Source organism: Diorhabda sublineata, chromosome 4 (genome assembly GCF_026230105.1).
Source record: "Diorhabda sublineata isolate icDioSubl1.1 chromosome 4, icDioSubl1.1, whole genome shotgun sequence".
NCBI classification, from domain to species: domain Eukaryota; kingdom Metazoa; phylum Arthropoda; class Insecta; order Coleoptera; family Chrysomelidae; genus Diorhabda; species Diorhabda sublineata.
Window position 1 is genome coordinate 21,790,589 of NC_079477.1, and position 411,675 is coordinate 22,202,263.

At 30.6% G+C, this 411,675-nt stretch overlaps 28 protein-coding genes, 2 long non-coding RNA genes and 2 other non-coding genes across 53 annotated transcripts; 15 read left to right on the plus strand and 17 right to left on the minus strand.

Annotated features, from left to right (window-relative positions):
- The first annotated feature begins 13,790 nt into the window (after positions 1-13,790).
- Positions 13,791-16,436, plus strand: LOC130442496 (alanine--glyoxylate aminotransferase). 2 transcript variants are annotated; one of them, XM_056776656.1, is made up of 8 exons: positions 13,791-13,942; positions 14,017-14,224; positions 14,285-14,477; positions 14,633-14,798; positions 14,861-15,016; positions 15,690-15,785; positions 15,907-16,152; positions 16,218-16,436. In XM_056776656.1, the coding sequence occupies exons 2-8, from the start codon at positions 14,072-14,074 to the stop codon at positions 16,375-16,377; spliced, it is 1,170 nt and encodes a 389-aa protein (XP_056632634.1). In that variant the 5' UTR covers positions 13,791-13,942; positions 14,017-14,071; the 3' UTR covers positions 16,378-16,436. The 2 variants fall into 2 exon arrangements, with proteins under 2 accessions (XP_056632634.1, XP_056632633.1); XM_056776655.1 differs by having other exon boundaries at positions 13,843-14,224.
- Positions 16,437-16,787: 351 nt separating this feature from the next.
- Positions 16,788-17,524, plus strand: LOC130442756 (NADH dehydrogenase [ubiquinone] 1 beta subcomplex subunit 7). Its single transcript, XM_056777105.1, has 3 exons — positions 16,788-17,024; positions 17,128-17,296; positions 17,354-17,524. The coding sequence occupies exons 1-3, from the start codon at positions 16,892-16,894 to the stop codon at positions 17,448-17,450; spliced, it is 399 nt and encodes a 132-aa protein (XP_056633083.1). The 5' UTR covers positions 16,788-16,891; the 3' UTR covers positions 17,451-17,524.
- Positions 17,525-19,075: 1,551 nt separating this feature from the next.
- LOC130443624 (phospholipase A-2-activating protein) lies at positions 19,076-24,659 on the minus strand. Its single transcript, XM_056778409.1, has 11 exons — positions 24,381-24,659; positions 24,095-24,291; positions 23,802-24,038; positions 23,607-23,751; positions 23,386-23,553; positions 22,278-22,412; positions 22,034-22,223; positions 21,682-21,976; positions 20,992-21,282; positions 20,669-20,940; positions 19,076-19,448 (listed from the first exon to the last, which is right to left on the minus strand). Exons 1-11 carry the CDS (start codon positions 24,512-24,514, stop codon positions 19,134-19,136), a joined length of 2,379 nt encoding a protein of 792 aa, XP_056634387.1. The 5' UTR covers positions 24,515-24,659; the 3' UTR covers positions 19,076-19,133.
- Positions 24,660-24,910: 251 nt separating this feature from the next.
- Positions 24,911-75,538, plus strand: LOC130443625 (transmembrane protein 47). 4 transcript variants are annotated; one of them, XM_056778411.1, is made up of 7 exons: positions 24,911-25,137; positions 29,024-29,081; positions 63,964-64,150; positions 65,959-66,108; positions 66,876-66,938; positions 67,683-67,887; positions 70,598-75,538. In XM_056778411.1, the coding sequence occupies exons 1-6, from the start codon at positions 25,121-25,123 to the stop codon at positions 67,841-67,843; spliced, it is 636 nt and encodes a 211-aa protein (XP_056634389.1). In that variant the 5' UTR covers positions 24,911-25,120; the 3' UTR covers positions 67,844-67,887; positions 70,598-75,538. The 4 variants fall into 4 exon arrangements, with proteins under 4 accessions (XP_056634389.1, XP_056634388.1, XP_056634392.1 ...); XM_056778410.1 differs by having other exon boundaries at positions 67,683-75,538; XM_056778414.1 differs by lacking the exons at positions 24,911-25,137; positions 29,024-29,081 and adding an exon at positions 46,078-46,251 and having other exon boundaries at positions 67,683-75,538.
- Trnaw-cca (transfer RNA tryptophan (anticodon CCA)) lies at positions 35,385-35,456 on the minus strand. The gene has a single exon. It is a non-coding gene; the product is annotated as a tRNA-Trp (tRNA).
- Positions 44,735-44,806, minus strand: Trnaw-cca (transfer RNA tryptophan (anticodon CCA)). Its single transcript has one exon. It is a non-coding gene; the product is annotated as a tRNA-Trp (tRNA).
- A 3,018-nt stretch (positions 75,539-78,556) lies between the features above and the next one.
- On the minus strand, positions 78,557-95,247 carry LOC130443151 (zinc finger protein 420-like). Its single transcript, XM_056777650.1, has 12 exons — positions 94,936-95,247; positions 93,823-94,058; positions 93,599-93,764; positions 89,741-89,988; positions 89,499-89,658; positions 88,791-89,440; positions 86,476-86,583; positions 85,767-86,420; positions 85,540-85,702; positions 84,155-84,373; positions 81,409-81,815; positions 78,557-80,727 (listed from the first exon to the last, which is right to left on the minus strand). Exons 2-12 carry the CDS (start codon positions 94,024-94,026, stop codon positions 80,464-80,466), a joined length of 3,243 nt encoding a protein of 1,080 aa, XP_056633628.1. The 5' UTR covers positions 94,027-94,058; positions 94,936-95,247; the 3' UTR covers positions 78,557-80,463.
- LOC130443152 (protein artemis) lies at positions 94,998-97,235 on the plus strand. 2 transcript variants are annotated; one of them, XM_056777651.1, is made up of 2 exons: positions 94,998-95,085; positions 95,160-97,235. In XM_056777651.1, exon 2 carries the CDS (start codon positions 95,273-95,275, stop codon positions 96,656-96,658), a length of 1,386 nt encoding a protein of 461 aa, XP_056633629.1. In that variant the 5' UTR covers positions 94,998-95,085; positions 95,160-95,272; the 3' UTR covers positions 96,659-97,235. The 2 variants fall into 2 exon arrangements, with proteins under 2 accessions (XP_056633629.1, XP_056633630.1); XM_056777652.1 differs by having other exon boundaries at positions 95,000-95,107.
- A 511-nt stretch (positions 97,236-97,746) lies between these two features.
- LOC130443153 (cell cycle control protein 50A) lies at positions 97,747-107,324 on the minus strand. Its single transcript, XM_056777653.1, has 6 exons — positions 107,127-107,324; positions 106,527-106,819; positions 106,281-106,473; positions 105,875-106,222; positions 102,486-102,651; positions 97,747-100,708 (listed from the first exon to the last, which is right to left on the minus strand). Exons 1-6 carry the CDS (start codon positions 107,170-107,172, stop codon positions 100,663-100,665), a joined length of 1,092 nt encoding a protein of 363 aa, XP_056633631.1. The 5' UTR covers positions 107,173-107,324; the 3' UTR covers positions 97,747-100,662.
- Positions 107,325-112,376: 5,052 nt separating this feature from the next.
- LOC130443154 (ankyrin repeat domain-containing protein 29) lies at positions 112,377-120,794 on the minus strand. The gene is made up of 8 exons (XM_056777654.1): positions 120,415-120,794; positions 118,875-118,985; positions 116,228-116,326; positions 116,034-116,132; positions 115,177-115,275; positions 114,921-115,118; positions 114,765-114,860; positions 112,377-114,632 (listed from the first exon to the last, which is right to left on the minus strand). The coding sequence occupies exons 1-8, from the start codon at positions 120,424-120,426 to the stop codon at positions 114,435-114,437; spliced, it is 912 nt and encodes a 303-aa protein (XP_056633632.1). The 5' UTR covers positions 120,427-120,794; the 3' UTR covers positions 112,377-114,434.
- Positions 120,795-121,204: 410 nt separating this feature from the next.
- Positions 121,205-121,843, plus strand: LOC130443156 (40S ribosomal protein S21). Its single transcript, XM_056777655.1, has 4 exons — positions 121,205-121,329; positions 121,386-121,444; positions 121,500-121,691; positions 121,750-121,843. Exons 2-4 carry the CDS (start codon positions 121,395-121,397, stop codon positions 121,757-121,759), a joined length of 252 nt encoding a protein of 83 aa, XP_056633633.1. The 5' UTR covers positions 121,205-121,329; positions 121,386-121,394; the 3' UTR covers positions 121,760-121,843.
- Positions 121,844-123,466: 1,623 nt separating this feature from the next.
- On the plus strand, positions 123,467-164,933 carry LOC130442720 (phosphatase and actin regulator 3). Of its 6 annotated transcripts, XM_056777060.1 has the most exons (13): positions 123,470-123,598; positions 127,561-127,674; positions 131,151-131,183; positions 144,974-145,135; positions 145,229-145,330; positions 148,035-148,301; positions 156,800-156,982; positions 157,036-157,281; positions 159,255-159,510; positions 159,576-159,608; positions 159,668-160,029; positions 160,083-160,359; positions 163,517-164,933. In XM_056777060.1, the coding sequence occupies exons 1-13, from the start codon at positions 123,493-123,495 to the stop codon at positions 163,530-163,532; spliced, it is 2,157 nt and encodes a 718-aa protein (XP_056633038.1). In that variant the 5' UTR covers positions 123,470-123,492; the 3' UTR covers positions 163,533-164,933. The 6 variants fall into 6 exon arrangements, with proteins under 6 accessions (XP_056633039.1, XP_056633038.1, XP_056633043.1 ...); XM_056777061.1 differs by lacking the exon at positions 159,576-159,608 and having other exon boundaries at positions 123,467-123,598; XM_056777064.1 differs by lacking the exons at positions 123,470-123,598; positions 127,561-127,674 and adding an exon at positions 129,734-129,916.
- A 3,642-nt stretch (positions 164,934-168,575) lies between these two features.
- Positions 168,576-177,742, minus strand: LOC130442336 (lethal(3)malignant brain tumor-like protein 4). The gene is made up of 6 exons (XM_056776359.1): positions 177,581-177,742; positions 175,256-177,431; positions 174,020-174,248; positions 172,204-172,515; positions 171,921-172,143; positions 168,576-169,219 (listed from the first exon to the last, which is right to left on the minus strand). Exons 1-6 carry the CDS (start codon positions 177,589-177,591, stop codon positions 168,706-168,708), a joined length of 3,465 nt encoding a protein of 1,154 aa, XP_056632337.1. The 5' UTR covers positions 177,592-177,742; the 3' UTR covers positions 168,576-168,705.
- A 1,228-nt stretch (positions 177,743-178,970) lies between these two features.
- On the plus strand, positions 178,971-184,905 carry LOC130442337 (protein-L-isoaspartate O-methyltransferase domain-containing protein 1-like). 2 transcript variants are annotated; one of them, XM_056776360.1, is made up of 6 exons: positions 178,971-179,995; positions 181,130-181,344; positions 181,399-181,501; positions 181,552-181,745; positions 181,794-182,028; positions 182,082-184,905. In XM_056776360.1, exons 1-6 carry the CDS (start codon positions 179,296-179,298, stop codon positions 182,384-182,386), a joined length of 1,752 nt encoding a protein of 583 aa, XP_056632338.1. In that variant the 5' UTR covers positions 178,971-179,295; the 3' UTR covers positions 182,387-184,905. The 2 variants fall into 2 exon arrangements, with proteins under 2 accessions (XP_056632338.1, XP_056632339.1); XM_056776361.1 differs by having other exon boundaries at positions 178,985-179,995; positions 181,561-181,745.
- Positions 184,793-186,483, minus strand: LOC130442338 (cytochrome c oxidase assembly protein COX16 homolog, mitochondrial). The gene is made up of 2 exons (XM_056776362.1): positions 186,023-186,483; positions 184,793-185,128 (listed from the first exon to the last, which is right to left on the minus strand). The coding sequence occupies exon 1, from the start codon at positions 186,438-186,440 to the stop codon at positions 186,141-186,143; it is 300 nt and encodes a 99-aa protein (XP_056632340.1). The 5' UTR covers positions 186,441-186,483; the 3' UTR covers positions 184,793-185,128; positions 186,023-186,140.
- A 2,491-nt stretch (positions 186,484-188,974) lies between these two features.
- On the plus strand, positions 188,975-220,835 carry LOC130443197 (uncharacterized). The gene is made up of 9 exons (XM_056777715.1): positions 188,975-189,215; positions 205,538-205,587; positions 207,287-207,345; positions 211,251-211,427; positions 211,487-211,595; positions 211,667-212,227; positions 213,322-213,598; positions 214,890-216,670; positions 217,860-220,835. The coding sequence occupies exons 2-9, from the start codon at positions 205,548-205,550 to the stop codon at positions 218,195-218,197; spliced, it is 3,342 nt and encodes a 1,113-aa protein (XP_056633693.1). The 5' UTR covers positions 188,975-189,215; positions 205,538-205,547; the 3' UTR covers positions 218,198-220,835.
- On the plus strand, positions 197,140-197,568 carry LOC130443321 (uncharacterized). Its single transcript, XM_056777888.1, has 2 exons — positions 197,140-197,268; positions 197,458-197,568. The coding sequence occupies exons 1-2, from the start codon at positions 197,140-197,142 to the stop codon at positions 197,566-197,568; spliced, it is 240 nt and encodes a 79-aa protein (XP_056633866.1).
- LOC130443199 (dnaJ homolog subfamily B member 6-like) lies at positions 200,519-203,262 on the minus strand. Its single transcript, XM_056777716.1, has 3 exons — positions 202,786-203,262; positions 200,838-201,062; positions 200,519-200,777 (listed from the first exon to the last, which is right to left on the minus strand). Exons 1-3 carry the CDS (start codon positions 203,070-203,072, stop codon positions 200,588-200,590), a joined length of 702 nt encoding a protein of 233 aa, XP_056633694.1. The 5' UTR covers positions 203,073-203,262; the 3' UTR covers positions 200,519-200,587.
- Positions 220,836-223,043: 2,208 nt separating the features above from the next.
- LOC130442726 (dual specificity protein kinase splB-like) lies at positions 223,044-235,136 on the minus strand. 4 transcript variants are annotated; one of them, XM_056777072.1, is made up of 6 exons: positions 235,051-235,103; positions 233,108-233,289; positions 232,905-233,049; positions 226,356-227,400; positions 224,591-224,644; positions 223,046-224,186 (listed from the first exon to the last, which is right to left on the minus strand). In XM_056777072.1, exons 1-6 carry the CDS (start codon positions 235,079-235,081, stop codon positions 223,754-223,756), a joined length of 1,890 nt encoding a protein of 629 aa, XP_056633050.1. In that variant the 5' UTR covers positions 235,082-235,103; the 3' UTR covers positions 223,046-223,753. The 4 variants fall into 4 exon arrangements, with proteins under 4 accessions (XP_056633052.1, XP_056633053.1, XP_056633050.1 ...); XM_056777071.1 differs by having other exon boundaries at positions 223,053-224,186; positions 233,108-233,301; positions 235,051-235,136; XM_056777074.1 differs by lacking the exon at positions 224,591-224,644 and having other exon boundaries at positions 223,044-224,186; positions 233,108-233,301; positions 235,051-235,136.
- A 7,837-nt stretch (positions 235,137-242,973) lies between these two features.
- On the plus strand, positions 242,974-251,647 carry LOC130442621 (neutral alpha-glucosidase AB). Its single transcript, XM_056776903.1, has 11 exons — positions 242,974-243,524; positions 243,590-243,679; positions 243,739-243,975; positions 244,034-244,208; positions 244,259-244,416; positions 244,467-244,702; positions 244,760-244,962; positions 246,986-247,178; positions 247,928-248,238; positions 248,296-248,660; positions 250,786-251,647. The coding sequence occupies exons 1-11, from the start codon at positions 243,508-243,510 to the stop codon at positions 251,513-251,515; spliced, it is 2,715 nt and encodes a 904-aa protein (XP_056632881.1). The 5' UTR covers positions 242,974-243,507; the 3' UTR covers positions 251,516-251,647.
- Positions 251,648-255,308: 3,661 nt separating this feature from the next.
- On the minus strand, positions 255,309-270,498 carry LOC130442597 (jmjC domain-containing histone demethylation protein 1). Its single transcript, XM_056776865.1, has 10 exons — positions 270,353-270,498; positions 266,711-266,930; positions 265,125-265,356; positions 263,183-263,370; positions 262,843-263,120; positions 261,136-261,306; positions 260,918-261,077; positions 260,699-260,852; positions 258,612-258,861; positions 255,309-257,018 (listed from the first exon to the last, which is right to left on the minus strand). The coding sequence occupies exons 1-10, from the start codon at positions 270,398-270,400 to the stop codon at positions 255,717-255,719; spliced, it is 3,003 nt and encodes a 1,000-aa protein (XP_056632843.1). The 5' UTR covers positions 270,401-270,498; the 3' UTR covers positions 255,309-255,716.
- A 2,167-nt stretch (positions 270,499-272,665) lies between these two features.
- LOC130443040 (apolipoprotein D-like) lies at positions 272,666-274,679 on the minus strand. Its single transcript, XM_056777485.1, has 4 exons — positions 274,455-274,679; positions 273,370-273,592; positions 273,167-273,318; positions 272,666-273,113 (listed from the first exon to the last, which is right to left on the minus strand). Exons 1-4 carry the CDS (start codon positions 274,575-274,577, stop codon positions 272,814-272,816), a joined length of 798 nt encoding a protein of 265 aa, XP_056633463.1. The 5' UTR covers positions 274,578-274,679; the 3' UTR covers positions 272,666-272,813.
- Positions 274,680-278,323: 3,644 nt separating this feature from the next.
- On the minus strand, positions 278,324-291,477 carry LOC130443131 (myb-like protein X). 2 transcript variants are annotated; one of them, XM_056777614.1, is made up of 12 exons: positions 291,159-291,477; positions 290,725-290,976; positions 289,489-290,499; positions 289,170-289,420; positions 287,393-287,549; positions 287,086-287,314; positions 286,943-286,990; positions 284,277-284,489; positions 281,559-281,757; positions 281,200-281,500; positions 279,301-279,973; positions 278,324-278,769 (listed from the first exon to the last, which is right to left on the minus strand). In XM_056777614.1, the coding sequence occupies exons 1-11, from the start codon at positions 291,312-291,314 to the stop codon at positions 279,302-279,304; spliced, it is 3,489 nt and encodes a 1,162-aa protein (XP_056633592.1). In that variant the 5' UTR covers positions 291,315-291,477; the 3' UTR covers positions 278,324-278,769; position 279,301. The 2 variants fall into 2 exon arrangements, with proteins under 2 accessions (XP_056633592.1, XP_056633591.1); XM_056777613.1 differs by having other exon boundaries at positions 289,170-289,429.
- A 1,224-nt stretch (positions 291,478-292,701) lies between these two features.
- LOC130442700 (lymphokine-activated killer T-cell-originated protein kinase) lies at positions 292,702-294,305 on the plus strand. Its single transcript, XM_056777030.1, has 3 exons — positions 292,702-292,920; positions 292,978-293,487; positions 293,616-294,305. The coding sequence occupies exons 1-3, from the start codon at positions 292,824-292,826 to the stop codon at positions 293,945-293,947; spliced, it is 939 nt and encodes a 312-aa protein (XP_056633008.1). The 5' UTR covers positions 292,702-292,823; the 3' UTR covers positions 293,948-294,305.
- Positions 294,306-296,021: 1,716 nt separating this feature from the next.
- On the minus strand, positions 296,022-363,281 carry LOC130443114 (partitioning defective 3 homolog). Of its 2 annotated transcripts, none has more exons than XM_056777588.1 (19): positions 362,920-363,281; positions 322,138-322,341; positions 320,800-321,128; positions 320,412-320,741; positions 318,621-318,781; positions 318,305-318,537; positions 316,464-316,655; positions 316,188-316,343; positions 315,635-316,029; positions 315,331-315,577; positions 309,659-309,801; positions 309,299-309,594; positions 306,913-306,981; positions 306,743-306,828; positions 306,374-306,684; positions 305,883-306,321; positions 304,482-304,765; positions 299,116-299,202; positions 296,022-296,591 (listed from the first exon to the last, which is right to left on the minus strand). In XM_056777588.1, exons 1-19 carry the CDS (start codon positions 363,037-363,039, stop codon positions 296,291-296,293), a joined length of 4,383 nt encoding a protein of 1,460 aa, XP_056633566.1. In that variant the 5' UTR covers positions 363,040-363,281; the 3' UTR covers positions 296,022-296,290. The 2 variants fall into 2 exon arrangements, with proteins under 2 accessions (XP_056633566.1, XP_056633565.1); XM_056777587.1 differs by lacking the exon at positions 362,920-363,281 and adding an exon at positions 335,931-336,401.
- Positions 363,282-364,764: 1,483 nt separating this feature from the next.
- Positions 364,765-368,748, minus strand: LOC130443286 (ionotropic receptor 75a-like). The gene is made up of 6 exons (XM_056777850.1): positions 368,542-368,748; positions 367,620-367,966; positions 367,361-367,539; positions 366,065-366,603; positions 365,125-365,399; positions 364,765-365,055 (listed from the first exon to the last, which is right to left on the minus strand). The coding sequence occupies exons 1-6, from the start codon at positions 368,746-368,748 to the stop codon at positions 364,818-364,820; spliced, it is 1,785 nt and encodes a 594-aa protein (XP_056633828.1). The 3' UTR covers positions 364,765-364,817.
- A 498-nt stretch (positions 368,749-369,246) lies between these two features.
- LOC130443288 (protein yellow) lies at positions 369,247-374,217 on the plus strand. The gene is made up of 6 exons (XM_056777852.1): positions 369,247-372,308; positions 372,493-372,832; positions 372,920-373,149; positions 373,208-373,322; positions 373,742-373,933; positions 373,991-374,217. The coding sequence occupies exons 1-6, from the start codon at positions 372,094-372,096 to the stop codon at positions 374,132-374,134; spliced, it is 1,236 nt and encodes a 411-aa protein (XP_056633830.1). The 5' UTR covers positions 369,247-372,093; the 3' UTR covers positions 374,135-374,217.
- Positions 373,488-377,788, minus strand: LOC130443287 (GATOR complex protein NPRL3). Its single transcript, XM_056777851.1, has 8 exons — positions 377,209-377,788; positions 376,833-377,157; positions 376,550-376,724; positions 376,351-376,498; positions 376,096-376,294; positions 375,899-376,042; positions 375,264-375,366; positions 373,488-374,906 (listed from the first exon to the last, which is right to left on the minus strand). Exons 1-8 carry the CDS (start codon positions 377,615-377,617, stop codon positions 374,694-374,696), a joined length of 1,716 nt encoding a protein of 571 aa, XP_056633829.1. The 5' UTR covers positions 377,618-377,788; the 3' UTR covers positions 373,488-374,693.
- Positions 377,769-379,671, plus strand: LOC130443289 (uncharacterized). 2 transcript variants are annotated; one of them, XR_008909833.1, is made up of 3 exons: positions 377,962-378,193; positions 378,297-378,709; positions 379,408-379,671. It is a non-coding gene; the product is annotated as an uncharacterized LOC130443289 (long non-coding RNA). The 2 variants fall into 2 exon arrangements; XR_008909834.1 differs by having other exon boundaries at positions 377,769-378,193; positions 378,297-379,671.
- LOC130443290 (uncharacterized) lies at positions 378,955-381,384 on the minus strand. Its single transcript, XR_008909835.1, has 3 exons — positions 380,519-381,384; positions 379,417-380,346; positions 378,955-379,112 (listed from the first exon to the last, which is right to left on the minus strand). It is a non-coding gene; the product is annotated as an uncharacterized LOC130443290 (long non-coding RNA).
- Positions 381,385-381,569: 185 nt separating this feature from the next.
- Positions 381,570-396,426, plus strand: LOC130443285 (phosphoinositide 3-kinase regulatory subunit 4). 3 transcript variants are annotated; one of them, XM_056777848.1, is made up of 17 exons: positions 381,570-381,790; positions 381,851-382,459; positions 382,517-383,078; positions 384,521-384,738; positions 384,805-385,022; positions 386,609-386,757; positions 387,933-388,201; positions 388,256-388,445; positions 388,506-388,732; positions 389,777-390,003; positions 390,808-390,883; positions 392,309-392,482; positions 392,543-392,716; positions 392,781-393,088; positions 395,509-395,666; positions 395,718-395,913; positions 396,029-396,426. In XM_056777848.1, the coding sequence occupies exons 1-17, from the start codon at positions 381,699-381,701 to the stop codon at positions 396,217-396,219; spliced, it is 4,038 nt and encodes a 1,345-aa protein (XP_056633826.1). In that variant the 5' UTR covers positions 381,570-381,698; the 3' UTR covers positions 396,220-396,426. The 3 variants fall into 3 exon arrangements, with proteins under 3 accessions (XP_056633826.1, XP_056633827.1, XP_056633824.1); XM_056777849.1 differs by having other exon boundaries at positions 389,840-390,003; XM_056777846.1 differs by having other exon boundaries at positions 395,509-395,913.
- A 1,215-nt stretch (positions 396,427-397,641) lies between these two features.
- Positions 397,642-399,763, plus strand: LOC130443291 (peptide methionine sulfoxide reductase). Of its 3 annotated transcripts, none has more exons than XM_056777855.1 (5): positions 397,642-397,759; positions 398,523-398,700; positions 399,073-399,193; positions 399,253-399,389; positions 399,446-399,763. In XM_056777855.1, the coding sequence occupies exons 2-5, from the start codon at positions 398,537-398,539 to the stop codon at positions 399,678-399,680; spliced, it is 657 nt and encodes a 218-aa protein (XP_056633833.1). In that variant the 5' UTR covers positions 397,642-397,759; positions 398,523-398,536; the 3' UTR covers positions 399,681-399,763. The 3 variants fall into 3 exon arrangements, with proteins under 3 accessions (XP_056633833.1, XP_056633832.1, XP_056633831.1); XM_056777854.1 differs by lacking the exon at positions 397,642-397,759 and adding an exon at positions 397,870-398,002; XM_056777853.1 differs by lacking the exon at positions 397,642-397,759 and adding an exon at positions 397,931-398,102.
- Positions 399,764-411,675: the final 11,912 nt, after the last annotated feature.

The window sequence follows — 411,675 nt, forward strand, 5'->3', positions numbered from 1 at the left end:
CTCATGCAAATTCGAAAAATTCCGACTAATTAGAATACATGCTTCGTTTTTGTTACAATAAAACATCAATTTTGATAAAATACTCATTAAAATATACCATACGACTTTTTTAATGTATAATTTTATATTAAAAAAATATTCGCAAGAAGTAGATTCTTTCAATTCTTACGAACGTAGATGACATTTCATGTAACCCGCATAGCCGCAGGTTTACAAGTAAATTGAAAAATAAATGATTTTGTCCTTCAAATTTTGTTTTTCAGATGAAATTGTGTATTTCAAGTGGAACAAAAAGCCTTTTTTTTCATTTGAAAAAATTAGAAACAATATAAGATTGACGACAATTTCAAAAATCCCAATTAGACTGAAATAATTTCGTATTTACTTAATATATCCTCATAAACAAATAACAGGGTTGCATAGGCAATGAGAGCAGCTTTAATACGATGTTGAATAGGATACACATCGGATAATTTGACGAAAAAAGCTCGCATCGAATGGGGCAAAGAAACGTTTAAAAAATTCACTCGTGGTGCTTCTAATATAGGCGAGGAATCATAGATCTAAGCATATGAACCAGAAACTGAACAACAATCAACTGTATAGGTCTTTTAAGATGAACCAAATCCAACAAAATTAGTTCGCGCACGAAGCAAATGGTCGTCTGTTTTTTCGAAATAACTGGCAACATCCAGAGCACCGTAGAACGGTCAATTCTGAAAGTAACATCAGCATTTGTTTACCAGGGAAACCAATCGCAGAAGACTTTGTTGAACAGTAAAAACATCTGCCGTAAAATCCTTATTCGACCTCAAACGTTGGTTTTCCGAATTCAATTGTGGTCGCACGGACGAATTTCGTCGTCCAAAGTCATTCAATATTGCAAGAACATTTGGTTGTCAAAAAGATTAGTTCGCTTTGGATTTCGCGTGATTTAAAAATCGCTCAGTTGTGATTCTCTACCACGACAATGCGATTTCTCATACATGAGTTCAAACAAAACGTTTTTGAACAGTCAAAATATCAAATTTATTAGTCATCTGCCGTACAGTCCTGGACGTAACACCAACGTTCCATTAGAGCAACGTAAAATGGTTAATTCTGAATGTAACATCAGAATTTGTTTACCAGAAGTATTAGAAAAAATCAGGGAAACCAATAGAAGAGGATGAATAATTCTCCAGAGATTCAAACAAATTGATGATTATTTGTACGTTTAAATAAATGATTATTGTTAGAAATTGATTTGTACGATTACATCAGTCGTAACTAATTATATTTAATGTTAGAGAAGTTTAGGGGCGAAGGAAGGGTGTTAAAAGATCCAGAACCTCTCCAACATTAAGTATTTGCAAAATATCAACTATTCAAGAAAATGTACATTTTCTAATGTTCAAACCTTCAAAAACTATGTGAAGGAATGTTTTTCGCGCCCAAAATTTATAAATCTTCTTTTTCAGCATAAAAAACTGTATAACACACTAAAATTTCTAGGAAATCGGGCGTAGCAACCTAAACTAAATAATTACCAATTTTTTTGTATAGACAGGTAAAAATTTGACGTTTCGATTTGTGGTTGCGGTCAAAACATCAAAATTATTACTTGATATTTTTGCCAATATCAAGTAATATTTTGATTTTAGATCTCTTCTGTTTAGGAAGAAAGATATATAAAGACGTTTTGACTTTTCTTTTAAAAATTATCAAAAAAAAACTAATTTTAAAACAGAGGAGACCTAAAATCAAGAACATTTAGATGCAGTAATATTTTGATATAGATCGCAGCAACAGTTCAATTTTCACCTGTCTTGAAAAAAAGGTCTAAGAAATAAAAAATTAAAGAAATCTACCCATACATCTACATGTATAAGGTAAGGCATTCAAAAACTCTCGCGGCGAGGGTACGACGATTTTTTTTAATTGTTTTGCATTTTCTGTTTTTCAAATCTCATGAAAAATGTTGAATCAATAAATTTTTAGCTCCAATTTCAATAAGAAAAAGCTAAAAACGAAAATGTATAATTAATTAATACGAAAAAATACATAAATGATATACGTTTCCTAAACGTGTATTCATATATAAAATTATAGATGCACCCTTCTAATAAAAAATATGGTCACACCCAACATTCACCCACAATTATTCTAATTCAATCTAGGTAAGCATATATTAACTGAATATCATTATTTTCGTTATTATCTAGATATACAAACAGGTGTTGAATCAATATGAATGATGTTATCGATATATTTACTGCAATGTGGGTAACTACAACCCATAGTGTAATAATTATATGCTAATTATTATTATATGTTAAACAAGGAGTAGCTTTTAGTTAAAAAATCGATTAGATAATTGATTTTTGCTATCTTTAGATTGTATAAATTGTCCCAGTAAAAGTTACGGATTATTAACCACTGGCGTTCAACGCCCTTTAAACAAAGATACAAGATTTTCGTTCGAAATATAACAATTTCTACTTTGTCTATATTTCGGAGTTAATTACGATGAGAATTCTTCCAAGGAATAAAATAAATTTTACATGTTACAACCACATCATCATTCCGCGCGCAAATTTATAATAAATCGGTTTATATTTTACCTGAGCTGCGGTTTTCAGAGTTGCGAACCATGACAAAAACTGGGTTAAGCATAATAAAGTTAGTGGTCAATAATTTGATAAGCGCAGTAACGTATTACCACATTATCATCTTATGAACGAAAATTATTGATTTGTTATTTATATTATCGATTTCTTAATGAAATAATGCATGGATGAGGTCTTTTATTTTCGTTTAAAAGTGTTCCGGTCCAATACCAGAGATCTTAGTTTTCTTTCTTCCATACCTAGCATCCAAATCATATGAATTTTACAATAAGGGTACAATTAACTCAATTGCGATAAAATAAACATCGAATCCATCAAATAGTTTCAATAAACCCCTTACAAACTAACGTGATTTGTCTTTTTTTACAGTTTTCCACCCTCGGCGCCTATTATGAGTGACAAATAAGATCTGTTTGCACTAACCTCATAAACTGTTGTGATTCCTTTTGGGTGTCTAATGCATCCATCCGATAAAAAAGAAATGCCATTATCGTCGCGTAAAAACCGAACTGGGATATTCCAAAAAAAAAATGGGGCACTGACGTTGATGTATTAGTTACTTAGATTAATAAAAGATCCAATATTAGCTAATTTAAAATATTTACTCGACTTTAGTTATCTTTAAAATCCTCTGTATAAAAGCGATAACGTGAAATTTGGGAATAAAATAAAGTTGTAGTAACCATATTAGGAAAATATTGTGATGAATGAAATTTCACGAGTTTTTTTTTACATATAGGGTTGTACAATGACTACTGTACCTCTATAAAATATTGATTTCGTTATCAAAAGAAAAATAAATCTTTGAATTTATAGTTGAATTAGTACATCAAAAAAACTTCTTCCTCTTCTTCAGGTACCATCTCCATTTAATGAACGTTGGCGACAATTTCGTCATACTTATTTCGGTCCTGAGTGACGTGAATTAATCCATGAATGTTTTCTGCGACCAGTTCCACGTTTTCCTTAGATTTTTCTTTTGTCCGCACAAATAGCTTGTACCAAACATAGCCATTATTTTCTGGCTAACAACAACAACAAATAATTGCCCCAAATGGGTAGTGCGTTCGAGGACAGACGCACCTACTCGAGCTTTATTCTCGGTTTTCGCTCATATCGCCGTCCGCGCTCGCACATGTTGTTTTATGTGCGACGTGCACTACCATTACTGCCAATTGATAATAATGTAATTTCTGATAATAAGAAAGCTGTACTTGATTTTTGTTTGATGGTCGGGGGCCGGATTTCAACGTTTTGCGGGCCGTAGTTTCCCCCTCCCTGGTGAAGATGATCAAGAAGACGTTAACGATGAAGAAAATATTTTTAATGACGATATCCACGATATAAATGAGACTGAATTAAATCACAATAATATAAACGATGATGATGAAATTATAAGACCCAAGCGAAGTTGTTTAATGTAAAGATTTATTTGAATAAAAATGATGTATTACATAGAAAAAATAAAAAAATTATGATAGCTTCAATAATTTTATTTATTTAATAATTAAAGTTAATTTTTCGATTATGTTATACGGAGTATTAAGATGCAGGCTGAAAAATATTTGTTTCACAGTATTAGGGTACAAATAAAAATATTTTTATTAACAACATACAAAAAAAGGAGTATTTTTAAATTTTTTGTATAAAACCTATAAATGCGTTCAAGTAAAGCAGTAAATACGAAATATTTCCCCATAAAATTGAGAATGTTCACCTAGAATGTAAAGTATTTTATGCCACTATGAATAACTGTTTATTTAGTTAATAAATAAGTCTTACAAAAAATTGCAGAATTCATAGAGGGGAAAATTCTGAGAAAATTATTAATTTTAGTAAATGTGACAGCTAATTTTAGTTGAACGAGTTAGACCAGTTGAAAAAAAAAGATCAAAATCGGTCAAAATAGTTACTGAGATAAATAAGATAATAAGATAATATTGAAAAACAAAGCCGCAATGAATTTAAAGAAAAAATTTCTAGCTTCACACCAAATTCAACAAAATAGGTTTTTTTAATGTAGGTAAAACAGTCAGCTTTCCGAATATGACATTGGTATTACGATATTTTTATAAAATGTTTAAAAAATAATAAATTGTGGGATGAGAGAATGAGGGATTTTTAGTTTAACTCTTCTTCTTTCCAACACGACTTTCCAAATGATGATAGGACTATCCGGTGAGCAAGAAAGGCCCTTTGAAGAAAGGGCCTTCTATGGTTTAATTACCAGTTTGAAAAATCTATTGGGGCCACAGGGCCCATCTTTAGAACGTTGATTAAGTACATTGAAATTTAAGTTTTCAGTGAATAAGAAACTTTCATATTTAAAATTAAACAAATTATAAACAATTTAAAAAATTAAAAATTTTCTCCTTTCGGTTAAATTATCTAAGCAACAAATTATCGAAATTTAATTTATAAAAGCTTATTTTGAATACTTTTCAATTCTCTACAATGTTGCCCATAGTAACAAAAACGAGTCTTGCATACGTTCAGCGCAAAACGCAAAAAACAAAATTTGTACCGATTCTTTAATGTTTTTATTGTTTAAAAAAATAACGCATAGACAAAAAATATTGAATTTTATGCACATAACTTTTATTTAACCCCTAGAACACGATGTCATTGTTTTTTTTCCTACTATTAATTTTGTCACCAAAAGCCTTTTTTTACGTAAGTGCCCTGACCTAATCAACACTTGCTGCTTTCGCTATACCTCAACAGAACTAATAGTAAAATTGATTTTTATATTTTCAGTTTGTCCTCTTCTCAAAGGTAATACCACGAAAATAAATTACAATCTGGGGAAAGTGTCTACAAGTGTCTCTCGTATACACTGCGACCCAAAGGATTTATTGCTACTGGAGAATCCTATGTTTAACAGCTGATCCATTAATCCCACTCCTTTTAAAAAGTCTAGGATGTGGGATGACTTTAATTTCTATTCTTCTATTTCATGCGCTCCCAGGTGCAGTGCTCTGGAGGTTTCTTCGCATTATCTTCTAAATCTAGCGTCTTCAGGTGTTTGTTGAGGCGACAGTACCCCCATAGAGTTCCTGTTAGTATTCCTAGATTGTTCTTACTTAGATTGATACATTCTGCATATCTACTCTGGTTATAGTTTCCTAAAAAAGTCTTCGCCTGTCTCCATCCTTTGTAAGTTGTCCCAATAATTGGTTTTCCTCCTATTTACTTTCTTTTCCAAAGCTTCTTCCATTGCTTTGTAGCTGATACCACAAAAGGGTTAAAGTCCCTTGAAGGGATTGTCTACCCCCGCTTTTACGAGCATTCATTTGCAGTCTGCTTAGAAAATGCGCTTTCAATATTTTCAGAGTATTTGGTTCTGGGCCCGTACACTCCTTTTACAGTTCCATCTACTGTTTTTGATCCTTCCGTATACCATTTAATGGCATTTCTGTTTATTTCTTGTATGGTGTTTTAGTTCCACGATTTAAGTTTTAAAACCAGCGTTAAGAAATTAGAGTTTTTTTCCATTGTTTCTATATTTACTTTGAACGACAAATTTTACTGCAAATAGTTTGTGTCTCAGTCTATAAATTATATCAATATATTTTAGAAATGAAAATTTTATAAATTAACGCAAAATATATCGAATTTTTTACTAATCAGTGTGTGTGAATTCAAATTATATTACAATTATTAGACAATCGAGAAAATTTACTGAGACTTGGTGTAATTTTACGATTTTTTAATTAAATCTTACTTGGAAACTGGTTATTATTTTTCAATAACATTGTTTGAAGATTAAAAAATATTTCTTGATTTATATTTACTATAGAATGTTGAATTTCAAGAATAAATTGTGATGGAAACATTTGATACATGGCGCTAGCTATGCCGTTTGCATTTATTTTTGATTCTGAAGCACTTAATCCTCTTTTCAAATAAATTTAGTAAGTTTCTGGGATAAACCCAACTATATCATAATAGGTTGTCATAAACAGATAGTTTGTTACATAGTGAATAAAAAAATATTTCGTTTTTCAAACTGAACTCAAGTTAATTGAGTGCATAGTAAATTTAGAATCCTTGTGATAAATATTTGATTTAAAGTACAAAATTATATAATAAACTTTTTACAAAATGTTTTCAATTTGAAAATTCCTACACATTTTTCGAAAGATTTATCAATAAAATAATTTTTAACATAGAATAGCTACTCCTTTCTTTAAATTATTACGTTTTTTCTCTTAAAGCTTTCAAATATTAAAATGGTTTCATAACCAAAATCTACTGTTTATAGATAATTTTCAAACTTTTATCTGCTCTCCACTATAGTGAACGTAAAATTTGATTTCGTTCAAACTTTCAACAAACCTTCAGCTAACTTCTCGCAACAACAAACTTGCTTGTAGCAAAGAGTTTGCTTTAATATTAATTTTTAAATATCTGATATTGATAGAATCTCCAGCTGGATTTGTCGTTTGGTATATGATTTACATTCAAAAACAGCAGAAGCTTCCCTTTTCGAAATGTAAGATTTGTGTCTTACATTGTGTTCTTTTTGATTGTTAATCAGAAAATAGAAGTAATAAAAAAACATAATTAAAAAAGAAAAACCAAATCATTTGATGGTTTCTCGGTAATAATTTTTTGTTTGCTGTATAATATATTGAAAGAGAAATTTTGAGAAAACGATTTCAATAACTTGGTTCTAAAGTTTGTTAATGTACTAATAAAGCTATGAACATATGATTTTATATGTTTTAATTGTTCCTAGTTTTAAATTAATGATTCTCTTACAAAAAGGAACCAAATTGCAAGTTTCTTACTTCAACAACGATTTAACTTTAAAGGTTTGAGTTTCGCCAATTCTCAACGTTACAGTCAATATTTACGAGAAGAAAATTCGAAAGAAGTTATCATGGAGCTCGTTTTCGATCTTAGTTTGCTTAGTTTTCTCATCCCTTTTGAGATATTCTTCATCTTTGTAATCACTCAAGTGCCCGTATTGTATAATCAGCGTATAAAGAATAAACGTTTAATCACATGTTTTCGCGAAAATAATCATCAAGTATGGAAAATATTCGAAAGAACTATTTTTATATTCGCTAAAACTATGAACTTCGATAGAAGTGAACAATAAAACCAGAATACGAACTAGTTTTATTATTTTATAAACAATAGAAAGTGTTTTTGAAATTTTAGTATAAATAGTAAAATAATACACCTGTTTAAAATGCTTTTTTGATAGAAAAACAACCACACATCCATAAGGGATGCTCCTCGTAAATAATAAAAACGTTGTAAAAGTTTTTGTACACCTTTTTGGTAGTCTCGTGTAGATTTAAGTCCCTTTCTCCCGTACTTACATGAACAAATGCACTTCAAATCTTCAACTACATCATTTAGATTAATTTTAATCGTATGTTATACCTGACGTCTGTATACATAAACTTTAGGCCACATAGTACCTTACCAAAATCACTAAAAACATATAAAAAAACACCCTTACAGACTGTAGTGTTGTTTACCGCTATAGAAGTTAAATTAAGAACCATCTAGTGACACGTTATTTTTACCTAAAGAAAGATTAAAATTATATGTTTCCGCACGTCCAATATCCCTTAATCTGGGGAAAAAAATAAACTAAATTGTCAAACACCCCTAGAATGTAATATATTTCAATTATTTTTTCTCTATTTGAGCATAGAAAAATTATTAAATTCATTTTCTGATTAATCTATATATAGTTCTGTTAAAAAAATCCATCAGTTAATGTTTTTAAGGGTCAGATGCGGGCATCGCATGTAATATTGTCTTGACACTTCGGAAAGAAAACAAGATAAATGAGTTTCAATTCGTCGTTTAAATATCCAGCTTTTTATATAATGAAATCGAAGAAATTTTTTTTAATAGTGTACAGTAATTCCAGACCTGATCGTTGAGCTTTTCGACATACGATCACCCTCCACCATTTTTTATTAAAAAAAAACCGTAATTGGCAATTTGCGTTGAGGTAATCGTCGAACTAGGGGCCAATTAAAATTTAATTTTCACTTTGTTCCCAGTTTAATTGGCGGATTTTTAAAGCAATCCCGACCACTAATTATCCAAATTTTAACAGACTAGGGATCTAATTGAATTTGAACAACTGTTCGTTTTCATTAATTGAAACTTCGATTCTAAATCGATAGTGATTTACAGAGTTTTAAGTTTGGAAATGAAACGGGACTTATTAAAAATGCTCTAATTAAATTTCGGTTCGATTCTGTTTTGACATACTACTTATCAACCGTTTCTTATACCATAAATCCAGTTTTATCAGATTTCATGATAGAAATCTACATTTATTTATATTCCTATAAAAAATTTTCCTGAATTTTGAAAGAAAAACTACATTGAAGATCAGTCATAACGCTCTCGAAAAATCGGTGTAAGTGTCATAAGTTTGGCAACGCTGTCGAAAAAGATTGAAACGTGTTTGTGTAGGCAAGTATCAATGCGAGAGGTCTCGTGCATGGTCATTACTTTTTTGTGGGACACGTGACCGGCCAAAGTTATCTGGAAATAGACAACGATCCAGAATGGATATGCAGACGAGGGACCTGACACTCTTTAATTTCTTCCTGTTGGACTTTTTCAAGAACCACGTTATTTCAAGAAGACCACGCACCCTTCTTGATCTCCGAACTGCAATTGAAAAAGAATTTGAAACTCTTCGCGGACAGCTTGACTTTTATCCTTAGTTTTGGGAAAAAATTACGTATGGCAACACTGAACAATTGATGTTGTAATTGTATGGTGAAATCCGGCAAAGGAAAATTGTCAATCTAACTTTAACTCAACTCATTGAATCTGTTAACAACTCTGCTTGACGCAATTTACGACTCGTTTGAAAGCGTTTTAGATTTCTAGTTTTGACGAATCCAACTTTAAAATGTCATATATATTCAGTTTCTGCGCTGCTGTGTCCGACAAGCTGGTTTCACGTACCGAAAAAAAAATGGACCACCCGAAGTTTATGTTTGCGAACACGCCAAGATCGTTAAAATTTGAGGCTTGAGTTATAATTTGAAATTAGGAACGTGTAATAAGAGAAGTGGAATTACGGTTTTTTGCGAACAATGTAATAAAACATTTGCAAACAAAGCAAACGTAAATTAATTAAGACTTTGTGGCTCATGGCTCGATCATAATGGCAATAATGACAATATTCAATAACTGATAGCCCATCAAAGTTTATTATTAATAGATATTTGTGTATAACTACACTATCGTGAAAATTATTGAAAATATTCACGTTTGGCAACATTCACACCGTGTATAAATCTATAAAGAAAAGATGAAGATATTTACACCTCGTCTTTATAAAAAATAATCCAGTTTTCTAATTGTAGGTTTAATTTAATCGTCCTCTAATTGGTCCACCTCTTTTTACACATTATTAAAATAAGGAAATTAATTTAAATTAGAAATTTGGTCGAGATTAATCTGTTTTCAACCCACGATTTATCTAATAACTTTCATTGTTACATTTAATAAGCTTATAAAACACTCTGAGCCTCAGAAACTCTTGATTAGTTTCAAAAGTACAGGTAATAATGTCCACCTACTGAAAGCATCCGTTGTTTGACCTCCTTGTTTTGACTGATGATACATTCCACCACAGATCAAATGAAACGAAACTTTTTTATTAAAAAATAGAAAAATTTAATAATTTCTCTTTCGAATTTTTAGATTAGCACACTTAAAAATTTTAATTTATTATTTTATTTATAAATACCTACTATATTATGTAGTAAATCCAAACAATCTTACATTTTTCAAAGCAAGGTAATTATCACATATTAAAATTATAAAGAAGTGAAAATTTGGATGATTTTTAAATTGAAAAAATAAATTTATTTAATAAACAATCTTAATTGATTCAACTTTTAATTTTTGGTGGAATATCTTTCGGAGCCTAATACTTTCGTTGAAAGCTACAATTTTTTTGGAATAAAATACATCAAAGTAACTATACCTTTCCTATATTTAGAAGTGATGTCAAATTAATTTTGTCACGGTAGTGTTACTAGCGCATCTAATGTAATAAGTGCAAATGGGGGACGTGACGAAATTTATAATAATACCTTTCTTTGTACATTTTTCAGATAAACTCGATAGTTGTATAAGGGGGAAACTAAAAAGGTCGTTAGATAATAGATTCAAATAATAACAATAACATTATATCAGATGGTGTTGAAAATATTTACGTTTTGTAAACTCAGTGAATAATACTTTTATACCTCTACGTATATAAAAGTTTTAAACATTCTAAAAGTGAATCATAAGTTGAACAGTTGCTTTGGATACAGAAACATATCAAAAGAAGTTTAAAGAATCTGAAGACTACAGCGAATTTGAAATAGATTCAAGATCCCCGCAATTTATAATTCAATATAAATAAGTTCAGTTGACGTTAAACAGATAATTCAATTTTTAGGTTATATAAACATTAACCATTGTGGGTCTATGGTTACTTCCAAGACACCGATCAGATGTAAGCTTGTGGTGGATAACAAAATAATACACCAGGAAATGCAATTTAAATATCTGGGAATCGAAATATCTGGACACAGGAACGTGGAGACGGAAGTAAGAAACCGAGCCACAAGAACCTCAAGAGCGCAGCATACCTAAATGACATAATCTGGCGGAATAAATACATTCGAATTGAAGCAAAAGCCCGCATATACAAGACCGCAATCAGACCTAGATTATCCTATGCAGCAGAGACCCGACCTGAGACCTCTAAAACGAAACAGATATTGGAGACTACAGAAATGAAAATAGTTCGAAGAAAAGCGGGAAGAACACTAATGGATAGAGAAAAAAGTGAAAACATAAGACGAACATGCGGGATAGATAACATCAATGACTGGGTACTGGATAGAAAGTTAAAATGGAATGAGCACATTGACCGCATGACGGAAGAACGAATTGTGAAAATATCAAGGGACAAATTACCAGCAGGACAAAGAAGCCTTGGAAGACCTAGGAAAAGATGGTGTGACAACCTCCCAGGTGACTGAGCAGAGGCAATGATGTGAAGAAAAACAGGCAATGATGCGTGTACACAGCAGGAAGAAGAAGAAGAATAAACATTAACATTTTTTTAGTAAATTTTCAATATTATAGCGTCTGTTTTTTGGGATACGCGTGGAATAATTTTCATTGACTAATTTGAAAAAGGAAAAACTATCAATGGCGAGTATTATGCGAAATTATTGCGTTTGAGCAAAGAAATCAAGCAAAAACGACTAAGAAAATATTGTTGTTTCATCAAGACACACATTCGTTATTGCAATGGCCAAAAGGTTGAATTGCTACATCATGCACCCTAATCGACAGATTTAGTCCCCTCGGATTATTTTCTGTTCCTAGTGGTCAAAGATTTTCCAATAATGAAGTTGCTATTTCGGCGTGTTAATTGAGGAACTTTACGATTCTTATTATAAAAAGGGTATCCAACGAATTTTTATGTTTTCTCGGGTCAGATACTTCTAGAACCATCCTCGTACATATATATATATATATATATATATATATATATATATATATATATATATATATATATATGTGTGTGTGTATATATATTTTCTCAGTGGTTACCCTCAACATGATATTAAGGTTTAAATCTTTGATCGTAATCGAATAAAAAATTAATCACAGTATATAAACCCCCTGTTAAGACCAATACGTAAAATTTAGACAATAAAAATTTTCAGTCACGACGATTCCTCACTATAAAATGAAATAAAAAGAGATGGCTACATTTTGCCAGCCTGGTCAGTCCAGGCAACAAAAATCAAAAAGTATTTTATGTGTCGTGAGTTACGATTTTAGTAAGGGAGCAAAATACGATCGATGTAGATTGTAGTTTTAGTTTTTTCGTAAAAACTAATCTCAAATTATAAAGTATAAAATTATTATTTCAATTAACACTTAATTGTGAAAATTTAGTCGTAAAATAAAAAATTAAAACGCGTACTTTTTGTATATAATTGGTAATAATTCCAATTGTTCGTTGCTACCATACTATAATGATGTAAAGGTAAATGGCTATCATGTAACCCATTACAAAAGATCCCATTATAATTCATGAAAATTATTTGAATAATGCGATGACAAAACAGATTAGGTGACAACTTGTAAGTGATACGATCGATATTTGTGATTAAGTTCAGTTCAATCCTTATATCGTATAGTCTTGGTATGCTATCTACACCTATAGAGAATTACGATGTTGTCGGATTTATTACTTTGAACGTAACACGGATTTTTAAACTAAAAAAAATATGTAGATATTTGGGATGTTGTTAATTCGTGTATAATAATAAATTCTAATATTTTCAATTAAAATTTAAACGACTCGTATAAACACGTTTCCTATTACCTAATCCGTAAGTTATCACCTGAGGTGATAGTAAAGACTCAGGTATCACAAACTAGGATCGTGAAACCCAAATATTTAATATTCGTTAAATATCTACACGCTCTTCTGATTTTATCACCGTTGATTAATGATTGACTTTGTAAATCTTCGATTAATTAATAAACTTTCGTTAGAATTTCATTATCATTGAACGTTTAACTTGATTTATGTGACGTAATTTTGAACCTCAAATATAAAATATATCATTTTAAACGTTTTTAGTGCTCGTATTTATGTTTTTCCATCTGAAAAAAATTAATTACTATTTATTTAGGCGATAGTTATCTTGATAAAAAAGTATGTAAACCGATTTATCAACAAATTACTTATTTTCATTTAAACGACTTGTTGTTTGTTCTAAATTTCAAAGTTTTATCAAATTTTATACTAAAATTTAAATTTGCTCTACTTCTTCCTACTTATTTATAAATATAGTAATCCTGAGGACATCTATTAGATATTTAGGAATTAATAAGTAACGACGATATCCACAAGAGGGCACCACCTTTCTATCCTCCATTGTTAGTCCTTCTTGTATTTCTACATACAAAATTAATTTTGTATAAATAAATTTAGGTTTACAAAAAAATCTATTGCAACGGCAAACACTGATCATTTAATCTATAAATGTCCATACACTATATATTTTATTTAATTAAACTTATCACTTTAAGCTTTCCATGACTATTATGTTTACAATTCAAAATAATAATAAACAAAGAAGGTTAATTTGATAATTTTGTTATCTGGTAATTTCAAGAAATAAATCAAGTAACAGTTAAATCTTAAATAATTGACATTCATCAGGAATAGTTAAGATAACATTAATTATATTCATAATTTAATATTTGTTTTATCCGTTCTAGAGTTAAAATTTGTTACCGTGACCGCTGTGAGTATAAAATGTATTTTCAATTTTTTTGCATAATCAAAATCAAACTTTTTCTTCAAATTTTAATAAAATAGGTTAATAAAAGAATACGCCGTATAAAACAAGACAAATTATTTAATTTGATTTACAATGGATATAATATCTCCACCCGATATTTTGAAAAGACCACTAATAGTACCACATAAAATACTCATGGGTGCCGGACCTGCTAATATTTCACCTAGAGTAATTCATTCAATGACAAATAGTATTTTAGGGCATATGAATTCAGAAATATTTCAAGTAAGTGCTTAAATAACACTTTTACACGCAAAATATCAGGATATTAATAATTATTTTCAGATAATGGATGAAATTAAAGCAGGTATCAAGTATATATTTCAAACAAAAAACGAGCTGTCTTTAGCTATAAGTGCAAGCGGACATAGTGGAATGGAAGCTATTTTAAGCAATCTCCTCGAACCTGGAGATGTTGTGCTGATCGCTACTAACGGAATTTGGGGTTTTAGAGCTGCAGATATGGCAAAAAGATACGGTATACATATCAAAAATTAAAATAAAACGAAATATACTAAAATAGTAGAAATAAAATAAAACTTTTTTATATAGTTTTATCGTTGATGTAACTGACTATATATCAGTTATTTTGGGTAATTTGATTCGTAATTTGTGTTTGTATTTTGTTTATAGATACCAAACCGATACAAATGATGGCCGATTATGGTGATAATTTCAGTTTAAATCAAATCGAAAACAATTTAAAAAAATATTCTCCAAAATTACTTTTTATAGTACAAGGTGAAACATCAACTGGAGTATACCAACCAATAGAAGGTATTGGAGATCTTTGTCACAAGTAAGAATATTCTTTAATACAAAAAAATAAATTCAATATAGGTAACAAATCTTTCGGTTTAGATATAATTGTCTGCTCGCTGTTGATACAGTTGCATCAGTAGCTGGTGTACCTTTCTTGATGGACAAATGGGGTGTCGATGCTGCTTATGCTGGTGTTCAAAAAGCTATTGGAGCGCCACCAGGTTTAACTATCATATCATTTAGTCCTAATGCTCAGTAAGTATAAACAAATGTGTTTATAATTCAATATAAGATTATTCAAAATCGTATTTAAGAAAAAAGACTGTACAAAAATTGATTATTATCCATGAATTTAAATAAATAACTTTCAGTTCCGATTATGATTAAGTCCAGCTCTAATATTTTGTCACTTCTCTTATTGTATTTTTAGTGGTGTGATTCAGGTTTTTTATTATAAACAGATAATAGAACTAAACGCACTATTTTAATTTCATTATAATTTCTTAATATCATAAAAATAATTATAAAATGACTATATACGTATATGCAATATATTAATAACTTATAACAAATTGAACTAAAGTAATTTCGATTTGTAAAAATTATTGTTGGATAGTCAAAACATTGATCGTGTAGTGGTAACTAAAATCGAACAAACACTAAAATTTGACATTGACGTTAAAAACATAATTCAATTTTTAGGTTATATAAACATTAATATTTTTTCAGTAATTTTTTAATATTTCGATAAAAGGTCCGATTGTATCCTAGCAGAAAAATTAGACAACAATGTATACGATTATAGATAAGTTATTTCGTACGTAATGCATAATGTAACAGTAAACGAGTTGAGATAAATTAGAGGTTTAGTCCTTTTCTGTTCACAATATGAAAGGAGCCAATAAATTCGTTCATATACTTTTTTCAGGAAAGTGATATTTGAAAGGAAAACACCGAGCAAAGTCTATTTTTGGGATATGAAAATTTTAGGTCAACAATGGAACTGTTATAATAATGTCCGACCGTAAGTTTTTACTCAAAGAAAATTTAAATATATATTTTCAGATCATTTTAGTTTACAAATCCTTCATATAATGTAATAGAATTATATAAGTCTGTTTATTTTAAAACTTTTGTGTATTCAGATATCATCATACCACATGTTCCACATTGCTGTGTAGTCTCCGTGAAAGCCTCGCTATAATAACTGAAGAAGGATTAGAAAATTGGCATAAAAAACATGATGAATGTTATAGAAGATTAAGAGATGGCATTGAAAAGCTCGGCTTGCATTTTTTTGTTAAAGATGAAAATAAAAGATTGAAAACAGTTACGTCAGTTGAAGTTACAGATTTTGATTGGAAAGAATTAATAACCTACGCCATGAATAAGTATGTAGTGAATTTATTGTAAATTGTCAAATTACATGAATTCTTATTTATTCTATTGTTTTAAGGTACAATGTTGAAATCGCAGGAGGATTGGGACCTACGGCAGGGAAAATTCTTAGAATAGGAGTAATGGGTTATAATGCTAATCCGAACACTGTGGATTATGTTCTGAAAGTTTTAAAAGAATCTCTGGAACACGCAAGAAGGCGATCTTCAAAATTGTGATCACATAATTTATTGATACTATTGTTATTTATCAATTTGAATAAAACTGTTTTACTATATCAATTTCGATTCAACGATTCCTACCCCAACGTATACATTAGATCTAGTTTCACGTTTTGTTTATTCGAAAGAATTATTTTATAAAGATAACCGATTAAGACTACGTCCATCTCTATTTCTTCATGTTGCAGCTTTATTAAATTTTAGTGGTGTGGTTCAGGCTTTTTATCGATATTTGATCATAGAAATAACGTTTTATTTGTATTATTACGAACTGAATAAATATATGAAAAACTAATCTAAATTACTTATATGAATATATTAAGCTGAATGACGTGAAATCGTAATTAGAAAATTTGGAAAAAATAATCATTTTGATAACTTTTTGTTCGGAACTACAAATTGAGCAAACCTCGATCTGGTGACTTTGACATCTTAAATGACATTACATAATAATATAACCCTATTTTTTGGTTTTATGAAGATTTTTTTCATATTTTGAGTCTATTTTACGATGGGCCAAACTTTTGGAAATACTTTTAACAACGGTATAAATTTATATTATCATCCCGAAATTACACCTAGTCCAAACGATGAACCAACTTTTGATCCTTTATACGGTTTCGAAAATGGTCGTAAACAAAGAGGTACGTTAAACTAATTTACCAATTCGTACAAATTAATAAATATAATTTCACATTGTTTTCAAATTTGTACATTCCTAATACTGAATCGTTTATATTTTATCAGTTATGATAGCTACAGAGGAGGAAATGAGGTCTGCGAAACTACCTCTAGAAGATAGGGATTATTGCGCACATTTATTATTAAAATTTCAAGCTTGCAGAAAAGAAAATTGGCCTTTTGTAGTGAAATGCCATCATGAAAAACACGACTTTCTTAATTGCAAATATGATGAGTGAGTATATGATTTTTTCAATTTTATCAATCATTACTTATCATTTGTATATTTTAGTTTTGTTATTCGAATGAAAGAATACGAACGTGAAAGGAGATTGAGAGTATTGAAACAAAAACAAAATTTATCAGAAGGTGGCAATGGAGAAGAGTGAATAAATATGTTAATTTATACAAAAAAGTAGTAAAATCGTTTGTGAATAAGTGTTAAATAAATAATAAGAATCAGGGTGTTTTTTTTAAATTAAATTGATATGGACAGTAAAATTTAGAATTTCTCCACTATTTAACACATTATTTTGAAAAAAATGCAGTGAAATGAGGGTTTTGAGCAAAAATTGATTCAAAGAAATATGAAAAGTAACATTATTATATGGCAAACCAAAATTTTAATTCATTCCAAACCCATTCATGATAAAATGGCATAGTTCTAGTAGTATTGTGTTCAGTCAAGGGTCATGTAGCATAAAGGCCCATCGTGCTCCACCTGACGTTACCAATTCAATGATTTTCAATCATATTTTGAAAAAATTACTGTACAAAATTATGAAATAATAAATAACTTTTAGATCCAATTATGGTTAAGTCCATCTGTAACATTTTGTCTCTCATTTTATTTTTAGTGGTGTAATTCAGGTTTCTTATTATAAACAGATTATAGAACAAAACACACTACTTTAATTTCATTATAATTTCTTAATATAGCATAAAAAGAATAATAAAATGACTATATACGTGTATGGAATATATTAATAACTTATAACAAATTGAATTGAAGTAATTTTAAATTGTTAAAATTATTGCTAGAAAGTCAGAACATTGATCTTGTAGTCGGAACTTAAATCAAACAAACATTAAAATTTGACATTGACGTTAAAATATAATCTAATTTTTAGGTATAGTAAAATTTAGACTTTCTCTTTTCAACACATTATTTTCAAAAAAATTGCAGTGAAATGAGGATTTTCTTGCAAAAATTTTGTTTTAAATCCATTTTGAGCCTATTTATAAAAAATGGCATAGTTCGAGTAGTGTTATGGTCAGCCAAGGGTCGTGAAGCATATAGACCCCTCGTGTTCCACTTGATTCTACCAAAGACCGATGTCCTTTGGGGAGCAAATCAGGTGCTTCGGCTTGAACCTTTTGATGTCATTAGGCAAGCTGCAAAGTTCGTCCAAGTTTTTGAACAGTTTGCTTGAAACTCACAAATGACGTGATCTGCAGTTTCATCCTCCTCTATGCACCAAACATACTCTGGATAACCCGTGATGCGAGGATTGCATCTTAGATGACCATATCCGATTAAAAGTCCAGTCACTGGTCGGATTTCGCGACTAGGTATTTAATCAGAGCAGTAGTTTGGTAAGATAAGCAGAGCGTCCATTTATGTATATTCGTTTGTTTCATATCAACACTTTTAGCTACACCAAAAATGGGTTCTAGACCCACTGATCCCAGTCTGGCGATTTAGTCTCGTCATTTCCAGATTTTGTAGGACTTTCTTGCCCTAATATTGAGCACACCCTTTGTATAGGAGCTCTGCTCCGGCCAAGCCATTCATTTTGGAGCCGTGTGTATCAGGTGGCTCAATTATTTAGTATAGCAGGCTTGGAGTTACCAGTCCGTTGTTATCTTTCAGTAATTATCATATTATTGATGTTCACAGGTAACTTCCCATTAAAATGATTGGACATTGAACCTTGGTCTGCGTCCAGTTTTTCCTCAAAATATGTTTTTATTTGGACTCCCCTTGTATTGAAAGGTTGAAAATAAACTCAAATTATATCAAAGCAAACATTTATTTTTTTCTTATACACTCCCAAATAATAAAAAAATAATTATAATATATTGAGTAATTCTTTAACACAATTCATTCTCTTATTTTCTATATCCGTTTGACTTGAAAACGAATGTAAGTGTAAAGTAGAAATAAAATTAGAGTTTTCTTGCACCTTGGCCTTCACCATCAATTTGTACACGTTGGCGCGCGTTATCAAAGTTCCCAAAGCAACGTACGCCCTAAAATGCGCTTCTGATTCAGTTAATTTTGTAACGAGATCAGGTATCACTTGAGCCAATACCGTTATACCGATTTCGTCATTGCGTTTAACTACTAGTATCGTTAAATTCAATAACGTCGTCGCTAAGGCAATCTAAAAAGCATAATCAAACGCATTTCAATTAATTATTAAAAATGGTCGAGAAGTATATGTAATGTATGCAATGAGAAAACGGCAAAATTACCGTACGGTGAAGGCGAGACTTAATAGAATTGGAAAATGATTGTATTACTGCATTTCTTATCATCAATTCGTATATTCTTTGGATATTTATAATTAATATTTCAAATTTTCGACTAAAATGATTGAAAAAATATGTGCGACAATTATATTGTCAAATACAAACATATAATGAGTCTTTTGCAAGTAGTGAACGGCAAAACTGCCGTACGGTGTAAGCGAGACTTAACATAATAAGAAAATAATTGTTTTACTGTGTTTTTTATCATCGATTCATAAATTTTTCGGATTCTAATCACAAAAAATCCAAATTTTTGACTAAAACAATTGAATAAATATATGTGCAACAATCATATTGTCAAATATAATCAATTTATTCAAAATAATGAAAAAAATTACACTTCTGCAAAGAAACTGCAAAACTACCGTACGGTGTAGGCGAAGAATTAACATAATTTTGAAATGATTGGTTTATTGCGATTTTTCTCATAGATCCATGAATTTTTCGGATTCTATCACAAAAAATCCAAATTTTTAACCAAAACAATTGAAATTATATATGCAACAATCATATTGTCACACACAAACAATAAACTGAAAATGAGTCTTTTGCAAGTAGTAAAGTCAAAACTGCCGTGTGCACAGACGTTAAATAAATTACTTAATCGTATTTTGTAATCACCAGACATAGTTATTTCCTTTAGAACTAGTTTTTGCTTATATTGTATCTTTAACCTTTTTAGTAGTTCAGTTTATATCATCAGTGTAGAATTTCCTTCTAATCTGAATAGTTGTAACTTTGTTGAAGAAATAATTTTTTAAAAAAGCTTTTTTTAAGTGTGAAAAATTAAGTTATACATACTCAAAATGAACCATTTGCAAATAGTAAACGGCAACGGTAAAACTGCCGTACGGTGTAGACGCCACTTAACAAAATTATAAAATTATTGTTTTACTGCAATTTCATATATTTTTAGTTTAATTATACCTAAATTCATATTGTTTGCATCCAAAAAATAAAAATATGAATCTGAAAGGTGAATTAGACAAAAACCAAATAAAATAATGATGATAGAACTAAATATTGACAAGCAATAGAAACAAATTTGATAATTAAAGTGATTTCTACTTACCTGACAGTTTTTGTTGAGGTTATTCAATGATGTAAAATTTTCTAATATATCGAACCGATTATTGAACACTAAATCCTCTCCGGTTTCGTGTAAACACAAATTAGTCATTGTCCTAAGAGCAATAATCATATTATTGATTATTTTACAATCACTGTTAGTGTACGATTTGATTTTTTCGAATATAACACCATTATTCACTGTCGATATCAATTCATTATTCACTTTATTCCTCACCGCTAATCTTATAACATCCAAAACCGGAAATATTATATCTAAAAATAAACAAAATACATCACATTTTTTTTCGTAAAACAAATACTCACCATCAGGCCATTCTAATAACTTAAATAAAATATCGACGGTATTTCCATCAGTAGGTGGATTACAACACAAATCAACTACTTGTTCAAGATCCGTATCTTGTAATTTATCCCCGTCGCCACATTTTTCGTTAAATTCCTTCAATTTCCTTAAAATAACCTTGGAATCTCCTACGTCGAAGGAATGATAGGATTTAACGGGAAAAAAATTCGATTTCGACTCCGAATTAGACGCCGTAGATCGACCAGCTGTTTGTTGCAATCTACTTCCGGATGTCGAATAACTACTTCCACCTATAAAAGTTGGAAAAATTGCTCACAAATTTGATTAAATTGAAGAAAACTTTCAAACAACCCCCGTAAATTATCAATATTTTCATAATTGTCAAATCTATTACATGTAATTTGGAATTTATAATCAGATTATCATTCAATTGCAACAAAATCAATGTTCTTGTACAAATTTTGATTCTTGTTATATTCAAACACACTGTATATTAAAGAAAAAGTATGATGAAACTCCTATTGTTTTAACCAAGTCACAATAACGATCAATTTTAGACAACCCTGACATTGATTAACATTTATTTTCAGTTTTTTTTTCTAATATAACTTTAATACCAATAAATTTTAAAAATATTAATCTATGATACATATAAACAAACATCCTGTATTAAAAACTATATTACTTACCTGTAAATGGATCCAAATTGACTCCGGTTTGTCCCTGGTTATTAGCACCGTAATTCGGAGTGTACCTCGATCCTCCAGTAAAAGGATCCTGGTATTCAGTACTAACAGATGGTACGTACTGCTCATTACTATTTTTCAAAATAAAATCCACAACTTGTTCTAAATATTCCGCGGGTAGCATATGTTTAGCTAAAAATTTGTGGGCACATTGATAAGGATCGTCTCCTCTGTTAAAAGGTAATTTTAATGGTGGTTTACCATCTTCTACATCCACGGAAAATACAAAATCGTAATACTAAAAAAGAATTTAAAAAATTTGAACAAATAAATAAAATTATCGTTAGTTACTAACTTGTCCTTTATACATCGTTTTTCCAGTTTCATCTTTATCCTTTCCACCCAGGACATCACCAACTTTATCCCAACGACTATTTTCTCCATCCTCTATCCACGTATAAGCAAACACACTGTTACCATCTCTGATCATTTTCATTTGACCATTCCTTTTACCCGGTTCATATAGAGCTTCCGTTCCCGGTAAACTAAAATACATTTTAGTATCGGTGTTTGCTTATACCAACATTTTTATTACTCACTCTGATACTTTTACACCCCCTATTTCTTGTAAAGCCTGTTTTTTCAAAGCGTTTACTTCTTCCGTAAATTTTAGTAGATTTGTTTCGTCTACAACTCGAGATTCATCCAAAGTAAAAATTCTTATTATACCATCGCTGAAAGTATTATATTTTTCATATTTTCTTTAATTAATTTTGATTTTCGTCCTACTACAATACTACAATTGCTTCTCTTTAATTAGTCTGCAGCTTTGAAAGTAAAATCTTTGGAGTAACTTCAAACTGACAATTGATAAACATAATCTCTCAAGATTACAGATTCACTACTAATGTTCTTTTGAACCATACAGTGTTGCCAACTACGAGCGACAGAAATTCTTCAAAATGGTATTGAAATATTTCATGTTATTTTCACTTCTTAGATATTTTTATATGTTTTTCGCGATGGTTTATTCTATTTTTAATTCTATTTTGATAGCAAATCAGTTTAAAACAAGTAAAAATTTGACATATCAAAATACATACTTTAATAAATAACGAAATTATGTTAAAGTGACTAATTTTTACTTGTAATTTTAACGGATTTTGTACTAATAGAGATTTAAAATAATGATAAATCAACATGAAAAACAGATAAAATATTTCATTAAACAATTTTTTAATAAAAATGACGATAGAGATGCGGCGTTTTTTATTACTTCATATAAACTTAACTAAATGTAATAAAAATTAATTCGTAAATTTTCTGCTAAATGTACAAATTCTACTTGTATATCTTCAAAGTAAATTCAGATTAAAAAATCTTCAAATTGAAGTAAATTCTATATTTATAGCAACACTGGTAAGCATTATGTCTTTTGATCATTATGGAATATGAATTCTTCTTTTTTATCTTCATTAACTGTTTTATGTGACAGATAGAGACCAATAACTTAACCCAACTTTACACAGAGGTGAAGATTTCAAATGTCATTTACCTTTTAAACAGGGTCGTAGCAAGACTTATTTAACAAGTTCATAATAAAAATAGTTGAAAATATTATTGAAAAACTCATTATCAGATTGATTTATATTATATTTTGTAATTAATAATAAAATCAATTTAAATAGTAGAAAATTCTATTCTAACCTTGATCCGGTTACAATGTCACCATTAGATAAACACGCCACCGCCCAAATTGACTGCGCTGGTAATTCAATTGTGCATCTATCTTCGTTATTTTGCCAAAATTTCACAGTTCTATCTTCGTCCGAAGTTACAAAACTATCCATACCATGAGGCCTACACCTGTACATACTAAAAAAAATTCAAATTAACAATTAAATCATCGTTAATTGACCCGTAATTACCTGTAGATGAAATTATTATGACCGTAAAGAGTATTAATATTTTCACAATCGTAATTCCATATTTTTATGGAAGCATCATTGGATACGCTCATAAAATACTTTAATTCCGGAAAATCTTCCAAACACCTCACAGCTTCAGCATGACCTATGGATAAATTACAGTGTGAATCGAATAAATCAGAAATTAGTACTTACCTGATAAAGTACTCAATTTTTGCCCCTCCGGTGACCAAACTCCTATAGTTTTATCCGCAGATGCAGTTAAAACTCTACCATCGCTAATTTGTCTCACGTGCCAAACGGCGGCAGTGTGACCTGTGAATGTTTGAACTGGTTTTGAAGTAGATGTTGATAAACACCAATATTTCGCTGTATTATCCCAAGAAGCGCTCAAAAACGTGTTTACACCATTCCCTTTGGTTATAGCACATACTATAATATAAAAGAAAGACAATCAAAACACAAATTCGTATATTATAACAACTTACTTGTGTTTAAATGTTCTTCTTTTATAGCGTATGTATGGAATGGTTCACCAGGTTTGTAAATTAAAATATTTTTATCATAACCTCCTGTAATAACTAAACCATCGGGGTATTCTTTAGTTGGTTCTAAATATAGTACGCTACCGACGAAATTTTCGTGGCCTTTATATGTCATTACATCTTGATATACATTTTGAAGCCTAATAAGTTTAATATATTTCTAGATATATTTAAAAAAAAGTCTTTACCCGTATTTTAGATACTTTGATATTAAAAAGTTTCTACTCACGGATTGTATTTCCAGTATTTTGTAGTTCGGTCTCTTGACGCGCTTATAATATCGTTACTTTCAGTTATTGCTAAAGCACGCACATCCATTGAATGACCATAAAGAGAGGCACTCAATTTAAATTGTTTCGACATTTTACTATAAATTAACTCAAACGAAACGCAATTATCAATTTAATTTTAATCCCTTATAATGAAACTTAACTATTTTATACAAATCACTTTCAATACTTTTTTGGTTATTTAGCGGCTGTCATTGATACAATAGCATAGATGATTTAAAAGCATAGAGAAATTTAATTTCATTTGACTATAAAAGATGGCGCAAAAAAATAATAAACCGAATTATAATTTATATAAAAAACGTAGATTTTTTTCTCAAATTGTAAATATGTACTTTCAAAATTTATTAAAACATATAATGACTTAAAACTATTGTAATATACTTCTATTTTAAAACGAAAACTGCTGTACTATTATTGAGCTTTACTTCTTTGCTGCTTGGTGGCAGCATTGGGCAGCTGGTCAAAGTTTTGACATTTAATGGTCCAGATTGTGCTTCGGCATTATACTTCCAAACAAATGACAAATGTTAGATCACTAACATAAGAAAAAAATTGTATTATCTCATTATTTATCGCTAAACTGTACCGCGAACCCGTTGTATTATCGCGTTTATAGTCTGTGTTGTGTTTTATCAGTGATTTGACAGTGTTTTTGTTGTTTATTGATCTAATAACTATGTCCTATTATAATGGGTAGGTAATTATTTTTACCTAATAAAATTTATGAGTGACGAATCAAAAAATTTATAGGAATCTAGTAAACGCCAAATTATTATTAAAAGTAATTTTATTGGATAGTTACTAAATGAATCAAAATATATTTTTATTTTACTTTAGCAGACCTTATTTGTCTTTGTTAATTTTTATCGGTAAATAATATTCGAAATAGCGTTTTATTTAATTTAAATATTAATTTTATTGATACTTGAATACTTAATTATGTCTATAACTTTTGTAGGTCAAGCATTTAAATGTCATTTAATTCAATTTGTACAGGTTGAATCACTAGAATCGTTACTTGTTAATTGTAAAATATAAAAACATGTAAACTTATAGGGGTTTTCGAAAAAATATATTCCATATTATTTGTATCTTATTAAAAAATTACGTATATTAATAGGAATATAAAATTTTGAAATTACATCGAAATTTTAGTTATTTGCTTTGGGACGTATTAACGGTATCAATTTTTTTTTAATATCTTCAAATCCCTCGTAAAATGAATCTGTGACATTTCCTATCGATAATTAAATAATGAAATTTGTTTATCAAGCGTACATAAAAATTGCATTAGTAAGCTGTTAATGTATTCAGCGGTGATGTTATTATTTATATAAAAATATTTATAACATTGAGTAATATTCCTTCTTATAGTTGAGTCATTAGATGGCGATTTCAGTGGTTTGTTTGTTTGTACTTCTGTATTTTAAATACGTGAAATTAAAATTTATTATTCACCCTAAACTAAATAATTAATTATTCCGATGGTAATAAATACGTAGATTTTTAATCTAAACGTATATCCCGCTCTCGTAAATATGGTTTATATTAGACCCTACTACCCTTACCTTCATCAACTTTTCATTTCGAAAAAGGGCTTCATTTGAAAAATCTCGTTATTTATGTGCCAGTGCAGTTACTCAACGAACTTTTCGTATTTTTCCACTTGAAAAACATCGGTTATAAAGCTTTCTATACCCTCAATGGGTACCTTCTATAAATTATTGTAGAATAAAATTATAAAACGTGCTTTTCCATTTCATCCACAGAATCGGATTCACTAGTAATAATTCTCCATATCTCTTAACTAACAAATTACTTCGCTTTTATTTTTGTTTTAACTATCAAAAATTTACAGATAAATTCCAAGATTAGTTTATATATTAAAGACTTCGAAACTGTATTGAAAATTCTATTATATTTTTAAAACAAAGCTTAAAATCTACTATACGTGAATCCGGTCCTGTAAAAAGGGGCGGTAATAACTGTCAAATTCCAGAAACGTGATCCTTAGTGGGATGTATTTGTTTTTGCGATTAACAGACACTTAAGTGTTAAAAACGGCATAAGAAACAAAACACTTTTTATACTGGGTATCCCAATAACAATGACTATCGATTTTAGAAACTTTTAAATAGAAAATTAATATAAAAATAGATCTATATCTAATTAACTTAACCTAACAATAATTTGACGGAACCGTAATTCCAGATCTAAAAAATATTAACAGGTTGATGGTGGCAGAAGGTGATGTTTTGTGTTGGTATTACTAGGAATATATCAATGTCCTTGGAACGTTTTTATGAATTCCCATGGAAATTTCATAAGCTAATTTTTAATGATACGAATTTAAATGTAAATTATAAGGATCGAAAAAGTATTCGAACCCTTTGAAGAATCTACGAAACTTCGAAATTCATACCGGAGTGGAATTATTCGATGTTTTGATGAACTAATCTCAAGTTTTTCACTTCTCAAACAACTCTAGACGTTTGGGGCGACACTCTACAGGCGTACGATGTATAGTTGAAGTATTCCCAGTCTCGGGGAAACGAATTTAAAAACAGTTGAAATATCTCACAAACTTAATTATTGATGTACTATACAGGGTTATATCAAAAGTTACCTATTTAATATAGAAACGTAAAATTTTGTACCCATAAACATTTTTATTTTTCAATATATTATTCTAACGTATACGTCTAATGAAAATTATTTTCTTCAAGTGAAATTTTAAGGTTATAAAACAAAAAAGTCGTAAGTCGACGGGAGAAAGATGTGGTAGGGAAAATTATATATTGATAAGACAAAGGTCGGCATAAGTGAGGTAAAAAATTAGTATGTTCGTGCTTCAAACAGTTTAACGTACCGGGCTCTGTTGGCGACGCGCCGCGTTCCGACCGGTATCTATAACAACTAACTTCATTCTATCAAGTTTACCCTCTCCTTCACATGCTCCACGAGGATGATTTCGATCGCACATTGAAACTGGTACTCCTCACGTCTTCATTGAAAAAGAATTAAACCTGTCCGGGGTGTGTGTGTGTGGGCAGGTACGTGACGGGCCAAAGTAACGTTAATTTTTGATAATAGATAGGCAGACGAGGATTCGTTGAATGGCCCGCTTGGTCATATGAACTGATATCCTGTGATTTTTTTCTATGGGGCTTTCTCAAGGACCGCGTTTTTGCGAAAGGACCACGCGTCCTTTCCGATTTCCTTTTTCCTTTTTTTTTATAATTTATTTTAATAAATTTATTTTGATGCTTTTTGCCCTCGATTTTTAATCATCCCACTCTTACTTTATAAGTATATTTACATCAATTCCAGATCTTTCGTTTTTTTGTTTTGCAGATATAATCGAACTAATTTTCATTTTCCAAGTGCAGTATTAAAAAATTCGATTTTTCAACTATCGAAATTAATTCCAATTACTTCGAAAATAATGGATTGAAGTTGTTCGAATTTGACACTACCTACTTAAAAACTTAATAAAATCTATTTTAAATTGCTAAGTTTATAGCACAAGAAAACACTTCGATAACGGACGAATTTTCCTTTAAATGTAATAAAGTTTCTAACCCAATTTCTTTATCTACCTACCTTCCAGCTATTATCCCTTTTATACAGACAGAATCGAGAAACGGGAGCGGGAATTATCTAATTATGATAAAATTTGGGCATCGTTTTGAAATGTTTAAAAGTTACAAAAGCTGTAACCAAAAAAGAAAAAAAAACAAAGCGTGTATTCAAAAACTGATATCCTTTTATGACATTTCAGTCATTAAATTGTTATAATAATTACAGAATCTGTTTAACAACAAAGAAATGGGCAAAGATATTTACGCGTTGGTATGTACTAGATGGTATAAGAGACAATTATCTCTAACTATTTATAAATTCTTCATTTTTTGATCTTGCAATATGAGATTATGAATTTTCGAATATGAATACTCCATTTGAATGAGTATCTAAGCTAAGACGTCATCTCCACGCCATGGGCATCACGGACGATCTCGAGTGCCGTTGGTGAACGAAATCGAAGACCAAGTTATCTGCTAGTGCCATGAATTCACTAGAGCGTTGTTTAAACACCTGGACAAGACTAGTGATATATCTGAAGGCTCAACGACTTCCTGGACGACCACAACTTCGAACTATGAACGCTTTTAAAGATCTAAGACACCATCTCCACGCCATGGGCATCACGGACGATTCGGGGTGCCGTTTGTGACCGAAATCGAAGACCAAGTTATCTGCTAGTGCCATGAATTCACTAGAGCGCGGTTTAAATACCTGGGAAAACCTCAAAACTTGCTTAATTATATATGAAGGCTCAACGGAAGAGGAAGAACTCTAAAAAGAACGCGACAAAGAAGATGGGAAAATGAGACGGCGAAAGCACAGTGGACAAAATGCCTAATAGGCATCGAACACCTTACAAATGACTACTTCCTAAGCTAATTTTTGTGAGGATATGCGCAAACGATAATAACGAATTTAATCTGTAATTTACTAGTAGTTCGATTTTTTTTTCAACGAATATCTGAATATTTTCACGATAAACGTTTCGTTTCAGAAACGTGTCGCAGCCGACGACAACTGTAGAAACTGTCACCATAAAAAGACCATTAAAGGTAAGTGGACAAATAGTTTTTTAATCATGTATACGTTAGTTGGAAACATTAGGTTCTCAAAGGACTTTCAGTCTAAGTGCTCCCTGCGATTTGTTTATAAAAATTGGAATAAGGAAGCGTTCCAGTATTTCGATCGGACTGTACTGATCGACAATAAAAATCGTAAGGCATTTGTTTGAACCCTTCTAGAGTAGGACAACCTCACAAGACGTGGTGGAAACATGCACGATCTTATGTCTAGCTGACTAGGTACATAACTTGGTTAGAGTTTGAAGGATTGGGATCTCCAAGTCTTCCTCGACTCTTGTATAACTTCGTTTATATGTTATACAACCTTTTCTTTGTTTATGAAACTCACTGTTAGATTGTAAAAAGAGAAAGTACAACCCGTCATAAAAGAAGAGCTAATTGATATTTAAAGTGATTTTTTTATACTTTCTGTGAGGCATGTTTATTATATATAAACTATAACTATTGTCAATATATACGATTTAAAAAACGTGAAACTATTTTTTTGGTTCTATAAATGTAAAATATAAAAACCTCACGTGTTACAATTATTTAAAAGCAATTCATTCTTGTGTTACTACAAAAATTTTTTTTGTCGACCAGTGTAATTATTGATGACAGATTTTGAAAAGCTTTACAGCATAACAACATAAACAAATTAAGTCGCTTGCAATTTTGGTATGTACGACAAATGTTTATTTATTTATTCATTCGTTCTTCAAGAAATGTTTCGATGCGTTTTAATAAATAATTACAATTTATGATAATTTTTTTGATAATGTCTCTTTGTAGCAAACGGTTTCCTTGACATGTACTAAAAATCTAAATATCTTCTAAATCATAAATTTTATCGAGTTAAATAGACTATCTTTTTTTTAATCGATTAAAAAATTAATTCTTCCTATTTTTATATTGTACAGGTTGTCCTTGTAAAAGTTATCCATTGGGTATACGAATTGATAATTTAATAATATTAGGTGGTTAGGTTAGGTTACGTTGAATATTTTTAATAATGTATATCCTAACCGAAATCATATAACAATATCAACTGTTAGGAAATTAGTAAAAAAAATTTAACGAAACTGATTCGGTGCAAGATTTAACCAAATCAAGGCGCAGAAAAACTGCATCAACTAAAAACGAATCTTTGTTAGAAAACGATCCAAATTTAAGTACTAGACAAATATTCAAGGGATTTAATATTTCGCAAACAAATCCATTCATAAAAAGTAACGTTGATTCAAGAGTTTGATTTTGATAGACGTGGAGAGTTTGCAGACTGAACACGAATCAGAATATTCGAAAAAAGGGCTGAGACAATAATTTCAATAACAATTTTTTAATTTTTCTGACGTTAAATATTTGGAATCCGCTATATTAATTGAAAGTTTTGCCGTACACTACTCAATATTATCATAATAAGCGTTAACAGTCAACGAGATTCAGAAAATTATTGAGTGGAGCTTAGCTAATAGTTAAATAGATGTAACAAAAGGAAACGTACTTTATGGATATTCCTCGTATAATATTTGCTAGTGTAAACAACTCCGAGACCGGAATAAACTTTCAGGACATTACAACGAAGTCATAAACTTCACTAACTCGTTTTGTAGCTTAAGAGAATGTTCATTTAAAACCGACTACATGCACCTATAGTCCTGCAGTTATCCTTCGACCTAGTTAGACTTAATCAACTAGGAGGTTATAACGGGGGTAGGTATAACGAGGGTTCATTGTATAAAATAACAATTTAGGTAATTTCATATTAATTCCGTTCGAATATTGAATATAAAACTTTTTTATTAAATCGGTTATTGTTTAATAGGGGATGACATTTCTCTTGATCCGGTCAAGGGAATTTAATCAACCCCAAGGAGAAACAATGCGTCGATTATATAGATAGCGGTTGTGTTTTAACCTTAATTAGATCCCTATCAAATTTCGGTATTCCGAAAATTTAATCAGAAAACGAACTAATTCAACACGTCAAAACGAGTTCCGGAATTCGGTCGAGAAATCTAGAAATCGATCGTGATACAAGAACACAACAAATATTATATTATAAATACGAGGGTGGTCACAGAAATAACTAACCTGACTTAGAGATGGCGGTAGTTGCTTGAAAAATACCGCGATATCAAGAAAAATCGTTCCAACTGCAGGCGTCGGATAATTTTCATTTATTATCTTGAGAAAAAGGATAAATTATCAATGATGAGTATTATGCAACATTCCAGCTAAGAAATCAAGCAAAAACCTCCGCATTAAGCTAAGAAGATAATGTTATTTTATTAAGATAATACACAAACTAAGCAATGACCAAAATGAATTAATTAAACTTTGATTTACCACTTTGAGTACCCTATTCGCCAGGTTTAACCCTCTCGGATTATTTTCTGTTCCCAGTTTCGAAAAAATTAGTCAAAGATTTTCCAAAAATGAAGAGGTGAAGGCATCGAACTTATTGAACATCATAAAAGTGTTTTGAACTAAAAGGATTTTTTTTGTTTTCTTTGTTAGGCCAAGTACTTTTAAGACAATCCTCGTATGTCAGATTTAACATTTCCATTATAAAATTTGACATTTTTGGATTGAACAACAATGTGCCTATAAACTTCGACCTCTGGTGAAGATGATTTGGATAAATCTGAAGCTACTCAACTCAAAATTATTTATAAAAGATAATTTCCTAACTATTAATAGTTAAAAATAATCTCAATATAACTTTCAGGACGTAAATTCCGTAGTATTTTCTATGTTCGTTTTATATACACAATTGTCCGCATTCGTTCACAAAATTTAGAACAGGAAATGTGTTTGTTAGTTTAACATAGTTGAAACGGGATAGTTTGGAAAAGTTTCGAGATTTATTTAGACAAGAGATTAACTTTAGGTTTCGGAATTACTACGAAAAATCCGTTTATTAAGGACGAGGATAATTAAAGTTCATTTAACAATTTAAAACGGTTATATTATAAGTTAGTAATTGAGCTTTTTGCTAAAAATCGATTTTATTCATCAATTTAATCTCAATACAATCATTTCAACGCTTCTCTAACTTTTCGATGCATTTTTGGAGGAGCATTTGTCTTTTGCCTCAAAATAGGCTTCAGTTTCAACAATTGCGAGTATTTTTTTCAGATCAGTAGTCACTAAAGACAAGATCTGGACTATACGGAGGATAATCAATTCAAAGTGTAATTCGATCAATTTAACCATCGTTGCTATCGACTTGTGAATCGGTGCATTGTTTGTTCTTTATCTTCGATTTATGAGGACGTTTTTCTTTGATTTTGCATTTAAACGATCTAACAACGCTATATAGTAATCGCTATTGATTGTCTCTCCCTTCTAGAGGTAGTCGATGAACTATATTCCATGCGTATTCTCAAATACTGAAGCCAAAACCTTCCCAGCTGTGGTCATGATAAAAATCTATAAAATTGATTCTTATAATTGGTTTGTTGTATTTAGTTTCGATTATACTTGTAGATACAAATTCACATCTGTATTGTTTTTGTTTCAAGTTTGAAGACGCCACGTTGTTTAGTATTTGTTTGGTGAACGAGTTCAGTGAATAGAAAAAATTTAGTCAACTAGACTAGACAAAATTTCTAATTTTGCAAATAACTCGGAATCTACGCCAAATTTCGAAAAAGTGAAAAGATCAAAAATGTAGTTAAAAAAATTTCCTACAAAAAAGGTTTCTTGTGATTTTTTCCTAATATCAAGATTACTCTTACAAAAAAGACTTGAAGTTTAAAGGAAAATTTCTAAAAAAAATGTCGAGCAGGAAATTATTTTCGAAGGAGCTCAAATATTATTTTTCCTAACCTACAAAAAATTCAAAAAATGTCAGAAATCCTCTTTTAAAATCTAAATTTAAATGTGGGGCAGGGATAATCCTTAAAAACTCTATTCTTTTTTTACAAATTTTGCAAATAACTCGGTATCTATGCCGAATTACGAAAAAAGTAAAAGGATCAAAAATGTGGTTCAAAAAATTTCCTACAAAAAAGGTTGCTTGTGATTTTTCCCTAAGAGATTTCATTTTTTTGTAGAATGCACTCATACTTCCGGTTCACATCTTACTAAAAAGTTTTCGCGCCGCGTAGATTCTGAGTAACACGAAATTCGATTTTTGGAAGAGTAATTTTGATATTGAAAAAATCACAGGGAACCTTTTTTGTAGACAATTTTTTGAACTACATTTTTGGTCCTTTCACTTTTTTCGAAATTCGGCGTAGATTCCGAGTTATTTGCAAAATGCGAAATTTTGAAAATATATCGGTTAGCGGCCAAAATTTTGATGTTAACTTTTACTGTATCGATAAAGCACCCTCAGAACTTCCTAAATCCAGAAAATCAGCAACATAACTAATTTTCGTGAGTTTTGGTTCTAAATTGGACTATAATTCAAACGAGGCTGTACGACCTGCAAGTACCAGCATCGCAGTGGTTGTCCAAATGAGTTGACGGCTCCAGAAATCTTGAAGGAAATCCACTGGATGATCGTCGACTGAAAGTACGCGAGCTACTAGACATAATAGGCATTTCAAAAAATACGGTACTTGAAAATTTGGACACGAAACAGCTGTGCATAAGATGGATGCCGAGTTTGCTCACAATATCAAATGGCAATGCTGAAATCTCGCTCAAAGATATGACTTGTACCAAGGAAATCAGGATAAAACGAAATAAGGACCATAAACATGACAACATGGCGACCAAAAGAGACCAAAAGGAAATTAGAAAGTCTCCTGATATTAAGAAAGTAACAGGTTTGCATCGGATGTAGAAGACTCGAGATATATTCAGGAATGAAAGAAAGATGGAGGTTTCTAGTAGTACATTTGGTCTACCATGCATTTTATAATAAACTGATGCTGCTGGACTTTTTGCTAGTTCTTTGAGGTAAAATTCGATTATCTGTTTGGATAAAAACATGTTTGGAAAGTATCAAAGACCGAAACTTGCATGTAGACTTTTGATAATCTTAAATTATCTAACCAATGACATGAAATGTGCTGCACGAAAACTAAATATTGAAAAAGTATCATATAAAAAGCTGGAAATGAAAAGGATTAAACAATAAAAAAATTACGGATCCGATATATGTTTTTATATCGATAAATATAATGGAGGAAACTTGAAACGTCTTATAATACGATAATGGAAATTATTTTTGGGATTCTTTTATATATAAAATTGAAACGATTGATTGGTGATCTGAAAAAATGTCTTTGTAAACTTCAAATCGATCGTTTCGACCAGCCGGAGGCTACGACCTACTCAGATGTGGCTCTTTTATCATTTTTCTTGACACCAGAAACGACGTTTCTTTGTTGTCTCCACAATAGATAAGTTAAAAAGTAAAAAAAAAACGTATAGAGGTTTTTCTATTTATTTCTATTTGAAGGGTTCAGGGGAAGAACTTGATAACAGCCTTTGCGTAAATTTTTCAGGAGAGCAATAAACAAGTTTGGAGACTCGTATTTTGTCAAATTTTTGTTGTAGTTTGCAAAATAAATGTTGAACTATCTACATACTTAATTTTAAACGTGTATACTCATTTTCAACCATTTAATTTTATAAAAACTTACCTTTTTACGCGAAAACTCAATATAAGTCAAATTTGTCATAGAAAGAACTTGATATCTCCCGGAGTTATCAAGTAATTCCCCTGAAAACTGAGAGATTATTAAATAATGAGGATTTTGAATTACGCACCAAAATAAAGTTTAAAACCTTTATTTATTGCTTATAAACATAAATAAATTGAATCAAATGAATAAAATGATAAAATTGACAAATTTCACAAGTTTAAAATGTGTCTTTGAAGTAATAAAATCGTTTCCAGCAGATCCATGGTAATGTTTTGTTGTTACTGTTTCTATGTGTGTGGCAACTGGGAAAAGTAAACTGCAGCTTCTGGTCGACAAAACTCTTTTAAATGTTGAATATCTTCATACTTCGCTTTATCAATAGGAATAAGACCTGAAAACCACATAAAATTTGTAGGCCTAATAGTTGAAATTAATAGGCAATAATACACATTATAAGATTTATAATTTTTGTGTAGTGACTTCAAGAAAGAAACTACAAAAAAGTCCAAAACTAAAGGTTTAGTGTCAAGTAGGGGGGAAAATTTAACAAGGGCTAGGCTTAGTCTGGATAGGCTTGGATAACTAAGTTGAGTTAAGGTTAGTTTAAAATTTATATATATTTATATATAAAGTCTATAATTTAATTTTAATATTTTTAATTTGAATTTTGAAAAAAAAAATTCCAAATTGACCCCGACGTGATTTGAACACGCAACCTTCTGATCTGGAGTCAGACGCGCTACCGTTGCGCCACGGAGTCTTACGGTTATTATTACTAACAATGTATTAAATCTGAAATTTCGAAAATTAAATTAATTTTTTTAATTTTTCGATCTTTCTATATATTTATTTTCTCGTGAATAATTAATCTTGTTTTAATTCAATTCAATAACTAATTTTCTACATTCTAGAAAATATTTATGACGTAATTAGATCGAAATATCAAAATCCTTTGAATATAAATTTTAGTATATCAACATTGTTGACTTATAAATAATGTCAGTTTATTAAAAAAATATATCAGTAAAACATTTTCCCAGATATTTTCAATATAATATTCCTATTAAATCGAATATTGTATTGTATTGACGTAAATAGACAACATGACATTTGACGAAAAATAATCGATTTTCATTCGAAAACTGATACGTAAAATATCGATCGACGAGATACTTTATTTTTACTTTGTAATTTTGTAAATAAGAATTTCAATATCGGTATTTATTTCATCTTAATTCTTGTTTAAATTAAAATTATCGCACTAGATGTAATTACGAAGGTAATTAGTATAGCTTCATTAAATTCATTCGAAAGAAAATCGATTTTTCGCATTGGAAAATGTACTACAGGATGCTTGTAAAAGGTAAAATTACGAGAATCCTTTTCCAATTTATAAAAGGTTTGATAACTAGATTATTTAATCATCTTTAGATTATGTGATGGTTGTATATAAACGATATTATACGAGATTTTCATATGACATTTTGGTACTAAAATCGACTACTGCAATTCGTTGCAACTAAATTGCAAATTTCTAGCAATTAAACTTGTTGATAGACAGACGCAGTCTGAATTTAACGCCCACTTTTAGCATTTGCATGTTTTAGTTCCAATGTCTCTTTCGCATTTACGATTAAATACACTAATCAAAACCGTTCACATCTTAGTACGCTTTCCGTGTTATATTTGTTTCATAGAAAACATTTTACTGTAATTTTAAATTCACTTTATGTCTCGTGAAATATACTTTCTAGAGACGTTTAAAGTCGCAGTCCGCATATAAAAACATAAATTGAGTAAAAAGCATTTGAAAGAGCACAGCAAACAGATAACAAAAAATTTTGTGAATCAGTTTACTTAGTTACGCCACATAGTAGGTGAAATGAACTAAAATATTTTCAAAGATGACCGACTTCCGGTTCTACCGAAAGTTGACTGTAACTTTGTTATTTTAAATAGAACACCCTGTATGTTAATACATTTTTGAAATCTACGTAAAATTTTAGTATACTTTTGTCTAAAAACTTTTTTCGAAAAATTCATACTTTTTGAGTTATTAATTTTTTTGTAAAAAATTTGACCGTTGCAGACCCTTATAAACTATTTTTTTACGAGGATACCCTTGAAGATATAAAAATAGTTTTTATTCGGTTGCTTTTCGCAAGGTCAGACGTATTTGAATTTATATTAAAAAATTTTTTATTTTATACAGGGTGTGTATAAAAAGTGTTCAAAGTTCCAACTTTATAAATATCAAATTTCTTCATTTTTTTAAATAGAACCACTCGGTTTTTTCTATTTTAATACATTCAGGGGCAAATTCATGAATACTTTCCTATACTTTCCTAACCTTAACTTTATCCATATATTAAATGTTTTCTGTAAATTTTTAGAGATGCGGGTGTGGTGTGAATTTGAACAAATTTTTCAACATAGATTCAAATACGTCTGACCTTGATAAAAGCAATCCAACAGAAACCATTTTCATATCTTTGAGGGTATTCTCGTAAAAAAATAATTTATAAGGGTCTGCAACGGTCAAATTTTTTACAAAAAAATTAATAACTCAAAAAGTATGCATTTTTTGAAAAAAGTTTTTACACAAAGGTATAATAAAATTTTACATAGATTTCAAAAAAGTATCAATATACATGATGTTATATTTAAAATAACATAGTTACAGTCGACTTCTGGTAGAACCGGAAGTCGGACATCTTTGAAAATATTTTATTTAAAAATATCGTATTCGAAAATCCATACGTAGAAATTTTCATGATTTTACTATAAGTATTTCGAAAATTCGACTAATGTACAAAATTTGAATTGAGATTTATCGTTCAAAGTAGGGCAAAATCCAGGTCAAATAGTCAATTAGTTGTATAGAGGTAAAACTTATAAAAGCGTGTTGAAAAAAACGGTTTGAACGTTTTTATTAATATTTTAAATTCGCGTTTTCACTAAATTGTAAACGATATAAATTTGATATTTGACAGTACCTAAAAAAACAATGTTGCCATTTAACAAAATCAACTATGTATACATTAAAATTGGACGTAAAAAATTGGTAATGGAAATACGCATCGATAGATCTGAACATTTTTCATAAATAGAATGATGGGCACGACAGATCATAGATAAGACAGAACACACGACAGTTGACAGATATGACATGTGATGAATGGAACACACGACAGTTGACAAATATGACAGATGATGAATGGAACACACAACAGTTGACAAATGACGGACACGGCAGATCATACGTCGGTTGACAGATTTTGGGCATGACAAAACAGTTAAAAGTCGTCATCCAAAATGGTAAACATGGAAATTTTTCAAAAAGATATGAAAAAAGTTTAGAGTATATCCAAAATCAAGTAGTTTGATTTCACTCTCAGTTCTCCAAATGAGGCTACTACTTTGATATTCAGTTGGGGGTCTGACCATAGGATCAGGATATAATATAAGCATCATCATCATCTTTTCATTCTATCTAAAACACTGATTTAGGATTGTCCTGGTGCTTATAAGATGGTTGAAAGCCCCAACTGTTGATCTTGTCTTTATACGAGGGATCCTAAGGAGCTGTAGATGCTAGGAACAATGTTAGGCATGTAGTTTCTCACAGTTCTTGACATGGTGAGCTGTCTATAATCTTGAATCTTGTCTTGGTAGCTGTGAAATCCAGGCCAGGTGCGAATTAGGTTCTTCGATTTGTTTTTTTTTTGTGTCCAAAAAACGTTCCTACTTTAGAAAATCATTCCCAAATGTGTGAGATGTAAGGGAAAAAGTGTAAGATGGTGCAGAGATGGACCGGACGATGTGTTCGCGAAAATAGAAGAAGAAATTTTGATAGATCGAAGTGTGAACTTACCGAGATGATCCCTTATGTCAATAAATTTTCTATTGACAAAATTTTAACAAACCATTTGATGATTCTTGTAAACTTGATGTTATTAATTCATCTACACTTATTTACTTTTTTTCCAGAATACGAAAATTACCTCGCGTTTCCATCCCAGAGCTAATAATAAGTTAGAGTGTACTAAATTCGTCTTGGGAATTTTCGATATATATATTTATTTTCGGGAAATGAGAAAATTAACAAATACATTTATTGGATGAGGAAATAAGAATAATTTATTAGCGGGTACGAAATGGCATTTACGAGGGTTGAATTTACAACTTTAATAAACTAGTTTGAAATGTAAATAACTTTTGTACAAAAAATATTTGATGGTAGATTCGTTATTCGGATCAGATACATGATTATATCGATTCTGGATGATGATTTTGATGTTATTATCAGCAGTTGTCATAGCTTGGTAAATTAAAATCGAATTGCATCGAAATATTTGAGTATACAGGCTCATCAACAAGCAATTTTCTATTGTAGAATCCAAAACTTTCTTCTATTAACGTTTTCTTCGCTATTAATTTCATTATCAGATTTTACATGATCTTCCTTGACCATGAATTACAGATCAAACAAACATTAAGAATCAATTTAACATTGTCATGATGAATTAGCACATTTTGGGTAGACTGCGACAGAAACTTCAAACAAACTTAAGTAGTTCTACAGAATTGTGAAGATTTTAGGGGTTTAAAGCGTTTTAAGACGCTCGAGATTCAATGGGACATGAACCAAGCAACGAAAGACCTCCAACTGAAAGAATTGATGAAATATCAACGGTTTACGATCGGAATGATATAAAAACTTTGCTCTAAAAAATATTGTTATATATCAATGTCCGAGCTCTATCACTGAACTAAATTAAAAAGTCTTAGCACTCCATTTCCACACCAATTAATATCATAAAACTTACTTAGATCATCTGATTGTGGTCTAACATAGATCTATCTTTGTTTCGCAGATAAACAAAAAACGTTCTAATATTGGAACACGAATTTTATGGAATGCGTCCTTACTATATCTATGGTTTTAGTTAAATTAGTTCTATGTCAAAAGTCAATCGTAGAAAGTTTGTAATAACCATATAAATTAATAAATTATTCGAAAATATAATGATGATTCATATCGTGTAATAATTTGTAGGTACAGATCATCGTCCTTTATGTAATTTTACAAATATAAAAATCTCATTTACCAAACCCTCGGTAGTTTTCGAGATTTCATATATAGATAAGAAAATTCCTGTTCGCGAAATATTCAAGAGACAATTTCATAAATACGACACGTACAAAATTTAATTAAAGTTTAATTTAAATTTTTACCTTTTGTAATTTGAATTCATTTCTTTTTCTCCAATATTTTATAGTTTACATACGACTTTACAATTCGTCGCTGCAGTTGTGACGTTTGTTCAGGGTTCTCAACTTAGGAGTTTTTACCCCAAATTTAGAGGGAAAAATATGGGATGGAATGTTTTTAGGGATTTTATATTTTTTCAAATATTCAAAACTTGTTCTTTTTTCACTTTTCTTATAAATTTATAAGACACCTCCCCTACAGTTGCTTTTACAGTTTTATAATATAGCGGCTGCGGGACGGAGCGATCGCGCCACGAATACGACGCAACGTTTTCGTCGCGTGTTTGAACGGATGAATCTGGATGAATTGAATCATTTACATCAGTGGAAACAATACAATTTCGTCAAAAAATTCACATAAATTTCAACGAAACTTCCTCCAACGCCTACGCTTGTGTGAACTACGCAAAATTTTCGACAGACACTATCTCTAAGGATTTGTTAAACGTTCGTGATGATTCGTTTTTCGCTTCAAACGTCGACGCGAAATTGGGCGAGTGGAAATAACTTCCTCCTCCCTTTTTTCGATAAGAAAATGTTTTCCGGGATACAAAAACGGACCGTTAAAAATTTTCTGCTCGATCAGAATTGCAGATCGGAGCGTTTCTTCATAATAATAAAACAAAAAGTATTTTCCAAAATAAAAAACTAGAAATTGCTAAAAGAATTTTCTCTCTCAATTTGTCTAAATGATGCGTCGTCAAAATACCTCAAAGTCATTCAACTACCCACGCCCTAATGAGAGAGTGTATTTTTGCAGACAAGAGACTCTTTCCACTTCCATTGTCAACGTTTTTACCCCTCTGGGGAAAGAGGGAGAAAGATGAAGTGAAAGAAATTGGGAAAAGTTTTTCCGTCGTCGCGTCGTAACTTTTTGTGTCAGTGCTAAATTATATACACATCACATATGTCCTTTAAATTAGCACACGAAAAAAATTAAAAATAAAAACCTTATTACAGTACTAAATCACTTAATTCCGTCGAAAAACAAAAAAGATGCTCTACATCTGTCAAGTTAAAATGGAATTTTAAAATTCGGCGAATTCGCGCGGAGCCTTTAGTCTGTTCTTCATAAATAACAGACGCGCCTTTGACTAACTGTTCATTAAAGAAGGCCATTTATTACAGTATTTCTTTAATAAATTTCTAGAAAAGTCTATTTATTTATTTCTTTTTATTCTAGAATTTTATTTAGGTATATAAATAATTTGTGTAAACGCAGTTAATCAATTTTAAATAAATAGTTGTAGGGAAAAGAGCGAATTAGTGAAATTGATCGCAAAAATGATTTAAATGATATTTATAAGTAAATTATTTTAAGTGTTAAGTGTATTGTGTAGTGTATTACAGTATGTTGACAGTTTTCATGTCAACAATAAACGACCAGAAAAACGAAATTAAAGAAGATATTTACCATGAAGAGGGAAAAAGCGTGAAAAAACGGTTTCAAAATTTGACAAATTATTAGGTTTTCATAATCTATTCATTATCCAACGCGTTAATAGCCCTCAAAAATAAAAAAAATCTGGTGTTTCTCAAACCGAAACGAAATCGCTGCTTTACCTTCATCTAACCACCCTTTTCTCTTCGTTGGACTTAATTGCAGTTGTGCCAAACAACTAAAACCGACGTGTCATTATCAGGGGCTCATTTATACGTAGGCGTGTCACCCCAACATTCACAGACAGCAGGGATAACGTTTAATGAACATATAAATTGTCTTGCAGATACATACATCTCAATAAAATCCCAAATCTTAAAATTCTTATAAATTATGTTATATTATATATACCATGGCCGTTTTCTTTCAACCTCCGATAGGAATCACACTTCGTAATTCACACTTGGCGGGAGCATCAATTATGTTTACGTGGCTGTAGCACAACGCCGACTGATGCCTTAATATGTGGCGAGAGCCTCACTGTCGCCTACAGCGCTTGTTCGCGTAGCGTCTGCACGTAGCGATGAAAAAACAAATGGCACTCGTATTTTTATCTTTTTTGTATATCGTGTAAGTTGAAAAAATAAAAATCATCAATAAATTTGTTGGACACGTTCTTAATCATCTTTTAAAACGGAAATATATCGTGTATTTACTGTGCGAAGTTTACGTAGCACAACGCCGATTGACGCCTCCATGTCAATAATGGCGAATTCACGGCATCCTAGAAGTTCTTCTTTTGGATCTTGGGAAGACAAGTCTTATAACGCAGCATATTACATTTGACGCTATTTTTTCTTGAACTGTTTTAGTAAATGGCGAATCTTCGATCTCTTTCAAGTTTTCTGGTTTATTTTTGAAATCACGAAACGTTTCTTCAGATGCATATATGAAGCAATCCTTGACGTAATCCAACACCAACAAGCGTTTCGATAACTATCAGCATCATCATCATCAAGTTGTAATTTTCGCTACTTTGGTTAGTGAATTCCACTCATCGAAACGGCAACCAATATCTATCGAAGTCTACTTCTCTTTCTAATTTATCTGTACGTTTATGTTTTTATAGTTTTCTATCAAGAGATTTTTCAATATAAAGTGTTTCGCTTAATAAGGAATAAGGTTAAATCCCATAAAAAAAGTTTTTGTATGAATTGATGTATGAACTAAATTGAGCTTGAACCCGATTAAAAAATCATCGATACATTCATCCGAATATCCTAAATCCGTGTTGTAGATTCGACAGGATAATATCAGATTTTCGCATAATTTATTTCACCGTCACAATCGAGTTGATTTATAATCGAAATGAATACAAATCGATTCATTATCTTTCGAATTATTTATTAAAAATTTAGTTCTAAAAAAATGATTTTCAACTTTTTTTTATTTAATTTATTAAATTGATTCACCAATTTCATATAATGGCTTCGCTGCTTACATACCTACATCTCATCTAAACTTGTATCGAGCCATAACGTTGTAGTTGGTAAGGTTATCGAAATCATTGATTTCTAACAAGTAGATCAGAGGAAAATACGGATTTTAATTAATTGTGTTTATTCTTTTACATTTAATTCTTTCGAAAGTTTTTTCCAGATCTTATCTTTGTAGTCGTTGGTACTGCTCGTTCATCTGGTCATACAGTACTGGATACTTCTTCAATCAACTTTTCCGGCTTATACCCGATATAATTAACAATTTAATAAAAAAAACCTGCAAAAACTCAAAAATATTAATAGAAATTCCAACAGACACGCGACCTGTAGCAATTGAACGCAACTCGTTCTTCTAAATGATCGTAGTCGAATCGGGACGATGCATAGTAGGTGTGTGCAGGCCTTAACAATTTCCTAGCGTCCGCAGCTCCTTATTTTATGAACAAATCTCGTATATTTATTTTCAAAAATTGTCTATACTCCTGAGAAAATGTTATCTTATAGCTAAATTCTAAATTTGAGTTTGGTCTCTAGTTTTTTTTTTCATTTCTTTTTATTCCCTCGGAGACGTTCCTATTTTTGACATTGACAGATCAAATTCTCTTACATCGAACTTTCATTTTTGATAGACGATTTTTGAATTTTCTCTAGACTTTGAAGAAATTACAAACTAAATTTTTTCAATTGAGAAAACTACTAACAATACTCCGTTTTAATGTTCGACAGTTATAAATCGCGATTTTCCCAATTATTTACAAGGACGATTAAAAAATGATTGAGACAAAACGCTTTAGATGGCGCACCTGTATGCTTTGAAGGTCGCGGCTTGACTATGTGTTATTAAGGTCCCTTACTAACAGTTTTTATCGCGCATGCTGCGATCATGAGTGAACGTCAAGTATCGACCGCCATTGCGCAACTTATTGTCATTTTTTCGTATGGAAAGCCATTAAAAACACGAAAATTCTTTTGCGTTTACGAAATCAATTCGATAGTAAATGCCTGAAGAAGTCGTATGAATTTTTTTTTGGCGCAGCATTATTATCACGGCAACTACTCATTCCCGAATTTTTTGCATCAACACCTTGTATACTAAATATGGATTTATTTTATTTTTTCAGATTTTTCTTATGTTATATGGATCTCTTGACGTTCCGATTTTTTTTACTTAAAAATTTTCAATATTAATGTCCCGAGTGCATGTCAAATTGTCGATAATTTAATTTTCTCGAGTGCGCGAATGCGCACGAGAGGAAATTATGAGACAATTTGACATGCACGAGAGGGCATTTTGGCAGTGTATTTCCTGAGAAAAATTTAATTTAAAATAAACAATAATTGTTCCTTTTCTTAAAATATAAAATTAAAACCAAATGATGTTTATTAATCCTAGACGAAAATTTGGCACTAGTGCAAATTATCGATAATTTGCACTAGTGCAGTATTATCGCTGAAATTTGATCGTTACTAGGTAAACATAAAATATTACAGCTTTTTGGTTGGCTTAAATTTTTCGAAGGAATTAGTCTTTATAATAACAGTTGCGAAATATTTTGAATATTACACAAGTTAAGATTCTCAAAAAATCTTACAAATCTATTTATAATTATTATAATATATTGCTTTTGAAGACTATTTACATAAAATATAGTATGAGTATATTTTTCGAAGGAAATAGTCATCTTAAAAATTATAAAAAACTAATTTAAGAAACTAAAATCAATAAACATTTACGAGGTCTGGTTATGAAATAACGAGACTGGTTACGAAAAAGGGGTTTATTATTCTACACCTGAATGTTACCCTCAATCAATTTATTAGTATGGTCATTTTCAAATTTCATTTGTTATATTAATTGATACAAAAAAAAATTAATAAGGAAATTGACCCCGACGTGATTTGAACACGCAACCTTCTGATCTGGAGTCAGACGCGCTACCGTTGCGCCACGGAGTCATGTATACATTGTGCGTAAATATCAATCCAGTTATACCAAATTAATTTCATTCGTTTTTATTCGAATAAATTACGTTACTTTTAAAAATATTATGTATATAATATATACATTGCGATCCATATGTATGGAATAAATTCAATATTAGCGTTATTATGCGAAAAAAACTTGAAATAGTTCGATTTTTATACTTAAATTGACAACTAATAGTATTAAAATATTATCCCCCACCGGCACGTCTTCCTATATGGACTATTTCGACTAACGAAGATAGAATGATAACTCTTTCTCTATCCTCCGAGGTTTCAACTCAGTTCTGCGCATTTTCAAGCATGCGCGTAAGATAAAGTGTCTCGAACGAAATATTACATATATGTGTGGCACCTTGTTGGAAAGGGATTTTAAAACTCTGTTCAGCAATATAAAGTTTTTTAATTTGGTTCAATCATAATTGAAAAAAGATGTAAAAATTTGATAATGTCTGTCCCAAAACTCGAATGGCCGGCTAGAACCCCCTGATTTGAGTACTCTCGATTACTTCTTATGGGGTTATTCAAAATTTAAAAGTATATTTCAATAGGCCAGTCAATATTGTTGATTTTAAAGTTAGAAAAACGGAAAAAATTAATAAAATAACCTCTTGAGTTTTACAAAATATGGTAAGAGAATTCCAAAATCGTTTCGATTATGGTCAAAAAATTAATGGTTAGGTTAGGTTAGGTTAGAATTTCAAAATCGTTTCGATTATTGTCAAGAAATGAATGATGGTCATTTTGAACATTTAAATTAATTATAAAATACTTTTAATTATTATTATGTTCATTCTACGTAAAGTTTTGTGATAGAGAAATTATCAAAATTTTCCATCTTAAAAATAAATTTTCTCGTTTATCTTTGCACCAAATTAAAAAAATATCATATTTTTGAATAGAGAACTAAAATCTCTTTCCATCAAGGTGCCACTCGACCCCCTTTCTTATTTCAAATTTTTTGGGGATGCTTCTAATTCAGAGGTGTATAACCTTGTTTTTATTAACATAAAGCGATATATAAAAACTTTATATATATATTTTCTGGAAATTATAAATGGTGGAACACGACGAAACCCCCTAAAACAGTCGCTCCCTCACCCTCAAACCCGATCGATTTTCCGAAATAGTGGGAGGAGCGACGTGGAAACCCGAATGAAGCACCCAGTTCGACAGTTCTTAGTTCACCTTTGGAAGCCGTGCGTTCAAATTTCCAATCGAGACCGATACGAACACGTGAACGAATACACAAACAAGAAAAAAAAATAAAACCAGAAAGAAAAAATATTATTTACACGTGCCATGTAACTTGTTTTATTAGAATAATCGAGTGTCTATGAGTGTGTTTGTGAAGTGCGTTTTATAAGGGTGGTTTACCTGTTTCGGCCAGCCTGATGGCTGAAAATCAAATCGCACAGGTAAAAATTTCTATAATTCATTTTAAAATACGAGGCTCGTTGTTTATATATCATATAAATACATATTTATGAACGATATTCGTTTCCATATGCATAAACGAATTTTTCGCGTTGAATACCAAATTAGGGCCAAATTTTTGTTCCTGGGCTTAAATATAATTCAAATATGTGTTCTTCAAAGAGTTCTGAAAGAACTATGGAAAGGAGACGCAAGTATTATCCTTCTTAAATAACCGGGAAGTAATACAAAATATCGTCAATACCAAAATGTCTTTTCGTTAGAAAAATTTACAAATTTCAATGTACAAAATTGTTTCTTCATTGAAACGAAATTTATTGCGTTGATTGGAGCCGCATGAATTAACATGAATCGACGTCAAAAGACATCAATCAACATCAAATCTATGACAAATGACACTTGACATCAATCGGCTGTAATAGACGACAATCGAATAGAAACTTTGTAGTAAATTAAAGCAGTTTTCAAAAATTTACGGATGAAGGACGCAAAGACTTTTTGAACGATTGTACTACCCTTGTAAACTCGATTTTTTCCCTTAAATCTACGGATTAATCATCAAATGACAATTAACGTGAATCAGCTGTAATGGACGACAATCGAATATAGAACTGTGTAGTGCATTAAATCAGTTTTCAAAAATTCACAGATGAAGGACGCAAATACTTTTTAAACGATTGTACTTCCCTCGTAAACTCGATTGTTTTCCACGATTTTTTTCCTTAAATCTACGAATTAATCATCAAATGGCAATTGACATGAATCAGCTGTAATGGACCACAATCGAATATAAAACTGTGTAGTGCATTAAATCATTTTTCAAAAATTCTCGGATAAAGGACGCAAAGACTTTTTAAACGATTGTACTTCCCTCGTAAACTCGATTGTTTTTCACGATTTTTTTCCTTAAATCTACGGATTAATTATCAAATGACAATTGACATGAATCAGCTGTAATGGACGACAATCGAATATAAAACTTTGCAGTGCATTTAATCAGTTTTCAAAAATTCACAGATGAAGGACGCAAATACTTTTTAAACGATTGTACTTCCCTCGTAAACTCGATTGTTTTCCGCGATTTTTTTCCTTAAATCTACGAATTAATCATCAAATGACAATTGACATGAATCAGCTGTAATGGACGACAATCGAATATAAAACTTTGTAGTGCATTAAATCAGTTTTCAAAAATTCACGGATGAAGGACGCAAATACTTTTTAAACGATTGTATTTCCCTCGTAAACTCGATTGTTTTCCATGATTTTTTCCCTTAAATCTACGAATTAATCATCAAATGACAATTGACATGAATCAGCTGTAATGGACAACAATCGAATATAAAACTGTATAGTGAATTAAATCAGTTTTCAAAAATTCACGGATGAAGGACGCAAATACTTTTTAAACGATTGTACTTCCCTCGTAAACTCGATTGTTTTCCACGATTTTTTTCCTTAAATCTACGAATTAATCATCAAATGACAATTGACATGAATCGGATGTAATGGACGACAATCGAATATAAAACTTTGTAGTGCATTTAATCAGTTTTCAAAAATTCACAGATGAAGGACGCAAATACTTTTTAAACGATTGTACTTCCCTCGTAAACTCGATTGTTTTCCACGATTTTTTTCCTTAAATCTACGGATTAATTATCAAATGACAATTGACATGAATCGGATGTAATGGACGACAATCGAATATAAAACTTTGTAGTGCATTAAATCATTTTTCAAAAATTCTCGGATAAAGGACGCAGACTTTTTAAACGATTGTACTACTCACGTAAACTCGATTGTTTTCCATGATTTTTTTCCTTAAATCTCCGGATTAATTATCAAATGACAATTGACATGAATTGGCTGTAATGGACGACAATCGAATATAAAACTGTGTAGTGCATTAAATCAGTTTTCAAAAATTCACAGATGAAGGACGCAAATACTTTTTAAACGATTGTATTTCCCTCGTAAACTCGATTGTTTTCCATGATTTTTTCCCTTAAATCTACGAATTAATCATCAAATGACAATTGACATGAATCAGCTGTAATGGACAACAATCGAATATAAAACTGTATAGTGCATTAAATCAGTTTTCAAAAATTCACAGATGAAGGACGCAAATACTTTTTAAACGATTGTACTTCCCTCGTAAACTCGATTGTTTTCCACGATTTTTTTCCTTAAATCTACGAATTAATCATCAAATGGCAATTGACATGAATCAGCTGTAATGGACCAAAATCGAATATAAAACTGTGTAGTGCATTAAATCATTTTTCAAAAATTCTCGGATAAAGGACGCAAAGACTTTTTAAACGATTGTATTTCCCTCGTAAACTCGATTGTTTTTCACGATTTTTTTCCTTAAATCTACGGATTAATTATCAAATGACAATTGACATGAATCAGCTGTAATGGACGACAATCGAATATAAAACTTTGCAGTGCATTTAATCAGTTTTCAAAAATTCACAGATGAAGGACGCAAATACTTTTTAAACGATTGTACTTCCCTCGTAAACTCGATTGTTTTCCGCGATTTTTTTCCTTAAATCTACGAATTAATCATCAAATGACAATTGACATGAATCAGCTGTAATGGACGACAATCGAATATAAAACTTTGTAGTGCATTAAATCAGTTTTCAAAAATTCACGGATGAAGGACGCAAATACTTTTTAAACGATTGTATTTCCCTCGTAAACTCGATTGTTTTCCATGATTTTTTCCCTTAAATCTACGAATTAATCATCAAATGACAATTGACATGAATCAGCTGTAATGGACAACAATCGAATATAAAACTGTATAGTGCATTAAATCAGTTTTCAAAAATTCACGGATGAAGGACGCAAAGACTTTTTAAACGATTGTACTACCCTTAAATCTACGGATTAATCATCAAATCACAATTGACAAGAATCGGCTGTAATGGACGACAATCGAATATAAAACTTTGTAGTGCATTAAATCAGTTTTCAAAAATTCACGGATGAAGGACGCAAAGACTTTTTAAACGATTGTACTACCCTTAAATCTACGGATTAATCATCAAATCACAATTGACAAGAATCGGCTGTAATGGACGACAATCGAATATAAAACTTTGTAGTGCATTAAATCAGTTTTCAAAAATTCACGGATGAAGGACGCAAAGACTTTTTAAACGATTGTACTACCCTTAAATCTACGGATTAATCATCAAATCACAATTGACAAGAATCGGCTGTAATGGACGACAATCGAATATAAAACTTTGTAGTGCATTAAATCAGTTTTCAAAAATTCACGGATGAAGGACGCAAATACTTTTTAAACGATTGTATTTCCCTCGTAAACTCGATTGTTTTCCATGATTTTTTCCCTTAAATCTACGAATTAATCATCAAATGACAATTGACATGAATCAGCTGTAATGGACAACAATCGAATATAAAACTGTATAGTGCATTAAATCAGTTTTCAAAAATTCACGGATGAAGGACGCAAAGACTTTTTAAACGATTGTACTACCCTTAAATCTACGGATTAATCATCAAATCACAATTGACAAGAATCGGCTGTAATGGACGACAATCGAATATAAAACTTTGTAGTGCATTAAATCAGTTTTCAAAAATTCACGGATGAAGGACGCAAAGACTTTTTAAACGATTGTACTACCCTTAAATCTACGGATTAATCATCAAATCACAATTGACAAGAATCGGCTGTAATGGACGACAATCGAATATAAAACTTTGTAGTGCATTAAATCAGTTTTCAAAAATTCACGGATGAAGGACGCAAAGACTTTTTAAACGATTGTACTTCCCTCGTAAGCAAAAACGGCTGCATTTGTCTAAGAAAAAATTGTTGTTTCACCTGCTCACACATCCGTTATTGCAACGGTCAAAATTAATAATTTTGAGTTTGATTTGATACATCATTCAACAGATTTAGCCCCCTCGGATTATTTTCTTCTCACAGACTCAAAACGTTAAGTCGTGGTAAAAATTTTTCCAACAATCCTCGTATATTATGTATCCCGTAATTTTGCTAAGACGAGTCGTAAAAAAACTAAAATATGGAACATTCACTTCCCTCATCAACTTAAACCAGAGGTATTAGTCTTCTACAAATGATGATAGGTCTAAAAATTGATATAGAAACTGCTTGTCAGAACAAATCGGGTAGAACCAAGTCTTAAGTTAAGGCTCTTGAAAAAATGGGTAAAAGTTCGACAACGTGTTATAAATCTGGCAACGCTGTCGAACAAAATTGAAAAGAAGCATGTTCGTGCTTCAGACAGTTGCCTAAGATCTCTTTCTTTGAGGCCTTTTCAAGGACCACGCATCCTCCCCGTCTTTCTACCAATATTTAAGAAGACATCTTCGAGGACAGTTGACATTTTGATATGCTACGTGTCAAGATGGACTTTGCTTACTTCGATTTATTTACATACTACAGACGTTTCAATATTTTGTAATAAGATGTAGAAATCATCAATACGGTTAAAAAATAAAACAATTCACTAAAAAACACTTTTTATAATAGAAAAATCCTTCAAACAGAATCAATAAAATATAAGATTGTTTAGTTACATTTTTTTTAAATAATTTTAAAATATTTTTACCCTGCGTCTTTGACAATCACCAACATCTCTTCTTTCCTCGTAATCCGACAAATTTTACCTGAGCGTAGCCGATTTGATTTTCTATTGTCGAGCCCTCACAATCGACGATGAGGTAAAACTTAAACGGGCGCTTCCATCAAAATACGGAAATGATTAGGGGTCTTCAACGATAACTGATTTAATTTTTTTTTTTTAATTCAAATAGTAAATACGTTATAATAAAATTTCTTCCTTCTCTTACGAAGGTTGCTATGTAATTTCGAGATACGGCAACACTGTTTGACATATTGGTGAACATACGCAGAGCGTGTTGTATTATAAGAGGGCCATTTGAATTGTTTACTTTATTTTGGTCGAAAAATGAAATTGCATATCGAAATTTGCGTACGATAACTTTCAACGTGGTTGCTGTTCAACTCGCTTTAACTTTTGGTGATGAAGCATCATCTCAAGTCATTGTTTCGAGCGATTTCTCATACATAAATTCAAACGAAACGTTTTTGAACAGTCAAAACATCGAATTGATGGATCATCCGCCGTATAACGCTTATTTGGAACTCGATGATTCCTTCTTATTCCTGTAGATCAAAGATCAAAAATAAATTGCTAGATTAACGTTTTTCTACACCTGAAGAAGCGGTTGAACGTTCGAATCACCTTTTTTCGGTTCAAAAGTGTGTATTGATGTTGTAAAACAATGATAATCGTTTTTATTTGTCTATCTTAAAACTTATGTAACAACCCTCGTATTCATTCGAATATATTACGAAAAGAAAGAAAAGGGGAAATCTTTGGAAACGAAACTAAAGATGTCATTTTATAAACTCTAACGAATCCAATGCCGATGTTCTATAAGAAAGTCGCATAGTCCCAAACGAGTTTCTTCACGTTTCCAATCATCAAGTTAATAGGAAACCACAGAAATCAGGTGCGAATCAGTAGCGTCCCAACATACATTCATATCAATTAAATAATACCTGAGATTTACCTGAAAAGCGAGTCGTGGATATAATAAACAGTGCAAATCGTGTTGATTTCGCATTGGAAACCTCGTAATCTACTTCATATCCATTCTAGTTGCACAAACTTTTTCTAAACAAATGCTATTCATCATGAAAAATTCAATAAAAAGCACTTAAACTTTAAACCTTCGTGCTTTCAAGTTCTGTTTGAAGCTGAAGCTTTTACTTTGGGATTGTCTAATAATCACGTGATGCTCACCATACAGTCCCCAATTTTTCGGTTTTTTTGGTAAATACGTTTTGGATTAAAACATTGATCTGTATAAAAACCTTTTCGCATACTATAAGAAATGAAAAAAAACCCAAAATTTTAAGATTCTTTATGAGTACTAAAAATACACTTGATGTTAGGGATAAGAGGTAGTCTTAAACCTCACTAGGTATCACCAAGGGAGAGGGGAGGGGCGAAAAAATGCTAAAAAAGATCACGTGATTAATATACGGCCCCTTTTTCATTATGAACGTTAATAAAAAAGTTTCTAGGATACGTGCCTTAATTTTTGGATAACCCTCGTAAAAGTTTCCGAATTTTCAAATATACCTAGTGATCTCTGTAAGTTCTTAGTTTAACATAAAAAGAAAGACTTAATATTCGTATATCGTTTGGGCAATTTCATCGTTGCCGTCGAATATTTCACCATTTAAAACTTGGTTTTTAGCTTTGCGAACAGAAAACGGTGTCATGGGGACCAGATCGGGGTAATATGGTGGATGTTTAATATCCGTGAAACCACATTTGTGTATAAAAGATAGCGAAGAAGTTTGAATTGAAGCGTTGTCACGTAGCAAATGCAAATCCGGTTGCTTTTGACGCGCTTTAGTATGTTAGAACTTTTCGTTACCTTTGCTTTTTTTGGCAGGTAATCGAAGGTGCAAGCTGAAATTTTGTTTAAGCCTTGTTAAGACTTGTCACTGACGCGTGCATAAGGATTTTTGCCAACATACACGATTTACTACAAGAAATCAAGAGCTAATTCGAGGATGGTTCAAGAAGTACAAAAAAACTCACAAATTTATTACAGCACACTTTTCCCAGCGATGTTTAATTATTTCGACTCTTTTTTTGTAATAAGAATCCTCAAGCCTCTTCAAATCTTTGACCACTAAGTCCGAGAACACAAAATAATCCGAGGGGGCTAATTCTGGCGAATAGGGTACATGAGATATAATTCAAATTTTAATTTATCAATCTTGTCCATACCTCATCCACTTTATTCACCATATTGGAATCCCAGTGAGTTATTCCTTCTTTCTTAGTTCAAATATCCATTTCGATGAACACTCCACGAGTCCATTGAAACCATAAGTAATTAGCTGTAAATAGACTAAAAAATTTATATTGAAATATGTAAAAAAGTTGGTTTTTTGATCAAGTGTCAAATGTATCCATTTCCACATGGAAATTATAGTGCTAATTTCAGTTATTGTGACTAAATGCAGTTTAGTACCCCAACTTTCAAATCGAAAATTATTTCAAGAGATTGCGGATTCATCCACGTATAAACAACGAGGCGAAGTGAAAATTAAAAAAATGATTTACCCAATATATAGAAACTTCTTCTACATGAAATAATAATGTATCAATTTTGATTTATACCCGTAATTAACATCCGAAATAATTGACTTTGGTAGCGATGTGGGTACCCACATACATCGAAATTTGTTATAGCTCCTTTCAAAACCCACATAAATCACATTTTAATTAAATCCAATCCTATTCCATCATTGAAATAGTTGGGGGATATCCACCATAATTTTATCTTTCGTTCTAACGCTCTATAATAAACTTAGACCTTCCACGTGGATTAAAGCAACACCCTATTTAACTAGCTTCGACTTTTGGCGATGAAACATCATCTGGAGCTATCAAAAATGGATTTTCTATGAGTTTCTACGTAGATTAAACCAACAGCTGGTTGCTGTTCAACAAGCTTCGACTTTTTTTGATTAAGCATCATCTCCAGCTATTGGAAATGGATTTTCTATTAGTTTCTACGTAGATTAAACCAACAGCTGGTTGCTGTTCAACAAGCTTCGACTTTTTTTGATTAAGCATCATCTCCAGCTATTGGAAATGGATTTTCTATTAGTTTCTACGTAGATTAAACCAACAGCTGGTTGCTGTTCAACAAGATTCCACTTTTTTTGATGTAGCATCATCTCGAGCTATCAAAAATGGATTTTCTGCGAGTTTTTAAGTAGATTAAACCAACAGCTGGTTGCTGTTCAACAAGCTTCGACTTTTTTTGATGAAGCATCATCTGCAGCTATTGGAAATGGATTTTCTAGAACTTTTCACGTGGATTAAACCAACAACTGCTTGCTGTTCAATTCAACTTTAATACGGACAACCGCTCTGGTACGGACCGAAGAAAACATCGATGTATCAACCGCAGAATATAAGAAGACGAGGAAGACATTCGGGGACCTGGAATAAAGGAATTAAACCGACTATGAAAGATGGAGCTATCCAGAAAAACTAGTAGATGGATAGAAAAGTTGAGTATACGAATGTGGAAAAGGAAGCTATAAAACCCATACAAAATTGATCCATATCCATACTAAATATTGAATTATGACAGTATATGATAAATTATAGAACTCTGCCATAGATTGATGAGGTTTTTTAAGCAGGAATACCTTTTTCAATCTTCGGAACTTATAAATGTATTTGTCACGTTCAATTCTGAATGTAGCTGATCGAATAATTTTTTTGCATTGAAGGTGATGGAAAATCCCAAGCCCCTTATCTTGCTGAAAGCTTTCTAATGTCTAAATTTTCAGTTAATATCACTTTTTGAGTACATAGTACCAATTCGTGGATTTGTTTCAACATTTCTGGACTCGTCACCTGATTTGGTTAACCGCTGTGATGCTGGTACTTGCAGGTCGTACGGCCTCGTTTAAACGAAGCTACCAAATATTTTACTGTTGATAACAAACGAACAGTCTCGCCCAAAGTAGAATCTTCTAGTTCAGTTTTTATATTGGTTGGGCTAAAGTCTTTCAAATCATACTATTGTATTAAAACAAGAAGAGGATCATTTTTTAGCTAAAGGTCTACATGTGCCGACACCTTTGAAGGTCATCTTCAATATGTAGACCAAAAAACTTGATCGTATTTGTAGATCGTATCAAGTAATTGTCGAGTTTTAGAGTTCGTAAACTTCTTTGTAGTTTTTTCTTTCAGTGCTAGTACATGACTTAATAGTAAAGAGATCTTTACCCATAGTAGATTGTAAAGCTACGTGCTATGTATAGTATAGAGAGTATTTCAAGTATCTAATATCGGTTTTCAATGTTCATTTTGTCCATTGAATAATCATACAAAAAGAAAGCCTTAATATACAAGAGAATGAAACATTATGTAGTAATCTGATGGTGCAAAATCCGGACTAAATCTTGGATGTAGTAGGATTGTACACTCCAAAGGATAAAGGATATTTTAGACAAAAAAAATGACTAGACACAGGATAATAGCAGGATAATATTAGTATGAAAAAACGTTTTATAAAGGTAGTTCGACCATTAACTTTTAGATTATGAGAGCCATTACGTGAAGTTTTTTGTGATAATCAGTTAAACTTTACGTCCTGTTTCACGTGGATGCATAATGCATTTTCCGCTATTTTCCTCTTGTAATCTTTTATCTCGTTTCACGGACAGGTAATTTACTCTCCAGAGAAAGGTTCATAGGTAGCGGACATGCGACATTTCTAACAATATTAACAAAATAAAATTACTTAATTAATTAATTAATCATTAGATGAATCGATTTTATCGAATAGAGTTCACATCCAAGGTCGAAAAATATCCGATATTTATGTAAACCGAAACTAAGAAATCCGAAATCCCACCGACAAAATGTATCGATCAACTAGCTACGACTTTTATTGATGAAACATCATCTGGAGCTATCAAAAATGGATTTTTTATGACTTTCCACGTGGATTGAACCAATAGAAGTGTTCTGATCAATTAGCTTCGACTTTTTTTGATGAATTTCGTAAATGTCGTCCAAAATCGGCTGTTGTACCAAAAACCATCGACGCCGTCGTTCAAACAAAAGCTCGTGTCGATTGGTATGAGGAAATGTTGAAAAAATTCACTTACCGTGCTTCCAAAGACGTCTATAAGCTCGTTATAGACTAAACTAAAAAGCAATCGACTGTATAGGTCTTTCAAGATGATCCATATTCAACAAAATCGAAAATCTATACTTTATTTTTCCATTTACTTGATAAGATCAAGAATAGGTTATCATTCATTATAATAATTTAAGTGTAAACTCGTTAATAAACTTGTTTTCTAACCAAGTTTTTAAATAATTTTGGGTAATTCCAAAGCCATCGTGCTTTTTCGCTACAACATCCAAAACCCTCTTGCTATCGAGAATATCTCTTTCTTGTGGGGGCATCTCAGTAGACAAATTTCTGTAATTTCGGGAAATAGCACTGGCGGTAGCCGATTCCTGAAGGCTAGTGCGGAAAATGTATCTAATCAATTTGAATTTATGAACGCAATCGTAAGGGAATTGAGGATTTATAGAATTAAACAAAAATGTAGCTAAGACATAAAATGGCAAGGTAGTATAGTCTATTTATAAACAACAACGTGTGCATTAACAGTAAATGTCAACTCGAAATCGAAATGATCCTACCGCCGACTACGCCAGTTCTTTTATTCTAATAAATGTTATGCAATTTCTGGGTTTCTATGCATTAAGTTTTGAAATCTGTTTTGTTAACAATTATTATTGTCCTAGGATTATTAGTACTGAAAATTATCGCCGCATTTCCATTTAAATTCGAGTTTATCAACCCCCTGTCGAATTATATCTAACCAAATTCGAAAAGCCCACATTTTATACTTAGATTACGTATCCTAGCAACTAACCCTCGTTAAATACAAGACTTGACCTTTTCCCGCAATTCTCGGTATAAATGCACAATTTCAGCCTGTTCATCCCGGTCAAACAAAGACGAATCTCTGCCCCTAATTTCCAACCGACATTTCATCTTTTTGACGATAGTTAGTTCAAATTACATCGCCGTTTTCTTTATGTTTCAAACCTCAAATTCAATATGTCGATTTTAAATATACGATATTGGTAAAAATTTTATAAATTAACTTAATGTATCAACGTAAATTCCAAATCAATATTTTCAGTACACGCAACGCCCTCTAGCATTCACGTCGCTAATTAAATTGCCTGGAATTTATATATTTTGGATTACTAGATAAATGTTTTTTCAAACAACATCAAGTTTATAAAATTCGGTTAAGCGGAATCGTATTTATAGGGATGTTTAATAACAAGGCTCTAACTCATCAGTATTTTTAGACTAAATATCGAAATTCATTAGCAACACGCCACGCCACGCCAGCAATTTCTACCAATACATTAAGCTAGAAGTTTTTTTTATCGGTCATTCCTACAATCCGATTACGAGACTTAATATTTTTGTAAGCTCGATTCAAACCGCTCAAAGTTCATATGGACTTTAACGTTCGTTCGCTTTTGAGTTATTTCATTCCAAGGATTAAAAATTCTTATAATGAAAGATGAAATAATAGTTAAAAACATCGTGTACAAAAGTGGATGTCATAATGATTTTTTACAGAGGTTGTTACGTAAATTTTGAGATATGGTAACACTGATATGAATACGTCAAATCTACACGACTTTTGACGTTTTTACGTCAACGTGTTTTCATACGAGTGCTATTTGAATTGTTTATAGATACTGGGTCAAAAAATGGAATGGAAGCTTCAACTTTTGGTGATTGAGCATCATCGTTTTTCATGGGTTTTTCGAATTTAATCCGGATCGCACTTCGCTGCAGGATGAATTTTGTAAATTGATATTGCAAGATCGTCATGTGACATTTGGCTGTCAAAAAGATTTGTTCGCGTTGGATACCGCTTCGAAGACGTCTATAAGGGACGAATCGAACCAAATCCAACAAAAGTTGTTCGCGCCAAAAGCATTTCAAACCAAATGATCTGTTTTTTTGGAAATAACTGGACATGTCAATACAGTTTCATTAAAGCGACATAGAACGTTCAATACTAAATGGTACACCAGCATTTGTTGCCCAGAAACCAATCGCAAGAAGAAGAATCATTTTCCATTACACATTAGTTCAAACAAAACCCATTTTGAACAGTCAAAACATCGGATTGAAGGATCTTCCGCCGTACAGTATTGAATACATCCGGCACTTCTTTTATATAAATTATCGTACCAAATCTACTGATTTTTCATCTTTATATTTTACTATTTCGATCTAATGTTCATCTGAATGTTTTATCTTGATTTCTAATCACAAATACCACTTCAAAAATGATTTTAATACACCAATCGGGGTAAAGTTAATTTTTTACGTTTAATGACGTCTTGTAGCTTAAACCGAGGTGTCAATACGCGAAAATGTCCGAACGAAACGTTTGGGGTTCCAAACTACAACACGAGGTGCACATATACACTGCGCACATTACGAATGATAATTCAAAACATACTCGCGAAACAAGTTTCGGAGAGAGTACGAAGACGAGATTCTTTTCTTTTTAATGTACTACACTGGTTAAATAATATTTCTGACTAGAACACGATTTAAATGACGTCTTGTAGCCTAAACCGAGGTGTCAATATGCGAAAATGTCTGAACGAAATATTTGGGGTTCCAGACGAAAACACGCGGTGCACATATACACTGTGCACATTACGAATGATAATTCGAAACATACTCGCGAAACAAGTTTCGGAGAGAGTACGAAGACGAGATTCTTTTCTTTTTAAAGTACTACACTGGTTAAAAACATTCTTCGACTTCCACGTAGCAGCAATAGATTTTAAACAACACAAAGAGACTCTTATTGTATTTTACTTTCATTGTACGTAGGTCGAGAGTTTCTTAGAGTTCAAGCTCATACCGTACTTCGTTCGTGTTTAATGTTATGCCCTATATACACACGCTCATTCTCTAACAAAGTCTAATACTTCTAGTAACCATAAAATTTAGTTTACGAACGTTGTTGTGCTTTTTTGTACTTAAGTTTTTTTTAGATTGTAACATTATTAAGATATTGAATATTAAATCAGTAGCGGCTCTTGGTAAAAAAATAGTTTGTTGTCATATTTATTTGGGTTTTATCGTTCTCAAATAATGAATTGTTGGCTACATAAAACCAATTTATTTTCCAGAAGATTAAAAACGTTGCAAGATTGTTCGATAAACTGGTTGTGGACTTAAATGTCTGGCACCTGTCATCGAATCCACATTACAGTGTTCTTTGTATTGGGTGTGAGGAACTTTATCCCAACTATCTGGATAGGTAACCAATAGCAACGAATTACATGAAAATATGTTTCAAAAGGATGTAGACAAAGAAAATAACGTCAATGATTGGATGGATGATTACCTATTATTAAATAGGTTAAATAGGTTTCCATTTTGGATTATAATCTGAATAAATGATAATTCAAACAATTAAGAAGTACCTGGTTTGATCTAGAGGTGGCGGTAGTTACTTGAAAAATCACTGAAAGTATATGTTTCAAATTTGAAGACACCAAGTTGTTTAGTATTTATTTGGCAGCTATTTGGAATGCTTTAGTCCAACCAATATAAAAGCTGAACGCGATTTTACTCTGGGTGAGATTTTTTCTTTTTTATATAACAGTAAAATATTGGATAGCAAAATTTAAACGAGACCGTACGAAATCCGAAGGCCAACAACGCAGTTATTGACCAAATGAGGTGACGACTCCAGAAATATCTCCAGGATGCTAAAACTTAACTTGGTATAACAAGTTACCCCCTTCTCTTTAAAATTGTTGTAGGAGTGGTTATTAAACGTATAGTTTTATTTTCGATTAAAAAAAATAGTTTCATATATAATAACAAACGATTTTTTTATTTGCATGAAGTATTATGTACTTATGAAATTATTATTTTACGACCTCACTGTATAAAAGGGGATTAAAAATTTCGTGGTCATTCTTTATGTATTAAAAACATGAATAGTGATTTGATATTAATTAATAATTGATTGATTAATATGAATTTTACGATCAGTAAATTGTTTGTCGTATTTTTTTGTAATAACCTGAAAAATTCAGTACTGTTTATTAATGTTTTTATTAACTTTGGTCGATTTTCATTTTATTTTTCCATTTAGTTCATATTTTTATGTTTTAGCAAATTTTAATCTTTTTAGTTCAATTTTTGGTGGATAAATATCGATCTCTACGTTGTATGATACATTGGACAGATCGATACTTTTCCACCAAAAAAACAAACATAGAAATTCCAAATTAATGTATTCAGATTTTCTAAATTTTCTGATTATAATAAACAACGATGTATAATTTCGAAATAGTCGTTTTTAACCATTCGTTTTATGAAAAGTAAAATAATATTTTGAAAATTTTTAGCAAACTTTAATGTTTTTAGTTGAATTTTGGTGGAAAAGTATTGGTATCTACGTTGTATGAAAATATGGATAGATCGATTCTTTTCCACCAAAACACAAACACGGAAATTGAAAATTAAAAAATGTGAACGAAAAAAATCCACTAGATGATGGTCGACTGAAAGTGCGCGAGCTACTAGACATAATAGGCATTTCGAAAAGTGTGATAAATCGATATTAACTGAAAATTTGGATGTGAGAAATCTGTGGGCAAGATAAGTACCCATTGGAGCAAAAACAGCGAGTTTTTGTCCGATTTTTGTAACGTTTCATCATCTATGGATAAATCGTGAATTTATCACTTCACGAAACAAAAAAAATAATCAAAACGATGGTCTAAAAAGGAAGAACCGGCTCTAAAGAAAACTCAGACCGTTCCTTTAGTAGGCGTCGGTTTTTTGGGATGCGCGTAGGATAATTGTCATCGAAAATCTTAAAAAAGAAAAAACTATCAACGGCGAATATTATTCGAACTTATTGCAACGTTTGAACGAAGAAATTGAGCAAAAACGACTGAATTTGGTGTTGTTTCATCAAGACAATGTACCCACTCATATATCCGTAATTGCAATAACCAAAATCATTAAATTGAAGCTTGAATTGCTACTTCATCCATTCTTTTCGCCAGATTTAACCCCCTCGGATGATTTTATGTTCTCGAAGATTTTCCAAGAACGAAAAGGTGAAATCGGCAGTTGAAGGCTATACACCTAACCTAATTTAATTTGTGGTGTTTTCTTTGTTGAACCATGCACATCCTCGTCTATATTGGATTATAAACAATTAATTTTTTGTTAATTGGACGGTAACACAAAAAAATTCCACGTCAACGTCAATTTGAAGGTTATTTTGTAGACACCATCGATTTTTACGACTTATTGTCTTAAATATTGTCTGGGAAGGTGTAATTTCCGACATAATCGTGATTGATGAGTACCTTATCAATTTACTCATCCTCTCGACACGTCACTTAACTAAACAAAAATTATTTGTTCGAATTACGTGGCCCTTACTGTCATTCATTTTGTAGAAAATACAGTGTTGCTTCGAATTTGTTCCTAAACGGCGATTGATGATAAAAAAAACAAAGAACTTCCTATTATTAACGACAATGGTGCCATACCCACGATCTCGGATTAGAATTTTTACCTTGTCTTTTGAAACGCGACGAGGACAAACAAAACCTGGTCGAAATGGTACAAATAAGCCCTTAGACCCTACAATAATATTGTACAGGGTCCTTCACGACGAGTTGAATCGTTATGTATATAAGAAAGTACTGCGATTAGTGTTCTGAAAATTTGCTTGCATGGGTTTTTCGAAATTGTCGTTTCAGCTAAAATACTTTCAGTTTTCTGAAACTTCCGGTTATACCGGAAGTGAACCCAAACTTCGTTATTTTAAACGGAATGCTATGGTTTTTATTAAATTTTTGGAATCTACGGGAAATTTCAATATAACTTTTTATAAAGCATCGTATGCCTAAAGTCCGCCATTTTTTAATTATTTCACATTTTCGAAATTTTTGGACACATGCAGCCCGCCACTAAAAAAATTATATTTCTTAAGTTTAATTGATTCGGGTCTAATATTTTTGAGATTTAGACAAATAACACTTACAGCTTTCAAAATCTGTGAAAACCTTGACAAAAATTTATAAATGGTGCCGAATTTCGCTATCTAAAAACTTCGAAAACTTAATTTTTCCCAATATAACTACCCCCATTTTTCTCTTTACGCTTTAAATTGAGGGTGACTTCGTTAGTGAATTCATATATCTCAAATTAACGGTTTTTGTAGAAACTTGGAAAAACTGGAATTTTCAGGTCAAAAAAATGAGTTTTGCAATTTTCAACGAAACGGCGAGTTTTAGCATAAAAATACCTTAGACAAAAAGTGTAGATCATAAAATTATCTACAAAAAACATATCAATACTTTTTTTCCTACAAGCCACTGATTCTGAGATATAATGATTCAAAAAGTTGAAAAAGCTGTCGTATTTAATAGTTTCATCAATAACTTTTTTTACAACATTGAAATGAATCGAGACTTGTTGTGAGTATTTGTAAGAAATTTTTGTTGACTGGTTAGAACTGTCATAAGTTCATCAAATAAATTATCAGTTGATGAAAATGAAATCATTATAGCCATTAAATACGACAGTAAATCTAAACATTAAAATGTTTACAACTTTTTCAATCGCTATATCTCAGAAACGGTGGCTCGTAAGAAAAAAAATACGGTTTTTGTAGATAATTTTATTATCTACAATTTTCGTCTGAGGTGTATTCACGATAAAACTTATAGTTTTGGCGATAATCGCGGAAAACTCATTTTTTTAACCTTTGACTTTAAATAAATTTTTTTCCATACACGGAAATGATAAGGAACATTCAAATTTCATTTTCAATTGTATTTTAAACAATTTTCCTGATTTTCAGCTTGACCCTACACAATGCAATGAAAAAATATGGTGCAATAAAAATTAAACTCACTCAAACTTTTGTTCAATCATTGTGCAATCTTCAATATTAACCCTAAACGGTCAATAATATTGCACAATTCCTAATATTGCGCAATAAAATTGATTGTTTATGCCAGTCATATCAAAGATAAGGCCCGCGGGCCTGCGATCACAATGTGTCACAGAGAGAAGAATCGTGTTTTGGATGTTTTAAATAATCGTACTCTCAAGTTTTTCTCGTTAAAGTGAAAAAAAAACTCCGATTGAGTTTTATAAATTGTTACAAGATACAATTTTTATAATAAAACCCTTTTCCTTAACCAGACCTCGTATAATATGACACAAACAATTAAAAATTTGTTTTCAGTTGTTGATGACATTAAACCTTGTTACTTACGAAATTACGAAATTTGTATAAGCACATAAATTAATTAAAAAAATATTCAAATTAAACGAGTTTATATATATATATATATATATATATATATATATATATATATATATATATATATATATATACAGGGTGATCCGTTTGAAATAACAAAATTCATTACTTTTCCGGTAAAATAAAAGATATGACAACGATGTAAATACCATCATGATATCGTATCATAAGATACTTGTACACAAAAATTTATAAAAATCATACAAACCGTTTCTGAGATAATTTAGATGTTAGGATATAAAACTCTATAGGTTTATGTATAATTTTCGTGGTATCTTAAAATTTATTACAAACCGCGGCAACACTGTAAACTGGAGTCTTATTACACGTCGCTTATTGTTTGTTCCTCCGCGATGCGTATTGTTTGGAATACGAGCACGACTTTCTACATTTCACATTTTTTTAACAACCCATTCGGTTAGTTTATGTTTGGGTATCGTTTAATCGCGATGTGGTGAGAACGTGATTCGGTTTCCAGTATATTCGATCAGTCATTAGTAAATTACGTGATACAATGGGTGAAAAAACCGTGATTAGATTAGCGGCACAAAAACACAAATATAGAAAGGTATTAATCGATTCTAAATTGTACGATCATTCGAACTTATTAAGAAATCTCGAAAGTTTTATTTTTATATCGTTTTTGTTTTTACAGGTGATAGCTTTCATATGCGGACTTATCGTTATTATTTTGATGATAATGGGACTCGCGTCAACTGATTGGTTGATGGCGGCTGGATGGAGACAGGGACTTTTTATGCATTGCATAGAAGAAGACGCGCCGCAACCTTTACCTTTCAGTATACAGGCTCCCGTGGGATGTTATCAATCAAGAGACGCAGGTAAAAATAACCGAATTTAATATTTTTTTTAAATAAAATTATATCTTTACGTACCATATTACAGATTTAACGCCCTGTATAATATATATATATATATATATATATATATATATATATATATAAAATAATAATAACGATCTGTTGGTATTGGTATTTTTTAATTATTATTTAATTATGTTGATTTCAATTTAAATCTGAATATAGTGTGAACAATAAAAAAAATAATTTTCGTGCCTATAAAAATATAATAAGGTATACTCTGTCATACAAATATAGGAGACGAAGAACTGGCAATACTGCATATAAGATTAAACTAAATTAAGTTATAAATGGTAATAAACGAATAAAAATTCCGGCAAAAAGAATGTCAAAACTTAACATAGTATAACACGTTACCCCCTTTCATTTAAAATTGTTATAGGGGTAATAATAACACGTATAATTTTATTTTCAATTAAAAAAAAATTGTTTCGTATATAATAATTGACGATTTTGTTATTTGGAATAAATATTATGTAGTTAGGAAATTATAATTTTACGATCTCGCCGTATATAAGGAGATTAAAAAATTTGGCTTTCAGTCATTATGTATTAAAAACAAGAATGGTGATGTGATATTAATATGATATTGATTAATAATTGATATTAATATGAATTTTACGATTTTAAATCAATTCAGTAAATTGTTTGTCGTATTTTTGTTATATTCTGAAAGATTCACTACTGTTTATTGGTGTTTTTAGTAATTTTGGTTATTTTTTATTTTTCCATTTAGTTCTATAATATTGTGAAAATTTTCAACAAATCTTAATCTTTTTAACTGAATTTTGGTGGAAAAGTATCGGTCTCTAAATTAAATCGGTTAAATGTATGAAAATATGGACAGATCGATACTTTTCCACCAAAACAAAAAACGGATATTAAAAATTAATAAATTTAGTTTTTCTTAATTTCCTTATTATAATGAACAACGATCTATTATTTCGAAATAGTCGTTTTTAACCATTTGTTTTATTAAAAAAAAATTATATTTTGAAAACTTTTAACAAATCTTGATCTTTTTAGCTGAATTTTGATGGAAAAGTATCGGTCTCAAAGATGTTTGAAAATAAGGACAGATCGATACTTTTCCACCAAAACACAAACACGGAAATTAAAAATTAAAAAATTTAGTTTTTCTTAATTTCCTCATTATAATGAACAACGATCTTTTATTTCGAAATAGTCGTTTTTAACCATTCGTTTTATGCAAAATAAATTGATATTTTGAAGACTTTCAACATTTTTCAATCTCTTTAGCTGAACTTTGGTGGAAAAGTATCGGTCTCAAAGATGTATGAAAATAAGGACAGATCGATACTTTTTCACCAAAACACAAACACGGAAATTAAAAATTAAAAAATTCAGTTTTTCTTAATTATCTGATTATAATGAACAACGATTAATTATTTTAATTAAAAGTTACAAAATCCAGTTTTTCTAAATTTTATTATTATAATGAATAACGATCTATTATTTCGAAATAGCCGTTTTTAACCATTCGTTTTATGCAAAATAAATTAATATTTTGAAGACTTTCAACATTTTTCAATCTCTTTAGCTGAACTTTGGTGGAAAAGTATCGGTTCTACGATGTATGATGGATACTTTTCCACCAAAACACATACATGGAAATGAAAAAATTCAGTTTTTCTAAATTTTCTAATTATATTGAACAACGATCTATTTTTCCTAAATAGTCGTTTTGTCCCTCTTTATTTCACGTCATAATCTATTTCACTATGACTTTACGTGAGATTTTTTTCTAGGTTATATCAAAGCAGCAGCTGCTCTTTGCGTGATAACGCTTTTAACAGATCTGGTAGCTACGGTACTAACAGGTCTAGGACTCGGTACAAAAGATCATCATACCAAATACAAATATTATAGATTCGCTGTCATAGTTATGGGATTAGCGTGTAAGTAAATCAATTTTTATACGTCGTTGATTTATTTTAATTTATTTGGCTTTTTTTTTCTTACTTAAAATTCATTAGACATTAATAATAATAATAATCTACGATTTGTGCGTATTAAATTTTTACAATAATAATAGTGGAAATTCTTTTTAGTCTATATACTTTTCTTTATTCAATGTATAATTTTCAACGTGATCTTATAAAAAAAATATATTTCCAAAAGTATTCAAGATTTCTATTTTTTTTTTTCGTTAATAGATAAAGAAAACATGCATTTAAATATTTGTAAGAAATATACAGGATGAAAGTTAAAATAAACATTTTTGTTACAAATTGTAGTACGAATTTTTAATATTTGTTTTTATGTAATGGTAACATTGAAATTAGTGAAAATCGAATGATGAATTGGATAAAAAAAATAATTTTCAGAAAGGATTTTGGATACGAGAATTACAAAAAACAATACAATTTTTGATTTCATTATAATTATTTGTTACAATTGTGTATTATATTTTTTAAAATACCATTTTAATATAAATTGAGTTCGATTTTGATTTTTTATAAGTCGCTATTGATTTTTCTATTAGCAAAAATGTTTTCTTCTACTTTAAACCTGTATATTTCTTACAAAAATATAATTGAAAAACTACATACGAACAAGTTTCAGATTAATCTTTTCTCGATGAATTGACGCGAGAAAAAAATTCTTATCTCAAATTGTTTTCGAAATATCGAATTTTTCACGAAAATTCAATTTTTTTTTCCAGTGGTTTCGATACTTATAGCTCTCATCATATATCCTGTTTGTTTCGCGGCCGAACTCAATTTGGGTAAGTAAACTCAAAATTTTAGAAACTTTTTATATATTTCCAAGTGAACCGTGAAAATTTGTTTTGATTTTTATTATATTTTCCTTTAGTTGCAAGGTTTTGGTTTATCCCTAAGTCAGGTATATTGCGAAGTAATAATTTATTTTTATGCTATTTCGACATTAAGAACGTTACGAGTTAGGTATTGGTTATTTTTGTTTTTAAATGCCAGGGCATTTAACGTGATCACCCCATAATATAAGCTCTTCCTGCTGCTGGTGGTGTGGTTAAGTTGATACATCGTCTTCTACCTGGAACTCCATCGACTCTGGTTGGTTATCGTCAGTCTGTTGTTCTGGATTTTGGTCCGTGGACTTCGTTACTCGAATTTTTTACACCGTCGTGGCGTTTTTCTATGACCAAATTTTGAAAAACGAACGGTGCTATATCACTCGATAATTTTTTGTCGTAGGAAGTCGAAATGTTTTAATAAATTCCTCTGATTCACTATCCTGTACATATTACTTCAAGAAATGTCCTTTCATCTTCATTTTATTACATTATACCAGCTAACGGAAAATAATCGCAATGATATGCGATGTTGCCGAGTTCAAATATATTTCGGAGATTATCAGAAATATACTTTTAATAAGAAAAATAATCATTATCGTAGATTTTGATTGATTTTTGATTAGATGCTTCTATTTGACGATCATACTTTATACGAGGGACGAACAAAAATTTCATTTTAAATTCCATGTTTAGGTAATAGAACGATATGGGAGTTCGGTTGGGCGTACGGCGTTGGATGGGGCGCCGCCATTTTCCTCTTCGGAGCCGTTATTCTATTGATGTGCGACAAAGAGAGCGAAGAAATTTATTACAAAGAAAGAAAAATCGTGCACGATAACGATTCGCGTGCCTAGTGGCCGCATAGTCTGCCCGATGTTGTTCTCTGATCTTAATAGAGGTAATATCGCTTCTTTCAGAGAGTGTCCAACGAATGAACGATTCGTATGAATGATATTTAGTGTGTTTGACTGATATATGTATTCGAGAAAAAAAACCATTCATTTATTTATTTATGTATGTATATATATATAATTTTTTTTTCAAAACTAATCAGTGCGATTAATGATATAAAAAAAAGTCGAAATATAACGGAAAATTTGAAAAATCTCGTTTCGGCCATCGCGTACGCCATCTTCCTAATTTGCGCACCCTTTTTATGGCAACCCACAAAATATTACCAACCTCGAATAAAAAATTACTAAAACTGACATCACATCAAAGTAATTCATTATTTCCCTTTCTTCCCCTCTCTCTTTTCATTTCTTTCTCTCTGCTTTCCTGCCCTTGTCCTATCTTTTTTTCGCCACCCTTTCTTTCATGCCCCCCCTCACTCTCTCTCTTACATATTTTCCACAATTTTCCTTCGCTTTTTCTCTCTCGAACGGATCTGCCTTCAAGTTATAATAAAATCGGATCGCTGCTCCCTCTATTAACGACTTCATATACAACCGAAATAAATTGAAAATGGTCATTTTAATCATAAAAGTTTGGATTTATACTAATCATTCGTATACACAATTCTCGTAGGGTATTTATCTTTCATTACTGTTTATTAAATTTAAATTCGCATAAAAAAATCGAGTTGCAGTGTGAATAATACGAGGGGGATATCAAAATTAGTTAGTACTTCTTTACTACGTATTTATTTTACTTTGTTCAAATATATTCCCAATCACTGTGTAATTTATAGGAAATTCTGATTCAATGCGAGGTTTTTCTTTGTATTAAACTATTACTCATATCAAATATAATTTGTTACTACTCATGCTGAATCAATTTATGAATTGGAAAATAAAATCGTGACGTTATTCATTTCACAAAAATGTCGTTGTGCATTACAAATTGAATCAAACTGATTAGAATCGTTTTGTTCATTTAGTTGCCTGGTTAAGATATTACCAGTCAATCGTTTCTGTGGTGGTTAACAATTTTTTACTTACCAATTTATTTACAAAAGTCCATCGAATTAACATAAAATAATACTTATTCTTCCATATATACAATGTATATTTTTACTTTAGTTGACGTAAAAATAGTCGCAACACCGCTTAGAGGTCATTATATCATACCGTAACTCGTTGATTGTCAACAAATTATCAATGATTTCTACCATCGTAATTAAAAATTATTTCAGACACTGTATCGAATTTAAATTAAATGCAATGAAAATATTTTGGAAATTTACGACGGGAATAAAAAATATATTCAATGCAAAACAATTTTAATTCCTGAAAATTAACTTTATGGTGTTGCCATCTATAAGGTTGACATAAAAATATCTAGTTAGGTATTTCAGATTTCTGTCATAGTCGGTAAATATTACAGATTCAACTGTATTATATTAATAATAGTTAACTTCAAAATACGTTACAAGCTATCGGAAAACTTTTTATATATTTACGTCTTGTTTATTTTTGGGTATTTAATTTCGGACGATTGCAAATAAATTTGTATTTTGGGATGAGTGATTCGTGAGACTGAAGAGGCAACCCGGGCAGGCTAGATGTGTGTTAAAATAAGACTTTTCCGATATAGATACTCGTTGCAAACGTATACTGGGTGGGTAACTAATAACGAACGGATTATTAACAGCTACGCCTCTAGAAGGCGTAATCGAAAATATGAAGTTAAAAAAGTAAAATTTTTTAAAATTTATTCTATAGTTTATAGAGATTATTAAAATATTTAATAAAATATTTCATTTAATAACTTTAAGTTGATCTTTTTAAATATGATGTAGGGGAAGTGGGAACTAAACTAATAGAAGTTTTAAAAGAAATTTCCGCCATTTATACATTTCTTAAGATATCTCGGGGTAGAAAAAAGATATCGAGATGCGTTTTTCGCCATTCTTAGTTACCCACCCGGTATATAAACGGTCCGAATAACAAAAAAATATTTTCTCGAAACTAGATTATGACTATTTGTGTTTTATGACTTTTAGATAAATAAAATATTTTTTTTGTGCTTCGGACTACTTTGCTGTAAAAGTAAAAAATATGTACATGTATTGACTATTAAAAGTAGAAATGTCAATATAGAAATTAAAAAAAATATATATTAGCAGATTCATCTAAATTACAAAATAAAATTCCGTACTTTTTCTACTATGTTTTATTAGAAAAAAAATAAAATTTTTTAGGAACGGTACAGAAAAGTTTATGAGATTTTTTTTGTACATTGTCTCGGGCATTATACTTTTTAATAAAAGATTTTCGTACTTGCTAGAATGAAGGTGAAATTATTTTTGAAAAGGATGTTGCTCTATATTCTATTTAGTTTGAACCGTGGCTGCTGTTGTGATATTATCTATATGTATATTTATTTCGCTTTATTTACACGTCACTCTTATATATATACAGGGTTAATCGTAAAATTCACTTTTGTTAATTTATTTTTTTCTATTGACAAAATGTACATACATATTTTTATGAAAATATATTTAAAAGAGCAACATTTTTCACTTTATTTATGATATTTACACAGTTTTTTGTGATTTTTGTAAAAAGTTGTGTATACAATTTTTTTTTCGTTTCCACATATAATTAATATAGTACAATAAATTGAAGATTTAAATTATTATATTCAAGGTAGGTTTCTATTTTCAGAATACATTGTTGGATGGATATTGAATAAAAGTACTACTAAAATAACTTTTTCGAAAATATCTCAAAAATTTGAAAAGATATTAAACCAGGGCAAAAGCCTTTAAAAATGATAAAAAGTAGGATGAAATCTATTGGGAAAGGAGGAGAATAAAAAAAATGAAAGGAAAGATAATTTACGTGAGATCAGAGGTCAGGAAGTGGATGGGGGTGAGATTTTAATGGGTAGAAAACGGTTTATCATGATTTCTGGAAAAACTGCAAGTTCTATGAAAAAATGTCGAATAGCAAAGTTGTAGCCAATAAAAAGATCTACAACTTTTGTATCTACACTTTTTTCGCTTAACCTCAAAATTTATGTGAAAAATTGAAAAAATCAAGTTTTTGAGGTGATGTGAATTTCTGACAAAACTAAAAGTCTTACGTGAAAAAGTTACACAGCAAAGTTGTATATAATTAAAAGATCTACAACTTTTGCATTTAAACTTTTTTCGCATAAAATTTTACACCGAACGCGCATTTTCTTTTTGTTATTTTAATTTTCATCTTCATTTCATTGGACTATTATATAAAATTAAGCATATCGTATTGAGATATTTAACTAAAAAAGAAAATATATATTTAAAATGCTATTTTACAGGGACTAATGCTTCTAGTCGCCGTAATATTTCATGAAAGTCAAACAACAATTAGTATATCCGCATTTTCGTACATGTGTATACATCACAATACTAAACCAATCCGTACCCTATTTATGAATCAATTTTTATTTACAATATAAAAAAGTATAAATTCTGAGGGGTGAATCTAATAATATCCAAAAATATGCAATACAGGAACCGTGAATACGGAATGGTAATTTGTATGGGATTATGGGGGATACGTTCCTAGGTGACAAAATAAATAAATGCATAAAAAACAAATATATAAAAATTTCAATTTTATTTAAGTTTTTGAACATTTTGATTAATTATCTGTAGGCTTGGGCAATGGTTTGAAGAATTTTGTAATTTTCTCTTGCTTGGCAGTTTTTAAAAGCTCCTTCAATTCAGACTGATACGGAGCAGTCGCATTAGCAATTTGCCTCTTAAAAATAAGGCTTCGTTCCATCGACGGATCAATGTTCATAAAAAAATCGCAAAGCTCATTTCCCATTCTTAAACCTTCGCTAAGATTTTTCAAATTAAATGTTACGTTTCCAGTGCTTGTTGAAGCCTCTTCTTCAATAGGCTGTGAATTCAACATTTCCTCCAAGTCGGTTTCAGTCAAATCTTCATCTTGTGACTTAAGCAATTCCTGAATGTTACTTGATTCTATCTGCTCGAACCCATCTCGTCCTCGATCACAATTTTTATGTCGAATATGAAAGACGAAAAAATAAGACTGCCAAACAAAAAATCAACTTCTAAACTTGAAACATAAAAATTCTGACAAAGGTCCAATATCAGTAAAATTATTGACAGTCATTGCACAAAGGCTTAGAACACTGAAGGCATATGCTTGTTTACAGCCCACATAAGTGTAGCTAGTCTTCCTCTTCAGTTTAGGTGGACAGATTCGGCAGGTTTTTCGTTTTGAACACTCGATTTCGAAAATAGGGGGCAGGTCTGCTCCTAAAACGCGCTTCAATGTCATATGCAATTCCTTTGGCAAATTTGAGGTGATTACACGTCTTTGCATATGTGGTACGACCAAGGATCTTGCTCATTTCTTAAGAAAATTCACTCTTTCTATTGCTTTGCGCTGATGCTGATTATGTAGAATGTGAGCATTCATTCCACTCAAGTCCAGTATCCTATAGAAAATGACCACTACTCCTCCTTTAGTGGAGTTATAGTAGAAATTCATTTCAGGTTTTTTGGTGCTGTCATCTATGGCGTTGCTGTGATGCATTGAGGAAACCAAGACAACTGCTTTATTCAACTTTGGGACATATGAACACAGAGTCTTGTCTTTGGTAAATCCAAATAATGTGGAACCAATTCCTCGGCACTTTTGAAGCTGGAATTCTTTTGGAAGTTCCCTCTTATTTTTTTTCACGGTTCCAACATACGTCAGCTTTCTTTTAGTCAATAACAAGCTCAATGGGTGAAAACCAATTATCTGCAGTAACTTTACGGTTAGAGCCTTGAATTGGTTTCGTCAAACGCAGAACACACTGGGTGGGAATCAGAAATGTCTTTTCTTCTGCATACAGTCCTATCCCATCGGATCCTTTACCAGAATAATTATAACCATTATAAAAATAGAATGTCTTAGCGTCACATAAAGCGCGCACAATGAGTCCATATTTTCTTGGCTTTTTTTTTGGCATGTAAGATCATATGGCTCCTTCCACGAAATTTTACCAACATTTCGTCAATTGTGACAGATTCGCCAATAACATATATTTTTGAGAATAGGTGTCAAACTGCTCGAAAAGTGAAGAGATCGCTGCTAACTTATCAGTCTTTTGCCTCTCTGGACGATCATCGGGATTGTCAAAACGCAGGCAATGTAGTATGACTAAAAATCTAGTCTCTGACATGCTGCATCTGAATATTTCGCAGCCTGTACCATCTGTTGCGAAAATATAGCTCGAGCTTTAGTGGTTGGATTTTAGAACAGCAGAATAGTACAGTAATCCGAGAAACGCATTCAATTCTACCATGTCTAAATGTTTCAATTCCGGTCTATCTTGTCGTTTGAACGTTGCTTTGATGTCGTCAATTTTTTTGTTAGTCCATATCAAAATAGTCTCTCGCATTTCCACGTCAAAAAGCTTATCCCAAATACTGGTAGGATCCTTGTTATCGTCCTCGGTCAAAAGTGAAGTAGATCGGCAGGTGACAATATTATGTTGAAGCGTTCTTACCCTGTTTGATGGCGGATTAGCAGCCCATTTGAAACGATTTTTGCCGTAGAAATAATTAGGTTGTGTACGTGAAGTTAGAGTATTTTGAAGTTCTGAAAGTGGTGTCACGTCACTGTCTGAGCTGTCGTTGTCCGAACTATCATCCCTTAAATCGTTGTCATGAGTATTATCTATTTCTACAATCTCTTGGTCTTCTTGGTCACTAAAATTACGTTCTGTGATGTCTTCAGCAAATGCTAAACAATCAGCAATGTTATTTTCATCTTCGTATTGATCTGACTCAAAAAGTATTAATTTCATCTTCAAATGTAGGATCGTCAACGCATATTTTTTTTGACATCTGGTTGGGACGGCCACATTGACCTTAAAGTTCGTTTAGCCGAAGAAGTACTCGGTTTTATGTTTTTTGACATTTTGATTGCTTAGAACCTATAAAAAAAAATAATCGCAGTCAATAAATTTTTGTATTGAAAACGTGAACTCGCGGTCTCACAGACCGCAGGCTAAATTTAAAACAAAATTACTCACCCAAATTGCAACCAGCGACGCAACCTCTTCTCTTCGCAGTCGTTTCGCCACTAAAGTCGAAACTACTAAATGTCACAAGAGCGGGGTGTGGGGGGAAGTAGGGTATATACAATTTTCAGAAAGGAGAGCGGTCTGTGAGACCGCGCGTCCATAGTTAAAAGTTAACAACATATTTTAGACAAAGTTTTTATAAAATCTATTTTACTTTTTTATTAGTACATTTGACGGTATTTACAAAGGATTTTGGGTTGGATATCTATTGGAATCCTTTTATTATTATGTATGTACTTATTAGATCCGCGAATAAAGGAATTGGGTTACATTTTTTTACTCCGTGAATGAAGGAAGCGCGAATAAGGAACTTTTACTGTATATAAAAGTTTAATTAAATTGATGTTTAGCGTCTAATCACAGATCATCATCTGTCACAGTCACGTTCACAATCTGAACATAGAATAATTAACTTTATTTGCGGTGTCGTTAGTGAGAGATACTAGTCAAAAGTTAGTAGTTTTACGCTGCAATTTCCTGTTGACGTTCGACGCTAGCATAGAACGTCAAATGAGATCATGAGATATAATTTCGATTGGAGCGCCATCTCAAATTAATTATAAACACCTTTATCGATACTCATGACTTCATATACCAACGTCGAGCGTATACATAGGCGTTACAAGGGTAATTTATTGTCTTCAAAAGGGGTGCAGAAAATTAAAAAAAATCTTATTCAGAAATATTAGGTAAACATTGAAAATTGTCAATTTACTTTCACATTTATTGTAATGGTTGTTATAACATACAGGGGGTTTGAAATTTTTTTTAAATGTTGATAAACTAATTGTTGGTGATATTTACGTGAGAAATTATTTTGAAACACTAATTAGTGGTCAATTCATATAAAAAGTATATTTAACTAACTGGACCAATATTTGATTTTATTGAAAATAATCTCGCTGGAAAAAATTATTTCGTTTTTTAATTGTACCACATACTATGGTGTCCCCAATAAATTAAATAGCATATTGAAAAGAGGAAAAAAACGTAGCGATGTGATATATAGCTTATTGTGTATATTTATTAGTGTAAGAGCCGTATATCTACATATATAAGAATGTTTATTTGACAGATTTTTTTCAATACTAAAAACTTGACCCAATTAAACTTTTTTTTCATTACCATCAACTAAGTTCATTATTTAGTTATCGTAATCTAAAACTAGGTTTCCACCACTGGCTGACTTATTGCAATGGAAATCGTAATCTCTTGTAAACACGGCTTTATCGTAATTACCGTTACAATAATTCGTTTTATTTGTTGTATTTCATTATTTCAAAATTGTCTTGACGAACATTATTTCTAACGTATTTCCCGGAATCCAAAACAATAGGAAACCCTCTTATTTATTTTATATAATTTTCGAATATTGGAATTGATTATTTGACTTGATACTTCGTCATAAGTGATCTCAATGTGTAACTAAATGAAGTTACTGGTTTAAATTTATCATTGTGTAATTTTTATTTGTAAAAATATATTAATGAATAAAATGAAATCTTTGTAAATCGTTTTTTTTTTCAATTTCCTTTTTATACTGAAATTTCCGTTGCTAAGTAAGTATATAGACAATGGCCAAGTTATTGAAAAAAGAAGAATAACCTTCAATAAAGCAATTTAAAAAAAATAGCGTTCGTAGAGTAAAGAATCGAGCTTCTCGTATGTACTTGTGTTCGAAGGACAGTCAAATTAAGAAATGCTTGTTTTTTATGTGTTTAATTATTATAATTATCAATATTTAATCAGTATTGACAAAAGACAATTCGAATGTCAATTGTCACGCACTTTTCATTAATCTTTCACATAATAAATAAGATCAAGATTAACCAACCTTAAAACACAAGTTATATAATTGTAATACTAGTTGCCTAATATGGATGGACAGTAGGTAAATATCAAAAAAAGGATGAATGCACAAGCGCCAGATTAAAAGTCTTTACCCATGTTGGAGGATACATTGAAAGTATTCCGAATTAGAAATGTGTGTTCCACGTTACATAGAATTGTAAATCCTGAACTGTTTTATTAACACCGCGAACGCATGAATTTGTGACAGAGCATCAACCGCGAACAGAGCTAATATTTAAATAGGACTTTTAGAAAAAACTTGGGACGTCGTTTAAACAGCTGTAGCACGAATCTTTGTTCATAATTGAGGATTTAGATTTTTTTTCATATGGATAATTATTAAGTCGATTTCCAATTGAAATTGGATACAAAATACAAAGAATTAGATTAATCAGGAACAATTGGAGGTTAGAGATAAGGGCAGTAGAAACTAAAAGATTTTTATCGTCACTATATAGTAATATAGTTTACTACACAACAAAAATAAGAATTTACTAGAAACGTGTAAGTGCATTCTGGATTTTTAAAGTCAATAGTATTTTATACCTAATATATTTGATTCGAACCAACGAACTAAATAAAGTTATGCCGGGCTTTAATTTTAAAGGGTATTGGAAGTAGTTGTTACCATTTTACGTCTGATCATCCAGAAAATTTAAAATCGTGTGTTGAAACCCGGTTTTCACACTATATTTACAACACTAAGCACAATCCTATATAATCGAAAGAAATCAAACAAATCCACGTTTCCGGAAAGAAATTTCGCACTTCTTTGAGTGATAACTATTTAAGAAGACCTCTCGAAATAAGACTGGAAATAATAAGGATTAAAAACTAACAAACAACTGCACAAAACAAATAAATTTGTATACAGAAGTTTACGACAAAAGCATTTGGTCACCCTACAGCGGCCATTTTTAAATATGCATTAGGTAATTTTGACAGTTCGTTTCTAGGAAATATGCCATAGATCACCTATAGTACACTAGGTAGTTTGTGGTGGTATATGCACGTATTCGTTTATATGTTTAATTAAGTTTTTACGTAGCTATAACTCTATATAAAATATATATTCTGTCAAAAAAGTTAAAATAATTATTAAATTAAAAAGTATAAGTTGAATTTGACTTGTTTAGAACGCCGTTGTTTTTCACGAGGTTTGAATGACGTCAATTGCCACGTCCAGTTTACTTCAAGACAATTAGTTTATACACATTTTAGGTTATGATAAAAGTCTTGGAAAGAGTGCTTTCAGTCATTGTTGTAGATGATTATCAACGCTAGAAGGATAATCAGAATCTAAAAACACTTTAGGAACACAAAAATAAACAGGCTTTTTTCTTCAAAACACAACCACTACTCTGGACTTCGATAAATCCAGGATGTGTCTTTTCACATCTCATGGTGATGCGTTTATAAAATTTGAATTTTTGCATTCTGTAATGATCATCTTATACTAATGAGGAAAAATTAAATGGGTAAATAATGATTTTATAATATTGTGACTTTCTGAGAAAAAATTATCACGTGAATTTTTTACAAACACAATTAAATAGGCAAATAAATAATTACTTGTCAAAGCTTCTGAGTGATGGTGCGACGTTGCAGTAATTTTTTTAAGAAACTCAGCAAAAATTATGTTAAAAAAATTGTTTATACAAAAAATTCAAGAATCAAACAGTTTTAAATAGATTTTTTTATTAATGTTAGAGTTAATGCTATCCTAGTTTTTTCTATAGGAATTAGTCATAATTTATTATAAGGGGTAGGGGGAGAATTTCAAATAATTATTTTTTAATAACTCGAAGTATTTTTTTAAATTTGATTTAAATTTAAATTTTCAGCTCAAACTCCATTTACTATGTACAAAGTTATTGAATTTTTTTTTGTATACGAAATTGATGAAATATTTTTTACAAACAGAATTAAATCGGTATAGTTACCTTTCAAATCTTCCGAGTGATGGTGCGACGTTGCCGTAGTTTTTTTTTAAGAAAATCAGCAGAAAAATTATGTCCCAAAAAAAATTGTTTATATAAATATATATATATATATATATATATATATATATATATATATATATAAATAATTTATTATTAATTATGATACGAGGGGCATTGGAGTATTGTTTTGTAATAACTTTATATGTTTATACCTATACAAATATTTATTTTTCTATTAAGATACAGCAAGGAGGCAAAAATTACATAATACACTATTTTCGCCTCAAATTCTATTTATTATGTACAGGGTATTGATTAAATTTATCGTAAACACTAAAAATTATTATTTTTTTTTACAATTTAAAATATTTTCGGATATGTACAAAATAATAGAAACAAATAAATAACAGAAAAGGTAATAACGGATAATACGGGGTGAGTAAGAAAATAAATATGAAAATGTGATGTCTAGTGGAAAGTGAAATATGGTAAAAGATTTTTGGTATTTGGTAAATGAAAATTAGAGATAATTTTTAATTTTTACGATAATATTGATATTTAATTCAAGAAGAAACGTCGCGATTTTACTTTAACGTAAAGTAAAATGTTATCTGATTAAAATAATTCTCGTTTCTTAAAGAAACCAGATAAATATATAAAAATATATAAATATTTATATATATATAAATATTTATATATATATATATATATATATATATATATATATATATATATATATATATATAAACACGAAGCGTTCTCTACCAGGTTTCTACAATTAAAATTAAATATATAAAATATACAATATTCATATAAAGGGTTTCCCGAAAACTAAGTTCCAAACGGTAAAAGGAAAAAAACCAAAGTGAATAGCTTTACTCGTTTCTTCTAAAAAAAAAAAATAACACCTGAAATATGGTACTCCAAGTACAGTAGAAGGTATCCCTTAAGAAAACATTAAACCGCCCTTAAGATATCACAAGAAAGTCTCACAAAACTAGTAGTTCGATCACAAAACGTCATTATGTATTGTGATAGTTTATAAGAGTTCAAATAAACTTCTTTTCCCTATTTCAATATTATCGAGTTTTAGGCACTATTTTAATAAAAAAAACGTATTTTCAAACCCCCATTTATATCATTTTATTTATCGTTTATAGTAAAATGAAAATTTCGAACGATATAAGGTCCAGAATACGTCGTGACAACTCGATTTACAATCATCTAAACATGTAGTGTCATAGATTTTTTTAAACTTTTCGGAAAACACTGTATACGTAATTTAAAAATAAAGAGACAATATATATGGGAAGCGAATTCTATTTACAAAAATATTAGAACAAAATTTTTGAATTAAAAACTATATAATACCACCTTGTATATAATAACGAACAATATAAAAATATCACCCTGTATAGACAACGATAGAATTATATAAATAATTTTAATCCTGATTTTGATTTATAAGAAAATATGTTACGCTCCTGGTAATATAATATTAATGATAGGTTAGTTTGGTCTTTTTCTTTCAAGTAAAGTAGTAGACTTACTATATAAAAAAGAAGAATTATAACGATATATAGTTCAAATGAATATGTATCAAGGAAATAGAAGAACGTGAAGACGCCAACTTAATGACAGTTGTCCATAGATCAACGTCGTTCGGAATGTTTTAGAGCTTATATTTATAATTCAGTTGAAATTTTTTTTTTGAAACTAAAGTGAAATCGGAAATTTTTCGTCGTTTTTTAAATTTTTTATTATCAACACCGATCAAATCTAATGAGTTATAATTTCTTTTTAAATAAGGTGAGTCAAAAATCATTTTAATTACGAATAATAATGAAACTCTTATAGGGTGGTTCGATTTTAGAATATTTTGAAAATATGTATATATATTACAGGGTGGTATAAAAAAAGACGAATGTAATGTTCTAAAACTTTAATTTCGTATAATATAATCTAGACACCAAACTAATTAGAACAAAAAAAATAAAAATACGCTGCTGTACATAACGCAATTTCATATATATTTTTTTGAAAAAAGAAACAAGAAATATCAACAAAATAATTTTAAAAATATGTATATGAATTAGAAGGAAGTCTTTGCCAACTAGATTATAAGCGTTTTCGTAGTGTGATTGTGGCAAAATTAAACACGGAAGTGTACTAACTCTAATATATTCCCAGCTTCCGATTACCTATGTATTCTTCATCGTCTGAGTATTAATTAATTAGAAATTTCGTTGTTTTCCTTAAAAAATATTAAATTCAACGATTGAATTCGAATATTGTTGTTTGAAATCAACGAATTTAATATGTTTTAAAGGAAACAACGAATTTAATATGTTTTAAAGGAAACAACGAAATTTTTAATTAATTAATTCCCAGAAGATGAAGAATACATAAGTATTCGAAGGCTCGGAATATATTAGGGTTAGTACAGTTCGATGTTTAATTTTGAGACAATCCCACTACAAAAACGCTCTTAATCTATAGCCGGCAGACTTAATTCCAATTTAAATATGTATATATACATATCATGGTGCTTTTTATCCTAATTTCCATATTTATAAAAAAATTTTTGATGGATACGCTACCCAACATATCGTCTCCCAATTTTTTTTGCGTTACGCCTAACATCAAATGTGTATCGGTACGTGGACGAGTAATTGAGCCCTATCTGTAAACACTTCGCTACACATTTCGCATTTAAAAAGACTCTGCGAAGTCGCGTTGGCGTGTTGCATCGATATTTCGGCCAATTCGTGCAACGGACTCGGATCTAATATTTCTTGTTTCACCGGTTGTTGTAATTGGATCTGATCCGCCGGCGATTCGTTTTCCGATTCGGATTTTTTGTTACGAGCCTTCGATACTATCATACCTTCTTTGACGAGTCTCACCTGAAATTTTTCCTAGTTCAACGTTGTACAAGAAAAAGAAAATCACCAACTCTCCTTTTTTTTCGACATTAGTGAGAGGAATTTTGTTTTAAGTTATTAGAAATTTCTAGAATGATCTGTAAAGTTCTGAAACGACTACAATTCATTATGATCGATTCAGAATATTCTAGAACATTCTAGAAATTTCTAGAATGATCTGTAAAGTTCTGAAACGACTACAATTCATTATGATCGATTCAGAATATTCTAGGACGTTCTAGAATGATCTGTAAAGTTCCAAATTGTCTGCAATTCATTATGATCAATTCATAATGTTCTAGAACAATCTGGAATGTTCTAAAATGATCTGGAATTCATTATGATCGATTCAGAATGTTCTAGAATGATCTGGAAAGTTTCAAAAACGACTACAATTCATTATGATCGATTCACAATATTCTAGGACGTTCTAGAAATGTCTAGAATGATCTGGAAAGTTCCAAATTGACTGCAATTCATTATAATCGATTCAGAATGTTCTAGAACGTCCTAGCAACTTCTAGAATCATATGAAAAGTTCCAAATTGACTGCAATTCATTATGATCGATTCAGAATATTCTAGAACGTTCTAGAAATTTCTAGAATGATCTGGAATATCCAAAATGAGTGCAGTTAGTTATAATAAATAAACTACGACTTACTTTACTTCCGGGTCCGATGACGTGCCTACCCGGTTTCAAACTATTACTGTTACCAAGATTCCCACTCCTCGATCTCGTCGTTACTCTCCGTATTTCGTAAAATCTTTCCGGTTCCTGTGCGACCGGTGGAGGCGGAACCGTTTCGCTTTCGACGGTCTGTTCGGCGCCGACTTCTGTCGGATGTTCGAATTGATCCATGTATATGACTCCGTTATTGTGTTGCGGCGTTGCGGTTTCCTCTATAACGTGTTCCGGTTGGACTATAACGTTTTCTTGTTTCAATAGATTATCGACGGCTTCTTGGGTGGTATCTTTATCGGTGGCGACGTCGCCGAATGTCGCGACGGGAAATTTCTCTTGCAGAACGTGATAGTTGACGTTTTTCGTTCGGGGACGAATACGTTCACCTAAATTAAAGTTTTTTGAAATTTTAATGTGATCATTTTTCGTCGTCTAATCACTTTTTTTATATTATTATTTTTTATATATACTTCCGTATCTACTGAAAACTCGTTAGTATAGCGTTTTCGGTATCGTTGAATCCATTTATCAAAAATCAGTATTTCCGGTTTTTTACAATAGCTGGATTCATAAATTAAATTATAAATTTTGATTTCGGAGGGAGGTATTTCAAAAAAAAGGGGGGTCTGGCTGAGACGTATTGGACAATTTTTACTTAATATCGTTGGATTAATTTCGCAGAAACGATTTTTCTTCGGTACTATTCATTTAAAATTAAAGCAGATACGGCTTCGTCAATTTTACAGTATAATATTACATATTTTTGATCACCCTGTATAATTGTTTTAATAGAAAACTGTAACAATTAAAGTTTTTTCTCAACTATCCAAATTGAAAATCAAAACATTTTAATTTCAAAACCCTCTGATAAGGTTAAATGTGATTGACTTGATTGTTCGAATTTTTTGCAGACGTATTGTTTTTACTGGAAATTATAATCTCGAGAAACTTTTTATGAATATATAAATGTAAACACGATTTTTTTGGTATTATTAATTAAAACGTAAAAAAAATATTGCATATTTTTGATCACCCTATATAATTTTTTATAGAAAACTGTAATAATTGAAGGGTTTTCTCAACTATCCAAAGAAATAATCAAAGGATTTTGATTTCAATACCTTCTGATAAGGATACGATTTTTCTTGGGTACTATTCATTTTTACGTAAAATAAAAGCAGATCCGGCTTCGTCAATTTTGCAATTAATATAATATTGCATATTTTTGATCACCCTGTATAATTTTTTCATAAAAAACTGTAATAATTGGAGGTTTTTCTCAACTATCCAAAGATATAAACAAAGGATTTTGATTTCAATACCTTCTGATAAGGATACGATTTTTCTTGGGTACTATTCATTTTTACGTAAAATAAAAGCAGATCCGGCTTCGTCAATTTTGCAATTAATATAATATTGCATATTTTTGATCACCCTGTATAATTTTTTCATAAAAAACTGTAATCATTGGAGGTTTTTCTCAACTATCCAAAGAAATAATCAAAGGATTTTGATTTCAATACCTTCTGATAAGGATAAAAGTGATTAGTTTTGATTGTTCGTATTGTTTTTAATTGTAATTATAATTTCGAAGAATTTTTCCTAAATATACAAACGCAGACACGAGTTTATTTCATAAAACAGAATTAAATAAAAGTAGTGGTCAAGAAGGGAATGGAAACAGACGGAAGACACAAAAAAGACAGACACAAGACAAATATACAGAGAGACGGATAAATATAGAAACAGATAAAAGGAGAAACAACGGCGATGAGCAACTAATGAAAAAAGACAAACAAAAGGAACATATAGAACGAAACAGATAAATAATCAGAAAGATGAATAGGTATGGAAACAGATAAAATAAAAAACAGGACGAAGAGAAAAAAATAGATAAGAAAAAAAACAAGAAAAATATTAACCTAAAGTAACGAATAGAAAAAGAAGGGAAAAACAAATAGACAAAAACAAACAAAAAGAAGTAAACAAGAAAAATAAAAACTAAAAGTGACAAATAGAAAGAGAATAGACTGCAAAGGAATAGAAAAAGAATAGAGAGAGGAAAGAGGGAAAAAACAAAAGGAATAAATAGAGAAAGTGGGGTAAAAACATGAAAAATGGAGAATAAAAAAAACAAATAGAGACTGGAAAGAGATTAAATAAACAAGAAAATAAAAGAGGAACAAATAGACACAAATACAAGAAAAAAAGATGAGTGGAAAGTACAACAGATAAATAATGAAGACGAATAGATAAAGAAATTGGAGTGGATCTTACAGGGGGAGCACGTAAAGAAGAAATTGAAATAATGAATTAACCGAAGATTTTACCAAGTAAAGGACAAAAAACATTCCAACTGGTAGAAGAAGACGATCCCCTTTTGGGAGGTTAGTCCATTGATTGGAGGGCATTTCAGTATATCGGGGTCTAAAACCTGGAAGCGTACAGGGTGAAGTAGAAAGATTCAAGTCAGTTAAAAAGTAGCGATAAATGAATTGAAGATAGTTTTCGAAATCTAAACGAAGAAGAAGATAAGCGCACTTCTTGTTTCTAAATTAAACACGCTCCCAGGAACTAATTGATACAAGTCAATGTCATAAAAGGAAAACTATATTACTGACTTTAGTCTACAACATGAAAATAAAAAAAAAATTCCGATATTTTCATTTTTTTTATATATATATGTTTCATTCTAATCAAACTAAATCTTCTTCTTTTAACTCACCAGTAGCCGATTTTATTTCCGCCGGTTGGGTTCTGGTGATTAGAGTTTTCGTCTTGTGTCTTACGCGACCGTCTTCGCCGGCTTCAACTGGCACGCGCGTCTTTTGCGTGTGTATCATTTTCGGTCGGCTCGGTATCGATTGATCTGTTTTCAATTTCTTCATTTGCTGTTTCGCCTTCGGTGTTGACGATTTCGAATTTACCAAAGAATTGATATTTTCTAAAACCGATAAACGAACGTCAATAAACCCAGTAATAAATTTTTAAATTCTCGCTAAACCAGGAAATTAGAATCAAGTCGGTAAATCGGGAAGACAAACCGAACTTATTTAAAAGGTTGGTACGCCAAACCTTGTCAAAAACCATCGATATGTTCAATGCAATTCTCTCCAGTTGATCTATTTTTACAATGTTTACCGATGATTTTGACAGATATCTCAAGATTTGTTATTACAACAGGTACACAACCGCACGCCGTTTAACGGCGCTTATCATAAATTAATGCAGCGGAAACTATAAACAAAATTGAAGGTAGTTCAATCCATTGAATAACCGTTGAATTGTATACAGACCTCTTCTAAAATAACAAACAGAACTGGAATAGGAATATACGGATCCAGAATCAAACCTGTATAACACACTAAGCTTTTTTTTTAAGGAGAATTGTATGAAATCCAAATTCGTTTGAGATTAACTAGAAAAATTAAATGATCTAGACAAGAAAATTAAAATTACTCTACAATGGAGTGAAGGAAACCGTAATAATATCGCTAAAGTGAGGGCAGACGAGCCCTAAACCTTTCTAAGGTATCAAATACATAAAAGAAGATATATAAGAGGTAAATCAATTATTGGGATAAAATACAAGGGTTGAGACAGGCAAATACTATTATGGGAAACTATATAAACTAACAAGAGTCTTATAGCTCATACAACCATTCTACTATTGTTCTAGATATTTCTTTAATATTATTATTAGATACTTTGAAAGGTTCTACTATGTTCTAGAACATATTTTTAAGCGCTGGTCATAATGAGTTTTTCAAAATGTCTCCCGGTACGGAGACCGGTCGCATAAATGGGTTGTGGGTAGAATTTTTCCCTTGCCCAAAAAATATTTTGTAGTTTTGAAGCATTAGGGAAGGGAAATTTGACATGCGAACAATTTGTACCCCGTAATCGTTAAAGATTAAAAATACTTATACAAAATACATTATTTCAATTTATTATTATATTTCTAGAAAATAAATATTAAAAAAAATGCGTGCGGGATTTTTCTCGGCGGGCCAAATTTGACCAGCGGGCCGATTTTCGTCGATAGCTGTTTTAGAACATAGCGAAATATAAAATACAATAAAATTTGTGCGGTAACGTATCACAATTTACCTATGGTCGACGAAACGCTATTATATAATTCGGCGTAAGTATCAGGAACTATTTCTTTCGAAGATTCCGGCGATTGCGACTTTTTCGTCGGCTGTTGTTTTCTTATATATCTTCTTTTTCTTTCTTTTTCCTCTTCCGAATCGGTATAATTATCGCCTAAATCCTGTAAAGAAACGAATGGTTAAATGAAAAAATGTATAATTAAATCGGTATGCGAATGAACTAACTTCTGACTGATCGTTATCCCCTTCTTCAACTCTAGTTATCAATTCCAATTCGTGCGGTTTCAATTTCCTTCTCCTTTTATATTTCCTAGGACCGATTTGAGGTTGACGTTTCATCGCTGTATTCATATCGCAATGATGTATCAAATGTAATATCAAATCTTGCGAAGTGGTGAACATATCCGAACAAACCGAACAACAATACGGCGTCATACTATTGGAATATTTCGGATCGGGACCGGAATGATGGGATCTTATGTGTTCCCTTAATACGACGCGTTGATTAAAAGCTCGAGGACAAACGGCGCACGCGTACGGTTTCTCGCCAGTATGTATGCGTTCGTGTTTGCGTAACGTACCGCCATCGGCGAAAGCTTTCCAACAAAATCTACAACCGTACGGTCGTTCGCCCGTATGTATTCTGATGTGTATTTGTTGGGAACTTCTCGAACCGAACGTTTTACCGCATTCCCTGCAAGGAAATTGCCTACCGGAAACGTTGCTGTGACTGTGTCGGTGATTCATCAACGAACGACCGTCGGGGAAATCTTCGCCGCACACGTCGCACGTTACCACTTTGTTTCTGTGCGATAACATGTGACGTTTCAATCGAGCTTTATTATGAAAAGTTTTGTCGCATTTCGTACAAGCGAATATCTGAAAATTTATTTATTTTTAATTTTCTAGGATAAATAAACTTACTTTTACATACCTTTTCTTTAGAATGTTCCCAGGAGTGTTTAAGTAAGGTCCTACGGTCTTTGCAGGACCTTCCGCACAACATACAAGTATTTGGCGGTAGATTTTTACCGTGTTTAGCCTAAAAATAAAACAAAATTAGAAAAAAAAAACTAATAAAAATAAGAAAAGCTATGACACAATAAAAAATGAATAGGAATAGTAACAAAGAGGAAAACATAAAAGACAAATAAATAAAAACAGGAATATACAGATAGACATAAAGAAAACTGATAAATACTAACAAAAAACAAACAAAACAAACTATAAATGAAGATAATGAAATAAAACAGAAATAAAAGGAACTGACAATCGAACAAAGAAGCAGAAAGAATCAAAAAAATTATAAACAAAGTAAAATAAACATACATTAAAACGGAAAGAAGTACGAACATGAAAAGAGATTAAAAAAAGGAAAAAAAGAACAAAAATAAACTGATATAAAACGAAATGAACATAGAGAAACAGAAAAAGAAAAGACTAATAGTAAGTAATAAATAGAAACCGAACAGAGAAAATAAATAAATAAGAATAGATAGTGACAAAAACAAAATACGGAAAATTAAAAAGAAACAGATTTAAATGAATAAAAACAAAAAGAAACAAATAAAATTAGTGATCAAAAAGGGAACGGAAGAATCAAAACAGACATAGACAAACAGATCTATACAAAGAAGATAGACAAAGAAATAAATAATGTTGCATAGGAAATTAAACAAACAAATATACAAAAAGACATATAAATATAGAAACAGATAAAAGGGGAAACAATGGCGAAAAACAAATGATGAAAAAAGACAAACAAAATAAACAAAAAAAAAGGAGAAAAAACGAAAAAAAAAATAGTGTATAAAAGTAACAAATAGGAAGTGAATAAAATAAACAAAAAGACAGACTGAAAGAAATACTGACAGAAAAGAACAGATACATAAAGAATGAAACGTATAAACATTCAAAAAGACAGATGGATATAGAAACAGATGAAAAGAGAAAAAGAGCGAAGAGAAACGAAATAGACAAAGACAAAAAAGGAACTTAAAGAAACAGAGAAAAAACAACAAATAGAAAGAGAATGAGATTGGAAAAGGAGAAAATAAAAAAGGAAAATTTAATATAAATAGAAACGGATGAAAAGAGGAACAGGGACGAGGAGAAACAAATAGACAAACATAAACAAAAGGGGCATTTAGAAAAAGAAGTAAACAAGAAAAATAATGACTAAAAATAACAAATAAGCAGAGAATGGGGTTTGAAAAGAGGGAAAATAAACAAAAATGTCAAATAAATATACAGAAAGATGAATTGATATAGAAACAGATAAAAGGAGAAACATGGCGAAAAACAACTGATGGAAAAAGACAAACAGAAGGAACATAAAGACAGAAAATAAAAGTGACAAATAGAAAGAGAAAAAGAGATTGAAAAAAGATGAAATAAACAAAAAAGACAAACGGGAACAAATAGACACAAAGAAATACAGAAAAAAAAACGGATAAAGATACGTAGACAATGAAACAGATAAATAATCAAGAAAATGGATAAGTATAGAAACAAATAAAATGGGAAAGAGGAATAGGAGTAACAAATAGACAAAGACAAACAAAAGGAGCATATAGAAACAGAAATGTATAAACCTGAAGTAACAAATAGAAAGAGAAAAGAGAGTAGAAAGGAGGGAAAATGGATAAATAAATATGGAAACAGGTAAAAAGAGGGACAAACCATACAAAAAGAGCATAGAGAAAAAGAAGTCAACAAGAAAAACAGAAGATAAAAGTAACAAATAGAAAGGACAAACGGGAAAGACTAAAAATAATAAATAGAATGAGAATAGGGATTGAAAAGAGATTGAAAAAATAGAAACGAAAATGCCTGATAAAGATTTATAAAAAATGAAATAGGAATAGAGAAAAACAAAAAATCTGAGATAGATAGAAAGAAAGAAATTGAAAAACCAAGACTAATGGAGAGAAATAAAGACAAAGTAAAGAAAGAGAGATTGAAAAAGGAAAAAATACAAATAGTAAGACACATAACGAAAAACAGATCAAGGCAAAAAACACTAAGAAAAACAGGCGGAAATCCAAAAGATAGAGAGAGAAAAATGGTAATATAATAAGAGAAAGAAACAAAGTAAGAAAAAGAGAAATTAAGAAACAAAGATAATATAATAACATTGAAAGAGAAACGGATGAAAATAGATAAAATTTTATTTAAAGGAATAAAAATTTTTCGAAACATTATAGGGAAATTAGAAACAAAGGGGGGATAAATAAATTGCTCAGTTACCTGTACGTGAACCGCCAAAACGTGCTCATCCTCTGCCAATTCTCCGCAAATCATACACCTATACTCGAGTGTCCTGGCGTGTACTTCGGCGTGCGCCAACAAATCCAAAGCTTCCTGAAAGGATTCCCCGCACACGTTGCAGATGTGACCGAATTCGTGTTCGTTGACGAATTCCTCTTTGACGTGTATCCTTTGATGTCTTCGAAGATTATCTTGTCTGTGAAATGATAAGCCGCACGTCGAACAATAATACGTTCCGTATTTGGTATCCTCTTCGGAATAATCGTCGTCGTCGTCTTCGTCGTCATCGAAGCCTTCGACGTCGCCGTGTTTCTCTTTGGCGTGTTCCTTCATTTGAATCAAGTCCCAAAACATCTCGCCGCATCTTTGACATTCGAAAGGACTGTCGCCTTCCGAATGCATCCTAAGATGGGACATCATGGCTTTCTCTCTAGCGAATCCTACGCCGCAATGTTGACAAACGAACGGTTTTCTAGGATCCGTAATGGGGTAACGGGATTCACTAGGTTGTTGCACTTCTTCTTCTTCTTCGTGTATATAATCGTAATCGTGTTTTATGTTATTAGACATTTGTTCCATCAGTTTTACGTCTTCTTCGACGTAATTGTAACCGCGAGAACTGGACGCCCCTATAAAAAATTAATTTTAATTAATAACATTAAATTCATAAACAAGTTTGATATTTACCTAAATCATCTTCGTATTGATCATATTCCTCTTTGATTTTCTTCTTTTTCTTAATCTGTTTAGTTTTTTTCTTTTTATCTGTATTATCATCCATCATTTCGTCCATCGGTTGAATATTTTGTTCTTCTAAACCGTCTGCGTCTGGTATATAAGCATGAATCTGCAATAAATTATCTATTTTTTCCCACTATTTTTCCTAAAAAATATGAAAAAAGTCTCATGTTTATGGGTAAAAACCTTACCTTGAGATGGTTCATTAAATCGCATTTTCTTATATACCGAACACCACACAAATTGCAACCGTGAGGTCTATCAGTTTGATGTGCCACCATGTGATTCATGAGATTAGCTTTTTTCCTGAATCTCCTACTGCAAAAATCGCAAGGGTAAGGTCTGGCTGCTGTATATTCGTCTTGGTCAGTCGGTAGAGGTATATCGAAATCTTCCCGGTTACCGTCTTCTGTACCTACTGCTTCTTCAGAACCCACAACTACAAAAAATTATAAATGTACTACCAAAATTTATTTACTTATGGTTTAATTAGGGTTTATTTAACTATGACACATAATATCCACAGAAGTTACTAGATTTGCTGCTAACAATGCAGAAGAACTTTATATGGTTTTAATTATAAATTCACAACATCAAATATAAAAAATTGGCCATATAGTCACATAGCTTAAAGTATCTCTACTGTTTTATTTTTCAATTCCTTTTGTTTACAGCTGCATTTAGCCAGTTTACTATTTCTAGGTTGTGTAAGTCTTCCTTACATGAATTTATCCTCTTCTTCTTGTTATGACTCTTTTCTTCCATTTCTGGCTATATGCCCCAACAAAAGCAGTCTTTTTGCCCCCACTATATAGCGGATCTCTGCTTGACCATATTCGTTCTTCTCCATTAATTTTGTTCCACTCGTATCCCACCAAAAGTTTTTCTTAACATTCCTCTTTTAAATACGTTTAGTCTGTTTGATTCTTTCTTATTCACGACCCATCATTCACCACCGTATAATATCATAAATTATTTAACTGTCCTGTAAATTCTAAGATTCGCTACCCTTGGGATATGTTTGGACCTCAATATGTTTCCTGGAGCTCCAACTGTTTTATTGTCTCTTGCCAATCTCTTATCGAATTCATTCATTATTTTTTACTGTCACTTCCATCGTTTTGCTCTGTTGTGATTTTTAACTGGTTGTCATTACCCATTTCCATATACACCTATCCCCCGATTTACACGGTAGATACGTTCCTGAGAAAAACGAAAATTAAAAATTTTGAAGTCAAAACCGTGTAAATCGAAAAGCTTACAGAAAATGCATAATTTTGCTATTTAACAGTTGTGATTTTTTTCAACATTTTTAGTTGTACACAGAAATAAAAATAAAATGCATTGACAGGTTAAAATAAGTAATATATTATGGACACTGTTTTTTTTTATTTAATTACAATACATTAAACAGAATAACAAAAAATAAAACCAAAGGTGTTTTATTATCCTTCATCACTGTCAGAAATTACTCTCATTCTTTTTTTCAGAATCGAAGGTTCACTTTCATCACTCGAAGTTATTTGTGCCGATTCGATGTTTGAAGCAGAAATATTTACATTATGAAAGATGGTAATAAAATGGGTTATTAACAATTGCTTCGAATTTTTTGTAAGATCTTTGTAAACTTCTTTATATTGAGTCCAGCAGCGATTTATGTCAAGTTGGAATCGTAAAGCCCTTTCAACGTTTGTGTCATTTTACCCAGCTTTCTTCCCAATACGAGTCCTTCGCGGATGACTTTAGCAGTGAATGTTACTGGTACTAACTCCTCTTCATCAGATTTATTAGGCTCACTTTCGCAAACTAAGTTAACTAAATCATCCTCACTTTATCTGCCATTAACGCTGCGATATCATCAGTAAAATCATTAAAACCTTCTCCCCCCAATGAATGCGCCATCTGTACTATTTGCGAATATTCATCATTTAACGTTGAAATGGAATGTTCATTTTTGACTATATTTGGCCACAATTTTTTTCAACAGCTAATGAGCGTTGTTTGCTTAATAGCAGTGTATGATAAGGCGATATGCTTCACACAGTCTAATTTTTCTAAGCACTAATAACTGTTAAAGATTCATTGTTCTCCATTTGTTCCAAAATATATGTAAAGGCTCGTTTTATGTACAAAGCTTTAACAGTAGAAATTATGCCTTGGTCCAATGGTTGTAATAATAAAGTTGTATTTTTTGGTAAAAATTTTACTTCAACGTTCTCATATTCTAGATCATGTGGGTGCCCAGGCGCATTGTCAATTAACAAAAGCACTTTAAAAGGTAATCCCTTTGAACATAAATATTTTTTGGCATCTGGGATAAAACATTCATGAAACCATTCAGTAAACATTGCAGCAGTAACCCACGCTTTCTTATTAGCCCTCCAATAAACGGGAAGATTAATGATGTTTACTCCTTTAAAGGCATGGGGCATTTTTGATTTGTTAATCACTAATGGTTTCATAATATAATCTCCTGAAGCATTGCTACAGAAAAGAATTGTTATGCGATCTTTTGCTGTTTTATGACTACTCGCCGATTATAAAGTTTTGAGACATAAGTCCTTTCAGGGGTGTATGAATTGTCGTTAATAATTTCTACAATATTTGCTGGATATTCTTGGGCACATCGCGAGAAGCAAGTTCACCTGTTAATTTTAAGCTGGTAATGATGGTAATTGCTCTACAATTTTTTCGTAAATTCGTAATGCTTTATTTGTTATTGCGCTTGTATGAATGGGTACTCTTCTATCCAAAGTATTAACGCCTTCTCCATTTTTTTCATTGCGATATTTCTGGTGTTTGATGTTGTGCCCATACTCGTGGTATTGACAGCTGCAACACTCTTTCTAATTGTGTTTTCATTTGTTCTAATAGTTCTTATTGTAGCTTCGTTTATGCTATATGATTTTGCAACATCTACTACTTTAACTCCCTTTCTTACGCGATTCCAAATTTCGATCGAAATAACATTTCTTTTAACTTCTTTCTTCATTTTAAGCCTATATTTTTTTTTAATTAATGTTAATTTGGCTGTGATTAAAGTAAAATTCAGAGGGAAAAAATGCGGGAAATTTTGGAGGGAAAATTAAAAATTAAAAAATATTAATATTAAATATTTATTTCTTTATTATATTTTGAATAAAACTTTATCAAAGCGGAAGAGAATTCTACCTAATGTTTATTGGTTAACTAAAGAAAATCATCAAATTATATATTATAATAATTGTTTTTTTCATTAAATTACAAGTACTAAGCGCCAAATAAGAACAAAATTATAACTTTAATAAAAGAGTCAGTTGTTTTAATTCACCATAACTAGACTGTTTTACAAAAGTTGAATAATTAATTTTTATTCAAATTAAAGTGTAATTTTTTTATTTTAATCAATCCTATTTGGTAAATTTCCATCATTTCCCTCCAAAATTTCCCACATTTTCCCTCTGAATTTTATACATCAAGATCATAATCCAACACATCACATGCCGTTTATTAATCCATCAGATATAACATCCTCAATTTTTCTGAGAACAAAACAATCTAATCCACATTCGGCTTTGTGGAATTATCAAATATGCATTTGGGAGTGTAGCTGCTACTTCATGCTCTGCAGAATCTTATTTTTACAGTATATGATTCGTTCAAACTTTTTGGTTTCTTCCCTTCAAATAAGGCTCATCGAACCCCAGATACTGCAGATTTATATAAAGATCATAATTCAATACATCAAACGCATTTACCTAATCTAGGGCTCCTATTATGTTAACATTAAGAAAGCGGATCATTTTGACATTAAAGAGTCCAATCTAATCCCTACTTTACATAAAGTAAATTTAACAACATATTTTCAGTTTAAAACAGGAATTAATAAATAATAATATTATTCATCGTGTGTAAATGTGTCATTTTACGCCCCTATTGGTTTTAAAGTTTTGTAGCACACCTTTGAGACTATTATGATATCTATTATATCTTCCTAATGGCTAATAACTGTTTACTTGCTCAATGTTTCAAATGAAATCATTTAAAGATAGGAATTTAGTTAAACTTACCAATTTCTTCTGCACAACTTTCCCCCCATTCCCCAGTAATGATCTCTTCAGAAACTTGACAATCCATTATCTGTCCTTGATAATCACTTCTGCCTTGATCATTAACTACAAGCATATTACCATCTGGTAGGTACATAATACCATGATCAACATTTTCTTGCACTTCCTAAAATTCAATCCACAATTGTAAAAAGTAACAATATTTGATTGTTTACTTTTTATACCTGTGTTTCTTGTATATCCGGTAATTCAATGACTTCCTCTTTTTCTTGTATTTCTATAACTTCATCTGTAACTGTCTCTTCTTGAACTCCAGTGAATTCGACATTTTCCGATGGGAGGATTTCATTTTCTATACCACAAATTACCTCTTCGGTTTGTACTACTGTGGATGAATCCTCCCATGTTAAGTCAAATGATTCTTCCATTTTAACGTTAAGTTATAAGAAGCATTATTTAACTAAACATAATACAGATATATAAGAATGAATTTAACTTATATATTTTATAAATATGAATCATTAAACAACTTAAACTCAACAAAAAATGTCATATTGATTAAATTACTACTAATAAATGTAATAAAAGACGAATGTCTATAAAAATGTTACACAAAAATTATTGAAAACAAATAAATTGACTAGTTTTTTCTCGAGATCTTTCAAATTAAACAGAAGCATCTATTATCTTAACTTCATATACAAATCAATAAGCTAAAATTGACAAAGAAGTTTAAGATTCGGCATTTAAAAGTTTGATATGCATAATATAAACCTCATTTAGTAAAAATCTATGATATTTCAACCAATGTAAGCTAAAAATAGCATATTTTTTCGTGATTAGTTACTATTTATGAGCAAATTGATAATAACAAACGCGTACATTAGAACACACCCTGGCGAAAGTCTTTGACCGCACGTATCAAAAACTTCTATGTATAATTTAAAATACCGCAATAATAATTTATAATAATGATAAAATAAATATTAATGGCCTAATACTAGATTTAAGGTTATTGATATTTTGACAAGTATAGGTTATGCTAAAAATTGAGGTTAGTAAAGTTTACAAATTTCTAGAAATGTAAACAAAAAAAAATCATTTAATTATGTTAATAATTTTATATGATTTGATGAATCATTGCGCCATTGAACGCTGTCGTTTTTAATTCTAGAACTGCTACGCACCTTAAACCTCCATTACACAAAAGGAAAGGAAACATATAATTACATCATGTTACGTATTTATTGTAATAACAGCTCAAATAGGCAATATTATAAGCAAATTATGTTATTTTTCTTATTAAAACTAAATTAATATACAATTTAGATACTTACATGTTAAAAATTATATGATTTTGACAACCTAACCAAGCTTTGCGATAGGCTAACGTCGACCTTCACTTCGTTGGTGGCAAATGGCCGCTGTTACACAGAAACCTTCGTTAAGTCTACACATAAAATCACTATTTGAAATTTATACAGACCGTGAGTATAATTTAATTATTCGGTAATTAACGCACGTAAATAAAAATTCGTTATCAACAACACGATTTTTTTAGTTCTGAAGTTTGGAATAAAAATAGGTTAGCGGATAAATAACCTACAACTTATCCACGACCGCCAAAACAAATGCTCATTTCCGGTAACGAACGCGGTAATTTCAAACTACAGGATGAGCACTTTTAGCGGGAAAATAAAAGAAATTCCAAATATTAGCGTCGATAGATTTGTTGAAGAAAATCTAAAATCTGAAATTTTTTTTCTATCGCATTGTCACACTGATCATATGGTGGGATTAGATTCGTATAATTTTAAATCCGAATTGATGGATAATAAAAAATATTTATACGCTTCGGAAATATCGTGCGCAATATTAAAAAATATGTACCCTCAGTATGGAGATTGTTTGAAAATATTACCATTAAATACCCCTAAGATATTTCAATTAAAAAATAATTCTTTTGCTGTTACGCTCATACCTGCAGGACACTGTCCTGGTTCTGTAATGTTTTTATTTGAAAATGATAAAAAAATTTTATATACGGGGGATTATCGAGTGAATATTAATGATATAAAAAAATTTACTGCTTTTTATAATACATGTGGTTCCGTTAAAATAATGGATAAAATATATTTAGATACTACGTTTTTTTTGAAAAATTATCCGAGTTTTCCTAAACGCGACGAAAGTCTTGAGCAACTGTGTGATATTTTAAAAAAGTGGTTAGAAGAAAATGCCAGTATTTTTGTACACGTAAAAACAAGTGCTAAATACGGTTATGAATATGTTTATAAAGAGATATTTAAAAAAATCGGCATGCCAGTACATGTAAACAAAGATTTTTACAAATTTTATAATCTCATCCCTGAATTAGATGGTACTGTAACTTTAGACCCAACTAAAACTCGAATACACGGTAATTGCGGGACAAAACTTGCATATAACTGCCTTTCCGATGAAAAACTACTCGAAATAAAAACCGTTAAATTATCGGCAATGATGTGGAATAAAAATAGAAAGTACGAACCTAAAATCGGAACACACTGTATATGTTATTCTACGCATGCTTCGTACGAAGAAGGCGTGGCATTAATAAACTTTCTAAAACCTAAAGATATAGAAATATGTGTCGAACATGAGGATGTTTGTATAAACAATGAAATAAGAAAACTCGTTCAACATCATTTATTAAAAATACGAAATGTTTCACCAAGTAATCAATCTGTGGAACCTAAATTATTCAACATCGGAAAACGAAAAGAATCTTTGGTGAAAAATATGAATTATGAAATATTTGAAAGTTCGAATTCTGAAAATTCTTCAAACAGAACTGATTTAAATGTTGTGAAACACAATGAGTCACAAAGTGAAGAACAGTTTTTAGATACAGTGCAAAATAGTGATGACGATAAAAATGTGTTATATAAAATAATGTTTGGATCACCTGAAATCAGTACAAATAAAGTAGTAGACATTATTCCAGACGTATCTGATGAAGAAGATAGCGTAATATACAATATCATCAATTGGTCCCCAAATAAAAAGAAAAAGTTATAGGATATAGTATATTATAATAATTTACTAAAGAACTGATTTTGTACAAGTTGTATTTTGACTTTCAATAAAGTTAAAACAAAATTTTTTTAATTGACAAGTCAAATAATATTTTTCACTTGTTCTTGTTGATATAAGAAATTATGGAGTGTAGAGAAGGAGGAACGTCTCTGGGTTAAAAAATGTGAGCTGATTTTTGATGGATAAATAGGTGGCGCTGATTATAGAGGGTATTCGCTTGAATTTTACGCGCTGATTTGAAAATAACTGTATAGTAATGTAACAAAACAGAATCTCGTTAAATTAACTTTATTATTTAGCTATTTATTTGGTTAAGATAATACATATATTCTAATATGAAAAAAAAGTAGAATCATGTAACAATAATGAAATAGTATAAGAAAAACATTTTGGTTGATTAAAATAAAATATTGAATTTTATCCGTAACTAATATAATAATTATAGCGATATAATTAGATCAATAAAAATAATAGAATAATAAAAAAAATATTTCGGTTCATAAAAATAAAATATTGAACTTCATTAGCAACTAATATAATAGTTATAGTCATATAAAAATATCAATAAGAATAATAAAATAATTGAAAATAAAACATTTTGGTTCATAGAAATAAAATATTGAACTCTATCCGCAACAAATATAATAATTATAGTTTTGTTAAAATATCATTGGTAATTAGCTTATGGAAGCAGGTACAGAAATATATCAAGTTCTTAATAAAAAATAAAAATCTAATAAGATATTAAGGATTGCACAGCTTTTCACATGAATATAATCAAACTTCAGTCACAACTTTAATATTTTCTTATACAGTAAGTGTTTAACTTCGGATCTCAATCCCATAGTACAATCAGCGCCACGTATTATCCCTACAGAATCCAGACCATATTTACACTGTTGCCATGAGTTGTAAAAAGAAATAAGATTGTAAAGAATCATTTAAACGAAAAAAAATATATATATAAATATATAATAGTTTCACTTTTTTTGTTCATAATAATTATAATTTAATAATATTGAGTATTTTTTTATAGCTTGTTACAACTTTTTTGGTACTGTTGAAAATTTTATTGGGATATGGAATAGGAACATGGCAACGTTGTTTTAGTGGCACAGAATATGAAATACGTCATTTAAAACGTTGACCATAATTGCAAAACGTTTAAAATTCTCAAATGTGAAATCATCTAAATTATTTATATAGATCAGTATTGATTTTTTTTTTCATAAATAGTATTATTTAAAATTTTTATTATTTATAATTGGTTTTATTTTTACTGATTGACATTTTCATTGTATAGTGTCAATTATCACAATCAACTGCCGTGGAGTAAACAAATACTTTTACCATAAGTTTTTGTGCAACCTACTCATGTTTTATACACTTTGGCACACTAATTAAAAAAAAACATTAATACGGGTAATTGCTTACCCCACGGCCGCTAGTTTGACGTAGATCAGCTTTTTTTGGATTGTCTAATTAGGAAATAGAGAAAATGAATAGAAATATGTCAACACTGTTATATTAATCATAAATGAAGTTCTTTTAACAATGAGAATTGGAAAAAAGTAGATTAAAAAACAATCCTCACAGCGTTGCCTAGAGTTGCGTCGTAAAAAGTAGTAAAATTTATAACCATACCAGAAATTATAAATTAATTCAACTATTTGTATTAATATCTTTATTATACCGGCTCTAATAAAATCTATTACAAGTTAATGTTTATATTTTTTAAAATAAAGTATTACGAATGACATTTTTCCAGTTACAACTTACCTTATTCAAGACCTGTCTATAATTTCAACTTAATCCAACCATTAGTTTGGTAGATATGATTTTTTTAATATGCGTATGTTTTAAATCGATATTTGTGCATACGTTTTTGCGAAAATGATTGAGCTAGCGACTTGTTGATTTTTCTCCAGTTAAACCTTACTTAAGTAAGACTTCTCTATAATTTCAACTCAATGCTACAATTAGTTTTGTAGATATGATTTTTTTAAAACTATTTGTATAAATATCTTTATTATACTGATTCTAATAAATCTATCAAAAGTTAATGTTTATATTTTTGAGAATAATTTTGATTTAATTATTATTCGTATTCTACGGAGTTTCTTTGTAATAAAATGTTGGTAATAAAAAGTGAATATGACAACGCTGTGTTGTCTACACAGAACCATACCATACTACGTATTAGGAGTCGCCTATTACTTATCAAGTAGTTGAAACGTCCAAGATTTTTTTAGGTTATATGGTTATTGTTGTGAAGGATAATTGAAACACGTTAAAAAGCATTGTAACCTTTAATAATTATATTCCATAAAATATACAAAATATGTACAACAAAAAATATTATATCTAAAATCACAAATACATAAACGAATCCAGCTACAGCTAATAATAAATACATTTTTTAAACTATAGCTAACGAGTTTGAAGTAAATCTAATAGTTTCACAATTTTATAAAGAAACACAGGATAAAGTGATGGAAAATGCAGATGAAAATAATTATCGAAGTATAACAGGCAAGTACATGTTAGATTTGCATTATTTGTTGTAATAAAAATAAAATTGTAGTTAAGTCAACAATTCACCATATTAATTATTTTTTTTATAATTTGTACTGAATCTATAACTAGTTTTAAAATTGTTAGGAAACTTTTTTTATCAAAAATTTTGATATTTAGTTATACCAGGAATTGTTGACCGATTTTTAAAAAAAACGAGTTCAACTATAATGTAAACTGTATATATATATAGTATTTTTTTATTATACCTATACCTAACATCGAAGGCCACTTTGTGTTATCTATAACCTAGAAATGCGATTTAAATATAGATTAAACTCACGATAAATTTATTTAATAAAAACTATTGGCTTAAAATATTAAAAAAACATGATTAATTTCTACTAAAAACACGTTAGTTTAACGTTTTCCGAGGTAGCAGAATCCATTTATTGATACCACAGAACTCAGATTTTACTATTAAATTGATTATTGGATTTAGGGGTCGGTTTTTTAAACTGGGGTTACTAATTAAACTGAAGTTTCATTTTGGTAGAACTATTTCGAGAAATAGTGGCTCAGTTGAAACGTACATTAAAAAAATTCAGTTATTCACATTTGAACATGAAATTTTCTCTTGATATTGTTAAACATAGCAAGGAATGGATCCATTTTCAGGTTAGGTTAGTTAATTGATGAATAACGAGGGAAATAGAAATTTTTCTATGGAATTCCATATGTTTTAATAAACAAATGGAACTTTCGTTGCATGGAATTCATAAAAAATGTCAAAAAGTCGAATCGGAAGATAATTCAATAATTGGTTACTACAAACATCTAGACCCTCCAAAACGCCATATTAAGCGTGGAGAATTTTATTTTTCGCGTTTTTGGGAACAAGAAGAAAATTACTGTTCTTTGATAAACAAAAGCCAAGTGGAATTGTCTAATAGCCCGATTGTCTTAAAAAAATTTGATCGAGGCATTCCATCATATGAATTAACGTGTTTAGAAGGTTTTGGGATACAATTGATTAAAATATGATGGAAAGCTGGCAATGTCGCTAGAGGTAAATAAATAATATCAGTATAAGTCGGATTATTTGAGATAAAATTAATTGGACATGAAGAAATTTTTCTGTAATGGAAGTTATTTCATTTTTGACTAAAATTTTTTCTGTAGTGAAAAATTAAATAAATCTATCGAAGTGAAATGAAAAATTGAATTTTCCATCTAGTACCTTGAAAAATAGGTCTGGATGAAGATTTGTAAAGAACAAGTTCAAAATAAAATATTGTTGCCAACAGTTTATTTAGAAAATATCAGTTTTAAAATAAAGAAATTTCGAATCATTTTAGTTCATGACGAAATTTTTTCGATACCGTCCTAAATAATTTTTTGTAAAAAAGCGCGGCAATAACAGACAAATAAATAATCAAAAAAGTCGAAAATAAAAACTTTTTCCAAGGTTTCTATTGATATGGCGTTCTAGGGTTTACGTTTATCATTTCACTAGTACTGAAAGAGAAAATAAAATTATTATAAATAGAAAATATTACAAACAAAAAACGAAATTTTTTGTGATAAATCATACTCGATTAGTTCGGATTATTGCATCGTTGCCAGTTTTATTTGACTATAAACATTATTTGGAAATAAATTGTCATAAATAATAGAATTCGATATATTTTTTAAAAATATTTTATATTATACTGATGAAAAATTACGACTTGATTCAAATTATTCCATAAATTTCACATCATTTGTGGAATATTAATTGAAAACCAATATTTAATAAAAAAAATGTTTATATAAGGATGTAGAAATAGTAGATATGGCAACGTTACGATCTTAGTTTAGGAATTTAGATGTTACGGTCAGTAACCTTCTAGATAATGGTGGAGGGTTTGAGAGAGAGAGTGAGAGAGAGAGGACGAGAGAAATATATGTCATTGAAGGAAAAGTAATGTTCTAACAACATTGCCAAATTTATAAAATAACTGAGAAATTTAGTAAATGTAAAACAATGGGGTTATTGAATATAATAAATTTAACGAAAAATTGACACACAAAAGATATGTATAAATAACTTTGTAAAAATAGTAAATATGGGAACGTTATGATTTTATTTTAAGAATTTATGTGTCGATCGATAACCTTCTGGATAATGGCGGAAACAGTTTGGGAGAGAAATGCACGTCAATGAAAGAAAATATGAAAAAATACTTAAACAATGTTGCCAAATTTTTAAAATATATGAGAAATTGAGTAAATGTAAAAAAATGGGGTCATTGAAAATAAATTTAACGTAATATTGACACAGAAAAAAATATGTAAAAATAGTAGATGTGGCAACGTCTCACTCTTACTTTAAGAATTTATATGCTAAGGTCAATAACCTTTTCATAATGGCGGAAATAGTTTGAGAGAGAGAGAAAAGCACGTCAATGGAAAAAAATATGAAGAAATATTTTAACATGTGAAATTGAAGAAATGTAAAAAACGGGGTTATTGAAAACAAATTTAACGAGAAATTGACTTAAAAAAATATGTATAAATAACGTCGTGAAAATAGTAGATGTGGCAACGTAACAATTTTATTTTGAGAATTTATATGCTAAGGTCAATAACCCACGCGAAGAAAGAGAGGAAATGAGATGTACATACACGTCATCGTAAACGATTATAAAATCACATTTCAACAATGTTGCCAAACTTCCAAAATATAAGACACATTGAGTAAATTTTACGAGAAAACTAAACTAAAAATTATTCCAGAATTCATTTATAATAAGCCGAAACTTAACCTCAAAATAACCAAATCGATTCGTTTTTTATAATATGGCGGTTTAACGACAATGTATAGTCGTATACAATTTAATTCAAAGCGAATTTTTGCGTTAACTACGTCATTTCTAGTAGACAATAAAAAAACGATTTTTTTCGTCGCCATTACAGAAATGCCGCCATCTTTTACAAGACCCACCATTATTTTATCAAAGTGACGTCATCTATCAGAATTAAATGGAACGTACCCTATAATTAATTGAATTAAAAATTTTGACACTTTTAAGTTTATGTCAGATTTAATTTTTGTTTTGATACTGGCCTAGAAATTTTTTTTATATAATTCAACTTTATTAATATATTTTTTAAAAATGTTGATAATTTCACGAAAATACATGAAATTTTATGAAAAATAATTTGATTTAAACAAGAAAATATAAATTTAATTGGATATGACGATTTTTTATAAAATTATTGTAGATTATTAAAAAAAATGTATCGGACTTACCTTTTTCCGCATTTGATGTGTATAAACAACAATCCAATACCTAAAAGTAGACAAACACAACCGACAACAATGTAAGCTATACCGAGGAAAGGATTCTTTCCACCCAATATGGAAGTTGTACTAAGGATCATCCGTTTCGTTGAACTAAACGTAGATACATTATAATCTGTAAAAAATTTCAGTACTAAACACATTTTTCCCATAATAGAAAGGAGAAATAAGAAGATACTATAAAATAACATCGAATCCAATCAAATTAAAAGCTGCTTTTTGAGCTGTCTCATGGATTTGTACCAATGGGACCAGAACCCGTCCTTGGTGTCGTCTATAGTATAGCCGCTTATTACAGAGAGTAATCACGTGCATAGTGCGTGAGAGAGAAATTGTAAGACTGAATCACACCATACACAACACTAAAAGGTATTTAGTGGCAAATTTGAATTGAATTTTAAATGCTTTTTTCAAACTAACATTTTTATTTGTATTTTAAATACTTTATTATTTTAATATCATATCATATAAATTATACATATTTCACACGTTGCCTTGAATTTTTTAAAAGTATCTATAAATATATATAATTATTATTTTAATCGTAATTTTGTTTTTCCTAACCTTAAATAGCTAGACGGTTTTTCAAATTTATGGTATATTAAATAAAAATGTAAGGGTACCTAATACTGTAAAGTAATATCTAAGAAAGAAATGTCATGCTATATGTTTTATTCAAATACGTATCAAAGGTTATAAAGTAAATTCATACAAAACGATATAAATAATAATAATAATCTTTATAAATAACACAAGGTCCTTTCCTGAATAAGTTCTTGGTTTTCAAAAAAGGTGGTTGAGAGGGATACAATGGCGGATGAATTTTCATTTTAATCTAAATCGGAATCTGATTCCGACGAGGACGAATCAGATCTTAAATTTATTATTAGAGGTTCCACTTGTTTTTCCATTAAATTATCAATGTCCCACATTTTATTTCGAAAATGCGGACTTACTTACTTACTCCAATTAGTTTGGGTAACATTATCTAAAGCTTTAGTAAATAAAGTTTGGACATCACTAATTTTAAATGTTGTGTTTTTCCTTGCCACCTCACCCTTGATTTGTGCCCATATGAGATCAATTGGGTGGATTCACAATGGAAAGGTGGCAATCGTAAAACAATTTTATTTTTCTCTTTGGCCATCTCATCAAAGACATATCTTTGGACTAATGGCCGATTCTCTTTAACCAATGCCAATAGTTCTGCCCGCACCATATTGTTGTCAAAATTAATATTTCGTTCCCTTAACCACTGTTGTATGTCCGTTTTTCTTGTGGAACTTGTGGGACACTGGTCTAATTTTCTGGAATGGTAGGATGCATTGTCCATTACAATGACTGATCCGTCCTCAAGTTTATTTAAAATTCCCTTAAACCAACCCTCGAACCTATCTGAGTTCATCTCCTCATGATAGTCACCCGTTTTCTTGGATTGAAACATATCTAGACCATTCTCTACAAAACCATTTTCGGAGCCAATATGTAAGATTATTAATCTTTGTCCTTTGCCGTCGGGTTTTTTAAGCCCGTTGAAAGGCCACGGATAAATGCATCTAGTGCACTAAGACTGTAGTATCAGTCCACACTTTGTTCACCGTGTGACCGGCATTTACCCAAGTCTCGTCAAGATAACATATTTTTCTTCCTTCCTCCTCGAATTTTTTGATATCCCTTAGAAATCTTCTTCTCCAATTAATTATTTCGTTTTTTCTTTCAAAACTCAGTTCCTAGAACAGCCCTTGAAACTGCAATTATATTATCCAATAGAGGATAGTCAATGTATAACTATAATACCACATATTAAAGAATAATAAAAATTAAAGTACATGTTTAACATGTGCTATTATACAGTCACATAATTCTTACTGTAAAAGCGCATGTTAGAATATAATAATAATGAATTAATGTAACCTGCAGCTGTGTGAACTTGACTTTCTCAGACATTGCTTGAGCCAATACGAATTGTTATAAAAGGTACCACTAGCATCCCATGAGCCGATCACGCGTTTTTATTGCTCTCACTACCGACCGGCCAGATTATAGTGACCGGACACTGTCATCTAAGACCTCACCTTCAAACCATGGGCATCACGGATGATCCGGAATGCCTGATTGGTTTCTCAAAGGACATCGGACTTTGGTAAAGTCAAGTGGGGTATCCGAAGGCTTCTCGACCGCCCAGAACTATGAACTATGGATATATCAAAGAGACAAGATCCTATCGACACTAAATTCAAAGCAAAACATCCGGATAAAAATGATTTTATAATATCTCGAGCAATTTGAGCAAGGATCAATATAAAATAACCAATTCAAGATAAGATTCCTGAAGGAAAGTTAAGTGATAATGGATAACGAATGGAAAGACTGTAATGGAGAAGAAGAAGAAACGAAAATCAGCTTTGTGTTGACTGCAAAATGCTTGGGGACGTTATTGTAGATAGATGAATTAGACATAAAAAATGAGAAGAAAAATTGTAGATGGATATGGCAACGCTGTTTTATTAGACACGAGTAGTTCAAATGTCATACCAATCGAACACAATCAATAATTCTGTGATACTTTTATATGGATATCCGATAAAAAGGAGAAAAAAATTGATTCTAAGAAACTTTAATGCAATTTAATTTGTAAAAAATTGGAGAACAAACATTTTTAAACGATTTTTTTTCAAGATGTTCGTTTTTGTATGTAGATTAACAAAAAAAATGTATGAAATTCATTAGATGCTTTATATAAGTTACTTAAAAAAAAAATTATGATGAAAATTGAAATCTCCAAATACGATACGTCCCATAATTATTTTCATAAATCCGCAAATCCGTTAATTTTTTGAAATCTAAAAAACCGCAATGGGATAACTTCATTCAAATTTAATCTAATTTTTCATATAAAATTCAATCCAATCAAATGTATAGCGTCCAACTTATAAAAATTAATTAATATATTTAATTATTTCGAGACATCCTGTATAGCTGAAAATTATTAACCCCTATTAGAAACCCTACAGATAAAACTGACTCACTCTGTATATAATAATAATAAAAAAAGCGTCCCAATTAAAAAAATCTGTTAATTAATATATTTAATTATTTCAAGACATCCTGTATAGCTAGAAATAATTTTGAATCCCCCTTAGAAGTCGAACAAATACAACTGTCTCACTCTGTATATAATAATAAAAAAAGCGTCCCACTTAAAAAAATTGTTCAATTAAGTTATTTGATTATTTGGAGATATCCTGTATAGCTGAAAATAATTTCGAATCCCTAGTAGAAACTGTATGAATATAAATGGTTCACCCTATATATAATAATTAAGAGAATTCACTTACTATATTCAACTTGCAAAATGTAAGTTCCTCGTTTTAAACCATTGGTAAAATTTGCCTGAGAATGATCGACCCTGCGGTATAATTTCCTGAAAGTAGGCAAAGCAGCGGTTCTCATCCAAACTATGAAATCCTCGTTTTGGAAACCGTTATTATCAGGATCAGTATCCAATTCCCATATTTGTTTTTTCCATGCTTTCGGTTTGGCGTAACCGGCAAAAGCTTTCTCCAAATCATCACCCGGTGGATTGTGAAACTTGATCTTCTTATCAGATTCCCAAGCGATGCCTTTCCTTAACAAAGGAACCGGTTCAGGTTCGTCGTTATTCAAAATATATAAAGTCAAATTATCTGAAATATATAATAAATTGAAAAAAAATAAATAATGATTAATTATATTTTTACTAACCATTAAACATGGAATTGGCGATGGCTCCACAGGGTGCTATAGGGGTCTTATTACCATCAAACACAAAAGGTAAACAATCTCTTGATGGTTCTTTGCTTAATATACCTAATAACTGACTATCATCCCTAGATTTTACATACCTTCTATGATTCTGATAATAATTAGTTAAGCCGTAATACATATAAACCGTACCCTAAAAGAAACTGTAAATAATCTTTAAACATCATCAGGTAATAATTATCTTACATTAAAATCACTGGTGAGGTTAAATTTAATCCTGCAAATACAAGTTTCACTGCTATTATTATTAATAGCGTCAGCGCAAGTTTCATTAGATTCGTTCCAATTTCCAATATAACCGGTGGTTTTATTACAATTTGTATAATCGATGACATATTCCATTACTTCGTCAGAAAAATATAATAAACCTATACCTACAGGTATAAACGCAATGCCGATTATAAAAAACGATGGAAGGACTGTTCCTGCCGTTAAAATAGGTTGCCATGCTGGAAGCCGTTGTTGTTTAAACGCACTATCTAATAAAATTGAAAAAAAATGAACTATATTAAATATTTCTTTATATATAAAATCGTACGTAAAGAAATTCCCATAGACGAAAAAATTATTGATTAGATATGATTTTAATAATTATTATAGCTTCTAATTTATACCAAACGAACGTATCTATCGGTCGACGTGTTTAAAATAAAATTTAGATATCCTGTATAATGATATTACTACCATATTGAATAATGTAAAGTTTAGTTTCTCAAATCAATAAATGGGAGTAAAAATATAGGTTCGGCTTTTTACAAATTTTATAAGATCCAGTTCGGTACTCACCGGATGGTTTTTTAGTTTTAGTCGGTTCTGGCGTTTCCTGTGCCATAATTTTGAAATCTAATTACTCGATTAAAACCCTTTAATTACTTATAATAAATTGAACCCATTTCACAAAAAAATGAACGTAAATGTCAAATTTTTGATACTGTCATATGTCAAATAAGACACCAAGTTTATTTAAATCGGAAGGGTCAATGCAATGAATTTGACACTTTGACGTCAAACATCTAAATATTTTTTTCATAATCTAGTTCGTTTAGTTTATAATAAAAAATCACCTCACAAAACAACTGTATTATCAAAAGCAAATTTTTGAATATTTGTAACCATTTTCAAAAAGAACAAATATTCATGGTTATGTCAAACGGATCTTGAATAGCATTAAGTGCAAATAAACACACGGAATCTTAAAAATTTCTCTGCACAATTTCTTTGTGCAACCTAATCTAACTTAACCTCAAAAACAAATAAATAAATAAATATATATATATATATATATATATATATATATATATATATATATATATATATATATATATATATATATCAAAAAATGTATGTGTGCAATAAAAAACGTGCCAACGTCTCATCGATGTTACAGGTTTGCCTGTAACCTGAAAAACTTATTTATCAGTAAAATGGCCGATGCAACGGAAGCTATAACTTTCCTTACACACTACACCTTACTCAATACATTCCAAAAATTTTTTATATCGACACGGTTTTCCGTTCACAGAGATGAGTTTGCCTATATCAAGGAAATTCCTGAAATATACCATATCCCGCATAAAAATGTCCCTATTTTCCCCAACTAAAAACAAATAGGTTTGTTCTTGGTTGCTGCACTGGACCAGTGTAGACCAGTTCATAAGTGTATAGAATTAGTTCGATCGGATACAAAGAACGGTATAGTGCAGAGAGTAGATTACAATATTACACTTATTGCACTGTCTTGCACTGCACTGGTTGAACTGACTCTAGATCCAATGCAAGCAGTATAGTGTACTGGATGAACTAGTTCTCTTGCACTGCTACTAAGAACAGTGACACTAGGGCTGGTTCTGCTACAAAGAACGCTTTAGTGTACACTTCCCGAACTAGTTCTGCCAGTGCAGCTAACAAGAGCAAACCTAATAACTTTTGATTGGTCAGTTTTTAGGCGCTAAAAGTTTTCTCGTTTGTCTACGTTGCTTTTACCAAATCAGCATATTAAATAACAGTGTAAATAAAAGCAACTTCTGTTTTTCTAAAGATAGTATTTTAGAAAATTTAAGGTTAGTTAACGTTAACTTTGTTTTTAATAATACTTAACAATATTTTAGTAACATCTCGTATATCCTAACCCTACTTAATAACCTACGTCTTTACACAATTATGTTCTTAAAGAAATGGTCCATTATGTGTCATTAAGAAATAGATATATTGATTAATTTCTGCAAGGTATGCCAGAACTAATAAATGTTTTAATTGTATGCATTTTCAAGGATATTTATGAGAATACAAACTAATTAATAATAAAAAACAAATATTTTTAGTTATTCCGATAGGTATTTGTAAAAATGTAATTATGAAAATGTTTCGTAAATTAATTTTTGTTTGGTGTATAAAAAAATGATTAGTACGATGTATTTAGAATAATAAAAATTATGCAGAGAAAAACCTTGATATTTGTTACTTTATTGAACAAATTGATTTCTAATAGTACGACCTTGTTCAAGCATAAACGTAAATAAGTAAAAACTTATTTTAAAACATATTTAATAGATATTTCATACTTACATGTTTCGTACAAGTTAGTCATCTTCTTTTAAACATTTAAACATACTTCATTTAAGTATTGCTTCGTATATATTCGTAATTTAGGCAAATTAAAATTTTTGAATCACTTGAACAGATTCAACACGCAAGTTGTATCCGTATTGGTATAAATGTTGTAAAGATACGGTATGTAAATATATACAAGGGTATAACAAAAATTATAACTAATAATACCGCACTTCAATAAATTTAACACTGTGACATTATTACTTATTAAAACTTACATGAAAATCTTGTAGCATCTCCATTCGATATCGGTCTTTTCGTAACCATTTCCAGAACTATTGAAATTAGACAATTTCATTTACGATTTAAATGATTCGTTATCGATTTTAGATTATTTGAAAAGAAAGTTTTTTCATCCCTGGTTACAAACAAAATGAAACTAATTGATTTCCTTGACCTAGAAGAGGAATCCCATTCCTTCACAATATCGGAACATTAAAATATTATTAGATTCGTCAAACGTATTCGATTGAGAAACGTTATTGCAATAGAATATTGATTATTTAAAAAGTTTCTCGTTATAATACTGATTGTTTCGTACTTTGTTAGTCGTTGACTTATTAAGTCGTTAGATTTTCTTATTTTTTAGGTTAATTTTAATAATTATTAATTTACAAAAAAAGTTAAAGAGTATTATAAATTCAGCTAATATCTGTTGTACATATTTTATTATCATCAATTAATGATAGTGGAATTATTGAATCTTTAAATAACGTTTATATTCTCAAAAGTTACATAAAGCAAATAAAATCGTTTTTAATAAAAGTCTACGCTTCTTTGAAACAATCCAAGTTGTTTAAGGGTAAGTTCGCAACTTGCGTCTCGGGGCAAGAGCCAGGGAGCCTGAATCGGGTGGCGCCGGCAGTTGTCGGTACCTGTCGGCTCAGATCTGTCTGGACTCTGGCGCGCACTCACTCAGATGAAAGGAGGTACGGCTGGTTGTCTGCGTGCAGGGGACTTTGACACTTTTTGACTTGAAAATTATTTCCCTTCACATTTTATGCAGACTTAGGACTGCCATCCTGATAAGGAACATATTACTTTGCAGGAGGTATGTTTAAAAATTTTTTTTGTTTGGTTTTTATCCAATTTTATAAGAAAATTAACAACTGGTCGTGTAAAAAATGAACACTAAAAGTTGTCACAAACCAAATTTATTCTTGGCATTACAGGGTGTTTTATTGAAAAATAGCGTTCAAAAAACATATCACCCTATGAATGCCCATTGCAGTTTGATGGCAAGCCACATAAAAACTTCTGGTAAATCCTAATTTACGTTTGTTGATTACTATTGTGCTTTTGCGATAGTAAATTGAATGCAATGGTTTCTCGTTCTGTCAGAGTCGGTAGTTGAATGGATGAGGCATTTCTTTGGTGGATTTTTTTGGTTGACTTAAATTTTCTTTGGGGTTCAATTTTCCTCTTCTTACTGGGTGGAGATGTAAGTTTTGGTCCCTCTAAATTACATTGTGATATTGTTGATTTGTGTTATCACTCCGCGTGAAAGCAGATTGCAAGCAATCTGGTGCGTTTCATCGCTCGATTCGCTAGAAGTCAAAAGTGCCCTTATTTGGTCAAGAATCATTTCGCTCCGTTTACTTTTGTCATTAACTGGTTTTGAGGGGTTGCAAATTACCAAGTCTTTAAATATGGTTTCCTCCAATTCTTGAGGTTCAGATGTGTCTGTCAGTTCCGCGAGATTTGAAAACACCGTCACGGAAACACTGAAATGTCATTTTTTCAATGTTCTCGGCAGTTGAGTATGACCCGTATTGTTTTATGAACATACTTCGATCGGCACTTTTAGTTTCAACTTTCCATTTTTGGAATTCTTTAAATTTATCACCTCTTCCCGTTGAAAAATTACACTTATTACACTTGAATTTATTAGCCGATTCACCCCCATGAATTGTTCTTAAATGCCGGAGCAAATTTTTATTCGCGGAGAATGATATTTCACAAATGTGACAAATATTATCCATTTTCGAAATTGTTAGTCAAGAATTACTAGAACTCGAGAAATGTTCCTCTGTGCGTGACCTTCCCAGGGTCAAGTGGTGCGTTAATGAAAAATAACAGATTATAAAATTAACAGATCTTTAGACTGTGAGCGCTTCTCATTTAAATGAATGCGCGCCAGACAGAGCTTGGCCGCCAGTTACCAATGGCTGTCGCGCCAACCGTCTTCAAAATTGACATCTCCGCCCAGTAAGAAAAATTCAAGTCAACCGAAAAAATCCACCAAAGAAATGCCTCATCCATTGTACTACCAACTCTGACAGAACGAAAAACCATTACATTCAATTTACTATCGCAAGAGCACAATGTTAATCAACAAACGTAAATTAGACTTTATTTTTTGAACGCTATTTTTTCATTAAAATACCCTATAATGCCAAGAATAAAGGTTTGTAACAACTCTTAATGCTTGTAACAACTCTTAATGCTTGTAACAACTTTTAAATTTGTTAATTTTCTCATAAAAATGGATAAAAATGTGAAGTCTGAATAAAATGTGAGCGGAAATCATTTTGAACTCAAAAAGTTTTCAAATCCCCTGTACGCAGACAACCAGCGTTATCCCCTTTGATTTGAGTGAGTGCGCGCCAGACAGATCTGAGCCGACAGGTACCGACAATTGCCGGCGCCACCCGATTCAGGCTCCCTGGCTCTTACCCCGAGCCGCAAGTAAGTTCGCATGTTACCAATGTCATAAATTAGTTTGCGTTGTTGTCATGTTGTTTAATAGAAAACATAATAATAACATACCTAAATTCTGTAAAATTTAATTGCTTTAATAAAATGATTATAATGAGAAAAATAGACATCAAAAATCATTTAATTTACTCAATAAATTTATTTAAATAACGTTCATAGTTTTAAAAATCATTAAAACAATTTGACACCGCCGCGGCTTCGCTTGGGATCAGTCCAAGTTGTTCGTAGGTAAGTTCGCACACGACGTTGTCACGTTGTGTGGAAAACTATACATCAACTACTATGTCTAAGTCTTAATATTTAAAAAAAAATTTGGCATATTAATTTTATTATACTACTTATTGTTTGTAATCTGTATTCAAATATAGGAGGCTGAGTACGAAACTAGCAATTTTTTTTATTAGGATAGAAATTAGGCAAAATTACAATTTTTATATGCTTATTTATGATAATTGGATAATGCCCCCAGACCACTGGAAGGAAAGCAACACCGAAATTTGTAAATATTAATGTATTATAATAAGAAACAACTTTTCTTGTTTGAAGAAATAATTTTTTCGATATCACTGCGTATTACGTCAGCACGTTAATAATATTGTATCAGCTGACGACTTTGCAGGTCCGGTCTTACTTGATATCACTCACATTGTATGACACAGTTTGACAACGAATTATTGTTTTGGGTACGTGTAAAATGAAATTGCATTGAGTCAGTAAACAACGTTTTTAATACAAAATTGCGTTAATAAAACTATTTAGCATAATAAATAACAGCACCGAAAATAATTCAAATATTTACATAACTAACAACTTTTATGGATATAACAAAAAAAATATTTAACCTATGTAGATATAGGTTCATAACAAATTTATTTCGAAGTAGTATTAGTAACTGAAAAAAAAGTGTGACGTCAAAAGTATTAATATATAAATTTTCGTGATGAAAAACAGCTGGATGGATGAAAGAATATTGTATAAAGTAACAATAATAATACTGGGAATTGACAACGTGGCGTTTAAACATATTTTTACTCGTGATTTGTCCTAAAAAATACATTTGGCAATACCCCAATGTATATATATGTTTGTACACATTTGTTTTAATTTCCCCATATTCGGAGAAAATGGGAGTTTGGCAATATCGGAACCTCTATTTATACGGCTGTCTCTAACTTTCCCTAGATCTGAAAAAAGTTACATTTGGCAACGGTACAAATCGAGGATAATAGTAGATAATTTCTTAGATTATACAAAAAATTACGTTCAGCAACACCACAATTCCTATTTATTTTCGTATGATGATTTCTAGATTTCCGAATATATTATGAAAAAGTACGTCCGGCAACACCGCGATCTTTGTATGAAATCAGTTAAATATTGCAATTTTTCTCCAGATCATCTGAAAAGTTACATTTGGCAGCATCGCAATGTTTATATTATTTTTAGATTTCTTCAGATCCTAGAAAAAAGTACGTTTGGCAAAACCGTGATATGTCTGCACATATGTGTAAAAAATCTGTAAATCCTCCAAAAAGTAGAAAATAATGAGAAAATTTCGCAAAATTTTTTTATAATTATACGAAATATTACGCCTGGCAATACAGTAATCTTTATATACATCTGTATAGCGATTCACATATTTCTTCAGATATAAAGAAAAAAATACGTTTGGCAACACCGCAACTCCTATATATTTCTGTACGAGGTTTCTAGATTTCCGAATATATCATAAAAAAGTACGTCCGGCAACACCGCGATCTATGTATGGAATCAGTTTAATAATATTTCAATTTTTGTCCAGATTATATGAAAAATTACATTTGGCAACACCGCAATATTTATAGTATATTGAGATTTCTTCAGATCGTAGAAAGATGTACTCCAACGGCAACATAGTGATACATCTTTGCATCTGATTAAAAAATCTTCAAATTTTCCAAAAAGTAGAAAATTCTCAAAAGATTGCTTAAAATTTTCCAATTTTCACATAATTATACGAAATATTACGTCTGGCAACATCGCAATCAATATACGTATACATCTATATAGCTATTCACAAATTTTAACAGATCTAAGGAAAATGTACGTCTGGCAACACCGCAATTCCTATACATTTTTGCACGATGAATTCTAGATTTCCGAATATATTATGAAAAAGTACGTCCGGCAACACCGCGATCTATACATTGCATCAGTTTTAACAGTATTTCAATTTTTCACCATATAATATGAAAAATTCCATTTGGCAACATCGCAAAGTTTATATTATTTGGATATTTCTTCGGATCTTTGAAAGAAGCACTACAACGGTAACGGCAACATCATGATATATTTGTGCATTTGATTAAAAAATCTATAAATTGTCCAAACGTGGAAAATTTGCAAAATTTTTCCCGTAATTCTACGAAATATTACATCTGGCAACATCTCAATCTTTGTATCCTTCCGAATAAAAAATCCTATATTCATACTACTATACTATTTATAAAAAAAGTCCGGCAACACCGCTATATAAATTTTATGAGAGTGCATGAAATTATTTGTTAATACTGATATTAGTATGGGGAAGGCACGATGACTAAGTCTTAAGTACAGTCACATCAAAAAATGAACATTTTCTCCTAAAAATATTTTCCCTGACGTATAACATGGATCATCAACTCCCAGCACCGACACAAAGATGGCACTGCAGTGCTATTTTTTAATTATTAGTCCGGGGGCTTAATGACCCATGCATATTAAACAAAAAACGACAAGACGTAACTGTTATTTCTTAGTGTGGCCACGATTTTCACAATTTCTCAAATAATCGGCAACACCGTTGTATCTGTGCTTCAAGGCTATTTCTGCAGGAGTATGATTCTCTTGATTTTTCTGACAAGGATTAGCTCCGGCAGCTATTAGCTGTTTACAAACAGGAAGGCTACCTGAAAAAGCGGCCGCGTGTAAGGCCGTTTCTCCGTTCTGAAAAAAAAATTATTTATATACCTATCAATTAATCATCACTATAGTACTTGTCAATTTCCCCAGAAGTAAAAAAAAATAGAAGTTTGGCAACAGTGCTACATTATCACTTGATTTATTACGTATACTTACTGGTAGGACATCTAAGGAAGGTTTGTATTTTAATAATTCACCTACTACTGCCGAATGACCTTTGTGCGATGCTTTGAAAAGAGGCGTTGCTCCATCCTGTGAAAACAAAAAAATTTCGTAACAAATAAGCATAAATCGTGATATTTTATTTCTTACATGCCTGGCAGCGTCAACTTTTGAACCGGCCCTCAAAAGCTGCGCTACTATGTGATCGTGTCCCATTTGCGCCGCTATCCACAATGGGGTCGCCCCGTCCGTTCGTCTCGAATCGATTTCGGCTCCTTGCGCCAATAAAAATACTAATATTTTATAATGACCGTTTTGAGCAGCTATGAAAAGGGGACTTGCTTTATCCTGTGTATAAAATAAATAATCGATATAATAAATATTAAAATATTTACAAATTATTTACCTTCATATGAGTATTAACTTGGGCCCCTCTATTGATCAATTCTTTAACTACGTCTATGTGACCGCATTGACAAGCTACAAATAAGGGACTACCGCCATCCTATAATTAAAATCAACATGTAGTATCCTTTTTTAACCACATCAAAAACTTCCTCTACATAGATACATACATAGATGGCAGAAGAGAAGTGAATATAGGTAATTATGACTACTCTACATTACGTTCGATTCGTGGCGCTACGTTAGCGCTGCGTATTATGACGTAAAATTTTTTCTAACTATATCATTATTATATATTAAATAATGACTAAATAATTTGAAATTTCTTTTTAGAAGGAAATTACCTATTTCCTTTTTCCAATAATTAAAAAATTGACTTCAGGGATATAAAAATATTTCAAGTATGGAAGTCATTTGTCAAATTATGTCATAAATATTCATTCCACATGCACAACATCGTTTGCAAACATTTTAAATCGGTCGTAATAGGAAGAATTCCAGTGATAATTTTTAGAAATCAACAATGTAGTGAAGATTCGTTTAAAAAAAGAGGTAAAGCCTTCGAGGAAACTTACATGAGGAAAATAACTGCTCAACAACTTGAAGATTTAAGAAAGAAACTACACAACAAGAAAAAACAGTATATAAAAGAAAAAATAATCAAAGAAGTAGAAGAAGATATCAAAGAAACAGATGAAACGCCAAAAAATGAACAGTAAAATACATATTCATTCAATGCAATAAAGAGTTTATAAAAAACGAGTGAAAAATTTATTTTATACAGCGGTTACACATAAATATTTTTAACTATCTTATTTATTATTTTGCACGGGTCTATTTTTAAAAAAATATACTTACTACGCTTAAAGAGTCTACTGGAGCTCCTTTATCCAATAGATATTGGACAATATCCAGAAATCCTCCTTGAGCTGCGAAAAATAATGGAGTTGTGCCTGTCTAAAAGTATTTTACATGTTAATTTAATTATTTTTCACAAATTCACCACCTCTTTATACATTTTGAACATAAAAAAGTGTCTACAAAAAGCTTACTATTCTTTTTGATTTTGGATCCGCTCCCTGTTCTATAAGCTCTTTTACGCATTCGTAATGTCCATTGGCAGCCGCTAATATCAACGGTGTCGTTCCATCCTATGAAAAAAATCAAAAAGTTTCAATAAAAATTCCAGCTTTAAAATAAGCGTATCGTTTTAGGCTAGTACGGACCTGTTTAAAATACATTAAACAGTGTACTGCAATTCTCAATTGATTCCCTAAAATTTTTTTCTTTCCACATACTGCTATGTGAATATTTTTACAATCTTAAACGTTTTATTTCGTTTCAAAGTACGTCAAGACATTATATCAACAAAATACAATGAAGTACAAAAATCTCTCTAAATTGACTTTAGAAATTACACTAGTGTTGCCAGATTTCTGTGACGACCTCCTTTTCGAGAAACAAAAATCTTTCACATTTAACATCTTTTAAAACCGTGGCAGGTGGACCGACACTCAATAATTTGATAACAAAGATCCATTTTGTAATTTATTACCTACAGTGGCGTTTCGTATTTTGTTTTGTGCAACTAGTTAATTTAGTACAATCAGTTGGTTAAATTATTAGCATATTGTAGGAAATTATTTAAATCTGGCAACGATGAATTATAATTTTTAACTGTCAAGGATACCGTATAATTGGTTGCCTACCTATTAAAATAAACTAACTGTCATTATTTGTGGAATATATACAGAAATTAATTGAAAACAATTAAAATATATTCAACAGTTATACGTAAAAATATAGTAAATGTATTGTTACGAAAGTAACAAGGTCAACAGCGTAATAAAATTTGTTATCAAACAGGTTTGTTTTTTCGATGTCTAGTATTAATTAACTTACATTCTCCATAAACCGTCAATTTTTACTTTCCAAATTGAGTATACAGTTATTTATTATCAATTTTTTCGATTAAAATGATTTCACATACAATATATTTGTGAAATAAATTTAGCAAATAAAACATTCGTAAACAAATAGTGACTTTTATGGTTCCTTAATTACTAACAATAGAAAGTTGACTTAAAATAATCAGTTATAGATACACGCAAAAAAATGATTTGTAGCTCTAAAATATATGTATAGACTTAACGTTTTTGAATTTTAGAAGTTATGGATGAAAATAATTATTATAATGATCAAAGATATACAGGGTTGATTGTTTCTTTTTTATTTTTTCTGAATTTCAAAATGTAATGTAATTAATTGAGGAATAGGTTAAAGATTCCTATTGTTACTGAACTGATACAACCGGTATTATTTGCTATACTATTTTTATTATTTTCTGTGTAAGAATGTACAAAAATAATGATCGACATCCTAGAGAAATCAATGGAGCGAAAACATAATAAAACAACCTACATAAGTAGGTATAAGATGCGATATGAATAATTGTTTTCATTTGAAACGGCAATTATTGACAGGCATTCGAATGAAAGTAGAATCAATTGCTATTTATTTGTTGAGAAATCGCTTCCTGTACGTGCGTCACGAGCATAAAAGTTTAATTGTATAGATTTTTTTTCTGAGTCTAGTGTTATTTAAAACATAAACATTGTGTTGCTATGTAAAATATTCTCTTTCATCATCTACATGTACCTCCAAAATACAAAAAAAAGCAAATACATTTTATTCCTTAATCTGCCAATTTCTATTAACGAGTTTGTTCAACTAATTCATTCTTTAAATATTTACACATTTTATGACCTTACAATTTTCTCAGTCGTGCGAAATGATTTCTACATTATCGACACGGAGCGCAGCAAAATTTAGAATTCAACCCTGTTATTGACGTCACTTATTTTTAAAAATTTCCTGTTTCATCAATACCATAAACTAAAAACGTACTTTGATTTTAAGATTTTTTTATGTACTTAAACAAGTATGATAACCTAATACAAATTCAAGGTATATTAAAATTTTAAGTTTTATTCCATTATGTCAAGTTTAAAGCAATATGGCCGACAGGACAATGAAATGCCCGGAAACTGTGCATCAGTAATTTGTGTAATGAATTAAGTGAACTACAAGTGCCTTTGTGGGATTAAAGGCAGTGTTTATGTATTTATATATGTATTTATTTGGAATACCATAATTCTGGCTAGTTTCACCGTTTCGGAAATGTTTAGTTGAACTCTATAAAATATATTTAAAAATAGAGATGGGATTGTAACCTTGAATTTGATATTGTAAAAAAACTGACGTTAGTATAAAACAAATAAACTTTTTATTATAAACATATAAAATAAAACTTTAAATGTTTTTTGAGTTCAGGTATAATATCAATATTTAACGGGGTCAAAGTTAACAATTGACAAACCATCTTTTTAAATGCAGTTCTAAGGCTTCTAGATTCTATGAATATACGGGGTGATAATAGAAGAATCAGTAAATTTAAATCGTTATTTTTTTAACGTCATACTATACAGTATGATAATAATTGATAATTTTTTAAGCATATTACTTTAAAAAAATGGTATTATGTTAAATAACGATTGAATCAAGTTAGTTTCGATGTAATGTTGCACAACTTTATATTAAGAGAATATTTAAGTATTATTATATAGGGTGATGCATGTATAAGTGTGGAATTTAAAACAATTTAAACGTAAAAAATATACCATGTTGACTGAAATTTACCTTATCTCTGGAATCCACGTGGACTTTTCCACTATCTAAAATTTTTCTAAGTAACGAAATGTCTCCATTGAGCGCGGCCAAGTGCAACTGTACATCTGATAAAGATTCTTTCTGAAATAAATCAAAATTAACTTGTTAATAATGAAAAAATTATAGTTGAAATGTATTTTTATATATTTTTTTCAGTATATACACGTCACAAACAGGAGTAAATACCAACTTTATACATTCTATCTCTTTTTATTGGCCTAGAAACGCGTTTATTTCAAGTACGTCCTGTTAGATGGTTTTGTATAGTGTTAAAAAGAGATAGCTACAAACAATTTTTCACTGTTTAGAGTCGATTACGTCACGTTACTAACAAAAAACATAAGTAAACACAAACTTTATACATTCTATCCCTTTCTATTGGCAATACGTTTATTTCAAGTAAAAACATACGTTCTTTTAGATGGTTTTGTATAGTTTTAAAAAGAGATAGCTACAAACAATTTTTCAGTGTATACAGTCGATTACGTCACGTTACTAACAAAAAACATAAGTAAACACAAACTTTATACATTCTATCCCTTTCTATTGGCAATACGTTTATTTCAAGTAAAAACATACGTTCTTTTAGATGGTTTTGTATAGTTTTAAAAAGAGATAGCTACAAACAATTTTTCAGTGTATACAGTCGATTACGTCACGTTACTAACAAAAAACATAATTAAACTTAAGCTTTATACATTCTATATTTTACTATTGATAGTAGATTTGCGTACATTCCTTTGGATAGTTTCTTATAATGTTAAAAAGAGATAGCTACAAAGAATCTTAATCAAATGTATAACTTGTGATAGACGTCACTTTGAGCTGTCAAATTTTCAAAATGTTGTCTCGTTTGAATTGAGATAGATTCTTTTTTTAAGATGAAATAATAACCTCAAAATATTTATTTTGATTCGATTTACATTTATAATTATAAACATGATAAATATTTTAATATGAAAAAATCTGTTTTATTTTTATTTAAATATGTTTTTAAGCCGATATAACCTCAAGATATTTATTATTCCTTAGAAATACGATTATTAACGAAGTTTGTTTAGAACATTCAAAACTGATGATATGACGTAATTTTTTCTAAAAATATCTATTCACAACTAAACTGCGGTGAAAGGTGTGCATAAATCCAATGATTAATTCCGTTTTGATTAATATTTATAGCAACTTGTAACATAAATTATAAAATGAGTTCGTTCGAGATTTAACTTTAAATGTTATTACTCATTTTTTTACCTTGGATAGACTGTATTTCAAAAATGAGTAACATATCCTGTCTAAATATGAACACCCTTCATGTAAAGTACCAAAATTACATACGTAAAACAAAATACTGCAAAATAAAATTTAAATTAAAAACAATACACAACAAAACTTTTACTATTCATTTTATGACTTCTACAAATAACTTTGGACTTCCTTCAATTTCTATTTTAATATTTTAAACGCGGATAAACGTTAATAAAACAAAAATAGAAATTAAGAAGAAACTAACCTTTAGAGACATATTTATTAAAAATATATCTGACCCAGTTGTGTGTTCTTTAGTTCATGTCTTGGGTTTACCGGATCTACACGTCTCGCTAATATAATACAACTACAATAACACCAAGTTACGTTTCACCAATTTCTTCGTTGTTTCTTATGCAACGGTAAACTCTCGACTACAATTTTTAAGAATAAATGCAATTTGTATGTTTATACCACGTAAACTGGTGAATGAGGATAGTATTTCGCGTAGTAGTGGTACAATATCGTGTTGTGAATGTGAAAATTTGTCGTGCGTATTGAACTGTAAGTTCACGGCGCGCGTATTTTCAAAGATAATTTGCGCATGCGAGCTTTTATCGAAAAAATTTCATTTGTTTTGGATTAAAAATGGATGCCATAACATGGAACCTTGCTTTGACCATCCGATAGTAGATGGCAGATCTGAACTTTTATAACTATTGTTCATTATATTGCTGGGAGTAATTTTTTTTTTATAACTAGTATCAAAAATAAACAAAAATATTGAATATCTTTTATGTTACAAATTACACTACGAAATATGAGAGGTACAAATATTTATAATAATATCTTAAACTAAATTTATATACTTCACTACTTTTACGAACGATACCTGTAGTGTGTTAGTTTGTGATTTAGAAATATTATCATTTTCATTGAATGACTATTCCAATGTGTTACGTACTGTAAAAAATGTATCTCGTTTATATAAAAAATATAAACAAATAATAGTTGCTTGGTTATAATGTTAATTTCATTTTATATTGGAAGTGCTATAGTGTGTATACACAACGGAACGTACTTTTTATTGACAGTTGACATACGACGCAAGTTATTTATCCCTTTTTAAAGTCTACAAAGTAAAAGTAACCTTGTTTCTCCATTTTTTAACAAAATAAAAGTAAGTTAAACTTTTGTCTTAATTTATCAATTTTATCCTATTCATTATAATTTCAGGTATAAAATATGGAAAACGACGCTGGAGAAACTGTTGATTTATACTGTCCAAGAAAATGGTGAGGTTACTTTTAACACGTGGTTGATATATTGTTATACGTTTTCTTATTTTAGTTCTGCTAGTAATAGAATTATTCACGCTAAAGATCATGCTTCGATCCAACTAACCATCGCCGATGTAGACCCAGTAACAGGAAGAATGACCGATGGTTCGAAAAGTTACGCTCTTTGTGGAGCTATCAGAAGAATGGGAGAATCAGATGATTGTATCGTAAGGTTAACCAAAAAAGATGGAATTCTAGCCAAGTGAGGAAATTTATTCGAATTGTTGACTGGATTTCACTAATTTTTAATTTTATTTCAGGAATTTTTAATGTCTTAAGACTTTGATGAAGAAGTTGTTTATGGAATGATCTGTATACTGATTTCTTCATTTAATAAACGTATTTTTAAAAGTTTTTTGTGTTTTATTTTTATCAAACCACAATTCTATATTATTGATTAAAATTCAAAATTTGATTATGTGAACTTTTGATGTTTTGTCAAAATATCCAAAAAAAACTGAAGACCAAAATTTTTCAAAAACTAGATTTGATCAAAAAATTTAATTTCTTAAATCTTCACGTCAAAAAAACTTCATCAAAATTTTTCTGTATTAGCTACCTGAATCACCACAATGAAAATTTTTAACCATATATATATATATATTTTATATTTACAACTGAAAATGTTTATTGCAAATAAATGAAAACTTAATAACAAAAAAAGTTATATTTGAAATGTGTTTTAATATATTTTTTTAGTGTATACACGTCACAAACAAGAAACATGAGTAAACACTAATTTTAAACATTATATCTCTTTTTATTGGCATAGAAAAACGTATGTTTTAAGTAATGACATATGTTATTTTAGATGGTTTTGCATAGTATTAAAAAGAGATAATTACAAACAATTTTTAGTGTATTGAGTCAGTTACGTCACATTAATAACAGAAAACAACAGTAAATACAAATTGTATACATTCTATCTTTTTCTAGTGATAATAGAAGTACATTATTTTAGATAGTTTCTTATAATGTTGAAAAGAGATAGCTACAAAAAATATTAATCAAATTTATGACAGACGTCATTTTGAACTGTCAACTTTTTTCGTTTGAATTTAGACAAATTCTAAAAACTAACCCATTTAATTGAACCCTATAAGAATGTTTAAAATCAAGCTCAAAATTTCATGTAAATTTTAGTGAAATTTACAAAAAAAACTGAAGATTATTCCCTTAACTGTATAATATACCTTCAGGACCAAATGGCAAAAATCTTTTAAAAAGTAGATTTAAAAAAAATTGATTTCTCAAATATTCATATCAAAAGAAATGTTTTTTATAAGAATTTTTATCATATTTTTGTAAATATAACTTGAAGTAATCATTTTTATGGTGTTCGATTAATTTTTTTCTGAAAAATAATTACGTATATTTATTGAAAAGTATATATTTGAAACTTAAAATACTTATTACATTCCATACCACTCCCACTGTATATAATAGCATATTTAGATTAGATCGTTTAATGATTCGATTTGAAAAAAATATATACTAGTTTTGTAAAGGACAAATTGCAAATAAAAAGTGAAAGGACATACAATTTGCGACATTTCTTAAGAGGAATAGTATCTTTATTCGAAATTACCAATTCACAAGTAAATGAAGTGTCATTACGAAAAAATTCATCCCCGAACGAAATATATATGATCTAAAATTTTCCGGATGTTTGATATTATTTATGATTATTATATATTTTTTATTATATTTAAAAACCTGTACATATATAAAAATTTAGATAAAAACAATTAATTATAAATAAATATGTCATTGAAATATTTTCCTATTAAGAAATTTTTGCTTCAACACTTATTGAGATATACTTCCTATGGGATAGGGAATTAATTATTTTTTTATTAATATTTCCAAGGGACAATCCTCTTAATGATACCAAGGAAGTTTTCTTTAAGACGACCTAGTAAGTGCCGACCCCTATCTTAAGTCAGCAATAACTATATTCAAAATAGCCGAACAGTTGCCAAATACGGAAGTTTAAATGAAAGATGGCCGCGTGTAGTGTTGGTGTAGTGTCAAATGACATAAATACGAATAAACAAATAAATCCGGTGGAAAATTCGGAAGGAAATAAAGAGAATAAAACAGATAACGGTAAGTAGAACATATTAACATAATTATTATCTTTCAATTACTATATAATTGTTCGAACAGATGTTTGTTTGTGATATTTCAAAAACTTTAAAACTAATAAAAAGTTGGACGTCGTATAATTCGGAAGGCAATGCGTATCTTTTTAATCAAGTATTTTATAAATTAGAATAATAAAAAACACCAATATGAATAATAAATTAGTCGACAAAAAATATAGGTTAGATTGTTGTATGACTCATGTTTAATTGATAATTTATTTATAACCTAATAATTATTACTAAATCGGAATATAGACGTTGTAAAAACACAATAAATTATTAATTATAAATTATTTTAACGCTGTTTTTAATAATATTTGAACAAAATAACAAAATACGATGTAGAAAGTGTTGCAGAATCAACAGGCTGTTGTTATTATATATACAGCGCGTTGACTCACAGATTTTATTATAAAATAAATTTTACGTAGAAATAAAATGACGACATTTTATTTCAGCGATGGATCCTATATTTATCGATGATTATCAAAACGAAGAACTACCCAAAACAATACGATACCTAGTAAAATTTTTAGAAGAATCGGAATCGCAAGCTTCAAGAAACGACATCTTAGCGGGTTTGATCTATATTTTAATGTTAGAGACTGGGTTTGTTCCTTCGGATTACGAAGAAATCACAATGAGAGGATTCGAATTGAACAAACTTATCGAATACGTAAAAAAATTACCGAGAGATTGGAAATTGTGTTCTTCGTATCAGTTCACGTTCTACGAGCCCGGATACAAACAGCATCTATGTAAAATCGTATGTTGTCCTTTGATAGACGATCTAGTAGTGAACTGTTACATGCAGGATATCGAAAACGCCAAATTCACCGTTTATTTAGATACATTGTCGTATTTTTCTAGTTCTAGTGTATCTGTGCGAAATTTGAGACTACAAAATATGCGCGGACTCTCGTATAAAGTTAAAAGTGCTATATGCTATCCAGCTAGACAAGCAGTATTAAAACTATATTCGCAATTCGATAAGTGCTTGGAAGCCCTACCGGATGAGCTGATTATCTCCGTAGTGGATAAATTAGACACTAAAAGTTTCGTTCGATTTGGTACGACTTGCAAAAGGTTCAACGGCATTATGAAAATGCCTTTCCTGTGGAATCGGAGGATGAGAAGAGATCTGGGGCTACGGCTTCCCAACGGAAAGAATATCAGTTGGTCGCAAATATACGAATTGTACCAAATGAGGAAATCTCATCACAATAACGTCATTACTTACCCCATTTTTTGGAAAAGACTCTTCCATTAATTTTTTGTATTTTAATAACGTGTAACTAGTCAATAAACGATGTTCAATTCAATGCCATTTTATTAGAATATTTTAATCAAAAATCAACTTATTTTTTCAATATCTCTTGTATTATAACCACAGAGTTGATTTTAAAGATAGAAATATATGCATTTAAATGGAATTGTACTATTAAAAGAAAGAGAAAGAGCACCGGTTCACCACTCCCTAATTCTATTTTTCCTCCAATCAAATCTTGTTAAACTCCTCCTTTACTGATCTCATCTCTTGAAATTTCAATTCCAACGAGAACAAATCGGAATAAAGTAAAGAGAGATAGAAAGTAGTATATCCATGTAACAAAAAAAAAGTATTAATGACGTTCAACGAATAATAATAAAGTTAAAAGAGATAGAAAGTAGTATATCGATGTTTTTCTCTCTCTCTATCAGTAATTTCGTCCCATTTGGACTCTCTATCTTTAATATTACCTCTATGATTATGTCGTAATTAACCCGAGAAAATATATTAAAGACGTACCTGAAAGTTAGGTTATGTTATCATTTAAAATCATCCGATTTTTAACTTAGTTTCATTATCACCTGTATTTTATCAAAATGAAACCGAAAAAATGTTTTAATGACGTTCGGAATATTTCGATTTACGTGAAAGTTAGGTTATGCTATTAATTTTATTTTTCCGCCGATTTTAATTCATTTTATACAAAAATTTCAGTAAGAATTTGATCAATTTTTAACTTATTTTGATATGTATCGCCTGTATAATATCCACAGAGTTGATATTAAAGATAAAAAGAGATAAATGTAAGTGGGATTGTACTATTACAAAAGAGAGAGGGAGCATCTGTTTACCACTCCATAATTCTCTTCATTCTCCAATCAAATCAAATTTTGTGAATCTCCTTCTTTGCCGTTCCCACCTCTCGAAACTTCAACACCAACGAGATCCAATCGGAGTAAAGTAAAAAGAGATAGAAAGTGGTATATTCATATATGTAATACTCCTATATGGACAGTTGGTATGAGAAAAACGTCTCAACGTTACGGTGCCGTTAATATTCATTTTCTTTCGTTCGAGACACTTTATTTATACTGCGCATGCTTGAGAATGCGCAGAACCGAGCTGGAGCCTCCTTAGAACAGTTTCCATTTATTATTATTTAAAATCATTCGATTTTCAACTTGAATTTCATTATCCCCTGTATTTTATTATAATTAAACCAAAAAAATGTATTAATGACGATCGTAATATTTTGGCTTACGTGAAAGTTAGGTTATATTATTAGTTTCATTTTTATGCGATTTTAATTCATTTCATACAAATATTTCATTAAAAGAATAATTCAACTAGAATTTTAAGTTCGTTTCAATATCCTCGGTATTATAACATAATTTACCCGAGAAAATGTATTAATGACATTCTCTAAAATTTTGACATACGTGAAAATTAGATCAATTAAGAATATATAGAAAAAGAAGAATTACATACGATGAGATATCCAAAAAATAATCGTAACAAATAACCTCTAACTCATACTATATTTTATGTAAATAGTCTTCAAAAGCAATATATTATAATAATTATAAATAGATTTGTAAGATTTTTTGAGAATCTTAACTTGTGTAATATTCAAAATATTTCGCAACTGTTATTATAAAGACTAATTCCTTCGAAAAATTTAAGCCAACCAAAAAGCTGTAATATTTTATGTTTACCTAGCAACGATCAAATTTCAGCGATAATACTGCACTAGTGCAAATTATCGATAATTTGCACTAGTGCCAAATTTTCGTCTAGGATTAATAAACATCATTTGGTTTTAATTTTATATTTTAAGAAAAGGAACAATTATTGTTTATTTTAAATTAAATTTTTCTCAGGAAATAGTCTGCCAAAATGTCCTCTCGTGCATGTCAAATTGTCTCATAATTTCCTCTCGTGCGCATTCGCCCACTCGAGAAAATTAAATTATCGACAATTTGACATGCACTCGGGACATTAATATTGAATATTTCACTATAATAGCCAATATGAATTCAACGTACGTTTTTTATTATACCTTGTATATTATATATACGGTGTTATTAAAAGTGTTTCAAATGTATACGTTTAACAGAAAAATAAATAAATTTTGTATTAAAATATTATCACGACTATTAATTACGAAAATATTTTATGCCCCTCGTTAAAAACAATATGATATGATAGTCAATACTGAGATGTTAAAAAAGAATAATCTACATATACATCATAAATGATAAGTTTGGTTGAAAGTCATTAGTTTGATTATGAAAAATTCGTAATATTCCTATAATTATCTTCAATTAAAGGAAAATAATTTTTTCTTATTTCACGTCATTGATTATGCGCGTGCGTTATTACTATATACCTATCAATATAATAGATTTTAAACGTTGACTGAATAGTATATAATGTTATGGTCAATATTGAAGAAATTTTATAGGTTATGAAATAACAATTTGTGAAGATTTAACGAAAAAAAAGTGAACATTAAAATTTTATATATCGTAAATACATTGCGTATTACGTTAATTCTGTATATAATTTACCGTTTTATCGAGAAATTGAGAGTTCCTTAGATGACAATCGTTAAGCGTAGTTGCCACTTTTGTGACATATGAATTTATTTACAGAAAGTAAACCGCCTCCCGTTGACGACGTTTTGCAAAGTCCGCCTCACGCGACAAGTACGGGAACTACAGGGGCCATCTTGGATGTTCATTTAAACAAAACTAACGGAGGTTCGAGTAAGTACAAATTTATATAATTTCGATTAATGAATTATATTTTTTTTACAATTGATTTAACGTAAAATTAACCGATTTGGCAACGTCTAATCGTTAAATCGTCGACCTATATTATACGACCCATTTATGTTTTACATCTACCATTGATCCACTATGGAAATTGAAAATCCTTATTCCTTTTTTTTACCAGTAAAATAAAAATTTTATGTCGCCAATTCGAAAGTCAATTTGGATTCTTTTGTAATTTTATTGACGTTGCTACTATTCGTTATATATATCTTCAAAAGTGAATGTACACATTTAATTATTATTGGGTTGCACATACGAGGTTTATTAATATATTATTAACTTCTAGAAATTGTGAATGCTTTTCTTAACAAAATAATTGATATGTGTGATTTGGCAACGTTGATCTTGATGAGGTAATCGCCATATTCTAGCAGTAGAGCGCGTTGCATCGTCGTCGCGACGCGCGACGGTGGGATGAAGTTGGACCACTTTCTTTTGTTGTTGAAAACGGGGTTTGTCTCGCTGGATTTTCCACAGTTTTTATCATTTTTCGCGATTGTTTTCAATGTAATTTAAACATTACGAGCTAATTTTTAATTTTCTAATTTCTCAAGTATTTCAATTGAAATATTTGACGAATGGAACAGAAATTTGATTTCATACAACGACTTTGTTTTGAGGTTAATTATTTGTAAACCGGTTTCGTCCTTACTGAACCTCATCAGAGCATAATCTCCATATAAATTCTTAATTTGGAAAGAAAATAGTTTTAGAGTTGAATTTCGCTGCGATTCTGGCAAATTTTCGTATTTTAAAAAAATATGAAAGGTTTAAATTTTATTAAAATTCGATAAAATGCCAATTTTTTTAATATTATAACAAAAAATGCGATCTATTCATCATTTTCATAACATAATTCAATAAAAAGAGAAATCTATTATTACTAAACCGGTTTCGGCGTTATTGAACCTCATCAGAGTATAATCAAAATTATGAACATTATTCGAAATGAAGGTAAATATTCAATAGCTATCAAATCCCACTTTAGATTTTATTTTTTCATTAAATTTTATTTATTTCTGATTGAAAATTGAATATAACATTTTGTAAAACTGAAATTTGTGATCTTACTTCGTATTTCACGAGATTTGTTTTAATTAAATAAGCTAAAACAAATGAGAAGCCTTTTAAATGATATGTGTAAACCTATTTGTATTTATAGTCAATGAGCTACATGGAAAAATGATCTTTTGTTGAAAAAGTTTTATTTTTCAATTTGGTTTCCATTTCCAACTATGTAAACAATAAATTTTCGAAATCTTCTAATTTTTTATTCCACTATGTTTTCATAGAAAGAGAAATCTATTCTTACTAAACCGGTTTCGGCGTTATTGAACCTCATCAGAGCATATTCTCACCCTATAAACTTCTAATTTGGTAAGAAAATAGTCTTAGAGTTGAACTTCGCTACTATTTTGGTAAATTTTCGTATTTTAAAAAAATGTGAATGGTTTAAATTCCATTAAAATCAATATAATGCTAATTTTTTTAATATTGTAACAAAAAAATGCGATCTATTCATCATTTTCATACATAATCCAATAAAAAGAGAAAGTTATTTTTAGTAAACCGGTTTCGGCGTTATTGAACCTCATCAGACTTTTTATCTGCAGGCAAGGTCATGGCGTTGGTTTTTTTTTCATTAAAGCAACGTCAGATTTGACACATTCATATCGGTTTTGTCATATTTCAAAACTTGAATGCAATCTTCGTTATTTTATTTTTTATCTTTTATTTTTTCTTCAAGTTTTGTTATCTATTATGTAAGTGTTTTCATTATATACATTTGTATAAAATAATTACGTAGTAATTAACCTTAACATAATCCAAACAACGAAATAACAACAAACAATATATTTTAACAAATTATTGTTGTATTGGCCCACATACTAGTCAAGTGCAAACATCAATCTTGAAATAAAATTTAAAAAATAAAAAAAGGAAAGAAGATACCGAGTCGTTTATAATAGTTCGCGACGAGATAAGATACAATGAAAAAAAGTAGATTAAATATTTAGTGTCGGTTTCTAAGGTGTGAACACAGGTGTTTTGTGATATGTGATCCAAAAAATGGCCCAATTGATGAGGAGGATATCCAGGAGTAGAAAAAATCTGAATAAGATCGATTCCCAAGATGCCCTAGACGACGAAACTCAATCTAACATCAATCAAAGTAGGTTTCTTTTATGATAAAATCTAAAACTGAGTTTTAGAAATCGAAGCATCTGATTGGCTTCTCAAATAACGTCAACTGGAGCCTATTTGAAGGCTTACGTGCCCAACGACTCCTTGCGTGCGTTGGAGCTTCGAAATGCGGGTTAAAGCAATCGAAAATTGACTATTTATTCAATTCGTCAATTTTGGACATTAGCTTTGTTATTTTAAATTTGTCTAACTTTTTTCGAAAAATGTATACTTTTTGATTTATTATTTTGTTTGTTTGAACCCTTTAATTACATTATTTTTTTACAAGGATACCCTTAAAGATATGAAAATGGTGTTTATTCGGTTACTTTTAGCAAGGTCAGACGTATTTGAATCTATGTTGAAAATCTTTTCATCTTATATAGGGTGTGTATAAAAAGTGTTCAAAGTTTAACTTCATAAATATCAAATTTCTCCATTTTTTAAATGGAGCCACCCGGTTTATTCTATTTTAATGCATTCAGGGATAAAAAATAAGGCAAATTCATGTATACTTTCCTATAACTAAACCTCACCGTTATCCAGATATTAAATGTCTGTAAATTTTTAGAGATGTACTTGAACACTTTTTATACACACTCTGTATAAAATGAAAAATTTTTCATCTTAGATTCAAATACATCTGACCTTGCTAAAAGCAACCGAACAAATACCATTTTCATATTTTTAAGGGTATCCTCATAAAAAAATTATTTATAAGGGTCTGCAACGGTCAAATATCTTACAAAAAAATTAATAACCCAAAAACTCTACATTTTTTACAGTTTTTAGACCAAAGTATACTAAAATTTTATGTAGATTTCAAAAATGTATTAATATACAGGCTGTTCCATTCAAAATAACAAAGTTACAGTCGACTTCCGGTAGAACCGGAAGTCGGTCGTCTTTGAATATGTTTTAGTTAAAAAGATCGTATCCGAAAATCCCAACGTAGAAATTTTCATGATTTTACTATAAGTAATTTACCATATACAGATAGTTTTAACTCTTCGAGGGGCATCCTGTATAGATTATATAAAAACATTTGGTTTCTAATATTTTTGGGTTAACAGTTAAAAAAGATATTTTTTAAGTTATAAAAAAAATGTCAAGATATATTAATTATTGTAATTGTTTGGTCGAAGATGTTTTCTTGTTCCGATCGAACTTTTTACGTTATCCCCGTATTAATAATAGTAACAACCATCTTCGTTTTTTTCTAGGTACGTGTAGTGACGAATCATCGACAACAGACGGTGAGTTTTCTTTTCATTAACAACCTTTTGTTAAAGCCGATTCACATGATGCAAGACGCGATATTTCTTGATCAAAAGCATGCGCAAGTTGAACTGATTGTTTCATGCAAGATCTTAACATTATCGGTTTTGTGCTATTTTTATTGCGTGCAAGTGCAATTCTAGGGAGAAATCTAGTTACTTTTCGCTTAACAGATCAGCTGAATTTCCACTTTGGTATTTTCATTGTTGAATTAGGTACAAAATATCAGATAAAATTTGAGGTTAGGAATTTGTTTACTTTTACTGTTTACAGAGACTTGCATTCAATTTCTTTTCACTTTACGTATAAAATTCATATTATAATAATATATGAAATCACGAGATTGTTGATGCTTTACAGACGAGTTTATTATAAAAAAAAGTTTCAATGATTCATTCGACTAAAAGTGACAGAAATTGCTGCTGCGCCAATTAGAATATTGAACAGAACCGTACTGGCCCAATAAATAGTGGTAATTCAGTCTCGAAATTAAATTCGTGAAATATATAACAAGTAAAACCACATAAAAACCAGAATATATATCATTTATAAACCTTATCTATGATCCTTTAATATACATTGAAGATAACATAATTTTATTTATATAAAATTAGTAAATAGAATTTTTACGACATATTTAATTACATATTTTTATTATTATTTATAATCACACGTTTTTTTGTAATGTCTAGTTATGAAATAAAATATTTTATTCTAATACGAGTGTCATACATAAAGTAAATAAAGTTCTGGTAGAAACAAAACTAGAAGATAAGATCTGAAAATTGATATTGGAGAAATTACGTTGATAGATTGATGGAAGATCGATGGGATAACTAAAATTAACTTTAAGGAGACCTTCCGGTTGCCCTTCCAAGAGATGGTACGACATATACTTCTAAAGGAGCTGAATAGTAGAAGAAACAAGACCAAGTCTTAAGAAAAGAAGACTAGGTACGTCTCGAACCATCCTTGTAGGTCCATATACCAAAGGCACTTATGTATAATTCACCACCTTCGTATATTCAACATAATCTTTTATTATTAAATCTTCTACCAATCACTTTCGACTAGTAGTGTATAAAATTATAAAGCAAAAAAATGACGATAAGGATTATATATTGGATTTTTAGCTATTTTCCGACGTTCGAGGTCGTAGACTTTTTAGGGGTAGCTCGTTACCCTAAGGCATATCTGCTGTTATATAACTAGTTATTTCAGGCGGAAATGGGGAAAATTCTACAAGGGTACGTGTGTTTCTAGATATTTTCAACACGTGTGGAAGTTTTTATTATGTATTCATTTAAAATATCTGTCTGGAATATAAAGAGCTATTCCTTTCGTTGTTTAAAATTAAAACATCCGAAATTAAATTGAAGTAGGCAACATCGCATTTACATTATGGAAACTTAATATCTATTACCGGTTTTTTTATCCACCCGGTATACTCGGTAAATTGCTAAATTTCCTCGTGTAATAATAATACTATAAAAATACTTATGGAACATCTCCCGTATACTGAACTATCTAATACTAGTTTAATTAATCCTATTAGGCCACGCCCATCGATAAAGTAGCTCTTAACGGTCACCGATTAATGAAAAACAACGTCAGCGTTTTCTTTGGAAATTTATCATTTTACGGTCGTTTGTACTAAAATAATGATTATTTTCGAATGTGATGGTTCCAGACAAATTTCCACTTCCTTTCGGATACATAAAACGCGTTTCAAATGCCTATATTTAGAGGAAGAAAGGGAAAATGAAGTGAAAACTATTTCCTACTTATTTCCCCTCGAAAGACGAATATTTCTGTCTGGCGGTCCATCACAATGAAAATGCATATCACCATAGTTACAGGCAATGTTGTCAACACTTCACTAACTCTGATTGATGTTCGTAGAAGACTTGGAAAATCATTGATTGCATTTATTAAAAAAATTGTATACAATAAAAGAGAAATTACGTGATTAACTGTTAATAATAAAAAGTTTCACTTCATTATATTATTCTTATAATTATAATTATTATTAAACGAATTGATATTTTTAATACCACTGAATTAATTAAAAGCCGGCAACGTAGCATACGCATATAGTATTCTTGTGTTCATCATACACGTGCCTATTGTTTGTTGTCTCTGTCTAATGGTAATAGAAAACAAAGACGCAAAATAATGCTTCAGAGAATTCAAAATAGAATTGATGATGCTACAGAGACGGACCGCAATAAATCAATAAAATTTTATATTTAAAATATATAAAGAATTTTATATATAAATTTATAAAATATACGGTAATAAATTGAACAATGAATTAGATAAATATAAACATATTATTATTTTTTTTATCAATCTTGATTTTGGGGCTATTTTTGACGTTTTGATATAATTTGACATTGATTATCACATGATCTGATGTCAAAAAATAATATACTTTAATCGTACAAGGATTTGCTATTCTTAATTGTGAAATTTGTATATACGGAAATAAGCAGCTGTCAATTCAAACTATCGATACGAACTCGTCCACTGATGTATGTTTATGTATATTTTTGTTATCATTTTACGTTATGTTTATACAGGGACAAGTTGTAGTAAGGTTTTTTTCTTGTTTGTATCAAGAATCCGAATTATCTAGAAAATCTTTATACATATTATATATATATATATATATATATATATATATATATATATATATATATATATATATATATATATATATATATATATATATAGCCATAAATATTTATAAAACGTGGGTCTTCCTCTGTAGTTATTTGAATGCTATCAAAAAAATACAATTTCAGGCTGGAACGTTTTTTAGCGATTAAAAAATGCAACAGTGAATATGGAAAAGTTGGTTAGGTTACATCGTAGAAAATACTTAATAATTTATGTTGTACAACAAACATATTTTTTATAAAAAATGATTTTTGTTGTCTTTATTTAAAAAAAATATATATATTTTATGTATGTGTACTGAAAATTGAATTTCTATTTGGTTTTAGTCCGTCCCATGCGTATATTTCCCTCGGTCGTGATCGGCCTCCGTGAGCTTGCCGCCCGACCTCTTGTCTCTCTCGTTTGGAATGCACCGTTTACCCATTTCATACAACCACATTTTCCATTTGACATTAGTTCGAAATCTCTTCTCGTTTAAAGAGTAACCGGAGGTTCCACACAAAAACATGAGATATTTCAAAAAAAACAATACAAAAATGTTTATTTAGTGAATAAACGTTCATTTAATTTCTAGTGATATTTAATTTTACGGTGATGCCGTTTTGGACTAGTGACCGTTCATTATTTATTTTTACTACAGGTGTTGTTCACATTTTGATTTAAAATGGTGGATGTGTTTACCTGTTGTGAAATTCTAGTTTAACGTATACGATATTTTATGTGATATAGTGTTTAATTATTGAATATGCACGAAAAAAATGGCAATAATAATCCTCCGAAACAAAAAACGGTCGCGATCGTCGCACCGACTAGGTCTAATAGTTTGGATTATTTAAATTTCGAAGAAAAACGTAAATTGATTGCTTCTTCTTTATCTTTATCAGATTTTTTGACAGTTGGAAATACTGATACCAAAGATTTTAAAGATGGAGTTACTACGGTTATTGTCGGTGAGTACGATAACTTTTAATAAACATAACCTCAATTTGTTAGTGTCATTGACTTATTAGGAATACTCAATGTTTGTTTACAAACATATTCGTGTTTTTTATATTTTATTATAAAATTATTAAACATTATATGAAAAGATATTTTGGTTTTTACAAATAATTACACGCATATTTTCAACGATTCAATTGTAGTAAAAGCTTTCTGTAATTAAAGAAGAACATTTTAGTTTTTATACAGGGTAGGCGAAAGTTTTTATTTAATTTAGTTTCTTTTTTAACTTTTTCATGTTTTTATTAAAAATTCGGTTAAGGTTTTTTTGTATTAAAATCTCGTATGTTATAATAATCACATTTAAATATTTGTTGTAAATGAACACAACTTATCATCTATTGTCTTTTTATTATCTTCATTCTTTGTACATGTTAAAAATTGTTATTTTAGGTCGATACAAGATAATTTCTATCAATAATTTTTCATAGTTAGTCATAGATATGGATTTATTTGTTTGTTTCGTACAATATTCCTCGTTGTTTCTAATTTTAGAATACAGACGATCTTGTAATTTATTAATAGCGAACCCCGCAGTATAGAAGCCAATTTCCTATGTTACTTTTCATTGTACGTATCGTTTATAGAAATCTTTCGTTTGTTTTCAATGACCGGAAACGTTGCAAAAATCCCACGGCTATATTATACCAGAGATTGTTTTTTATTCTTTTCATTAGATGAATTAATTCTATGATTGAACGGGTGTGTAGCGGAAGCGTCGAGAAAACAATAACGGGAAAATTACGATAATATTTACGAGAAAAACATTTTTATTCCGATGGATTTCCTTGAAAAATTTCAAATACAGAGTATATAGACTTTTTATTATACATTAAAAAAAATTATTTTTCTACTGTATCTTCTACAGAAATGTAGCAGAATCTACATTTTTCTTTTATTTCCATATCAAAAGGGAACTCGAGGCCATTGCTGAGCTTGTACAGTATTTTTTTCATAAATTAACACAAAAAAAAATTGTTTTGAAAATAACAAAAGAAACTGTCAATTTTTTCTATCTAATCAAAATTTTACACATAGTTTTTAGAAGTTGGTACTTCGTATGCATTTGACATTGACAGCGCCATCTGTGTGTCAGTTGAGTGATATTGATGAGTTGACTTATTGAGTGATATAATGTATAACTCGCTTTGTATGATCAAGAAAAAATTGTCATATTATTTCTATGATAGAATCGACGTTCCTTTTCGGATTTTCTTGTATTGCAACGTTGCCATCCACAGCTGTAGTTACTATGAATTAAAAAAAAATACTCAATGTTTAATCTTGTATATTTCTTACAAATATTAAACTGAAGGAATCTAATGTAAAAATTAAGTTGGAGATTGATTTTCTGGATTGATTCATGTCAAAAATAAATCAATATATCAAATGGTTTCGGAAATATATAATTTTTTTATACAAACGTGTTAATTTTTTTTTAATTTCCGGATTTTTTTACGTAATAGTTGAGAATACATTTTTATAATGGAAGTATGCAAAAAACTATGAAAAACTATGTATTTTTTTCCAAAAATCTCAAACTTTCGAATAAAACGTATACTTCTCCGGAAAATTTAATTTTCATTAATTTTTCCCAATTTTTTGCCTTTAACAATTTTTTTGAACCCCTCGTTTAAAAAAAACTCCTTTTTAGAGAAATTTAACGGAAAAAAAATTTCGTGACAGGTTTAAATGTCAAATTCTTATCAGTCTCTCAAAAATTATAAAAATATAAAAAAGTTATTTATATGTAGTAAGTATGTAAAGTAGCCTTTTCTCGACGAATACGATAATCACATGAGTCGAAGTAACGCCTTTACACACGAATTGCATAAAATATTTTTAGTACTGACGAAAATTTATCAAAATACAGAAAATTAATGATAATTTTTTTCACGCACATCTCTTGTATATATGAATGTCATTTAAAAATAATTTTTACTGCATAAGTAGAAAAAAAACAAAAATTGGATTGTACGTGGTTTGAGCCCCGTATTGTAACCACTGCACTACGGAGACCTTAATAATACGTTTTTCCCCGTACTATTATTTAAGTGCGTAAAGTTTTACACACTCGAAAGTGTGTTTTTTACGCACAGTAGTAAAAAAACTGATTTTAAATCAGAATATACCTAAAGCAAGTCGATTCAGAAACATTAAAATATTCAGTTTAGTTTCGACGGTTGATTTACCATCGTTCGAGTAAAACAGAGTTAATTATTTTTTGTATGTGTTTTATGGTTTGTCCGTACGAGATTTATTATTTTTTCAAATGGAATTTCCCCATAATCAATTCCTAATATAATTAATGACTCACGTTTTTGGTTCGTAATCTTTTGTTGTTGTGTAATTTTTGTCGCCGCCTTCGTTATTGTTTTCGGTGGGAGTATGAATAAAATAAAATTCGTGTCGATGATCCCGTAAATTCTAAGAAAGTTTTGTTCATAGTTATAATAATTTTTTATCAAACTACGAACCAAACCGAACGATATAATGTTTCTGATATATTGTACAAAGATCGCATGAAAAGTTTACGATCTCAATTTTTGAACCTTTTGACGGTTTTTCGTGGAAAAGAAAAAAAAACAGTATTTTTGAAAGACAGAACCCCTACGAAAATGAAAGTAAAGAGACTCTGCATCTTTCTGAATTTAAACGTGGCTGATTTATGAAGCGCCTTGTTTAGAGATCATATCTATCGACTAACTTCTAAAAAAAAACGCCAAAAAAACAAAAGGCGTTCAGATCAAGACAAAACACCTTACAAAACGTAAGTAATCCATCAGTTTCTGTCCTCTCTTCTCAAATTCGATGTTACCTCCATTTTGTTTTCGGCGTGCCTTATCCCAACCAATATGAAAGCTGAACTAGTTTCTAATCTGAGTGAGGCTGCTCCTAACCTAACCTAATGAGATGATGACTCCAGAATCTGATCTCAAATAAGGTAGATTTAGCCCCATCGGATTATTGTCTGTTCCCATACTTGGTGGTCAAAGATTTTCCAACAATGAAGAGGCGATATCTGCAGTTAATGATTCTTAATCTAGAAAGGGTATCGAACTTCTTATACATCGCTTGGAAAAGTGTATGGTACCTCTAGAACCATCCTCGTAGTACAATCTAATCATTGTTTATTATTTAATTAGTATCACACACGTATTTTTATATATTATTTAATGGAATCTTCAATTTAACCTCGGCTGATGATTTCTCATTTACAATTTTGATAAAAATGACACCACAAGACATAAATAACGAAACAGCTGGCAAAACAGTGGGTTTTTATAGTGAATCGTTCACAATGACCACCAAGGAATGTTTATCAACCAATAAAGCTGTGAAGACCTTTTTTGTGCAAATCACCAAGACATTGTGAAATTTCCATGGCAAAAATACACGAAATCGTCTAAAAAATGTTCTCTCATCCGCACTATCATCAGGATTTAACCTTAAGTAGATCTACGGAATTGATTCTAATATGTAGTAACAACAACTGATGTGAAGGATCTGATATCTGACAGGACATGAAATCTTCATAAAATAATTTACGAGATTAGTCCTTGGTCTGATATAGGAATGGCGGGAGCTGCTTGTAATATAATATGCTAAAATAGTTTCTACTCTGGGCGAGACAAGGCGGTACAGGACCAGCATCGCTGTTGTCGACCAAATGAAGTGACGAATCCAAAAATGTTGAAGAAAATCCACAAAAAGTAACTGGATGTCACAATGGAACAAAAATAGAGTCGTGAAGATGTTTCCATCGAATGTTTGTCAATGTTTCACACCCGAGGGTTCATCACTTCATCCCCAAACCAAAAGAACAATCAAAACAATGAGCTGAAAAGGGAGAAACGTCCCCAAAGAAAACGAAGATTGTTCTGTTAATTGCAATGCCCAAAATTAATGCATTAAAGTTTGAATTGCTACCTCATGCACCCTAGTCACCAGATTTAGCCCCCTCGGATTTAACTTAAAAAAATAGTGTTTTGGTGTTTTCTTTGTTGTACCAAGTACTTCTGTAATTGTTAGCTCTTCTGTTATTGGTAGATTAGGTTTTAAAACTTTTTAATTGGTTATTAATAAATCGAAGAGCTATTACTATTATTTTATAGACGCTGTGTATAAACAATTAAATTCTAATAGTAACCAGATATTAACGCAAAGATTAATAAGATTTATTACCAGAATCGAGATATAAATAGATATAAATGCAGTAAATAATCAAGTTAAATTGAATTTACGACCATGACCAATTATGAATACGATCCCCATCATGTTTTATTGAACGTTTCCTATTTCAATGTCATTCATAATACAAAAGATTCTTTTCCAAATTGTCATTACTAGTTTCAATAGTGAAGATTTAAAAAATTGTTAAAACCGTTTGGATCTTGACAGTACAGGACGAAGGACATTTTTTGGGGTTTAATCTAAACAATCGTACCCGAGCTAACGATGCCTGTAAAACGAAATGCCGAGCTCCTCGTCTCCCGAGAGCTCTGTGTAAACAACTAACCCCAAAGTATCGATATCGAAGCTTTGACCGGTGCTTTTGACAAGGCTCGCAACATCAGTAGTGCCAAGAAAGAAGAGAAGGAATACCAACACTAAGAGACTGTTTCGATTTATAACGGATCTTAAAGTTACCTTTCAAATCCTCCTACTCCATCCAGAGCTTCCAGTTTCCAGGTAACTCCTGTTTAAACCCCTAGAAAGTTCATTAAACAACGAGTTGGTTTCGAAAGATATGAAACAACACCCGCGTTTCAATTTGCTTTCAAATAAATCCGTTAATATTATGTTTTGAGATCGAAGTTTGATATATTATTAACCTTGACTTTGTTTCCTTCGAATGAACGTATCAAAAATGTGTAAAATTTGCTATTTCTGTAACTAACAAATTGTTATGTTTGTACAATCACCCAGTACACCCACGCCTCGTCTTATTGACGCCAAGGTGAATTCGGTGAAAACATAAACAACATTGTACTTTCAATGACCGGATATTTCGTCCTTGATCTATATACGAAGAAATTATCAAAAAATAAAACATAGTTTTGCAAAAAACCGCATTGTTTATTGTAGCTCTATAACCTCATCAAATCGTAGAATTATATTTTTATTACAAATAATCCTGGAGACGTCCCTGTCTAGAATGCCCTCTCGGGAATAAACTGCATATCATACTAAAAAAATTAATATTTTTCATTGTAGCTTTCAACCTTCTTTGAATTATATTTTTTACGAATCATCCTGGAGACGTCCATGTCTAGAATGCCCTCTCGGAAATAAACTGCATATCATACTAAAAAAATTAATATTTTTCATTGTAGCTCTCAACCTTCATTAAATTATATTTTTTACGAATCATCCTGGAGACGTCCCTGTCTAGAATGCCCTCTCGGGAATAAACTGCATATCATACTAAAAAAATTAATATTTTTCATTGTAGCTTTCAACCTTCTTTGAATTATATTTTTTACGAATCATCCTGGAGACGTCCCTGTCTAGAATGCCCTTTCGGGAATAAATTGCATATCATACTACAAAAATTGATATTTTTTATTGTAGCTCTCAACCTTCATTAAATTATATTTTTTTCGAATCATCCTGGAGACGTCCCTGTCTAGAATGCCCTCTCGGGAATAAACTGCATATCATACTACAAAAATCAGTATTTTTTATTGTAGCTAGAGTGCCCTCACACAATTATTCAATACAAAAAATGACAGTAAAAAACGGTAGTCGGCCATATCTTAGGAAAGGTTTATATTAGATATACAGAGATGGCGCAATTAATAATAAATCCATATGATTTTCAATTATCCCCAACCTTCAAAAGTCATGTCAATAAATTTGACAGCTGTCATGTTATTAGTTTAAAAGTTTAATCAATTTGAATGAGTAACACACAGATGACGCAACTAGTAATAAATCCATATGATTTTCAGTTAGCTATAACCCTCAAAAGACACGTAAATAAATTTGACAGCTGTCTGTCTATATGAAATGGACAATTTCGAATCTCCCTCGTAAAACAACTTATTAAATATCTGTATATTTATAACATATTCACGTTGCCGATGCATCGAGTATTTAAAAAGGTGGCAAATATTTTTTTCGTGTGTTTGTTGCGCAAGCAAACAAATTCAACGTCCTCGATGACGTCACGCATTCCACGGTCGGGCGGTACATACACACCAGAAGCTGGTTTTGATGACCTCCGTTGCCGAGTCGGAGTTTATCATCATCGTAGGTAGAATTTAATGCAAACACCATTATACTTAATCAACTTTTCGTTTAGAAAAAGTAATAATTCATAAACTAAGCGTACAAGATGTATCTTTAACACGTTAACTACCGCGTGGATCATAACTTATCGGTTATAGTAGCCCCCTAGTGTACGAGGATGACCCTTGAAGTACCTGGCGCAATAAAAAAACTCAAATTTATACAATAAACCTTTTTGTGTCCAGGTTTCTGGTTGGTACACTGTGTATATTAACTATTTTAATGGAAAATGAGATTTTCTACATCGATAGATAAAAATACCCATCGCGTGCCTCAACAATTTAAAAACATAAACGTAAATTTATGTCAGCAGATGATACGACAATTTATATTACGAAATAATTGTCGTATTTGCTTAAAACAAATTCTATCGAAATAATTTTTAAATATAACGAAAAAAATTATCAACAAATTACGTTTTAAACGTTTGAAAATATTAAAATGATTATAGAAATAAGGTTTAGTTTCCCTATTTGGTAGGAAACTTTTCTGAAAGTATAATTAATATATAATAATATTCGTTGTCTCTCTCCTTCGAGACACTTTAACTATACTGCGCATGCTTGAGAATGCGCAGAACCTAGCTGAAACCTCTGGAAACCGGAGGATAGAGAAAGCGTTAGCATTCTGTGACAAACTTATGTAGTAGTACTTAACCGCGTACGGTCCTTACACAATGTACGATTAGAAAATTGATTAGTCCAAAACAAGCAAAGTTCTATGTAAAGGTGAAACATTAGATGAAATAAATTGAAACACATTATCCCCCTTAATTTCCAATAGATAAATACCGATCTTAAAAATATTCTGGAGTGGGGTGGGAGCAATCTGATTGAGTTTAATGCAGCAAATTCTTTGGTTGGGTGTCGAGGTTAGAAACAATATGTCCTGATATAGTCACGTGGGTTTACCACTTTTTTGTGCTTGTTTTTTTCAAAAAAATCTACAAGCACTTGATTTGAAAATTTTCACGTATAGTTAATATAGCTAACTAATTTTGTTCGTAGTTTTTTTATAAATTCATCAAACAACGCGAGATCCTTGTAATTAAATGCATATATGTGCAGCTTAACCTTGTACCTTGACTTTGAAATAACCGTAAAAAAACTATTAATATTTTTTTTTATCAACTATATACGTCATAATCAATTCTTATGACATATCCATAATTTAAAGCCACGTCGGTCCTGCCTATTTACACTTCTAGAGAAGTTATCAACGACATACGTACTTCACAATATTAGTTTTGTTATATTGTTATAATAATTCTCCATTTCTTCATAACCTTATTCATAAATAATTGACAAGATTAGAACATTTGAATAAATTTATATACACTACTGATAATGAATGTTTAGTTTCTGAATATCGTTATCCATATGTAATAACCATGATTTAATTGAAAGCTGGCAACATTGATGTGTATACTTCGAATATTTTTTAGTAGACCCACTATTCAATTCTTTCTACGAAAAAAAAAATCAAGGAATGTAACGAAACGCAATTAAGATATATTCGTCAAACAGTTAATCACTTAGAGCCAAAATAAAAAAAATAATCGCCGTTTCTATTTTCAATTCTTTCTAGTGACACATTGTGAAACGACAAGCGAATGATGTTGTCGGTCGATTTACTATTCCACCTACGATTAATATCATCGTGTACTTGGGGTCGAATGTCAAGAAATTAATTATAACAACCTACGGTTATAAATGGACGAAGCTTGTATTTTGAAATAACTTTTTACTCTTTAAACTATCATCTGAAATTTTTCATCTAAATAATTGAAAGAATACTTCTTTGTAAATCTGACTAATTTATCAGGTAAAAACGTATTAAAGCGCATGCGTTTATCGGGAATTTCATCTACGGATTCAAGTGACGTCGTCAAGGCAACACTCCACTTATTCTTCCCCGTGGGATACATACACTATTACAGTGTTGTTAGAATGTGATGATTTTCTTAAATAAGTATAAAGTAAAATTTGTATATCATAGACTTGAAGGTACATCGATGTCAATTAATGGTGTATTACACGATATGGAAATTGTGACAATTTTATGTGAAAAAAATATTCTTAACACATGCAAAATAAAAAGTTCGATGTTAAATAAAGACCGACTGCACGGTACGGTGGTTTTGACGTTACATGATTTTTATTAAGTTCAAGAATTGCAAACTGAATACTAAAAATGAATTAACCAACTCAAAGTAAATATATGGATGTCTATTAAGGGCTTATTACACGTTGCGGTAATTGCCGCTTCCAATTTTACATCGAAGATATGAAAAAATGATTTTTTTTGTTTAAAAATTGAAAAACAGAAACATCGATGTTTATTAAAGGCTTATTACACGTTGTGGTAATGGCCGCTTCCTATTTTAGAATAAATTTATGGAAAAATGAGGTTTTTGTGTGCAAAAATTTAAAAATCAAAACACCGATATCTATTAAGGGCTTATTACACGTTGTGGTAATTTCCGATTGTACAATGGGTTTATGAAAAAAATTTTTTTGTTTATGGTATATTATATTGTTTCCAACAATTGAAATATAATTGAGTGAAACAAATTTTAATTATTATTTCAATGAAACGAAATAGATCGTTAAAATCTTATTATTTTGAAGATAAAGTTGAAGGAAGATTGTAGAAAAAGTTAGGCAACACTGTGTAACAGAATCGAGTTTCCGATGTCGTTAGTTGGCGCTATCTGGATAGAAAACTTCTCCACCAGCGGTCGTTTAAAATCGAATTTCATTAAAACTTCCAGATTTAATAGGAAATATATAAATTTGTGAAAATAATAGAAATATTTTTAAAATAAATACTAGAAATCATTAAATAGTATAATTTACATATCTGGATCCAATAAACATGATTCTAATATGACGTATTGACATAAATCTTCTGATTGTACAATTTTTTTGCGAATACTCGAGGCTGGAGACGAAAATGTAAAGGATTTAAATAGGGAGATAAAGTTGGCAACTATTTTCTCAATATTTTGATGATGATCGATGTCAGATCGATAGAGCAAGATGATTTAGTTCGTTGTTTTCAAGACACCGTGTATATACACTTATATTAAATAAAACTATAGAAAATGTTTTTCTAGTTGTTTATCTTCCTCGTAAGAATTAAATTTTATAATTTCTGCGGATATATTAACAATTTAATGATTTATAAATACTTATGTGGAATCTCGTAAATATTTAATGACGATTCCATACAAGCTCTAATTCCTTTTTCTACAAAATGATAATTAAAATAAACTGTTCATTATCGTGGTAAAAAGTTGAACATAATAACATAGATGTTTTAAAATAATGGAACCTACAAACTTTCACAATGGCTACAACCACTGACTATGACTTAACAGTCATCTTTTGAAGGTCATACATAGTTAATTGTTATTCAAAATGGCGTAGATACCATGCGACCCCACATTGCGTAGCCACATTTTAGAGCTCTATTATAACCGGATAGGACCGGCTTCGCGGGCCACGACTTGGACGAAGTCGTAACAATACTTTATAAAGGCGCGATTCCACATTGCTCAAATTTAGATCCGATAGAACATGTTTGGAATGAAATGCGCCGATCTTAATTATTTTTGCATCAAGTAGAACAATAAACAGACGTGAATAACCTAAAAAAATAACAAAGAATGATGTAAACTACTTTTTGTTCGAGAGTGTATTTTAAATGTTTTGTTTCTTTGGAAAACAAATTTTTTTGTTTATTCACACCGTATAATAAAAAAGTTTTGATTATAGAATTTTTATTATAGCTAAAAAACATAATGGAACCGCCTTTAGGACCAACAGTCTCGGTAGTGGTACGCGTAGTCCACCGGTGGAAAGAAAAAGCAAATTTTCAATAGGTAAATTACTGAGGCCGTGGAAATGGAAACGAAAACGGAAATCAGACAAGATGGAAGCCGTTTCCAGAAGTAAGTTTCGCGTTTTGATGATAAAGTATCAATTTTTTATAGAAAACTTTTTTTTTTATATACAAAACATTGTTTCTTTTTTCGTTATTTCAGCTTTAGAAAGAAAAATATCAGTCCGAGCCAATAGAGACGATTTAGTAATGAAAGGAATTCTTTTACCAGAAAGCCCGATGACTCCCCCAAAATCCGACCTAGGTTCGTAATTTTTGACTAACATAGGTCATTAACGTCATTAACCTCTATATCGAATACGAAACGCCATCTATCGTTCAAGATATGAAATTTGACGCTCGTCGGTATGAACAGTCATTGTAAATTTCATTATAAAGTTCGTTTCAATGTTCGCCGATAGATGCTACCATTGAATTGATTTAACATTTAACGGTCTTTTTCAACCTTTGTTGTTTCATGATTTTTTTATTGGTCTTGATATACAGTGCTTTTCAGATAAAAGTATCCACCTTTAATAACTTTTGTAATCCTGGTATTTAGAAAAAATCCAAAAACACGTCAATTTATGTTGGAAGGGGCAAGCATTATGGCTTATTTAAACTTACTGGAAAAGCCACCCCTTCACCCCTAGCATCATCCCCTTTATTTTTTTAAATTACTTTTCATATTTTTTATGTAAAATTTCGATACTCCTCTTTGAGCTGATTTCAAAAATGTATAATACTTGTAGGTTAAAGTGGTTAGTTTATGAGATAAACAATTTTTCTTTTAAGAACACAAATTTTACTTATTATTTACTTTCACCTTATTTGCCTGTACTAAAATGGGTTGTACAACAGTTCAAACTCTTTAATCTTTTTAACTGTGCTATTTATTATGAAGTTACAATAAGTGTTCAAAATGAGTACCATTAACTTCCATACAATGGTATAATCTATTTTGAAATGCCTCTCTGACATTGCTTAATACGGCTGGATTTAATTGTCGACATTCATTTTCTATCCTCTCTCGTAAATCATCCAGAGATTCTGGTTGGGTAGCATAAACTTTTGTTTTTAAATACCCCCATAAAAAGAAGTCTAGGGGTGTTAAATCCGGTGACATAGGTGGCCACTCCATCATCTGCCCCCTTCTACCTATCCAACGAGCGGGGAATGTTTCGTTTAAAAATTGTCGGACAGGCATAGCATAGTGTGGGGTGCTCCGTCTTGTTGAAATACCAGTAAATCTTCGGAAAGGTTATCATCATTTTCTATTATTGTTGTAATACGTGGGTCAACCCCTTCCCTGAGTAACTCAAGATATGATTCACCATTTAAATTTCCGTTGATGAAGAAAGGTCCGACAATGTGGTCACCTAGGATACCACACCAAACGTTTAACTTTTGGGGATGTTGTGTATGGAATTCACGCATAATATATGGATCACTTTCAGCCCAATATCTACAATTATGCCTACTTACTAAGCCATTTAATGACCATGAGCATTCATCAGAAAAGCAAATATTGTTTAACAATTGTGGATTGTTATTGATAATTTGCGCCATTGATTCGCAAAACTCTAGACGACGATCAAAATCATCTTCATTCAACTCGTGCACCAACTTAACTTTGTATGGGTTGTACTTGAATTTATGTAGAACTCGGAAAACTGTAGAAGATGAAACACCGATCGCTCTACTTATTGTTGACAACGATTGGGGTTGTTGAGCCTCTAAGCTGACTTGCCCTAAAATTGCCACTTGGATTGCTTCGTTATTTAGAAGTCCCTCTCGCTTATGCACTTTATTGCAAACAGACCCTGTTGCGGTAAATTTCTCCATCAGTTGAATTACATACTTATGAGTTGCATGTCTTCCGTCATGTAATTCGTTAAATATTCTAGCAGCAGCTCTTGCACAAGTATTATTTTGGTAGTATAAACCTACAATTTCAATTCTTTCTTGCAAAGAGTAAACCATTTCAGAGAAACAAAATAAATAATGTATCAAATTACACTATCAATAGTGACTACAAATTCTAGTTGACAATGTCAAACTTTAATAAAAAGTAGAGTTTTTTGTTGTTTGGATTTTTTAAGTAGAATAAATAGCACAGTTGAAAAGATTAAAGAGTTTGAACTGTTGTACAACCCATTTTAGTACAGGCAAATAAGGTGAAAGTAAATAATAAGTAAAATTTGTGCTCTTAAAAGAAAAATTGTTTATCTCATAAACTAACCACTTTAACCTACAAGTATTATACATTTTTGAAATCATCTCAAACAGGAGTATCCAAATTTTACATAAAAAATATGAAAAGTAATTTAAAAAAATAAAGGGGATGATGCTAGGGGTGAAGGGGTGGCTTTTCCAGTAAGTTTAAATAAGCCATAAGACCTATCACACGATACGGTAATTGCCGTTTCTAATTTACGACAAATTTATGAAAAAAAAAAGTTTTTGTTTAATTTCAACGACATCTATTAAGGGTCTTTTACACGGTACGGTGATTTCCGCATTCATTTAATGAAAACAAACTGACAAAAAGTTTTTTTCAACAACTCGAAAATAGAAAAATCGACGTCTAATGAGGGCGCATTACACGATACGGTAATTGCCGTTTCTAATTTACGATAAATTTATGAAAAAGTCTTTTTTTAATTTCAACGACATCTATTAAGGATCTTTTACACGGTACAGTAATTGCCGCGTTAATTTAATGACAAAAAAATGATTTTCATTTCAAAAATTTTTTTTTTCAACAACTCGAAAATAGAAAAATCGACGTCTCTTAAGGGTGTATTACACAATACGGTAATCACCTCTTCTCAATGTACTCACGATAAGTTTATAAAGAAACCTTCGATACGTATTAAGGATCTATCATACGATACGGTAATTACCACTTCGCGTGAATTGTACATAGTTTAAAAAGAAATTAGGTTGTCAATTTGATCGTATTTCAGAAGAACCTCCATTCCCTCCGAGCGCCGCCCAACAAGTACCGAGCGGCGACGGCGGTAATATATCTACAGGCAACGGCGGCGGTAATTTAACCCCGCAATCGAATCAAATCAGTACCGGCACGTTACCCCAACCGCCTCCTTATCCCGTAGTACCGCCGTCAATAGCTCAAATGATGCCCATGAATTACAATCTCCTCCAGCAACAGCTACTGCAGAATCCTCAATTTGCACAGGCCAGCGCCAACGCCAATAGTATTAGTAATACCGGTAAGTTGTCCCCCTTAAAACTATCTAAAATCAAGTTTCATTGTTGTTTTTTCAAATTTTTTTGATATTTATTTAGAATTGACTCTCCAAAAATTTTTTCTTCGCGTGGAAACTATTTTATTAGGTAAAGACATATGTTTAAAGGGGTTTATGGAAAAAAACTATTTTTAGGTTAGGTTAGGTCGCTCCCATCCCATCTTGTCATTTTATTAATGATATTTAAGCTACACCTATACCTGAAAATCGTTTATTTTATAAAACCTCATAAAACATGTCTCCCCCACCTTTTAATGATCTAAATCTACGTAATTTCATCAAAATAAAATATTATTAAACATATCTGAAAACTAATTAAACGTGGCAACATAGTAAACCCATATTATTATATCGAGTGTTATAACCTAAAAATTATATATATAATTGAAGAGTATTAGAAACTATATGAACTGAAAAAAATATATTTCATTTATCAATTTTCAAATAATTAAACTTATATTTTTGTATATATATCAATGTGTATATATATATATATATATATATATATATATATCAATGTATGTATATACATAAATAAGAAAGTTTCTGTTGGCGTCTTTAATGTGCTCGTAAACTTTCTCTTCCCAGCGCTTGAGGTCGCTCTACGCCAACTTCGGATGTCTCGTGATTTCAACTCCCGCAGTCTCGTTTCTACTGCCCTCGCGAGATTTCCCACAAAATTGGCGCGTCGACTCGCCGTCATCAGCCACCGGTCGATTCGATCCTGCAAGAGACCTACGATATTATCATCTGTCGTTAACCTAAACAAACGTCGTTTCTTTTTGTTCATTTTCTATTTCGTATAAACGGGAAAATGTTGGTGAGTCGTTTAAAGATGTTGTAGTGGTTCGTTATCAGGGCCCTCTCGATGGGGGCGAGGTGTACAAGGGCCCCACGTTGACAAGAGACGGGGTAGCCCCGTCTGGGATCCATGATGGGCTACATCATGGGGTGTACGTGCTTTAAAGGTACATCATATTTTATTTTTCGAATTTTTTTTTCAAAGTATAAATAATTTGGCGCTAATTATAGTTGTAAAATGACTTTCGGTGGTTCTAAATACTTTCTAGTGTTTTCGAATTTTTTTGGAAATGTTATTTGGATAAATTTAGTTGAATAAAAAGGGACAGACTAACCCGAAGGCGTCTGACGTCAACATTTATATAGTTATATTGAATTTTAATCGTAAATAGAAACAAATTCTATTTGTTCTATTACTGAATTGAAAATTTTCAACTGTCGTTTTTTTTGGAACGTTGATATAATTGTTAATGCAACTTTCCAGATCGTTTTAGATGTTATATACCCGGTTCCTGTTGATTAAGTCTAACGAACGTCTTAACAGTTATAACTAAATATCCTAAAATATTAATTTTAGAAAAAAACATTCAAACAAAAAATAAAGTTCATTAAAAAATCTACAAAAAAATTTATATACATTTTTTTCGTTAACTTATTTTTTTGACTGTTATAAAGCAAAATATCTCGTCTAGTGTCAAATTGACTAACCTAACCTATTTTCTTGCCGACATATTTTTTAGCCAAAAATTAGGTTTACAAAAAAAATGTATAAACCTTTTTTGTAGATTTTCTTATGAACTTTATTTTCTAAAATATTTTCTTTTCAAAAATTATTATTTTCGGAAATATTTAATGAACAGTTTTTTTTCTACGTTGAAGTTATTTAAATTATTACTGTGACGTTCTAGAGCATTTTAGTTGTTTTTCGATTGTTCTAGATCAATTCAAACGAATTTCTTGAGAATTTTTTGCTAAAATTTTTATGAAAGCTTGTCCTTGATGAGATAATCCCTCAATGATTTTTAGAAACAGACCTGCGTTTGCCCTAAACCACATTCAAATTTATAACAATATTATTAAATAACACAGAAAATATTGATTTCAGAAAAAAATGTTTCAAACAAAAAATGGAGTTCATGAAAAGTTGTACAATAAAGATGATAAACATTTTTTTAGTAAACCTATTTTTTTGGCTGTTATGACGCAAAGAATGACTAACCTATCATAACCTATTCTCTTATCCAGATATCTCCGAAAATATTGATTTCAGAAAAAAATGTTTCAAACAAAAAATGAAGTTCATGAAAAGTTGTACCATAAATATGATAAAAATTTTTTTAGTAAACCTATTTTTTTGGCTGATATGACGCAAAGAATGACTAACCTATCATAACCTATACTCTTATCGAGATATTTCCGAAAATATTGATTTCAGAAAAAAATGTTTCCATCAAAAAATGAAGTTCATAAAAAGTTGTACAAAAAAGATTATAAACATTTTTTTAGTAAACCTATTTTTTTGGCTGTTATGATGCAAAGAATGACTAACCTATTCTCTTATCGAGATATCTCCGAAAATATTGATTTCAGAAAAAAATGTTTCAAACAAAAAATGAAGTTCATGAAAAGTTGCACAAAAAAGATTATAAACATTTTTTAGTAAACCTATTTTTTTGACTGTTATGACGCAAAGAATGACTAACCTATCATAACCTATTCTCTTATCCAGATATCTCCGAAAATATTGATTTCAGAAAAAAATGTTTCAAACAAAAAATGAAGTTCATGAAAAGTTGTACAATAAAGATTGCAAACTTTTTTTAGTAAACCTATTTTTTTGGCTGTTATGACGCAAAGAATGACTAACCTATCATAACCTATTCTCTTATCGAGATATCTCCGAAAATATTGATTTCAGAAAAAAATGTTTCCATCAAAAAATGAAGTTCATAAAAAGTTGTACAAAAAAGATTATAAACATTTTTTTAGTAAACCTATTTTTTTGGCTGTTATGATGCAAAGAATGACTAACCTATTCTCTTATCGAGATATCTCCGAAAATATTGATTTCAGAAAAAAATGTTTCAAACAAAAAATGAAGTTCATGAAAAGTTGCACAAAAAAGATTATAAACATTTTTTTAGTAAACCTATTTTTTTGACTGTTATGACGCAAAGAATGACTAACCTATCCTAACCTATTTTCTTGTCGAGATAACTCCGAAAATATTGGTTTCAGAAAAAAATATTTTAAACAAAAAAAGAAGTTCGTATAAAGCTCTACTAATAAGATGACCGAGGTTTCCATAGGCCTCTAGGGACTTGGATTACGTCGGAAATAACTAATATAAGGGTGGGATTTTGTGTTAAACCTTGTCGAGACTTCCGCGAACATCTGGGAACTTGGAGTACATCGGGAGTTACTGATCTAACGAGGGAAATTTGTTTTGACCCCTTTTGAGGCTATCTTGGACCTTTGTAGACACATATTCCAATTTTATTTCAGGTTTCTATTTGATAGTAACCGAAAGTTCCTCCATATCTCACTTTATCTTACCCCAACATATTTCCATTGATGTTTCCGAAATTTCTACATTAAGAAACGTGCAAGGGATAAACTCAATTCACTCAGCGACCTACCCCATTTCGAAATGGATTTATTTACCCCTTGTTTAACTTCTCATTGAGATAATCAAAAGTCTTTATGCCCTTCCATAGTCACAATTATTCAAATTGTTGTAAAAATTTAAGAAATTTGTTACAATCTCATTAAATAATTATAACTTGATGATATTTTCGAATAAAGATAATGCAACAATGCGATCTTGCATCACCAATTTAATCGCGGCATTCTAACTCACCCTGTATATGAGTCATGAGATATAAAAAAAAAAGTTTTATGTGATAAAAAAGCGATTTATACAAGACATTCCTTTAAATATGTTTGTTTTTGTTTATTCACTTTCGAAAGTAATAAATTTTTTTCTAATTGTATTAATATCGCCATATTGCAAAGGAAAGTATAATTGATAAACATACGCGGGCGATCAGATTGTTCAACGCGATCTGATTAAACACTTGATCGCTTTCTATAAATTTTATTGTTTTCCAATTTTAATAACTTATACGACCGCGATTTGTGACCTTAATGATGACATTCCCCAACGTAGCGAACCCAGAAAACGAACTTCCCTTTCCTCTACTTCCTCCATTTCCGGTGAAGTAATTAACATTCCGAACCGTTAGTTACAAATTGGTATTCAACGATAACGTAGTACTTATTAAAAAATAATCGTTTTAAGAATTGTGTATATGAAAACAAACAATGAATTATCTAAAATAATTAATATTACAAATTCATTTTTTTTACATTCTAATTACGTATTGTCTTCTCAAACATCTCTCACGATCGATCGGAAGAAAAGATTCCTACTTTATCGACGTGCAATTAAAAATCGTAGTAAAACATTTTATAATTTGTGTTTCGGTAAATTGATTTAAATACGTTATGAAAATTAAAATTAATGAAAATAACATTCTTTTATTTTATATAAACGGAAAAAATGAATACAAACATTTGTTTTAATATCAATAACTCGACTACTTAATTATTCTAGCAACCCGCGAAACACTTGACGAGTGTTATTATAACGTAGAGTTTAAAAACCAGGACCGTCTTCGTTAATCTTTCATCAAGGAATTACGTGAAAATTATAATATTTAATTTTCATATTGGATAATTTAAATATTATAATTTTCATATTGGATAATTATATACAAAAACGAATATTATTATTCATTATATCGTTTGCTATGGTGCCAAATGTATCTACTATTTCTAGGTACTTTATAACAGTGCAAACTAAAAATTAAATCACAGAAACTGTTTTGGCATTTCGTTGTCTCTACAATTATCCGTAAATCGTTCATGCAACTACCTATTGTATTATAATAACGTTAAAAATAGATTTTAAAGGTAATTGGTTTTGTTAATGTACGAAATAATAACAAAATTTGATAACGGGCCAAATTTCATCTGCAAAGTGCATTTTCGATATCAGATCTATAATTAAATATCGACTCTAAATCAAACCGAATGTATTACGTGATTATATTTATAAAAAAAATTTTAAATCTCTTTATAGTAAAAGCACTTTTTTGATAACTCTTACGTTCAATTATTGCAAAAACTCAACAATTATTTTAACGTAATTTTTTTAAAACGAAACACACTCTTTCTATTCCACTCAAAATTCATAATACGTTTTCTATAAAATTAAATCTAGGCTAAACCAACCCTGCGGTTATAACAAAGAAGAAAAGAGAGAGAGAGAGAGAGAGAGAGAGAGAGAGAGAGTAGCAATTGCACTACTAAGTTACGTATCGATCCCCTCCCTGTACGTGTAAGGAAAGAGAAAGACAACCAAGAAACGCGTGTCTAGCTATTTAACAATCGTCGACCATGTCCGCCATTTTATTCTCTCTGTCAAGGAAAGCCAGGGCTAACTAGATTTATGTGAACCTCCCGCGGAGTTTCGTATTACTAGGTGTAACCCGATGAAAGATGTTCATAATGTACAATATGATGAAAATTATATATATATATATATATATATATATATATATATATATATATATATATATATATATATATATATATATATATATATAAAATTTTTATCATCAAAAAAGAATAAGTACAATAACAATTGAAGAAGCACTTGAAATCTAATTTTAAAATATAATATTATTTGGAAAATATACTGAATATTTGACGTGTAGTTATTTCTTGATACATCATTCTTCTTTTTTATTAAATCAACGCGGCTTAAAATGTTAGTGTAACAAAAAAAATGGAAGTTTGAAGATTCGACGTGCGTTCAATCGTAACTTTGTTAGTAAATAGACAGGATTATTTGAAATGAATGCGTCCAATCAAACGGCGAGTTTGACGTCACGGGAATTGGCTGCAGCAAAAGCATCTCTATGTGTAACGATCCTGGGCGTTACAGGCGATGTTGCCACTACTCTAGTTTTCTAGAAATATGGAAGTATGAGGATGTGAATTATTCAGATCTCAAATCAGGAATATTATAACAAAAAGAATTGTGTGATTAGGAGGAATTTTGAAAAAAAACACAAATATATTGTTTTAAGAAACTATAAAATAAATAAAATAATGTTTAGAAATATTACAACGGAGTTTTTTGTAGTCTTACTACAGTGGTGATTGGAACGTTTTTATATGTTTTTGTATTTTGTTCGGAAACATGGCAACGTTATATTTTCTCACCAGCTCGCTTACACGAAACGTTTCTAGCTTCCAGTCAGTGGAAATAGATTTCGCGACGTGACCTGTTGGGCGTCGCGACGATCGTGTTGTAAATAGTAAATAAATAAAACAGTAAAAAATTAGCGGGTTTTAGCGATATTATTTAATAGAACGTATCCGCGTGCTATTATTAAGTTTGTAACATATCGAGTTTAATTTATCGTTTTTATACAAGGTGTGAATATTTTCGGGTTAAATAAGGGTGAGAATGAAGTGACCTTGGGGTTTGTTGAAATACCTTGTGTTATGTAATCACTTGAATCAACTTAATTAAGTGTTTTTTTTTTCGATTTATGGAAAGTAGTAAATATTTTGATAATGATGATTAAGTTTTTAGTAGAAAAGTATGGAAAAAAACATTTTGGAATTTAGATAAATGATTTGAATTTTTTAAAATGAATTATTCGTATAAATTCAAAAATATAATTCGAAAAAATTGAACCCACAAAATTTTCTGAAAATTATGAGAAATTCCCTCCTCAAAATTTATCAAATGCTAGTAAAAATTTGGAAAATCTCAGAAATTGTCGCGAATTCTGATAAATTTAGAAAGTGTGTCTAAAAAACTAGAATATTTTCAAATATTACTTTGAGATTTGAAAATTTACGAAAATCCGTGAATGGAATTTCGAAAATTTTTCAAAAATATGTGAAAATATCGTAAATTCTGAACTATCCGGGAATAATTTTCGTAAAATTGAAAAATTAGTTAAAATTGAGAATTCAAAAATTTTGAAAATTTTTTCTGAAATTTGAAATAAAAATACTAACAAATATTGTTGTGTGTTAATATTGTTTAAAAAATTGTCGAAAATGCTGATATTCAGAAATAATTTTACGGAAACTGGATTATTTTCAAAATTTCTTCCAAGATTGGTAAATTGTGAAGAAAATTCAATAATTTAGAAATTTTCTGATAGAAAGTTTGAAAATGTTTAAAATATATGAGAAATTTTATGAAAATTTGAAAATTACAGATTGATACGGAAATTTTGAATAATTCGCGAAAAATTTAAAGAATTAAAAAAATTTGAGATCGGGGAAATCGAAAACGAAAATTGATAAATTCAGAAATAATTTTACGAAAACTGGATTATTTTCGAAATTTTTTGCAAGATTTGAAAATCGTGAAGAAAATTCAATAATTCCGAAAATTTGTGAATATTTTATAAAAAAATGAGAAATTTTAGGAAATTTTGAAAAATTGGGAAATAATTTTATGAAAATTTGAAAAATTTGAAAATTCCCGAAAAATTGAACAAATTGAACGAATTAAAAAAATATGGGATCTGATAAATCGGAAATAAAAATTAAAAAATCTCTAAAATCAAAAAAATTGTCGAAAACGTTGATAAACTCAAATATCATTTTACGAAAACTGGAATATTTTCAAAAATTCTTTATCGGAAATTGTGGACAAAATTTGTTAATTTCGAAAATTCTTGAAAAAACATTTGACAGTTGTGCAAAAATATGAAAATTCGGTGAAAAAAATCTTTTAATAATTGGCAAGTTGATTGAAATTCTGGAAAATTATCGTACATTCGAAAAAATACAAAAAACATTCTATAAATTTTTCCTTATTTTTTAAAATTATCATTTGTTTCGAAAATCCCGAATAATTCCAAGAAAATTGAGAAATTCCAAGTTCCAAAAAAAAATTAATTAAATGTCCTCTCTATTCTGATAATATTTTATACATTTCTCATCACTTTCACAACCAAATTTCCACCACAAAAACTTTTCTTCATTTTTTTTGCCAACTCTCATTACATCGTCAAATTTCTAACCTCAAATTCCCGCATCAAAAATATTTTTGCATACTTCGAATCGATTTTTCTTTTCATTTTTACAAACAACTTTTCATCTTCACGTTTCTAAGGTCATAACACGTAAATCCCTGAGGGGAAAACTTCGAATGAAGGCGGTTCACATTATCGAAAATATTTGAATTTCGTGTAGAATAAATATTTACATACGCGAAATTTACAGCCTCAATAAAACCTAAAACGTAATTAATAGCAATAAAAAATCACTGCCAGATTTATTATAAACAACAATGAGCGGTGTCGGGTCGCTCGTTAAGAATATAACCTCGTCGGGGCGCCGCCGCCGAAAAACAAACGATTTACAACAAAAACTACAATTACCAATAAACGACGATGTAAAGGAACCCGATAAAGTACCTCAATGGGACACCGTCCTTCCCATAACGCCTCCCGCCGCTTTTTTACCTTCAGGACATCGAAAATCTTTCTCAAACAAACACGGTACAAAAAAAAAAATAAAAACGTTTCCGTGGTAATTTAAACGTTTTACTTCAATTCCAGAGCCGAAAAAAGATAAGACTGATGGAGCGGCACACAACGGCGCTCTTTCTCCAAACGGAGAAACGCATTCGCACGTAACGCAACCACCCGGAATGGAAAATATGGGCGGGAAACTCGAAAGGCCGAACACGCTGGGACACGGCAAATTAACCAGGAGATTGTTGTGTTATCACAGCGAACACTGTACGTGTTTTATCGAATTTTCTAATTTTTTTTTACTTAATATTTAATTTCAGTTGCAGATTCGCAATGTATGCAACCGAATAACACGCCGCCGCCTCAAGAAAAACATCTCCACAATATCCCGCCACCGCATTTACCCGTTGGCGGGGTACCGGGATTTATGTTGTCCGAATTACCCGAACCGCCCATTCCCGTTTCCGAAATTGGTCCGATTCCGCCGCCGCCTATGTTCAGTTCTCCCAGTCCCGTACCCAATAGATTATCGCCGCCACCCAATCATCACAATTACGATTACGATGGTAAGTTATAAATATTTATTCCATCCATTGGTCGAATATATTAAGAAGTATATTAGAAATATAAAGTTGGTAGCTCTAGTATCGCATTTAGTAAAAAAGCGGACCATACACGATAAATATATTAACCAAATTTATTAATATTTGAAAATAATTTTTTACGACTTAGAACTTTTTATATATTCTAATTTATCTTAATTTTAGGTCTTTTTTAATAGAAAATAATTTAAAAAAAAAGGTAAAAACTGACATTTTGTTCTTTTATTGATAATAATATTTATCTGTTTTTATGAAAAATATTAATGCAATTCCGAAATTTTTAATTTTGGACATGATTAGCGTGGCAAAAATTGGAATATTGATCATTTATCATAATTTTCAACGCATAGACGTACGAAAAAAAATTAATCATTAAGAACTAATCACCGGAAAGAATTACAAAAAAATAGGTCTGGTGGTGCAGATGGAATTTAATCGTTCTTTCATCGTAAATAAACACTGACGATCTAATCCAAAATATTGAAAATATCGTGTAGGGTGGTAGACATATTGATTTTGTATTGACGAAAAAAATATTGAGAAAAATATTATTGATCGTGTATAGTCTGCTATAATGGATAAACAGAGCGTGTTGTCACGGCCGCCATATTGTTATTCTAGGTTATATTTCTTTACCGAAAGAAGTGTACGGTGTATCATTTACAAATTTAGTTATTTTATTTAGTTTTAAATACATTTTGATCAATTTTTGTGCATTTTTAAGAAATTACTTGATTGATTTTTAAATGTTAATCAATTTAAAAAAGAATCAAATAGTTTCAATTGTTCAAAATAATAATTTACAAATAGTGGTGTGTTTTTTTAAGTAAATACATCGTGGGATCATTGTTCTAATCCCAAGTTAAAAGTTGCTATTTGAAAATATGTCCTGAACTACCCATGTTTCCAAGGAACTTTATCTTACGGAGAAAGAGGTTTGATTAACGTAAAAAAAGTAAATTTGCTGTTTGTGATTAATTTATTTTATAATGGCTTGTTTTTTCAATAAGGATTTTGATTTTTGGTATACTTTCTTTTCTTCTAGAAACTATTCAATAAATTTGTTAAGTCTAGTTTAAAAAAACAAGTTTTACAACAAAATTTCGTTCCATTTTCCAAGATATTTTCCTTTGTGAACTATATAATCATTCTCCACGTTTTTTAAAACTTTCCATGTTATTTTTATAAATTAATTTGTATTTGCTCAATTTTCGAAATAATTTTATGGATTTATTGATTCTCAAGTTTGGAAACACTCAGTTGTCGCTAGATGCCAAATCTGGAGAATATAGAAGCTTCAGTTTTATGTGTTATCATAAAAATAATATTTCTTTTGTATACGTAAACAATTTGGTGTTTTTTTTTCCATTTTCAAATGACTCTTAATTAATTTTCGGTTTTCCAAATAGTATTCTATATTTTTAACCTTTCCAGTTATTCCCAGTATCATATTTAAAATGTGAGATACGTAAAGTTCGTTTCCTTAATCTAATATTGCTTTTTATGAATCCCTAAGCTTATTAGTTCGGGAGATGGGACCAAAATGAATTGAACAAACTGAGACAATCATAAACAAAGAATCCTCAGAATGTGAGATACATATAGTTCGTGAAACACATTTTCTTTAGTCTAATATTGCTTATTATGAAACCCTAAGTTTATTAGCTCGGGAGATATGAGCAAAATTAGAAATAATGTCAATTTCAGTAATTTGGAAGCCCTGTATATAGGTAATCAGAATTTGAAATCCACACATTGGGGAGAACTGGTATTTGGTTTTTCTATAAAATTGAAATGCACACATCTTTTGAAATTTTACTAGTTTTTTTTTCTATAATCTTGAAATGAGAATCGTCGTTACCCACGTTACTAAAACTCGAAAAAACTCTTCATCTTATCGATGGTAGATCGTAATTTAAAGTACCAATTTAAAACAGAAAACGAAGACGAAGAAGAAGATGACGATGGTGAATACGACGTCGATCAATATTTCAGAATGCCCCAACCGGACCCGTCGATCGACACCAGTCGAATCGACGAGATACCGGCCAAGGAACCAAAATTCCACGCGATGCCTCTCAAATCAGCACTGAAAAAAAAATCGAATAGCGGACCAGCGACTCCGCAAATTACTCCGACTCAAGAAAATAGACCGTTGACGATGAGACAACAAGAATACAATTCTAGTTTCAAGTAAGTATTTTCAAAACAAAACTGAACCCCGATTTTTACATATTTTCATTTCATCGTACTGACAGAAGGTCGAATTTGAGACCTAGGATCAGAATCTGGTAACTATTTCGATAACTTTCGCTCCCGTACGAAACGTTACGAAAAATTTCAATTTCAGCAGCAACAAACCGGTCACGTTCGGTCTACCACCTTCGGTCGAAAACAAAGAAAACGCTCGACCACTCGTCATAAGAGAAGACGAAAGCGATAGCGATTCGAACGACGGTCCGATTCCTTATCGCGACGACGATTCCACGTCGGTGGAAAAACGCCTTGCGCTCAAAATGGCTAGAAAAGAAAGTTTATCTATCAAATTGGCGCTCAGACCGGATCGACAGGAACTCATCAACAGAAACATCTTGCAAATCCAATCGGATAATGAAAGACAAGAGGCCAAAGAAGCCATCGGAGCCAGATTGATCAGGAGACTCAGTATGAGACCGACGCAAGAAGAATTAGAAGAAAGGAACATATTAAAAAGTGAGTTGTATTCAATTAATTAAATAATTAATATTAATCTGTTTTCTTTTTAGAACAAAGTCCGGCGGAAGAGAAGAAACAAAAAGAAGAAAAGAAACGTTTCCTTTTACGTAAATTGAGTTTTAGACCGACCGTGGAGGAATTGAAAGAGAAAAAAATAATCAGATTCAACGATTACATCGAAGTGACTCAAGCTCACGATTACGATCGAAGAGCCGATAAACCTTGGACTAGATTAACACCTAAAGATAAAGCGGCCATCAGGAAGGAATTGAACGAATTCAAAAGCTCCGAAATGTCGGTACACGAAAACAGTCGACATTTGACCAGGTAAATTTATCATTAAAATCGTTAAAATTTATTATTTCTACATTAATTCCATCTTTTAGTCTTCATACATTCTTCTTGTTCTTTTATTTTCCATTAATTCAAGTGTTTGAACCACTTCAGCATCTGACACTTTATAAAAATTCAACTAATTCTTCCTGTTTTTCATTCATTAGCTTCCTATAATCATTTTTGACCAATTTTTCTTTTCTTCTTGATATTTTTCTATGTATTTTTTTTCTTTCGTCTTCGTAATACGTTTGACGAGGCAAATTTATCATTAAAATATATTATTTCTACATTAATCCCATCTTTTAGTCTTCTTACATTCTTCTTGGTCTTTTATTTTCCATCAATTTCCTATTACGGAAACTGGGAGCTGGTTTTCAAGTATTTGATGTTCTTCAGCATCTGACACTTTATAAATTCAACTAATTCTTTTAGATCTTCGTAAGACGTTTGACGAGGTAAATTTATCATTAAAACCATTAAAATGTATCATATCTCCATACATTCTTCTTGGTTGTTTAATTTACATTGGTTTCCTATTACTAAAACTGGGAGCTGTTCATTAACTAACTTAAAATGAATAAAAATGTACATTAGCTGCCTGGGTCGATTAAAAAGGTTCATTAGCTAACCTGGAATGACTAAAAAAGGGTCATTAGTTGCCTAAGATGATTAAAAAGGTTCACTAGCTAACCTGGAATGATTAAAAAGGTTAAATGACTAGCCTAGAATAATTAAAAAGGCTCATTAGCTAACCTGGGACGATTAAAAATGTTCATTAGCTAACCTGGAATTATTAAAAAAGGTTCATTAGCTAGTCTGAAATTATTAAAAAGGTTCATTATCTAACCTAGAATGGTTTAAAAGGGAAATTAGTTGCCTAAGATTATTCAAAAGGTTCATTAGCTAGTCTGAAATGATTCAAAAGGTTCACTAGCTAACCTGCAATGATTAGAAAGGGTCATTAGCTAGTCTGAAATGATTAAAAAGGTTCATTAGCTAACCTGGAATGATCCATAAGGTTCATTATATCCATCGTGAAAATATTTGATCCATTGGTTTGTCACTGATTTCTACTTTTATCGATTCTGAAACCCTTAGATACCCTATCAAATTTGTTTGTTTTAATTTTCGTTTGGTTTATCCCTTGGGAAGTGGTTAAACGTCTTTTTTTCTTCGCTGTAAAGTAACAGGGTAGGTTTAGGAATATCCATAAAGTTTTAATAGATCTAGTATATTCAGTTCTCATTAGTTCTTATTAATTCGAACCGTATCTGTACATCCTCGTAATTAAATATATATAAGCATTTTCGTAATGGGATGGTGGCAAAATTATACATCAAAGTGTAGTAACTCTAATATATTCCGAGCTTTCGATTACATATATATTCTTCATCGTTTGGAAATTGATTAGTTGAGAATTGCGTTGGATTGTGGCAAAATTAAACACCGAAGTGTACTAACTCTAATATATATCCGAGCTTTCGAACACTTATGTATCCTTAATCGTCCGGGAATTAATTACGGACTTTTAAATGTTACAAGTCGATATTGACGCTTGATAGACAAATTGATTGACATATTTTTCGTAGAATTCATAAAAAAAGAACTAAAATGATCGTTAAACGTAGAAAGAGGAGTATCGAGGGGGGTGTTAGTTCGAATTTGCAAAATTACTTGATGTACAATGTACTAAGTCAAAGAAAGAAAATACCCAACAAATTGGACGTAACTGTAGTCTATTTGGACGATTGGTAGATTAATGAAAATTTAATTTTTAGTAAGTTTAAAGGAAAATTTGTATCAAAAATAAAACTAATGATGTGAATCGTTTACGCTTATTGACTTTTATGTTTAATATTTAATCATATGATTCTGAATCGCCACCAAAATACTTGAAATAATCTCAAATGAGGCTTTTTTCCACTTCCCAAGGTACTAGCAGTACTATTTCAAGGTACTTGAACCTTTTACTGATATGGTGTCATTTTATTGGTTCTATCGGTTACTTATCTTCTACTACCATATCTATAATCTTTGGATGACTTGTGAGAAGACTAACCGTCAGTTAAATATCATTTATGGCTTTCTTTATCAACGCTGTATACTACCTCATTGCTTGGTGGTCACAAAATTTTGTTTCTATTGACGTTTTGGTATCCGATCTTCTTGTCGATATCAACATCTTCAATGCCTAGCAATTGCTAGGAGAGTTTGTAACTACTGACTAGTTTCGACGGTATTAAGTCTCATCAGAGTGGTATAAAAAACTCTTGTTTAATTTTGAGAGACCCGAACGATATATTTGACACACCTCATATGTTAACGGAATCTATATATAAATATATTGAGGTTATGTTTATCAAAAACTGTTGAAATGGAGTTTGTTACGTATCGAAATAGTCTTTTAATAAATATGTCGAAGTTTTCAGATAAATTTCTCATTTTTTAACGGTTTTGTTTGTTTATTGAACCTTTTGTCTATGTTCAACTCATTTTTCATAAATTTTCGAAGAAAACTAGTTTCATTTGGACTTATACCATGTTTAAACTTGTTTTATGATTTACCCTACGTAAAAAACCCTATGACTCTAAGCAAAGGTTGTCAAATATCAAAAACAGTACAGGAATCGAGGAAATGTTGAAACATTGAGGTTATGTTTATAAAAATCCGTTAAAATGGCGCTAGTTATTTATCGAAATGGTATATTAATAAAAATGTTGGAATTTCAAAACAAATTTTGCAATTTTCTTATTGCTTTTGTTTGTTTGCTCAACATTTTTTCTATGTTCAAATTCTTTCTCAACAAATTAAAGGTATTTGAGATTAAAATAAATCCCTTTCGAAGGAAAATACTTTTTCATAGATCAAAACAAGTCGTTTCGTGATTTACCTCACATAAAAACCTTCTGTGATTCTCGACAAGGTTGCCAGATATTAAAAACAGTATAGGAATCAAGGAAATGTTGAAACATTGAGGTTATGTTCATAAAAAACTGTTAAAATGGCGTTTCTTATGTATCGAAATGGTCTATTGATAAAAATTTTGAAGTTTTAGAACAAATTTCTCAATTTTTTTAACGCTTTTGTTTGTTTATTTACTAATATTTCAAAAACGAATCAAATGTTTTAACGAATATTTTGTTTCAGATTCCATAGGCCTTGACAATTGCAAGGCGAATTAGAAGAAAAGAAAATTACTGTGATGGGCGTAGTTGTAGTAATAATTCCCATAATCGCTTATTATTAATTGGATAAATTGCAAAAAAATGGAAAAAAAAAATAATAGGAGGACTCATGTTAGAATCATTAAAAAAATCGTGTAGGTTGTTTTTGTACATAAGTGATTTTTTATTACGCAATGTTTTTATTATTAATTATCAAATTATCGATTTGTATATTATTTCACTTCTTTTTTTCGTTCACTGTTAAAGGACACTGTATATACATGGCGCAATTAAAGTAATACATCACAATAATTAGAGATCCACGGCTGACGTCTAATAATCTTTATTTATAATCACACACTGTATATTCAAGTATTTAATTTTAGTGTGGTTGAAAATTTTTTCTCTCTAATAATTAGATATTAATCGAAAATAATGTTCGGTATACCCTCGTATAAAATCCTGGTTTAATGTCTTGAGATCATTGATTAGTTATGAAAATTTTATGTTTTCTTAAAAAAAACCAAATTTGAAAATGACGTTAAATTGTTTGTATTTTACTTATAGAAGTTCAAATGTACTTTCGATTAAAATCTTTGTTAGCAAGATATTGTACGTTTGGCAAAGGTTATTTTTTTTAATTCTCGTTTTATTCACCACATTTTTCACCAAATTTTTAATTTCCATAGAAATTAAATGAAAAAGAGTCTAAATTACTATTTTTTGAAAAATTGAAATTCGGGATGGTTCCGTTAAAATTTTATGTATCTAATATGAAATTGATCAAAAATACAGAATTTTCTTTGTAATTTTCGGTATACCCTCATATAAAAACTCGATTTAAAGCCTTGAAATCATCGATTAGTGATAAAAATATTTTTTTTTTAACAAAAAACTAATTTTTTTTAGAAGTTTTTATAATAATTTTCACATAACGATCAAAACATTTAAATTTGACTTTTAAAATAGAAAACTTCCTGTAGAAAAACATTTTATATGGAAATTATTCTCTTTTTCATATCATTTTCCCTAAATTCGGTCAAAATTTCCAAAATTAACCATCACCGTATCCAATACCTCAATATGATATTACTTGTTGTACGTCCCTCGTATTTTTTGTTTTAATTACAATTTTTTTTTATTAGAAAAATGTCAGTTGGAGATCTAATTAACCATATTAAAGATACATTTGTTCAACATTTTCTAATACAACTTTAAATTGTTGTTTTACTCGTAGTAGTTCAAATGTACCTTCGATTAAAATCCTTGTTAGGATGATATTGTGAGTTTGGCAACGGTTATTTTTTCTAAATCTCGTTCTATTCACCATATTTTTCACTAAATTTTTTTTCATAGAAAATTTGATGAAAAAAAGAGTCTAAATCACTAAAAATCAAAAATATTGAAATGAGGATGATTTCAATAAAATTTTTTAAAATATATTCAAATCTCTTATACACAATGATTTACCACAATGTTTCGAGATAATTTTACCAAATAATAATTAAATTACAAAAAAAAATTGATGAATTTTTGAATAATTATTTTTTTAATTTAAAGTATCTTGGTGTTAAAATTTGTTACAAAACGACCAATAACAATAAAAAATTCATTTTTCTCGGTTTCAAATGCACTCAATCACGAAATTATCCACCGAATACACTGAAGTAACGGAAATTTCAAATTTTTGTCCACTTTTTTCGTCATATTTCAAAAAAAATCTAATAGGTGTCAAAAATTGCTTCTAAAAAATATAAGCTTCGTTGTTGTGTAAAGAATACCTCTTACAATTATTTATTCGGTTGGAATAGAGACATTTTCACGCATATTTTGGAATTGTCCCCGATATAGGAAAAATTTTCTCCTGTATTGTAATTTTTTATAAGTTTACTCTTATGTTAGTCATTTACTATATTTATGTCCATTAGTTTTTATAAATCATACTAGGAGTGTTTTTAGATGACTGCGGGTAGGTAGGTCTGTCATTTGACTAAAAAAAAAATTGCAATACCGACGAATCGTCTTTTAATAGTTAAAAATTACTCCTGTATGAAATGCAACATTCAGAATCACCAACTGTAGAGTTTTACACCCCGAACAATCACATATTTCATATATAGAGGATATTCTTCAATACTTTTCTAAATTTGTTTGATTTCCAAATCCTATATTGATGAAAAATGACATAATCAACCCCTTAGAACAATTTACTGTTCCAGAAGTTTCTAAAAGGACCTAGATCTTATCTATATATTATATACCAACACTAATATATTAATAATCCAAATAAACGTGTTTCACCTTGTAAATAGGAAATTTTAATTCCTTTTATTTTAAATTTTGTAAACATATATCAATTTACTGGGGTTTTTATATAAAAATTAAATGGATCGTCCTGTATATAAATATTTATAGTAAATTATTGAAAATATTGTAGATCAAGTCATAACAACGGTTAATTTCATAATTAAATTATTTAATATACTTTTGATAGAAATTTATTGTTAGAGCGTAAAAAGATGATTCGCGTATAATTTTCATTATATTTTTATTATTCATTGATATAAATATTATTTTTAATAAATTTTCGATTTGTTTTATGTTTAAATCAAAAATAATTTTTTTTCTAAATCTACAAAAAGTCCAAAATTTTACATTCCGATGCTTCTAAATTTAATTTAGCGACTCAACACTCTGTATTTATTATAATATGAACACTAATATACTTAAAATTCAATATATATATATATATATATATATATATATATATATATATATATATATATATATATATATATATAGGGTGATCTAATTATAAATATATTTAGATACATACATAAACGTTCTTTTAGTTATTTCTATCACTAACAAATCAATTTAGTGTCTAATCGATCATGTTAGGAAATATATTAATCCGATGGTGTTAGATCTGGTCGAACTATCGGTTAGATGAAATAATCGTTGCTCATATGTAATTTTTTTTTCAAGTTGTTTTTATATGTGAAGTCTGCTTAAGGCGCGAGCGAGACCTTCCTTTTAGATGTTTCCTTAATTTGTTTTTTACCGATTTTAGAATTTGTATTGTTGACGTAAAGGATGTGTTTTATACATACTTACATATATATATGTATATATATATGTATATATATATGTATATATATATGTATATATATATATATATATGTATATATATATATATATATATATATATATATATATATATATATATATATATATATATATATAATTATAGTGTCAAGAGATGTTCTATTTATAAAGAAAACAAAAATATCAATTGATTATTATCGAGTTCTTATTATTTCAGTATTACTGGAAATAAATCGAAAAGGGAAACAAAACAAGACATTTTTGTTATTTATTACCCACCCTGTATTTCCTTTCGATACTAATTTCGATTTAAAACGTTATTAGTTAATTCCGAATTGATTCATTTGAAATTTCAAAATATCAAAACTTATTTTTCAAATCGATATCAAATTTAAACTTTGATTGTATGAAAAATGTCAATTTTTTTGACAATAACTTATCTTCAAAACGCACTTATAGTACGGTTAAAGATGGAAACGACTTACTACATTCAAAACATGAACATACAGCTGTTTATAGGTTAAATAGTATTCTGATTAAACAAGTAATTGATGTAAAACGTCACGTCATTTAAAAATCACTTCAATCGGTTATTTACATACTAATAGTGCTGTTAAATATGGAAAAAGTGTCATGAAACAGTCAAATATTAGTTCCCAAAATCGATTATCTTCAAAACGTACTTATACGGTTAAATATGGAAATAATTATCGAATTGACAGATTCAAGTTCGGAAAGTCAACTGTTTTAAAAACGTTGACACAGAGCAATTATTGAGTTAAGAATCGGGAATCGGTTGAGCCGCTTAATTACATGCTCATAATGCAGTTAAATCCGAAGGTAATAATTAAAAATACTCAGAAATATCGAAATAATGACCTGAAACAGTCAGTGATTAGTTCCCGCTCTTGATTATCTTCAAAACGTATTTATAGTACGGTTAAAAATGGAAATAATTATTTCGAATTGCGTTTGCGATTAACATTTCTGAAATACAGAGCGTTAAAGTACACATCAAAAATCAAGTTCAACTTTGAAGTCTTATATCTTGAAAAATAATGACTTTAGAAACATGAAAATTTCGCAGGGTCTACACAATTTCTTTATAAATCGATGGAAATTAAAACAAAATTACGTGGTATGAATCGTACTGAATTTTTCATGGTACTAAACCATTAGGTGATGAATTTGCAAAACAAAAATACATGATTTTAATTGAACAATCCTACAAAAGAAAATAACAAAAATTTGGATCTGATTTTTCAGTTTAATGTCCTAAAGATATTAATTTATTTTTGAAAAAAATCGAGATCGCGATCCCAATTAAAATTTCTGAGATACAGAATGTAGACATCAAAAATCAAGTATAAAAATTATGTTTAACTTTGAAGTCTTATATCTCGAAAAATAATTACTTTAGAAACTTAAAAATTTCATAGTTTCTAAACAAATTCTTCATAAATCGATGGAAATTAAAAGAAATTACGTGAAAGGATTGGTACTGAACTTTTCATACTACTAAACCATTAGTTGATTAGCGAAGAAAATACATGATTTTATTTGAAAAATCCTACAAAAGAAAATAACAAAAATTTTCATCTGATTTTTTAGTATAATGTTCTAAAAATATTAATTTATTTGTGAAAAAATCGAGATTGTTTTCTCGATTAAAATTTCTGAGATACAGAGCGTTAAACTAGACACATCGAAAAAAAGAATATTCAACTTTAAAGTCTCATATCTCAGAAGACAATCGCTTTAAAAATGTGAAAATTTCAAATTTTGTATACAATTTAGTACTGAAACCATAAAGAATAGAAGAAAATATGTGGTACAATTTTTGTCAAACAGAGGGATTAATAGTTACAGTTCAGCATAAAAACAATTTCTCATTCATTTATTGTATTTTTTTTGGAAAATACGGAATAAAACGATAAAAAAATGAAAATATTTATTATTCGTGAATAAAATTCGTAAATATATGTATATATTTATATGTATATATGTACAATAAATCAAACAATATGAACAAAACGATGAATAATAAAGAAAAAAAAAAAATTTTCACGAAAACAGTTTTTTAAACACTTGCTGCCTTAATAAAAGTATACTGTTGTACAATTTCAGTGCCGGACCGACTTTTATTTTCAATATAGTTAAAATGTCCTTTTGGCTCAACAATAACAACGCCTCGCCGTCGATGTCCTCCCTTCGGAACACCTCACTTATTTTATTACAACCCGGTATATTCGACACGAAACTCACGACTTCTCTGTTCGACCACAATCGGGGATCGAAATCGGTTTTTATGTATTTTTGCAAAAATTCCGAATGTTTCGCCCAAGATTTCCGTTCGGCCGGAACGATGTTCGCCCTTTCGATGAATTCGCGCGCGCTCTGCTCCACACTTTTCACGTCCAATTCTTTTTTCACCAGTTTCGGCGTTTCCTTCGTCGGTTTCTTTTCGGGCGGTTCTGCTTCTTCTTCTTCTTCCTCCTCTTCTTCTTCTACTTCGTCTTCGGACGCTGGTTTCGGTTCGGGTCGAGGGTGTTTTGGAGGGCGACCCGGACGAGGTTTACTGGAAACGAAAAATATCGTGAAAAGTTGGAAATTTTTGACAAAATTATTTCAAAAAGTCAAAGATGTCTTTTATAGTATCCATACAATGTAATAATTTTCACCCCTGAATAATGGATCGGAATTTATGAGGAAAAAAACACGTTTTTATTTGCAAAATCCCACAAATCATAAACAACAAAATTTCGATCTGAATTTTTGGAAAAATGCTCTTATTAAACAGGTCTATGAGAAAAAAATCGATATTATAAACATAGTACAAATTATTGATATACAGAGCTTTAAAGTAGAAAAATGCAAAATTAATGATCAACTTTATGGTCTTATATCTCAGAAAATATGAATATAAAAAATGAATAAATTTATATACAATTCTTTTATGAATAATGAAAATCTAAAGAAAATTTCTGGAATTGAACGTTTTCAAATTTTTCATAGGTGGAATAGATTGAAAAAAAAATACAAGACTTCACGTAAAAAATCGCACAAAAGAAAATAATGGAAATTTTGAGTTCATATTTTCAAAAAATCTTTTAAAAGGATCAATCTGTTTATAAAAAAAATCACTTCATCCTAAAGTTTGAAATTTCTGAAATACAAAGGGTTAAACTTGAGATTTGCTAAGTAGAGAAAAAATCAATTGTTAACTTTACGTTCCCATATCTCAGAAATTATAGATATAAAATAGGTGCAAATTTCATGATTTGCAGACAATTATTTTCTGAATCAATGGAAATTGGAAGAAAATTTCTGGAACAGAACGTACTAATATTTTTGATTGGTTGGAAATTTTGAAAGAAATAAAAAATACAAGCCTTCATTTGGAAAATCGCACAAAAGAGAATAATGGAAATTTTGGGTTAATATTTTCAAAAAATGATTCAAAAAATTCACTTTATCCTAGAGATTGAAATTTCTGAAATACAAAAAGTGAAATTAGAAATATTCAAAATCGAGAAAAAAATCAATTGTAAGCTTTACGTTCCCATATCTCAGAAATTATAGATATAATATAAGTGCAAATTTCACAATTTGTAGAAAATTCTTTTCTGAATCAATGGAAATTGAAAAAAAATTTCTAGAATTAAACGTAATGATATTTTTTATTGGTTGAAAATTTTGAAAAAAAATACAAGCCTTCATTTGGAAAATCGCAGAAAAGAAAATGATGAAATTTTTGAGCTGATACTTCAGAGAATTACTCTAAAAAGATAATTAATCCAAAAAAAAACTCCAGTTTGCCCTAATGATTTACATTTCCGAGATAAAGAGCGTTAAAGTACACACATAAAAAATTGAAGAAAAAAAATTATATTCAGCTTTGAAGTCTTATATCCCAGAATATATTGAAATTAGAAATGTGAAAATTTTAAGTATTGAAGAAAATTTTTCAATGAATTGATATGAATTCCAAGAAAATTTCTTAGCTCCGACATTTTTTATTCAAAAAACTATTAGTTCAAATTTTTAAAAAATAATACACTTTGTTTTAAAAATCGTACAAAACAAAATAATGAAATTTTTGAATTCTTTCTTTTAAACTTTAGCTCTAAAAAGTTCGATACATCACGAAAAAAATCATAATTGCCTTAACGATTAAAATTCCGGAGATGCAGCGTTAAAATAGAGAGATATCAAAAATCAAAGACTAAAATGATGTTCAACATTAAAGTTCCATATCTCAGAAAATAACACTAGAAACTTGAAAATTTACAGTTTCTAGACAATTCCTTCCTGAATCGACGAAAATTAAAAGAAAATTTATAGGTCAAAGTGAGTTGGAATTTCTATGTCCTAAACCATTATTTGAGAAAAAAACATGATTTCATTCGAAAAATGATACAAAAAGCAATAAAAAAATTTTGACTTGAAATTTTAGAATTATGTTCCTAAGATATTAATGTATTTGTAAAAAAATCAAGATTACATTCACGATTGAAATTTCTGAGATACAGAGCGTTAAAGTAGATACATCAAAAATCAGAGAAAAAAATGATGTTCAACTTTAAAGTCTCATATCTCAGAAAATAATGACTTTAGAAACTTGAAAATTTTACACATTCTAGATAATTTCTTCCTGAATCGACGGAAATAAAAAGAAAATTTATGGGTCGAAGAGTTTTCGAATTTTTATAAGTCCTAACCATTATTTGAAAAATTTGAGAAAAAAAAAACATGATTTTGTTTAAAAATCCTACAACAGGCAATAAAAAAAATGTTGATCTGAAATTTTAGAATGATATTCCTAAGATATTGATGTATTTGTAAAAAAATCAATATTACGTTCACGATTGAAATTTCTGAGATACAGAGCGTTAAAGTAGACACATCAAAAATCAAAGAAAAGACAATTATGTTCAACTTTGAAGTCATATCTCGAAAAATAATGACTTTAGAAACTTGAAAATTTCACACATTCCAGACAATTTCTTCCTGAATCGAAGGAAATTAAAAGAAAATTTATGGGTCGAAAAGTTCTGAAATTTTTATAAGTCCTAAAGAAAAGAATGATGTTCATCTTTAAAGTCCCATATCTCAGAAAAAAACATTATTAATATCGTAAAAAATTTGTAGAGATCAAAAAAAATTTCTTCCTTAACCTAAGGAGAATATAAAAAAGTTTCTGTTAGAAATAATTGCGCAATAAATTATTAAAAATAACAAATAATCTAATTTTTGTACGGTAAGATAAAAACACTTACATTTTACACTCTTTCGGTTCCCTGGAAACGGGCACGACCGCCGCCGGACTCTTATCCGGACTGAGCAATCTATCGGGTACGATTTTTTCGATATCCAAATTTTCATCCGAATAAGGACAATATTTTGGAGTGGAATGAACCGCGAATTTCGGTCCCTTTATATGCCCTTGTCCCCTACAACCGACAGTCGGGCATTCCAGAAAATCGTACACGTCATCGGGAGCTGAAGAGAAAAAAAAAACAAAATCAAAAAACGGGAGACGCACGCGGTGGAGCTTCTTACTTAGAGGAGGTTCTATGGGATGCCCGGTTTTTTGACACCAACCCATCGGGTGTATGTCTGGACTATCGTCATCCACCCAATAGCTGTAACGATCCGGCCAGCCGTCAAAATGTATCCTAATTTGATGTTCTTTGACGTCGTCGACTGTAGCCACCCTGATTAATTGGGGTACGCGTCGGTCGACGCTTTCGAGGCGCATGCCTCTCTTAAAACCGCAAGCGGGTCGTTGTTTGAACGCCCTCACCGGTGCAGCTACAGCTTTGCTTTCCTTCAAGTAAGTTTCCCAAGAAAACGACTCCGGATTCGGGTAATCTGGAAGATAAATCGCGAAAGGTCGAATATCGTAACTATAACGACATCCGAGATCAATATGGCAACGGCGCATTTAATTTGTAATCAATAAAAAGTAAAACTTTCAATTCGAAATATATGTAAACTTTATGATCCCAATTTTAGTATACGTAATGTGAAAATAATACAATTTATAGAAAAATCTTCCCAGAATTGATGGAAATTGGAAAAAAATTTCTGGAATGTACCGTTTTGAAAATATTTACTTATAAACTATCAAATGAAAAACTTAAAAAAAATACTTGTTTTCATTAAAAAAATCATACAACTGGCAATCATAGAAATTTTGAATTCATATTTTAGAAAAATCCTTTGGGAATAACGATATATAGAGAAAATAATAGAAATTGTTTCAACAGTTGAATTTTTTGAAATAGAGGGCTTTAAAGTAGAGACATGGAAAATAAAGAAAAAAAATTATAGTTAACTTTGAAGTCCCATATCTCAGAAAATAATAGCAATAGAATTTTGAAAATTCCATAGTTTACAAATAAAAGGATCATTACACAAAGAAAAAAATTTAAATTATCCTAACGATTCGAGTTTATGAGATAGAAGGCTTCAAAGTAGAAGCATGGAAAATCAAGAGAACAAAATTTAAATTCCCATTTCTCAGAAAATAATAGAAGTAAAAATGTGAAAATTTCACATGTTGTTGACAAACGGATCAATACAAAAATATGAATATCAATTTTGTCTGAACGAATGGTATTTGTGAGTTACAGGACATTAAAATGAAGATGTGAAAAATGCAGAGAAAAAATTATGATTAACTTTTAAGTCCTATATCTCAGTAAATAATGAAAATAGAATTTTGAAAATTTCACAGGATATAGACAAAAAGATCAATATAAAATTATAGAAATTAATTTTGTCCTAATGGTTGGTGTTTCTGAGATACAGAGCAATAAAATGGAGATACGAAAAATTCGAAGAAAAAATGATGGTTAACTTTGAACTTCCATATCTCAAAAAATAATAACAATAGAAATATGAAAATTTCACAGAACGTAGATCATTTTTTTTCAAAATCGATGAAAATTAAAAAAAAATTGTGTCACAAAACGTTTCGTTTCAAATTGGTATAATCAAAAAAACAATCATTTTTTTAGATTTATCTTAAAGAAACTCAAATACGAATATTCTAAACTTATTATTTGACGTACAGGTAATAATTATTGCATTGGTATTGTAATAGGAATCAAATATCTAATCTCCAAACCGATAATAAAATAATTACAAATACGAATCACTCAATCTAATAAAAACAAATTGTTAAATTCATTATTCCGATAACACAAGTCGATACATCACGCAAGAATCGAAAAAATCCATAAATCATGTGTCAGCGATAAAACAAAAAATATTTTAATGGTTTTTCCGAAGTCTTCCTGTCTAATAATCAAAACATAAAACGATAAAAATCGTTTCATTATCCACCGGTGATATGTTGTTGAATACTTACCATTAGGAGGTGTCAAGTTGTGCCCATATTGATCACACCAACCGACAGGATGGATATAAGGAGACGTAGGATCCGCCCAATAATCGTAGATGTCGTCCCAACTATCGAAATGCACTAAAATTCTATTATCCATCATGTCTCTGATTGTAGCTACACATACTAGTGATGTATTTTTCCTATCGACTGCCTCGAGCTTCATTCCCACTCTAAATCCGTTCGGACAAATGGCCTGGAAATGTTACCACGATTGTCAAACTATAGAGCTCATAGACTGCATTCCATTTGACAAAATTGGTTGTCATATTGACTATGTATTGATAATTAAATTGATTATTTGTTTATGACTATATTGACTACAATGTTCACTATGTTTTGACTACTATGTTGATTATAGATTGACTATTAATTGATGACTATATTGGCCATGTAATGATAATTATATTGACTATAATTTCGACTATACATTAATGACTATGTTGGCTACAATGTTCACTATGTTTTGACTACTATGTTGATTATAGATTGACTATTAATTGATGACTATATTGGCCATGTAATGATAATTATATTGACTATAATTTCGACTAAGAATTAAAGACTATATTGGCTACAATGTTCACTATGTTTTAACTACTATACTGACTATAGGTTGACTATTAATTGATGACTACATTGGCTACAAAACTGACTATATGTTAACGAATATGTAGGCTATATTATTGACTATGATATAGGCTACATTTTGACAACTTTACTCTTATAATAGTCTTATAAATTGAAGATTGTGAGGCCTATAATATTGACTAAATATTGATGGTTACAGTGTCTATAATATTGACTACATTGGCTATAATATTGACTATAAGTGGTGGAAATTGAAATATGGATAAAAATAAAGGTTTGCTGATCAATTTTGAAGAATGAGTGTACAATTTGAGTAATTTTTGGAAAAGAAATGATCAAGTCGAGGAGAAAAAGTAACGAAGAAGAATAAAAATAAGAACGAGGATAATAAAAAGGAAATTAAATATGCAATTTACATGGAAATAAATAAAAAATGAACAAATAGAACAGTGGAGGTACTAAGTGAGGTTAGATAGTCGTAGAATACGTGGAGAGGTGAAGAATAGACAATGAAATGGAATGTGTGAAGGAGAAAAATAAATAAAGGAAAAAAAATAGAATAGGTAATTTTCGGTATACATATAAGTGAAAAAATCGGAAAAGGACACTCACCTGTCCGGCCCTATTGGCGAAAAGATGTTTGGGAGCCGCAGTACTTTTCGTATATTTCAAATACTGGAACCAATTGAAATTATCGACCGTATATCCGGAAGGAGGTTGCAGCACGTGTCCATACTTTTCGCACCAGCCCATAGGGAAAATATCCATACTATCGGCGTTACACCAAAAATCATAATTATCAGGATAGCCGTCGAAATGTAACCTAATCCTGTAACCGACAACTTCTGCAACGGTAAGAACACAAAAATAAGAAGGGTGTTGAGGATCGACTCCTTCGAGTTTCATTCCCGGTCTGAAACCGTTTCTCGTATAAGGAAATGGATCTTTGAATAATTTGACGGGCGCCGGTTTGGCTTTGACGTGCTCCAAATATTTCGACCAAGAAAAACCTTTCTTTTTACACGCCCAAGGATACGACATGAACTTATCCTGGGAAACGTTGTTATCCATGGAATCCTCTTCGCTTTCGTCTTCTAATTTAATTATATCCGTTTCCGTTTTCGTTTTTTTCTTTTTCTTTTTGAACTTATCCGCTTTTTCCTTCTTCGTCAATTTGTTTTGATAATTATCCCTACAATCGTAGCTGCAAAATTTAGGATTTATGAAATCTGAAGACAGACCATAACAACCGCATTCCAAACAACGCATCTCCTCTTGATGATAATCAGTCTTCATTTTTTCTTTAGCTTTGGCCATTCTCTTATCAATGATCGCTTTGTATTCCGATTCGGTTATATATTCGATTAAATTGAATTCGTTTAATATAAATTTGATTTCGGAACCTGGTAAAGTACCAATACCGTCGTCCCAAGTCAAAACTTTCTGTAAATCGCAATCTTCCAATTTCAAAAAAGGTTTTTCTTTTATTAATTCGATTTCCACTTCGCTCGTTAAATTTTTCTTCGATTCCTCCTTTGTTATTTCGATGGAAGATGGTTTACTTATTATTTCATTACCATAACCATCCGTCGAAGTTACTTCCATTTCATCGTAACCTTTAATGCAAGTCAACGTCGATTTTCTTCTACGTTCCTTTTCCTGTGGTTTCTGAGGAGCTGGTATACTTATAACCACGCTATTATCGACTTCGCTATCAATATTCGTTTCTTTATTATCTGAAATTAAACCTGCGTTATTATTACTAACTAATAAATTACTAGTTTTGTCCGTTTTACGATCTAAATAATTGTAATTCTTTTTTAATATCGATACTCCGTGCTTGGGAAACTTCGTCGGTAATTTATTTAGTATCACAGAAGTTCTTATTTCACTTTGGGACCCAACCGAATCTTCGGTAATACTCAATTCGTAAGTTTTGTTAGTCAGATCGTTTTTTTCCGGGCTATCCAAATCGATTACTTCATCACACACTAATTTTTCTTCACTATTACTATCCCCGTCTACACTATTTTCACTATTACACATTACCATCGATGGTTCCACTTGTATTTGACCATCGCTTATTTTAAAATTGTTGTAAACTTTCGGTTGGGTAACAACTGGTTCTGATATTGGTACGGGCATCGGTAATATGGCTAATTTTGGTTGAACGGTGCTTGTAGTTGTTGTAGCAAGTCTGTTTGTTGTTAATTTAGGCATTGGAGCGAATAGGAATTTTTGTTGTTGATTTTGCGATTGTATAAACGTATTTACGTTGTTATTATTTAATATAGTATTAGTTTCGTTTAGTTTATTTGACGGTTTTAACATTGTAAAAACCCCAGCGATTTTTGTTCCACCCGAAACTGTAACCGGAACTAAAGGCACCATATTTCCTTGAGGTTTATGTATAACTAAAGGAGTTTGTCTATTTGTAGTAAAAATTACGTTAGGATTTGTTGTTAAACTAATCGATGTAGTTACATTTGAACTACTTTTGCTCCCATTATGATCTACTGTTGCTAATTGAAAATTATTCACAATTACGTTACTATTTGATTTATTAACAGAAGAAAACGACGTTTTCGAATTATTTTGTATATAAACTAAAGGTAAAACTTGAGTTTTCATTGTAACAGAAGTTGGTGGATCACATTTAGAAATGGTTACATCTGGAGAATTATTTTCTATAATAAGTTGATTACTGTTTGAATTAATATTTATTTTCGAGGTATCCAAATCTTCTCGAGAAATTGTTAATTCTGTAGATGTGAATGAAGACATTTCTCTGCAAAAACCGTAAATTCCAAAATTACTTTTCTTTTTTTTAAAAAAAGAAAAAATAGAAACTACTACATAATTATTAAATTAGAAGTGACTCGATATTCTAATCAATTATATTAAAAGTACAACTAAATCGAACGAAAAAAAATATACCTTATTAACATAATTCAAACTCTAACTATATAAAAATATAAAATATATTAGTTCGATACAGATATAAAAGTCCTTGTCTGACGGTTGTGACTGTTCACTACATCACGAAACTTTTCTATTTTATAAAATAAAACTCAAGGTAAACAATATCTTACTCGTATAAACGAAATAAAAAAATTAAAATTTAATTATAAATACCTTTACAAATACTCCATAACCACTACACTATTAAAAAACTTAAATTTTATGACAGAACCAAAAAGTATTCATCAGATTTTCACAAATATATGTAAGATTATGAACTCGCATGCGCGTTCAGTGAGTGGGGAGTCGATTTCCCTAAAATTTTCGCGCTTTAACACATTTCAAAAATTTTTTTAATATAAAAACACATTTTTCTTCAAATTTAACTAAATCATAATATCATAAACCTATTTATTGATTGATTTTATACAAGATATAAAAGAAGCGAGTCCTAGTTTAAATTTATATCGTTTTTTTATATGACACCATTTACTTATTTAACATAACTAGATAACTTACATCACACGATGGATGGAATGTTAAATGTTATTTACAGGTCGACTATTAAAATAGAAACTAAAATATAAAAACAAATATTGAACTTAAAATTAATTATACGATTGATTATTCGATACCTTAATTTAATAATATTAATATACAAAACAATTTACGTTAAAGGAAATGGAAGCCATTATTATAATGAATGTCAAACAATGATTTTAAAAATAAACATTCTTTTAAAACCAAATTACTAGTAATAAATACGATATAATAACTATTTTAATAAGTAATATATTTATTTTAATCGTATTATAAGAACAAACACGAGTTTTTAATATAATTTAACTACATGTTTATATAGGTATAAAAAATCCTATCATCGTTTTATATATAAAAAAAATACGTGCACGCTATTACAATAGATTTATTTAAATAAAAATAAATCGATATTAAAGTTATAGTTTTAGTTTAATAATTTTTAAATATCTATTTAAAATGTCAAACCCGTAAAATTATTTTTCGTTATATATTATTTGCAATTGATATTTAACGAATATATTATAGATTAATTATTTTTTGAATCTCCGAATTTTTATATTTAGATAATATATGTTTTTGTAATGTTCTATTAATTAGATAAATAAATTACCTGAATAGATGTTTAATTAAACGCTTGCGCGGATTTCTACGTAGTTGCCGGATTTCATAAATTTAAATATTTATATAATATTTATCACTAAATCACCTATATCTTAGAAAATATTTTTTTACTACTACTTTTTATAATATATCTGACATTAGTAATAAATAAACATGCATAAAATCTTTCATATAAATATAGAGTAGATTCAATTAAATAAATAATAGAACTGGCAACATGTTTGTGTTATGAAGGAGAAAACGAAAACAGCTGGTTGATCTCCCACTTGTATAGTTAATTCTAGGTATTCAACGTTCTAAAATACATTATTTGACGCTAGTGATTGTTTTGAACTATTTAGTGTGAATGTGCTCGATAATTAGTTATGCATTCGATAAAGTTAAATGACGATTTTAATGTATCGAATAGTGTTTAAAAAAAGATTAGAAACCACCATTTTGTGAACGTACTTCGTGTTGTTTTGTTCCTCATTTTATTGACGTAGAATGTCAGTGCTTATTTACTAAAGATATTTTTCTGTACGATAAAAATGGGTGGCGTTGTGAGTTCTGGTCAAAATAACGACGATCTTATAGACAATTTACTCGAGGCAGATTATATCAAAACACCTCTAATAGAAAGAGTTTTTCGTGCAGTTGATAGAGCCGAATATTTTTTACCAGAAGGTAGAGCTAACGCTTATAAGGATTTAGCATGGAAATTCGGTAATCTACATTTATCGGCCCCGTGTATTTACAGCGAAGTAATGGAAGGACTTTGCCTAAAACCCGGATTATCGTTTTTAAATTTAGGATCCGGTACTGGTTATTTAAGCACCATGGTGGGTCTCATTATCGGTCATTACGGTATCAATCACGGTATAGAATACCACAACGAAGTCGTTCAATACGCCAACAAGAAACTGGAAGATTTCAAAAAATATTCTGGAAGTATCGACGAATTCGATTACTGCGAACCGAAATTTATACAAGGAAATTGTTTGTGCCTTACCACTGAGTGTAACGCTCAGTACGATAGAGTTTATTGCGGCGCCGCTTGTCCTGAACAATACGCAAGTTACATGAAAAATTTACTCAAAATCGGCGGGATACTCGTAATGCCTCTCGATGATCAATTGATGCAAATTAAACGTAATTCAGAGACTAGTTGGGAAGTTAAATCGTTGCTACCGGTGTCTTTTGCTTCACTTATCCAACCAACAGAAGGAAAACAAGATTGGGTGCAATTAAGTGAGTCATTTATTTCATTATAACACCAAATTTCTGTTTATGCGAATTTTTTTATTGATAAAATTTACTTATGCCCTTTTTTACGATTTTTTCATTTAAGAGTTTAAATTAACTGATAACAGACGTATTTTACTTTGTTGAGATTAGTTTTTGCGACATTATTAGTTCAGAGATGTTTTTTGATATATAAGTGTTTGATATCTATTTTTGTATAAGAATTATAAATCTTCGTTCCAACCCATCAAAAAACTTTCTTTAGTACGGTAACGATTCTGCATAATATAAATTACATGTTCTAACTGGACAGGTACCATTATACCAACGATTCTATTTTGTGTTCCAACTGACTTAGTTATCATCTTTGAACTGTTTCCGGGACTGTTTTTGTTTTATGTTCAGTTTTCGACCACCAAACAAGCATTGCATGGGTTTGGTATATCCGTAATACCATTTTAATGTTTAGTACCATGTGTTACCCCAACAAGCTTGCAAAAAGTCCATATACCTTGTTCAGGTGATTGTTCCAAGTAAATAATTCATCCAGGAGAGTTTGTTTCATTGGTATTGAATCTTGTTTAGCTTGTTCTGGGCTGTTTTTCGTTCAGTTTTTGACCACCAAATAAGTGCCACATGGGTTTGATGACTGGTATAATAAAGGGCTGTAGTAGGGTATATTAACATTGCCCTTGTAATACCTAGACAGATAACCCTTTTGAAACTTTTGCTTCATTGGAAAATATTAATTTGGTTCCAGTAAGTATTTTTGTATGATGGTTCTTCTTTAAATGGTACAAGTGACGTTTTACTGGGGTTGATCGGGATTTATTCCTCATCACTACATTTTTCGTTTGTGTTTAGGGGTAGAAATTATACCCTACTAGATCATTTGTGTACTCTAGGAATGTAAATCCAAAGCTGCCAAGTCTATTGAGGATTTGGTCCACTACCAATGACCACAGTAGGGGTGTTTGGATTCCTTCTTGAGGACAGCTCTTTACTGTAGCAGCAGTGGTAGTTTTTTTTCAGTTTTATACCTACATAGCTGAGACTAGAGTTTACAAAAATATTTTAGGCTACAGACATACTGTAAAATATATAATTTGTATTTTTTTAAATTTTATTCAATATTTCTAGTGGAAATTGAGCCTCAATCACTACAAGTACTCTGTAGGGCTACAATAAGAAATATTTTGAGAAAAAACGTAGAAATGGAACATCCCCCGGTTAAACGTCAATCTAATATAACCACCAAAGCCCCAAAGAGAAAGAGAGCCCTAAGAAGATTAGTAGTACCTTTATTTGACTCTGAAGATAGTTCCGATGATGAAAGACATGTTAGAATCAGTGCTGTATGTAATATTTATGAAAATAAATTTTTTTTTAATTATTAAATTTTTCTACAGGGTAGAAACCGTGATGGTGGTCGAGCTTCATTCAGAGAAGATAATGGGGGTTTTTTCAATTTCGTTTTAGGTTCGGTTAGAGATGGTAGAACGTTTTTTTCAGGTATATACCCAGTAATATTATCGATAAAAAAATGATTGTCTTGTATTTAGCTTCTTTAGATGAAAGAAATAACAGTAGTGGTAGAGAAAATAACACAGAAACCGAATTATCTAGCGAAGATAATAGAATGGAAACCGATACTGCTGAATCCACCAAAGAATGTAATAAGAAACCTAAAATAGAAACGGAAGCTGTAATAGAACACAGACCGAGTACAAGAAACGCAGAATGTACTAATGGAGATGTAAGTACAGTTTCCATGTGGAAAATGAAATTAAGGAAATAATTTCAGGTTAATGATGGTGTCGAAGACCAAAATGGAAGTTTAATAGATTCGATGAACGAGATCCACAACGTTTTCGTCGACGTTATAAATGTATTGAGGAACGAAACTGACGTTAACACCGAAGAGGAACCTCGAAGCGGTCCTAGCGAAGAGAAAAAAAAAAGGGAAAAATTCGATAGCGGATTAGGGGAGGAGATTGCTTTTAATCACGCAGTTTCGTCAGAAGATGATACAATTGAAGGTAAATCGAATCGGATTATTCAAAATATTGTTTAAATAATTTTTTTTCTGTAGATGCCCGTTGTAGTAGTGACGAAGAAGGTAACCATAACGAAAAGGGGAATAAACGTAGTCAGTTAAGCGAAAATAAAAGTTCTTCTTCTATATTGAAATGGCGTCGTATCGAGAGCGATATTCAAGGGATGTTTATTGATAGCAGTAGCAGTAGTGATAATGAAAATGATACTCAAAAGAAAATCGACGATAACGAGATGAGGATGTATAAGAGTCCTTATACCGAACATATGAAAGCTAAAATTCAACAGTTACCATTACCGACTATTTTGAAGAAATATATTAATTATTATAGAGACTTTTAGTGAGTTTTGTGATTAGTGTTTATAACGCGGTTGTACAGGTAGTAAGTGTTTTTATGTTTTTTTTTTTTAAATTAAAAAATTATCGGTCAAACTAGCTTCAGGAATAATTGTTTTTTACTAATTTTATGAGAAATGGTTGTGGTTTGTCGAATTTGTTAGGTATTTCGATGATATTTATTCGATTTTGTTTACAACTTCGTCCTGATTTCGATTTTTCTGTATTTTTTTACTTATTTATCTAAATTTTTTTTCCTAATATCTACTTTTCTTTTTAATCAGATTCATGCTCTAATTTTATAAGAAATTACACTATTTTTTTAAATTTATTGCAAATATTCTACCCTATTTTGCTTTGCCACCAATTTCTCTATAAACATCTTCGAAACAATTTGTTTTTTGATGTAGTTTTGGAATTTTATAGCAAATTTTCTTTATTTTCTTCTTTACTTTGTGTACAGCTTCTCTTCGATATAAATTTTTCTCTAAACTCAAATTTTTTTTCTTCGTTAGTATATATAAAAAATTCATTTCTTTTTCCTTCTTTTATGCAACTTGTTCTTATTTCATGGAAATTTGCATTACTCATTGAAATTTATTACAAATAACTTGTCTGGTTATGAATTTTTTTTATTATCTGTGGCCCTTTATTCCGTTAATTATCTCAACAGGTTTTCTTAAACATCCCTTCTGATCAATCTCTTTTTTCATTATCTAAACTTCATTTTCTATCATTTACTTTTGTTTCTATTTATATTGTTGCAATTATCTTATGGGATATTGCACCATTTGTATTTTATGGTAAATCTTCTTTATTAACCCACTTGTTTTGTTAATATCTTTGTTTTGGTACCAATTTCAACAATTTTCTCTTGATTGTCTCAGTTTCATTTTCTACGATTTACTTTTGGTTTCGTTTATATTGTTGCACTATTTTTATGGGAAATTGATCTATTTTTGGAATTATATAGCAAATTTTCTTTTGTTTCAAGCTTTGTTTTAGTACTGAATTCCCTATAAAATCCTTCGATTTATTTCATTTTCTCACTCATTTATCTAAATTTCTTTTCCTAGTATCTAGTTTTGATTTTGTCTATATTGTGGTTCAGTTTTAATGCATTATTGTTTGAGGTTTATTTGAAATTTCCTCGAATTTTTTATTTTTAGTTTTGTTTTGGTACCAATTGTTCTAATCGAAACTCTTTGCTAGTTTATCTAAATTTCATTTCCTTTTACTTCTATCCATATTATATTTCTTATTTAAGGGGAATGAAGCTATTTTTTGAATTTCATAACAAGTCTTATCTATTAAATAATTTTCCCTCCTATTTTATTTCAAACTTTGTTTTGGTACCAATTTCTTCATAAATTCCTTATTTTCTCACTCGTTCACCTAAATTTCTTTTTCTGGTACTTACTTTTCCTTTTGTTTGTATTGTTGCACTATATTTATGGGAAATTGGCCATTTTCGGAATTTTATAACAAATTTTGTTCATTTTCCCTCCTTTGCTGTTTTTAGCTTTATTTCGGTACCAATTTTTCTAATTGAAACTCTTCGATAGTTCATCTAAATTTCATTTTCTACTTTTCATTATAGCTTCAAATGATATTGATCCAACCTGTTGAAATTTATTGCATTTCTTCTTTATTTTTCTTTCTTCCTTTTCACGTTTTGAATAATTTTTCATTTCGCAGTTATCTTACTATCTAATCTTCATTTAAAATATGAAACTGTCTCTCATTAAATTTAGTGTTTCCTGTTTCTAGAAAAATAATTCGCTTTTAAAATCTAAATAAAAAACATAAAAACATTTTTTATAAATATCCCAATTTATGATATTAAAAAAATTTAAAATAAAATTATTTTCTCAGTTAGCTAGTTATAAAAATAAAATATAATTTGTGTATTTCGTGCTTTCTAAATTCCTTATAACGAACAAAATTAATTTAAACCCAATAAATATTGCTCAAATATAGAACTTAGATCAATTTTATGTGATTTAGATGGTTATGTATGACATAATTCGAATTTATACATTTCCGAGAAAAAAAAAATACAAATTAACACATTTTTACAATATTTCTGCCCCCATAAAAACGTCACTTTCTTCCATATTGAATCAATTCTAATTCCAACTTATTCCACGGAAAGTTATTCTTCCCTAATTTGAGTTTTCATTGTATATTTTTATGTTTTCATACTTATTATTAAAGTGAAGTTTGTTATATTTTCAAATTTTAATGATTTTCCGAAATAATACATAGGACAAACTAGCATAAAAACGTTATAAATGATAAAGGAACATTTTGATAATTTATTGCAATTGTAAATGATAGTTATATTGAAATAACCGAAAATTACAACTTTATTTTCGTGAAAATATAAGAAAACTTGAGAAACTGTTTACCTACGTATATTTATTCATTACGTTAGTTGTATTCGAACAGAATTTAATTTTTGTGGAACTTTATGTATAAATCATCAATTTAAGTTGGGAATAATAAATTAGATGAGAAATCACGTTAATACTTTCTTTTTGACCCATTTTGTCCAATTCGATTGATAAAAAAATTATTTTATAAATCTTCAAGCCATCCAAAAGTTTCTTTCTATTCCGATAGACTAATTTCCCCTTTCAGAGCCTTCCTTATTAAAATATTTTTCCATTTCGATCCGTTCATTATGAATTTTAATTATAAACTCCACCACGTATTTATACCAAAAAGGAATTTCTCGAATCGTTCTAGAAAATAAATAAATAAAAATGCCTTTTTCCTGGAAATTGATTAAAAAAAATATAAACGAATTTCCGTTATGATTAAAATATGACCAAAAAAACGATGATCGAAGATCATCGCATTCGCCAAATTTTAAACTACTCCATAACCGAATCAACTTCACGGTCTATGTCGTGGAAGAGTTCTTAACAGTATTTTATTCCCTCTTCAGTTTTATTTTTCGTCCTATTTGCTTCTATATCGACTATTTTGTCTTCCTAATCCAATATTTTATTTTCTAATCTTCAATTTCCGGTGCCCCCATTTTGTCATTTTATATAGTTCCTTCAAATCCTACTCTACTTTTCACTGTAGCAAAATCCGATGTAATTTTTCTTATTTTCATCTTATTTCTTATCCGGTTGAATCAAATCGTGCCCCATTTGCTTAGACTCGTTCGCCCTTCTAGTCCTCCATGTTTTATTCCAAAATATTCACTTTTTCTCCTCCATTTGATTCATAATTGCACATTCATTATTCTTTGTAGTCATTACAACCTAGTTAAATCTTTTGATTCGCCCCTTTTGCCCTATTTTCTTCTATATTTCCTATTTTTTCTCATTTTCTAATCCATGACTCATCCATCCTCCTGAATCCTACTTTTCTTATTAATTGTTAAATCCAATTGAATTTTCTTGCTCTCTTAATTTTTTCTTTCTGTAGCACCAATATCTCCAAATTCTCTTTCTATTCTTCACCATTTTCCCTTCTTTCTCTTCCATTTAATTTTTCACTACATTTTTCAATATTCCTTGTATTTTCACTTTAAGTACATTTTTTTCAAGAACAATAATGGTTTTGATTGTACAGGTAAGTATTTAATATTTCATATGTAATAACAAAACCGTGTACATACTTACCCAATATATAGATTACATAACAATCAAGTTTAATGAATCGAACAAACTTAGTTAAAACTACGAATTTTATATTTACAATTATCACAGGATCATTTATTTTATTAACAAATAATACTAATTATTTTACAATCGGTTCTTCCCACGGTCTTGGTCCTCTAACTTGTTCCCAATTATCGATATCGAGATTTTTAATTTTCTCGTATTCACTTTCCAAAGTCACCTCGCCCGGTTTTTTCATTTCTATACCTAATTTTTCCAATTCTTCCCTTTTTACTAATGATACCCTAGAAAATTGGTATCGAAGATTAGTAAATTCTCTTAAACCGAACGAACCTCCAATCATTAAAACGAAAAACGGTAATCCGAATTTAACAATCCTTTTGTTTAACAATCTTGAAATTTTGGATACTTGTGCCATTGTTAATTTTCTATATTAATTAAGGTTATGTCATTATTATCGACAAAAAAAGAAGAAGTGTGAAATTAACCTACCTCACACGTCCATAAATCAATTTACGTTAATATGGTTGCCTATCTTATAGTACATAAATAATAAATATAAAATAATCTATTTTAATACATTATTGCGTTTAATTTCTATACTAATTTTTATTAAATAATCTGTAAATAACCCCTGATATAATGTAATATAAATTTGGAGTGTATCATTTAAATGACTGATTTCAACTTCTAGCCTGTTACATAAATTTTATTGAAACCGAAAGTAAAATAACCATAGAGATATTACAGTATTATCTCTATGGAAATAACTCGATCGACGTAGATGCAAAAGCTGTAGAAATATATATAGGCGTAGATAAATTAGGCTCGCATTGAAAAAGAATAAGAAGAAAATTTATAAAAACGTTCGATTTAATATAATCATAAACTTTTTAATTTTAAACTCAAATGTTATTAAAATAATGAAAAGTAGCAAATACAAAAACCAATGTTTTCATAATGTTCTTTGTTAATAAAAATGGAAAAATAAATTCGCACTTATAACTGTTATACATTTTTAAGTACGTCAATGTTATTTAACATGAAGTACATTCATGTTACATGTACATAATGAAGTAAAACAACTTTTACTTATTGACAGTTGACAAAGAAATCCAAGTCGTGTTCTGAACTGTATGTACATAATAATCAAGATACCTCGGTTTTAAGGAGCTTTTTGTGTTTCATTTACAAGTATATATAAAGCGTGTCTCGAAAAAAAACACGTCATATTAAAACGAGTTCACCCGGTATAATGACTATTTTTTAAATATGGGACGTGTTTTAAAATTAGTTACGGCGAGACTTATTTCGGTATTAATAACCTGATTGACCTTTGATTATTTATTGACAAAATTACTCCGAGACAAATTATAAAATAGTAATAATAATGTGATTAATTTTTCAAGGTCGTATTATATTGAGTTCAAATGTTATGTCGAAATAATTCATAGAAATAACTAATATTATTTGAAAATAGAAAAAATCATAGTTTGAGCTAAATTTCGAAATTCTTCGTATGAAAAAATATCAATTTTTTGCAGGGCAGTAATTTCTTCATTTAATGCCTACTTTAAACAAAAATTTTATGAAAGATTTTAGACGCAGTGCTGCCGTTCTTTTCAAATTTATCTCATAATTATATTTTATGATGAACCGAATGAGTCGTTCGTTGAACATTTAAATAAATAATTTATATAGCAACCGATAAATATCAAAATTTCGACATTTATTTATTATTACGAATTTAAAATATACAATGTTTCTTATTAATTTTTTTTCGTGATTAATATCAAATTTTTTATACCGATTCGGTTATTTGATAATTATCTAATTCCTGTTCTAAATATTTCGTATCTGTATATAATTACTTATAAAAATAATCATATACTTAGAAGGTCAGTTCATTAAAAAATAAATATTAAATTAGTTATAGAATATTTAGCTGTGACTAAGTTATATTAGTCGATATTGAAGTATATTAACAAAGCTATTCATAGAAATAGAAAAAGTTCTATACTTTCATAAAGCGGACAAGTTATTTATTTTCATATAAAAAAAAATTAAATATTCATATTAGGTTTACGAAATCATTGCTACAGTAAAAGAATCCTGTTTTCTGAAATGTTTTGTATTTATTGTTACGACTCTTGATATTTTAGCCACATCCGATTTTAGACTGGGCGTTTCTATCTACATCTGAAATTGTATCAATTATGACATTTTTTTAATTGGATTTATACGCCCACTAATTTTTATTGAAATACCAAATAACCGAAAAAAATTGGTTAACATTTATTTATGATATAGTTATATTATTAAAAGCAGAAAAATACTACGCAGAAGCTTCTAATACAAAATGGCTGCATAAAGGACATGCGTTCCAAATGTAGACCGCGAAATTTGAATGGTCGACGCACTATCATATAATGGAATTTACATTCACACACTAAATTGCCAAAATTGCCACCCCTTTCTTAGATATCCTTAAAAGGTGGTGATTAATATTGAGTTTATATTGTTTTCTCTAAAATTTCAGTAAAGCTAGAAATTTGAAATTCTGTAATTTTCGTGCATTCGCAAAGGACTAGCTACGGGAATTTTTTACGGGGGTGAAATTAGCAGCTATTTTGTTTCATATAAAAACTTTATTTTATAAAAAAAACTTAGATGTTTACTAAAATTTTACTTTTTAATTATTCCAAAAACGTAAGTTTCATGTTACATCGATAAATAAAGTTAAAAATTTTTTTAAAAAATATTTTTGTTATATCTTCCGTTCACAATGGGTTTCATCCTAATATTTTTTTGTTTAAAAAATTATCAAACGGGTCTAAAATTGAAAGGTGGTACTCTATATCCCAGTAATGATAAAAAAAAAATTCGCCACACTTCGATCGTCGATTGTATCCGATTGAGAACGACGCTACCTTCGCTCGTTGCTACTTTCATAATACATCTTTTATTCGGTTTGCTCTTAACAAAAGTTGTGCACCTAGCACAAGGCGAACGCGTGCGTTGCTTTTTCTTTCTCATAGTGTTCTGTTTTTATTGCGCGATGTGTTCAATCGAATCGGAGCAGTTGTAATACCCGAAAGTTCGAAAAAAGTATTGAAAAAAAAAGTGTTATAGTGTTAATGATAAAGTCAAACCATGGAGTTAACTTAATAACCAGTTCAGACAGTTAAATAATGTAAGTGGATATTTGAAATATAATCTTTGAAAATCATATAACTTTGAAAAAATTGTTAAAAATTTATATGAAGAATGTTTTTAATGTGTTAATATTTATAGTTACATTATTATTTATCAATTTTGTGTTATGTACTCTTAATGTTTGATAACGTCATATAGTTGACACTGTGATTTTATTTTGGTTATATCGTCCATCATTAAAAATCCATTATAAATATGGTTTCTTCGAAGACATTTTTGTTTATTATGACAGATTGACAGAACTCAAAGCTGTAGTGATTAGTTTTGATTATATGAAAATAAATTACCTCTAAAAGGTGTTTTAATTCTAATGGGTATCAGACTATGTATTACATGTATTACAACATTTGAAAAATGTTCAAATAAAAAATGTTATATATATATATATATATATATATATATATATATATATATATATATATATGAATGAAATAAACTGCGATTACGTTTATAATGTTTTCACCTTCAAAAAAATCCTAATCACGTCCTACTTCTTAAGAAATTTCTTATTTAACAGCACGCATTTCTAACACAACTTTACAGTGGGTTTATACTAATATAGCCAGTAAATAGTTTCTCTTATTCTGTTTATTATTGCAATCATTTCAAAATAATATTAGATTTGTTTTATTTGGAATATTTAAAAATTGAATGAAAATAATTCATTTTCGTAATCATCTAATTGCGCCAGATTCTAAATTCAATCGAATTATGCCATATTCAAATTGAGGGATAGCCAAAAAAATTTTTTTTGTCTCAACATTTATGGAGATGAAAAATCATATCTTATAGATTGTGTGGTTGTCAATAGTGTTTTTTTATCTCAACATTCAGGGAGGTAAAGAATTACTATATAAATAATCGTATTTTTAAGATTGCGCTATTGCCAGACGCATTTCTTCCTCTTAGCATTCGGGAAAATGAATAATTACTAGGTATATGAAATCATATTTTTAATATTGAGTTATTGCTAAACGTAGTTTTTCGTCCTACATTTAGGGTAATAAAACATTGCCACACGAAAAATCGTATTTTTAAAATTGCGTTATTGTCAGACGTAATTCTTCCTCTCAAAATTCGGGGAAATAAATAATTACTCAATGAAATCATATTCTTAAGATTGTGCTGTTGCCAAACGTATTTTATCACTCGATATTTGGGGAAATGACGAATTACCCAATGAAAAATCATATTTTTAAGATTGCATTGTTGCTAAACTTATTTTTTCGTTCTAATTCTAGGGTAATGAAGCATTACTACACGAAAAATCGTGTTTTTAAGAGTGCGTTGTTGCCAAACGTATTTTTTCTCCCAAATCTAGAGGAAATCACTTTTTAGTAATGGATGACTTAGTACAACTACTTATTTATACGTCTACTTGATAAATTCTATAATAGTAATACGAATCTTCTTTTTGTTTTAAACCCGCCAGAACAAACAATTTCTAAGGTGCGTACGTATATTCAAGTTTTAATGGCGATTTGATTGGTTTTAATATCACCGAAGCATCTAATAAATTCGAATTATTTATAAACGAAAGTATCTGTCATGCTAAAGAAAGTTTCACGTATAATATATTATATAATTCGTTATACAGAATGTCTCATATTTGATTAAGTTGCTATAATGAGTTTTAAATATCTAATATTTCATTTCATATGTTGTTAATTGTCTTGACCCAGCATCAAGATTTACTTCAAAATAAATTGTGGTAAAACAAAATAAGTGCCCAAAAAAACTTACCTTGTTGTCGTCGTTGTCGATTTTCAGTTTATTCAATTCATCGCTTTCATCAAGATAGAAATATAATCATGGATAATTAAACAAAAATAACGAAAGAAATAACATCATGTTACATTTGGCAACATCGTAATGAAATGATCTTCAATCATCAACAGTACGTTTAACAATAAAGAGAGATAGTCGAATTTTCTCACGTAAATATTAAGATATATAAAATAAAATAACCATTTTAGAATCGTGATCAATTCAGGATTATTTCTATATTCATAAGATTCATAATAATGCCACCAATAATTTCAGAAACACAGAAAAAATAATCTTTTATATTTATGGTGTAATTTCATGCTGACGAAGCATCAGTTGATATGACAGGAAGTAGACTAGTACGTCCTGTGGAATAGATGTAACGTAAAATCTGTTAGATACTCCAAATATCGATATAAGAAATCTTGATAATACACAAATTTAATAATATTTTATTAATTTCAATGTAATTATAATGAAATCATTATTAAACGTGAAAATTATATTATCTGTATCGACTTATTTACTCATTACATCCGGTTTTGACACTTGACGTTTTTTACGTCTATGTCATTTTAGTCAAATTCGTATTTTGTACTCGATTTCGAGGATCGATTCTATTGAATAATCGATGGGAATTATGAAAATCGCCACATTTTATAAAAATGTTTCAGTAGCACAAAACTTTCGTGGAAGTTATACAAACAATAAAATTCTATAGTCGATTGTTTGCCATTTTTGTTCATTCATTTGTTCATATTACCACCTGGCGGACAACGATCAAAACAGATGTTTAATTTTTTTCTCACAATTGTTTTATTTTATCGGATAGTTCCGTGTACAAGGTGATACTGTTGACTTGAGTATATAACTATAAAAAAGAAAATGGATATGAAGTATAAAAAATTTTCTTGGTTTAAATATATAAATTCCAAACTTTTGCCAAATACAGCAATTTCTTTATTGATATTCTTGTTGAGATAACAGGCTAACAGAAAGTGTATAAAGGCGCCTACTGTTGACGACCTTTACACACTTTTAAAAGATACACACGTCCACCACCTACACCTCCTACATCTCATTGTCCGGCTAATAAAAAGCTATCGATATAATATGTATAATTTCGTCACGCTTTGAAAGTGTTCCAATTATAACAGTGTCTGTGATCAATCAATTTGCCGTTAAAAAATGTAGTTTGTGAAGCGAATTGTTGATGGTGTTTAAAATAATTCAGCAGTTGAAGATTGTTGTTGTACGGTGACGTCATGAATTATTCTGTCGTCCAGTAAAATATGAAGAAGGGTAGGAAACAAATCCACTCAGCAGTTTTTACTTTATATCTTTTGATTCCAGTAAATTGCAGCATTATATTTACCCTCATTCGATTCAGAACAAATTTCTCTATAAATTTGAAAGTTTCATTACTTTCATTATTGTATATTCAGAGATATAGAGCCTCAATGTTGAATGTCAAATTTTTAAAAAACCTCTCGATAGAATTTATAATATATCGTGGGACCCCCGTATCTTAAAGTATTATATACATGATAAATAGATTCAGATTAGATGTCTCTATAAAATTTAGAAATTTCTTGATTCTATTTTTAATATTCTCATAGTTATAGAGCCTCAAAGTTGATTGCCATTCTATATTATATTATATATCCTCTGACTCTTTTACTTTAAATCATTATATTTACCCTCATTCGATTCAGAACAAATTTCTCTATAAAGTTTGAAAATGTTATTACTTTCATTATTGTATATTCAGAGATATGGAGCCTCAAAGTTGACTGTCAAATTTTAAAAAAACCTTTCGATAGAATTTATTATATATCTTAGTACCCCCGTATCTTAAAGTATCATATATATGATAAGTAGATTCAGAATAGATGTCTATAAATTTTAAAAATTTCATGATCCTCCTTTAGATATTCCCATAGTTATAGAGCCTCAAAGTTGACTGTCATTCTATATTATATTGCAACCGCTTGATATATTATATTATATATCCTCTGACTCTTGTACCTTAAATCATTGTATTTACCCTAATTCGATTCAGAACAAATTTCTCTATAAACTTTGAAAATTTCATTACTTTCATTATTGTATGTTCAGAGATATAGAGCCTCAAAATTGACTGTCAAAATTTAAACCAACCTCTCCATAGAATTTATTACCTATCGTCGGGCCCACGTATCTTAAATTATTATATATATGATAAATGGATTCAGAATAGATGTCTCTATAAATTTTAGAAATTTCATGATCCTACTTTCAATATTCTCATTGTTATAGAGCCTCAAAGTTGACTGTCATTCTATATTATAATGCAACCGCTTGATATATTTCTTTTCTTTGGACACGATTATGCGATATTATACATAAATTCTTATAAAGCGTTACTAAAAATATTTAACAATATACCAACAACCATTTAATTATAAAATCACGCTCTGATTGTTTCTATCTGCCGCAGTAAAGTGTTCCAAGTAACTACCTAAGGACATTAATTGTATATATTATATAAACTGGTGTATAATATTACATATGGTAAATGGTTTTCATGGTTAGTATACAACCGAAGAACAAACCATCCATATCGACGATTTAAAGTTGTATATCATTATATTTCTATAAAAATTGAAGATCTGACAACGGTGTAAATACTACAATAACTGTTACAAACCGAATACTCACTTTGTAGTTACACTGATTTACTCCGGTTTTTATTTTCAATATTTTAATTCACAAGTAAATATTTTATTAAAAATTTTGCGGTAACTTTTTGCACCAACTATAGAAAATTAAAAAGTCGTTTATGTAAGTTCAAAAATAATTTATTATAACGGTACAAAAAAATACCAAATTGATTCTTATTAAAAACAGCTACACTATAATTTATATAAAGTCGATATTTCTTTATATTAATTATGAAATATGAAAATGTTTAAATGATTAATAGGACCATAGAACTGTAAATAAGTGCGTATATTGACAGATTTCACAATAATGATGTAGATTACAAATAAATAGAAGGTGAATAAAAAAAATACGGTTCATAATTATTATCGATAAAACAATTTTAAAGGATAAATAAATAAAAATTCACAATCAAAACCTATAAATAGTTATAAAAATTCTGTTTTATTATTATAAAGATACAACTTTTGCTTAAAACATCACCTACTAAGCGGAAACGCCCATATAATCTTCTTTTTTTATTCTCGTCTTATTTGAGAGTTGCCCAGCTACTTTCATAAACAAAGCGATTATTAACACATAGATAAATGTAAGTGAAATATGTTCATAAATATTTTACGCATTTGTAGATCTCCCTATAAGTTTATTATCGTTGTTCAGAAAAAACATCTGGAGTACTTCATGCTAAAATTAATTGTAATAACATTATATTTATTGATTTATATAGGTACGCATAAGGAAATAATAACCTATAAAAATTACATTACATTAAATAGATTTATAGAAAATGAAAGTCTACTTATAACAAGCGTTATATTAAATAAAAAAAACTATGAAATGTATTATTATTGTTTTTTCCACACCTGATTTAATAACGATCAAACTTGAATAATTCACTTTTTATTTGCTTCTATAAATATCGATAGAAATGAAATATTTGTGCGCAGATGTTGAAATTCAATTGATATTTGAAATATAATAAAAATAAATTGGTTACATAAAATAAATAAATAAAATATTAAAAGTACAAAGGGTACAAAATTTTACTAATAAAGTAAATCAACGCCCTCCAGCGAATGTTTATCGAATATAATAATGTACAGATCGGCAGTAAACTTCTACTTTTAAAATGGTCAGAGAAATATTTCGAGAATGAAGTGTTTTTATCTAGCTAGACGAGATGTTTTATTCTAATAAGAAAAACTGAGTTCATTAAATACTGTCTTTATATGTTTCCATATCTGTCGTCTGACTAAATGATTAATTTAAATGAACTTTAAGTCCTCTATTCGAATTAGTTGTAATTTCCATATACCTAATAATTTATAAACGGAAATTAAAGAATTAGGAACAAGCCCTTATAACATTAAATTATTTGTGGAGGTGTTTTATTATTGAGAGTAGGTAGAAATTATAATTGATAATAAAATTGTTTTGTTTATATCTCGTAGAACCCAACAATATTCGTGATGATTTTCTGTAACATCACTCAATGTCCGCCATAACCGAAAGTGGTTGATAGCTATAATATTTACATCAACTTGATTTATCTGACAACGTCATAATATGAAACAATCTCCTGCAAAACTCCTGTTGTACCCCGTATATGTGATTCTGATTAATTCAGGAAGCCATATTTAGTGAGAAATGTTTCGTAATACAATTTTTTTTCTTTACCGATCTAGCTACGGCTACAGTATTGCTACATACCATTAATTTTTATGAACGGAATATTTGCAGTAAACTATGTAATAATTATGATTTCCAAATCGTTAATTGACTTTTGAGGTTTACTTTCATTTAACATACATTAAGATCATCTAGATTGAGATATATTATTATTTATGGGAATATAAATTTAAATGCCACACGTGTAGATGGCGCTTTTAAAAAGAACAAGCTTACAATGAAATAATAGAAATATAACAAATTTATAAGGCAATTACATAATTAGAAAATGTTTTAGAACACTAATCAAGTAATCCCAGAAATGCTGATATGACGTTGGTAAAGCTGGCAACTCTGTAAAGTAGGTCAAACATCTTTTAATTAACATTAAACGTACAAAACAATGAACTAAAGTTTAATTCAAATGTAATAGGTTTTAAAATATTCATTAACTGAAAATCAGTGATTTATCAATGAAAACAATTAATCAATTGCTATATAAAATTAGTCCTAAGAGGTTTTGTTTGTATTATTATTAATTTTATCACATGTAGATGGCGCTTATGATTAGAATAGTCACGGAACTATTAATAGCGTTGGCGCGGCCAGCCCCTACCGAGAGAGATAGCCTGAACCTCCTATTTAAATCTCAGTACAGTCTCGGTAGAAAGTTTGATCTTAGTTTGGCGCAAAATAAAAGATCTGTTTTAAAAAAGGATTTAATAAGTCGAAACGTCAGTTTATATCTGTATTTTTGTCCTGATTTTCTTTTAAAACAGTATTAAAATCAAGACAATTTTCGAAAATTGAAAATATAAAAACACTTGATGAATAGACAAGCTTTTTACAGCTCATGTACCAATTGTATGTTACGTCATCGATACTTCGTTCTAGACATTTTTTTAGCGTCTAACGAATAGTTAGGAAAATAACTTGTTTCTTGTAAATTAAAAAGAAATTAATACAAAACTAATGACATTTAACGAAATGAATAATAATAAATATATGGTAAACATTTTGCTAAGATTTATTTCACAATATCGTGAAGTGTTACCAACTTTCTAGACTAAATTTCTCTGTTTATTAAGTGTTAATCGTATATAAACCTAGTTTCTTATTTGTTATTTTGTTGACTATAAAAATCACTAAAAATGTCTATTGATATAAAAATGTTTTATAAAAGGACATCGTGCAAATGAGTCATTCCAATAGAAACCAGCATATAAAACAATTTTGAGGTTATTACGGATTTTTGAAAAATGCTAAATCCAAATTAGAATCGTCGAATAATGAAACTTATTCTTCGTTTAGTTTTCTAATAACAATAATTGAAATCATTGATTTCGTGATGAATAGAAAACAATTTTATCGATTATTTACTTGTTATGTAAAAACTAGACTTTTGATACTTTGTTCATTCATGGTCAATAAAACATTGGAAAGTAATCTTGCAAATTGTTATAATTTAGCTAGTAAGTAAACAATACAATCGTGTATATTTTCTAAATAAGTAATAATTGATTACCCGACCTGGTATGCAAAGAAATATGCACACATAACCTATAATTTAGAAATCAGTATACCGCATAAAATTTTCACTTTTTTCCTTTATTTCTAACCCAATTATTAATATACAGGGTATATTATTATCTCAAATCATAACAGACGAATCAGAATGTATAATTTTTTTATAGAAACTGATTATTTTGACATTTCACTATGTCAAATAATATTTCGATTTATTTGTGACATTGATTATAGTGATGTGGTTCGAAATTTTACCATCTGCACTTATTATAACTGCAGCTCTCGCATTTCCTCACGCTTCCGCTTACGTAATGAATTATTTAGTATTTGGTAACATGTATAGGAGGTCCATGTATCATATGGAGGTAAGAATTACTAATCAAATCTATTTAAGGTAGGTAAGCAAGTTTATTAATTCTTATGAGAATAGTAAATGTTTTATTTTCTCGTTAAAACGATCTAAATGAGTAATGATCAAAATATCTATAACAAACATTCGACAGTAAATATAGATGAGATACTTTTTGGACGTCCTGTATAATGGATAATTTTAGGAAAGACGTCAGTATTTAAGAGACAGGAGGTTAACTAAAGATCCTTATAAAGTTCAAGGACTAGAAGCCATACCAGACGAAGACGACAAAGAAAACCAATCAAACAATTAGAATTTTTAATTATAATAATGGAAATTCTTTAACTAATTCTCTATATTATAAATGTTTCCGAAATAAAAATAATCGTTATTTAAATAATGTGTAGTTTTACATTTATATGAATTGTTGGTATTTGACCTTGAAAATTCACACCTTGAAGACATTACATCTCTATAACAGTTTCCAATCTATTTATCAATTTAAAATGTCAACAAGCGATGAATCTCATCGTAATTATCTTATTTATAGAGTGGAACTATTAAAGTCAATTAAAAAAAAATTAATAATTTATATTTTGTTTCTCTACTTGAAAATCATAAATCCAACTATAGTTAAATTTCTTCTCAATAGATAATCAAAAAAGAAAATTTCATTTCTGCGCCGTTGATGTTAAATAGATGGCGCTACGCGTTTTATAATCTAATTTCTTGTTTATAGTAATTCTACTTCCCTCCTTTTATTTCCCTCGATATTATCGATTAATCAGTAATAGACAATCGAAACTATTGAGAATATTAATACTTTCGATATGATTATCCACGATGTTTCATCAAAAGTACAAATAACCACCATATTTGATTATTAAATACAGTGGCGTCCTATTTTATTATAAAAATTTCATTCTTATGTACTTAACTTATTTTTTCGATTAATTTTTTGGAAAGATAACGAAATCTTTAAATGAAAACCAATCAATAACAATGATACTTTCCGGTTGAAATAAAAGAGCAGATGGCCTCGATCAATTGAAATACGTGTATATTCGACGGCAATGATTTATATTATACTATATTCTTAACCTGCGACCTGTACACTCACGAAAGAAAGTCAAAATTACGTAAAATATGCACAAAACAGTGAGACGCGTCTTTAAAATCTACTCAAAGGTCGATTAAGAGACTTCGGAACTTTTACTTCTCGTCCAAATCACACCAATAACGTAACAAATTACACGATTATTCGATGCCGTTACCTAATAATCGTACATCACTAGACAGTTAATTGTGTTTCGGGTTTAAAGAACGATATTTGGAAAGGGCCGTTAAATAAAATTAATGATTGAAAAATATATAAAATAATTTTTATTACATATATAATAATCTCGATGTGAATTGAACACAATTTTTATATTTCATAGATTGATTTAGAATGACAGCGATTGAATCCGATCTTTGACACGAGACATGTTAACCTACTCGAGAGGGGAGGATTCGACTTTAACTGTTATTTATAATTGTTATATCCGTACAATTTTCAAAAATACATTTGAATAATCATATTCTATACTACAATTGTGTTATTTTGTTAAAAACATAAATTTTGATTATATGTTGTATATGTTAATTGAATAAATAACAAAAGCTAAATTATACATACTTAGTTTATCTATTCAATCAATTGGATAACGAACAAACCATCGTTTATTATTAGATTTTCAATGATTTATTAAAGTTTTGTTGCGGCTATTCTCGATGTTGATAACAAACAAATGCCTGCAACTGTTTTATTATATAATAGTTAATTAGGTAGGTGATGATTTCAAAATTTTTAATGGAACAGTGAAACATCACAATTATTGATGGAGCGGTATACGACAGTACATCAAAAGTTCTCATAATGTCAAACAAGAGATTTCTTCAGGGTTGCCAGTTAATTTATATCGTATTAGCACTATAGATATACATTCTCTTATAAATAAATGACTACTATAATAAATTATTGGTGGAAAATATTTAAAAAATTAACAATCTTTACATGACTAATAGTAATAGTGAACTTGCATAAAAATGTCAAGGATGATTATTTAAAGTCACCAACGTGTTATATCTTTATTTCATAATAAAGGATTTAAAGTACGTAAATTTACATTGAAATAATCACGTTATTGTTACACACTGTATATCATTTACATTTATTAAACGAATTATTAATACCAATTAATCAATATTAAATTAAAATTATTATCAAAAATTACGTTTCTATCAATATATCTACAATCATAAAGTACAATGTTGTAAAAAAAATTCTCGTGAAACTACTTGTCACTTATATACGGAGAGTATACATTATTTTTCGTTCATAATCATTTGACAGAATTATTTTTCTACTCCAACTGCCATTTTTAGAAAGTTATTTAGGGGAAAAGTGTAAGAATTAACAATAATAGATATATTATGTTATATATATATATATATATATATATATATATATATATATATATATATATATATATATATATATATATATATATATTCATTATTATACAGGGTGTGTAGATATTTAATGTCGAAAGTTTAGGAAACTATAAATTAAAATTTCCCCTAAACTGATCGTCTCATTGATGTTTCATTAATAAATTAAAAGACGTATTGTACAGGTTGTCATTGTTGAAATAACGGAATGATAAGGAAAGAAATGAACACAATTAAATTATTCACGATTTATTGTAATTAAAAAATTGATAGATGAAAATAGACGTATGTATCCGGATAAAAATTTCCATTCCCAATTTAATCCCTTTAAAAATGAAATATATAAAACCCTTTTCTAGCGGGAGATAACAAGCTCTATAAATATTGAAAATTAAATATTTTCTTTTATAAATATGGTGGATCATTTTTGAAAATTATACAGGTTGTCTTCGTTAAAATAACTAAATATTAATGGAAAAAAGGAAAAAATTCAAATTATTTACGTTCTATAGAAATCGGAAGAATATAATTTGACAATTGACGTACTTTCATCCCTATTCAATTTCCTTAAGGGTGAAATCTTAAAAAATCCTTAAGTATCGGGATATTGCATGCGGGAGGAATATTTAAGTTATAAGGAGATCGATGTTTATAGAAGAACGCCGTATAATGTGTGACTGGTTGCCTACCCAATAGTTTCAACTCGTTTTTCCATGTAAAACGTTTCGGATGCTTAAAAATCGATATAAAAAAGGAAGTAAATAGAAAAAAATATTATATTTGTATATTTTGATAACTTTTTAAGAATCGTAATTCACAATTTCAATATATAAATTATCCTAATTCTTATATTCCACGTGTTTAATATTCTGAGGAATTCCGTTGATAGTTTTCGAGGTTAGAACGTCATTTTCGTATTTCATCACCGTTTCCTTGCCGTTTTCTAAAATTTTTTTCGTCGTTATTTTTTTGCCGTTTACGACTTTAGTAGCCGTCGCCACTTTCCTCGTATACGAACCATTCGGTGAGCTACTGTAACAAACAAATTGAGTTTCGGAAAAGATCAATTAGATAAAACTATCGTTCTACCTTGAAGCGCTGAACGAACTTTCCACGCTACTGAAAACAGATCCGAAATCTTTGTGTCCAGATAAAAAACCATCCAAAAATCCCCCTCCCATCGGACCGAATAACGACATGTTATTACTATGTCCCGACGACGAACGGTGCTTGTTTCTGCGATGTGGGAAATCGTCGTTCAAAAATTCGAACATGCTCGTACCGAAAAATTCTCTAAACACCTCTTCTGGGTCTCTAGAAATAACAATTCATTCTATTAAATGAAAAATTCGTAGGCTAACGCATTGTATACGCGTATATGATATGCATATGAGACCGTACGACCTGCAAGTACCACCATCGCGGTCGACCAAATGAGATGACGAGTCCAGAAATGTTGAGAAAACTCCACGAATTAGTACTAGGCGATTGTAAACTGGATGTGTGCGAGCTAGCAGATATAATAAGTATTCAAAAAGTGATATTAACTGAAAATTTGGACATTAGAAAGCTGTGCGTAAGATGGATGCTCATAATGAAACAAAAAAACGTCGCGAAGATGTTTCCATCGAGTGTTTGGCCGTTTCATTACCATGAATGAAACGTGGATCCATCACTTAACACCCGAGAAAAAATAATCAAAACAATGAACTGGTAGAGGTAGAACCGGCTCCAAAGAGGTCAAAGACCGTTACATCTGCAGGCAAGGTCATGGCGTCCGAATTTTTACATCGATATGGGGACAATAAAATATATTTCACAATGGAGTCCACGCGATCCTCAGCCGAGGGTACTGCAAGTGATGAGCCGACTCCAAAGCTTGGAAAGACGCAAAAGTCAGCTAATACGGTCATTTTTTTGGATGCGCATGGTATTCATTATCTTAAAAAAAGGCGCAAAAACGACCCTAATCGTTGTTGTGGTGGCTATTAAACCCAAAGGTCATAAAAATTAAATATGAACTGTGTTGAACCTACGGTAAGGACAAGGTTAATAGAAAGACCCAAAGATGAGATAAATGGCCTGGAAATGGCAGAAAAGTACACGACCGAACCAACGGTTACGAAAATAATATCAGTGGGTAATTTTTCGACGCTTCAAGAGATGCTGACCAAACTAGTATTAGTCATTAACATGAGAAAACGGCAATTATTTCTATAGGGGAACCAGTTTCAACCAAAATAACGATTTTAAAAGAAGAAATAATATTTCGTTTTTATGGATTCGGGGTTAATAACCTTCAAAATGTCACATATCAATAAAAATATGACGTGGGATGAAATAGCTTTCGCATCCACATTATTATACTGATATGATCCCAATTGGCTTTTTCGTGTTCTTGAACTTCAAGAGGGTGTCGTTGGATATAATTTTTTACAAAATTCGAAGCTAAAGACTAAACTATATTGAATAGTAAATCGAAAATCTATCACAAAAAAAATTTTTTGTACTCCAGCAACTTTATTTGTTCATAATTAAAAGATTAAAGATTTGTCTATCCAACTTTACCCAATAGCGGATTTTTCTGCAAATTATTACAAATTAATAATCAAATTTCTATTATATTTATGTTCAGGATTACTTTTTTCATTATTTACATCATAATAATGACTTATTGTACTAGAAATCACGTCAAAAATCTTATTTATCATTTTTTAGTACATTTTAAAATATATAACGTCTCGATACAAGATCGAAGAGACATATAAAATAACCCTTGACACTTTCCTGATTCAAGTTCAATTATAACTTAATTTTCTTAAATACGGACCTGAATTTATTTCAACAAAATATTTTATTGTATGTATACTTTATGTTTTCTATTCAGTCATCGTCAAACTTATAATATATTTATAATTATTTTAGGTACGGCCCTGAGCTTTATTCAAATATTTTTACTACGATGGTGATATTATTATTTATTGAATACCGAATTATTTGTTATCCTTTTTATTTACACAATAATGTGTATAATTACCTGAAAGTAAAGTGGAAAGATCCACCGAAATCGAATAAATCCTCATAATTCTGTGATGAATTTCTACCCGGATTCACCGTTCCGTATTTATCGTAAGTTTTTCTTTTTTTCGCATCCGATAAGACTTCGTAAGCTTCGGATATTTCTCGAAATCGTCTCGTGGCTTCTTCTTTATTATCGGGGTTTTTGTCTGGATGCCATTTCAGGGCGAGTTTTTTGTACGCTTTTTTTATTTCGTCGGTAGACGCGTTTCTCGGTACTTTCAAAACCTTGTAATAATCGGACATGTTAGAATTTCGGACTTGAGAAAATTTTTCAAGGAAACGTTAAAACTTGTGACTTTTCCTAAATCGTACGTCAAAAATGTTTGACAAACGATTTTATGACACAAGAATTTTGAGTTTGTATTATTTTTGCCGAGAAATTTGTAAAATATCAAAAAGGAAAAATTTAGAACGATCTTAAACGACTATACACGATTATAAATTCAATTGACGTCTTTGACTTCCGAAAAATCGAAATGCATTTATAACGTTTTTATTCAATCGGAAATGGCATTCGATTCTTTTTCAATTATTGAAAACATTGAGGAAATACTCAATATTAATCTTTTTTTTTTTAAATTTGTATTATTTTTCCCGAGAAACTTGTACAATATCAGAAAGGACAAAGTCAAAACGATCTTAAACGACTATACACGATTATTAATTCCGTTAACAGCTTTGACTCCTAAAGAATCGAAATGCGTTTATAACGTTTTTATTGAATCGGAAATGGCATTCTATTCTTTTATAATAATTGAAAACAAAAATAATCAAAAATAATTTCTATTTTTTCCAGAAATAAAAAAAGATTATCAATTTATAAAAAAGTGATATTTATTATCTTATATTGATTGAAAGGGAACAATTAGAATCGATTATAATATTCATTCAATAATCATTATTGAATCGATAATAATTGTAAGTTGTGTTGACTAAATTTTAATCACAATTAAAATTATATCATTTTCTTATATACTTTATTTAGTTCGTATAAAACATTTTTACGTATAAATAAGAAAGCTTACTTAACACCAATTGCTTGTTAACCTATAAAATTGCGTGATCGAAATAATAGAAATGTAAACGACTTACTCCATTCATATACCTACTCACTATAAAATTAACGTTGTAAAATAAATTCCATAAATTACAAACGTGTAATGGCTATAATTAATGATACAATGATACAGTTTGTTAAACAATACTTTTAATTATTGTAACCAATTATTACAAGAATTAATTAAATTGAACGAAAATTTAAATTCTATTACTTCTACTTTGAATAACGCTACCCAAAGGAACATGAAGTTAGTTGAGTATATAGGGTGATTTATCGGGGATTTCAATAATTTGTAGTTATCTTTGTTTACGAGGTTTCTCAGTGGCGTGCGTAAATTTTTTTTATAATTTTCTATAATTATACAGAGTGTTAACAACTAGATACAATACTATTTCAATTTGTTAAAATATATTTATAAGAAAATTAAATAGAGTTAAATGACGTAATGAATTTTAATTACTATTATATCATATTAAATATTATCGATATTTTGTTCAATTCCAACAGTGTTTTTCTTATGTCATTCATGATTGCACATTATCACTTTTTAGTATAAAAACGTAAATAATTCCAGAGTAAATGCAGTAACCACAAGCGAAAGTGAAATACTGAATTCTATTTAAAAATCATTATTTCTCATTAGAACCCGTTTTTGAAACGTATTACTACTTAATTCATTTTGGGGTGAATTCACCTTCAAAATGTTTGATATTCTTAACCGTATATTGCCACTAAATATTCTTCTACTTTCACTATAACACACAGTTTATTCAACCGAAAATTACGTCATCGTATGCATATCAACTTCGCTATAAACATTTTTATTTATTATTGTTATTAATTAATAGATATTACTAATTATCACTAATAATATTTATAAACAATGAGAGTTATAACTCAATATACTAAACCGGGAATTATTTACGAACCGTATATCCAGGTGGCTCTTTACAAGCCTATCGGTCGAAATGGAACATTCCATTATGAGTATCGAGGGGAGTAATGACACTTTAAAAATTTTAACGTATTTGAATACTTAATTATTCTGAATTTTGTAGATTAATTATAATGTACTTTCCTAGAAATAAGAAATGTAGGGAAATCCCAAAAAAACATTTAATAACGACGATAAAATGATATAAACATTTGATTTTTTTATATTAATCGAATAAGAGATTGAATTTTTATGTTTATCGTATACTACGAGGTACATCGGGAAAGTAAGTGTGGTTTGCTAATGGTACGATGCAGCACGTAGCAAATGATTTATGAGTCATGGATATGTTACGCATGCGCTATTGATATAATTACGATCAATTCAAATAAAAAAGAACTTACTTTCTAGATGTGCCTCGTAATATGAATGTTATTTTATGTAATACATCCTGTTATTCATATCCGCAATGATCGTTTTGATTTCCATAATATTGAAATAAATATTTTCTATCTAGATATTGTAATTATGAACTTTATATTTATTTTATTGATTTACAGAAAGCTTTCTATCGAGTCTAGAAAGATTATATGGAAAAATATTGATAAAATATAATGAAAAAAGAAGTTTTAGGTGCAAAATAATTGTAACTTGACGTTTGTTTATTATTATTTTACTAATAATTTGATTTTAATTATTTTCATTTTTTTATAGTGTCTTCACTATGTCCTGCTACATAAGGATGAAAAGATCCTTTTTACAGGGTACGTATCGTATTTTATTTTCATAATTCGTCAGAAAAAGTTCAATGGGATTAAGATCGGATAATACGGTGGCAGACTCGAAGCAATTTGATCATATTGTTAACTTTTTTTAAAGTTTTTTAGAACTTGTTTTATTTTGTTTTTAGTAATAAAAATAATACACGGTAGTGAATTTGGCTTTTGTGTTCATTTTTTTACTTTCCACGTCTGACTATATCGGTGTTGCCATTTTGGTGTTGCTTTTTTGATTATCTTTATCACATTCTCTCACTTGTTTTAATTTATTTGTTCTTCTTTTTTATAAGTTTTTAAGTCTCGTTACAGTACTTATAAGTTTTATTTTTATTATCCCCATCATTTCGTCTTTTATTTCCTATATAAACAGTGAAGATTCTTAATTTAAATTACTATTTTAGACTGCCTGTACTAAATAATTTTTTTCCTGCTTAATTTTTTTGAGAATTTTGTGGTACTAACCGCACCTGTTTACGAATTTGAAAACTAAAATTAAATAGCTTACTTTAGTCCCTATCAGTACTCGTTAAAATACTAATAGTATTTGTGATATTTGTTTGGTCTCCTGTACGAAGTTGATTTGGTCCACTGTAGTTATATCAGCTGATTCTTAGGTAAATGTCATAGATATCGAACGTTCAATTTTGTTCATAAATTCTTTTATTACCAAGACGTTTATGTTATAATTTTTAGAATCATTTTTATTAATGTTTGCTATTTCTATTTCAATTAAATTTCAAAGTTCATTTATTCATACATCAATCAAAATGTGTCTCCATCATATTTAATTATTAAACAGAATACGTATTGACGTATTATTAGACACAATCATATTGGATATTTCAAATGTGAACAACTGTGATTGATGACAACCGAAACCTTATTGAAATTCATTCTGTTAATTATCTTAACAAAAAAAACGATTCGATGTTAACATCTTTATAAATGAAAGAATTTAAATTAGACAAAATTTCTGATAATGTAACATATTTTAATGTGGTACGTGAATGCATTGTTTGTTGCCTATCCAGTAGGCTGGAGTATGATTTCTAATACTCGACATAGGGAACGTGGTAGTAAAAATATTAAGACAGTTGACAGAGATCAATGATAACGTGCACTAGCGTGCTTCTAAATGACGTTTCTGTTCCATTTTATTATTTTAAATAGATTATATTTTATACAAAAAGTCCACGATCAATAATTTATCTGAACCGTTCGGAAAAACACGCTAATATTATGAAAAATAGACAAAAAACACACAAAAAATATACCTTGCGATAAGTCAACTTCGTAAGCAAAAGTTAAAGCTAAAGAGGTAGGGGCGAGTAGGGTTCAAGTCAAAATATATTTATAAATGCAAAGAAACTTTTCAAATTAATACTAAATGGTGGATAATTGATAAAAATGCTGTCTAGAAATAGTGGGAATCTATTCAGGTCTGGATTCGTGGTATTATTTTCGGTTTGGACCCACGTACACTGTTGCAAGATGCTCTGAACGAATATCAGTGGCCCGTGTGTATAAAAATCGTTTAAAATATAAATATCGAGTCTCGCCAGGAGTTTATAGAAAAAAGAAAAAAATTAACTAGCTTTGATCCATCTTTTAAGTCAATTGCACCTAAACCAACACTGTAATTAAGCACAACTTATACTTAAATTTTATATATTATTTGTTTCAGGTCTTTTATGGCTGTACCTATACGGATTTGGTTTCATGGCGTTTTCACTCGAGCCTGGGGTAAGATTTTTATGTTTCATATATACGAGGTCAATCCGATAAGTAATTGTTGTATATGGTGAATCTTCTTCTTCGATATTGACCGTTAAAAATTACTTTAACGAATTTCAATGTCAATTTTGGACCGAAAACGGTTAATTCCATAGATAAAGTGATAAGAATCCACGATCTCGTATTGACACATCGCCGATTGGAGATGGGTCGTATTAGATTAATATTAATATTAATATACGACGCCCAGTATGATAACGCACAAGCTGGCTAAATTGAGCTGTTGCCCGATCCACCGTGTTTTCTGGATTCGGACCTGTGTGACTTATTTTTGTTTCCAAGTTTGAACAAATTTGAAGTTTGATTCGAACGAAGAGGTTATTGTCATCACGGAGGAGTACTTTTCAAACCTACAGAAAATTTATTTTTTTTTTTTCAGACAGTTTTTAGAAGTTGCAACATCTTCGGTTCAAGTGTATCGAACTGTATATTGAAAAATGAATCGACACTTTTTCTTATCGAACCATCCTCGTATAAACGAAATAATTTGTATTTTATTCCAATTTAAAATTATTCAACTCCCCCGGTACAATAACGTAATGTTATGATATGTTATAAAGGGTATTTACAAAATTATAACCAATTTTCGATGATATACGAAACCAATTCGACGTCCTGTATAATATAAACAATGTAATAAAGTTATAGACATATTTTTTTAAGCCTTTTTATATTTAAAAAAAATATTCACTATTTTTCCTTGAATCTAATACAGAGTAAATTAAAACAAATTTTAAATAGTTCACCCTGTATTTTATATGTTCGTCATCAATCACTAAAAGATACAATTCTTATCCACCCTTTATATGAAGATAATTAAATTTAAATGATGAGAAAAAAAGAATTAAATACGCCCCTGTTGTTTTCGCCCTAAATATTTCATATTAATACATTTTGTCGTATTCCTAACAATACGATGACTAGACACAATTAAATAATACAAAAAATGTAAATTTAACATTTAAATGTGATTATGGTACCTTGAAAAACTAATATAGATAGTGACAATTCATATTCTAAGGTATATAAACCCTGAAGAGGCTAGGTTAGTATGTCGGATGTTAGGTACGGTTATGACCTTGAAAATCTTAAGTAAAAACGTAATAGAATGTAAGCATTTATTGATGTAGGTGGAGACAGGCTCGGATTATGAATTTTCTTAGGTTAAAAGAATAGATTTTATTAAAAAGAATGCGGTGTCATGGGCGGTAACAAGATAAAAATCAACTCGGTCAAACTTATGATTATAATCTAGATTGGATCGTGACTATCATGTTAACAGAGTCTGTGTCCAGATAAATGCGATTACTTACCTTAATAGACAAACATCTTATTTTTCTCTTTCATTACCATATCTGAAATCTAAACTACGCGTAATTATTACGTAAAAAGTTTGTTATAGTTTATAAGCGATTCGTGAATACGTTTTTTGTGGAATGTATTCGAAACGAGACAATTTAATAACGTGTAGGACGGTCATTCACCTTTCGTAATAATATAAAACGGAAAAAAATAATATGAAGATATCTTACATACTTACTCTTTCCTGTCATTTTGACTGTTTTCTCTAGGCTATCGAACTTTCCTACAGACACTCGTTAATTTTTCTCTTTCAACATTTTAAATTTGATTGTGATAGTTTTCTTCTTCTTATATACAATTCTCTATACAATTTAGTTAATTACATATTTGCGTTATTATCTTACAAAACTTCGCTGTAGGGCGCCAAATTTAAATAAACGACTAGTTTTGTCCCTGTCAGTATAATCAATATTAATAATGACATTTACATATCGTTTTTGTTAACCTAATTATCCACAAATATTTTTCTCCTTTCACCAAATAATAGTCTCGTGTCTAGGTTTTATTACCATACAAAATCACGATAGTTTACGCAAATAACCAATTACGAACTACATATACATATAATTTTCTTGCAAAATAAAACTTCCTCAACTTTAAATTCATTACGTCGCCATATTTGGATACTCCATCTATCATTTTAACATTCTGTGACGTAGTACTAAAATAGTTCTTTAGGGCATACTTCATTTAATTTTATAATCTATTTTGAACGTTAAGTACGAATTATAACTCACGGTTTTATTGTTTATTGCTAGTCGAGATGAGGTAAATAAATGGGTACTTCGAAAAGATTAAACATTCTAAATAAGAGAATTGATCTGAAAGAATATGAAAAAGAATAACGGATTTCTTAGGATAAAGAGGAAACATGTGGAAGAAAACGTAATAAAAAAGACAAAATATGTTTGAAATACACTTATTTAAATTACATACACTTGTGCTTTGAGTTAAACAACGTACGTTCTTTTCATCATATAATGTTGGAAAGAGATAGCAACAATAACATTAATTATTCATAAAATTCAGTATGAAATTTTATCAATTACTGTACGGATTCGTAATAAAACAATGTTCAGTTATTCACATTTTTATTGTAAATTAGTAACAGATACAAAATAATCTTAAAAATACTACGAATTTTGCAATAAATGTGTATTTAGTTAGTAATATAACAAAATATTATAATAGTTAAAATATTTACGATCACAGTAACGTAACAGTAGCAACGTATGTTTATTGACGTTTTACCTTTTCGATACCTCAACGTGAAACGGTCATAATTTTATTGTAAGAATATTTACGTTCAAATAAAGTAGTAATAATGATACATATCTATTAATATTACATAATCCCAACTTTTGAATATAATTAATATACGTTTTATTAAAAGTATCACGGAACAAATCAATGAAACAATCCAATTGCTACATACCTTGAGAAAGGTCACAAATTTTACGAAAGAGAAGAAAGCGGGATCTGTGATAGTATATTATGTATCTGATAGTATAGATCTCCCACGAGAAAATACAATTGTCATTCAATTAAACAAATAAACAATACGTAAATTGAGGATATTAGATCGAAATATCACTATTTTATACAAATCAAAGATTTCACACTAGATTTTGAACCACCAATTCTCAATCGAATTTTCTACAAGCATATACACATTTTTTTTTAAATATATCATTAAATAAAATATTCGATATTCAAGATTTATATTATCACCTTAAGCAATTTGCTTATACCATAATCATCATTTCAGTAAAAATGTTTACCATTTAAACTGTTTACGTAATACGTTCATTGTAATATTGGTTGCCTATATTGGTAAATATTGTAGTTCTATGATGCTTGTCTTGTTAAAAAGTATTTAAAATAATAATGACGTAATGGTAGCGTCAGAATTTTCATTAAAGAAAAGTTTTGTACTAATATAAAAAATAAATAAAAAACGTCAGTTTGTGTGAATTGTTTTAATTATTTCTGCATAAAAAACATTTTGATATGTAAATAACCAATATAAATAGAGTAAATATATATTTTATGGATTTCTATTTTTTTCTACGATAAGTACTACACTTCAAAGTAGAAACGTTCTTTTAGCTATTGTATTATCACGCTATAAGTTGAAAAGAGATAGCGATAAACATAGAATTATATTCTAGTCATAAGGATCGTTTACCAATTTCCTACTAGCTGTCATTTTTAAAAACGTGATATTAATTTTATTTTTTGCGTTCATATTTGTAATATATCAATAAATATTGCTAATATTATGTTTATTTTTTTACACGAAGACAGATTACTAGAAACAACGAATGTTTTTTTATGAAAAATACTTTTATAATACAAGGGTTGTTTAAAAAAGTTTACCTAATAAATCAACTTTTAAACGAAGTTTTAGTTGTTGAAATAACTTCTGAATGATATACAGGGGTTAATTATTTAAGTCAAATTATCAGCAGTATCTAATTAAATTTTTTTAGTTTTTAGATTTTGACAATCTTCCAGATACGAATTTTTCTTGCGTAGGCAAAGTCATTGGTGGTTATTATGCAGATTTGGAAACGAATTGTCAAATGTTTCATGTCTGTACTATTGGTCAATTAGACGAGCCTATGGATATTAGATTTTTGTGCCTGAATGGAACCGTTTTCGATCAGGTATATGATGTTACACATTTTCCATCGATTTAATTGAATATCTTCAATTTTTTTCATAGGAAACTCGCGTTTGCGAGAGAATAGACGAAGTCGACTGCACGAAATCTGAACAATTTTATAATTTAAATTTAGAATTATACGGACATAGCCAATTTTCTAATTTAGAAGGTAATTATTAGATTTTACGCACCCTCCAATCGTCAGGCTCGATTCTACAATGTTCGTTTCTATTTTTTTAGAAAATTCTGAGACTGAACAGCCCTTGATAATAAAATCTACTTTACCTACGACCACCACGACGACATCTACACCATCACCGACGAAAAAAACAACGCACTTACCATTTTACACTTCGGTAACCCCACCGACGATTACAACGTTAGAAAACCGTTTATCTTCTACGGGAAATCATCCCAAAGGAAACAATCACGCGTCGTCGACGCAGAATCTCGTATCTGCGCATCATTTTCCCGTGATCAATCCGAGTGCCACAGATATACGTTTCGATCCCGAAGAGATCAACATCAGTTTACATCCCGGAGCGCCGCCGGATATAAGGACGTTTTATAGTGTTACAAATAGTGAGAATCAATTGGTGGCGACTACTAATCGTGGTGTGTTCGATAAACCGCCCCAAAATATCGCGTCCAGTACGCAGAAAAACCGTTATAATAGTGCTACGTCATCGGATATTAGTGGATTGGGGTTTACTTTTAAAGACGACGATTCCGGGGGGTATACAGAATCGCCGGAAAGTTTTAGGATACGTAAGGATTTCAGGCCTAGTCAAAATTATGCAGGTGAGTCGAAAATAAGATATTTGACAACGGTTTAAATGATATTTTGATATTCAAAATTATTACATTTTTTTTATATTATCGTCAGTTTAAAATGAAGTTTCCACAATTTCGTTTTAAACTTCCCGCTTAAACGCTCATTACTAACATGGCGGCGAAGTGACGTCACTACATAGTAAGCTTGTTAACAGTTAACGGAATTTTTTAATGTCTTATTTGTTTTGTTTTGTAAGAAGTTTTTTTAAAACTTATTATAATTAATGTATAGTGCTTCGGCGTACTAATACTTAATCTAAATCACCCAAAAAACTTTTTATGCACGTTGTTAGAGCTATAAAAGAAAGAAAAAAGTGGTTAAAATTTGCTTGATATTCAAAAATATTACAATCTTCTTTTTTATAATATCGTCAGTTTAAAATGAAGTTTTCACAATTTCGTTTTGAACTTCCCGCTTAAACGCTCATTACCAATATGGCGGCGAAGTGACGTCACTACATAGTAAGCTTGTAAACATTCAAAGGCATTTTTTATTATTTTATTTGTTATATAAAGTCTTTTAAAACTTTTATAATTGATGCAACATCAATTTACATATCTCGGTTGGAGATTTAAGAGATTTTAAGCAAGAATAACGAAATTTCGAAGATCTTAGTGAAGTATTGTTGGTTGGTTCAAGATTAAGAAAAAAAGGTCATTTGGAAACTTCAAGGTCTCGATGGACAATTAAAGTGAAAAACTAATTCCTGATATTTCAAGGTCAAGTACGGGTCCATTTTCATTCCTTTAATTAATTATTTGGTACAAAAAACATTCCAGGATCATCCCAAAATCAATAATCTTCGGAGACGATGTCCAGAAGGTCCTTGAGGATATTTATGAAAAATTATGTTGTCCTTTTGATTTAATCGAGGAACCACCATTACGTATTTCATGGGACTCTGAGGTACGTAATGGCGGTTCTTGAAGACTTTCCGCGATCTACGTTATTCTCGACGTGATCATATCAGTTGTTTTTTTAAAAATAAGTATTTTGAACTGATTAAACAGTCAGAACTCAAAAATTGTTTAGAATAAATATAAAAATATGATTTTGATAGTTTCAGCTGCCCTGCAAAATCCTCAATCTCAACTATATAAATCGAGTACGTTTAGAAATGATTATACGTTGAGTACTTTGAAAGCGAACGGGAATTTACCGAAATCTTCGACGACGTTAAGAAATTATTTTGTTCAATCCCTGAAACCACCGAAACCAGATCAACGGGATCAGTACGGTACACCTCATACCGAGAAAAATCCTTTACCGAGTTTGCCAACTTTAACTTTCAGTTCGCCAGCACCGTTTTCTTTGCAACAGAGAAATGAACAGAAAAGGTACAAATCAATTTATTATATAGGGTGATTCGATAAGCGTGTATTGCTACTTATGTGAATTTATTGTTGGTTTTTGAGATATTTGATGTTGTTATCTATAAAAGGGCGTTAGAAGAAATTTTATATCCTTCATTGTTTCAAAGTTATTAAGTTTTTTACAGGGGTTTGTCAAAATATTTTACAAAAATTTTTATTTCAACTTTGACCCTGTATATTTCCCACAAAATTAAAATTGGAAAAACCAAATATAGTTCGTAATTTAGGATCATCTTTTATCTTTTGAATGAAATTATGAAAAATACTATATCCTTCATTGTTTTGCAGTTATAAAGTTTTTTACAGGGGTATGTCAAAATATGTTACAAAAACTTTTATTTCAACTTTAACTCTGTATATTTTTCTGAAAAATAAAATTGGAGAAACCGAATATAATCCATAATTTAGGATTATCTTTTGAATGGAATTAGGAAAATTACTATATCCTTCATTGTTTCGCGGTTAAAAAGTTTTTTATAGGGGTATGTTAAAATATGTTACAAAAACTTTTATTTCAATTTTGACTCTGTATATTTCCCACAAAATTGAAATCGGAAAACCCAAATATAGTTCGAAATTTAGGATCAACTTTTATCTTTTGAATAAAATTACGAAAAATACTATATCCTTCATTGTTTCGTAGTTATAAAGTTTTTTACAGGGTTATGTCAAAATATGTTACAAAAATTTTTATTTCAACTTTAACCCTGTATATTTTTCTGAAAAATGAAATTGGAGAAACCGAATATAATCCATAATTTAGGATTATCTTTTGAATGGAATTAGGAAAATTACTATATCCTTCATTGTTTCGCGGTTAAAAAGTTTTTTACAGGGGTATGTCAAAATATGCTACAAAAAAATGTTTATTTCAACTTTGACCCTGTATATTTCCCACAAATTTGAAATTGGAACCCAAATATAGTTCGTAATTTAGGATCATCTTTTATCTTTTGAATGGAATTAGGAAAAATACTATATCCTCCATTGTTTCGTAGTTATAAAGTTTTTTACAGGGGTATGTCAAAATATGTTACACAAATATTAACTTCAACTTTGACTTTGTATATTTCCCACAAAGAGGAAGTTTGAAAAACCAAACATAGTCTCCATTTTAGACTCATTTTTTATTTATAAAACGACATAAAAAAGCGATACCTCTTGTTTTTTTTCTCATGATTATAAATTTTTATATGAGAGCACGTAAAAATGTTGTAACTTCTTGACGTAATTATTTCAATATATTTCATTATAGGTATACGAAAGACCACATCCCCCCACCAAGAATCGTAATAAGCGCAAGCGCCAGCGTGAGCGACGCTAGCGGAAAACGACTGAACTACTCTTTAGGTACCATCGGGGCTGCTCAACTATTCAAAACACCCCCACATTCCTACGACGAATATAAAGATGAAGACGTCGTTCTGGACCCTTTTTACCTAGACGTTCCCAAAGTAACCAAATCCCCAAGAAAAAAACGAAGCATACAAGAAAGAAAAAGCTACGCCGACATTATTAAAAACGACGAAGAAGCTTTAGATTTATTAAAATTCCTATTCGATTGGTACAAAAACGAGAAAACCAATAAATATACCACCCCTTTAAGCACCCCCTTAGATTTGGACAGTATAGCATCGATAAACCACGAACTGGCCCCCGAAAAGGAGGATAATTTAGATCTGTTCTTCAACACCAGCGATTCATTCGGAAAAAACACTAAATACAGTGTCTTCGGGAACGAAGGATCAATATTGAGTCACGAAGCAGAAACGAAAATTAACAAGGTACAAGAAAAATACACAATAACACACGAAACCGATAAAGATTACGTTAACGATAATTACGAACCGATAAGTTATAAAGAGTACGGTAGAAGAAATCACGAAGAAGAAATTGACGAATATAAAATACCAGAAGATTACGTTGATGATAACATCGAACCTATTTACTACAAAAAAAGGGATGAAAATGGATTAACAACTACGACGGTTCCTATATTTGAAAACGTAAACACCCTAACAACAGATTCAATATTCGTAACCGCAACAGAACCATCGCGAAACACCGAAGTTTATTACGAAACTAGTGATTCCATACCCACTATAACAGAAAATTCAATAATTACTACACGAAAAATCGTAACCGCAACGGAACAATCAAAAATGAGAAAAAATAAAACGAAATACAAGAAAACTTTTTCGACTACCCCCGTAGATGTTACAACTACTTCTTCTTCTTTTTCGGAACTTAGTACGTTTGAACTACCGGATGAAATGACAATCGAATCTACTACTGATGGAAGTTTGTCTATGGATTTGAAAGCGATGATTAGAAACATCGAAACTAACACCAATAGTGTGGCGGCTTCGGACATATATAAACAAAAATCGAAAAAAGAAATCAAAACTAACAATGATAGTAACGCGGCTTCGGATATATATAAACAAAAATCGAAAAAAGATATCGGAAATAATAGAAATCGTATGGCGGCTTCGGATATATATAAAAAAAAACGAAAAAAAATCACAGAAACTACTACAATGGGGTGGAGCGAAGAAAGTACCACGTCTGAAGAAGATTTAATGAGGTTAAGTGAAGAAAGTACCACGTTTAAAGAAAATTTAATCGGATTAAGTGAAGACAGTACCACGTTTAAAGAAGATTTAATGGAATTAAGTGAAGAAAGTACCACGGTTAAAGAAGATTTGAGTGTAACTACGGAGGGTTATGGTACTACTGGATCGAATGGGGATGATGGGGTTAATACTGAAGATGTTTTTGGTACGACTACCGATATTTCTGTGGGGGTAGATGAAAGATATAACGAAATATCGACTACTTTGGAACAATTTACTATGGAATCTACTACCGAGGTGGTAGATTCGACTGAAAGTACTACTACGAGGAAATTTAAACGGAGACGTGGAAGATTTGGTGGTGACAGGCATAGATTTGGTAGCGATCGGTTTAAAAAGCGGTTGAAAGCTACGGGACCTGCGGTGGAAGATGGGAGTATCAGAATTGGAAATCAGAAAGGTGAGGAATTGATACGGGTCGGATAAGAGAGTGGATTTTTTGATTATTTTTGAGAAATTGATAATACTTATGTTTTGTTCTAGAAGTTTCTGGGCGTTTTTATTTTTGTTCTTGATTTTTATAGAGTGTTCTTAAAGTTGTGAGATTGTTCTGGAACTAATTTTTTTTAATTACGCGTTAAACGTAAACTCGAATACATATATTTAAGAGTTTTTTCAATTTCCATTCAAATTGAAAAAATTTTTGTTCTCGATTTCTATAGTACGATAATGTTCCAGAATGTTATCATTTTATATAAATTTTCATGAAAACAAAGGTAGATATTTTTATTTCAACATTCCCAATAAGTTTTTGTCGTTTTTTTTCATTTTTTGTTCTCGATTTTTATCGAACATTTTCGAAAGTACGAGAATGTTCCAGAATTTTCTCATTTTCTACAAATTTTTCGTTAAAAAGTAGAAAACATTCAAATTACTACAAATAAAAGCTGCAGGGTAAATTTGACAATTTAAATCATCATTTTTGGGCAAAATACAATTAATTATAATAAATAATGCAAAACATAACCTCAAATACATATATTTATGATTTTTCATCACGATTGCTAACAAATTTCAACAAAAAAGTATTATATTACCATTAAGAGAAGATATTTTAGTTAGAAATTGAATTAATGTTAAAATTTTTTCTTCTAGTTTGCAAAATTCCGTTATTTTTGGAAAAACATGCAAACATTTTTTCGTATTATATTGACAGGAAACTATAGAAATTGAAATTTGTATATTTACACATTTTTTAATTGAAAAAAGATCGGTTATGGTATTATCGCGACACTTCAGCACAAGGTACCCACCTCGACAATAAAGATCGAGGTATATACGAGGGTTGTTCACAAAATAAGAAATGATATCGTTCAACGATGTCAGGCACGAATTGACGTTAATTTTGGTATACTTTTTTCAATTTTTTTCGTATTCGTGATAAATATTTAAATTTCGCTCTAATAATTCAACTTTGACGTTATGTCAATTGTAAAGTCAAATAAGCAGTTGAGATTTAGTTTAATAGATGTCGTTAATTCATTTATACAAATAACATTTTAGCGAACCATCCATTTGCTAGTTAAACTGAATTTTTCGTTGAAATAATAATGTACGTTACTAAAAAAATTCTGATTCATAAATTTCAGACGTGGCAACATCTACCGAATATCTTCGTAACCCGACGAAACGAAAAAGCTTCCCGCTGACTGATTATCCTCTAAGAAAAAGCGTGAATCCGACACAAGCGGAAAGAAGTGTAGTAACGAAGCCGTTTTCTCAACGTCCCCCCGTATTTTTCAATTGCTTCGATAAAGAAGTGAACAAATTCTATCCGGATCACAGGGATTGTAAATTATTTCATTATTGCACGCAGGGATACACCGAAAATCAGCTGCTCGATTTGAAATTCGTTTGCGATTTCAACACCTTCTTCGACGAACAGAAATTGATTTGTACGAAAGCGAAACCGACGCGATGTTCGTAAATACCGAATTCGATTTTTTTTTATTGCCGCTAAGTGATTAATTTCTCGCGTGAAAGTCGAATAAAAATCCATGAAATTCTACAAAAAATTTGTTCAAGTTTAAATTCAATTCATTTATTTAGATTTTGGGTCGTGAAATTCCATAAAAAAAAGGTTTTCCAGTTTGAATTCGGTTTATTTCTTTAGCCCTGAGTCGTGAAATTCCACCAAAAAAATTTGTTCAAGTTTGAATTCAGTTTATTTCTTAAGATTTGGGTTCAAAATATACTAGATCGAACGGTTTTTTCTAGATGGCGTTGGCTATAACTTTATCGCGTATATATAAACCAGAATTACTTGAGTAAGGGTCTAATTAAAGGTTCGTGGTCGTATAATTGTGCTCGTTAATTGAATATCCTTTAATTTCCACCAAAAACTATTTTTTTATAGTATAAATTCAGTTTATTTGCTAGTTAGAACGGTTTACGCTAGATTGAGGCGGTTTACGCTAGATTGAGGCAGTTTTCGTATGCTTGAACTGGAATCACTTAATAAAGTGTACAACAGTTGGATAGGGGTTGGAGTTGAAGTTTTCAATCGAATATTACTTGAAATTTATGAAATTCAACCAAAAATATTTTTTTCTAGTGAAAATTTAGTTTCTTCCTTCAAATTTGTCTCGAAAATGTAGTATTGCGAACGATTTTAGATAGATGGCGTCTCTATAATGGGTTTTCTTGCTTGAACTGGAATCCCTTAAAAGTGCTGTTGCGGGGTGGGTTAAAAACGAACTTTTCAATTGAAAATTACTTGAAATTCATTCAATTCCACCAAAAAAATGTTTTTCTAGCAAAAAATCAGTTTATACCTTCCAATATGGCACGAAAATTCACTAGTTCGGACGATTTTCAATAAATGGCGTCAGCTATAACGATTTTTCTTACCTTTCAACTGGAATTACTTAAGAAAGTGTCTAATGAGGGGTGTGTGGTAGGTTACAGTTGTGGTTTCATAATTTAGAAAAAATTTTACAAATTACGCATGTTAAGGACCAAAATACAATATTTTTATCATATATACTTACAGGGTGTCTAGCCATCGAGAAATAGCGGGAAAAAAGCGGGAATTTTTTGGCAGCGGGAAAAGACGGGAAAACAACGGAATTTTTTTTCGAGATCGGGAATTTTCGGAGAAATGCACAGAAAGTTGTAGTTTCAATACATAATATGCTTCCTGCTAGCAAAATTGATATAGGATTTTCAACTAAGAGCGCATTGAAGAATGCTAAAATCAAGCTCTCTGGTGAATTATTGACTAAATTCATGATTGATTGTAAGAATTGTTTCGTTAAAATTATTAAAAAATTCAAGAACGATCACCTCTATTGTATAAACTTACAAAGTACATAACTTGTGTGAATCCAAATTTAATCGTACATCAATCCAACGTAGCTCTACAGCGACTTGACTCTTGCTTGGCTGTTCTGGTTGACACAAACAAGTTGATTTCTGGCTCGACGGCTGACAAAATAAAAAAGAGTATCGAGATATTCTACAATTTTCTAACACCATTCAATCCATGAAGATATATAATCGAAGTGTAAAAAGGCTTGATAAATTTTGGATAGAATTGATAGAAGATTCCGGTTTGACCTGCCCGAACTTGATTAATTTTCTAGAAATAATTTTCATTTTATCTCATGGAAATGCAGCAGTTGAGCGCGGATTTTCCGTAAACAAAGAGGCAATCGTTGTAAATCAGGCGGAAAACAGTCTAGTTGCCTTGCGCATCATTTATGATGCAGTTACTGCGGCAGGGGGCATCAAACACGTATCTATCACATCTAAAATGATGTTGAACGTGCGAATGGCGCATAGTAGATATGTGGAGTTCTGTCAGAATAAAAAAAATGAAGATGCACAAAAACAAAAGGAGTCTAATGAAAGAAAAAGAAAAGCAGAAGAAGTTGAAGAATTGAAAGCAAAACGAAAGAACTTGTTAGAACAAACATCAGCTTTAAATGACCAAATAAAAAATTTAGAAAAGAATAAATAAATGAACCTATTGTGATTCGCTATTAATATAAGTAGTCATTAATTCAATAATATATTTCATTTATATTTTGTTATGAGTAACTAATATGTATCATTCTTTATGAAAAAACAATAAAAAAGCGATAATTATTTTTTTTGTATTGAATGCTATTGTTTATTGAATATTACTAAAAATTGGTTTACTAATATCGGGAAAATTAGAAAAATTTGTCGGGAAAAAACGGGAAAACTGCGGAAATTGAGATGCACGTCAGGTCTAGACACCCTGTACTTAATATGGTAACATTTCTTGGAACTAAAACGACTTTTTACATCTTTTACGTCCCAATTTTCGAAAATTACCTTTCAAATTTTCAGTTCTTTTATTCCTGATCATTAAGGACGTAAAGATTTCATTATATTTTGAAAAAAAAATCGTATCAAATTTCATAAAAAATGTTTATATAACAGAAATTAATCACTTTCCCATGAGTTTTAAATTTTCCAAAATCATTTAATTCAATCGAACATATTTATTAGACGATTTTTTTTAATTATTTCTTTTTAAACTTTATAACCCCACTGAGTATTGTAAATATTATCTAAACGTCAAAAAAAAAACAAAATTACATATTATCCCATATCCCTGCCATTTTTTTTCTATCTCCTGTACCAATTTTCTCCATTTCTCCTTCTGTACTATGATTCTTACTTTTTTGTTAACCTCTTTGATCACACATTCTTTATTATCTCATTTTCCCGTCTAGAAAAATTTCCACAACTACAAAACTTTTTGTATTTCCTTTTAGTTTAACAAACTGGTCCTTTGTAAATAGGATAATTAGATTGATAAACCAAAAAATTGGATAACCAGTCCTGGTGACGCTATAAGAACTGGTTTTTTATAACTATAATATATTTTTGTAATTATTGCAAATAAAAATTTGTTACCTACGTAAAAAATACTCATAGAATAATATATTGATTTAAATAAATTTATATATAATTAGTCTGTTTTTTTATTTCTTTGATAACACATTATTTTATCACTTAACTTGAAATAATACCCATTATCTCTTTTTGAATTCACTAAATTATTAGTACCTGCTTAAAATCTTTTTTTTTAATCACAATTTATCAGAAACACAATCATAATTTCACTTGAATGTAATATTATTTCACCAGTTAACCTTAAGATACACATAAACCCTTGTTAACCTCACTAATTTTATCAATTCTGACTTAAGACTATTGAATATCTTCATACTTACCCGTTTTATCACAAACATTACTATAAATTCACGCGAATAGAATATTATTTCACCACCTAACCTTAAAATACACATAAATCCTTCTTAACCTTACTAATTTGATTCCTGCACAAAATCGTTAGATATTTCCAAAATAACTCGTTTTTCCACAAACGTAAACTCACTAATTTTATTAATTCCGGCTTAAAATCCTCAAATATTTCAAAAATAACGCGTTTCCTCACAAACACAACCATAAACTCACTTAAATCTATGTGAAATGAAATTTTACCCCGCGCAATAAAAAGCATTCAAAACTATAACAAGATAGATAAACAACGCTAAATGTGTGCACTCATTATATAACTTTCGCCTATACAATGTTTACGGCCCTTTATGTTATATTTCAGCAACCACATATAATACTTTCATTAACTCTATGAATTCTCCAATTAGAGCGTTCGTTAGTGGTAGTAGTAATAACGGTCGCGTTCAGTGAACGAAACCGTTGTAAAATAAACTCAAAACGTGCTGGAGCAGACACCATAGATTTGTTCTTGGAATCTGCACTGGAATTCTACTGAACTGGATAAGTGCAGGCCAGTTCATAAGTGTATAGAATTAGTTCGATCGGATACAAAGAATGATATAGTGGAGTATTTGTTGATTATTGTATTTGAGGTTATTTGATGTGAATCAGGCCTTGAAGTATTAACAATAATGGAAAACAATTTAGTACTTTTTGATATTTTACATTCGTCCGATGACGAAGATGTAGTGCCACCGTTTCCAGATTACACTTATTGCACTGCATTGGCTGAACAGACGGTAGACCCAGTACAAGAAGTACAGTGAACTGGGTGAACTAGTTCTCTTGCACTGCTACTAAGAACAGAGACACTAGCGCTGGTTCCGCTGCAAAGAACGCTTTAGTATACACTTTCTGAACTAGTTCTGCCAGTAAGCTACCAAGAACAAACCTCATATTTCGGATCGCTTTTAAAAAAATTATTGAATTCGTTTATAAAGAAATAAAACTCTATTTAAAGTGTATGAATTATTCTCTATAATTTCGTTTTGAATTATAATGTCAATTTTGATTGATGATTACACCTTGTAATTGTTTAAAAAGGAACTAGACGAATACTTCCATATTTACCAACTTAATGTAATAAAAATAACCAAAATAGCCTTTGTGTTGAACATATACCTGTCATATATTAACAAGTATTTGGAGGTGAGAAATAAAAAACTATTTCCTTGTAATTCCTATTTTATGATATAAATTATTCCTGTAGAATATCAGTAAACATTTCATCAGTTTTTAATATTCCCCGATTTATTAACAGAAATATAATGAGATTCTGAACGCTATTTTACGTCCATTTCTATATATGAAGTTAGCTACAAATAATGACATGACAGCTAACTAGTAGGTGGTTCGCTCGTATAAGAAGAAGTAGACAAAAAAAAATTTAGTTTATTTTTATTTTAACGTATAAAGGAAAATGAAAGATTGGTGTTTGTGATTTATAAATTTTTTTCTAAGATCGAAAAGGGATAATTAGAAATCAAAACTAATAGCAAGGTAACAATAGTTTTATTTTCATTAATAAAATTACAATATATACAATCTTAAATAGACGGCGGTGTCAAACGGACTTTAGCGGAAAATTATAAGGTTTTTTGATTTAACTAATTTACCAATAAATAATAATTGAGCTAATAAAAAAGAACCAGAATTTTTTTCAATCAACTCATTGTTTTTGCTTTATGTATTTTGAATATTAGGTACTGTTTTGTTACATTATGTTTTCGCGCTACCCAATAACTTTAATTGCTTCCCTATGATAACAATTTTATTGTACACTTCGTTTTTTTTTATTAATTTCTTCTACATATATAATTTTTCTATAAAATTGTCCCAAATTACTTTTTGTAATATCCAAATTTGGTCAATATTAATTTAATTTTTTAAAAATTATTAAATTCAATATAAAACTTCGAATTTTTCAATTCTTTATAAATGTTTTAATATACTAAGCAAATAAATTTTATTAGATTATAGCAAATATCTCAATTTAAGTTGCCAATACGAAACAAGTGATTTAGAACCATTTTATAGAGAATTTGAATATCTACCATCTTGCTCCATACCAAATTCAACATTTTTTAACAATTCCTTCAAATTATATAATAATATTCATGAATTTTTATAAAGTTTTATAGAAAATCCAAAAATTTATCAAAAACAGTTTTGTGAAAAATTCATAGGAAACACCAACAAATCACTCTTAAACAAGAACGACATCATCTAACTTTTTAATCTCGGTATGAATGTCATAATCAGGTTCGCTTCCCACCCCGGTATCGTAGTAAGCATAATCGTAATCCTTCTTAGGCGGCGCTGGTTTTTTACCGATAGTTTTCGATGTAGTTTTTGGCGATTCCGTAACCTTACTCGTAGAAACAGACGTTTTCGTCACATCGTTATTTACTTTCTTAGTAGAAGGATAGGTTTTAGGTACTTCATAAGTCGATCTCGAAACAGGTACAGTCGTTTGGGTTTGCTTGTTATTCGTTGTTTTTTGTAGCTCGTTTCTACTCGCAGCTATATTCTGACTGTGCGCCGTTTTTAAAAATTCGTCTTCTCTTTTATCGCCATCGTAGTCGTACTTCGAACTGTAGGATCCGTCGTCGTATTGAGTTTCATCGAAGCGGCTCGATCTAAACGACAAAACGATTCAAGTTAGGACATACGTTCACTTTTTATCAAAATTTGATTGGTCATTTCGGAATAACGTTAGAGTCCGCCATATTGACATATAGGATAACCTTATTTATATTAAAATTATTATTAATAGTGAAATTTATTTTCATTTTTTTTATATAAGATACTTATTTAAATGAAAAAACACTCGAAATAATTATTTTTTGTATACACTAATGAAACAAAAATCTTTGTTAATTCACCACGACAATATGGCTAACGTTCCAAGTCACGTTACAAAAAATGATATAAATTAAAAAAGTTCGTTAATTATTATTTATTTTTTTCATTATACTGAACTAAATTACATTTTTTTATTATTTATTATGTGATTTAGATTTACTTTTTCAAGAAATCTTACCTTATGATTTTTATATCCAATAAATCTCTATTTCTTGATAATTTAAACTGGGACCTACAGCCACATTTTATCATTGTTATTAAATATATTGATCGTGGTAAAATTTTTGTTAGAAAACTGGGTTTTTATTACAAGGTGGGCCACCATTTTTTGCACTTTTGAAATTTCTATGAAAAAAATCGTATTCAAACAAATGTTTAATACTTTTTCATTTGCATACGAAACATTATACAGGGGCATACATAACATATTATAAAGGGTGATGGAGATATTCAATGTAAAAAAGGATATTAATTTCCGGTGTTATTTATGGAAATTTTAATTTCTTTATATATATAAGGTATAGGTTTAAGAAAGGTACATGTCAAAATGGCGTTATGACGTACGTGTAGAGTATATCGAAAAAACTATAAACGTCAAAAAGTTAGATTATTTCTTCTTATTGTGATTGAATTCGAAAGGTATAAACAGCAAGTGCGTAACATATTATACAGGATGATGAAGATATTCAATGGCAGAAAAGGCATTGACCAGAAAAAAATGTAAAAGAGACGTGTAAGATCTCGAAACCGAGGGCCAAATACGCCTTTAGAGCGTCTAGAATACGAAATCACTACTTATCGTCTCTGAAATGTGTACTGCCGATCTTTAAAAGAGAAAACAACTACTTTTATGTCCAATGCTTCGACGAATATTGAATTATATCCACGTTTTTATCCATATCAACATTCCTAATCGCTAGCAATTGCAAGTAGTAAGCTATGACTAGTTTCGAAGCTTTTGTGTCTCATCAGAGCGGCTTCTTCTCGATCGAAGCCGAAATTCAAACAATATTAGCGATTGTTGTTATTTGGTTCATGTAGTTAAACGTTCCCCAGCAGAAAGTATCTGCTGCGAACCATCAGGAAGGTAAAATCTGCATCAATATTCGTTTTTTCAATTAAAGATACTGTAAAATCCGCGGAAATTCATAGAAAATTTCTCTAGAGTGCCTCTCCAAGACTCAAGTGAATGAATAGCGTTCAACTTTCCGATAAGGTCGAGAAGTGGTTGCGAACTTGGCCCACAAAAAGTGTTACCTCATTTTTGGAGCCCGACGCAGTACTGTATACGATATGACTGAAGATTTGGGCATCAGCCTAGATAGTAGAAAAACTTCTGATTTTTGAGCAGAAGCTCACACGCTGGCAAGTTTGCACTCAGTGGTATGAAGAGAAAGGACAAAAAACAAAAAAAAGACGAAGACGCGCCAGTTAAAGCGAAGGTTTCTCACTAAACAACAAACTGTGAACGCGCAGTATTTTGTTAACCTCCCAAAAAACACGCCGGAACCAGTCCATTCGTCGAAACGACGCTTTATTCCAATACGTAGTGTGATGTCGCTGCGAGACCGTATAAAATTCGGTTTAAGATGGAAACGTTCAACGAATCGACTTGGGAAGTAACGGACTATCCTCCTTATAATCTCGATTTATCCCCATTATTCATTTGACCAATGTAAGGATTAAACTCGCGTCTATGGAATGAAGGAAAAATACTATAACGCGCTAGTTAAAGCGAAGGTTTCTCACTAAATAACAAACTGTGAATGTGCAGTATTTTGTTAACCTCCCAAAAAACATGAACCTATCCACTCGTCGAAACGTCGCTATATTCCAATCCGTAGTGCGATGTCGCTGCGAGACCGTATAAAATTCGGTTTACGATGGAAACGTTTAACGATAACACCAGTTTTCCAACGTTAGATTAAGAATTAACCTCTCACCTGCTGATCGGAGTAGTCGAACTAATTTTCGGCACAGTAGGTGTATATTGGGTGAAAGGAGTACTTTTCGGCGTGCTTGAAGGACTATTCTGACTGCTCTGTCTGTTCTGGTTGTAAGCGGCGGTTTGTTGAGCTATTTGACTGTAAGCCGCGTTAGTTCTAGGAGCGAAAGTCGTCGGGAAATTACTGTTAGAAACGCTGAACGGTTTCGGACTTAAAGTACTTGGATTCGTCTGTTTATACGACGTAGTTTGCTTCTTATCGAAACTGGTACTATATTTGGGATTGTTGTTGGGATAATTTTCAGTTTTATCGTATATCTGCTTCACTTTAGTCGTTTCGTAAACTTTTGAAGTATTTTCTTCGGTAGCAAATACGTTGCCAGTACTTCTACTAGGTGGCGTATTGTATTGTTGTTTAAAAGGAGCTGGTGTACTAATCGTGAACGTGGGACTATCTGTATAATCGCTAAATTGTTGTCGTCTTTGTCCGTTTCTGTTTCTATAATTATTTAATGTTGTTGTGTATTGATTTGCGTTCGGGGTTGTTGTAGATGGTTTAGTTGTTGATGGTTCGTAACTTCCGGCGAAATTATTAACGAACCTCGTATTTTGATTAACTGGTCTTCTAGTTTGTGATCTAGATTCTTGATTTTTGTTACTGAATTCGTTAATTTGATTATTTTTGTTTTCGTTTTGTACTGGTCTTCTCGATCTGTTCCTAACGACTTTTCTCTTACGTTCGTAATCTCGATTTTGATTGATATTTATATTATCGTCGTAATCTTCGTCTCTTTCTTTTCCATTATTTCTATTATTATAAAAGTTTGAACTACTGGAACCTTTAAATATATCTTTTTCGTTGTTGTTGTTGTTGTTGTTGAAACTCTGTCTTGGTGAATTTTGGTAACTTCTTGGTGGTGTTTTAGTTTGATCTACAATTTTTGTTTGTTGATCGTGATTTATTCGCGCGTCGCCCGTTTCTGCTCTTTGTAACGAAAACGTTTCTTCGTCTTCTCCATATCTGTGTGCTTTTGATTCATAACCTGCAAAGAATTGAACATATATGAAAGTAATAGACTGATTTTGTTTTATTAGCGTTGTAACAAAAAAAATTTGTCTGAAACCTACACTTTACCGTGTCTGTAAGCAAACCAGTGTAGCCCTAGCCTTGCAACTTAATATAATTGATTGAAACTAGTGTTTATGTGTTTTTAAGATGGCTGAAGAGGTATTGAAAATGATTCACGTTCTAGTCGATTTTCCACGTCAAACATAGACGTTTATATAGTGAAAATCGTTAATCATATTCGGGAAGAAACTGACTGACTTCCTGTACTGATTCGAACAATTGAAAATTCGTCAAATACGACGATCTGAAATCGAAGAATCGATTACTCGGACCAAGTAAATCGATATGTTGTATTAAATCTATTCAGTGAATCGATATTATCTCTTCCTCGTTTACCAATTGTCGGCAACATTATTATCGAATTCCCAGAACTATAAAATCCTAAATTTCACTGATAAGAGTACCTAGAGATTGTTTTTCATGGTTTTTTTCGTGTTTTATATAAAATAGTTACATATTTACATCGTAAATACATAAAAACCTATCTTTTAGACCTCGATTTTTTTATAAATCGATTCATCATGCTGCGATTCAAATCGATTTGGAAATCGATCTTTTTTGGAAAGTAAGTTTTAACCTTAAAAAAATTGTGATCCATGAGATACATTTCATTACAATGTTGTCAGTAGATTCGGAAAGAAGAAACGTAAAAAACTTTTATTTTTTTCTATTTAGATTTCGTATCTATTAAATTTGGAGTCACTTTTTTCAAACCCTTTGCTTAATGCTAATCAAAAGCTCGTGAACATTAAGAATTCAAACACATCGTTTATGAAAAGTTAATATTCAGGAAATGCATTACTGGATTTCATCCCACGTTATTATGGTTCTGTTCCCATAATTATTTATCAAGAATGATTCTTACATAATTATAGTTAAAATGTCTTTGATAATCGTTTTTACGAGGGGTGTCGCGTAAATTCGCCACATGTTGAAATTTAGTCCAAAAAAATAACAAATCATCTACCAAACGTGGAAATTATTAACAATTTTGATGATAATGATGTTTCCGATGATGATATAGTAAATTATAATGATGAAAACAATCAACATCCAAAGGATTCTGTCGCTTTTAGTACTAAATGTTTCGTAGGAATTGATTCGTGAACTATTTATGGTATGGTAATCAGTACTTGATTAGGGAAGGTTTTTAAAAGTATAAAAACAATGCATCTTCTAAAAAAACCAGTAATTAGGATAATTACTAATTTTCCTATCGTACAAAATGTATTTAAACCCTAAGTATGTCTTAATATCTAGAATTGTTTACATATATTTGAAACATTCATCTTGACAAAAAATTTTTATTGAATCTCGAACATTTCTATAACTTTCCACGTGGATTAAACTAACAGCAGTTTTCTGATCAACTAGCTTCGACTTTTGGTGATGAAACATCGTATAGAGTCATCAAAAAAGGAGTTTCTATGACTTCACGTGGATTAAACCAATAGGAGTGTTCTGATCAATTAGCTTTGACTTTTGGTGATGAAGAACTATCTCGATCAACCTGGTATATTAATTTTTCTGTCTTTCATACTGTTTATAGTTTATAAAGAATAAAAAGCTGTGAAATTATATCAATCCATATACTTTATATATTTATGATAAGTACAGAAAACCTTGAAACGCAAATTTAGTTCTTTACATAATATTTGAAAACATCTTGTTGCATATTTGAAGAAGTGAAAGTTTAAAGGCCGTTTGAAACGTCTAAGATAAATTAAAGGTCGTATTTACTAGAAGAATCTCGGCAAATAGGATGTACATTTACTATCGTGTAATAGTTTTTTAAACATAAAATATTTGAAACGTATCATCAATAAATAATCATTACGTAATCGTTTTAATAATTCAAATTTCATACACGAAATTGTGTATAAAAAATATAAAATTAGCTCGAATCAAGAAAAAGAAGATAAAATGTGAACCATCTTTGATCATGGTTCATATTTACATTGTGGAGTCTTCAGATAGGCCTGTCTTGACTTTACCAAAGGTCGATGACTTTTAAGAAGATGATCAGCGATTTTCAATAACTTCGATACCTTTTTTATAATAAGAATCATTGACTGCCGACATCTCCTCTTCATTTTTGGAAAATTTTGAACACCGCACCATTTTTCTCAAGTCTCAACAGAAAATAATCCCAGGGGGCTAGATCTGGTGAATAGGGAGCGTGAGATAGCAATTCAAAGTTTAATTAATCAATTTTGGCCATTGCAATAACGGATATGTGAGTTGATGATGGTCATGACCTTGGCTTCTGGTGGAACGGACTTTGCCTTATTTGGAGCCGGTTCGGATGTGAAGAGATGTTTCTTCAAGACGCTGCTTTTGTTCCATTATGAGCAAACGAAGCACCCGAAGTCGGAAAATACAAACAATCTGGCAACATCGTGAATAAGATCATCGATATGGGAATACCGAAAACTAGTCCAATATTTTTCGTTAAAATACGGATTCGACGACGAAAAAATTGCTTTTTCAAGATTAACTTGATCAAAGTTTGACTTTTATAAGTTCAGTTTGATGAAAAAGTGATTGTTTGAGATAAATTTTGTAAAATATTGACTATTTAAATTTTAATTTATCAAAAACTGTATTTTCTAATTCCGACTTTTCGAAAATTGGCTTTTCTAGTTTCCATTTGATCAAAAATTGGCATTTTCCAACATTGATTTTAACAAAAATTTGCTTATCTAAGTTTAATTTGGTGCAATCCTTCTCATTCTTAATTTATTTGTATCAAAAATTGGTTTGTCTACGGTTAATGTATTTAAAATTGTCATTCCTATGTTAAATCTGTTAATATATTTTGTATTTCTAGTTTAATTTGATCAAAAATTGGCTATTCTAGCTTTTATGTAGTCAAACATCGTTTTTATTGAATTTTTTATGAAAAAATTGACTTAATTCAAGTTTAATTTGTTACAAAAAATTGTTCAAAATCGGCATTTTTGAATTTAATTATAACAAAAAAATATTTTTTTCAAGATCTAATTTGTCAATATTGGTTTTTCTAAATTAATTTTTTCAAAAATTGGGATTTCTCCATTTTATCAGCATTGTCTTCCTTGGTTCATTAGGAAGTTCACTTTTGCCAAACATTGGCTTTTCTAATTCAATTTCATTTGGGTAAAAATTAGCTTATTTAAGGTCAATTTGGTCAAAAATTGTTAATATCGAATTATTTTAATAAGATATTCATATTATTACGTGTAATTTAACAAAAATTGTCTTTTCTGTGGGTAGTTTAACAATAGGTTTAATTTCTCTTTTTTTTTTGTTAGTTTATTCAAACATTGGTTTATCTCGATGTAATTTGTCAAAAATCGTCATAAATTGACTTTCCCGAGTACAAGTTGGTAAAAAATTGCTTTTTCCAACCTCAATTTGGTAAAAAATTGACTTTTCCAACTCCAATTTGGTAAAATAGTGACTTTTCCAAGTACATTTTGGTAAAAAATTGCTTTTTCCAACAATTTGGTAAAGAATTGACTTTCCCGAGTACAAGTTGGAGAAAATTGCTTTTTCCAACTTCAATTTGGTAAAAAATTGACTTTTCCAACTCCAATTTGGTAAAATATTGACTTTTCCAAGTACAATTTGGTAAAAAATTGCTTTTTCCAACTTTAATTTGGTAAAGAATTGACTTTCCCGAGTACAAGTTGGAGAAAATTGCTTTTTCCAACTTCAATTTGGTAAAAAATTGACTTTTCCAAGTTCAATTTGGTGAAAAATTGCTTTTTCCAACTTTAATTTGATAAAATATTGACTTTTCCAACTTCAATTTGATAAAAAATTGACTTTTTCAAGTTCAATTTGGTGAAAACTTTACTTTTTCATGCTAAATCTGTTTTATTTTTCTAGTTTAATTTTATCAAAATTGCCTTTTCTAAATCATGTCAAAAATTGTTTTTTTTTTAAATTTATATAGTCAAATATTAACTTTAATTATGTCAAAAATACGATTTGCTCAGTTGATTTTAATCAGAAATGGCCTAATTAATTTAATCTTAGTCAAAACATGGCTATTTAATTTAATTTGGTCAATGGATGTTTTTCTTTACTATATTTTGTTGAAAATTTGACTTTTCGAGTTGAATATGACGACAAATTGGCCTTATAATTTTTTTGGTGATAATTTGACCAAAAATTTCCTATTTTAAGTTTAATTTGGTCAAAACTTTGGTTTTTTATGTTTAATTTGGTCAAAAATTGTCTTTCTATATTTTAATCAACATTGGCTGTTATTTTGTTAAAATTTGACTTCTCTTGGTCAAAATGACCAAAAATTAACTTTCCTAACTTTTTTAATCAAATATTGATTTTTCTAAGGTGTAGAAAAAATTAGATATCGTGTCAATAATCGAATGGAAACAAGTGAATTTACTTTAAATACGGAGCTTACTAGATTTCTCTTACGAACATTTATACAATTGAGGTTATGAAACGCACTTGAACGATGCAATTGCACAATTTATATGGTTAAAAATTACCATATAAAATAGGTTTTGATGAACTCGTATATTTTTCTAAATGGATATTCGTTTGTAATACCAATCGTTAATAGAATCATTTTGTAATAAAGAACGTTTTATCTTGAATCAAACATACAGGTTTTTTTATAAAAAAAATACGTAAAAAAACGTATTTTCACACACTTTTTACAACGTCTGACAATAATTTTAAAAGCAAAAAAAATTATAAAAGAATGAAACCTATTGCTTGAAATTTGTCTTTTGCCTCAAAACGGGCTTTAGATTCAGCAATTGCGAGCTTTTATTTGAGATCAGTAGTCACTGGGGATCAGATCTGGATCATACGGTGGGTAAGGAAGTCTAAATCGTTCAATTTAACCATCTTTGTCATCGATTTGTCATACGGCGTATTGTCTTGGTGAAACAATGGTTTTTTCTTCGACATATCTGGTTTTTACATCCAAACGATCTATGTAATATTCACTATTGATTGTCTCTCTCTTTTGGATATAGTCTATAAACAATATTCCATGGGTATCTCGAAATACTGAAGGCATAACCTGACTGTTGTGTCTTTGAACATGGTTCACCAGCTGCGGTCCACTCAGATCATGATCATTTTAATTCCGGAATATAGTGATGAATGAAAAAATTTTATTTATCACGTCTTAAACATGATCAAACATTGCTCTGGACGTTCACCAAACCATTGCTGAGCTTGCACATTATTTTTTTTCATCAAGAAGCAATGATAAATTGTTTTCAATCAATTATTTTGAAAATAACAAATCTAATAATTTTACCATAAACTATCGATCTATATATTGATCTACGAGAACGATTTAAAAAGTTTTCGACCCAATTTTTCTATTTCCTTTTCAAACAACCCTCGTAGGTGTGGTTAAGGTGTACAAAAATCTAATAGTTAACTTACCAGATCCGATTCGATACAAATCGAAGTTATCACTGGAATAATACAGGGTGGTCGCGTCGCAATCTATGTCTTCCCATTCGGCACATATCTGATGATCTTGATCGAAAGCTGTGCCGTTGGGACACAAAAATCTGAAGTCTTGCACCTATAATTCAGGTACGTGTGACTAAATGTGGTAGAAGATTGATTTTTATAGAGCTTACCCCTACTCCGGCGACTTTAACACAAATGTGGAACATTTGACATTGCGTTTCGGCGTCCGCGTAGTAACCCCCCAATATTTTATCTCTGCAAGAAAACCCCGTCGATGGCATGTTTTCTAAACTGTATGTTGGAAATGGTCTGTGGTTTAAAAATACTGCAAAAACCCATTGGGTACAAAGCCCTGAAACAAATACTATCACAGATATTTTCAACATCGTTTTTTTGAATCACCTTGTATGTTATAAATAATTTTTTGTAAATATATTTGTATTGAACGATGTTTCAAACGGAATGTTGGTGAAAATCTCGCAAATTTTGAAGACATTCTTCGGGAATAAGTAGGATTATAGTATGAGGCTCTATTTTTCACAATTTAGGAGATGCGAATAAAGTTATAAGAATGCCAAGTTGCCATAAGACAGAAAATGAAAGTAAACTTTGAAACCCTGTATATCAGAAATTAGTGGATCTGGACATTTGAAAATTTCACAAATCATGAAGAAATTATTCATAAAAATGCACAGCTATAGTATGAGACTCTATTCTTGACAGTTTGAGAGTTATAAATAAAGTTATGAGAATGCCAGGTTGCCATAAGACAGAAAATGAAAGTTGACTTTAAAACCCTGTATATCAGAAATTAGTGAAGCTGGAAATCTGAAAATTTCACATATCATAAAGGATTTATTCATAAAAACGTAAAGCTATAGTATGAGACTACATTTTTGACAGTTTGAGAGATATGAATAAAGTTATGAGAATGCCATGTTGCCATAAGATAAAAAATGAAAGTAAACTTTGAAACCCTGTATATCAGAAATTAGTGGAGCTGGGAATCTGAAAATTCCACAAATAATAACAAAATTATTCATAAAAACGTAAAGCTATAGTTTGAGACTACATTTTTGACAGTTTGAGAGATATGAATAAAGTTATGAGAATGCCATGTTGCCATAAGATAAAAAATGAAAGTAAACTTTGAAACCCTGTATATCAGAAATTAGTGGAGCTGGGAATCTGAAAATTCCACAAATAATAACAAAATTATTCATAAAAACGTAAAGCTATAGTATGAGACATTATTTTTAACGGTTTAAGAGATATGAATAAAGTTATGAGAATGCACAGTTGCCATAAGTCAGAAAATGAAAGTTGACTTTGAAACCCGGTATATCAGAAATTAGTAAAGCTGGAAATCTGAACATTTCACAAATCATGAAGAAATTATGCATAAAAACGTAAATCTTTAGTATAAGACTCTATTTTTAACGATTTAAGAGATATGAATAAAGTTATGAGAATGCACAGTTGCCATAAAACAGAAAATGAAAGTAAACTTTGACTACTGTATATCAGAAATTAGTAGTGCTGGAAATCTGAAAATTTCACAAACCATAAAAAAATTATTCATGAAAATGTACAGCTATAGTATGAGACTCTATTCTTGACAGTTTGAAAGTTATAAATAAAGTTATGAGAATGCCAAGTTGCCATAAGACAGAAAATGAAAGTTGACTTTGAAACCCTGTATCTCAGAAATTAGTAGAGCTGGAAATATGATAATTTCACAAATCATGAATAAATTATTCATGAAAACATAGAGCTTTAGTATAAGGCTCTATTTTTAACAATTTAAAAGATATAAGCAAAATTATAAAAATAATTATATCATATATTTTCACTTCACTTGAGTAAATTTCAGAATGTGACAATCTCACAGTTGAAATGTTAATTCATAAATATATAAAGCTATAGTATGTAGTCCAATTTCCACGTAAATTTATAAAAATTTTAATTTTTTAATTGGTCCAAACGTAATTTGTACAAACGATCAAAATAAATGTTCTATTTTTTATACTGAAATTTTCTAAATAAAAATCACCAAAAAAATAATCCACAACGCCAAAATTTCCTTATATAGGGGTGGTACCACTGAACTCACCTAAGAAAAACAAAACAATAACACCCTTCATCGTGGTAAGTCAAAAATCGACTGAAATCCCATACAACGAAGAAGATACATCTTGATGATGATCGCTGAAGAATAGTGAAAGGATGTCCTTTGAGGGGGCACCGGCGGTGGTAAGGGGGGCCGTTCACGAAGGATAGTCGCGAAGATATACGTTTGCGGATGCCGCGGCACGTAACTAGTTAGATAATGCGTGTTACCATAACTTATTATACGATGAAATATTGTTTTTTTTATTCTACAAATTTATCATCAGAAAAATGTCCCATATCTCAAAATAATAAGTGTAAACATGCATTTTTACGATTTAAACTGTACTTAAGTACGCAATTTTCGATTATTCCACCAAACTATAATTATAGTATAACAAACAACAAGAGAAATTAGTCAGCTGTAACATCGGTACTTAAAACATCAAAACAAGTAATTGCAACTTGAATTTTTTACTTATAGTAAAATAATTATCAAAAAGGTTTAATTTGTAGTGGGAACCTATAAAAAACATAATAATGATAGATAAATATCTAGGAATCATTAGGCAAGAGATCTACAAATATTTTCCTCAAAAAAAAATATTATCGACTTCCTGTGATTAATGACAGTATCCGAAACACATTTCTGTTCATCCAACCAAATTTATAGAGATAGATACGCACGGCTAAGCATCAAATCCAATATTTCGAATCCTTTTTATTCGATACTGGAAATATTCAGTTATATACGAGGGTAGTTTGATAGGAAAACGAGGTAAAAGTGGAATAGTTTAGAGATAACGTGATTTTGATCAATTATTTTGAATGTTTTATGCAAAGTATCTTGTTTTAGATAAATTAGATACATTTTAATGATTTTGTTAGAGAAATTCATAATGAATGTATAGAACTATAGCATGAATCTCTATTTTTATTTATTTGACAGTTATGAGCGAAGATATATTGTATACTGTATATTGGAAATTAGACGACTTAGAAGTACGAAAATTTCACAGTTTATAGAGAAATTCATAATGAATATATATAGCTATAGTATGAATGTCTATTATATGTATATTAATTTGATAGTTATCAGCGAAAATATGCGTCATTTTCAGTTAGTTTCTTTTAAGCCCCTGTATATTGGAAATTAGACGACTTAGAAGTATAAAAATTTCACAGTTTGTAGAGAAATTCATAATGAATGTATAAAACTATAGTATGAATCTCTATTTTTATTTATTTGACAGTTATGAGCGAAGATATACGTCATTTTCAGTTAGTTTCTCTTAAGCCCCTGTATATTGGAAATTAGACGACTTAGAAGTACGAAAATTTCACAGTTTATAGAGAAATTCATAATGAATATATAGAGCTATAGTATGAATCTCTATTTTTATTAATTTGACAGTTATGAGCGAAGATATACGTCATTTTCAGTTAGTTTCTTTTAAGCCCCTGTATATTGGAAATTAGACAACTTAGAAGTATGAAAATTTCACAATTTATAAATAAATACTTCAGAAATATATAAAGCTATAGTATAAATATCTATTTTTCTCAATTTGACAGTTATGATCGAAAATATACGCCATGTTCATTAAGCTTCTTTAAAGCCCCCGTATATTGGAAATTAGACAACTTAGAAGTATGCAAATTTCACAGTTTATAGAAAAATTCATAATGAATATATAGAGCTATAGTATGAATCTCCATTTCAAACATTTAAAGCGGAATTATGAGTATGTCATTTTCCCTCGGCCTCTTTTAAAGCCCTGTATAATTTTTCAAATAAATTTGGCATAACTCCTTATACGCATTTGAATTATATAAAAAACATGTAACTGGACATTTCAAAGTCCCACTGTGTATATTTGGATTTAAATCCGTTTTAGTATATTCTCATCCTTGAAAATTAACATTTTGACATTTAAGGATGAGTTCATTCTAAATCAGTGATGATGATGATGATGACTATTATTATAAATATAATTTCATGTTCTTTTTTTACATCACAATTTATCGTGAATAGCACCTAATTTGAATTAGATCTTAATGTTTTTTTTGTTTTAATAAATTAAGTCTTGTCTTTACTAATAAAAAAAATCTAGATGTTTCTTTAAAACAACCCTGTATATTTATTTTATTTATGTATAACGTTTTGCAATTATCCCATTGCCCAAATTAAATATTTCAAATATTTTCCACTGCAACGATCTGACAACGTTGTCCGTTACCTATCAACGATGAGAAATATTTCATAGAAGGTACGTGCATTAAAACAATTTATTTTATAAATGAATTCTAGTTAAAAAAAATTAAGAAGCATTCTAAAAGAAAATACTTCCTATAACATTTGAATATACGATAGTTAAATCCTCCGTCTCGTTCAACTACTAGTGAAAGTAATGGAAGGTCAATCCGGTCATGATTTTTTTTACGCGGATCAACCTTTGAAGATGATAACTTCTACTCGATTCCCGTGTGAATTTTGATTTGTTCTACGAATTTGTGATCAATAAACAAAAAATGTAGTACGAAACAAAATGAACAATAAACTGTTTCAAGATTAATTATATCAATAAATTAAGATACAAATTCTGTTTTTATAGCCAAATATCATAAAAGGCGCATGTGGTACGATTCTTGACGAAAATTATTCAAGTGTTGTCGCTGCTTCCAAACTGACGTAATTAAAATTCTCTATTGCTGCCTCTGTTTAACAAGATAAGATAATACCTAATAACGTATGTCGTTACTTAAAAAAGAAATGTAAATAAAGTTTATTTTGTCATTAGAAAAGGTTAAAACATAAGAAGTTTGGTGAAAAATCAATTTGATCAAATAACATATGTCGTTAATTAAAAAAGAAATGTAAATATTTTTCTATTGGCATTAAAAAAGGATAGAACATAAGAAGTTTTATTAAAGATCGTAATTTACACCAAAAATTAGGATATTGTCTATACTTTTAATTTGAGACATAAAAAAATTTGTACCAAACATGTTATTTATGTTATTTAATACTATGTATATTCTGAATATATTTTTAAAAAAACCTTTGCAAACCAAACTGAAAAATACCACGCTTCCACTTCGTGAGCATTTAGATCTAATAATTTTATAATATCTTTTGGTGGAATGGTTTTATTAGATCGCGTATGGGCATTTTCGTTAATTGAAGGTCACTTAAAATGTGGTAAGATCCACATCCAATTTTATAATAAGTCACTGATGCATAAAATGGTTCTCACGCTATATGTAGTAACATTTGGTAATATTAATCATCAGTTATTTACCTATATTTATCTAGTTGTATGAATAACGATCTCTCTTTAGGCGATTGTGATTTAATTCGTTCATAATTAAATAATTGGTTTAAATTTATAGATATATACAGAGTAGCCGCAAATAATGTGTTCTATTAAATAAATTTCGAAATAGACAACGAAATATGTTATGACATCGTTTTTGTTTCTCATATACCCAGTTCCACTTAAAGACAAAAGAAAATTCATGGTCATTTTATTATCTTATATTTTAAATCCTCTTGTTAATTTTATAGCATTTTATTATTTTGTAATAATTACATTACTGTTGTATAAATAATACAAAATGGTATTAAATATATTGTTTATTTTTTATGGTTACATTTATGTTTAAGAGAATCGATTCTTAGAGTAGTATCGATTATAGAAATCGAGATTTAATAAAATGACAGTGTGATGTGAGAAGATATAATGGCCTGGTTCGTAATCAGTTAACAATTTCTCTAGATAATAACTAATGCTATTGATATTGCACTTTAATTATTCTATATATGTGTTGAAAACAGAAAAATTAATACGTTCTCATGACTGTTTAATTGTGTAAGATAAAAAAAAAACGAGTAAAAGTTACTTTGTTCCGTTTTTTTCACACAATTTTTTCCCTATCGTGAATCTATATATCGCCAACAGACAAATATTTAAATCGAATTGATGAATCATCCGCCTTACAAACACTGTTGCCACTAATTCAAAATTTATAACTAGAAGCAATTGAGTTGTAATACTAGTTCGTATATCAAATGAAAAATAATGTAATAATGTGATAATTTTCAATTAAATTAAAATAAACTATCATCAATAATTGTTTTTATTTAACTAACATCTCATATCCCGTCTAATACAGGTAGTTGAATAATGCAACACCGGACTCATTAAAAAAAATTGAGCAACCAACTTATAATCATTGAATATTTATTGTGGGATTAATTACATATTTTAATCAACAATGTCGAGTTTGTTTGTTAAATGAAAGTAATATGAGATTTCACCTCGAAATTATTTAATGAAATTCATATAAGATAAAATCTGTCGTCGCCATTATTGTGGTTACGACATACCTAAATCTAGCCGCAATAATATCATGCATTTTTTGCGCGGAATTCTTCTTCTTTCACTATACCTACGGTAAGTGGGTTAGCCGGCAGTTTATTTTCATTTATTTGCTATTTGAATAATTCACTATATTCGTGTGTCATCTTCACTTTCTCTTTCTCGACTCGTTTCGACCTTTTAACCTATTGTCATGAGAAAATTTCATAACGAACTCTAAACTTTAAAATGGAACATTAGCTTAAGGTAAATTGAAATAAAGGTCGTACGAAAGAGATTTAATACAAAAAAAATAGTTATTTTTTCATTACTATTTGCTAAAAATGACAAATTATATAATAAAAACTTTATAATATTTAATTTATTTCATAGTAAACTTCACGCTTGTCCACCATATTTGATTCATTTGTCATTTTCAAGGTCATTCACTCTATTATATCTATAGACGGTATTAATTAATTTTATATACAGGGTGATACAAAAGTTTCATTAGATTTGCAATTTATATTAGTTACATCTCGCTAAATTGTTTTAACTTCCTGTTCTTTTGTAATAGAATGTCGTGTTGTTTAGAAAATTAATGTAATGATCATGTAACAGTGAAATTATAATAATCGATCAACTTCACAATGGACTAAAAGAAAAATAATTGAACGGGGATTTTGATGAATTATTTCAACTAAGCAGATAACTGTGGTTGAAATATATTAACTTATTATCACATTTAGATTTATTAACTAATCAACAAGTTTGAATTTTACAATTTCCGTTTTAATTTTTACTAATTATTAGATAATTAATTTCGAAAGGGCTATTAATATTAGGTATATTGAAAATAGTGATTTAATGATTAAAACTATTTCAAATGGTTTATTGGTTAATAAAAATCACATTTCTTCCTTTGGTACGAGGGTACTACTTAAGTTTTCAGATATGGCAACACCGACGTGAGTATGTCAAATTCTATCGTTGTGTCAGAAAACATCGATGCTCTGCATAAACTGCACTATCACATGTTTTGGAGGTACCTCAATCGGAATTGATTCAAACGCATGCAAAAATCTATTGTTCTCAATGGAGAATATTTTGTAAAACAATAAATCCATATTATCCAATTATAAATATTTATATACCTGAAAACTTAAGTAGCAACCCTCGTATTAAATTGTTTGTACTGTATTTTTTTTCACCTGATTTCCAAACAACCTGTGAAATAACAAATGAATAGATCTATTGTTTTAATAGTACGATCGTGACTGCAATTTCAAAATTCCAAGCGATGCACTAAGTATTTTATTAATATAAAATATTCTACCATTTTATTATTTTATTTCATATTAATTTGTTAGTTTTAGTTAAATAAGTGTAAATGATTAGACGCCAAACGAACGCGTCAGTTCATTGTTCCGATTTTTATTGTTCTATGCAATGACCTCTGTCGATAGGGTAAAAGGCGTTGTCACGTTGTTAGAAAATTCCTTGAATCACAAATTTATAAATAGAAAACTGATTAAATATCGTTAATTATTTAATATATTATATAATTACATAACAACCGTTTACAGTGATGATTATACATTAAAAATATTTGTTAATACATAATTATACCGTTATGTAATTTACATATAACTATTTAAAAAAGAAATTATAAAAAAAGAAAGATAATTTATATTTATTTTAAACAATCCGTTGTGGAGGTGGAAGATATGAATATTCAGCGTTTGGAATACTCAATATTGTTGATTGACCTTGTATAACAAAAACTATAAATGTTTGTCACCTTCATGTTTCTCGGTGTATAAAAAACTATTCATTTTATAATTCATAACATACATTTAAGCAGTTTATAATTCTATCCACCATAACTTTAAAAAACTGGCAACAACGTATACGTCAAATGTAGAGTAGATGTTTTTATTAACTTAGTTTTTTATATTATATAAATTCAAACTAGTCAAATTATTCTTAATTAAACTTTACAAATAAAAGAAATTTCTTTTTTTTTCTATATCGTGACTGATATCTTAATACGTAATATCAAAATTGTCAATTTCGAAACGTATTCAATAAAAGAACAAAATGCAAATGAAAGATGAAATCACCTAAAGAAATACCTGACCAAGAATAGTTATCTGATGATGAGTCGGTGTATACATACCAACCTACAAGTTTGATAAATTTCATAAGGTCAAATTGAAGATGTAGCAAAACAATAAAAGAATCCATTGTGGATTCTCAAGGATAATATCAATCGTTCGTATAAGACGAATGTGTTTTTATTAATACATAATTTCTTACAGGACCGTATTTACTATGAGTACTAATAAATATATTTTTTTACGATTATTGATAATTACTATCATAACAAAACATTTTTGTGCTATCTAAAAACATTGAATCTAATATATTCCATAGATAAATTATAAACGGATAGAGAAATTTATTTAGTTGATGTCATACCTTAAGATGGCGCTACTTTGAGAATGTATGTTAAATTATATTGGCAACATATCCAACAAGCTTTAATATGTAAGGTTTATTTTCTTGGTGAAATTTTATAATTTGTTAACAGAAAAATAAAAAAATTAGTAATAATTCCGTTTGCCTTGATGGTTATTGACGATGAAAAAAAAATAATTCAATTGTTCGCGCTTACAAATTGTGCGATCACTTTAAAAAAATATGATTTAAATAGGTCTCGGTAATATTTTGAAACAATGGGAAGTGTTACACAATTTCCTAGACGTGAAAATTGTAGATAAATAAGTGCAAGAGGTCGGCCAGGTGTTTTCAAGAACGATTTTTAGGCTTACTTATTTTCACGTATATTGTATTAACTAAATAATTAGTTTTAATTTGTTTTTACATTTTTATCTTATTAATTAAGAAATTAATTATAACTGAGTTTTATTAAATTGTTTTGTGCTGCCATCTATATTTCAAACGCTGAAGTTATAATAAAATTATCGAATAGTCAACTGTAAATATGAAATAGTGAGGGGGAACAGGCGAAAAACCGAAACTGATTTTTTTGTGTATGTTATCACTTGTTTATAAAAGAAAAGTAAGTCAATGATTATTTTATATAAATTAATTGATTTTGAAATTTTCTAAATACCTAATAATCATATAATACATACATACATACATAATATTTGAATAAATAAATAATGTTTTTGTAATTGTTTATGAAAGAGATACATTATAGATGTGAGTTATTCGAATATATAATTTTCAAAATTTCCAAATTTAAATGCGCTGTGTGGTATTTTTTAATTGGTTCTCAAATGAATGACATATTTTTGTTGACAAATTATTTGACGTCAACTTTGATAAGTATTAAAAAAATTATTTTTCATTATTAGAAATGCAATTAATATAAACCTGTTTCCTTTTTACCGTATTAACAAAAAAATTAAAACCAAATTCTAATTAACTGTGTTATGCTGCCACCTATGTTTTAAAAGCTGAAGCTCTAATATAATTCTCGAATAGTTAACTGTAAATATGAATTAGAAATAGTGGAACGCATCGCGCGAAAATGTGAAACTAATTTTTGTGCGTATTTTATCACTTTTATCTAAAATAAAATTAAGAAAATTACTATTATACTATATTATATAGATTAATTGATTTAAAATTTTCATAACAATAAATTGTAATATTTGAAGAAGTAAAAAATGTTTATGGAAGTGATATATTATAGATGTGTTTATTTAACTTATTAATTCGTATATATATATATGAATATTTTTATATAAAATTAGCGTGTCAATTTTACAGGATTTTTTGTCAAATATACATTTTTAAGTGAATAATCAAAACTTGTCAAAAATATGATTGCGTTGGTGGCGTTTTTTAATTGGTTCTCCAATAAATGTCATATCTTTTTTGACATGTTATTTGAGGTTAATTTTGATAAGTAAAAAAAATTATTCTTCATTATAAGAAATGCAGTCATAATAAATTCAACAGGTTTTCAAACCAAATCAATAGTAGTTTTTAAAAAAATTTCAAGTAACTGAAAAAAAACTAGTTTTACATTTTTTGTTTAAAAAACAAATAGCCGGTTTGCCAACATGGCGTATCTTTGGTGGTAAGTAATTTCTTATATTTATAACCTAATTTATGTATTAAAATATATTTTTTATTAATTTTTAGGCATATTTACGTAATACTCTCAATTACGCTTTTAGTTTTTGCAGTAGATAAGAGTAATTTTAAAACTTGTGATCAAAGCAGTTTTTGTAGGTTCGTATTCAATTACATCGTACAAATTCTAAATAATAATTAATATAAATATATTTTAGACGTTTGCGAGGTGTAAAACCAGGGGAAAGTAAATACGAATTAGATTTGGATCAATTAGAAATTACAGACGACTCGGTTGAAGCAAAATTATTAAACACCGAAGCTGGTGTGCTTTTCAAGTTTTCATTAACAGCTATTAATGGAAACATTTTTCGAGTCCAAGTCGACGAAGCTTCCCCTTTATATCCAAGGTTTAGGCCACAATTTGCTTTAAATGGAGAACTACAAGTAGCCAAGTAAGTTTTTAGCTTTTCATACTTTATTTTGTGTTAAAAAAATGTTTTTTTTGTATAGATTGAAACTTATCGAACGAAATAAAGATTTTGTATCTGTGGGATATAATAGAAATAAAGTTAAAATACATGCTAGACCTTTTAAAATTGATTTTTTCGAAAATGACGATCTTATCAGTGTTATCAACGGAAGAGGTTTATTCTCATTCGAACATTACAGAAAGAAACAAGAACAGGTAAGTAACCAATTTAAATATTTTTTTTATATATAAATATTTCCTTTTAGGCTGAAGATGGTGGAGAAATAGTTGAAGATCCTGGATCGTGGGAGGAAAATTTCAAAAGTCATCATGATAGTAAACCGAAAGGACCTTCAGCCGTCGGTGTAGATGTCAGTTTTCCGGGAGCTTTAAGAGTTTACGGTCTACCAGAACACGCCGATCGGTAAGATACAATTTTTTATAATGAAATAATCGTAATTTCAATACTTTCAGCTTACCTTTAAAAACAACCCGTCCCGGTGGAACCGATCCGTACCGATTATATAATTTAGACGTATTTGAGTACGAATTGGATTCCACTATGGCTCTATACGGGGCGATTCCCGTAGTTTACGCCCATTCCACTAAAAGAACCTTGGGAATCTTCTGGCATAACGCTGCGGAAACTTGGGTAGATGTGAATAACAGTAAAGACGGCTTAGTCGCTTCAATAGTAAACTTAGTTTCAGGTGAATCATTATAATGAATTTAATTTATTTAATTGTATATTTGATGATTTAATTTAGGTTCTTCGAATGATAATAATGTTGATGTACATTTTATGAGTGAAAGCGGTATTGTTGATTTATTTGTCCTAATGGGACCGACACCTAAAGATGCAGTAAAGCAGTACGCCTCTTTGACTGGGGTTCATCCGTTACCTCAGTATTATACTTTAGCTTCCCATCAGAGCCGATGGAATTATAATGATGAAGATGATGTCACTACGGTACGTACTTCAATTTATGATGTCATGATTTTAGTTTATTTTGTTAGAAAAATGTGAGTGTTTGGTGTTTAATTATCCTGGAATGTGTCTCAGGACCATGAAGCTTCCAATTTATGGAGAAAATAAAAAAAATGTGAATATTTGGTGTTGAGATACCCTGGAATGTGCATCAAGAGCTAGAGGCTCTCCTTTAATCAAGAAAATGTGAATATTTGGTGTTGAGATGTCCCATAATGTGTCTCACGAGCTTGAAGCTTTCTATTAATGAAGAAAATGTGAATATTTAGTGTCGAGTTGTCCTGAAATGTGTCTCAGGACCTTGAGGCTCTACTTCAATGAAGACAAGGGAAAAAATATTCATATTTGGTGTTGGGATGTCCCAGAATAAGTCTTTTAATGAATATTGTCTTTGAGGCTCTCCTTTAATAAAGACAAGAGAAAAAATGTGAAATAGTGACTCTACAATTCAAGAAAATCAATTCAATTTCAACAGTTTTCAATAGTGTTACCAAATTGATGATTTTGACTCATCTGGTGGATTTTTATTGCCGCAAAGTGACTAAAACAAATGTTTAATTCAATCTTGTGATAAATTGAGTGTAGTTTGTTGAACAACTTCAATATTTGCTGCTGGATTATCATGAAACACGTCTCAGTAGCTTCATGTTTCCCATAAATGAAAGATTGGTGAAGACTTACCATGGAGTGTGTCAGGAGCTCGATACTTTTAATTGACGAAGAAAAAATCATAAAATATGAATTGTTGGCTCTAGAAATTAAAAAAAATAGGGCACAATATCTTTTCGTATACATATACAGTGTTTGAGGAAACTTTGATATCCTGAAATCCAGCCAATAGGTCCATCGATCTTTAAAGTGGAGTATCAAAACTAATTTGTTCAAGAGACATTAACATTAGGAAGAGACCATTCTTAGAACCCCAATCGGACCAAAGGCTCAAAATAAACTCGCCGGCTGACCTAAAAGGTGGTTTAATCATTGTAGATGGAGACGGAGGATCTAATAGGAGCTCAATGACTCAAAAAAGTTTTGATAACTAATAAAACAAAATTATAAAAAGGACTTTTATTGTCTTAATATGATAATGGTACATATTTCATTTTATATTATGTGTAGTTTGTTGAAAAATGTGTTGGGTTGTTCCGGAAAGTCACTCGAAGGGTAAATGCTCTCAATAAATAAAGAAAAATGGAAAAAAATTTGGATTCCTCACTGTAGAATACAAGAAAATCGATTCATCGGCTGCTACAACGGGCTAAAACTGATTATAGAGCCCCTTTTGGCTTATATCTATACATTTACAGTCATTATTGCTGAGGAAAGGTCTAAAACGAATTTTGGAGCCCCATTTAAGTATCTGTTGAGGAACAGAATGATTCTAGACCTATTAAGGTCCATATCCATATATTTAGGATCATTATTACCTAGTAACGGTTTAAAATAGATTTTGGAGTTTCTCGTAAGGGTTTCGGTAAGGAACAGAATGGTTTTAGCTCCATCGATGAGACTTCATAGTCAGAATATGATTTTGATACAAACTTTTATATCAAGTTTCTTGAAAATAGTCCATATTAGGGCCTATGTTGTCTTTGAATGTGTTTCAAGGGTTTAATCCTCCTCGTAAATGAGGAAAAATGACGATTCTCCACTGCAGGGTTCAAGAAAACCAATTTAACATCTCCAACTATCCAGTTTTGTTTCGATATTGTTGCTAAATTAATAATTCTAACTCATTCGATGAAATTTTATTGACATGATGAAACTTTTATTTTAAAATGTGGATGTTAGGGGTGGTATTGTCCTGGAAAGTGTCTCATTGAATTGACTTTAACGAACGAAAAGTGAATTACTGATTTTATAATTAAAAAAAATCAATACAAAATTCAGATACAGTATTTTGTTTTTACATTGTTGCCAGATTAATAGTTTTTACTACATTTTTTGTGAAAAAAAATTTATTTTCAAATATTTCTAATGAAAATTGATTATTTATTGTACTCAGGTGGTTCAAAATTTCGATGCCAACGATATGCCAATAGACACAATGTGGTTAGACATCGAATACACCAATTCGAAAAAATATTTCACATGGGACCCCATCAAATTCCCCCATCCCGAAACCATGATCAATAATCTAACAGCAACCGGTAGAAAATTGATAGTCATCATAGATCCCCATATAAAAAGAGAATCAGGTAATTCATTTTAGGTTTGCTTTTTATTTAAAAAAAAAACAGTCAAAAATTTGACATTTCGAATTATTCCGATCCTTAACAAAATTATCAAAAAGGTCTAAGAAATTATAAAATATATTAAACGTATAAATAAATTGAGTATTTTCGATATATAAACGAATGTGCTAGTCCGGTCCTGTCCTTTGTTTACGTCGCCAAAAGAATCTCATTATTCGGGAATGAAAACAAACGACAGGACCGGACTTAGTACGTAAAAATATGTTGTAGAATTCGTTATTTTATAAACAATTTTTAAATTAGTTTATTTTTAGTTTTAAAAGCTGATTTCAAAAAAAATCAACGAATCTATCATAAAATTACATCGTCTTAATACGAAATGTCGCAATCGACTATATTTAAAAAAATGAATAAACAAACCAAGTTGAATTTAATTAATTCGACTTTATTTTACGTCTGCTTTTATTAAATTTTTTTTTTCATAAAAACAGTCAAAAACTATCAAAAAGTTCTAAGAAATTATAAAATATACTAAACGTATAAATAAATTGAGTGTTTTCGATATATAAACGAATATGCTAGTGCGGTCCTGTCGTTTGTTTACATCGCCAAGAGAATCTCATTATTCAAACGACAGGACCGGACTTAGTACGTAAAATATGATGTACAATTCGTAATTTTATTAATAAAAAATTTCCAAAACTCATTCCAAATACCTAACATAACCTATAAACATTTATTATTATATACAGGGTATTTCGTACACGAAGAATCAATATCGAACGGTTATTATGTGAATAATAAAGACGGTGCGGTATACGAGGGTTGGTGTTGGCCTGGATCTAGTAGCTATTTAGATTTTTATAAACCGGAAACAGTTGAATACTACAAAAATTTATATTCCTTGGAAAATTTCAAAGGTACCACCCACGACGTCAATATATGGAACGATATGAACGAACCTTCAGTTTTTAACGGTCCAGAAATAACCATGCCCAAAGATTGCATCCACCACGGTGGTTGGGAACACAGGGATGTACATAACGAATACGCTTTATCACACGTAAGTTAAATTATAACATTAAATAAATGGGAATAATAATTTTTTTTGTTATTACAGACAGTAGCTACGTTCTTAGGACTTATCCAACGTAGTCCTAACCGTCGTCCTTTTATCCTTACCAGGGGTCATTTCGCAGGTTCTCAACGTTATACCGCCATGTGGACAGGGGATAACACTGCAGATTGGTCTCATTTAGCTATCAGTTATCCGATGTGTCTTTCGGAGGCTTTGGGGGGTATCAGTTTCTGCGGGGCTGATATAGGGGGTTTCTTTAATAATCCCGATGCAGAATTATTGCAGAGGTGGTATCAGGGTGCTGTTTGGTTACCTTTTTATAGGGCGCACGCTCATATCGATACTAGGAGAAGGGAACCGTTTTTATATTCGGATGACGTCAAAAATAGGATCAGGAATGCTTTGAGGTTAGTCCTATTTATATAGAAAATTAACCCCGGGGAATTTTTGGTAATAAAATTTTTGATTTTTTAATGTTATATAAAATTGCTTCGGCAGTTAACGTGTTAATATGTATTTTAATTAATTTGGTGGTACATAGATTTGAATTGGGTTGTATTGGGAACATTATATCCCCCCTTTTGCTAAAATTAGGGTGAAAACGGTTTTTCATGTAGATCAGAATCATCGAAACTGGTTTGGGGACATTAATTCCGATTTTATCAATAATAGAAATCCTTATACAATTACCTGTTGTGTTAAAAATAAATTTTGTATGATTTTTCACACTTTTCCCTACAAAATTGCTAGTCATTAGTTCCTTTTATCTATTTTTAATGTCTTGAAGGGTTTATTTAAGTGATAGTGCCTCTAGTGAGAAAGTGTGGGTTGTTTTTACCCGCATCGATGTAATTAAGGTCATACTTTCTCAAAAATGGTCTAAAATGGATTATAGAGGCCCATTTAAGTTATCAGATGAGGAAAAGTGTTCACCGAAGGTTCATATCGATGTATCTGAAGTCTTAGAAAGGTCTAAAATGGACTATAGAGTCCTATTTTGGTTGTCTGGTTGTTTTCTATTTTTATCAGTGAGAAACAGTCCATTTCAGTCCATGTAAGGCTTATATCGATGTAATAAAGGTCATAGTTACTTTGAAAGGTCTAAAATGGACTATAGAGTCCATTCTTGGTTTATTTAGATTGCTGCTAGTCCTATTAAGGCTCATATCCATGTATTTAGGGTCATAGCTTCTGAGAAAAGGTTTAAAACGAATTTTGGAGTCCTTTTTAAGTTTCTGAAGAGGAACAGTGTTCAGCGAAAGTTCATATCGATGTACCTGAAGTCATGGTGTCTTCGAAAGGTCTAAAATGGACTATAGAGCCCCATTTTGGTTGTCTAGGGTAGCTTTCTATTATAATCAGGGAGGAATAGATTAATTTCAGTCCAATTAAGGCTTATATCGATGTAATAAAGGTCATAGTTACTTAGAAAGGTCTAAAATGGACTATAGAATCCCATTTAAGGATATTATCTATGTATTAAAGCCATAGCTTGTGAGAAATGCTATAAAATGAATTATATATTCCCTGCTAAGTTTCCAATAACGTTTCCAGCAACTATGACCTTTAGTGTAGGTTGTTTTTACCTATAGCTATGTATGATCTAAAATGGATTAAAGGGCCCCATTTTGGTTGTCTGGGGTATTTTTCTATTATAATTAGTGAGGAATAGATTGATTTCAATCCAATTAAGGATCTTATTCATGTATTTAGGACCATTGATGCTGAGGAACTGTCTAAAACGGATTTTAGAGCCCCATTTGAGTTTCTGTTGAGGAACTGAATGGTTCTAGTCCTATTAAGGCTCATATTCATGTATTTAGGGTTATGACATTATTACTGAAGGATGACTAAAACGGATTTTGGAGTCCCAGGAAGGATTATATCGATGCACTTATGGTCATAGTTTTTGGGGAAAGGCTTAAAACGGATTTTGGAGCCCCATTTAAGTTTCTGGAGAAGTTTTCTGTTTTATTCAGTGAGAAATAGATTGGTTCAAGTTCTATGGAGGCTTCTCATTTTTCGTTTTAGTATAAAAAACAAAAATTTCAATCAATTGACTCCATTTCGGCTGAAGTATAACAAATTATAGATGAAATTAATCGGCTAGTTTATATGTTATACAAAAATGTGAAATTAATCAGCCCCTTTTTGTTACGGTTTAAAAAATAACAACAGAAGTTAATCAGTTCACTTTTCCGCTATAGTACAACAAACAAAAAATGAAATTAACAAGCGATTTTTCTATCTTTATATTTTTTTGAGTTGAAAGGCTCGGAATGACATATTTCAAGGCCAAGTTTAACGGAAGGCTGTATCCTAAAATTACCAAACATTTTTTTTTCTGATATATCGGTTGTGTTTCGTATCATAAATTAAAAAATTTTAATTCCCACTTTGGGATTAAGGTAATCTCATATATTGAAGTACATAGCAGACGCTCCATTTATTTTATAAACCCGATTTTGTCAATTATTATTAATTACAATAAATTTGATCGCTGTATATATAATTTGACTTTATTATTTACAGACTAAGATACGCCCATTTACCTTTATGGTACACGGTTTTTTGGCAACACGAAACCACCGGCGAACCGGTGATTAGACCATTGTTCTACCATTACCCAGAAGATGAAAACGTCCTAGACATCGACGACGAACTCCTAGTAGGAGATTCTGTACTAGCCAAAGCTATAACCGAAGCCGGTGTCTCCAACGTGAACGTTTATCTCCCAGGAGGCGATTCGGAATTGTGGTACGACATAGAAGACTACAAATTATACCGCGGTACTGGTAATCACAATATACCGGTGTCGTTGGATAAAAATTTGGCTTTCTACCGCGGAGGTAGGATAATATCGAGGAAGGACAGACCGAGGAGATCGTCCAAAGTGATACACAACGATCCTTATACTTTATACGTGGCTTCGGATTCGAACGGAAAAGCCGGTGGATACCTTTACGTGGACGATAAGGAAAGTTACGGTTATAAGAAAAATGAATATTTGTACGTGTATTTTTCGTTTGATGGGAAAGTGTTGAGCGGAGTTAGTGTCGATAAAAGCGATTATCCTACGACTGAATGGATCGAGAAGGTTGTTATCCTCGGTCCTCCCGAGGGGATACGAGGAGCTAGACTTGAGAGTGGAAGTTTGGGGGTAGCGGAATTGGATGTTTCGTATAGTAAGGATGAGAGGGCGTTGGTGGTTAGGAAACCGGGGGTTAGCGTCAGGGAACGGTTTACTATTACTTTGTATTGATTTTTATATTTTTTTTAGGGGGGGAAGCGGGGATTTTTCTTTCTTTTTTCGTTTAAATAGTGTAGTAGGTTTATCAGTTTTTTCTTTATAGTACCAAAATTTGTGATGTCTAATAAAGTATTAAATAAGAAACGAGTTTTATTTATTATTATTTTTTTTTAATTTTACACATATTTCGAAAACTATTTTCTTTACCTCGTTTTAGGAAATTTTTCGATATGTGGCAAGGTTTTGTGAGTTTTTGTTGATTTAATAGAAAGTAAATGAAATTTTTGTTATCATTCTGAGATAATCGAGAAATTTTTGATGAAAACCGGCAATTAAACTCAAAAGTCGATTCAGATTAATTTAATCATATATATTTTTTTAAACTTAACGCACCTATATTGCCAAAACGATTTTTTACCTCGTTTAGGGAAATTTTTCGATATACGGCAACGTCGCAAGGTTATGTCAATAGTTTTCATCGATGTAACAGTAGCCAAATGAAAATTTTTGATTTTTTAGAATTGCTTTTGACTATTTCCTTCGAAAAATTTAAACCAACCAAAAAGCTGTAATATTTTATGTTTACCTAGCAACGATCAAATTTCAGCGATAATACTGCACTAGTGCAAATTATCGATAATTTGCACTAGTGCCAAATTTTCGTCTAGGATTAATAAACATCATTTGGTTTTAATTTTATATTTTAAGAAAAGGAACAATTATTGTTTATATTAAATTAAATTTTTCTCAGGAAATAGTCTGCCAAAATGCCCTCTCGTGCATGTCAAATTGTCTCATAATCTCCTCTCGTGCGCATTCGCGCACTCGAGAAAATTAAATTATCGACAATTTGACATGCACTCGGGACATTAATATTGAAAATTTTTGTTATGATTCTGGAAAAATCTTGAAATTTTTAGTTTGTTTTATTTAAAACAGCAATTAATTTTTTTCAAAAGCGACTTCAATTCATTCAACCGGTAGTAATTTTATATTACTTTTATTATAAAGGAGAATTAATTTTTCAAAAATGAATTTATTTCTATTATAAAAAAAATGATACTACTTCATATTTCAATTTTTTCTGATACCTTACACAATTCATAATTCAAAAACAATTTTTTTACTTCGCCTAGGGAAATTTTTTGAAATATGGCAACGTCGCAATGTTACATCAGCTAATGTTTACATATCATTTAACTAGTTGAATTGAAATTTTCAGTTTTTTTAAATGTTTTTTATAATTTGAAATTTTTTATTATTCTAAAACAATTAGGATTTACATAAACCGGTGGGGATATTCCTATTCATTTTTTTAATTCGAAATGTAGCAACAGCGACATCTAATCGCTAAAAGTCAAAGTTTTAATTTTACTGGTAACTGTAAATACCAGTTTTACTTCATTACTTCAATTAGATGTCGTCACAACAGAGTCCAATCTTGTTACTTTTAATGCAAATTTGATCTTAACGAGGTTGAAATCGCTCGGTGCCAGATCAGGGCGATTAAGGTGGCTAACACTAACTTTTCAACCACACCTCGTAGTTGTTTATTTTCGATTTTATAGTTTTTATAATTTCTCTATTTGGGAAATAAAACTACGGAGATTTTGTATAAAAATTTATTGTACTATAAATGTATACAAATTAAACCGAAAATATAGTTTCTACCCTCTAGTAATACTTTTTATACAAAAAAAAGGTGCTGCTCCTTGAAAATTGCACTAAACGAAAATATCAAAAAAATGGATTTTTTAATAACTTCTCTCAAAAAATTATATACACATTTCGAAATAATAATAGAAAAAAACGTACTCGTATCCATCACATTAAATCATTCTACAAACTTTGGTAGGTACAATAAAACGTACAAAACTGGTTCGTAATTCAGTACGAATAATAAAAAACTAATAAAAATCGTAGTAAAAATTAATTTTTTAAAAAAATTCTTACCAAAAAGATGTTTTTCTTTAACAATTCGTTATAAATAAACGTCAATGGATATTAACAATTAGGTTATGTGTACAAATCAGACAAGTGAACGTGTAATGAAAACTCCTGTCATTTCGGTCTTCTTTTTTATAAGATGAAAATATCTACGAGATAATAGAAGTGTAGTAGATTTGATTGTTGAATTTGGAAACGAAATAACAGAAAAGGCCACTAAATTTAATTTGATAGAATTTTAGATAGTATAATAATAGTTTTTAATAATAAATAAAAAATAAATGAAAAATAAAATTATTAACGAATCATTAAACAAAAAGGTAAAAGAAGATGATAAAACTAGAGGTAATACTAAAATCAACATAAATAGAAAAATAGTCAAAAAACCGATATAGAAAGAATAATTTAAAAATAGAAAAGAGAATTCCGAAAAAAACTTTTTTATATATACATGAAAGAATTTTTCAAAAAAATTAATCATTTGTAACATACAAACAATTTTTTTTGAAAATATTGTTACTATTAAAATAATTAGAGGTGTCTTATTGTCGTTGGGATTCACCTAATGGTTTGAAAATATAATACGAGGAACATTCGAGAATTAATATGAACTTAATTGAATACTCCAGAATATAAATAAAATTTATAAAGGCAGTAATGATGTTATTTGAGGTTGTTTTTTTATTAGTTTAATTATTTCATTAGGAATAGCGAAAACGATCTAGCACGACCGTGTACGATTTTATTTCGTTTAATTACCTCAAATGAATCGATGATGTTCGAAAATGGTTTTCGATTCTTTTACAAAAATTTCTATGGATGGGATTCGATTTTAATTGTTTTGACATCATCAGAAGTTATTTTTTTTTAAGAAACCGATTATCAATTTCTGAAAATAGAATGTTATTATTTAAAAAGAATGTATGGATAAGAATCGATTTTTTATTCAATTTGAATTGTTTTGACAATCAGAATTTTTTTTAAAAAAAATCGATTATTAATTTTGAAAAAAAGAAGCAGAATTTTCTTTTAAAATCTAATAACGAAAAGGAATCGATTTTAGTAATTTTCCACAATCGGAAGTTTTTTTAAAAAATCGATCCTTAATTCTTAAAAAAGAAGCAGAATTTAATTAATTCACGATTCACGCTAGTCCTTTTAAAAGTTTTTGCCACTTTTTTTAGGGAGAATAGAAGAAATTATTCACGGAATTTTGCGGTTAAAAAATATATTTATCGATAGGAATCGATTTTTAAGCCGAGAATCGCCACAAATTCTCGTTCGATTTTTGATTCGAAAATTGCTACGTATTGACGTGTCTTTTTAAATGTTTTTCCCACTTTCTCTGGGGAGTATAGAAGACATTAACAACGGAATTTTGAGGTTAAAAAAATAAAAGAATTTTCGGAATCGATTTTAAAAAAGAGAATCGCCACAAATCGACGTTATATAAATATTAATCGATTTTCGAATCGAAAAGATTGACATTAGTCCTTTTAGATGTTACGCCATTTTTAATGGAGAGAAAATAAAAAGTAATCCACGTAATTTTTAAGTCTTTTTACCAAAATTATAAAAAAAATAATTTTTTGTATTAATTTATACTAAAACAATTCATTCAAATGCCATAAATAATCGAATATTACCACTAATATAGCGTTGTTGCCACTTATTAAAAAATTTCCTTAATACCAAGTAAAAAAAATCGATTTTCAATTAAAAATGTTATAATACGAAGTAAATTCGAAAATTCATAAGAATCATAACTTTTAGATTATGAACAAATTATATATATATATATATATATATATATATATATATATATATATATATAAAAACAAAAAGTAATAACGTAGAAATGGAATATTTGAGGTTATGTTGAACATTTTTTTAATAAATTGACATTAATCGTTAATTTCGTAACAATATTTTCAAAAAAAAAAAAATTATTCGTTAAATACACAGGGTAATGTACAAAATAAAGTCCAAGGTAGGGTTTATTAATAAATAAATGTTATATATATATATATAAGAAAAAGAAATGAAAACAAGTTATTAATTATACAGGGGGTACCGAAAAACTTTCGTCTCATATCAAACTATATTGCGGAACACTACATCGTTTATATCACTAGGGGGAACGCGTTATTACCGACAATTTTTTTTATAAAAAATTTTTCTAATCAGTAACGAATTTTCCGGTAACAACGATTCCTCTATCTTTTTTTTTCATTTAATATATCGATTAATCAATTTAATATATCGATTAATTCTTCTGTCTAACGTCGACCAATTTGATATCCCTAACCTGCAAATTCTTATCGCTTTTGGCGGCGAATTTGATAAGCGCTTGCGTCGATATCTGCAACGCGTGCCTACAATCCAACCTAACCAAATTTTCGCATTTCGATAAATGTTCCAAACTATTTTCCGTAACCAATTTTGAATGACTCAAATCCAAACCGATCAAATTAGTAACGGTATTCGATGGTTTAGTCGTCAATTGAGCTATACCGGCGTCGGATATTCTCGGACACATCCCCAAACCGAGATACTGCAATTTGGGTAAATATTGAGTTACGTACCTTAAAGCTATATCGGTTATATCGGTACCGGCCAATTTTAAATTTTTCAAATTTCTAAACCGGATTTTTTCCGATGCCAAAACCGTTCTGGTATCGCTATTCGGACCAATTATATCCCTCAAAGCGGAATCGTTGAAATCCGATATGAAACTCAAATCTAAAGCCACCAATACGGCGGAATGATTCGATTTCAACGATATGGCCGTTTTTACGTTGACGCTTACCAAAGATAATTCCTTCAATTGCCCCAAACGTTGTATCAACCAAGGTAATTGGAATTTGTTAATATGGCACCAATCCAAACTCAAACATTCCGGTTGTCTTCTAACTATACCTTTCAATATATCCGATGATATATGTTTCCGGTTGAAAGACATTTTTTTCCATAACGAAGGATCGACGGTGAAGGTGGCCCAACTTTTGCACACCGTTGCCGCCGTTAATAATTCGCCGGGCGTTAAATAACGAAATATCAACAACATGCAACGTTTATCCATGGCTAGGTTGTTCATCGGTGCCGTCGGTGCGGATGGTATCGGAGCCGGTCGTACAACTACCATCGGTTTTTTTAATACTTTAGTCGAATTGCTGACTATTTGTTGGGCGAGTTGCATCCGGAAGGCCGTTTTCCTCGGCGGATCCAACGGGGGAGTGGTTTTTATTTCGATTTCGGTATTTTCGCTGGATCTTCTCTTTTTTATCGGTAAGGGATCTTTGTGTTCGGTGTCGCTACCTGAATCCGAGATGTGTTCTTGATGGATTTTGTTATCGATGGCGCTCGAAGCGTCCGAACTTATCGACATGCGTCGTATATCCGAGGATTTTTGTCGGGCGCGAAAATGTCTCGGTCGGTAATCGGTGTTTTTGCCTAATTTGCAACACATCGGGCATTCCCATGAATTTGGCATGTCTTCGTTTATGTAGCCGGTGAATTCGGGGCATAAACGTTGGACGCATTGGGGATGGGCTATCTCGTAACATACCTTGAAGAAAAAACATTAAATTTCATCGAAAATATCTTAAATTTTGTAATGGACATGCAAATTTTTGAAAACTTACTATATATATATATATATATATATATATATATATATATATATATATATATATATATATATATATATATATATATATACAGCATTTTATATAAAAAAAGTAATTTGAGGTTATGTCAACTATATGTTAAAAAAATTTTTACTTCGACGTTTATTTTTTTGTAGAAAAATTTTTGGAATTTGTAACAACATAGAGGAGAGAAATATAAAAAAGGTTAAAAAAAACAAAATAAAATTGATATTTTCCAAATTTCGTATTATAATAAGTTGTCATGCTATAAAAATATCTGGATTTTATAATTTTAAAAATAGCACAATTTTCAAAAATTACTTTATATACAACAATTTACAAATGAAAAAAAATTAATTTGAGGTTATGTAAACGACAATTGGAGTCAATTTTTGGCAAAAAAAATTTGGAATTGAAAAAAATTATATTTCTACCAACATTGGGGTTAAGAAATTGAAAATGAAAAAAATTGTAATCAATTTTTGTCTCGACGTTAATTTTTGGTAAAAACAATATAGAATTTGAAAATTGAACATTATCGAAAATAAAACACAACCATATTCATATATTAAAAAAAAAACCGATACAAAAACATAAATTCAAATCATAATGAAGTTTAAAATTGTAAAATGCAAATATTTTTGAAGAATCCATCGACATAAAAAAGGAATAAAAAACATCTAATAAAATGTACAATTTTTTGAATTCACTTTATATAAGAGAGAACTTGGGGATAAAAAAAACATTTTCAGGTTATGTAATGGCTATTGTGACCAATTTCCACTGAAACATTGATCAAAATTAAAAATAATGATAATAGTAGAAGCTTTGAGGTTAGAAAATTTGAAATTATCAAAAAAAAATAAACCTAACCTCTGATTTTTCCAAAATACCATAAAAAATTCGTTTTATATCGAGTGTGAAAAAAGTATTTTAAAGGTAAGCGATGATTACGATAATTTTTGTTAAAACATCTAAATTTTGTAAGTAAATATTAGATTTTGAAAAAATATTGGAATTTATAACTAATTTTAGGTTAGAAAATTGTAAATTTTTCAAAAAAAAAAACAGACAAATTGTCCAAGAATATGATACAAAAGTGGAAAAATTCGTATCATTTTAAATTGAAAAGCTGCAAAACGTCAAATTTTATTAAAAATGTCATTAATTCAAAGAAATAAGCGAAAAACATTAATAATATAAGTAATTTTTGAAACATACAACAACTTACGAATGAAAAAAATAATTTGAGGTTATTTAAATAATTAGTAAGACCTATTTTCACTCCGATATTATTTTTTTCATTAATAAACTTTAATATTTAAATAAAAAAAATATTTTCAACGATTTTAGGGTTAGGAAGTTAAAAAAAATTGTAATAAACCCAAAACAAAATTCGAATTAAATAGAAAAACATAAAAATTCTGGAAAAAATATGATTTTAAAAATATAAATAGAAGAAATAAAAAACAAAAATAATTATTGATGAATATTTGAGGTTATAATCTTACCGAACATTCCATCAAGTTGCTGGCGCTTTCGCACCTTTGGGGTCCTTTCTGTAGGGGCGTCACCGGCGTCTGCATCCATCCGTCCAAGCCGCAATGCGAACACGCCGCCGTAACCGGCAACATCGGTTGCAAACATTGCCTCATGTTGCAAGTCTGTTTAGCACGTCCAGGTCCCCCGAATTTTACCATATCCAAACAAAAACTGCATTCCCCACAATCGCTCCGTTGACAAGCCTCGCACTTTTTACATCTAAATAAAGCGATCGTCTTATAATATCCCGTTTTAGTATCCAGTGATTTTTTTATAAAAATCAACAATCGATTTAGTATCAAGTGACTTTTAGAATCGATTATCGTTCAATCAAATTTGGTATCGAGTTATTTTTTCTAGAGAAACGAAGAATCTATTTTTTGTGAAAATTCGGTACCGAGTCATATTGATTTCATAAAAAAAAAATCGATTATCGTTTGATTTAATGTAGTATAGATTCAATTTTTTTAAAGAAATCTATAATCGATTATCGTTTAATACGATTTTTTTCGAGTGATTTTTTATAGAAACGAAGAATCGATTTTTCGTAACAACTGTTATCGATTGATTTCATGAAACAACAAAAATCGATATCATTCAATACAAACTTAGTATCGATATATTTTTTTTATAAAAATCAAGAATCGATTATCGAATGAACTCAATGTGGTATCAAGTGAAGTTTTTTCATAGAACACAATTATCGATTATCGTATTAACTCGATTTGGTATCGAATGAATTTTTTTATAAAAAACGAGAATCGATTTTCCGTAAAAACTCAAGTTGATAGCGACTGCTCGTTTTATGAAACATCAAGAATCGATTACCAAATTAACTCGATTTTTTCAGAATATCAAGAATCGATTATCAATCAATACAAATTCAATATCGAATGATTTAGTTTATGAAACATCTAGAATCGATTATCGTTCATACATATTTAATATAAAGTGATTTTATTACTGAAATCATTTATCAATTTAATTCAATTTTGTATCAATCAATTTTTTTATATCATATCAAAAATCGATTATCGATTTAATCCGATTTTGTATCGATTCAATTATTTATGATTTGGTATCGAATGAATCTTCTTTTATGATACGTCAAAAGTCGATTATCGTAATTTCTCGGCTTAGCATCGAATGATTCCTATTAAAATTTCTAAAAATCGATTATCATACACAATCGAGACATGGTATTAAACGATTTTCAGTCAAATATGATTAAATGGTTATCTTATTATCCAGATTTGGTATCCGGTAATTTTTTGATTCATACAGTTCATGATTTCTTATGGCATTTAATCATCCAGTCACCGTATTAAGCTGAATTAACACCAAGATTTTCGATAAATTATCACGAAGAAACTATCCATATATAAACCATATTTGGTATGCAGTGATTTTTTGAAGAAATTACATCAATTGGTCACCGTATTACGCTGATTTAGCACCAAATGACTTTTTATGGAATATAAATCGATCGTCACATAATCCAGACTCGATATCTAGTGATTTTTGATAAATTATCACGAAGAAACTGTCCATATATAAACCATTCATGATATGCAGTAATTTCTTGTAACATTACACCAATCGGTCACCGTATTACGCTGATTTAGCAACAAATTACTTTTAATTAAGTAAAAATCTATTATCACATAATCCAGACTCGATCTGTAGTGATTTTTGATAAATTATTAAGAAGAAACTGTCGGCATATAAACCAAATTAAGTATGCAGTGATTTCTTGTAAAATTACACCAATCGATCACCGTATTGAACTGATTTAGTACCAAATAACTTTTTATGAGTTAAAATGGATTATCACATGATCCAGACGCCATCTCTAGTGATTTTTGATAAAATATGAAGAAAAAAGCCGTTCAGACTTAACACCAAGTGATTTCTTAGAAAATATCATGAATTTGTTCAGCAAATAACGAAAATTCAATACGAATCGGTTATTATATAATCCCGATTTTGTACCTAGTACCTTTTTTTGGTTTAATAAAAAAATAACGCTCAGTATAATTATTAAACGGATACCCACCTAGTTCGTCTTCTCCTTGGTCCTCCTTTTTCTCCAGAGCTCCTAGGTCCCTTAAAAACCCCAGGAGGTTTCGGTAATTTATTTAAATTATTTCCTTTGTTGTACGGACCCCTGGGAATCGAAAGTTTCGATTTATTTTCGAAATCATCGGGAACTGTCGAGAAAAACACAAAATCAAAACTAGTACTTCCGATTAAAAACGGGAAAATCCTTTTATACCTGTTAGAATTGGTCGACCAGTTATAGCAAGTTCTCTGCTATCCTGTCGATGAAGACCGATCAGAGTCCTGACGTCCTGTATTAACGAAATCGGATCCTTGAGTAAATCGGGGACGTTTTTTTTGTGCGGCGGTAACATGTGAAGGTACAAAACGATTTCCTGTGAAATCATTTTTTTTAAACAAAATTAATTTGGTGTTTTTCGTTTATATATTTACTTTTAAGCCGTGCAGTTCGGCTTGCGTGAGGTGTATATGCATCCTATCTGGTGGTATGGGGGCGTCCTGACCTGTTGTTAAATGAGAATTTCCTAATAAACAATGTACGTACCTCTCGAGTACGTACCATAACATTTCTGTGAAAAAAGGATACCGAAACTTCTGTGGAACCTGATAAATAGAAAATTTTCGAAATTTATTACGTAATTTCATGTGATTTTCAAACTTCAATTACTGAAATTTATCGGTGACTCAATTATTTAACTCAAAATAATAAAATTTTGAAAAATATTTATCAATATATAATTATAAAACTTGATGTAAATAATTTTAATGAAAAATTCATCTTAAATACTTCTGAAATTAAAATAAACGTGGCAACATGGTATTTCGTTGATAAATAATGAAAACACTATACATTTTATCAGAAAACTACATAAAATTCTATGGTTTTTCCCGTACTTTCGCTATAAAAATGTATTTTCAACTATTATATCAAGAAAATCCAGAAATTGAAAAAAAAATTGACATGCTTGTATATAAAATTTTATATTTCCGAAACCATTTACGATATTTTTGACACGAATCAATTGAGGAAACGTGTGACTAACTGATTTTTGTATTGGATTCCACCAGTTTTATATTTCTGGCCACGTTGTATTGCAAAAAAAATCAAAAGAAAAATGTTGATTTTATCCTAGAAAAAATACAACAGTCCTTTCGTGAAGGTACAAAGCGAATTATATAACATAAAGCTAGAAGTTATGAAACGAAATTTGGTCACTGTATTAAAAGCTGATTTAATACCAAATGACTTTTTATGGAATATAAAACCATTATCCTATAACCCAAACTCGATCTCTAGTCAATTTTGATAAAATATATAGATATGATATCCATATATGAACCATATTTAGTATGCAGTGATTTTCTGAAAAAATTATATCAATTGGGCACCGTATTAAGTTGATTTAACACCAAACGAATTTTCATGGAATATAAATTGATTCTATTGATTTTTGAAAAAAAAAACATGAAGAAACTGTTGCGACTAATTATTAGCGGAAAATTGATGAAAATTGAATCGTTAAAAATGTAAATACGGAATAGTATTGAAAAAACTTTTTTTCTACAAGATGAAGAAAAATAGGTGATGAATAATATATTGAAATATTAGAAACTTGTAGAACAATTCGTGTTGATATTTACGCGGTAAAAAAATATGTTTTTAAACATAACTCTCACCCATATCCTTAATGATTATCTTTTAAACATCCTTTTAAATAGTCGCTAGGCACCAAGAAAAGTATTTTTTTATAAAACTAAACCGAAAAAAACACAAAAAAGTTCGAAATATTCATGTAAACAACACAACCGATTATTAATAAACGCCATATTGACACCATATTGAATCACGTGGTTTGAAGAATATCTTTATGGAATGAACGTTGCCAAATTTCATAAATTAAATTTCTATTATAATCGAAGTTAAAAATAGTTATAAATAATATTAAATATGGTTTAAAAAAAATTTTTTTTTCAATTTTAATAAAATAATGATTATTTCAACAGTTTTATAAATAAATAAAATAAAATTTATTATATTTTGCGTAACATATAAAAATTGAAATAAAAAAAATGATAGTAGGTATAAAACTTATTATTTTTCGAATTATTATTGCTAAAAATAGAAAAAAAATCACTTACCTTCGTCGTATCCTCGACTTGTGCTATTTTGAGCTGTTTATCTATACCGTAGGAATGCAAAAAATTCCCGCCGAAAACCAACGAATCTACGGGTGTGTAGACTGCGTGTATCCACCCGGTGGGAATGAAAAACGTATTTCCTTCCTGTAAAACAATCCTGGCGCATTTTTCCACCGTATCCCCGAAGAAAATATCAGATTGTTTACCAGATAATACCCAACGTTCGTACAATTCCAAATTACTTTCCGTCGGCGGTATCAACCAAAATACTTTCCCCCCTAAGAAATAATTAAAAAAAATGATGATTTTTTTTATATTAATCCAGATTTAGTTATAATACCTTTGAGGATGTGATACCAAACGGACGTTCCTCCGAAATCTACGTGGAAATCCGTGTAGCACCCTTTTACTGACATAAGGCAATATTTTTGAACTTTGGGATATTTCATTTCTTCGAGGACGTTAGTCGCTTCTACTTGACTTTCTTTTAAATGTCTAGGCCACACGCAATCCACCCAATCTATTTGTCTAAACAAGACATAATTTCGTAAAGTTAGGGTAGAATCAACTAACCTTGGAGTACTCTATAGTACACTTATGTCATAATCAGCTGTTTAATTCCGTTGAAAATTTTGTGCAATAAGAAATAAAGTTCTATCGAAACCGAAGAAGTGGCAACTGCGCTTTGAAACGAAACAGGTGCATGATCATGATTCATTGTGACTCGAAGTAAATTCATATTTTACGAATTGTTAGTGTTATAAAAAATTTTAAAATAAATAAAATTGATAAAATGATGAAAAAATTTGAGGTAGGTCACAAAACGCGATACACTTTGCATAGCTTGAAACGCTACAGTAATAAGGGTCAATGAACCCATTTGCTCGTAGACGCCATTTTGTAAAAAAATAGACTAGTCCAAATGCATCACATTTTTTAAACTTAAAAAAATGTCAAAGGAAAATAGAAAAGATCGAAGAGGTAAAAAGCGTCAGATTGGAGATCTAGGATTCCTGGAAACTCCTCGACGACGACGCGCCCGACTAACTTACAAAAAACGAGATTAGAGTCAAATCCTTGTGGTTCTACAGCCCTGGCAGACTCATTTTTGGTTTTTCAGCTAGTGGAAACTTTCTAGATGCTTCAGGTGGCACAAAATAGATCTCAGAGTAATGTCTGTCAGCCGGAGGAACCTTTACGCGGAAAAACTACGAATATTTTTTTAAAAAAGCGTCAGAATGGAGATCTGGGATTGCTGGAAACTCCTCCTCGACGACGACGCGACCGACTAACTTACAAAAAACGAGATTAGCGTCAAATCCTGGTCGGTCTACAATCCCTGCAGACTCCTTTTTGGTTCTTCAGCCAATGGAAACTTTCTAGATGCTCCAGGTGGCATAAAAAAGATCGCGGAGGAATGTCAGCCACCTGGAGGAACCGTTACGCGGTTTGAGGTGTGGTGACGACTCCAGAAATGTAGAAGAATGGACTGAAAAGGAAGAACCAGCTCCAAAGAAGGCAAAGACCGTTCAGTTGTGGCGTCATGTTTTTGGGATGCGCGTTTTTTCCAAATTTTTTTGTTGGGCCAGGTACTTCTCGTATAGGAAGTCATTTTCTGTTGGTTCCTTCAAGACGCGCGCCATTTTTTTCAACAGACTAGAATTTTGTTACTTTTAACACAGTTTTGACCTTAAGAAACAAATAGAAGTCGCACCGTGCGATATCCAAGATAACAGATTTTTGACTTGGAAAGGCAACTAGAACGTGAAAAATCCTCAACATCTTCTTGGTCAAATTGAAAACGATTAAACCACTTAAAAACACGTGGACGCGACAAACATTCATTGCTATAAATATGAATTATGAGTTTCAGTTGCAGTTTTTTTTCTAAAAATAAAAGGCTACGGCTACACTGGTTTGTTTACAGACGTGGTAAATAGTAGAATCCAAACTGACAGCTGACAGTCGTTGTTAATCGATAGCATAATCTCGTAGAAACTATTTCTTAGCGGATTTGGTACAGATTTGAAAAATGATTTGATACGTTTGGACGGTATCGGCTTCGTGGTAGAACTTTTAGTCAACAACAAACCAATTTGTGAAGAGATTCGTTAATAAGACGAATTTGATGAAATTAGGAACCATAAAAAGCGATTATTCGGTCAGTTGATGGACAAGATAATACGATGAATATTCCACAAAAAAATCGAGTTTCAGGTAGAGATATAAAAAGTTATGGGTTACCCTGTATGTAGTAAATGAAATAAATATATTTACTTTACCTTACTACGGTCGGACTTTGTACATAATTTTCTAATTTAGTATGAGAAAATTCTAAAGATATCACATTTAATAATTTGTCTTTTTCGGGTTCCTCGTAATATTTTTGCCACTCTTTCATTGTCATTTCACTATTTTTTTGCGTATTTACGTCCATTACGTCTAAAACGCGTCGAGAACCCACGCACATTCTTACGTCGTTTATTGTAAAATTCGAAGTTGGTACCCTTAGTCCTGGAACAAATACAATAATAGGCAAACGTTGTTCGGGGCGGCTAGTATATAACAACTTATGAACATTCCCCCATCAAAATCCCCACACCCACCAGAATAATTGCACGCACATTTGGAGATCGGCTTCCAAACATACCCAGGAGATCCTCGAAGACACCAATTCGACTTATAGGCGATCCAGAGTGGACCAGAAGCTTATAGTATAGAAAACAGGTCGATACTACCACGATAGATGCTCTTCCGAGCTGTCAAACATTATTATATCCTCCCTGCAGCCGGTCCTGCTCCGATATCGTAGAATTATAAAATTCAGCGAAGGCGAAATGCCCGGAATCCGTTTGATGTTTGTTTTATATAACTTTTTATTATAGCAGGCGGTTTATTTACATTACTTCTTTTGAATAATTTCTAGGAAGGTCTATTCATTTGTTTTGTTTTTTTTTTTATTTTCTTAGATCTTTTAAGAATTATTATAGTAGTGCAATTTATAATAAATAGTCGTAGTGAATAGACTGAAATAGAAAGTAATCGAAAAATTTATACAAATTAGTTAAGTGATAATGAAAAGTGAATTATTTTAAATTAGTGTAGTGTATAGTGTTTATTAACGCCACAAATAGAAGCCGTACAAATAAATAAGAAAAACATTGTAAGTGAAGACTTTGAACCAGATATTTCTGTCAATATTGACGCGAAGATTTGGACATTAAAAAAAATGATATTTTGGTTAATTTGGATGACAAGATTTCGATATCTAAGCAGGACCGACTCCAAGTCGGAGGTGAGTTCGTAATTTCACCTAGAGCAGTACTCCAAATATTTCCAGGAATCTTTGGAGGTCTTTTATGTCATCTGCTATCAAAACTGTGTCATCGACAAAACGTATATTATTGATCCATGTAATAGCAAAGTAATTTAAATAAATTAGTTAAGTGAAGTGAAGTGTCTAGTGTACCATTTACTTTTATACCTAATTTTTGGACCTCGAGGGCTTCTTCGAATATTTTTTTTAATAAAGGTGGGGGAACCATTCCCTTCTTGACACCTTTGAGGATTTTTTTGACCTTTAAAAGTTCTTTGTGAACTCAAACTGCGGCTGACTGGATCCATTATAAATAGAGCTTATCTGGTCTACGTAAAGACGCTTCAGTTTTTGAACGAGTTTATGGTGTTGCAGTTTGTCAAAAGCTCATTAGTAATCGATAAAACGCATAGCTACGTATTCCCTTTGGTCTTACGACGATTATTATATCAAATACTATTGATCAATGTAAACCACTCTTATGGGAGCAACGTTATTATAATTATATGAAAAAAAAATGTTTGTATCGGTGGAATTTGAATGAAAACTTACCCAATCCAGTCTTTTCCTTAAACAATAACGGGGTATTGAAACCGTGCCTTTGAAAATAAGCGACGTTCAATTCGCTACCGTGCATTTCTTTAACAATATTATGAGAAGCGAACGATGGATCTTCTAATTTTTCCTGTAGATTAAACGTTCGATGACCTTCGATGTCTTCCTCGCCCACGGCCCAATCTTCCGAATAAAGTTTCTTTTGTTTACGTTCCCTCTGTACAATAACAACGAAATCGTTTAAAACTAAATTATAGACATTCCCCGTATAATAAAACGAATGTATATTCACGATAAATACGAGGGTTGTCCAAAAAGTAAAGAATCTATTAGTAATTCGCGAAGCAATTCTGGACGTTTAATTTTAAAATAACTTTACCGGGCGGGCAATTAAAAACGATATCTCAGGGACGTATCTTTTCGATTTGGAACTGGCAGAAAACGATTTGATAGGATTTTCGTGTCCCATTTGACGTCACCAAAGTCCTATGTCCTTTGAGAAGCCGATCAGGCGCTTTGGCTTGAACCTTTTGATGTCGATGGAGTGGCCAGCATATAGACCTGATCTAAATCCGATAGAACATACTTTTCCTATACCAAACTCGATCCCACATCTTATTGTTGCAGTAGAAGCCATAGTAGCCATAAATATGACAGGCCGCCGTTTTTTTCGCCAACCCGGTATATTCGTCACTTTCAAATTTAAGAAAGAACCAAAAGTCGATGTGACCTACATCGGGATAATATGAAGTCGTATTCCATCTATATGATAAATGAGTACTTTTGGAACAAACCTCGTATATAAGTGATCGCATAGACCACTAGATTTATACAAAAATCTGTTTATTACAAGTTATAACAATTTTTGAGACCCGGAGATGACATCACAAATCAGCAATGGAAGATTTCAAAAATGATTCGACCCAAAATGAAAAATATTTTCCAAAATTCTAAATCTTGTTCGAATAACTGTTGCGTGAATGAAAGCAATTCAAATTAGTGTAACCTCCACAAACTTTTTAACAACCCTGTACATAGACCTTCCCAAAAACCGTGTTATATATTTTCGAATATTAAAAAAAATTAAAATAAAAAAATTTTCACGAATTCTATAAATAGAAAATCAGATGAAATCTAAAAAGTCCCCTAACGACGGTCCCCCAAATCCCCAACTGTTGAACCTCGACATATCAGTAACACGAGATGCAGAATCAATAAAAAACCAGATATAAATACCTCAGAATCTTATAAAAAATATTTGACTGATTAATTTATGTTTAAAAAACTTTTTTTAAACCAAAATAAATATTTAAAACCAACACGTACCATTCGCGAAATATAATTTGGTCGATCTTCGGCAGGAGTGAGCTTTTTACTCCTGTACGCCATCTTGAACACTACTGAAGCTCGTAATTTCTGCTTGGGTACGGGAGCTTTCAGCAAGAATATATATCGACAGTGTTGCTGGTTCACGAAACGATATATCCTTGATTATTATAAGTTAATAAAAATTATAAAATCTTTTATTTTATACGAAATGTAGTTGAAAAATATTCATTTCGATATTATTTCATTAATAGTCAAGTATATACCGAGGTTGATTAAAAAGTTTCTTATACAATAAAATTTTTGCACATGCTCAAAGAGATTTCAAAAAGATACACTGGAACAAATTTCTTCTTAATATTGCCAAGCGATGGTCGAAACGGTATTAAAAAAACCAAAAATAACAGTGTCGTTTATACGAGGACATGTTTTTATTCTTCTAAAACCATGATTGTGAAAAGGAGGAGCCTACAGGGTAGTCTCGAAAAACCGCAACCGCTGCAGATGAACGTATTGAATTGATCAGTAAACGTCACATAAATCTAATGAGCCTAGACTAAGTTGGAATTTCTGGAACCGTTGGCCAAGTTGACGTCTTCAGAAAATTAAGCTAACTTAAGATTATCTTCAATTTCTGGAGATGATTGTGAGTGTTGGTGTAGTCGTGGTATAAACAGTCTTCAGTCTCGTTGAAACGCGCGTCGGGCAGTGCAATTGTTAGTGTTGGTGTAGTCGTGGTGTAAACAGTCTTCAGTCTCGTCGAAACGCGCGTCGGGCACTGTAATTGTGAGTGTTGGTGTAGTCACGGTGTAAACAGTCTTCAGTCTCGTCGAAACGCGCGTCGGACACTGTAATTGTGAGTGTTGGTGTAAACAGTGTGTTCAGAATAAGCTTAAAGATAGGGATCCATCTGTGAATAATTCTACAGAGAAAAAGAGATTAACAGGAACAATGAAGAAACCATTGTAGGACATCAAAAATTAAGAAATAGCAGGATATAAAAATTGAACACATTTTAGAGTGGAGTTTCGACTGTGAAACACGACCAGGTGGAAAATAGAAGGATTTAAAAAAAATGTAGTATGCCATTTTATGTATATGCCAAAAAAGAATGTTTTAAATCCTCTACTAATAATGCCAATTAAACGTTTCGAAGACTTAATTAGCATTTAATTTTCCGCTTTTTTCTTAGTTAAGTCAAAAACTAATTAGATAAAGCTCTTATAATAATTTCGAAAATAGCACTTTTAACATTATATGTATATGAAATTGTACGTTAAATAATATTCTATAAGAATGGCGAACGTTACTCAAAAACAATAATTTAAATATAATTCATTATGATCGGGGAAATTTTCGTAGTATCGGCAACACGGTCGGGAAACGTTCGCGCAAATAACAGTAGGAAATCTAATTTAAAGCGCGCGCAGCAGTTATATCGTATCTTTATACCAGTGTGGTGGTATCAAAACGACTTTCTGTTTTAGTATACCGATGAAATCGGAAGTTTTATGATGAGGTGCGTTCTCGTTGTTTTAACTGCAGGAACGAAACGAGTTTCAGACATCGAAATTATTCTAAATACATAACCTCCAAATAAAAACAAACAGAAGTCGTAGAAAGCGATAATAATCAACTCAACTCGTGTCAAAGAAAAATGGTTATGTATAATTTTTGGTGTTTACAATATAAATATTATTTTAAATAAATTTTTACATAATACCCTGTATATGTATATATAGAACGTAATTTTGTTGAGAAACTATGATTTGAAAAATATATTATCTGGAATCAATGAATTAATGATGTGAAATAATGAAAAATTTTATGTTTCTATTCGTCTCAGATAAGACTAAAATGGATTCTGAAAGAAATACCTACATTTCAACGTGAAATTTGACATTAGAATTTTGACGTTCACAAAAACGTGTCAAATTTACGTAAATACATGAAATGTATTGTAAACAAAGACTTCCATTATTGCGTTACTAAGGATTATGATTTGTACCTGCATAAAATTCAATTTCTCGATTGACCTAAGTAGTGGATGCACCAGTTCAAGCACCCCGTGCAATGACACGACATACGATCATAATAATTCATTAGATTATCTACCGTATTAATATAACATAAATAAACGAAAAAAATATAATAATAAAACGTCTTATCGAAGTGTACGCAGTCGATCTTAGTGGGCTTTTCTAAAGATAAAAGCCATCCAAGGTATGGCGACCAAGTTAAATGTATATAAGTGCTTTACGTGAGATTTGTTACTACAACTATGGCGTCTGCATTATTGAATTTTGTACTTACCAACTGTCTGGGTGGTTGTTTTTTACTTGGAGCCGCGTTTACCGACATTTTCACGTGTTTTTTGCTAAACCTACGTAAATATTTATCGTATTTAATGCGAAATTTTACACTCCACGTCTGCACAAAGCGCTATCCAAAGCGCAACTGAACTAAAACGAACAGCTGCTGTACATCAAGTCACGACTGCGATACAATATTTTTATCTCCCTCGCTCCCATTAATCTCATATTACAACGTATGTCGGTTATTCAGCTTTTCTTTTCCACTTGTCATAATTTGTGAAATTACAAGGAACTAAGTTCAAGTCCTTATATTTTTCGTAGTATTTGCTAATAGACTTTTTAGGACACGTATTCAAAGTTTAAGGGCGATTATAGATCAGAAAAAAAAACAAAAAAAAATAAACGTCACGTGGATGAATGTAAGGTTGCATAAGTTCTTTGTTTAATTATTTTGTCGTTTACTATTTTTAAACGTGTGTGTATGTAGGTATATTATGTTTATTAATAGCCTTGTACGTTTGGTATTGTTTTGTAATAAAAGTGAAAACAAGTTTAATCATAAAAATATACCCCATTCACAAACAGCAGTAAACAAACAGAATCTTTCCAAATCTAATATTAATGTTTAGATATAACCTTAGTTGGAATGACGTTTAAATTCACGCCTACGGGGGTTATTTTAAAAATTAATCAGTGAAACTAATTTGTTTTGTGTTATAATTATAAAAAATTACGTAGTATTCATAAAATTCGAATGATATCGATAATAATAATTGATAGTTTGTGATTGCTCCGCGTGAAAATTGTTATAATTTTCTTTCGTCACCAAAGAATGTCATGGGTTACACTGGTAGACAAAAAAAATTTTACGGGAGGTTAGATCTTTAATTAACCATCATGGTTGTATTCCATCGTCTTGGTATAAAATGACACTTTAAATTTCAAATAAAACAAGTAACTCGCTCTATATAATATTTATGCTTATAAATACATGCTAATTTGTAGTTTAGTGTAAAAGTGTGGTCAACCCTAATTTTTATAATAAAAGATTAAGAGGACATAGGGAGAAATACCAAACCAAACTTAACCTAAAAATTTCTAAAGATTTAGAATTGTTCAAATTATGATATTAATTTTTTGTTTTTGTAAGTAATTTTCGAAAAAAAATGACATTCTTTGAAAAAAAATGGTTAATTACAGTTTCCGGACACAATCGGGAAAATTTATGGTTTTTGAATTCTTTACGGACAAAAGAAGTGTTCAAATTGTGGTTTTCAAAATTAGTTCTCATTTTTATCTTAAATAGCCTCAAGAAAATGCAATAAAAAGTATTAAAAATCTTAATTTTTCGATTTATATGACCAAAAAAGGGTCTAAAGAATCTTAAGAACATATTGAAAAGTCGTGTGGCTTTACAAATACTTTTTCCATTATTTGTAATGTATTAGCATTATAAGAATAATCATTTGAACTGTGTTTCAAAAATCGTGTAAGCCAGTGTTTATATTTACTTTGAAAACTATTCTTTAACTCGGGTTTTACTACTTCGAATTCTCATTCTAATGTATATTTTGGAAAAAAAGCAATATCTTTGTTCTACAACTGTATTATCCACATATGTGTTAGCAATTTTATATTTTTCTACATATTTATTAATATATCCAACCTCCCTCGTATATATTAATGAGTATTACTTCCTGTGAGAAGACGAATCAATAAACAAGTACCGCTTAGTTGACAAAATACGGTTGATTGGTTACTTTCTAAATGTAGAAAATGAAATATACCAATTATTTCATTTTCTTCTCAAAAAAAAACTTTTAATTTTCACGCATTTCCTAGAACCACCATCTTGTATATTATCTAATAAATTACATATAGTCCATATTGCAAATAACTTGTGTCCCTATAATATTTCAACCATTACGAAATAATAAAATTTGTTTACATTTTTTTATAAAAACTTTTTACTCTTATTTAAAAGAAATCTGTTAAAATTGAATAATTTTTTTGCTTAATTGTTTATTTTGTGAAACTACTCGGTCGGTAACTTATAAATATGACGTTTCTTATATATACTGAGATTTTTATTTAAAAAAAGCAGGAAGTTAACCAGTAGAAGTGGTGACGTGATTTTTTTGTGACAAAAGTACGTGAATTTTTCAAAATGTATCTATTTAGTAAGTTTTTATTGAATGAATTAATAAGTTTTCTTCTTTATATGTCAAATGTTGTTAAAAAGTTCTCGATAAGTCTGTCAAAAATAGAATGAATCTTTTGTACTCCTAGGGGGTATAATTAAAAAAAAACATTTGATGAATGCATTTTTATTTATTATGGCATTATTTCTAACAGTCTTATGGTTTACAACAAATTTCCAACAGAAAAATTAATTTCATGAACTAAAAGTTTTAATGAAGTGGTATAAAAACGTCGATGTTGCCACGTTTACGATACATTTACGGTAACCATTCCGCATCCGGATCAATTGTTTTCCTAACATCGTTGATTTGTTCGTTATTTCCTGATTTATCCGAAACTTTATGATAAACATCTTTCGCTTTACCGGAAATATACTCTACCCCATCTCCTAATTTTTCCCCAGCTTTTCTAATAACATCCCCAGCTGCTTTTGCCGATATAGTTTCATCGTTAATATTTATATTGTAACCGGCGTTAGGATCTTTAGGACAGTCGTTTTGTTTGATAATCGAAAGATCGAATGGGCTGATTTCCGCATTTTCCAACTTATTTCTCAACTGAAAAACATCGGAATAAAACGAAATCGAATCGATATTATACGTTTACGTACCTTAGTAATATACATACTATCCAAAGTTTTAGTTCTCGATAATATCGTAGCGGATTGTCTATGAGAGAAAGCTATTTTTTGACAAGTGAAAATACCTGCGTACGTTTCGTAATCGGTACTAAATACTGTAAAACTTGAAGAGCCGGCAACACCTAAAATAAATATATAAAACAACGTAACCTAACACATGTTTATTAAATTACTTAATGGAAAGCTGACAGACATTTTAGCTGGTACACTTTTATCTAAAACTTTCAATGTTCCCTTGTAGTGGTATCCGTGTTTTAAAGGTGTTAAGGCCAGAAGAAAATGTTGACTAATTTCTTCGATATTGAATTGACCAGGTTCGTCACTTCTGGTTATATTATATAATATACAACTACTTCCGGTACTTGTTTTCTCTATTACGTACCATATTCCCAACATCTAAAAATAGTTTCATAAATTAATCCATAGAGGAATCTACTAAATCAATTTAAGTAGGAATTGTTCGCCATTTTGATTATCTTAAATAGAGGGCGTCGTCTGTTGTACGTAATCATATACGTTAAAGAAAATTTATTATCTTTTAGGTTTCAGAATATTTATATTATAGATATAAAGAATCGATATAAAATATAATCGATTAATATACTAAATATAATTATGAGAAATCTTAATACTCAATTTATAATAATGAAAAAAAAATGTTTAGTTGAGATGGAAGTATAATGTCAAGTTACTTATACAGGGTGTGTCGTATGCCGTATACGGTTTCTAATAGGTGAACGATGGTATATTTCAAAATTTTTTGTCTTATAGTCGATGAGCATAACGAGCAATAACGAATACTATATAAAATTATTTCCAATCATAAAGGATGTCCCAAATTCCCATTATTTTTAGTAATTTGTTCATAACTTCAGAACAGTTAGAGATACGTATATAGGGTATTCTTATACAGTACGATAGAACTATAAGAATGCTCTTAAAATATACAGGGTGATTCATTTGATATAATAAAGTAATTGAGGTTTGAATTAGGCAAAAGTGACCTGTAATCGTAAAACTAATGTCACGATTGATAGTTTGAGATATTCTAAATCCCAGTAGTAGCATTCGCTTGAAGTTAATTGGATTTTTCGAGGTTAAATTTCAATGTCAATGCTTCATTTCCGAAAAAAATTGAAAATGTCGTAAACGACAAAATCTAGATATATGGAACCTGATTTAAAATTGACCTAAAAATCATATATTTGTATTATTCAATTCCTCTTGGGACATCCTGTATATCTGTTTTTACACTTACCCTGTTCATTTCGAAATTGGGCATAGGTTCGATAGTAGGACAACTACCTAGATGATATGTATGCATTTCCACATTTTCCACTATAAAAAACACTAAATATAACCTCAAAATATAATTAAACATTTTTTTTATTTTATTAAAACGAATAATTTTCAAAAATTTCCCTCAACTACTGAAGAAGCGAGTTAATGACTGAATTCATTCGGTTATTCGTTGTCGTTTTATACTTTGACGCCAGAAGCAAACCAACTAAATAACGTTAAATGAAAAGACAGAGACGGATTCGAACAGAATTTTCTTATTATCATGTTTCAGTGTTGAAAACATGTGATAAATTGCTTGAATTTAATCAAACGGATCGTATTTTATTGAAAATTAGTTTATAATAATACCCAATATTCAATAATTATAATTTTTATTTTAGATTTTTACGATAATTTAATTTCTTAAGCCGGTTCTGTGTGGTAGTTATACTTAAATTAACAATGACCCTAGATAATATGGAGACGTACAGCGGGTCAGATAGATCACGGTCGTATCGATTCATGTACATTATTTGTTTTGTTAATTTTATACTAACGGCATCTCTTGGAATAGTTTTATTCACAATTATTCATAGAAGTTGTTGAATTGAATGATACAATAAAATTAATCTAAAATACTTTCTCTTTTATAAATTGTTAGCTTTAATAAGATAAATGTAATTGGTGGAATGTCGAGTACGAGACAGTTTTGTTTTTCCTTAAAACCCATTATTATCCGATTTATTGTTTAAAAAAATCAACTATGATGTTTTATTTACAAATTGGGACATTAAAATATCAATAGGTCAAGTGTTTTTCGAAAAAAATCGTATTTGGAGTTTCAAGGTGACAAAGATTAAACACAAAATAAAAACGATACATCTGGCAACAATGAAAACGTCTAGAAACTGTTGAAATAACATTACAGAAAAATTTTTATGACATAACCTCATCTTTTTATGTGATTGGTTCTTCGATAAACACACATTTTTATTATATATATTTTTCGTATATTTTTTGTAAAAATTGCAGTTTAAACTCAAATATATTAAAATTCCCAAATATAATCCATTTATTTGATTAAAAACCAAAATATGTATTGGATAAAATGAGTGGGATTATATAAACGATAAAATCGGCAACATTGAACATATCTGTAATATTTAAGACATTTATAACTAAGTTTATAGTGTTTTGTCTACCAATTTTCTAAATTTTCTAAATAATAATTCATTTATAGACTATTGTTCCATTTTATAAAATTAGAAGTGGGATTTTTTATCTTTTACAAAAAATTACAAAGTAATGATCTCAACGTATGTTTTCCAGCAAACCTAATTTTATAGGTATTATTTATATTTTCCCTACAAAAAATTGTAGTTTAAACACATTATTAAATTTTTTAATAAATACATAATGTATTCTAGTCAAATATGATATTTTTCTTTTGTATAAAACAAAATTCATGGGGAGAAAAAAATAAGCTAATGGTAATAATAACATCTTATAAAATATAAAATCTGCAACAATGCAAACGTCTGACAATCAAATAGTGACTAGACGTTTCATATTATTAATTGACGATGTTTCTCGTATATTTTTTGTAAAATTTGATTCTATATACACCAATAAATAAAAATTATTTTCAAATTAAATAAAGTAGGATTTATACTCTATATGATTGAAAATGAAATTATGATTCTACTCTATTTGTAAACTGGGAGTAGTGATTTGAATTTATGTTGGCAATACTGTTGATTCCTGATTGGTAAGACTACAACCGATTTTACTCATCATATGATCAAAGCAATAACAGTGGCCATTTTGGTATTTCTTACGTTAACGGTTTTTTATTATTGTTTTAATTTGTTTAAATTATAAAATTTTTGTTGTAACTAAGTTAAAAATGAAATATATAAGTGACTACAGTGCAAGTGTCTAGAATGAATTAAATTTGACGTTTGTATAATTTTGTCTACAAGTTTTCGAAATAATTATTCTTTCATAGATCTTCGTTTATCAATCAGAAATCTTTTTTTTTTCTATATCGTACTGAATAAAATACTTGTTTTCGATGTTTACTTTAAATTTATTGTAGAAATAGTTTTTATACAAATATGAGAATCTTTCTCAGAAATACAAAATTTTTTAGTCAAATATGGTATATACTGGGGTCAAGTAGATAAACTCTCATTTGATTATTGATATTCTATGAAATGTATAAATTGAAATAAAAAGATTACTTTGTTTTTATTTACGACTTAAACAGGTCAGGACTCAAGTTGGATTTGTTCTAGTACTTTTTACTCCAAATAGAAATTGAGAAGAATTATTAATTATTGAAAATTTGAATTTTTTTAACTGAAATTAGACTTATTTATCACATTTCAGGACTAAATAATTTTTTTTCGCCAAAATTAACCATTACTTTGTCTTAAATTACGATTCAAACATGTCAAAACTAAAATTTGACTTATTTTAAAAGTTTTTTTTCCAAATTTAGATTTAGATTCCAAATTTGAAATTTTTGACCAAAATTATTCATTATTTTGTATTTAACTGCTTTTTAAACATGTCAGGATTAAAGTTGGACATATTTTTAACGTTTTTGGTCCAAATTCAATCTTTTGAGGCCGGAATTGAACCCTATGATAACGGTTTTGGCCCAATTTTAGATTTCCAAGACTGAAATTGGACTTATTTTCAATACTTTTGACTCAAATTTGAGTTTTTTGACCAAAACTAATTCATTATAAATGTTTTATATTATGAGTTTAACATGCTAGGACTAGAATTGGACCCGTTTTCAATGAGTTGACCCAGATTTAGAGTTCAACGACTTATATAGGACTTATTTATTAATAACCCAAATTGAATTATTCGAGACCGAAATAGGAGACTTCTTTTTAACGTTTTCGGTCCAAATTAAGATTTGATAGATTGATATAGGACTTATTTTCATCGTTATTAACCAAAATTGAATTTTTCAAGACTTAAATAGAACTTGACCTTAAACGTTTTTGGTCCAAAATAAGATTTGAAGGATTGATAAAGGACTTATTTTCAATGTTATTAACCAAAATTGAATTTTTCTAAACTGAAATAGGACTTAACTTTAAACGTTTTTGGTCCAAAATAAGATTTGAAGGATTGATATAGGACTTTATTCAACGTTTTTGGCCCGATTTGAATTTTTTAAGAATTAAATAGGACTTATTTTCAAAGATTTTGGCCAAAATTCAGATTTGATAGATTAATATAGGACTTAATTTTAACCTTTTTGGCCCAAATTTAGATTTGAACGACTTATATAGAACTTATTTTCAACGTTATTAACCAAAATTGAATTTTTCAATACTGAAATTGGACTTAACTTTAAAGGTTTTTGGTCCAAAATAAGATTTGAAGGATTAATATAGGACTTTAACGTTTTTGGCCCAAATTGAATTTTTAAGGATTAAGCAGGGCTTATTTTCAAAGATTTTGGCCAAAATTCAGATTTGATAGATTGATATAGGACTTAATTTTAACCTTTTTGTACCAATATTAAATTTGAATGACTTATTTTCAACGTTATTAACCAAAATTGAATTTTTTTTGGAATGAATTAGGAGTTTATTTAACCTTTTTGGCCCAAATTTAGATTTGAACAACGTGTATAGGACTTATTTTAAACGTTATTAACATTTATTGAATTTTTCAAGACTGAAAATAGGCCTTATCTTTACAGTTTTTGGTCTAAATTCAGATTTGAAAGATTGATATTTCTAACGTTTTTGGCCCAAACAAGCATTTTTTCGTCAAAATTATTAATTAATTTGGTAAATAAGGTAAATAAAAAACAAATTATTCTAAATACTATTTATTTTCGATTAAAAAAAAGTGTAGGTACAGAAAACTGATCTTACAATCACGAATAGGTAAATCAACTCATAATGAATAGTAGTTTGAAAAACATTCAATGTATATAGATTCATCAACAATATCTCATATGATACAGGGTGTACCAAAAAATATTCAATTGATCATCACCGTTTCAGTAAAAACACTCGACAAACGGTTTCACAAAAAAAATTAACAACAATGCACAATATTTCAAAATTAAAACTTTTTCCGAAAATAAAAAAACCATTTTTATACAAAGAAACTTTTAACATGACCTCCGAACAAAATTTTGGGACACCCTTTACTATTAATATGTCATCTTTTCGTTTCTTTTCACAATTCTATAAATAAATTACGTAAAAATGTTTATATACAAAATAATACACATCCAGAATGTCTTCTTTTCCCTGAAAATTAAAAAAAAATCCATTAGAAAAAATAAACCCGGCTCGAAGGACCACATATTATAAAATTGAGTATTTGTATAGTGGTAAATAGTGAAAAGTGGATTTAGTACTATGGAATGGATCAAATTGGGACTTGGGATACTCATAAGGAACTACAATTACGCTCAAAGTTACATTATCTGGTCCTTCGAGCCGGATTTGAACAGTTGGAAGGCTCGAAGCACCGATTATAACAAAATTGAGTGTTGGTATAGTGGTAAATAGTGAAAAGTGGATTTAGTACTATCGAATGGATCAATTGGGACTTGCGATACTTATACGAAACTACAATAATACTCAAAATTACATTATCTAGTCCTTCGAGCCGAATTTCAACAGTTTGAAGGACCAGTTATAAGAAAATTGAGTATTGGTATAGTGGTAAATAGTAAAAAGTGATTAAGTACTATCAGATTTTTTAACGAGATGTTGGGCCATATAACTCAAGATGTGATATTAAATTGTGTTTGTCAAAAAAAATTATTATTTTACCTCAGTCGTCCTCCATGAATTCTTCATCTTCTTCCTCCTCGTCTTCTTCGTCGGATGTTCCGAAGGAAAATGATTCATCATCGGTTGACGTATTTTCATCGCTTTCATCCACTAAGATGTTTGACGTTTGATGTTCGTTATTTTCTTTTTTCCTCAACCTCGATCTCAACACTCGTTTGTCTGATACCATCTCGTCTTTTTCCTCTTTTCCTCTTCTATTTTCGATTTCCTTGACCGTTATTTTTCTTGTTTTATCTTTATCGTTATCTTCTTTAACGTCAGTCTCTTTATCATCTTTACTGTCTCTCGATTTGGGTTCCGTTTTTATTTTGATCGCTTCGTGAATCGCCATTTTGTAATTATTTATGTCCAAAGTGCGACCGTCCGAGGGCGCAACGATCTTGGTGTCGATTTCCTTTTCGACGGCGTTATTGATCAAATTATCCGGTAACCTTTCGAGGGAAACGTACGGATTTTGGGGAACCGGAGCTGGGTCTTGCGCCGTATCCATACCCCTCTTTCGATTGCTTCTCCGCTTCGATACGGGATCCTCTTCGAGTTTGTTAACGGGAATATCTTCGGTTTTTGCGCTACTTCTCGTCTCACGTTTCGGACGGGCGAGTTTTTCGCGAAGGCGAGCGCTAGTAGGTGAAACACCGGAAAATCTCACTTCCTAAAATTTGCACCGAACAAAAATTAAGATAAAGACACAAAACGATAAAAAGATAAAAGAAAACTAAGATAAAAGGGAGAAGAAACAGACACGAAAACAAAATAAACAGATAGAGAGGCAGAAAGTAGAGTAACAGACAAATAAATAGATAAAAAAGGCAAACAAGTAGACAGGAAGGCAGATTGTATAAACATACCCAATTCATAGAAGTAAAAGAGGCAGATAGAAAGACAGATAGTAGAAACATAAACAAATAGAGGAATAAAAGAGGCAGACAAATAGATAGAAAGATTGTAGAAACAAAAGAAACACAGATAGATAAGAGTCAAGGAGAGAGAGAAAGGGGGCAGATAAAAGGAAAGTATAAAGGTAGAGAGATGGACAAGAAGCAAATAGAAAAACAGGAGGAACGTAAAGAGAAGACTATAAAGAAACATAAGCAAACAAAAGCCAAATGGATGGACAAAAAGCAGATAAAAAGTATGGATGGGAAGATAGAAATAAAATAAGATAAAAGGCAGATAGATGGATAAGAAGCAGATAGAAAGACAGTTAGTAAGATGGGAAACAGGTAGAGAAACGGATGGATAAAAAGACAGCGAAAAACATAAGTAGACAGATAGAAATAGAAATAAAAAGACAGAAGGATACAGGAGAAAGAGATAGTTAGAGGTGAAGCAAATAGAAAGTCAGATAAAAGAAAAGACAATAAAAAACAAAAACAGGCAAGGGAAAAATGAATAGAAAAGAAGCAGATGAAAAGTATGGATAGGAAGAAAGAAATAAAATAAGATAAAAGGCAGATAGGTGGACAAGAAGCAGATAGGTAAATGAGAGGTAAATAGAAAGACATGCAGAGAAGAAAGAAAGTAAAAAACATGGACAGAGAGACGTGAAAACTGATAAAAAAAAGATAAATGGACAAAAAATAAATAGATAGGAGAAAAATAGAAAAAGAGATAGAAGAAGGAGAAGAAGCAGATAAAAAAAGAGTTAGTAAAATGGGAGACGGGTAGAGATAAAAAGACAGCGGAAAAGATGAGCAGACAGGTAGAAAGAAGACAAGAGAAGCAGATGGGTAGAGGGGAAGCAAATATTAGGACAGACAGATAAAAAGAGATAAATGGATGGACAAGAAGTAGATAGAAAAAAGAAAATCGAACGAAGAAGCATAAAAGACAGAAAAACAAAAATAGTTAGAGAAAGAGAGACACAGATGAACTTACGTCGTCCTTTTCGCGTTTTATCTGTTTCCTTTTCCTCTTATTCTTCTGTTTACACGCGTCTTCGTCGGTTTCTTCTTCCTCTTCTCGTTTATGTTCGGATAGATGTTTTTTGATTAAAGGATACGGTACGACTTCGGTACAATATTGACAAGATTTCGAATGTATCCTCATGTGTAAATTCAACATATAGGGCGTACCGAGATTAACGCAACATCTGGGACACGTCGAACAATGGGAATTCATGTGATTGATATGGTCTTTGAGTAAATGTTTGACGCCGCATATGTAACACATGCAATACCTTAAATAAAATTTATTTAGTTGAAATCGAATTAATTTTAGAGATATTTGTTCCTCACCTCGTTTTACCTTCGAAAAACAACAAATTGTTTCTGGCATAAGGCGATGTCAAATAATCGTGATCGTTGACGTAAAATCCGTCTTTGGTATAGTGCGTGAATAATACGCACAATTCCCTATCGACGATTTTGACTTTTTCGGGGATTTTTTGTTCTTTACGGACGGTCGTTAATTTTAATTTTTTCCCCTTTTGCGTATCTGGAAAGAGAAAAGAAAATCCCATATGGAACGGAAATATATTCGAAATAAACGAGTTTCAACACATTTTCGGGAATAATTAAAGGGCGAAAGGCGATTTTTACGATGCGCGCGCTTATCGACTTGTCGTATACATCAAATTCTAACTCGTCTACTGATACACACCATGAAGCCGGTCCTGTACTAATATATAACGAACTTGTTCAATAACATAAACCTTGAAGCCGGGCCTGTCCTATTATATTACAAACTAACCCATTGATATAGACGGTGAAGCCGGTTCTGTCCTAATACGTAACGAACTTGATACAGACTCTGAAGTCGGTCCTGTCCTATTATGTTACGGAGTTTCTCATTGATATAGCCCCTGAAGCCGGGCTTGTCCTAACATGTAACGAACTCGATAAAGACTCTTAAGCCGCTCCTGTCCTAATATGTAACGAACTCGTCTATTGATATAGACCGTGAAGTCGGTCCTATTCTGATATGTAACGAGCTCGCTCGCCCACCGACACAGATTCTGAAGCCGGGTCTGTTCTAAGGTGTTGTTAAAAATGAATTTTGGTGGATGGGCGACTATCTGTTTTTAACCCATTTACATTATGTTTTTATAGAAACAATTTCTGATATGATTTTTTTTATTTGTTTTTCGGGAAATCCGGGAAACGGAAATTCTAGAATGTGATATTAGTATATATAACGAAGTTATAGCAACCGTAGAAATCAATGGATAATTTGATGTCATAGTGAACACACCGGGATAGTGAAGGTGGTAGGGGATTTTTACCATGCGCGCACATGCCGACATGTCGAATTAAATCTATTGTTATGAACTCGCCAGCTGATATAGACCTCGAAGCTGGTCCTGTTCTAATATGTTGTTAGAATGAATTTTGGCGGATGCGCGACTATTTTTTCTAACCTATTTACGTTGTCTTTTATGATTTTCTAAGAAGGTTATTATGTTTTTTACGGCAATCTAGAGATTTCCAGGTATAGCGGATTCTAGAAAGTGATTATAGTATATAAAACGAGGTTGTAATAACCGTAGAAGTTAGTAAATATTTAAAAGAGAAAAAAACATTAGGAAACGGAAATGTATATAAAATATTTGAGATTAATTTAACGGTGAGAGTATTACGAACTCGCCTATTGACATAGACTGCGAAGCTGGTCCTGTTCTAAATTTTGGCGGATGCGACGTTTGTAACTTATTCACATAATGTTTTCATAGAGACGCTTTCTGAATAAATTTTTTCGTTTTTACGGGAAGATTTCTAGATATCGAAAATACCAGAATGTGATGATAGTATTTAAAACGAGGCTCTAGCAGTCATAGGATTTAGTAAACAATTTGATGTTATAGTGAAAGCATCGGGATAGTAAAAAGTGAACTGAAAGGTGTATTTGAATAAATTAAATAAGTGTTAGTGAAAAATTGTTCAAGTGTTGGTGAATAGACAAAACAAAAGTTGTTTTTTCAATTTCATTTTCAAATAGGGGAAAAACATCGAATAATGTCGATTTTTGCAAAATATGAACGTAAATTTTGTGATTTCTCATCATATATGATAAAAAAATGATAATTTTTTTTCAAGTTAATAATTTATTAAAATAAACCAAAACACCTTCCTAAATTGAATTTAGTCATTTTCACAGAAAAAATCGACATATAAATAAAAAAAAAATTCAGTAGTATACGAGGTTCGTCGAAAAATATTAAAATAGATGGAATGATATACAATAGGGAGATGAATGAAATCGAAATTGATCAGACTAGTATATAAAAATTGAAAGAAAGGTCACATTGACTCCATTTAGTTTTTTAACTGAAAAATTACCCTAAAAAAGAATCACAAAATATATATTAACATAGTCAAAAGTTTTAGTGAGCTCCTTTAATAATGAGACATGAATTTCATCAACAATTTTTTACTGAACCCACTGTTTATACTACCAACACCACAATACTGCTCGAAACACGTTTCGACAAATTTTTGACCAACACTACTTGAAACACTTTTCGACAACCAAGTGATCATCTTTAAAGCACCAATGTTGATTGAAACACATTTTTATATCCAAATTCTCGTCCTCAGAGCACCAACACTGCTTGAAACACGTTTTTGGTTATCGAAACATGTTACAGTCAGTGTTAATGCTTGAAAGATGATCACTTGGTTGTCAAAACGTGTTTCAGTCAGTGTTGGTGCTCTGAAGACTAGAATTTGGTTATCGAAAAGTGTTTCAAAGTTGGTGCTTTAAAGATGATCACTTGGTTGTCGAAAAGTGTTTCAAATAATGTTGATGCTTTAAAGATCATCATTTAGTTATCGAAACGTGTTTCAGTCAGTGTTGGTGCTTCAAAGATGATCACTTGGTTGTCGAAAAGTGTTTCAATCAACGTTGGTGCGGTGGTAGTATAAACAGGGTATTCGGTTCTAGAAAATCCAGTTCGGTTAAACGTTTTCCTAAGGAAAACGATTGATATTTTATCTATTGTTAATTGAAATATATACCAGTGGTAATAGTTTGTTGTGACGTCATTGTCGCATTCGAAATTACGTCCGTCGATTGGGGTTCCTCTTGTTTAATCGTTTTTTTTCTCATCCTGTACATACGACAATATTCGGCGTTCGATTTCGTTTTGTTTATTGAAATTTTATCATCCCCCTTTTTCCTGTTACGATAATTTTTACATTTATCGGCGTTAGACAACGGCGAGTCTTGTACTAAAAATTAAAAAAATCAATGATTGATTTTTATCATAGAACGAAAATTTTATACAAAAAAAGCGTAAAAACGTCGCTTAACATCTGGTACATTCAAGAACTTTCGAAAACGATAAAAAAACCAACCTCGATAAATGGGTCGTACGATTTCAAAAACGCTCAACTAATGTGAACTTTAGATCAATCCAAAACTGGTCAGATGCGGAAATACAATTATAAAATTTGAAAAGGGCGTTGTTGCAGCAGAAAATGTTTCTGGAAAGCACGTGAAAGGAAAAGGATTCGGAACGACTTAACGAGGCTTTCCGGAAGATTATTTTAGACATTATTCCGATAATATGGTTGATGACGTTGAAAATATTCCAAGAAATTCGTCGAATTGAACAACAATTTCTCGCAACCTCGATGAATGGATCGTACTGCTTCGAAAACGCAAAAATACCAAGTTAAATTAACACCCTCAACCGAGATAAAACAAGAACAAAAATAAAATACTTCAAGAACAATGAGTATATATCGTTAGTAACACAAACTGTGCAGCCGGTTCTGGTCGATTATGTTAATAAAATCTTAAAATTTGGTGGACGCTACGGAAACAAATTTTCAAATACGGTTATAAGGCAGCAATTCTTTGTATTGTTTTTTAAGCTGTTTACAGTATGTTGTAGCCGTTTTTACAGAATCAATTTCTAAGGAGACATATTCGCTTTGGTTTTCAAGAATCTAGAATCCGAATTATCCACATACCCGTTGTGTATAAATAGGCGAATATTTATCAGCCGATCAGTCAGTATATATTTGAATTACATAGTAAATAGATAGGAATAGCAAAAAGTATACAGTACCGCAAATTCAAATAAATTAGTGTGTTAGGGGTTAGGGAATAGTTTAACATTTAGTGAATATTTTAATGTTTAGTGTAATGCCGTAGTGATTAGTTAATAGTTCAATATTTAGTGAATAGTGTAGTGTTTAGTGGAGAAGTGTAGTGTTTAGTGAATAGTTTAATGTTTAGTGGAGAAGTAAAGTGTTCAGTGAATAGTGTAGTGTTTAGTGAATAGTTTAATGTTTAGTGGAGAAGTATAGTATTTAGTGAATAGTGTAGTGTTTAGTGGAGAAGTGTAGTGTTTAGTGAATAGTTTAATGTTTAGTGGAGAAGTGTAGTGTTTATTGAATAGTTTAATGTTTAGGGCAGAAGTGTAGTGTTTAGTGAATAGTTTAATGTTTAGTGGAGAAGTGTAGTGTTTATTGAATAGTTTAATGTTTAGGGCAGAAGTGTAGTGTTTAGTGAATAGTTTAATATTTAATGTAGAAGTGAAGTGTTCAGGGAATAGTGTAGTGTTAGTGGAGAAGTGTACTATTTAGTGAATAGTTTAATGTTTAGAGAAGTGTAGTGTTTAGTGAATAGTTTAATCCTCAATATAGAAATGAAGTATTCAGTGAATAGTTTAGTGTTTAGAGAATAGTTCAATATTTAGTGAATAGTTCAATATTTAATGTAGAAGTGTAGTGTTTAGTGAATAGTTTAATGTTAAGTGAATAGTGTAGTGTTTAGTGAATATTTTAGTTTTTAGTCAATAGTTTGGTATTTAGTGAATTGTGTAGTGTTTAGTGATTAGTTTAATATTCAGTAAATAGGTTAATATTTAGTGACTAGTTTAATGCTTAGTGCATATTTTAGTGTTAAGTGAATATTTTAATATTTACTGATTAGTGTAGTGTTTAATGAGAGTGTAGTGTTTAGTGAATGGTGTAATGTTAAGTGAATAGTTTAGTATTTAGTGCATAGTTTGGTGGATAGTTTAATGTTTAGTGAATAGTGTAGTGTATAGTGAATATTTTAGTTTTAGTAAGCAAAAAAAGTCGCGTAATTTAGCCCATCATTATAAATTGTATAAATAAACAAGAAGAAAAACACTACAATATAAATATTCATTTAAACATAAAAAACATGAAAAAAAGGTCTAAAAATAAAAAAATCGAAAAAATTTGGAAAAAAAAATGGAGAAATTGAGTAAAAGCAACGAAATAAGAGCAAACAAAATAAATAAAATTAAATATTATAAATCATAACATCAAAAAATGTCATTTTGAGATATTTTTGTTTGAAAACGATTATCCCTATAACTAAATACAATACTTGAATTACGAAAATTTATATACGAAAATATTGAAAATTTTAATATAAACAAATAAGAATAAAAATACATAGCGATTAACAAAAAATTTTATACCAAGAAATTATTATCCACTACCATATATAACGTAAAATCACTTATACTCGCATATTTTTATATTAAATAATTTTTTTAACCACCCATCAATAATTATATAAACAACTACCTTTAAATCAAATAATTTCACTGATAAATTATTTTTCCACTTATCGTGAAAATACAAAACCGAAAAGGGAAATATAAAATCGTATAACCCCCGTATATTGAATAACTCACCTGATATACTGGTGTTCAGTTGTTTATTACCGTCCGGTTTATCATTACCTGTAATTAAATGTGAATCAAAATATGGAGGAGAGTCGATATTATTGAAAATAAAAAAAATTTTACAATTGGGTAAAATAAAAAAAAATTTCTACCTGTAATTGGAACACTGTCGTCTAATTTATAACCGTCTTCCGTTCTGATTAACAATCTCCCCCTATACATGAACTGATCGGGTAAATTGTAAGTTTTCTTTTCGACGTTTTTCTGAGGCGGTTTCAATACCGATAATTTTTTATTACTATTCAACATAGTTATTTTGAGATTGTCATTTTTTTCTTTGCCGTCTTGTACTTTGGTCTGCTTTTTGAGTTTGAAGAAATCCTTCGGAACGATTAAAAAACAAAGAAATGATAATTGTGCGCAAAGAATTTTTTTAAGTTAGGTTATATAGTTATTTACCTCCAAAGAAAAATTTTGTATCTCGACGAATTCTGGTACGTCTACGTATTGACTATTGTCGCACGAATCTAAAGAATTTATCAACTTCTGCCAAGAGCTTGTGTTACTAGCGTCATCTAAACTCAAATCCGGAGCACTAAGAGTGTCCTCGTTGTCACTAGAAGAGAAACATAGATAAAGGATACTACTACAAATGACTCTCCCTGTATTAAGAAACATACAAACCAAGTACTACTACAAATGACCCTCCCTGTATTAAGAAACATACAAATCTATAATTAACACAAATGACTCTCCCTGTATTGATTGTTGTAAATAATTGAAACAGCTCAAAAATCACATTGAAATTTTGAGGTTGACTATAGAAAAGATAAACGTGGCGTTTTAGAGGAATTTATTGAACATACAGGGTTTTTCAACTTTCAGGTTAAAAAAATTGATATGAAGTGTATTATGGGTTCTATAGAATTCTGAAGCTATAAAAATAGAAAAATATTTTTAATTTAGCCAATAAGAATGGTAAAATGGTGTTTTTCGTGACTATATTAGCAAAACTATTAAATATACAGGAATTTCCAGCTTTAAGGTTCAATAAAATTAATTCAAAAAATATTATAGATACTGAAGGATTCCGTAACCGAAAAAATACTCAAAATATTTCCAATTTAACCAAGAACAAAGGTAAAAAGGCAACCTCTATGATTATATAGACAAAACTTGACAAAGGTTTTTCAGCTGTAACTTTAAATAAAATTAATAAAAAAGTGAATAATTGATATTGAAGGATTATTAGGCTATAAAATTATAATTTAACCATAAACGAAGGTAAAATAGCGCTTTCTATAATCATATAGACATAACTATCAAACATACAGGGTTTTTCAATGTTAATGTTAAATTAAATTCATAGTTTCATGAATTATGGGTATTGAGGGATTTCCAGCAACAATAGAGATAAAAAGGCCTTCTTTATGATTATATAAATATAATTATCAAATATACAGGGTTTACCAACATTAAAGTTCAATAAAATTAACCTAAAACAAATTAGGGTATTTTAGGTTTTAGGTTTAGGTTTTTAAAAACACCCACCAATTTCTTATTAAACCACAAATAGAGGTGACAAAAGATGTTCTTCATGATTTTATGACCGAAACTATGTAATATACAGGGTGTTCCAACTTTAAAGTTCAATAAAGTTAACATAAAACAACTTAGGATATTTTAGGTTTCTGAAGCTTTAAAAACAACCTCAGATTTCTTATTATACCACAAACAGGGGTGACAAAAGACGTTCTTCATGATTATATGAACTAAAGTATGTAATATACAGGGTTCTCTAACTTTAAAGTTCAATAAAATAAATGTAAAATAACTTAGGGTATTTTAGGTTTTCAAAGCTTTAAAATCACCCTCCAATTCCTTATTGAACCACAAATAGGGATGAAAAAAGACTTTCTCATGATTATATGAACAAAATTATGTATTATACAGGGTTTTCCAGCTTTAAAGTTCTATAAAATTAACAAAACAAATTGGGGTGTTTCGGGGTTCCAAAGCTTCAAAAACACCCTCAGATTTCTCATTAATTCACCAATAGAGGTGACAAAAGACACTTTTCATGATTATATGAACAAATTCATTAAATATACAGGGTTTTTCAATTCCAAAGTTGATCAAAAAATAAATCATGATATTGAAGGTTTTGTATGGACAATGAAACAAAAATAAAAAAGTACCTGTCAAAATAAAATGAATTTTATTAATTAGTACTTACTCAGCTAAAGGATTCTTGGCAGGTTCCTCTAACGGTTCTGATTTAATCGTCACAGGACATAAAACAATATTTCCAGATAACTTCTTAACATTTGTCTCACTTTTGTTATTGGTAACCTCAACCTGTTTACTAGTAGCTTGTGATGGAGTTTTATTGGTATTTAGTACAGCAGTACCGCTATCGGGAGATAACACCAAATGCGTACCCAACAGATTATGAGCCGCTTTCATTTGTTGATTAGTCAAAGCCGTCTGTAGTACCTTAAATGAATTATCCGTCATTTGTTTATCTCTGTTTCAATAATCATTCCAATACTTACGCTGGAACTATTGAAAATCTGATTCGGGTTCCATTGTTGGGGTATCCTCAAATTTTCGTCCGCTTGAAAATTTAGTATATTTGCCGAAGACCCACTCTGTTTCTTTATTAAATTATCTTCTTTACTACTCCCTGCGGTATTATCGAATCCCATTGTGGGCGGTACCGTGGTGTTTTTTTTGGAAGTATCCTGTTTTGTTATTTGGTATACGTCGATTTTTTCTTCAAAATCGGACGCGCTCTTCTGATTATCTTTCTCTTTATCAAAAACCTCATCAGAAACTGTACAAATATTGGAAATTTTAAATAAATTTTCTCCTCTTATTTTCGCTTTTCTTTTTTCCGCTTCCACTTGTTCGTCCTCCAAAGGATTACCAGAAAAATCGAAATAATGTCCATTTTGGTCTCTCAATAAACCCGTTTCCTCGCAAATACTCATCGAATTCTCTATCACGATATTATCTAAATTATTTTGTTGTTTAGAGACATTCCCTTGGTTCTTATCCATTGTCGGTTCTTTTTTATTTGAATTTTCCTGATTTTTGTTATTTGGAAAAGTTGAAGGAAATAATTTCTCGTTTTCTTTATGCTCTTTATCAATATTCTCCGTTTTAATCTTTCTAACTACTGATTCCGGTAATTCTTTACCTTCCAAATTCAAATATTTCCCTTCCTTATTCTTAAATAGCCCCGTTTGTGGGCACACTTTTAAAACTTCCACTCGTTGTCGATGTTCCGGGGGTTTAGATGTTTTGTTTTCCTTATTAACCTCCTCAGGTTGGGTCGGTTTATTATTTTTACATTTTGAAGACTCCACCACGATTGGTTCGGTTGGTTTTGGCAATATCGGTATTCTTATCTTCCTAATAACTTGTTTAGATGCATTAGAACTAAGAATAGAATTAGTACTCAGTTCTGGGGTAGGTTGTTGTGGTACAAGTGTCCTGATCTCTTCAGAATGGACCGTATCTGTTTTAGAAGCTTGCTTCATGCCCTCGTTGCTTAAAGGATCCTAAATTGATCAAATAAAAAGTCTACATGACCCCATATTGAATTTGTTAACAATATTTGTTATTCAAAGTAATAAAATCATCATAATTCATAAAAAAACTTGTATAATTTCTATAAAAACGATGTTAATACGAATGAGAATTGAAAAATTGAAAAATACATCGAAATATATATATATATATATATTTGTTAAAACTCCATAAAAAAAAGGAAAACGAAAACTCACCTGAGGAAAATCCTCGATCGAATCTTCATTCCATTCAGATAATATACTTTGTGCATCTAATTGTCCTTTGAACTGTTTTATATATTCTATAACAGCGGACAACTCGATTACTTGAGCTGAGCATTGCATATTTTTTAGATAATCGCCGATTAGTGCTTCCGTTTCTAAACATCTTTTCCTAAATGTATAAGCAATTCTGAGACTTTCTTTACATTCAAAACACAATTCAGGTCCAGTAGACAATCCTAGATACTAAAATTAGGTTAGAATAATATTTGTTTTTATACGTAAATACACAATTTCTGTAACAAAATCTTCTTTTTGTTAACACAAAAGATAATTATTCGTCTTAAATATTTTTAATGGCATTTTTAACGCAAAAATGTACTGACGTGATTACTATAAAAAAATAGCTGTGAAATTTGAATACTTACTAGTTCTGGTACGATATATCTGAGTATGTGTGTAAACATCAATCCCTTACCAAAACCAGACTGTTCTTGTAATCTAAAAGATATACCCCTTATAGGCGTTAGACATGTTCGACAAACCGGAGGAACTCTCTGTTTATTTTCCACTTTGTTCTGCATCTTATAGCATTTTATAAAATAATTTTATTTTATTATATATACCTCAATGATATCAAAAATTGACGTATGACATTATTGACTGTAATGACAATCTGCGTATAACCTAAAATTAGGTTAAATATGCGCAGTACGCTATATAATTAGTAACTTTTCTATTTGTACTAAAATTAAGTTGGTATTCGTAACGATAATTGACATTTGACAGAAAAAAGATTGAAATTTTCAAAATAAATTTATAGCTTTTAACGTTCGTTCTATTAGAATTGTTTATATAATAACATCAATTTACATTAACAACAATACTGTATTAGGTATAAAGATTCAAATAACAAAGAAAAATGGTGTCGGTACAATTTTTTATAATTCATTTAAACAAATCAGTAGTACTGTCGAATTTTCTTGATATAAAACTTTATTCTACTATTAATAATATATGAAATTTGAGAATATCATCAATTGATTATATTAAGAAAATAATTGTTATTTTAACCATACCGCGCCATCTATTTTAGAAGTATCAAAGCTTATACGTCCTTGAAATCGAAACTTCAGTTTTCTTTAATAAACAATGGAATGAATTTACAGGTGAAACCGGTGTTTTTATTAACACGTTTAGCTAATTTTAATGTATAATAAGAAAGAAATATTTAAAGTTAGAGTTGAAAAATTTGTTTGAGATTCTCTATTTATATACTATTTTCCATTATTAGATAATAAGAAATTGAATACGTAAAATATTTATATTCAGGTTATGATCAGATATAAAAGATGATGCATGTTTTCAGAAAAGACAGTACATCGAACATTACATTTTAATTTAAAATAATTATAGTGAACATAGTTATGTACAGTTTCTTTCACAAATATCTTTTTAAAATAAAATAAAAAGAGATTATTAGCATTTGGTAGATTTATATAAATGAAAATTTATTTTTCGATTCATAAAGATAATTTGAGATTTAAGAAAGCGGCCAGCAATAAGAAGATATTAACTATAGTTTCATAAGTGTTGTAGATAAGCGCAATTTTTTTTTGATCTTATATAACAATTTATAATATAGTAATGCTATAACATAAATTTTTTTATGAAACATAATATTTAAATTATAAATATACGAAAATTAATTAGAAAATAATTGTAGCAAACTGATAGTTCATTTAAAGATTTATAATTGTTGAAAATATTAATTTTCAATTAGTTAAAATAGCGCTTAACAAATGTTTTTATTATTAGACTAGACTTAGATGAAGTGCTCATTTGTTTTGTTTAGTAACCTTATATGTAAAGAACCTTTATACATTGCAAAAAAATTATATTTTTATTTTCATAATTTCATTTTGACTTTGCTTCAAATTCGTGCTCCACTGAATCGTCGGGTGAAATCGGAAATTACTAAAGCAGCTATATTCACGCTGCTTAAGAGAAACGTCAAAGTTTTGAAATAATTTTAAAACGTTAACGGAATTGAAGTAAATATATTTACAAAAACGACTTCGATAGTATTTTAAATGGATAACTTTCAAACTCCAATAAAAAATAAATTGATAAATAATGTTATACAAATACCTCCGAGTCCTTTAATGAAAAAAATAGGATTCGGAACACGTAAGTAAACACAAAATTTTTTTATTAAATTCGATTCGTAAATCAATATATTTGTAGATGTTGTTGTTTATGAATTTCAAAGATCACCTCTACCCGAAAAATCCCGTTCACCTTGGGCAATAAAGAAATTGATCGAAAGCCATAAACAACAAGATTCTGCCAAAACTGCTAATAAACGTTTAAAAGCAGAAGCCGAAATTCTTCGTAAATTAAATCATCCCAACATAGTCGGGTTTAGAGCTTGTACTAAACAATCAGATGATACGTGTATAATAGCTATGGAAGGATGTACTAGCTCGCTAGGGGATTTAATAGAGAACCGATTAGATTATTTAGGAGACGTTCCATTTCCTCCAAATACTATTCTTAAAATGTCCAGTGACATTGTTAACGCTTTGGATTATTTACATAACGAAAAGTTGTTGCACGGTGATATTAAATCAATGAATATATTGGTTAAAGGAGAGTTTGTGATATGTAAACTTTGTGATTTCGGGGTGTCTTTACCACTCACTAAAGGCGGAGAAATCGATAAAGAAAAAGCCGGAGAAGATGTAGAGTACGCAGGTACGTTTATTACATACAATCTTTTTAAATTATTCATCCACAGGTGACTAAAAAATTGATTTTATTGGTACATTTTGATCTTTATCTACTAAAATTTCGTGTTTTTTGTTATTAATGATTAATTATAGGTACACCTCATTGGTGTGCACCAGAAGTTTTTCAAGATAATCAGATTATTACGTCCAAAGCTGATATTTATTCGTTCGGTCTCGTTATATGGGAAATGTTGTCACTTGCTCCACCAAATATGTCGGAAAGTTTCGAAGAATCGTCTTTCAATTCGTCTATTGATGAAAAAATCGAACCAAGACAAAGACCTCCTTTACCGGATGTAGATTTAGGACCAGAGTATAATTTAGTTTTGGAAATATATTTTTGTTGTACGATTGTGGATTTTATGAAAAGACCAAATGCTCAAAATTTAGTGAAGGTCTTTAATCAAATTATGGATAAAAAATGATGATTTTATGTATATAACAAAGTTTATTAATTAATTTTTTCAAATGAACTTCAAATAAAATATTCAAATTCATTTATTTCATACTCATTTAAAAATTATGAAAAATTTATATAAAAATAGCGAATTAGGTTGTAAACGAGGTACTTTGGAAAAATCAAACAAAAATAATGTAATAAAACTTGAAAATTGGGAAGTGAATTGAAAACTTTAAATTTTGTAACCATTTTTTGAAATTAAATCAAACATTTCTATAAAATACCCTCCCATGCACATTTTTTACCTAAAATTATATTACTAAAAATATATTTATTTTTAAGTATTTTTTTGGCGTAAATAAATAAATAGCCAAATCATATAAGTTGTTGCTTGTTCATTAAATTACCCCTAATTTTACCATTAACAAAGTTTATAATATTTTTTTTCAATATTTTGTGTTAAAAACTTGTAATATGGCACTGTTTTATTAGTTTTATTCTCACCATTACTTCTAATATACTTAGTGGGGATTATTGCATGTGTGCCGGTTATATAATATATAATATATCGTTAATTTTATATTATATAAATAATTAAACGGAATTTTAAATTAGTTGTTCTTTGAAGTCCATAATATTAGTCAAAATTTTATTAAATATGGCAACGTTGTAATCTTCTAGAACAATTATATTGGTGAAAGCTAGCACTCAACGCGACGAACATTTTGTGTTAATAAATGTTATTTCATCATTTATTAAATAGTTTTATTGTTTAAATTTATGAAAAATATCAACAATTACGTATACGTGTAGCTTGGACATCATTTTCACTCAGCTTTAACCTTAAAAATGTAAGTATCTTTACATTTTACAATTATTGAATACAATACAATACAATTATTGAATGAGTTATTGAGTATTTTTTTATAAATTCCTTAAAAGAAGTTAAATTTAATTATGTTTAGCAAAGTTTTTTGTAATTATTTTTGCTGTATTATATATTCTTGAGGACGCTATTTTAATAAAAGAATTAGTAATTGCTACGAAAAATAATTATCGCATATGGCATTTCAGCAGCTGCCAAACTCTTAACAAAGTTTACAAAGAATGCGATATAAAATGAGACAAAAACAGTGATAGTCCAAATGTTGAAACTAAATATTTATCTCATGATAATTATTAATTGAACAATATTAATTATACATTTTTTATGTTTAATTTATGTAAATTAATCTGGTTAAAATCATACTAAGCAAACTAATAAAACAACTTAAAAATCGGAAGGTAACCTCATTTAATCAACCAAATTTAGTTGAAAAGTTTGAGTCTGTATATATTTTTCCAAATTTAGTGAAACGTTTTTATAAAATACTCTTTTGCATGTTTTTTACCTAAAATTGTATTATAAAAATATATTTATTTTTACGTATTTTATTTACGTTAAGTATAAAACTCATGACTATTGAGTGTAGAGGGAACTGTTCGAAATGAAGGGAAAGTACACTAGTGCAGATATATTCAACAATATTGTTGTTATGGGAGGAATAGAGTATTTTTGGTCAAAAATTTAATAATCTCGCTTATTTTGGGTCTCTTACAATATATTTCTATTTTTATTATTTTATAAACATAATCTAAATAACTCGATGTTCACACCATCGAATTAAATATGGACAAGAACAGTGACGGAAATAGCCATCTTATTTTTTTTTTAAATTTTAATTATTTTCCCATTGGTTTTGAATAGATGTTTCGTAGTTTTATTTTTTATATAAATATGTATTAATTAGAACTTATAATACAATGCTTTACACTGATGTTATAGTGGCGCATCTTAAATGCATTTCACAAATACAGTCTTTACATTTAGAACATCACATCACCTTGTTTACAACGTTGCCATATATATTTATTTTTCTCTTTCACTTAGATATCAAAAGTTTATCATATTTAATGAGTTTTATGAATAAATTTTGTTTCCTCAACATTGTCACGTTTTCAAAATAATCCGATTTCAGTAATTAGTTAGGTACAAATAAAACAATTTTTTTTATAAAATATATTTATTTACAATATAAAATATACTTCTATATACACATATAATAAAATCAGATATATAATTAAATTAAATAGTGGCAATAGCCGAATTTTTAAAAAAATTATGAGCACATAATAAGGTAATATGAGGTGATTCAAAATTATACGAAATGATAATATTGTGAATAAATATTCGAAATCATTTATAAATACAGTATTTTCGAATGTTTATTTGATATAAATTTATAATACAACAAAAAAATCCACAGAAAAATACACGTTGTGAATAATTTTGTATATGGAATCGAGTCTTCTAATAAAAAAGAAGAAATTACACTTTCGTCCCGCTTTGATGATGATCGCCTATCGTGACTTGCGTCACGAAAGGTCCCCTCCCTCTACCGGAAGTGGGATGTCTACCTTGAATCGGTTGATTCCTCGGTAGCGAATTCGAATTGATGTCGGGTTGGTAAACGGATGGTTGGTGATTTGACGTTTGTGATGCGTTTTGTCGCGATCGACCGCTATTCAGAATCGATTGTATGCTTTCATATTCGTAATAGTTGGATACCGGACGTAGTTGGTTGTCGGTTCGTGTCTGACGTTGCGAGTGGTATTGATGTTGTTTCCGGCTGAAATTATTTAAAATATAGTAAATTCGGAAAGTATGGTCGAAATACGGGGTTTGAATTACTAACGAGTTAGAAACAATATTATATTTATAACTTTTTACTTCTTACACCTTTCTTCTGTTTTTTTTTGATAAATCGTGTTGATTGAGGTCCTTTTTGATAGAAAATCAAAATAGGTAAAAATCGGCTCATGATTACATGATTTCTTGTCAAAAGAGACCTAAATGAAGACGATTTATCAAGAAAAAATTACTTTTTTTTTCTATGCGCAAGTATAAAAATACGAATTGATATCACCAAAGTCAATGTTTGAAAAAAAAAAATAATTTTTCCCAATTACTTACGAAATACAGTTAAACGTGGCAACATAGCATACAGTTAAAACTATGTTTGTAATGATTTTTATATTTACGAAGTTGAATTTGGAAAAAAACTTAATTATGCTAGAATCAATAATATTTTTCCAGAAGAACCAAAATTTCAAAAATTTACTAAAAGAAAAACAAAACATGCAAAGCTGTATGAACATAAACACACTTTCCAATAGTTTATCATACATTTTCATTCTAGATGTTTTAATAATTATTTTAAATTGTAATTAGTGTGTTTATTTTCTTAATATAATACGTAAAAACACCACTAGTTGGAAATCACTCCATAAAAACAAACCCCCACGATTTGCAAAACAAAATAATCCATACATATAATAATTTACTTGAAATCTCAATTAATTTTCGATTACACGGCATTAAAGTTTGTAATTAAGTAAGAAACATAAAAAAATGAAGTTTAATCCGAATATATCTCTCCTAAATGATTTATTTTAATACAATCCAAAAATAAATATTCACTATATAGTGGATTTTTTGTGTAATACATGTGGCAAATTCGCGTTGTGAACTTGAAATAGATGCAGCGTTCTAAAACCTCATTCCTACTCGTGTCATAACAGTTTCGCCATCTTGGTATTACGAATTGATATTTTGTTTGTTAGAAATTGTGTTTTTATGAGATTTTCTTATTATAAGTGTTATTTTGATAATAAAAAATGATATTTTTCATGTATTTTACGATATAATATAAGTAGAAATAGCGTAAATAACGAAAAAAGTCATCAAAACTAATATAGGTTAGTATACAAATGTGATGAAATGTTTTTTAACTTGATTAGTTAAAATTAGTATGTGCAATGCGTCAATATTTTGTGATTAAAGATATTTGCGAACAAATATCATGTTTAAAGCATTTTTTTAAGAATATTTCAATCGAAGTTTATCCTCTTTGAATTGATAAGATGCTATGTATTTTTATTACATATGATATTAATTTTTAATCAAATATCTCATTTATCATATATCAATCATTTAATTAACTATATCTTCTCATCGGGTGTCTCAAAACTTAAATTTTATTTATAGATTCAATTTAGTAGATTGTTAACATGTAATTTCTTGAAATATATTTTTCTATAGTTTTTCAAAAAGTGTATTTACAAATAAAGGAGCATTTTATTTAAAAAAATTGCCACATGGATTAACAGAATCTAGTAAAAAACACAACATTTTTGTTGGAATCCAACAGTGATAGTTGTTTTAAAAGTAACACTGAGAAAACAGGAAATGTTTAAAAAATTGAATCCAGAATATGAGTTCAGATGAAGCATGCTACAAGGAGCATTTTATTTCAAAAACTCTCCACGTGGATCAACAGAATTTCGTAAAAAACAAAGTTTTTGGTGGAATTAAACAATAATAGTTGATACAGTATTAATACTGAGAAAACAGGAATTATTTACACAATTGAATCCTGAGTTAAGGCTTAGATAGAAATGGTGACGGTTTGTTTACATTGAAAAAAATTTCAATACGAGGAACGTAAATACAAAGTAATTGAATAAAATATTAATTGGAGTAGGAGCGAATTATGTTATTTCTAGATTAGAGAAAATTGTTCATTTGGTTATATGAGAAAAATCAAATTTTAATTTTCTATTCCATAAATAACTAAAAGTGTATTTTCAAATGAAATAAGTTGTAAGGGGCATTAAATTTCGAAATCTACACTTTGATTTAACAGAATCTAGTCAAAAACACTCGATTTTTGGTGGAATTGAACAGTGATTTGAAAAATTTAAAAGAGAAAAACTGGAAATATTTAAAAAACCGCATCCAGTTTTGAGCATGAATTCAAATAGGAAAAAATATTTAGAATGCTGGTAGTTTTTTCCATAAAAATATATTTTTTTTAAATTTCAACTATAGTGTTTAAAAAAAATATGAGATGGGTGATTTCGTTTTTTCTTCGACTGAATATAACATTTGAATAAAATTACATTTTATTGAATTGCAAAGTTGCTAATCATATTTTTGGCATAAAAATATACTTTTAAGTATCAATATTTTTCGAAAAAAAATCGCTTAGTGGTTATTTTACGTAAAGTATTTATGCTGTGGGGTAAGAAGCTTTAGCGTGAGTTAGAACAAGAAGGGATATAAATAAAACAGTAACATTTTGGGGTGCATACCTTTCCTCCTCCACCTTTAATCTTTGCTGTTGCACCTGAAGACGCATCTGTACTATCTGACTATCAGATAGGGGGTCTTTATTGCGGCTAACAGGACAAAACAAGTGTGTTACATTTATGGGGGACGTACACAATGTTTTATTGCCGATAACGTGATATTTCCACGTCGTTCGGCAAATCATTTGGGTTAGTTACAATACAAAATGTGCACGCGAAAAGTATTGGGGAAAAAACGAGTTTCCAGGAAAGTCTATATGAAAAAATATAAATTTTAATGCAAAAAATAGTATTACTGAGATTTTTTCAAATGTTGTAGTTCTTTAAATTAGATTTTAGGTATACCTAGTGACCCATCATGACCTAGGGGTTCCAAATGACGAAAATTTTTGTTGTTAATACCCTCTAGGTCAGAAACTTTTATCATTGAGCGATTTGAAATATTACAAACCTCAGGGTTACTGTTTTTTAACATATTTGAATGGGTAAAAATGAAGATCTAGCAATGAAAATTTAGCTATGACCCCTGTAGAGTCTCTTCTCTGAATCTCTGATGAAAGTTGCTTAAAACTGTCGAATTTCTGCCCCTAGATCCTTGGGAATTCACCCAGACCACAGACATAACGATAAAAAATTTTGCAGAGCCCTGTAGAGTCTTTATTCTAAATCTCTGGGGGTTTACCAAGATCACTTTTGAAATCAATGATCTAATGGTGGAAATTTTCTTAAAAATGTGGAATTTCTGCCCCTAGATCCTTGGGAATTCACCTGGACTACTTCAGATCACTGACATAACGATAAAATTTTTTGTAGAGCCCTGTAGAGTCTTTATTCTAAGTCTCTGGGGGTTTACCAAGATCACTTTTGAAATCAATGATCTAATGGTAGGAATTTTCTAAAAACTGTCGAATTTCTGCCCCTAGATCCTTGGGAATTCACCTGGACCACTTCAGACCACTGACATAACGATAAAATTTTATGGAGAGCCCTGTAGAGTCTTTATTCTAAGTCTTTGGGGGTTTGCCAGGATCATTATTGGAACCAATGATCTAATGGTGGAAATTTTTTTGAAAACTGTCGAATTTCTACCCCTAGATCCTCGGGAATTCACCCAGACCACTGACATAACGATAAAAATTTTTGCAGAGCCCTTCTTCTTCTTCTTCTTGTAGTAGGACGAGGTCCTGTCAGGTCTGTCATCTGCCCTCTTGTGACGCCGATGTCCAGCTATCGTACCAGCGTTTTGGGGGCCTACCGATTGGGCGTCTTATGTCTGGTTTCTGTGTTTTGGCCCATTTGGCAATCCGTTCTGGAGCCATTCGTTCTACATGGTCTCTCCATTGTCGGCGTCTTGCTCTTACCCATCTAACGACATCTTGTACTCCCAGTTCTCTTAAGGTATCTGTGTTGGGTATTCTATCGTGGAGTGTGGTACCCTTTATTGTTCGTAATATCTTCATCTCTGCTGTTCTCATTTTTCTCTTTGTTTGTGTTGTGTCTGCCCTTGTTTCTGCGGCATAGGTTAGTATGGGTCTGATACAGGTCTTGTAGATTCGCGTCTTACTTTCTATGCTCATATATTCATTTCTCCATATAATGTCCCGTAAATATCCCGATATTCTAGTTGTTTTCTTGATCTGCTTATCTACCTCGTCCGTTATGTTTCTGCTGCTCGTTGTTTCTACGCCCAAGTAGTTGAAATTCATTACTTGCTCTATAATGCGCTCATTTACTACCAACTTGCATCTTATTGGGACTTTGGATATTACCATGCTTTGTGTTTTCTCGCATGAAATTTGCATGTTAAGTCTCTGTGCCGTCAGGTTAAATTTATGAAGGAGGCGTTGTAGATCGTCTTCATTTTCAGCTATAAGTATAGCGTCATCTGCGTAGCAAAGGATTCTCAGGCGACGGTTATTCATTTCGAATCCTGCATTAACTTCGTTTACGCTCTCAATTATTTGGTCCATTATTACGTTGAAAAGGCATGGGCTGAAGCTATCTCCCTGTCTTATGCCGGATGAGACTTTGAGTTTTCTTGTTAGCCCACAGTCTGTTTTTATTCTTGTTTTGGTGTTGATGTTAAGTTGCCTTACTAGATTTGTATAATGCTTCTTGACGCCTTTTTGGTTTAGTCGGTGGATTACATCGTTGAGTTTTACTCTATCGAATGCTTGCTTTAGATCTACGAAACATGTGTACATGGGTTTATTGTATTCTATGGATTTCTCTATCAACTGGCGCAATATAAATATTGCGTCTATAGTGGTTCTGTTTGGACGGAAGCCTTGTTGCTCTTCTGAGATGCCTACCTTAGCAGTTATCTTATTTGCAAGTATCTTGGTAAATAACTTTAACACACTACTAAGTAGCGTTATGCCTCTGTAATTCTTCGGATCTGATTTTAAACCTTTCTTATATATAGGTATAGTTATACTAGTTCTCCATTCTTCGGGTATTACTCCAGTTCTTTCTATTTTATTGTACAGTTTTATTAATTCTTTTTCGATTTCTGGGCCCCCGTTCTTCAGTAGTTCATTTGGGATATTGTCTGTACCTGGTGATTTTCTATTCTTTAGTTTCTTTATGGTTGTTTGTACTTCTTCTAATGTGATGGTTTCTTCCTGTTCGTTTGGGGATGGCGGGTTTGCGACTTTTTCTTCGTCCCTGCTTCCGTTGTTATCATATAGGATCTCAAAATGTGCTGCCCATGTTTCCTGATTTATAACATTTATCACTACCTCCTCGTTGATTGGTTTCTTCCTTTTTCGTATCATGTTCCATATTTTTTTCTGGCCTCCGTACAAATCATGTTCCATTTCCACTGAGAAATTTTCCCAGTATGTTTTTTTCAGTTCTTTTATTGTGTTGGTTGTTCTATTTCTCACTCTTTTATAGACTTCGTATTCTTCCTGTGTTCTATTGGTAATGTATTTTATGAACGCTTTCTTTTTTTCATTTGCCAGTTCCTTAATTTCTAGAGTGAACCAGGGTTTATTGTGTGTTCTATTCGTGTCTATTGTTCTTTCTCCTAGGGATTCCTTTGCGCTGTTCTTTATGTTATTCTTTAGTTTCTCCCAGGCGGCTTCTACGTTGTCGGTTTCTTTTATAGGGTTTTGGACAATTTTTTCGCGGAGTCTGTTTTGATAGAGGTATTTAATGCTTTCATCCTTAAGCGACTCTATATTAAATTTCGATACGTAGTTGGGTGTTTTTCTTTTCTTTATTATGTGGGATACGCGGTATTTACACGATACTAAACCGTGTTTTGTGCCGATATTTGCCGATGTTAATACCCGTACGTCAAGTATCTGGGAGGGGTGGACTTTCCTGTTTGTAATTATGTAGTCAATAGTTGATTTTTGGCCTCTCGTGTTAGCGAAGATGTACTTTTATTGTTCCTTATGATCAAAATATGTGTTGTTAATACGTAATTCGTTGAGGGCGCATACATCTATCAATATATCTCCGTTATCATTCACTGCTTCTTCGTTGAAACTATGCATGATTCCTGGGATAACTGTGTTTCCAATTCTTGAGTTAAAGTCGCCCATAATAAACACTTTGTCTTTACTGGGTATTTTGTTTAACGTAGCTTGCAAGGCATCAAAAAAAGCTTCCCTTTCTTCTTTCGGTTTGCTTACATCCGGTGCATATATACTTAGTAGGTGTGTTCTTTCGTTGGCCAGCTCTACTGTTATCTGTATGATGCTATGACTTATATACTGTACTTCCTTAACATCTTTTTCAAATTTTTTATTCACTAGTAACCTTACTCCTCCCCGTGCTCGCAAGTTCTTGTCGACTCCACTATAAAACAGTATGTAGTTTTGGTACCTTTGACTACCATTACCTTTCTTCTTGGTCTCTGAAAGTGCGCAGAAATCTATTTTGTTTTTCTCTATTTCTAAGACCACCTCATAGTCTTTGTTGCTCCATGATGTAATGTTCCAACTTCCGAGTCTTACTATGTTTTCTTTCCATACTCGTTTTTTCCGTTTTCGTGCCGTGTCGTCGTCAATGCTCCGTCCAGTTTCCGAGGTTAATGTGACAGTTCTGTGAGCGTTTTTTCTTTTTACGAGGGGCAGGTTGCTGGCCTCACCCCTTAACCCTCCTCCTTTATCCGGGCTTGGGACCGGCAGTGATAGTCAATGGGCTACTCAATCCACCCATCAACCACCCTAGGCGGAGTTTTTGCAGAGCCCTGTAGAGTCTTTATCCTAAATCTCTGGGGGTTTACCAATATCACTTTTGAAATCAATGATCTAATGGTGAAAATTTTCTTAAAAATGTGGAATTTCTGCCCCTAGATCCTTGGGAATTCACCTGGACCACTTCAGACCACTGACATAAGGATAAAATTTTTTGTAGAGCCCTGTACAGACTTTGTTCTAAGTCTATGGCGGTTCACTTGGATAATTTTTGGAATCAATTATCTAATGGTTGAAATTTTTTGAAAACTTCCATAGATCCTTGGGAAATCACCCGCACCACTTATGGAAAAACTGTCCACTGACATAACGATAAAATTCTGTCGAGTCTTTGCTCTGGATCTCTTGAGGTTCACCAAGACCTTTAAGGAATATCTACTCGATACTATTATAATCCATCATTATTTTCAGTTGACTAACTGATCTAGTACCAAATCGACATTTGGTTACTTAGATACCTGCAGGAGATTTCATCAAAGTTTTGAAAATGGATGAATTTTCACAAAATAGCGCTCGATTTTGAACTAGAGTCCATTACAATCTTCGGAAGGTCAAAATTTCGACTTCTCTTCCATTTAACCCATGTTTTTGACATCTTGGATACCGTTAAGTTTTTATTTCGTCCAAAACATGGACCAAGAGATATTTCAAGCTTCTTGACATCAAAATCTATATTTTCAAGAATATAATGCTATAAAAGAGAAGCAAAACAATCAAAGCATTACGAAATTATAGTATATAATTGAAGAAAATAGCTCCAAAGGTCAAAAGAACCCATAGGGGTTGTTCGATGGTTGCCTGGTATTATCCATCGAGTCTTCAACCTCTATCAAATGATTCAATATTGATAAATCGAGTCCAAACGTAGAAATCTACTAGATATACAGATATTCTAAATAGCTTTTGACTTGGTCCTCTTCCATAAACTCGAAGATTTATCAACGGATTCGTTTTAAAATAATCTAAGGGTTTGTTAAATAATAAATTATTGAATATTTATACTTTAATCTTCTTTTATCTCGATTTAAATTGAAAATTGAAGACTTTAGGTAAAAAGAGTACCCTCGGTTTTCCCCTGTACTTTTCGTATATAGATATACACATTCACCCTAATTAAAATCATTCGAAACATTTGACGTATTGGAACGTTTTTCTCACCTGATATGATTCTGCAGTTCGTTATAATTAACATAATGCGTAAAAGGAACCGAATCCGTAATTCCAGATCTACTTCCCGGTCGTCCGTATTCGACGTACGAATTTATCGGTTGTTCCAATCTCTGTTGATGTCTCTGATCGTAAACGTCTCTATCTTCAGTTTGGTAATAAGTGTGTCTGTGTGTCGTTCTCTGTTTGTGTAAATCCCTTTCGTGACGGTGACGGTGTTCCGATGAATTTTGTCGGTATTTTATCGAAGGGGCTACGGTATTTTCGGGTATCACCTATTGATCATAATAAAAAGTGAGGTTAAAACAATTTGGAAATACCGTTCACTTCAAAAATTTCGATAAAAATTTTTCGCGTTTTCTAAATTGCGGGATCCATTTATCGAATCAAATATGAAATATTTTTACCGATAATCGGATTACTTTATTTGATATTTTTGACTGGAACGAATAGCATTTCCTTTTTATTATGGAAACGTCGTATTTCATAGAAAAATACCTATTTTTGAGTTATGGGCAAATTAAGATAAACTAAGTAAACTTTATCTAAGCCAAGTAGACCTAACCTAACCTAACATACGTCGAGTAAACCCAACCCAACCCGAAGTTAAAGTAAACCTAACTCAATAGAAGCTGAAGTCAAATGAACCTAACATAATCGAAATTCAAGTAAACCTGACCTAAGGCAAGTAAATAAGACCTAATTCAATAAAAGCTAAAGTAAACCTGACTTGTGATAAATAAACAAGAACTAACTCAATCGAAGCTAAAGTAAAACTGACCTAAGCCAACTGAACCCAACCTTATCGAAGTTAAAGTAAACCTAATTCAATGGAAGCTAAAGTAAATCTGACCTAAGCTAAATAAACAAGACTTAACTCAATCGAAGTTAAAGCAAACCTGACTTAAGCCAAGTAAACCCAATGCATTCAGTAAGTAAGCCTAATCTAAGCCAAGTAAACCCAACGTAACCGAAATTTAAGTAAACCTAATTTAATAGAAGCTAAAGTAAACCTAACTTAATAGGAGCTAAAGTAGCTAAAATAAACCTGACTAAGTTATACAAACAAGAACTAACTCAATCAAAGCTGAAGTAAATCTGACTTAAGTCAACTAAATTCAATTCAATCGAAGTTAAAGCAAACTTGACCTAAGTCAAAGAAACCAAACGTAATCAAAATTTAAGTAAACCTAATCTGAGCCAAGTAAACTTTACCTAATCGAAATTTAAGTAAACCTGACCTAAGCCAAGTAAACAAGACCTTATTCAATCGAATCTAAAGTAAACCTGACCTAAGCTAAATAAACAAGAACTAATTAAATCGAAGCTAAAGTAAACCTGCCTTAAGTCAAGTAAACCTAACCTAATTTTTTTTATCGCAAACCGACTAACCTGTACTTGTTCAGCGTGTCTATGTAAATAACCGTGTCGCTGATACAATTGCTCCCTTAAATTTTGCCCTTGTCCTAAGGGTTGTTGTACATGATTGGCAGTAGGCGACGAACGATTCTGTGGTGGTTGTTGAACGTTATGATGCGTGGAATGATGCGAACTTTGCGAATTGTTATGGGAATTTTGGTACATGGTATTTTGAGAATGTTGAGAACCCTGCGACAGATGATACGATCCTTGAGATTGATGGGATGTGGAGGGATTGGGAGTATTCGACGGTTTTTGCGTCGTTTCTTGCGACCTTTCGCTTTGACTACTCTGACTTTTGTTATCGGGTTCCTGTTGGGGTGTAACCGCCACCGCCGTATCGAAATCGGCGGTGTTGTAATGTTGGACCGGTTCCGCCGGTTGGAAATCGAGTTTTCGGTGCTTACCAAATCTGTAAGTCGAAAACTAAAATGCGATTCGTTATGAATTTTCGTTAATTATACCTAAACATCGATCCTATTCCTTTGAATATTCCCTGTTTCTTCTTGGCTGATTTATTTTTGGTGTCGATGGTCGCGTTCAAGGACGATTGTCTGGGCGCTCCTCTGCTATTTGTGAAACCGTCTATTTCGCGTTCGTTTTCCATAGGGCCGTCTAATAACCAATGTTTTTTGGCACCTATTTCGCTACGATGATTAGGATCGACTACGGCTGCTCTGAAACTTTCTTCGCATCCCCTACCTCGGATAACTTTTAGAGCCCCGTTAGGGCCTCTGTAACTGTAAGCGGGATCGCCTTCTTCTTGCATTTGTATCTAAATAATTAAACGAATAAATAAATAAATATTTTGATAAATTTATATTATTTATTACCTCTTGTACCATGGTTTGTAACGATTCCAAACTAGATGATTTTTTCATACCGAGACTCGGTCCTAATTGACCCAATTTATCGGCATCTGTTACGAAAAAACAAAAACTAATTAACTATTGAGTTTAATCGAATTAATTGATATTTGTGATGATAAATGATAATTGCTTACATTCGGGATGTTCTGAAGACCTGTTTACACTAATGACAGACTCCACCGAACCTACTCGAACTAAACCGGCTGCGGGATTAGATGAGAAAACACACATAATTAGCACAAATATAGCATTCAGTTAATTAAACATAAAAAGGCGGACAAGAAAAGTAATGATTTGACAACAACTATTTAGAACACCATCCAGATCATCAAAATGTAAGAATTAAACAATCACGTTAAGAGGATTCCTAATGAACAAGAAACCAAATTCAAGTCGTAGCGACTTTTTCTTGTCCCAATTGAAATATATCGTTACGAACTTATATTCGCCCAGTTTGGATATAATAGAATTCTAAAATTCGGCAAATGCGCCGCTTTTGAAGAAATTCCCGGAATTCGTTTGATCTTTGTTTTTATATAACTTTTTATAGCAAGTAGTTTATTTCTGAACATTTTTCAACCAACACTGCGCATTCTTCAACAAAATTTGCGCACTCTTCAAAAAATTCTGCGCATTCTGCAAGAAATTCTTTGCGTTCTTCAACAAAATTCTGAGCCTTTTCCACAAATTTTGCGCATTCTTCAACAAATTTTGCGCACTCTTCAACAAATTCTATGCATTCTTCAAGAAATTATGTGCTTTCTTCAACAAATTGTGCGCATTCTTCCACAAATTCTGCGCACTCTCCAAGATATTCTACGCATTTTTCAAGAAATTCTGCGCATTTTCCAACAAATTCTGTGCATTCTTCAATTAATTCTGGGCATTTTCATCAAAATCTGAGCATTTTTCACAAAATTCTGAGCATTTTCAACAAATTTTGCGCATTCTTCCACAAATTCTGCGCAGTCTTCAAGAAATTCTACCCATTTTTCAAGAAATTCTGTGCATTCAATTAATTCTGCGCATTTTCATCAAAATTCTGAGCATTTTTCAACAAATACTGCGCATTTTTAACAAATTCTGTGCATTTTCCAACCAATACTGCAGAAATTCTCTGCATTTACATTGTTTCTTTTGACAAATTTCTATTTACTTATTTTGTTTCTTTATATTCTTGGTTATCTTTAGAATTATTTTTTGGATATATAAGGGATTTACGTAGCGCAGTCTACCTTATAGTCGTAGTCACCAGTCTGAATTAGCGAAGTAATCGAAGAATTTATATAAATAAGTTAAGTGATAGTGATTAGTGAATTATTATAAGTTAGTGTAGTGTATAGTGTTTATGAATTGGCCCCACGAATTGAAATCGTATAAATAAATAAGAAAAACGTTTCAATAAGATTAAACTATGGTAGTTGAGACCTCTGGGGACCATTTAAAATATTACAACAGTTAAATTAGAACCAATTGAACATCTTTAAAAGTGTGTTAATATACCATTTTTATTGGAATAACGTTGTTAATCGAACAATTTCATTACTTTTCTTATACACCTCGCAGATAAGGTCACCAAGCAACAAATACAAACATCAATTTATATATATAAAAAATATGGTTTTAATGAGGATTAGCGTCTTTAAGGCGCTGATGTAAACTCATTGTATATTTAGTGATTTAAATGAGTGTTTATTCACTAATGAATTGAAATATTGAATTGACTTTTGTTTACCGAAAATTGACAATTGACAGATGAAATTGATTGATTGAAATCGATAATAGTTTGATAATTGACCATTCATTAAGACAGGTGAAAATTGAAATTAACAGTTTATTGAACAGTTGAAATTGACAATAGCAAATTAAAATTGACATAAGTTTTTATAATTGACAGTTAATTAGACAAGTGAAATTTGAAATTGACAGTAGTTTGACAATAATTGACAGTTTATTGGACAATTGAAAATTTATCAGAAATTTATTGATTGTCGTTTGACAACTGTCAGTTCATTAGACATTTGAAATTGACAATACTTCGACAATTCAGACAGTTGAAATGATGACAAACGTTTTATAATTGACATTCATTATACGGTTGAAATTAATAATAGTTTGATCATTGATCAGTTGAAATTGACAGTAGTTTAACAATTGACAATTTATTGGACAATTGGAATTGACAGTTTATTAGAAATTTAATATTAACGGTCGTTTGATAATAGACAGTTCATTAGACAGTCGAAATTGACATTAATTTGACAACCAACAATTTATTAGAAATTTGAAATAGATAATAGTTTGATAATTGACAGATGACATCGACAATTGACAGTTTGATAGAAATTTGAAGATTACAGTATGATAATTGAAAGTTTATTAGAAGCTCGAAATTGACATTTAATTGGACAGTTTACATACGCATCGTTGCCTGATTTTATAGATAGGAAACCTAATTTCGTTTAAAATTCGCTAGATACGGGATTATTAATTAAAATATAATATAGAATATTGACTTACGTTTCTCCTTTTTCCTTTCCTCCCTCAATTTCTTCGATTTTTGATAAGTATCGGTATTTTTAGCGTCCAAAGTGGCGTGTCTCTTTTCGGACATACTCTGCCTACCGAAAGCGTCCCTAGAAAATCCTTGGGGATTTTCTAAAGATAATTGACTGGCGTACGTGGCGTCCGTACACTGTACGGTGGTTTGCGAAGACGTATCCGTACTTCTATCACCGTTACTTCCCGATAAATTCGTTTTAGTGTCTTCGTCGACGCGATTTTCCGGAATTTTGTTCGTCACGTGAACGTTTATCCTGAAATTACGAATAGACATTTAGAGAAAAACGATTTTTCTTACGATTTTAACAATTTAATTACTTTTGCGGATGCGGCAATACCCTGGAACCGTATTCGTCTTCGATGAGAATCGGTTCCGCAGTTGCCACGTTCACCGTAGCGCTGGACATGTTGCCGAATGAGTTATTTCCAAGCATGCTACTAGACCAAGTATCGTGAGTAGCCTGAAATTTATACGAAACTTGAAATATTACGACTACATAATCTCCTTTTAGCTCTATAGCTCCTTTACGCACGAATTGCATACAATATTTTTTCTATTAACGACAATTTTATCGAAATACGAAAGTTTAATGGTAATTTTCCTTTATAAAATATACGATTATTAATATTTTAATCCAAATTTAAACAAACGGACGAAATTGTATAATTATGAAACTTTTATCTGCATGTATAAATGTCGCATATCAATAATTATTACTGAATGAATAGAAAAATAAAAAATGGCATCTGTGCGACTTGAACCTGGGACCATCGTCGTATTCTAGCCACTATACATTACGGAGACCTTAATAATACGTTTTTTTACGTGCTACTGTTTAAATAATGTTTTAATTTTTAATAAAGTTTTACGCACTCGAAAGTGTGAATAAAGTCTTATTTTGATCACGATAGTAGAAAAATTAATATTTTTAAAAAAATTTTCGGTATATTTAAGACAAAAATGAGGCCTATAAGTTTGAATACCAAAATTACAAGATTTTTGTTTACCACTAAAAGATTCAAAAATAATAAGTTAACCGATTTATCTCGCATCATATATTTCTATGTATTTCATAATCTTGTTATAAATTTAAAGGTGTTGTCACGTTTAACTTTATTTTGCGAATAACAAGATTTTTTCCAAATTAAAATTGATATTCAAATTAGCGGTTTTTTTTTGGTGAATCGTCTCGATTTTTTCATCTTATCTGATTGAAAATTAGGGCACAAGATGAAAAAAAATACGTTTGGACTTATTCCGAAGTTTTAATAAATAATTTTCAATAAGAAAAGAAGAAAAAATCGAGACGATTTACCAAAAAAATGTTAAATTAAAAAAAATCTAATTATGTATGAAATATATTTAAACTTGGCAACATAGCATATTTTTACATATTATAACCGCCATTATGGACTTAAACATATGGTATGTTGCCAAAATTAGGGCACAAGATTAAAAAATTTGTCGTTTTGACTTATTTCGAATTTTGAATAAATAATTTTCAATAAGAAAAGAAGAAAAATCGAGACGATTCACCAAAAAAAACCTTAAATTGATTATCAATTTTAATTTGAAAAAAATCCAATTATACAGGGTTAGTTTCCGAGATACGGGGTGTTCAAACTTTAAATTTTAATTTTCACAATAATTTTTTATGTTTTCACAATTTCTCTTTGAAAATTTGCAATTTTCGTTTGTTGGCATGATGAATCATAATTTTTACTCTAATTTAACATTGCTAATAGAGGGCGCTAGTTACACTTGTTTGTGTTAATTAAATCAAAGTAAACTTTTTTTGGGCTGAACTTACAACTAAAATAATGAAAAAATATTAAAAAGCATTAATCTCTACAAAAAAATTTACTCTTCTTTGATTCGTGTAACTTAATCGGTTATCGAGTTATTTGCTTCTAAAAAGTTCAATACATTTTAATTTTTTCAAAAAAAATTTTATTATTCCTTAAATATGTAACAATAACACATTTGTAAACAAAAATAAAAAACTTCAAAGCAAATGCTTAAAATGCCCACCATTTACTTCAATACACTTTATGATCCGCTTTCGTAAAGATCTCTTAATATCAAATAATCCTTGTCTATTGTTTTTAATTACATTCGCGGATTCTTCTATTTTCCGTCGCAGAAAGAGAAGTAATTTTTTCTTTGTAAACTAATGCCTTCATTTGCGACCAAATTGAAAAGTCCAAAGGATTTAAATCGGGGCCTCTTGGTGGCCAAGCAAACTCTCTTCCACGACCAATCCATCGATGCGTAAACTGTTCTTTTAAGTATTGACGAACTCGTAAAGAATAATGTGGCGGTGCTCCGTCGTGCAAAAAACACATATTTTGTCTTAAAGCGAGAAGTATATCCTCTAGTAATTCGTGTAAATGTTCTTGAAGAAAATCTAAATAAAGAGGTCCATTTAAATTGGTTGACAGTTCATAAGGACCTATTGAATACCCACATATTACACTACACCAAATTTTAACCTTAAACTCGTGCTGAAAATGTGTTTCCCTCATAGCATGTAGATTTTCAGAATCCCACAAATGATTATTCTTATAATTAAATATTCCTCGTCTGGTAAATGTTGTCTCACCAGTAAAAAGAATTGTATCCAGAAAATCTGGGTTAACATTTTGTTTATCTTGAAAAAAATGATCAAATTGTAGAGGCTTAGGTAAATCTTGAGGTAATAAATTCTGAACAGGTGTGTAATGATATGGAAGCAATTTTTCCCTCTTCAGTATTATAAAAATAGATGATTGGCTTATACCTATTTGCAGACTTGATTGGCGAGTACTGATATCTGGACTCTCCGTAACACAAATTAAAATTTCATCTTCTTCATTGGTAGTGATTTTTTTTGTAGCACCGTGCTCAGTTTTTGAGCGTAAAGAGCCCGTTTCACCTAAGCGGTTATTAAAGATTTCGATAATGTACTGCATTAAGTCTTTCCAAGTCTTTAAGTTTTTCATTACTCAATGGTAATGGCTTGTTTGATATGGGTCGTAAGTTGAAATAATAATCGGTGTTGGTAGAATGTCTCGTATCTTTTTTTACTAAGCTTATTGTTTTGAATTGCTCGTCATTTCCAAAAGAAATTTTGTACTGGATTTCATTTGGTTTATTCCATCGATATTGCATCCATTTGATTTTGGTCCCCTTAACTGGCTCCCCGGCAGTATTAACTTTTTTTTGTACAAATACAGTTCCGAGAAGTTCTTTAAAGTTTAGAAATCTATCTTGTTGCATTTCATGTACGATGATTGGTGGTTTTCTTGGAATCATTCTAATTAAATTTGCCCAGTCACGAGGAAGTTAAATGAGAGCATTTGTTCTTTTCCTTGTCTTCTCTATCAATGCATGCACTGAGTCTGCCTCCATGTGGGTGTGCCCTGCTTCGAGAAACTTGTGATTGATTACTATTTTCCTACCTTTGCTAGATAATTCTTTAGTTAAGAATAAAAACATCAAAGCAACAAAAATATTTCGATTTTGTCCTGGACACGAATCACTGAAAATATTGACTTCTTCAATGTCGACTGGGATTTGCTTTAAAAACGCGTATAGACATGATGCAATTTCTCGACCTCCTCTAGCTGCGATTGTCTCATCCCATAGATAGCAAATTGCTGCTGGGTTTTGGTTCCTACTAGTGATGTATAAAGTGAGATTCAGTGTCCTCAGTTGCCTTTTATAAAACGATATTCCGCTTGATAAAAGTGGGGTTGGGAGACATTTTTGCAGGTCAAAACTTATGGTCATAATCTTTTCATTTGTTTTACTTTTTTCGACATCATTTTTTTTCTCATCATAGGAAGATTTTGCCAAAAGCATATGAATATCTGTTTCAATAATTATTATATTTTTGTTACTCTCATTTGCCTCTGTTTTGATCAACATTTCGATTTTGTCACATTTTCCACATGTATCGTTTTTTGGTTTATGAAATGAAAGATTAAATTCTTCGACAAAAATTTTACGATACATAGATTCTTTTTGCGGGCTGACGTTATTTATGACACACTCTTCCTAGTATAACCTGTACATTTGTGAAATTGATAAATGAGATGGCAAATATTTTTTCTGAGAATGAGACCTTGAATAATGACTTTCATAGGATGGGAATTGGTTTATATGTCTTCTAATAAAATCTTTCTTTTTTTCTGGGATTACGGGCTGTTTTCCATGTTTTCCCCGTTTATCTGAAGCACACATACCTGCTTCACTAGCTCTTTTTTTCTCAATACACACTCTAATTCTTTTAATTGTTATATCTAAAGTGTTGCTAAACATTTCTTGGCATACTTCTAGCCCAATATTACCTTTATTTAAAAAATATCTCCGAGAATATTGACGCCTACTTTCTTTTTTGTCATTCCTTCCTTTGCCAGCCTTAGCCATCGTAAGATAATTGATAAAAATTTTTAAAAATAATTTCTCTCTCCTCATTACTCATAAGATCAAAGCATTTCTTTCTACAATTACATGGGGGCTTCATGCGTTTAGCTCTTCTTAATTTTCCTTTCAAGGTAACATACTCCTTACCTTGCAATTTTCGTTGTTTGCTCACATGTTTTTTCCAGTTACTAGGATTTATTTTACGCTTCCTGGATGCTTCCACTTCATCCCTTCGTTTTCTTCCCCTATTCTTTAAAATTTTAGCAGGCGTTTGTTGTTCACCTTCACTACTACTCTCAGAAGAAGGCACATAATCATTTGAACTCTCAGCAAGTAAATCAGCGATATCTGAACTTTCAGAAGGTAACTCTTCATTTGTATATTGAAAACTTCTAGGGAAGTTTGAATTTAATTCATCTAAAAAAATATGATTTGTAAGTAATTGTTGGGAACATTAATTTACATGCTTTCAGTTTTGTTAAAATCTGAAAAGATAACTGTTGAAATTTACCTTGTACAATGATAGTGATATTATCATTAATATTGTGGGTTTCAGCAGGTACCTCTTCAATCATAGGTTGAAAACTATTATTATAATCCAAATCCCTTTCTTCTAAACAAAAGAAAAAAAAAGATGTTTTCGTGAACAGTTCTTGAGAACATAATGCTTCAAAAAACATAATGTTTAAAACAAGTGACATAGAAAACTCGAAAAATTTACCTTAATCATATGCAATGATGTTGTTATTGTGATTCGCCTCATTGCTTTCAATCTGACTTCTGCTAGTACTAGCAACAGGATCTAGAAAATTGATAATTTATCATGTTTTGTAGTGTCAATTGTATACTTTTAAGGAATTAAAGGAGTATTCTGTTTGACTTTATAAGCATTTTTTCTATTTATTATAACATTATAGCATTAATAATATTACTTACCTTTTGAAACACTTGATTTGCGACACAGTTCTAATATTTTGTAAACTCGAGAATGAGACATATTGAACTAAATGCCTTGAAAACCGCGTGTTAAGATAAAAAGTAAATAAATGAGGGAGAGTGTCAGACAAAGTTCATTGTTGGTATGAAGAGGGGATAGACATGTTCAAGCTCGAAAAGTAACAGTATGAATGCTAAAAGGGCCAATGTCAACATAGGCCCTTTTAGAAATAAATCAGAAACCACTAGCAATGACTTTGGCTGACATTATAATGGAAATATATAAATTTCACAAATAATTAGATTTTTCTTAAATCAATATTTATATCAAAATTAAACGTTTTTTTTTTTTCAAATTATTTTGATTTCAGGTTTTTTCTGATTGAAAATTAGTTTTAGAAAATCAAAAATTAGTCGAAACATGAATTTTCAATTAGAAAAAACCAAAAATCAAAACAATTTAGTAACAAAAAAGTTTAATTTCAATATAAATATTGATATAAAAAAAACTTACATATTTCTGAAATTTAGATAAACGTGACAACATCGTTGAATTTATAACAAAAATATAAAATTTTATAAAAAAAAGACAAAAAAGAATGTAATACAAATAAACTGTAAAAAAATTCATTTTTTAATAAATTACCTTGTAATAACTTTCGTTTCTCAATTGTTGTTGTTGGAATTTTCCATTTCCCGTCAATCTTTCCAACACCGGATTCCAAGTATGCATGGGACTTAACGGACTAACATGTCCGTTGGTATTAATTTGCGATTTACCCTCAGAAATATTCCCCATTCCACCATGCGGATTAAAAATAACCGTATCAGCAGAATCACCGGAATTATTCACCGAATTATCGCTTTTCTCCTGCGAATCCCCACCGGAAGTACTAAAAATTTTTCCGTCACAAACAAAATCACCAAAAAAAAAAAATAATAATTTTTACTTCAAAATATTATCCACGGAATTTTTCCTCGAGCCGGTAATCGGCGATTCCACTTTCCTCGCTATCGTCAACGTGATATGTCCGGGTACGGGTCCTTCCGTATGCGGTATGGCGTTCTTCAAAGTTTCCATCGCGTCGCTATTCGTCTGTTGCAACAACGAAATCCCGTTAACGTTAAGCAATTGATCATTGGTACGTAATCTGTTGTCCCTAGAAGCCGCCCCGCCGAACATAACACCCTTGATGAATATCCCCAGATCTTTGGTACCGCTGGTTTTTCCTTTGACGCTTATCCCCAAACCGGCTTTTTCAGAATCGTGAACTGGTATATTGAACGTTAGAATCTCGCGATGTTTCCAAGGGAAAACCATAGTTTCGTCGATTTGATCCGAAGGCTGAAAGAAATTTCGTTAAATACCCACACGAAACCATAAAACGAACCCATCACCAAAATATAACGTTAACTATAATGGCGGTGTTGGCGCAGTGTTGCCACTACTACAAATTTCTACCTAAAGTACGAATTGAATGAAATAATAAAAAAAATATTTACATTATCCTGGAATTGAGAAATTATTTTTGCTACCGATCCTTTTTCGGGAGTAATCCGGTTTTGTAAAGCTTGTATATGACTTTGTGGTAACGGCGGTATGCTCGGCGGTATATCTTCGATCGTATCTTCTTCTCGTACTTCTTTTAAATCCACGTCCTGTATAAAAAGAATAAATACGCTAAAGCACAACGACGCAATAACACACAAGTTTCAATTTAAATTTCTGCTACAAATAACATCTATGCTTGGCAACACTGTATTAGTTTTAATACTTACAATTATCCTTGGTAGAACATTGTCTACGACGACGTCTTCTTGTCTGGATACTACTATTTTAACTTTACTACCTAACGGTAGGCTTTTAATTAGGGCCACTGCTTCGCTTTGAGTTTTTCCGGTCATTTCTTTGTGGTTTACTTCCAGTAGTCTGTCACCTATTTTGAGACGACCGTCCTCTATAGCAGGACCCTGATAAATATGAGAGAAAAATTAATTCGTAAAAAGTTTCGGTTAATAACAATTTGCACCAGTTTTGATGGCAACGTTGTCGGTTTCTACGAAAAATAGTAAAAGGTTTCGGTTTAAATCAACTTTACTACACGGAGTTTTGAACAACAATGAAATTATGGTAAAATAATATATATTCCCCCCAAGTACAAAATGGCCAATACGTCAAAAACGCGTTACTTGGAATAATCTATTGAATAACTGGAGTTTTTTTTTAGGTAAAAAGAAACAATTAATTCCTAGTTTAATTTGTTGATTTGATATGTGGTTCGTTAATAATTCAATTTTTTTTTCTAAAATCGCATTTATTGGTAAAAAAATAATGAAATCGTATCATTTAATCGAGCTTCTTCTGCGCATGCTTGTTATAAAGTCGATACATATTAAACGACTTCTAAAAATATATTTATACTCTATTTATAACTGATGATTGAAAATAAATCGATCATGAATCATTCGTATTCCAGCATTTTATTTCATTAAAATTTTTTTATGCATCGTACAACTGAAAAAAATTGTGTCATGTCGCGAATGTGCAATCTATCAGATGGAATTGCGCTGTTGTCGGCTTGTACGAAAAGTATTAAAACGTTTCGGTAAATATTAATTTATATGAGGTTAAAACGTAATAATTCCTCTTCTTGTCGATTTTTAATTTTAAAAAATATGATAGATTAGACAATTGACATGTGCAATGGCGGTGTTGTCGGTTTATATCAAAAATATTTCCAAATGCAAAAACATTTTATGGAAATAATAGGTCATGAGATGACGTCACGACGCGTCAGCCATTTACTAATCACATTGTGGAAATGGAAATAACTAGCAAAAATTCAGTCACTGGCATCTAAATCTGGATAATGCGAGGTATGATAACGAATTTAAAGTGAATTTTAAGTGAAATATGAATTTTTTTAAATAAATTCAGTCGATTTTTGAAAAAAATGAAAATATTTAGTGATAATTGAGTCAATGTTATCTAAATTTGGATAATACGAGGTATGATCACGAATTAAATGAAATATGAATTTTTTTAAATAAATTCAGTCGATTTTTGAAAAAAAATGAAAATATTTAGTGATAATTGAGTCAATGTTATCTAAATTTGGATAATACGAGGTATGATCACGAATTAAATGAAATATGAATTTTTTTAAATAAATTCAGTCGATTTTTGAAAAAAATGAAAATATTTAGTGATAATTGAGTCAATGTTATCTAAATTTGGATAATACGAGGTATGATCACGAATTAAATGAAATATGAATTTTTTTAAATAAATTCAGTCGATTTTTGAAAAAAATTAAAATATTTAGTGATAATTGAGTCAATGTTATCTAAATTTGGATAATACGAGGTATGATCACGAATTAAAAGTGCAAGTGCAAAAAATTTTAGCTGAAATGAAATTTTTTTAAATAAATTCAGTCGATTTAAAAAAAAATGAAAATAATTAGTGAAAATTCAGTCACTGATATCTAGATCTGGATAATACGAGGTGTGATACAGTTACCTTTAAGAAAATGAAAATAATAAATTGAAATCCAGTCACTGTTACCTAAATCTGGATAATACGAAGTTATTTTTTTTTTCGAAAAAAAAAAACTTACCACAGCGTTGATATTTTTGATGTAAATAGGACACTTTCCTCCGGCTGGGTTATCCCTCGTCGTAATACTGAACCCCAATCCGTGCGCCCCTTTCGTCAATTCGATCTCGATTTTTTTCCCAATTTTCCTTGTATTAGCAGTCAAAAGCCCTTTGAGATTTTTCGAAATGGCCGGCACTTTCTTTGTAGGAGACACAGTGGCCACTTTAGTGTTCGTACTTTCTGTAAGGTGGCCTTAATTTAAAAAATACTTCGTGTTCGAAACAACAATCTGAATAATAACAAAAAAAAAATTCAAAACTAATTCGAAGACATACGTTTTTGTTCGCATTCCACCATCGAAACGTTCTCTTTATCGTCGGGATAAGCGGGGTAAACGGGCGGGGGCGGTTTCCGTAAACCCTCCAATCCAGACGTTTTTATCACTTTCAGTCTTAATTCCGGAGAGGTTAGGGACAGTTTAAAAATTTCTTGCACCCTGAAAGAATATTAGATATGACAACTATGCACGGTCGCCGTTAACATCATCGTTGAATGATTCTGGTAGATCGGATCAGTTGATTGCGAAACGAAATATCCAACGAGTTCATTGATGCATTGATTCGTCAATACAAAAATTGCAAATTGCAAATTTTCCTCTTATTCCCCGTATTCCAATACCACAATTCCCTTTTTTTTTTCTTCTGGCTTTATCGGCGTTAATTTCCCCCAAATTGTACTGCTAGATTCTTGTACGTAAAGCTGGTTTTAAACAGTAAAGTCTCTAGAAAAGGCGCAGTTTCCCTGAGATCTCGGCGTTCGAACAAAAAGCAGGTAGAAGGTTTCGGTTTTTTCCAAAATCACGTATATTAAAGTGTAATTATTTAATTGTATGCTATTTGAACATTAAGAAGATTACGTGGAATCTCCTACGTCAGTCAAATGTCGACGGATTATTGTTTAACTGAAGCAAGTTGTTCGGGAAAATGTATGCCTGTATTAAGTATTTTTAAAAAGCAGACGAAAATCCGAAACAGGCGAGGCGTTTGGAATCGTTGAAAAATTCATTGTGTTTCGAGATCGCGAAGGGATCGGATCTCGAACGCTGTCTACAGATTCAGCACGCACGAAGACTTTTTTCTCGTGCTATCTCTCCATTACCCTCGATATTAAGACCAGCGTCCATAGGAAGCTTCTAGAGTTTTGTAGTGTGCTATACAACCTCTACTAAGCAGAAAGTGTTTTGAAACATACTGTATATACCTCAATGGATCGTCTCTTTCCGGTTAATTAGATTCTGGTAGTGGAGATAATAGTAGACAAACTAGTTTGTCTTTCTGGTCGAGTATAATTGATTTTTCCGATAATTTCCTGCTTTTATTTAGTTTTTTTTTTCTTATTTACAGTTGGTATAATGAGTAGATATGAAAAGATGACGATAAAACTAGCTTTGGGGATACGTTGCAGCCTATACTGTCAAAGTGACAGTTTGATTTTGATAATACACATATTTGAGTATTTTTCGTCGATATCTCGCTTGTTTTACAAGAATTTTAGTTCTCAATGAACGTTTTTTTATGAGATATGCGATAAACTGCTAAGTGTGATAAATTTTAAAATCAAATATTTCGATTTTTATATACATTAGATCTTTTAATTGAAATATTCATTTTTCTCAGTGTAGCGATTAGAATTTTTTTTCTTTCAATTTTAGTTATTTAGAATCACGATTTTAGGACAAATATAAAACAAATACTTTTTAAAACAAGTTGTCAATTAGTTTTTTGCTATTTCTTTTTTCTTATTATGAAGTCACGATACACGTCAATTTGACAGATTTAAATCAACACAAATTAATCATTATATGTATCAAAATATTATTTAACAAAAAAATACGATATATTAAGCAAAAAAAAATATTACATACGAGGGTAACTCGAAAAAACAATTATTTTTATCAACTTGTTTCTAATGATGAAAAATGCGGAAAAACAGTTAAAAAAATCGAGGAAAATGTATGGAAATATTATTTTAAAGTTGCTGCGTTCACTGGAATGAATCCTACATGATTTTTTATTTTGAAAATTAAAAATTAAAAAAACAAATCAAAACTACGGCTACTAACTCACCTTTGAAACGGTACATTAATTAAATTCTCCCCGTTGATTTCGACGACTCTATCATAAATAGCCAATCTCCCGTCCCTGTCTATCCTCCCTCCTGGTTCGATACCCTTCACCAACAAACCCTTCTCCCTTCCCAAACTGTCATAATCGGGTATAACGTGAATCCCCAACGGTCCGGGTTCGTTTCTTATCACGATGATTTCTTCCCCGTCCGTTCCCGCGGTGGTATTAGCTTGCCCCAAAGGTTCTTTCCGTCTCGATTCTCTCGGAAGCGAACCGGATATGTGCTGTCTGGAAACGGCGGCTCTTTCAGCCGCCTCCGCCCACCGATACCTAAATAATATAATCAAATTTCCATATCGAACGATATTACGACAAATTCCAAACCTACCCAGCGCCGTCCGCTCCCAAAAACTGCATCGATAATCGATTGCTACCATCTCTGGTTATTTTCCTGAACCCGTGGTCTTCTTCTTCTTCTCTGGTATCGTCCATCCAATCAGGACTTGCGTAACCCGAGCTCGGCGGTTCTAATATCAATGGGGCGGCGCTCCAACGTTTCGGATGTTCGGAAGGCACGGGAGGACCTGTTGGAAGTTGATTCAAGCTGGGTTCGCTGCCACGACGAACCTGCAGAACCGGTACACCGTTCGCTATTTGTTCGCCGGTTACTTCTATGTCAGTAAGGGGGTAGTTTGGACCGTATTTATGTTCACCGTCCTAACAAACAATCGATTATGGTTTTTATTGTCAAAAACGAACTGTCAGTTGTCTCCGGAAGCTGTCTTTCGCGGAAACAAACTTTCAATTCTATTTTTGGGAATTTTGAGTTTTTGACCACCCTATAAGCCGAGGATGTTGAGAGAATTTGGACTTTTTGGAAAGGTGGCAATGAAGACATCCAAATAAAATAATCAAGGTGGTAATGAAAACATCGAAATAAGGTTAAGCAAGAATTTGTATTGGGCGGAAAAACATTAAAAATGGATTCATGAAGAGCGGGAGAAGGTTGTATACCATGTCAATAGAAAAACGGCTGTTAGATCAATTTGTGAAACACGGCGAAGGATCGGTGATGGTTTAGGGATGTTTTGGAGGAGAGGCGACTGGTGAAAATTGAAGAAAAAAGCGTTTCGGCCATCAGAATGACAACGATCCGAAGCATTTCTCGTAGCTGCGCAAATATAATTTGAAAGAGCTTGGAAAGAATAATGAGCCGATTCACTTACCCGATCTCAACCCTATTGAGTTGTTGTGGAACGATTTGGACAGACAAACAATTATTTGTCGAAAATTGGACCAAAAGAACCTTGTATTCATATTAAGAGACTGTTTTTCACAAAAAAACTGTGATTTGTCTTTGGGGAGTGAACGTTCCAGTGTTTTTAAGCCTCGTAAATATACAAGGTGGTTCAAACTTAAGATAAGTTGTTAAAGGAACGGACTATAATAAAACCGTTATAGAACGACGTATAAAAGATTTATGTTAGTTAACAGGAAATAATAATTTTATTTCGAAATAAATTTAACAGGTGATGCATAAAATATTTAATACAATCACGTCTTTTGATTTAAATAATAATAAGTATTAAAAACAAAGTCCATTTCATAAATTAGTTTCCGGACTTTGTAACATTAGACACAATTATCCTAATAAACAGTTTTAAATATTTACCATGTTGCCAGATTTAGACAAATAAAATGACTTTGATAATTTTCGAATGCTTACGTGAAAAATATCGGGACTTCCTGTACCAACCGAACTCCCGCTAGCTCCGTCTCCTCCTCCATGGATATGAGCGCCTTCTCCATCTTCGAAACTCGCTAAAATTTGTTCTCTATCGTCCGCCACGTCGTTTAATTTATCATCGGGATCTAAGATTCCACCACCGTGAGACTGCAAATTGTGAACCGAGACCCAGGAATCGGAACCCTTAAAAAAATAATATTGATAATGAAGCAACTTGTTAATGCTCAAGCACGATACGATAAACACGGTAAACCGAAAGATTATAGCTCAACCGAGAGATAGTGTGCAAATAAGACGATAACCATTATCCACTTAAATGCAAAAAAAAACTGTGCAGCAATATTGGATTGACACACCCACACACAAACACGTGCAGATCTACACGCCTCCGCACTTTTTTCTAATCGCCATTGTTGATTTACTTGTACAATCAAACCTTTCCGGCATACCGGAACGTGTGTGCTGTACTTTATTTTTCCTTTTTATTTTATACCGGAGATGTTATTTGTACAGATTTCTATAAACGTTTCGGTCTATATACGCAAGCGATCCAGCAAAGGAAGTTTCCGGCAAACCGGAACGTGTGTGTTGGGCTTTAGTTATTTCCTTGTAAACGAAACAGTTTTTTTTCCAAAAAAAATTATTTTATACTCAGTATTCATCGAGATCCATATATTACAGCAGTAGAATATTCAGCTTAAATATGGTTCACACGCTACGATCTACCGGAGAGATTATTTGTACAGATTTGCCCACGCAGAGCTACCGAATATTCATATAGATACCAAAAAATATACATGTTTGTATTTATAGACGTTTCGGTCTACATACGCAGGCGATACAGCGCATGAGGAAGTTTCTGGCAAACCGGAACATGTATGTCGAGCTTTACCTAAAACCGAGTTGTAATAAAATGCTATATGTGTTATTTTTGACGAGCTATTTCATTATACGTAACGTAAAATATTATATATAGATCACTAGGTGAATGAACAATTTAAAAATGATAATTTTATATAAAAACTTATAACAGCTTCATAAATACGACGTGAAATATTTTATGGTCTGGTAAATATGTCCTTGGATGGATATTCCATGGTAAATCTTTCGATTTACCATGAAAAACGAACGTTTTTAATTTTTTTTATTCAAAAAATTAAACTTTCTCTACTAAGTCAATTCCGAAGAATTTCTAATAATTAACCAACCGTTTAAATTTGGCAACCATGTAAATAAACCGTTTCTCTATATAATAAATTGACATTTAACGATTACTTCTCAGTATTCCGGATCATTTATCCTTGAATATTAATTTTATGTCGTCGAAAATAACACTTTAGGCACGTACGAATATACCCGAAGCTCGTTTCAGAAAAGCAACCTGTTTAAATTACTGATACCTGCACGAGTGTAAAGTTCACACGATCCGTTAAAATGATACTTGATACCCAACAAATGTAATAACTAGCAAAATTTGTCATGAAAGTCACGTATATTTCTTCAAAAAAATTTATTATTCTTTTCAATTGACTATCTTACTTTTATTATCATATTTTGGTGGAATAATAAACTTATCAATACCAAAAGAAAATGGACGCTGGAAAACATAAATTTAAATAAATAAATATGGCTGAATTGGTAATGAAATAACTCTGTATCTCATAAATAGTTAAATTTATAATAAAATAAAAATATTAGATTGCTATTGACGTATAAACTTACAATGTGTATATTACGTCATCTTATTTAGTATAATAAAAACCTATTACTATTACTATTCCACCAAAACAAAATCAATATCGTCCACATTTTTGAAATATTATTGTACTTGTACTTGTCTCTTGATGGTACGATTTGAATTAAATTATGTTTATAAATCTAATTGCTTTTTAATAACCAGCAATTACTGATTATTTAATTTTTTCGTAGAAAAGAAATTTATTTAGAATTATAAATATGATAAATTATAGTAATATGAATGATGTCTCATAAATTATAGCTTCGAGTGTGTACGAAAGGGTAAAACAGTTTTAAAGAAAATCGTGTAGATTCTTCACAAAAATTCGATAATTTTTAAATTTAAGATTTGCCACATTGTCAAATTTAATTATAATTGAGTAAAAAAAATGTTTAATTATTAAACAGGATGTCTTATATACAGGGTAATTGATTCGTGTGATAAAAGATCAATGCCTCTTTTGTCTTTTGACACATTTTAAAATTATTTATAATCTTACTTTTTTTTAAATTAAACATCCTGAATTTTATTGCATCTTTAGAATCAGCTTGACTTCCCCATAACAATAATTTATGGGGTATTTAAGAAGTTATAACGAATTTCCATGAAAATCGGAACGAATTCAATACTCTGTACAGTCTGCACTAGATTCTATTTTGGATGAGACTTCTACGAAGACCAGCATCGCAATGGTCGACCAAATGGGGTGACGACTCCAGAAATCTTGAAGAAAATCCACTGGACAAAAACAGCGTCGTGAAGATGTTTCCATCGATTGTTTGGCAATGTTTTACAAAAGTTAAGAATGTGGATGGACTTAAAAGGTAGAGCCGGGTCCAAAGAAGACAGTTCCTTCCATAGGTGAGGTTATGGAGTCACTTACGAGACGCTTCCTGTAGAATTTTTCGACGTTTTCTGTATGGACAACGAAAATAATACGTTGCTGTACAATTTTTTTTCGAAATCGACAGTATTTATAAATGCATTTAGCAGTATTCCTGCAGTATGTTTTCTCGAGTCCATAAAATAATAATTTATGTAAATGATAGTTGATGCAAATTGAAGAGATGTCATAAAAAACCTGTCACGGTGTTAGCTCGAAAAACTCGTCCGTTTATGTATACAAAGATCATGGTCGTACTGCATATAACAAATCAATTTAGAAAATTTTTCGTAATACAACATGATAAATGATGTTTTTGACACACGCGTACGCGTGAGAAATCGCGTCCTTCTAAGCATTCACCCCAGGATAAATCCACGGATAGGTACGAATAAAAAACATTACGCCTCCTGTCATTTTGACAGGTCCTAATTTTCGTTCGCGTAGGTTCGCGCGTAGACAGGTACTTCTGGAAGGATGTGAAAGAAAAAAAATACCAGCGTCTTCCACAGGATAATTCAGATAAAAAAATTGAAGCTACAGAATCATCTAGATCATGTGGGGATTCAAGGATTTATGATAAGATTGAAAGCAGTGATATACCAATGAGCAAAAACGTCGTGTAAGTAGGTTCAACACATTGGGAAATGGGGCATAAAACTTCCAGAAAAACTGCTTTCATTGGGAGGAGTTGAAATGCGAAGTCTTGTAGAAACTTCTGGGTATAGGTGCAAAATTGTTGATGTCCTAATAATCTCATCAAGCCTTTCAATCCTTTGGATTACGACTATCGCTTTTGGTGCTTTAAAATCCTTTTTTGAGGTGGATTACTCTCAGTTTTCTTTATAGTTTATCGTTTGTCTTGGCTGCTTTTTTTATTATTTTTTTCCATTTCTTTCGTTTCTGGAATTTTGCCTTCCAGTTCTCTTATTTTTTCCTCTATTTTGTCTCTCCAAATCTTTCTCGGCCTGCCTCTTCGATGGGGTTCGACTGCGTTAATCTTTTGATCATTTCAGTTGATTTTTTTCCCATTAAAAGCCCAGTCCAGTTGAATCTTTGTGCTTTTATGTATTTCACCAAATTTTCCTTCTCCTTCTTTGTTTGTTTTGATCTATTGTAATCCTTATTGACTTTCTCAACGTCCTTTCAAGTTCTTCTTCTTTTCTTTTGTTAATTACTGTTGTTTACATAGCGTTGGTGATTACTGGCCTTATTAGCGTTGTGAACATTTTTGTTTTTGTTTCTTCCATAGTCTTAATATCCTTTTTGTATCCTTTCCTTTATCCCGTCTCTGGTTCTTCGTCCCTAGATGTTAGTTTTCACTTCGTTTGTGGTTTTTCAATCATTATTGAAGTACTATTTAACTGGATTTTTTCTCATTCCTTCAAAGTAAATATCGAAATTTTCTGAGTGAATAAATCAATAGATCAAAAAATAATTACTGCCAAAAAAAAAGACGAAACTTATTGAAATTTAATATATTAATTAGTTGTGTGCTAATTTAACAATTTTTTTATGCAATTATTGTATTGAATAAAAAACTGTCGACAATAATTGACCAACTGTTCGAAACGGGGTTAAAGACCTTGAAAAGAAAGCAATTTCGTACGAAATTAACCGATACATCAATATTTATATGTATTATATACATACACTTTCACTTTAAATAAATTCGTTGTTATTTTCTTAGAACATAGATAAACGTAAAACGTAGATAATAACATATTATTCTATTGTATTATGATTTTATACAGATTTTTGTACACGTTTTTGTAAAAACTAAATATTAACATAAAATATAGATGATATAAAGTTGTTTCATCTTATTACTGTATTTGTTGGATGTCAAAACTATTAATAACACACCACGCGTGTATATGCTGACTTAAATACTAATTCTATTGTATACAAAAGCTATAATCAATTATATTTTTTTATTTTCTTATTTATTGGACCTTTTGATATATTTAATCCATCTAAATGTTCTTGATTTTAGGTCCCTCCTGTTTTAAAATTAGTTTTTTTAATAATTTTTAAAACATAGATAAAATGACGTTTCGAGTTTTTATTAATAATTTTTGGAAGTAGAAATTTGACGTTTCGACTTTTCTTTAAGTCTTTATCAAAACATATTGAAAAAATCTTCACAACCTCTCGAACAATTACATGACGAACTACTTGCTTTAATGTGACCAGTATCACGTTACAAAGTACAGCAGTAACATGAGTTATTCAACGAATTTAGCAACATTCTCTATCGGTAAAAAGCGAAAGTAACTAACTTTATATAAATATCTGTATTTGGTTTTTTTCAAAACACAAAAAGTATCAACCCTCGTATATTTATAAATATATTTATACATATATACAGGATGACTATATATACACGACGAGTTAAAACTATCTGTATATATGGCAAAATACTAATAGTAAAATCATGAAAATTTCTACGTTTGGGTTTTCGGGTACGATCTTTTTAACTAAAATTTTTTCAAAGATAGCCGACTTCCGGTACGTGAAATAAAAACAGTTTTCATATCTTCCAAGGTATCCTCGTAAAAAAATATTTTATAAGGATAAATTTTTTTACAAAAAAATTAATAACTCAAAAGTATGCAAAAAAAAAAATTATGACAAAAGTATACTAAAATTCCACGTTTATGACAAAAGTATACTAAAATTCCACGTATATTTAAAAAATGTATTAATATACAGGGTGTTCCATTTAAAATAACAAAGCTACAGGTAGAACCGGAAGTCGACGATCTTATTTAATTAAAAAGATCGTAGCCGAAAACCCAAACATAGAAATTTTTATTATTCTACTTTAAGTATTTTGTCATATACAGATAGTTTTAACTCGTCGTGGTACACACTGTATATACATAAAACGAATTTTTTAATATTATATAGGTAAATCAATTTAAAAACAAAAATAAATCTTCGTACTTACTCGCAGTCTAGGTTGATTAACGCAACCGCACTCAAAATGTATTTTCCTTAAAAATTTTCGAAAACCGGATACGTTAATAAAAAGTTTATCGAGTCTCAACATTTTTTACTCGTATTAACATCGAGCTCGTTCTTCGATTGACACAGGTACACTGAGACTTGTCTCCAGATGCATTCAGTTTAGTAAGAATCCCTTGGAATTCCCATTAAAATCTAGAGATATTTTGTTTACCTGTCCCCGGGGGTGTTTCATCAAAAGGCACTGTATTAAGGTTATGTCAGGTAATTTAATTTCTCATGAATTAGATTGGAAAAAAGCAATTTTATTAAATAACGTATTTTTTTATACAAACACGACTTTTTGTTTCAAATTTAACTATTTATTTATTATCAATAAACTCGTTTTAGATGAAGGAATTTGTAATTGCGATATTCAAACTTTAAATAACACTGGTCGACAAAAAAATGTTTTATATTAACACAAGAATGATAAAAGTGTGATAAAATATATACAAATACGAAAATATGAAAAAAATAATTGTAACACGTGTGGTTTTTATGTTACATTCACTGGTAACATATTTAATATTTATTAAAAATATAATTTCACGTTTTTTAATCGTACATAATGACAATATTTATAGAAGAATAGAATCTAGTTTAGCTTCCATATTGATTAGTCTAAAGCCTTTCAAATAAAAGTTTACAAATCCACTGAAAACGTTCACTATTAATGGCTGCCAAGCAAATACTAAACGACGTATTTTTCAAGCAACTACCGCCATCTCTATGTCGAGTCAGGTACTTCTGGACCGATCCTCGTACTTACTCGGAAATTAAGAGCACTCGAAATACCAGTCGAACGAAATGTTTATCAGGTTAAAGTGGTAGAAAAATTATTTAAAACATATTAGGAATATAATCACTCGAGATAAATGAAATATGTTAATGACGGCGTTTTTTTATCGAAGAATGTCTTTGGGCGTTTGTTATCTCGCAAGTACCTCGTAAAAATAGTTCTGTTATATATTATGAGAACGCTGGTTATCTTTGAATACCTTTCATAAGCTAATGTGAAACGAGATGATTTATTCAAATTGTTAATGACGTAATAACTTTCTGTTCTATTGATAATTTTAATATCGAAAGTGAAAATATTTAGATCGCGTTTCGAAATATTTAGATTTGGGCGACTTTCTTACGCACCAATAATTTTAATAAGTATAAAACATTTTTGAAATCTACGTGAAATTTTAGTATACTTTTGTCTAAGAACTTTTTTCGAAAAATGCACACCTTTTGAGTTATTAATTTTTTTGTAAAAGATTTTGACCCTTATAAACTATTTTTTTGCCAGGACACCCTTAAAGATATGAAAACGGTTTTTGTTCGATTGCTTTTAGCAAGGCCAGACGTATTAGAATCTGTGTTGAAAAATTTTTTTATACAGGGTGTGTATAAAAAGTATTCAAAGTTTAACTCCATGAGTATCAAATTTCTCTATTTTTTTAAATAGAACCACCCGGTTTTTCTATTTTAATGCATTTAGGGGTAAAAAATAAGGCAAATTCATGTATACTTTCCTTTGTCTGAAAATTTTTTTGAAAAATGCATAATTTTTGAGTTATTAATTTTTTTTAAAAAAATTTTGAACCTTATAAACTATTTTTTTACGAGGACGTCCTTAAAGATATGAAAACGGTTTTTGTTCGATTGCTTTTAGCAAGGTCAGACGTATTAGAATCTGTGTTGAAAAATTATTCATTTTATACAGGGTGTGTACCAAAAGTGTTCAAATCTAGACCACACCTGCATTTCTAAAAATTTACAGAAAACATTTAATATCTGGATAACGATAAGGTTTAGGTATGGGAAAGTATTCATGAATTTGCCTATTTTTTACTTCTGAATGAATTAAAATAAAAAAAAATAAAGAAATTTGATATTTATGAAGTTAAACTTTGAACACATTTTATACACACCCTATATAAAATGAAAAATTTTTCAACGTAGATTCAAATACGTCTAAGGTTGCTAAAAGCAACCGAACAAAAACCGTTTTCATATCTTTAAGGGTATCTTCTTTAAAAAATAATCTATAAAGGTCTGCAACTGTCAAATTTTTTACAAAAAAATTAATAACTCAAAAAATATGCATTTTTCGAAATTAGTTTTAAGACAAAAGTATACTAAAATTTTACGTAGATTTCAAAAATGTCTTAATATACAGGGTGTTCCGTTTAAAATAACAAAGTTGCAGTCGACTTCCGGTAAAAGCGGAAGTTGGCCATCTTTGAAAATATTTTAGTTAAAAATATCGTATCTGAAAACCCAAACGTAGAAATTTTTATGATTTTACAATGAGTATTTTGCCATATACATATAGTTTTAAGTTGTCATGGGACACCCTGTATATAATGAATGGATAAATAAGCGAACCTTTGGAGGGACTTAATGAAGCCAAACGTCGAAATTTTCAAAACACCTCACTCGAGGGGCTTCAACTTTTTTTCCACACACGAAAACGAAAAATACGTTTTAAAGATCTCACGTATAAAATTTGGGGGAATTCATGGGATAAATTCAAGGGAAATTGGAAAAAAATGTTTTTTCTTGAATTAAGCGCGACATACCCTAGTCATTTATGGGGAGGGGTCCAGGAATCGCTGAATATTGGGCTTAAAATATTTTTAGAAATCCCCTCACTACCCCCTCCCACAAGTAATGGCCCCGATTTGCACCAGAGGGCTCGTATAGGTTTATTTCAAAACGTGTCTATGGCTACTGAAATGAAAAATTTGAAATTTTCTCTCATAACTTTTAAATTTAGGTTATATATAACTCGTTTTGTATCATCACGAAAAAGCTGTCGTATTTTATTATATTACAACGTTGCCATTTCACAACTATAGTTTTTAATAAACTTTATATAGTGTAAATTTAAAAAAAAATACTTCAACTTTAACCCTGTATATTTCTCACAAATATGATACTGAAGGAATCCGATATTCACAGTCGCTTAGACATACGATTTCTCAATCGATTCATTTCGAAAATAAATCGATATATCGAATAATTTCGGAATTATAAAATTTTTTATACAAGCCCATCAAATTTCTAGATTTTTTGACATAATAGTGGCGACTACACTTTTATAGCGAAAACATATGATAAACCATGAAATCCCATGCATTTTCATGTCCAAAAAATCCGAAATTTTTGTTATTTTTCATATCAAATTTATAATTTCATGAATTTTCCCTCAGTTTTTTTACGTTAGGTTCAAAATTATACAACTACTATGAATCATATATTTTTTATCGCTCTGTATATATTTTTACTTTCAATTATTGTTTGCTTCCTTTCATATATTGAAACAGAAACTTTTGATAATTAAAAACGAGTGACCGAAACGACCTTGAGCGTCATCCGGCGATTCTTTCAACGATCCCATATTTTTTTTAAATTCGACTCCAAGTAAATTATTCCAAGAAAATCCAACTAACCGAAAAACATACTACAAAAAAATGATGACTAAAAACTTTAAATACGAAAATTATCTACTTTGTTGGTCACAAGGGTGAAATTTAATTTTGTTATAGTCCATTCGAACTAGAGAGCGAGCGCCGATTCGAAACTTCAAATCCTGCCGTAGAATTTTAACTTTTACTATTAATTACGATGCGTCAACTTGTGACCGCGGTTGTCATGAAGATTAGACAACTCGAGACGTAAGATTACGCAGCTCGGGATTTTAATCGTGAACTAAAAAACAAAAATGTTTATTTCGTATTTATAAAAGACCCACTACCCAAATTCAAGTTATTTTATTTGACTAACTCAACCTAACCTAACATAACCTAATTTATTATGCATTATGCGTTATGATACATTAATAAAGATGATTTTTACATTTCTACACTCATTTTTTTATGCATCGTAATTTTTATTAACCCCTCCTAATTACGTTCTATAAACCTCGTTTTTTTTATTCATTTAGTTCGTTTCCCACAATGGTTATTGTGGAAATATAAAATTCATTAATTACACTAAGAACAAATCTCGTGAGAGATAATTTAAATTAATTTAAAATGCGGTTTGATTGTTTGTAAATTGACGTGACAATCGAAACGATAATGTGTGAATGATTGTTTATATTTTCGGAACGTACAGTGTTGTCAAGTCTCAAAAGCTGAGCTGACGTAAAAAGTATAAGTCTAAATAAATAGTTGCAGGTATTTAATTTATAATAGTGATTTGTTGGAGATACGAGATACACGTAATCAGTTGTCTTTATGTACAAGGTGTTTTTAAATTTATAACCGTTCGAAATGAAATAAAAATTTGCTAGTTAAAACAATATTTATACATTAACCTCAAAAATATTGAAATTTTTATCATTTTAGATCAACTTTTCTAAATAAATATAGAAAATAATGGAGTTTTATTAAATTTAAAACCCAATTTTCAAAGAATCGTTGAACAAACACTTCAATTCAATTTGGAAGAAAATTCCCAAAGAATCGTTAATCAAAAATTCATAGTTTCAAATTAACCCCAAAAATATAGGAATTCTCACAATATGCAGTAGAATTTCTAAATAACAATGGAACGAATCCTCCAATTTCAAAACTAACCTCAAAAATATGGAAATTTGTTCAATTGCAGTTAAAAACTCTTTCAATAACTATAACAACAAGGAGATTTGTTCAACTTGGAGCATAAATGTCCAAAGGATCGTTGAACAAACTTTCAAATTCCTAAACCAATACCAAAAACATGGAAATTTGTTGAATTTGAAACGGTAACTTTCACAGAATTGTTGAACAATCGTCCAAATGGCAAAGACATGAGAATTAGACCCATAATTTTCGAGGAATCGTTGAAACAAACTCTCCAATTTTCAAATTAAGTCCAATAACACGGATTTCTGTTGAAATTTAAGCTATCACCTAAAGGGATCGTAGAACAACCGTCCCAATAACAAAAACATGGAAATAATTTATTCAATTTGAAGGGGAATTTCCAAAGAATCATTGAGCCAACATCTCAATTGACAAATGAACAGAGAAATCGTTGAACAAACTCTCCATTTCTCAACCCTACACCAAAAACAAGGAAATTTGTTCAATTTGAAACAGAATTTCCAAAGAATCGATGAACAAACTCTCCATTTCTCAACCCTACACAAAAAACAAGGAAATTAGTTCAATTTGAGGCAGAAATTCCAAAGAATCGTTAAACAAACTCTCCATTTCTCAACCCAACACAAAAAACAAGGAAATTAGTTCAATTTGAAGCAGAATTTCCCAAGAATCGTTGAACAAACTATCCATTTCTCAACCCTACACAAAAAACAAGGAAATTAGTTCAATTTGAAACAGAATTTCCAAAGAATCGTTGAACAAACTCTCCATTTCTCAACCCTACACAAAAACAAGGAAATTTTTTAAATTTGATACAGAATTTCTAAAGAATCGTTGAACAAACTCTCCATTTCTCAACCCTACACAAAAACAAGGAAATTTGTTAAATTTGAAACAGAATTTCCAAAGAATCGTTGAACAAACTCTCCATTTCTCAACCCTTCACAAAAAACAAGGAAATTTGTTCAATTTGAAGCAGAATTTCCAAAGAATCGTTGAACAAACTCTCCATTTCTCAACCCTACACAAAAACAAGGAAATTTGTTAAATTTGAAACAGAATTTCCAAAGAATCGTTGAACAAACTCTCCATTTCTCAACCCTACACAAAAAACAAGGAAATTTGTTCAATTTGAAGCAGAATTTCCAAAGAATCGTTGAACAAACTCTCCATTTCTCAACCCTACACAAAAACAAGGAAATTAGTTCAATTTGAAACAGAATTTCCAAAGAATCGTTGAACAAACTCTCCATTTCTCAACCCTACACAAAAAACAAGGAAATTAGTTCAATTTGAAGCAGAATTTCCAAAGAATCGTTGAACAAACTCTCCATTACTCAACCCTACACAAAAACAAGAAAATTTTTTAAATTTGATACAGAATTTCTAAAGTATCGTTGAACAAACTCTCCATTTCTCAACCCTACACAAAAAACAAGGAAATTTGTTCAATTTGAAACAGAATTTCCAAAGAATCGTTGAACAAACTCTCCATTTCTCAACCCTACACAAAAACAAGGAAATTTGTTCAATTTGAAGCAGAATTTCCAAAGAATCGTTGAACAAACTCTCCATTTCTCAACCCTACACAAAAACAAGGAAATCTTTTAAATTTGATACAGAATTTCTAAAGAATTGTTGAACAAACTCTCCATTTCTCAACCCTACACAAAAAAACAAGTAAATTTGATGAATTTGAAGCAGAATTTCCAAAGAATCGTTGAACAAACTCTCCATTTCTCAACCCTACACCAAAAACAAGGAAATTTGTTCAATTTGAAACAGAATTTCCAAAGAATCGTTGAACAAACTCTCCATTTCTCAACCCTACACAAAAACAAGGAAATTTTTTAAATTTGATACAGAATTTCTAAAGAATTGATGAACAAACTCTCCATTTCTCAACCCTACACAAAAACAAGGAAATTTGATGAATTTGAAGCAGAATTTCCAAAGAATCGTTGAACAAACTCTCCATTTCTCAACCCTACACCAAAAACAAGGAAATTAGTTCAATTTGAAACAGAATTTCCAAAGAATCGTTGAACAAACTCTCCATTTCTCAACCCTACACAAAAACAAGGAAATTTTTTAAATTTGATACAGAATTTCTAAAGAATTGATGAACAAACTCTCCATTTCTCAACCCTACACAAAAACAAGGAAATTTGATGAATTTGAAGCAGAATTTCCAAAGAATCGTTGAACAAACTCTCCATTTCTCAACCCTACACCAAAAACAAGGAAATTAGTTCAATTTGAAACAGAATTTCCAAAGAATCGTTGAACAAACTCTCCATTTCTCAACCCTACACAAAAACAAGGAAATTTTTTAAATTTGATACAGAATTTCTAAAGAATCGTTGAACAAACTCTCCATTTCTCAACCCTACACAAAAACAAGGAAATTTGTTAAATTTGAAACAGAATTTCCAAAGAATCGTTGAACAAACTCTCCATTTCTCAACCCTACACAAAAAACAAGGAAATTTGTTCAATTTGAAGCAGAATTTCCAAAGAATCGTTGAACAAACTCTCCACTTCTCAACCCTACACAAAAACAAGGAAATTTGTTCAATTTGAAGCAGAATTTCCAAAGAATCGTTGAACAAACTCTCCATTTCTCAACCCTACACAAAAACAAGGAAATTAGTTCAATTTGAAACAGAATTTCCAAAGAATCGTTGAACAAACTCTCCATTTCTCAACCCTACACAAAAAACAAGGAAATTAGTTCAATTTGAAGCAGAATTTCCAAAGAATCGTTGAACAAACTCTCCATTACTCAACCCTACACAAAAACAAGAAAATTTTTTAAATTTGAAACAGAATTTCCAAAGAATCGTTGAACAAACTCTCCATTTCTCAACCCTACACAAAAACAAGGAAATTTTTTAAATTTGATACAGAATTTCTAAAGAATTGTTGAACAAACTCTCCATTTCTCAACCCTACACAAAAAAACAAGTAAATTTGATGAATTTGAAGCAGAATTTCCAAAGAATCGTTGAACAAACTCTCCATTTCTCAACCCTACACCAAAAACAAGGAAATTTGTTCAATTTGAAACAGAATTTCCAAAGAATCGTTGAACAAACTCTCCATTTCTCAACCCTACACAAAAACAAGGAAATTTTTTAAATTTGATACAGAATTTCTAAAGAATCGTTGAACAAACTCTCCATTTCTCAACCCTACACAAAAACAAGGAAATTTGTTAAATTTGAAACAGAATTTCCAAAGAATCGTTGAACAAACTCTCCATTTCTCAACCCTACACAAATAACAAGGAAATTTGTTCAATTTGAAGCAGAATTTCCAAAGAATCGTTGAACAAACTCTCCATTTCTCAACCCTACACAAAAAAACAAGGAAATTTCCAAAAGATCATTGAACCCACTTCCCATTTTTTAAAGTAACTACAAATAAAATAATAACTTCTAAGACCTTTTCATTTTCACTTTCATCTAAAATATATTTAAATTATGATAAAAACGTTGAACCAAAATTTTTTTGAGATTATATAAAACAAACGCCGATTTCGATTTCTTACCTTTTTGATAGAATTATCGCTGGAAGGTCTAGTAATAGAAATCCTAGTAGTAGATCTCCCCGGAACGTTCCTCTGTAATTTTTCCACATTATAAGTTTGCCTCCAACCGAACAAGGACACTATCTTTTCAGCCACTTCGTTACACTTTGGTCCTGTCGTTACAGTTTGACAACCGTCGAACATTTCATCCCGACGTCACTTACGACAATATTTATAAAACGTACATAGAAAACACCTTCCGTTGATTATAACGTCAATACTGATAACAAATTTCCATGATAAGAATTTATTTAACGCGAATTTGAGGCGGCGTTCGCTTCAAATAATATTTTCATCGTTAAGTTCCTTTCTCTTTTTAGAATGCAAAAACGTCCTCCGACTATTTAATAACAGCGAGGGTACGAGAAAACGGTGGGAAATTTTACCGCCTCGCCTGAATCTACTCTCTAAACTAAACCGTCGTATCAAACTGATAGCAGTCGGACGCACGTTCTGATTACGAGTCTAGAAAGAGAAAGGTAAGTAGAGGTGGTTAATATACTAATTATTCGGTTTTCCAATCCTATTCTCTAATGTTCTAATTAAATATGACAGCTGTCTCCATTATATACAAGGTAATTCGCAAATTAACTTAATATCGTATCAAAATTTTTAAACTGTATTTGGTAATTCATACGAGTACGGTCCAAACAAAGAAAAAACAAGAATTTTGGAGAGAAATATATTTATTTATGGACTTAAGCTCATTTTAGCTCCATACACTTTTCCCAGCGATGTTGAATAAGTTCGGTCGGTAACCTTTTTATAATAGGAATCATCAAGATCTTCAACTGCTGACATTATTTAGCTTCATTGTTGGAAAATCTTTGACCAACAAGCCATTTTTTCAAGTTTGAGAACAGAAAATAATCCGAAAGGAACTAAATCAGGCGTATAGGGAATATAAGGTAGTAATTCATTGATTCTTGATGAAGCAATACTCTTTACTTAGCCAAATGTTGTGATAAGTTCGCCGTTGATAGTTTTTCCTATTCCAAGATTTCCAAAGGATCATTGAACTAACGTCCCAATTGCCAAATTAACGGAAAATTTTTTGAATTTGAAGCAGAATTTCCAGAGAATCTTGGAACAAACGCTCCTTTTCTTAACTCAACATCAAAAACATGGAAATTTGTTCAATTTGAAACGGTAACTTTCGAAGAATCGTTGAACAACCGTCCCAATTACAAAAACATGGAATATTGTTCAAGTTGAAGCAGCCTTTCGAAAAAACCGTTGAACAAACTCTCCAATTTTCGAATTAATACTAAAAAAGCGGACTTTTGTTGAATTTTAAGCCTCCACCTTCAAAGGATCGTTGAACAACCGTCCCAATTAAAAAAACATGGAAGATTTTTCAAGTTGAAGCAGCCTTTCGAAAAAACCGTTGAACAAACTCTCCAATTTTCGAATTAATACTAAAAAAGCGGACTTTTGTTGAATTTTAAGCCTCCACCTTCAAAGGATCGTTGAACAACCGTCCCAATTAAAAAAACATGGAAGATTTTTCAAGTTGAAGCAGCCTTTCGAAAAAACCGTTGAACAAACTCTCCAATTTTCGAATTAATACTAAAAAAGCGGACTTTTGTTGAATTTTAAGCCTCCACCTTCAAAGGATCGTTGAACAACCGTCCCAATTAAAAAAACATGGAAGATTGTTCAAGTTGAGGCAGAATTTACTGTTGATAACGAAGGAGCAATCTCACCCATAGTAGCTTTCATATTGGTTGGTCTAAGGCCAATTTTTTCCACGTTTACAAATTTACTGGGAACTTTCGCTATTAATGGCTGCAATAGAAATATTATACAACGTGGTGTCTTCAAATTTGAAACATATGCTATATACATTATGTATTTTCTAATTTTTTAAATAATTACCGTCATCTCTTGTATTTTTTCTTCACTTTCACACACTTTTCACAATGTCTGACTAAAACTTCTTTGCCATCTGTTTAATTTCATCGTCGCTGTTAAATCGTTTACCCATTCAGTTTTGAGAACAAAAAATAGACGGATGGTGCCAGATCAGGGTTAAATGGTGGGTGTTCAATCTCCATACATCCACATTTGTGTACAACAGCCTTGGAAAGCGAAGCGCTGTGTACTAGAACATTGCCATAACTTTGTTGGTACTTTTCGGTACATTTGCTTTTTTTTTGACACGGGTTCCCCTTTCCGATGCCTCTCCACGAGTCATATTTTCATATATAAGCGCTCGTGGAGGATCCTTAGAAGATTTGTTTTGGGAATGTCGGTCTGCACTGCAATTTCTTTTGTTTCTCGGTACTATTTCTTAAATTATCTTTGATATATCAGACCCATTTTTATTTGCTGAAAACGATGGATACAAGTCGCCGTAAACAATCACCAATCAGTTCTTAATTTCTGTTGATGTTAATCATTTTTTAATTCAATAATTATAATCAATTGAGGAACTAAATAGAATAGTTTTTGTTTAAAAAACTAAAACTTTTAGTATAAATCTGGTAGTGGCAACATTAGGGTTTTGTTCTAAATATTATTGACCCCTGTAATTAATGTAAACAACTACGCGGTAATAAACTTTCTACATAATATTTATTTTCGTATATTGTTGGTTCAGTTACAAATTTATCTTTTTTGTTAATTACTCGCTAACAAGACAAACAAATTTATCTTTAGTGGTGTGTTATTTGCTTTTGTAACGAGGTCACTCATTTTCTCTTTTCAAATTTCCATATTTTTCACCGAAAAATACCCAAATAAGTGAAGTAACTCACGTTATAAAGACTTTTTATTCCCTATTTAATTATACAGGGTATTTCAATAAAAAAAAAACATCACATTTCATACTTTTATACGTATTCAAATACCTCCGATGTCATATTATTGATATTCTATTCCAATTTTAGAAAATATTCAGGAGATATGGTGTATATTTCTAAAGCCGGGTTGCCACTGCGCTAAACGAATCGTATTCACATCGAAACTTGTTTCACCTTCCGTAATGTGCACAGTGTATATGTGCACAATGTGTTTTCGTCCCGAAACATTTCGTCCAGTCGAGACATTTTCGCGCAGGGACAACCTGGGAAAATTGTATGGAGCTAAAATGAGATTACGTTGAAATATTTGAGCCAGGTGCTTCTGGAATCATCTTCTTATTAGGGCTTCCTTCCTTCCTAAACGTTTTTCGATTACATTTTTGAGTCCTTACTGAAAAAACTGTTCGATAAAGCGTCTCCTGAATCTAGGGTTTGTTTAACCCCCGGGGGCCAATTCTTGACGATAGTTTAATGTCCGATAAACTGACCAAAGATCCTCATTCATATCGGTGATTATTATAACAGAAAAATCAACTGCAGCCGCACAATTTAATCGACTAATTTTCTCACCTGAGCGCAACGAGAAAAAAAATGGAATTTTTAATTATAGATTATTAGTCTTTAACGATCTAATCAAATATAATCATTATTCATTTATATAAGTACGTGAAGTACACATATTTACATAAAAATTACTTGCGTTGTATATTAAAAATGAAGCGAAACAGTTATACGACTCCGTGCAGTACCGGACTCGGATAGTCCAATAATGGAAATTTGATTCGTTAATGAAACATTATGATAAGTTAAAATTCGTACAAAGGACAATCTGTATATAAATTGAAAAATGTCTACGATGATTTATATGAATTGTAATTCAATTATTATTCAATATAGAAGCTTTAATATGGAATTATATAATAATAATATATAATAATAATAATAATAATAATAATAATAATAATAATAATATAGAATTCTTTAAAATTTTCAGTAGGAATCTACTGACTCATCATCTACCAGATTTACAAAGTTTTCTGATTTTCCTCAAGTTTCTTGGATTTATTTTCTAGGTTCTACGATCTGAAGATGTCTATTATTGCTTTAGGTTTATCGAGATTTAATCTATTGTGTTCTAGCAGAATTTTCAACTTTCCCTGATTCTTATTTAGTTGTTTTTTTGGTGTCTTCAAACTCGAGGTTCTATAATAGCTCGATGCTCTACTAAACGCGAGCCTGTTCGAATTTATAGCATGTTTTTTAACATTTCCGATTTCTTCAGGTTCTTTAATATTCGAACATATTTGAATCTTTTCAGTTCTAGAAGGATTTTTAACTTTCTATGATTCTTATTCAATTGCTTTTTTGTGATCTTCAGACTCGTCAGAACACCTGATGCTCTAGAAAGTTCTATAATCGCTCAATGCTCTACTAAACGCGAGTCTGTTCGAATTTATAGTGTTCTAGCATGTTTTTTAACATTTAATGATTTCTTCAACCACTTTGATGTCTTCTATGAGTTCTTCAACATCCGCAGGACACCCTGAGATCTATAAAGATCTATAATTGGTTCAGGTTCTTTAATATTGGATCATATTTAAATTTATTGTGTTCTAACAGGATTTCCAATGTTTCCCGAGTCTCTTTTAGTTGCTTTCTGTTTGCTATTGAATTTTTAGGCTCTTCAGAACACCTGAGGATCTATAGGATTATATAATTGCTCTACGCTCCTCGAAATAGAAGCCCATTTTAATTTATTGCGATTTTCAACGTTGTTTGATCCGATATTTTCAGCAAAATAAGTGAAAATGTTAAGAGATTCTCCGGTGATTACATTTATAGAACATGTTTGCCACAAACGACACAACCCGTCATATATTCAAAGAGAGTTTAATCGTGGTTAAAGAAACTGACTTTTTCTTGGCCCAGTTCTACCTCCAGCTGATCGGTTTCAAGATTTTTCTTTTTAAATTCGAGCTAATATAAATAAATGGAGAACAATACTGTAATTAAAGAACAGTCTCCAAGAAATGGATAATATAGATAGTATAATTTCAGAAATAATTTTCCATTTTTTTATTTTAAATAAACATTCGTTTGACTACAATGTGTTTTTCTATCGTTTTTCTATAATGCCAAAATTTATGCCTCCCCTTGTATTTTCCCAAAAACGATTAAACAAGAAAAAGTTTCAAAATTAGTCTTCTATGTGGTTGTAATTTTGGGTATTACGTATACGGTCAAAAATATTGTAAACAAAGTATTTTCATCACGGGGGACGAAACTTAGATGCGAGGTCGTTGAAACTGATACCCAACTTATTTTTCACATATCAAAGGACTCGCATCACCGTGATTCCGGCGCAATTCAATATCCTTGTGTACACATTTTAGTCAGTGGTTGTTCGAAACTAAATTTTTTAAATATGCTCTGATTACACTGATCAACAACATATAAATTTATACCAAATTTCGAATGTACTACGGCCACCAAACAATAATAAATCAATGACACAACAGGTGTTTTTGTAAAAAAAAACAAAATTAGAAAAAATGTTCTTTGATGTACAATAAACAGCTTTGATTCTCGCGAATGTTTGGCTTTGTATGGAATTCTAGGCTCATTGATTAAGTCTTTGTAAATTTCCGCTTTATGGTTTCCCAGGGAACTTTAGACAACGTTTTCAAGCGATTTTTTCCAGATCAAGCTTTCCCTTTCCTTTAAACTTTATATTCTTCATTAGATCTCGTATTTGTGGACCAACTATAAGATCCCACTGCACAGCTTTTACAAAATTTTTCATCGGGTCGAATTTTATATGTAACGTTTACTGAAAGATCATTTTTAACATTATTCTGCCTTGCAGAAAGTGATCCACGCTCGTGTAGTGACTTTTATGTTTCTGCTGTCCCATTCGCAAATGACAACAGTATTTTGTGTAACCAAGGTGTAGCAATAACTCCACAAATTTTCTTGGTTACGAAAAAGGGTTTTATTATAAAAATTATTCTACATTCGAATGCTCCCATTCAATATAATCCCTTTCCTTGGCCACACACCTTTCCATACGTTTTTTCCATTGATCTAAGCAGTTCTGGAAGTCTTCTTTGGTGAGGTTCTTTAGGAGCTCTGCAGTTTTTTGCTTTATCGCTTCCCACGACTCAAATCGGGTCCCTTTCGAAGCAGATCTTTTTCTAACCTTTCAAGAAAATCTGAGCAGCCCAGTTGACGCAAAAGTTTTTGATCAGGAGTCAAATTTTTTGGCACCAACTTCGCACAGACTTTTCTCTAACCGTTTCTTTATCGACGTTTAGAGCCTCGACAATTGGTTGTTTCCAGTCGTTTAATCTAGTTCCCAAAGCTCATTTTTTTAGACAGATTCAAATCACGTACTAAATCTTTTAAATCACTTTGTATTAATAAATGATCTTGGGTCACCTTATGGGGTTGACTTATAATAAACAGAATCCTGACTTTCTGTTTGATTTGGAGGATTTTGGATAAGCAGTTCGGTAGTGTGAGGGATTTGTATGTTGATCGATGACAAATTTGGATACTGGGCAGTGTGTTTGGACTTGGTTGTGACGCGTTTGCATCAAACCAAGAATTCATCTTGGTGTCGCATAGGAAAACGAAAATAAAAAAGTTGAAAGCGAACGGAAAAGAATTTATAGCTCTATGTTTTTTAAATGATGATACATCGAAACAAATAAAACCCATCGCAAAGTTTGTGTGACAAAACCAGCGTTAAAATTTTAAAATTCTGTTCGTTATCAGATCCTGTATATGCTCATATATCTGTTAAAGACTCAAAGACCAAGCCTGGTAAACGAGATTAAAAATTGATGAAAAAAACTATAATAGAAACTATATTTGAAAATAAAAATTATATCTTTGTTAATTTTTTATTTATGGGTGTAGAAAAGGGATCACCCCTCGTATAATTTAATTTTTATTAGTTTATTTTGTAATATTTAATCAACAACGTTACTAAAACCAACATTTTATATTGTTTGTTTATGTAAAGAATGTCCAAAACAAATAAAAATATATTACCGGGTAATAAGTCGCTAAAGGGACCGTACTATATGTACAAACACAATTTTTTTCACACGAATCAGTTTATTTTGTAATATTCAATTACAACATTACTAAAACCGATATTATACATTGTTTGTTTATGTACAGAATGTCCGAAGCAAATCAAATTTTATTACCGAGTTATACGTCACTAAAGGGACCGTACTATATGTAAAAACACATTTTTTTTGTAATATTTAATTAACAACGTTATTAAAACTAACATTTTATATTGTTTGTTAATGTACAGAATGTCCAAAACAAATAAAAATATATTACCGGGTAATAAGTCACTAAAGGGACCGTACTATAAGTACCAACACATTTTTATCACACGAATTAGTTTATTTTGTAATATTCAATTTCAACGTTACTAAAACGGACATTATATGTTGTTTGTTTATGTGCAGAATGTCCGAAACAAATCAAATTTTATTACCGAGTTATACGTCACTAAAGGGACTGTACTATATGTAAATTTTGTAACACATTTTTTTCACACGAATCAGTTTATTTTGTAATATTCAATTGATAACGTTACTAAAACCAACATTTTACATTTAGTCACTATAAGTCACTAAAGGGGCCGTATATATTTAACGTGATTATAAAAAATTTCGTCATAAATCAAAAACGACATTCCAAGTAAGAATTTATTATCTAGAAGAAGGTATTATATAAATTAATAACAAAAATCACAAAAAAAGTCCCACTACATAAATAGTTATATATAGTCCAGTCAAATTCAATGTTTATACGACAACTGGAACAGAATTAATGGAAAAAAATTTTTTTCTCGAAAATACCATAGATATACAGATGAAAAGACGAATGTGGACAAGATATCGCTTGAATTAATTACGATGTTTGTAACCTCAAAATAGGCCCCAGTTTCGCCGATAACCACTATATGCACTAAATTTAAATCCAGAGAGTATCAGATCTGAACAATACGAAGCCCAATTTATGTAATTTCATCATTCTTAGGGGTCATATACAGCGAGTATCCTCTAGAAACCTGAGGATAGGAAAAACATCGCCGAAGCTCAGATCTGCAGAATACGAAGCCTAATTTATGTAATTTTATCATTTTTAGGGGAGATATGTGGTAGTGGGGTTCGGTGTGTAAGTTTTGGTAGAGGTTGGGGACTCTAAATATGAAATATAAAATCCTCGTAAGCAGCTGGAGGTGAATGTGATTTTGTGACCTTAATAATGCACTCTGGGATTATCAAACACGTAAATACAAGATTTGCGTTCTAAACACGTGAAATCCAAAAAAAAGGGACTAATCCACCCCAATAGAGGGATTTGTAGTGGTAAAAATCGATAGCCTGAGTTTCTAGATTCGAATTTAAAAGATTTCAAAATTTTTTAGGTTAGGTTAATTTAGGTTGAATGAATTTAGGTTATGTTATGCTGGTTTCAAACTCTCTGAGTTATTTCAAGCGATTTTTTTAAAAATTATATGCTTTTTATGCGGCTTTCTCGTTTCAATATCTTTTATTGTCCAATTGCAGCTGTAGAATCACTAACCGTCACATGATACGGAAGTCTTACCGTAAAAAATATCAATCAAGTAACACCTTGTATGTTTTAGTTTCATAATCGTTTTTATAATTACGTGAGAATAGAATGAACTCCGAGAATGCAGAAAAATGCATCCAGTTTGCAGTTATTCAGGGCAACGCCTAAGTTACTAATTTATTTTAGCTGTCGATAGTGCAAAGTTTACTGATATACACGTTTATCTATGATCCTTGTCCCAACCTTGAATTTTTTACAATAATTTCGGTTTAAGGTTTAAATTCGATAAATCAAACGTAATTTTGGTCTATAAAAATAAAGAAAATTACGATCGGTGCGATTTTCGGTGACTGAACTTTATTAACAAATAAAAGTATGTCACCATGACATTCCATCGATAATCAATCGAGGGAATTTCACGTATTGAACTGACTACAAAGCGTGAAAAGATGTAAAAATCACCCTTTTTATATAAGAGGAGAAACTATAACAAAATTACATGAATGAGGCTTGAAATTGTCCAGATCTGGTCCCCAATGACTTTTTTCTGTTCTAAGTATCGGTATCATAAAAACATTCTGGAGTGGGGTGGAACCAATCTGATTGAATTTAACGCAGTAAAAACCCAAGAAAATAGAGTAGATAGATATTGCAACACTGCATTACGATTTTCAAACGATAGAAATAGAGTAAAAATAGCACGGGAATATTAAATAATTATAGTGACATCGTATTTTATCGAAAATAGCAATATATGATTAAATTAGTTTTCTGGTATCTCAAACATATAGCGCCACCCTCGTACAAGACCAATTCGTATTAACTAAACGAAGAAAGTGATTTTTGAATCGATTATTTCATGGTTCACGTAAAGCATCAAAATTCGTGGTAAAGTAATAATATAACACCCCGCATATCAAGTATATTTCAATTTTATAACTATCATTTGAGTATTAGAAAAAGAAATATGTCGTTAAATAGTGTTTAAATTGCTTTTTTTTACCTACCCCTGTATATATAAATGTCAATCAATTTTTTTAATCAATACCACACTTGCTTTTGTTTCATACTAATGTCATATTACAAAATTGATGCCTATTGTTTTTTTTACCATAGATAATTATTAAAGATAAGTTTAATATTTCATTTGATACGTCACAGTTGAAAATACTTGATGATTTTGTTTAATTTGCGGTTTAAAATGAAGAAAGCAACGTGTCTATATTGAATTTATACCGAAACATTTTTTTTTATATTGAAAAAATTATATATATTAGATATTAAAGTGATAATTTTGAATTTGTGGATTATATTTCATATATTTACCCAACTCCCCCCGTATCAACACATTAATAGAATTCCATGTTCATTAAACTTTCTAACCTCAAATGAAATCGCGTCCCTATCTCACAGCGTAGTGAATATTTCGATTTTTTACGTTGGTAACCGTGAACGGACGTGAAAAAATAAGTAATACACCGGAATCGCGAATGGAAGTTCGCCTTGCGTTCGTTTATTGCATTCCGATTGCACTAACTGACAGAAGGTGAGGTAAGTAGATAAGCGACCGTTTTTACTAATATGGTGGGAATATTACGTTTTCTAATCATACGAGGTTCAATCAATATTTCAATTATTAAATTCCATAAATAATTTGTTAATAATGGAGATACAGAAAAAATTTTTTTTATAAAAGTTGTACAAAATCGACTAAATTTTTCCAAAAAAAATTCTCAAAATGAACAGGGTGGTCAGTAAATTAATTTCTTTAAATGATATTTAAGTAGACTTCATTTAATTGTTGTTTAAAATTGTATTATTACCGGATATGGGAGACGTAGAAAGATTTTTAGTATACCCGGTGGGCAATTAAAAATGTCCGTATCAGTTCCCAGTGTTTAGGTTTCAGTTACCCGTGAAACCAACAAACTTACCTTCCAGATTTCCTAAAAACTTTCACATTTTAGTAAATTTTTAATTAGAACCTTCCTATATGTCAACTTTAGCAATGTCATAATTTCAGCTTATGTTCCGTAAGAGGCACAGATTGTTAAATAAACTGAAGTTTTGGAACAAAAAGATTTGTTTTGTGCCAGAACTGTTTTAGAACTGCTCGGACTGTGACAGAACTATCACTGGGGTTTTCAGAATTGCACAGAATGTGCCAGAACTCTCACAGGGGTTTCAAGATCTGTTTAGAACTGTCTAGATTGTGCCAGAACTCTCACAAGGGCTTTCAACTTTGTGTTATAACTATGACATGAACTCCACTGTGTTTTAGAACTTTCAGTGGTTTTCAGAATTATTTTAGAACTGCCTGGACTGTGCCAGAACTCTCACAAGGGCTTTCAACTTTGTGTTATAACTATGAGATGAACTCCACTGTGTTTTAGAGCTTTCAGTGGTTTTCAGAATTGTTTTAGAACTGCCTGTACTGCGCCAGAACTCTCATAGTGTTTTCAGAACTGTTTAGAACTGCCTAAATTGTGCCAGAACTCTCACAAGTGCTTTCAACTTTGTTTTATAACTACAATATGAACTCCACTGTGTTTTCAGAACTGTTTTAGAACTGCCTGTACTGTGCCAGAACTCTCATAGGGGTTTTCAGAACTGTATAGAACTGCCTAGATTGTGCCAGAACTCTCCCAAGGGCTTTCAGAATTTTCTAAACGGTTTTAGAACTGCCAAGACTGTGCTACAGCTCTCCAATCTCTATCACTCCTCTAATGTGACGATTTTTTGCATTTTTTTTTTCAAAAATAAACTGTACAGCGTTGCATTTTTAGATATATAATTACCCGAGAAAATAATATAATTAGTCGTAGCCTTTAATTAGTCTTCAAAAACAATAAATCTAGTTCTCAACAAAGCTGAATATAAACTAAAATCAAAGTCGCATATAATTACGTCCGATCAAAATTCATCTCATCGCGCATACAATGAAATAAATTGCAAATATTTATTTACGAACGTTGTAATTTTACAGACACGTAATTCGAATAGATCGCAACACCACTCCCAACAGATACATTCTTCACCGATCAGAACCGGATTTACTTAAAAACCTGTACCACCATATGTATACAAATAAGAGCTAATCCGACTCTGTTCGTTGACTAAATAATTGAATCAAAGGCGTGACTTTCATATGCATACGTAAATAATACCACAATAGAAGATGTTAAAATTAATTGTACAATCCTCGTATATATACATACTTTCATAACTCATATCAAATCACTGATAGTTTTCTTTTCATAATAATTGAAAAAAAAATATTTATAAAAGGATGAAAGACACTCCAATGCTCTTCAGTTATTAACACGACAATAAAGATATAGATCTTTTAGAAATTCAATACGATTATTCAACGATATTATTTTACGTTAATTGAAAAAAACATCTTGAATGGGTTTTTACTCATTTACAAAGAACACGTGCAAGATTATTTCTTATTCGAATATGTATGGTAGATTCATACCTTTTACATAGACAACATACCATACAATTCCGAACTATTTCAATGTAATCCTATTACATTAAGTTATTTCCTAAGCGTAGGCAACCAGTATAACAATTCAGAATCGTAAGTTGCATATATCGTAGTTATCTCACGTAGAAAAATTAATCGATTCCCAGGTGTTTAGTGTGTATTTGAAATTGAAATAGTGAATAAAAAAGTAAACAAAAACATTTGCGGTCGGTGAATCATTTTTATCTCGTTCACCTTACGAAATGGGAGGTGATAACTGTATTTATTTATTATAAAAAGTGTTGAATCAATAGGTTTTATATTATATTAATAAAAATATTGAAAATAGCAGTCTTTTTTTTAAATGTGTAATTTTAATATGTGTTGTGATAAAAATGCGTAATTATTATGATAATAAACTTGAATCAAAACTGTGAAATTTGATATTCAATAATGAATTTACCAACAAAATGATTCTTTGTAATCTATGACAGTGTTGTATGACAAGCTATTGACATAACCTCAAAATACGAACGTGTATTTATTTAGGTCGTATGTATTTTTTTATTTAATCTGATTAATTATAAGATTCAATTACATGAAATCGTATATTATTCGAAAAATATCTCTTTTATCTCTTACAAAATGGTATGGAATGAAATAACCTTGAGATGTAATTGTTTTAACCAAATTGAATTTATACAAATAGAGGTGTGATTAATCGCCATTATAATGAAGTTGTATAATCAGTACCAAATCATTTGTTTGTTTTTTTTATATTCATTGTTTTTTTTACTATTCGATTCGTGTTATTCACTTTTAGTCCACCTTTGACATTGTTTGTTCCAAAATTTGGCAATTAAACGATTCTCCTATGTACGTGGGTTATCTAAAAAGTTTCCGTAATCATTCATATTTATCAAAATAATTTTTTTATGTTGTAACCTTTTCAATCCCTCCCGAACTAATAGTAGCCGTCGAACTGACATCTTTGAGTTGAATTCGGAAACTTTTAGTTGGATTTAGATCTTTTTTTTTCTTTGGACATTCTGTATATATTCAATCTCTCTTGGTCTTCTACTTCTGTTTATTTTATACTTTAGATTGATGCTGCTATACTGATTTGTTTACAGTGATAGTAGCACTGACAGTTTCGTAATTTAATAGCCATACCTCGTAACTTATCATCATTGTAGTAGCTGGTTAAGAATTCTTGGTAACGTGTATTTTAATTGTTAAATATGACTAATGTTATAAAAATTATTATTATAAACTTTTACGAGTTACCGAGAATTTCGATTTAATCAACGTGTCCAAGTAAGGGGACTGCATAATTCGATGGTGAATCAAGATAGTCGATTTGCATATTAGAATTTGCGGAATACAAAATATAAATATAAAAAAAATAATTGATACTTTTTGAAATCGAAATTACAACTTTTATTAACTATACATATAATTTGTAATCGTTGAAACAATATTTTAACAAGCAAAATTAATCTTTCAAGGTCTTTACGGTAACAAAAAACCATTTATAATTGCTATACAGGGTTATTCAGAAATCCCCAGTAGAATGTTTGAATATATTTCAAATAAAGAGATTTCAATCCGAATAAATGACTAAATTGGTATTTTTGGAACGCATTGTTAACACTATCACTAACAATTACGCCGTCTGACACGTGTTTCGTGTGCCAAGTATCGTCTTCAGAGACAGAAGGTTGGGTTGGGTTATTTTATTGGATATTTTTGTTTGAGCTATAGTTTATTATAAATATGACCCCAATATAGGAAAAATTATTCTCTGCGATGCAGGAATTTATAATTTATGAGATGATTACTTTCCGCGTGATATCGCACGTGTGCTGGCAGACCTTGTTGGATCCAATGACGTTATAACGTCTTTTATGATTAAAACACCATCCATCATCATTCGTACGTAATTTTACGATGAAATTAATAAATGGAGGAATCACACAAATGAAATTTATCGAGTATCGAAGAAAAATAGTAAACCAATACAATGATCAGTGCATGATCCACAAACGAAAAGACGCTTGAGAGGGGTGAGCGCCGCATCGCTGCTGAAGCCGCTAGATCAAGTATAGTACAGGGACGGCATCGAATTATCGTAATGCAGTTTGTTGTATAATTTTCTTAAACATATCTGACACAGAGACAGAAGTTGTTGATTATACCCCGCCTAAAAAAAAGTTTAAAGTCTTGATGCGAAAATTGTTGATGACGTTTTTTCAAATTATTCGTGAATACACCTAATCATCAGGGGCCGACTCAGAAAAGTATCCATCGAGAAAAAACATTGACAAACCGTTGTTAACGAAGATAATGTTACGATTAAGTTCGTGAAATGGGTCCTTAATACGGCCTTGTCTGGCTATTATGAAATCCTAAAATTCATTTGATGTACGATTGAAATACCGGAAATTCAAAAATTCTTTTGATTAATTTCCATTTATTTATTTGTTTTTTTTTTATTTTCTAGAAGTTTTTAGAATTCTTTTGGCATATATAAACGAGTTCGTTTAGCGCAGTTTAGTTATCGCAGTAATCGAAAAAATAGTAAAGTGATAGTGATAAGTGAATTATTATAAGTTAGTGTAGTGTATAGTGTTTATTAATTAACCCCACGAATTTAAATCGTGCAAATAAAATAGAAAAACATTACAATAATAATTTGCCTGATTTTAAAAGGTTAATATTTCATAATTTATTAAAAGGATTGGGATTTCAGTACAAGAAACAGTTTATTATTAGAAAAAGTAGAAATTATTGTAATCTGCTACTGGACTATAACAATTTTGGACAATTTTGATAGATGGCGTTCTAGAAACATCGTTCTAATGGATCTACCCTAATAAATGGACCTCTAGGCAGGTTGTCTCATAATTTGGTCCAAGCGTATACCATGTGGCATCCACCTGTTTTCGTAAACATAATTCAATGGCGTAGAAATTTGTATTTTTTTGTATAATTATTAAAATGGAGACTTTTACAGATATTTTATTCAAATGTAGATATTTTGGTTGTTTTAATCCTCGTGATTCGACAAAATATAAATTTTATTATGGCTATAAAGGAAGTAAATCATTTTCAATTCTATATATTTAGATTAACCTTCATATTTTTTTTTTCAATGATTCATCACAATACCATAGATTTTCATGGGAAATTATTTCATTTTAAATTGCTCTTAATTAATATTTTATATTATATTTTGAATAAAAATAAATTTACTCATTATAAATGGGGTTCCCATTACATAAGAATAAAAAAAGAATTTAATAAATATGCTATAATAACGTATTTTATTCCTTGCCTTTCTCAATAAGTCCTTTTAGTCTTTATTTTTTTCATAGAAGTCTAAATGGAACTCCAAGTTACACCCGGAATTAATCGTTTGTAATGTGGGTCCCCATTAGGATCATGACAATCTTAATGAATACAATAAACCTTGAAGTTAAATAACCGGGGGTGAATTAATTTACCCACGAGAGATTCTATATCTGCCTAGATTGCATTCGCGCAATGTTTTTAAATTAACAGAAGTCTAAAGTTAACTTTGCACACCATCAAATTGTAATGAATCTTAGGGCTAACCAATGATGGTTGACCACATTCGTTGTATAAAAACATCGAAATTACTTTGAAATAAACTTTTTATGAAATAATGAAATAAGTACGAAATCAATCGTTCGTGATGTGGGTCCCCATTAGGATCGTGTACAATCTTAATGAATATAATAACCCTTGAAGTTAAATACCCGGGGGTGAAGTAATTTACCCACGAGATATTCTATATATGCCTGGGTTGCATTCGCGCAATGTTTTCAAATTAACAGAAGTCTAAAGTTAACTTTGCACACCATCAAATTGTAATGAATCTTAGGGCTAACCAATGATGGTTGTCCACTTTCGTTGTATAAAAACATCGAAATTAGTTTGAAATAAACTATCTATGAAATAATAAAATAAGTACGAAATCAATCGTTCGTGATGTGGGTCCCCCTTAGGATTGTGCACAATCTTAATGAATACAATGAATCTTGAAGTTAAGTAGCCCGGAGTGCGTTAATTTACACATTAACAGTTTATTATTGAGGTGAAGTTTTTCTCACAGCTAAAATTTGGTTGGTAATTATTTAGGAACGGGTTTTCTTTGATGATTTCATCTCTGAACATTTTAAGTAAAGTTTTTCTGCCTCGCTTTCCAGTAGTACGTGGAGAGGTATTCAGAATCACTTATGGTGCAGCTGTTGGGGAAGATTTCAAGACCCCAGTTGCACATAAGCAAGTTCCTCGTGGTATTCAGACCAGTTCTAGTACCATAAAATCCCACTACTTTCTCATCGAGTTTATTTTCCTTGACGACTCGATAAAAGTGGTTTCCAGAATTTCTCTCATTGAATATTTCACAATCACCCCTTAGAGATCGATTCCAAACAAATATTTTCGATTCTCTACGTAATTTTAAATATTTAAAATTTGTTTATATTCGATATACTGTATTCGTTACGTCGATTCACCATCTCGTAATCGTAAAGCATGTAAAATGTAGGAAACAAGTCAAATTTTTTAGGGCAGCCTAGCATAACATCGATTCAATTGCACCTGTTTCCTATGAAGGTGTCTGTCTACCTGCGTGAATCCTCATTTTGAATCGACCGCTCGTCTGTATACGAATCGGGTATTAATAAGAAAAAATCAAACAATTATAATTAATTTCAATTAAAACCATATTTGAAATATTTCATATTAATTAAAATTCGTGAATTACGAGGAATATTCAAATAGTACAGATGTTTCTTTGTGACGCAACCAAACAGGCCTGTCAAGTTAGAGAATCAATTTACGAAAAAATTAATTCTGGCGTTTTCTTTGTAAAAACACCTAATCTAATCATCACAAAACTAAAAACCTATGGTAATTAATTGAAAAATTCGATAAACCTGTTTAGAAATGACGTAATTTTTCAAAAAAATAAACTCAACGTTTATCTGGAAGGTGGGTGTCGCGATTACTTAATGCTGATTGAAAACTCGACTGTATTAAAACGTTTAAATATCTCGGGTACACCTCTAGACCCCATAAAACAAAAATGAAATCAAAACAACTGAATTTATACGAGGAAAATGTTCCCATAAGGTCTTATTTCGACCAATAAGGTATTAACCATAATACTGGGTGTTTCCAAAAGTGTAATTATTAAAAAAAATGGTAAAAAGTTACGTATTGTTTAAAATAAAAGTTTCATCCACCATATTCACCCGATCTATATTGAGAATTCGTTTGATTTGGTTTATGTGTCATATAATTTAGTCAACAAATTATAAAAAGAAATATTTTTCAAAGTACAATTTAGAGTTTTAGACGTGCCTCTAACTAAATTAACTGTCTGGTAAGTAATAAGTAAATAACTTTTATAATTTATCAAATCGCCCTCGTAATTATGTTCGATAAGAATAAAAATTTCCATGGCTACGTCCATGGGGTTGGTCATAATTCCCCGAAACCTTTTAAATGCACACAGCGAGAATCCCGATTGATTTATGTCTACCAAAGGCATAATACTTCGACTTTCATTTCATTTAAATTGAAAAAAAAAATCTTTTAGGATTTTAAAAGCGTTATACGTGAAAAAAACCTGAATCAGGTCGATTTTTATTCTTAAATTGACAATTTACAGCCTGTAAATTTCATGCCTGATACCAACAAGGTTCCATACGACACCCTTTCTTAAAATTTTCGCATAATTCAAAGGGGGCGCCGAAGGTGGATAATATTTTAATACTATAAATTGTCAATTTATAGACACTCTTCTAATCATCTAATCAATAATGTTTGTTCGATTTGACCATGAGATGGTCCCAAAAGTATAGTTTTTTCAATATCAATTGCAGATTATAAAAACTGGTTCGAAACCCTTTTGATCTGCCATATTAGATAAAAAAATATAAATAGACAAGTAAAATGTGAATGTCTGTAAGGGAGTTTGGTTTAAACAGGATACTAGACGTGAACTGAGTCCGTTTTTTGTACCCCAATCGTTTTTTTTGCAAAACGAGATTTTAAAGCAGAAACCATAAAGGAAAATGAATTTTATGCATTAAAACAAAAGAAATAAAATTATTTCGATCCAAAGTATGTTTATAAACAATAATGGTAGTCAGAATCGTCTCTGACGAAAATATTATATTATAAAACGTAAATAGACGAGTAAAATGTGAATGTCTGTAAGGGAGTTTGGTTTAAACAGGATACTAGACGTGAACTGGTCCGTTTTTTGTACCCCAATCGTTTTTTTTTGCAAAACGAGATTTTAAAGCAAAAACCATAAAGGAAAATGAATTTTATGCATTAAAACAAAAGAAATAAAAACATTTCGATCCAAAGTATGTTTATAAACAATAATGGTAGTCAGAATCGTCTCTGACGAAAATATTATATTATAAAACGTAAATAGACGAGTAAAATGTGAATGTCTGTAAGGGAGTTTGGTTTAAACAGGATACTAGACGTGAACTGAGTCCGTTTTTTGTACCCCAATCGTTTATTTTGCAAAACGAGATTTTAAAGCAGAAACCATAAAGGAAAATGAATTTTATGCATTAAAACAAAAGAAATAAAAACATTTCGATCCAAAGTATGTTTATAAACAATAATGGTAGTCAGAATCGTCTCTGACGAAAATATTATATTATAAAACGTAAATAGACGAGTAAAATGTGAATGTCTGTAAGGGAGTTTGGTTTAAACAGGATACTAGACGTGAACTGGTCCGTTTTTTGTACCCCAATCGTTTTTTTTGCAAAACGAGATTTTAAAGCAAAAACCATAAAGGAAAATGAATTTTATGCATTAAAACAAAAGAAATAAAAACATTTCGATCCAAAGTATGTTTATAAACAATAATGGTAGTCAGAATCGTCTCTGACGAAAATATTAAATTATAAAACGTAAATAGACAAGTAAAATGTGAATGTCTGTAAGGGAGTTTGGTTTAAACAGGATACTAGACGTGAACTGAGTCCGTTTTTTGTACCCCAATCGTTTTTTTTGCAAAACGAGATTTTAAAGCAGAAACCATAAAGGAAAATGAATTTTATGCATTAAAACAAAAGAAATAAAATTATTTCGATCCAAAGTATGTTTATAAACAATAATGGTAGTCAGAATCGTCTCTGACGAAAATATTATATTATAAAACGTAAATAGACGAGTAAAATGTGAATGTCTGTAAGGGAGTTTGGTTTAAACAGGATACTAGACGTGAACTGGTCCGTTTTTTGTACCCCAATCGTTTTTTTTGCAAAACGAGATTTTAAAGCAAAAACCATAAAGGAAAATGAATTTTATGCATTAAAACAAAAGAAATAAAAACATTTCGATCCAAAGTATGTTTATAAACAATAATGGTAGTCAGAATCGTCTCTGACGAAAATATTATATTATAAAACGTAAATAGACGAGTAAAATGTGAATGTCTGTAAGGGAGTTTGGTTTAAACAGGATACTAGACGTGAACTGAGTCCGTTTTTTGTACCCCAATCGTTTATTTTGCAAAACGAGATTTTAAAGCAGAAACCATAAAGGAAAATGAATTTTATGCATTAAAACAAAAGAAATAAAAACATTTCGATCCAAAGTATGTTTATAAACAATAATGGTAGTCAGAATCGTCTCTGACGAAAATATTATATTATAAAACGTAAATAGACGAGTAAAATGTGAATGTCTGTAAGGGAGTTTGGTTTAAACAGGATACTAGACGTGAACTGAGTCCGTATTTTGTACCTCAATCGTTTTTTTTTGCAAAACGAGATTTTAAAGCAGAAACCATGAAGGAAAATGGAATTTATGCATTAAAACAAAAGAAATAAAAACATTTCGATCCAAAGTATGTTTATAAACAATAATGGTAGTCAGAATCGTCTCTGACGAAAATATTAAATTATAAAACGTAAATAGACAAGTAAAATGTGAATGTCTGTAAGGGAGTTTGGTTTAAACAGGATACTAGACGTGAACTGAGTCCGTTTTTTGTACCCCAATCGTTTTTTTTTGCAAAACGAGATTTTAAAGCAGAAACCATAAAGGAAAATGGAATTTATGCATTAAAACAAAAGAAATAAAATTATTTCGATCCAAAGTATGTTTATAAACAATAATGGTAGTCAGAATCGTCTCTGACGAAAATATTATATTATAAAACGTAAATAGACGAGTAAAATGTGAATGTCTGTAAGGGAGTTTGGTTTAAACAGGATACTAGACGTGAACTGAGTCCGTTTTTTGTACCCCAATCGTTTATTTTGCAAAACGAGATTTTAAAGCAAAAACCATAAAGGAAAATGAATTTTATGCATTAAAACAAAAGAAATAAAAACATTTCGATCCAAAGTATGTTTATAAACAATAATGGTAGTCAGAATCGTCTCTGACGAAAATATTATATTATAAAACGTAAATAGACGAGTAAAATGTGAATGTCTGTAAGGGAGTTTGGTTTAAACAGGATACTAGACGTGAACTGGTCCGTTTTTTGTACCCCAATCGTTTTTTTTGCAAAACGAGATTTTAAAGCAAAAACCATAAAGGAAAATGAATTTTATGCATTAAAACAAAAGAAATAAAAACATTTCGATCCAAAGTATGTTTATAAACAATAATGGTAGTCAGAATCGTCTCTGACGAAAATATTAAATTATAAAACGTAAATAGACAAGTAAAATGTGAATGTCTGTAAGGGAGTTTGGTTTAAACAGGATACTAGACGTGAACTGAGTCCGTTTTTTGTACCCCAATCGTTTTTTTTTGCAAAACGAGATTTTAAAGCAGAAACCATAAAGGAAAATGGAATTTATGCATTAAAACAAAAGAAATAAAATTATTTCGATCCAAAGTATGTTTATAAACAATAATGGTAGTCAGAATCGTCTCTGACGAAAATATTATATTATAAAACGTAAATAGACGAGTAAAATGTGAATGTCTGTAAGGGAGTTTGGTTTAAACAGGATACTAGACGTGAACTGAGTCCGTTTTTTGTACCCCAATCGTTTATTTTGCAAAACGAGATTTTAAAGCAGAAACCATAAAGGAAAATGAATTTTATGCATTAAAACAAAAGAAATAAAAACATTTCGATCCAAAGTATGTTTATAAACAATAATGGTAGTCAGAATCGTCTCTGACGAAAATATTATATTATAAAACGTAAATAGACGAGTAAAATGTGAATGTCTGTAAGGGAGTTTGGTTTAAACAGGATACTAGACGTGAACTGGTCCGTTTTTTGTACCCCAATCGTTTTTTTTTGCAAAACGAGATTTTAAAGCAAAAACCATAAAGGAAAATGAATTTTATGCATTAAAACAAAAGAAATAAAAACATTTCGATCCAAAGTATGTTTATAAACAATAATGGTAGTCAGAATCGTCTCTGACGAAAATATTATATTATAAAACGTAAATAGACGAGTAAAATGTGAATGTCTGTAAGGGAGTTTGGTTTAAACAGGATACCAGATGTGAACTGAGTCCTTTTTTGTACCCCATTCGTTTTTTATGCAAAACGAGATTTTAAAGCAAAAACCAAAAAAATGAATTATTTCGATCAAAAGTATGTTTATATATAATAATGGTAGTTAGTACCGTGACAGGAATATTTCGGCCAATAGAAACGCATTTAAGTTTACGATTCGATGTTTTGATTGGTTAACAGTGGAAATGATGAGTCCACGTGGACTGACGGTTTGTTAGATTTTATACGGGGAGCATACATTATTCTTTATTTCTTAATTTAGTACGTTGGTAACTTGTCCAGTTATTCCTAAAAAGTATGCAACCGTTTTCCGGCACAACAACCGATTTTTAACAACCTTGACATATTCGCATCAGTGTTGCCATATCTCAAAATTATATGAAATAATGTATTATTACTAAGAAATGAGTCAACTTGGATCAAAATTATGTAAAATCCTTCTCTTATTTAAGAATAACATTCAACATTTATCATTTTAAGTGTTATTTATAATGAACAATTCATTTTTCTGACATTCTAGAGTGAATTGAAACACACCATAACCGTTTTATTGAATGCCTCTTACTGTTTTAACGTAATCAGCTCGACTAAGAACTTCGTTTAGTAAGCTGATATAATATTACAACCGTGAAAGAAGCTCAAATAAACTGTACACAATTTTTTTTCTACGAGAAGAATGCAGCATTGCGGTAAGTATGCAAATGCATTAGTCAGGGAGCGCTCACTTCGATAAGTTTAAATTCTATCACAACTACAATCAAAACTTCGTACGATCATTTTAAATATTTATCGAAAAATTATCTAAAATTACCGCAACCTTTTTCCTGGAGAAGGATTGATAATCTTTATCATTTCGAAAAGTTGCAAGAACTCTAATGTCAGAAACGCGGTTGCCAAGTACGATTAGATAGAGTCCAGCTTCTTAACTAAACCCAAAGTTTTACTGGACCTCCTGGCATCTGGTGCACAGACGGCGCTTGGAGGAATTACTTCAGCGGATGACACCCCAAAATAAATCGAATCTGGTTCGTTTGGAATGTTTACGTGCTATACTCAATCTGCTCAAATAACAGAGCTGCAATACAAACTATAACGATCGGAAAGGTGTACTCTAGGCTTTTGTTGGAGTGCATTGAAAATCTAGTGAGTCGTAGCTGAGAAATTCGGTTCGTTTGGGTGCCCGGCTGACTTTCTCGCCAGACTAAGTTTGGCGAAATCACCGAGGGTACCAGAGGGTACTCTCTTAACTGTCTTCTTGCAAGACGGGCTCTACAGGAAGGGATAGAGACGTTTGGCATGAGATAAATGAAGACAGACATCTGAGGCGCCATTTGCGCACCATAGACATCAAGGACGACCCGGTTTACAGCTAGTCTATGGAGGAGGATGATCCCAGGTCATCTGTGAGTGCCCACGAGCGCGGTTTGAGCCTCACAGCTTGCGAGCACATTCTTAAACGTTTTGAGAAGTAAGAAATTGGAGGGAATCGTAGAAAGAGATAAATGAAAACAGACATCTGAGACGATCCTGATTACAGCTAGTCCATGGAGGAGGATGATCCTGGGTCATCTGTGAGTGCCCACGAGCAGAGTTTGAGCCTCACAGCTTGTCGAGCACATTCTTGAACGTTTAGTAAAACAACGAATCGAGGGAATCGAATAAAGTTTTTTTTGTTTAAAAATGTTTTATTGAGAAAAATAATTCGTTTTTATGTTTATAATAACAGACGTCTGAAAGTTTAGCAAGGGAGAAAATGACGAATAAAGGGTGAAGGGATTATAACAGCTGCTGGAACCGTTGACTCGTGACCGCATTCGCATGACACGCTTTTTTCCAAATCCCACCCCGCATATATCAACGTAAAACTATAATTAAAATAACCCTATTTTCTAATATTTTTTTTCATCGATTTTATTGTACCAAAACCAACGACATCTATTTAAATTAACCTTTTATGGTGTGTTTACCGCCTACGATATCCCATAGATTTTATCTTCTTATGTATATATATATATATATATATATATATATATATATATATGTGCGTGTATCTTCCTGTAGCATTACATAATTTATTTAATATACAGGTTGTGAAGAAAAAGAAATAAACCACGTCGACATATCCTAAGGGTCAGTATCCTTTCTATCGAGTGTATTATCTCGTAAACAACACGTTATCTAACAAGTGAAGCGTCAAAATGCACGTTGGACTGTTATTTTTTTTTTCCTTATTATTTATCGCTACTTGTAAATCGAGTGTTATATCATACAGGGTGATCAATTTTATTCGAAGAAATCAACACTATGCGTATAAATAATAATAGTTATCAAATAGTATTTAGAATGCGTTGGTAGCGAAGTTTTTATGTAAAACTGCATATACAGGGTCGTAAAATATGAAACGAAATAGATATGTTAGAAATTAAAGTGAATATTTATATACCTAGTAAGTAAATAAGTTTTTCAATTGAATTTTTCTTATAATTTCAAGTTACCCTCGTATTTTAATAGTAGAAAATTGAAAAATGCATTTTGGTTAACATCAATACAAAAACCTTTAGAATATGGGTCTTTGGACATGCCCTTTTAGACCCCCAGTTTAATTTTATTGATATAACCCAAGATCACCTCGAACTTTAGTGGTTTTAGAAGAAATAAAATATTAACTTTCAATTGTGTCTGTTTCATGATTTATAACACATGCTCGTCGAATAGATGCGTTTCAATAATGATTAACCGATACAAGAAATAATTAATCTGCACGGAAGATGTATCAGGAAATCTTAAAAACAGGCTCTGTTGTCGACGCGCCGCGTTCTAGACGACAGTTGAGCTGCCGAAGCGATTTGCGTTGCGTTTTCTCAACGCACTTCACGAGGATGATTTTTACAGCAGATCAGAAGTTTGCGAGTGGTCGGATGAAGCAATCTTCGAGCTGAATGGTTCGGTCAATCGGTATAACTGCTTGTACTGTTATAACAAGAATCCTGACGTTTTCATTGAAACTTTTTTGTGCAGGTATCCGTCCAGTTTTTCGAGAAACACGCGGCAGGTTATATGTGCGGGAGTTCGTCAACGTTCATTTTGGAAACTGACACCTTGTGGGACCTTCTCAAGTACCGCGTTTTCTTAATAGGATCACGTACTTTACATTTTTTAAATTCAATAAAAATCCTGTATCCCACCTCGTATAATCACAAAATGTAAAAATAAACTACCGGTTTTGTTTTAATTCATAAAATTTCCGAACTAAATAGTCAAACATCACGTATTTAACTTTGTATATCAAGCATTCGACTTCCTTCATATACCTATTCGTAAAATTCCACGCATCCTACTAATATTTTTCATATTTAATCAAATATACCTAGTCGTAAATTAATTAAGAAAAAGCGTTCACTTCGTAATCAGCCAGTTTCCGTAGGCTTTAATTTTACTTACTACCTATCAGTTAACCTTCAATTTCAACTAGAAAACTTAATTCATAATAAATTTCATTCAACACGGAGATATTATATTAGTTTTTGATTCACTGTGTATATCAATCATCCTTAAAATAACATTTTTTTATATTTATTATATTAATTAAGCTTAGGACTATCCAGTCATAAATTAAATTATACGAGACACGTTCGGAAACTTTCTCTTTAAAACTTTTTTTCCAAAACAAATATTTAAAAATTTATAATAGGATTTTCTCTTTTATTTTTATTTACGCGGGGTATCCTAAAACTTGGAGAAATTATTTGATTGCAAAATTAAATTTTGTATGTTGTATATTACGAGGGTTTCTACTTAAGTTTTGATATATATGTCAAATCTGACATTGACATCACAAAGTTTGACGTTTTTAATGGTGAACGTACTAAAAAAGGAAAACACCGATGAGAATATGTCAAATCTGACATTGACATCTCAAAGTTTGACGTTTTTAATGATGAACGTACTTAGAACGTGTTGTTATACGAGTGATATTTGAGATGTTCGTCAAAAATGACGAACATTATCGTGCGATCATTTTCTATGAGTTTAAACGTGGATTAAATCAATAGCAAGGTGCCGATCAACTCGCTTCGACTTTTGATGATCAAACACCATCTCTAAAGACTGCGATTCGCTGGTTTTCCGAATTCAATCGTGGTCGCACTTCACAACAAAATGAATTTCGTGAAGGTTCGTTCAAAATCGGCTTTTGTGCCAGGAAACATTGATGCTGATATCGCAAAACCGTCATGTGATATACCGGGGAGTTTAAGGCATACTTAGTTCTATTAGAGCAAAGTAGAACGGTCAATTCTGAATGGGATAGGTTCTGAACCAAGACGTATCATTCTTCACCACGTCAATCATCCACCGTACAGTCCCTATTTGGCATCCACTGATTTCTTCTTATACCTACATATCAAAAATAAATTGCGAGGTGAACACCTGAAAAAGTCTTTCAACATAAAACTGTCCACGAGTTTTTTTAAATCCCAATCCTTTATTTCAAATCTATCGACAATGTCTCGAATGTTGAAGCCTCGATAAAGATAAAATAAAAGATCGAAACGTTGGGATTTGAAAAAAAACTCTTGGATAGTTTTATTTTGAGTCCTCAACCTACAAAACCATTCGAAATTTCATAAGAAAGTCTTTAGATAGATCTTTGAGCCCTCGGGGTCTGAAATGACCTGTTTTTTAATAGACACTAGGTATTTCGTGGGTTTTTAAATACTTTAAAGAGGTTTTTCAACCCCCAAAATGAGCCCTACTTAATCGATTTACTGCCTTTTTATTTCAATATAGAATATGAGTTCAATTTATATTAATTCAAATTTTTGTTTGTATCAATTTATAATATGTTTAGAATACATTCCTATTGATTGAAATCACGTCAATAACATAACCTTATATTGGAATTCATAATGTTGACTAACAATGGTATGTTATACCAGTGAAACAAAACACTATGTACATGACCTGAGTGGGAATTGCCATTGATGACGAATCAACGTTTAAATGTTAAATAGATGAACTTGTACTTAAACAATAGATATATAAAGATTACGTGTTTTGTTTGACGTAAAATAATCAAAATGTATTTAAAAATATATTTGTAAAATCGAAAACAAAAAGGTTAAAAGCATAATAATCATTATACTTAATTTGGTACAACAAATCAAATACCCCCGGTAAAAATATTTATCGACGCCGTGTGTTAATTCATAACATATTTAGTAAAGAGTTAGAATTAATATAAAAACACGTGTTTATACTAAGATAAAACTGGTTTCCAACTAAAAAAAAATAATAACACATCCAATTGTGAAATATATTTTACATGAATGTGATAATACTAGAATTTTTTAGTAACTAAATATTTAATAATGTATTTAAAACATAAAATTTGTCAATAATTAATAATAATATTGATATAAAGCTATGATGAACATTACCAAGGAAACGACGTTTCACATTGCATACAAAACATAACCACAAATTCTAAAACACAAACAGAACTTACCTTTCCCGTAGCTTTCTTATATCTCAAAGTAGCTTCCCTTATTAAGTCCTTGACCAAGATATCGCCGTCACCACAAGGCACAACCACACGTACACTACCAAAACACACTGTAACCTTCATTTTACATTAAAAAATCGCGGTTTCATAAACTTAGGTATGTTGACGCCATGCTACTATTCTAACGTACATTTCACCTTTACGTTTATTATCACTGCAGTCGCACTCCAACCGTCCGGTGTTCGTGAATCGAGTATGAAAATTTTCGTTGTGTCTTTCCGATTTGTGCACAGGGGCACAATTTTCAAAACAAACAATCGTTTAATAACACAACGTTTGCTTTCACTCGTAGAATTTTACGAACTAAAAATTTTAAACGAGTTTTCCCCCCCTTCGGCTACCTGTGCGATGTGGCCAATGGTTTTCGGGATACCAGCATGTGGCTGGCATGACAACTATCAATGGAATGTCGTTTTGGCTGCGTTGCCGATATGTACAGGTAAATTTGAGATAACTATTTGTTAAAATATTTAAAATTAATTTTTTACATATTGATATGAATTGAAGCCGATTCTAATTCGATTTTTAGAAATTAAAAATATATTAAAACGTGAATAAAAAAGAAAATTAATTAAAAATATCTATACTAACTAATAAAATTAACAATAATATCTACATTATTAATATACAATATGTAAATATCGGCACGATTCTAATATATTTTTTTTTTTATTTTAAATTATAAATCTTTTTATTATTCATTATATGGTTGACGATTTAAAATTTTCTATATTATTAAGAAAACATATGATACTAGACAACAGCGCTTTAATAGCGTAGTAGGAAAATATTATGGTTAAAAATAATAGAAGGTACAATACTATAGACAACTAGCAATATACAACTATATTGAATGTTGTCTAATATTGGAATAATGGTTTGTTACGAATTTAATATACATAAATAGCTTTTTAATCCAAAATATAGTCTTAAGAATTTGAATTATAATATGAACAAATATATTAAGAAAACCTATAAACCAAATCATTAATTTACAAACAAATAATATGTTACGTGATATTTCCAATATAAATGATACTTAGGTATTGCATAACGAAATGATTTTATCGGATTTTCAATAGTATATAATTAGATAGTTTTATATGATGATTTTCATAAATATATGATTAAATTGTATCATTATTAATAATCAAAATATGAATTTTGATAAAGACCGTAATCGGTTCAAACGTCATCTTTTACTTGTTTTTTGAAACTAATTTTCTCTCAAAAGAGACCTAATCAAAGCTATTCATCAAGAAAAACATATAAAAATGTCTAAAAAAAGTATTATTAATATAATTTTAAAATAATTATCGGAGCTCACTAGGCTAATAACACTCAATACAGAACTGTTATGCTGGTTGCCTGTATAACTAAAAACTTATTTTGAAGAATTTAATTAAAAAACACATTCTGTTTCATTCGGTTGATTGAATATCGTAAGATATAAATTATTTATAATGCGAAATTGTTTATTTACAATGAAATTAATGTAATTATATAATAACGTTTGAAGGTATTGTCGTGGCCGTGAAAAATTAAATTAACGTAATGAAAGGCATAAAAGATTATATTTGTATTGTCAGGTGCACGCCTGTTATACAGTGTTGCCGTTTTTATTCAACGTATTTAAGTAGAGCTTTTTTGTTAGATATTATGTTTGTATATTATCACTATATTTATTATTTAATTAATGAAAAGGGATAAGATAGGAGTAGAATGATTTAAAAGAAAATATACTTCAAATAAAAGTCATATAATTGCATAAATAATAACATTTATTGTGTATTTTCTAACTATATATCAGATTAATTGAATTAATATTGAGGTATTCGGTGCTAGTATGACATATTAGCATTAGTTTCTCTCGATTTCATCTTCTTTATTGCCAAAATTTCGAAAATTAATAGAATCAAACTGAAGATAACCCCGCTGGCGAATATTAAAAATGCCGCATAACAATCTAGTATACCGGCGCTTCCGAAATTACTTCCCTTACTTTGACAAACCGGTTTTTTAGTGTAAATTCTATTCGTATCACGTCTTTGTATTCCATTTTCCAGCATTTTTCTCAAACTAAAATAAATAAATCAGCGGCGGGAACAATAATGTTTGGAAACCCCGAATTAATTGATTTTTACGTACCCCACTTTAATAATTTCTTTATAAGCAGATCCTTTTTTAATAGATACCCATGGTTCTATCAAATTAATAAACACGATTTCTTTCAAACTACATTTTTCACTTTCCTGGAAAGTATTTCCTATCATTTTATAACCGGAAGAAACTTCTACGTGGAAAGCGAAGAAACCCTTTTGCACTCTACTGATCCCTTCCTGCATTGTCATGAAATTCGGTTTTTGTCCTTTAGGTGCGATTTTTTGTTGATAAATCGCTTTTCTAATAGGTTCATCTGCAGTCTACAGAGAGAATAAGAAAACTTTGGTTCTAAATAAATTAGAATCATACAGTAGATAAGAAATTAATTTCAAATCATTATAATCAAATGAAATACAAGACATCTACGCCACTGCTTCTCCACGGCGCAACAACAACGCACAGAGAGAATAATAGGAGCCAATTGTTTTTTAAAACTATACTACGTTAAAAATAAGTTCGTCATTATATTTATTCAACACATTAAATTCATATAGTGAATGTATTTTGTAGAAATCTAATAGAAAATGTTAATTTTTATTTCCTTGTAGTGAACGTCAACTTCTTCTTCTCTTTTATAATTTTTATAATGTATCTGTGGTTCTGTGATTAGAAGTACACTTATTATCATAAAGTTAAACGGTTCTGGCTACTGTGTTTTATAAAAATGTTAATAATTTGTAAAAATGTTATTTGGAAAACATATAAATAAAAGTTTGTGGCTACTGTACCTATTAACGTTTTTTTAAATAAATGTATCACCTAGTTTGTGATACTATGATTTGGAATAGAAATATTGACATTATTTTGAAAGGTTCTGGCTAATTCACTTACTTAAGTGAATATAAAAACCAAGTTGATAAAATAAAATTTAAATATTTTAGATAGTTGTAATGTAGTAGGAATTAGTAGGAAAATCACAACTCACCTTGAAATAATAATGAGAATAAACAATATCTTCAACCCCTAACGAAATTCTAGAATTTAACAAATCTTCTAAAGTTTTAATACTTTCCGTTGTGCTTTGTAAAATGGCGACAATATTAGCCGAATAAGAAGTATATAAAAACATGGTAGCTATAAAAGCGAATATTGTAGCTATACGACCGGCGTTACTTTTAGGTTCGGATTCCGCCCCCTGTTGCGTCACCGCGCCCAATTCCATCACCAAAACATCGAAAAACCCCGGTCTCAAAGGCACCACTGAATTCGAATTATTTTCTTGTACTTTTTCTCGAAAAGTAGGATCTTTCCACTCCCATTTTACTATTATATAAATTACTATAAAAATCAGCGGTACTAAACCGAAACAGCTGTACCAAACGTCGGTATCGAAAGGTAAAGTGAACACGTTCGATACGTACGATAGAGGGGGAGCTCTGAAGATGAATTTAGCGTAAGTTGGAGCACTCGGTGCTACGTATTCTATCACGTCTATTCTGTCAATAGTGAAAAATAAAGCTGTGCCTGTAAAAGATTAAAAAACAATCCTAAATAGTGAAATTATAGGCGATTTTTTTTTAACAAAAATGGTAAAAGTTGAGCAACTACTATATTCTTCTGATATAACTTATTTGGTTTTGAAAAATAAATTTTTTTCAACTATTACGAGATTTACTATTTATGCATTGAGAACCGGCAACACTGGTATTACCAAGTGGGCTCGGTCGTAACGAACTTGAAGCTAGGCATTTTGACAGTATATGCACGTTTTGCTGTGCAAATTTACATTAATTGAAATATAATCTTGTGCATTATGTGATTTTAAAAAAACATATAAATATTAAAAATTCGTTTTTTATAATATCAGGATATAAACAGCAACCGTTATAGAATTCTTCTTTTTGCTAACAACAAAAAAATTCTGCAATCTAATAAATCGTCAATATGCATTTCAAAATGGCCGGCGTGAAGTAAATAAATGCTTTTGCTATAAGTTCCTGTGTAGTTTGTGAAATTATTTATTTAATTTGATACCCAGTGGTACGGCAAAGTGGCTTCTCAAAGGATAGCCTTCGGAAACATTGTTTTGCGTTGTTTTTAGTGTAGGTAAGCAGTAAATAAATTCTGAAAAGCAGTATATTGGAAACTGGTACATAGAAGAAAGTCAATCGCTTACCCCACGACCGTTGTTTTGACGTAGATCGCCTGTTTTCTAAGTTTGTTTAATAAAAATAACTCTTCTTCTATTTTAAGAACGTGATTAAGATATAAGAATATTTACCTCCAATTTCAGCTCTATCTGATTGTAAATCTCCAATCATTCCAGTAAACTTGCTAGTATTACTGTCTCTATAACCCCAAGTTGTATCAAATATAGGGGTAGAAGTGGCGTTTAAAATAACCAACAAATATTTCATTATTAGCCAATTTAATTTGGATAATGGATCGATATGGGTATTTCTAGAACCCCAAAAATTCAATTTTAATAAAATTAATTCAATAGATAATATCAGAAAAAGAAGAAGAAAACAAGCTAGTACCTGTAATCTTCTAGGTGTTTATATGTATCGGAATTAGTAACCACGTAAGAAATATTCAAATTCAATCCTTTCAAATTTGTTCTATTCCTCGAAAATGAAAGTTCATCGTATTTAAAAAAACCTTGTTTCGAATTCCATCGAGCTATATCATTTTCTAGAAATTCCGAAGAATCTTTAGACACTTTATACAAAGCTTTAATCTTGTATACGTAATTTTCTTTTTCTAAATTTTCCACGACAAAAATTTGACTGTCCAATCTGTAATAATAATTTTTAAAATCCTCATAATCGCCGTCGGAGAGTATAATCCATCTAAAGGGTTGCTTAAATAGATCCATTTGATTACCCTAAAAACGATACGCAGGGCTACAATTTATATGTTCAGATATTGTGAAATGGCAACGTTGTAATATTATAGGCGAAACAATCAAGAAAATTGGATAATCGGGAAAACTATACTTTTAATACGGAAAACTAACATGATTTTTGGATTTTTCGCACAAAAACACATAGTATTCCATGTTTTTTGGCATACTTTCGCCCCAAAAAGGTGTATTTATAATATCAACCGACAATGCTACTGTTGTCATATTTCAACCTAAATACCAATTTTTGAATTTTTAAATCAAGACGTATCATATACCACGTTGCGATATTGAATCAAACCTGATTAAAATATTTTTAAATCATGTATAATTCCATTCATAATAGAAATTATACAGTATAAATCTAAATAAAACTTTTATTCCCGCTATCTTAGCAACCACAAAATGTTTAAAGGTCGTTTCTAGGAAACGCGCATACGAATTTACACACCAGCTCCATCTATACGACAGTACCTAACAGTTTACAGATTTCTTCTGCTTTTCGAATATATTTTTACTATATTGTTTTATTTCATTATCAACTATGAAGTACTTACTTGTTCTAGTACCATTTTCGTACCGTTACAACTCATATCAATAAAAAATATTTGATGTTCTGGTGGAAAATAGTACGATATGTTTTTATTTGGGTTCTGAATATCGCAAGGGACGTTATTTGATGACAATTCTTTCCAAAGCAGTAATTTATATTCTAAAAAAATATAGTTACGTCGGTCTAATATAATATGACGCAAATCTGACATAAGATGGCGCTACGACATGAATCGTATATATACTTACCTCGTGACCAACAAATGAATGCATTAAGTTTAACTGGGCCCTGTAATTTTAAAACGAAATCATTTACCATTTTGATAGTTTCATATTTTGTTTGTAAAGACAACTTGAATGCGATAGTAAAAAAAGGCAAAACTACGTTTAGCCTCATTCTTGAATTCTTTAACGTAATCCTTGATAAAGCCCGTATTTATACTATCTATGCATTATTTATGTATAAATCGGAAACGAGGTGGATCACAATAACCAGTGATTATAAGCATTTTAATTCAAGTACGCGGAATGTGGTGATTATAGGTTAGGGTTAAGAATTACACAAATATCGTATAGTTCTTTACGTTATTTAATTATGTACCGGGTGGGTAATAAAATTCGAAAAACTATTTTTTTAATTTTACTTCATTAAGTGGCACTTTATGTACGATAATTGAATTCTGCGCATTTTTTGAGTGTATCAAATAAGAGATGGGGGAGAATGGGAACAAATGCCTTTAAATCCATTGTATTTAGCCGATTTTCATAAAATAGATGTTGTTTGAAAAAACTTTTGTCCAGAAATACGAAATATATAAATTAAATAAGTAATATACAGTGTTATTTTCATGATATTTGATTTGAAACGAAACCAAATTTCTGGTTTATTATAATAGATTCAATCAGGAATTAACGCATATTAGTTGCGTTTCGTTGACTCTAGCCCCCAATACCATTTCAAGGTTATTTATTATAAGCGTTTCGAAGGTATTCTTTTCACCAAATATTGATGCGGAAATTAATTATAGAAAATTGATTTTGAATAGAAAAAAATCTATTAAAAAAATAACATATGTAAAGGAAAAATAAACGTTCGCCTCGTTACTTTCAAATCTTATAGCGAGTGGATCAAAATTATTTATGTCTCAAAAAAAGTTATGCAATACCATGTGAAAGTAAATAATAATTCGTTTTGATTTACTGATTATCCAACAATATTTGTCAATTTCACTTTTCATATTTTATATCAACGAAAATTGTTTACAGCAAACATTAAAAATCACTTAAGAAAATTACGTCACGTCACGTGAACGATAATTTAAGAATAATAGAGATATACGAAGTAAATTATTAATATTTAGGTTGTTTATTATATGTTGTAGATAATAAGTGTAATTTTTTTCTATATAAAATCCTCTTGACATAATTAAATCTACAATTTTAATAAGTTTTTGTCATAATACGAGATTATTACGAATTGACAACCGGCAACACTGGTGTCGTCAGGTGATCTGTCATACCATCTTGAAGTTTGAAATATTTGACAGCACATAACTATTTATGGCGCGAAAAATATCTTTGTTGTTTAAACATATGATATTATGAGAAAATTTTCAAATTATAATATATGAAAGATGTGTTTTATCAAAATATGAAAAATTTTGTGTTGTTGTGTTGTGTTTTCCAATAATAAATTAGTGATAACATCAGAAAGCAAGCACTTCAACTTTACGTGTCGTAAGGTATATGAATAATATACTTTAGTGATAGTATAAACAAAAGTGGTATTTTATACTGATGTTTATGTAAATATGTCCGTAAGGTATATAAAAATATTATTACTCTAATGTAAGGATAGAAAACATTGAAGTATTAATATCTATATCTCCATCATTGAACAATGGAAATGCAAATAGATAATTTACTAGTTCATAAAGTATGTAAATGAGTTACTTAAGATATATTACGAAGGTTACCTGTCGTAATATTAAATTGCATACAAAGCTGTGTGTGAATTTATATTAAAACTATTAGAATGAGAACGATTCAATGACTATTGTTAAATTGGAAATCTGCAATAGGAATCATTAAAAAAAATCTTTTTTTATAATCAAGGTGAAATCTCGATGTCGAATATTCAAACTTGGTTTGTTCAACTCTTAGACTTATAAATTATAGTCCAGTCAAACTAGACTTCCGTATTTAATTGAACAATTAGGTATAAATAATTTAGAGACCAATTGAAGTGCAACTCTTTAGGAGACTGTACAATCTCAGCGAGACATCCCAAGACATGCCGAATGCGAGAAAGTACAGAGCAGCTCCCGCCTTGTCTCGCCCGTTTTTGTTACCGTGTCGGATTTTCGTGTCCGAGTCTCGGCATTTCTCGCGAGGGAGCCTAGAGCATTATTTTACACTATCCCGCGATTCAGTGTCCATATAACCTATTTCTTCAATAATTAATTTTGAAAAGTGTTTTTTTGTTGTAAAACATATTTTTTTAATAAATAATTAAGATATCGCAAACGTTAAATACATCATTTGATTCGTTTCGAAAATAATATTTCGTAATCGAAAAACGTAAATTTAGCCTTTTTTTTTAAATTTTAACACAACTTCTTCGCAAAATAAAAAAATTAAATTTTGACCCTTTAAAAAATAATATAAACAAAAGCTGTGACCTTCATTTTACACAGTATTAGCGTAATGAAAAAAAATATTTTTTTTTCGATAATCATTTATTTTTTAAGCTAATTTGACCGGACTATTTCGTAAACTGTGTTTCCGATGTTTAGAAATAAAAAAGTTGCCAGTTTGTGATGAATTAAACTTATAAGATGGCGTCGTTCGGTGTAATTATTATAGTCTATTTAAAAAAATAGTTAACAAACAATGTTCTATAGTGTAAATTAGGGATCAAAAATTCAATTCCAAACTTGAAATAATAATAAATAGTTTTGATTTTCATATATAGAATTGGCTTCACTGTTTGTAAAGAGTAAAGTAAAATTTACTTGTTTGTTTTTTTATATTGAGTAAAATAAAATCTTCATTTTAAAAAATCGATTTTAAATAGAAAACTAACATATGATGGCGTCTTCTATAGATTTAACTACGAAAGAACGTGTACAGTTTGCACAATGTATTTAACATCGAATCAAAACTAATTAACATAGTCATTCTTTTATGTGCCAAATGCAGTGGCGTAGCATAAAATATTTTAAATACAAATTTATTTCGATTTTATTGGTTCCTAATACAAAATTTTATTTTATATTCAAGATATATACACTTAGGGTTACTAATTTATTTAAATAAATAATTGTTATTGTAATTTATCCCAATTATTACATTTTAATAAATTTATAAGAAATATTAAATAGTTCTTTCAATACCCGCCGATGAAGGCATCGTCAGTGGGAGTAATGAGATGTAGAAGGAGAACTTGAAATAAAAGTTCTTCTTTCTAGTAGCGTTTAGTTTTAAATTGTTTCCATAGTACAAACTAGAGAGCAGGTCAGGTTCGACCCACTGTGATTTTCTGATAAAATAAAAATATGTTTTTAAAAATCCTATTTGTCGTATCGGTATTTTGTTTTTCGGGTGCGTTCGCGAAACTTGACGAAGTTTTCGAATGGAAACAAGTGAAATTCGAATGGCCAACCGAAGAAGCCGAGAAAGTAGCCATTGAAAACGGGGATTATGTACCGGAAAATAATTTACCGTTGGGATTGGTTAGGTGGAAGGATAAACTTTTCGTTACTGTTCCCAGGTGATAATTTTTGATGTTTCTACTGGAAAAAAATGTAATAAAATGTAAATTTTTTGTAAAAAAGTTTTATTTTATCATTTTCATGTTTTAATATCAATTTTCTTTGAATATTTAATAATTTTATTTATAATAGTGTTGTTTAATGGAAATAGAAAAAGATTCAGTATTGGGTGGTGGGTTTTAGATGGAAGCATGGAGTGGCTGCAACTTTGAATTACATTCTACTCAATACAACAGAAAAATCACCTAAATTCCACCCTTATCCCGATTGGAACGCGAATCTACTTCCAAAAGAAGGAGAGGATCCAGTAGAAAACCAGATCGTATCAGTTTTTCGAATGAAAGTCGATCCTTGCGATCGTTTGTGGATAATGGAAACTGGTTTAGCAGATATTTTGGGTAATCCAAAGCTCGTTATTCCACCCTCTATTGCTATTTTCGATTTAAACACCGATAAGTTGATAAAAAGATATAATTTATCAGAAACTGACATCAAGGGAGAAGATTCTTTCTTCGCTAATATTGTAAGTATGTTTTTTAAGTAAATACGACATAAACACGAGGGTTGGTGATTTAGTTTCGAAATAGAAAAAAAAATTTTTTTATTAAAGATCGTTGATGTTACTAACGAAACATGTGACAAAGCTTTCGCCTACATCCCCGATTTAGGAGGATACGGTATAGTCGTATACTCCTTAGCCGACGATAAATCGTGGAGAGTTAAGCACAATTATTTCCATTTTGATCCGTTAAAAGGCGACATGACCGTCGGCGGAGTTAATTTCCAATGGACCGATGGAGTATTTGGAGTTGCGCTAGGACCATTAAATGAAACAACCGGGTGAGTGGATTTGATTATTGCGCGTTAAATTTGATGAAATGATGACGTGTTTGTATAGTTTCAGAACGGCTTATTTCCACGCCTTGGCTAGTTGCAATCAATTTTCCGTTAGCACGCAAGTTCTGAAGAACGAAATCTTGGCAACTGATCCAGCGTCGTTTGATTTATATCAAGTAGGTATTGGTCGTAAATATATTCAACTTGTTGTGAAAATTGGCAACGCTGTAGAAAATAATATATCTTGACGGGGGCGTACTTAAGAATCGGGAAATTTCGTCGAATAACGGATTTTTTTTCAAATCTACTGTACTGAACAGGGGCGTACTTGAAAATCGATAAATTTCATCAAATAATTCATTTTTTTAAATTCTATTGTTCCTGATCAGGGGCGTACTTAGGAATCGTAAACCGAGACGTACTTAACACTCATAATTTTTTTTTTCCAATTATACTACATCTAAACACGTACTTAAGAATCGTGAAGTTTCATCGACAATTTTTTTTCCCTTCCATCTACTGCATTAATCAGGGGCGCACATTTGAGAATCGTGGAATTCGATCAAATAATTCATAATTTTTCTCCTTAATTTAGTTGGAAGGTATCAAAGATGATAAAGGACAATCTTCATCATCAGATTTCGATGTGAAAACCAACGTTTTATTCATAACGCAGCTACAAAGAGATGGTATAGCCTGCTGGAACCCCAGAACTAAACTCGAACCTGATAATTTTCCATTGATAGTTCAAGATCATGAAAAATTGATTTTCACTAACGATATTTCGGTAATAGAATCGATTTTTTTTTATTGGAAATTTAATATAATGAAGTTTTATTTTCAGATCGATGCCGAAAGGAATCTCTGGATTCTATCGGATCGAATGCCAATTTTTATTTACAAACAATTAGATCCGAATCAAATCAATTATAGAATAATGAGAATTAAAATCGATGATGCAATCAAAGACACTGCGTGTGAAGCTTGAAATAATAGATCAGTATTATTAAAAACGTGATTTGCATATTGTAAAAAAATTTTAATAGTGGGAAATAAATTTTTTTTAAGAAATTGTTATTATTTTAACCCTTACATAAATTGGGGTAATAGCATCAACCGTAGAATTATTCTATTTCGTACATTCCGAGTGAGATTATTTATATAGTAGTTTTAGTCAAGTTCTGGTTTTGACCCTAAACCCGTGTGTACGTTATTTGTCATGTTTGTGGAAACGTATTCTCAAAAATGGTTGAGTTAGCGACTTGTTAATTTTTTTCCTGTTGAACCTTATCTTGAGTAAGACTACTCTAGAATTTCAACTTAATCCAGTCATTAGTTTGGTAGATATGATTTTTTAAACATTCGTATGTTTTGCATTAGTATTCGAACATGGATAGGATAGAACAGTTTATTTTGTAGAATAATTAATTACTCTGTATATAAATACCAGCTCTGATTGTTCCATTATTAAAATAAAGCTCGAAAATTCCAAATTCCGTTGAATAATTTACGGTACGAAATGGAATAATGGAAATTTCGAAAATCTGCTATGATGAGCAGGAAAACATGGCTATAGCTGGATCTTCAGTTTCATAAGTTATCAAAACGTCCCTAAATTTATCCAACAATTGCAACAACTGACTCCTCCGCAGATTCTCCAGGTACATAATCTCCTCCACGTGGTGGTTTCCTTGGAAATATTCCTTTCTACATAACCGGGCGAATAATTTCAGATCTTCCGGGGTATTCGTCGCAGGGATCTAAAAAGGAAACTAATTAAGGTAAACACCACAATTTAAAATCAAATCGTGGTAAAAAGAATATAAAAAAAAACAGTTTTTCCTTCAAAACTTCCCGCTATATTCAGCCCTAAACTACATAATCATTGAAATTTGTAATTCGTCAAAATGAATTGTACATTTTCTTGGTATTAATAACCTAACCTAATCAAAATATTTTCATTGATGATTAAATTAAATGACAGGATCAAATATTTATTGAAAGGATTAGTGTTGTCCTTCCAGTTAAGAAGCAGTAAAATCAAAAAGTCTTGTGAAGGATTAATTAAAATTGAAGTTGAATTAAATGTGAAAAAACTGAATTTAACTATTATTTACCTTAAAAATCGAACTTCTTTCTTCATCTGGAAAGTCCAATAGTAATTCCTCTTGATAATCCTGTTTATCATCTTCTGTCGAAGTGAAACTCATATTCTCTAATCTAAATTAAAAAAAATATTCTGGAAAGATTAACCCAAAAATTTTGATGAAAGCTAGTCGATAAAAGGTTTCATTCATCCACCAGCCTCCTTCACAATTTGATTAAATATCTATGAAAATATTTATTTTGGAAAAAAAAGTTTTAAATAAAAAATGAAGCTCATAAAAAGCTCTACAAAAAAGGTTATATATATTTTTTACTTAAAATTATTATTTTGGCTATTATGACCCAAAATATCTCATCAAGTGTCAAACTAACCTAACCTATTTTCCTGCAAAATATTTTGGGTCATAACATCCAAAATAATAGTTTTAATAAAAAAATTTATATAACCTTTTTTGCAAGCTTCATTTTTTATTTAAAACTTTTTTTCTAAAATCAATATTTTTAAAAATATTTAGTAAAACTTGGTACAGTAAACGAAGCTTTAAACTTCTATTCTGCTTTGGTAAATATCAGAAGATTCATCTTTTAGGAACCACATCCAAAAAAAATGAATATTAAATTATTTTAAAATTTATATACTACTTACAAATAAGCGTTTCTACTAGACGTAATTTCTGTTGCTTCAGAAATTGTTGAAGCCCCACTTTCTGACTCAGTCCTATCAGCTGTTTGATAATTAGAAAGAACAGTGCTGCTTCTAGGTGACGGTAAATGTTTTTTAACAGCATCCCTAAAATTAATAACAATAACAACTAAATAATGAAAAAAAACATTCAAACTAACACTTTATTTATAAGCAATCCGTTATCTGTAGGCATGTACTGAATATAAGTATGCAGCTGCAACAATAAATGTTGTTGTAACATCCAAATAATAGTTTGTACTAGTTGTGATTGCTGAGAAGGGTGACATAAAGGGTTACACTTTTGTCCCAAAGACGTCGGAAGGGAAAATTCACCTATACAACGTATCAAATTCAAACCTACAAATAAAAACTAATCAAAAAATCGATCTTAAATCTAAAACAAACAGATTCACCTGGAAAAGCTTCTTTAAATTTATCTATTAATGGCGAGTTCAAATGTATCGGAGCATTTGGAGATATAACGTATTTATTAGTAGAACATATCGGGAATATAACCGTTGCTTTTGCCCAATATACTAAATGAGAGGTTAGTTCAAAAACCTTAAATTAAAACAATAAAAATCTAGTTAAATACGAAAATCACTTACCTACATGTGTTAATGTTAAATCAGAATCAGCTGCAAGGGTTTGTAAATTTTTTAGAGGTGAATATTGAGAAAGCATTCTGTTTAGAGAAGGTGAACCATCCAATGATGTAAAATCGTTCATTTGATTTAAAGGATGCAGTAATAATAAACTATGATAAGGTCTTAGTGCATTTAGACATCTAAAAATTGAAATCAAACTATATATATATATATATATATATATATATATATATATATATATATATATATATATATATATATATGAATATATAAAATATGAAAAATACCTGTCAATATCCCCCGGTTCTACAATCTTCCCTCTCATATGCCATTGATGCACTTTTTGTGGTAAACAAAAACTTAGAGGAATCCATTTGTTTATTCTTAAACTAACAAGCCCCGTTGAACATAGATCGTCGTACATTTTCTTAATATTAGCAGCTAAAGAACATTTTTCTAATATCAAAGTAAAAGCATTACTTGGGGTATTAGTAAATCCATCATCGTGAGCAGTAGTCATTAATTGAGTTTGATCCGAAACGTAACCACATCTCTTTTCCTCGTATTTAAGAACAATACCCATTCTCTTACTCAAATCATGATAACATTTTACTAAAACATCTTATATTAAAAATAAATTAATGAACTAAACTTTTTACTTACCTACAGAATGACTAGCTAATGCTTGTAACGCGAAAACAATATTAACTAACATTCCAGATTCATCCTCTTTTTCACGCTTATTCCTTAATTGTAATAAGGTAGGATGACTTACGAATCTAACATCGTTTACTTTTAACTCAAACTTTTTGTTATACAACTCAGTTTTAACCGCAAAAAGTGAAGAAAGAACTTCATCGGTGAAACCGGTCAAATTTTCTTTGTTTATATTTGAAAAAAGATTGTTATTACGATGAAGTAAATCGTCTACTACAGGGAGAGTATAAGGATTTTTTCTTCTAGTGTTAGAGGGTTCATTATTTAGTTTACTTTGAAATGGATACCTAAACAATAATCTGTCACCCTTACTATCAGATTTAACCAATATAATACAAAGAGGACTAACTTCCATCCCTACAACTTTTTCAAATCAGCATCCCTCTAAATTCTTTGTTGCCACAAATTCAAATAACCTAACAAAACATATCTGTCAAATTTAATATCAATGTCAGTTAATTACACAAGGCATATTTTTCGAAATGTAAATCAATACACTGACTGGTAGTAGCACGTAATCAACCATAGAATTAATCTTCTTTTTTTCTATACTAGTTGTTTACTAAAAAGAGCTTATCGAAAACTATGATTTAAAATCAGGTAGATCATCTATCAGTTGATTATAAATCCTAAATCAAATTTTGATTAGTTGTACAAACAACTGTCAAATAAAATTGCTAACGTCAAATGTGAAAACAATTACGAGAACTGTCTTTCAAAATTCGGAACAAGGGAGCAAGGAGCAATAGAAAGCCTAAGTACACTTGACAGAGACGGGCGGAGCTTATACCGACTCCAAACAATTTCGTTGATAATGGTAAATGCCCATAAGCAATTGTTCATTTAGTGTTTTCGTGGACTATGTGATAAAATAAGACTTTTCAGTTGAATGAACGTACTATTTAAGAAGTTTTTATTAGTTTTTCACCAGGTGAGTTAATTTAACATATTAATTCTGCTTTAAAACTTGTTGAGAAAAAAGGTATGCATTTTGTTGTAGAAAATCCATTAGTCTAATAAACCACTTTCTTTAGAAAGCGAACTGTAAAAAACCTTGTGACCGACCTACTACCAGGACCTTCAACCGAACCACTACCAGGTCCTTCAAGTGAGCCACTACCAGGACCTTCAACTGAGCTACTACCAGGACCTTCAACCAAACTACTGCCAGGGTCTTCAAAACGAGATCATGAAGTGACTCATATTAAACTTGATGCTTCACTCCTGAGTCCATCATCTGCATTTCAAGATGCTGAGAATTACTTTTTGAGGCAGCAGGTGGTTGATTGATGATCACAAATTTCAATTATCTTTCAATTGTGTGCAGCCCTCACAAACTTGCAATATCCCCCAATTAAAGAAGTTGAGTATTATTGGTAGGATCTATAATGTAGGTTATACCATTTAATGTGAACTGAATTGATTAACCGTATGGAGTTGAGCCTAAGTAAGACATATTATAATTTTGAGTTTTAAATATTTTTTATTGTAGCAATATATTTCTTTATTCGAATTTTTTTGTAAAAAGTTTAGAAATTTTTATTTAAAAAAAATGTATATTTAAATTTTACTTAATTTATAAATGACTTGATGTAATACAATTATTGTTAAAAGTAATAATAATACGGTTTTTCTAATTTAATAAAAGCCTGTGAATTCAACCACAATTGTCATAAAGTAAACAAATACAATTTGTTTCAAAAATCTTTATTGACAAAATGGCATTGTACATTTATATTAAAAAACATAATTTCCTGAACAAAAATTTGTATAGAGTGGCTTTTCAGCCTAAAATGAATAGTAAAGATTTTTCCAACTGTATACTCCATCTGTTAACACTGTAGATTAGCCTAAAATCGCATTGAAAAACGTCAAAAATTTTTATTTAATTGTCTTAACAACTTTGGTAAGTATTGTTCTATATAGAAATTTTCCAAGAGTAAAATGTATTCTTTCCATGAATAGTCAAACTCTACAATTGTCACAACTGTTTCCTTCAAGGTATAAATACATAAATAATATTTTTTATTTTTTAAAATATGTAAAGCTCCTTGAATTTGGTGATAATTGTGTCTTGTATTTAAGGTCAAGTTACCCTCATGTCATAAAAAACTATATATTTATTAAAATTCCTCAATTTTTCAGACAACTTACCATTTTTGAAAGAATATGGGCATTTCACTTCTACAATGGCTCAATGGCTTCTTCTTCATCAATAATTCCATCAGGGCTAGCACCAAGAAGTCCTGAATTTGTAAGCCATACTCCAGTTGGCAGAACATTTAAATTATAAATCTGGTTTAAATGATCTAGAGCAGGGATGGGGAAACTTTTTTCTTTGCGTGCCAATTTTTGTTAATGAAATATATGACGAGCCAAGTAGCATTACATTATTTACTAAAATAGAAATATTGTTTTAATTTTTCTGAAACACTAATTTATTGTGAAATATTAAAAAATAACATTTTTAATTGCAATTAATTGAACTCAAGTTAGCTGCAAAGTAAAAGGTTAAGGAGCACTGGTCTTTGTGGGAACATGTGACATGTGGAACTATTTTTGTTTCTGCATGACTTAATCATAAGCCGGCTCCATTGTGATACTGAATTGTTAACATGGAAAAAAGGAGGTCATCTGAAAGCCTAAGAAGACAATTTTTTCTTAGTTTCATTATTGAAAACGTTTGTCCACACAAATAGCTTGTACCAAACATAGCCATTATTTTCTGGGCGTGGGCAACTATATTTAGGTATTGTGTCTTAGATAAGGACTTATAAAATTCCAATTTGCTGGTGTTCAGAAATAGTTGTTTCAAATGGGTAGTGCGTTCGATGACAGACGCACCTACTTGAGCTTCATTTTCAGTTTTCGCTCATATCCCCGTCCGCGCTCGCACATGTTGTTTTATGTATGACATGCACTGCCATTATTGCCAATTGAAGAGAATGTAATTTCTGATAAGAAAGCTGTACTTGATTTTTGTTTTTGGTCGTGAGCCGAAGTTTCCCCATCCCTGATCTAGAGCATCTTTTTCATGAGTTCTACCCCACTGGATTGCTTTGATACCATCCAAATTGTATTCACCTCGAAAAATAATGAATAGATTATAATAAAACATGTATGTCAAATTAACCTAGAGTAAGGAAATGCTACATAAAATACCATTTTTGAAAAATCAATCTTAGAGGCTCAATAAGCAAATTATTGATAACATCTATGATTAAACTATGAAATAAATTTATAATTTATTACTCACCTAAGAGTGTGTTGAACAAACTCACTCAGAATCTGTTTCTTCTGCATGCTGCAATAATAGCACTGAAGTTGCCAGCATTTAATCTAAATTTTCTTGCAAGGTACCATTTTTCATTTGACACCTGGCCAGTAGGGAGGAAATATATTTATTTTATTAGCTGATCATCAACATCACATTTCTCTTTGAACACAGTCAGTATATCTGTGGCTTCCAAAAAGTCCTTTGAAGAAATTATTTCTTCAATTACTGGAAATTCATTTTCCAGCAAATTTATTGGTTCCTCGTTCAATAGCCAGGTAAAACCAACAGTATTTCCAAAGCTGTGTAGCCCTTCCTTCAATCTGTTGATTGATTCTTCTGGTACCCCACCTTCAAGAGGTGTATAGGGCTTCGGTGAGTAAAGCTCTTCTGTAGATTTCACTGGCCCAACCTTTGGTTTAGGTAGGCCTTCCATGCACACGCTTATCTGTTACAGATATATTGTAAAGCCCAAAAAGTGCCAACACCAAATTATAACAGGATTAATTCCATAATACATTAACAAAGGCATATATTCCTACCTATAGACACCTTGTAGCTTTTGTATTTCATACTAGCAAATACTTCACCTCTGATTACCTGCAAATCAGAGTCATAGTCCATTTTCTTGGCATGGCTGGACTCTATTGCGTTTTCACCCTTTTTTATAATTTTGTTGTGTCATCTATAAAAGCACTGATGCTGGAAAATTTTAGGACATGTTTAAAACCCATTATTTTTTTAACAATAAAAGGATCTGTAAAAAACAAACAAAAAGGTACTGCAAAAATAAAATATACATAACCTCAACAAGTTTTAAAGCAGAATTAATATGTTATAACATATACAGAGTCGGTATAAGCTCCGCCCGTCTCTGTTACGTCATACTTAGGCTGTCTATAAAATTTTACTGAACTATTAAAAAATTGATATTACCGAACGCGAATCGAGTAGTGAGTGTATTGCCGAACGGTACTGAACAATCAGAATTACAGATTTACCCAGCCGAACGCAGTAAAAATCTAATTTCTATATTTTTATTTTATCTATGTTTGACATTAACAAAACAACAACACAATCGAGTATACAATCTTAGAACACAATTGTATAGTCTCCATACGTATGAATTTGATAAAATAGTGAATTTTCGAAGGGATTCATCATGGGTAATCAACTAGTGGGCATAGCGCCTTCTCAAATCTACACAGTAGACCGATATCTAACTGATATTCCAAATATAAAATTCGACACAAGGTAAGTAATGATTTATATAAATATATATATAAAACATTATTTTTTTATTATGTCCCGTAGTCTCGGAAGCACTCGGTTTTTAAAAGTAGCCAGAGCTGATTCTCAAGAGGGATTGTTAGTAGTAAAGGTATTTACGATTCACGATCCCTCGTTACCGCTCTCCCCTTACAAAGACCATTTAGAAAATGTGAGAAAGAAATTGAGCTCTGCAGTCAACTGCTCACCATATCAGAGAATTATTCTAACGGAAAAAGCGGGAATAATAATGAGGGAGTACATAAAATATAGTTTGTATGATAGAATTAGTACTAGACCGTTTTTAACGGATATCGAAAAACGTTGGATAACTTTCCAAATATTATACGCCCTCCATCAATGTCACAAAGTTGGGGTTTGTCACGGTGATATTAAACTCGAAAATATTACAGTAACTTCTTGGAATTGGGTTATGTTGGTTGATTTCGCTTCGTTTAAACCGACTTTCCTTCCGATTGATAATCCAGCTGATTATTCGTATTTTTTTGATACATCTCGTAGAAGGGTTTGTTATTTAGCCCCAGAAAGATTTTCTAGTACTAGTACTACGATAACTGAAAGTAGTTCATTAATTGCTGAAGCAAATTGTGATTCTGGTGACTTAACACCGGCTATGGACATTTTTTCTGCGGGGTAAGTTTCTTTTTATTAATAAATATCTAATAATGAATTTATTTATATTTTATTTAGATGCGCGTTATTAGAACTTTGGAACGAATTACACGTTCCTTTTGAATATTCTCAACTATTATCCTATTGTAATGGGAAATATTCTCCTCAAAAACATCTTAATAAATTAGAGGATCCTAATCTCAAGTCTCTAATATCGAACATGATAGAAAAATATCCTTCTAAAAGAAAGAGCGCCGAGGATTACTTAGCGGAATATCGTGGAACTTTATTTCCAGAATATTTTTTTTCGTTTTTACAATCGTATATGCTGATTTTTTCATCTAGTCCCATATTATCAGCCGATGAGAAAATAATTCGTTTAAAGAACGATATAAACGATATATTTACCTTTTTGGGGCCTATGACTAAGTCCAAGGAAGATAACGATAGTGATAAAACAGATAATGAAAAAATTGATAAAGGAGAATGTGAAGGACTAGTTATTATAACAGCTTTAGTGACTTCTTGTATAAGAGGGCTCCATACGTGTTCCTCTAAACTATACAGTTTAGAAATTTTATTAGAATTAGCATCGCATGCTAGCGACGAAACTGTATTAGATAGAATTGTACCTTATATAGTAAGTACTTTGTTTTATTTAATTTTTTGAAGTATTTACAAAAATATTAACTCAAGTCGCACGCTCGCAATCAAAAGTCAAAAGATTACAATTAATAGTAAAGAAAATACAAGTTTAAACTTGTAAAAATAATAATTCGTTTAGTGTTTCCCTACCTGATTCTAATGAAAGCTTTTTCATGGATGGAATAAGGTTCTTTACTCCATCTTGTTCTATACTATTCAATTATTCCGTGAGAACCATTTTGACGACAGACTTGATGGCTAGTACAATTTTTCTAGCCTTCCATAAACGCTCGATAGGATTTAAGTCCGGCCTACGCGTTGGATAATCCATTTCGACATCTTGTAAATACTACCGTAAGGAACCTGCAGTATGCGGACAGGCATTGTCCTGCATTAGGATGGAACTAGCGCAGGGAACGACGCGATTCACTAAAATTTTTTCTTTGTATCGTTTCTCTCCACCGCCTGTTTCGATAAAAACAAACTCGATTTTGATTGCTGTAAATTCGTCCTCTTCCATCGCTACAATACAAGCACATTCTGCTTACGTCTAAAGAGGAAATGGAGCCCCATTGTTCCTCAATTCAATTTATTTATTCTTTGGTAAATCGTAAACGGAATGCTCGGTGGACTGGGGTTAATTTGGGGCCAGTATCTAAGCTTTTTGCGTGGGAGTTAGCTGCTTTAAGACTTCTTCTGACTGTTCAACTACTTCTCTCGTTTCTTTGGGCTCTTGTTGGACCATTCAAGAACTTCCACTAAAAATACTGCGCGAATCTTTCTCCAGGTCTTCTGTAGACGCGTCCTCTTCTATCACTACCATGCAGACACATTCTGCTTTCGTATTAGAAAATAATGAAGCCCCATTGTTCCTCAGTTCAATCAACGTGTTCTCTAGTAAATCAAACGGAATGCTCGGTGGTGGGTTGGGGTTAATTTGGGGCTAGTATCTAAGCTTTTTGGCTTAGAGTTAGCTGCCTCAAGACTTCTTATAACAATCCAGCTACTCCTCGCGTTTCTCTGGGTTCTGAATACCTGTAAGAGCCCCATTTTTCCAATGATGTGCTGACATCTCTCTTGGATTGTATACACTGCGTCCCTATTGTGTCCAAATCTCTCGAATGTCTATCTTTTCCTTTCCCGAATCGTGTCTTCAATGGAAATTACTGTCTTAACAACGAGAACGACGTTGAACTCGGAAAGTAGCAAACTGAAACACGTTCAATGCACCGGCCACTGGATAGTTTGACTGTTCGAGCAGCTGTATCGCTTGTTGTGTTCATCTTCAGGTAGAATTATTGGTTGGTATTGAGGGAGGTGTGTACAGTTGACGTTTAATGAGTAACTGATAACTGATCAGTTATCACTAACCGTCAGCGACTTGCGATTGCGGGAGTGTCGATTTGTTTGCTTACTAGCGAATTTAATCATTTGTAGATGTATTTAGCGCACGATAGTTCCACGCGAGTCAAAATATCAGCTATAAATACAATAACAAAATGTTTAGATTTGGTTAGTAAAATATCTAGATCGGATGCTAACGTCTTTCCGGAATATATACTACCAGAACTTGCTCCCCTAGCGACCGATCCGAATACTTGTGTTAGAGCGGCTTATGCTAAAAATATAGCAACTTTGGCCGAAATAGCTTTAAGGTAAAATACTTCATTTTCACGATTACGTTAAACGAATGAATAAAAAAATATATATAATTTTTGAAGGTATTTAGAACAGATACAAAATGATTGGTACGATAATAATAATACCAATAAACAAACAGAGGAACACACGTTCAATTACGAGCTGGAATTGCAAGCTTTACACGATATGGTATCACAAACCGTAACTGCCCTTTTGACTGATACACAAGCCGTCGTGAAACAAACGATGATGGATAGCGGTATTACGAAATTATGTGTGTTTTTTGGAAAAGTCAAAGGTAATTTCAATCGATACATTTTCGGTATTTAACACGTTGTCTTCTGGAAAATAGTACTGCGCTGGAGTTAGTTTGGGACTGGTAGCTGGTCTATTTGGTTTAGAGTTAACTTTGAGTCTTCTTCTAACTGTCTAACTACTATACGCGTTTCTTTGAGCTCTTGTTAAACCGTGGAGGTTCTTCTTTCAAAAGTCCTCTTCCATCCCTACCATACAGGCACACTATGCTTTTTCAATAACGTTATTGAATTCTTGTGGTGGTGTTTCATTGACACGGCGTCTAATTTCGGCTTTTAATGCTCCGATGGTTGAAGACTTATTGGCATAAACCTGTGACTTCAGATAACCGCACAGTCAGAAGTCTGAAGGCGTTAAATCGTAATAACGCGGATGCCAATTCTGGTCACCAAATCTGGAGCAAACTCCTGCAAGATCATGTGGAACTGTCCGACTGAAACCACATGTCGAGATCAATAGCTTCCAAATGAGGCACCAGAAACTGTGTTATAATAACAACCATTGTGGAAGCATTGCTTTCTTAATGTTAGCTGTCTTTTAAGTCTTCTTCCGACTATCTAACCACTTCACGCGTTTCTTTGAGCTCTTGTTAGACTATCCAGAAGCCACTTTTTGTTTTACGTTAATTTTGATCTTGAATAAGAAAGCTACAAAACAAGAACTGTTCGACCCATCAATTCGATGTTTTTATAGTTCAAAAACGTTCTTGTTTGAACTGATCGTTTTCTGCGATTTGTTTTCCCGATTTTTTCTATGACTTCTGGTCGCTACGTTACTCTAATGGAACTGTAACAACATGTCCAGTTATTCCGATTTTGCAATACTAGTTTACGCCTGACGCGACAGCCTATTTTTGACGATTTTTACGAAATGCATCTTGCAGTATTTGGAAAACCAGCGATAGATCGCCAAAAATCGAGGCGAGTTGATCGGCATTTAATTCAAGAACTCTTCCACAAAGTATGAATGGTTCATTTAATCGAATCGAATAATATCTTCTGACGTCACAGTCACTCTACGCGTTTCTTTGAGCTTTTGTTAAATCATGGAGGTTCCTCTTTCAAAAGCGACGTTTTATTTTATGCAACAACGCGCGAATCTTTCTTCGGGTCCTTTGTACTCTCGACCTCTTCCATCTTTACCATACAAACACACTTTGTTTCGTTTAAGAAGATGATGGAGCCTCATCGTTCCTCAATTCAATTTACTTGTTCTTTGGCAAATCGGAGACAGGATCCTCGGTGGCCTGAGGTTAATTTGAGGCCAAGATCAGCTGCCTCAAGACTTCTTATAACAGTCCAGGCAATTCTCGCGTTTCTCTGGGCTCTCGTGGATTTTGTAAGCCCCAAAAAACGACAGTTTTGCCTATTGACGAAGCCATCGAAACGAAAATGGGTCCAATCGGTGAAAATAATTTTGTTTGCAATTGGTGAAATCCCTTCGCTGTTATCTTCTATTGGCAGAAGAAGAAATATTATCTAGCAACCCTCGTATAAGTTAATTTTTCTTTGATATTTCGATAATTTCATGGTTAATTGAATCGGGAAAATTATTTTTGATGTATTTTAGCAAACGACATTTTACTATCACATATTATCACATTTTTAAATGATAAAGAAGACAAAGAATTACGAGGAACTTTTTTTGATTGCGTAATTGGTGTGGCGGCTTATATAGGGTGGCACTGTTCCGGAATATTCACCCCCCTTTTACTTCAGGTAAATATTTATTACTATAACATTTAATTCATCGAAATTATGTAATACCGCCCTTTAAATATTTAGACTTTCGAAATACCAATTTGAAACAATTTTTTGTTTGATATGATTCAATTTTTCTTTTCCTCCTGGTATATTCCGGACATAACGGCGATTTTTCTGATCTCTAGGTCGTTTTTTTTGGAAACTTTTATTATTTCCTATGATTTAATTTTTCATTTTCCCCCGGTACATTATGAATCTAACTTGAATTTGAGAGGAAAATAATAGTTTTTCATCCTACAGTGTTTTACCACTCATAAAACACCAGTTTTATGGTTGCAATTCATTTCTTTGTATCTTTTAACGAATATTTTTGGTTTTATATGATTTAATTTTCCTTTTGCCCCTCGTACATTTCGTTTCGAACTATCTTTGATTTGAATGAAAAGTAAGAATTTTTCGTTCTACAGTGTTTTACGGACCTTAAAACACTAGTTTTATGGTGCTCAGCCATTTTGTTGGTATCTTTTTGAAAAATTTTAAACTTTTCTATGATTTAATTCTTCTTTACACCTGGTATGGTATAAGCCGAATCGAATTTCTATTTGTTTCGTCTTAAAGTGTTTTAAGTCTTTTAACGGCAATTAAACTGATCTCCAGATAATTTTTTGGAAACTTTTATTATTTCCTATGATTTAATTTTTCATTTTCCCCCGGTACATTACGAATCTAACTTGAATTTGAGATAAAAATGATAATTTTTCCTCTTATAGTGTTTTACGACTCTTAAAACACCAGTTTTATCGATTTTACTTATTCCCCTGGTATATTCAAAATCCATCTTTGGTTAGAAAGGAAAATGGAATTTTCTCGTCCTACAGTGTTTTACAATCCTTAAAACAGTAGTTTTTTATTGTTCCAAACTATTTTTTAATCCTTTTGAGAATTCTTCTAGTTTTTTTCATTTTTCCCCGGTATATAACTCGAATTTGAAAAGAAAATAACAATTTTTTTATCCCACAGTGTTTTACGACACTTGAAACACCAGTTTTGTTTAAATTAAACCATCTTTAATATCTTTTGAAACACTTTCATCATTTAATTTTTCTTCATCCCCTGATATTTTGTAGATAGGTAGATTTGACAGATATTTTTCCTATGAAAATTCTTTTATGTTTACATGATATTTTTAGGGTTTAAGTGATTCTTCTGAATTTGTAACGGCTAAAAGTATAAACGCAATGTCCCATTTAACAGAACTGAACCTAGTGACTAAACCATCGCTGTGCGAATTAGTCACAGAATGTTCCTACTTTTTGGTACACCCTAGTTTATGGATAAGACAAGCAGTAGCCGGTTTCATATCCACTGCGGCTAGAAACCTTCCAGTTCTGGACGTACAATGCAAAATAATACCGAAATTGAAGATCTACATGAAATATCAGTTGATACAGATAGATAAGTGAGTCGATAATAATCGAAATTATTTTTTTTTTCGAATTTGGAAAATTTTTAGACCGGAACTTCTGTTGGAATGTTTGGTGAGTCCGATACCGAGGAATGTTTATGACAGTGTCGTTAGTTACAACGAAATAGATTCGATTTTCGAGTTATTGAAGGAAAGAAGATGTTTGAGAGAGTGTGTTAATACAGGGAAAATACCAACTACGGATTATTACAGGGACGCCCAACCTAGTTTGAAAAAAGTATATATTTCTAACACGAGAGATATTTTATATCAGAGGATAATTATTTTTTTATTGTAGTTGGTTAAGAGATTGGAAGCTAACGGAATGAACGAAAATATCGAAGAGTATTTTTTGAGAATGGCGCATCATTTGAAAAAAATCAACAAGTACAAAATAATCCAATCGGAAAATAGGTTGAATAGAACTTCGGAGGGGAAAATTGAAATAAGTTCCATTAACGGATCGGTGAAAAGCCACGTGATGAATTTGGGGGAGACCCAAAAGGGGGACTACTTAACTAACAGGTTTTTATACAAAAATAATATTAGTATCTAATTTGCTTGTGCTCCATTTCTTTTTAAATCATTTTCTTAGGAAGATTGCCTCCACCTATACCTAGAAGACATTTTGTATAAGACTTTCCATCTCTTTGTCCTGCTTCCAAACTACGTAGACTCATCCTAGAGGAGACTATTTTTTTAGGAGCGTTATATCTCAATTTCCTAGTCCTTCAAAGGACTTAGGGTGATGTTTGACAGGGCAGTGAACTGTCAGAAGATCTATCAACGGTTTGATATCGTTTATGTTCATCATGAGAAGTCCATCAACCTTTATAACTTCTTAGCATCTCACAAATTGTCTTTACGTACACTTAAACTGATTCTTCAACTATCTGGTCATCATATGAAGTTCTTTAACTTTTGTAGCCTGTCTTAGATTGTCCTAGGCCACGAATATTCGTCCAAAAAGACTCTAATCGATTCTTCAACTATCTGGTCATCACTAGAAGTTCTTCAAACTGCTTAGCTAGTCACAGTCTCCAGTAAGACACCGTCTGAGTTTTCAATAATCCAATCAGTTAATTTTTGCTTCATGAAACCTCAGTACATCGTTGGTTTCAAATATAGAGTCATTGTCCCCTTTTTGGAAGGTTTCTGTTTCCTCATTGCTTATTTTTACAAATTTTTGCTAAAAAATGGTGAGAACTGGCAATTTGGTGCCCAAATACTCAATCCAGCTCCTACGGAATATCTTTATCTATCTTGCAAAGCATTTGGTACAATGGTTTTTCACTAATTTCCTATCGGATGTAGTAGTTTCAATTTAAGTGTCTGAATTAGCACCTGGAAATTGATAATTGCCTTTTTCTTAGTTACTTTGTAAGTTGTAACTGAATTTTGATAAGAGTCCATGTGTCCAAATCGTTTAAATGACCTAAGAATCCAGTAAATACGAAAATGTTTTTTACATACATTATTAATCAGGATTTTATAGAAATAATGAATTAATACCATTAGTATTACAACTTTTCGCAATGATTAATTAAAAAAAAATTCGCCTAACTTTAGACTACACAGAACTAACACTTCCGGATCAATAGACACTAACATTAACTCAGAATGGAATTATAGTACTGAAGTATTAACAAGACATTCAGAAAGTACCAATTCCGGCGGTCCACCATCGAGATCTACATCTAGCAGACCATCTTCGCCTCCGCCGGATACCAACATTCAATTTAATACCACAGAACCGTCTTCGAATGCCAGTCTACACGAAAGATCTTACATACAATGTAAGTAGTGAGAAATTTTTTTATTTTTATCAATTTGTGTATAATTATTTATATTTTATCGTAATTAGTGCTACAAATGACATAAAAAATATTTCTTAGTCCCTTAAAAACCCTTGTACAAATAATTAAAATTTTTGTGGAAGTTAAAAATTTGATAGATCAAGTTTAGATACTGGTTTAAGTGATTAATGTATAAATCAAGTTGCTGCATCATTTTATTAGAGTTTACAAGACTAGAATCACGAATTAACCATTAACTTCATCCCCTATTACCACAAAAATGTTAAAAATTTTATATTTCACCTTTAGATTTCAATCGAGTTGATTAATTGTCAAAACAAGTTGCTGCATCCTTTTTTTACAGTTTATAAGACTAGAATCACGAATTAACCCTTTAATTCATCCCCTATTACCACAAAAATGTTCTTTCAGTCACCTAAACACTAATTTTGAAGTATTTACATCATTATGAAAGTTGGAGATGAAGATTTCACATTTAGGAACCTGCCGAAGTGATTAACAGATAAATCAAGTTGCTGCATCGTTTTTTTACAGTTTAAAAGGCTACAATCACGAATTAACCCTTCAATTCATCCCCTATTGCCACAAAAATGTTAAAAATTTTATATTTCACCTTTAGACTCAAATTGAGGTGATTAATATACAAATCAAGTTGATGCATTGGTTTTTAGAGTTTTAAAGACTAAAATAACAAATTGACCCTTCAATTCATCCCCTATTACATCTTCAGATCGATAGGGAAGTTCGCATTGATCTAAATAATGATTTTTATTATTTACACAGACCGAAAATCGGATTGTTACATCGAACTGGCAAATTTGAAAAATAGACAACAGGATCACTATTTTGAAGCTTTAAGGTAAGTAAGAGAGTATAATATGAAAAATTCTTTCAAAAATGATACCATAGAGAATTTATTTTAAAACATGGTTCAAATTCATTTAATATTTACTTTCATAAAAATAATATACTACTACTTACATTGACTTTTATATAACTTTTTCGTACAAATTTTTGACTAATCACTGTATATTTTTATTTCATATTATTATTAACTTTTTTTTCTTTTGTATTTTTATCAGATCGTAGTCGTTCATCTTAGACTATTTAGTTACATTTTGTGTGACTTTTAAAGCGGTAAAAAATAGAATTAACGTCAAAAACGAATTCCAAATGATCGATTAGTGTTTTCCAATGCTTTTCGATTATTTTACTAAAATCGAGAACGTTTATAAATACATCTTTGAAGAGAAATCGATTTTTAAATAATAATAATTGACGATAATCTTGATATATGTTTTGCTTCTTTCTTTTTACTCGCTATTCCAACATTTTCTCTTTGTTCTTCTTTTCAGTTTCATAATGTATCATTTTTTTGCATAATCGTTGTATTTGTCTAATTCAATTTATTTAAGTCATAACTAAGTTCGAGAAATGCTTTAATATATTAATAAATCTATTAATACACAAGGGTATTTTCAAGCGTACTTTGGATTATTTATTACAAACTTCAAATATAATTCAGGGTTGTTTCCAAAAGAATTTATTTACTCTCGTAAAATGGTTTATTGAGATTTTCTTTTTTTTTTTTGGTAGTGCATTAAATTACTTAATATTGAATAAATAATACGGGGGCTTTTTCAAAAGTAGTTATTGTCTCTTATAAATGTATTATGGTTTTTCTTGATTATTCATTACAAACATGTAATTTAATATAATACTGGGGCACTTCCAAAAGTACTTGGAGACTTAAAACTAACAGTATAAATTGGAGAAATTAAATATAATTCATACGGTGGTACTTTCGAAAATAATTGTTGAAAACGACCTTATAATAATAATTATTTTGTTGCTCATTTGAAAATAAGTGATACGGGGGTACTTTTAAAAGTATTTGCGTTAAAAACGACCTTAATATAATAATTTTTATTGAATAATTGAAAATAAATAAGTATTACGGGGGTACTTTCAAGAATAATTATGTTGAAAAAGATATTATAATAATAATTTTTAATGAAAAATTGAAAAAAAGTGATACGGGGGTAGTTTCGAAAGTATTTATGTTGAAATTGAAAATAATGATACGAGGGTACTTTTAAAAGTATTTATGTTAAAAACGACCTTATAATAATTTTTATTGAATAATTGAACATAAGTGATAGGGGGTACTTTCAATAGTAGTATCTTCTGTATAATTTTGAAATATGGTTTTCCTCATAGTTTAAAATATTTTTTTGGGTATATATTGAACTAACTCGCAAAGTGTTATATTATATTGAAATAGAAACAAAGAATGGGTGGAACAGGCAACTTGGCGTCCACAATTACCGCCCCCGGGTTGGAGATTGAGAGGCGTTTTGATAGCCCATTTGCACGAACATAAAGGAGCCGTAAACAAATTGTGCGTTTTACCGGATACCCCGTACTTCGCCAGTTCTTCTGTAGACGGTTACGTAAGGTAAAACTTGTTCTCAAAATACCATAATCTAATTGAAATTATCACATTTTTCGATTATAGGTTATGGGATTGCGCTAAAATGGAAGGTAAAAACATCGCCAACAGATCAAAACAATACTTCAAACATTCGTCGAATATAACCGGCATGGCGGTGTGCGAAAGCGGACAATCCTTAGGCGTGATATGTCAAGATGGTTCCGTCAATATATTGAGAATAGACAACGCGAACAATAAGTAAATTACGTCACCGAAAACAACCCTCCAGAATCGTGTGAAATAAATCGATTTTTTTTTTCAGGATGACGCCCGGACAATTTCGACAATTGAACCCGTACGACGAAGGTTTCGCCGTCGACGTTCAATGTTTGGATTCGGGATCGCAGAGCGTGTTAGTTTACGCCACTCTGTACGGTTCTTTGGTCGGTTGGGATCTTAGAGCGCCGGGGGTGGCTTTCAGATTGGAAAACGGTTTAAAGAGCGGGGTTGTAACGACTTTCTGTTTGGATTCGCACCAGAGTTGGTTGATGCTCGGTACCAGTAATGGTACCCATTCCGCGTGGGATTTGAGATTCCAATTACCTATCATGACTTTTGATCATCCGTCAGGTATCGATTTCGTTTACTTTGGTTTATTCCAGGAACTCTTCTACATTTCGGTATATATATATATATATATATATATATATATATATATATATATATATATATATATATATATAATTTAATAACTGCGGTGATTATCAATTTTTTTTTAAATCTTGATTGGAACGCACCGTTTACATAATTACAGCGTCTGACGCGCGTTTCGGTTACCAAGTTATCGTCTTCAGAGACTATACCTTCCCCAACCGGTTCCATAAATTCCGACTTGGTATTTAGTAGGATGTTCGATGGTTAGGTTAGGTTATTTGCGAAAATTGGGGTTACTTTCTACATATTCGCGAAATAACTGGGGTCGTAACAAGGTTTTTATGGAATATTTTTCGATTTTTCGCGATGTTCTGAAAATGAGTGAAAGAAAAGATACCATATGAGCGTAATAGAGTGAAACAATATCATTATTACTCACATTAGCTTTACACATGGAGTAAAAGAATGGAAACATGGCCGATAGAGTGAAAAACTACCATTATTACTTGCTGAAGCCTTTTACAGGAAGTGAAAGGGAGAGAAGATGCTTGTTAAAGTGAAAAACCACTATTATTACTTGCTGCAACCTTCTAACCTTCTGCAGAAAGTGAAAGAGAGAAAAGGTGATTGTTAAAGTAAAAACCACCATTATTACTTGCTGCAACCTTCTGTATAAAGTGAAAGAAAGAAAAGATGATTGCTAAAGTGAAAAACCACCATTATTACTTGCTGGAGCCTTACACAGATAGTGAAAAAGGAAAAAGATACCTACTAAAGTGAAAAGCCACCATTATTACTTGGTTGAGCATTCTACAGATAATAAAAGAGGAAATAAATGCCTGTTCGAGAGAAAAACCACCATTATTATTTGCTGGAGCCTTCTGCGGAAAGTGAAAGAGATAAGATATGCTTGCTATAGTGAAAAGAAAAAAAGAGAGAACCGGTATGATTGAACAAGAATGAAAAAAAAAACTAATTGCGCAGGACAACCAATAACTTGCAGAAATATCAATTTTCTTAGGACCTAATATACACTAAGACTCAAATAAAACGAATTGGGCCTTAAACTACAAAATACAAAAAGTTATTTGGATTGAAAATAAAAAAAACTACAAAAAAACCTATTGAATTTTTCTAATGCTTCTAAATGCTTTGATTTTAGGTCTCTTTTGTTTTAAAGAAACATTTAGAAGCATTAATATATCAATAGGTGTAAGATATAAGAAATTTGAGTTTTGTTGTTTTTGTTTGAAATTCCCGAATAAGTAGAAAATAACCCCACTTACTTCCAATTTTCGTATTTTCAACGACATATCGAACAGATATTATTAGAAATTAATATTTTAGACGAAATTTTTGTTTTGTAATATTTATATACAAGAAATTGACATTTTTTTTCAAATTTTCGCACACAAATAAGATAATAGTCTACTATTTGATACTTAAAATGAAATTAACGAAATGGTGGTGGTATTTCAATTCTTCTTTAATTATTTTCTTTTTAATTTAGATATTAGTAGCTGTACATCAAATTTTGAAACTATATATCCACCAGAACAATTATTTCAATGGGATTTTGTTTTTCAGTCGTAAAAAGGCAATGCATATTTAAATATTAATAACCTAACAAATATACTATTGTTTTATTAAAAGTTTAACTATTATTCAAAAATTATTAACTTCATATTACATGTATTTAAAGCAATCAATCTACATACCTTTACATATAAGGCATATCAAAACAATGTGTCACACAATATTAACGAAAAATAACAACACAATATTACACAAAAAATTATATTATCATCAACCCTTTTTCCTTTTACTTCGTTTTGAAGCAATAGACAAAATTTGGAAATTTTTCACACCACACATTCCGCCATTTTGGAATTCAACTGTTCACGTTATAACAGCCATCATGGATTTAAATATACGCTATGTTGCCACGTTAAATTATACTTGAGAAATGTTTCAGATTGTATTAATTTTGATTCATACAAAGATATTATTTCAATATTGGAAATTTAGTAGTTAGTATTATCAATTTTTTCATTATTGTATAATAATGACATGTTTTATTTCAAATAAAATCATAGAATTAATATTAAAAATAAAGAGAGGGAGCTTGTTCAAATGGGTCCTAATTGCTGATAAAGAAAAACAAAATGTACCACTCTCGATCTCTCCCTACTCTATTCTGATTGGATCGCCATAATGTCGAAGTATGGACAAGCATTTTATTGGCGAGTAGAGAGAAGTAGAGAGTGATAAACCAATGCTCTTTCTCTCTTCAATCAAATAGTACAATCCCACTCACATGCCCCTCTATATTTAATATTAACTCTATGATTAAAATGGAGTTGATTGTAAAATTGATTTTTCTTCGAATTCAAAAGGTAACGTAAGAATAAAAAAAGTGATGAGTCACCCGACGGAACATTCTTGGGTACTTTCCAGCGTTCAAGGTAACAACGAAATATCTATGTGGAACATAGAAACCAGCTTCAGACAGGAAGTTTTATGGGGCAGTACCACGCCGCCTCTCTCGAAACAAGTGAGTTCGTTGGTAAATTGGAAGGAAAATATTATTTTTTATGGTTTTCAGGGTACACCACACAGCGTGTGCGCAATGTTGGGCGGTTGTATTGATAGATCTCCATTTCTTTTAACCGGTGGTAGCGATCAAAGATTGAGGTTTTGGAATTTGGGAAAATCTAGTTTTGAACAATCTTATTTGGCCATTCCAGCAGCTAGCGATCCCGTCGGTACGGCGTTGAGCTACAGACAACGAGTGATTGATGGTAAGTACCATGATGAAATATTCATTTTGATACAGAATTATCATAAATGAAAAAGTTGTTATTATCATTATTATTAATACGGGGGTGGTTTCACGTGTATTATAACCTCCTTCAGGTACTAGCGTGATATACGAAGAAGCTTGTACTATGAGAAAACTCGATAGGGGTGAAGAAATACCAAGACCGGGACCAGAACCGCCAGCTGCTGGTCATAGAGATTGCATTTCAGATATCGCTATGTGTAAAGCGTCGCAATGTTTCTTGGTAACTTCGTCTAGAGATGGTGTTATAAAAGTATGGAAATAAGGAATTCACCTCTAAACTTATTTATTTATTAGGAAAAATTAATCACGTCGTTGTCCTATTAACTTATATAACAAAAACTTTATTATTTTCGTCATATAAAAAAAAAACTTTGTGAGTTAGAAAAACATGTGATATTCTCAAATATTTTAAGTATTTTTTCAGTTTATGTAAATATTATTACATAATAAAGCGATTATTAATCTTAAATTGTTCAATTTTTTGTTAATACCTAATCAATTTCCTAAAATTATATCTTTAATACCTTCACTGCCAAAGCAATTTTCATAGTTCTATTTAATCGTATTGTATCATTAAAAATTCTAATTTACATACAAAGTTTCGCCAAAAGATATAGAGAATATTAAAAATTTAAAGAAAAATTATCTCTTAGATGAATTATATGAAAAAAATTTCTTTGGGAAGGTTAATTAAAAGTTATTCCATACACAAAGAAAATATAACTTCACAAATTTATTTCACACAAAGCACAAGTTTGTAAATGAACGTTTAAATTTTTTGACACTAAACATCTGTTTTACACTATTTTAATCACTAATTACGTAAACATTGCACATATTAAGAAGAAAGCAATAAAATATTATAAATGTTTACACATCTTTACGTAATTGGAACAACTGTCAAAGTCATCTATCGAACGCTGTAACCCACAAAACGTACCCTTCGATATGTTATGTATACTCACCTAAACCATAGATAATTTTTAACATTGACCTCCATATGATAGCACAATAAAAAGTCAGAGCACAAAACTCGTATATGCGTTTTGTGGTTTGGAAACAATACATCGATATTTATGTAAAAGAAATATCAAAATTCAAAGTAGTGTAATAACTATTTAAAATGTTCAAGTTTGAATAAAACAATAATTTACTAAGTTTTCAATAGAACAAGGCTATGCCGATAACACACATTTAACCATAGATAAACATTTACTCCATATACATACGATTGAAAGATGAAAAGTTGAATTCCGGGTACGAATTCCATATACGTGATCTGTGATTTTGTTATACATTGTTTTTAAGTTAAATAAATATCGAAATTGAGAATGCTGAATAATAACTATTCAAATAGTACATCTAGTTTAAATAAAGCAAAAATGTGTATGTACACTAAATACCTAAATATTTCACACAACATATTTAGAAGAACAATTGACAAAGTCACTAACCATAGATAACCATTTAAATTAATAGATGGAAAGTTGAATTCAGAGCTCAAAACAATACATCGATTTTGATATAAAAGAAATATTGAAATTCAGAATAGTCTAATAATATTGAAATTTCTATATAAAGTTTGTAGAATGTATATGAATGTACATGAAACATCAATTATTCGTTTCTTAATATAACTAAAACTGTCAAAGCTGTAAAAAGAATATGATTTCGTTGTCAAGACAGTAACACTAAACCATAGATAATAACTCTATATTTGTACATATGATAGAATTAAGTAAAGTTCGATTCCGAACATAAATGACATATATATGTAGATCTGTGATTTACAAATTGAAAAGGTATATGATCAATTTAATTTTTTTTTCAAACAATGTTTACCACTTCCATATTTTCTATTTATATACTTTGATAATATGAAACATTTTCACCAGATAAACACTAGATAAACATTAGGTCACATTCTAACATGTTAAGTGGCTATCATAAAAACGTTAAATTACATTAGAATCAAACATAACATCAATTTCTAGGTGATGTATAGATGTCAAATAATGTGAGGTTATCTACGTTATTTTAATAAGGTATAAATAACACTTATAAACATTTAGAAAACAATTAAATTATTTGAGTGTAGATGAATTTAGTGATAGAATAACATATAAGTGTAATAAATTGAACTTAGTAAGTGTTTTATTTATTCATTAAAGATCTTTAATTGACTACATATAAAAAATATTTCATGTAAAGTCAATCAAAACTCAATGAAAAAATAATCTTTTTAATATTAAATAATATCCATCAAATACTGCTAAAAGGTTCTTTTTTATTTATTGTATTAAGTATGCTTGAGTTAAGATCTATTTTGATAAAGAGCGTGTTTATTTTTTGACGTTTTGTTTCTTGTAAAAAGTTATCAGAAATTAACTGTTTTTGGAATGAATGTATACTCCTCTTAATGAGCTTTCTCATTTAATTTCTGTACAGATAATCATTCAACAGGAAATGATTAAATTATCTGTTGATTTTATTGCTTGAAACCACAGTTTAAAAACAAACATTTCCTGTATTACACATAAGAATACGTGTTTATAATCATTTTAGATTCGTATTTAAAAATGTCTAGTATATTACATAAAGTAACAAACCCTTTTAAAAAAGCGACATTCGGTATGGGTTGTTTTTGGGCCAACGACGCTTTGTATGGTGCCCAACAAGGAGTACTTAGAACTAGAGTAGGATATTCCGGAGGTACCACACCCTCTCCAACATACAAATCCATGTAAGAATAATACACATAAAAAAACAATCAATTTTTATTTAAAAATTCAATTTTTATTAAAATAATACTCAAATATTTATTTTTTATTGGTTAATTATACAAATAAAAACATAACCTATTCGTTATTATCATATTTCTAAACCATTGAGTTTATATTCAAGATAGAGAAATGGAACTTTGATAATTAGAGAAAACATCAGTATACTACTCTCTATCTCGCTTTATTCTATCCGGATTGGATCTTTGATGCATAAAACACCAATCAGAAGCGAGTAAAGAGAGATAGAGAAAGGTAAAACTGATGTTCTTCTAACCACACTTTTGAATGTAACATTTTGACAACTGACACAGAACATAAATAAACGGTTCTAGCGGTGATCACACTGAAGTTATCGAAATCGATTATGACCCAAATGTAATTAATTTCGAAAAACTTCTCAAATTATTTTGGGACAATCATGAATATGGTTTAACAACTAGGATAAAAAAACAAGTAAGTCGTATAAAAAAGACTTTAAGGTTTTTAAAACTTGTAACTGAACTTTTTTCAAGTATGCGTCATTGATTTTGTATCACGACGAAGAACAGAAAAATATAGCTGAGGAGTCGATGAAAAAGGAATCTCAAAATCGAAATGAACAACTGATAACTCAAATTATTCCTGCTGGACCGTTTTATCCGGCTGAAGAGTAATGAATATAGATTTTTTTATAGTTATAACGTTTAATTTTGATCAAAATTTCAGTTATCATCAAAAATACAGACTTCAAAAACATTCTTTTCTGTGTAAGGAAATATCTATTACCCCTGAACTTCTTCAAACGTCACATGCAGCAGCGCGTTTGAATGGGTACTTAGCAGGAATCGGGAAGGAGAACGACCTTGAAAACGACATAATTAAATTGGGATTGTCAAAAGCAGCTGGCGAATATTTGAGAAAAGAATTTAAAAGAAATGCTGGCGGTACTTTATACTGCTAAAATATTTCTAAATTCGATATCCAACATAAATAGAGAAAAACTATTTTATAATTATTTAAAAGCTAATTAAAAGTTTAGACTTACTGTTTTTCATTTTCACCTTTGAATTCACGAATCATTTTTCGAATTTATAATATATGTTGCAACTATTTACAAAATGAAGGTAAACTAAACAAATAGCAAGTGACAGATGTTTACATAGCTGCCACGTTGTGAATTTTTTCCTGATATTAGTATGGAATGATTTATAAATGAAACTATAATCAGTGGTGTTGTGCTAATTTTTTTTGACAGAACGCGTATATATAATTATATAGACAGGGCTGATCCTGGGTAGGTGGCCGCTCTGTGCGGTCTCATGTCCCAAATGTAACGACGGGGGGAGGGGAAGATTTTCGCCCGTCGCCAGGATCGGCTCTGTATATAACATAAAAAGGAAATGAAACTAAAATCATTATGAAACTCATTTTGTGTATATGTATATATATATATATATATATATATATATATATATATATATATATATATATATTTTATAAAATATTCCAAATAGGGATTATGTTCAGGATCTTGTGGTTGAATTTTCCTTGTTTTGTTGTCATCCACTGAACGATGAGACCTTAACCAAATTTTTACATAATCATCTGGTTTAAATAATTGTTGTGGTGGGCCGTTCATTTTTATAAATAAAAGATTTGCTAGATTTTCAATTAATATTCTATTTCTTTGTTTATTTAAAATAATATTCATATTACTGAAACCGCGCTCGCACTCAGCCGAACTGCAAGGTATAATATTTATGTATCGAATTAAGATTTCCACATCTTCAGGAATTACTTTGCCTCCAGTATCAATATAATCTCTAAACGCATTGATACATTGCATCGGTGATGTTAAATTAAATCTGGTGCATAATGACTGGATTCCATTTTCTCCATAGCCAATTTCAATATCTGCTGGCCACTCCGTTGGATCTAGTACTCGAAATTCACTTATCAAATCATTTTCTGTATGTAGTCTTCTAGTCATATTATTAATGAGACTTACAAGGAATTGATTTCTGTTAATAATAGTAATTTTTTTATTATCTGTTAAAGTTAATGCTCCTGATTTCATCACTTGAACAGCCTCTGATGCTTCTATGAGTTTGTTTCCTTTTTTAACGCCTTTTAGTGATTCCAAATAGCGAATAGTTCGACGGATTAGTTTGTCCGCATATACAATCGCTACACTTCTGTTCTGTAACGCTTCAGACAAAATAAAAAAGTTCATACATTAATGCCAAGTTAATTACAAACTGTTTAGATATGATATATTTTTTTACACTACGATCAGTTTTTGAACGAATTTCATCAGTTGCGGCTTGATGAAAATGTTCAGCAAGATATTTTAAATTTTGCCAAACTGCATTAACAGTTCTGAGAGAGAAATTGTAAGCCCGAATCACACCATACACAACACTAAAAGGCATTTACTGGCAAATTTGAATTGAATTTTAAATGCTTTTTTCAAACTAACATTTTTATTTGAATTTTAAATACTTTATTTTAATATCATATCATATAAATAATACTTTTATTTATCAATTGCATAGCATTCATACATTAAAATATTCGTTCACTTAGTTAACTACTAAATGTTATACCTACATATTTCACACGTTGCTATAAATATATATAATTATTATTTTAATCGTAATTTTGTTTTCCCTAACCTTAAATAGCTGGACGGTTTTTCAAATTTATGGTATATTAAAAAAAAATGTAAGGGTACCTAATACTGTAAAGTAATATCTAAGAAAGAAATGTCGTGCTATATGTTTTATTCAAATACGTATCAAAGGTTATAAAGTAAATTCATACAAAACGATATACATAAATGATAATAATAATCTTTATAAACAACACAAGGTCCCTTTCCTGAATAAATTCTTTGTTTTCAAAAAAGGTAGTTACGAGGGATATAAGGGCGGATGAATTTTTATTTTAATCTAAATCGGAATCTGATTCCGACGAGGACGAATCAGCTCTTAAATTAATTATTAGAGGTTCCATTTGTTTTTCCATTAAATTATCAATGTTCCACATTTTATTTCGATAAAAGCAGACATGTTGGATTGCCTTACTCCAATTGGTTTGGGTAACATTATTTAAAGCTTTAGTAAATAAAGTTTTCCTTGCCACCTCACCCTTGATTTGTGCCCATATCAGTTCAATTGGGTTGAATTCACAATGGTAAGGTGGCTCAAATGCATTTTGTCAAAATTTTAAAAGTATTAAAGCGATGACGCGTTTAGAAATGATTGAATAACGAAAATAGACAGTTTAAATTTAGTTCCATGAATATCACAGCCACTTTTAACAATAAAATTTATTTTAAAATAGAGGATAGTCAATGTATAACATAACTATAATACCACATATTAAAGAATAATAAAAATTAAAGTACATGTTTAAAATGCGCTATTATACAGTCACATAATTCTTACTGTAAAAGCGCATGTTAGAAATGTAGTTTAATTTTTAATTTTTATCAAAGTAAATAAATAACATAATAAAACAAAAGCTTACAATAATTATTAATATAAAATTTTTAGAATATAATAATAATGAATTAATGTAACGTGCAGCTGTGTGAACTTGACTTTCTCAGACATTGCTTCAGCCAATACGAATCGTTATAAAAGGTACCACTAGCATCCCATGAGCCGATCACGCGTTTTTATTGCTCTCACTACCGACCGGCCAGATTCTAGTTCGCGTTGATTTTTACAAGATTGATAATAAATGGTATATAATTTATCCATAAATAAGTGAATATGGTTAATACCATTTACTTCCGCGACAGCATCGTTAACAGAAAGCTCCAGACGATGATTTAAATTTATTCAATAATTTTGTAGCAACTCCTGACCTTTTTCCTAACATTACACTTGCTCCGTCACTGGTAAATGCAATTAAATTTTATTTCCAAATTATTTAAAAGGTATTCTGTAATGGTGGATGCTGTTTGATCGGACAATTCTATTAAATCAAAAAAAAAAAGGAATCGTGGTTCGCTGATTTTATTTATTTCGAATTTTAAAAATACAATTATTAGAGTGGATTTTTTACTTAATGTTGTAGATTCATCAATGAGAATAAAAATATTTCCATTTGTTTTAATAATTTCTGAATAAATTCTTAATTTCATATTTTTGGATATGTGATTAATTAATTATATTTGTGCAGGTATATCTGGACCGTAAACCAGGTGCCAAAATTGTTCCTTTTAATTCTTGCAATTGCAATAAATTATAATATTCGGAATATGGTCGGTCCTGTTTGGCTAAATAATAAGCAGTTCTAAATACTAAAGACGCCTTATTTAAATTGTCTATTCTCCATTCCTTTGAAATATTTACACCACGGGTTTTAGATACCCCTAAGTGCTGTATTTTGTTACAAAAAGAGCAATCTAATATTCCGGATTCGGAAAGTAATCAAGGAAACTGTCTTTTTCTTTTCTAACCACATTTCCGCACCTCAAATATTAGGCCACGAGACTTCGTCAGAATCGTTATCATTATAATTACCTACTTGTTGACGTTGCCGTTGATGCTATGGCTGCAAGTTCAACAGATTCCAGTTGATAAGGCGTTTAAATTGGTGTTGGTTACATGGCTGAATGTTGCATTTTCCTGGGTCATTGACTCATCTTCGCTGCTAGTTTTTAGTTTATTTTTAAAAAAATCGGTGATGCAACTGCTTTTTTTAAATTCAGTTGAAATTACTAATAAAATAAATACTATGAAAATCGGTATGTTTGTCGGCATTTTTCTTGGCATCACTGTAATAAACTAATAAAGTTTAAAACATCTACCAATACTAGAAACCAACATCTGGAAATTCTAGTTCACAACAAATGTATGATAAAAACTCTTAGCGTTAGCCGCAGGCCCATTTGGGTATGGCAATAAACTATACCAGGGATGAGTAACGTACGGTCCGTGAGCCGCTAGTATTAAAATTTATGTATGAAATCTTTACTTTTTCAAAATTTCATATTTTTTTCTTCTAATGTTTATTATAAATAAAGTTTAATTCCCGTTGAACCGGTTCAGGTATTTGTTTCGGTTCGGTTTGAGTTTCGGTTCGGTTTGAGTTCCGGTTCAGCAGAAAAAAAAAAACGTTCCGGACTCTGGTTCACGGTTCGGAAAAAGAAGCCGGTTCGGGTTCGGTTCAATAATAAAACATATAAAAATACGTCAAAAATTAGAAGAAAAAAAATCAGCAATTCTTTTTCATTTTTTATTCAATAAGTCAGCCAATTCTTGTTATCAGAAATCATCTTTAGTTCCGGAACGCGTTTCTGTCCAAAAAGGAAGTACCGGAACGACGTTCCGGCTCGACAACACCACTGACTATAATAACATTTAAGAGAGGGAATCTTAATTGTTTTAAACATAAACGTATTGTGTGATTTACAAATTTAAAGCCTGAAGTAATAATAAATACAAATATATTAAACTCTGATTCAACTACTTGATTTTTATAATAAATCTGACAACGCCGATGACCGTTACCACACGATTGTCAATGTGTAAAATGACATTTCTCCTCACATACGAACATTGATTTCTCATACACTTCGGGTATTTGAACTTCGAACTTTCAAATTCAATTGGTATTGAAATGATCATATTCAATTATTCTAATTTTAATTATCCATTATTATATTTCAAAGTTAAAGAAATTTGATTGGAAAATTATCAAACTTGATACAGACACTGTACTTACGTGAATTTAAAAAAAACTTTAATTGATTTATTTTATAACCTCCAAAATTGTTAATATCAATACATATTTATAAAAATATATATATCTTAATCTGATTTAAAAAGAATTGACAAGTCATTTCCAAAAGTCGCCGAAGTAGAATTCACCCAGGCAACCCAGAAATTAGTTAAATGTATTTTTATGCAGTTGGTACTTCTGTTCATACCAATATCTTTCATCCTAATTTTGAAATATCGTAATTAGAATCAACTATATCAGAAGTTCTCAAACAAATTCATTTTTATTTATGTACGTTTATGTATAAAACGTTCCTGAGAAAAATGCATAAATTTGCTATTTAACAGTTGTTATTTTTTTCAATATTTTTAGGTGTACACAGAAATAAAAATAAAATGCTTTGACAGGTTAGAATATGTCATATATTACGAAAACACTTTTTTTAGTGTGCAGCAAGTCAGCACATAAGCTCGGGATTCCCCGTGCAATGTGTACACAGCGCACGTGTTCAATCACAGTAGCATTTAGTAGAATGCGATAAAAACAAAAAAAAACTTATTTGGAAAACCGTCTAAAGCGAAAACGTGTAAAACAAGTACCGTGTAAATTGGGAGATAGGTGAACAACGAATATGTAGACAATATAAAAAGATGAACTGAAACTGTAAACATAACCTCGAAATGCGAAATTTCGACCTGTAAGAAACCGTCCTTATAATAGACAGTCTTGACGTCACATAGACGGGCAGAGCTTATACAGACTCCAAACAATTTCGTTGATAATGGTAAATGCCCATAAGCTGAAGAACTTTAACATAAAATTACCAGAAAAAAGGTATGCATTTTGTTGCTGAAAGTCTATTAGTCAAATAAACCATTTTTTTAAGGAAGCGAACTGTAAAAGACCTTGTGCCCGAGCTACTAATAATAAATAAATAAATATCTTTATTTAGCATTTGGCTACTTATAACTAAATTAGAAATATTACAAAATCATCTTTGATAGCGCAAATACGTAAACAGCCGATTACTAAATTTATATATGTTACAGGAAAAGTGGATTCTCCAGTAAGAGTTGACTCTTCCTAGGTAAAGTCGACTCTTACTGGACATTTTAGTAAAAGTTGATTAAAATAAAAATAAATAATAAAAAAAAATAAAAAAGCAGAAACTCCTAACCTAACCTCAATTTCGAAGAATAACGACACACATCAGGTAGATAACTTTAAACTACATCGTTTACTGAGCTATTAATGAAGTTTTATAACAAACTGCAACTAATTATTGAATTGTAAACACTTACTGAATCCTTGGTCGCTGTTGTTAATAGCATCAAATGACACGTGAACGGAAAGACAACGGTAAAGACAGTTAACAACTAGAGCTGGAATAAACATAAACAAAACAAAGATATGCGCGCGCAGTTATATGAGAGGAGCAACAACATAAACTACAGTAGTTGACTCCGAGACTTCTACGAGTGACCAAGTGCGAGTGTGAAGTGAAATGAAAGCGGACTCAGGTAGTCAGGTGAGACCCTGATTAAACTTTCTTTTTTTTGCAGGCAGCTGTGCTTTCATTTATAATGATAAGAAACACTTCTGCATGAAAGAATTGTGTTTGCTAACACAAATTTGGTTGTGCGGAATTTATCCGTTCTCTAAACAGCCGTACTTGTCAGTATGGCTTAACATTTTCTTTTTAGGTAATTTCCAGGTACCCAAGCAAAATAGGAAAACCGAGACAGAGAGTAACAGGCATGGAGCCTGAAAACTCCAAAAATAGGGAAAAACTCTACGACAGAGTATCGTCGATAAAACGACAAAATGAAGAGAAAATAATTGAGTTGTCAAAACTGATAACTCAACAAAAAGCTGATTATGAATTATTGCTAAAGACGATGGGACAATAAATTAAATCCCTTGAAGAGAGGATTAAAAATTCTGAAGAGACGATTATTGGAAAAAATAAGCTTAAAGGAATATACTCATGAACTGAAAGTCGAAAACGAAGCATTTGAAAGAAAAATAGAAGAGATGGAAAGAAATCCAACTACAGAAGGAGTGGATAAGACGAAAACTCAAAACAAAATGAACGAAGGAACACAAAATGAAGACTGCCCTATGGAAGAAGAATATATAGAAGTGAAGAATAAAAAAAAGAGAAAGAAACCAGAAAGACAATCATCAGAGGAAGAAGACATATCAACGGACAAACAAGTCCAAGAAGAATTGGAAAAAATAAGAAGAGAAGAACAAAGAAAACAGACAAAACCCGAGAGAAGGCCACCTCCGATAATACTAAAGTCCCCACTAATGTGGATAGCACTTCGCAAGCAGCTATTGCAAAGGAAAATCGATGCCCAGTGTAAAATGGGAATACACATAGGGAAAATAACGACGGCGACAAAAGAAAACTTGTCATAAAAGGACTGGTTGTTAACACCCCAGTGTCAGAAGTAGAGGAAGAGCTGAGGGAAAATGGATTAAGACCAAAAAAAAGTATGGCAGCTGACAAGTCGTAGACAAAGAAATGAGGACAACACCCGAAAACTACTACCTATATACATGGTAGTAATCGAACCCGCAGAAGAACCAACTTATAAGAAGTTGAGATACCAATGCCACACAAAAATAAGAGTGGTAGAACAAAAAAGGCACGACGGACCTGTACAATGTTACAGATGTCAGGGATTTCACCACGGACAAAGCACGTGCAACATAGACGTGCACTGCGTGAGATGCGCGGGAGCGCATAGAGCGGCGGAATGGACGCTTAACAAGACAGAAAAACCAAATTGTAGGAATTGCGGAGAACACCCCGCAAACTACAAGGGGTGCCCTAAACACCCAAAAAAGAAGGAAAACAAACCATCTAAGAGCACCACGCAAACAGGACGCACTTACGCACAAGCTGCTAAGAAAACGACAACGACAGGAGAAGGAACGCCCGAGCTACTGAGTGTGCTGCAGAACATGCAGACACTCGTCGCCCAACAGGTTTCACCGAAGTAATCCACAAGAGGACATCCCCCGACACGGTAACTCTGCATTTCATAAGCAAATGTAGAGTTATACATCGGGGACAGTTATAGAGAAGGCGAAGGACCACTCGGATTAGATCTTTTCCTACCGGTAGGAGGTAGGAAGAGGTTTACCCGAGGCAGCGAAGCACACACACACGAAGACGTCCAGACCAAGAAGCCAAGAGTGTATAGCCAACAGGCTAATCTCTTAACAAAAAGATAAGACATCCCAGAATCTCCCATAGACCTCAGAGGAGAGGAAGGAGTCTACGCGCGACTCTGCGACGCGAAAGAGGAGAGGACCTGTCGAAATGACACGGGGTGGTGGAATGTCCTTCTTCGCACCCCTTCGTAGATTTATCCGGGGGTGGATGCCTAGAGGGACGGGTTCGTCTCACGGGAAAGTGTGTGTGTGTGTGTGTGTGTAAACCACAGTAGTTATAGTTAACTCTTCTTAGGCAGAGTCAACTCTCCCTAACAATCTACTTTTCCTGTAACATATACGAGCCCTTCATAAAACAGTGTTTTTTGCAATGCTGAGGTTCGTACAATGTCAAGATTATAGTTTTGTTTGGATCTAACATTATAATTATGGAACTGCAGTCGTTTCTTGAAGTATGCATTTAAATACCCTGGCATTAGGTTATGTTCAATTTTATATATTAAAAGGAAATTCTCTCTTTTAATGTTCTGCTCAATTTAGAGTTTCAAGCATGTAATTAATCATTTGATGTATATTTACTACAATTTAACAAAATACGCATGATTTTGTTCTGTTGTATTGTTGTAATTTACGCACCTCTTCCTTATTGCAAGAAATTAATACTTAGCTACAATATGTAAAGGGAGGCAAAATTATGGTTTTATATATCATCATTCTGGTCCATTCAGAAACACAATAAGATATTCTTACATAAATAATCAATATGAATTGAAAAATTTAATTGTGGATCTAAAATGACACCCAAATATTTAATTTCGTTTACAAATTCTATTATGGATAAAGACAAATTTAGATTATAAATTTTTTTACAATTTATAGCTGAGCCCACCACCATACATTTTGTTTTTGAGGATTTTAATTTTAATCTATTCTGACAGAACCATTTATACAATATCTTAAATTCATCATTTAAAATATATACAATTTCTAAGTAGTTTTGTCCAGACACTGATATAAGGGTATCATCAGCAAATAATTAAACGAAACAATTTTTTAAAGCCATATGAAGATCATTAATATACAGGGTAATTCATTAAGAATGTCTATTCTCTGAACTGTAGATTCTAGACCTCAAAATATGATGATTCTGCTCAACATGCCTTATGCTAATATTGCTAGTTCAAAGTTTAAATTTAAATTTTGATTTTCGCAATAATTTTTCATGTTTTCACAATTTCTCTTTGAAAATTGGCAATTTTACGTTTTTTGGCATGAGGGATCATAAGTTGCACTCTAATTTAACATTGCTAATAGAGGGCGCGCACGTGCTTTGTCCGTGGTGAAATCCCTGACATCTGTAACATTGTACAGGTCCGTCGTGCCTTTTTTGTTCTACCACTCTTATTTTTGTGTGGCATTGGTATCTCAACTTCTTATAAGTTGGTTCTTCTGCGGGTTCGATTACTACCATGTATATAGGTAGTAGTTTTCGGGTGTTGTCCTCATTTCTTTGTCTACGACTTGTCAGCTGCCATACTTTTTTTTGGTCTTAATCCATTTTCCTTCAGTTCTTCCTCTACTTCTGACCATGGGGTGTTAACAGTCAGTCCTTTTACGACAAGCTTCCTCTCTTTTTCTTCGTTGAGTAGGTACGTATACCACTCAATCTCCTTATACTCGCTCAGGAGCATCTTCTTTTGTCGCCGTCGTTATTTTCCCTGTGTGTATTCCCATTTTACACTGGGCATCGATTTTCCTTTGCACTAGCTGCTTGCGAAGTGCTGTCCACATTAGTGGGGACTTTAGTATTATCGGAGGTGGCCTTCTCTCGGGTTTTGTCTGTTTTCTTTGTTCTTCTCTTCTTATTTTTTCCAATTCTTCTTGGACTTGTTTGTCCGTTGATATGTCTTCTTCCTCTGATGATTGTCTTTCTGGTTTCTTTCTCTTTTTTTTATTCTTCACTTCCATATATTCTTCTTCCATAGGGCAGTCTTCATTCATTTACCAGACGAGGAATATTTAATTATAAAAATAATCATTTGTGGGATTCTGAAAATCCACATGCTATGAGGGAAACACATTTTCAGCACGAGTTTAAGGTTAACATTTGGTGTGGTGTAATATGTGGGTTACTTTGATTTAATTAACACAAACAAGTGTAACTAGCGCCCTCTATTAGCAATGTTAAATTAGAGTGCAACTTATGATTCCTCATGCCTAAAAACGTAAAATGCCAATTTCCAAAGAGAAACTGTGAAAACATAAAAAATTATTGCGAAAATCAAAATTTAAATTTAAACTTTGAACTAGCAATATTAGCATAAGGCATGTTGAGCAGAATCATCATATTTTGAGGTCTAGAATCTACAGTTCAAAGATTGGACATTCTTAATGAACCACCCTGAATATTATAAACAACAGTGGTCTCAAGGCACTTCCCTGGATTACACCCAGTAGGCTTTCCTTCTTTTGAGATACCCTGCCTGATATTTTTGTTTTATGAAATCTGTTTTCTAAATAGTTATTAATCCAACTTAAAGCACATTTATTCACACCATAGTGTTCCAGTTTTCTTATAAGAATTCGACGGTCAATTGTCTCAAAAGCACGCTAAAGGTCAACAAAAACAGCAATCACTAAATCACCAATATTTATTTTATCTCGCCAAATCGCTGACTCCCTAAGTTGATTACAGATAATGGTTACGATGATCTTAACTACCGCTGGTAAAAGATTAATAGACCTAAACTCTGAAGGTTTCTTTGGTTTATTTACTTTTGGGATAGGTGTTATCGCACTAGTTTTTAGGTAACGTGGTATTTTCCGGTGGTGATTAATAAAGTATAGAAGGGGATATCCAATTACACAGAATAACTGCTTTACTAGTTTAATATTCAAGCTGTTATCGCTCGAACCTTTATTTTTTAAGCCGTATATAACTTTTCTTAACTGAAATAAATTTATGGTCTCAAAATGGGAAAAGTTTGTTTCGGTATTAAAATCTTGACTTTCCCAATTTTCATACTGAAACTTCATGCAACGAGTCTGAAAAGAATTCATTGAAGTTTTCCTCTACAGAGCTGTTGTACTGTTTAAAATCTATTTCCATGAAATCAGTACATTGTTTCTTTGTTCCAGTTACTACCTCGTTCTCCACAACCTTTTGCTGTCCCCTTTACAGTTATCGATATTTTGTTCATAATGTCGTGCTTTGTTTTTTCTAATCGCTGACACAACTTCATTTCTATATTTTTATAGCATTCCCAATCTGTGTTCAGTTTTGCAAAACAAAATTTTTGGTAGGCTCTATATCTTTTTTGTTGTATCAGTTTAATATCATGTGTCATCCAAGGGCAATTTTATCTAAAGCCTCTTCAATATTTTTCATAAAATATGCATAGATAACATCTACATCTACAGCGGTGTAGTTCCACATTTTTCCTATTGATAACATTGAATATATTATCGTCAATCAGATTTCTACAGTAATATGACTGTTTTACCTCTGACCTTCTATTTACCTCAATATTAATTCCAATTATTTCATAATCACTTATGCCAGGGAAATTTCTCTGAACCTCCTGCATATTCTTGACTTTGAATAATGTTTCTTACTCTATTTGTGTCACTGTTATTTTTTTTCCCAGTAAATGTTTCTGACTCCCAGAAATACTGCTATTTGCTTATGTAATAATTCATTACCCAATTTATCTTCAAAATATTGCAAGAAAACAGCCGAACTTGCGTTTGGGGACCTGTAGAATGCACCAATTTTTTGTAACAGTTTCAATTCCACCACAAGTGACCAAAAACTTTAGTCAAAGAGTCATTAAGCACAACAGATAATCCAAAACAGTTCATTGCATAAATAACCACTCCACCAGTATGCCTGCTGTTAGATCTACTGCATGTTGCAGTATATCCATCGATATTAAATTCATTTTCCTCAATATTTGGAGTCAAATGTGTTTCATTTACACAATACACAACTGGCCCTGTATGTTTATGTGCAAAATTAAGCCTTCTTTTTTTAT

Excerpts from the sequence above, each read along its gene's own strand:
- LOC130442726 (XM_056777071.1), bottom strand. The coding sequence starts at position 235,081 with ATGAAGGGTGTTATTGTTTTGTTTTTCTTAG. Across the intron at positions 233,050-233,107 it reads TTAAAGTCGCCGGAGTAGGG|GTGCAAGACTTCAGATTTTT; the intron begins GTAAGCTCTATA and ends CCTGAATTATAG. Across the intron at positions 227,401-232,904 it reads TTTGTATCGAATCGGATCTG|GTTATGAATCAAAAGCACAC; the intron begins GTAAGTTAACTA and ends AATTCTTTGCAG.
- LOC130442621 (XM_056776903.1), top strand. Across the intron at positions 243,680-243,738 it reads GATCAAAGCAGTTTTTGTAG|ACGTTTGCGAGGTGTAAAAC; the intron begins GTTCGTATTCAA and ends AATATATTTTAG. Across the intron at positions 248,239-248,295 it reads ACGAATACGCTTTATCACAC|ACAGTAGCTACGTTCTTAGG; the intron begins GTAAGTTAAATT and ends TTGTTATTACAG.
- LOC130443131 (XM_056777613.1), bottom strand. The coding sequence starts at position 291,314 with ATGCAGAACAAAGTGGAAAATAAACAGAGAGTTCCTCCGGTTTGTCGA. Across the intron at positions 290,500-290,724 it reads CGATCGAGGATTTTCCTCAG|GATCCTTTAAGCAACGAGGG; the intron begins GTGAGTTTTCGT and ends TGATCAATTTAG. Across the intron at positions 287,315-287,392 it reads TACAAAATTTTTCTTTGGAG|GATTTCTTCAAACTCAAAAA; the intron begins GTAAATAACTAT and ends ATCGTTCCGAAG.
- LOC130443114 (XM_056777587.1), bottom strand. The coding sequence starts at position 336,113 with ATGTTCGACGGTTGTCAAACTGTAACGACAGGACCAAAGTGTAACGAA. Across the intron at positions 320,742-320,799 it reads TTGGGAGCGGACGGCGCTGG|GTATCGGTGGGCGGAGGCGG; the intron begins GTAGGTTTGGAA and ends TATATTATTTAG. Across the intron at positions 299,203-304,481 it reads GAACTGCAGAATCATATCAG|CCGCAATAAAGACCCCCTAT; the intron begins GTGAGAAAAACG and ends TTGTCCTGTTAG.
- LOC130443197 (XM_056777715.1), top strand. The coding sequence starts at position 205,548 with ATGTCCTGCTACATAAGGATGAAAAGATCCTTTTTACAGG. Across the intron at positions 205,588-207,286 it reads GAAAAGATCCTTTTTACAGG|GTCTTTTATGGCTGTACCTA; the intron begins GTACGTATCGTA and ends TATTTGTTTCAG. Across the intron at positions 212,228-213,321 it reads GCCTAGTCAAAATTATGCAG|TTTCAGCTGCCCTGCAAAAT; the intron begins GTGAGTCGAAAA and ends TGATTTTGATAG.
- LOC130443287 (XM_056777851.1), bottom strand. The coding sequence starts at position 377,617 with ATGGAAGTTAGTCCTCTTTGTATTATATTGGTTAAATCTGATAGTAAG. Across the intron at positions 376,725-376,832 it reads GAACCGGGGGATATTGACAG|ATGTCTAAATGCACTAAGAC; the intron begins GTATTTTTCATA and ends TTCAATTTTTAG. Across the intron at positions 374,907-375,263 it reads AAAGAAGTTCGATTTTTAAG|ATCCCTGCGACGAATACCCC; the intron begins GTAAATAATAGT and ends TTTCCTTTTTAG.
- LOC130442336 (XM_056776359.1), bottom strand. Across the intron at positions 172,516-174,019 it reads CAACTTGACACCTCCTAATG|ATTACCCGAATCCGGAGTCG; the intron begins GTAAGTATTCAA and ends TTTATCTTCCAG. Across the intron at positions 169,220-171,920 it reads GAACCGAAAGAGTGTAAAAT|TAAACCTCGTCCGGGTCGCC; the intron begins GTAAGTGTTTTT and ends TTTCGTTTCCAG.
- LOC130443291 (XM_056777855.1), top strand. The coding sequence starts at position 398,537 with ATGTCTAGTATATTACATAAAGTAACAAACCCTTTTAAAAAAGCGACA. Across the intron at positions 399,194-399,252 it reads CAACTAGGATAAAAAAACAA|TATGCGTCATTGATTTTGTA; the intron begins GTAAGTCGTATA and ends ACTTTTTTCAAG. Across the intron at positions 399,390-399,445 it reads CCGTTTTATCCGGCTGAAGA|TTATCATCAAAAATACAGAC; the intron begins GTAATGAATATA and ends TCAAAATTTCAG.
- LOC130442720 (XM_056777060.1), top strand. The coding sequence starts at position 123,493 with ATGGCCGCGTGTAGTGTTGGTGTAGTGTCAAATGACATAAATACGAAT. Across the intron at positions 148,302-156,799 it reads CAATAGTATTAGTAATACCG|AGCCGAAAAAAGATAAGACT; the intron begins GTAAGTTGTCCC and ends CTTCAATTCCAG. Across the intron at positions 159,609-159,667 it reads AGACCTAGGATCAGAATCTG|CAGCAACAAACCGGTCACGT; the intron begins GTAACTATTTCG and ends TTTCAATTTCAG.
- LOC130443321 (XM_056777888.1), top strand. The coding sequence starts at position 197,140 with ATGTGGTTCGAAATTTTACCATCTGCACTTATTATAACTGCAGCTCTC. Across the intron at positions 197,269-197,457 it reads GGTCCATGTATCATATGGAG|GAAAGACGTCAGTATTTAAG; the intron begins GTAAGAATTACT and ends GGATAATTTTAG.
- LOC130443151 (XM_056777650.1), bottom strand. The coding sequence starts at position 94,026 with ATGGAAGAATCATTTGACTTAACATGGGAGGATTCATCCACAGTAGTA. Across the intron at positions 85,703-85,766 it reads GGGATAACGATCAGTCAGAA|GATTTAGGCGATAATTATAC; the intron begins GTTAGTTCATTC and ends GTTTCTTTACAG. Across the intron at positions 81,816-84,154 it reads GGAAATAAAATCGGCTACTG|GTGAACGTATTCGTCCCCGA; the intron begins GTGAGTTAAAAG and ends ACTTTAATTTAG.
- LOC130443153 (XM_056777653.1), bottom strand. The coding sequence starts at position 107,172 with ATGGCACAGGAAACGCCAGAACCGACTAAAACTAAAAAACCATCCG. Across the intron at positions 106,223-106,280 it reads CGCCAATTCCATGTTTAATG|ATAATTTGACTTTATATATT; the intron begins GTTAGTAAAAAT and ends TATATATTTCAG. Across the intron at positions 100,709-102,485 it reads CACATCAAATGCGGAAAAAG|TACTAGTGAAATGATAAACG; the intron begins GTAAGTCCGATA and ends TTTCTCTTTCAG.
- LOC130443152 (XM_056777651.1), top strand. The coding sequence starts at position 95,273 with ATGAGCACTTTTAGCGGGAAAATAAAAGAAATTCCAAATATTAGCGTC.
- LOC130442597 (XM_056776865.1), bottom strand. The coding sequence starts at position 270,400 with ATGTCGGTAAACGCGGCTCCAAGTAAAAAACAACCACCCAGACAGTTG. Across the intron at positions 266,931-270,352 it reads AACAACCACCCAGACAGTTG|AGGGAACGTAAACAAAAGAA; the intron begins GTAAGTACAAAA and ends GTTATTGTACAG. Across the intron at positions 260,853-260,917 it reads TGGTCGACCAATTCTAACAG|TTCCCGATGATTTCGAAAAT; the intron begins GTATAAAAGGAT and ends TTTTCTCGACAG.
- LOC130443625 (XM_056778410.1), top strand. Across the intron at positions 29,082-63,963 it reads CCATAAAAAGACCATTAAAG|GTGATAGCTTTCATATGCGG; the intron begins GTAAGTGGACAA and ends TTGTTTTTACAG. Across the intron at positions 66,939-67,682 it reads CGCGGCCGAACTCAATTTGG|GTAATAGAACGATATGGGAG; the intron begins GTAAGTAAACTC and ends TTCCATGTTTAG.
- LOC130442700 (XM_056777030.1), top strand. The coding sequence starts at position 292,824 with ATGGATAACTTTCAAACTCCAATAAAAAATAAATTGATAAATAATGTT. Across the intron at positions 292,921-292,977 it reads AAAAATAGGATTCGGAACAC|ATGTTGTTGTTTATGAATTT; the intron begins GTAAGTAAACAC and ends ATATATTTGTAG. Across the intron at positions 293,488-293,615 it reads AGAAGATGTAGAGTACGCAG|GTACACCTCATTGGTGTGCA; the intron begins GTACGTTTATTA and ends GATTAATTATAG.
- LOC130443286 (XM_056777850.1), bottom strand. The coding sequence starts at position 368,748 with ATGTCAGATTTGCGTCATATTATATTAGACCGACGTAACTATATTTTT. Across the intron at positions 365,400-366,064 it reads ATTCTCATTATTATTTCAAG|ACTGCAGATGAACCTATTAG; the intron begins GTGAGTTGTGAT and ends TTCTCTCTGTAG. Across the intron at positions 365,056-365,124 it reads AAAGAAATTATTAAAGTGGG|TTTGAGAAAAATGCTGGAAA; the intron begins GTACGTAAAAAT and ends TATTTATTTTAG.
- LOC130443285 (XM_056777846.1), top strand. The coding sequence starts at position 381,699 with ATGGGTAATCAACTAGTGGGCATAGCGCCTTCTCAAATCTACACAGTA. Across the intron at positions 383,079-384,520 it reads ATAGAATTGTACCTTATATA|ATGTATTTAGCGCACGATAG; the intron begins GTAAGTACTTTG and ends AATCATTTGTAG. Across the intron at positions 388,733-389,776 it reads GGGGACTACTTAACTAACAG|ACTACACAGAACTAACACTT; the intron begins GTTTTTATACAA and ends GCCTAACTTTAG.
- LOC130443199 (XM_056777716.1), bottom strand. The coding sequence starts at position 203,072 with ATGTCCGATTATTACAAGGTTTTGAAAGTACCGAGAAACGCGTCTACC. Across the intron at positions 201,063-202,785 it reads TCTTTCCACTTTACTTTCAG|AGACCCAGAAGAGGTGTTTA; the intron begins GTAATTATACAC and ends TGTTATTTCTAG. Across the intron at positions 200,778-200,837 it reads AGTTCGTTCAGCGCTTCAAG|CTCACCGAATGGTTCGTATA; the intron begins GTAGAACGATAG and ends TTGTTACAGTAG.
- LOC130443154 (XM_056777654.1), bottom strand. Across the intron at positions 116,327-118,874 it reads ACGTGGATTCCAGAGATAAG|GATGGAACGACACCGTTGAT; the intron begins GTAAATTTCAGT and ends TTTTTTTCATAG. Across the intron at positions 115,276-116,033 it reads CAGTAGACTCTTTAAGCGTA|GATGGCGGTAGTCCCTTATT; the intron begins GTAAGTATATTT and ends TTTTAATTATAG.
- LOC130443040 (XM_056777485.1), bottom strand. The coding sequence starts at position 274,577 with ATGTTTAATTATATTTTGAGGTTATATTTAGTGTTTTTTATAGTGGAA. Across the intron at positions 273,593-274,454 it reads CCAATTTCGAAATGAACAGG|ATGTTGGGAATATGGTACGT; the intron begins GTAAGTGTAAAA and ends AACTATTTTTAG. Across the intron at positions 273,114-273,166 it reads ATAGTATGTATATTACTAAG|TTGAGAAATAAGTTGGAAAA; the intron begins GTACGTAAACGT and ends GATGTTTTTCAG.
- LOC130443156 (XM_056777655.1), top strand. The coding sequence starts at position 121,395 with ATGGAAAACGACGCTGGAGAAACTGTTGATTTATACTGTCCAAGAAAA. Across the intron at positions 121,445-121,499 it reads TTATACTGTCCAAGAAAATG|TTCTGCTAGTAATAGAATTA; the intron begins GTGAGGTTACTT and ends TTCTTATTTTAG.
- LOC130443288 (XM_056777852.1), top strand. The coding sequence starts at position 372,094 with ATGTTTTTAAAAATCCTATTTGTCGTATCGGTATTTTGTTTTTCGGGT. Across the intron at positions 372,833-372,919 it reads ATTCTTTCTTCGCTAATATT|ATCGTTGATGTTACTAACGA; the intron begins GTAAGTATGTTT and ends TTTTTATTAAAG. Across the intron at positions 373,150-373,207 it reads CCATTAAATGAAACAACCGG|TTTCAGAACGGCTTATTTCC; the intron begins GTGAGTGGATTT and ends GTGTTTGTATAG.
- LOC130443624 (XM_056778409.1), bottom strand. The coding sequence starts at position 24,514 with ATGTCGAAACAATTTAAATTGAGTGCCTCTCTTTATGGTCATTCAATG. Across the intron at positions 23,554-23,606 it reads CATAATAATTTCATCTACAG|TATGTACAGGTGTAGGCCTC; the intron begins GTAATTACGGGT and ends AATTTTTTTTAG. Across the intron at positions 22,224-22,277 it reads GGGGGTGTAAAAGTATCAGA|TTTACCGGGAACGGAAGCTC; the intron begins GTGAGTAATAAA and ends AATGTATTTTAG.
- LOC130442496 (XM_056776656.1), top strand. The coding sequence starts at position 14,072 with ATGGATATAATATCTCCACCCGATATTTTGAAAAGACCACTAATAGTA. Across the intron at positions 14,799-14,860 it reads ATTGGAGATCTTTGTCACAA|ATATAATTGTCTGCTCGCTG; the intron begins GTAAGAATATTC and ends CTTTCGGTTTAG. Across the intron at positions 16,153-16,217 it reads ATAACCTACGCCATGAATAA|GTACAATGTTGAAATCGCAG; the intron begins GTATGTAGTGAA and ends TATTGTTTTAAG.
- LOC130442756 (XM_056777105.1), top strand. The coding sequence starts at position 16,892 with ATGGGCCAAACTTTTGGAAATACTTTTAACAACGGTATAAATTTATAT. Across the intron at positions 17,025-17,127 it reads AAATGGTCGTAAACAAAGAG|TTATGATAGCTACAGAGGAG; the intron begins GTACGTTAAACT and ends ATATTTTATCAG. Across the intron at positions 17,297-17,353 it reads CTTAATTGCAAATATGATGA|TTTTGTTATTCGAATGAAAG; the intron begins GTGAGTATATGA and ends TGTATATTTTAG.
- LOC130442337 (XM_056776360.1), top strand. The coding sequence starts at position 179,296 with ATGGGTGGCGTTGTGAGTTCTGGTCAAAATAACGACGATCTTATAGAC. Across the intron at positions 181,345-181,398 it reads GACATGTTAGAATCAGTGCT|GGTAGAAACCGTGATGGTGG; the intron begins GTATGTAATATT and ends ATTTTTCTACAG. Across the intron at positions 181,746-181,793 it reads CAGAATGTACTAATGGAGAT|GTTAATGATGGTGTCGAAGA; the intron begins GTAAGTACAGTT and ends AAATAATTTCAG.
- LOC130442338 (XM_056776362.1), bottom strand. The coding sequence starts at position 186,440 with ATGGCACAAGTATCCAAAATTTCAAGATTGTTAAACAAAAGGATTGTT.